Source organism: Helicoverpa armigera, chromosome 3 (assembly GCF_030705265.1).
Source record: "Helicoverpa armigera isolate CAAS_96S chromosome 3, ASM3070526v1, whole genome shotgun sequence".
Classification (NCBI taxonomy): domain Eukaryota; kingdom Metazoa; phylum Arthropoda; class Insecta; order Lepidoptera; family Noctuidae; genus Helicoverpa; species Helicoverpa armigera.
The window spans coordinates 11,544,852-11,958,858 of record NC_087122.1 but is presented as its reverse complement, the minus strand read 5'-3'; the positions used below and the strand labels follow the sequence as shown (position 1 = coordinate 11,958,858).

Below are 414,007 nucleotides of genomic sequence, written 5' to 3'. Positions count from 1 at the left end.
CAATCGCATGACGGCTTATCGGCGATAGGTATTATCTTAATCGACTTGACAACACCGCATCGACGGCAAGACAAGACGACTTGCTTTTATTTTGAAAGCATTCGTCAATATTTTATCAATACTTAAAGATAAGCAATGAAAGTAATCCTGTGGGTACAGTGTAGCTACAGTGTACTCGCACGTACCTATTTTATGTCCTTTTCGTGAATTTGCTTCTTTCACGTTTGTGTGAATGATATTATCTTCTTTTTCGGTCTGTTCTATTGACAATTTATTTGAGACTAACGCAGTTTTCCGCTTCCATTAATCTGTCCTCTCTTCCAGGCAATCTAACCATTTTATCTTCGGTTTGTCTCTGCATCTACACTCATTCATAGTCAACACACCCATTGCATTGTTTTGTGTTCCATTCATCTCTTCTCTTTCGTGCCCTCTTTGGTGTCATTCTACCTTTTTTCTGACTTTTAAACAATTAAATACAAGATGGTAACATTTCATACATGTAACTATGTACGTAAAGTACCTGATACACTATCTGTTTACGGATTGATTTATACCTACAGTTGTTTACTTGAGTGATGGCCAATATAATCTTGGACACACATCTTATTGGCTATCGGAGAAAGTACATATTTAAGATGTGCATTATACCAAAGAAAGTAAGTCGCAGATGAATTCTGAAACTTTATTCCGACAGCAATTTGGTAATGTATCTAACTGTACTTAAAAGATTGAAATCATGAAATTCGCCTATGTGCATCGAAGTTCATCTTGCAGCAATTGGCTACTTTAGCTCGGACAGTGATATTGTTGCAACAATGAATGATTGATGACCTTATAAAGAGACAGAACTTCGCAGTCATAAGAGGTAAGTTGGTAACTCGTTTTCATTAATATGTAGGTACAGTTGTCAGCTGTCACCATAATTAATGTGTCACAGTTCCTGAAAGAAAGAATTCCACTCAAATGTCTTTTCGGAATAAGAAATCAGACTCACCTGTCATACCGTCGAAGGATCGAGAACATTAGGAATATCAGTCCTAAAACGGCGATGAATCTAATCCACTTTTTAGGAACCGTTTGCAATAATTTCATGACGGAACTTTCACGAACGATAAGAATTAGGTCACTTCGGTTCTGTACTAAGTTTTATCAGTATTTTTTTTTATCGATGGATTAGGTATAGTTATCGACGTGTTTTTTTCAACGTCGGCGAAACAGTTGCCTACCGTGAAGGTGTGTTTCACGTTTTTAATTGCTGGAGTGATTCGTCTTGATAAAATGCTTTGCACATTTTTGACACTTAGAACTGACGTAGCTAAATTAATGAATGCAATTGACAAATTACGCTAATCAATTAGGAATATTTTGTTGATGCAATTTTAATACCTAGTTATAAAACTATGGAGATTTCTTTACTTGCTTATTATGTATGCTACTTGGTGATTCAATCTAGCTACTTGGAAGCATATGTGGACGTGGACGTCTTGCGGCTAGGATGATGACGCTGGAACAGCATTCGCCACATTTTATGGACTGCTTTTAGGATACATTATGTATTGCTTCTGCAGCTAATTTGTATTTTGAGAAGGTTCCAAATGCCCGATAAGAAGAATGGCCACAGTCACGAGGTTTTAAAAATAGCCTCTATCTTAAACATGCTTCTCGATATTGATCTCAAGTACCTACAAGACGGCTGGTAGCAGTACCAGTAGCCACAGATCGTAATCAATAATTTTATATTTGGCTTCAGAACATAATGCCTTATCAACCGCTAAGATAATCTGTTGCAATGCAGCAAATGCTGAAAAGCTGACGTTAGATCATACATATATTGGGCAACATTCACGGCTTACTAACTCCTATATCTTGTAGATAAAAAAAAATTGCGATATCGGTGACAAGCCTACTTAATAAACATATGACAAATCAGGCGAGCTGTGTCATGATACAAGTTTATGTAGAAGGAGGTACGAATCGGCGTTGATTCGGTCTGGGTCAAGGGTTTGTGCAAGAGTGACTGCCAAGCCAAACCATACCATGGTTTCGGAGTGTCGGAGCCTGACCAGACCTATTATTTATAGTGTCACGCTCATAGATTGCATTTCTATGGTCACGCTTAACTGATTAAAATTCACCAATATTCCTTCTGGAACCCTTTGCTTTCATGCGGTTCTAGGGTTCTTCTTTGGTCCTACAGTTACCCTTAAGAACATTCCCGCAGCTACAACAATCTCGAAAGATCTTCTCCCTACTGTGTGCAGATGAAAGATCGTGGTTCCATTGTTAAAGTGGCGAATACTCATCCAAACAATTTACTTGAAGAGAAAGTAATCCATTTACTAGGTCGTCGTTTTTGCTCAGAACACATAGTCATGAATTGATCCCAACGATTTGGTCCAATTGTAAATGCGGTGTCAATGTTATCATTTTGAACAAAAACTTCACATTCTAACTTGACCGACTAAATAAATATCTTTTACGTACAGTACAGGTTTCATTTTTACATGTCAGCTAGGATAGTTTTTCTTGCTAAAATTGGGTATTTAGTGAAAATAGGTAAAGGCAATTAAAGAAGACTTACTAGGTAACATAAGCCGGGCGAAATACTTTGTAAAAGGATCCGTATAAGTAGTGTGAACTACTTAAGTGCTTAGGTGTTGGTCGTATTTCGCGACCAAGACCCGACTTGACCCAACCAATCGTTACCAAGATTCAATTAACGCTTCGGGATCAGAAGATATCGTAGTAGTAGTACGCTACTTTACTTCAACATAAGCTTTAAGAAGATAGGTCATCTTCAGTATCAGCGCTACGACATTAGGGATTGCATATCAAAGCCAACTGCCATCCTGATTCTTATTTCATTCAACCTAGATAGTCTACCTACGTCTACCTATTTGTACCTAGTAGGTATCTGGTAAACTGTATGCATTCTTAATTCGTACTTAGTTTCTTAGATCAATTGAAGTGCAACTGAAATGAAAACACCCAGAAGTCGTGTTGTCCTTCGTTTAACAAAAACAGCAATTTTCTTTTCCACCGTGCACCCATTGTGGGTGTATAACTGCGCACTGCAATTCTTCATACATTGTTGCGTGCGAGTGGATGGAGGGCGCAGTCGCCATTCAAGATGAATACAAGCAATATCCGGCCTCGCCCGCTGCGATGAAATTGTTGCTCCAGGAATGTTTCATAAACGGTCCTATTGAGAATTTCCTGAACTTGTATTCTGGTCAACAGAGGAAGATGCATATTTTATGGCATATCAGTTCCTTGTCTGATTGTCTCGTACCGACCCATGTCATCTACAATCGGTACAGGGGATTGTAGGCGGTAGACGGTGGTGATTGAACTTGTTATATTGCATGATGTAATGTAATGTCATATGACTGCAAGAGTACATAATGATTAGGTAATATCAGCTGCAATTAATCAATGCTTAAAATAAACATCGATCAATCATCATCAAGTTACTGGGGTAGATTAAATTGAAAATTGCACGACGACCCCTGATATTAGTGTTTGGATTAATGCTATAAATAAGTTGATAGGTACCTAATTATCGATAAATTGAGTAGGTACTAAAAGTTAACACCTGGCCGGCGAATAGGTAAAGGTAGGTACCTAAAAAAATATCTTACCTACATGAATTGCAAGTGCATAAGTAGAAGTTATTGAGGTATAATGATGAATAAAAGCTGGGGACAAGGATGAGGAGATATTTTTAATTTGGATGATAGTCGGTATGTCATAACCCATTAAAGGTCGTAGGATAAAGGCATCCCTTTACCGAATTTGCATTCCTCGATGACGATATATAGCTACTATCGAGTAGTAAGGGAAAATAAAGCCGTCATAGTATATTTTTTTGTTATACATTACTTAAATCATTGTCGTTTGAAATAGTCGGTAAAGCAACTTAGTCAGCCGATCGGCAGACAGCTACAAACTATGGAAAACTTTGCATTAAACGTTTATGGTCTGCGCGTGAGCAACATGTCAATATGAGTCATACTCATACATTACACTACTATAAATTGAATCATAAGGAATGCTGGGCACACTATAATCGGAACTTTAGTAATTTTGGGACCCCATTGTGAAATCATTTTTATTTCATCATGTGCATTTTTATTTCATTCAATTTTTCAACAAAACCAAAAGGAAGTTTATTTTTGTAAAAAAGGTTTTTGTGTTCTGTTTTAGCCCATTTGAGAAAAAACTAGAATAGATTGAGAGATAATAGAATAGATTTAGAGTGAAATCTAAGATAACACGTTTTGACATTTCTAGGTAAATGTCAGACATGATATTAATTTATTGATAAAAAAAAATCTGGACTTTCTAAATATAGATTATTGATATGTGTTAGGTATTAAAATAATCTAGAAGAAACGATATCTACCTACATCACAACAGTTCAATTTAGTAGGTAATTTGTTCGTTAGAAGACTTGTTCTGCGTAGGCGCATCTTATTCAATACAATATAATCTATCATTTATAAATAAAATAATATAGATATTTAATCTAAAAGTGCTTTATTACCGTATAAAACCTACAACATTATGTAATTAAGAGTCTAAATATATTTGACTTTAGGTACAATTTTCAAACTTTTAATGTAAAAAAATCAATTGGTTATCAATGAAGTTTGTTCGTAGCATCAGCAACCTCCAAGAGTAAATCTTGTTTTTCCTGTTCCTGGAAAATAAAACAAAGGAGTATTTATTTAATCAACAAAACATAGAGAATCCTATCTTTATAATGTCTTTTATTTTACGATTTATCAGAATCTTGTCGAACCCATCACATGTAAAGTGTCAGAAATTAAACGCAGTAACCTACCTTAGCTAGCTAACGTTGAGCCCTGATTTATAAAACAATATAAGTAGGTCCATGTCACAAAGGCTTGTTATTGAATAAATATATTGCAAACAACTACGACACAATTATTTAATCTCGGTGACATTACCTGAACGATTTCGCAATCTAGTTGAACAAGGGACAGCGAGGGGGGACGGGAGGGCGGGCCGACTCCCGCGCAGACATGTGACACCCCACCCTTATTATGGTAATCGATTGACGAGATCGAAACGGGATCGTATTATTGTAGAGAGAGTATTTAAAAGGGATGATATGAATGGGTAATCAAATGACACTTCAAACTACAATTATTGTTGGAAAAAATATTGTCAAGAATCTAGCTAGGTATGACTGAAGAGATGCATAAAGTACGAAGCAATTAGAAAACATTGCACGATTACGATCAAACAAATGACTCAGACGGAAACAGACAGACAAACACAGATACACAAACCATTTCAAACATAGAACATGAAAAAGAAAAACAAAAGAAAAAAGATCTATCTGCGAAGTGTATCTATGAAGGAGTGCAATTTGTATAATTTCGCAGTGATTGTTTGTCTAACAATTGCTTCCCACATTAGCATAGCGGGTCTACAGTGACGTGACACGTCCACCGTAATAGGTGCGGGTGAGTCAGGCTCAAGGCGCGCGGCCGTTGACCCCGCTGCACTCGCGCCGCTTGGTGTCCAATGCACGCCCGAAAATAATGCATCACTACTTCCGATATAGTAGCCAGACTGGCGTACAGTTGCTATGAAACATTTTAGCAATGATTGACGGTTTAAATCTGTTTGAAAATGTTGACTACTCATACTGTATTGCAAACAAATATGAATACCTAACGCTATATTTCTAAGAAATATAGTTTCTCAGACTTGTATTACGAAGAAGGCTTTTGTGTTATGGTAAACCCTGAATGTATCATTCTTCATTGACCTCCCATTTGGTTTCCACTCACCAATTTAATGACAGGCAAGCTCTTAATACCGTGACTAATCCTTCAATAAATAAAAACCATAAACTAGCCTCTTTGATGGCAGTTAAAAAATGATGAAAACCTGTCGACAGAACGACAATAATAAAAATTATAACAGTATGCAATTTTGCTGCAAAATTGACCAAATTTTTGAATGCGCGATGATCTCAGACTTAAATGATAAGACAAACATCTTGATACGCACGTATCATGAGAAACACTTTCGGCAAAATTCTCAGAAAATTTTATGGTCACGGCTGACAGGTTGTCAAGTTATTTTTTATCTGTATTAGAGTTAAAGGGGCTCGGTTGATAGCCAAAGATATGCTATGTCGATAAATATGGGCTATCTTTAGCCCTGTCATGGTACAATAGAATCTTATTGTCAAGATGACTCTTATGCGGCTGTTGACATGTTAAGATAAGTTTTCCATTCACATCAAGTTTAAGAAAAAGAGCAATAGAAGAGAAGCGTAGGGGAAGAGAAATAGATAAGTTTGAACTTGGTGTGTAAGATTAGAAAAAAGACATGTTATTTTGTTTTTTTTCTCCTAAAAATATACAAAATATTCTTAACATCATCTAAATATGATCTATGTCAGAGATGTTAATATTCATAATTAGCTTTCAACAAAGTAACTTGCAGAAAGATACGCTTCAGTTGTTTTAGAAGTATTATTTGGGACCTGATATTAATTTCAATTCTAATTCCAATTCTAAGTCTCTTTTAATATGCTCATACCGTTATACCGTCTCACGGTTTCAGTTGACTGGAGCAACGGACCTGCGCGCGCGCCGCCCAAACCGCATTCTGTTCTCCGCCATTGCTGTCAGTGAAAGTCCGAGCCTTTCACGAGTTCGCCACATTTTTCAAACGATTTCTATCGGCACGAGTCACGGAAAATCTTTTGTGTTCCATCAACGATAACGCTATTATATTATCTAGATTAAAAATTATCTCAATGTTAGTCATCTGCGTCGGAAGTTTTGAAATTCCTTATTTGATGTTTTGTGGTTTAGTATTTTTCTTTGAACTAGCTTTGGGGTTCTCTGTTGGTTTTCTGAATCAGAGAAATTATTCCATCCATCATTATCACACTTTCAGCATAATTTGCCTTCAGTTACCAGAATACTCTCAGGATATCTGAAAAGTTCTTTACTTTCATCAGATCATTTAACCGAAGCTTAACCTCACGGGTATCACGGCATTGTTACAGCCACCCAATTTTATACCTAAAAAAAAAGGAAATTAGAAAAATGCCAGTTTTGAGAATTTTGCAACAAAACGTAACTCTATTAAATAAATGGTTTTTGCAGTTTTGGGTGACAAAGAGAATCAATTTGTACAGTGCTTAAACACCAAATTGTGTTGATCATGATTCCTAGACATTGTAAATGATAAATAGCGGTTAGTTACGAATAAGTCAAACTGCGAACTTATTCGATATGGTAGCAGTAATTCCTTTCACATTTTTTTTTTGTAAATGATATAGCTCTTTGGACAGGGTGCTACTATCTTTAAAATATTGGGGCTACTATATATTTGTATTCAGTCATTTTTGCTTTTTTTTTTGTTTTAGGTCTGAAAAGTATGAGTTTATCCGAATTTACAAATTAAATAGCAAGATGGATGTGCATTCATACAGTTTTGAAAATGCCTGAAAATATTAGAGTGCTATTTTATGAAAGTGTTCTGCAATGTATTACAACAATATATTATTTATTATCTCTACGCAATGAAAACCGAAATACCGATTTACATAACATGTTGTTAAGTGAATAAAACTCGGAGTTTAGCGCAGTTTTTTGTCAATGATTGTTGTAATAAATCATCTGTGTGTGTTGACGTTTGACGTGTCGAGCCGAGCCCCTATTGGCCGAGGGGCCGGAGCGCATGCGTCATCAGTCGCTGGCTACGGCTGGGATGCGCGCGCGCCGCTGATCGACAATAGACTTGTTTACAGCCGAATAAGAATCGCTTGCCATTTCGTTACGGAGATTTTTTGCGCAGTAATAGATTTCTCTACTGAATTTTAAAGATAACAATAGCCCTTGTATTATTGAAAATTATTTTTTTTTCATCACCAACTTTTCCTTTTTCATCAGCTATCTACTTAAAATCGAATGGAACACGACCAAACGGAGCATGTATAGTTAGAACAGTTGTTGTAAATTCAAGCAAGATAGTTAGAATGTATCTACCTGTTCTATTGACTAACGGAATTAAGGAGATGGAAATTCCTCAATAAAATCTCACAATCATTATGACGAAATTCAGAATACGAGCACGGAAGCTGTTGCTATAGGGGAAATACTTATAAGAATATTATTATATGTATGTGTAGAAATAAGTAGATAAAACAGAAAATAATCTCAACCACGACACATAACCACGTCAGAATAAAAACAATGGCTGATGAAACGCCAAATCATCTACAGGTAAAATATGACGAAAAAACAGTTGCCTAAGCCCATACTAGTGAAGGAAAACATTTTAATAATTATTTGTCATACATTTTACACTGAATTTTAATAAGTACCAACTTGTCTCAGACGCCGCTAAGATCACGTAGGCCATGAAACGGTTTACATAACTTTTAGGTAGGTACATATTTTCTTTAAAATACTCAAGGAGATCCATCATTAGGTATATGCAATACAAATATTTAAAATATCGCTAATACTACTTCATAATTTGGATGAAGGAAAACCGTGTTCCAAATCACTCCTAAACTTTCTTGTGGATTAGTGTAAATGTTCTCATATAAAACCAGCCGTGTTCTCGCGGTTTCACCCGCGTTCCACGGGAACTATTGCCCTTACCGGGATAAAATATAGCCTATGTTACTAAGGGAAGAGGTTAGCTTTCCAACAGTGAAAGGATTTTTCAAGTCGATTTCAGTAGTTCTGAAGCCTTTAGAGTGGAAACAAAAAATAGTACAGTTTAGTTACCTTTTTCGATAACATTCCTATTAACGAAGTTTCAGCTCATGGTATTAAACACCAAGGTTTTGTAGACACCAAGACATTCTTGAACACACCTTTATCTAAAAATGGCAATTGTATTATTTATCCTGCTATCAGTAATAACCCTTTAGAGACAAGCAGATCAACAGACTAGATATTAAGGGGGATAGAAATGTCATATTTCAATTCCTGATCATTTTAGTCAGGTGCATAGCTATACAAAAAGTAAATAATGAATTCCAGTACCTAATGGTCAGATGCCCTTGCAATCTACAGACCATAATATAGAAATCTCCTTTTTAAATCACATCTCTTCTAACTTATAATTTACTTGGACTTTTGGCTGACGAAATATTTACGGCCTTTCGCAGATCATCATATTTTGAAAAAGAACCTACACAATCTTCATAACATTTGCTTAGTCCTAGCCGCTGCTCAAGAAGCTTCAATTTAAACGGCCTTCTTAGATAACTAAGGACAGACATTTGCCAGACTTCACCAGGCAAATGCTTTGGAGGCATATTTTGTGAGGGACTCAATTTTGTGAGGGGTCAAGTTAACGTACAAACCTTGTGACCAACTTATGGCCATAAAACCAGCAGACAGTACCAAGTGGGATATTAATTGCTCGGAGATGTGCAGCAGCCACTTTGAAGCTAAAAATATCTTACACTGGGCTCACCAACACGCATGCCCATGGGATTCATCTATCCCCCTAACCTATGGGAAGCCATTGACCAGCGGTGGACATGTATTGGCTGCAACGATGACGATGACGTACCTTCTGGTCAGCCTCTGGTGTCAGGCAGTGGTAGTTGCGGTAAAGGCTTGGGTAGCACGGGTGGGGGAGGCCCTGGGGGGCCTGGTGGAGGCGCTCCGGCAGCAGGCGGAGGTGGCGCAGGTAACCAACCCCTAGCAAAAATAAATAAAAAAAAAAATCAGTCGAAAGAGTCAACCATAGCTATCGCTACAGGTACACCGTTTAACCCATCGTCATGCTCAGCCTTTTATTGTCCCACTGTCAGGCAGATTCATTGTGCATACAAAAATTCAGTCAAGCTCATTTTGAAAATCTAAAAAAGGCGTACCTTGCGTAAAATAAGTACGTCATTCTGTATTCGCAATTAACAGTATTTAAGACATATCATTTTTCAATGAGGTCTTTACAATCATTATCATCACCTACAACAAAAAACTTAGACTAGTATTCTAGATAGACATTTTAATGAGCACAGATCTGAATCTGAATACTTGAGGATTGTTCTAGAATACTGATTCGTAATATGGCTCCTAAACGACGCTACAGTTTCAGCAAATATTGTTCATACTTGCAACTTTTCCTTGGAAAGTGCATTAAGTAAATATTTGTTTGGAGCCAGCTGCGCATACAATGCACTGGAAGCCGTTAACTAGTTTTCTTAGCACTATGCTTCAGCGGGGCTACGGTGCAATTATCAAGATTTCTCTTAGAAAACTGTAGGTGGGTTCCACCAAGTAACTGTAAGGATAACCAAACAATAACAAATTTCCAAAAAAATAACAATTTACATGGTGCAACCAACCCTTAGTTAGTTTAGGAGTAAGTATGCTAGATCCGCACAGAACTTGGAAGTGTTATAGAGTATCTAATACAGACCAGATTGCCCAGCTCTAAACTATAATCAATAGCAATGTTATTGTAGACAATATTTAATAAAAAAAATATTATTCTTGCATCAGTATCCGCTTTGTGTAGGAAATATTGACGCAGGAGTCATTGTCCGATTTATACGTACAACACAATAATTAGATTATATATTTATGGTCATTGTTAATTAAGTATTTACATGTTGAAGTTATAGCGGAAAATATTAATGAATAAATAATGGTATGACTAATGAGGCTACAATGCAAGTATACTTGTATATTATCCTTGTTAATATTATAGCGTAACAATGCCGTCTGTCTGTAATGCTTTCACGCCAAAACTGATTTATATGTAGTTTATTACACACTATAAAGCCTGAGAAAGAACATAGTATACTGTTTATTAAAGGAACTAGCTTATGGACTTGTTTGCGAATTTAAGTTTGTAGGAAACAATCAAGTTTCAAATATCAGGAAAAAATATAAATAATAAAACACCTTGTCAAAGAAATGAAAAGAAATGAATCGATGCTTAAAGACGTAACAAAAACACAATCTGGTTAGGACAAAAAACAATTAAAAAGTTACATAAAATGTGATAAAAATGCAACACTAGACATCACGAATGCATACCAACCTATCAAATTACAAATTATGACAGATATAATTCCATATAAAAGTAATACGATATTTGTCTTTGAACTTGACAGTGACCGCTACGATAGCAGACGTCTGGTTCATACTTTATTTGTAGTTTGATTCATACATACTGATGTGTGAAGTGGCTTGTTTTTCATGAGCGCATCGATGCACGTGATGTTGGTATTATTCCATTTGATGGTCTTTGTCTATAGTGTTACAAACTTTTCGCCAAGTTCTTCCAAATACTATGAGAGTCACGAGACTTCGGTAGTATCTTTGAGACGGACGTAGGCTCCCTTTTATTTGGGTGATGGGACTCCGCCCCTAAGACGACTCACTGACCGAAACGTGGTGATTAATAACTACGGAATCCATTTTTTTTTTGTTTTCCTCGAAAAAATTATAGATACTAATGTTCTGAACCAAACGAAACCTCTTCAACGATTCTGATTATTCCAGCTACTATCACTAGACACTAGACAGAGAAAATATTAGACCATGTACACTTATTATCAAAGGAATACGGAAGGGGTCTGTTCCAAAGCAAATTAAATTCTGTCATAACCTAAATGGCTAGTCAGTAAATAAATTTCACTAATAAGACGCCGGCGAGTAATCGAATTAGTACATCAGTCACACAGTGCTAACAAACGAACAGACAAACATGCGCTAAATGCAAAATGTTGTTAGGATATATGCTGTAATATGCAAAAACAACAGCTTTACACAAAATTATACTTTAGTCTTTAAGAAATAAAGTACAATTTCAATTGTCAACACTGATTTTGCAATCAAGCAGCCATGGAAAGAAAAGTCCTATGAATCATCAGTTTTAAAGCATTTTAAAACTAAATGTTCTAGTAATACGGTTGAATTTCAGTTGTCGTTTTGTAATATGTTTACATTTCCACAGTCAAAGCAATGCGATACGATATTGAATTTCCAATGTTTGTTATCAGGAAAACTGCAACTGCTGTGGAAACTGAACGTAATGTAGGTCAGAAATAAAACCATGCCTTGTAATAATGTAAAACATTTAATACAACAAAACCCTCCTCAAAAACTGCTAACAAGAATAGTAAAATAATAATATGTATCTTTAAAAAAAGTAAAATGTGTATCTTGTAAAAAGTTTAGTGTATTTTATATCAAAATATCATCAGTCATCTTCTAGTTATCCTCGTCATCACCTGCTTCGTCTATTTCATCGAATTCTGGCATATCGTCAACCGCGTCCTTGAGTTCCTCTGAATCGTTTACGGAGCCTAGAGAAGGTTGCTTGGGCACTTCTGACTTCTGAGGAGGAGCAGTATCTTTAGACTCAGACACGATGCTATTTCGTTTGGACTCAGTTGCACTGCCTTTTTCTTTAGCTGCCCCGTTATTCTTTTCTTGAGCTACCCCGTTACTCTTTTCTTTAGTTGACTCGTTACTCTGTTCTTTAGCTGACCCGTTACTCTGTTCTTTAGCTGACCCGTTACTCTGTTCTTTAGCTGACCCATTCTTGTCTTTAGGCTCAGTCGCGCCATTTCCTTCACCTTCCGCTCCAATCATACAGTCCTTCGGGGGATTGTCGGAACTTCTGCATGGGCAATACAAGAGTCTCCTTCGGCGTTCGAGAATTGGAACTCTGTAAACGAAATATTAATTAGAGCATCTGCATTTTAAAATTTCGCAAAAAAATAACAAAAAAATATGTAGAAGAAAAAAATTACATACCTTAGAAAAAAAACATCATAGGGAAAACAAAACAAATAAAAGATACTTTAAACTACTCATTTTATTGATAGAGTAGCATTGAAAGAGATTGAAATATCTTGTTTACGTGATGGGGATACGGGTTCAAGCCAACAGCATTACTATTGGCATTGTAAACGCAATAACGTTGCCGCGGTTGGGTTAGCAACAATCAGCTGATTTTAATGCACTATTAATAGCTCTGGAGTGTATCCAAGTTATTATGAAATTATTTACACCACTTACTTTATTTTATGTGGATCAAAGAGCAACAAAAATTCCACTTCCTTGGATAAATGTTGTCAACAACCGTTTTTGTCAATAAAGAAATAAAATTGGTACCAATATTTGAAAAAAGTAAAAAATGAGAGACAAAAAGAACTCTTTCCAACTCTTAAATTGCATTAATAGTTTATTGTAGTCAATAGAATACCTCATCGTTCTTAGACAAATAAATTGAAGGACTTATCACGCTATACACTGTGAAATAGAACGACCAACATAACCATTGTAGCCAACATACTTTTTGTATAGTAATGAAAATCAAATTAAAATTAATATAGCTTATTCTTTATTTTTTGTTTAACATTTTAGCATCTGAATTTTTTTGCATTTTGGTAGTAACTGAAACCCGTTATTAATTTATCACCATGTGAAATCGCGCACTTAGCAGTTTCAAGTACAGATTATCATTTCTAGACCCCTAGGCCATAATGTACCGGTATTGTAGATAAATACTTGCATTCCTTGCATTAAACATACCAGGGAGAACAGATGCAATCTTGTTCTGTGGCCCTAACAATGTCAGAACTTACAAAGTAAAGATATTGCACATAAATACTTGAATGGGTTCCAGTAAATGTATATTACTCTGCTGTGGTGGTATTTTGGTGTGTACAGTATTTGCAATAATGAAATTCTATCCTCCAATTCTATCATTTTTGTAGCTGCTGCAGCTGCGAGGAAGGAGTTTTTAGAAGAAATTGTTACTCAATAAATAGGACTGTTCCTGCCCAAAAATATTCTCCGCAAAAGTAAGTTCTATGAAATAGGAATTGATGATACCAAAGAGAAGGTGAGCATAGAAAATAGGTGTCTAGTAGTGTATTCGAAAGGAGATGGCCAAAAAAACACCCAGAATCGACAGGAACTTCATATGTATGATTGGATTCAGTATAATTTGTGGATTTTAAAAAGAATTTCAAATCATCTAAAAACCATGGGGTTCTCTTTTAATAACGTTTTTTCGATCAAGATTTTAGTTCACAAAAAAGTTTACTTTTACTATTTGATGTTCGTTAGAAGTTGAATGCAGACTCGTGATTGGACCGTTTTGCATTGCTAAGTCATTTGTTATATTTGACAATGTCACATGGCGCGATTTTCAAAGACAATTTCTCCAAAAACATTTCATAGCCAGTTGTGAAGGTTGCACGTAACTGCGAAACCTCTCCAAGTAGGTAAGGTCGGTGCTTAATCGTATCTGGAGTGGTTAAATACAAGACCTTTTAATCTCCAGGCAAACTCTGTAACTATGGGGATATTACCATTGGCTTGTATAATGTTAGTGTACCTTGTTTTTTATATGCCTTGATGTCAATAATCTTATAAATCAACATAAATTCAACAGAACTTATTTTTGTGAAAATATGATATAGCTCCTATACCCCATGGATTTCAGGCTGGATTTTTTGGCACCATCAAAGGTCAATAATAATGAACCCATTGGTACCCATTTCGTTGCTGTCGATTCTGGGTTTTTTTTCTATGAAAATTTGGCCACCTCCTTTGGCAAGAGAAAGGTGAAATCTATTGAGCTGAAAAACCCAAGATGATGTGGATTACGTGCTCCCTTAAAATGAACCAATCGCATAATATTACTTGCAAAATGTATTTAATCCCTATTCTACTCAAATAACCACCAACATTCTCAATTCAAAACGATGAGCAGATTTATGTGATAGGCCAACATGCGCAGGAGTACACCCATCCGTACGACGCAGGATGTACTCAGGCCATCCATTACGTTCAGTGACGTGTTCAGCCGTTTATTTCAATATAGCTGTACGAAGGCGTACCTATTGCAAATACACAACATTCCTGGAGATGCCAGCAAGAATTGTGTACTTCCTCATCCTTGCATTCATTCATTAGTTAAACATTCATTCATTCAAGTATGTGCGTGGTCAGTTATTTAAGTTCGTCACAATAAATTGCAACTTGAACATTTAAGGATTATTTTTTTAACTTTCATGATCTTTTTTATTCGTGTAAAGTACCTAATTTGATGATACCTACCACAGAAATACTATACTTAAAGAAAAGTGATATGTTTTTATTCGTTACATTTGATTGTATTCAAAGAATTGATTATTTACTCATTTAATTACAACAAGCTTAATAATATTTTTCCTAGCAGATGACAGTTCTAATTATCAGCCAAAATTTACGCGCGAAAAAGTTGGGAAGTGGCATAGACAATAAGCATAATATTCCTCACCCGTCTTGGCTATAGGCCAGTATTGGCCGTTGAACAATCTTTGATGTCAGATCTATATTCACATCCGAACTCTAAAAACAAGTGTTATATTTTCAAACGGTTTATTATCTTTCGTTACAGTTACCTAGAGAAATAGTTTTATTTATTTAAATGGGTTAGCGATTTGCGTCAGCTGATTTGGTTTGAATTTCGAACATACTAAGGCATAGACAAGTCTTTTGATATCTGAGAAGTTATTAAGAACTTTTTTGTGCTGAAGATCTGAAGGCATAGACAATCATTGGATTTCCGTATTATTTTACTATTGGCACAAAATAAATCTTATAAAGCCAGACATTGGAAACTTTATAGTCGAAGATTAAGTTTCTGAACGGACATTTTTTGCCGAAACATTTTTATAGTTGCTGCAATAACCGTACTTCAACTCAATATTTCAATAAACTCAAAATTTTTATTTTCAAGTCAAAAATTAATAACTTTAAAGACCTTTTTATAAATAAACAGGCCACAAATTTACTAGATATCATAATCCTGCATACTTGTGGAATAAAATAAATGCATAATGTAATTCTATCTTGATGCCACATTTCCTGCTGTTATCCCGCGCAGACGCATTCAACGATATATTTATGTGCACTAGACATCACATACCTACACACTATCACGTTAGTATTTACCTAGAAGTTTAGGATTATTCGCACTAAGCCAAGTGAGTAAAATCTTCTCATCATTTGAATATTTATAAGTGGAATTCACACATTAGTTTAATATCTATGGCTGTAGCTTAACGAACTAATAGGACATTAATATTGCATTAGCTTTTAATTCGTTTATTAGCGTTCCGCAAAAAAAGAGTTTGGAAATTGGACTTTACAGGAATGCCAATAATCTTGGAATACAGATAGTAGGTACACTAGAGTAGACAACTGAAAACGAAACAAGAGAACTGCAAACACAAGTAGCTATAAAGTGGATTTATCCCTATCCATCCGTTGTTTTGGATTAGAAATTAAATTTTGAATTATTTCCTAGAATGATGTCTTTTAATCTCTAATCGTAAACAACGGATAGACAGGTTATAAAAACCCACCGTGACTGACTAAGGATCCAGGAAGAGCTAGAATATTAATCTAGCATAAAGCCGTAGTGAACTAAACTGGGCTGAGTCGTCTCGCGACGCAAGCGCATCTATTTGCGTGCGCGCCGCCCGATCGGCATGTAAGTGCAACAACCCCGCGTAGTCGCCAGCTTTCAGGTGGATAGCGGGATTTTAGGCCTAGAGACGACAAGTCATAAATGCTCTTAACATCGCCTAGTAATTGCGTACTACAAAAATATAGGTACTTCCGCTATTTTTAGTGTACCTTCTCTATGCAATTTTACGAAATTACAGATTGAAAAATGGCTCAGTAATGTGGTATTATTATAAGGATCTCTGAAAAAAACTAAAACTGAAAATATTTAAGTGATTTAGAGTTTCGAGTTAATTTCAGAGACTCAATGCATAGACACAGTAATATTTTTCTGGATAGCTATACATTGCAGAGAGTTATTCAATAGTGTATTTTAGGTAATTTCAGATTGTATCGCTATTTACTTAACCGGGTACGCCTAACTTTTTAAGTCTTTCTGTCATAACCAAAATAATGTTTTGCATTATAAATCTCCCTGTAATATAGACTAGGTAATAAAAAACAGTTCCGTTATCAAAATTATGCATTAAACCTAATCTAAAGTGTTGATATTAAAGCTTTCGAGAGATTACGATCTATTTTAGTGGTAAATTGACGTAGGAAGGTGAAAATAAGCATTTGTTATTACAACCGAGTTGCGTTTAAAACACGGTTATTTTTGAAAGAATTAGTGCGTCAACAAGCTTGTTATTTTTTCAACGGCTATAGTTTTACCTGAACACAAGTAAAATAACGTGATAAATACAAAAATTACCTAAGTGCTTTTGGTAAGTGTAGGTACTCGATTTTTTGTTCACAAGATTAACTAGCAATGACTTTTATATCTACTAAAAAGAATAACATTGTGGTAGCACACCCATTTTCAAGGCAATATAAAAGAAAACCTGACCTGAATGAAAAATTCAATATCAATCAAAAGCGAGTCCCACAAAATTCGAAACATTTGGCTAATCTCCCAGCAATGCAGATGCAACACATTTGCAACAAGTGCAACGACACTAACCTACCCCACGAACATACATATACAACGTACATAGTATCACGAGTAACTATAGCATGGAGAACAAAATGACTACGGAGGTGCCATAACGGAAAAGAAAGTAGCGCGCCAAAATGCGGGTGTGCAGGGGAACGAGGGATATTGCTGTCTTCGCCCTTATATGCCATCTTTTTACTGGATCATTCTTTTAATATCAAAAATCGTTGACAGATATTTCAAACAACTCAAGCGAATCGTTAGCTCTTCATGTCCACCGTTCGTATTGGACATAGAAGAAGGCGCCTGACCAACCTACAATATGGCATATCCTCTCATCTTTCCTTACTCTGTGATCTAGACCAATAAGTCTGTCTGCAAATCTCGTAACAATCATAGTAAAGTGTCATCATCTCCTTATGAAGAACGTCACTTGAATATATTAGATAGTGTTAGTCATCCCTGCAATGAATCTCAATAGATTTTAATTAGATATGAACTAAAATGTAGGTAAGCAAGACGGAAGATTGCATGATGCAAATTATTCCGCTGTCCTGTCCTAATTGATTTGTTGTGGACGGTGAATAATGGCCGAAGTAATTTAGAAAGATAAAAAGAGGTATCTTTAAAACTTATAGACGAAATATTCTGAAAACTACGAACAATGTGACAAATATGTAGACACGGTGATCGTTTATGGAACGACCAAGAAAAGGGGTTAATCTTCAACCTCAATATTATGCCTATAACCAATTAAACAGCATCTGAATTACACTTCAAAACTAGCCCGACAGTATCAAAAGAAGACCGCCCAGTCTAACACAAAATCTAATTCACATTACAGCCATCAAGGACCACTTAAATCCTCTTGCAAATTGACAAATCCTATTTAAAACACCTCGAACATAGAGTGCAATTATCGTAAAGCGAACGAAGGTTTATCGTACAACGTACATCAATGATTACGATCAAAGCATGGCCTACTGGAATTCGCAGTGAATTTGAGCATAATAGGCAGGGAGCGAGCCGCCGGTATCGGCACGCCCACGGCTTTGCGTTTTGTCAAGCAGAATTCAGTTTAGAAATTCCAGAAGAACAATAAGGAATAGATTAAGATGAGTCATAGTTTGAAAGGGGATCAGCTCAACGAAGGGCGCCTGCTGGATTAAAACTTGATTGCTGTTGTGACAAAATCGTGCAGTCAATGATAACTACATAGCAATGTATAGTAAAGTAACCGTGCAGCTATTGGTAGGGCTGTAGATGAGGATTGAGCTAAGAGATTTGGGAGAGACCCAATGCTCAATGCTCAATGGGCTCTGATGGGCTGATGATCCTATACTTCTTGGCATCCATAAAATAAACTTTTGGTCTTGGAGCATTTTTCGGATAGATATTTAATTTTGGCAATAGCAGAATTTGAATGAAACTTCTGCGCTGTTCACAGTGTGATTGGTTTTGTTAGTAAATCAGTAACGGACGGAGTCTAACGAGTACATTATGCGCATTTGTAACGATATCCGCCCACAGACAACGGGATGGATGCATTCTGCAACTATTGTGGGAAATACTTGAAAAGGTTCCGATTTATTGATATAGGTTTCAATGGGCATGTGGAAACTGAATAACTGACCATATTTGCGGTTAACGTTGTTTATATTTTGTCTAATAACATTTGAGGCTTTATGTCAAATATATTTTATGAAGGTGTGAAAAATATGACGTATTAAACATTTCGCCTAAACAGTCATATTATGTTCTTTAAAAAGTTCCTTTCATTTTCTGAAATAAACTATTTGATTTTTACTAATTTGCTTTTATGCCTTTTATCCTGTCTTAGCAAAAATCTGCGTAGAGACAAGAATAGCCCAGGGTTATTGTATTTGCAAGAAATAATGAAGGAGGCGGGAAGCAGCGATTTGTCGCGGCGGGATAGCCGAGACTTCCAAATGATATACATTTTGCTATACCCACTCACGCCCTCGCTTACCAACAAATAATTGGACCCTGACTCGGCTGGGGTTTGTGGGATGCCCTGACTATATATCTACCTAATAACTTTTAGACAGAAAATTATCATGGCTGCGGAAATTCGCAGACTACGATTTTGTTATCATTTATGCTGCCATAAAAAAGATTATGGTTTCATGAAAAACTAAAAACCTTTTTTGGTACCAAACCAAAGTTAGGGGGTTTTACAGAAGAATGGGCATTTATCTTGATAAATTAAGCAATGTTAGCTGTTTAACTTTTTTTAATAATACAAGTTATTGGGACGAATACCGGGATAGGCAGACTTAATACCAATTCGCAGTCTACGATTGAAACGTCTCAGGAAATAAGATTTCATTCGTGACGAAGACAGGCGTTCCTTCAGTTAGCATAATATTCAATCGAATCTGAAATGTACTTTTAAAATGTTTTCAATTCGACGGCAACAAATATCGGCATGATTGACAATGAAAAATGGTTGAAAAGAAAATAATTCTAGAGTTTCTGTTTGGGTTGTTACCACACATGTTAGGTTCACAAGAAGGTACTTTTTCAGAAAACATTTTCGTAAACCTAAACGCAAATAGCATAACAGCAAAGTGAAATGCAAAAAACCCCAACAACATTGAATATTCAATCATGTGTCAGTGCAACAAAAGGACGGCGACATTATAGAAATAGAAAATCGATGTACTACCACGTAAATGGTACGACCAACCACTGCCATCAAGGTTTGCATGTCTAACATTTAATATTGAATTCACATTTTTATGATTGTTTCTTTAAAATGGAAAGTTTGTAATTCCGATTAAAATAGCGAACGAAGTCAAAGTTTTCATAATCGGGTCCAAAGGTTGACAAACAATCCAATTAGGCTCATTGACGCAGTTAAAATATTCTGAAAAAAGTTTGGAACGGCGAAAAATTTGACAGAATATGAAACATTTGGCGCTTGCAGCGATGTGTGACAGACAGCTTGACGAATGGATGTCCACCGGCTCGTTTTGCGATGACGTCATTTGTCACGAGACACGCATCTCGTCGTGGAACGAATCCGCGGATAGTATTTGCGTTTCACGTATCATGGTTTAACAATAGGTAGGCAAATGCTGCAAAACGTATGCCTCGGTGGGTTAAGGATAATTCAATTTGTGTCAATCAATCAAATCAAATCAATCAAATCAAAAGTCATTTATTCAAAGTAGGCTGAAAATCAGCACTTTTCGAACGTCAATACAAAAGACAGCCCCCAAAACGCCCGCCCTTCACCACTTCCTATGTGTTTTTGCTGGGAAGAAGAAGTGGCGCAACAAACTCCCCAGCAACACAATTCTGTCTGTATGGTTTGAAGAACCGTATACAAATATTTAAATATCACTATACAACATTGTGTACATAAAGGAGATCATTCATTTCGTACCCAAAAATGAAAGTGCCGGCCAGAAGAAAAAAATAGTAGATTCTTGTAGAGAATAATGCCCTGAACATTTTTTACTATTACAAGAATCGTCTACAATTAACCCCTCGGCTGCCATTTGACTTTGAAAATACCAAAAAATCCCACAATATTTGGAGCATTACAATACGGCCCCAAACTGAGGAAGGAAGCTGCTGCCTTCAAAGGACTCCTGCCCAACCTGGGAAGTCATCAAACGACCCCCTCCCGCTGTGGGGAAGTTACTGACTAAAACCCATCATGGGGAAACCAGGGCCGGGGTAATTCTTTCGAACAATCCTGCAGCCCCGATAGGCTTTGTCCCGCAAAAATATCGTACGATTCTTGTCTAGGATGCTCTGAAGATTTTTTACAATTATAAGGAACCTCTTCGGTTAACCCCCAGGCTGCTATTTGAGTTTAAAATGGGAGAACCGTGAATAAAAAATCTATAGTTGAATGTTATGGCAAATAACGTCCACAGTATTTTTTTACCAATTTCCCAAAAAGGAGGAGGTTCTCAATTCGTCGCGATCTTTTTTTTTATGTATGTTCACCGATTACTCGAAGACGCCTGAACCGATTTGCAATTTTGATTTTTTTTTGATAGGGTATACCTTCCAGGTAGTCCCATAATCACCAGGTCAGGATCTGATGATGGAAACCCTGAGAAATTGAGGGCAACTTTCGAAAATTGTAGGCGTGCATAGGTTAAAAACTTGACAATGAGGTGTACGTCTGATAACACTATGCAACAATGAAGGTTTGGAGCTGACCTGATGATGGAGACGAGAGAAGGTGGACTCGACAAATGAATATGTAAACTACCTCGTGTTTGGGCTTATATTATTTGTATTGACAAGACCTTTGCAACTGTGAAGGTTTGGAGCTGACCTGATGATGGAGACCGGAGAAGGTCGAGGGAACTCGACAACTGAATATGTAAACTACCTCGTGTTTGGGCTTATATTATTCGTATTAATGAGAACTTTCCAAAAATGTGGATAGTGACAACTATGCTTGTCACTGAAAAGCCAAAAATAAAAAACTATTTACAAAAAAAACACAGTGTTTAATGGATGTTCCTGAGTTTATACGCCACCGACTTCTAGGCCGGTGCACCTAAGGATAGTTTTTTTTTTTTGCATTTCAGTGTTTTTGGGAGTCGGTTTTATTTTTTTGTTAACTGACCGAACGTCTACGATTACGGCCCCTGCTACACTGATTGGCTCCGATTAGCCTCTTACTGATTTAAACCCACCATGTTCCTTCTGACCATGTAGCCAGGCCGCGGTAACTCTTTCGAACAATCCCGAAATTCTATAGGGGCGAGGGGGAATGGGATGCCTTCGTCTCCTTCTGTGAAGCATGCCAGAGAAGGAGGCGGTGGAATAACTGAGAGTTCGCGCATCTCATCCCAGCCGCTGCCGTGGACGTGGAAGACGCCACGCGCATCGTTTGTCGAGAAGACTCCCGGCGCCGGTCTGTGGGCGGTGAGTTTAGGGAGGCTCATCGTCCTTCTGCCTCTTTGGAAACAACAGGCCTGTGTCGGCGGCGAGCGTTGACCCAAGCCCTCCTCAGACAGTCAGCAAACCCCAGTGGGGCCCGCCAGGGCTGCGGGATTGTTCGAAAGCGTTACCGCGGCCCTGGTACATTATCAGAAGGAACATGATGGGTTTAAATCAGTAAGTCTCCTCGGTGTGCAGCAGGAGGGCATATCGTAGACATTCAATTAGTTAAAAAAATTCTGTGGACGCATTTGTCGTAACATTCAAGTATACATTTTATATTCACTTTAAACTCAAATAGCAGTCTGGGGGTTAACGAAGACGTTCCTTATAAAAGTACAAAATCGTCAGGGTATCCTCGACAAGAATCCTACGATATTTTTAGCGGGGACAAAGCCTATCGGGGCTGCAGGATTGTTCGAAAGAATTACCCCGGCCCTGGTTTCCCCATGATGGGCTTTAGTCAGTTAGAATCTGACTTCCCCACAGCGGGAGGGGGGTCATTTGATGACTTCCCAAATTGGGCAGGAGTCCTTTGAAGGCAGCGGCTACCTTCTCGGGGGCCGTAATGTAATGCTCCAAATATTGTGGAATTTTTTGCTATTTTCAAAGTCAAATAGCAGCCGGGGGGTTAATTGTAGACAATTCTTGTAGTAGTAAAAAATGTTCAGGGCATTATTCTCTACAAGAATCTACTATTTTTTTCTTCTGGCCGGCACTTTCATTTTTGGGTACAAAATGTTCGAGACTTGAATGATCTCCTTTGTATATAAAATCAATTCAAATAGTTAATCATGTTGGCTAGTACACACCTTACCCATACCTATTACTCAAGCAGTTACAAAAGAAATCTATTAAAAAAGAGTGAAAAATATAAAAAATATAAAGCCTCCATTCAGTGAAGATAGATATAGTTTAGGGTGCACCCACCGACATGTCAAACAGTTTTTATGAAAAAATAAAAAAAAATAAAATAACATCATAAACAATGAAAACGGTGAACTAGGACTACCGTTCAAACCAAAATCATATACATTAGGTATATTACGGGTGTACAATTATGTAGTCAGCAAGACGACCTGGTACCACAAGCAGCACCCGTTCACGAGCATAACGCGAGGATCAGCCATCGCCCCCCTCGCACATTTTTGAGGGAGGGAGGCAACCCGACCACCGACGCTACCGCAAGCAATACCGTCAAAGGGAGCATGACGACTTGCAGCTACACGACAAGAAAACAGTTAATACTAATAGATTCGCAGTCGCTAGTAGACCATTTACAGAATTAAGGAACAACTCATCGTAAAAACAGAACGATGATGGTAATTAGTCAGTATACATAAAATAAAAAAATGTCACGTATAAAATAATATAAATCACATCAACTCATAATGATAACTTTTGGAGCTGTCCAGTGTTTAACATGTGTATCCTCGTCTTTTTGCAAGTGGGGAATATTTCAGATATAAACAATAGTTTTATTGAATTAGGGATGCCAGTTGTTTTGTAATGTGGATAATTCTTAGTAAACAACAAATGTTTGCTAAAACCCTGGCTATGGGAAAAGTGTTAGGTGACAAGTGTTATCGAAGTGAAAGTGGGAATACTATTAAACAATTTGAGCGACCTGATTTACCTAGTACCTAGGTGGTCTATAGTTTTATCAGGATGGCTGAAATGATTTCCTATAGGATATTTGCTGCATACACTATCCTACCAAAATATGAAGGTGAAATCTTAACCAACGCCTGCACATGCCAAAAAAAAACAAAAGCACATCTGGAAGGATTCACCAAGGAGATACGAAAATAGTAAAAGTTCATCATCCCCAGCTGCATATACATAAGCTAGACGAGCCACGAGCTACCGTTACCGGGTGACGTGAAAATAACCCCGTGGTGGGACAAAGACATGTACGTCTATATCGGGAGTGGCCATGTAAGGCGCGGCGGGAGCGCCCTGGACCGGAATAGTTGGTGCATCCTCACAGGGCTTGCAACTGGAGAAATGGAGAAAGTAGGAGCAATTATATAATTTCTTGCATAGTCTTTGATAAGAAGCTAACTACCTTCATGTTTGTTGCAGACAAACAAAGGAAAACTATCACGCCACTCCACACTCCAACCGTGAACCAATACATGCAAAATATCCAGACTGAACAAATCGATGGTATCTTTGTAATGGTCTTATTATTTGGCTGACAGAGTTAGAGAAAAAATGATTTCAAAGACTCCAGAGGATGTTATGCTTAGGGTCTCAACTTGGCTTTATGTACACAGCACACAGTCATTAAAAGTTTATTAAAGAGCAATTTGCTTGATTGCAATACCTGACTTTATTATCATATCTAATAATTACAGGGAAACATAATAACAGGGATAGCAATAATCATAAAGAATGTCCTACACAACGGATTGAATGGCAGCCGTAAATATAATTACAGATACAATATTGAGGTAAAGACAGAAGAAGGATCGAAAGCTGTTAAATTCAAGAGATATTGTCCTAGTTGTAGTAAGCCAAACCATAAGATTGATTTGCACAGAAATCTTGTAATATTTATGGTATCTTTATGAAAAAAGAATCGAACTTAATATACGTAGAAAATAGTTTACAAAACGTAAAATTATATCTATTCATTCAGGTGCATTACAACTGAGGTGGTTTAAAACCAGAAAAAGATTAGTACAAACTAAATTCAGTCAGCTTAAATTGAAAGTCAGTAACGTGTCAGCCCTGATGCATCACGTCCAATGCAAATAAAGTTAAACATGGCGATCGTCGGCGATGCGCCCGCGCATGAACGTCGCCGTCTCAAAATTAACTACAAAACATTTGCTGTTGCCATGCGCGTGTCAACGCTTAGATATGCCCATTACTTCCAACGTAATGGCTTTTGCTATGGCTGCGCTCGTTAGCAATACGATAGGTGCTTGAGTATTTTAATAGCTTTCCTTATTTTGACGGGATTTTATGAAGATGTAATACGGGACCACGTAAAAAATAAAAATCTTACATGTTATAACTGTGAATGATTAAAGTTTATGTATGTGTGGGCTATTAATTCCCATTAACGGCTCCATAAACGGAAAACCATAAAGTAGAAATCTCTTGCTCGAGTGATCATGGGGAAGGTCATGGAAGCTCAGATGGTCATGGTTATGGCATTAACGAGGTTTAGGGAGCAAAAAGTTTATGTATATACTTTGAAGAAAATAAATCCATATAGGTACAATGTTTACTCAGCCACAGAATAATTGTAACTGTCCAAGGATAATCGATCTTTCCAGAAATAAATAAGTTCTGAACAGATGGCGAGATCTCATACGATCCTGACATATGGTGGAAGCCCATTAGTCTCTGAATACAATGACGCACATCTATTGTTTGCAAGGCTGTCTGTTAATGCATTCGAAGAACTAATTGAACTAATCTAATATCGATTGCTCTTTAGATTGCAGTTACTTTTCCAAGCATCGATTTTATATGTAGGCAATACAGTTGGAGGTTGAGCAATGCCTGACACAAATTTTAAATCTGAGATTGTAAAATGCTAAAAACGGGCAAATAAATGAGTGTACATATTTAATTGGGGAGTTCAAGAATTTTTGCAATTGTTAAGCCCAAATTAGACAAAAGAGAATTTTCTCTCCTATTTCGGAATATGAGTTTACTTCGAACCTCAAGACATGCCAAAAAGCCATCCACCTCCTATCCCTAACGACCAAACATGATGAGTTTCCTGAAGCTTGAAGTAATAAGCGTGATTGACGAGACGTGGGCGTACAGAGGGCCCCGTCACGGCACCTGACCTTCCCACGATATCAAGGTCGATCGAAATGAGGGGTGTCCTCTAAACTATAATATTATACATGCGGAAGGTACCTGCGCCAGTTTGTAATGTTCTCACGGATAAATGGAAGAATTTCTAGAAATATTTGGAGCTGAACTTAAAATCATGTAACTTGAAAATGGCTCTGGAAATTAAAGGAAATCTGGACGCGGCTTCAATAATGTGACTATTGATGGATGACCAGCAGTAGCCATCGTGAATCATCAATAATGATGGCTATTTTTGTATCTTCAGTTTGCAAATTGGTCTCTAAATAATAACACGCTGCATGATGGTCAATGGTCACGATGGTCCTGCTCTTATATTTATATTTGTTCAGATACAATTTATCAATGTTAGCTTCAATTGGAATTGACGTGTTTAATTAATTGGGGATTGTTCGCGACGATACGTTTGTTCGACAGAAATACCAACTTTATAGTATAGTAGTGGCTTTAATAACAATGTCGAAGTCTGCGCACAGAAATGCAAGAGTGTAGGGTTTGATGATGGCAGAAAATGTAAGGAAACAAATCACAACAAAACGGAATCATGAACAACTAAATGTGCCTATTACAATCTGTTTCCCAAGCTCTGTGATTCTGATTCGTAAGCTGCGTGAGCTACAGTCTTAATCATTCATGCCCTACCTCCCTTGTATATATTCAAATTCATAAACCCCGATTCACCTTCAATTCAGGTGTCTACTGTACCATTCACGAACCTTCCATAAAAGGCTAACATTATGATACATCGATTGGCATTGAACTTGCTGCCTAATGGAGGACAATGCTCGATAAACTTGATACAAAGTATTTACTATTCAAGGGTACAATGATAGCGAGCCTGACAGACGTACAATGCGATATGGGCTTGTGAGAACGGTATTATGCCTACGTTGTGACGTGGGTTCGGTAATAAATAAAGTGGCGTGTGTATATGAATGGGCATTCGCGTTGTCAATAGCAACGGACAATAAACAAGTTTTTAAGGCTATACCAAAAATAGAATTGTCATTAATCATCAAAGTATTTTTAGGATCCAAATACGATCAAAATGAATAAAGAAAAAAATTACGTTTATGATGTTTTCGAGGCGACCGGTGTTCAAGTGCAAGATTACTTAAATATAGTCGCGAATCTTAGCCTCGGCGCTCATCTAAAGACTACGAGATGAATTAATCATTATTTAAGGAATGTCAGTTTCTTGAAAGAAATTATGACGTTGATTACTAACTATTGCTTCAATTCACCATTCATTAAAACTATAACAGACGTTTTAATTATTGGGTAGTATCTTTGTTTCCCGCATCTCAACTGTGCCATTTGACAAGAGAACAGTGCGCCCCTATCCTGGTAATTGACCGGGCAAACCCGTCAGCATCACTTTATCATTTAGTTAATCAAATAATTCAATTGAGACCGCATTAGTCACTTTGCGAAGAGGAAATGTTAAGAACAGGATGCGAAATTATAAAGGATCGCAATATTGAACCACTTTTGAAGAAGATAGACTGGAGATTCAGGAAGATGAAAAGATAACGCGTAATTTAGGAAAGGAAAAGTTGGTAGGTAGGGAAGATGCCCAGAAAAGAAGCGAATATTAATGAGATTCCCCACAAGCAACACATCAATGAACAATTTACAATAAGCGCAAGAATTTTTAGCTCCTGAAATTCTGACGATAGAAGGCCTGTTTTTCCATCGACAGGAGAATGGAAAGAAAGTCAATGTTTCTTATCCTGTGGCTAGTGAGTCCATAGTGTGTGTGTGTATTAATTAAATTACCAAATGAATCGTTCAGCTCTAGGTCAAGTGCCGCGTGCCAATTTGGCCAGTACCGACTGGATTTAATGAAATCTTATGAAGCAATTGGCAGAATAGCATGGTTTCTGCAGAATGAGGTTTGAATTGTGTGTTTGGCTATAGTTTTATCACTCCGATCTGCTATTTTTGTAAAAATATATTTTAAAACTTACGATTCGGATCTGAATTATGTTTGGTATTTTTTTAACGTACGTATGTGGGATTTCTCATACCTGCCATTTCTCTGCTTAGTTCAGAATAATGTTACTAAAATGGTTGCTGTCTGGCAAGGACAATTATACAAGGAAAATTTGCATTGAAAATATCTCTCAAATGAAGACAACTCAACAGGAAAGAATATTGAAACAGAATCAATAACTGCCCCAATTCAAACTACAAAACAATAATACAATTTCCAACAATAATGAGCATACAAGACAAACATACAAAAGTGCCTCTACGTACCTACAATTAGATTCAGCATCCGTACGTATGACGAACGACATAAACGCTGTAGCACAATGGTTGTTATTATGATCACAATGAGTCACAAATCATAGCTCAGTTCAAGGCCAGTCCGGGGAAAACACTGTTAGATGCAGACACGAATGATATTGCTAAGTATATCGCTCAAAAAATGATCAAAACATTTGAAGAATTTGGATTTTAAGTGGTGCTGTTAGTGTATCCAAAATTGCGCAAGAGTAACAGCGTGAGAAGATAAAATCTGGAAGAAAATCGGGTAATAAAAGAACTTACTGACTTGCGAGCCTATTAAAATTCTCAGTTACCTAATAAAACAATCAAAAAACAGGAAAATGAAGCCTAAGTTTCATAACAAAAGAAGTCTTTGACAATTAGTTGGTTTCTTATAGGGTAAAATAAATCCCATCAAAAACATTAAATGTAAAAAAAGCCAATCCTCTACGCAGTTCCTCCACCGTAAAAAGTTTTGAGATCGCATAGAAGCCAAGTCCTGTTCAACTTTAATTGTAATAATAAATCAACATTTTGTGACTATATCAATTAAATAGTTTTGTTCACATTACAATAATATTGACTTGGCCATGAGCACAATAAACTACAAATATAATACGGCATATCTTGGAGAGGTGAAAGTCAAACATGGAGTTTAATATCACAGAATTAAATACATTTAGTTTATTCAATCGTTACTAAATGACAGTCAGTATCATCCATCACTGAACTGCACATGTACTATGGCGGATGTTTAGTCCATGGTGATCTCAAATTCTAAGTCTTTTAAGTCCTTGTCTAAGTTCTTCAGTGCATAATCAGTCCAATCGTAAAATCATGTCCATATAGAATTTATCAATTCAATGGTATTTACACATTATTACAAGGAGCGACTTTTAACTTGTGCTCATGGCCAAGACAATATTATTGTAATATGAACAAAACTATTTAATTGATAAAGTCACAAAATGTTGATTTATTATTACAATTAAAGTTGAACAGGACTTGGCTTCTATGCGATCTCAAAACTTTTTACGGTGGAGGAACTGCGTAGAGGATTGGCTTTTTTTACATTTAATGTTTTTGATGGGATCTAATTTATTTTTTGTAGGTCTCTTTCTTCTCTAAGTATCTCTTTCTTCTATCTATAGTATACATATAACAAATTAAATTAACTTACATGCAACTAACTAAATATGTACACCTAGTTAGCACGTAAACAACATTTTTTTAAAATAAACTAATAATTTTCGAAATTGACGAATTTTTGAATCAAATATCTTTTAGAACAAAAGAGATTTATTTCAGAGGTAGATGGCGCTATCACATGTAACTATTTGATTTTTTTTAAAGTACTACTTATACTAAGCTATGTAACGAAACCATAGCGCGATTTAGACCAGGACAACGCCATCTATCGAGCGAGCATGCAGTATGTATCGCACTGCATTAATATGAAAGATTTTATCATTGTTCATTTCATTTTAACCTAGCTTTTTTATTCATATGTATGTATATTTAATACATAATAACAATATACCACACTACGTAACAATAAAACAAATAGTAACATTTTGTACATACATAAATAACAAAGTTATCAATGCAGTCAAAATTCATACACAATGTTCTTGAAAAACCGCAAATATAAATTTGTTTCCTATTTTTTTATTAAGTTTTAAGGTTTTTATAATTTTCCCTTTATATGTAGCTAGTAACCTATCTTGGTGCCAAATTTGAAGGTTCTAAGTTTGCTAGAAGTACCTTAGACTTTTGATGATCGGTCAGTGAGTGAGTCAGTGACAAAATGGTGTAACTTTGATCGCTCATAACTCGTAAACTATTTATTCAAATGTCTTGTAATTTTGAGACTGAGCTTGTTCTAATACTTACTCTTGGTCATCGAAAACCTAAACTCATAGCTTTGTTCACATGGAAGTTACAGGGGGCTGAAATAGCCGCGAAACGCTTCGAGAAAAGATGGTACGGCCGTGCCCGCTTTGCTCGAGTCTTGGCTGGGGCACTGCCGTGCCCTCAGATTGAAAATAAAACTATACCAATATCTGTATCATTTACAACCTCTAATACTCAAGGTCATAGAAACTACAGCAACATACACGAATGAGGTAACTTGCATAAGTGCTGAAGCTTCAAAGTAATTTCTACAGTTTAAACCTTACACAATAATACAGTTACAAGGCTTCATGCTATACTTAGTGGGTCGTCTATTTAAAGTTCCCTCACTGGGGTTGAAAGGTCAACACCATTTAAACAGCCTACAGACGTTTAAATTAGCACGAAGGGATTATTAAGTGGACGAACTCATTCATAAAATGGGTCATTTGTGTTAATTGTTAAAAGGGAAGAATTTTGCCCAGTGGAACCATTTACAGACGTTAAAGGTAATTGTAGTTACAGGTCATTGTCACATTATAGACATACAAAAGGGAAAATTTCTCCCGAAGCGACAGTTTGGGAACGTTTAATGTTTTTGTAGCTTTGCAGATGAGGGACTGTTTGAAGTCGATACAGTTACATAAGCATAAGCTGCAGAGATAAAGAAGTGGAGGGTTGTGCAGGCCATTTTTAATGTAAAGCATAAGTCCCACATTTCCAAATTATATCTACCCAGCTTTAAGGCAATAAACGATACGTGGAACAATGGTCCTGCGGCATCATTTCGGGATTTTAAGACCAATTTCAAAGGTATCACCTTCAAGTAAGTTCATCAAAATGTTCGTTCATCTCTGGTATTTTGTTACATTGACGCAATTTGAACCAGCTACATTTTGGCTTCCAAGTGTCTCTTCAGTCAACATATCCCAGTAAATACATCCAGACAATAATAGTAAGTAATGCAGTTCGTTCCAGTTGACTGTCTCGATTAGTGGACCAGGCGTCCGGCTGACTCATGTCCTGCCAAGCTTCCTGTCTTAGGGGTCATCCAGGCCCCGACTGCGCTGTCGCAAATCTGACTTAATGCGAATATTTTAAGGTCTGAAGACTACCTTTTTATTTGTCAAGTAGTACTGGCATTGGGGATGCAATAACAGGGCAGCGATGAGGCCTTCAGGCCTTTGAGGGATTCAGCTTTCGATAGCATTAGGTGGATAAGGTGAAGATGAAGGAAATGATAGATTAACACATACATATGACGGATTAAACCCATTACAGTCATTCTACATTATCTTTCTACACAGAATCTATTCCTTAGTTCAATAGTCGTAGTAATCTTATTATACGTCATATCCACGCATAACCGTATTGCTGATAAGAAAGTGTTATAAACAATAGAGTGTTTCTATCAACCGCAAACAATCTGGTTTACACTTGAACCGTGCATAGCGGAAAATATTAGAAGCCAACGAAGTGTGGAGACACGATTACAGTTCAAGGGCAAACCGATACAGTTACAAGGGCAGATTCATGTGAAAATTGTGGGAATAAAGGAGATTTTTTTAATAAAATCAAGAAGGATGTTTAAAATAAGGTCAATGCAGTAAAAGCTAGTCATGCAGACGGAAGTGATAGTACTTGAATAAAAATGGCAAGTCATAATCTTCCCTAAAGTTACAATCATGCTTAGAAATGCAAAATTGACATATTTCATTGAGCATATTTGATAAGAAGATAAAACTACATATCCAGATAATGATCTAGAGATACTAGAAATACTTTCCACAAATATCTGCTGAACAGATAATTTACTTCAATGCTGAAAATAAATAACTCAGTGATTTTGAAAACCATAATTCAAGACGCATTTCCAATTGCTTTTGGATAGCAGCCCAAGAACCCAAGACCAGGATTAGTAGAAAACCAAATATAACATTATTATTATTTTTGATAGACTCTGGATGCAGGTCACCTCCAACAGGTATTTGTGGAGATCTAAGGGGGAGGCCTATGCTCAGCAGTGGACGTCCTATGGCTGAGATGATGATGACTATTAATTTTGTTACATGATGGGAAAAGGCTCGGGAGATGATGATGTATTTACTTCAAACCCTAAAATAAAGAACTTATTATGTTCTATTTATCTCCAAATGTAACTATTTAGATGTAATATCTGCGTGTATTTTTTTTTAAGTTGCATTAAATTCGCTTTTGCTTAAACCCAAACAAAAATCGAGCATTACAAAAAATGTACGGATGGAAAATTTTCAATCAGGCAATTTGGCTGTCGGAATGTGCAGCTCTTAACAAGCATATCCGCCTGCGTAACATTGCGCTCTACTGACTCACTGGGGCACCGAATGTTATCTCAAGTCAACCTGTCTAGATATCTCAGTCTAAAGACCTTAATCAGGCGATCGGAGAGTATATACAAATATCTGAATGATGATATTGCCAATTTTGTAATAGTTACGACATTTTTTTTGGTGTTACTTGTAGGTACTGTAGGGAATAATGATGGGTTGGGTTTTTTGCCTAATCTTATTCCTTCAGTTCAGATCATGGCGAGGAAAGGGAAGTTATCTCTATATTATTACAGAAATCACCAATTAAATATTATAGATAAAATAAATAAAAATAAAATAAAATAAAAATAGCCTTTATTCAGACCTTGTTTACAGTATACAATCTTAATCTACAACTCTGACGAGTTGATGACACCAACGACCTGGTCTGTTTGCCCAACTTTGGCAAAGGCCTCCTCCATTTTCTTCCATTCTGCTCTGTTTTGGGCTCTTCTAGTCCATATATTCCCTGCTATGCTTTTAATTTCGTCATCCCATCTTCGGTACTGTCTTCCTCGATTTCTTTTCTTGTCCCTAGGGTACCAAGATATTATGTTTTTGTTCCACTTGTCATTGCCTCTGACTATGTGGCCGGACCATTTCCACTTTAGTTTTCTTATTCTAGTTGTGACATTCTCAATTTTCATGCGCCTTCGGATAGTGGTGTTTCTTATTCTATCAGATTTTCTTATATTTAGCATGCTTCTTTGCATTGCCGTCTGACACGTTTCGAGTTTCTTATATAGCGCTTTGGTGAGAGCCCATGTCTCGCAGCCATATGTCAAGACTGGGAGTATACAAGTGTTATACAGTTTTGTTTTGACGTACGTTTTGATTTCTGTATTCTTCATTATTTCCTTAAACCCCCAGTAGCGTTTCCATGCATTTCCAATCCTTGTGTCGATTTCTTTTGTCATTATATCAGTGACCGAGATTTGTTGGCCCAAGTAAGTGTATTCTTTTACAAACTCTACTGGTTCGGCGTTTAAAAGAATAGTGTCTTCCAGTGCGTTTGTCATGGCTTTGGTTTTTGAAGTGTTCATCGTCAGACCTACCTTGCGGCTTTCTCTATCCAGATCAGTGATCATGTATTGTAGTTGGTCTTTGCTCCTTGCCAGTATTATTATGTCATCAGCGAACCTCAAGTGTGTAAGATTTTCGCCATTTATGTTAAGTCCGTAGTGGTCCCATTCCAGTCTCCGAAAGATATCTTCCAGTACAGCTGTGAATAATTTAGGTGACAGTGGATCTCCCTGGCGTACGCCTCTGTTTATGTTTATTTGTTTCCCTTGTTTCTCTAGTTTTATTCTTGCTGTACTGTTAGTGTATATGCTTTTTAAAATCCTAATATATTTCTGGTCGACTCCTTGTTTCTTCAGACATTGCCAGATACTGTTGTGTTCTATTGAGTCAAATGCCTTGTTGAAATCGATGAAGCAACAGTAGAAGGGCACTTTAAACTCTTTGGCTTTTCAAAAGTTGTCTTACCGTTAGTATATGGTCCAATGTTGAATAGCCTGACCGGAAGCCAGCCTGTTCCTTGGGCTGGTTTTCATCAAGAGTTTTGGTTATTCGCCTTAAGACAATTTTGCAAAATTTTGTAAATGTTCGACATTAGGCTTATTGGTCTGTAGTTGTTAATTTCTCCTTTGTCACCCTTTTTATGGAGTAGGATTATTGTTGATGTAGTCCACTGTGCAGGAATTTCCTCGGTGTGCAATATGTCGTTGAAAATGTGTTTAAGTAGTGGTACTAGCTCGTTTTTACAATCTGTAAGTAATTCGTTGCTGATATTATCAGGGCCGGGAGCTTTATCCTTCTTCTGTGTTTCTATTGCCTTGTATATTTCTTCTATTAGTATAGGTGGAACCGCGTCGGTGTTATTTAAGTCGGTGTTTACTATTTGGTTCTTGCTGGAGTAAAGGTTTTCGTAGAATGTAGTTGCTATTGACAGTATATCATATCTTTTTGTTTTCGTTTTCGAAAGTAGGTCTTTCATATTGGGTATCCAGTTTTTCTTTTCTTTTAAAGTTTTTAGAGCTTTTTTAATACCTCCAGTTTTGCTTATGTGTTTTTCAAAAGTTTCACGCCTGGTGCGTTCTCTGTCTTTTCTTATTTGGTTATTGATTTCTTTACTTATTTCGCTTATTTTGTTTCTGATAATTTTTGTTTTCTTTGTAGTATTTAACAGTTTTGATCTTGCTTCTAGGAGTTTAATTACTTTCTCTGACAAGTTTTTCTTATCCTTCGTATTATTTTTAGTATCAGGTTCTTGTCTCAATGTCAATATTTCATGTACTATGTTGTACTTCTGCTGAGTATTTATACCCTCAAAGGATGATTCTGTCACTAATTTCAGTTTGTCCTTGATGGTGTTTAACATTTGTTTGTTATTTGGTGTTGGTCTTCTGACTTTGAAGGGTCGACTTTTAATAGTGCCCATTGACCTGCTCAGACGTGCTCTCAGGACTCGGTGGTCGCTATTAAAATTTAGATAAATGGTGCCGCAGTCGTCAATTAATTTTGGTCTATTTGTTAAGATGTAATCAATTTCGTTTTGAAACTGCCGCCTGGTGATTCCCAAGTCCATCTTTTGAAGTTCTTTTCTTGAATAGGCTGTTCATTATCCTCATGTTATTTTCCATCGCCATTTCTATTAGTTTTGTCCGTTCCTTGTTCTTTTCCCTCTGATGTAAGGGCCAAGTACAATATCTTCTCCATTTCGTGGACTTCCAATCTGAGCATTGAAATCTCCCATTACTATGCAGTGTTTGTATGTGTACTTTTTTAGGGCGATGTTGAGAGTTGAGTAAAATGCATCGATTTCTAAAGTAGATGACTGCTCTGTTGGTGAGTAAATTTGCACTATAGACCATATTTCCTGTTTTGGAGGAATTTTAATATTTAATATAGCGATCCTGTCCGTGACTCCTATTATTTCTACAATGGAACTATTGAGTTCATTTTTTATTAAAAATCCTACACCATATTTTCCGGGAACATCGCCTCTATAGTATAGTGTAACTTTATCATATTCTTCGATAGCTTCTCCGTATCTTCTCACTTCGCACAATCCTATGATGTCCCATTTAATATCTTCTAATGAATACAGAAGTTCTTGTAGCCTGTCTTCAGTCCTCAGAGAACGTGTGTTGTACGTAGCTATATAAATTTGCTTGGTGTTTTGTAGTTTATTGTTTCTTAATGTTTTGATTTGTGGTAGGGAATTTATAATCGGAGGGTAGTGGTCGTCATTCCCCACGGTGACCAGCCGGCTTGGGAAGGTGTTTTGGCTGTTTCTTTGGATACATGTTCGTAGCTTAAGTTGGGTTTCCTGTTGTCGGTGTCTGTTATGCATTTTTGACGTTGAGGGCAGTGAAAGTGATGTGGATCTACCCGAGATACATAGTCCATCATGTTTATTTTAGTACATTTCTTTGACGCAGGGGCGGATGGTTGGTTTGGTGACTTATTTAAAGGACTAATGCAGTCACTTTTCCTCTTGCCTATTTTCTCCTCTCTCGGCTCTTTGATGACTATTTTATCCTTGACAAAATAACAAACATTTCCTTTTTTGCGCTCTTCTTTTAGTTGGGGTAACAGTTGTTTCCTATTCTCCAACGTTTCTTTGCTGAGGTCCTCTTTAATGTATATTTCGGAATTCAGTTTCTTTTTGTTCCTAAGCACTTCGTTTCTTCTCCAGTTTGTTGTGAAAGTAACAAGAATAGGACGCGTTTTGTTGTCTTTCTTTTCGCCAAGTCGGTAAGCACTGTTTATTTCATTAGGCTTTACGTGGATATTCATTTCTTTTCCATAACTTCCAATACAGTTTCTAAGGGGGCTTCACCACGTTGTAACTCTTTAACCCCAAAGAACAGGACGTTGTTTTTCTTTTTGTTTTCTTCTAAGGATCTAATTTTGTCATTTAGGGTCTTAACTTCAGCTTTCAGGATTTTGTTTTCTTCAGCTAGCGCTGTTAATTTTTCATTTATATTTTCTGATACATTTTTCGTGACTGCTTCTGTTATCTCTCTTGTTTGCATTGCCATTTCTTCCTTCAATTTATTCCAGAATGTGTCCGTCTCATTTTCCATTTTCGATGTTTTTTTTTTTTTTTCTAAAATTGCAACACTAATTCGTAGTTGGCAGCACTTACTTTTAGTTGGCAACACTCGTTCTGAGTTGGTAACACTTGATTTTAGTTGGCAACACCAATTGCAGATGACAGCACTGGGTTATTTTTGACAGCACGGGTTCAGAACTACCAACCTCAGAACGATATGATCTGCAGTGTCTATGACCAGGGTTGTGATTGGTTGAAATCTGTCAGCTGTCTCCTTGAAGGAATGACGACACTTTTTTTCTAACCTATTTGCCTGTGTGTTTCGAGGGATATTTGGCTTGTTTTTTGCGCTTCGTGCCTCCAACTTGTATGCACTACTTGAATTCGTCACTGTATTCAATGTTGATGACAGTTTTAGACTTACAGCCGGCAATTTGGCTGTATAAATTGATTAGTTTTGAGAGAGCAACAACAATAGGTGTTTACTGTTTGACACCGGAACCGGATTTTTGAACCGGAAATATTATAGATATACAATATTAATTCAGTAATCAACCATGACCAACAGACACCAAATCCGTGTTTGCATATTTATTCTAGAACAAGTTTCTATGAATTTCTTTACCTATCTAACACGACCAACAAGTACGATAAGAATAACACCTATAATCTTGACAGTATCAAGTCAAACCTTATCATTATCTTTATACGTCTTATCTAATCCGTATTAACCTGCGATAGCAATCTTCGAGAGAATCGAAAGACTCCGCATCAACGTGTTTACGTCAATAAATATATTGGAGTGAACGTTTGTAAATATTTTGATGTGCTTCCAGCAGTTCAGATAAATATTTAGCTGTATGAAAAAGATCGGATGTTGACGGTGATTGAAACATATAAAGATCTTGATGGATTTTTTCCTGTGAGTGTAATTTAGAATGTAAATGCTAAGTAATGTTGGTTTTCGTTGAATGATGGGCAATCAGCCCAGGCAATGGTAAGTGGTTGCCGGCATCTAGCAGAAAGAATATCTAATCAATGTGCTTTAGCTTCAAATTGGTTTTGAAAAGAATAGTGCTAACAAAGCAAAGTAGCACCATTTTCTTCACAAACTTCAACTTCAGTACAAAAATCAGAGTTTGCAAAACAGTCTAGTCCAGTGCAGGTGGTAGTAGATAAACATAATGATTCATATTCATTAGAAATAGTCATAACATTGACATTGGACAGTGGGTCAAGCCAGAAGGTCGAATTGATAAAACACCAATTAGACTGGAATAGTTTTGACGGCTGAAACGCAACACATGTGTGAACTTATGGAGATATTATTCATGACTGAATGAGTGAATTAGTTATTATTACAGCATAAACAAACATAGTGAGGACAATTGCAAACTATTCATTCCTAGTAGGTACCCATATGGAATGGTTAGGTAAGCATTTTTTGACAAGAATGATGCGACTGGGTCCCAAGTATTGCATAGCTATTGAGTCAAAGTGGTTTATCATCACTGAAATCATAAAGATCAATAGATTTTTGAATTCACAGATAACCAAAAGAAAGAAAACCTAATAAAGACGTCAATGAGGGACCACTTTTAAAACAATTGTAAAAGCGATCCCTGGTTTCATTGCATATAGCGTTGGACTATTAGATACTCGCGGCCCCGCATGTTCGAGAAACACTAGGCTGGTTAAAACCGGTAAGAGCCTGGCACCCCTTTTCATTCCCTAAGTGGAGGATATCCATGAGGATTTCAGCCCGTCTAAATAGAAGGAGGATGATGGAGACGAGAGACCGCTATACGGATCTGTTGATCCATTATCACATAACAAGATATTATTTGAACCGGGCGTTCTACCACAACAAGACGGAGCTGTATTTCGGGTGTAGCTGATGTAGCTCTGCGTTATATGAAGCCGAGGCCGGATATAAATCTGGGTTGAGTGGACGGCACACCGTCCAAAATTCTAAACACTGTAAACAGCAGAGTATGGTTTCCATTGTAGTGTCAGTCACGATATTGTGATCAACGACAAAAGAGTACGAGTGAAAAAGGCTACGAATTATTTGTAGTCTTATACTTCGAGACGATGTGTATTAAGCCAAGAGTGTGTTAAACAAGGTAGGAAAGCTGGAAAGAAAGAAAAATAGGATAGAGTTAGCTAGAGAACCCTAGCACTGGTTAAGTATTTATGTAGACTGGAAGTATTTCTCGTAATTTCGGAACTCTTGAAATAAATAAAAAGCGTGTAAAATCGTTCTACATTGGACACTCGTCCATCAATAAAACAAATATCCCTGCGTTTTGGCAACAGCTGTTGTTGACTTTATATTTCTGTTGATATAAAGGCCAGTAGTTATCTAGGGAGACACAGTTCGAGAAAGTGCGACAAAAGACCAATGAACTATGATATAAGATAATACCAACAATACTTTCTTATATTATTATTGATGCACACTATGCCTTGTATCTCTAGATATACTTCAGGTAGAATAATGGTCATAGATATCGAAATCTGCATTTCAATTGAAGTTCACTTTTGGTCACCCAAATGCTCTTCACATTAAAGCAAGACAAGTTTTTCATCAAAATAAAACACCGTCACGGCTACACCATCAGCAAAAACATCAGTTTGCCATAAAAACATGGAACAAAACCTCACTCATTATCGAGTAATTAACAATTCAATGCAGCGTGAAGAAGGACGCGCTATGTTTTTATGCAAATCGCTCATGTAATGGCTTGTCAAACAACAAATACGAAATAATATTTGAAACATTGTCATCTTATGTTAAGCAAAATTCGATAAATCTTTAAGAAACCGAGAATCGATATCGTTATGAAAAATCACACATCAAGGATGAAAAGAAAGATACGCAAGTTACAAACCACCAAAAGTTGGCGGAACACAAAAATATGACACTAGGTACACACTAACGATACACAGGCCAAACGCATAGTCAATGATGCATGATTTGAAACTGCAAATATCAGTCATTTTAATGTTATCATCAGCTTAATGATACCAACTATAGCGCACTATCCCAGTCAATATAGTTTAAATATCTTCCCAATTGGCACGTCTCCTGATGAGAGCGAACAGAATAGACTCGAAGCCAGACAGACAGCAATCCTTGGCATTCAGAGATACAATAAAGATACTGCAGAAGATTCACTTGGCATGTCAGTTGCTATATTGATTTTAGTTCCTGCTGCCTACACTATAGAGATGAATTTTCAATGTGTTCAAAAGCCAGTAGTCTTGAACGTAGTGGTCCTTTTCTAAATACATTTTTTTTACAGGCATGTCTTCTAAAAGAATTTTATAGTGAAGACTTCCAATCATGTCTTCTGAATGTTATTCACAGTCCTTATCGTTTGTGAAGTACTCTCTACTTTCATGATCTGCATGAATTGGTAATTCGTATTCCAGTAATTATTTTCGCCGTAATAAAACAGGTCGGCATAAGGACGAAAATATGTATGACCTTTTGTGATCCCAAGCTGACTACGACTTATGGAACTCTTACTTATAAGAAGTGAAGCTATAGGTACTTATCTACACATATGGCTTTACAGAAGCTGCGTGGTATCGAATTAATTGATTAACGCTACTTTCTGCACCAATAAAACATTTTTAATTTGAAAATAGTTAATTTTATAGACAGCGAAGGAACCCAAGTAACGAGTTTCAAAGCACTGCTCGGATACATGAGAAGTGCATGTCCAATGTTCAGTTTAAATGAGTCGCAGCCGATTTATTGTCAAACAGAACAATTACAGGCGTCATCCAATGTAGCTATTAAATTAACTGTCCAAGTTTTGAGAAACTGGCGACATCAATAAACAGGTAAAGATAGAAACTAAAGGGTCTTGTAGATTTTGTAAAATTATTACAACCTAAGGGGGGGGGCAAGCTTTATTTTTGTTTTGAGATGGGTAATCATCAGATGATGAACCCATCATTGTTCCTTCTAGAACACTTTGAGAAACCAGGGCTGCAGTAACTCTTTCGAAAGGTCGCGCAGTTAGGGGCCTACGAGTGTATGGAAAAGCTATCAAACATGACGCTTGATTTGGAATGTCTGAAAAGTGAGCTATCATTACACACTGGCTAAGACATTTAGCACCAACAAATTCGTCATTCAAATTAGGATTAAAGTCTACCCGCTTACACCTCATACTTGTACCACAACCCACCTCCAACAATTCGTGCGCGGACGCATAGTAGAGCTAACTGTTAGCCGTTATCGTAAACACTGGCAAGCACGCGCGCCCTGGACCGAAGCCAGGGATATAACGCGCATACCCGGGGCGACTCGCAATGTATTGTTGTCGGGAGATGCTCCTGGACTTTTAGCAGCTTATTTTTGGTAGATAACGAGAGATATGTTAAATGTTGAGTGTAATAAGGATATGAGTTGTGTCCCAAAAAAGTTCTGTTGTATGTAGATTGAACACCCTTTTAACAAATCTAAGAGGAAGATTTTATTACAGAAAAATTGAATATAAATAATTTGTGTAAGACTCAGGATGTATTAAAACACTGCACATTGCCTCTATGTATACTCGATATTTAACATTCTCATTATTTGGGAAACTGTTATGCCCTACACTACAAGAGCATGTAATAAAATGAATCGGCAAATCGATTAGTTTCATGTAGCAAAATGACATGACAGCCTTTACAAAGCAAAACCTATTGTAACTTTGTGAGTAATGTAAGTAAGTCGCATCAAAGCCCAGACTATAAACTAAATATTTTTCAAAACACCCAGTTTTTAAATCTCACAGTATTGAAATCATTTATCCAGCCAATCCTAAAGACAAATGCCTAAAAAAGCAACAAAGCGCCTGGACCGCCTCTCAACGAAATTAGGGCAAAAACTTGCAGGCCCAGCATCATTCAGCACTTAGTACTTGTATATTTGGCCCAGATTTCTGCTTGGAGAGCGCAGGCGCGAATTGCATAACCAGTAACGACCAGGAAATAGACCTTTAGCATCCACATCTAGGTTCGTACAGCCTCGGAAGGTCGCTATCGATCCAGCTTGCGTAACAACGCGGGTATTGACGAGGTATACAGATGAAGTATATCTCTTGGCTTTTGGAAAACTTAGGAATGGGATAAGGTAGACTGGTTCTGTGGAATTCGCGGGGTTTAGGAATGTTCATCTAGGAACAGCCAGCCAAAGGTGAAGGAAAACATCTTGAGGAAACCTGGACTTCATGTCTGAAATCGCCAATCGGTCTCGAGCAAGCGTGGTGATTGATGGTCATACCTTCCTTATATGAGAAGAGAACTGTGCCCAGCAGTGGGACTAAAAAAAAATGCAGGACTTGTAAAAGGATCGTACTGTGCAAGTGAGCACGACAGTCATAAAATAAGCGGAATACATATGCATACATATATACATCTGCATAATGCAAAAAATACCTTAAAAATCGTGTTTTGTTTGTCGATCACGGCATCCCATTGTAACTTTGCATTGATCAAAAAATATGCAAAAAATATTCCAAAGAACCTATAGGTTTACTATAGTCACCAAGATACAAACAAACCGACCTGAAAATGTCAGAGTTGAAAAGCGTTACGTAAAAGCGAGTGACACAGCGTAGCACAATGTATTACAAGTTCCAACGCAGATATGAAAATCGCCTGACAATAATATGCCATGGATACTATTCACGTCGAATAGAGTAACAAATCTCATACATATGCCGAATATATTGCGATAAATTCTGAAATCCTCAATGAAAGACTGTATGTTCGTGACGTTTGGAATTCAGGAGTTGTATATCGAGTCATACTTTATTGCTGAGCTATAAATTATAGTCTGTGTATAGTACAAGCTATGGTTTATGAACGGATTGGTATACGTAAAGCAGAATGAAATTAGCCGTAACAACGGTTTGTGGGTTTTATTGAATGATTATTTGTAAACAGGTTTGTTGATTCATGTTAGTTTTCAGAATAGTGGACTAATAAGAGATGTTGAATGATTGAAAGGAAATCGAAGTGTAAAACTGTAGACGTGTATACTGAAAAATCTTTTATTTTTATTTTTTGAAAGAACCCTTAAGTATAAGAAATAGCAAAAACTGTGACGAAAATACAGTAAATAGTGTTTGTGATGAGAACGTAACATGAACTTAAGAAAACGATCAAGATCATAAAATTGTTATTTCAGTAGGTAACTCATTTAGGGGAACTATGAAGGTATACCTTTTCCACTTCACGGTGATGGTAGTTAAATGTCAAGTTTTGCGCATTCTAATGCTTTGGAATGAGGTAAAGCTTTTTTCTAAGTAAAGAAAATGTTAGTTCAAGATAGTGATATAAAAGAAAAAAAACTATTAAGGTAAGTTGAAAATGTTAAAAACGCGATTAATCAAATGTATCTATTTAACAAAATATAGGAACCGTATATATTTATGTTTGCGATAAAATCAATAAAAATAAATAGGTTTTTCGAAAAAATACGTGAGAGAATAAGCAGCTGGAAAGTTATGCTATTTTCAATGCCAATGCAGTTAGAAAACTTTATACAAAAACAATGTCACCTAGCACATTTTACAGGAAAATCGATATTTATTGCTTTTGTACACTTGAAGATTCATGCAATCATGACTTACTTTTTAAACATTCTACTTGTTCCATATTTTAAAATGCGGTACTACGAATATCCTCTATGTTTATCTGTTCTTTTATAAAGTTATACTTAAGTACACGTTTCCAGATGTCAATGATTTTTAGTGATACAAAGTTTTTATTGTCAAAAATTTAAGGGTCTATTGCAAGTTTTTTTATCAAGTTTTCAATGGCAAATCCAACTGTTTCATTAACAAAAGGATAATAAAGCATTTTAGTGGTACTGTAATAAAAGAGGCATAATTTTCATTTGCCTGAGTCCGCAGTGTTTAAAGGTCACCCGTTCTCCGGGGAGAGTGGGACCTTAGCTTATGTAACGCGACCTACATACACGAAACTGCTCATAATTTGGCTGAAAGCATTTACGCAAAGCGAACCTTTTTAATGTTTCAAATACTTAATGGTACCTATATATATTTAAATGAGATAAAGTTTTGATTTGTAATTTGACGGAGTAACTTTTGATTTACGTTTGTATATTTCAATGGTTAATTTTCGAATAGTACTGGTTAATCCAATATTTTACAATTAGGTAAAAGATCACAGCTATAAAGAATGTTACTTGTGAGATGACGGAAGATAGAGTTATATGCAACAAGAAGACACACTGCGCCGATCACAAATTGTCGCAAAAATTAGAATAAATGACAGAAGGATGATGATGATGGTAAGACGTATAGTCACAGATTAGGCAGAAATTAGTAAAGCCCGGTCTTTTAAAAATGAGCTACGGATTTAATAAATGGGTAACGTTAATAAAACTGAGGGCTATGGAGTAAAAAATAACTTTAAAAAAATACATAAGGTATATTTATATCGCCAAAGAGCGATGGTATAAAAAGCTCTTTAGTAATAACAATATTTCAGACGAGTGTTCAAAAATAATCCAGATGCACACAATATGTCGCCACATGGTCTAATTGGTTATTGGTCTTGGGAACATAATCATGATCTTGTAATTAAAATGTTTAACGAGTTAATTAAACTAATAACTATAATGGAACCAGGCAATCGATTATAGAGTGATAATTTTAGATAAAAAAATAGTGCCACATTTTTTTATATAAATCTATGCAGATTGTGTTTATAAGACTGCCTTACTATGAAAAAAAAAAAAAAAAACGATGGAAATAAGAAATATCGACGCTTAAATTATTCAGGCATATAAAAATAGAAAAGGTACGACTGAATTTCGAATTTCTTTAAAATACGTATAAAGAAAAAGTTAAAACACAGAATCGCAATAAAAAAGGCAACAGTCAAGCATTACAAACTACTAAAGATAAGTAATATATCAAAGTTGACTCACATGATATAGTTGAAGGCGATCCCAATGTACCAGATTGTGAAGACAATGATGCCTGCACTTTCAACCATTGCAGCGGATGTTCCAGTACCAAAGCCTTCGGAAAAACCAAGGCCACCAGAGCTGTCGGGCAAAACCCATTTAGTGCCTTCGAATATACTGTCCGCAAATGTGCTGATACCACTTGAGACCCCACCAGCGACCGTGGCAATGGCGCTAGAGACCCCACTGGTAGAACTGGCAATACCACTCGACATCCCAACGGCCACCGTGGAAATACCGCTCGAGACCCCGCCGGCAGCACTGGCGATGCCACTCGAGACCCCACCGGCGACCGTGGCAATGGCGCTAGAGACCCCACCGGCAGCGCTAGCAATACCACTCGACACCCCAACGGCCACCGTGAAAATACCACTCGAGACCCCACCAGATACCGCACTGGCAGCACTGGCGATACCAGTCGAGACCCCAATGGCGACTGTGGCAATGCCGCTAGAGACCCCACTGGCAGCACTGGCGATGCCACTCGAAACCCCACCGGCGACCATGGTAATGCCGCTAGATACCCCACTGGCAGCACTAGCAATACCACTCGGCACCCCAACGGCCACCGTGGAAATACCGCTCGAGACCCCACCCGCTACACCAGCGATGCCACTCGAGACTCCACCGGCTACGGTAACAATACCGCTAGATACCGCACCGGCTGCACCAACAATGCCACTCGAAACCCCATTGGCAACCGTGGCAATGCCGCTAGAGACCCCACCGGCGACCGTGGCAATGACGCTAGATCCTGCACTGGCGATGCCACTTATGACACCGCCAAATACCGAGATAACTCCACTAGAGATTCCCCCAGCGGTAGTGCCAATGCCACTAGAAATTCCTTGACCAATAGTTGATACGCCATTATAGATCTCTCCGGCAATAACAATAGTGATAGACGTGATACCAATGATAACCGGACTAAAATTGCTAGGGATTCCTTCAGTGGCAGTTGTCAGGCTACCCGTGAAGTCGCTAGTAGAAATGTTAGAAATACCACCAGTAATGCCTGTAGGGAAACTGCCTAAGCCACCAGAGATGCCGCCGGCAACAGTAGTAACAGCACCGGACACCCCACTCGCAACATTGCTAATACCACTTGTGATGCCGCTGGCTATAGCCCCAATGCCGCTGGCGACCCCACCAGTGACAGTAGTAATAACACCTGTGACACCACCAACAATATTGCTAGCAACACCACCGGTGCTACTACTATAACCGTGAGAAATGCCCCTACCGACGTTTATTATTCCGCCTGTAATACCAGTGACAACCGTGCTAACTGGCCAAGTCACACCATTGGCAACCGTGCCTACACCGCTCGTGGCGCTAGAAGCGATGGTGACAATGCCACTAGACATACCAGGGGCAACAGTTCCAACCCCTTCTGCGACATCTCCGGCAACCATGCTGATTCCACTCGCGACTCCACTGACAACCGCCCCAATACCACTCGCGATGCCACTAGCAACTGTACTTATGCCGCCAGAGACTAAACCAGTGACACCACTAATGCCACCTGTTTGGCTCAAAAGTGCACCACTAGGATCGATAGCACTGGCGAAGAAAGTAGTAACGCCACCGACCGGTGGCATCACAAGGCCAGCCCCACTTAGTACGCCTCCCCCAACTGTGCCAATGCCATCTGTGATGCCACTGGCAGCTGTCACGGTGCCTCCAGAAACTCCTCCAGCAAGAGCACCTGTGCCTTCTATGATTCCTACGGGAAAAGTAGACGGTGTGTTATCGAAGTGAACTCCAGCATCACCACCGTAGGTGTACGTACCAGTGACACTGCTAGCACCAATATTAGAATCCAGTGAGTGGCCACCAGTGTCACTGCTGGTGGCACTAGAATAAACACCAGTTGCACTGCTAGTCCCACCAGAAAATACACTGGCAATATTGGTTTTGCCACCAGAAGAGTCACCAAATAAACCGGTAGTGCCACCAGAAAAGCCGCCAGGATGACTACTAGTCACACCCGCGATACTGCTAGGATCACGTTCATAACCACCAGAGACAGCATCAGCATCCTGTGATTGGACACCAGTGGCACTTCTGGTACCACCAGAAAAGCCACCAGCGCCACTACTGATTTCGCCCGCAATACTGCTAGCACCACGTTCATAACCACGAGAGACAGCTTCAGCATCCAGTGAGACACTTGTGCCAACAGTGGCACTTTTAGTACCACCAGCGCCACTACTATTGACGCCAGCGATACTGCTAGAACTACGTTCATAACCACGAGACACAGCATCACCATTTACTGCGTGGCCACCAGTGGAACTTCTGGTACCATCGGAGAAAGCACCAGCGCCACTACTAGTGACGCCAGCGATACGACTAGGATAGCGACGAGTGACAACGCTGGTACCACCAGCGCCACTACTGGTGACGCTACTGATACTGCTGGCACCACTTTCATAACCGTGGGAGACAGCATCACTATCCTGTGAGTAGACACCACTGGCACTTCTGGTACCACCTGAAAAACCACCAGCACCACTATGAGTGACGGCAGCGATGCTGCTAGGATCTCGTTCATAACCACGAGAGATAGCATCAGTATCTTGAGAGTGGCCACCAATGGCACTACTAGTGCCACCGGTAAAGCCACCAGCGCCACTACTACTCACCACCACAGCATCTAGTGAGTGAGCAACGGGGGCACTGCTAGTGCCACTGGAGTCAACAACGGTAGCACTGGCAGGCTCGCTATAAAAACCGCCAGCGTCACTCTTAGGGCCGTTAGGAAAGCCACTGCCCGTACCATGTAGTTTGCCACTGGTGACAAAAGCAGCACGAAGTGAGTGGCTACCAGCTGCTTTGCCAATACCACCGATATCACCAGATTTTTCATCAGAAAAGTCGCCAGCAAAATCTCTTATAGAGACGCCAGAATATACTCCGCCAGTATTGGTTTTCCTACCAGATAAGTCATCAGCGACATTGCTAGTACCATAGCCATGTGCATAGCCACGGGAGACCATATCAGCACCCAGCGCATGGCCTACGTTGGCACTGCTCCTCCCACCAGAACTTACACCCGTGGCGCGGGCAGGGCCACCAGAAACGTCACAAGTGAAACTGCTAGTGCCGCCAGATAAACTACTAGCGTCACTGCTAGTGCCGCCAGACATACTGCGAGTATCACGTGAGTAGCCCTGGGAGACAATGCCAGCACCCCGTAACTGGCCATCGATGGCACTACTAGTGCCACCAGAAACTGAATCACTAGCGTCACTAGTTTGTCTATCAGCCAAAAAAGTTTTGGTATCATCACCAGCCAAACCGCTAGTGCTGCCAGTAATGCTGCCACCGTCATTACTAGTGACGCCAGCGATACTGCCAACACTAGGGGCACTGGTTTCGCCACCAGAAACCCCTCTGGCATCACTGCTAGTGACAACGCTAGTGCCGCCAGATACAGCAACGGTTTTGTCACCAGAAAAACCATGAGCAACACTGCTAGTGCCACCAGAAAAGCCACCGGAGGAACGACCAGTATCACCAGAGACGCCGCCAGAGAAACGGCTAGTACCGCCAGAGTGCCCGTGAGAGGCACTGGAAAATCTTATATGACTACGTGTGTTGCTGTCGCGAAAATTTGTGCCGTCGGAGATGTCGCCAGGAGAATTGCTCAAACCACCCGTAAAGTCACTTGCACCACGGTTTATGTCACCAGAAAAGCCACCAGCAACAGTTCTAATGCCACCAGAAAGGCCACTGGCCGCTGGGCCGACGTTTCTGCGGTACACAGTGCTACTGGCTCCTGAGCCGCCATGGGAGACACGTTGGTTGCCAGTGTATCGTCGAACATAATAGTCACAGGGAGCAGAGGGCTTGGCACCAGGGCCGCCATGGCCTCCGCCACCACGGAATCTGCCGCGAGAGCAAGCGCCAGCGTCGTCACAAGGGCTGTCCTCAAATTGGTCACAATTGCAAATGCTAAAGAAGGTTTTTAAACAGCCACCGTTGTAGTCACAGCTTTCGTCACGTATTATTTTTATAGCTTCTCCGATTTTGTAAGGTACATTCACTTTCGTCTTCTAGTTGCAGACGTCTGAAAGACGAATTTATATTAGCAACACGTCTCCACTTTCAATATAATGAAATTGCGCATCACTGATAAGATGGCTACTGCATAATAGCGTGTGAATTTCTACTCGAATGCAAGTAGGTAGTTTGTCAACATTATTTTGTGTCTGCACTTAAGCACACTTTCAGTTAATTTCATTTTTTCTGACTAAAGCATACTACGAAGAGATAGGCAGTAGCATACCTAGAGTAATACGGGGAATTTGTCCGGCACAAATATTGTAGATAGAATTACTTCGATTGGCTTCAGGAACAAACCGAGCCAATAAAGCCAATCCATAGAATTCTGCGGCACATAGCATACACATACCGTACGAAAAGTAGGTATTTACCTGAACTTTAGGTATTATTTGCAAAGACCGGGGCTAGCCCGATCAACATTTTGACTTGTAATTTTTTATATTTTAAGATAAACTTGCTGACATGCCTAATGGAGTTTTCAGAAGATGTTGACAGATGTTTTGATAGTTTTTTGTGTGACTTTTTGTATTTTTTTTAAGTGCCCTCGTATATAGTTTCATATTGTCCAATAAGGTTCTAGTGTGTAATGTACTACATCACATTTCTTGTCAATGATCGAGAATGCTCTGTCAAACTCGACTCTTACTATGTAAATACTTTAGTTCGCTAAACACAAACATTATACATAAATACCATAGTATAAGTACACAAATTCAACTTTTGAAATTTAAGGATTTCTAGTCACAATACCAAGCTATACTCATATATTTTACAAAAATCTCTCTACAATATTTATCTATACCTAGTTCTAAGCTATACCATACTCTATCAGCCTTATTGAATGATTTATCAATAAATAATATAGTAACCCGTAATTATTAATTAATTTAACTCACGTTTCAGATGAATATAACAAAATTTCTATTAGTGTGACATAACGTGTTGAAATATCAAATCTATTTGGCCAAGTCTATACTTTAAAAGATTCTGCCTATTCATTAAAAAGAGCTTACTAGAAAAAAACCTTTTGTTTTTAAATATAATTTATTTAACCACATTATGTATATTTATAACAATATTGTATTACTACACAAATAAATCAGCGGCAAAGGCCTACATAAAACTTAATATATTATGGATATGTATAAAATTACAAAATATATATCACATTATATGAAATGGTAGAAAACTATTTTCAAGTTTCATTTCCTTTATATTTTTCTTTTTCATACACATTTGTTTGAGCAAACTTTACGTTTTCAAGTGTGTTAGAATTTCATAGAGACAAATATTCACATACCTATTTAGACATTTATTATTTATATTACAACTAGCTTTTGCCCGCGACTTCGTTCGCGTGGAATAGTGACTTCCGGCAGATTTTTGGTTTTACCCACATAGTTCCCGATCTCGCGAATTATCTATACTCCGTTAGAGCATTTTCTTTGTAGTAAAACTTTTATTTTATTAATATTAATTTTTTTACACCTTTTTACTGTTTATTTACATTTTTCTGATGGATTTTCCGATGAATTAAAACAATAACATGAACCGAACACGTGTAATGACACCATTGCGCGATTAACGCCATCTATCTACGGAGCATAGGAACGCCATCTATCTCGACATTTGACCAATAGATGGCACTGTATGTCCGTAATAAATTTTATTTTTTATTTTTATTTTTTGTAATAAAAACTATCCTATGTCCTTTCTCAAGTTTCAAACTATATCTGTACCAAATTTCACACAAATCGGTTCAGTAGTTTAGGCGTGAAGAAAAGACAGACAGACAGACAGAAAGACAGACAGACAGACAGACAGACAGACAGAGTTACTTTCGCATTTATAATATTAGTTTGGATGTTCAATCTTTACACCTTACTTTACGTAACATTACAAAACATGGATGAGTAAGCTAATGGAGTGCTTAGTACCCATACTAACTCTTTTCATACTTAACTATACGAAAGATAGATCTATACATAATAAAAATAGCTCTGAGTATTTTCTAATTTTAAGGACCTTTATAGCAACCAAATTTTTATTCATTGTTGAACAATAGACAAAAAAATTATCCGGTTATTTGCAAAGCAAAAAACTGATCTATCTGAATAATCATTTTCATTTCTTTACAATAACATAACTGGCTCATTTTCGTAACTGCTCATGACATTTTCCTCTGTACAAAGTTTTGAAATGTAGATAACAAATGGAGTAGGCAGTGCGCTTTATAGAACTATAATTTGTAAGTAAAACAAATGGGTTTTTAGAAGAACTGGCCGTTAATCTGTGCTTGATAATATATGTATGGTACATTACATTTTTTTACGAATCTATTTATAATAGCTGATACAATACACCCACTCAATCCATAGTGACTTAACTTGAATATAAAAGTAATTACAAAAAGGTTGCAACATATCTATTACCAGCTGGCTTTACCTAACTCATTTGCTATCTACGCCGTATCGTGTTTAACAAGCAGTGACAGTGAAACCTTTCTCCAGTTTCTCCACATATTGTTTGCGAGCGTCCATGTCGTCCGCCGGCCGGTTGTAAGGCAGCCACACTGGTTCCCCAATGAAGAAGCGTTTTGCCTTTATGAAGTTCTGAAATGGTAGATAAAATGATATTTAAAAAAAAACTGCTGATTATTAAGATTAAAGGAATGATTTTATAAAATAGTTTTGAAGATTATTTAAGTTGTTTTTAAAGATGATTTTTTTATTATAAGGCTTACCTACCTCCTATAAGAGCATACTTTATTATTTTACTTTCACTGCTGACAATTTTGTATTTTCTTCTTTTTCTCTTTAACCAGCAACTTTATATTTTTGTCTATTTATATCACACGTTACTGCATTTACCTACTTGTTACATTTCTGGCACACGTTTAATAGCCATTTTTAACATTGTCTTATGAGATTGTAGTTATAAAATTATGCACAGATGCATTATTCGCACAAGCACACCAATAAATGTGACTACTTACTGAAGGCACTTGGAAGAACGATGCTTCTCCACTCTCACAATCAAAACAACCTATTCCATACATTTCTTTATAACAAAACACTTACATTAGTATCAAGCGTGAACCGATGGTAGATGCCGCTGGGGATGACGATCATATCTCCGGCGCTGACGGCGATGCGTATCCACTGGTCCTGAGCGTCGCGCACGTCGAAGTACCCTGAACCGGCCAGCACGAACCTGGAATTTTGGAGCGGCTATTTATAATCTTGTATTGTGTAGAATCCTTCTCCTTGTGAGAGGAGGCCTGTGCCCAGCAGTGGGACGATAAAAAGATTGTAACAATTGTGAAGTAATGAGTTACTATGAATCAAAATCTATTGGGAACTACATGGGAAGAGGTAGGGCTACAGTGTGTACTGCTACCAAGTGTGGGGGTATTGTATACACAGTCTTGACACATCTACATGTTTCACGATTGCTGGGGTGTGTGCACTTCTTCTTCCCAGCAAAAAGACACAGGAAGTGGTGAAAGGTGGGCTTTAGGATTTTTTGTTTTTCAGTGCTGATTTATCAGCCTAATTTGAATAAACATTCTTGAGGTTGCATGTCACATTCTGCAGAAAATATATCGAAAAATGACCAATAATATTATAAAGATAATGCAGTTTCCTCCTGCATTCATGAGTGGTAATTACCTACCTAATCTCCTCATCGGTGTGCAAATGCTCAGTGAAGAATGACTTGATCTTCTCCTCATAGTTGGGCAAGCACTCCTTGGAGCAGGTCATCTCATCCTCATACGTGTAGCCTCGCTCCTTCTTCAGATTGTCCAGTACTCCGTCAGTGGTGTATGTGTCTACGTTCAGCTGGAAATTGACATACATTTTGTATTAGTGATGCTACTTAGATAAATATTGTAACATGACTCTTTTATGCATATGTAGATACAATGTTTTATACTGGTTGCTATTGTAAATAATTGAGGTAAAAAATGTATACCTACTTTAACTAAGAATAATTCTTTTAAGTTTTAAGATGGTACCATTATTTTTAATATTTACTTTGGTATGCTTTTCATTATTTATGTTAAACTCCATTATGAACATTAGTACATACGGATATACTCCCTTATTTATTCCCCCTTTAATAAACCACCGTTATAGACTGGATCCACCCCAGCAGTGACCCTATGTGTATCTTAGAACGATGTAACATTGATAGATATCACACAATAACTTATTTTTTTGCCAAATCATTGTCATCTCTAGACACAATATAACCACTAATTATCTTTATCTTTAAAGAGACTTCATTACTTAAAAAAACTGATAACAGAGTAATTAAACTTGATCAAATGACGCAAAAAGCTTTACTCACTTTGAAATATTCGACGCCGGTTTTCTTGAACAAATCCTCGAGAGAAACATACTCTGGCGGATTCTTATGGTGCTCCAAACGCTGATCGGTTTTTTCTTCGTCCATATACCACGCTTGAACCATTTTCAGATGTTATTCAATGGTTTTAATAATAAATAAATAGTAGCAAGTGGAATTCAGCGACAGCTACAAATTGAGAACTGTCAATGTCATTCCTGTCACTGTATTTTTTTTATTCTTTCATAGGACAGGCATAAGTCTTTTTACTATACCGCCTTTTTTTGTTTGTCAGAGGAAAAATCCTCATGGCCTTCCCTCCGCCTGGGGTCGGTGAAGGAGGTGTGCCGGACTCTTACCGGCTAAAAACCCACCCAGTGTTGCCTTCAATTACCTTTTGTCGAGGGCACGGGTATCGCCGAAGCATTCATTCGGCCCCGACAGGTCGCTGGCCCGCCAGATATTCAAAGGCGGGCCCCATCACTCTCTGTGGCCGTCACCCAGCGGCCACAGCAAACTCCACTAAGAGAGGCGCGTGCAACACAACGCCATCTCGAGGCCTGTTTCTGATCGGACGGCAGACCAAACCGCCTAGTATTATTTGGTATTTATAGCATTAATCTATGTATTTGTTAATGATATCCAGTAATCTCCTAATCCGATTGTGTATTAATTTTAGTCAATATTTCTGACTTCGATATGCGGGAAATTCGAATACAATTAAATGGTTTTAGATATTATTTTACTTTGTTTCTATAAATAAATAAATAAATATTAGTGTTTTATGTACCTAATAAAATAAATTACCTTACAGCGTAAATCGATATAAATAAGAAAATAATAAAAATTCCACTTACTAACAAAATGTCTTTATTATGTATTTATTAAAACACAATATCTTAAGGCCTACGCTTTACACAGCAATAAGCGGTCCATTCATATAAATATTACTAAATAGATCATAGTTCGAGATTCGCAAAATGCATTGTTAATAAAACAAAAATAAAATAAGATTCATGTGCCTATGAAAAATGTAGTGGCCAAAGAAAAAAAAATCACACACAAATGCAAGTGCCGGTAATACAATGATTATAAATGTAAATGCCGATAAGGCCCGCCAGCGTCCGATAATCGGTGACCCATTTTTGTAAGAGAACAATAAAACACACTGAACAATAGTGCAACGCACACACCCTACATAAAGTCGGTGAGAAAACCCTAGTCCTACAAAATATCGGCCCGATTATCTGTCGCACAAAGTCTGACCTGGGCAGGCAACCTAGTTAGTTACCTATATTATTTACTTAAACAGCTACACAAAGCACACTAGGTGAACAATAAAAAAAACCCTGCTTCTTCTGACACACATTGTTGCTTACTTTGTAGGTATCTAGGCTTTAAATTATCTTGTTATTAAATGTTTAGATGTCAAGCAATATTGAACCTTTTCACTGATACATAAAGTATACCTATTACCTACTTATAACCTGGTACAGTAGAGAAACCATACAACTGCTTCCACAACTTGGAACATTTCTTATATGAAAGGAATACAAGTCTAGGTGTCTTAAAAAAGTAATAGGGTCAAACAAAAAACTTCACGGATTTAGCAGTTTTATAAAAAAAAAACTGCCAATTCTAGTTATCATATAAAAAATATTACTTAGTATTTGTGGAGATTTTGGCTCTAAGTATTGACTAGAAAAGAATACAGAAAAACATACCTGCCGATCTAAAATAAAAATAAAAAAGATCTCAAAATTAAAAAGACGTTGAAACTTTTTTGCAAGATAGAGGGTTTATCCCTCTGCATTAAAAATCTAAGTACAAAAAAGTAAGTGTAAAGATAAAATAAGTCTAAGTAAATAAAAAAAATCAAAATAAGTAAATAATATTTGCGACAGAATCTTATCAATAATATTATGAATTAAGACAAATTGAGCAAATTATAATTTAAAAAGCTACCAGCTTTATTTTACGTAACGTATCAAGTGCACGTGATTTAAAATACTTAACAACAATCTTGGTTAAATATAAAAGTCGATAAAAATAAAAGTGCTCTGGGTTTAAAGGTACATTGTTACCGTCTTAAACATAAACTTTAAAAGCATATCCTTACTCTATACCCAATAAAATTATTAAAACGCTTAAATCGCTGGGTTTTTCAATGGCAGCCAAATTGCGAACATTACACTTACGTTACTAAGAAGGCATATTTTTACATAAGTAAAATTACAATTGTAGGTACATAATTATTCTACTAAAAATGTCTTTGATGGGGAGATTGGAAATTAAATTGAGCATTAATTATGTAATAAGTAACCATAATTAGGCGGCGTGTATACGACTTCAATAAAATTACATAATTGCTAACTGGAATTGTAAAATTAACTATAACCACTTGGATGTTTCGTTACAGGCTTAACTCTATAAATCCTAAGACAGAACTTTTTCATAAAGCACGAGATTCTTTGTAACATATTCAGATCTATAGCGCGAGACTCATTTGCTCGTAAAAAGGTATTATCAAGACAATATTGGTCATGACTCGACGGGAATTTAGGAAAGGCTTCCGTACAAAAGTGGGGGTAGTAGGAAAACTCTTCGATAAGCTCAAAATAGTGGTACTTTGCAGCCGCCGACCGGAGATCCTGCTCCAAAGAGCACGGCGATGCGATATAAAACCTATACCTCTTTTTGTAATCATGCAACATCATCTCAGCGTTGGTCAAAACGTCATCAACCTTTACAAATAGATGATGCATAGGTAAAGACCCATACTTGTGTATAAAAGTCGTTGGTGCAAGCCTATACTTATGTCCAGTCTTCTTATCCTTGTACACTTTCGTGGTACTTTCCAACTGGAGTAGAAATGTTGGTATACTGTAACTATGGGTCGTTATAACATGAGTGTGGACTCCATAGTTGTTCTTGATTTCATGGAAAAGGCTATTCGCGAAAGGGTAAATGCCTCCTTGATGGATGAATCCGAAGAATAGAGTAAGTAGAGCGTTTAATGTATACCAAGTGTAACGAATCGTTGTTTTGAATCTTCTTGTTCGTGGTCCGTCAGTCTCGTTGGTGTGGAGGTGGTTTCCGAACAGGTATATGAGAGGTACGAGTACTGGAATGATGAAGCGCGCCTCCTGGTGCGGAAACAGTGAGAGCGCGGCGATCGGTATGACTAGAGAGAATAACATCAGACCTGTGATGCTCTGTATTCGCGGCAACTTGCTGTATTGCCCGCGAACAAACCTGAAACAAACAATAACATTAAATTAAAAGACATTGTAACTTATTCCAAATCCTCAATGTGTATTTTATTTGCATAATAGCATAATATGAAGCTGAAAAATATAAATATATTATATAGCCAAATGTAAAATACCATTGTCTTATTTAAGACAAAGCATTAGCACCCATTGTTTTCGTGAACGTTATGAAAGGTGTAGAAATAAAAATATCATTATTATTGTGGTCACGTTTTCCTTTCTCATGAAGTCATACTTGGTTGAGAAAGCTGAAGTGTTTCATTATATTTGTTGTAAGTATTACATAATACCGGTTACACTGGAAGCCGACCCTAGTTGGAAAAGGACAGGCAAATGATAATGACATAGGAAACACCGCTAAAGCAAAGTATGACCAACTATGAAGAACTTGCCTAATTTTGAGTTAAGTTTTGCATTCTCACCTATAGGTATTGACGGACAGAGTGACGATGGCGAGTATCCCCAGCACGTTGAACAGCAGCGGCACGTTGACTGCCAAGTGCAGCCAGCGCGGGTGCAGCCCGTGCTGCGTCAGGTTGCGCATGTCCGAGTTGTACCGCAGGAAGTTCAGCGGCGTCACCACCCAGTTGTCCCACGACACCTTCAGAGACTCTATATCCGCCATCGTTATGTACCCATAGTACCCCGAGTCCACAAGAATCAGCAACAACGCCGTCGGAACCCCACACATTATAAACATAAATATCCTATAGTGAAAATCCTTAAAACCCACCACTTTTGAACCTAACCCTCTATGAAGCCAAAAGAATATCGGCGGGAAAGCAAAACCTACGAACGTAGGACGATTGAAGATCCCTATTACTACAATTGTAGACAGTACTATAACTTTGTTCAAGCTATGACTGGGAAGATGTGTGGACATCTTGAAAATCTTAACTTTTTCAACAGCCGACGTTGCCTGCTCATATTTCTCTTTAAGAAATTCGTTGTGATGAATGACTTTGTCGGATTTCATCATGCATTCAGCTACTATAAGTAGGAGCATGGAGAAAAAAATCATTTCAAATGTGTTCGAGAAACTCCTGCAGCAGTAGACGAAAACAACATAGGAGCTTGCGAAAATCTTTAGTCTATTTCTAAAGTTTTGTCCATATATAACGCAAATTCTGTACAAACAGTAGTCATTTATGAGCGACAGCAAGCATATAAAAATTCGAGGAATTACCAGCAAGTAGAATGGAGTTTTGAAATCCACATTGAGATAATGTTTGGCATAAGGGTTAACTAATCGTATAAAATGAAGAGGTGGACCCAGGATCATTTTGGGGATGAAAATATTTCTGATGGGGAACTTTGGGTTGAACTCCCATGTTCTTGAGATGTCAACTGCAAATATGTCACCTGAAATGTAAAATAAAAATTACTAATTAAAGAATATTAGTTTTTACTTGTTTGTAATTCTGTATGTACTCCCTCATGTACTACCATTAAGAACTCTCCTATGTACTCTTTTATGAAGATACAGCATATTTGCATATTACATTTATGTTTTAGATCTCTGATAAATAACTCATCCTGTTGAAACATTTTTGGAATAACTACTGATAAGCCAAGGCCATTAGTTGATTACAATTTATAGAGTAAACTAAAAAGTAATTTATATGTATGACTTGTCATAGTGTTTGCATATATAGTACAATATCAATACTATTGATACAATTTTAGTGTATTGAGGATAGGATTTACTATCCAAAGAGGCTTTAAATTCTAAATCAATCCTGTTATTAATATCAGCTTACCATAACTCAGATTGTATAACCACAGTGTGTAACTATAATTTTGATGTTATCATTTCTTTAGTGTTAAAAGTATTAGTGTAATGTTAATCGTCATATATTTTTATTTTCTCAAAACTTATATCTCATCTTGTTTTGAAATAATTGAATTTAAATGATTATGTTGTGGGTTGAACAGAAAATTAAATAAACTCTTCAGCTTTATATTTTGCGCGTAGATGTGATCTGAATAACATTAAAATTCAAATAATAAAGCAGTTATCACCGGTAAAACTTGGATTTGCGTTCGCAGTTTGTGCAAAACAAATCAAGTTAAACAATATTTTGTTTTCCACTAAACTCACCTGCGATAACCTCGACATTTTGGAAGAATTCGTCTGGATGTATGTAACCATGCTGCGGCAGCGCGGTCAGCACGAACCTCAGGACCACCAACACCCAGTACGAGAATGGTAACTTCACAGGATTCCTAAATGAAATCGCTTTAAGGATATCGCTTTTTAAAAACATTATATTTACACTCCGACACAGTTGAGATTCTAAACTCCTCCTTTATCTATTTTATGTTTATTTATATTATTGAAATAAAATCATTTTAGGACGGACAAGCACATCGTATTTTCGTTCGTTCTGTTGATGTATTTTTGACGTTTTCATTGAAACAAGATTTGACTTTGACAATTTTACATATCGGTGTGTTCCGAAACATCATCTCGCCAAGTCTATCAAGATAAAGAAAAACCTATGATCCTTTATTTTCAGACTAGACCTTTCCTCAGCACTAATCAGCAGAATAGATAAATAATACATGGATAATACACTAATCAGAACCCTTGCTTGATGAGCCTGGCTTCTTCATAGAAATGTCGGAGGAGTGACTCGCACAAAGTTCCGTGAGGACGAAAAGTAAATCTTTTAGTTATATACAAGTAGAAGTGAAAAAAAACAGCCAAGTGTGAGTCACTTGCGCGTGGGGTGGTGGTTCCGTACCATTTTCTTTAAAGCAAGCAAATAAATAATGTTCGTTCAGGAGTAATGTTCATTTTATTTAGAAACGGTGAATAATTTGTAGCAAAAATAAAACAAATGTGAGAGATATGATATGATTTTATTATTGTTTTGTTAATACATCGTTGGTATTAGTTATGAGCAATTTTTGGCACACTAGACTGCCGATTACAATTTTTAAATTGGATAAAACTATCTCTTTTCAACCAATTACTTTAAACAAATAAAATTGGATTTTATGGGTATTATAATATCAAAATCATAGCTGCAAGTATTTTTTTCTACCTTGTATAGGTACAAAGTTTGTATTTACCAAAAACTAACTAAAGTTAGGATGAGTTAAGTTACTTATTCTTTATACACCAAACCTACTAACACCATCATTCCTAGCCGGCTTGTCTCGCGAATTAGAACAGTTTCACAGTAGCGTATCGTCCATTCTGCTAATCTAGTGTGAAAGTCTATTTCGGTGTGAAATAGCTCGGCAGACTCGTAGGTGTCAGTAGTTTTGTAGTTTTGCTGTATATAAGATATAAACTATGGCAACATTGATAATAATTGTAAGATATAAAATTATGTGTAGTATTTTATTGCTAACGTGGTTTGTGCATTATGTAGTCAAAATTAATTATTTTAATGGAATACACAAGTTTAATTTATAAGGCGTGCTATTTTGTACTTGTAGTCATACAAACAGACATCGATATACAGGTTTAGTTACTGTAATGTTGACAAAAAACTGGCCGATAGTTATTCTAAGATACATACATATAACGCAATATAAAAGTATATAATAGGTATAAATATTTGCTATTTACATAAATATACAAGGGTGCTAGATGGCCAAATTATTGTACTTTGTTTGTAACAAATTAAATATTACACAAATGTGTGATTATATTATTCTCTTAAACATGAGATTTGACTTTCAAAAGTCAGTATGGATAGCATAGCAAGAAGTGATGATGTTTCACACTAGTGCGGTGGTTTTTAGATATGTTAGTATTATTTTAATCCATTAAATGCCCATCATCAAGAAATACATTAGTTTATTAGTAAGTCTAAATCCCAGCAGTTATTTAAATTCCTGTCACTCAACAGAAAATCACTGGAATGTTTTTCAACACTATAACTAATTTAAATTAAATCATATACGTTAGTAAGTTAATAACAATCAATTAAAAATAAATAAGAATATAAAGAAAAAACTTACAATACTGTAAGTGAGAAACATAACTACTAACTGCACATTTCGAATGCGATGGCTATAACTTATAAAAGATTAATGAAAAAATACGGCAAATCATTAATTTTCCTTATCTTAGTAAAAACATTAGGTCGTAATGAATTAAAAATTACAATGAATTTAACTGCGATCGAAACAGAAAAATTTTCACACCCATCTTAGAGTGAATGGTTTGATTAGTAATGGGGAAATCAAATATAAAGTGGTTCGTTGATGTTCTTTCTACCAAGTTTAAAGAGTGTAATGATACATAAATGCTCATTCAAAAACCTTACTAACAATATCAGTTCTCAAGTTTTAATACTTATTGTCGAATTACCTCAAGAACTTTATAATTAAGTAGATTTGTTTTGTTTCCTATACAGATTGCAAAAGATTCACTGCAAGCATGTACATCTTTGAGACTTGAGGTATATTATTACCGCAATCGATAAGATCATACCTACTTACGAAAACCACTTCTAAATTTAAAATTCTCGCTACGAACCAAAACACACCTTCAATCCTCTTACTACAAAAAAAGTTAAAAAAAAAACCACATTATTGCATATGTATATCAGTCTTATAACACCAGGGCATGTCTTCCCCGAACTTGCACCTATGTGCGTTGTTTTTCGCATCGTAGAGAAGCGAGTTGTCCACGTAAGCGTCGCAGATATTGCACCATACTGACAGGTCGACCAGGGATAGTACGAGAGCATGGCCGGTGGTGGCGCAGTGAGCTTGCATGTGGCCGTTGATGCTGCGGGCACAGGCAGTCTGGAATAAACAGTAAAAAGTTTTAAGGATGCACAAATAGGAATATGACACAATAGTAACTAGAAAAAAAAAATCCCGACGAATTGAGAACCTCCTTCTTTTTGGGAAGTCGGTTAATAAGATTACATTTAAAGATTTTTCTGCATAAAACAGGCAGTATTATGGAAATGGATGGAATATTGCTTGTGACATGCGGTAGACAGAAGAGTAGGGTAGAAAAAAACAAGCTGCGCCAAGCTCAACTAAAATTGAGATAACGACAGGAGGTTGATGAGGATGGTGATCTGGCAGTGGATGGAATTTATTCTTCTTGATTTAAATTTGATTTCTAAAGAATATTTGTAAAATCTGGCCCATTTAGTAAACTTAAGATTGGTATCAACACTTACCACATAACAATGCAAGCACACCCAATTTTCTTCAGTATGATCGCATTCGATACATTTAACTCCTTGCTCAAACTTCACATCATCAGGTATCGTGTACAACGAATCTAAATGCGGACACCAGCGCTGCGGTATTACCGCAAACATATCGCCATCGACTATCGATTGCATATTCTCGGCCAAATACTCGACTAACGACGGCTTTTTCCCACCACTAGAACCTGCTTGAGCTGGCTTTATGGGATTCGATTGTTCTTTTTTCGAATCCGGCGAACTGCTACTTCCGGAGGCAGAGGGTTCAGAACTTTTTGAAGGTTTAGGTTTCTCGTCTTCATCGTCTGTGCCGCAGTGGATGCCATCAGAACACTTCTTTTCAATATTCAAATTCAAATTGCTCATGCTAGCTTCTAGCGACGACTCCAAATGACTTGCACTGGACTTAGTTGAATCATTATGAAGATCTTCACTGCATGCTGAGACTTCTAGTTCAGATTGTTCTATGACTAATCCTCTGGAAGGTAAGGGTGGTTCTAGAACATTATCTGAGGGTAAAGCTACTTGGAATTTGAGACACTTCCAGTACTGTTTGTGTGTGTTGATGACGTCATTGATGGAGTCGATGGCTGCCCAGTGACAGGGGGTCTTGGGGTCATAGTGGTGTAGTATTGGGTCGCCTAGCAACGCTTTGCTGCACATGGTCATGGCGTAGGAAATGCTGGTGATGTTGTAGCCGCCTTCAAGACAGAGAATGACGCGGCCACCGGCTAGACCCCGGAGCAGTTGTGTCATTCTACCGTAGCATTCTGGAGTTACTTTGCAACCTGTAATGTAATGTAATTTAGATGTAAATCCCTTGTGTGGGATACTGAAGTAAATGTCTATTTTAATATGATTTAGAAAAACTAAAAAACTATTTATATGTATAGTTTTGGTGAAACTTGGATTGCTTAAATTGAAATTAATTTTCATCTAACTATGATCAAAGTTACGGTCTCTTATTTAACGACTGTAAAATAGCTAATTTATACTTGAAAATTTGACATGAAAACAGTTTTACCTTTTAAGAAAATGGCCAGTAATATACGAACCAGCGTTTTTATATCTTTTATTTAATGAAACAGGCACAGGCAACAGTCATTAAATTAAATTTATATAGGTTACCTCCGAGCGGGTCTCCCACACAGGCGTCGAAGCCAGCGGACACGATGACGAGCTGCGGGTTGTACGCGTAAGCGATAGGTAGGATCACTTGTGTGAACGCCGTCAGATACTCCGTGTCGCCCATGTTGCGCTGTATATGACAAATTCATTTATTATGAATATTATTTTATAACGAAAATCAAAAGCTAATAATTTAAGATTTCATCAAAATGTGAAATCAAAGAAATTATTTTAAATAATTTAAAAATTGATAAGCGCTTAAATTACTCTAACTAATTTATCTGCTGCATAAAAAAAAACAAGTGTATGTGTAATGTATAATAGAACATACAACTACGAAATCTCTTAGCATCCTTTTTCGTGCATTGGGCAAAATTTTTCAAGATAATATATTTTGTCCAAAACTATCAACTGAAATGTTGATACGCTAGTGCAATTTACATCACATAATAAAATAGATGCCTACCTTATTCCACGGCACGTTGACATTGAACCCCTCCCCCTTCCCCTCTCCGACGGCGGTGTGGTCGGCGTCCTTCGAGTGCGGGAAGAACGAGCCGTGGTCGTAGCGGTGGATAGACATGTAGAGAATCTGCAATATTCATATATGGTTTTAGATAAAAGGAGCTAATAGATGAAACGGTTGCAGCGGTGCTTGGCGCGGCCAGTCCGTGGATGGGTGACCATCTATGTCATGCCTAGTTTCGAAAGGCAAGTTAAATCGTATGCTTGGCTGTTCTACCAGGTTGTCCAGGTAATTGCGTTGACGAGGTCAGATAAGCAATCGCTCCATTTAAAACACTGGTACTCAGCTGCATCTGGTTAGACTAGAAGCCGACCCCAACATAGTAGGGAAAATGCTCGGAGCATGACGATGACTCAAAAGCCAGAAAATCACGGTCAAATATGTATAAAAACTTACTCTATTATCATCATACGTAATCCTCTGCGTCCCATTTCCATGATGTACATCCCAGTCCAGTATGAGCACTCTGTTGAGCCCGTGAGTATGTATGGCGTACTTAGCGGCGGCGGCTGCGTTGTTTAGTAAACAGAAGCCAAGGGGTATCAAGTGGTCTAATAACTGGGTCGAGAAGGTCAGACAGGCAGTCGCTCCATGTTAAATACTGGTACTCAGCTGCATCCGGTTAGACTGGAAACCGACCTCAACACAGTTGAGAAAAGGCTTGGATGATGAGGATGACTCAAAAGCCAGAAAATCACGGTCAAATAAACCATACTATCTATAAAAACTCACTCTATTATCATCATAAGTGATCCTCTGCGTCCCATTCCCATGATGTACATCCCAGTCCAGTATGAGCACCCTGTCCAGCCCGTGAGTATGTATGGCGTAGTTAGCGGCGGCGGCTGCGTTGTTGAGCAGACAGAAGCCGGCCGGTATGTCGTCGTCGGCGTGGTGTCCGGGCGGACGGATCACGCACACTCCACTGCCTACTTCGTTTGATAGGACGGCGTCTACCATCTGTGGGTGTGAGGTACAATCTATACTAATATTATAAAGCTGAAGAGTTTGTTTGTTTGAACGCGCTAATCTCAGGAACTACTGGTCCGATTTGAAAAATTCTTTCAGTGTTAGATAGCCCATTTATCGAGGAAGACTATAGGCTACTTTTTATCCGGGTTCGTGCAGAGGTTTCCACGGGATGCGGGTGAAACCGCTGGCAGAAGCTAGTTCTTAATAAATAATAAGCTTCTTCATGAATTCCTAGGTTAGGGACTGTTCAAAAGAGTTGATTTGTCCTAGTACACAGAGTATACCAGAAGAAACAAGAAAGTTTTAGTGGTTAAAAGTCTGACACTCTAACTACCTACGTCTAATGATTTCCCAACTCCAGAAAAAGGTAAATTAAATGAAATAATGATAAAAAAAATACATTTATTTTTTTGAAAAATTGTACAAATCAATTTTGATATTTCTTACGAAATGCCATCTAAAATGGTCCAACCATTTTTATTTGGAAACGTGATAAGGCTTTAACTCTGACTGTAGAATAAAAAAAAGTGTAGAAATAATGAACATACCTGTAAAACGCATCCTGCAGCGACTGTAGCGCTTTCAAGCGAGTCAGGATGGAAATACACGGAGTCATAGTCCTCCTTTTGAATGTTCAGATTTCTTAGTTTCGTTGTGGCCAGCTCTTTTAGCCTAGAAATACAATATAATATTGAAAATATATTAACATAAGGGTGCGTTTACACGGTGCTTTTAGCGGGAGCAAGTTAAGTGACAAGAGCACGCGGGTATATTGCTTTGGTACAGGCGCGAGTCGCTGGATCCGCACGTTTTAAAAATGCATGTAAACGTGCGAGTTTTTTTCTTCTCCTGTTATTTTTACTCCTTAAAAGTATACAGGGTTACTGGTAAGTAAACCGCATCCTTTCATGAGGTGATAGTATAGGTCAATACGGACAAATTTGACCATGGCATACACTGGGCAAAAGTTAACCCGTTTGAAGATAATCGAACTTCAAGATCTTTTCTTGACAAGTCGTCTAGGTACACGTAAATATTTTATTATTAGTTAAAAGTCTCGTTTTTGCGGTTTTTTGTGAGGTTTGTGCCTTTTTGGATAGCTAGATAAATGTAGATGTTTTTTAAGTATTCTGCACAAAAAAATGAAGAGTAATATTTTTGAGAAAATAGCTACTAAAAAAGTAATTGCTGTTCGCTATAATTTCCTCTGTGATTTGTACAGTTTTATGGTTTGTTATTATGAAGTGATTCATCTTCTATCCAAAAACACACAAAAATCCTCAAAAACGAGACTTTTGACTAATAATGAAAATTAATACGTGTACCTAGACGACCGATCTTGAGATTCGATTATCTCGAAACGGGTTAACTTTTGTCCAGTGTATGCCATGGTAAAATTTGTCCGTATTGACCTATACTATCTCCTACTGAAAGGATGCGGTCTACTTACCAGTAACCCTGTATATTCTCCTATTAAAATGTTTGTAACCTGTTGAGATGTCCCTCAGTATGTACAGCGAGTATATCGTCGTCGGTAGCCGGCCGGGCGGACAGCTGCCGCATGCGGTCCAGCAGAGCGAAGTCGCGGTGCCGCTCGTGTATGCGCAGGATTCGCTCCGGACATTCTACATGGCCTCTGTCAAGTGAAAAAATTATGTAGCACGAACAAAGAAAAGTTTCCTTCTTATTATATTAGCATATAGATATTATTGCATAGGTAAGTAAGTTCGTGGCTAAGTCAGACGCGTGGATCGACCGATCATAAGGTTAAGCAACGCTTGACTCGGTCGGTTCGTGACCATCTTGTCATGACGATAACATTCAAAGTCAAATAGTGGTAAGTGAATGGACTGTTAAGCAATTTGAGTCCTATTCCAAATGAAATAGAGTAAATTATTGACTGCAGTGTTTTAAGGGATATTTTAAATGAGTGTATTGTAAATGAAGTGATACTCACGGTTCGCAGACGTTCTTATGCTTGAGCATGGCTGTGTCGTAAATATAGCCCACTGCCTGCTGCGGTATTGTGAGATCCGTCACTGTCATAGAACATACATTTTTGTTAATTAATTATATATACCTACATGTTTTATTTCACGAAAGCGGGTAAACCGTACTTGTGTGTATTGGTGATGTATGTACAGTACATTCAAATTACGTTTTTGTATGCGTAAGCTCAGCAGGAGTCCGAGTAATAAAAAAATATTATTGAAAATTACTAAGAATGGATCGCCGGCTTTTGTGAAATAAAATTATCACACAGAAAATGGATTGTAGATTCTATAAAAGTATTAATTAAATTATTTAATACCGTACATCTACACTGTGCCGTAAATCTGTACTTGTTGATGAATAATACCCAATAATAATTAAACTTACAATTATTATACCTCACCTAATCTCAAATGGTTCAACCGCTCAGCTATCCTCTTTATCGTCCCACTATACTGCACGGGATAGCAGTTTCTGCTCGCAAAGGTATCCGGCCTGGTTTCATCACCCTTCCACTTGATAGTAACCATTATGTTTGATGAATATACCTTTATAAATCTTTAAACTTAAAATTATTATAGCTCACCTAATCTCAAATGGTTCAACCGCTCAGCTATCCTCTTTATCGTCTTACTATCCTGCACTGGATAGCAGTTTCTGGTCGCAAAGGTATCCGGCCTGGTTTCATCGCCTTCCCACTTGACAGTGACTGTATGTTTCAGCCTGTTGGCATCGCAGACATTGGGTGGCCCGCTAGTGGAGTACGTTGGTTGAAAGTTGTAGCAATTCCAATGGGGTTTTTGGGCGTATATGCAGTTTAGTATCGTGTCTCGAATTCTGTGGACAAATGGGTCATCTTTCATTTGAGGAATAATTACAGCGATTTGCACTAATAATTTACTTTGGTTCGTTGAAAGCCACATTTATTTATTGAAAATTGTGTAATTCACGAAAAATGATAGCTAGTTTGAACATAGAGGTACATAGAGAACTTTGAGGATAAAAATATTTTAACCGACTTTCAAAAATAGCGGATCTTCTGAGTTTTTTTTTTGGATCTTTTGATTTTAAATCGCTTATATCGAACCACGGTTTAATAATTGACTTCTGCCTTATCGTTGACTATATGCCAACACAAATAAGCAACTTATATTGTTTCAACACATCGACAACATCTATCCGTCTCCGTTATTATCGACACATATCTATCGATACTCACTCATCACTAGGCTCCGGTACGACCTCCAACTTAGGAGGGGCGTGGCCTAACAGCGTCCGCAACGTTAGCGCCGCCCCCTCCGCCAGTGACGTCACGCAGTACCCGCCCTCCAGCACCACGCCCACTCGCGGACATACAGACATCAGTGCTTGTGTTAGGTGCCCGTATACTGCTGGTGTTAGTTCCATTTCACCCTGGGGAATTTATTTGGTTATTATTTGTTTGATGGTTTTTTTTGCGAGTGCAGTTACCGGCAAATCAGTTTGCTTTACCAAAAGTGACAAGTTGACAAACAAAGCATAGTTACACTCTCACTTCTTTCTCTTTGGACTCAAAAGATACTCAGTTTAAATAAATGTAGCATCAACATACTCTGAAGTAGACAAATTTAATTCACCCACACGGATAAACTCACTCCCAGAAATACACACACACATACATACAGACACAATTTTAAACATACCCTTTTCATAAGGGAGCGTGCGTATCTTTTTTTAAATGACTTATTATGCTTGCGTATGTTCACATATCTAATACACATTGAAGATGTGGACGAAAGTAGACCTTGCCTTAATACGTATCAAACAAGCCTCCATACAGACAAACAAACACACAAACATTCACAAATATCCAACCTTTTCATCTCCCAACGCGGAGTCGTACCCAGCCGACACGATAACGAGTTCGGGGGCGAACTGAAAGAGACAGATACATACAAAACGCTAGTGTTACAGAGAGATGAACATATGTACCTCAGGACAGCCGTAGGCCGCGTCGTAGCCGGCCGATATTATGATGAGCTCCGGCTGATACTGTCGTGACAAAAAGTTATTTTTATAAAGATTTGGGTAGGTATAGTCGGGAAAATTAATATTTTATTGAATAAGTATAAAGTTTAACAAAATACAGGATAAATACAAGTTTTATTGTAATAGCATCAGATTTTTTAATTAAAAAATTGATATATTTGTTTTAATCCTAAGTTTTATTTACTTTATATTTATGTAATATAATGACTATCGGTATTATGCATGTAGGTATATGTGTAGATACACGACATACACGCAGAAACCTAAAATAATGTATACCATGAATCTTAGGAGAATTTGCAACTGTAATATCAAAGCATATAAAAAAAAATATATAAATATCTCTTTCACACACTATGTCACATAAGGTGAATGGGTCATGAATTCCATTAAATAAAGTTTTAAAAATGTTCATCAGTTTTAAATTAATTAATTTATAGTTTAGAACTTACCTCAAAAGCCATAGGCAATAACAGCTGATGCCATATAGCTAGATAATCGCCGTCCGTCATGCCGGTCTTGTTCAGGGGCACGTTGAAGTTGTACCCCTTCCCTCGGCCGGCGCCGACGTAGTGGAAGTTAGACTGACGCAGGTTCGGCCAGAACGAGCCGTGCTCGTAGCGGTGGATTGAGAAGTATACTACTCTGGAAATTTAGGAAAAATATGTTTTTATCTGTGTATTTTTTTTTTCGAGCCACAAGATACAAGTTGTGCTTAGATTGTGGGTCAGTGTCAATGTAAGCATTGTAAGGTTACTTTGGATTAATAAATTCTTTTTTATTTATTTTCATTGGTGGTTTTTGAATATGGTCCGTTTGAGTTATATTTCTACAAGATTATAAAATCAGTAACAGTCTGGAGCAGTAACAGTGCAGGGTCAGCATTTTTCTTTTAAATTTGAGGAATCCGCAAAAATAAATCTCTCTCGTCTCTAATTTGGGTAACACACAATGAGCTTACCTGGGGTCATTGTAAAACATTTGCTGTGTAGCCTGTCCATGGTGTACATCCCAGTCCACTATTAGTATCCTGCAAACAGAAATACATTTATTGTTGGGTGTATACAAAACTTACAAATGGGGATAAGCTTAACAGAATCAGTTCATATCTCATGTTATAAAATTAACTTTCAATAGTAGAGGCATTTGTGCCAGATCCAGACCAAAAACGAATTTGACTTGATTTCAACTCAAAAGGAAATTCGCAAATGGTACATAACACAACTGTTTTTGTCTTTGTCACGTTTATCCACATACCTATTAACCCCTCTAACATCGATGGCATGTTTGGCAGCTAAAGCCACGTTATTATAGAAGCAGTATCCGCAGGGCTCCGCCCTCATGGCGTGGTGTCCGGGAGGCCGGATCAGCGCTGCGCCGTTCTGTAGCTCCCCAGACACTATGCGGTCTATTAAGTCGATGGTGGAGCCCGCTGCTAGGAGCGCTAGCTCATGGGTACTCTGTGGAAAGTCGCCAAGGTCATTAAAACTCAAACTTGGCTGCAAAATAGCTTTTTTTGAACGTCCAAATTATATACAAAAGACAACCCCCAAAATTACCACCCTTAACCACATTGTATGTCGTTTTTAAAAAGAAAAATAATACGAATTAAATTGGTACATCTTATGTGTTAAACACTCGTGAAACAACGCTTTATTGACTACGTAGCTAAGAGGCATCTACAATAGACTCATTGAACTTATTTTTATCAATGAAAATTTTAACAAAGACATTTTTTTACAGTTTATAAACCTACTCATTTGTGATAGATTGACATGCCTATGTAGCCCAATAGATATATTTGTAAGTGAACTCACAGGATGTATATAAACTGCATCATATTTAGCGGACAGTTCCTCCAGATATTCAAGGTCGTTGTTCTGATGCGTCGTCTCCATCATGTCGTACACGGATGGCGAGTGGAGGGCGCATAGCTCTTCCTTAGTGGCTGCTCTAGGTGGGTACTGCTTGCATTGCTCGATTAAGTTTAGTTCATGGCACCTGAAATATTAAATGAATATTAAAACTCTTTTTTAAGAAGGTGAATTTATATACTGGAATTTAGATACCCTGAATTTAATTATTTATATATCAGAAATACAGGTATATAGTTTCGAAATGCGGTAGTGTGCTAACATGTATGAATTTAATTTACAGACAGAAAATTTATTTACTTTGACAGAAAAAGATAAAAACGTTTATTTCAAAGAAAAAATAGCAGAATGCCATATACGTTTCAATCGTAATCGAACGTGAATGGTATGTTGCTTAAGTAAAATTAGGAGAATCGGGCCACAGGACTTTTACAAGAAGATTGTAAATGACTAAAAATAAACGAATTAATTGGGTAATTAGCCAACTTCAAGAGGACGAATATTTGCCTTCAATTTCAGATTCATGTTTATTTATTTTGAGGCTACTGCAAAGCTGTCAAACATGTCTTGGTCTTGCATTTCAGGTATATGTGTCTTATGTAAAAAAGGCAAAGGTAAGTACAATTGTTACCTTTGTATAACGCTGGTCAACCGCTCTGGACACTCAGGGTACTGATCATCCCACAGACATCGATGTTCTGCCATGCGCGGCTCCGTCACCAGGCCCGTTGGACCCTTTACTTTTGTTTTCGAATCCATGGCCTGAAACACGACAGTATTGAGAAAAGCAAAATTAAAGGTACTTATAGAACCTAAGAAGTTAGGATTATGGCTACAAAAAGTAGTTTTATAGGTAAGAACAAGGAAGAAACTTCATGGACACTCTTCTAAAATTAAGAACTGTTATTACTTTACAGGTGTGGTAATAAGCTCAAACAAATGTAATTAATATTAATGATACCCATAAACAAAATGTGAACATAAGGCACTGCTTTCATCATAACAATGCCATAAAACTCAGTGTAAGCAAATAGTGTGCTGTATCAAGTACACACTAAATTGACACATTGTAACTGGTTACGAAATAGACTTGATAAGGTCCAGTTGAAAACCAGCATCTTTGGTTTTTGTACTTTTTATTCCCTATTCCTGTTTGTCGTGTTGTGTCAATAGATGATATTTTGTTTCTTTCTGATAGGACTATAGTTTAAGCTCCGATTTACAAACAATGAATAAAATTTCAAAAAAAAATGTGATAAGTTTAGAAAATTAGGGACCAAAATTAAGTGATATATTTGGCATTTTTTAGAGGCTGCAATAAAACGAAATATATTTTTTATATACTCAGTACTTACAATTTGATAATGATCTCGCAGTTCAGTGTCAAAACCGTGCTTCTTTTTCTGCTGGGCTTTACGTTTAGCAGCAATCACTAGCGCTGATGGCTGTAACAATTAAAACATTAATATTTATAGGAAACACCATTTTAAAAAAATTACTACAAAATTCGTTAGTAGCCTACTGATAAAATAAAATATATTTAGGTTTTAACTACTCTAAATTTCTCACTTCTAACATTACAACATAATCTTACACTGTAAACTAATAAACCTCCATATTAAAAAGTAGGCATCATTACAATCATTGTTCAATTGTTTTATTATTAGTAGCATATGTATGTTGTATTCAAAAATGCAAAAAAATATATACAAAAATTGAATCTACTTACTGTGCTAAATTAAAATTGTTCTATTGAGTTTAAAAGTAATTTTAGCAAGTTTTGATTGGAAAATAGGAATTATATTACAATCTCACTAATTAAAACTCCTTGACATGTGTAACAATTGTAGATTACGTACACACTGATAAGAATACTACAGATTCACAATATAATACTCATTTACCAACGCAATAAAGATAATACTCTTTATACTATCCAAGTTGTATTTGTTTTGCATTGTTATCTTTCATACACGTTTAAATAAAATTTCAGGTGATAACGCTATAGTTCTGCAGTTAGAAGTGCAATGTTCCAGGTTCAATGCCCGGTCTACTTTTTTTACATTATTAACAATGATTCAGATTTTATTCTATGACTGTAGGCTGTTCTTTGTTTGAATATTATTCCCCTTAGAATTCATCCTACATGAGGTGCAGATCAATAAGGCTATTATGCTAATAAATGACGCAGTGGTCGCCGCGGCCCTTGTGTAGGCGGCGCTGCATTGCATGATTAATTTATTACCTTAGCCCCGGCAGACATAGCACGAGTCTGTATCTTGGCCTTGCGAGCACCATTTCTGGTCACAATGCTTGAAGCAGGCGGTGTCACCTTCTTACTCTCTCCAGACGAACGGCGCGCTTGCGTAGGCGGTGGGGTTGACTAAAATATTACCAAAATCGTTAACAAACTTCCACACGCTCGATAGTATAGCGCGCCAACTCTAAATATACACAAAATATGATTTTAACCTCACCATGGTCACAGAAAAGACAAGCCACTTAAGTTATTGTTCACAAAAGATTTCACATTCGCAGCAATAACCTGCGAACTACGTGGTCATTGTTAATTATTGCGGTATGTTCATAGTCAAAACAATACAATTGAAATCAGGTGCTCCAAAAATACGCGGTGCCAATGACCAGTGAATTTGCTTATGGTTTTGACAGGCGACATTCAGTCAATGTCAACATGTTGTTTAAGACACTCGGATACTCGTACTCAGTAAAGAAATCAGAAAAAGCAATATTAATAGATTTTAATTCTTCTTCTTATTGATTCATAGTTTTCTTAAATCCGTGATAGAATCTCACTCAATTAACTCATCAATAAAAGACACAGTCAATATTAACGTGATATCAAAGAAATAAGCATATGTTTCTTTATTTATCTGTACGTGAATCCAAACAACCCTCCACTTTCAGTTTTCATTCCACAGATAACAAAAAAAATTGAATAAATACAGAATTCGATTCGAAAGGGGGAATTTGGGATTCAAGAAAATGATCATTTTGAGTTGAGAGGTGTTATTTTAGATGTTTTTTATTTTATATTATTTGTGAATACAACAACCGATACGCTTGAGGACTCATTCTACATAAATTGGTATGTTACATTACAATCCATATACAACCTACAAATATTTTGTCAATAGGAAAGCAATACTTTGAATTAATATTAGAAAAACATTAATGGCCCTGCGCTAAGGAATATTCCAATATTGATATAATTGGCTTCATGAAAAACAGTTTCATTAGCTGAGATATCGAAGTTATACCGTTACCTTGGTCGTCCTTTCTAATGTAACCTTTAAGCGTACGCAATAAAATGCATTATTGCATGTGAAAGTTGTTCTGTAGTGCATATCGTTTAAAGACCCAGTGAGTGTCGGAAGTGAATTCAATCAGGCCGTGGAATGTTTTCTTAGATTAGACTTGTTGTTTAGTCTAGATTTATGGCATGTAGTATGTGTTTAGATATTGTTTTGAAATTGTCCTGATAAGTTTGTTATTCTATTCATTAGTTGTGTGAAAGGTAAGTTAAGGCTGGTGATTGTATCGAGGTACCAAGAAGTTTCAGTACATCAAGCATTCACTCTCATAACAAACAACAGATACTTTCCTAAGTCCCATTTAAACACAAGTACATACTTTCACATGACCCATATAATAATTCAAAATAATATTCTTGTTTTAGACACAAACTAATTCAAAATGAAGCTCTTAAAGAACACCTTGACCCTTCGGCATGGTCACCGGAAGAAGTTGAGCCGCTGTGTCAGCACCTGGTCTCCACTAGCGACTGCATTTAACACCAGACCTACTTCAAGACCTATTTTTGATTCTTTGAGGGAAAGGACAGTAAGTACATTGTATATTGTATTTTGGGGTTGCTAAAATATTAATAAAAATACTGGCTACAGTTTATAAGTTCTGCTTTGTTTAACTGAGAAAATGAAATAGATAAATAAATATTTTTTTATGTTACTGTATTACTGCATGATAAATGAAGAGTAATATACCTGATTTGCAAACAGATTTCATTGTTGGCAGTACTGTGTCCATTTTAAGAGACCTATGATAACCTTATTTCCAGGGACTCTTCAACAAACCAGAGTTGGTCAGTTTTGAAGGCTTCTCAACACTGAAAGAGCAGGCCATTGCAGCAACTGACCGCTTGATAGAAGAAGCTACTTCCAACCCCAACCGTCCCATGGTGGAGATATTTGATGAGCTATCCGACACCCTGTGTAAGGTCGCTGACCTTGCTGAGTTTGTGAGGATTGCACACCCTCAGTCACATTTTGCGAGTGCTGCAGAAGATGCTTGTATCAGTGTTAGTGGGGTTGTTGAGAAGTGAGTAAATTTTACATGATGAATTACCATTTCGAGAATGCAATGAATTCAAGACTACTCTTTTAAAGATTCAGAGTTCATAAAATTAGGCACTATTGCCAAGGCCGTCATTTCGCCATCATTCCTTCATCATACATCAATGTTATCTTACCAATATTCATTCATCAATGATCAAAATACATACTATTCAAAACTCACCTTATTAATAATATGGATTAATATTACACCAATTTTTACGCCGTGTTTATTATTAAGGGGGAATAACTACTTAAAACTATTACACAGATTAAACACACACAAGGGCCTTTACGAAGCTTTACGAGATTCAGTAAAGCGCGGCACATCGGGAGACCAGCACCTTGCCGAGTTGTTCCTATTTGACTTCGAGCAGAGCGGCATACAGCTGGCTGAGGAACGACGCCGAAGGGTGGTGGCGCTCAATGATCTCATTCTGCAAACTGGGCAGAGGTTCATGGCAGGAGCTGCGAAGCCGAGGAGAGTTCCAAGGGCAGCTGTGCCCGCTAATGTCAGGCAGTTGTGAGTAGCTTCTATATTTTAAAGTTCGTAATTAAATAATAATTTCTATAATGTACAAGTGGAACGCCATATTATCTAGAACAGTGGTTCTTAACCGGTGGTCCGCGGACCACTGGTGGTCCCTGGAGGCATTCCAAGTGGTCCGCGAAGCTTAGCTGCGCGACGTTGCTATACGTTATCTAACTTAATTTTTATCGACTTATAATTGCGAGCGGGGGTTTTCGCATGGACGTATATCGGGTGTGTCGTACCTAGTCCCCCCATTCATGAAATGTATGTATGTTTGGGCTACATTTTACGTAATTTTGGTTTTGAGTCTTAAAAAATTATTAAAATTTCGCGCTCGCTTCGCTCGCGTATTCAGAAACTGTAGGTACTACCCTTATTTTTGAATTTGTCAACAAATAAAAAATTAAGTACATTTGGGCTAAATTTTACGTAATATTTGGTTGAAGTCCGACAAAAATTTCGCGCTCGCGTCGCTCGCGTATTCAGAAACTATATGCCCTTATTTTTGCATTTGTCAACAAACAAAAAGTTAAGTACGTTTGGGCTACATTTTACGTAATATTTGGTTTAAGTCCGATATAAATTTCTCGGTTTTCAGCAAAGTTAACCCCCATTAGTAGACAAACGATTTAGCCAATATCACCGGGACCAGTGTGATGTGTGAAAACGAATTAGGTTCGTTTTCTTGAGGGATTACTAACGGCAAAAGCTATACAATAATATCACGTCAAAAAGATTTTACACAATAAAACCCTCTCAAGACTCACAATTTCTTCCATAGCTTCAGCAGCGACGGTGACGATATAATAGTGAGCGGAGTATACGCGGAATGCGGTGACGCGGCGGCGCGGGAAGCCGCCTACCGTCTGTACCTCGCGCCTGATAAGCAGCAGCACCAGCTACTGTCCGTCACCCTGGAGGCGAGGCATGAGATGGCCTCTATTTGTGGATTCCCCAGTTATGCTGACAGGTAAAGTAATGAATGAGGAACTATGTGCTAAGATTTGCTCATGTTCAGTTGAAAAATAATTGAATAAAGTGTAAATAGGGCAACATTTTAGCTGGCAAATAATGAACAAAATTAAAATATATGATTATTTAGTACGATTGTCCACTATTGTTTGGAAATCAGGCAACATTCACTGCAAAAGTATACATAAAGCCTGCGCCACATTTCTTCAGGACAGTTTATTCCACATTATATTTATTTTCGCAGAGCAATAAAAGCAAGTACAATGGAAACAGCAACAAACGTGCGACAATTCCTCGACATCCTCTCAGATAATCTGTACGACAGAGCCAAAATGGACTTCGATGCTATGCTCAAAATGAAGAAGCAGGAAACTCCTTACCTGGACCGGTTAATGTGCTGGGACACTCCATACTTCACTCATAAGGCGAAGACACAGCTACTGAACGTTGCTAACTCAGATTTCAGCCCTTATTTCTCACTTGGAGGCTGTATGGAAGGGCTCAATATGTTGTGTGAAGAGTTGTATGGGATCAGTTTGAAGCCCGAAGAGATGTTACCAGGTCAGTCTTGTATAGAACTTGGACTCTATCATGTAGTTTGAATATCCATATTATTATTTTATTTTTATTTGGGAAACAAACAGATATTATACAAAAATAATTACAATCAAATAGATAACAGTTTCCACACATAATCTATACATAAAAGAGTTAATAACTTTTGCAGGCGAGTCATGGTCTCCCGACGTGTACAAGTTGGCGGTGGTGCATGAATCTGAAGGTCTACTGGGCTATATTTACTGTGACCTGTATGAGAGGCCTGGCAAGCCGCACCAAGATTGTCACTTCACTATACAGGGAGGAAAGTTGCTACCTGATGGCTCTTATCAGGTATGTATGAAGATTGAAAAGATGGTCATTTTGATCAACATTTAGTTATGTAATTACTCTTTTTATCATGTGGGGTTAACTTTTTGAAATGTGTTAAAACTTTGTTCTATTTTTCCAGAACCCAATCGTGGTAGTGATGCTATCACTTAGCGGCGGGCACCGCTCGGGGCCGGCGCTGCTGTCAGCGGGCGGCGTGGACAACCTGTTCCACGAGATCGGCCACGCGCTGCACTCGATGCTGGGCCGCGCGTCGCACCAGCACGTGGCCGGCACGCGCTGCGCCACCGACCTCGCCGAGGTGCCCTCCGTGCTCATGGAGTACTTCGCCAGCAGCCCGCAGGTAACTGCTGCACTAGTGGCACGCGCTGCGCCACCGACCTCGCCGAGGTGCCCTCCGTGCTCATGGAGTACTTCGCCAGCAGCCCGCAGGTAACTGCTGCACTAGTGGCACGCGCTGCGCCACCGACCTCGCCGAGGTGCCCTCCGTGCTCATGGAGTACTTCGCCAGCAGCCCGCAGGTAACTGCTGCACTAGTGGCACGCGCTGCGCCACCGACCTCGCCGAGGTGCCCTCCGTGCTCATGGAGTACTTCGCCAGCAGCCCGCAGGTAACTGCTGCACTAGTGGCACGCGCTGCGCCACCGACCTCGCCGAGGTGCCCTCCGTGCTCATGGAGTACTTCGCCAGCAGCCCGCAGGTAACTGCTGCACTAGTGGCACGCGCTGCGCCACCGACCTCGCCGAGGTGCCCTCCGTGCTCATGGAGTACTTCGCCAGCAGCCCGCAGGTAACTGCTGCACTAGTGGCACGCGCTGCGCCACCGACCTCGCCGAGGTGCCCTCCGTGCTCATGGAGTACTTCGCCAGCAGCCCGCAGGTAACTGCTGCACTAGTGGCACGCGCTGCGCCACCGACCTCGCCGAGGTGCCCTCCGTGCTCATGGAGTACTTCGCCAGCAGCCCGCAGGTAACTGCTGCACTAGTGGCACGCGCTGCGCCACCGACCTCGCCGAGGTGCCCTCCGTGCTCATGGAGTACTTCGCCAGCAGCCCGCAGGTAACTGCTGCACTAGTGGCACGCGCTGCGCCACCGACCTCGCCGAGGTGCCCTCCGTGCTCATGGAGTACTTCGCCAGCAGCCCGCAGGTAACTGCTGCTGCTAGTGGGCCACGAGCCAGGCTTGGGCCTGGTCATCTGTGACTCCAGAAAAAAAAAACGTGGAAAGATTTGTCGCTAAATTCCCATAAATTCATGAGAAAAAACTTTTTTTTCCTTTGCCATTTAAAAATCGAACGTTTATGTTTATGATATTAATTTTAATACTCACAATCTGGTTCGATTGCAGGTTATCCGTCGCTTTGCTCGCCACTTCCAAACACGGGAACCTATGCCAGAAGACATGTTACACAGACTATGTGCATCAAAGCATCTGTTTGGAGCTAGCGAGATGCAACTTCAGGTTTGTATACTTAAACAACACATTATGTTACTACTTACTTATGTGTTTGAACAACTTGTGAATATGTTTTGCTTGTTCAATGTTGGCTACTAGTCTTCACGATAGTTAAAGGCAAACTTCTGTGAAGCAAAGTTGTTTAAAGTATGTTTGTAACTAAATATATTTATATTCAGGTATTCTACTCAGCGCTGGACCAACACTACCACGGATCTGACGCATCGTGGCGTGGTAGTACAACAGAAGTATTGCAGAAAGTGCAGAAACAGTACTATGGACTTCCTTACGTTGAAAATACTGTAAGTAAATTATTTATTTCACGTCTGAAATACACCTCATAATTTAAATGAAATTCACGAGATACTGACTGAAATATAGATAATCACCTATATAATTATTTAGATTGCTCATAAAGTAAAGGGTATACATGGACCAGAGAATAATAAAAATGAGTGTTAGATGAGTGAGTGATGTAGAATAATAGGGTAGTGTCCAGGGTCGAAATAATGAAATAATATTTAGTCCGCTTTTTTGATAATCAAAAAATTTTGGATACGTATTTTTTCTTTTTTTAATTAAACATAAAATGACAAAGATAATACACTTCAAAAATTAGGAGTGGGGGCCTTTTACGTCACAGATTCCTGAAAATTGTAGCAACTTGTGACGTCACACTCAACTTTAACACGCTATATCTTAACAAGTTCTGATCCAATTTAAAAAAGAAAAAATACGTATCGCTTAATTTTGGACAATCTACAAGACGGACTAATTATTATTTTTTAGGAAACTAGCCTATTCTACTTATAAAATAAAATTGGTAAATTATATCTTTATCCTATGTTTTCTCAGGCATGGCAGCACCGCTTCAGCCACCTGATCGGCTACGGCGCGAAGTACTACTCGTACCTGATCTCGCGCGGCATCGCCTGGAGCATCTGGCACAAGTACTTCCAGGAACAGCCGCTGTGCCGCACTGCGGGCGACAACCTGAGGCATCAGCTGTTAAGGCATGGAGGGGCTGTGCCGCCTAAGGTCAGATTATATTTATGATTCAGAAATAGATTTATTAGACAACAATCAAATTATGTATGTATGTTGCTTGTATGTGGTGAAGCTAAATATGTAAAGCGTATGGCTAAATATTTTCTTGCCCACTTCTTTTTTCAAGTGACTCCCCATCATCAGATGACCCCTCTGGGAGTGTGGGGTGTGAGGGATGTTGGATTTTTACTGACACAAAACACTCCCCTTTGTTCCTTCTAGAGTCCTTTATGTACCACGGCTGCGGTAATTCTTGAACAGTTCCGTTCCACTCTTCTAAGCTATGGATATTTTCCCACAGATATTACTCCGCGACTACCTACAAGAGGAGGTTACGCCGACCACACTAGCAAACGCGCTCGCTGAAGAACTCGACCATCACAAGGACCACCTCGACACCGTCTTCAAAATACTCAACAAATGATCTACACACACACACACATACGCAACACTCGGGAATATAACACGGCAGCTGTACATGTGTGAGTGTACATATACTCATATAGACGCAGTGCTCGTTGAAAGGTTCGGAGATCGGACGACAAAAACAGACCTTAAAATTATGATAAGAATAATGCTTCCATCATATCAACTTATTGACTGATCTGATCTGTTATAGTTTGCAATAATTTGATTGGTTAGTGTTTAGGCGGCTTCAAATATTGTTGTGATATTTTTTGTGTAGGGCAACACACAATTTAAAGATTTCCGCATTTAGCATTCGGCGTGTGACGTCTCCCTTTGAAACTGTATGATTGCGAATAAAAAAGAATTATTCTGTAATTAAATAATTGTACATATTGTAAATGTTTCATAAATTATTTTTAGTTTATTTCGTTGGGAGAAATTTGTTTCAGTATTATGTGGCTGAAATTACTATTTATTACACTGAATAGTCTTCTATCTCTGATACATAGAAATGTAAACCAACTGAAGATATCTCCATGATTAGCTTGTTCAATAGAATAATTTATATTAAAAAAAATTGAAATAGGTTCATTTTCTAATACTCCTTTTGTGATCACAGACATTTCTTGCCCAATGTACATACAAGAGAAGGACAAATAAAACAATGAAGGAAAATTATAAATAGTTTAATTAGTGATCCCTCCTGAAACTGACGTGGAAACACAAGCTGATATCACGACACAAAACAAAGAAAGACTAACATGAATCATGAAATTATGAAACTATACATATGTCATTGTAAAATGAGCTTGTCAGCTAAGCTGCGCTAATAACGAAGAAACTCTTATGCTATTAAGTTCCAATGTAAACACTCCCTAACGAATAACAGGATTACATTATAACATTAGAAAAGTGATAGTTTAACTTATTAATTTACACGAATATTAATAAGTAAACCTGGGACACAGCAAAGCTGACAGATCTCCTAAATCCTGCTAAAAACAAACTGATAAGGAAATCAAATAATGGACGACATAACAAACATTACGTTCAATTAGTAATTTCAATCATTTCTCTATTGTTAAAACATTTGCACTGCAATCATTACACACGGTAAAATATTTTTTTATCAATTTTCACAAAATAAAGATTTTTCAACTAAAAAATTATATGAAATTCGAATGAATATAATTATCGTGTAATCACAACTAGTCCGTTTCAAGCGGAGGGTACTCGATTCTCTAATATCACACTTTATATTTCTAAGGTGTAATCATTAATTTATATTTATATATAGCGGAGTCGGGACGCAGAGCGGAATACCTCTTGTCTGTCCTCGTTAGCTCGAAAATAAGAAAAGCTTTTCTACTCTCAAAGTACTATTTTAGAATTTCTTCAGATTTTCATCTCACCATAAAGTAGCTTCTCCGTTATCTTTGAGCGCAGAAAATCTAGTTAACAGCGATGTACTTACGAGCTATTAGATAAACTATCAGCCATTCTGGAAATATTTCATCATCATGTAACACTTTCTATTTCGGATAAGTATCCCTGAGTTACCATTCAATAAACGTTAATTAAAAACCGGTATTAATGAGAATTATCTAAGGGCATTTCGAAGGCATCTCAAAATTTAATGTATTACAGTAGACTGCAAAACGAAGTCTTTATACGCAGGTTAAATCTAGACGGACTCCTTCAATTTATATCGCGAACAATAATTCACTGCGCCTTGCACCTGCGTGCCTTCCATACTATTCTAGAAATAGACCCCTAGCTTTTCTATACTATTTTTCGTCACATATCTTTACAAACTCCTGGATGCTCTACATCAGCATTTTGTAACAAAACTACTCATTTCGTCCTTGTCTTTTCAAGCCCAATTTATCTTGTTGGGAATAAGTAAAAAAGTTCATCGACCCCTGCCAGTCTGAATTAACCTGCGCTTATTATGTCTATGGATTAAATGAGCATGGGCAGTATGTACTGCTCGATCTATGGACTGTATATACAAGTTGTAAGTCAAAGCGTTTGGGCGTTGACACTACGACACGGAACAAAGCTTGCTACATTCACTGCTGTAGGTCGGCCGTTGCGGCTGAATCAGTATTGAGAGCGACCGTCTAACCTTCGAAGTCGCGAACAGACTGACCGGCTGGTCGTGGTAGACATTATATTGACTGGTGGTAGGTGTTGACGGCTCGTCTATTCTTGTCGTGGCTCCGTCCCCCGGCGGGTGTTGTGACGTCAGTGGCTCGTGTCGTAGTGTGCGTGTGAGTATTACGCGACGTAGTTGTACTGGTTGGGGTTGTCTTTGTCGCGCTCCATGTAGTCTCGGTCGATCAGCGACTCTATGCGTTTCTTCAGATCTGCCGGCTGGGGGATACAGAGAAAAAGTTAGAGAGTTAAGTTAGTTATTGCTGAAGAACAAAAATACAAACATTTTAGAGCTGTCGGTTAAAAAATGTTGCTAGTTCCAAATCACAAATGCGATGTGAATTTTAGTGAGCATCAAAATCAGATGGGGTTAATTTGATTCGACTGGAAGTCGATCCCAGCTAGTAAATAAATGTCTAGACAGCTGGTTACGTTGACGGGGCACGAGACCTGGTTGTAGAGCTTGGAGATGAGAAATGGGGTTACTTTAGTGAGCATCAAACTAATGTGTAATTATACCCCGGTTTGCAGTAAAATGGCTTGGTAGCTGATGTTACCTTGACGGGGAACTTGAGCTGGTTGTAGAGCTCGGAGATGAGCAGGTTGTGTGACAGCGCCTTGCGCATCTTCATGACGCGGACGATGGCGGCGTCGATCTGGTACTGCCGGTCCTGGAACACGCGCTCCTCCGTCGCCTTCTGCTCCTCACTCTGAAAATATAGAAAAATATGGTTTATGGAGAGTGCTGGCTTATTTGTTTGTAATTATTTTGAGCAAGTACTTTATTTTTGTATAAATTAAAAAAGAAAAATATTTATTTTGTAAAGGTAAGGCTAAAAAAAGTTATGATGCACTGAGCTTTTGTCTACAGCTTAAATTATGATAGGTTATGAAAATATGTAGTCCAACAGAGGTATTTTTTGTCTCATATAAAATAGAAAACTTATAAGTTTCATAAAATAAAAAAAATATAGGAACAGGTTTGTTCACAAATGATTACAATGTAAACTTGATGTTGTTCATCCCCCCCTCAACCCCGTTACCCACTGATATCAGAATTTGTCTGCATAGACACTCGCTTAATCTTACGTGACGACGAAAATTTTGCAGAGACTTTTACAAAGACAAATTAAATCCACATGTATACTAACAGTCTCCTTCATCTGTATCTGGTTGATCTTGATGCGGAACAGCTTGTTGGTGAAGTCAGCGTTGAAGGCGAAGTGGTCGGCGTCGTCCACCTCGCGCCCGCGCGGCGTCTTCGCCAGCACACGCGCCTTGCCACACGCTAGCGACTGCAGGGTCCGGCGGAGCTCGCCTTCCTGGAGAGAGATACAAGTGGTTAATATTTATGAGAGAGTTTTGTTTTACATCAAAATATTATTGACTAGCTGTTTATCGGGTTGCCAGGTATGTGAATTTACCCGCACCTGGATAAAAAATAGTCTATGTCACTCGGTAATGGTGTACCTTTAAAACAATGAAAGAATTTTTAAATCGGTTCAGTAGTGTCGAAGCCTTTAGGGCTTAGGGAATACAAAGAAATTAATACATAATAGCTCTTCATTTATACATTGCTAAAAAAGAAAAAAACAAACATTGTAAAAGAGAGTCAATATTAAAAAGAAATTGCGGTATGGTCTTACTTCAATATTGGTGGCAGCCTTTATTTCTTCGAAAGAGAGATTGTCTCCGTCGTTAAAGAGCAGCAAGCAGAGCGCTTGAAACAGCGACACCTGCAACTCTTTGTTACCCTGCAAAATCACAATAAATAGTTAGTCTTCGCAAAAGAATCACAGTAAGTTAGGTTTATAATTAAATATTATGTTGTTGGTATAAAAATAACCTAAAAAACTTGATAGGACAGAATACGAAACTAGTTTCACAGAAGATGGAATCAGTAAAACAGTTCAGCGATATTGTCGCGAAAACTACAAAAATGAATCTCATTGAGTTTGCCGACGCGGAGTGTCGGTGCAGAGCGAAGTTTTGTCCGCCACAAGCGTGTTACCGAGCCCGTGAATACCGACGCCCGCGTGACAAATAGTGTTCACGTGACTTGTTTTCATGGAGATATTGGGCCACATTTTCGTTGAGATTTTCTTGTCAGTGTGCAATTATTCGCTGTTTGACAGTAGTAATGCAGTACATTATGTGTACCTGTGTGAAGTGTGCCCTGAGCACACAGTGTCCGAGCGTGGCCTGCCACTGCAGCTTGCGGCCCGAGTGCTTGGCGAGGTAGAACTTGTGATGTGTGCAGTACATGGTGTACCTGTGTGAAGTGTGCCCTGAGCACACAGTGTCCGAGCGTGGCCTGCCACTGCAGCTTGCGGCCCGAGTGCTTGGCGAGGTGGAACTTGTGATGTGTGCAGTACATGGTGTACCTGTGTGAAGTGTGCCCTGAGCACACAGTGTCCGAGCGTGGCCTGCCACTGCAGCTTGCGGCCCGAGTGCTTGGCGAGGTAGAACTTGTGATGTGTGCAGTACATGGTGTACCTGTGAAGTGTGCCCTGAGCACACAGTGTCCGAGCGTGGCCTGCCACTGCAGCTTGCGGCCCGAGTGCTTGGCGAGGTAGAACTTGTGATGTGTGCAGTACATGGTGTACCTGTGTGAAGTGTGCCCTGAGCACACAGTGTCCGAGCGTGGCCTGCCACTGCAGCTTGCGGCCCGAGTGCTTGGCGAGGTAGAACTTGTGATGTGTGCAGTACATGGTGTACCTGTGTGAAGTGTGCCCTGAGCACACAGTGTCCGAGCGTGGCCTGCCACTGCAGCTTGCGGCCCGAGTGCTTGGCGAGGTAGAACTTGTGATGTGTGCAGTACATGGTGTACCTGTGTGAAGTGTGCCCTGAGCACACAGTGTCCGAGCGTGGCCTGCCACTGCAGCTTGCGGCCCGAGTGCTTGGCGAGGTAGAACTTGTGATGTGTGCAGTACATGGTGTACCTGTGTGAAGTGTGCCCTGAGCACACAGTGTCCGAGCGTGGCCTGCCACTGCAGCTTGCGGCCCGAGTGCTTGGCGAGGTAGAACTTGTGATGTGTGCAGTACATGGTGTACCTGTGTGAAGTGTGCCCTGAGCACACAGTGTCCGAGCGTGGCCTGCCACTGCAGCTTGCGGCCCGAGTGCTTGGCGAGGTAGAACTTGTGATGTGTGCAGTACATGGTGTACCTGTGTGAAGTGTGCCCTGAGCACACAGTGTCCGAGCGTGGCCTGCCACTGCAGCTTGCGGCCCGAGTGCTTGGCGAGGTAGAACTTGTGATGTGTGCAGTACATGGTGTACCTGTGTGAAGTGTGCCCTGAGCACACAGTGTCCGAGCGTGGCCTGCCACTGCAGCTTGCGGCCCGAGTGCTTGGCGAGGTAGAACTTGTGATGTGTGCAGTACATGGTGTACCTGTGTGAAGTGTGCCCTGAGCACACAGTGTCCGAGCGTGGCCTGCCACTGCAGCTTGCGGCCCGAGTGCTTGGCGAGGTAGAACTTGTGATGTGTGCAGTACATGGTGTACCTGTGTGAAGTGTGCCCTGAGCACACAGTGTCCGAGCGTGGCCTGCCACTGCAGCTTGCGGCCCGAGTGCTTGGCGAGGTAGAACTTGTGATGTGTGCAGTACATGGTGTACCTGTGTGAAGTGTGCCCTGAGCACACAGTGTCCGAGCGTGGCCTGCCACTGCAGCTTGCGGCCCGAGTGCTTGGCGAGGTAGAACTTGTGATGTGTGCAGTACATGGTGTACCTGTGTGAAGTGTGCCCTGAGCACACAGTGTCCGAGCGTGGCCTGCCACTGCAGCTTGCGGCCCGAGTGCTTGGCGAGGTAGAACTTGTGATGTGTGCAGTACATGGTGTACCTGTGTGAAGTGTGCCCTGAGCACACAGTGTCCGAGCGTGGCCTGCCACTGCAGCTTGCGGCCCGAGTGCTTGGCGAGGTAGAACTTGTGATGTGTGCAGTACATGGTGTACCTGTGTGAAGTGTGCCCTGAGCACACAGTGTCCGAGCGTGGCCTGCCACTGCAGCTTGCGGCCCGAGTGCTTGGCGAGGTAGAACTTGTGATGTGTGCAGTACATGGTGTACCTGTGTGAAGTGTGCCCTGAGCACACAGTGTCCGAGCGTGGCCTGCCACTGCAGCTTGCGGCCCGAGTGCTTGGCGAGGTAGAACTTGTGATGTGTGCAGTACATGGTGTACCTGTGTGAAGTGTGCCCTGAGCACACAGTGTCCGAGCGTGGCCTGCCACTGCAGCTTGCGGCCCGAGTGCTTGGCGAGGTAGAACTTGTGATGTGTGCAGTACATGGTGTACCTGTGTGAAGTGTGCCCTGAGCACACAGTGTCCGAGCGTGGCCTGCCACTGCAGCTTGCGGCCCGAGTGCTTGGCGAGGTAGAACTTGTGATGTGTGCAGTACATGGTGTACCTGTGTGAAGTGTGCCCTGAGCACACAGTGTCCGAGCGTGGCCTGCCACTGCAGCTTGCGGCCCGAGTGCTTGGCGAGGTAGAACTTGCTGAAGTGCTCCTGGTGCCGCGTCAGCTCGGCGGGCAGACGGACGTCGACAGGCGGGTATGTCGGCCAGAAGCCTTGTGTCAGGATGTACACGCTGAGCTCTAAGCCGGAGCTCTCTGATGACGCTGCTAAGTGCTGAAAGAATATATAAATGTTCTATGAGATCAGGAAATCAATAGAATCGATTAGCAGCGTATTCGTTCTGAGTTTAATAAGCGATAAATGATAAATCAATATTTATTTTGCAAATAAGTACACAACACTTTTACACCTCAAATTAAAAACGAGATCAAGTCCGCATTTCGTACCTACTACTACCTTGAGACATACCGGAACAAACTCAAGGATATCAAGTCCAAACATACATGACTGCACCATGACAACAAAACCAAATAGCATTTTTTCTACATTTTCAAAAAACTTTTTAATATGTTTTTTTTTTCGTTTTTTGCACATACCTGCTTATAAGTAATATTAATGTCTTTGGACAGCTCCATGTCCTTGAACATGCCCTCCAGCTTGCAGGTGAAGCCGCCGCCGCACTCCTGCTTCAGCTTACTGAGCATCGACTTCTCCGCGTCCACTGAAGCAGATTTGCCGACGAGTAACCTTTTTGCTAAGTCCTGAAACACAAATTAAATACTATGTTTTAACCATTGTATGACCAAAGTGGAGGGTTTCTTAACCCGGCAGTTTCTTTAATCTCAGAACTGTATCATTCATTACAGTGTATTTTGCTGTAAAAGGTTTATTTATAAGTAAGTAGATAGGGGACGATGTTGATGGCATTTTGTTATGAAAATGAGAAGGCTACTACATTAGCACATGTAGTCTTATTCATAATCATTATCAGGTCTAAAAGTTGCAACGTTAAAATATGAAAAGGCAACATCTAGCTAGGATACCAAAAAGAAGAAGGATAGTAAAATTGACAACTTTTTAACGCTTAGCATAATTCGACATATCAAAATCATTGAGCAAAAACACTGAACTACAGAACTACTGAACGAAAGAATACAGAATTGCTACAAACCTTCTTATAGAAAGCCTCGAAGACATCCTTGCCGTGTATGAAGCGGAACAGCACCATGATCTTATCGAGCAAGCGCTCCAACTCCTCCTCCGTCGCCTCCTTGTTGCCCGCGCGGAGCTTCACGTCCACAAACTTAGCTGGAAACATATTAGATTGGGATAAAGAATTTACACAGATTTGCCTGTACAGGAAAAAATACAGCATTTTTTAAATAATGCATGGTTTTACTTGACGGGGAAGAGATATGGATGTCATAAAAGGTTGTGGGTACATAAATAAATCAAATAAGGCAGAAAATTCACAAGAGTATGTTAATTCAATTCAGGTACACGATGATGTAGGAGGAATACATAAAGAAGTTAATAGGTGTACTATACGTATCTATAAGGGAGTACATACCTAGGTATCACATAGGGGAGTATATAGGCGTAGAATCTAAGGGAGAGCACATGTTCACCTCATCGTCTAGCTGCTCCTTTAACTGTATCATTATATGTCCAGCACTCACCAATAAGCTCAGCGGGCTTGTTCTGTCGCTGGTTGATGAAGTACTCGAAGGCCTCGCGCATGGAGTACAGGAACTTGTCGTTGCGCTGGAAGCACGTGTTCACCACGTGGTCGAGCTGCTCCTTGAACTCCAGTAGTTCTCCCACCATGGTCTTGTCGCGTTCCGGTTCTATTACTATCGTGCGACCTTTTTTCTGTAAAAGGAAGGTTAGAGGAGGTAAATGATTGGTAAAATATGATGTAATATAAAATAATTCTTGGTCAAACAATGGTATTAAATCCAATCTGTATAGAACAGCAAGCACAAAACATCTTTGCAAAATTTTGGGATAAAAAGTACGTTAATATGGCAAGATCACTTATAAATACATTTAAACCATCTTTTGACTAGGAATAGCTAGGTTCACAACTCTTAATAATCCTTTTTGGCAGTTGGGTAAAAATGCGTCTCATCATCATCATCTCCAGAGCCTTTTCTTAAGAACATTGGGGTCGGCTTCCAGTCTTACCGGATGCAGCTGAGTATCTACCAGTGTGTTACAAGGAGTGTTTGACTGTCTACCCAGTTACCCGAGCCACCCAATACCCCTTGGTAAGACTGGTAAAGAAAGTCACTCATACTAACCTTAATATAAGCATTGAAGTGGTTACAGAGTTCACTGAGGCCGTCCTTGACCCTGCTGAAGAGTGCGTAGAGCGTGGTGAGGTCTTGCAGCCGCGGCCCGTCCATCAGCGCCTCCAGCCCCTTGCCCAGGATGCCCGACAGGTGCTCGCTCAGCAGCTGACGTTCTATCGTGTGGATTAATTGCCATCTGGGTACGGAGACAAGGATGTGGTTATAAAAAGGAGCCTTTTATATATCTTTTGTTATGAAATATATGGAATTTAGTCATATTGGCAGTTTTCAGAATTATAAAAGAGGAAGTTTTGCACTATAGAATTAGATGAGTATGATTTGCAAATTGCAACCTAGAAAAAATAAAGCTCAAACTCAAAATATTGATTTGCTTGTCCAGATATAAGCAAATGAATATTTTGAAGATACAATAAATCTTGAAAAGGCAGATAAAAAAAATATCGTTGTTTTCTTTTTGGATTGTTCGGGTCAAGGTTTTTTCATAATAACTTTGATGCCATACCTAAATTTTTTTTGCAATAAATTTTCGTAGTCATTTTGAAAACTATCAGTAGGTTCTCCATTTTTTTCATTAGTCTTCTAAAAAATGACACACAATATTACTGTACCCACTGAACAACAATGTACTCACTTGGTAGAAGGATCTAGATAATGTAGCAGCCTCTCGTTCTCCTCTCGGAGGCGTTTCTCCACGTGCGCGAGGTACTGAGGGACCGCCAGCTCTCGCATCAGTCTCTGGCCTTCCGCCGCGTATAGACGTTCTGTTGCTTGCAGGAACCTAGGTGGAAAAGAAAGATTTAGTTTTAAAATTAAATGAGATATATTCAACTTGCGTCTATGTGGGATTGGTTTATTTCTTGCTTGAAGCCTGGTATAGTAAAGCTCTTCAATTATAACCCTTCAGAAGGGAACCATTCGACATAACTCAACTTAGCAAAATACGCGCCTCATAAAAAAAAAATACGAGAAAATTACTTCAGTTCATAGATTCAGTAATAAGAACAAACAAGGGTGAATTGTTCGATATTTAAAATGGGTTTGCAATAGGTTTCCCCCACCCGCCTACTTGGTGGCTGATCACGCGGCTAAGACGCAACATCCAGCTGGAGCCCCGTGATTTCGACACGTGATCATCTCTGGATAAAATCTATAGCTAATTTGTTGTTACGCATTTCGAAAGTAGGTCGTGAGCAAAGTAAGAAATGGAGCAATTATACATTTTTCTTTACTATGAAGTTATAGGTTTTCAATTATGAAACCCAGGCATTTGCTTAGAGTTTAAATATAACTGAAGTGAAGTGTAACTAGGTTTGTAAGTAATCTCCAAATTATTAACGATTTACAGCAATGAAGTAACTCTATCTATCGCCCTTCCACAGTAAAATTACTGAACTGATTTAAATGAAAACTTAAAGTATTGTCTCTGTAATGCTGATGGACTTATGGGGAACAGCTAAAAATAAATAGACTTGTACTCACTTATGTTCAAAAGCATCTTGATAAATCTGCAGATCGGACAGCATCCTAAGCAAGCTCTTGAGAAGGGATATGTCTACAGCATCACCTCCACGTTCCCGCTCTATAAGCGTTAGTAAGCCATCCACTGTCCGTGTCTGGACTAATGTGTTCATTGCTATGTGGTGTCTGAATAAATCTAGGCCCATGTCCCTGGAACAATACAGAAGATTTAAACAAATATTGTTAAGTTCAGCATTTTGTGGTCCAAACCACCAAACCAAAATAACCAGATTGTATGAAGTATGAGGAGGTGTAACTTTAGGCATTATTCAAATCACATAAGTTGATTTATTAATTTTACATGTTCATTAATTCATTCATAATTGTTTTAGAAGACTTATCCATTAAATACCTAGTTCAGTGATTTAACATGCATAGTATATTTACTTTAGTGTCTGTTTTTGCATATTTCTGAACCAATACAGAGGTCATGTTCTATTCAGTGAACTAGCAAGTCTAAATTGTATTGGGATGTTTTGACTTGAACTTTGATAGTTTTGTACAGCAATAGAATGATCAATATTAAAAGTCTTACCATATAGAATGTATACTAGGATTCTGGAGTACATATGTGCGGTCAAGATATAGGAAGATGCTACGTATCATGATCATCTGGCGGCAGTGCGCTCGCCAGCAGTCGTCCATGCGCTTGAGGAACACCTGCCGGTCCATGCTCTCGGAGAGGAACTGCTCGATGTTGGCCTTCACGTGGGCTTCCACCAGGTTTGTTAAGTTCACGTATAGTTGGGATGCCATCTGGTATTATAAGATCATTTTTGTTATAATATTTTTATTAAATTAATGTAACTTACAAGTTTCAAACCATTTTTTTTGTCATATAAATCTTATCTTGATTTAGAGAATCACAATAGAAAAGTAATTATTCACCAGTTTAGTGGACATGAATCTCAAATTACATGTTGATTAGAAATAAGATGTGTATTAGTATTTTTATTTGTATATTTTCAAAGTAATTATGTAGTTTCTGATTATATCTTTGACACCAATTACTTGCAAATATAAATAAGGTGCTGGGCAATATATTGAGGAAACCTGGATGTGAGCGAGGTTCTTAAGGCTTGCAATTATAAGACAATAGAAAATCATATGCAAATCTTCTCTCTATGAGAATAGATGCCCATCTGACAATAAGAAAGAAGGTAATATGCTATTACCTTAGCTTATGTAATCAAAGTTTTGTGTGATTATCCAAAAAAATATGTAAATACATTGTTTATTATCTTTAATTAGACATGATTGTGCAATTATTTGTAAGAAATTTGAAATATAATGAAGTATATTGTTTAAATAATTTTAAACTTGATGCAAATCCATGCTGCGTCTGATTTTACAGAATGCAAACTCTGTTTAAAACAAAATTATTTTCTTGTGCCAAGTATCATTCCTCAGACACTGATTAATTAAGGTCAATCAGCAGTTTGTTGATAGATATGAAAAAAAAAACTGTGGAAAATTATTACACGATTTGTTCCATATGTTTGAAAATGAAAGAGAACAAACTAAACCTGACTTCAATACAAATCTTGTATTGTTTTGATTAATTAGCAGTGATGTTGACATTGTGAACTATACACAGAAAAATGTCCAAGTGGCTTATTATGCTAATTTTACCTATCAAGTATGGACTGAGAACAGATTTCTAGAGCTACATCATCAAAGTGTAACAGACAGGAGTGTGTGTGAGGTTTCAAGTAAGTTTGTGTACTTCACCTTATGACTACACATGTTCTCCACCGCCTGGTACAGCTCCTCCAGCGAGTACGCGATCGCCTTGGACGTCTGTATGGCGATCACCGCCTCCCGCAACTTGCTCCATGTCGTCTCCTGATAGTTTTCTGGAAGGTTCGGCTTACCTGAAAACAACGTCCAGCCATTACCTTTGCAGATGTCAAATAGGTTATAATCATGACGATTGAGATAATAGCGTAAACACACTTTTAAAATTCTTTATAACCAATTTCTTGGTGGCTGCACCAGGCTTGTTCATTGATGACGACGTCATCTTTATGGTCCCATTGGAGTTGGGAGTCAGCAAGGAAAAGTTTGATTTCTTCTCATTGGCACTCATTTCGTCGGATTTTGTTCTTTTATTATTGCACTGTTCGCTGGTCTGAAGAGAACGTTTTCTACTTTGATTGTTACCACCCTCCTCGGCCAAAACTGGCGTTTTAGCTATACCCGACATAAGAAAGCATCATATGGCCGCAGCCACAGCACTAAATATTACGATTATTGCTAATTAATTAGAAAATACAAATAAAAATAGAAGCAATCAGTCGGCAGTTTACTAGAATCACCACCATTACGATAAGTTTACAATTTTTATTGATAGGGGGCGCACGTGTGAACACAAATGTCAAGAAGATGCATGCATGACAGAAAAAAGGTTCGTTCATTTTTTAACAAACTTCAGACTACATCCACATCCAGAAAATTCTTAAGTTAAAAAAAAGAACTAATGCTTTTAAAAAAATGTGGCGATAAAATTAAATATAGCTCTTTTTAATTTTCAACGGTATTTTTATCGTACTACATGATTAAATTTTCTTATACTTACTCTTAGTGACATCTAGTTTTGAATATATATATCTTTACTTTGAATTTTCACTTTTAAGCTGATAGATGGCGCTAAAAGGCTTATGCGTAGTAGTGCTACGGTTCGCTACGTGCTACGAATTGCGGGTTCGATTCGGTCATGAAAGAGTTATTATCGTTGATGACTTTGTAGAAGTTCTCATGCTTTATCATCGCTTTTATCAGAAGACTTATTTGCATTGAGGGTTAGTGAATCTCTTTATTATGACGACTAGTCTTTCAGTTAAATTATGAGGAAAGAACACGCTTTCTGACACATGTCTGCCAGGGTGCCCGGCAGATGTGAAACACTGAAAATCAAGCATAACGGCTTGTATTTCCTACGTTGTAGTTGTAGGTACCTTCATGTAATTACATAGGTATATATGACACAGGTTCAATCATATGTTTTCATACTGTACCGTACCTACGTACGTCTATGTAATTTTACTATGTATTATCTAATTAATTTGCTTAACTTCCAATTAGATGAACAGTTGTTTCTCAAAGTTCGCCATATGGCCTTCAGCAAGCATGAAATATCGTTTGAATATTTTAATTTTGTAAAAGTTAAAAAGGGGTTTATTTTATTAGGCCTAAATTTATATTATGAATTCGAAATGAAAATAGCTTGCGAGAGATGCGAGTTAACAAATCTCTCTGTCTTTCGATCGTTAATAATGTGTTATGAGTTTGTTTTGAATGTTTAAATACATTGCCGTAAGAGCACACTGTAAACTTTTAGTCGGCCGATAATTTGTATGGGCTTATAAATCAGTATGAAGATCGATGGTATTAGGTACGCACATTAAGGTCTCTGCACACAGCGGGCGCGGCGCGGCGGGAAGGGACGGCGACGCGACACTGAGCAGTTGTAGGTAATGTACTAGATAATACGCGTCGCGTCGCTTCGAGCGGGACGGCTCTGTGTGACGTCGTCGTCCGTAATATCTAGTACATTACAACTGCTCAGTGTCGCGTTAACAAAGATCAGGTCTTTAGCCGGTATCAGACCAACTGAAGACTTTAATTGGAATCAAGATTTTCTATAAAAGCTAATCAACAAGTCAACTGTCGGCCCACTGTCTAGTCTGCAGTTTGTGGGTACGATTTTAGGTAGGGTTGTCACCTGTTACTGACATGTATTTAGCGACTCCAGTCCTGGAAGCAATTAGTTCATTAGATTCGTAGCAACAGCTTGGCTAACGTTGCATGCAGAGCAGAGTAAACATATTGTAACCTGCTAGATTTCTCTAGAAGTTTCGCTCACGACTCGTGGGAACTGTTTTGCGGAATTGAATGAAAGTAACCTATATACAAATGAGTGATATGTCAAACATCGAGCAGTTCCTAAAATTATAGTACGCATATAATCGAACTCGGCGATTTTATAAGTGAGTTCCTATAAATATAAGTATAAATTAGTGTGGAATAGTATAAAAGTGTTTAGTTGTTCGAGAGGAATTGCTTGACTTTCTTCATACAAAGCCGACATTACACCAAAAAATAGGAGCACTGAGCAATACCTCAGCAATACTCAGCATGGCGATTCTATTCTGCGCGTTTTATCATACCTTACCTTACCTCTATTTTTTATTGTGAAATAGAATTAGGTTAATGACAATCCCACGCAATCCTGAGGGATTCACAGAGCTTATCAGTGTGTGGGCTGAATTTATTCATAACAATGCTAACGAAATATTAGTTCTAATTATTTTCATTGTGGAGTTATAAATATGATTAATGTTGTTGTTTATATAATACTAAACAAAGGCTTCATGTAAGTACTTAGGAATATGATATTTATAGAACTTACATTTTGTACCTACGGTAAGTTTATTTATAACAATAGATAAGTAGGTAGGTACATAAAAATTTCAGTCAATCGTGAAGATTTTGTTCAATCGTATAGATAGAATAAATGCGTTTGAACTTAGAGCAGTTATCCCAGTTATTTTATTTTCGAAGTAGCTTATCTAAATCAAAATCAATTCTTCCAAAGATTGTCCAAGATCTAATTCCATTAGCGATGAATAAGAGCTTGAAACAAAGAAAAGACTAAAGACTAACCATTCAGTTCAGACTTTTAGTAAGATTTAGTAACAAATTAAATTATTAGATAATGAATTTACGAGCGATGCCCGTCCGATGCGGTGAACTACTGGCCTAATCAATTTAATGTGAGGTTTAGACAATACTCCTTTGTACAATGACCTCGTTTCAGTCTGAGAAAATTGAGCTTTCTGCCTAACTATTGAGCTGACAACTGTTTCAGGCTGTTTGTCACTAGGACTAAGATAGGTTCGTGCATAATCTGGTTTTCCTCCATATCTATATATCTTGGAGCTTAGAGACTTACCAAAGGCGCGGATTAGGATCAAAGAGGATTACATCATTTAAGCGAGGTTCGAAACTCTATGGTTGGCGAACTGGCAGTTGTGGAGTATTTACGAGGCTTGTCTCGTACGCTAACTGGGATCCCGCAACCCGAGTGTAATGTAAGCACTTCGAGAAAGGGCCCATTATCTTGTCAAACGCTTTTATTTCGACATAAAGGATGGTAACTGTATCGCAGCGTTTAAAGTTTCCATAAAGTTTTGCGAGTAAAAGCTTTACTTAGTTGTTAATGAGAAGCTGTTTTAATTATTCATAGGTTCTTGTTGCCTGATTGCGCCGATATAAGATAGTGATCAGTCAGCAGAGATTTAAAACTTTGATGAGAGATAGATTCTGGCTTGACTTTTTTTGTAATTTTATTTTTTTCTTCAAGTTAATTAATTACCTTTTGAATGACTCCCTTTGTTTCTTAATTAAATCTAGTCCACGGAGGGGCTAATATTTGTTTATATAGGTAAGTGCTAAGCTTATACATAATATCAATCCGAATTTTCCTATTCCAAAAAAGAAAAGTCAACAGAAGTTTGTTATCGAAAAGTTCGAAACAAAAACTATCACCCAATTAAAGGCTATTGTGATAGTGGCTGCCAAGATAGCGATTTGATGACGCCCTCGCTGAAAGTGCAGGTCTCGGGGGCGGGGTGTAACAAGTGTCGGGCGCCGGGACATGTGCGGCGCCCCCGCCTGCCTCCCATTCACTCGCTGTTCATTCACTGGCTTGCCGGCATTGCGAGACCGACGCCCGAGCCGAACGCGTCGTCTCACTTATCGGCCTTTATACCGAACGCGACCGTAACTAAATCGCGCGCGATTCCAAATTCGAACAATGCATAGAGATTTATAGTTTTTTTTTTTACTTTTTTAAAAAATGGGGGAACAGGCGTTTAACATATCGGATGAGAATCTGGAACAGCATATAATTACTTTGTTTGAAAAGTTGGAGTGTTTACGAAAGGATGCGAACTCAGGTGATGGGGGTTTGTCGGGGCGAGTTCCGGCGCGGGTGGAAGTGCGGACGCTGTCGTTGTGGAAGGCCGTGGTGGCGGAGTGCGCGGCCTCGTTTCTGTATGTGTTCATCGTGTGCGGGGCTGCTGGCGGGGCGGGCGTGGGCGCATCTGCCTCGGCCGTGCTGCTCGCCACCGCGCTCGCCTCCGGCTGTGCCATCGCCACCCTCACGCTCTGCTTCGCTAACATATCTGGTAAGATACTAAATAAGAATTATAGGTAAATAAACTTACTGAAAGTTATCCATATCAAATTGGTTTCAAACTCGTAATATAATAATGACTACGACTACTTGACGAACCCCGATCACTTACAAAACTTTTGGTACCTGCATTATTGACATCACTGTTATTGAATTCGGCTGCATCCCTTGTATAAGTCAGCAGTTTGACAGTCAAATCTTCACCCCTGCCTAATTAAGAATAGCAGGTACTTAAGACCTTTAAACAAAGCATTTTCTAATCTTTTAAAACTATCGCGGCATTCGTGGACTCGAAACTCGATGGAATTTCGATTAGATTCGTAAATATGTAGGAAGATACATCGTGTTTAATGTTTTAAAAAAAGTATAGAACACATTCAATAAACTTTAGTTTCATTGGACACAATCTTACCTACAGAGCGTTTAAATGTTTAAATACACAACAATAACGGCTGAGTCAATGCAGCAAGTAGAATAATATCGAACTGGTTGTCCTAAAATAGCTCGAAAGATAAAAAAAAAACAAGAGACTGCGCGAGAACTCTAAATTACTAGTTACAAGGAATGCGCAACCGTAATTGGCTAGAAAAATAAAATAAATAAGAAGAGTTAAACACCCACGTGAGTAACAATGTTATTTCTGCTTATAATGTTCAGTTACGTGGGATAGGTCCGTGGGGACAGGGATGCCTCATTTGCATTTTTATTCCTTTTTTCTTTTTCTTGGTTGCAAATGTGATTTCACGTTGAACGCAGGTTTTACGGTTACCTCGAGGATAAGAACTCCTTTGTTCATTTTGCTGGCAGATGGTTACATTTGCGTGATTTATTCCTGTCCTTACTTACTTAAAATTAAGGTAAAGGGGTATTTTTGTTGTCAGTGCGAATAAGGCTGAACTGGTTTACATGGAACTTGCGAGATGTCATTGATATATATCGAGCGTAACTGGAGTACCGGGTAGTAGAATATGCTTTTATTATAAAACATTTTTGTGAATACGTTTTCAACACATAAATTCACCTCGGTCTTTATGACCCACAAAATATTACAGCATATGCCTGTACCGACGTAATCCAGGATTTAGTATTGATATATTCGTACACGCATAAGCTAGCTGTAAAAATCTCTTTTTGTACATTCAATATTATACTGAAAGTATCGCGTTTTCTTTTACGATTCATTTTGTTGGTGAATTTGTTACTGTAACCGTAAAAAGTGTTCTTAGTATCGGTGTTTTTAGTACATTATAGTTGGGGTCGGAATGGTTCGTGTTGTGTTGTGGGGCCAATTAACCGTGCACCGTTTGGTAATTTATACGCGTTTGATAGCGGCCCGGCTCGGATGAGTTACCGCCTTGCCGCCCGGACCGCAGCCTGCAGATGTTCACAATTATCCGCTTTTTTTGTAAAAGGATCGGCGGCTGCGAGGCGAAAGTCTTGAGTTTTTACGCCAAGCAGGCTCTTAGCGTTGATATTTTTGTTCAGTTTACGTGTCTTTGTACCGTTAAGTTTAAAATTAGCTGTTTATGCAGGATCAAATTTAAGTAAGGTCAGGAAAAGGTAAACACAAATAGGACTATTATTGCCTTTATCTAATGACACAAAGCATTGATTAGTAAACTTCAGAGGCATAAGTTTGACATCACTTCCCATAATACTACACGGCATTAAGCACGTTGGGCGGGATTATTATAAGCTAACACGTGCACCCTTCACCCTTTGTCCCCTCAACACAATTTTATAATGGCGATCACATGACGCGGGGACAATGACATTTTAAATTATATCATAATAACAATAACTAGGAGAAAGCTTACTCGTTCACAATCAAGCACCAATTCTTGCATCTACAATGTACGCGAACCGTGACGAATTTTTAGAATACACCCCCGACCGCGGCTGGCCTAATTTTCACTAATGGCTGGACAAGTGGACATCCCTATTTCGAGCGCGGACTAATGCACAGCTTTAATCGATGCATGAATTATAATGTGCTCAGCTCTATCCACATTTAAAGTTTTTCAACTTGGGAACGTCGGCGCTGGCATTTAGTGAGCCACTATTGTAAAGTCCTTTTCAAGTTTTTACTACTGAGTACTCGGTGTATTCTCGTTTTGTCGTCTTTTTATTTTGGCCGCTCGATGCCGTATTCATTTATCAATGCGTACTCAGGAAGTAGACTGCACGAAGTTGTATTGTCAACGGAGCTTCCTTTAAAACTTGTCTTAACTTTTAAAGACGATAAATAATTCGCCTTTATAGCCATTTTTAGAATGAGAAGTTGTATTTTTAATTAGATTTTATACTGAGATTTATATTGCTTTCTTAATTTCTAACTAAGATCGGCAACAAAAAATTTAAAGGTTAAGAATATCTTTTAAAGAACTTTAATAACCAGTAGCTTTATTTTATATTTTTTGCTAAGATTGCGTAGTTTCACAAAAAATCTAATGTTACGCTACGACATTTATATTTCCTTTTGAAATATCGTATCGCAGTTGAGGCTTGTATAAACAGCAGGTAATATTCTCCTCGCTGAAAGGTAGGTAACACAATCTGAATAATCGATAGGCGTAGTAGTTCGGCTTTGCACTCGATATATCTGCGTCGCGTCGCATCGTTTATCCACCACCTGTTCCCTTTTTTTACCCATTCTCTCCTACATACACAAGTTTATAAATGTCAGGATTCTATGTTTAACGTGCAAATTGATTCTGAATATTGATCAGCCTGAAGCCGCCCGATCCACTGACTGATAAAGCAATAATGTTCAGCCTACACATTGTGCGCTTGAAATTCGTATTGACACATCTGAGCACGTAGTACTGAATAACGTTAGATATCGCATTTCTCCCCAATACCCAGGGGTGCTACACCTCAAGGCTATCCACTGTATCTTCGCTATTATATTACCCAGAACGCAGGTAAACATCCGGCCAGCCATTATCGCGAGCCACTATGGTGATTTCTCCTCCGACATGGGACCGACGAATACTCCCCGCGAATACTAAGGTAGCGTGATTTTATCTCGTCACAGCATTTGTTATTCCGAACGTACGCTCTGCAGATAAGGCAGATTTTATGAAAACAATATTTTAATGTAGCAGGGAATAATCGTAGAGTACTTAGCCCCGTAACAGCTGGCCAAACGGGCCGGATTTCATTACGTTCTTACTGACTAAATACTCTGGATATGCGATAATATGTTTTATTTCGAAACCCGTATGGTATAATTTGCTATAGTTAATGAAGTGTTTCATAAACGAAGCTTTTTGCTCCAAAAAGAAATGCGAAGATTATAAATTCATCACGGAATCTCGTAGGTGTCGAAATATGATCGTTGTTGTTTATGCAAATTGCTTATCCGCTCAAGATGGGTAGGAAAATAGCATTGACACGTGGCTGTTTTTTGTAATATTTTATAAATGGCACCTTATGTACCGTTTTTGAAGCGTTTTTGCACTCAATTCAATTTGTGAACACTTGCAGACTTGGCACACCAAGAAATTTCAAAAAGAGCAAGTTAAGACGCCATCGCTTTCACGCAGAAACGAATAAAGTAGTCAACAACAAAGTAAAAGTGTGTAAATAACAGAATTCAATTTTGAAGCTTTTTAATCAAAAATCTTTCAGCTTCGAGTGGCTTTCTATTGGCAATCGCATCGCAAGCCGAGTCTGATTTGTCAACGCTGACAAAGCGAGATGTTCCAACGTTCTAATCCTGTAGTAAAGGCTCATTGTATGATTCAGTAAATACTTTTCTCAAATAAATGAATCACAATTTATTAGGCTTACGTTGCTACAAATTGTGGGCGGTGAACAGAACTCATTGTTGTCGGCTTGTCCTACATTTCGATGCGAATCGGGGGACAATCTCAACTTTGTCATTTGTTGATACGCGGACTTCAAACAAGTGTCTGGTTACGTTTCTTGGTTATTGAATTGTTTTGAAAGAAACAGCGATAGGAATTTTTACTCTACTATTCCTGTAAGACATTAAAAATTACAAGGAATTATATTGCAGGTTATATACCACCTGCTTGCCAAGTCATGATAAATGTTAAAATGTTGAGTTTCACCAAGTGGACACATTCGTGAGTTAAGTGTGTCGAAATGACGAATGACCCGTAAATTCAGGTGCCTTAATATCCTCTAGTATGTAGAGGATATCTATACTAATATTATAAAGCTGAAGAGTTTGTTTGTTTGAACGCGCTAATCTCAGGAACTACTGGTCCGATTTGAACAATTCATTCGGTGTTAGATAGCCCATTTATCGAGGAAGGCTATAGGCTACTTTTTATCCGGGTTCGTGCAGAGGTTCCCACGGGATGCGGGTGAAACCACTGGCAGAAGCTAGTAATGAGATATACGGGGAAGCTGTCCAATACTTAAAATAAGGGGTTTGAAGTTTTCTAAAAGCACAGGAACCGAACTCATTTTCAGATCATCGAAACATTTCAGCTGACGTTTCTGAGAGATCTAATCTGAAAAGACTCGCTGATCTGAAATAACATATCCATTAATTTTCTTCGTATAATCCGGACTTGCATACAGAAAGAAGTAGAATAAGGATACTAAAGTATATTTTTTGTTACATGTGGCACAGGAGCGCACGTGAATCCGGCGGTGTCCGCAGCGTTATGCGTACGGCGGCGCGTGTCGCCGCTCCGGGCTGCGTTGTACGTCGCAGCACAATGCGGCGGAGCTATAGCGGGCGCAGCCGCTATTTACGGGTAAGTTTAGAATATGAATAAATAGATAGTAAATACATACTTGGTCAAGTGCCGCTTCAAAAATGAAAGATTTCGTTCGAGGCCTTGCATATGTGGTCCCTGCTCGCGACGCGACGTAGACTAGACATGGTATCAGTCGCATGTCTTGTGATGATTCACGGGACGGAGTCCTACTGAGATTGAAAGAACAGCAGATTATTACTTTTATGAAATATAATATTACCTTTCAGCACATTACCGACAAAACCTTTAATTTCTTAGATCTTACCTACTTCTATTCTTAAAACGTATTTTCTCTCTTTCCGGTTTACCTAGAGTAGCTAGAAAGTACCAAAACAATTTTCGTTTAGCATTCTATTATCTAACTCGATTCTTCTGCATACATAGTAGCGCGTTCAATACAAATTTCGTAGAAGACGTGTATCCAATTCTCTCAGTTTTCAATTAAAAATTGGAAACTTCGTATATCCAGATGACAGATTCGGAATAAGCTTTCCAATGCAGGCGATGCAGTTTCGTCTCGCCTCACTGCTTGCTACCCACATTGCACTACGTATTTGGATGCAGAAATGTCATCATACATTTGCCGGAATTCGGGCCACTAACAAACCCGCATACGATAGCAATCAGAATCTTTTTTTAAGTCCATCTGCGCTATGTTACCACCCGATAAACAGGCCAGGTATCTAATTTCATATTAATGTCGTTCTAAATACGAATAATGTGAGTGGTCCCAGTGGTCAAACCGACCCTAAGGCCCGACCTTTATTTTTTCTTAACCTAATTATTTTTATCCCATACTAAGTTGACCGATATTCCGCCGGAGGGCTGATGTCAAGGTTAAAATGTGATGCAAAAACAAGATATTTTCGTACTCCTTTGGGCCTAATTTCTTTCTCATGAAAACATGGTTCTTCAAGTTGATGGCCAGTTCGATAATATCTATTAATTATAAATCATCGTAGTAATGAGGTCGGTCACTCAGTGACAGCAGATTATAATAATTGATGTGGTTAATCAATGCCATTAATTATACGTGATAATAAGTTTGAATATGGAGCCCAACACAATTGCAAACAATGCGTTACCATTGTTTGCGCAAATAAACTGAAAATAAATAGGTGTTTATTAACAGTCATTTAACAAAGTATGCCTTCATTAATTATAATGCTCGCTCTAAAATAAATATACAATTTTCTAAAATAAAAGCTTTAGCAAATAATTTACTAAAAGCGTATTGTGTGTCTAAATGAAAATAAATTATTTTAAATATCATTTTCAGACTTTTTCATATTTTTCGTAACTATTTTGCATTAATCTTGTCAGTCTACATGATTAATGCTGTAAATAACAATATATTTATAAAACTGCGCTACTAGCAAAAAAAGAGATTAATAGCTACATTAAACGATTGGGCAGAATTAATCGATTGTCGAATCGTTGTTCGAGCGTTCAATAATTTTATATGTATTTCGAAATGTAATTTATTCGTTGTTCCATAGGGATGAATATATGAATTTTCTTTCCCAATTCAATATACGGTGTCGAATTAATTTGCGGTTTTTTTTATCAGCCAGCACAATGTAATTCATTTATTTAAATCCATGCAATATATTTCGTGAGGTTTATTCGCTTGAGACAAGTTATTATTGGAGCATGAATATTTAATAATGAGATTTTGTTACGACATCGCAGTTTGTGTACTTTTCTTTATTTTATAGAGCTTTCGTAGGCATTGTGTACAACTTGGAGTATGTATGTCTATGTACCTACCAACAATTTATTGAAGAGGATTATTTACGTAATTACCTACTACATACATACCAGACAAAACTTCTTTAATATTCATAGCAGCTTAAAGCTTGAACCTTTCTTCTATTCATAGTCATATTCAAAGGTGCAATTCAGCGCGAATATTTTGCCAAACTTCTATAGCAACTACTTATATTCTCAATATTGCTATTGACTTACAAAATCTGCAGTTATTTGGACGTTTAAATAAATGGAGCGGGAGAGAATTTGTGTCATCCTCTTATCGTCGTTGGTGGAGGCAAGCGAGGAAATAAATGGCCCAATGTTGTGTACAAGTGCAGTGGGAACGATTTTTCTTTTCCTAGTTCCTGAGTTTATGTGATTGCTATTCTCATATGTATTAAGATTTAACAGCCTTTTTCTATAAAATGGAAATCTTATTGATTTATTAGTATGTTTTATGGTGCCAAGTCAAGAATGTCAGATAGTGCTACGCATTGAGGTGACGAGGGGCAGAAAGAATGATGCACCAATTAATTAAATGAAATAAGAACCACTTTTACATAGATATGTACTAGTAAAAGCTAGTAACATTTTAAATAGCTTCGCAGATAATGAGACATCACTACCAGCACCAGTATTTGAGTGTTCGTTTGTAACGCAAACCGGGTAATATCCAGCTTCCCAATCTCACAGCTTTGAATAAAAGCGAGCGAATTTACCAAAATGTTTCACTTCAAAATTCATGCTCATATGAAAATGTACGAATTTTGAAGAAATTTCATTTCTGCTGTTTCTGCGTAGTGCGGCTCCCCTAGTGATTTCAGTGCACTGATTAATTTTAATATTCAAACTTTAAAAAAGCCAATAAAACCAGTTTGTTTTCTTTGTCTTTAGATATTAATTTGTTGCAAAATAATCACGTAAACTGTTTTATTCATAAATCTCTAGAAGTGGTAGTATTTTATTAATTCCAATAGGCTTTTGCAGGCTCTTATGAAACGTCACACTAGTTGTATGGCTTGAAAAAGTTGGTCACAGAAGAATCAGCTAGGAACTCCTTGGACACTCTTTCCGTGATAATAATATGTTCACAAGGTTCATTCATCATTCATCTGGCATTTTTGAGTCGTTAGAGGTTTAAATTCGCAGTTGCTCAATTCGAAAAGTCTATTTTGCTAGGAACTCAAAACGGTGATAAAATATAACTTTATTAAACAAATAAATAATTCTCTAGTCTATCAAAACACAACCATCGTCGTATTATTTACGATAGTGATGTCCAATCCAATCTCCAAATAAGATAAGAGCAACACTGCATGTCCAGACAGGGTGAAACTAATACCAACATAGTGACGTGTTTGCTTTAAAGTGATATATCGATACAGTTCCAACTGATACTGGGCTCGGAATACTGTTTACTGGCTGTCAGATACGAGCGTGGAATATCGTGTGACAAAGAAATATTTTGACGGCTTTACTGCTGGGATTAGTTACGTATCTGTATCATGAGAATGTCAACATGATTCCACGATGATTCCACGAGGGGGCTCGTGGCTAGTGGCTAAGTTACTGATGGTTAAGTTAAGGGGACGATGACTTCAGAGTACTTGTAACTCCTCTGGTGTTGCAGATCTCATCATGGGAGTTGGTAATTGCTGTTTTAGGCGTTAATTTGCCCGTTGTATCATAAAACAAGCACCTTAGATTTTGATCTACATCTTTCATATTTCATTTTTATTCATCATTATCCATCATCTACATATTTTATAGAAGCCAAAATGTAGGTATAATGTGAAGTTCATTCCTGCTTGCGCTTAAAAAAAGTACAAAAAGCTGCATGTGGTTGCTTTGTTTGGTTTCACTCTGTGTCTAAATAAAAATGCTCGGTATTACAATATATCTCGGGTAGGTAAAACAAGTATTTTTAGTAGAAACACTTGCAGGAAGAAAACTCCGATAAAAAGGAATCGAGCCACATCTCATTCGAGTAAAGTGCGAGAGTAAAAAGTTTCACATGAATTATTATGTTACTAAGAACGTGTAAGAAATGGACCTTTTTTATTTGCGAACTTTCGGAAAAGGCTCCTTTTTACTGGAAACTCGAAACTCGAAGCGATCTTAGAACAATTAATCTTTGGAAATAATTCATATAGTCGGATAAAAACTGTAGGTCATGCTGAAGGTTAAATATTTTTGTAATTTATTTTTAATCGGTTGGCATAAAAAGGAGGAATGAAATAAAAATATGAAAAAAGAAACAAAAGGCATCAAATTCCCAATTTGAAAACCTGTGTGAGTAATCAGTAAATAATGCCAGCCAGTTACATATTCCTTTTTCAAACAGAGCGTCAAAGTAACACAAATAGTTCGTATAGCATTGCCTCAAAGCATTTCTCCTGTGAAGATATCGTTAACAAAGAGGATTGATGCCGTCTGTCACACGGACATTTGTCCGTGAAACTGTTCTGCTGTATTGTCCCACGCAACTACACCTTCATACTGATTTATATAGGTATGACGTTGGATAACAAAAGCACTTTTACACAATACGCATTTTGGATACCAACCTCGTTTGTAAGAATTCCTTTGTGGTGCAACGGATTTTTACCTGCAGGCGATTTGCGCGGTTCAATAATTTTGGGTGAGAAAAAATGGTTTACAACCTTTTTTATGCTTAAAAACTGAATTGCAACAAGATGATACGTTTTAATATTAAGAAAATCAAGTAAATACTTATGTATTTTTTGTGATATTCCTCTTTCAAATGCAAACACTATTTTTCTAAAAGTTTCCGTTCTAATCTATGCAGAACTAACTTTGTTACTAAACTTTACGAATAAAACCTTTTCCACGAGCATTTTCCTTTTCCCATATAAGTTGTGGCGGTTAACGGAATTGTTTCGGCTTTCTTTTCTTTTTATTTTACGTGCTGTAATGTTTTTGTTACGAGATTGATCAAAACAAGTTGAACAATTTAAATAGAAGTAGGTGTTTCTCTGGAATGTTGGTGGTTCTAAGAAAAGGGATGCTACGTTGTAAGCCTATAAATAGAAATTCAAATAAAAATGGTTTTGTTAACTTATGTTTTTTCTTACTTCAAATAATGGGTATAGTGCAATCTTAACTCACAAGAATAAGTCTAAAATAATCTAGAAACTTAAAAAAAACTTAAAACATAAATATCATGACACAAAGACTCATCCACAGACCTTAAACATCTTGAGAAGCCTTTAGGGAGGGGTGCAGTGAACTTTACCCGGCAGATGCGCGCGCGCAAGATGCACGTGCACCGGCTCTCGTGACGTCACCGCACGTGCAGATACTAACCCCATCAACACACTAACATCAACTTTATATCTCAAACAATAAAGTCGAAAATCGAATGCAATCAAATAATAAGGTCGATGGATTCGAACAAACTTACATATGCGACTTTTGTGCACCTTATTGCTTTTAAAATAAGTAGTAAAATTGAATGTGTTAGTTTGTGAATGGCTTTCACCGCGTGGAGGAAGCCAGTTGTCAACTGTACTAGGCAGGATATTGAAGCGTTAATTAAAAATGAACATTTGAATAAAGAGTTCCTATCTTACCTTGTTTTTGTGAAAAGTAGGAAAACTAAGGACTGATTTTCAATAGTCAGATAACTTTTTATCTGTAGAATATGTTTGACGTTTTGACAGCTTTTGTATAGAAAATTGTATATCATCATATTTATTCCTCAGATAAAAAATAACTGATGATTGAAAAATCGGCCCTAAAACAAGTAAGTAGTAACTAAAGCACCTAATTAGGCCATGATTTTAGGCTTTAATTACAGAATCTATTGAACTGATGTGGTTTTACCAAGCAATACTAATGATTATGATGATTAATGATTCCGGTAATCATTGGGGCATGAAATATGTATTTGCATCTAGGTATATTGAACCTATTGAAGCAAATTGATTACGAATTTCAAAGTAATACTCTCGTAGATAAGCATAATTTTGATTTATTAACTCATAAAGCTGCAGTAAATAGTTTCACTTAAATGAAACTATTTACTGAGCAAAATTGAAGAAAATACTATATTAGATTAGATCTACAGTCATAAAATAAGTTTTATAGCAGCATGATATTAAATTATTTATTACTTAAGTGTAAGGGAAGTTGATAAATTCAACTTAATAACTTTTTAGCATGACCTCATTTGTCTTTTCGTCTTAAAAAGCTAAAATTGAAGAATTCACGTTCGAATACCTTCAACAGCATCTTGGAAAAGCAGACTTCTAAAAACACTAAAAATAAAATCTTTTATGCATCGGTCTAGAAGTCGGAGTCAAATAGATGCAGCTACGCTTATTTCGCCAACATCTCCTGTACCACTGCACCTAAAAGTTTTTTTTTAAATATAAAAAGGAGTTTCAAACATTACTAAGAAAGAGCATACAGTCAAAATATTGCCACAACCAGGCCTCAAAATCATTATTCCCAAAAACCTTTGTTATAACGTTCCGAAGCTTTCTAAACGTAAATAATTGATCACCATACGTTTCTCACCTTCGGTAATACATTGTGATAAGGTAATGTATCGATACAGAGGAACATACATCTTCTGTGATCGATGTAGGCTTGCTATCCCTTACAAGGCTTTCCACCTTTCTTTTATTATTACGTACTTGATTGATTTACACGGCTTTGTGTTCATAATCTGTTCAGATTTTTCTGTTGAATTTTTGCGTTATTTTTATTCGCAAATTGGTAAAGGGAAAATTTATACTCCGCGTCCGCATAATCATTTTTAACTTCTGAAATATGTAAAAACATAAAAACACGAGAGATAGGTACATATCTATTTTTGATTTAGAATTACATACATTGTCATTAACTTAAGTCGTGGTTATACTACTGAATTAAACTGTTGACCCGCATACATTGTCCACAAGTGTAATAACCACTATTCGCAGCGATTAATGATTAGCCCAGTAAATAGTTATCACGTGTTCTGCGGTATTAACAACATGTACTCAGCTGATTCGCGTCAATTAATTACGCACACACTAATGGCCATAATACAACCCACAATTAGTACAACAAAGAAACACTACAATAAGAAACTTCTTCCGTGATGGTGACATACAGTCTTAGATAAAGGAAATGGCATAGTTTTCTTTCCTTTTGTGTAATAGGCAAGAAGTAAACGGTCCTCGTTACGGTAAGGTTATTGCCTTGTAGGAACATGTGCTTTGATAATGTCACGGCAGATGCTGTTTTGTATGCCGTAATTACAATAGCTTGAATTGAAGACATACATATGTCCAGCTATTTGAACATAAAATAAAAAAGAAATATTTTTCCAAGTTTTTGTTTCCTATTTAAAATAACTGATGACGGATATAAAATATTTTTGGCCATTCAAGACTTGATCGGAACTCCATATTTTTACAACAGCCACATTCGATTTTCAATTTAGATTAGAATGACCATAACCGGTACCAAATGAGTACGAACCAGGAAGAGGAAGTAAAGAATATTACATTAAAAATTAAAGCGATATTCATCTTGAAAATTGCTAAAGTAAGCATTCAAAAGATTGTAATTATATTTCGTTCTTATATCTAACATTAACACCCACTTGGGTTATAGAAGTAGGTGCCCACTTAGAATAACGAGATTAGGTTTCATAAATTATTTAAATCATTATACAGTTCCAAGAATCGAACTTGACAGGACCGAAAGTAATCCTTCCAAACTTTAGCTTTACATAAAATATCGCAAATTTCCATAATATTAAGATCAAAGCTCTTAAACTCTTTGATCATTTTAAAAATAAATTACCTATTTAGTAATTTTGTTGATCTCGCTAGAGCTTTTTATCTAATTGAGTCTATTAAGAATGCTTTGATTCAAGTATTTGCTAGATAGATGAATTGGTTGAGATCAATTATGGTTATAAAAATGACCGCGAATAAAAATGTTTTTGTTTTATTTTAGAAGTACCTCTAGTACTGATTTAAGTGAGTAAAATGTTTTCTTATTTCTAACTAGCGGCTTTAAATATAAAATATTCAATACCTACGCAATTATAATTAGTAAGGACTTATAAGTCATTTTCTCTACTTAGTTCACCATCTTAATCATAAGACGAGATAGGTATATAAACTCTGTCTTAATACCTATTTCAAAGCACCGGTTATGTCGCTACGTTCGCATCGTCTAACACTGCAGGTGTGCATATTATATCAGAATATTATATTACGGTATTAAACAGAAGCGACTATGCGATAATCCGGATCATCAATATCTTTCAATATAATATAACTTTGTAATAAAGTTAAACTACTGAACATGAGTGGCGGTTATAGCGAAGCGTGTGCCTGGCATAGTCAAGGTAGTTAACTTTGCTGACTGGGTTAAATTTTTACATTAGCTGTTGCGTTCTGTAAGCCGAGACTATTATATAAAATCCCATAGTTTATGGGTAGTAAATTTTTATTTACGACTGTCTCTTTATAAGCAGCAGCTGGGCTTTAAAAAAAAACTTCAATTTGGTATTTAAATGTGGAACAAATCCTAAACAGTTTAACATATTCACATGTGCAAGGAAAAGCCCCTTGTAACACTTTCGAACACTTCACACGTAAAACAATTGAAATGAAAACTAATGATTTTCTAATACATTCTAATACTATTCTACGATTCTACGTAGCCGCGTAGTCGCGTAGCAGATGTTGCGTAGAATGAACGTTCGCTTTGTCTACGCCGAACTACGAACAAAATAGGTTGCCACATGAACTACATACCTTCGACTCTATGGATATGTTTGAGTTCCATCAATGTTGTTAAGTTACATAATGCTTATCACACACAAACTTCGCGATACCTACACAAGTTAGTACATCTGCATTGTAACCACAGCCTTATAATTACCAAGCCAGTTTACTACACAGGCTTTGTGTTACAGTCTAACCAGATGCAGTAACACGTTATACAAATCAGCTACACTGATATAATCGACGTATAAGCGGTTATTGAATGTTGTTATTGTAGATGGTGCCATGAGCGACGCGTTGGTTATATTACATTTTATAGGTGAACACTAGTGTAATTGGATAATCCATGTTATGTCACTTACGATGTTGTACTTCGTTTATAGCTGTTTGTCACTTACTTACGTCTTACTTTGGAGTTACCGCGTTTATTGCTAATTACCGTAATGTGTAAAGTTTTGGGGACGCGTAAAAAAGTTGGTTATAACGACTGTATTTTAACGATCGATAATTTTGGTGCGTAAAGGTCTGCTCACACGCAAGGACTTATCCTTTATTTAATGGGTCGTTAAGTGCTAAGGAAAGTTTTCAAGTAAAAACAGTTATCTTGCTTCTGATGAGATATAGGGCACGTATATTCGCCTACATCACGGAGTAAGGAAAGATGAGCGAATGCAGGTAGGTCAGGCATCTTTTTCTAGGTCAAAAACGTACGGTTGGCATGAAGAATATGTTCAGTTACGAGTGAACTAACGAGGCTTTCGGTTTCTTTGAGACATCTCATCAACGATTTTTGGTATTCCAATAAACTAAAAAACACACTTTTTATAGAAAAACGAACTAAAAAATAGAAAATAAATTTTAATGAATTTAAATTAAGAAAACAGTGTTAAAAATTTCAATGAATATAAATTAATAATAGTGTGAATACAAAAAAAAATATTTAAAAAAAAGCGTGGGGTGCATGGTGTCAATAGTTATAAATATTTTATTGACAGATATGAGTACAGTGATTTTCATTTCGATAATATCTTAAAAAGCACCCCACGCTTTTTTAAAATATTTTTTTTTGTATTCACACTATTATTAATTTATATTCATTGAAATTTTTAACACTGTTTTCTTAATTTAAATTCATTAAAATTTATTTTCTATTTTTTAGTTCGTTTTTCTATAAAAAGTGTGTTTTTTAGTTTATTTAAACTATTATTTATTTTCTACTTTTTAGTTTGTTTTAAAACTATTATTTGTTTTGTAGAATTAAAATTCTCTTTAGTATACAAAAATTTGTCAATATTAGAGAAAACGGCTAAAGATAATTATTGGAAATAAAAATTAACATCGAGTCCTGCCTTATCGACTGTAGAGAAAAATTCTAAAAAAATTTAATTAATTTTCTTACCTTATCGACTATAGATGAAAATTATATAAATTAACAAAAATCATATTTTGCAAATTGAAAAGCCTAGAAGTCGGTGTCTAATGGATGTTACTAAGTTAATTTTGCCACCGACTTCTAGACCGATGCACCTAAAATTAGTTTTTTTTTTTGCTTTTTAGTGTTTTGGGAAGTCGGTTAAATTTTTTTGTATAAAAGTTTTTTATTTAAAGCTTTTCAGTGATACGAATAGTTGTCACTATCCATACAAGTGGGAAGTTCTCATCAATACAAAGAATATAAGTCCAAACGAGGTAGTTTACATATTCAGTTGTCCAGTTCCCTCGACTTTCTCTGGTCTCCATCATCAGGTCAGCTCCAAACCTTCACTGTTGCAAAGGTCTTGTCAATACAAATAATTTAAGCCCAAACACGAGGTAGTTTACATATTCAGTTGTCGAGTTCCCTCGACCCTCTCTGGTCTCCATCATCAGGTCAGCTCCAAATCTTCACAGTTGAATAGTGCTTTTAGGCGTACACCTGAGTGTCAAGTTTTTACCCTATGTATGCCTACAACTTTTGAAGGTTGCCCTCGATTTCTCAGGGTTTCCATCATCAGATCCTGACCTGATGAATATGGGGCCAACTGGCAACTATTCCGAGTCGAACAAAAAAAGAATCATGTAAATCGGTCTATAAACCTCGGAGTAATCGATGTGTATGTGTAACCTCCTCCTTTTTGGGAAGTCGGTTAAAAATGGAATAATTTTATCAAATTATTGTATTGTCATCGGTCCTCAATAAATCTACAAAGTTTGAACGAAATCTGGCCGTTTAAAGTGGGTCAAAATCGCGCCCAAAGAAGTCGGTTACAAACATACAGGTGAAGCTAATAAAAAGCGTGTAAAAAATGATCGGGTCCAAAGACGGCGTGTAATGTAAAGGCGGAGACAGTCACGTTCCTCGTCCCCCGCTACTTTCTTAGGAGATTTCCCGTTATGGCATCTCCACTACTCATTTTGTTCTCCATGGCCTATATGTTTAGCACGTATGTGTGTCTAATACATCAGTTACCGGCCACTGTGAGCGGCGCACGTTGGCCGTTTGTCTTCATTTCTCGCCTCCGTGAAGTCACACACGGGATTTTTTACAAATAAAAGGAAATATGGCACTGTGTATGAGGTGAGGAACTTTATTATTTGTTAGACGGTCGATGCGTTGGGATTAAAATTTTAAATAAGGAGCCTTTTTGTTTGTACTGCGGTCGGCTTTTATTTGCGTACAGTTTTATTATCCTGGTTTTTGTGTGAAGTTATTTATATTTTAAATAGAACTAAGTTGTATCTGAGCTAGCATTTCAGTAGCAGATATCTGCCATAAAATTGGGACACTACTTTAGTGTTTTATCTATACTGTACTGTATACTAATATAATAGGGAGCAAATATTTTTTTGTTTGAAAAAATATTTCGCTGAACTCTTCCCAAGTAACGTAGGTTTTATGGGTATATTTTATCCGAGTATATAGGATAATAAACTCATTCATATAGTTTCACGTATATGTGTCAACCCCCAAAAATAAAGGCGTTCACATTACTTTAGCCACAGTTAGTGGAAGTATGCATTATTAACACAACATTAGGCAATAGTTAAACGGGCTAGTGTTTGCGCAACCAATGAACTATTGAACAAGGAGTTCCGTAGCTTTTAGTTTGAATTCCGATAGCTCCCGAACGTTCCCAGGTAAACTGAGTATTGTAATTTACGGTTAAACTTTCATTTATTATTCGTAATATGTGTATAGTATAGAGTTGATATTACATGGGTTTCTATTACTTTAGAAATAGTTGCCGTTTCAAGTTTTTGAGGTATATTTTTTATATTTCATAGGTTAATTTAAAGAATGTCGTTAAGCTTATTTTAATATAGACACGTTTGAAGGTGTGGTCTGATTTCTACGTTAATAAATCACCTGTAAGACCTGAAATATATAATTGATTGAAATCTGTAATTTCACCTCAAAAGGCCCCGACGAGGCTACGATTTAGTTCCTGGTTTGTAAATAATACATATGAAGTTAGCAGCTACAAAACTACAATCATTAATTTACTACCTAATTAATTCATATTTACCTAATATATTTCATGAAACCAACTACGTTAGTAATGCATTAAGAGTTAGTAGTAAACCGAGCGCAGACCACAGACTAAATATGGCATTGCATTCATAATGGAGGCAGTTGATACAAAAGCTTTGTGTTAATGGTCTCTGGTGCCTCAAAGCAAAGCGTTTGCATTGATTCTAAAGAGTTTGGCAATGTATCTGAAGAATGAAACTGGCTGGTATTAAAAAGCTGGAGTATTTACTTTATATCAAAGCTGAAGTCGTTGTTTTTAAAAATAAACGTTAGCCAAACGCTGACAAAGGTAGGATGTAAGGGATGCTTTGTTAGGTCTTTGTGTAAGTACTTTTATATTATTTTCGAAAATTGTCTTCGTGTTAAATACAAAAAATATATAGTAAGTTATAGTCAAAAGGATATCTAATTTATTATTTTTTATCCATTATTGCAGTAACGCCACAATTTACCGTCGTAAATAAGAATAAGAACCTAGGCTAATAAGTAAGCTGTAAAACAAAAGCCTAGCGCAACTCTCAAGCAATTTATACCGTGTCAAATAAACTTCACAAAATAATAATTTAATTATAATACGCTAGGCTATAAAGAAGTGACGTTCCATAGATATTCCGGCCAGTAAGTCTAAATATTCGCTGTCGGGACTGGGGGGAGGGAGGTTCCAAGTTGCATTTACAGGTGGCCGATTCCATTTGCCGGCGTAATGAAACTTTGATCGGGCAAATCAATTGTGTTAGAGGGTCACACGGGTCAGACAGTCACTGATTAGTTGGGTTACGTCGCTATGTGCTATTGAAATCGCACTGATTTGCTTTATTGAATAGTGTAGTGGCCATTGGTGTGTCTAGAGGTGAAAATTGAATGAATTCTCTTTTCATGTTTTCAAATAAGAAAATGGATTCATTTTTATATCTTTGCAGTAATATTTTTATATTGCAATAATGAATAATGTTCCTACGTCAAAACCCACTCGCCAGATGCTTTGGATTATTCATAATTTCCACTTCAACTTCTTTATTTATTACCTGTCTGTAAAGAAATTGAACGCAAAGTTTAACGCTGTTTTGCAGAGCGTCAGCGGTTCTTTGTTTTTGCAGTAACAATCACCTTTCGGCGAGGCAACGCTTTCGAGCGCGCCTCACTGGAAAACAAATCCTTTCTCCTGAAGGACATTTTGACAGCTAGAACGCCGTTGAAAAGCTGCAATACAGATCTGTGTATTTCCACTTCAAAGTTCTTCACTTAATATCGAAGTTTTTTGTAAAAGATTTGATGAAAAAACTATGATAAAGTGAACTCAACTCAGTTTCATAAGCTTTCTTTATTCTCCGTTTACGTAGCGCGCCAAATCCCTTAATCCGTGGCGCGTCAGCGCTATTTTTAATAAAGTGGCAAAATAATTTCGCAAGTCCTCGCTCGATGTGCAACTAAATACGGTTGCAGGTGGGCGGCGGGCCCGGATCGATACAACAGACTGCACACCCCCTTATGTTCTCGAATTGTTCGGATTTCAGAATGCGCTCATTGAAATATTGTGTAACCTGTGGAGCCACCGAGCCGGTGATTTATTCATTAGTCGTATTTACGTCGCTGGTGCTCGCGAATGCCCCGAACTCCGGCTAAATCCTTTGTTCATTGCGCCGCAGTGGCAAAGGGAATAAATAAATGTCGTGCTTAATGGCCCCGATTAAGAAATCGCACCGTACGGAGCAGTCAGGTGGGCGTTACACTCGTCCAGAATATTAACTATCTCCCTGCAACTAGTCGTACTTTCAACTGTCTCTGCAGAGCCACTTACTAGATTACTATCTTTTCTTTACTTTTTAAAAATAAGGTAGTGGAACGAAATTGTTTTCTTCGCATTCCGGACATAGCCCTCGGGACTGTCGCGAGGACGCTGTTCTGACAGGATTAAAAATCAAGAATGTTTTTTATATGTATTGTGTGATACCAAACAAACAAAACGTTCTTAGAAATATAACAAACGTCTGAGAAATCTGTGTACCCGGCCAGCGGCAATCTATTCACTAACAATGACGACGATATATCTGTTTCCACGTCACAAGCAGTGATAAATGGCTGTCGCGTAGACATACATGTCTTCAGTTTCCAAAACATTTGGAGTTCGGAACAAGCCTTTGTGCTAACTAGCACGAAACTTGACGAATCCTTTGTTGTACAAGTTAGCATCCAAGCAAATCAGGCGTAGTTGAAGCCTTAAGAAAGTCTCAGGAGCGACACATAGAGTACCTTTAATTGCTGAACTTGGAATGAGTATCTAGTTAATAGCAAAATTATAAAATGTAGCCCGTCATCTGTGTTGTTACCGTACAGTACTTTCTTTACCCACAATACTATCCGAAAAGAACGAACTTATTAGCCGCCTACGACTTCGTATAGGACCCGAAAAATCCTAGTTACGAAATAATATAGGCTTTGTTCACCAAATCATGAACACATACCTACGTAACCCTAATATTTACTTATCCAGACAAGGATCTTCTTACCAATTTTCATGGACTTTCTGTTTATATATTGGAAAATGTAGCTGAGGAAAATGAGAAAAACGTAAGGCATCGAGGGTAAGTTTGTTTATAGAAAAAAAGCGATGCTTATAAAGCAATTGCTGTTATATTTATGATTTTATTGAATAAACGCTACAGTCAACACCGTCACCGTCGTTCAGAGAACTAGAGCAGACATACAATAAGAGCGATTAAACAATACGTTGTTTAGTTATGAAACTACTCGTATATGCAGCTCTTAATCTGAGTTTAAGTAAGTTTATGTTTCGATTTAGCTTGTCGTTTGCAGTCACAGCGCAGCGTGCATGAGCTCAGTTTAAGCTTAATTTGGGTGAAACGTAACATTTTCAACTGTAATGAATAACGTTAACGAGGGCCTGCAGCGCGCTGGAGCGGTGACGCGCGCCTTCATTAACTATCTAAATTACGTGGCGACCGACTCAAATAATAATAAGATTGCACGTTATATACGTTGACGACGATTTCATCGTCTGCTCCAGCCGTGTAATTTACTGCGACGTAATGCACGAATCGGTATTGCTGCATTTCTGCATTTTCTGCAATGAAATCGTCCGCCCGACCGCCGATCGTCTTATTTGATTCGATTGCGCGAGTAAGCAATATTTTACGGAGGACTTGCGTTTCGCATTTTCAAATTTAAAAATTGTGAAAAAGTAATTTAAAAAATAAAAATTGTTTATTTTTCGTGTCACTTGGAATGTACAGTAAGGGTCGGTTCACATCTGAAGGAAAATACGTCGAGCGTATTGTAAATGTATGATCGACGCACTAACGCATCATCGGTTAGGTGTGAATGATTGAATGTTTTATTGTATATTTGTCTGTCTCGGCGTTACGCGACCGAAAATACGCGACGTATGTTCGGTCAGATATGAACCTACCCTTAGTTCATGTATTTCCCGTAAAACAATTTTTCATGTTATGTTTTTTGCTTTCGCGGCCCGTGCACTTGCACATTAATGAACTTTCCCAATTAAAATTTTCTATCGCACAGAATATCGTGTTATTCTGATGAATAATTAAAAGTTTCGGTTTGTATAGTACGTTGGGTGGGTCGTGTGAACTACGCGCATGAGAATATTTTGTTAGTGTTGGACTAAATGTGGGAGGAGCGTGGGCATGCGAGCTCTTGGGAAAATACTGCAGCTTCCAGAACTCCATAAAAGAAACGCGGTTCTATGCAACCTACAAATACTATTCTAACTTGCTATCCAAAGACGGTAAATAAACTGTTAACGCACAGCTTGGGAACTTGACTCAAAGACAACACACACTGTCGGCTGTAAGTACCTCAGAAAGTTTCAATAGAAAACAAATGAAGTAAGTTAAGATGGTGTCAGTTTCGTCAATAGCTAATTATGTCTATCTTGGAGGGACGAGCGAAGTTCCTAATTAGTCTTAATACATTTTCAATGTAAAGCGCGAACAAAGTTTATTGTTGGCGCGAGTTTCGGCACGACGTGGCGCGAAGGCGGACGACGCTGGCAGGCTGGCTTGTTTCCTCCACGAGGGTACTGCGAGTTCTTTTGTCCTTGTTTAGCCAGCGACGGCGACTGATTTCACATTTTTACTCCCATTGAGTTTTTAATATAAAAAAATTGCTCCGCCGTCAGCGGCAGAGGCTGAGTGACGTTTAATCTATTTCCCACGACAAAAACTTAATTTCAGTACTTAGGGGCGGTCTGTAACGTACACTTTGTTAGGCATTGTAGATTTATGGTGATGCTTAGTAAATTTGCATTCTATCTGCGGGTATTTGGAAGTAATTTGTCTTTCTTTGCCGCGCCAAATTACCAACGAAACGAATTAATGTTGTTTATTACATTGTACAACGAGCTAGCCAAACGAATAGGTACCTAAAATAAACGATAAATAAACTCCAACGTTAAGAGAAGAGTAATTCTATTAAGAAAAACAGTTTTGTTTGTTTTACGTTTTATTGAGTAAACAAGACCGTCTGTATTCTTGCTAATGAAGTCTTTTATAGGGAAAAAAGAGCGTCCTTCAATCGATTTGTTTTGAAGTCGATGTGTAACGATGCGCTGGGAAGCGGTTCCCACGGCGGGACGCGTGCAGCCGCGAACTTGCTCTAAACAAATAATAATAAACTCGACCATTAGCTCACCTCGCCCACTTCAAACACTAACGCTAATGCAGACGAGGAGCGACGTGCGACCGACTTATGTGCCTACACGCCTCTACTAGTTTGCATAATTAAGTTTACTCCAGTACCAGCATCTTTGAGGCATACACCAATATAATTTTCAGTTTTATACCACATACTTTAAATGTGTTTAAAAACCTAGGTTGGGAAATAAAAATGCAAAAGGCAACATTTTTCATCAAATAGTTATCTATGCAAATAAGAAGGCCGTCTACGAATAAATTCTAAGGCGTCCAAAGTGGGGTAACTCGTCCTTTGTTTGTAGGCTTTAATTAAAGGAGGTTTTGTTTCAATTAAATTAAGTTTTATTTGCACAACGCAAGAAAAAGTTCTTAATTGGCGTGAACAAAACACTTTTAGCCGTTGATTGCTTTAAATACAGCTGAGGATAGATTGCTTGTATAATTAGGGAAATTGTTTGTTTGTAAACGAATTTATCTGTTATCTAAATTAATTATAAATTATGTTCTCTTTGTGTATTGTTTCTGTTGTGGAATGATTAGTCAGGAATAGGTTTATTTTAATTGAATTTTTGTTTAATGCCTGACTCTATGAGCAGAGCTCTAAAGCATTGTTTTCAAAGGTACAAAGTAAACCTAACCTCAAAGTTGCGGAGATAACAATTAAAACCCGTTTCTAGAAGCTTTGCAACATTACTTCATTTGCATAAATTGTTCTTCCATTTGCACGCTTAAGCAATGCATGGCTGCCATGGAATTCTATTTCTGCCATTACGTACCTATGTAATAGCAATTAGTGGGAAACCGTTGTGTTTATATCTACATTTGAATTTCAAGTGCTTTTGAGGTCCCTGTAATACGTGGTTAGAATAATTTTACTTACTTAGGTATCTACCACTTTTTAGGCACGCGAAATACCGACTTTATAATACAGATAAGACGCATTACAAAATAGCTTTTCAGTTGGAAAACTTTACTTTTTGGTTTTAGAAGGAATTTTAAACAGCTATTTTATAGTGCATCTTAAAAAAAGTACAAAACGTTTTTCTATTTTCCACATCAAAAAGTTTTTATATGTGACATAAACTCAGTAATACATTTGCCAGCAGTGAATCGGGATCAAAATTGAAATGTAAACTATTTTATGGCAGCAACGTACGTTAAACTCCTTCAATTTAATTTATCGATGAATAAACTTTAACTTTGTCGGATTAATTTTATTTCAGCTAGCCTTCACAGTTTCGGAATTATTTAATTAAGATTTTTGCGCCCGACCCAGATTTATTTCTCGCGAGTGTAATTAAAAGGCTAGTGTACTCGAGTGTGCTTGATGGGTGTTGATTAAGTTCCGATTATTACGAGTTAACGACGGTTTAATATTTAAAGTAAGCGGTTTTAATACAACGAAACACTTAAACCAATATTATAAAGAGACAAAATAACCGATTTGAAAAATTATTTCACTGTTTAAAAGTTACTATCCCCAGATTATATGAGCTATATTTTATCCAGGTACTAGAAGAAGTTCGGAGGAACTTCGACCCGGAGGGGTCGCAGGTGAACTGCTAGTATCAGCTACTGTTAAATACCTATAGGCTACTTATACATAATTTCAGTGGGCATAATCATGTCTTCCTTTGCTCCTTTTCAAGTCGTCAGTTCATCCGTCAGATATCTCAAGAGATGACAAGATAAGTCCAGTCTTCCTCCTTTCATTTATCATTTCCTGGTTGCAATTCTGTGATGAATTTGGTCCATTTGTCCTTTTGTTATTGTGAAATTTTCAGTTCATTTTTATTTTTCGAAAATACAAATGTCTTGTTAAAAATATCTCAACGGTTTTTAAATGAATGGTTATAATGAAGGGTTATAAAGAGAGGTGTACATCCAATGACACAGATTTTATCCTTACTGGACCAATATTATGACGCTGAACAGTTTGTTTGTAAATAAAATATCGAGGAAGGCTTGATCTTTTATTCAGGTATGGGAAGTTCAGTTCCAGTTATGTAATCACAGTTATGTACCAGCTTGCCAGTTATAACGTGCGTAAAGCGCATCTTATTTCTTCACGACACCGACATCTTTTGTTACTGATAATAAGTGTTAACAGTCAAGTAACATGACGACACTAATATCTCATATATGAATTATATAATACGTATCAACGCCTAAGGAATGTTCGCACAGTTCGCGAGACTAATAGATATATCCAGCGAGTCAACAGTTATATTACGACCTTCAATTATTCATACTAATTGCGCCTATTATGAAACTTTAATGACCGAATGACTGAATGAATGGAAGCTTCCTTCTATGCTTCTATATAACTCCTTCATCACTCGGTCACTATTATTATTGTTCTGTCCCATCTAGATCTAGCACAGATTTAATTACCACTGAAATAACAGCTTTAACTGTTAGGGATAAAGTCGAGTTTGCTTTACCTTGGTGACGGTGAGAACCTGAGTAGATATGCTCTTTGTTGCGTTTGTCTCAATCCTTAAGAGGATCATGTTGTTAATCTTTAGAGCTTCATGTGAAATCAGATAAGAAGCTCGCAGCTACATATGATATTTGCATGAGAACACAATGTCACCTTGTTCTTCCAAATCAAATATCATGTTACCAACCTTTTGCCATAAAATTTGAATGCTTACCGTCTACTGAAAATTCTTACTAACATCTTCACGGGTGAAACTGCTCAAGCTAGAATAAAATAAGTCTGGGACCTAGTACGAGTCATAAGTAAGTCAGTAAGTGGAAACAAAAGTTAAATAACTTCGTCCACAAGCCAGTGATTCCAGAAAGACATTAAACAAATAAAACTGAACATCGAATAACAAACCGGAGCGGAATTTCAACACTCTCTGTTCCGGAATATAACCGGGGCTATTTGTTTTATGTTCCATACCTATATAAAAATATTTTTTCATATTCGATGAGCCTACGCGGGATTTTTGAGAAATTCGCCAGTTAACGTGTTTTATGTGATTGAAAAACATACGTGTATCATATTTTATGTATATATTCAACATGTATCCGTCAGGGCTACTGAAAAATTTATATTTTGCAATATGGCATGCATATTTAAAGCGTTCAATTCTTCCTATATAAGAGTAAATAATGTGTGCTACGCAGGTGCTACGCCCGTAGCCATTTTATTACGATTTATAGTAACGCGCTTTACTGAAAACTGGATTTTGTATGTGCTGTGAATACATTAAAATTAATTTCACATATCGTCCAGTGGATCTATCAATATTGGTTTAAGAACTTCTTGCTCTAGTTCTGTGACTCACTATTCAAATGAAGTACGGGACTCGTGAGATATGAATTTATCTGACAGCGGCCCGAGATTAGACACACAAATAATCGCATAATTCATGGAATTAGGTTTGGTCAGTATTTGCTGTCGATAACCGATGAGATAAAGCTGTTTAGAGAAGATTACGAATAGGTAACTGCGGTGTAGGAAAGTCTCTGCTGTCTGTAGAAGACTGCAGATAGAAGTTGACCTGTTAGCGAAGAATTACAACATACAATTTATTTTAATGACATTCTGAATGGTTTTACGACCTTGAGAACGTTGTTTACGAAATATACACTATTTCTGGAACATCACCCTTCCATGTTCAATTTACAAGTAAAGGTGCTTAACCGAAGTCGGCATCCATCATGAATATTTGATGTTGTTTACTTAGCACCCATAATTCATGTACAGCCAGTCCGAAGGTACCTTCGGTTCTGGGTACTATTGTGCTGGAACTAGGTATTGAACATGGATTATTTATATAGAATCTTAGTATTAGCTCTAACTACAATAAATTTAGCTCTATATATCCTACATGGCGAGAAAGGTAGCATTGATCACCACGCTCGCGCAAACCAAGATTAGTGATCTCAGATTTTCGAATTCCAGGTTTCTACAGAATGTTTTTCAGCGTGACACAGTTCAAGACATACTAAGAAAGTAATCCGGTAGTTGGTAAATAATATTATTTTTACTTAGAACGCAAAGTTTCTTAGAAAGTCCAACCCAACTTCGCGCCACATCGTGCCTCTTCCATTAGCCGCGATATAAAAATTCCGCTGAAGATTGAGACAGTTTATTTCCCGTTGACGACTTGATTGAATGTTCTCCTTTATCTGCAACCTACTTAGATTTTTATAACAGATAACAAGAAGCCGCAATTTTAATCGAAAACGCGGCAGTAGGCCTTTAAACGGCCATCTTTGATAAAGGCGAAGGAGAATTCAATCTCACAGACGATTCAAAACCTCAAAGCGAGTAATTGAACGATTAAAATCTTTTGTTTGTAAATCGATTTCCGAGTCCGAAAATAGGTTTTCATGAGTATCGATGTTTTATCGATTGTCTGTCAGAGTAAATGAAAAGTGGGAAGTATAACAAGGCGTTTGGCAATCATAGCCCGGTAATAACCCCGTGGAGGCGATGAATATTTAATATTGGACAGGAGGAGCGTAACGCTGTGTTTGACGACAGGGATGACGGCTATTGACGTTAGAGAAACGGACACCTTTTTTCTTATTAAGGACTTTCGTCATTCAAGCAGTCATTATCGAAAAAACGCCTTGGGTATAACAGATGTACCTAATTACATAGATATTAACGACTTCTTTGAAAGCGAGATGTGCAAGCCGAGAAGTTTATCTGTACCAAGTTTTCACGTATTCGTAACACGTGTATAGTTTGCTACACATAGCAAGCAACTAAAGAAGTTTAACGCGAACTCTTTGAAAATATATGTCCTCCTTTTTAGTTTGGTGGCAGTCGGGTAACGAGGACGACTTTATCGTGACTTTAAACGATAACCAATTTGCAGTGCAGTGCTGGCGTCAACCAGTTCTGCCAATTATGACGTCATAGATCCTTAGCTCGAACCAATTCTGAGAATACACACTCGAATGTTCTGTTTATTATTTTAGTATGAAATTCATAGGAGCCGAAACGGTAACATATGTACATATTAATGAAAATCATTTGTAAACAAAACACTTCATACATATTTAAGGTATCGCAACAATGGACAAACATATCGTTTAACAGATAGCTTTTCACAATATTGTTTAAAACAATATGAATTATCGTTAAAAATAATGGGCTTTCGCTTGGTGACTGTAGTTTGTTGTGTCGTCATAAATGTGGTAATATTACCCCACGTTGTGTGAGAGGTGGAACGGGAGGTAATAACATAAACATTGTGTGCTATTTCCTCATAGCTACTTCCATGGATTAAAGGCTATTTATAGCTAGTATAAGATACATGGGAACCAGTCGTTTTCTATGCTTACTTCACTTGACCACTCTAATAAGCTGTGGGTCCTTAGCAACTGCAGTAATTGTGACCCAAATCATGAATCTGGCAACCCTAACACAAAGCTCTTTTAAATAATTCCGCCATGCTGATGAGCACACCTAATTATAAATTTATATCCGTACTTTTAAAAATATGTTCCTCTTAAGCTAAAAGTTTGAGATTTCATCCAGTTAGTAAATTACTTGGTCGAGTAACAGTCTTTAGGCATTCACTTTATCGCGTCCCCGCCGGCCCTTGTATTCTTATAGCGTTTACCTACTGAAAGGAGCCCTGTCTACTCGTTATAAAGGCCAGATGACGTCACAAGTCCTCTAAAGAACCGACAAAGAACACCCTACCCTGTTGTACTACATCATATACTTTTTTTCTGAACAACAATCCCATTTAAAAAAGGAACGTGTAGAGTTGCGAATGTTTCCATTTTCGATAAAATGTCATCCGTGTCGTTTGACATTATTGACATAAATAATCCACAGATAACGAGTGCAGTTAAACTGCCGTTACGTACAATTTTATATAACCATTATTTTGTTGTTTAATTAAATAAAGCTGCTTTAGTTATATACTTATTTGCATTGTGATTATCGTTAAATATAGACATTTTATTTTAAAAAGCTTAACGTGTGGAAGATGGCCGGCTGATCATAAACAAAACTGGCTGTGATTATTTTTCTTCATCATGTGCCGCACATGTGCTTGTAACATAAGCCGCGATGCAGTCGTCTAGTATTTATTTGTATATGGTCTAACCGCGGATAGAGTTTCAAACGGCCACTTATGGTTCATGTCAATATCAAAGGACTTGACGCCTTGTTGATGTATTTGAGGTTAACACAATCTTATAGACATATACGCCAACATAAATAACTTTCTTCGTATATTATATATGAAAATAAAGGGGGAGCTTGCAGCCAAGGCCTTTTGTTCTACGTAGCCACAATTTTGGCAACAGGAAAAAAATACGGGAAAAATAATATTGGGCCTACACCGATTGTTATTAGTACAAAAACATAGCTAGGATATGGACAGGAAAACTCCTACACCTAATAAAGGGCGATACAATATTCACTGAACTGTAAACAAAAGATGCTCACGCGTGATTACCCTAAATACGAGGATATGTTAGGGTTCCATAACACTTGATCGTTAGCGGCTTCGGCGAATGCGAATCAAATAAATGTGGTGAGTGGACCACCCAAAATGTCATTTACATTCGGTCATTAAGTCCGTATGGTTCTTGAATGTTATGCCGCTAATGTGGGACCGATTCGAATTTGTTAAATAAGGCATAGTTCCCAAATTACTATTTGGTATGGCTGTATTACCGCTACTTTGTTCATAAAAGCTGATGGTCCAAAAAGTACCTATATAAAAAGAATGTAAGAAAAAGGTTTACAGCCCACGTTAGTGACTTTGCTTCGGTTCATTTGGGACAAGCCGGCACAATTTTATAAATTACCTTCGAGAATTTGATCCGTGCCCTGTTCAGGTAACCGCATTAATTAGCTGAGGTTCGCCATCCCACTACTAGATCAAAGTGAAACTATACGGTCACACGAAGACACGAAGCTTTTGACCTTGACGTCATATAAAATGGCTTCAAAGTGAACACGTGAAAATTTTATAAGTTTCCGCGTTAGTGCGTACGCGTGACGGATAACACGATATCGACGCCAATGAAGCGTGATTTTCTTTGTGAATCAGACACAGTAAGCGGATTCAACGTGCAATATTGTGGAATAAGAAACTCTGAAAACACGGAGGAACTTTTACAATACAATTCTGAGGGAATATTTCGATGGGGAAGGTTGCAAACCAATTTTGAGGGTAAACTAGAGCGAATAAAATGAATAAAAGTTGTGTGAAAATGTGCTGACCGGGGTGGTTGGGTGCTCGGGGCTCGGGAGCCGAAACCAAGCGGTTATCTGGCTCAGTGCGTCGCAAATTGTTACAGTTTCACAACACAACAAAGGGAGCGAGAAGCATCACTATGTACACTACATGCTAATGACGGGAAGCTCTTGATTGCTTCAAGCTTGAGGACTGTCCTTTGAAGAAAAAGTTGATCAGTTCTTAGCTAGGTGGATCTAATTCATGACCTAAGGCGTCTTTAAATAATGAATCATATTCGTGGTTCTTGCTATACAAGGTAAAAAAATACGTGAAGTTCTTTTATCTTGTAAAAGTATGTTATATCTTATGAATGGTGTCATTTAAACCTTCTGTGATATTTTATAGTGCTTCAAAATTGTAAACTTTTTTCAGTCAATACCTAAACGTTTTTCCAATTCCCGTTACGTGCGTTAGTATTGGCTAGGTTGATATTGTACCCACTGGGGATTTATTTGCTAGATGTATACAGACGTAAAATCAATAGTCAAAATTCTGTAGAGCTTGTGAATTTCCAAATAACATGTACCTTTATTGAACTTGTAAAAACGCATTGTATGAAAGCATAAAAAAATAAGTTTCGAGAGAACCTTGGATAGATCTATACTAATATTATAAAGAGGAAAACTTTGTTTGTTTGGTTGGTTGTAATGGATAAACTCAAAAACTACTAAACCGATTTTAAATATTCTTTCACCATTAGAAAGCTATATTATCTGCGAGTAACATAGGCCATATTTTATCCCGGTGCGAGCAGTAGCTCCCACGGGACGCGGGTGAAACCGCGGGACAACGGCTAGTTACCTATATATATAAAATACAAAACTTTGACAACCCGTGAGGCGATCCGTCTGCTCGTTTGCCCACTACTATTAAAAAAAGTAAAAATTGGGAGAGTAATTTGTGCCCCCTTTTAACAGCTACAAAACACCATAAACTATCCCCGTTAATTACTTTAAGTGTGAGTGTGGCGAACTGCTAACTACTTACAAACAATGCGTGAAGACTGGCGAGTAAACTAAACATCTTATAAGACAGGGTCTCCCTTAATGAACTTTGATGCAGCTAAGTAGGCTCTTGGGTCACCCACTGTCACTGAGGAAGTTCTACTTAAGGCTTCAGTTGGTCTTTTGTTTTTATCATTTATTTATTTATTGAATAGTTTATGCGCATGGGGACTTAACGCCTTATGCTTTTTCTATCAGTCTACCTTTGGGTGGTGGAGATATAGCTTTTTTGATCATCCAAAAGATTTAAGTTGTGTAGGTATTTTATAACCTTTATTAAAAGAATGTATAACTTGAATAATGGCGTTCCTGAAACACATTATTACTACATAAAAAGTCATGAAAGTTTGAGTTGAAAACGAAATTATTTGTTCAGAAGGGAATTAGATAATGAATGTATGAATGGCATACTAATTTCAGAACTCAAGCATACTAAGACTACTGTTTACATTCTGTTCAACAGCATTTAGTTTCAAAGTTAATTAATTAAGTGCGGTTGCAGCTCGGTGATCACACGAGACGTTATTATTATTATTAAGAGCATCTGTCAGGAGCACTCCTTGTTTACACTAACATAATGTATTACAAGGGTACCCTACACTTGATATGCCTTGTTACTCTTCACCAAGGAAAGTCTTGTCATGGCTACGTGATCAGAAACAGGAAAATAACAGAATACATTTGTCAAGGAAAAAAAGAAAAATTGGATAGCTGGTATAAATGGTGTTTTTATATTCACTTAGAGACTTATAATATTCATGTACCAAGCAACGCAATTGGGACTCAAGATACGTAGAAGTAAATAGTTTCTTCAAGGGTTAGAAAAATACCAGTTTATTTATTACCTTAAAAGAAGGAGGCATCTAACAAAGAAAATTCCGCTAGGCTGACGAAACTAAAGACTAAAAAGATCTATGACATCCAAAGATAAATCGGATTGAGAAGCCGACTTAAGATGCACGCAGCGAAGTCGGTGCTTACTCCCAAATGATGGTGAGATTAACTGTGGCTTAGCTGCTGATCGAGCGGTCTAGCTCGTTACTTGAGATAACATCGCCTATGTCTTATGTTTGCCTGGTACTTTCACCGTGAACTTAGGGAGTGAAGACGGTTTATTTGGTAGAGAAATATTAATTAAATTCTGGCAAAAAAGAGGATACCTAATATTTTATATATGTTTAATAACTTTTTCGTTTTAAAGTAAGTAATAATGTTAAACAAGCATTATTTTCCTTTGAAGTCTTTCGGCACGTAGCACATACTCCCAAAGCATTTCCTTTTAAAGTTAAGAACTGTTCCAAGCAAGTTTCAAAAGAAGTTATTTTTCGACGCAGTAACACATTTGGGAACTATTCCTGAACTACAAATATCAGAACATTTAGCAGCTGATACATTATACGTGTTTCCGAAGCTTAGAACACTCACGTAACGTTCAGGGAAGGTAATAAAAACAAAGTTTCCTTCTATTTGCACGTTTGAGTGAAGCGGTTATAAAAGTGCTCGATGGCTCTAAGAGCTCACGGTGAAGTGAGCCGGAACGAATTGAACGGCCGACCCTGACCAACTTACAATTTCATTCCAAATTACTCTTATTAAAAATCTTAATAGCCCCCCTCTAATTCATTCCAGAATTTCAGAGTTAAATATCCACTACGCTTGATTTATAGTCGAGTCGACTAATTGTGATTCCAGTTATTCCAAAAGGTTCTCAGTTTATTCGAATATTTTATTACATTTTCTTATTGGAAAAGCGTTGGTATGAATTTTTCGCGTTCTCTCAAACGGGTAATATTATTTCAGGCTAACAGAATTTGTGTGACAAAATTACATTTGCCCAAAATTTTGACATTCAAATACGAACAGATATTATTATTAATAAGGGTTGGTAGATAAATATCTAGAAGACAAGAAATTCTTCATAATATTCCCAAGGCACTCGGCGTTTACTTTTATGACGTAAGAAGTTTATTACCTACTATTTATACTTTCCTGGGGCGGCTTGAGCTATTTTAAGCTAGACTCATTAAATAAATTCATCAAGATTTTGAATCGTCATATTTATACATCTTTTTTGGAAACCATTTCCGAATCTTATGACGCGCCTCCATCATTAGCGGAGCATTCTAATTTTGAAACATTTTTTGTACGTTTTCTGGCGGCTGGCACAAATATATGTCATTCTGGCAACGCGGGCGAAGAGGCGAGGAGGCAAGAGGCAAGAGGCAGGAGGCGAGGAACTAGGATACGTCACCGAGGCTGTCGCGCGGTCCTTTCAGCGCGCATTCACAGCGCACGCTATTCACGCGGCCCCAGGCCACCTCATTTAGGACACATTTTTACTCGTTACATATTTAGACATTTTTATATTGCTCATTACTACAGTTACATTTCTCGTGAATTGAAGACATCTCGTCTTCACTACCTCGTTTCAAATCTTTCTTCAAAAATGACTTTTAAAAGTCAACTTCATCAGGTCAATAGAGAAATCCATTAATGTTCATGAATCCGAACAGTTTAGTCCAAGTTCAAATTGAACTAGATTGAACAAAACGGAACTTAATTTGAATAACGGCTTCGAGGTAATTAGATTTAATTACGATGTCATAATCGTTATGGTTGAGCGCTTGCAAATTGCTTAAAATATTCGCTAATTTCATTTGCATTGTTACATAGTAAGTAGGCTTTGTTCGGGTAAAGCAAAAAGTAGTAGCTAATTAGGTGCATAATTTTCAGTTTAATTCCGAAGATTTTTGGTGATTTATGTTATCTCCGTATATTTTTTAAGCAGATCTCTTTATTAAAACAGGCCGAATTCAATTTTTTTGTCTGTCAAGATGTTCTGTTTTTTCTTTCTGGCAAATTGAAGTAGGTCCAACTTAAACAGTATACAATCACTTGTGAACTCAATCTTTATTTTTATAACTGTGTCTGTCTATGGTTGCTTTTAAAAAAGCTGAATTTTCGTGGCACGCTAGCCGGGTGTGACGAAAGCTTGGCACTTGATAACTCTCGTCTGTGGCACATGCCAGATTTTATATACAGCCGGAAAATAACTGGACGCCATTTAATATTGACACTCAATTAGTCCGCATTGCGACAATTCGTATACATTATTTATTATTATGGGACTAATTCATCGTAAAAATGCGCGAATATTTGCGACTTATCTACTTTTTAAGGTTCGATTTTTTAAACTTAAGATTTTTTTCTCGTTAATGTTGGTTTCTCAGACGAGAGGATTTATGTGGCAATTATCATAATTAATTTTATGTTATGTATTTGACTACTACATATTTTAAAATATCCGTCGGAATCTAAGATATCCTTTAACCACTAAGATTAATTTTAAGTCATTTTATAACTATGTCAAACAGCCTTATATCAACTGTCACGGGATTTGATAAATAACTTTTGTTTCCCTATAGTTTCAGAGCTTCTAGTGGCTCGAGTGCTTTCAAACCAACTTCGAACGACACTGTACCTTTTGTAATTGATGACCTTTAAAACTACAACTTCATTTTAAATAATTTTATATGAGAGTTAGTTGATCTTCTCCACCATAGTATATTCTAGAATAAAAGTTTCTGAAATTACCAGTTTTAGTTGCACTTTGAGTTTATTTCAAATACGAGAGATTTTCTGAGCTTTCATCAAATGATATACTTTTGATATAATGTTTGTGTCCGTCACATATGTCTTGCACAAGTTTTCTCGAACTGTTTATACGTAACACGTTATAATAAGACAGAGGGCAGAAGATATTAAGAATAATAATTTACGGCCCTTCAGTAATAAACGATATCTGGTAAATTATGTAGAATCGATAACTATTTGTTATCTCTTGGTCACTTCAGCAGAGATTTATTTTAGTAAGTTGGAAGTAAGGAAGAAATAAGACATCTATACATATAATAAATCTGTAGAAAAGTAATTTTTGTACATTGAAGAAATTGACAAAAAAAATAGCCAGCATGTTAAAGGATAACTAACAGAACCCATTTCCATCATTTTTGTCATTTTTGTCTGTTTGTCTGTTTATCTGTTTGTTCGTTCGGGATTCACGTAAAATCTACGAATTCAATGCAGACAATGCTTATATACAAAAATTCTACGTAACTTGGGGTATTACTTAGTTTTTGTTTCATCGAAATCGATTCACTCTATCAAAAGATATGATTAATTTTGTGAATTCAAGATGTACAATATTATGACACGCAATCTGTTTGTCAAAACTGTACATTTGAATGTTGTACTTATATTAGTTGATCGGCCTATTATTAACCTTTACACAGAAAATCACACCTTCATAAGTATCTTCGGAAGAAAAAAAAAATATGAACATTTTGTTTAGCCAAGGTTAAAGTAGCTCCATCTGTGGTAATCTGTGTTAAATAAAATACATAAAATTTGTCAAAGGAGCGAGGTGGTAAATGACAATAAATTACCATACATTCTTTATAGAGGATTATTATTTCAACAGATGGAGTTGTGTATTTTCCGTAATTCACCATATTTTAACACGTAGTGTAATTTTTCGATAGACATTTCAATAGTGTTTGTCAGTTTGCCGTGCCACATCAAAATCCAATTATAATTATTACCTTGATGAAAGGAAAATTAATAGTTCTCAGCCAAATTTAAATCGGTGCCATCTAAATTATTTTTTGAACATTATGTAAAAAATGATGACTTTAGTGGAATAATTAATTTAAATTAATTATCATTTAAAGTTACAGATGGAGTTCATATCAGGATTTTTCATGAACATAGTTTAGCTTATCTTCCACTAATGTGGTGGCTTTAAAACAAATTACTTTGAGTGAGTAGTATTAAGTAGACCTTAATTATTTTTTCTGATGCAAAATATGTAAACTTAATCCTAGAAGAAAGGAGGATCTGTCTCTCGCAAGCGCTGCTAAGCGTGAGGTAGGTAGGTAATGTAGGATGCTGTAGCTTTAAGAACAAGCCCAGATACAAAGTGCAGATAAGAAATGGGAGCTTTCTCGATTTAATACCATACACACGTAAAATGCTTTATGCGTCTGAAAACGTACAAATTGCGCGTCGCATACCAAAGACATGCTCGCTTTCAACTTCTGATCGCAAATACACTGGTCACGATTACGAACAGTCTCAGTAAGACCCGAGCCAAGTCTAAAAAAACACCTTTTATATAAAACTACGTTTGATGTCATTCAATCACAAAGACAGAATTGTTTTCTGTTGCAAATCCTATCCACCTGTATCCTATCCTAATCCAGCATGCATTGCAGGTGTGCATTGCACAAAAACCAATGGTATCCTATTCGAGAAGTCAAAAGAGTCGACCTGCCAACGTCAGCTTCTGCGCTAAGCAAGTGTTCTTAATAGTACCATCAGAATTACATTCATCGTTGAATGAGGTGAATAAATTTTCAGAAACCACAATAACAGTAGGAGCCAAAGCATATGATCGCTTCATAGAGCTCTGATTGGCCCCAGGTGACCAAGTCAGGTCTGATTTGTTCGTTCATCAGATCTTTGAAAGTGTTTCGGTGGATACTTATTGTCGTCCTGTGTGACACAAAATATGGTATATAAACGTCCTCCGCAAGAGCGAAATTTTCCCGGTGTGCGGTAGTGACGCACAGTATACAACACTTATGTTTCTTTCGATTTGCTGGCTCCACCAAGAAATGACAAATTGCAAGCGTACATTTTGAAAATCTTGGCAAAACTGCAGGTTTCAAGTACGAACACATGAAGTGGACTCTCACAGATACGTAGGTACATTTTGCCTATTCGTGAACTAATGCAAACATTTCGGTGGAGTCCCGGCTTAGGCCTCCCCCACATTAGGCGTGCGCGATCCTCGGGCGTGTGAGTAGCGCGGGCGCCGCGCGTGCGTCGCGAGCGCGCTGCGTGAGCGTCGCGTTTTGCCGCCCTGCGGCATTTACCTACAGCGCGCTCGCGGCACGCACGCGCCGCTCTCCTTGACGTTTAACTGCTAAGGCGTTTAGCGGGCGGCGGGGATAGCGGGCGAAGGGGTAAGAACGCAACTCGAGCGCCGCGTGCTCGCCGCGAGCGCGTCGCTTGCACTCTTCACACATGCCGCATGGCAGCAAAACGCGACGTTCATGCAGCGTGCTCGCGACGCCCGCGCTACTCACACGCCCGAGGATCGCACGAACGCCTAATGTGGGGTCAGCCTTACCATAGTGAGTAAGTGCACAGAAAATCCCCGTCATACAAGTGTTTCTCCCCAGTAGTGAAACTATCCAACCCTATGCACCTGCTGATGATGATGACTCATTTTATCATCCATCCAGCTATTCCCCAACTATGTTGGTGTTGCCTTCCAGTCACCGAATCTGTTTGAGTACCAATATTTTGCTTGGAGCGACTACCTATCTACCTATCTTCAATCCAGTCTCACTACACAAGACGATACCCATGGTGAAACTGACAGACTTTCTGGCTTCTGATTAGTCGCAGCAGTTGCAGAAAATGTACAAATGACAGCTTTGTCAGACTCAAAGCATATAGACATAGATTATAACTGTTTCCTGTGAAAATTACTTACGCACCATACGTAATAATTTTCCAAATTGGCTGACTAGATCCAGAGATATTCACAACGTCACAAACTTTACTTCTTTTGTTTAAATAAATGGTCACATCCACAACACAACCTTGATCAATGAATCTATGCGACTGCTAAGTGCTAATCCTAATTATACTGTCACGTGAAAGAATGCACCTACGGGATAAGTAGTATTTTGACTATTCTATATTGCCCACGCAGACGAAGTTGCGGGCAACAGCTAGTTTTAGAATAATTTCTTTCTTTACTAATACTTGACTTTCTTTATTTTTCTTTATGCAAAGAAATATATAGGTACCTTAAGTATGTTGAATTCCTTAACAATATTGTTTCATAACCAGGTAAAAAAATTGTCGTTTTTCATTTTGTATTAACTTGATTCTGATATCCTACTCAAAACAATTTCATTGTTTCTTTTGCATGATTATATTTTTTCTCCTTGTTATTGTCTCCACATAAAACATACAGTTTTGTATGTTTATCATTATATTTTTACGCTGATGGAAATTCTTTCGCAAATTCTCCATTCATAAAAAAAAAACATTATACATGGGTACTTGTCTCCCGTATGATATAATCTATGGCAAGTCGAGCGCATAGGGTGCTTTATGACTGGGTGCGTTTGTATCAGGGGCGCGATAACCCGCGGCCACCACCTCCTTCATTTTTATCATTGTTCCCGATTTGGGACGACAGACCGTGTCACTAACACGCTTTCAACAATTTGTTATCTGAGTTTCTAACTTTGGAGGGCTTTTTCCTTATCTGTGAGTTAGGTCATTAAATAATTACAGTAACGATATAAAAGTATCTTGATTTCAGTATCAACTTTCTCCACAGTAAACCATGTTCTAAAAAAGTTAATATTAACGAAGAATATCTACACCAGACCGTAGTAAAACTTAAAACATAGATAATAAAAATCCACAGACATTTTATTTACCTACATTAGTTAATTATTGACCCATAAAGATTTCCTTCTTTTTGCCAACTTACATGTTATGTCAGCTAACCCTTCGGCTGGCGCGGCACATGCTATACTCGCGGCGCGCGGCTCCGTCTATAACATCCGCACTTGTACGCAGCTGCTGCCAAGAATTGATACATGACGGTCTCGAGTGCTGGCTAACTTGTCACCAATAAATATATCCTTAAATTCTACTTCTTAAGTATAAAAATGTATCTGACGTTTTCACTGAATAAAGTGTTAATGACGCTTATTGTAGTCCCGAATAATTTAAACCTAATTACAAATAAGGTTTTTAGCTCTAAACTGAGGCCCTTTATTATTTAAAAATATGAAATTTAAGCACCGTAGTTTCCGCTCCTGTTGAGCTCAGTCCTTCCGCTAGCATTCCCCACCTTCAATCAAGCAGTATTACGTTTAGTTTTTGCTTTTCAAGTTTTCTAAATTTAGTGGCGTCGTGGAATGTTGAAAAGAGGTCATCAGCTGCCGTCATAGACAAAAAACGCTAAGGGTTAGCACCCTTATTAGGATTCCGAGATTAAAAAAATATTTTGTAGAATAATTCTACGTTATTGGTAAAAATACGGACGGGAATGCACCGGTGACTATTAAACGGGACCGTGCAGGTGGTCGGCCCTGTTAAGGATTGTTTAAATCACATCAAAAGCAGGTGTTATATAAGTATCGAGCCTTTTTGATTGCTGTTTAATAACATAACACGTGTTATTGAAATTAAAAAACATTTCGCGAGTTTATCCTTTATTTGGATTATGTTCGAAGCTTTCATGTTTGTACTGAAAAACAATATAAGTTGCGTAACAATTCATATAGCGGTTTCATTCAGAGATTCTCGGCATACGTCTAATGTAACATGTTAGCGTCCCGCTAAAAGGAGTTTTGGGGGACAAAGGAAGATTGCGGTGCTTCGGCATAAAATATGCAAAGCCCTTAAAAGTTTGCGCGATAAGAGTGCCGCGAGACGGAGCAATATGTCACGAGGAACATCAACAACTTGCTGCAACAACAATGCTTTGTGTTGCGGCGCGGCGTCTGAAGCGGAGCTATACAAACTCCTTGCTTGCGTTCTCTTTAACCTGGTAACAAAGGATAAACTGTGGCTGTAGCTTAAGGGAATGGTATCATAATCTGGCAACATTATTGTAAAAAGCTGCAATTATGGTTCATGAAAATATCACTAGTGAAAACCGTCATCATTGAAGCGCTTTTAAAGATACCAATTAATAATTAGGCAAATATTGGTTTTAACGTACTAAATACCCAAAATTAGCACTAAACACGTAACGTGTTACAGATAATAATCAGCGCAACTAACAACATAAATATTAACATTCAAAGTAAATAGGTTATCAAAATCGATTGTGTATTCGAAAGTCAAACAAACCAGCATATAGCGTAGGCCGGCAAACTATTTGAATTAATAATGCATACATTGGAACAATAGCAATATGTTGGCAAAGTTTTGATGCCCGTCATAACTGTATTAGCACTCAACTCGGAACTAATATGGCCGGGATACGTCAGTCAGTTCTAAACTTATGTTACTAAAGCTGCAGATTGGATTAAGATCCGAGCTACTGTTTGTCGCATTGTTTTGACAGAATGACGTGGTTTTGGGTCCCACTTGTAAGCACTAAGTTTAAGTTTCTAAGTTATAGCTGAGGCTCAGGGGCGCTGAGTTGTTGCGGACTTAAATTAGGTCAACGATTTTCTTTATTCCTACTTAAAGACCGTTCTGGTTTTCAACAGTAGAAAGAATGCAGCTCCGTTCCTCCTTATTGTTTTGGGATAATCTTGTCGATCACAAGGTGTGTGGTTTACGACCACCACCAACTTAGCAGTGTAGTAGGCCATAGTGCAGTAGCATTAAAATACTTTAATGGGACTCCGTCATTAAGATGCTCTAAGTTTATAGCTCTTTTATAGTCCATAAACATCATTCGTGTGCTAAGTACCTATTTATTTGTTTGGTTTTTAAACAAAAGAACAAGGCTATTTGTAGTTTCGACGATTAAACTTAAATAAATTAGTGCCATCATGAGTCACTTCAAAGAGAAAAGTTTCGAGAAATCACCGGGTTTTATTATATTAAAACTACTTGAATAACAAAATCAAGTAAAAAGTTTTACCAAACAATGTTATTAACAACACAATGTGTTTTTATTACTTGGTATACAAGACTAACAGAAAGAAACAAATGCTACACACGAAACTGTTTCTGCTAAATTAAATCTGGGTAGATAGGTATGTACTTGCATAAGAATTTCAGCAAAAAAGGATATTAATTTTAAACAAAAGAAAGTTCAAATTATTTTTATTATGCAAATAAGTCACAAAACTTATGAAAATGTTTTCACTGACCACAACAGTAAATATTTAAAATGGATTCCAAGCTAAAACTATTATTTGAACTTCCACTTTCAAAAGTAGAATTTCCATCAAACTAATGCAGAAAGTAACAATAATTTTATCTCGAACTGTTGCAAACTCATTTATAATAAAAGATAACTTCAAAGTCCGACTTACCACAGAGTATAAAGTAGCTCAAAATTGTGCGATAACACTTTTCAGCCAGTTTTATGATAAAATATATTTGGACTCAGCGATTTGAGTCAGACATTGACGACGGTCAGGGGATTCTTTGTAGATTGTATTCAACCGCTTTATAAGTACATATTTCATACTGCGTTTGGCAAAAACGGTCTAACAAATCATAGGGACTAATTTTAGGTGTTGATACTAGGATAGGGGAACCGTACTCAACCTTAAATGTCGTGGTAAGTGAGTAAGATTGTGTCAGACCGCTAAGGGTCCTTAAAGTGTACGATCGAAACTAGAACCCTTTTACAGCTTATTTTACTAACTGAAGAACCGCTAATATTCCCTATTTCGTCAAAACCATCAGAGGTTTCAAGCCCCTCTTACCCAAACATGGCCATTTCGCTAAGTACTTGTATTCCGCGACCCTGAGCATCATCTACATCCTTTAATACTCCATTCAGTTCGTTACAACTCCATCCTTTAATGCCGAGCATCCGGCCCATCTCATCTTTATTATGTCCGTTTTCAATTGGATGTTTTTCAATACTTCTCAATGTACGGCTGCTTGATTGAACGACTACAGATGTACGTATGTTGTGCAAAAGGAACAGATTGTAGGTATTCTATCGAGCAATTTTATTGAAACTAAAAGCAAACTTGGTATACTTAGTTGATCTGTATTCCGAGCAACATTTTATGAACTGCGAAACTACTACCGGTTGGAAGTTCTGCGAACATCGATAGTTAGAATGGTGGAAAGTTACCAGTTTTGAAACAAAACCCTTTATGGTTTTACTGACTTCTCACATACACCGCGATAAAGCTGATCATGATAATATCTAAACTTTGTCAGTTAGAAGTGATGTTAGAGGGACATAATGTATTTGGGGAAGTTCGTTAGCAAATGAACAAAAACGGTGTCCAGAACAACGCGGTAACTCTATTATTTTCATGTGCATCGCAGTTGTAATCCAGTTTGGAACCGAAGCGAATTCGCTTATGTGGTTATATCCGCATATAACCGGTTATATACACCGGTTAAATCCGGTTGCGCATTCAGCCAAACATGACTTGGTTTGCTTGAATAGCGAATCTGATCATAGATGCGAGGGGTTCCGTCAACAAACATTACGAATGGAATCAGCTAATGCACCTCATTTACTGAAATGCCTTGTTTTATTGAAGGTGAAAATTCAAAGTGGGATATTTAACTTTTATGAACAACATTTACTCTGTTTTCTTTCTCGCCAGTGCAAAGCTTATTTAAATAATTCAAGTCCATTACAATTAAAATTGTAGCAAACCGCGCCACAATGTTTCAACGTGTACCTACTACAAAATCTCGGTGCAAATTCTTTATTTTGCAAATTAGGTAGGTGCCTTAACAAAGTATATTTGTGCGAGACCCTGGTCCGACTTCAATTACCGCGAGTACCTCTGAATTTTTAAAACAAATTGTCTTAAAAAGGTAGATGCGCACTTTGTCGGAGGCTATGAGACAAAAGCGGGAAGTTATGTACCGTGATATTTATTCAACGACGCCCTCCGATGCGGGGAAAACTTCTAAACTTTACAATTTACAGGGAAAAATTCTTTTAAGTCTCATTTATAGTAGAGGAGGGCTGGTGTCTCTATGCTCGAGATAAAGATACCTAGCCATTCGGGAACTTTATGTTCTTGTCTTTATGACATCTTATTCAAGAAGTTTGTTGTGATGACCGTCTATTTTGGCAAACTTTTTTATTTTGCTTGCTGGTTTATTTTCTGAGCTGCCGTTAGTTATTAGCACAGTACCTGGTGAATTATCTGATAGCCACGCACTGAGGAAAAGTAAAAGGGTCACGTTAAATAAAATGGCATCAATCAACAAAGAATTAATGATCTGACAAACAGGCTCACTCAACAAAAAGTAAGTTAAAAAGTTGCAAAGTGAATTTGTAAAGGCTAAACTTTTCCCTCGGGTGAAGGCATTCTAACTCCAAGTTGCGTGGGCGTGCCAGCTGTATACCTAAACCATCAATCCAAAAACGAATTAAAAAAAATTGTATGTAAAGTTCGTTAAAAAATAATTACATAGGTACTTATTGCATCGAGTAAAATAAAAACGTCTTGAAAAATACTGATATATGTATTCATTACTGAGGAACATAATTAGGTAATAAGAAACAGTTCTTCTAAAGTTTATTCAATTTGATGATCCAACTCTATTTCCAACGCACAATACAACAGTACAAGATAACAAGCTACCCCATTTGATCTAATACAAAGAAAGAACCCTAGTGAAAAATCGTACTTTCTGTTCAGCCTTCATTTCCCAACAAATAAGCTAAACCGTCAAGTCTATATGGAATAAATTGGCACGAAGGAACTGCTTGCTATGCGGTATGACACCTGATTTACGAGAAACCGTTGTAAAAAGGACGGGTATTGGAAAAACCCCAGTTTCTTTCCATAGAAAGTACCATACCAAATCTCGGAATAATCGGACCAACACAGAGGTATTGAAAATCGATTGCTAAAGTTTTAGGATAAAAAAAAAACAATATTATTTATTTCAGGATATTTTTCCACATTTCATTAAAACGCTATTTAGATAATAATAATAGATCTAGCAGTAACTGTTTGCCATCTCCTAACTTACTAACCCACCAATTACATAGCAGGCAGGATTTATTATAAAACCCATGAAATTGGCAGCCTAAGTAATAATTTATATTATTACGTGACTCGACTACAGTATGAATATTAAAAGTTTTCGGATTAAAATTCCCAACATCGGCTTTGGTACAATAATTTTGAAGTAAGTCATGATTTACGGCATTCTGTAACTACGGCCGGGGATACGGTCGGGGCGGCGTGCTTTCAAAACAGCTCGCCTCCGATACTTTCCCGGATGACGAAGTATAATAACAGTTTCAAAGAATCTGCGATATCGTAAATGATATTCATTGGATGTGGACGTTGCCTGAAAATATTCCATAGCAGACGTATTGGATTAAACTTTCCAATATTGAATCAAGCGGTTTAGTGTCGATAAAGGTAAATTAAGAAGCTATTGAAATCGAATGTTTGCGTTGGAATCATTTGAAAAAGATTGCTTCATTTGCAGTGTTAAGATAAAACCTCTATAAGTACGTCATCATACGAATCTCATCATTGCATTTCTATTATAAAAAGCGGTTTACCGTTATCAAGTAAATCCTCCCTAGATCCTTTACAATTACCATTTCAAAGCAGATTTTTTTTCAGATTTCTGTAGGTAACTAGTGGAAAATAAACAATTAATATTAGGATAGCTCAGACAATCATCCTAAGAATTTAATATGTAAGTATATGAATTTCGTTCAAGTTTCTTGTATCAAAATATTGTTTCTGAGAAATGTGCCTATATATTTTAGATATTACGTCAGAATATCATAAAATATATTCTTCGTTCGACTTCATAATTTAATTAACGTTCGCCACTTCTCAATATTGTTTTAGGCAATCATTATTAGCATATTAAAAATGTTACTTGAAATATTCATCGGTAGATTTCTTTGCAAGATATCCAATTTTATTTTGTGTATAACAAATCTACAACCCTCTGGTGCCTAAAAAATGGTTCCTGCGCAGCGAGTGACGCGATTCTCCTACTGAACTAAAGGTACTTATGCATTGGTATCAAAAACCAGTTTCTAGTTAGCAAATTTGCCAATAGTTAGTCATTGCAAAATAAAATAAATAAAATGTTTATTTACAAAAAAATAAGAATAATACCTACAGTTTGCAATATTAACATTGGCCCCAAACTAGGCAAGTTTGTATCTTGGGTACCAATTAAAAGGGTTTACCAAAGATGTACATAGCATGATGACTTATAACTAAAAGCTAATAAAATTTAAGAAATCTACTAAATAGGAATAAAATATGACAAACCAAGGTCAGAAAAAGTTAATGAATATCGGTATCCCTTGGAGATTAAAACAAACAGTATGCAATCGACCAAGCCGCATTCAATCAAGTAATGAACGATTTCAAATGAACGTTCGTTTGCGACCCTTAGGTTAAGCAGGATATTTCAATTACGACTAAGTTTAATATTTCATTTGGTCCGTTCCCATGCGGGTTGGAACCATTACAAATAAAGGAGACCATCGCTATAAATTAATTCAAAAATCACAGAGACCGACGTCCTCTCGGAGCGTTATTAAAATCTCATACATAGATACGAATGTTATGAATCCTATTGATTTATTTGAAAACCGTTTAAATGTTTAAGTAATAATATTGTGGTGAGTAAACCAATCTTTTAAAAACGTTCCCGCTTGTTGTATTTTTATTTATTTTTCGATTACCCTGTTATAGTAAGTTCAATAGGGTTGTTTCCTACTATTCATTTAGTTAAAAATAAACGAATGCACCGAAAGTTCATAAAACTAGAAACACGATAAGCTATATTATATTATTTATAACTGACCATATATTTTTTAATTCATTTATGAAATTTTAATTTAGAGCCTATGACGTCACGCCATTAAAAACGACGAGAAGAGACCGATGACGTCATCCTTTCTATATTTGACAATGACAAGTATTTGACAGTGATAGATATATCGAAATAACCTCAGAATTAATGTTTTGTTTATTTGCTTCTGTGAAGTTCTGTGTGTTAATTGCATTTAAGTGATACAACTGCTAAAGAATTATGGAGAAAGGATTTATGAAAGCTAATAGTTCCAATCTGCCAAGAGTAGACTCTTTTACGGTCGCTCAATTCTTTGCCAATAACCAAGATTTTTATTCAGCGGAACGTGGATGAACAATTTATTTGGAGAACTAATGGTCGTATATCCACAGTCTCGCACAACACAAACCTCGTAGATATTCATTTAATTTAGTTTTTTGAAAAAGCATAAGTAAATGTTTTCGAACATGTTTCGAACGCTGACACAAACATAACCTCAATATAAATATACACAAACTTTACGTTTCTTTGCACCGTTTCATTTTTCCGCGTACACAACTCACAACATTTGAGGTATTTTATTTTTGTGCTAAATGTATAAAAATAATTTACATGTATAAAATATTTTAGTTTTTGTAGCTATTTTATTAAAATAAATTATTAAAATTAAGAAATTGATTAGTTATGTTTTAGTTTTTTTCTCGTTAGATGTGCTTTAAAATGTAAAGGAATGACATTAGATAATGACGTCAAAGTCACGTGATCTAGCGTTTTCTGAGCAATATTTTAAGAAAAATAGAAAAAGATGAAATACATAAAAAATAAAAAGATTTGAGACGAAAAATGAAAGAGAGGGTGATCTTAAAATTATTTAGAAGCTATCTAAACAGATTTCCGAAAATTGGAAACAACCCTATTCAGTCGTGCGCGCGGACTTATGTGTGGGTAACCCTTGTACATATACAGTGACTTTGTATGCGTGACAAGAGGTACAGTCGGGTACAATACAGTTATTTAGGGGTTGTATACGGGTGTTTAAAGAAAAACAGTTATTACGTAATTTAATGTTTATTTATTTATAATGATTATGAATCGCTACTTGAAAATTCAAATGATGAATTTTCGGATTCCCTACTCTCCAAGGTGAATTATAAATTCTGACTAAATGTCAAAATGTGTATAGTATTCTTCTTTTTTCTTTTGTAAGTACATGTCGACAAGTATTACCCCACATCCCTTCATCAATTTGACTTAAACGGTCATTTATGAGTTTCATTATTTCCGTCTTATTTTGGTCGACATTATGCGAAGCAATTTAATTTTTTAAAATTCCCCACACATTTTTTTTACATTATTATACTAGATTATACCTCTTTTTACATTCTTAGTCCACACTTTTATTTAGAGCTAGAAAATATGTAAGGAGTATTTAATTCATCTTAGATATTACACCTCATTTATTTCTTAGATGCTGTCAATTTCAATTTGAAAAGACGTATGAGAAAATAAAGAAAAACCATATTTAATAATAATAAAAAGCTTTGAATGTTGTTTCATTTTTTGAAACGCTCTACCTGACTCCTTAATAATTTCTCCGTGAAGAACTAGACATTTTCGTAAACGACTGTACCCATAACAAAAAGCGATAAGAACACGTCATGCTCGGACGACGTCACTGTCACACGAATGAAAGTTGTATATTTACATGCCGACGCACACATAGGGCCGCGCGCAAATCTGAGTTGAACTATCTATAAGTTATTCGTATTTTTATTTAAGCAAGTTGGTATTTTAATAAATACTTTTATAGCGAAGAATATTGCTGTGTACTTAATTAACTGCATAACACTCTTTATCCCAAGTTTTATACCTTAATTTACTCTCACCTGGTCATCTGATTGATGGTGATCGTGGTCTCGTAACTGCACAGGTGGACCGCCGGTCGTTTCCTCCATATAATCCCTAATTACTCATTTATTAATCACCTAACTTGACCATAATCGTATAAGCTTGCTGGCTTATACTAATACATACCTACATAATGTACATGTGAATTTTATATGACTTGAATAGCTTGCATGCATAGGTAAATGCAGTAAGTTGATTGTTTCGAATATCCTCTATATTATAAAGAGAAGACCAGTACATTCACTTTTATATATCCTATCCGAAGAAGTAAATATTAAATCAATAAACTTTATAGCAGTGTCAGCGTGGAAAGGGTTAATCCCCATAGAGTCATCCCGCAGACAATCGATCTGTTACTTTGGCAGCCGTGAAATGCATTACGAGTTCAATAAGTTTACACAAGATGGAATACACTGATACTTTTTCTTTTAAATTATGATGTATTGTGAATTCATTTCATATAACAAAGAGCGTGTTATATAACAACAATCATTAATAACCTTTAAATAAATCATTCCTTAGTTCGTGGTATATAATGCATGATAAATCGTCCAGGTAAACAAACCAACATAATTAGTTACTATTCTAAAATTAACAACTTCACCAACTTTCTGGCTTTTTAGGAGCTTTTTGACCCTCGAATCAACTTCAAAAACATTGTTTAGCACTTTACGTCGATACTAAATTTTCATTAGAGCTACAAGTTATCGGCTAAGAGGATTTGACTGTACGCTGAGGGAAGAGCAACAATCCCTTGCTTACACTTCAGTAAGTCGTGTGCTTACCATTATATAACAATGTGCCTATACGACTTCATTTTACATCTGATGAATATTTAATTGGCAGTAACTTTGCTGTCTAGAAAGTAATTAAACACAGACATTGCCACCTGCACTGGCTCAAAATGTGCTGATTTTTGTAAAACATTTTGCCATGACATCTTTTCCGCACCTGTTTATAGCTCTATGACAAAATTTTAATACTTACCCTTATAGTACCGTTTGTATGTATATCCCTCACTAATCTACCTGCCAAGCTCCGTGATTATGTGGGCAATCAGCAGACCCACAGGCCTGCCAGGTTGTCACTACAATTATTGTGCTACTATTTTACGCACTACTCATGTGGTAACTAGCTCACTACACTTTTGAGTGGTTAGATTAATTACAGTGTAATATCATTTGACGTTGCATCGGTTTTGTAATTAATGACCTCTGTTTTTTTAACGTATTATCAAAAATAAATAAAAATATACCTATGATTTTGTATGTAACCATTGCAACGAAATGTCTCGGTCATGATACGAATTCAGATGTAGATTTTTGAAAGCCTTAAAAATATACCCACAATCATAATTTACCAGAGACAAAAGTGCAAAGTAGGTACGTAAAAAGTCTTCGTGCTAATAGAATAAAAACAGACGTCGTCTGGTTAAAGCTCTCATATTTCAACGGAGCTGCTGAATTCAGACAATCTCCTTGATGGAGTCTTTATAAATGGATTGCTTTTTACAGAGTTGGAACTTAACTGACCTGGGCTTCAAATTGTTGTAAATGGAGTAGATATTGTATAAAGGTTGGTCTTATTGACTTAATAGCCTTAAAGTTATTGGAAGTGGATCTTCAATTTTTGCCAAACTTCGAAAATGTACAGAACCAGGGAGATATAAATTCAGTGAATGTTAATTTCATGAGCACCCAAAGCCACATTTCTCTTTGAATCGTCACTAAAGATAAGGAAGCGTAGATACTCGAGCACTTATCAGCACGCGTTCCGGACCGGAGAACGTTATCACGACGGACCCTAATTAAAAGTACGAAATTAAAGGTTCCAGCAATAAAACCTTTTCCCTTAATACCTCAAGAATCGACGTTAGCTGTAACGATCTATAAAATGGAATGGATACAAAGCTGTACTTGAGACTGAAAAACTTTGCTCTCCGTTCACAGATGGATTGCTCAGCGAAACTGCGAGCATTTCATTTGGCTATTGAAAGAAGTTTTAATTCAAATCTCCAGTGAGTTAGTGCTGGCTGGATTTCTGTTTCAATACGTACGGGATGGTGATATTAAACTCGATACTTGCATGTAAGCTTTTTAGATTTCGGAAAGTGTGTATCTTTTTTAAGTCAAATACCGGTGGGTATTTTATAGATAAAATAGTTCAACGGATAGGTCAATGATCGCTACTGCTTGGAGCAGTCTTTGATTTTCTTGTGTCTATAATTACACCGATACTCGGCTTTCACCAAGAACAATTTTCTTTATTCGTGGAGTTTTTCTTAAGTTAGCTGTATCTCGTGCAAACTGTGTGTCAGAATATGGTTGGACACAGTTAAGGTAAACAATAAATATTCCATATTATTAAAAGATTTATTTCTGACAACAAAACAAAACAACATCAAGCCCACAAAAATCATAACATACGCACCATATGCAGCATCCTCGGCTAACAATCCGACTAATGCGCGCGCAGACATTTGCAATAAAAACCCCATTGCCCACACAATACACGTAAAAATACACTCCACATATTTCACCGTTTTCATACAACAATTATTGTGTCTATTCAAGATGAGTTTGACAGGCTGTACATGAACCTTATCGCGTTGGGATAAGGTTGAAATTGTGACGGCTATTGTCACTCGCTCAGCATGAGTTCCTCTTCCTATTGAGTCGCTAGTCGTTATTCGCGGTTTCGCACGACCGCTGTGTGACGACATGTGGTGCAAGGGTTAACTTAAGGGTTAAAACACTGTTGTTTTCTTTATGGTTTAACTAAACAAAGGGCAAAGGGTCACAAGTTCGCGCCCACCGCCTGCTGAGCGCTGCGCTTTTTTGCCCAAAAACGGATTATTGTCGGAAAATATTTGATGTCTTTATTACGAGTGGTTTTGGACATTATTTAAGAGATTTCAAGGGACAAAGGTTTTTTTATGTAAGCCAGTGTATGTGTCAATTTACTTTAATATTAACATTGCACATAATATTAAGCGGCCTATATAATTGAAACTCTTCAATAGTAAATTAAACCGTGCACTTCAAATTTTATTGAATGCTCTCACTTGTTCCGCCGCACATTAAGTTCGCAAATCGCTTTGTTAATTTACATTTCCTCTGCCATTCGAAACTAAAATAACCCTTATTGAAGTGCAGTAAAGACTAATGTGCAACGGACATGTTGATTGGTAAAATTGTCAGATTATACAGTATAGGATGACAAGTGGCACTTGAGGACAATTGAATTTTTAGTAACAGTGTGCGATACCCTCTCGAAATTTATTTTTTAACAAATGTCGCGGTGGATTATCCGAATACAAAATGATAGCGGACTAATGTCGCGGGGTGGCCAGGCCGCCATATTGGGGTACTTTAAAAACTCATTCGTAAATTAAATGTAATTGTTCGCTTGTTAACCACACCGAAGGGGACTCAATGTGCTTTTTTATTTGATTTTTTCATATTATTTTTATGTTTGCATTTAATGATTTGGAATAGATTTGCAGAAAAGACAACCTTTCGAATGGTTGTGTTATATGTACTAAGTATAAACGGTACCTAACGTTTATACTTAGTACATATAACAGTACATATAACACAACCAGTACATGCTTGCAAATATCTTGAAGGAAAATTGTTGTGTAAGCATTTATTTAATTCCGTGTTCCATTTCCTCAGCAATCAGTTGCAGACAAACAATAAAAATCAAAGAACATTTTCAGGAAAAGAAAGCCAATTCAATGTTGCATTTTACAATTTATGTCAAGGCTCGCGAATCTACGTACACAAAGTATCTGCCATTAAAAAAGCTTTTTAATTTATAGTATTGCAAAAGCCATTAAAGTTACGAACATAAACAAATAATGATAATTTGACTTTGCGGGAGGTACCATTTATAGCTTATTTTATTACATTTAAATGTCGAAGACCTTAATCAAAATGAACTATGTATATCAAAAAAATCACATAAAAATCGTGCAGTATAAAAAGTTGCAGTTTAATAATTACCGTAGATGCGGTAATTACCGGCCATTACTGCCGGCAACCACGTAATACCGAGCAAGATGTTTGTCTTCTGAATTCCAAATGAGTTCCAACTGCGCTCCGCTACCAAACATTACGGAAACAAAGATACATTGCAACGCGCTTTTATTTATCATTTCTATTTACAAAAAAATAAAAATAAATACAAAAAAGTATCGGAAAAAATTGCACATTTTGTGTATGAACCAAATAAAATACACATTCGATAAGCTAATAAGCCTATTGTGCTGCGGTGATAGGCAAATATTTCGTGAAATAACAAAAGAAAAAATGGAAAAAAAACTCCGGGTCCGGCCTCGACAGAAGGTGTGAATGTTCACCAATTTACTGGCCATTGACAACAAGTATAAAAGATGGGCCCCCATAAACCCGCGTGGCCCGTTTGGCCCACTTGACCCTACGGTCGCATAAATTATGCATAATCATCAGCATATCGAGAGCGTTCGTGGAGTTATATGGAATTATGCACGTTATAGTTATGACAGTCAAGATTTCGCAAATATGTAAATGCTCTTTACTTTTTGTAGTTTTGTTTTATTTATGGGTTATCTCAAAAATTACAAAGATACAAAGAAAAATGCATTCATCAATGAAGCTGTATGCATAGTCATAGCCTCCAAGATGAACGCTATAATGTTTTTTACGCAATTATCGTAAGCCTTTTAGTTATAAAAATATTACACTAATACTTACTAAGTTACAAATGCTAAGGTTGAATAATTGTAGCTAAACTTTAATTTATAGCGAAAGCGGGCTTACTCGACTTTTTGTTTAAATTTTTATTTTGCACGTTAAACTCCGTTAAAGGATAAGTAGATTTATTTTTGCTTCTTTCCAGAGAGAGAACACCTGCATGACAGTTGGAAGAAATGAATAAGCACCTATTTCTGTTTTTATTTATTCAGCTTCGTATATCTTTTAATCCAATAAAAAAGCTGCAAAAATCGCTCCATGAACCGAATCGGATCAAACTCAATTATTTACGTTAGATAAACTGTTAGATGACTAAAAAAGAATAAAACTCCCTAATTCATTTTATCTCTGAAAAATCTCCCAACTTTCCCCCAAAAAGTTTTTTATGCATAAACGCATGACAAATAAGTTTAATCGTGTAAAGAGTATTAAGGTCGATGTTCGTGTAACAGGGCATTACAAGCGCGTTCTAATGTCCCATTGAAAATGATTAGAACTAACGTTAGATTTTATAAACCCATGTTATCAGACGCAGGTGCAGTTTTGCATACATTTAACTACTAAAGCCGTGCTTTAACATAATGTCAATACTAAATACACGTATAAAAAGATCGACACACACTGAAGACTAAATAGTCGGCAAAAACTTGGCCATTTGATAAGCAATTATTTTTAAAAGAAAACCTTGATTCCAATCAAAGTTTTCATTTGTTTTGATACCGGCTAAATACCTGATCTTTGTACTGTACTACCATTTATTTTCGTACTGATTTCTCAGGCCATAGAAACTGTCGGCCCACTAAAAGTTTGCAGTGTGTGGCTACTCTCAACTGTATTCAACAAAGCTTACAAACTTATCGTCGAATAAAATAAATCAAAACTTCGTAAACCTTTTTCGTGCGGATTTGAGAACACCGGTATTCTGGTAAATTAAGCCTGTTAAAATTATTTATACAAAGTAATTAGAAGGCTTTCGATGAGAAATTATTAATTAATTTTAAACTATTTTTGTACTCAATGTGTTTGGAAGAGGAATTTACACTTCTCGTCTTTGAGCCTTGTTTATTACAGCTATATAGGTGCGATTTTATTAATAGCATATGGATAATTCTTACTAATATAAAAAATGTCTTTCGTACCAAATCTACTGAACCGATTCAGATTAAAGGTACACTTATATTCTAGTGCCTAAGAAAGGACAGGCTACTTTTTATTCGGGTGCGGAGAACAGCTAGTGTAACATATTTGAGGTAGGTACACCAAAAATTACATACCTGTAATTTGCGAATCTTTATCCAACAACTTGTTAAATCAAGGTACCACCTAAAGAAGGCGTAAGAAACCTTCAAAACTAAACTGTTAATTTAAAAAAAAATAAGAAGAAGCCTTTGCTTCTAATTTCCTGAGTTTCTCTCATAAACAAGAGGTGGGCGGCTCACTTCTCATTTTAATTAAAAACTGCTAAATTGTGCTCAGCCTCGGCTTCTTTTCATTCAATAATGAGTCACGCTGTGAATAATGGAGCGTACACACCGATGCATACTTAATGTACTGGTACTGTTTGCTTACTAACTTGTTATGGCTCATATTTATTAACACCTGTTTTATTTATGAGAAAGGTGAAGGTAAAGAAACTTGAGGAGATGTTTGATATTGAATATTATGTAGTTTCTTTCTTATAATTTTCTATAATTTATAAGTATATTATTGTATTTCTTATGTAGGTAATTAACTCGAGAATTCTGATTTATTGACTGTTCATAAGCGATTTTCGTTCATAAATGAGAAACTCATTTGATTTTTCTTAATTTTGGGCGTCTTAAAAAAACATTATTCAAAACACTTATTTTTCACTTACATATTTCTGTATTTTTAACATAAATAAAAATAAGAATTGGAGAAAATAATTACGTCTCCTTTTCCTCCAAGGAGTGCGGTCGTACACTGCTTGCACAGAATTCGGGTCAGCAGCAAGTAGGACACCACTGATGTGGTCACTATAACGTAACGTAGTGTAGTGCAACTTTGAAGTGCTCGCGCTAACAATGGCTATTGAGTCCGACAGATATCAAGAGAATGGTCGATATATCACAAATGAGAACTGTTTACTTCAACGCGTATATTTTTATGATAGAAAAAATACAATTTTGAATTTAATATTATTCGTGAAATTCATTTGGTCACTCTTCAGTCTCACAACCAGTGTTCCCAAGGTGTATTAGGTTGCCGAGTTTGTTTTGAGATTAGATAGGCAGTCGTTTCTTGTAAAACACTAATACTCGGTGTGCTGCACCCGCTTAGACTGAACACCGACCTCAACATAGTCGGGAAAAGGCTAGGTAGATGATGATTATTCATGAAAAACCAGGTACCTAAGTTCTTTAAGATAATGAGCTTAACGAAGAATGTTTTTTTTTAATTCTATCCCCATTTTCTGAGCACATTCATCGGTGGTTTATCAATAAAGGTTGTCTATTAAATTTCCGGTGAAAAATGCTCTAACCAAGCAATTAACAAAAACTGTGGCAACAAAGCAATTATTTTGTAGTTTGGATGAAGTTGAAAGGTTGTCAATATTATACCTATTCATTTATTTACTTTAACAGTAAAGCTCGCCCGTTGGTAACACCTGAAAAAAAAACTAGACCAGACTTTAAAACTAGACTAATGTGTTTATTTCGCCTTCAAATGAAGGTTTTACTGGAAAAAATTTAGTTAAATACTTACTTATCTATATTTTTTGTTACGTCAATGTTCAATACTAGGTATTCTTCAAACAATCCTTGCAATGTGAGCTACACTTATGCTAAGAAACACTTCTCTTACACGCCATAAAGTAAGACAACGCTTTTATGGCTAAAACGCTCTTTTGTCGAGTGCCACTTACTTTGCAGGACTTTAGACTTGGCGCGTCTATGTAACAGCAAAAGCACTTTTTATAAAGTTACATAACAGAAGAAGTAAAACATTTTACAGAAGCATTACGATAACTAGAAGTACTTAACCTGTTTCTGAGATACTCTTAACCTTTACTAACCTAAGATTAATTACTCAACAGCACGATTTTCAAATTCGTGATCGATACCTATTCGATATCGACTCCGTATCGTTTTATTTGCGGTCCTTATAATACATTTTCATAATATTCTAGGTCTCATTTCCTGAAAGTTTACGTGAATAAAGTTTTAAATCGATTCAAAATGCGAGCACAAGATATCGGCAACTGTTAAAGTTTTAAATCGGACTAGTAATACCCAAGCTACGGTATATACGGTATATATAAGGTACGGTACGGTAACAGCCTTTCTCTAAAGTTTCATGCACGGTAGTGTTACCGAAATGTTTTCAAAAAATATGATTTACATATTTTCTAAATAGTGAGTGCGACGAATATTTTTCTTGGAATAATATGCTCGATATCCGAGGGAAACAAAGAATTTTAGTCAAAACTTCAGCAAGTCAAATCAGATGTAGTTATTCTATACACTTACCTACACTCATTTCATGCAGCAAAAGTATATTTTGAAATATTTCAATGCAAGTACCTACGTACCCAAATAACTCTACCTTATCCCGACCTCGGGTCGAAATGAATCAGTACATAGGTACTCGTACATACATCTTTCAAAACGTAATATAACGTAGTCACGCAAGGCATACACCTTCAAAGGTATTATTAATACTTACAAATAAGGTCCAAAAACCCCTATAACCAGGAAAACGTGACTTATTGCGAGGAAAACTAACTCACAGTCCCTTTACGACTGTTATTGCTATGAATATGAGTTGGCACCTCGTCGATCACAGATGGAGGTACCTTGTTGACCCCATTCCGCAAGGCTTAATGGTCAACGTAACTGTGGCTTGATTGACCCAAACTTTAGGCTTAAGTGATTTATGAATGAGTTCTATTGAGATGAATGGTGTGATTAAATGTAGGGTATTATTATTTACAGTTTTGTTGTCTTTTGTAGCTGTTTAAGTTAAAGTATGATAATTTTGAACTATACCTAATTATTTGTGAGAAAGTTTTGCTATAACGATCCTATTCGCACCTTATGCTCAAAGAAATACAAATGCTGCCTTTCTTACAAAAATGTTTACAGTAAATTGAGTCTTATTTACCTGGGTAATCTTCTACAGAAGGCGGGTTAATGCTACGCTCATGATACGACGAGCTTCAGAACCTCGCGAGGTTTAGTACGTACCGTCAAAGATTAGCAACAAGTTTTTGCTGAACTCCGAATACAGGTCTTAGGTGTGTGTGTACTACTCGACTAAGCTAATAGGTTCCCATAATATATCTGGAGCAAAATCGAAAATTGAATGCTCTGTAAGTGAATAATGCACAGCCATTATCATTTACATCGAACTAAGTAAACCTAGTGCAAGCGACTGTCTGCGAGATAGCCGTAATAAAGGAGAGATACGGCTAATTCAACGTGAGCCGTTTAAGCCAACCCAAACCACTTTATTAAACAAAAATTTAAGCCGTCTTTGCTGTACATACCAACGTTTTGATTAAATATTTTCTTCATTTATATTCGTTCCTGAATATCTAGTTCTTTATATGAATGTTTTTGTGCTGGAGTCCAGTGAATAGAAGCCGTCCCTCGTGTGAGCGAGCTAATAATAGTTAAAGGCCAAGAGGCTTCGATCCTGATATAAATATATTTTACATTGGTATTTTATTAAATATCAACCACAGTAAAGAGTTACCAAATTATGTCCGGGACCAAGCAGCCAATTTAGAAGTAGCACTTCTCGGTAGAGGACGTGTTCTCTTGAGAACAGAAAAAATAAAGACTGAATGACGATGGCGTGAGGCCACTCTTTTCTTTGGTACTAAGCAAACCGCCAGTAGAAAAAGCTTTATTTATCCGGGTCTATAAAAAGTACCTAACAGATTAGTAAAAAAGTCCGATTATTATCAATTACCATAATTAACGTATTGTTACCATTTGTTCCAGGGTAAGCGTGCCAGGGTACGCGGGCGGTCTGTCAGCATCGCTGCCGGGCGGCGGTGGCATGACAGGCGCAGCCTGGGAGCGACTCGGCGCTGAGCTGGTGCTCTCAGCCCTGGTGGCGGCAGCACACTTCGCAGCCATGGAACGGAGATGGACTGGATCTGCACCTGCGCTGCTTGGAGCTGCTTACTGCGCTGCTAGCTTTGTTTCTGTTAGTATCTTTCAATTACCTCAGATTGATATTTTAGATGAAAATACAGTGTAGTTTAAAAAAATAAAAAACAGGCTTGTATAATACAAAATTTCATCCCAATCGAAGACCAGGAAGTGGGTCAAATTAAGATCCTAAGATTTTCTTACATACAAAGTTACATGTGAAGCTAATATTTAGCGTGTTAAAAAGGAGATTGCCGTTTTTTGGTGTGACATAAAAATGAATTACGAACTCGCGCTGTGGGTGCACCGTGCAGCGTGAGGCACCATGTTCTTTCTGGAGCCCGAAGCCCCGGGGAATTGCCTTCGGTTTGTCGATTGATAGGACTGTAAAATTAATTTACTAAGTACATAAAATGAGACTTATTCTACATTTTATAGCAAAATATTCCACGAATCTGGTGTCAGGTACGCTTGCTACACGCGAGGCTGCATTGTTTGCCGTCTCGCTATTATGTGCAATGTATTACTGCGAGCTACCTGCCTTTTGTGAGCACCATCCTTAAGGACAGCTGTGTGCTACCCATCTGTCCGCTCCGAACAAAGTGTGTACGAGAAAAAATAACTACCTACGCAATATCTTCAATATGTCTATTGAAATGTTTTTGCGAACGGTCTTCTCGTATTGTGAGACGATCAAACTGGATGATATTTTTCATTGAAATGTCCTATGAGATGTCAAAGTGATTATATTTCAGTATAGATGATCGTAATTTTAAACTATTACGGAGTCATGTGAAACCTAATGTAAAAAACACAGCCAAGTTCGATTTTTAAAATATTTTCTCTTAATAACTAAAGTTGCTTTACAAAGTTCCAAAACTTCAAACTAATTGTATGAATGTCATATTCACAGATGCCATCCCTGAATCCGGCGCGGTCACTAGGCCCGTCATTCGTGCTATCTCGCTGGGAGAGCCACTGGGTATGCTGGGTCGGCGGACTAGGCGGCGGCGTAGCTTCAGCGCTACTACACGAATGGGGAGGCCGACGAGCTCGCACCGGTTCATCACGTGCCTCATCTCCACGAGACTTGGATGAGCTCGACAAGCCGGCGTTCCCGACTCATCATCATTACCGTCACGCGCCCACGTATTGTGCCGCTGCGCCGCGCCCCGACACCGCTGAGCCGCTGTACTCTGGCACCAAGTCGCTATACTGTCGCTCGCCGCCACCAGCTCGTCATGGCTTGCACAGGTAATTTGATTTAGTTTTTCATTTTCTTTTGTATCTAGTACTACATATTGACAATGCTTCAGTTAACTTATTTGAAAAATTCTGTCATTGATTTCTATCAGCGTAGCTTTCTAGCTACTTAGCTACGCTCTTTCCGAGTAACATACGTTATATTTTCTCTCTCGCTCTTATTATCTTTATACTATGTTGGTAGTAGTACCCTCGAGATGCGGAGAAACCGCAATAAAACGGCTAGTATTATTAATGCCAAGATCGACGTGTTGCAGGTCTCAGTCGGTGTACAGCAAGGGCAGCTCTGCGACGAGCGGCGCGGCGAGCAGTGCGGCGGCGCCGGCGGGCGCGGGCGGACTGACGACGGCGGCATCGCTGGTGCTGCGCCCGCCCGCGCACGCGCATGCGCACCACGCCCTCGCGCACAACCAGAACGCGCACAACGCGCAGCGCGACCCGCCATACGGCACTGCCAACGGAATACGACCTGGACCTGCTGGTAACTTTTATTCCTTTACTTATTATTATTCTATCTTCATCATATAGTTATAGCCTTTTCCTATGTTAGGATCGACTCCCAGTTGCACCGTCTGCAGTTGGATACCAGTCTTTTATATTTTGTAGAGCAACTGATTGATTTATCCTTCGTTAGGCTGGGCATCAAACTTGCCTCTTAGTAACCTTAACGACAAATACACATGGACGGGTCGACGGACCGACTGCTCCACCCATTGCTTTAATTATTCTATCTTTACGGTTTCTTATCGTTTATTAATCAATTTGCAGGAGCGGCAGTAAGCGAGCGACGCGAGTCAGTGTACAGCGGCAGCGTGGGCGGCGCAAGTGCCAGCGCAAGCGCCAGCAGCGCGGCGCGGCGCGACGACGCGTACGGCACGTACTCGCGCGCGCCGCAGTACCGCGCGCACGCGCCGCTCGCCGACCACTACTAGCGACGCGCCGAGCAGCACAACATCGCGCTGCTCTTCGACGTCTGAGCTCCTCCAACGCTCAAGTGATACTGAGCTCACTACAGTGCAAGCCTGCTAGAGACGGACTTCTTTACCTGAGACCTGAGTGCCTAGTGCGAGTTTTGCAAGTTATTTTTTTCGATGCGAAGATTATCATACACCATTTAATCGCGTAGCACAAATCTTAGAGTTGTTTATTTAATAAATAAAGACTGTCATCGGCACTTGGTTGCGCTCACTCTTGCGAGTATAAACATTTTATCAACCGACAAAATGAATGAAGATGTAATATCTAAATCATGTGACGTAGCAGATGACTCTTTATATCAATAAAGTTATAATTAAGTATCGAGTGCGAATGCTCTCAAAACTCGGAATCAGCACTCCTTTCTCATCCGGACATAGATAAGTTATTCAATAAATAAATAGGTGCGTGCTAAAATGTACCTCGATGACTAGAAATATAATGTGCGACTATTCATACCGAAGTGTACTAAACTAAATGTTACTTTAATAGCAATATAATCACGTGTATGTTTATATTGCTATTAAAGTATTCGATGTTCATGTTGTTAAATGTTCTTAATCTTTCTATTCAATCTAATATTACCAATTTATGTAGCTAGTAACTTGTGTCTGTACCTTCTACAACAAATGTATATACCGAAGTAACTCTAAGATTGAATATCAGGTTACGTGAAAAACACTCAATTCTAGAAATACTAACTACTAAATAATTCCGTATATGTGTAGATCCTTCTTACAATAAAGTGAGCAAAATCATACGAAAAGCACATGGGTACTTTAACTACCCAAGAAAAATTGCATATATAAATTCTTGGCAGCCTACATTTAAAGGTAGGCTTTTAAATGATATAAAATATATATGTAAAAGGAACACTTGTTTGGCTAAGCGGACCAAATCATTGCCAAATATGAGTTAGTTTTTAACAAAGTCTTTCATTATTAATAATAAATAGGTATAAAGTGCCATAAATACTAACATTTTACTTCCATTTCCACGTTGTTGTAAAAGTACTATTAACTAGTAATGTTAAAAGACTTAATAGCTTACTTAAGGATCGTATATTTAGATGTAAATATTTAACTGTATAAATAGATAAATTTCAAATAATATTGCCAAAAGGAAGAGACATTTATCTTGTAAGAGTAACGGGTTTTATTCATTGTAAAATATTTTCTAATATAAACCCATGTATTGTAACATGTTTCTGAAGATAATATAGTTGTAAGATGTTTTATTAGGTTCTGGTTTCGTAGAATTAAATGTGAGCGCCGCGCGAACTTGGCGGCCTCACTTCCGTGCGCCTAGACCGATCAAACTCCATGAACGACACACTTTATTGTAAAATTTATAAAATACACTTTACTAAATATTGTACTAAAATTGAATACATTTATTACTACTGCGTAATACAGGTCTACTGAAAATTTTGTAAATAATTTTGAAATAAATTCACTTGAAGTTATGTGTGAGTTTTTTTCCATTCCTGAACTTTTGATAGACAACCTCAAGAGAAAAGCCTCGTGCCAGAATAAATTTAAAGACATCAAACATTTTATATGAAAAGTAAAATAAAAAATTCCCACTGTTTGACCCACGTCCCGAGGGACCTACGTATCTCCCGAAGCAAGATAAAATGTAGCCTACCTATGTCACCCGAAAAAATGTACTTCTCCAACAGTGAAAGAATTTTTTTAATCGGTTCAGTAGTTTCGGAGCCGTTTAAAGAACCGAAAAAAAAAGATTGTTTCTTGTTTATTATATTTCTGCATAAAAGTACATTATATTTGTTTATAATTTTTTAAATATTTAATTTAATATTGCTAGCTATAGATTATTGTTAGACCATTGAGCTTGCATTTTGTAAAAGTATTCCCGTATTGCATCATAATACCGTCATACATGTGTATTGCGCAACATTATAACGATTGATTTCGCAACAATTTCATAGTTTACAGCGAGCAGTAAGCTCGCAACAAATACTTTATAATTGAAATCGAGGTTTTATGATTATTAGGTCAGGAACTAATATCTACTTAAAAAAATGTTGTGTAATGTAATTTTATAGGTAAGACTCTACATGACATATTTTCTTATCACATTTTGCTATAAATGATGAAAATAAAAACGGTAAATCCATAACAAGGTTTTTGAATCACGTTTTCCAAATAAATCCTTGGAAACATGTCCAATTGTGTGTTAGTTTAGCCTGACCATCACGATTATCGTGGAAAGTCCCGATAAACGTAATCGGGGTTACCATAAATTAAATTACATTTCTACCATTCGCTTTGAAATAATTTCTACCATTACATATAATATTGTACATTTTCTTATTAAACCGGTATATTCATTTTGACAAAGTACCGACTATTTTTATTAAGATACAATAATAGTGATTGTTTGGATGTTTGTTATTCCTTCACGGTAAAACGACAACCGATAGACATGAAGTTTGGTGTGAAGTATTTGTGATGAAGACTATCATTTACTTTCTATTCAGGCATAGGAAGAAATACCTACTTAATTCTCAGGACTCGGGTGAGAATGTGAGCGACAGCAGCTGAGACATATATTTGTTGTCAGTTGCAACACTGGATTGTTAATTACGTTCTCTTCGTTATCAGAAGGGATTGTGAGCGAATCAATACTAATTAACACCGTCAATAGCGATTAATTAAATATTCCATATAATAAAATGATAGCAAAAACCAGAAAGACAAAATGTTGTCATTCTCTAACAAAATCTTATTTCCTACCATTTCAGCAAAAAGACATTTAAGCGACAACACTGCTCAATGCAAAATGTACGCTATCATACATTGTTCTATTTTTATACGACTCAATTCGCAATGTATAATGCGATAAGTCATAAGCGTTCAATGAGGAAAACAGACTTTATGTTTTAGAACACTAGATTCAAATTGCTTTATATTTGTTTAACATATGTTATGTTGGTACTAGACTGCGAATTTTACTGGACTGATCCTCCACCCAAATAATATTCACTTTTGATTCGCCTTAGTTACGGAATAGTGGTGTTCGTGATCAAACTTAGTGGTGCAATTAATATTAAATTATAATTTGATTTTATTTAAAGTGAGTAAGTACCTTTGTTTCTCCTTTTAACTAATAAATATTACGAGTTAAGATGGCCACTGTCATTATAAGATCGATCGATCAATCGATGTTGTAGATTTGTTGTTTCCTTTGTCTTAAATGGATTAACATATGAATTAAATAATAACTTCCATAAAACTCCGTAAATAGACTGCACTTTATAACTAAATTGTTAAATTCTCTTCACTGTTAAGTTTTTCCTAACTTGAAACACACTTTTCTGTTACCTTAACTCTGTAAACTTTTAAACATCAGCTAAATGCATAGACAAAAGCCTTAAATTCTTTTTTTTAATTATCCTTTGTTTATTTTATGATCTATCATTTAAATATTAATTTAATGCAAATGGCACATCGTTTGTTTTGCCGGTGCCATAGAGATAATGCAATTGAAATTAGAGTGTATGTAGATAAAGAAATACGTACCTAGGTATTAAGTACAATGATTATAAATTCAGTATAAGGTAAATAATAACGTCTTCAATATTGGTTCGATTGGTCGTCTGCCTGAGATAAGATAAACGCACTGTAATTCAGTCGAGTTTTGTGTTTACGGTAACGTCAGCAGGCTTGAGCTCGTTTGATACAATTTATGTATCTACAAGCAAGATATATGTAACTACGAGTAGTTTTTAGGACTTCGAGTGGGAAAAAGTAATATCGGGTGTGTCACTGTATATTAGGTCTCTGATTAGATCGTTAGTAAAACTGAAAAATATCCGAGCTTGGTCAGCCATTTTTTTTTGACGTCAGCTCTGTGACTTGGTCAAAACTTTTTACCTACCATCTAGCTTGAAACAAAAGAAAGGCCCTTTTATCATTATGGTTACGTTAATCTTTAGTTATATCTTTTTATATAAACTACAACTAGGTATGTAAAATATGTATGGCTGTCTGTCTGTCTCTAGTGGTCATTGTAAGTATAAGGAAAATGGGAAAGATTCGGTACATCTGCCGGTCGACAAGGGTTATCTATATATATGAATGAACCCAGACTCAGTGAGAACATGGTATTCCCCAATTGATAATTGAACGCATCGGATGACAAATGAATATATAAAAAATAATGCCACTTTTCGCCGTAATTTTATAACTCAAGAATAGTCTTAAGTACTTACATATCCAAACCTAATTTTTAGGCTTCGTTCGGACTATTTACCTAGTACCATGCACAGAGTAGAACCTATTCTAATAAAGCAGGTTTTTTTTCTATTTTCAAACTGCCTTTATAATTATAAATACATACTTAGGTACCTATGTTCATGTGTCCCATCGATCGCAAGGGCGGATCCACCGTTGTGGGCACGATGGGCATGCCCACAACCTTATTAGACTTCTCACGTCACACTTTTACGTTTTTTTGAAATCGAAAAGCTGATGATAACACTAGGGAACAAAATAAGACTTTTTTTTTGTTGCATTTAATTTTATGACTGTTGTTTACTAATTAGAGGTCACCATATTTTTTTTTATAACAGCTTTTGAGGTACTATTGTGTCCCAAAACTCAAAAAATTCGCGCTCGCTACGCTCGCGGTTTCTTCGCTTTACGGTTTAAGTCTAATGTCGAAAACGTTAGATTAGTTTAAGTTAAAATTGAAAGTAGAAAAGGGTAGCACCCCCCATAACGCCCTCTTTCACGCACGACACGCACTTTCTGGTTGAGAAGAAGCGGTGAAGAACAAAACAAACTTCCCAGCAACGCAACTGTCTATTACAATAAAATTATTATTATTTACAATAGTCACTATTTCAAATTTTTTACTTGTTTTGGTACTGTTTTGTTCCAAAACTCAAAAAATTTCGCGCTCGCTTCGCTCGCGATTTTTTCACTTAGCAGTAGCTTCTTTTTTACTTGTTTGGGTGATTTCGTGTCCCAAGACTCCAAAATTTTGCGCTCGCTTCTTAATTTCACAGTACTTTTTTTATAATTTCTATGCGTATGTTTGTGACACAGAACTCAAAAATTTCGCGCTCGCTGCGCTCGCGCAACGTACAGTTTTATACCATATCTTCGCTTTTGGTTTTATAACTTGGACGAAATCTAAAAATGTTCCGGCTTGCTACGCTCGCTCAAAAAACAAAGCTACTCACAATCTTTCCATACATAGGGGCGCTTTAGTAATGATTGCACCCGATACATAAGCTAGAGACGGAACTGATAGTGAGTATACATAATATGCGTTTAGATATATTAAAAAAAGTCAAATATCGTTAATCGCATATTTAGCATTATTAGATTGGTTCGTAATTTTATGTTGTCGTTTTTTTTTTGGGTGCTCAATAGGGAGCAGCCCCGGGTGCCACTCGATGCTATGCCGCCACTGGTAATAGTTGAGAAGTGCACCAAATGCTTCAAACCGTCCCTATATTCGTTTACTGGCTACTAGAAGTTATTGATTGAAATAGATTTGGATCTTCAAGACTTGCATAATTTTTAATGAGCATTTTCATGCTCCGACTTGTACTTTTCTAGTAGCCGTTTCTAGTTCCGATTTTCTAGTAGCTGTGACCACAACCTTTTTTGAGGACTGGATCCGCGCTTGATCGATCGCCGGAAACTGAAACAACTAAGTAGGTACAGTTACCGGCACGGATGTCGGGCTCTCGGCGCAAGAGTGGGGATCGCTTTGCGCACCCGTACGCATTAGGCAATAAGGCAGTAAATTGCTTGTGCGCAGGTGAAGGTCAGGGCTCGACATCGGTGCCGATAACTGTACCTACTTAATTTGTGCATTAATAGGACTTAATTAACTACATTACAAGGAAAACGTCATAAAACTAAAACAATTGAAGACTTATTTGATTAATTTGATTTTCCGCGTTGATAGTTCTCTGCTTGTCCACATAAACAGCTACTAAGCTCATCAATACAGACTTACGATAGATGTAGACAATGCCTACAGACGGGTTTAACTGCCATCGAATAATAATCTAGCTGTTGTTACAGCATAAAGAAGAATGAGTGGCGGCATGAACATGAACAGCAGCGAGGGTCTGCAGGTTGTGAAGCTGGGGCAGGGGGCCGCGCCCTTCGAGCTGGACGTAGAGGCGCTACAGCGAGTACTGTTGCGGCCTGAAGTGCGCCACTTGCCCGTGGCCCTGGTCAGCGTGGCCGGCGCCTACCGCGGCGGCAAGTCCTTCATGCTCGACTTCTTCCTTAGATATCTCAACGCGGATGTAAGTGTTACCCTCAAGCATAGACGTCATCCGAAAATCGATCTCAGTGGCGTGCACTTCGAGAGGCCTATGTCCAGCAGTGGACTGCGATAGGCTGATGATGATGATGATGATAGACGTAATACACAAACGTTATTACGTCTAAGTATGCTCTCAAGTTACTGGTGTCTCTCGTAAGACCTCTCTGTTGTGTCGCAAGCTATAGTCTTGCGACAAGCCTATATCTCTCAGTGGCTCTTAAATCACACGGTAGCAACAGTCTTAAAGTTTACAATATCCATTTATGAGAACATGATAAGCAAATAAAATACCAGTAAATCACCGAAATCCGGAACATGGCCTAATCATAGCGTGGATCTCAATATTCTTACACGATAAGCAAATTTTAACCATCCACATAATATGAAAGATCGGAGAGGTCATCAAAGTTAAACCGTCTTTATTTGTGGTTTTTGGTTTATTTATCCAAAAATCTTTCCTCTTTATTATATTTTTAATAGACGTATTTGATGTTAGCGTGATAGACAGCTGAGCGGCGAATGGCTGGGCGCAGAGGACGATCCGTTGAGTGGGTTCCACTGGAGAGGCGGTTGTGAACGGGACACCACGGGCATCCATCTGTGGCCACACCCCATCATCACCACCCTTGATTCCACCGGGGAGAAGGTGGGTATATCAACTTTACTGCACAATAACTTCTAACACACTATTTTTATACTACCTACTGTAAATGATCTTGCTGATTCTTCTCCGTGAACACCTCTCTTTAGTGCAGTTTTATAAGAAACCTTAATAAACCTACTTGTAATAAAAACCCTTGACTTTGACTTACTACTAAGTCGGGCCCTGTCTATACGGCTTAAGGTTTAACTTAACTCATCTATCGCAGGTGGCCGTGCTTCTAATGGACACGCAAGGCACCTTCGACTCGGAGACTACAATTGGTCAGAATTCTACTATCTTCGCGTTATCGACTCTCATCTCGTCCGTGCAAATCTACAACCTTTCCGGCAACATTAGGGAAGACGATCTACAGCATTTGCAGGTGAAAACAGCACGCCTAATTATCAGTTAGGGTTTATCATGGGAAACGACTCAAAGATTTCTTTCAAGTACGGATTCCGTGTAAAAAGTATGAGCAATTCCATATAAAGAAGCGTATAATTTCGCGTCATAATTCCCTCGTATGTTTCCAGCTGTTCACAGAATACGGCCGGCTCGCGTGCGAGGGCCAGGAGAAGGCATTCCAGAACCTCACCTTCCTCGTAAGAGACTGGATGAGCGAGTTCGAACATCCTCACGGCTACAACGGAGGGGAGCAACTGCTCAGGAAAAGACTTCAGGTTTTTACAATTCTCTATTGAAGTTATTTTTTTAATATGGATTGTAGCCCAAATATGCAATTTATTACAAAAACCAAAAAGGTTCTTTGGTATTAAACACACAGACTGGTGGTGTGGTAGTTGGTAGACCACCACTGGCTATACCAGTGTGTTCCAGTAAAACAAATTGGTCAGTGATTAGGAGAACCGCGATTTCTTCTCATCATCAGCCTATCGCAGTCCACTGCTGGACATAGGCCTCTCCAAGTGCACGCCACTGAGATCGATTTTCGGCTACTCGCATCCAGCTCCTGCCAGCCGTCTTGCGCAAGTCATCACTCCACCGTGCCAGAGGACGTCCTACACTACGCTTGCCGAGGCGTGGTCTCCACTCTAGAACTCGTTTACCCCAACGGTTATCGGTTCTTCGGCTAATATGGCCAGCCCACTGCCACTTCAGCTTGCTGATTCGGTGGGCTATGTCGATGACCTTGGTTCTCTGACGGATTACCTCATTTCTGATGCGATCCCTCAGAGAAATGCCAAGCATAGCCCTTTCCATAGCCCGCTGAGCGACTTTAAACTTGTGGACCAGCCGTACCGTCAGTGTCCACGTTTCGGCTCCGTAAGTCATGACAGGTAGGACGCACTGATTGAAGACTTTCGTCTTTAGGCACTGTGGGATCGACGATGTTAGGACTCGACGTAGCTTCCCAAATGCAGCCCAACCCAACTGAATTCTCCTATTCACCTCGTCCTCAAAGTTGTTTCTACCTAACTGCAATGTCTGCCCGAGGTATACATATTTCCAAACAACTTCGAGAACGGCGCCGTGTATCGCAATCGGTTCCGGTAGAACATGTTCATTGAACATGACCTTGGTTTTGTCCAAGTTCATCCGTAGGCCGATGCGTAGAGAAGATTCAGCCAGGTCGTTCAGCATTTGTTGTAGGTCCTGCAGCGTTTCTGCCATGATGACGATATCGTCAGCAAATCTCAAGTGAGAGATGTGTTCGCCATTGATGTTGATGCCACGTCCTTTCCAGTTCAGCGTCTTGAACATATCCTCCATTGCATTAGTGAACAGTTTCGGGAAATAACATCCCTTGTCTCACTCCTCGATGCAACGGTATGGGCCTTGTTTGCTGATTTTGTACTTGGACGGACATTGTAGCGGCTTCGTAGAGACATCTCATCACTTGGATGTATCGCCAATCTACTTGACAACGCTGCAGGGACTCCAGAACAGACCAGATTTCAACCGAGTCAAAGGCCTTCTCATAGTCCACAAATGCTAGACACAGGGGCTGATTATACTCTTCGGTCTTCTGTATAATCTGCCGCACTGTGTGAATGTGGTCTATGGTGCCGTATCCGCTCCGAAACCCAGCCTGCTCCGGTGGTTGGAATTCGTCGAGTCTTCGCGCAAGTCGGTTCGTGATCACTCTTGAGAACAGCTTATAGACGTGGCTTAGGAGGGAAATGGGTCGATAGTTCTTCAACTGGGTTTTGTCTCCCTTTGAAGAACAGGACGACAACACTCCTACTCCACGCCTCTGGAGTTCTCCCTTCAAACAGGACGGCATTAAAAAGCTTCTGGAGCTCCCCCAGTACGGGCTTTCCTCCTGCTTTTAATAGCTCTGTTGTAATGCCATCCTCGCCAGGGGCTTTTCCATTTTTGCGCTGTCTCAGAGCGATCTCGATTTCGCCACTGCTGACTTCTGGCAGGTCTTCGGTGAAATGGCGCGTTAATGTGGCTCTAAAATCCTCATTTCCGGGATCAGGTCGAGATGCATGCGATGCGTATAACCGGCCATAGAAATTTTCCACTTCCGAAAGGACTGCCGGCACCGAAGAAACGACTTCTCCACTTGTTTTGGTCAGCTTCGTCAAGTGGCTTCTTCCAAGAGATTGTACGAACACCTTTGACCCCCGATTCAGCTCAATTGCTCTTTCAATGTCAAGAGTATTGGAGCACCGGAGGTCGCGTCGTACGTGGTTGATCTCTTGGTTTAGAGCCCGCTTAGCTGACGAAGTGACAGGTGGGTTTTCACGTCGTCTCTTCATAAGCCCTAATGTCTCTTCCGAAAGCTTTGATTTCTTGCCCTTACGCTGCATGTTACAGAATCTCGAACCTTCCTCCCTGAGGATCCGAACCACATTTTCGTGGTTCTGGTTAACGTCTGTTGTGGTTTCCACGGCGGCAAATCGGTTCTCCAAATTTGACTGGAACGTTTCAGATCCTGTCATGGTTTGGAGCAGTGTTGGTCGGAGCCTGGCCTTCATCAGACGGAAACGTTCAGCCTTGAAGTTGATATTCAGAGAGCCTCGGACAAGTCGGTGATCGCTACCGGTATTAAACCTATTGATCACGGAGACGTCTCTGAATATGTGCTTCTTGTTCGTCATGATGAAGTCAATCTCATTTTAGTCATAGTGTCGGGGCTTTGCCACGTCCACTTCCTTTGGGGCTGCTTTTGAAAAAGAGTTCATCAAAAAGAGCCCCTCACGTTCGAGGAAGTTGACGAGCATTTGCCCCCTATGATTCCTGCTTCCAAATCCATGGGATCCTACTGCCGATTCGCCGCAAATCTGTACTCCCACTTTAGCGTTAAAGTCCCCCATGACAACGGTGTAATGGGTCTTTGTAGTGAAGTGGAGGGCCCTTGATATATCATCAAACATATCCTCCACTTCATCGTCTGAATGTGTCGAGGTCGGTGCGTACACTTGCACTACCTTGAGGCTATACCTGTCGGTGAGCTTTAAGATAAGGTACGCTACCCTGTTCGACACACTAGACACCTCCACAACGTTATCAGCTAGGGACTTATTAACCAGAAACCCAACGCCACCTTGGGATTGTTGGTCTCCTCTCGGAAGTACATTAGGTGACCTGATTCGAGGGTTATGGTGTCCCCTCTCTTCGAACTTCACATAACCCTAATATGTGCCACCTAATCTTCCCAAGTTCCACCTCGAGTTGCGCCAGATGCGAGTCAAGCCGTAGCGTGCGGCCGTTGTACGTCGCCAGAGTCAGTTTTGTTTGGTGGCCTCCCGTAACCCGGAGATTCTTCGCACCCCCTGCCCCGCCGTAACCACGGTCGCCACCATGACCGGGAATAGCGGGACTGCCGGGAACTAGGGGCCGTGGCTTTTTTGTGCTGCTCATAGAGGTATTTAGCCTACTGCTATCACGCTGGCCAGACGGGTTGATAGAGGGTTTTTTCCGAGTTTTCCTTCTCTTGCACAGGTGTTTGGTGCATTTTATACTCCATTAGTCGACTTTTACGACACCCACTGGAAGAAGGGGTAGCGACATATGTATTCTTAAGCCGTCGCTACACGGCATCCGTCGCTACACGGCATCCGTCGCTACACGGCATATTCGGCGATTTCTTCTATTTTTGATATATTGTAGCGGGATAGGAAGGAAAGGGAAAGGATAGCAAATTTTCACTGTGCGGTCGCGGAAGAATAAGATGTAAGAAAAGATGCGTTCGAAAATTAAAGAAACTTTCGCGAGCACAGGCCTTGTCCTGTTTAGGACAGTCCAAAATACTTCATCAATGCGGCATAATAATAATATTTCAAACGAGTTATAATAAATAAGAGGGTAAGCTAAGTACTCCATTTGACAACATTTCGTTCGTATTTAAGTAGCATTTGAAGAAGTATCAAATAAAATAATTTATCATCTGATATCTGCGTGTAAGTCCATCACGCTATGAGTATTGGAACCATCCTCATCTTAATCGGATTCTCATTCTTCTTTAACAATGATGTGTATGTTGGCAGTCAAAGCCGAACCAGAAAGCAGAGTTACGGGAGGTGCGCGCACACATCTGTTCATGCTTCGATCAGATGAAGTGCTTCCTGATGCCGCACCCGGGGCTCAGCGTCGCCAACCAGACCTTCACCGGCTGTCTGAGAGGTATATGCTCAAAAATATCGACAACTTTTTATTTATAATTAACTTCCACAGGAAATAACCATACATGGTCTGATTAGAGTAACTTGTCTGATTAGAGGTGTACCTAAATAAAAAAGTTTGTTAAAAATTAATGAGCTTCCTTTCTGCTTGAAGATGAAGATCTACTAGTGAAAATTGTTTCTATAATTGTGCATATTATTCTTGCAGACTTGACAGAAAAGTTCCGACTAGCCCTATTGGAGTTTGTGCCTTCACTGTTCGATCCTCGAAACCTGACACCCAAGCTGGTGAACGGCGAGCGGGTCACGGTTCAGGACTTGGTCGACTACTTCCAGAAGTACGTCGATATCTTTAACAGCGATGAGGTTCCGGAGGCGGTCACTATTTTTAAGGTAACAGTATTTTTTGCCTTTATGTAGGTATATGTTAATTCTGTATTCGGAAACGATTTTTGCGCTAAAAGTAAATGCTTCGAGCAGTTTCTTAATGAGCCGTGTATGTGTTCAGGCGACGGCGGCAGCGTGCCTGGCGGCGTGCGTGCGGGCGGCGCGCGAGGTGTACGAGGCGCGCATGTCGCAGCGCGTGCGCGACGCCGCCAGCCTGCCGCCCGCGCTGCTGGCGCGCTGCCACGCCGCCGCGCGTCTGCAGGCCACGCAGCACTACCACGACAAGAAGAAGCTCGGCTCGCAGGACGACATCGACCACCATTTCGAACAACTCAACAGGGTAAACTCAACAAACCTAAGCACATGACAAAATACCTATAACTTCCTCTGGGTGTTTTTCACACGACTTGTCCGACATTGGCAGGAGCTGGAAGCCACCCTATCAGTTTACATGTGGAAAAACGAGGCCAAGTTGCGAGAAACTGTGGCGCAAGCTAAGCAAGCGTACGATTCTGTCATGAGCCGCGTGTGCGGAGAGGCGGCGCGGGTGTGCCTGCACCCGCTCGACCTCGCGCGTCTTCACGCTGACGGGCTCGCAGCCGCGCTCGCGATCTTCGACGCCGCCAGAGAAGTGGCGGATGGCGTCGAAGACGAGCAAAGGACGGAATTAGAGCGGGTGAGACATTCATCGATTCACAATTTGCTGCACTTGTATCTAACAAAACCTAGCTGTACCTATAATCAAGCTAACCAACGATATTCTAGAACTTTGAAGAGCAACTGAAGCAGTTGCGTACAATCAACGAGCACAACAACAACAATGCGGTGTCGCTTGCGCTGGAGGCGTACGTGTCGCGCATGCGCGGCGCGGCGGGCGCGGCGGGCGCGGGCGGGCTGAGCGCGGGGGAGCTGCGCGCGCAGCACGACGCGGCGGCGGCGCGGGCGCGCGACCACTTCGCCGAGCTCAGGAACGCTGCCACGGACCACAAGCAAGACCCGTACCTACAGCGACTGCGTGAAGTATGTCAATGCATGAGTTTCCAGACTTTTTTGCCACACTTTCTTCATAGGACATTCTGGCCAGTAGGCCTCAGTTTTGACTTATCTATTATTTCCAATTATTGTAGCCACTTCATTTTTAAGGCTAGGAAACAAATGGGTCCCAACATTTACCGGATATACCACTCTTCTCATAACTGCTAACCAAAATCCATTCGATACCTATATTTGCAGGAAATCGAGCGCAGCTTTGTGGAAATCCAAAAGGCGAATGAGAACAACAACCTGATGGCCGTGGTCGCCGTAGAGAGCGCGTACCGGGACCTGGTGATGGCGGAGTGGGGCCCGCCGACGTGCTGCATGCACCCGCGCGCGCTGCACGAGCTGCACCAGCGCGTCGTGCCGCAGGCCATGGCGCAGATCCTCGACAACAGACTCACAGATGACGACAGCTTCAGCGAAATGTTGCAAGAGGCGAGTACGCTCAGCAGTTCCCTTTTCAAGTTCCAAACATCCAACAGTTCTCGTTCAATAAAATATTCCACCTTTTTTATGATGGCAAAAATCGACCAATGAATCCCGCTGTGGGTTAGCAGCGGTGAGGGAGTGTCAGACTTTTAACTGACTAAAACTCCATCATGTTCCGTCGTAGGCCTTTTATGTACCAGGGACGCGGTAACTCTTTCGAACAATCCCGCAGACCCGGCGGATAATAATAATAATATGCCCCCTGCGTAGTAGGGTTAAAAGTAGGCACATATTCATGACCAAAAGCATTCATAACCTAAACAGAAGCTGAGTAGCCGCTACGCTGAACTGAAGAGCAACAACGAGTACAACAACAGGAGGGCGGTTGAGCAGGCTCTGGCGGTGTACACGCAGAAGATGGACAAGGCTACACAGCCGTCGCTGGCGTCGGTGCTCGTGGCGCCCTTCATCGTCAAGCTGCTGGCCGTGCTGCTGGCCGTGCTGCCGGCGCGGCACGAGGAGTACCGCGAGCTCGCGCGCCGACACTTCCGCAACATGCGCCGCGGACCTGACTACGGTGATGACTGCTATTATGATAACCTCAACGAGGTAAGCCTGACGAATTTTTAATTTCCTACTTACTTATAATATAGTTAAAAACAAACTAAAAAAAAGAGTTAGTCATCTATTGTGATCAGAACTCGGGGCGATGCAAAATTTCATCCTAATCAAAGACCGGGAAGCGGGTTAAATTAAGATTCTAAGATTTTCTTACACACAGTCATAGTTACCAGTGAAGCTAATTAATATAAGCGTGTTGCCAATTATATAGATAGTATGATGGACATCGCTCAATTCATTGAAAGAAAGAAAGAAAATAAATTTAATTGCGCAATAAAAGACGCATACACACTTAAAATTAGACATGTAGAAATAACAATAGAAGGGGAAAATATGGGTCTTAAAACGCGCAATACGGCCCTCGCTCAGCATAATGCTGCGACCCGGAACATTGCATTTTACTCAAAGACTGAACTAGAATATCTTTTGTTTGCAGAAAATTGAAGCAGCTTTTGAAGTTTACAGCAATCCTACGAACTCTATCATGAGAGAATTCGGCTTCCAGCGATAGTATCTAAATAATTATCCATAAATATCGCGACACTCACGCACGGTCGGTTTCATGAAATGTCAATTGGATCTGAAAGTTTTGTGCACAGATGTCTGATGCCGATGGGAGGATATTAAAACATAATAAAATTAAGAAGACTGTAACGGTAGAAACGATATAGATATATTTCACTTTTACGATAAGATTTTGTATTTTTCAAATTATGCATCTCACTCAATAAAATTATATTTTGTACTTTTAAAATTCGTACATTTTATTTACTTACTGCATTTACCTCCCCACTCAGAGACATTTAATGGTTACTTAAGCCATTCCTTAGTGAAGGATTTGTATGACATTCCGTCACTAAAGTTATCATTAAATGTCTGAGTGGCGACGTTAGCTTTATTCTTTTAATTAACTAGATCCCTCAAAAGTTATATATAATATAGTGTCGTATGTTCAGGCCTACACTTTTCGAGTTGCCTTCAATTTTTCCGGGATCCCATTAGGTCAAATCTTTATAATTAGGGGATCATTTAAGGCCTGTGAGGGTGACCGTTTGAACAAGGAACTGGACTGTCGAATAAATTCAGGCATGTTCAAGTACCTCTGTCAATAACTACCAGTAATTGGTACTTTTTGAATTCCGTTTTAAAGTATAGAATAAAAGGGTGATAAATGATCAAAAGAAAACAAACTCGTATTGTAATCAAAACGCTTTTAATTAGAACATCATGCTAATTTCAAGTTTTTTTTACAAAACAATATCTTCTAAACGGCAATAAAGCATATTTTAATCCACATTGCGATATCAAGTCTAATAAAAGTACAAATTCTTGTTTCTGGTTAGCTTAAGCCGAAATACCTACTTATGTAGAATAGTGTTCATGTATGTATATTGATTACCAATTTCTTAATCATAAATGTTGCTCTATTGGATCTCTCGAAAAATCAAATAATAACTAAATAAACGATTAAAACTTTCACACATTTTACACAATTGATTATCTCTGAAAATCATAATCATTTAATTTTAACAAAATATACCTTTAAATTCATAACATGAAACTTAGATAAAAAGATAGAATTTGAATATTTTAACCAATACATAGAATATAAAACAATAATTTGTGATTGCTAAGAAGTTTTTATTACTTGCAGCAATGAATTCAAACTAAATAAATGGCCAAACAAAGCAACATTTACAAATATATATTTTTATACATAAGTCATCCCGATACCTAACGGAATAAAAATTGAGCTCTAATTTCGGTAAGTGAATATAAAATTATTATATAATATATAGTCTATTCTCCGAATTCTTGCGCATCCTTGTATCTGACGTAACAGGCAATAAAAGCATTGAAAATGCGTACAAAACCGACTGATTACAAATAATGACAACACTCGTGAATCACATTTCTACGTGATTGTTTTAAATTCATATTGAAAACCATATAAATATCGTATATAAGCTTTCAATGTATCTCACTAAGCTACCTATCATTAAATAAAGATTGATGAAACTACGATTTTCAGTACTCAGGAATGTTAACATTGTTACTGATTTTTTTGAGAAAATAAATATATCCAATTAATAAGGTACTGGTTAATTTTCAAGTAAGTTCATATTTAAGACTTTACAACGTTAATCACAGCAGTATTTTGACACGACATCGCCATAATTTGAAGCTAAATCTCGCAACAGTTCGGAAAGCTTGCTCGCAAATAATTGCATTCACTTCAGTTCAAATAATATTTAGCGCGTGTTTCATGTATATTACAGCTTCTACATAATTTATTAATAACGATATTGTTTAAATAAATTAGAACTAAAGACTTGGCGTATAAAGGAACCGTTTTAATTTATATATAATACAGGCCCCATAGATATACATAATGTAAAATCAAATCATTACACAATAATTATAAATAAAACAAGCATTTGATTCAACATAATATTCTTTAATTTCAAAATTGATATTTAATGGTTGAATGAATTTATATTTAAGCAAGCCTTTACTCAATATAAATTAAAACACGACCGACTATAACTAAACCTTTTAGCATAGACACTAAAAATACTGAAACGTTCACAAGTTGTGCTTAAAAATAAAGTGCGTATTAGTAACTTTTTATAATGAAATTACTTAGTTATGTTTAGTTTATATAGAATTCTAAGCTGCTGGTTGACTCAGTTCGCTAGGTTACTCTAAAACTGCTTAAAAACGCGGGAAACATTTGATATTTTGTATTATTTTCATCACCTTACATTTCCTCCAGAGAACCGTTTATATGAAACTACCATGGACTCAAGTTCACCGACAACAGAAACTACGTTTTTTTTAACAACTCTTTACTATAAAAATGTAACGTGAAAATTAACAGTTGTTTTAAGGAAACGAACGTTTGTCGGTAAACTTGAGCTTTAGACATGTAGATGAAAATTTAACACATATCCGAATGCTCCAGCGTCCTAAAGCATGCTCCGATTTCACAAACCTTCTATAATAACAGAAAATATGAACAAATAATTGCAAAGGATTAAAAGTATGAAAATAATGAAATTAAATTAAAATATACGTACTGCTCAATGTTTTTTCTTTGGTCCAATGTGAATTCCGAGGATTTTGTATTTTGATCTTTAAAACCAATAACACACGTATTTTTAAATAAAAAGCTTTAGAGTGAACAGCATAAAGTTCAAAATACAATACAGAAGCGACAGTGGACAAAAGATAAACGTATTTGTGTAAAAATACAATACAGAAGCGACAGTGGACAAAAGATAAACGTATTTGTGTAAAAAGGTGCAAGTTTACATGATGCTGTGCCGTCTACCGTATTATTATGCATTAATTATAGATACCTATCTATCTACAAGCGAGTAATTTGGTATTGCTTTAACGTCATAATAATGTTTGTAAGCAGATAATATAATATCCACTGAGCACCTATGTTTGATGTCTCCTTCATACAAATTCTGGCAGTGAGTGTATGCAATGTACGTGATTTTATATTAAAGCCGACATCGTCGTCCGATAGAGAAGACGGCTAAAAATACCAAAAAATGTGTTTATGTGTAATATAAATAAAATAAAAAAACTATTTACAATAAAAAAGAAACTAGGCTCTAATAATATTCATACATATTTAAACACACGTAGGGATGTAAATATATACATAATGCGAGTTATCGACAGAAAACCAAATAATGATCGGTTCATAGACATTCTGCAAATAGAAGCGAACGCATTCAAAATGATCCAGTAAAGCCTAAATAATTAGTAAGAAATTTCTCCAATCACTCAAACTAGGAAGTGTTTAGCAACTTTGTAGGCAGTTATAAAATACCTAATAAATACAACTTTAACAAAACACACAGTAATGTTCCAGTCTTTCCTCTGCCAGATATATTTAATATTTGAAACGAAGTCATAGGAACGTTTTGAAAGACTTATCTAATCACAAAGTTTGAATAAGTGTCACGACATTCATGTACCACGGACTACGGACACAATTTGATTCACATACAAACATGTTATTAAACAACACTAGCTTTTGAAAAAATCATGCTTCATACACGCCTAGTCCGTAGTACATTAATATCGATATTAAAGTCACATGCCATTTCTAAACGTTGTTTCAAATGATTCTCTCATCGGTTCGTTTAAGTTTTTAAATAAAAAAATACATAGGTAAAAATATATAGTATCGATGTGTCCGATGTGTCGATACTGGGTGTGCGTGAAGCGGTGCGGGGGGGAGGCGAGTTCAGCACACACAGCCGCTCTCGTTGCCTTCCTGCTCCGAGCCCATCGGCGACTGCGTCTGCAGATCCACCGCTGTGGCTACTGTTAAGGATATCACCACCCAATTTGCACGAAACTTTACCACTTGAAATCTTAGGGTGCATCTACACGGTGTAAGTAGTTTGCTTATATTGAGGGATATGCGCAGGTAACATGCATTTTTAAAACGTGCGGGTCCCGCGACTCGCGCTTGTACCGAAGCAAAATACCCAGGATTGTGCTCTTGTCACTTGCGCATGTTAAACTTGCTCCCGCTACAAGCACCGTGTAAACGCACCCTTAAGTCATGTCTGTCGGTGTGTGTCGAATTCGGCTTTATTTTTTACCACTTGACAGTCCACGATGCAGACACAATAGTTAAGCAATCGGTGTGTATCACATATGACTCATGGGACAGGGAAGTTTTTAAGTTAGAGTAGTTTGAAAATCTGTTGAATAAAAACTCTACTGAGTGAGCTTTTACAATGTTTGGTGAAAAGTTATTTGATCATATCATGAATATCATTAAATCTATAATTATATTTATAAAACTTGTTAAATGATTTAAAAAAAAATAATAGGCCCTTATCGAACCTTATTAATATATCTGATTAATAAATGAAAATGCATCTAGAAAAAATAGTGAGGTACTTAAAATGATAGCAGAAAAAAAACTATAATTAAGTGTTTTAAATATTTTATTCAAAATAAACCAGCGTGATATGGGTATTTACATTTTCTTGTCAATTTCTACAACCGTGGGATACACTCATACTACTTTTAGTACGTTTAAATAAACTTGATAGCACAAAATCCAAGCCTCAAGTACCTAAAATAATTGACATAATGGAATTAATTCATTTATTTTTCTGAGGATTCAAAAAATCAGTCAGACTAAAAAGTATTGTCAATCTCATTATAAATCTCCGATCTGACTTTAGATAAAATCCGATATACTTAATTTACAATATTTGATTACTAAATAATTTACAGAGCAAAATATACGAGTAAAATATTATAGTAATATTTATAAGAGCGCTAAACATAAAAAGGTATAATATAGTACATAATACATTTGAGTGCACCCAAGACTGCGATAAGAATGAAGCTGTAGTTTTTATTACACATACATAATACATAATTTGATTATGGATAACAAGAATTTCAACGATATATTGTGGCAATAGCAAATGATACGCATCTGAACGTTATCAATCAAATAATAAAACAATTCTATGTTCTGATTTTCAATATTTAAACGAGAATCATTTAATTTAATATGAACATGTAGAAATAAATAAAAATATATCTAAAACCAATTATTAATAAGTAGAATAGTATAATATTACCCAATATATAGTCGAAAACTTTCGTTACTGAAATAAACAGCTGCAACAATAAAATTGTACAAAATATATTGCACCTAAAATAAATTATAAAAATAATTTATGATAATTATAAATAAGCATTAAATTTATTAAATATCCTTTACGAGGCCAAACGTTATTAAAAATTATTGTATATATTGCTATATGTATTGATTATATATCATTAACAAAGCACATTGGAATGATACATTTACAAAATAGTGTTATCTATAAATTTATCGATATCGACACGAGAAAGCTAGCTGTGAAATCTCACTAAAATCGTTTAAGACATAAGAATCGTAAGTTTATGCACTTAAGCACTAAGTAAATAAATAATACTAATGTACAGAGACCGCGGGACTCCCAATTCCCTTAAGATATTTATATGTGTCAAAGACGCGTATCGGTTTTCAACCGTAACTTCTTTGGCACTAAAAATATGAATCGGATAATAAACATCTGACGCTCAAAATAATAGGAACAGTGAATTTTACGAGGGAAAAGCGGAGTCTCGCCGCCACACGCTATGTACAACATACAGAGCAGCTCTTATACCGTAACATTAAATAGAGGCAGGTCACCGTAACGTTAAGAATTCCCGGTAAAAGAAAATATCAGTTTCCACATTATTTTGACAAATTAAAAGATTAAAAATTGCTTCGATTTTTACACTAGTGGTAATATCATATTATGATAAAGAATAGGACTTACAATATGTTACCAACAGACCCTCTAAAAGTATCAAAATGAAGTGTTGACTTATCAACAAAACGTTACTGTATCAAAATAAAAAAATAAAATGCAATTAGAAAAAACATCAAAACACTGTAAAGTATCGAAATAAATATTAGCAACAAGTATGTTTAAGGGGGCTCCAGTGACATGACATTGCAAACGTTACGATGCCGCCTCACCATCAATCAATAAACACGTATAATTCTCTCTTAGTAATAATATTCCTGTCAGTTCAAACACCGTTCTGTCACACGTCACAGAGCGAAAAGTATCTTTTTCTTCTCTTGAACTTGTCACAATACAGCTTCAGTTTCGCATAAGGCCGGCTCAACACGTTGGTGCCAACATTCCTACCAAAGTGAGGACGGAAAGCGAGCTTTGACTTTGAAAATCGACACGGTGACCAACTCCCAACTTTGGTGCGTGTTGGCGAATGCTATATTCTAGAGTTACATGCTGATATAGTGTTGGAGCCAGCGTTGGGCCAACGTATGGAGCCAGCGTAAGTCCTGCTACCAACCCATAGTTTATAAGCTTCATGGTGACAATAGAGGGCGTGCAGTCTCAGTCTCATACGACAACTTAAATATAAAAACTCGCTTAGAATACATTTATATAATAATATTATCAAAGGGATAAAACAATGAGGGAATTTAATTTTCACTTGCTGTGCTATATATGTCGAAGATGTTCTTTATTTTTTTAAGCGGTTCAAAAAGCAATATGCACTTAAAAATTCTTGTTTTATTCCCATTTTTTTCTTAGCACAAAGCGCAGAGCGTGTCTAAAAAAAAATTCCCACATAAGTACTCATTTTCCTAGTGCGGCTAATACATAGTGCTTTTGTGTAAATGCGTAGTCAAAGTAGCACATCGCTGTCTTACATAGACCTTTAGTTCACAAACAGTACTATTGTCCTATTTCAACCTTTCATAGGAATCATACGAACTAACCAAAACTACCTTGACACAAAATTTTGCGTTTTCATAATTTTCACGATTTGCCTTACATAGGACAAAGGACACCATTTCTGTTTCATAACTAAGTTTTAGCGAATTATTACTTAGGGTGGGTGACACCATCTTATTTTCACAGACACGTATAAGTCAAATATGGCAACTAACGAGCGTCAATGTACAAGACAACTGCTATCGTTGAACTGTCGTTAAAGGAACCTACGGCCCGCCCTACATATGGCATTAGTCACGACAAACAAAGGTCTATATAAAACAGTAGGGAGTCATATAAAAATTATGCCTTAATTCGTTATAATTTGAAAACTAGTTGAATGTACATTAAAATCTAATATCACTGTAGACAAACACACAAAAGCACGCTAGCACGTATCAGATCGGTTCATACACTTCGCTTGTGGCCGGCCTGCTGCGGACCGCGGGATATCGACCGACAACCTCACTTACATTATTGTGTGTAATCTATACCACAGAAGTACAGTTTCATCTGCTTTTCTTGAGGTCAAATTACGCGGCTTAATAACAAATTGGGTAGTTGACACCAAACACTTTGAACAGTAACGTCTCAACCTTACGTCGAGCTATCGAGCATTGTAGACTCAAAAAAAGTTGTTAAAAAAAAATTGAAAATCAGTGACATTATTGCTTGGTATCACCATAGACTACAAAATGGCGGTTTGACAGCTGTAAACGTCAAGTACCCCAATAAAGCTAGTACACAATATAAGCCAGTGGCCGGTGGCAGTCCGCAGGTGAGCACCGGCACTAACAGGCGCAGCCGCTGTCGGGCTCCTTGCTGTCTCCGGGCGCCTGCCTCAGAATCACCTCGTGCACTGTACAAACCATTAAGGAAAATAAAACGGTACTACGATACAGTTCCAACGAAGCGAGGTGTCGGCAAATTGGGGGACTTTGTCAAAGTTACGTATGAGGGTGATATTGTATGGTTAGTGAGTTAATGAAGTAAAGAATCGGTTTGTGAACCCCATAGAGAGCAATATAAAGAACCATTTAAAATAATCAAAAAATTGGGTTGAGGTAAAAAAAAATATCGATTGATTATATCGATGCATCGTTCTTAAGAAAACATTAGCGCATACAGCACTACTATGTTTCTTGAACATTGTGTCCGACGATAGTCTAATGAAATTTTTGGCTAAAAAATATTACTTTTTTGTCAGATACAATAATTTTATGATCAGTTTATACTTTATTTATTAGTATAGTTATCCGGCCTAACAGGTACCCAAAGAATATTTTTAATATCCATTTTGTTAAGAGGCGGTTAGTCGATTTATTGGGAGGTTTAACATATTATAAATAGATGATAATAGAGAGGGTGATTCAATAAAATTAAAGATTTTAAACTTCAAACGTTTCCCCATTATATTTACCGACACCTGAGCACCGTTAATATTCTACAATACGCAATTTTCTTTGAAAGCTGAAGAAGGAACTCATACGCAGATTTTTTATCGAAACTGCGTCTAAGTACTGAGACCGAAATATGTGACTTGTAGAATAAAAACAAGGCTCAAAACATAAGATATACACTTAGAAACAATGTCAATGTGAAAATATTTCACATTAAAGGAAGGTTAAAATATTTAGACCGATTTGCCCAGACCATGCATTCGACATGCGGTTTCTAAGTATTAAAACTAATGTTTTTTTCACATTAATACCCTGCGAAGCGCAAATAATATAAAAAATAGCAACTCAAAAATATTAAGCAGGACGTTGTTACGTCATAAATAATAGTGTGTGCAGTTGGAAATTTCGTTCATCTGGATATTTTTATGACGCTTATGAATTCAATTTCAATAATTGGAAACAATAACAACTACTTTCAATATAAAACATAAACTGGTATGTTACAGCCTTTTTATCGTCCCACTGCTGGGCACAGGCCTCCTCTCACTCGGAGAAGGATTGAGCGTTAAACATAAACTAAAATAAGAAAATTCTAGATTTTTTTAAATACCAGGTACATCACTAAAATTGCCAACTGCACATTTTATAGGACAACAACAAGCATGGTTATAAAGCGATGTTATTTGGAATAAATAAAATATGTTAATATTATAATATTTAAAACCCGTTCACACTGTTTCCACTATTCATTTAAATGTATAGAATGCATGTGAACGGGGCACTGTCACAGATTACATACTCTACAGAGGTTTCACTCGATACAACCACGTTGACGCACACTAAGATATTCTGTCTTTTATCTGTGCGCGCTGAGCGATTACACTGAACAAGGCCTTTATAAAGTAGGTAATATATGGCTTATTAAAAATATATGGAAGTAGGTATACAGACACAAAATATTAGTAACCTTAAGTTTACTTACAACACAGACGTTAGACTGTTATAACCACCACCGTAACACAGACTCGTCCGGAACACGTCACTTGTTTGTCCAACGATTTTAAAACGCTGTGTGTGAAATCAGCTTTGCACATTTACTTAGGACTTGTGTGTGTAGGGTGCTTATTTTTATAATACAAATATTAAATCGACGAAAAAGTCTTCGTTTTTAGGGTTAGGCCGATATATGAATACTTTTTCTTAAATTACCCTCTCGCTATCAATATTACGAAATCTTAAAATGTCTCCAATACGTAGAAAAAAAGCGCAGCTGATTCCACACAATACAACAAAGAATTTCATTTAAACAATCCGCCAATATCCTGTCGTATCGGAACAAAAACATATTCTAGCAATCATGATTCGTGTACACACTAAATATATTACTTAAATACTTCATATATACGTGCGTGTATGAACGAGCGTGGAGTCTTGAGTGAGTTAAAAAACATTAGTTCTTCATTCATGTCCGTAGGTTGGGTAACATTTATTAGCCGAATTAAATTGGCAACTCGACGACTTTAAAGGAGACTAAAATAAATAATAAAAAAAAAACGAAAATTCGAATTGAGAACTAGCTCTTTAAAAAATAACAATTGACGTAAATATCCGTTTAGTATTTAATCTGTGGCATCGAGTTACCAACTTAAGACAAAGTTTTTTAAAGGGACGGACCGCACCGATTGTTAATAAACCTCCTTGGAGCCAACATGCAACACATCACCACTGCATGCCGTAAGGAACCACCGGCAGATTAGACGGAGCGCATCGAAGACCATTCATTGTCAAACTATTATCGACTTAATTCACATTGAAATAGAGACCAAAATCAAATAACACGACAGTGACATAAAGAGCAATGAAGCTACTAAATGCCAAAATTGCGTTAATTGATTTCAGTCTCTATTTTAACAAGAACAAGGTTGATAATAGTTTGTACGTAAAGGTTGTACTAGGAGCGTAATAGTATTAGGCACGTTATTTGGTAAAGGATACTGTCTTCCGGCGGCTTGTTCTCGGCAGAGTCCATTCCGGGCAACGCGGCCGCCACTCGTCGGAACAACTGGAATGTACAATTACGTCACTATTATGTACATAATATTAAAAACAGCTGTTATACAAGGTAAGTAAGATACAAAATAGAGAATTGAAAATTTGACGTATAAAAGTGTTGTTTTCAACCTGTTTGCAAAATAAACATCATTTATAATTTACTAGTAGATGAATCAATAATAAAAAAAAATCCCACATATTTTTACCAGATTATATTCTGTAAAACGATGTGTTTTCGGTCAGAGTGGAACGACAACAGAAATTCATCAGTGTTGGTTACAATTACAAACATACAAAATATTCAAACACTTTTTAGTCAAGTTCCACCTTTTTATTCAGTATGAAAGTCAAATTGTCTGGTCACATCTGTTATCCTCGGCGAGCTAGGCAAAGGTCGTGTTATACGGCCTCAATCGATCTGTGACGTCACAGCCAGACTTGATACACAGACCTAAGTAACCATTCGCACTGAATTAAGTACACTGATTTCAGTCATGAAGCATTTAAGTTGTTGCAAATGTGTTTTTTTTTTCGTCTGATGTAACATGGAATCTTTCTGTCTAATACTTAATGAAATATGAAAAATAAACACAATTATTCATTGTTTAGTATCTGATAACGGTTTGATTGCTTGATGAGTCAATCAGTTTAGTTAATGCATATATAATAGTGTCATGTATATAAAACTGATTTACCAAAAAGTATATCTACTCGTATATTAACTCATTTACATACCAGCAGGAGGGAACATCAGACTTGCTAACCCTACCACCTACTACTACCTACCCTACTTTATATTCTTTCAGGAGTACGAAATACTATACCAAGGCCGTAATAACTCTTTCGTACAAACACCTTCAGTTATTTAGCTGGGAAGTTTTTTTTTGTCAGTGTCAAGTCTCCTCCATTGCAAACAAATGAAATTCATAGACTACATGTAAAGGTTGTGTCATCCTCCCGAGCCTTTTTCCAACTACGTTGAGGTCGGCTTCCAGTCTAACCAGACGCAGTACCTGATGTACCAGTGTTTTACAAGGAGCGACTGCCTATCTGACCTCCCTAACCCAGTTACAAGACAAATACAACCTGGGAGTTTTCAAGTCAAACTGGGTCCAGTGTGCTCCATTTTCGATAACAAAATTGTAACAAAAACACATGACGAAAATCTTCTATGTGTTCTATCTTTCTTCTTTTCTGTATTCTGTGTGTGTACATGAACTATTAAATAAATGAAAATTGTCATAGTGATGCGCGTGCCTATCCTGCTAATTTCATAATCCTATCCTCTTTCACGCAAAAACTACAATACGGATTTTGATCAAACTTGGCAATATTTATTACTTAGCTTACATATCAGAATGGCCTAAAGACTTATTTTTATCTATACCCGGGAAAAGTTCTCTCGGGTTGGTCAAAACTGCGGATGCAATATGGTCATCAAAAAAGTTGGTGAATAAACTTACCTGTTTGACATTATAACCAGCCTTAGCGCTGGTCTCTATGAACATAACGTTGAGCTCCTTCGCCTTCCTGTCTCCGTCCTCGGTGGACACCTGGCGTTTGTCCGACAAGTCCGTCTTGTTGCCGACCAGCATGATGATGACGTCGGAGCCGCGTTCCGTGCGGACATCGTCGATCCATTTCGAGGTCTGGTGGAATGAGTTCGCATCTGTCGAAGGTAGGTTTGGGAGAATGAGTATTGGTTACAAATATTCGATTTTTTTTAGATAAAATTATTATTTTTAGTTAAACCGACTGCAATCGTACGGCAGATAAATTTGTAGTAGACTATGGCACGTACTGCCCTTATCCTAATTTATATTGGAGGTCGGACTTTGACAGTGATTTACAAAATTAGCAAACCTGCAAAAACAAAATCAAAGTTAAAAGTTTTCATTTCATACAGACCTATCAGTTGGTTAAGAAACCTCAAAATACTTGCGCGGTTCCAAAGAGTGGGCCTTATGGAGAAGAACCGGCAAGTAACTCCATAGACACTCTATTTTCAATAAGATTAAAATATCCTTAACTACTTTAAATAAATAAGCTACAGGTTAGCAACTCCATTCACTATAACTAGAATCTTTATATGGTTTTTGTGACAAATGGCAATGACTTTCTGTATAAGTACTCAATGCTATTAGTGTGGGCGGGAGGCCCACCCGTTCGAAAACGTCATGCGCGTGAGCAAGTGAATAGTAGGGCTTTTAACTAGCTTACAGATTTTTTTGTCAACAATGCCATTATTTCCCGTGACTTGAGATCAATTTTAATTGGTAACGTCTTGGTAGATTTAAGAGTGAATTTTGGCGACCTTGATAATGAAAAACATTTTGTAGTGTCAACCACATCACTCATATTTTACGTATCTAAAATGCGCGGTAGCTTATGCCGATGCTATTTAACAACATAACAGTAGAGAAATCCTCATAGTTTATAACTAAAGCCGGATATTCACACAAGTATTATTCACATACAGCATGACGTATGCTCGTGATGTCATCGACCTATCGCTGCAGCGTCACCTTTATACATCACTTGATTAAGCCATTTCCCAGTAATTATAGCTACTGTATCGCCTACTGTTATATTAGGTATGTTTGTTTTAGTACAGGCCTATTTGCAGACATTGAAGAACTAAAGGCCTTTTTTGTACACACATTGAAACCGTGTAGGCTCACACAAGCACACATGCAAGGCTTCCAAGACTATGGTTCTTACGGTCATGAACTTAGTCCCACGCCATAGAATAATGGCTTACTTATTTATGCGCGAAGAAATCTCTAAACGTCATTTCTTCTTTATAGTTTCCAACCAGTAGCTTTACGAGCAATTAACTGGTTTATCGCGTTCACTACAGAACCTTAACACTCGTTTAATCTGTGAAAGAAGTCTGTTTGCTTATGTTATGCAAATATTATGCAGAGTCTGCGCATATTTGTGACTTCTACAACTGGTGATAGGATTTAGATAATAATAACTCCTTCGTAAATTGTGTCGACCTTGATAACACAATAAAACGGAATTTATGATAAATATTTATAGATTGCTCCGGAAGTCGGTCAGTAATTATAACAACCTCGCATGCGTAATAAATAAATACTTAAATATGCATAATAATGTTTATGTCATCATACGTCTACAATGCTGTGAAAGTTTTAAATTCTCAAAGGAAACATGAACCGTAATGTTGCCGTATCGAGCAATAGGTTTTATTTGACACTCGTGTATTACTAACATTTTACGCAAATACAATAAACTGGGTACAGTTCGAGATCATGCCGTTACCGAACTAGCGGTCAAACCATGGATGACTGACTGGGATCTCTAAAATTACGAAGAAGAAGACCATTAGAAGAGACACTCATTTGTTTCTGGTCGTGTCGAATTTCGACCTATACATAGGTCGAACATAGGCAAGAAGAAACAGTGCAGCTTTGCCCTATACATATGTTCCTTCGTATAATGGGAAAAGAAGATTAAATTCAGTAGGTTGTTAGAGACATCATAAAGTATGGCAGAGTACAGGGAATTTCTTGAGACAGGTTGTTTTATGCTAAGGCAAACGAAGCCTAAGAATATTGTCAAAACAGCAAAATACCTTCAAAATATGGTTCAGAGTGTTAAAAACGCTAGCAACAATAATCCTTACAACAAAGTTAATTACGTTAGTACAAACAGTAATGAATATTCGAAGTGAAACCTTGAACAATATGAAACTGAATTTGTGCCAATCAGTGGCCGTAGCTCTCAAATCGATACTGAAGCGAACATGCTCAGAACAGTACATACACACTAGTATGTTTAAACATTAAGATCGATCGAGTTTTTCAGGAATTTTAATGAAACTAATACTGAAGTGGTAAGTGTAGGTGTCGCGGTACGTCGTACCATTTAGGAGCCCACCCTACTTCTACAGCACGTAGAAGCTAGTTTAAAAGGTATGTGGAATATTATAGTTATTGCTTCTTGTAAGTCACAACGATGACATGACAACGATAAATCAAGAGTAACTGGCAACATTGAAAAAGTAGACTAGATAACTAAAGAACATTAGAAGGACTGATCTCACGTATATCATGTACGTGGACACAGGCATAAACGGCCTGGCCCAAGGTTCCTCGTGGGATAGGCATGGAGCAAATATTTGTAACAGACGTCAGACAACCCTCACCACAAATATTAACCTTCAGCCCTAAATATAAAGTCTATATTTGCAGGTCCGCCTCGCTCGAACGATTCATTTAATTAAAGAAATCAAAACTGTTTTGTGACCGCTACGAAACCTAAATGATAGATAATGTTCGTACATTATTTGCCCATTCCTATAAAACAAATTGGAGAGCCAACGTATACTTTCAATTTAGATGTTCACTCGTAACATAGAGATGCGAGTAACTTTACGGCCGGAGGCAAAAACATTATAAAGATTAATAATAAAGTCGAATTACTTGATAGCATTTTACAGAACATCTTATAGGTGTGTCTTGACAAATAAAATGATGAGACCCGCCAGGTAAGCCCGGGACACTAAACCTGATATACGATCGCGCGTAAATTGTAACCTGAGCGCGATGACCGGCGGGCCATTGGCCCACTTTCGACCTTTCAGAACCACGCTACGTGCAACACCACTGTAATCAAGTCTTTTCATTTCCCGGTTGCTCAAAACATTTTATGAAACAAGCTGAAAAAACTTCTTTATAAACCAGAGGACGCAATACGTAGTGGAGGCGCGGTGTTGTGGTTTGAAATGTATGCCAAATGTCAATGTCGAATCACAGCTTGTGATGAGCTATCGTTTTCAGTCGATCGCTCGTGAAGGACGGAACTGGTAACCTTGGGACTGTCGCGAAACAGGCCAAAAGAGCAGTCTTCAGAGTTTACACAATCAAATTCCGAGATTGGAGACGGTTTGCGAAACTTCAGCAACACTGAAAAAATCATGGTCAAGTCCGTCGAACCGACAAACGGATGAGTTGGAAGCGTTTGCGAATTCCTTAAATCAAAGTAGATCGAGCAAGAGACTACTAACATGCAGAGGGCACGCCCATTCTTTCCACATGACAACATAACTGTTACTTGTTGGGTCGTGTATAAAAAATAATGGAGTTTATTTTTTAGCCAGATGCGAGCGGCGCCCGAGGGTTTAAGATATCGTTACCTCGGGATTCAATTCGCGTAACAGTTGGACGCCGGCGATATTTTATGTACTTGCAAGTTTTTCAAGAACAAACTTGTGTGCCCAATTTATTTCTTTTCGTATCTCTTAAGTTTTTAAGCAAGATTAAATTGTGGAACCAGTTTTCGAATCTAGGTTCGGTAATTGCATGTATAGTATACTAAGTAGTCGGGCATGTGATAACGGATTCTACATATAAACTGCACTTATTGGGTCCAGTTAACAAACATACCTATTAATAAATAATAATTGCGACCCCGAGAAGTCGAAGCTTTGATGATTTTAGTATAACCACAGATTACTATAATAGTTACTACGGTATAACGGTTTGAGAATGAGTCATGGCTATAAAGGACATATGAAATTAAATACCATAGTGATGCAAAATTAAAAACGCATTCACATTAGATGTGATAGGTCTTTTACGTAGTTACGTAATGACTTTTTGAAAAAACTTCATGGTATTCTAGTATAGAAGTGCAATGCATCGGTACATTTGCGGATCGATGACGAAGGCCAGCGGCGACGGTAACCTAACTACATGCTCATTTAATATTTACTTTTTCTCTCTCCAAGTGCATTATTGATCCTGGCTGCTTTCCGACAGGTGTTTTCATATTTGAACATTATTGGTTTCAAGAATTATAAGAAGAACTCTTTCTGTGGGCTGCACTAGACACCTTCGTAAAGTTGTGTTTGGTAAAGTTATTTTTATACAGCATTCATCATACTGACCTATTCGTTGTTACACAAGTAAATTCAGTAACACCCACGTACGACTTTGTGATCTCTTGTTCAGACTTATCAACAGGCGTGATCGTGTTACATTCAACATGGTTGGGCTAATCTTGGTTAGGGTAATATAGATATATTTATTCCTAACCTGCTCTGTCAGTGTTAGGCAAAGAAAGCCCCACATCAACTATCCATGCCCTACGATTTGACTGATGTTACTAATTTCAAAAACTCCCAATATATTTTTGAAAAGGCAAGACAGGGATGGTTAGCGCTAATTAGGGGAGGCCTAACTTCATCAGTAGGTTATGATGATGCCGGATTGCCGTCCAATCGGGCTATGAGAGTGAAGGAATAGTGAGTGCACCTGCGCAAATGCTTGTGCAATATAATATGTCGTGCGCAGTTGACTAATTACATGAGAGGAGGACATCAATATGACGATGCTAGTAGTAATGATAGATAATCATACTCACTGGTAATATCATAAACCACGACAGCGACAGTAGAATCCCTGATGTAGGAAGGTATGAGGGAGCGGAACCGCTCCTGGCCCGCGGTGTCCCACAGCTGAAGCCGGACCGTGCGGTCCTCCAAGTACATAGTCTTCGACAGAAAGTCGATCCCGATTGTTGCCTGGAACAAAACAAGCATTATTTGGTATTCTTGATAGATTTAAGTTAAGACTTTATCCTACTCTGTGGGCTATCTAACGCAAATTTTTCGACCTTATTGAATGTAGCTATTGGTTAGTTGATTAAAAAAAAACAACAAGAAGGCTTTAGTCTTGACAAAATTTCTGTAATAAGGTCTTCAAGCTGATCTCTTTAAAATAATTTTCTTTGAAGCAACATCTATGCTTCAGTACTGTAGAGATGTAGTACTGAAGTAGATTAGAAGTAGGTTTTATTCATTATAATTATTGATACTGGCCGGACAATGATATAAATAGAATAGTTTTTATATTGAAGGAAGTATGTCACTTGACCCCCGAGTCAGAAAATAAACGCTAAGTTAAAGTTTTTTCCAATCTTTTAATTGAAATAACCTGAAGATCCCCGGTCCCTAGCGCGCCACGCGCTACAGTACCTATCGGTCTGAAATACGGGACATTCATTTTTAAACAGATTTGAATATTAAGCAAGTCATTGGTCTGTGTCCAGTTATTTGCTTCAATTTTAGACAAAAATAACAGTTCTTGCGTGTGATATATTAAGAGTCTGAATTATTCATTAAAATTATAAGTGCTGTTACAAACTGTAAAAACAGAATATGCTAGAACATTTTTCCAATATGATAAAGTTTTCAAAGATGGCAAAAAACTAAAATACTCTAATATGAAATATTTCAATGTAATTAGGAAGGAAAATCTACAACACAACAACTTCCTTCAATTCTAGATTCACGAAGGCCATAATAAACAATAGTATACAATTTAACGTTTTAATTAACAATTCTTTTTCTGATAGTAAGTGATCATGAAACTTCATTCTAAATATAATTTCATAATTTACCAATTCAGTACTTACGTACTTATTTAATGGTCATAATTGTGTATTTTACAAAAATTCCCTATCCTCACAGACTTCCCTTACTTTACCTAGGCATCTTAATTTTTTTTACCAACTTCCCAAAAAAGGTGGAGGTTCTCAATTAAGAGTTTGTATTTTTTCTAAGATTTTAATATTGTACAGGCACCGCCGCCATTCCCGAATGCCTACGAAACTACGGAACGGTAAAAACAGTTTATTACCTCAGGTTAACCTATAAGAAATAGGACGGAGCCGTTACTCAGAGCCTAATTGCCTAGACCTATTAAACGCGTTCCTAATTACAGGTACCCCCCTACCCCCGTATCTAGGGAGAAAATTGCTGTTTGCTGCAATTTTCAGACGTAGGTAAGAATTAAATTTTTATAATGAAGGGTGTTTAAAATTTTCTTTATTATGTACTGAGGTTTCACCCGTGTATCATGAGAACTACTCCATTCACTCGGATAAAAAGTAGCCTAGAGGGGATAAATAGGTTATCTATCTATCTAACACAAAAAATCTATTGGGTCCAGTTCTTTCCGAGGTAAACGCGTTCAAGCCAACTAACTCTTCAGCTAGATGTAAACTTTAGACTAAGTGCAGTCAGCGAAATTACTCCAAATCTGTGGTCTAGACTTGAGAATTTTATGCTTGAACACCTTCAGGCCTAACTTGTGATGCAACTTAAAATACTCACGAAAATCTTTTGGGGCAAGCTCGCGGACTGTTTTCGATACTGAAATATTTCTTTCAGCTATTAAAATCAATTTTATAATGACTGTGTTGCTAAAATGAACAAAAAATCTATTGAAACTTGCAAAAGAAGTGGAAATACTGAGTTTTACGTCTGGTTTCTGTAGATGCTCATTCAAACTTGCTTCTTCAAGTCTGACTGGCTGATTTATTGATACCGTTAAATTAAAAAAAAAGAATATACACCAGTATAGTGTTTAGATGAATCATGCAAGTAATCAATACTCTCATACTAAAAGACGTGTAACATTGACAGAAATACAGCCAAATGTTGTTTAGTAATTGTATTAAAGTCTGTGACCAGCGAAAACATGCTAGGAAAAGTAAATGTATTAACCGCATGGTTGAGTCGAGACAACTTTTACTGATCATTACAAAAAAATGCCCAAAAAACTTAGCAATACAGAGTTATTTGATGCACGTATTATTGCAACTTAGATTTCAGTTCAAAAGCAAAATATTACTGTCAGCTGACCTCTGAACACTGAACCGTCAGTATTTCCAAAATGATGTTTATGAAATTAAATTTCTTTCGAATTTTGAGGCACATAATAAGTAACATCCAAATTGTGAGAACTTCCTCCTTCTTTGGGAGTCGGTTAAGAATGTCAGCGTTATAGGATTAAACGTAAGACAGCCTTCTAGGGAAGGCTTTCGACATCTTTCGAAAGGAGTTTTGAAATTACTATCGTTAAGGGCGTTAAAGGCGAGTGAAGCCGCAAGTAATACAATAAATAATGCGCGACATTGTCACTTTTTGTCTTATCTTCGAAATAGAAGACACAGAACAAGCTCGTGGACTGCGCAACTGCAAAATAAATAAGATACTGTAGGTCTGAGGTTTGAATCGCGCTGCAATCCCGAAGGGACTATGAATTTTTCTACCCATGGAATAATCTAACCCTTCTGACCCATAAACTATCTCTATGCAAAACACCTTAAAACATAACCTTTACAATATTAAAGTAGGAAGCAAGAACAAGAATAAAATCAATCACAATAAACATTCTGAATTCAAATACCTACAAAATCCAACCAGCATTATGTGTAACAAAGGTTCAATTCCAATTTCATGATAAAATAATATAAAAATCTTCATGGACATAGTCATGGGTAATAACAATTAGTATTTTGTAGACGGCCAGTGTTTTATTCGTGTTCAATAATGTAAGGTTTTACTTTCACAGCTGGTCGCCGGTTATACGGTAGCGTCTGCAATTTGCCGACAAGTGTGTTAGTGTTTGTACTATAGAAGAAAAATATAAGTAGATGAAATTATCAAGTACCTATTTATGAACTAATTATTAAGCTATGAATATGTCTTAAAAATGAGAAGAAAAATAAATGAGGTATTTTCTTAATGAAATTTGAATTCAAAACTAAAGTTATTTGTTAATGAACCAAGATTTTCTTTATTTAACAGTAATAATATACCTAGGCTCTATCAGTGGTAGTTTGTACTTGAATGTTCATAATAGATTTTTAACTATATTGTTTACTAATAGGTGAGCTAATGGACTATGTTGTACTTTAAACATAACAAATATTTAATTGCACTCACATGTCAAAGATAAACTTAAATAATGATAAAAATTATTATCTCTTTGATCACACATGTTTGCCGGTACAGATAATTGATAATGTTAGTCTTTACTAATATAATGAAGTGATTTTTTTGTTTATACCATAAAGGCTCGGAAACTACTGAAAATTTTTCCTCTGTAGGAAAGCTACACTCTTCCTGAGTAAAATTGGCTATATTTTATACCTATACGGACAATAGTTCCGATGGGACGAGAGAGAGCCGCGGGAAAACCGCTAGTATTTTAATAAACAATGGGAACAACATTTCAATAATATTTAATTGAATGAAAAATAACAATATAACTATGTACATATGTTAAACTGGCACAAAGTTACAATTCAAGGCTAACCTGAAATTAGAACAGCTTCCTTATCTGGTGTTCCTATTAAAATATCATATCGTAAAAATATGAATGCAGAAAAAAATCCAAAGTAATACAATAAACGCAAAAGTAACTGTTTGTGTGTCCTATTTTCAAGCTAAAACGACGACTCATATAAATGAAGGTACACAGATAGTGTAGAGCCTGAGAAAGGACTTAGGCTACTTTTATCTGGGTGTTGGAGGTAATGACCTAATTTGTATGTATGTTTATTTATTATATTTTATTTATATGTTTATAATTTTATGTTGTGTAGTTTCATCTTTGTTTAGTTTAATGTTGCGCACTTTTAATTTCTCTTCCCTATCGCATTTCTCTATCACTCTAAGGTTTGCTGTTAGAGAACCCAACTCTGGGTTAAGCTCGCTTTTGTACACATATTTTCTGTATTGCATGTTTTTTTTTTTATATTTTGTGTACAATAAAGAATAATATAATTCTAACCACATCCTACACCTTCCCAGTTGAGACAAAAAATAATACAATAATATTATGTAAAGATACAGTATACTTATGTGTATAAATAATACCCATTATCAGTAATATAAATTTTATGGGAGTTTAGACTTATGAGCAATAAATTAACAGATTACAGGAAACATGTGCCAAGTTGTTGTTAGTCCAAAATATTATCTTTTTGATAAAGATGAAACTACATTTCTTTTGAGCCTTTCATGAATACAATTGTTTGATATTTTTTGTTAGTTCAATATTATATTGAATATGTAGGTAAATATTAAAGAATAAAATATCCAAGTAAAAGGAGCTTACAGCCTTCTTTATAAATAGGTTGTCTAACACTGAATTAACTTTTCAAATCTGGCCAGCAGCAGTTTGTTAGGTAAGCACCTTCAAGCAAAAACATGCAAACTCTTTGGCTGTATAGTACCTATTAGCAAAGATTGTACAATAGGGCAGCTTCTAACTTGCTAGGTTTGTTCCTAATAGACTTGAATTAGATGTTGTATCACTTTTAGACAATGTGAAGTTGGTTTAATAAAACATTAGGCATCATACAGACTCTGTATTACTGAGTCACAAAACAATTGATGATACAATACAATAGCAAACTGCAAAACAAAGGCCATTTGAAGGTATTGAAACATAAAAATAGTTTTCCTATTATTTAAGTCTGTCTATTATTAGTGCCATTTTCAATAAGTTATCAAAATTCTATCTCTAGTAAGCCAATCAACAGACAGATAAACCATGCAGTTTCTTGCCCGTTCTTCTCCATAGGAAGCTACTTTTGGAATGGGCAACTAGAATCAAACTAAGTTATATTTTTGACATTCACAAGTGCTTGTAAATACCTAAATGAAATAAATGATTTGACTTTGATAGAATATTGGAATGTATTACATAGAAAAATATCAATTAAGTCTGTTTTCATATTTTTAGTTTATGATATAATTTATTACTAAGATCTCTGGTGATAAGAGAAGTTAATACACACATTAAAGTTTAGACAAAGATTACATGAAGATTTACTTAGATCAAAAGATTAATATTTAAAGATAATAAATAGTGAATGTTGTTATCATGTGAAGACTTACAAATTGAAGAAAACTATGTTAGAACAACTGTTATTAATTGTGGATAGGCAAATATGATTATTTTAATCTTGTTAGGGGTTTGTCTGTGGCATCACAAATATTTTGTCAGAACTACTTGTAAATGAACTCTTTACAATATTTAAATGACATTAGTCATTTTCAGATTTTATGAATGATTTGATTTCTATAATAAATACTGTGTTACTTTCAGATAATTGGATAGGTGTGGCTTTTGCAGTATTTATGTAGATGACATTTTTACTGTTACTTTTGAGAACTTTTCATTTCGATATTATTAGCAGTTTATCAAATATCTAATGAGACAAAATTAGGGGTAAAAAAGAAACTAGATCTTATCTCTAGTAGGTAAGTCATCATATTAGTCAATTTGATAAAATATTTGTTAAGCTAGCTTTGAGTAGAACTCCTGAGAAAATTGAAAATAATTTTAATTAAAAATTCATGATACATTTAGGTATTATCAGAGAAAAATACTTTCAGTTTTGAACTCAGTCACTTTCATTGCAGTCCTCATTTAGAGCAAATGTTATGAGCATTACTTTGCTCAGATAATATGCAGATACAACAATGTTCTCCATATACATATTCATGAGGTTCATGACTAACCAGTGATGTAATTCATAACTGGACACAGACATAACTTTAGTAAGTTTTCATCACAAGTTGTGGTCTCCCACCACTGTACCTGTCAGGGGAATGTGATGACTCACCTGATAAGTGTTGTCAAAGCTATCATACATGAACCTAGTGATGAGCGACGTCTTCCCCACTGAAACAAATACAAATCTGCGTGTCAGTACACCATCTAATTGCCGCGGTACGTTTCTAATCAAATACTGTGATTGATAACGGCAGATACGCGTGAGAACATACTATAGAAGCGGTTCAACGCTCACAATGTACTCGGAGAGTGTAACCTACATCTCAGCATAACGTAATTCGGCACAGACGCGCCAGACGTTACGGCTACGTTGTAACACCTTATCCGCGAATAAAACCCGCAACTTCACCTCTCCGGGCCTATGTAGGTCAGTAATTCGATAAAGTCTAGACCAATCTATACTTACGTATCGTAAATTCAAAACTATATATTAAAAATGTACGACGGAGGGGCGATAATTCGCCCTGTACTCACCGCTTTGTTCCCCTAGGAAAACCAGCTTGAACTTGCGTAAAGGATTGCCGAATTCACCCGAGGCGGACATCGTGATTGTGTAAATTAGTTCGCTAAACTATAATTTCACAGTAATTCTTATCACAGAAAACTACATGAACAATGACAGTTCGAGCCACTGAGCCACTCCTGCAGCACACACACGAGCGCAGCGCCGCCACGTTACGGCAGACTGACGGTGCGACGCGCAAGCCAACTCAGCAATTTTTTTAGGATGTAAAAAAATGCTACGCTTTCCAATAAAGCTTTTATGATTGTGTAGTGAAAACTTACAACAATAATACTAATTGTTTTCTTTTTTACAATATTTAGATTCACTTTTTCAATAAGTCTTTGATATTGTCAATAATGACAATAAAGTTTCTGAACGTACCCTTGAGTGATGTAGCTTGTAATACCCAAATATTATTTTTTGGAAACAGAAAATCGACTAAATGAAAAAATATTTTACTTAAAAAAATACGTATTAGGATAGTTTTGGATGCATTGGGGACTTATTAATTATTCCTACCTACCTTAAATTTGCCCATTGGTCGACTACTGACTACTCGCTATGCATATTCCTCATAAGCAACGGTCAACTTCCCCAAGTACCTCGTCGCGAAATTTCACGGATAGCGTGGAAGCTGATAAAGGTACGGTATACGGTATACCCCTGTGGGAACCATTAGGATAAATTGGGAGTAGATATAGCTAGTGCCATAGATAGGTCATAGGATACTTTTTATCTGGGTGCGAAAGAAAGTTACCTCGCCTCGGGGCCCAGGTGAAATTGCGGGAAACAGTTCTTTAAACTAACACGCTATGAAATGCTACGAAGTTTCATATTGCTTCTTCTAGAAATTAATATTTGTATCAATATTGATTTAGGAATTGAGATAGGAATTAGTTTCAACACAATAAAACAAATTCATGATTTTTACATTTTATTTCAATATTTACAATTTATTACACAAAAATAAATATCACAATTTCGTAACTTAGGATTTTTGATTGGTTTATGGTACTTATTTAGTGTAAAATACACGAATTAGTAGGTATATGAGATACGATCACACACAACCATTTATATGCAAATAACTAACTTCTTTCATATTACACATTTATTACTGAGTATAGTTAATAAAAGAAATAAATGTGTACAGTACAATGTGCGAATGTACCTACACTTATTATAACAGCAAAAAAAATACTTTGGGCGAGTATGCTAGTCCTTGCCAGCGACTCGCACGATTTTCCGAGCCGCCATAAAGTTTGGCGAATAGCGATATAATGGCTAATAATACATTTTACTGTACCATTTTACCATACTAACCAGAGATGGGTAATCAGAATTTAAGCCTACAATCCTAGATGCAAAACTATATAACACTTTATTTTAATTTAAAAATCACAAAAATACATTTGATTATTCTATGTATAACTGTATAACACATCAAGGTACATATTTTAAGAAAGTACACCCACTAATTATTATTCTTACTGGAATTTCTCATACAAAAATAATGCACCGAGATAAACTAATAATATGAATAACTTACACACAAAATCTCTTAACGTAATAGGAATAAATTTATAACCAAACAAGTAAATAAAATAAATCTTTGTTAACCAAATACCTACAAAAAAAAACTTTTTACCTCACTTTTTTCTACGTTGCCCGTAACCCTGATGCAATCATTCTATAATAGTAATGGCCTAAAACTGAATGCATGGTGTATACGAAGAATTTGAAGAGTTATAAAATTGGTATTTGTTATCTTTCTTGCACACCCAGTACAATTTTTTTGTGTACTTAAAATAGCAGGGCTCAGATTTTAGAGCGACAGTGGCAAACATGTATGTATTTCCATGAGTTGCCTTAGTTTTATATAAAAAAATAAGACACAAAAACACATCAATAATTAATTCAATTCGGAAAAAAGGAAGGGTCCACTAACACTCCAATCAGAAAGCAGAATATTCTAGATCTCTGGACAGTACCTTATAATTCTTGCGCTATCTCTAATATACTATGTAATGAAAGATTACATATGAAAAATACTTTCTGCGTCGTTTGAAAAGCTTTAAAGAACTATATCGTCGAGTACAGTATCCTCATACTTGGGATATTCTTGATCGAAAGGTATGCCCATGTTACGTTACTGCGTTTGTACGCGCCAAATCACCAGTACCACCTTTATGTGGCTAACAAATGAAAATGTGTATATGCGTCAGGTACTGTCCAGGGCAAAGCTTTAAAATTACATTGACAAATTATTTATCAAGGAGTTATACATTTTGAAGTGTTATCCAAGACGCTAGATGTGCTCCATAGTTAGCTGGTGGGATAAAAGTATAACGTTTTCACAAGAGGTTCTTGTTTCAAATTTGAAAAATCCCACCAACAAATTAGGGAGCAGCCGTAGTCACCGCGTATCTAGTACGACACGGTCGTTATAATAATCACATACATTCTGAATACAAGTGGAACACGCAACTCAAGGAGCGTGTCGTCTCGGGGGGAACATGTTTTCCTCTACAACAATAACACCGCAAAGGAGATCGTAGCCCGTGCGGTTATGACGAAAGACAAAGAGAACAACGCATAGAGGGAACAGTAAGGATATGAGGAAATTCTTCATCAGAGATCTTACTAGAGCCACGGTGAAGGAGAGAGTTCGGCCAGGGTACAGCAGGACAGTTTCCCGAGGTCTGCCCTCGACTGGTATGACAGCTGAAGCTGTTACTATGCGGATACCAAGTAATGCTTTGCCGGGCGTAGCGCCACCGGTTCGTCCGACGCTGCTGGATAAGCAGAAAGCCTGAAATTGTAATGAAATTAAATACAGTTAAATATTCAGATAATTAACTTGATAAAAAAATATGTGACAGTTTCTTTTTTGAATCTTTCAAAGCTATTATTAACGGCAGGGTTTCTGCGGTCTTGCTTTAAACCTGGGAGAAACAGACCACAGAAATTATGTGTTTATATCTTAAAAATCTTTGGAAAACAATGGGGGATCTCTGCTTGAGTTGATGGTTATGTATGATCATAGGCACTTACCTCAAAAATGCATACAAGTATTCTGTAGATAACTTCAAGAAACAGAATCTCTGAGGTGAGCTCCATCGCATACTTGTAGTCATCATAATGTTCACTGAACTTGTAGAAATCAAACTTCTCCAGATCACTGAAATATTAATGTTATGTAAAATATAAGTACATGGGTAGGTTAATTTATTCATGAAAGTATAGTACAGCTATAAAACAGTCAATTTAAATCTGATTAAAATTACAACTTAATGATAAATCAACATTTTTAAATTAAGGTAGGAGAATAGTATTCCTAATATATCATATTATTATAGAATCAGGTAAACACAAACACACCAACACTACTCTTGCAAACCAGGAAAGAATAACATCATTCATTCATAAGATAACAAATCAATACTAAATAAAATGTCACTTTTTAAAAATCCTTTCTTTATCTTTGAGACAAAACAACACAATGTTTACTTGATTGCACAATTTTTACTTGATTATCAAAAAAATGTGATACCAAAATGCAATACGTGTTTGAAAAAAGAATGGTATATTTCATGTATATGCCATAGGACCTTATTTATAATTTTTCATACTTTTATAATATTAGTAATATTATAAATGCGAAGGTAACTCTGTCTGTCTGTTACCTTTCACATCTAAACCACTGAACTGATTTTAATAAAATTTGGTACAGAGATAGTGTTGACCTTGAGAAAGAAGATAGGATAGTTTTTATCCCAGAATTTTCAAGAATTCTCTTGGAAACGCGATACAACCAAAGTTTACACCGGCGAAGCAGCGGGTGGAAGCTAATTTACCATAAACTTTTCTTAAATAATACCAACTTACATCAATTCAAACATATCCACCGCCATGAATGTCACAATGAGTTTGACAATAAACAGGAGCATGAAATCAATGAACTCGGCAACAAGCCGCTTGTGGAGCGGTGGGATCACATACTCGTAGCCACCGTGACGAGCTATCACTGCAACAGAAATATTGATTGCTAGTACAGAATAAAATATCAGTGATATTATTTACAAAACCAGACCACCCACCAAACCATACACGTACTAGTGTTTAACATTAGGATACCAATACTATTCTACAGTGTTACATGATATGTTTTTGTAATTTGTAATTATTTGTGTTGATCATATTCATCAAAAACAAATATAACAAGGAAAGATGATATATTTTATAGGTTATATGTTCGTAGTCGCGTTAAATACCTTCAGCGGGCGTAAGAGTTTCAACCTGAGGTTGAGTTTCGGGAGCGTTCCGAGGAGGGTTGGGCACCTGGAAAGGCACTTGAAACTGATAGTTGTTATTCAACAGCGGGACATTTGTAGCATTGTTCTGCAACCCTTGGAATGTCATCATATAGTAAGGAAAACACGTAGATAGATTCTGATACATCTGAGCTTGCTGAATCCATAGTCGAAGAGCTTGAAAATACGCTTCTCGTTCAGACACAACCGGTGGCGCATCGCCTTCTCCTCCGCGTTCAGCACCTGCAGCAGGGCCTACTCCGTTTTGCACAAGTCTTTCTGACTCCGACATTATGAACGCTTAGAAAATTATCTAATTAGATATTTTCATTTGTATCTAAAATAAAGTACACGTCAGTTTGTTGACTTTAATTTGTTTTGACATTTTTGACTTTGACTAACCACCAACGCTGTCGCTGTTCTTTTTTATTTATGCTTCGGATACATGTAACAATTTTGAAGTGGTGATCGATTTAGTGCCCGACGTTTAGTCGATTTCATAACACTGTCTCTTGGACCGTACTTCAAATGTTACCTGTGAGAAAAAAAAAATGGGAAACAAAAGTTAATAAAAAGAATCAAAAATTTTTCTTACAAAGGAGATATTCAAAAGACAGTAATTTATGATATGACATAGAATACGGAAAAAGATAACCGGCAAACTAAAAACAAACCGGGCGAAATAATGGTTTTACTTTTAAAGTTGTGGATTTAACGATGGGTTGCGGATTTTTTGTGTCTGAAACAAAGAATAAAATTAATTAGTTAAGTATTTCATAGCAAATATTACTACAGAAAGGAAATTATTTCTGACATATAAATAAACGCCTACGATTTAAAGTTTTTTTGATAATCTGGTAACATTTCTTATGTCAGGCAGCCGTCGTGCTAGCCGAATGGCCGATGCAAACGTCGGACTCGAAAGACTTGCTCGACTTCGTACTACTACTGCGTGCGCAAATAATGGTGATGTGAATTGGGTGGTATAGAATCGTAGAGTGAACATTTATGTTTTAAAGTTGTTTTTTATATGACAGCTTGTATACCTGTGACGCTGTGCCATATTATTTCCCAGTGTTGTGTAGCATTTATCTCTGAATAAACGTTGGTATAACGACAGAGTCAGCTGTGGACTAATCAGTAATTTACAGAATTTAGCTGGATACTATACGATGTGTTCCATGACGGACTAGTGGTAAATACAGAGAAGCTTACGCGCAATTCTTCTTGACCGGTTGTATGTAAGTATTTACTGTGAATTCATTGAAGGTTACAATGTTTCCTGATACGTACCTATCCTCCGGTTTATTTTTATGAATTATGTGTTTTTATCTGGAGAGAATAACTTCTCGCTGGACGGAAGAGGGCTATCATAATGTTATCATTGTGATTAAGAGTGTTGATTTTGGTGAAATGCCATAATAAAGTGCGTCACGCCTTTTTAAGGCCCCTAAACAGTTCCTTTGCAATGAAATAGTAAGGTTATTTTCAGTAAATTGGATGGTTCTCATTAGTGTCAGAAACGTTGTTTGTCCTAATGAACTTATTCTTTTCATCATTTTTTTTTCATAATAAATATATTTGCAGTACTAACAGTGTTTCAGGTGTATTCATGTTTCATAATTTGTTTATTTGTTCATGAGATTCTGAGCTTTCTAAAACGAAAATGTAGGCTATTTCAGCACTTAATGATTATTGATTAACCAGGTTGATCAAAAAAGCTAGTTATTAAATTCATTGGAACATATCTCCCAATGGGCACTGATTTTTAACTGTCCACACAACCATAAAGTTGATGCACGGAGCACACACTTACTTCCATAGAAGACACTACCATCAGGTATTATAACTCATTAAACTTTGCAATTTATATTTACTCAACTCCTTGTTTATAGAACATTATTTTTGAAAACTTTTTACCTGGAGTGTATCCATTGCATTAGTTCTAAATAACTCAAGTTCAAAGAGTGTTTCTATTATAAGTTGTCCACTCACTGTATACATATTTTTAGTCTCAACGTATCTTTAATTACTTTGATAGTCAGTGTAAATTAATAGTTATGAATTTACAATCAAACCACATGTAATAATAATGTCATTGTTAATGACTATTGATATCATGGCTCTTAAATGTGGTGAGAACACATGTTTTCCCCCATTCATTACAAAATTAAATTACCTAATACCTAACTATAATTATGCACCAATGATTATTCCATTGGCATAATAGCAAAATAATTAATTTATGTCAAAAAAGCTATTTTTGGCGAGTTGCTTGACAAGATCTGGTTTTACTGATCAACTTTTGTTATTAAATAACATTATGTTTTTGAAATCATCTCATAGCATGTTCTTGTTTTCTTTTCCTTGTGATTGTATTAATTTATGTAAACAAAATATGTCAGACAGATAAAAGTAAAAAAACAAACAAGTTTTGTGTCCTATTCACTAGATTAGCTAGTCACAACAAGCTTTGTCTACAAACTAATGTAGTAATCTATTATTATTAAAAACCTCCTTCTCATTCCGTCTCTTGTAATTTCATAATAGACTCCTTCTGAATTCAACAGAATAGTAGAATCATATCAAAGTAAACTGAACATGCCAGACCTTACCGTCCAACACATGGCCACTACAGTAATATTCAATTACTTGACGTGTTAATCTAGTAATGAATACTTCTATTTGCGTATATGAATATTATGACGCCACTGGAAGGCCGCAACGTGATAAAAATTTTGTAAACTCAATTATCATATAGTACAATGTACCTACATAGCAAGAGCAAAGTAAAGTCGTGTCGACATTTATTTTAATATAGTTATGTGGTGTTGTTTTATTTTGCAGCCATATAAAGAGCTGGCGCCGAGTGGCGACTATTTCAATTAAAATTTACATCGCATAGAACACGACTGCATTACGCTTCGGGATATACGCTTTTGTACGCGTGCGTCGCGTCGCCACGCGTTAATACCGACAATAGCTCTTCACTAATAAAGGCCAGAGCTCTCGAATAAATAACCAAGAATGCCTAACATCTTGAGCAGCAGTAGCTTAAATTATAAACATTCAATATTGATCCTTTCCTCATCTTGTTTTTTGTATTTTTTTTTCTTATCACTCGCAACTCTATTAATAATATGACGAGGAAATTCACTGTCATGATATCAAAACGTGCCATCAACAAAGGTCAGATATGAACATTATCTAAAATCTATTGATGGAGTTTTGATATTTTGAATGTGTCACGTCGTTTTCTATATTATTGCCAATACCTACTACCTAGTCTTGTTTAAATTGCCATTAATTTGAACCTTAGACACTTCAAAAAAAATACGACGCATTAGACTTTGGCACATCTGATAATAAGTTCAGTAATGTATGCTATCATGCGTACGGTAAAACTGCCAGGCTCAAAAGTAAAAAGATTTGAGTCTGGTTTGCAACTTGATATCCCCGTAAAACCAAGCTTCTAGCTTGTTCAAATTCTCACAAACAGCTGATTAAAACTCCGCTTCTATCCTCAAAATGGTCATGCAATCATATGAAAGCCACAAATACCATACCATAATGGGCTATAGAACCTATTAAAGTAACAATTAAATTATTGGTCTCTGAAAGGGTGTCCACGAAAGTGGATGAACAAGGAACATTATCCTTTCATAGCGTGTTGGACATGTTTCTCCAACAATACTATATTTTGAAGTGCACTTAAGCATGCCAGGATTATAAGCAGACGGCACGAACCGTTACAAACACGAAGTTAGCGGGATATTTCGGATTACTTCGTTATGCAATGGATGGGTAACAAGTGGGTTAGTTAACATCCTCGACCGGATAATTGGATCAGGGTCTGGCAGACGCGTGTAATCGTCCTTTCGGCTTTGATCTTATAACCCATCTTTAGTATAGACGACACAAGCGAAAGATTATTTCTTTGTACCTTTGAATAAAGGGTTACAGAAAGGGCGAACATGAGGTATTATACTAAAGCATACATAGATTTTGCTGCTTATAATTATGCCTAATTTCACCAGCGATGAATAGATAAAAGTTGCGCAAAAATAACGTGTCTTTCAAGAAACCCACGGGTCACTCAGGAGGCACCATTAAAACTACACATTCGAGTCGTGAATCAGTGTGGCGAGTCCAGTCAGCTATCTGATCTATGACTCATTGGCTGGGTCCTGTTTGGGTTTCAAGCAAGATTTCATCGTCATGTGATTAGTCACAGCCGTCGGCACTTTGTACAGGCCCAGGAATGTGTTCAAAATAGATAAAATAATAAACATTGTATACAAGCTTTTATATTTAAGCTTTTGACAGCGAAATAGGGAATTCAAAAGTTCACGCCTCGGATATATCATAGTTTCGCAACTTGCTCTCTTAACTGTAAGAGCAGTTTAATGCAGTTTGAAGAAGCCAAGTATTTAAAGTATTCAGTCGTGTGCTGCGTCATCTTATATCGTGCCGGCCATTCCCACGGGCGATGCAAACTAATTTATCCCTTCGCTCTAAGGATTAAGGATCTGATTGGTTTGTGATTGCTTTGCGCCGGTCCCTGTAGCCCACATCGACGGCGGCGGCCACAATAATTTGTTCCGCTTTATTTGCCAACCTACAACGATCACTATTACAGTTATGGCATGATTTTAGAACGATAAAACTCGCGAACACGTAAACACTTGAGTTTGTATTTCCGAACGATGTCTTCAAGAGCACTCCAGCCTATTTAAACCCATTAAAGGACTCTCAATAGTAACGTCTGATTGTCTTTATTTGTTGATGTTTACTCGGGAATTTTATTCTGATCTATTCAATTCCGATCTAAATGTTCGCTGACCTTTTGCTGTGTTTGGAGCGCGGAGTCACAACTATTGTGAGTGACACCTTTGATCTCGCTTGACGCTTTGGCTGCATTTAAATGCTCAGGTGCGCTGTTAAACGATGCGGCGCTTCCTTTTATTTTTTGTTTACATCCACCTGGCGCCAGTCGGCCAGCGCCAGAACGTGAGGCGCACCACCGACAGACGAGACGGCTCACTGCTTGGGAACAGATGCTCCACTACCCGACGATACTATTTCCATCTCACAAAAGGTACTGTTAAGAATGTACTGCAAATCGTGCTTAAGTCACGAATACCGGACTGATCCCTGGCACCATCAGTCAGCAAGCACGCGTTAGCATTAATCAGTACAATTAACATGTCTGGACTCATTGTTACGTACAATTATCGTCTAATTTATGTTTAGCCAAACAATATAGACCGGAGATGCGAGATTCCATGATATAATATTCCACTCTGAGGATCTTAAGATGACGTAGATTGTTACAACTAAATTGAGAATGACATAACGCTACAATTTAACTTCGCATACAATGAGCTGTTAACCCAATAGCCACAATGTTGTTTATGATTTTCTTTAGTCGTTTCACGCTTCGTACGAACTTAACGAGTAGTAACATTTCATGGGAAGCTACAGACTTGTACAAAAACTTGCCCGATGTAAGGATTCATCTCACGTAGCATTCGACACGTCCTGCTTTAGCTGACAAACTTCAAGGGAATAAAGGGCAGTAAAGGTGTTTCCTTAATGTGTGTTAACTTGGATCACGCCCAATGAATATTGAATGGCATCAGACGATTAAATGGAAAAAAAGCTATAGCTGGTAGCATATAAATGTATTTGAAAAGCCGACAATTGGTCCCGGGTGAGAAGCCAAGCCCGAAGTGACTCGGATGGAGGGGACTCTGGCACGGGTCATCAAGTATGCATGAACGACGGTTTCCGCCACGAGCGACGTGCTCCTATCCCAACTGATAAAAATACCATGCCGTGATGTTTCTCACGTCCACGTATTTCGGTTATGGATTTATTATTGACTTTCGATTTTCCTCTACCTCTCGTACAATTAATTGGGAAAAATTATAAACGAATACCTATATTTAATTAAAAGGAAATAACAGGTTTACTATTAATAGTTCTCAAAAATTAAAAATATCCATTGTGTATGTACTGGTAAGGAATGCGCTGTGGACTGAAAACAGATAAAGCAATCTGTAGAACACTCCACACGACCGCTGACGTCACTGTTGTACTCAACTGATGCTCATAGCCGTAATGTTCGAGAGTACTCCGCGTCTGACGTTCACCGGAGTACGATAATACGGACTGATCTTGATACAAGTGGAGTGAACCAATAATAAGATGAATGGTACTGAACACATACTATTACCGATTCTAGAGGATTTTTACTGGATTGGTTCTCTGTGATTGTTTACACACAGTCATAATATGGATTTATTTTATTGAATTCTATTTCTTCTTCAGTATCACTTCTTTTTGCCCGTGTATCTAAAACTAACATAAAGTGAGATCCATTCAAGACATTTCCTTCTTTACATTACCATGTTCTAGCAGGTAATGATTTCGCAGTATCGATTAATATGTGTCAATGTGACGTGTTCGAGTATATTACGATATGAAGGGCGAGCCGCGATTCGTCAGAAATCGTTTTATAATTCAAACGCCAATCAATTGTGTTGTACCCGCACAATGCCACAGAGGTAGCGGCGTATCTTCCCTTCAGATCCCTAATGTACCCGATTCAAAAATGTATTCGTATTTTTTCTCGTTCACTTTTTTCCCCATATTCATTATTTTCGTTGTGAATGTCACAACACATTTTTTGTGAAATGTTGTGTTCATTATTTTCTATGTATGAATAGGGAGGTTACTGTCGAATTCTCACAGGTATACCAAAATAACTATTCTATTTTGGATAAAAGGACAACGTTGAATTTGTGTCTGTAGGTGTCCTGCCGCCTACTGAAGATACATAAAAGGATTGTCCAGTGTTCTCCATTGTCGGTTTATCTCGGATGATATCTAGATCTGTTCACAACATTGTTACCGACGTATAAAAATATTTTTAGACAGCTTTGTCGCGTTATTCGTGCTCATATTTCCATTTATCTACGATTGAGGAAAATCTAAGATCTAAGAATCTAAGATTTCTTCTATTTTGAATGGGACGGAGGCTTAAGTATTTACATAATGTGGGACACGTGTTGTTTTTTCAAGGAAATATTAGAACCATTCATAGTAGGTATCAGTCTAAAGGAGATAGTATTCCTAGAGCTACTCGTATTTTTTTTTTTAATCAAAAGGTAACAGTTTGACGAACAGACCATGAAACAATACCGTATTTGTGTGCATTGAAACACAAATCCATTCGAAATATTAGAAAGAACCATTTGTTAATGTTTACCTCGCTAACATTAGATGTGCTCCTGGAATGCATAGATTAGATAAAACGAACGCGTGCGTACCTCCGGGCTGCTCGACACAATTCGGCCGTGCGTCACTCATTGTAACATTGGCGTGTCACTCACGATTCTCGAAAAATAGAGTAACATCAAAAGTTTGCTCCAAGGTTCTATTTAATATGACATGTGCTACTAAACATGAGTCTTCATCCTCATATCTATGTCATTTAGTAGATTATACTGACTTTGAAAGACAACTCGTGTATGCAATTATCCATGCTCCGAACATCGTAATGAATGTGTGAAAACGTCGTAGGTATTTCCAAGTAGTAGTCAGTTTTCCAGCACAGTCCTTTCATTTTCTAGCACCGTTTGACATTTACTTCAGCCTCACGTTAATTAGCGCTACCCAATTAAACTTTGTTATTCTACACCAATGAAAGTTAAAAATTATTTTGTAATAAATTGTACCGCTACCCTTTGCTTGATATATTTTTTGAGAAGATTGGATTCGCTGTTCTAAAGTGCCGGGCACCCAATGTTAATTGAATACTGAAAGTCAAAGATAGCAATGACTTTGAAGATAAAATTCTTCATAAAACTCAATACACTTATCGTTTGTATCTGAGCTGGACTGTAAACGGAGATTGGAAATAACATTTACGATGTTATTAAATCTGGGCTCGCTACATGATATGAAGGAATGAGGAAGATGGATTGTTGGACGAAAGGGGCGATACACTTATATCCCGTAATATCTTGAGTCGCACACTTGTAAGGAGTGGCCAAACAAATCGAATTGTTATAGTTTTATGATTGAAACGGGATATTATCTGCTAACGGAATTGATTCTTAGCCTTCCAAAAAAAAAATTGAAGTACATATTTCCTTTTTGAAACAATGTGCTGGGTCATTACAATCCAAAAATAACGGAACAATCCAGTCTACGATTGTGGAAGCAGGAAAAAGGCATTCTTCTTTTTGTTTCCGTTGCCTTCAATGTCTTTTAAAAACATATTTCCCAAGTAGCAGTTACCTCGTTTCTGCGCTTCTGATGTATGAACAGCTTTCCAAGTTTGTTTAGGGCGGGAAACTTGCCGTTTTCCCTGTAGACGTCATTCGTGGGCGTGCCTGAGACGTGTGTTTATTGTCTTAGCAAAGCGTGCCCTGTCTATACCTAGCTATGCTCTATGGCGAACGTATAATCCTCGTGACACGCTTCTGAAATCCGGATTAGACATGACTGGCCCACAAAAGGTCTTCGTGATAATGCTTTAACGAAGACCGGGAACTTTGTTGAGAGTTAGTTTATAGCGCTGTTAGATGAGTTCCAATATTTTACGGAATATTTATAATAAGTACTAGTCCGCGTTTTTTGAACTGAACATAGCATTCAGAATGAAGCCCACAATCAATAAGAACAAAACATTATTCTGTTCATTGAAAATTTTCCCGAAGTCTGAAGCGCCGTAAATATCTGAATAACAATAAATCACGCGTATTTTAGTAACGGTTGCTTGTACAAAATATTTATCTATCACTTCCTTCGATAATGACCGGCAGATAAGAGCAATTGTTTCATACACTCACTTGTTGCATTACATTATGTTTTGCGATAACGTTATTTTTGAGTGGAGTACGATACATCCTGCCGAGAGATGTACTTACCTACTATCTACCTTACCTAAAATATTTTTTTATTTAAAGGCCTCTATATTTATTTAATCTGCAATAATAATTAGGTACTCAGGTATGTGATCGACTGTGTTTAGTACACCTTAACGAGGTTTTAATTTTATTTTAATAGTTGAGTATAGCGTCACTAACGGGTTTGCATCGGCGATGATTTAATAATGATCAAATTATAATCAAATAAAGTCTTTATTACTACTCCGAGCAGACGAAAGTACTTCATGGCGAGTAAAATTAACGAAGCGAGCGTCAAAGTGCGTACCTATAGTCTACGACTTTTCATCACAAATTCTTCCAGAAAACTGATTTTTATTTGACGTTTGCGTAATGAAGTAAAAACAACTTACTTTCGCTACGAACCCTTCACAATTCTGATAACGACCTTTATTTATACTTGTTAATCTTCAACAGAAGATGGTTATTTACTGGAATTCCCTATTAAATTTAATTTTCCTTCATTTCAGTCCATCAAAACATTATCAAAGCTGTCTCGAAATAGATTTATATCCATCCCTTTTTTCTTTGGCAAATGTGTGTGTGATGAAAGTGACAGAAATGCTTTTTATCGGCCTTTTCTGTACATAAACCGGCAACATTATGTGTAATGGCACATTCGATCCCAGTAAATCGTTTAATGTACGAGGCCAGTTTTGTTGCTTATAAGCCGAGAATAAATTATGACAGACGCTTTATTTTCTTGCCGTCATTTCCTATGATTGAAAGAGCAAACCGAGAAAAATCTAACCTACTAAAACAATGTTAGTAATGGCTGTCTGATATACTTATTTGTTTTAATCAATCAACAACTGGAGAAAATTACAAAAATTTTTTTTACACAACGGGAAATTGTGACTCCACATGCATTGTGGCTTAATTTCCTAGATTTTTATTTCTGTTGAATCTGCGTCATTTCCACATTTAATATTATTAATTTCACCTGTTCACCTGTTCTGTTAATTGGAATAAATATGTTTTGATTTAATGCATTTAATTTGAATTTTAAATGAATGTGCCAATTTTCCTTAAGGCTGCTTTGCAAAGCTAAAAGGCGAATTTGCCGAATCGTCTTCAAGCATCCAATTAGGAGCGGATTAACGTTATTTTTGAAAGTACAATTTTGTAATGGCACGTGGATTTAGGTGTAGGTACTTAAATTATTTATTCTAAACACAATGTTATTACAATTGGGGAGGAGTCCTTTGTAACTTAACAAGGGCTGATTGGTCTAGATTTGATAAATTAGATATTCTCGTAGAATGAAATGTGATAATAAAGTAAAAATAGTTACTACGTAATTGGTCCAATTTGTCAAGTGTCCGAAAAAATAAGAGACATCTGATTGGGCAACAACATTAGGTTTAAGAACAACTATACAGCTGTGAAAGTTCGATTTATTAATGGATAGATTTTTATTTCAAAAGTATTCATCACAAGTAAACAGACCCATACACTCTACCTTTATGAGGATAACGGAGATCATTGCGCTATAATAATACCTATGTTAATAGAAAATTAGTAGATACTGTAAATTTAACGAGCTCTGTGTGCGAAATCAAATATTCAAATGCAGCACCATTAACTGGCTCTATTTCCCTACGCGTCATAGTATAAAGCTGTTATGCTCGAATATATTTCAGTGCCCTGATTAATGTTGTCCCATTTATCAACGAGCACCTTGATCTTCATAAGTTGTCTCGTCTGGGACAAGCCAATTTTTAGAAGCTTTATTTTAATAGCCCTCATGATAAAGCTTTCGAAATTTTCCATCTTGAGTAGAACATTATTTGGACTTTGCTGTCCTTTCTCAACGGGAATTTTATGGCTCTTCAAACAATGTCGTTCGATGTTCTTAGTTAGAACAATGTAGTGGATCTGAGATGCACTTAATTGCTGCAGTGTTATGTTACGATGTAGCATATGTGTTTCTGAATTGCAAACATTGTGTAGATCATTTGTAGCTTTCTCATAATTGTTGCCAAACTTGCCGTCCAGTAAGTAAGTATTTTATTACACTTCGATGCGGATTTGAGAGAAACAAAAAGAGCAAGAATGAAGACAGCAAGGAAGGAGTCAGGCAAATGGCTCGCGACCTGTTTCACTTGAATGCGACACTAGTAGACTTGTCATACTTGTATTTGTGACAACTAGTACTTACGTACCTACTTGCAGCAGTGCGGACTGGATGACGTCATTGATGCACTTATATCGTGACTGTCTTGTTTTAGCCGCTTGACGTAGACTTATCTTTAAAGTGAAGGGTCGTAGATACGTTAGCTTTCTGAATTCCTTAGCATTTTTCCTTTTACGCTAGCGTTTTGACTGAACTTTCCTAGATAAAAACTTATCTAATTAACTTCACGAAGCTGTTGTGTTTTTGTACTTTTTAATCAGTTAATAGAGTTCTTGATAACCCCGCTGCAATAATACCTACATCTTTTCGTTCTCTTTGATGTCTTTCATAATTTTTGTTAATAGCGAATTCGTGTCATTACTGCGGGAAGTCGTCAGCGGTCTTTTATTCAAAGACTTCCGCTGAGATCCACGTTTCGCAGTTTCTATGCAGATTATATAAATGAATAGTTTTTCTTTTTCGTACTGAGGGCGGTACGGTAGATATATTATTAATTTGTCGGGCTTCATTTATCCCCCTGAAATTGATGCTTAGCTGGGAAATCTATTAAATTCACGTCAAACAATTGGAACTATCAATACAATACGACGTTCACTAATACAAGAACAGAATGTACACAATTAAAACTAATTAATCAAACTTCCCAATTAAGCAGTATCATGTGTCAGAGCGGTAATTATGTGGACTATTTACAACGATAATTATTACAAATACAACAGTCGTACTAATTGAGTCAAATAAACGTTCATAAAACATCTATGGGGACAACCTTGACCATAAAAAGATGAGCCTTGACACGACCGGCGCGCGCGCACCTGCCCATTTAGCGCCATCTGTCGCCGCTATTTTTATCTGACGACGCTTTTGAACTCCTGCCTTCTGGAGTGTTGTTCTAAATATATCTTTGATCTGTTTTGGATCAAAGGAAGTTGGTGCCAGGAGTCAATGCGCTTGATATTTTTTTGGAGAATCCTCTCAGTGTCAAGAATAAACTTAAATTCGTACAGTTCTAAATTCGAATGGAAAATATGCTGTAACGTAGGATTTTAATGGAAGTTATTACATGCACCACCTTGTTGCAAGGGCCTGTTATTTGCCAACGTATAGTTATCGGCACGAATCTTGAGCTCTCTGACCAACATCTGCGCAGAAGTGATTTATTAGCAAATAACCAATCCCGAGTGACGGCTACGACGCGATGCACTGCGGGCCAATCACCGCTTTAGCCCGCCCCCGCGCCTCACTTTATACCACAAAAGGGACCCAATAAATTACTTCTGCGCAGGTGAAGGTTAGAGCTCAAGATTCGTGCCGATAACTATATTTGGAAAATATTTAATCTCAGTACACGGCCCAGATAAAGCGTAATACTAAAAAACCTAAAAAGGTGGACCTCTCTCAAAACCGCTGCGTGATAGAGTATTCATTTCATACAGTCGCTCGTGTAAACATTGACTGTGATAATGGCTATTCGGATTAAAGAGATCACGGCAGACGCCTATGGATTATGAAGGGTTCACAGTGCTACCGGCAAAATTGTTTTGTTTTAGAATTGTATTTTATTTTTTCAGATCCTAATGCGTGTAGGGAATTAAGGTTCTTTTGTGTCAAAAAATAATGCCAATGTCACATGAAACAAAAAAAATAATTAATAAAGAACAGCAATTTCGAGGCCTGAAAATATTTCTATTGCCGTTTGTTTCAACGCTAAATTACACTCACAAATTGTGAAATCCAACAGGGAATTTATATTTGATCAAATATTCACAATTCCATGTATTTACAAAAGGTACTAAAACATGCTATGCTAGCCAACGCAGTGACACGAACGTTTAATAAATTCATTACTTTTGCACACACACGATACACCCATACCAATACGTCAAACATTTTGACATATAACATGTTTTTGCTCTATATTCCCGTTTGTTTGCATCGCCACACCACGACCCACTTCGAAAATAACATTCCTATCCCCAAAACGTTGGCCAGCAGCATTCTGACGTGGTTCCCTGGTAGGTAAATCAATTATTTCAATACAACGCGAGCAGTATTAATTAAATAATGGATTTGGTAAATCACATTCCTTCAATAAACGGTGTCGTTAAAGTGCTTGAATTTAGTTTATTCTGATATTTCAGTCACGTTATGAAGAGTACTTAACCTCGAGAAGGCGTTTAATGCAGATAACATAGCGGCAGGGTTTGGGAAATGCCTGCAATTATAATAAAACTTAATTGTGAAGACAACGCTCCACATATTCCTAATGAACTTTAATTTATATGGATTATGTGAGGTGGCCTTAATAATGGTGGCCGTAATGTAATGTTACTAACATAGTTTTAAGTTATACTAACGTTATTGAGTCTTGGTTACTCGAATAAAGAAATTTATTATATTATTATATTAAATGTTTCCTTGGAGAACACCTATTAAAATTGGGTAGATTTTTTTAAAAATGCGTCTATTCTTTCATTTATACGACAACTTATTATCGACCGAATTGACCAATCTGATAATCTCTGGCAGTATTCAAGAATTCAGTGGTTTCAGTTCCTTTTTTTGAATATATACTATATCGAATGCCACGCCAAATGCAAGTTTTGGAAATACACCAAATACATTTCGAAAAGAGGTGCTTTTTAGACACATTTGATCCTTGTTGCTATGAATCATGAATAACGAACTTTTATCGTATGTATATAAAATTATTGGTGGGACTAAATCAACAGTGATGCACATTATTATCAGCGGGCGGCTGTTACTTACATTATACATTAGCGATACCGGCCGATACCATTGTCCCGATATACGTGGAGTAATTTGTCGTTACCGACGCCACTGATTGCACTGTGCTGTGTACATACATAATTCATGTACGAACACGATTGACCGGAATCGTACCGTCCTCTGAATTCCGAATACTCATTGTCAACGAATATACATACAATAACTTCGGCTCTGATATGTGGTTAATTAAAAACTTGTACGAACTTATTTTTAGGATCTCCTTTTTGTTTGTGAAGCGTGATGGGTTCATCGTGTGTGATAAACATATTGATAGCTGTTGATTTACATGACTCGATTTGAAACAATCCCGAAAATGCAGTATGTAACCAAAAATCTTAGCTGCAAACTACTTTATTTGTTTTACGTAAAGTTTTTCGTCTGGGCGCTACGTAATAAACTTTTACCCAAATGATATAACGAAGGTCCCTCCGCATCCCTAGGAGTGCGAGATTGCGGTTGTCTTTGGAAGCGGTCCCAGCGCGAAGTTTGACGGAATTTGACTACATAATTAATACGACTGTCCTTGGGAGTTTTACTGACAACATACTCACAGTTTTACTTACGAAACAAACAAAGCTGCAAAATATGGTTTCTTGTGTGCCCTTTTCTAAGGAAAATATTTCTTTGTGCCTTCGTTTTCTAGGAACTGTTTTCGGCAAGAAATTGCTAAGTATCCATTTCAAGGGTTTCAATTCAAAATTCTCGGATATCATTATCACGGTCAGTAGCAACGTTTGATATATGAACAATTACTCGTGTGAAGATCTACCATGCAAGAATTCAATAAAAACTACTTAGTGTTGGAATTCGTCCTTATTAAGTGTCCTTTGAACAATGCTATGGTAAATACAGGCCACTATCGTAAGGTACACAACACAATGTAGTGGCGCCGGCCTTCGCTTTAATTCATTATTCATATTGAATTAAGACCAGTGCTCACTGTAACTCGTCGTTATTACTTATTTGGGGCGCTCACCCTTCGGGGATTTGTTTCAGTTCGCTATTTACCCTTGCGAATTTTATTAATGTCTATACTGTACCTTATTGTTTTTAGTAATGTTATCATCACAGGTATTTTGTAAATTCGGGTATTTATTGATGTTCAACCATAGTTGAGTAAATCCGTTCGAAATGGTTTTGGCGCCAGGAATGTTTTCTGCTCTTTGTGTAGTCGGTGGCCGTCTGTGCGGATTTTTTCCGCAAGTTTTTGTGTGGTCTAATCAAGTAGTCTTATATTGTTCTAAGTTCTTGCAGAAACTATTTTGTTGAATAAATAGGGCTAAATGTTGAAATGTTTATGTGAATGTATTCACTTTCCTATTGAAAGAAATGTCATGTTATGTAATAAAACTAGGCACGTGAATCTGCTAGCGTTTCCTACAATATAACAGAGTATTCTAACAGATGACCTAATAATATCTATCGTAATGCATATTCATAGAGTATTGAGTATCGTTATCTACGCGATGCAGTGCATACGGCCGGCCGTTGATAAATGCCGGCGTCGGCGCATGTTGCGCAGTTGTGCTGCCAGTACGCGCCCACTATGGCTTGATAATTCTTTGATTGTTTGCCATCGATACCATATCCATGTTTATTTGCGGACCTCAAGACCAATTGAGTAACAGCCAGACCTACCTCTGTTATTGACTACACGGATTTGGTAAGTTCGATGACATTATTAATGAATTAACGATTCAAAAGAGATTGAATACGAAAACTGGGTTAATCACATTAAGACCTAAAACTTTGTCTTCCTCCTCCACAGTTTCTAAATCGAATTATTTAATCCTTTTTGGGTTCTCATTAATCTTTGTGAAGTCCTTATCCGCAAATTATTTTCACTCGAAGTGTGTTCCTAATCCCTTTTCAGATTAATATCCGTTTGACGTTTGTTTAAACATCCCAAATTCTAAAACATCAAGTTCTAGAACAATTAATCATCACTGTAATGAACATTTGTCGGGAGTTTGACATTTCAAATTACGGAACTGAGTTGATATACGCTTAATGTACGTAAAGCAGAATTTCATAGACCAAGGGAAGTTCTTAGGCATTTGTCAAAGTCGTTATTTTAACCTAATCTCCTCGGTTAATGTCGTAAATGTGTCCAAGCCGGTTTTCATAAACAAGTAGCTTTTGGGAGGTTCAAAAGGAGTTCACTTTGTGAAGTATACAATAGAAACACGTACTACCTGTTGCGACTTTCTAAGTAAGAAAAATAGCGTCCTTTATGTATTCATTCGCATCTCTGCGTCGTGTGCAGTGTGCATACAATTTAAATCGTCTACACGTGGTTTGCGTCACCGATGTTTATCCGGAGAGGTCGTTTTAAGTTGCTTCTGTGCGTGAACTGCGTAGACAAGCGATCGGTCAACATGTGGGAGGTCGCGTTAAACCTTTGTACCAGACATTGTACCTTTCAGCCACAATTTCCCTGGAGGGAAGTAACAACATGCATCAACATTTTCCCTTGCACGACCAAACATTAAGCGGGTGACACTTTGAAACATGGTGTACCTGGTGGCCTTGTAACCGGTTATTCAAATTTGGATTATTTTATGACGTCTATTCATAGGGAAGGATCTAACAATAATATAGGTAATCAGGTTTTGAAGGCCATAAGTATGTTTATGCTACAGTCCAAAAAGTCGATTCTATTTTCCTGTTAGACACAAAAAATGGATCCTATTTTTTCCCCCATGGAGAAGTAAAGTGCTCCAACGGCAAGGCATTTAGAAAGTATGTGGTCGGCTCTAGAGCAGGGGTTTGTTGGTTCCGACTCCCAGTGGATTAAAAGAGGCTCGTTTACCTATATCGGTGGATCGATTTTACTGGGAGGGAGGTAAAAGTAATGCAAATGAGACGCCTTTATAACTGGTCTTTCATAAGTCGATGTATTTTTCTCCGTTATACTCCTAAATGGACTTTCTTTCGCTCAGACTGCTAAATTGTAACTTCAGAGTCTAATAAAGGCTGCTCATAAAACTAATACATCACTTAATGCTACCAGACGTGTATTTCTTAATAAAAGCCACTTTTCATATAATGAGAAGTTTCCCGAAGCTGGTACATACTTATATAGCTATAAATGTTATTACCTTTTGCACGTTAGTCATAATAACAATATTATTTATACTTTGGGCAAAACGTGCCGGGCGGTGGCATAGCGACATTTACGGCAGCCCTTATCTGAAGTAAGGTCGCTTATTGGTTTTCTCCGTAAAAGCTTCACCCCGTATTGATGTGAAGGAAATCTAATAACAAGAGGTGACGTATGTAACTTATATAGTTCATGTATTGCCAAGCAGATCGTTCATTGGCCTCGAAGATAAGCAGCCCAAATCGGGCTCACCAACCTGTGAAGTTTTAATTAAAATAATTTGTGAAGTTCCTTAATTAATTACTGTGTTGCTGAAAACTCGGTCGAGCAATTTATTTAAAAATACTCATGACATACATACTGAAATAACTTGGTTTTTCGATATTTAATTGAAATGAACAGCTTTTGCGAGTAGTTTATTAGAAACGTGGAGGGCAAAAAACATTGCTTATGGTTGAACGAAGTAGTATCTAGGTCTGTCCTTTTCAGGCGTCTACTAACGCTTATTAGTGTCTAACAAATATTTAAGATCAGCCGTTTAAGGAAATCTGACATTTGTCGGCAAGCTTAAAGCGTTCGTTATTATTTGTTTGTCAATCGTTGTTAAAGAGCCTGAGAAAATTTTGGACATGAGAATTAAAACATAGAAACAAGAGGTATTTCAATCGCATTTGAAAATCAATAGGTAATACTAATAACATTTAAAATGTCAGAAGGCGTGATCAAACCGTAGGTAGCCATTTTTCCTTTATTTTCTTGGAAATAATACAATTAAATTTTACTTTTGACGCCTCCACAGGCGTGGGGAAAATGTAAATTACTTTTCTATTTTAAGCGATTCTTCAAAAAAGGTGTTTAATCCCTCTGTTATGCCAATCTTCTGTACTATGAATTTTTCCAACACATTTTAGCCCGTATAATTTTTTTTTAAAGTTTGTGACTTGATTAATGCCTTACGACAAATATATGTATGTATGACCTCGACCTCAATAACGTATGTAGTTTCTTTTTGAGTTGATATACGACCATCCCTAGAAATTTCGCTAAACAACTAAAATGCAACTGCAACGGAAGTACCGGCGATAGAATCAGGTATCATGGTACAACATCAGGTATGCTAAGGCCAGCATGATACCTATCTAGCTGACATACGGGTATGCGGATAGACATCACGTGAATTACACATTAAATATATAATTAATACCCACTTACGTTTAATTGCCGTTTTGCGCGTCACAGCTGTCTAATAACCATATATTGTTGTGTTGTGCGCTGTATTGTGTTAGTTTGAAATGTAGGAATAGTAGATCTGATCATGCTGATAATCTTGTTTCTTCATTTCTTGTCCTTTCTCCTATGACTTGATCGCACGCATTTTGAGGGAGCTTTGAATGCCGAATGTCGTAAGATCAGCGGTAACAACAAACCAGCAAATGGAAATAAAAACAAACACATTTTCACAATTGTAATTTTAACATCTCCCGTATTTTGAAATCGGGCCTCTATTGTCAATCTTCATGGTGATTTCCTTGTTCGCAGGTTGATGCAGGATCCTCACTTGAGTATCTTGCGCAAAAGACCGCGCCGCCCAGCCGCTCCTTAAAACGTAAGTTGTATTTAGCGTAAAGTTATAAATCTGTTAAGATTGTGTAGATAGGAGAGTGAACTCAATAGGCGAGAAGGCTTTTCTGGCTTTTTGCCTAGTCGTGTCACCATAAGGACCACAAATAATTTCGAATAAGACCATTAATGCTTGAATGTTATGTAGGTTCGGTACAAACCAGATTCAAGGGCGTAGTTCTGAATTCAAAACATTATTCGTAGACTGTAGTCCTCATGGTTGTATGTACGTCTGCGCTGTGGCGATGTTTACAGTCGAGGCGCAGAACATAATCACATGATGTAGTGGTCTGTTATTCATGTGCGACAAGCGTTTACACAACGTGCTAATGTTATCCGCGCCATATGCTATACATCATGCTACCTTATTGCTTAGTGCGATGTTGGAAATATGGTATTACATATGACTTTAGATGTGAATTCATATGCTGGAAGCAGAGCTCGGCTAAGCTTGGCTACGTCTCAATGAAAAAACTGAAAAGACAACCATAGGAACGTTCCATTTTTCAAGACATTCGAAGAAGTTGCCTGTGGCTACGATTGTACCCGATTTACCTACGTCATTTACCAACCGATTTGAAGAAATGTATTTAGGTAGTTTGATTTTGAGGAGCTACCCATACTTCCCAAATTCGTCGGATCCAGGATCTGATTGGAAACCAGAGGGAACACCTCAACAGTATGCCACAGATTTGAGTAAAACACTTGTAGATAGAATCGATTCTAAGATAAGTCTATCTCCTATCATTTCTTGAGATGAATGATAGAAATGAATACTGTTGTTGTATAACATGATCCCGGTAACACAATAACTCTCCCTGACATTCGAGATATCTACACTTCATCAGGTAAAACTTTCATGATTACTTTGCGTTTATTTAATAAATTGTTTTTCTCTTGTTTGGAGCTTCGAGATCTTTCCACGAGTATGACAGACAATGATTATGATTCTGCGCTCCTACACTATTTTCAAGATTAAGCATATTGATGGTCTAAATAAGTGACAGTAGTTGGTCAGATTTTAATTCTCAGGTAAATAGCAATTCATTTTATTCCATATATTAATTACACATAAGTTTAAGCTCCAATAGTCAGCTATGGAAATATTATATGAGGCTAGACTAAAATTACAAAGCTAGCGAGAGAGGCCACACACAGACCATGAATATTCATGAAAATATTTGCACACCAAATTAAATTATGTAATGGACTGGAATATTTTTCATGTCCATAAAGCAGAATACGCTTAAACGAAAAAAAAAAACAATTTTGAAAATAAAAATATTTATCCAATAACACTGCAACATAAAAAAATACAGCCTTACTTATAAAAATCAACAAATCATCTTCTAATCATTGTTTTAACTAATTACTACTTAAAGCCTTAAGTAGTGATTACATTATTTTGACCTATAAACGTTGCTTAAGCATGTCTTAAGTAATGAACAGATAATGACATAAAAACATACTAATTTCTCAACACTACCGGAATGTTGGTAGCTTAAAAAAATATTTGTCATGAAAACGTTGTGGAATGGCAACAATGGCATCCGTAAAATATAAAATTAAAAAGTTGAGCTGTCAATAAACCGGAAATGAAAAATCAGCTGGTAAGAATCCAGCCATTTTGCTAATTAGCGGGTTAAACAAGGGTGTGAGGCTACTTAATTTGACAGCTCATTTAAGACATTGCTAAGAAAATGATTTATTTCAGCCACGTTTATAAGTAAGATTTTTTCTTAAACACCCCTTAAGTATAACTTATTAGTTTATAAGTAAGACTGATCAATTTAATTTACTGAAACGTTCCCATAACAATTCATTGTTGAAAAATCGAATGCTGAAAGTGGACTGAAACAGAATACGGTGGAATACAGTTTAAAACTGGCGTTGAATATTCATTGCGAGCAAGTTTCGTCTGCACAGTGGTACAACTTCGATCGTAGCTGTTTAATCCGGCCGTCATATGCGAGTTCGCAATGTTTCGACCGGAGACAAGCTCATACATCCCCAACTTTATATTAATATTGTTATTCTTGCTCAGACGTTGACTCGCTGATATTAACCCGGCTCCTCTGCCCGCATTTTCACGGCTCAAATTGTTTAAAAGGCTTTAACTTTTTGAATTTTAAACTTGGTCTTTTTACTTTTATTTTGAGTCAGCAATTTTACTCAGTTTCGTACACAGAATTATCTTGATCCCTATCCTACACAGTAGATGAAGCATGAAATATTGTGACGTAAAACCAGGCACGTTGCCAATTGTGTAAACGGTTGTATTGAAAGACGTAGCAAGTTGATTTACCGTATAAAACTGATTTGCCATTAGGGATGTTAATATCTAAAACATTGTAATGAATACAGGTTTTTATGTGCGCTGCACAAACATATCTTGTCTATAATATTGATTGCTTTACGATGTACCATCTAATGGAGTCGCTTGCGCATGTAATACATGTAAATGTCTTAATATTGGACATGATTACAAATGTCCCTTTTGAAGCTCACGTTGCAGTTGATGAAGTAATTTTATGAGTTACACGTGTAATGTTATTTACCTGATGTGCATACCTATTCATTAACAGAGTATATTTAGTACTTTGTTAGTACACTAACTTGGTACTTAATTATACATAGTGACACTGAAAGCCAAATCCCAATGGAAAGGTTAGCCTCTATATACAGTACATAAATATGGAATGTCCATTACACATTCCATTACAGTACATGTATTTTTATTACCACTATATTATACAATAACGGGAAAGCTTTCAGCGGCTAACACTCAATGTGATAAGGCTTTGGTCATATGACGAGCGGTGTTGTCAAGAGCTCTTGTTAAACAGAAAAAACCGCATTCCTCTAATCTGAAATGAATAGATAGATAGACCATTTATCTAGCTAATGATTGGTATATTTATAATACCTAGTTGAAATAAAAGATGGTTGTGGTGCTAGGACTATTTTTAAGCTGTCAGGCTAAAATAATCTTAGGACATCGTTCTTGAATAAAAGCTTCAATGAGTCACGTAGAATAAAAACGCTCCTAACTGAAGTACAGGCTTAGCAGAATTAGAGAATTGTCGTAGAGTATCTTTATTCGAACCAGCAAAATAAGGCAAAGCTTACTTATTTATGCCAGTACGCCTGAACTCATTGGGTTGGCAACATTTGAGTACTCCAATGGCGGATCAACGTTCCCCTAAATGTAATCAATATGATCCTCGGATGGCCGTTTCCATACCGCAAATAGATCGTTTGATAACAAAACCTCATAAAATACGAAATCAGTTCAGCTATCGATAATACAAAGTCATATTGCTGCTATATCATCAAAATCGAATATAATAAGCTATCGAAATCTGTATCGAATCCGATCGCCGGTTATCAGAGTTTAATTGAATTTAACTGGTCGAACCGATTAATTAGTTCAGAGGTCGGCGTCGATTGAAAACAGTACTTTATCCATATGGAAATATTGTGACTGTTATGTTCTGCTTGGTGTGTATTATTGGAGTTATAATTATACGGATACTTTTTAATGTGCGGTAGATCCTCACCATTTACTCTTCCTCATCTTTGACCACACAAATTGTTCAATTCAGTCAGTATATCCAAACGTTGGTCTCGCATTTTACAGTGACACAAAACAAAGACTTTATTCCCCTTCTTTCCACAACTATATACAGGAAAGACTTGTTTCCTTTTATCTTTTATCCTTGCTTTCTAAAGCTGGCAAAGATACATGCCGCATAATATTTCGCTCATAAAATGAAATTCGAATTTCTGCATGTAAACAACTTTATCTTAATGTGTGGGCGTCCCATATTTTAATATTATCTCTGTGACCAATTAATTAGGTAGGTGTGAAATTATTGACTTGCACTACATACTGTCTGTATTTGCGGTTATACTTTAGCTTTACTTTTATTTTATTTCTGACTAGCTGACCGCCCTGACTTCGTGTGGTTAAATTTTTATGTACAACTAGGTATTTAATAATTTTCTGTACAAATCGTAACTTGAGAAGCAGACAAATAATTTAACCTAAAAAAAATGTCATACCAAATTAAAAACCTAAGCTTAAAAAACAATACCTAACATGACTCTTTCAGCATATTTGCGAACCTACCATTTGTTTTTAATAAAATGTATGTATTTTATAAAATACGATTAGAATAACTAGTGACTGGATTCGTGGAAGCGTGTGTTCCAACTCTCGTGCAGTTTTGAGATTTATTGAGGTAACCCGCCGAGATAGGCGACCTCAGAGTGCAGCGCTGTATACCAACTTGCTGAACTTAAGCAAACCAATGCGATATAGCATGTGGAGCGGAAAACAAACTGGGAAGTGGGGCGTTTGTTATCGCAGCTTCTAACTCGTATCTATCCTAGCTTGTATTATAAATGCGAAAGTATATCTGTTTGTGTATTATGCTATCACGTTATGACGGCTGAACCGATTTAAATGAAATTAGGAGCAGAGATAGGTGGCTAAAGAAACTGGGTGTGTGTGTGCGTTACGCAATTTCGCTGAAATGGCTGAACTGATAGAAATGACATTTGGCACAGAGATAGGTGGTACTTTGGAGACGGACATAGGCTATGCTTTTTATCTGCGTGATGGGAATAATTCGTAAGGGACTCAACTAAAACCGCGGATAGAACCTAGTATTTTATATAAGGTACACTAGATAATATAATTTGCATTTGAAGCGCTTCAGCCAAGAGTCGAGAGCGATGGCTTCGCTTCTCAAGCAAAAATGTAGCGGCTTGACCTTTTAGCGCTTGCTCGTTTAAATTACAAGATGAACACGTGACCCAATTAAGACCTAGGTAGCCTTTTTTCCAAAATCTATGCTAAATTGCAATCAAAATTATTTCGTTAAATAACCAGCTAAGTTTTAGGATTAAACAAATCTTTCTCGAAGTCCATTTTAGTTATTTTTCAGTGCCATTCTAATCTAAGCTGAAATCGTTTCATTTTCTCGAAACAACTTTCACGAAAGACGCCATTTAGTTTCTCATAATTAAAATGTAATCTTAATCATTTAATCACCCGTCTCCCCTTTTAACTAGTACTTAGTTAAATAAGAAAAATGGCCGACGAAATGCTCGACTTAATTATGGTAAGGTTCAATTAAGATTAAGTAAAAATTGCTTTACAGCTTTCTTGAGAACGCGTTGAAAGTTTAACAGTGTAATAAGCACCATATTGAGAAGTGTTTAGGATCTTAATTGGTGTGTATTATCGTTGGCTTTTAAGGCTTTATTTTTGAACCTTTAAATATATATTTATAGAAACACTAGCTTTTGCCCGCGGCTTCGCTCCCGTCAACTGACTTCTCTACTATTTTTTTTTTCATAAGAACCTTCTCCTGACAATAACAAACACAACAAAAAAAGAATTGGCCAAATTGGTCCAGCCAGCCGTTGTTGAGTTATGCGCTTACCAACACATTTTGCGATTCATTTTTATATTATAGATTTCTATGTGTTCTGTCAAAATTACTGTGAACCATTACTATACAATTTTCAGTATGTAAGTTCAAAGTTCACATACTTCCCATTCTCAAACATAACTTCGCCTACTAATATGCTCGGGCCTGAACCAACAATGAAATAATCCCAGTAATTACGAAATCTCAAATCTCGTTACTTAATAAGGGTACACACACTCAGGGGTTTAATTCTCACATCTGTTTTAAGTAGATCACTTTAATTAAAAGGGAAATTATTTTTTAATTACGAATTAGGCTCTTGTTTGAAGAGATAACATTACGCCACCCTGATGCGGACCAAAGGTTAAGGCCGTTTAGAATTTACCACCACCTATATGTCGCTTGTTATAGTTTATTTTTATATCGTAAGCGGAAAATCCTTAATACCGACAGGTTTCTTAAACCATACCTAATTGTAATTTATATTCGGTACATTAAAATAAAATATTATACTTATTAAAATAGAGGATTATACTACAAATTGTTTACTAACAATTTTCAGCTCGTAGCAACAAACAATTCGATAAAAGCAAATACATATATGAAATAACAATTAAATAAATTGGAATACATAACCGATCAAACTACATCATTGACACAGATTAACGCTAATTAGTTATAAAATAATTTATATTATTGTTTTAAATTTTCCTCGTTCTATTCATAAGCAACGATCGTTGCGTCAATGAAATAATAATTTTACCTAACAAACTCGTGTACGTGATTTACGTTAGTGATCTGCATAGGTACTCATAACTGCAGTTCGTTTTAGAGACTTATATGTAGTTAGAACAGTTCTCTGGTTGTGACCACACAGATATCATGCGGTTATACAGTCAGTCAATTCGTGTGATCCGCGCCGCGGCCGGGTTCAGTTGCTTTGAACCAAACTCACTTTTCCAATTCAGAGCCCTCAAAAACGGCAGAATAAGACTTCAATTTATTCCCTTTGAACGTAATGTCAACCTTTCTTTTCACGTGTAAAACATGCAATACATATATTCGTATTAATTTGTCTAAAACATCCAATACGCGGTAAGTAATTGGTCGTAACATTTCTCCGTTATAAGTTATAGCACTCGACGAAATGAAACGCCATAAGGTTTATTGAATTCGGTATTTTGTTTAATCTATATACATTTTACGGTTATAATTCGAAGAAGGTTTGCGTCTAAGAAGTTTGGAAATTGAGCCGAACGCATTAATTGGCTGTATAAATTCCATTAGTTATTAATGAAGCCCTCCGAACATGAATAAATAGCATATAATAGGCGCTATTGTCTCAACATATTATATTCATATTGATTTAAATGACTGGTATAAAGGCCTTGTATAGGTACTGTTCAGATGTATGATTTATGAGCCTTTTGACAATGGCGGACAGATTTTTGCTTCTTTTGCTGAACTAAGTTTTCTTGAAGGATCAAAACTATTAAGGCTGGAATTTTTATTGGTTTTCAGAAGTAATAGTCTACTTTTATTTATAGGCATTGAAATTCAAAGTCAGCTTACAAAAACAGTTATAAATTAAATCTTGCCTATATTTTATCCTCAAAACAATAACAGTTAACCGAACACTAAAATAACATTCCGTATTTTCTAACTACGTAATATTCTAGCTTCGTTTGTTTTTATTCGCATAAAATCGCTCTGTTCACTATGTATTATTTTCTTTGTAGCTTGACCTCGGGTTTGCTTCGAGCAATGTATAATGAGATTCATACAATTGTAATAACGATTATTGTAATTTCAAATGTTAAAATGCTTTGCTGTTTTGTTAAATTAAATAGTTCTAAGCTGGGTTTGTACATGTCCACTGTGTGGTGTTTATAGTCTGTTTTTTAATCTCGTAGACTAAATTGACACTTGCAAAATGTCAAACTTTCTAATAATTTTGCTAGCTCTGTGGTGCAGTGTTGTACTTACGATACCGGTTCGTTGAATCGTAACTTTTTATCTATAATAGACGAATTTAATATTCATTCAAAGTTTTATATTTAAAATTCACGTACGTACACATGGCTGTACGACGTGCTACAAACTGCCAGGGATATCTGACCACGCAAAGCCATGCGCAATCATCAAGGATAAGCCCATTATTTCAGGATGACTTATTGTAAAAAGTTACGATTCAACGAACCGGTATCGTAAGTACAACACTGCACCACAGAGCTAGCAAAATTATTAGAAAGTTTGACATTTTGCAAGTGTCAATTTAGTCTACGAGATTAAAAAACAGACTATAGATTTGGTTTAGATTAAGCTTGTTGTAGAAAAAGAATAGATATTTTGAAATGTTATGTAGGTAGAAAATGAGGACGGTTTATTCATAGTAAAATTGTTAAATGTTGTTTAGACTACAACACGTCATACTACATCTATGTATGTGTGTGATAAGTTGGAGTATTCCACGAAATAATGCACTTAATTTCCCAGGTAATGCAGTTATTAGTTACCTACATTCTAACATTAATTATCTTGGCTACATTCTGCATAACCAAGCTACGTCCCGTAGCGTACTTAATTACGTAGCGCTACGGACGTAGACGCGTAGCAACGTTATCATTTTTCGTTTTGCTACAGTTTTATTCCCCTTGTATTAGAGCGGTTTAATGTTTTCAGTACGAGTTTTTCTTCACCACATTCTACTAAAAATGCTTTGTTTAAGGACAAAACATGAAGTAGTAAAATATTCCACGTTCCACCTAAAAACACGATTGTAAGCGAAGTCTTCACGGCTACGTGCCTCTGTAATTGAAAAGAAAGAATAGTCCCAAAGCTCAAATTCTAAACAAAATTAAAACGGAATGCTCCGAGTGTTTTAGAATAAAAAACAACCAATTAGACTGGAGGATTTGAATGTAATTTAAAAAACAAGGTCTTGGCATCCCTGAGACTATGAACTTATTTTAATACTTTATAAGCACTCAGGATTTCTCTATTCCCCCGGGCTAACCTCCAGCAACCACTCTGTTTTATTCTATTTGTCTCATCTACATAATCGCGACCCAGTTTTATATAAAAAGGAAAAATAAAAACATCTCTAATCTAATTACATAAAATAAAAATAAAGGTAGGAACTGTTTGTTTACTCTATAACAGTAAACAGGATTAGAATTCGGTTCGAGTTCTCGCAGTAACTCATCACGCGAAATTTACTTCATTATTCATCTTTGATATTTGTGCAAATAGAACCGTAATAGCGGCTTCCTTTAGATGGAATGAATAATTTAATATGCATACATATAATGGGGTTTGTTATAACTGAATCACACGTCCTCTGTAGAGCAGAGAAATTATTATCCTACGTTGATAATACAGACGGAACTAAAATAACTAGATAGGTTTTCCTAATTGATATTTACTTCCCAAGTCTTTACCGAATAAGGCTGTAAACAATACTGAGTAACGAACCTAAAATACTTATTTCAGGAATCGGCCTTTTCAGTAGAAGTGTGTTATTCACCAAAATACCGCTTTGTTTACAATAAGAAATATTTCTGCAACATAAACTTCAATAGTTATCTAACCCATTTATTATAGTTGCCATTAATTTTCCACATTTAAAATAAATCGTTAGTTTAACTTGTTGGTTTAAGGTGTTGATGGAGTGAACAGATGTTCGGGCACTATGGCCACGCCATCACGTGCTCTAACTGATGGCCTGATTGAAAGATTGCCGATGTGAAACGAGCCTACAGATTTATTGGCACAAAATTGCGTGAGATAAAATCTTAACGTTGGATATACCGCCCCCGCTTATGTTGAAATATGTTACTACAAATTGCAGTGGAAACCATTGTAAACTTGCAGTGCATCTAGCTAACAAGCACATGCATAAGATGATTCGTTTGCCATTCACGGATCACATGAGGATAAAATATACTAATGAAGTCTACGTCACGTAGTTCTAAGCATTGATGAAGGAGTAGATTAGATGGGCATCAGCAAAAACCAACACGGGTTTTCCTTAATATTATAACGTTTAAGTGCATCCAAATATGGAGTCGAGTGGAAGCAGAAATGTTTAAAACGTTTTACGCTCACGGATGACGTGTTTTCAGGGCGCCACTGACGCTAACCGCATCGTTTAGCCGTAAAGATAATGAAATGACTCATGACGTAAATACATTAAATGGTTAACGAACATTAAACTCGAATCTAATCTTAGGACTGTCCCGTTTCGTGGCAATGAGGAAACTTCGGACACAAATATTGTTGCCTATTTACTTACCACTTTCCTTGCGGGGAAGCCCTGGCACTAAATTAAAATTTGAATAACTCTTATGGTTTGGTAATTCAAATCAATGAATGGTTAGTATTAATTGGTAGGTACATTGAGTACAAACAATAGTGACCATTAATGGCTCAGTCATTAATATTAAAATGGTCACGCCTGTGATTCCCAATGGGATAGTGGAGGCGACATACGACTAATTTTGGTCGGTGTATCCCCAAGTGGCAGACGATTGGAAGGCTTATTAATTTGTTAATAGCCAACATATCCTGCGTATCCATTTACGATTTACTTTAGAAGTTCCTGTGGAGTTTTCCGTCCGAACTCCGAAGTTGGGGAAGTTCGCTGTCAACAGTTTGGGGTTACATTAATTGTTAATTAAAATCAATGTCTAGTTCCATCGTGACCTGCGACCTTGTTTCTAAACACGAACAGCTAAATAGTCCAGATGTCTGGCGGCGTGGGTTTGGAAAACCCAATGGAACGTATGTTTTTCAATGCTACACGTGTTCTTAGACGGAACTAAACAATCAAGCTTGCATTTATCAAAATCTTTTTGAATATGTTCTTTCAAACCTTTGCTCCATTTTCAGTCCATTTAGCAAAAGGCGTTACGAAATAAATTTCTGTATAATAGTCTGAGGAATATCGAAGTATCGAAGTGCACAACAGAACATCACGCTGGACCGCACTCGTAACGCGCAGTCGTCACGGACGGCAATTTACTCAGAACGTGAGAATACATTACTATTTGAGTTCAAACAAACACGTCTTTTATAAACTGACCTCGTTCGTGTAATCTATAACGTGTTGGTAGAACATATGGCACGTTGTGTCAACGGGAACGGTAGGAACCTCCTTGTATGTACCACAGTACGGCAAGTACGATCCGATCGGTCATTTCTTAATTCCCACGACTTGAAGCGGGATTATTGAGTGTATTCGAATATGAACATATTATTTTAAGTCGTAGGGTTTATTCGTTTTCATGATTTAGGACTGATTTAATGCTATAAGTATTTTTTTTTTGCTAAAAACATGTTTCAGTGAGCAACTGTTTTCGGTCCTGAATTAAACAAATATTACCATTGAGTAAATAGGGACTTGTTTTCCGTTATTTACAGCTTAGATAAAGAAATTCTTTAAACTAGAAGTTTTAAAACGCTAGTATCCAATGTGACAGCGACTGGAGTCGTGCGTCGAGGGTATTAAACATACGCTCCGTAGTTTTATGACACATTGAACATTTTTAATGATCTCTCGCGACAGTAAACTTTTATTCAGTGCCGTTATCGCTGAGCTTTTAATGAAATTGTTTATCCGTTAAAATTGCAGGAAGAAATCATTTGCGTATAGCTGTTATAGTACACTTCCTAGTGAAGTACCGGGTTTGTAATTAAAAAAGAAATAGTTTATTGCCATCGAACATTAAAAAAAAATAACTGGAGCAAAAATAAACTACAGGGAAAAATTTTATCGATAGCGCACGAATCTTTCAAATATGTAATCAATGATTACTGAACCCTGACAAAATGTTCCGATTCCTTTGATACGAGCAACAATTTAGATGGATGTTACAGATAGCGTATAAGAATACTTGAACTGTAGTCACGTAGGTAACGCAGTCCCGTCCCATCAGTCGTCGGAACGGTCCATTGTATGTGTTCCGGTCGCCGGCCGGCCCACGACAAATTCCCTTATCCGGCCCGCACAATCGACCATTCTATTTAGTTTCTACAATTTTCTATTCAGAATCTCTAATAAAGAAGCTACGTTTCAATGCTACACCCAATTTTGTTTTAAACATTATTGTAAAACCAACAGGATTGCATAAGTACGAACAAAACCTTAAGTCAATAATGACACGAGACTAGCTAAGCAAGCAAATCCCAAAGTAAAACCATTGACAAACTAACCATAAACACGCGATAAGTCTTATCAGTCATTGTCATTTTCTCTTCAATAAAATAAGGTGACGCCATGCAAATACCGTTTAGAAAAAAAAAAAACTAGTGGCATAAATACCTTTACAAATGTGGAGCCCAGTTTTGACGGTATACGGCGTGACGCGTTTGAATGACGTCAAATGAATATAAGCCTGTTGCATGCTCGCGGGGTTACAGTCGGAGGTGCGTTTATTTACGCTGAATTGCGAGCGATATGCGCAAGCCAGTTGTGACGTAGTGTTGCATCCGCAAGTGCGTAACCAGCCTAATAACTAGCTTTAGACAGTGGGTCGGATGCACGGGTTGTTTATGTAATAATTTCGTTTGAAGAAAACAAGCTGATTTCGTGTGAGTCTATGAATTGGTTCATGGTAAAGCGTAAAGTATGTAAAGCGGAATAGTACATGACTGAAAATGGATTTCGATATTTTGAAATCAACTTTTCCTAAATGAATCCAATGAGTAAATGTTTCACGTGTTATCGTATGTACATACATTAACGAATAATGTTTATAAATTGTTGGTGGTTCTCACATTTATTATGAAAGGTAGTTACCTATTATATCGTACACCCCAATCGCCATGAACGATAAATAAATTATTAACCCATCATTTTGTCAAGTGAAAAGCGGCTTAATAATTTTATATGAGAACATGAAATACATTATTTAGGCCACGGTATGTCGGCGTTCAATATTGGGCGAACCCGTCACGACGATTAAGAATTTCAGTTCGCCCCAAATTTTATCGTCCCGCTTTATACCAGATCAATAAGCAATTAAAATCCGTTTAGCAATAAACGTCTCAATATAAAGATAATAAATAGAATCTGTCTTTATGACTCGATAAGTCGCTGATATTGAAGATTGGGATTATGAACCAGAATGTGCCTGGCATTAATCCAGGTTTGTATCAAGTGAAAATATTAATTCAGAACACGATAAAAAAGTTTACCCAACTCAGCGCTGAACGGAGCAGTATAATAAAGGTGTAAAATAAACATGCCTTTAGCTATCGTTAGGCTATAAGCACGTTCGTGAAAAAGCAAAGTTTTGTAATTACGATAACGGAATTGTGTACTTTAGAGTTAAAGACTCAGCTAGATTTTTGCAAATAATATGATTGCAAATGGCTAATTTTCATTCCTATTACAAATTGTGGAACAGTTTAATTCATAGTGCTGCAGCAAAGGCAGTAATGACAGTGTGTACGTAACAAACTTACTAACAAGCTATTTCAATGTACTACACCACATTAAGAGCGTGTACGTCAACCGCGCGCCATTTGGCCTAAAATGGTACTTTTCAAACCACTGTTTCTCAGTAACTACTTATCCTATAACTATGTTATTTTTTAATAACGCAAGGTAATTTCACTGTCTATATAGTTAATTGAACATAAATTTCAATTTGTGTAGTTTAAATACTTAAAACCCCTATAACGTAACAGATGTTTTATAAAATTCCCGTTCAGCGTCTATTTCGAAGCTTAAATTCATGTGAAAACAGTGGCAAATCTAATCATATTTATTTTTTTACTTATAGACGAAATCCCCATGCCTATAGTTAGTTGAAAACATTTTTTGATTTAGGTCTCTATCTTTCAGAAAAAAATATTTTAACAATGTGAAAAATTGTGAATTTCAAATGCTTTTTTTACCTATCTATCTTACTTAATTTAATATAACAATTATTTACTATAGTAATATAACTCTTTCTTTAAAATATAAACTTTATATTATAATTTAATCTCTCGTTTTTATTTTTTTATAAATTATTTAAAAACTACTATAAAACGCTGCACGCGAGTCAACTCAAACCAGACCGCCGCAAGGCTTTACAGAGAGAGGACGTGTCGCTCCGTCACATCGCGTAGGGTGAATAACCTCTGCTGTGGATACCGAGAATAGAGTACATTTCAAGCGCGACCAACAAATCTTGATACATTACTATTTCATTTAAAGCTCAATTTTGAAGCATATTTTTTTTATCGATTGAGTTGAAATTTTGTTTGAATGTTCAGTTTTAATGACAATGTATGATTCTATATCCAATATGGCGGTATACCCAAGATGGAGAAAAAATGTTTTAATGCATTCCTACGATATGGGTATCAAATGAAAGGGCTTGCTATGAATAACTCGAAAAAAAATGTGTCGCGAGTCTAAATCCAATATGGCGGACTCCTTAGGCTAGAAATCACTTATCGCAGATGTCTGTTACCAATCGAGCTATAATTTTTTTTTTCATTTTCGATGTACCCAAATTTTGACTTTTGATCTCGAATAACTTTTGAAGCATATATGATAGATAACTTAAAACTTTATTTGCAATGGTAAACCCAAGCTCTTCACCAATATTTGGCTTTCCGGCAATTGCTGTTATTTGACCACAATTTTTCGGTCTGGATGGACTGGACCATTCATATAAACAATCAATTTTTCAAATCGGTCCAGGCGTCTTTGAGAAATCGAGAACAATCAAATTGAGAACAATCACAAAACAATCTAATTGAAACCTCCTCCTTTCTTTTTTTGAAATCGGTTAAAATACAGAAACTCTTAACATTGTCATTAATCATCAGTCGACTATTTAGTACTGTTGAAAATTGTATGTAATATACAGAAAGTCCTCAAAACCAAGGTTTTCATAGGTGCCCGATTTTTTTGCAAAAGAGTGTAAGTATTAACGACTTATTTTCATGCTTTTATATTTTAGACATCCATAGACTTACACTATTTTCCCGCTATTAACTATTTATTAAATAATATATTTTTTGTTCTACCAATTTCACTCGAAAGGATCAAAATGGTTTGTGTGACTATACGTGAAGTATGATAGGCACGCACACAGCCGCGACGCTAGTCTGCGCGGTTTTTTGCGTTGAATTACCTAAAGTTGACATCGCGCGCCGAGCGTACACGCTCTTAACCATTATAATGACATTAGTTGCCGGGCGCCGAAGGCTCCTATTAGACGTGAAACATTTTTCAAATTAAATCAAAGCGACAGGAAGTTTCCTCTTGGCCCTACATAACCGCTACTAACCCTTTTATCTTTCATCTTCCTGTTGTAACCAATTTCCACCCATGTTGTTGACATTATACCGTAGCCTACGCCCGTTAAAACATTTTAGGTACCGAATTGTACCGACGAAATAACCACCATCCATCAATCAACGTTTGACGCCTGTTTCATCTGTATTTTTTCGAATATTTTATGTTATGTGTAAAGAAAATAAAGAGAAAGGTTAACCTTTATTTATATAAAGTTTTTTATTTGTTTTCGGATTATCTTTTATGAATGATTGCTCTAGAAAATGTTTCAGACACGAGTCGAGATACGAACGATCGTTTAGTCTAATAATAACACCACATTCAGAAAGTATGGCTGACAGAAACCAGAAACACATTCGTTATAAATCTCCTGATATTTTCGCACTTTTTTATGATAGCCATAACGTTATTATTGCTTTACAAAGAATGAGATAAGTATTAAACCATGGACATCAACGCGTACAATGCTACTATACTGGCCCGCTTTGGCACTGGAGTGTCTATAAAGCGCTATTTGAAACACCCACGGAAAACCACAAAGTTGCGTTTTTGCCAATTAACCTTTTCGTAATAAAATTTAATTCACTGTCGGAAGCAGCCAATCTTGTACTCCGTCAAATAGTACTTCAAAAACTTCCTTAAAACCTTGGTGCGAAAGTACTGATGCTTCGTCGCTTGAGATGCGAGGTATTTGAGCAGAAACAATTCCGGTTGCGGAAGAAGTCGTTACTAGAATACGCCTCATTGGGCAAGTGCTAGTCACCCTCGTTTCCTAAATACTCTACGGGTTTACCGAAAATATAAACAAAAGGGACACAAAAGGTTTTGAAACTTGAGCTCTGAAATATATTCTAGTTCTCCAGAATAAAGTTTTACAATTGGATTTACACAGCTGGAAGCGTCGATCGCACTAGTTGTGCTTCTAGATCGTCGGTAACCTATTTCAGATGCGAGAGTTGGAGTGTTGTGAGAGGTGTCGGCTACACCTCGTGACCTCTCGGCACACATGCGCCACACTACGCCCGAGAGCGTTTAGCTTACGTGCTACTACAATAGCATGGCAAATGTTTGGTTTGCACCTACGTCGCTGTTAAGTTCGCAGTTTCACAGATCGTTCCATAAAAATTTTGTAAAGGTTTTAACCAATGTTTTCAAAGTTTTTACTTCAAAGATTTCTTCGGTACCATAACATTTCCTTTAACCTCTGGGCTATTTTAACGCTAACACATTGTTTACAAATACAATACGAATTCCGACCCAGGCTTACATAGAAACGGTCTCAATAAGGCGAAATCCTACGAAAAAGTTACGAGTCACTCCAAACATTTCAAGGAAACGTGTTTTCAACTGGTTTTCCTGCTTTATTTCAGCTGTTATTGAAGGTTTCGGGCAGTTTTCGTAAAAAAAAATGTGAGGGAAACATTTGAATGAATTTAGACGTGGGCTGGCACGTGGCTCGGCTAGTCTCGCAAACGTGCTTGTTATGACGTAGTTCGGACCTGACCCGTATTCAAGCCGCTCTTGACACGTAGCTGACACTTGCGACTTGCCCCGCCAACCCCACCGTAATGACGGAGATAATGCGACACCTAAATAATACCTATTACCATTCATATTTGGAACACAAAGAAGGGAGCGTTCAAGGGCAGTCTCGTGCGTATAGTGCGGACGAAATTGACCTTAGTTTTGGTTTTTACAATTAAATATTGATAAGAAATATCTTATTACGTTCACGAAAACAGGAAACTTATCGAATTTTCCTGTTATAAACTGACTAGGTGTAAAATTATTATAAAATTACTCCAAACATACCACAATGTTTACGTCATTAATCACTAATAAGACGTGACCTTTCGACCGATTAATATACAATTTATTTGTATTTTATTTTCGATAGAGAAAAACCAAGGCTATGAAATATCGACGTCATAGTTGTAATACCTATAAAGAAGGAAGGTAAACCTGACCTCTAAATGAATTCAGTGGTTATGCACAACTTTGAACACGAGTAGCTAATGAATTTGGTCCTTACTTTCCTCGGCATAACCGTACATATATTATGAACAAACAAGCTTACTCAGCTGGGGGCGACGAAAACCAACATGAACTTTTAAATTATACATGTTATTCGCTTAGGAACTACAACAATCAACACCTGGATAAAAAAAAGAACATAATCCTGGTATGGTATTTAAATGTTATTCTCATCTCCAGCCGAATTCTAAGTCAAATTCTCTCGTGTTGCGTTGGATAGAGATATCGATACGAACTGGAAATGTGCTCGATAAACATCGATACTGGCACGCTCTATCGGACGGCACTCGTACGTAATAGAGTTATCAGCGGTATGTAGGAGAATGCGCACACACCTTTGACTTTAACCCTCTTAATGCTTTGACACTTCCGTGAGATTAGGTTTTGTGTCGCGGAAACGTGATAGAAGTTGTTAGAACAGCTATGTTTTATTATCGATAAAGATCGTAAATCGATTTAGCTATACATGTATTTTCGATGAACTCGATAATGATAAAAACAATCATTCTTTGACAAGTTTCGTGATCGACATTTCCGTCAGTCGCTGGTAAAGTCATTGCCACTCAAGCCGCAGTTCTGATGACATTACTTAGCGCGAAGGGAAGGAGGGTGATCTGTCACGCTCCCGCAGTTTGTATAGAGAATATTGACATAATTACGCGTCGATGAGGCTTTGTTTGCAGTCGTGGAACGAGAGGAAGTGTTGTTTATTGAAAATGTCTGGGAGGCATATCCCTCCCGCCGGCCACCCTCACCTGGGCGACACCCTCCGCGCTGCCGGAGACGTGCGCATCTACAGACTGTATTAAAAACGGTTCTCCGACACAATGAGATGGATGTTCTCCGACGCCACCCTGCGGAATTTTTCTCATCAATTTATTGCCAGTCGTTAGTCACGGACACCGGCGCGGGCGCCGTAATTCGCACAGTAAGCACGTAAACATTTGTAATTAATAGTGTAAATGTTTTTGTTTAACGTACACCGCGCATGTTCTCCAAATAGTACACCTTTTACGATTCTTAGAACATAGGTATCTACGGTGGATTTCATGTTTTATAACTTTTCACGATTACGACGTTGTATTACAGTCTATTTTCATCTGTGGCGTTCATGCGTAGCAAATATTTGTCAAACTGGAGTTGTGTGTTTTCGTTTCCGAACGTAATGAAATAATGCCTGGGCATATATTTGATCCACATTCCGATCGGAAAGCACACGCAATATTTCGCAGATTTGTTGCGTATGTCAGAAATGTGTGTAATGAACACGAGCGTGTCTTTACATAGAGAGAGAGTATACAGATTCTATATCTTAAATTGCAGGAATCTATTTTAATCTATGAATTAAACTGGAGCGAACGATACAGTTTATTGGAATATCATTAATTTGACGTCAATGGTTAAGTAAATCTCCGCAAAGTATCTCTTCGTTGGAATGTACTCGCGTTGGGCGTTTGATGTTTATCTTATCTTTACGTTATCTGTTTTCGCGTTCTATGGTCACCATTACAACTAATGTTTATTTTTCAACTGTGCTAATATTTGATACAGGTGTTGTTACATTGAGTTTTCATACTAAATAGTACCTACAAAGTCTTTTATCACAGTTGCTATAACGATTTAACAATAAAAGGAAGCAAGGTATGGTACGGTAAAACGTAGAAGCTTCAATCAAGCAAGGGTCGGTAGAAAGCTGTACAATCCGAGGGAATGAGATATAAATGGAAAAGTAAACAAGGCAATGACGGTCAGTCCCGACCCGGTGCGTTACGGTGACCATAATGATGACAGGAAATGTTCTAACACGGATTTCTTATGTCATCTTAAGTTTTCCATGTAAATGGTTGAGGAATATCACAACAGTACTTTTTCAGGGGTTAGACGTAGTCTATATAGCTGTGGAAGTTTGATTAAACCCTATAATAGGTCTATCTACATTAAATACAAACCTTTGACTTTATATACTCCTAATGTCTACTCAGAAAACTAGCTTCATAAAAGCTGACCTCCAAAACAGAATCCTAGACTTCGTAGAATTTCACCTGGTTAGCAAGGCTTTCACGAAATTATCTTATCTTCAATATCAATCGAGTTATCACCGGTCAAGGTCACCCGAATATCCGAGTCTAGAATTCATAATGCGAATTCGATTTGGGATTTACCTTTGGCGAGCGAAATGCGAAAGTTTCAGAAGTCTCGCTCTGTCGTGTTGGTTGGTGACCGTGCGTTGGGACGGATGGTTGCCAATCCGATTATACGATCCCCCGTCACCGGTTCAATGCCAAATGGAGCCCGGATCTCGGTAATCATGGCAGTGTCAATTCCTATCAAGTGCCTATTTCCCACATGCACAGGTTACTGTTAGTTCGGTTTTTCCAACTGTTTATACTGAAGACACGAGTTACTTTTCAAATTGACGTGTTTCGGGCTTGAGGGAATGTTGTCAGAAAAAGTATTGTCCATAAATATTTCAAATAAATAAAAGGGTTATCGCCGGATCTATTGTGAGCAAAAAAGCCTTATTTGATCGACATTATGTAAGTACAGTTAAGGCGTAGAAATATTTATGAGTTTCTTGTAGTTGCCTATGTTAATATCATGAAGTCATAACATAAATGACAGGAGTTAGTGTTTATAAAACGTTCCTCGGTCCGTTGTCTCTGTCATAACGTCCAATGCTCCTTTATAACGACTTATTAAACTGCTTTGCGTAAATTATATGAGGGGATATCGCCATTCTTCTAATGATGCTGACATAAAAGAAACTTCATCGCTTCAAATAAAAGAATACCCTTGAAACTAGCAAGCTTTAACAGCTCTCGTTTTCCTATAACGTATCGCTTAACAAAGTTTGCTAACGAGTTTTCTTATTGTACATAACTGTTCTTGAAAACTTCTCTTGTAATGGATAGTTTGTTCGTTCAATTAGTGGTTCTGGTTTAATACGATTGTCTGAATGCTATTATTAGGATCTTCTGTTTGAGTTTCGCTTGTTACTAATCAATCGAATAATTTAGACACTTCCATTTTGTTGCCTCTGTCCATTGGAAAACGTCTAACAGTCGATACAATGACTAGTACTTCTACCAAAATTCAGAAAAATCAATCATCTTTGTTCATCTCGGTTTCAGGCTTTGTGAAGAAAATGTCTTTTGTTAACAGTAGCTGAACAGTATTTCTTATATCCATTGTTATTTCGGAGCACTAAATAAAATTGTGCATGTGTGTGTTCATGATTTTGAGCAGTGAGTGTAATCGGGCAGATTTCACTTGTTGGTACTCACTCGACCCCAAATAACGAGTGAGATTCATCTACGAGTATAGGGGACCCGGCTACACGTGCCGGTTCCATTAACTTGCATATTGATGTCTGATATTGACCAATAATGCCGAAATTGGCAGTTTCAGTGTGAGCACCTACTACAATAGGTGATCTATCTATACTAAGTTTACGATCTATAAAGCTACACGATGTATCCTCATCAAGGATATTATGCATGGCGCTCTCGCAACTTTCGTCCTTCGTCAACGTAAAAAGGCTTGATTGAGAAGAATAGCGATTTCGTTCGTGGAAAGTTACGGGCCCGGCCTACTTACGAAGTATTTTACTTTCTTTCTACCCCATCCAATTTATAAATTAATGTTCTATTTTAATTGACACTCGATATTAAGAGCGGAAAATAAAGGGTCAGGTGCTGAATAATTAAAAATGTATCTCCCTTTTTCTCTCGCACAAAACAAAGTACTATTGTTCTAGTAACTATATAGGGAATATTAGATGCCACAAGCCTTCGTAGTTTAATTGCGTACTTATTCATCTTTGTAGCTGGTTTCCCTTTGTAAAAACAGTTTAAGAAATTATGTGCACCTGTATCGACATCGCCAAGTGTAGGTTCCAATACTCCCAAATGTAACGGAAAGGTGCGCCTCGGGCTCGATTCCGGATATCTGACGTCACTCGACTTGAAACATTTTCCATATGTTGTGGTTTCTCAGTAACCAGATATACCGAATGTTTAGATGTCAGTATGTGAAGGACGTATAGCACGAAATAAAACTAGTTAAGGTATATCACATGTCTGCGGTCTAACAAAAGCATAATGAAGTAAAATTAACTTGTGAAATGTCCCTAGACAGCTGAACACATGTAGAAGGGTCAACGTACACGTGTTAATAACTGCGAGTGCCAGTTAATGTAAAATGTATGACGTGATATCTCATTATCCTCTTTCGTATCTCCGCTGGGAAAACCCGCGAAATTATGAGTGGCGTACTTTAGAAGTAGCCTATTATACTAAAAGGATAAAATTAACACAAACAATGTTATTAAGGCTGTAGAGTATTTATTAGCGGAGCCTATTCGGAAGTTTAGTGTGAAGAGACTGAAGGTTAATTGTCTTTATAAGTTCAGCGGAGTGTTGAAATACAGGCACAATGTCCCTATTATTTATTTACTGGAGACGAGCGACGACTTAAAGTTTATTTCAGTGTTGTTTGACGTCTGTTGTTACTTAATTTTACGTTCAATGGTATTAAACACCATTGTTTAATGTTTACCTATCTCGGCCGTGCAGAATATTGGGAAAAACATATTTGGCGTGCACACCGTTCATTGTTCGACATGTTTTAACTCTGTCGGGACGTAAGCTTTGTTTTATATTCAAGCTTTGGAAAAATATAGGAAACATTTCCAATAACAATGGCTATCGACAACAAAAGCATTGAACTTGTGCGTAGCGACCGGTGCACGGCGGATGGCGCTCTCGATCCCGGATTATTTAGCGTTAGAGGCCATATTGTACGCAAACGTATTTTGTCAAGTAGCAAGTGTGTTTTGTGGGAATACGTTTTGGTAGCTTTTATGGTTGATGTTGATTCCATTAGCGGTGGGTCGTCAGGAGCACTACTCGCGGTAATCAGATTACTATAAAGGTATATGTGTTGTTGCAGGGCGGCGTGGCAGCGCAGTTAGGGTGTAGCGGGAACGCGCACCCTGGAGCCACACAGGGGTCCATGTGAGTTCACCGAAAACTATTTACGAACTAACCCTGTTAAGGAAAATCTTTCTCCGCAAGTAGACCAAACCTCTTAGTGTATTTTCTGACCAAATCCGATTTCACTTGAATGAAATCAAAACTCCTCTAAATTCTTTTCAATAAAGTTTTTCGTTGAAATCCCAGTGAATTGATCTCATGGCCTTCCTTCAATTTGAAGCAATAATGTTTCTTGTAGACATTTGATCCGCATGATTGACCCCGTATAATAAAATCACAATCTTGGCTTTCTTGGTTTTATTTTTGTTAGAAAATTTTCAGGATTTAAGTATTTCGAAGTAATTCGTAAGTCACGTACCATTCATTGGTAACGAACCCTTCATTCATTCTTAAAATATAATATGTTATTACCACACATAATATTGTACATGAAATACATTAAAGTACTATACGTTCCGCGAGGTATTACAATTTGTAATGAAGTGAGATGTTCAAGGTTGAGCGAAGACGTCGGTACTCCCATACTTTTATTACGAGCTCTATTGAATAAGTAATGAACACAACATACGTACATCAATCTTTCAAGTAGGTGTTCAGACGAACTTTTATAGCTATGATATATGATAGCGATAAGAATAGGCACCGCCCATGTAGGCCCACGCGAGTTTCTGATAATTACGAAAGTTAATTCATAATTAGTTGAACGAAAATAGGCACCAAAACAATAATGAATTGATGATGACATTAGAATTTGGATAGGGTTAAATATTCGGGGTTTTCATGACATTACGTCTCCTCTCTTCGTATCCGCGTCTGTCCATCCGTCAATCATATATCTCGGAAAATCCGTCCTGTGACGTCTCAAGGTAAAAACCCCGAAACTGATCTTCGATTGTTTTCGTTGTGTTTTGGCAAACATTATGGGAACTTTTTAGTAGTCTACTAGCTTCCGCCCGCGGCTTTACGTGAGACCCTAGGGAAGAAACGAGTCCAGGTTTATTATATTATAAAGTCTGCCCAAAGTCATGTTTTCACTTAGGTAATGCATCCTTTACTTATAAAACCTAGGGTAGACTTTAATCTGGATCTCGACTAGATTAACTTAAATCCACAGACCGACTAACTTTCGCATTTACAGTATAATAAGAGTAGAAATGAAATGTTCGTCTTTCTTAATGTTCATAGCTAGATGTTCAATTTTCTCCAAGCACCTCGTAAGAATGAAATCATCTTTCTATATTACATGTTTTGTTATGACGAACAATGGTTTTAGAAGCTGTGTTACTAACGGCACACATTTATCAGGTATTATAATTGAGTTCATTAATTCATGGTGTAAGAATCTCCTCCTGTTTGGGAAGTCGGTTAAAATGTATTAACGTGCATTTACTCATCCTTCTATATTCTTGCCCTGCAAAAATAATTAATCTATCTAGCAGGTCTTTTGCATGCAATACTCAGCTAAATACCAATTCAAGAATACAGAACAATCTTTGAAAATATTGAGAAAATATTGTTTAGAAAACCGTAACGCTTTTCTTTCTTCTCCAATATCGTTCTACCAATACAAAAATGGCTTCAATAATAACAAAACACTACTAGAGCTAAAGTCTGAAACATCGACACCTCGGTCTCGAGTGAAGTAACGCTTCGTGGTTTCGTTCCCTCTAAGCGGCACGATACTGTAACACGACCCTGGGAACTTAACTGATGTTGACACCTGTTCAAAGTATTACATGATCTAGTTATCCAGGCGTACCCGTCTCTGTGACATTTACAGTATTGCAAATTAACCGAACAGACCCTTTATGTAATGAAATTCGAACGAAGTTAGTTCCAATTTTGCGTCTAAGTATGTTAGAACAAAATGTACAGGTGTGTTGCGTAAATCGAAATCCTTGGAAATTATTGATTTATTTTGTAAACGTACTTAGTTAAGCACATAAAGAGCCAGGTAAATGTACCGGGTAAACGGATTCGGAAGAAATTTGGCTCACAGGGAGTTTATAAACTGGATAGGTAATCCGCAGGATATACTAGGACTATTTATGTCGGTATCTAAACCCAATTGGGTAAAGGTTAGTCCTTAATATGTATTCGATAGATTTCCCGTATTGCTTACAGACAAATTGTTTCCCCGATATTCACGGGTATGATATTATGTAATGACTATATAATGTAATGTACGGGGGAGAAATATTCGCAATATTAAAGATGTCTGCGCTCCGAGTCCCCGCGGGGTATCGTTGTCATATCAAATAATGGCGTATCATGTGGATTACGTGGAGGAAAATGTTCAAGTGACTTTGTCAGATGTACAGCCATGTGTGGAAAGAGGTACAGATCTTTGTTTACAATGATTTCTTTCTGAATTTTAACAGGTGGTTTTAATTGTATCGAAAATGTCTAGTACAATGAAGTACACTTCCCCCCAATGCATAAAATTTTAATTTAAGAATTTATGTGGCAGGTTTTGATAGATTTCCACAAAATTAATAAGCTAAACAAACATCCAATTGATATCTTCTTTTTCCATTGCAAAACCAGCGTTCCATCAATGCGCAAAGGTTCCGTTGTCTTACCATACATCGCAAGACCTTAATCATTTTAAAATTGCCCCTGAGGTACATCCTTCGAGTACTGTTGGTCATTATGAGGCCTCCTAACCCGTTCAGCAATAGCTGTTTACCAACGGTGCAGGATGTGTCGTGTTAATACTATCATTTTATGGTAATTTTCTATGTGGGGTGCCGGTAAATGTACGTAAGCACAGTTGGAGCCTGAGTGGACAAATTATTTTATAAGTTACATTACCTTTTACTTAATAAATAGAATTACGGTCTTGTTTGTTTCTGATTTATTGGATAACTTCAGAACTTGTGTTCTTATGTATGTTCTATATAAATAAGAAATTAAGATATCAAATAATTGTTCGTTGCTTAATAGCACCTGTGTTTAACGTACAATATCTGCGGAGGATTGAAACTATTGAGCTTGAAAGTTCCTTCTATGTAGTTTCCTCGGTATAATGTGTATATTTTACTTTAGCAATATCCAAGGTGCTTTGTACTTAGTTAATTTTAATCAAAGAGCCTCAAAGGAAACTGATCTTCTTCTAACGCTCAGAACGTAGATAGAAGAACTATAATTACGCAACACAGAGTCGAAACGAGCAAAGAGTGACTAAGTTAGCAGATACGCTTCGAAGTCATAAGTACATATACGAGCTCGCTGCGACAGAGTGCATCAGTATATTAGCTGAACTTGGACGGTTAGCATAGTTTCTAAGATCTGGGATTTTCCAAGATTATTTTACTTTTGACCTTTTATCTTTAAAATAAGTCAAACGTGAGTTATTGAATCCTTACTGCTAATTCGAAAAACTCTCTCTTATACCAAGAGTGAAATTTAAAATAGAGAAGTACACAGCATAGGTTCCATCATTCCTGAAGTAACATGCATTATTAATATTTAATATTCATATAACTATCAGTCAAGTTCACATTGTTCCTCGTTCACAATCTCTCAATCTGTGCCGACAGTCCCGGTTTACTAAGAAAAGTGCTCGGTTATATTTCAAGAGAATTTCCCTCGTCTAATGTTTATTCCCCAACGGCAAACTTCGGACTTTCTTCTGTTTTTCTTTCAAATTCGCACCGTTTCTTGGTGACAAACTCGTCTAAATCTATTTACCGTTATGCTTTCTGCTTGCAAAACTTCTTACAAGCGATTCTAGTCCCAAGTTTTTATTTTGGAAGCTCAAATTAGAACTTTTCTTCGTCTTAATCAGCTTTGAAACGAAATATCTATTGTGTTGAGCAATAGGTGTCGTTGATTCATAAATCTGCGCGGGTTTTGTGTCGTCACCCGTAATATTGATTTATCCTTTATAACTTCCTGATAAGTCATTGATACTTAATAATATACCTACTTTATTCACACGATTCGTAGTAAGTTGTAGTCATATTCATCACACGTGTCATATTATTGTATGCATATTTGCTATTTGTATATAGGTATTTTTTTTTATTTCCTAAAATAAATCTGTTGGCGATTAAACTAATAACTGTAACTAAGATAAATTAACGATGACCTAGTTCCAGAGACTCGATAATAGTAAGAACTTTCTTTGACATAAATGTATGCATATTTTCCAGTGTTGAGGAGGGCGCGGCGGCAGAATGGAAGACGCCGGCAGCAACAAACAGCGACAGGCCACGCGAGTCTTCAAGAAGAGCTCGCCGAATGGCAAGGTACGCTCTCAAACTGATTATACAACATCACCCGCAATTCACGATAGTACAGCCCGACTGACATGCCGCATCTATGGATTGGACCATAAAATTGGCTCATCGAAGGCCTTTCTTTACTACCCTTTTAGTATCCCATAAAGTCCACAAATGTCGTGTTGAAACTATAACTTCAACCGGTCACAACCCTTTATAAGTCAACCTTTCACGATAGACAGAACAGCAATTTAGCCAAAACAATTGAACCGATTTGAATCGATGGCTGCCTTTAAATTGATTTCAAGAAACTGCCAAGAGAGGTTTCATTATCTTTTATTACCTTTCAAGTTGAAGAGCGTTTTTTAATCAGAATCAGTGCTTTTTAATCATCGTTCCCTTGTGTTAACTCGGATTCAGTGACCTTATGTTTTGACATTTAAAGAAGCAATAAAAATGCGAATTGTCACTTTCGCAGAAATGTTCATTCCAGATTTACGTCATAAAAATTCATAAGAATCTTGGTGTTATCTTCTTTCGCGCTTACTTTTAGAAATGTAGGTTATCAAAATGGCAGATGCCATGGTAAAGACGTAGTCACGCTTTTAAGTTCTTGTGTGTACTGCGTCTTTTGCCACACGAGCGTTGCACTAAGCATGCAGCTCTATAGATTCCTAATGTGTTATCCGGTGCATTGTATATGCATATCAATGTTCTAAGCCCTCATCGCGTATTCTCTGCATCCCGATGCTGACGTCAGAACGTTTTATTGCAACGAGACGCGCGATCTGTGACCGATCATTTTATATCGCAGCGCTGTTCGTGCCTTGCCAAGTCGCCAACTGTGCCAAATGCTGTGACAACTTCCGAAACATTTCTTTTACTTAATTTGCCTTAGTCTGCCAAGCGAGACTTAAAAATAATTAATTCTAGATCTGAAGTCGGGTTTAGAGAGCTAATTTTACTCTTTGTCTTTTTCAGATCACAGTATACTTAGGGAAAAGAGACTTCGTAGACCACATCACACATGTAGACCCGATTGGTGAGTAGCAAATTTTTCTTTATAATGTTGAGCTCCTGGACGATGAAAACTGCTCCAATTGATCAATGTTGCAGACTATTTGAACACTTGGATCAAGTTGTTTCAAGTCGACCGCAGTCTAGTCGTAAAGGGAGTGGAATCTCCTTGTATAATAAATTGCCAATCCCACCTAAGTTCTATTCGCTGTAATTTAACTTGGAAGTTATCTAGCAGTTCACTTGGGTCGCACTGCAATTAGATATCAGTTTTATTTCCACTATTTATGACTAGACCGACTCTGAAGTTTCACTGCATTATAGTCAATGCAGATTTTCAGAATAAATATTCCTGAAACAATTAGATGTTAATTATTGTGAATTGCTCTGTAACTGTACTAAATAGCCGGATATATTAGAGAGCAATTATTGCGTGACAAACACTGTCGTGGCTTAATTAATATTGAAATCATATATCGCTCACGCTCGCAGCTATCTGCCACACCACACCCTCATACCATAAGTACGTATAGATCACGCTATTTATATGATAAACACACGTTTGATCAATGCAATTATTTATCAATGATTCATCGGTCTGTAATATAATTTACTGAATGGACTCAGCAGATATGCTAGTTTACTATGAGTAAAGTGTTTACAACTAGCGTTTAAAGAAGCTGACTTCCAGTTATTGGGGTAAATACAAATAACGTAAATGATGCGAGTTAATTTTCCACGGAGTTTTCCTGCGATATGAGGTTATTTACCTTCCGTCACTGACGTACGATAGAATGGCTTCCTGTTTCTACTAGCTGTAGAATAACACCCGCATTCAAGAACTATGATAATAAGGCATTCTCCGATTACTTATGTGGGTACATACCTTGGATTAACTCGAAACAAAAAGCCACCATAAAATGCCGCTATGAAAATCCTTTTCTTTGCATAGAATTTCTCTAGAATACGCGTATACGTAGTAATCATATCGAGATGCGATCGCGGATCAGAATTACCGCCGTTACCAGACGATTTGGATCAAAGCGTGTAATTATGGTAATACAACATTAAATCGAATCGCTAATTGTGATGCTAACCTAGTTGGGGTTAGATGGATGTACAGTTAATACGAGTTATTAGGTCGCGTATAATGTTACACTTGTTCCAATGTTAGATTATTTAAATTAATTTCTACGCTGACAAAAGACATGATGGAATGCCGGGTATCTGATAGAGATATCTTTCTTTAACATTTTCTTCTAATTCACACCGAATTAGAAGAAAATGTAAGAGAAAGCTGACCCCATAAGAATGTGGAATTAAGAAAATAACAAGAAGTACGCTCCTTCCTTATACTGCACTATTAATAGTGATTGCATTTACTATCTATGAGGGACATTAGATGGTAGTACGCTAGTGATAAACGATCAATGAATCGCCAACGCAACAACAAGACTTAAGCAGTCAGTATCCCAATTCTTTCCACAAGACAACAATGGCCGTTGTGAAATGTTTGCACTCATCAATTCGCTCGCCAATCAATTTGGCTGTTCGAGAACTTTGTGTACCTCATTCATCAAGTCTTTGGCTCGCGCTTTCAAACACGCATTTAGATCATTTTGATGAAGACGAACATCTTTCGTCCGGGAGTTTGTTTGTTGATTCTGCTTTCATGGGAAATCCTCTGTACTGATTAAGACGGAAATTGGTGTATATTTTTAGGTATAGGTGCATTTTGTCGGCATGCGAAATAATTAATACGTTTCGTTTCGACATCGTAGGTATATAAAAATATATTACAGCACACATCTATATATATAAAAATGAAACACGTTTTCCGTTGTCACGACATAACATAAAACGGCTTGACCGATTGAGATGAAAATGGCTGAAAATTAGAGGGGAGGTAACTTAGACCCGGGAGAAGGTTTTTGTCACCATCCGGCTACGGGACGCGGGTGAAACCGTGGGCGAAAGCTAGTATATTATAAACGTGGAAGTCTTGAAAACTAGGAACTAATTTTGCTGAAATTTTAAATAGTGCAACTTACACATTTAAATATCATATTAGCTACTTTCTAACCGTAAGACGTGCCCTCGAGTAGCCTGTAAAGTGTCTAACTTGATTTTCTTCTGTTCATTACAGACGGCGTAGTACTAATCGACCCGGAATATGTGAAGGACAGGAAGGTGTTCGGCCATGTGCTGGCCGCGTTCAGATACGGCCGGGAAGACCTCGACGTGCTGGGGCTTACCTTCAGGAAGGACCTGTACCTTGCCGCTGAACAGGTAACTGGCACTTCTGTTACAAGACCGCAATTACGAGAACTTTCGGCTAAGTTTTGGAAGCTTCGACGCCACGAGTGCCTTTATATCAAGTGCCTTCAATTGATATGATAATCATTTCCTCAAAATTCATATAACACAACAGGCTGTCAATAAAACAATATAAATTATTTAGCAGTCAAAACTACTCGATCGAATAATTTCACTGACGATTATGTACACCAAAAACAGAATACATAAATCCAGTATATCAGTCAGATTTAGCACGATAAGATTGAACTAAATCTTCTATTCAATTTCCCATGTAATGCTCGTTAGGAACATGAGTCGCGTAACTAATTGCGACACGTTTTGATAGTAAACAGATTATCCCAGATTCTTCACACTGTTTTGAATAAGCATTCAACTCGAAATACGCATAAATGAAGGCCTTTATGTGGCAATCGAGGTTGTAAATCGACTATTAGAAGTTAAATTGTATTTCGCTTTAGCCACACAAGTCGTTTCCAATTAATGTTTATTATACAAACTGAAGTACATAATTATATTTTATTTTTGTGGTGTTGCTTTCTCCGTCAACAACAGAAGATCAATAACTGCACTCTAAATATTATTTCTTTTCTTGTTTCCTCCACGGACACCATCCTCATGCCTCTATCCGAATTTTATTTTATTTGCCATCATCTCTGAAGTTAATTTTTTTCTAGCTTATGCAGGTTATGGATTTTCAACCAACCCGTCCATCGTTTCCTTTTCACTTTATGGACTCTCGACGTCCGTTCCCAATATTCTATCTGTCTATTGTTTTGCTAAGTACCTAGACATTGACATTTAAAGAAAACTTACAACTATGTAATACAATAATTATTATTATTAGTAGAATATAGCCAATTACAAGTTTTCATTACTTTTCTGCAGATATACCCAGCAACGAACACAACAAAGCGTCCTCTAACGCGGCTGCAGGAACGGTTAGTCCGCAAGCTGGGCGCGGCGGCTCACCCCTTCTACTTCGAGCTGCCGCCGCACTGCCCCGCCTCCGTCACGCTGCAGCCCGCGCCCGGAGAGACCGGCAAGCCTTGTGGGGTGGATTATGAGTTGAAGGCGTTTGTCGCTGACTCTCAAGATGATAAGCCACATAAGAGGTGGGTAATGTTACAAATATATGTCTATTTTGATGACAAAAAATAGCATTGCAAAGACTGAAGGTGGATTCGAGAAAACTCGGACCCCAGTCATTTTGGTTTATCTATGACTGGCTGTATAAATATCCAGTAACTTATGCAGATTGGACGTTTAAATGGACCTACTATAGCTTCAATATAATTCTACCTATTTTTTCTGAAGATTTTTTTTACTTGATCCATATTTACGAGTTATCTCAACAATTTCACTAATGATATTGTATGATATTTTTGCAGGAATTCAGTGCGGTTAGCCATCAGAAAGATAATGTACGCGCCAAGCAAGCAAGGCGAGCAGCCCTCGGTCGAAGTGTCCAAAGAGTTCATGATGAGCCCCAACAAACTATACCTGGAAGCTTCCTTAGATAAGGTAACACTTTTATTCTTAGTTCGGCTTTGAAAAACTACAAGAAAGCTCAAGCTACTGGTCAACAAAACAAGACCTATTTATTAGTACCTAGTTAATAACAGTTGCCATCGAAAATAGTTTTTTTTAACTAGATGATAGAATTATCTAAATATGCTAAATTGTTCCCGAACACACAAACCTTTGGCCTGCAATTCAATTGTGTTTCTTTCTTTCACACACCCTTTTTTTCTTATCCCAATTTAATTTGGGGTAGGCGCAGCATATTCTTATTTCTTACTAGTTTTTCTGCTGTCATCTTAAAAGTAACATTCTTTCTACTTTAATATCAACTTTTTTATGTTTCTAACTACATTTTTATTCCCAGGAGCTATACCACCACGGCGAGAACATAGCGGTGAACGTGCACATAGCGAACAACTCGAACCGGTCGGTGAAGCGCATCAAGGTGTCGGTGCGGCAGTTCGCCGACATCTGCCTCTTCTCCACCGCGCAGTACAAGTGCACCGTCGCAGAGACCGAGAGCGAGTGAGTGGACCTTGTTACTTTAGTGATAGGGTACAATTTGCAATGATACGTGTTAGTGTTGCTTAGGCTCCGAGCGAGTTTCGACTTTATCTCGCTTGTATTAGAGTGCAATATTCAATGTGCAATCGATGAGTAGGCTGACCGCGGTGAATTGTAAACTTACTTATTGGTAAAATAATATTTTTCAATATAATCGAGTTTGTACCACCATACCGGGATCGTTATCGCTTAGGTCGAGAGCGACTGAGTTTTGATGTTATGATATGATGCTCGTGTAAAAACAAATGAATTTCAATCTTGAAGCCATGCTGGTAGAGTACAGTTTCCGACATTGTACAAGATCGACTGGTAAGTGTTTTGAGATTGGACTTATTATCTTTTAAGTAGCTACGGGTATATATCAACCAAAGAATAGGACAATTCATAGGAACAACCAGAAAAAAATGAGGTAATTTTCCATGATTTTAATATCTTAGGCAATCGAAAATAATACCCACCAACTTATACAGCTGGGGTCAACCGTTAACTATTGCTTAATTTTCTTATTTTCCTTGTATGAATACCGTGTACAACGAATTTCCAATCCAAACACTTGAGTTATGTCCATTTGTTATTCAGGGAGCCCAAATCGATGTCGGCGAGACTATTTAAATTCCCCTTTATCGGGATATTCAGTAAGAAACATTCCATGCGGTCCGTGTAAGTACAGCGTGCATGAATCGTTTGCCCCTCTCGCTTCCTATGCCTGGAGTTTGTCATACTCATACATACATACCTACTTATTACATACAGATTACTCTTGGAACGATTTTCGACACGTGACAATGTGTTTCTCGACTTTTCTAGAATATTCGAGGCCCGCGCATAAATTTGTTTTAATTTCGCAGAGGATGCGGTTTCTATCTCATTTCCATAATAGATACTTGCATATAATTTGGATACCTATTTTTGATTTGACACATACTGTATTAGCTGAAATTCAAATCATCTCTTTATTGTATTATGTACATAGTAAAAAAATATTATTTCAAAGTCAAATATTCCTATATTGGGTTGCGGGCGCATTGGGATATTTTCTTAGATTTTTTTTTTGTATAGTATGTAGGTACTCCTAGGATGAAGACTACTCGCCACAGATACATAAACGAATAGACGTATGAATGAGTTTACATTAACGGTTGTGGTGAATTTACATTTTACTAACTTTAAATACATTTTATTTGCATTGATTTTTTATAGCTGATTTTCCAAATTATAGCCTGAATTTTTTACCCTCCATAAAACTCATACTTTCATGGTAGAAAAGGCAGACATCCTTGAATATTGAATCTTGGCGAAACTTATCATGCACGCGGTTTGGGTTTAATATTAATAAGATATGAATCCCAACGGTTGGGGCACGCGGACTGACAAGCGAATGTTAATTAAATTAATATAAATCTTTCTATGTTTCCTGCGTACAATATTTTGTGTTTATAAGGAGAGAATACTTAATCATTTATTGACTCAACATAAGCCAACAAACGATGATTGAAAAAGATAAATGTCAACATAAAAAAAGTAAACAACACTCTTGAAACGATTGGCCACATTTATATAACGTTCAAACAAGGCACAAGCCTAACAGGAACACAATTTGTGTCTCCACAGTAGGATTATACATTTTATCTCTAGCTAAAGCGGGTGAGTCCAACTTGTGAGTGTTGTACATGTACATTTACACACACAAGTTTTGCTCACCGGATTTGCTCGAGATAAAACAGGTAGGTAATTATAGAAACATTTAGTAACGTAGTCCGTGTTGCAGGGAGGGCTGCCCAGTAGGGCCGGGCTTCACGCTGAGCAAGGTGTTCACGGTGACGCCGCTGCTGGCCAACAACAAGGACAAGTGGGGGCTGGCGCTCGACGGACAGCTCAAGCACGAGGACACCAACCTCGCCTCTAGCACGCTGTGAGTACCACGCCTTATGGTAACAGGTTTTATACATATGCAATCCATTGGTTTGTTTGACGATGTAGGGGTTGCAACCTCTTTGGTCTGGTTGGCGATGTGGGGATGCTGGCCGGTGAAAAGTTTTTGAAATAGGAATGCAGAATGTCAGATGTTTTTGATGACATCATAATGTCTCGTTTTATTGTTTTACTGGTTAACCGCGAAGATATAAATGTATCAAAATAATTACTTAAATGCGTGTGGATTTCCTCATTAATTTAATTCACTGATATATTTGAAATGGTTTCAGAATCGCGGATCCATCGCAGCGAGAGAACCTAGGAATCATAGTGCAATACAAGGTCAAAGTGAAGCTGTGTCTCGGACCACTCGGCGGGTAAGAACAATTTAATATCAAACGTTAAGCTTAAATCAGCCGATCCACAATCTTAGGCGTGGATCGATCACTGAAATTATTGAATAGAACTACGTACCTAATATAATATTTATTCTGTAGTGACCTGAGTGCGGAGCTGCCGTTCATCCTGATGCACCCGAAGCCGGAGGAGGAGCCCCGCGCCGCGCTCGACGCGCCCCGACCCGTCGACCACGACCTTATCACGCTCGACCCGCACCCGTATGTACCCATTTACTTAATTTTTATATTTATAATACTAGTAAACACTGGTACTCAGCTGAATCCGGTTAGACTGGAAAGAACCCAACATAGTTGGGAAAAGGCTCGGGAGATTACAAGTGTGTCATGTGCTGAATATTTAGCCAACAGTGGACTGCTTTAATGAATCGAGATGATGATCGGTAAAATGCTTTGATGTTCAGTAATACTGCCTATGCTTATGCTGCAGTACTTTGACTTTGGCAGATCTGCTAGTTATAATGCAATCTCTCTTCCACAGAGACGAGAACGGTCAAGAGCAAGACGACGACATAATCTTCGAAGACTTCGCGCGACTCCGACTGAAAGGCGCGGACGCGGATGCCTGAGACTCGGCCACGCCCTCGCGCCCCCCGCCACCCCGCGCCCCGCGTCACCCCTGCTCCCTGCGACTCTGCGGCCTGCGTCATTCGGCCGCGAAGCCGCGACGGCTCCGCACGCGTCCTCGCCGCCGCCGTACCTGTCTCGGCGTCTCCCACTTCATTCTCAACATACCTCCTTCAAACAAATTCTTTGCAAAACCGGTTCACCGCGACTTTTGAATAACAGATGACTCTATGATGAACTAACCTAGTCATCCTCCTTGTTGATTGACGATCGGATGCTTATGTCCTACTAAATCCTTTCTAATAATTTATTGTCACGTTATAAACTACTTTACATTAAAAATACTCATTAACCAGAAGGTTTTCCAACTTATGAACGGAATATAACCTGGAAATTTACTATCAAGGTATTCAAATGCATTGTAAGCAAAACATTCAATAAAATAGGGCTGCGAAACGGGCAATCAGAACGCCAGCATGTAAGTCGCCGGTAACAGTTTTTATACATAAGTATCACACAAATATCACTGTTTGTAAATCGTACACAAGAGTGTCGTCAAACAAAAATGAACGAAACATAAATACAATCTGTCCATGAACATTTTCAATCCCTGTACAGTGTATAATCGAGAGGATTTGACTATTCACGATATAGTGCGGCTGTCGGACGCGACGTGCCGCGTGACGTCACCGCCCGCGTCACGTCGCTCCCACACTCGCGCACACACACAACTAGCGTTATATAATAAAGAATTTTATATTATATTCGATGTATATTGTATGTGAAAATTTATTTTAATAGATGTCTATTGATCAAATAAGCGAGTACAATGTTTAATTACATTTTATGTTTCACTATCATTGGCCATTGATTTTTAGGAGTAGTACAATGTTCGACGAATGCATTTAATAGTGTAAAAGATGTGTTATACCTCTGTAACGTAATTTTACTTTTTGACGGTAGCATTGTATGTCTTATTGTTGATGTTGAAGATAAATATACTTATTACATTGATTGTGTTGACTTGTGAGAAAATGCCGAGTGCGGAAATGTGTAGGTGTAAGATGTTAATTGTATTTTGTGCACTAATATTATTGTATTACTTAAATTTTATAAATAATGATGGGATAATAGAACGTTGCGTCTGTAGCGGTACTGGATTGGCCGGCGAAGGTTTCTGTATGGCAGTTGTTGGGGGAAATATATTTATTGTAATTTTTGAACAGAATCGCTCGCCGGCTACCTTCGTAGTATCTGATACTTGAGCTGGTAATTCTGAACGGATACCGAAGATAATCCCGTGATGGCTTGTTTTGGGGATAGACAGTCTTGCATATGTATATCTTGAAGGTTATTCCTACTTCAAGATAGTCTTGTATGACATTTGTTGGCACAGTACGCGGGCACTCGGCACACCAGTTGCCTTCTTATATCGAAATATAAAGAAACACTTAAGTATACAGGAGTAAACATTTCTTATATTCTGTTACACTAGTGTGTGTCATGCCTTAATGTGTTTTGTTTATGCTCTGTATATTTGTAAGCATAATGTTAGCTGCACCAAGAACAAATGCTGAAACAAAACGTTGGCTGTAATTATTCTCGATTTTCTATGTCACAGGTTGACCAACCATTTTTTTCGAGCTCGCTAATAAAATTGTGTGCTAGCTTCAAAGTTCGTTATAATTTCTACAGCTTGATCGCTAAGATATATAAAGCCAGACATAACAGGGATTACGTTTTATAAATAAGAAATACACTTTTGAATTTAAGTTTGGAATAGAATGCGCTCGCTGAAATGAGCCAGTTACGACGCCGTAACCAGGCTTTATTAGCCAATCAAGCATGTTTGACGACTGCCAAAATGCGCTCTATCTACACACAATACAGGTCATAATTGACTGCAATGAATTTACCAACACCCAAAAACCTTTGTATCATAACTTTTTATTGCCAATAAGATTTTAATTGCATATCTACTGACTAATAAAATGCAGCTTCGTATACCACCAATGTGTAAAAAAGATAACAAATAAATTATGTATTAACTCTATTTTAGTATATTTATGTTATAAGTTGACTCCGTCTGTGTAATAAATGGCGCGGTCACGATGTTACGTCACAGGTTTTATATTACGAAAAAGGTTTTTTATAAGTTGACCAAATAAATAGACACGAATCGCAAAAAGTGCTCTAAACTAGCCGAATTTTAAACAAGGGTTCGTATTTATTTCAACAACTTACTTTGATTTTCGTTAAGTTTTGCATTTAACGCAAATATTTTATAGAATCTGTGACGACGTCAATAGCGGCGAGTACACACTAACGTCTTATGATATTCGTTCTGTGAGTATGTACATTAGTTTCGCTGTGTACAGTATAATAAATAGTTATGTATATTTCGTGGCATGTTTCATTGTATAACAAGCTTTATGATGCACAAAGTATTTTGTTTATATCGGGTCGGGCCATACATTTTAAAGCCCGCTTTTCTTGTGGATAGAAATATTCCCTTTTTTAAAGTGGGATATTTCAAACATGTTAAAATTAAATAGTTTCTTTCTTTCGTTACGTTTTACCAATTGATTAAACATCCAAGTCCTCTTCAGTAGGACTTTGATCACTATGCTTGTTTTTCTATAAATTTAATTTCACAAAAATAACGTTTCAATGCATTAAATTATTCGGTGTTTCGGTTACTATCAAGTTGTATTATTTGTGTATTTTAAATGTAAGTATTAAGTGAAAATAACAATATGTAATATTGATAGTAGGAACAAAATAAAAAGACGAAACAGTGGAATTTACAGCCAATAGGTAATTATAGCGTGGCCTATGCTGGCACAATACTCTAAGTACAATTAGCCATTTTTAATATACATTATATTAACTTATCAGAGGCTAACTTTTTTACTTTCCTTGCACAAATGTAATTTACACATTAGAAATGAAACTTTTCTACTTGTATACCACTTGGCTGTAAACATAACTCTGTATGAAATTCTTAGTACTTTATCCGATACCCCGTAATGTACGATATCTACCGGCCGCATTGAACATTCAGTTAAAATTAAACTGTATGGGTATGAAAATAAAGTTGAAAGCTTTCAAATGCGGCCGGTAGTGCATCGTGATCCTGTGCAGAACTTATTCACTAATGTCAAATCGCACACGTTCTTTTTTTTAATTTTACATCGAAACGTTTTTGATGTATACTTTTTTCAATAAATAATTATGTAACCAAGGTATTGTTTTATTTTTCACCCCGCAAGAAAACCGAAAGAACACGCTGTTTTGGGTATTGGTGCCGTTGGCCGAGGTCAATGCCGAGGTCCGATTTATGACTCTACATACTGGAGACTCTACATACCTCTACATAATGGAGGTCCCCCGAGTGAGAGAATAAAATATACCGAATCAATTATACGTAGGTAATTTTTCCAGTGGAAACCCCAGGATGGACACCGCAGGCGGGGTAGACCCCGGAAGAGATGGCGTGACGAACTGGACGCCTACTGTCGAGACTGGTGGACTCGATCGAAGGATCGAAAAGTGTGGAAGCGGGATGGGGAGGCCTTTGCCCAGCAGTGGGACATTATAGGCTAGTAATAAATAATAAATTTCACAGAGAAAATATGGGTTTGGTGCAATTGGCTAAACTATCGGCTTCTTTTTATGGACTATATTTTAGGCCTCCCTCCTCACAATCAAATGCGCTACCACTGCCGATTGCCAGTCTTCTCGTATGACCATGAACATGATATGAAGTTTTAAAACGGATATCGCTCTTTCACGCAATAACTACAAAATTTTGAAGAGCATCAAAATTACTTGCTGAAATATTTTATCCGGGTGCGGAGAGTAGCTAGTCTGAAACGTTTTGTTATTCGTTGCATATCCAGGTATTAAAAAGTAAAATCGTGAATTAAATGAAATTCAATATTTATGTTAAATATAATGATAATACATGCTACGTTTTTAAAAGAAACCAAAGAAAACCTAAGACTGTAGCAAACCTATACGTTTTAAAATTGAAACGAAACGTTGTGATTTCCTTTTTTATTTATTATCTGTGCTATACTGAGCGTTGTTGAGGTTATGTTATGTTTAAGATTTTTGCTGACTGAAAATTAATTTATATTCTAATTTAAAATAATGATCTTTAGAGAAGAATGAAATAAACTAGTGTGTAATATAGTTACATGTAGGAATGAATTCAAATGAAAACGATTAAGTATTTAGTGAATAAATGACAAACTAAGCGTTCGATTTTGATGTTACCTTTTAGGAAAAGTATTGTGTTTAAGTGAGCTTGTAGTCTTTTGGTCTTTTTTCAATATGAGTTCTCGAGGGCTTTCTAAGAAGGAGCTTGAGGAATTGAAGAAGAAGGAAGAAGAGGAAGCGGCTGCTCATGTAAGTGTTATGGCTTTAGTCTTTCACCATATTTGTAGCTTAATTACATGACTAAATCGAAGATTTTAATCTGTTTATACATTCCGTTGTCTTATAAAGGCAGTGATAATAGTTAAGTACTAGTTTGGGTCTTATTCCTTCATAAAATTAAGAGCCAAATAGATTGATTGTCTTTTTTCTGACACTTAGCTCTCTAGTGGTCTACTTACTGCCTATGTTGTTGCTGTTCACATTACATAAATATTATGATAGTATTCGTGTCACAAATGGTTACAGAACGCAAAACATCACATATTGTTACATCTGTACTATAGTTTGTATGAGTAAATTAATAAATAATTTGAAATTCCTTACAGGTGTTCAAGGAATTTGTAGAGACCTTCCAGGAGGTCCCGAGCACAGCCAGCAAAGTCTGGGTAAAAGCTGGCACATATGATGCAGGAGCTAGAAGTAAGTAACACTCGTCACTTTCATATTTAATGTTATACAACCTCCTTCCTACTCATACAGTGAGCTGTAGTCTTACTTTGCTACACATTGATTGAGTAATAGTTATTATTGTATGTATGTACATAGATTTTTAGCCACATTTTGTTTTTATACTGGTTTTATTTATTTATTTATTGCAAAAATGTTACAGAAATGCATCCTTATCCTAGGTATACATTACCCTGTTAAATAAAAAGATATATCAAGATTGTTCCTTTTTTTTTTAAATAAATGCCTACTTACATGAAGTATAGTGTTAGAGATTTCTCAAAGGTAACTGACAATTGCAGTTTCATCAAAGACTACATGAATGTAATAACTACCTGTTTAATCAACCAATCTTCCTCTTTGTATCTAGTTTTAGTATTGGCCCATACTCTTCCATCTAATCTCTTTCATATCTGATTGAAAACATTAAACATACTTCCACATTTCACAGAGGAAGACACCTCAGAGAGAGGCAAGCTATACAAGCCAGTTTCTCGCTTGGATGAGAAGAGGAGTATCTCCGAGGCTGATGTGGTCCGCACTCTAGTTCAGAGGCCTGAACCTCCAGGCCGGCCACATGCTAAGAAAAAAGGACAGGACAAGAAGAAGAGTAACTTGGAGCTGTTTAAGGAGGAATTGAGACAGTGAGTGGTATTATTTTTGCTCCCTATTGAAATGTTCCTACTGATAATCAAACATTTGATCTAACTGCATTTTCCAAATTAATCTGCCATATCAGGTAAACACAAAATACATAACAAGTCCATGTTTATGATTATACTAGCTTCAGACTGTGGTACTCCTTCGGAACTCCTTCCCACACAAGGATTAAATGTAGGAATGGACTTCCCTACATACAAACTTTCTCATTGCTCACATATTCAATCAACATTTTTAATTTAATGGTCTTAAAACAAAAAGTCTTCGTAAATTAAAAAAAAAAAATTGTCAAATTAAAAGAAAAATTTGTAAATTAAAAAAGTTATATCACTCCAGATTTTTTTAGAGTTAAACAATTTACAAAGACTTTTTGTTTTCTAAATAAATACTCTCTTCTTTCAGGATACAAGAAGAGAGATCAGAACGTCACAAATACAAGAATGTATTGCGTGAGCGCGGCGTGGTCGGCGTGGAGCCATCGCTTGATATCATTCCTGATGTTGGCTCATATGATACAGGAGATCCTAATACTACCAACTTGTACCTTGGAAATCTTAATCCTAAGGTAGGTTTTGGGCTCCACAGACATACAAAAGGCTGGTTCAAATACATAGTAGAATCTAATTATGTATCTTTTAGCCGCTAGTAATTTATTATAAGACAATAGAAAATCAATTGTGTCTCTAGTATCTCTGTGTTCCGTGCTTGGGCATACAACGGGTTAAGATAATGTTGCATAATGAATCTAGTGCTTTTTGTAAGGTCAAGTTCTATTTAGGATTTTAAGAGAAATTCTAAGCATGTTAGTGCACTTAAAAAAATTGATCTAAGTAATAGCAGATTTTCAAGAACTGGTCTTCAATTACTAGTGAAATTTTCATACAAAAACAATCCACAAACACTATTCATCTATTAAATTTCTCAGATAACAGAACAGCAACTGATGGAGATCTTCGGTCGCTACGGTCCGCTGGCCAGCATCAAGATCATGTGGCCGCGCTCGGACGAGGAGAAGGCGCGAGGCCGGAACTGCGGCTTCGTCGCATTCATGTCGCGGAAGGACGGGGAGCGGGCGCTCAGGTGTATTAATGGTGAGGACTATACTTATATGTACGTCTTTCTGGAGAAAAGAATGCTTCAAATTCAAGAGGACATGTAAAGAAGTATATTATATGAGAAGATCAGGTATTCCGAGGTTCGATTTAAAGGAAATAATTTATGTACTCAATATCATCATCTGCCTAGCTGTTTCCCATCTACATATATTGGGGACAATCAAATGCAGCTTTTTTGGGGGTATCTGACCTCTTCAACACAGTTATCTGGGCAAGGCAAGGCAATAATACCCTTTGCTGAAACTAGTTGTCAGACTTTCTGACTTGTAACTGCCTGCAACAACTGCATGAGATGCTACCAATATTTGTTATCATTGTATCGCAGGTAAAGAGATAATGAGCTACGAGATGAAGCTGGGGTGGGGCAAGGCGGTGGTGATCCCGCCCGTGCCCATCTACATCCCGCCCGCGCTGCAGCAGCCCAGCAAGCCGCCGCCGCCCTCCGGCCTGCCCTTCAACGCGCAGCCGCCTAAACATCTCGCTAATAAGGTACTCATAAATATTGTATATAGAATAATATCATATCATGGCAGAGGCCAGGCTCATGTAGAAAAGGCATAAGCGTTTAATTTTGGACTGATTTAAGGAGTAATGAAATTATAAGATAAAGTAAATAAGATAACGTAGTTCACCAAAATATTGGCTTACTGATATCTGGCGAGCACCATGTCTCTTTACATGCCAGGTCAGGATATAACCAATATAAACTCACGTTCTTTCAGATTCCCCGAGTGCGACCAGGTGAATATTACCCCAGCGATCCCGAAGATAAGAAACTGTATGAACAGGTTTGTGGATTAACATAATTTTTATAAAATTTAATGTTTATGATCAAAGAGTCTCGATATTTACTCAAGATTGTTATTATTTTTACAGATTCTTTCACAGTCAATAGTCAAAGTAGTGGTGCCTACAGAAAGGTGAGTAATTATTTTTTATAATATAAACAGTAGATGGTCTAAAGGTGTCACACCATTTTTTAAATCGGGCATTTTTTCTTAGGACCATGTTGTCTTAAGAAAAGTGCCAGTTTTAGTGCATCGTGATTAATATTAGCCAATAGTTTTAAGAAATATATTAAATTATATTAAATTAAGGTGTAAAAAGTCTTGATCCAATACTGATCTCTCACCTTTCCCCAGAAACATCCTAATGCTGATCCATCGCATGGTGGAGTTCGTGATCCGCGAAGGTCCGATGTTCGAGGCCATCATCATGAACAAGGAGCTCAACAACCCGTTCTTCCGGTTCCTGTTCGAGAACCAGTCGCCCGCGCACATCTACTACCGGTGGAAGCTGTTCTCTATGCTGCAGGGAGACTCGCCTAAACAGTGGTCGCTTGAAGACTTTAGGATGTTTAAAGGTCAGTCAGAAGTGGTATTAAAATTGTTTTTTGTCGGCTAATCTCTGTGTAATGTAAATTTTGAGGACACCAATTTCATTATGTGTAGGTGCACACGATTGGGTATTTGACTAGGTTAAAAATAAATTGCGATGACGACGTAATTTATTTGGTAAAGCATCTTAAAATAGCGACTCACCACGAAAACTAAACATTTATTACTGTATTGATACATACATATAAAAATCGCAACGAGTGGCTATCGTTGCGATTTTGTACTCTATTCCATATAAGCAAGAATTATATCTTGTGTTAGATCGCTATAGTTAATGATATCAAATTGTTTGTCCAGGTGGTTCAGTGTGGCGGCCGCCGGTCATGAATCTCTACACAGCTGGCATGCCTGATGAGCTGGTGGAGGAAGAGGACGCCAAGGAGAATATACGAGGAACACTGTCTAATAAGTAAGTTGCAATGTTATTGATTTGAGATTGTTATTTTGTTGAATTTTAGCGGCATTATAACCGACTTAAAAAAAGAAAAGCATTTGACTAACTTTGATGGCAAAACAACCTCGAAACATCGACATACTTTGTACATAATTTTTGAACAATTTTAAATATTTTTATTTTAAATACTTTGCAGTCTTTTATGAAACGTCACACTATTTGCACTTTTCCAAAAGTCCCTAAAGTTGTTAGTTCCGAAAAAATAATATATTTACATTTTTCTTTTTACGTATTATGTTTTTTATATATGTACCCAACCCATGTTACCCAATATTTCCAGTTATATTTTGTTATTTAATCATCATATTTCCTTCCAGCCAACGCGACCGCCTCGAGGAGCTAATCCGCGGTCTGACCCCGTCCCGCGCGGCGGTGGGCGCGGCGATGGCGTGGTGCCTGGAGCACGCGGAGGCGGCGCCCGAGGTGGCCGCCTGCCTCGCCGAGGCGCTGGCGTCCCCCACCACGCCGCCGCAGAGGCGCATCGCCAGGCTGTACCTGCTGTCTGATATACTGCATAATGCCGGGGCTAAGCTTACGAATGCTAGTGCTTATAGGAATGCGTGAGTAGTTTTTGCCATATAATAGAAACATCGATATCATCTATTGGTTAGCCACTCTTACGTAACAGAAACGTCAACCTCCTATTAGTAGATATCAGGCTAAGGACCAACAACTTTAGTACTCTCCTATGTATGGAAGGGTCTCGCTATGTCAAGATAACGATGACCCATCCAAGGATAATTTCTCAGGTCTCAGGGTAGGCTGTAGCTACTATAAAATAACCCAGCTAATCTATTTACTTACCTATGAGCCTTTCAAAATTCTTCCCTTCATCATATACGTATCTTCTTCCCAACCATTTTCAGGAGAACTTCCAGTCTAACTGGATGAAATTGAATACCAATGTTTTACATAAGAGATCTATAGTCTGTTTTTTAATCTCGTAGACTAAATTGACACTTGCAAAATGTCAAACTTTCTAATAATTTTGCTAGCTCTGTGGTGCAGTGTAGTACCTACGATACCGGTTCGTTGAATCGTAACTTTTTCAATAAGTCATCCTGAAATAATGGGCTTATCCTTGATGATTACGCATGGCTTTGCGTGGTCAGATATCCCTGGCAGTTTGTAGCACGTCGTACAGCCATGTGTACGTACGTAAATTTTAAATATAAGAGACGAATTTAATATTCATTCAAAGTTTTATATTTAAAATTTACGTACGTACACATGGCTGTCTACAAATCACACTGACCTGCCAATCATCATCGGATAAGCCCATTATTTCAGGATGACTTATTGAAAAAGTTACGATTCAACGAACCGGTATCGTAAGTACAACACTGCACCACAGAGCTAGCAAAATTATTTGGAAGTTTGACATTTTGCAAGTGTCAATTTAGTCTACGAGATTAAAAAACAGACTATAAGCGCCATAACCCAGTTACCTGCACAAACAAAATTCCAACAACCAGTCTTACTTACCAAAATGTATGGTAAACAAGACTGGTTGTCACAATTCGTAATGAAATCCAATAATCTATAAATGACAGCATTGGTCTTACAAAACAATATTCACCATGATTATATTCTCTCAGATTCCAACAGCGCCTAACAGAGATAATGCGCAACTGTCACCTGGCATGGTCTCGCATGTCGTCCCGACTGCAGCAGGAGGGATTCCGTGCTCGCGTCACGCGCATACTGCAGGCCTGGGCCGACTGGGCGGTGTATCCTACCGAGTTCTTGCTTCATATCAATGATGTCTTCCTTGGACAGGATAAGGTAGGATTCTTGAGATATTTGTTAAAAGATTTTATTTATTTTTCATCGATTTTCATAGAGACAAAAAAAACTGTCTGAAGTCTGAATTTAATTTGGCTTATGTTTAAACAACCCCCAAGTACCTATTTTACTACCAAAAAAATTCTAAACGGTTACCAAAATGGATAAATGGTCACCAAATAACGTTTCCAAAAATATTATTAGATAAAACCATTTTTTCGTATTATTGACTACTAAAAAAATATATGGACGCCTTAAAAATACACTTTAGACCAAATATTATATATTGTCACTACTTAGATGTTACCAATTATGTAATACCATGACTCCTAATTTGGTCATTTTTGTTAGACTAAAAAAGCTAACGATCGCTAGAATATTTCCCAAATACCAATTAAAATACTGGGGTTCCCAAACGTACGTTGCTTATTTATTGTTATATGAATTTGTGTGTAACTCAGTAGTAAAATGTAAGCACGCAACATGCAGCAAGCATGGCTTCTGTCACGGCTCCGGCGCTGCAGGGCTCCGGCGGTCCCATGCGAGCTTATCGTCGCAGATGGTTTTCACGCTCACCACCGCAGCTTCGGCTTGAGCCTCAGCCGCGGCGGCGAGCCTTCAAACTACCTGCGCCTCAGCTCGCAGGCCGCCTCGCCCCTCCGCGCCTACGCGGTTTTGAATTGCACTCTAGGGGTAGGGCAGACAAGACTACGTAGAGTCGGTTTTGCAGCGATTCGTTTTCGTCACTAACTTTGATTTTTGGTAGTAATATTAATCTTTTAGTTGGATAGAATTTGATGACCATTAATCCATTTTGGGAACCAAAAATAATATTTGTGCGAGATTTGCGATTTTTCTGATGTTATTTTATTTTTTTTGGATCATAATATTATATACTTTAGTGACCTTTTAATAAAGTCAATTTATTTTTTTTGGTGTTCTTTATTTTATTTGGTGCCTCAGCTTAGATTCTTAAAAATATTTTTGGTGACCACCTAAATTATACCCATTTAATTTTGTGAGATGCAGGTATAATAAATTCAATTGTAAGAAGCAATTGCAGGAATAATACAAGCTTTTGTGTCAAAGCTTCTTTAAATTTGCTTGATAGCTTTTGACACTAAGGTTTTGGGGGCTGTCAATGACAGCTGGATGTTTCTTTGATGTTTAAAAAGTACTGATTTTCAGCCTTGTTTTATTAAATGATTTGGTTTTGATTGCATTTAAATGTGAGATTTTTAACTTTTTTTTTAACCTAGTGTAAGTAAAGTTAATTTTGTATCTCAGGAATCAGACACAGTCCCAGGCCTCACCAACCCCGGGGACACAGAAGAAGGCAACGGCTCGGACTCCGGTGCATCACCAGCTCGGTCCTCAGCCTCCGAAGAGTCGTGGAACACGGCAGCGGCGGGCCCGTTGGACGGGGCAGCGCTGCGGCGGCTGGCCTGCATGCTGCCCGAGGCGGCGCCCGCGCCTGCTGTCAGGAGTAACGTGCATGATGATATAGATGGGGTGCCGGGTGAGTTTAGAGTTTGTTGGTGGTTATATGATGGGATATTTTTTTGGTGTTTCTGTTTTAGTGAGATGTCTGTTCAATGTTTTTGTACGTGTTGTAGGTTTGAATTGACTATTAGAGATGTATATTGAAGGCCTTAAAATAAATATAAACGTGTCCGTAAGAAAATCATATAATAATAATGCAATGTTATGGATGTAAATTTTAGTTCATTTATTGTGAGCATGGAATAAAAGGCTTTTTTTTATTGAAAGGCCTTATCAGTACTAAATTTGATGGTTCCAGATAGAAAAAGTTTAATTAAAGGACAATGCCGGATTTTGTATGGACCCTGTCCCCACCCACCAACAGACTTGAAACTAGTGTCATCGGAAGCGCATCTTTCGATAGATCATGATTATCAAAACGATTTACTGCAAATGTATGGGGTTTTGGAAATACACAACATTTTAGTATCCTTAATAATCAATTAACTTCAAGCTTGTTAACCAATTACTCGGAGTTGCGTCGACCGATTTTGATTATTTTTGTTTTAATGCAAAGAACGTCTCTCAACGTTAGTCCGATATAATTTTCATCGGGATTTTTTTGGCGGATGAGCGCATCCAATGACATTTAGTTGAACTCTGTTGGAGGTGGTTAAAGTGTCCTTACGAAGAACTACACTGTCTCTTCAAACCGATTATTTTAACCGATGATAACTCAAAAACTGCTCAAAAGATCTTGACGAAAATTAAATTAGACTAACTTTGAGATAGATTTTTTAAAATAAAAATATCAAAATCGGTCCACCCAACTCCGAGTAATTGGTTAACAAACTTGAAGTTAATTCATTATTAAGGACACTAAATTGTCTTATAGTTCCTAAACCCCATACTTTTGGAATATGTCTCCATAATAAGAAATGATCTATTAAATGAGGCGCATCCAATGACACTACTTTCAAGTCTGTTGGTGGGTGGGGACGTTTTTAGGCATTGTCCTTTAAGTATATAAGAGTACCTATATAAAGAAATATATAGGAACATAGATAACATAAAATAGTTCGTAGAAGTAGAAGCATATAAAGGAAGACATAAAAAATACATAAACAAGTATATTAGGGTTGCGGCCATCAAAGACAAAATCAAATGTTTTTATTTCAAATAGACTTTTGCAGACTCTTATGAAACGACATGCCCTCAATGCCCATTACGGTCTACCCTTTGATCGGAACTTTCGGTTATAATATCAATTTATCATTAAAATGTAAGTATTTTCGCAGTGGACGAGGACATAGACGGCGTTCCGCTCGAGTCGGACAGCACGCTGCGCGCGGCGGGCGGCAGCTTCGTGCCCTCGCGCTGGGAGACCGTCGACACCGACGCAGCAGACGAGCCAGCCCGCCCGGCTGTGGACAACGAGCCGCCCACGCCTACTGCCATGCAGCATGACAAGTGAGTACAAACATTATTATCATCACATACTAAAAACATAGCCATATGTAACATCACCCTCCCTAAAACATAGCCATATGTATCATCCCTGTAGTGAGGAGCAGTCATTAAAGCGCGAGACGCTGCGTGAGATCGAGGTGCGCGTGCTGAAGTACGCGGACGAGCTCGACGCCGGCGTCCGCGCCCGCCGCCCGGGGCTGACTCATGCCCAGCAGATACATCACTACCGCAGAAAACTTATTAAAAAGGTAACACGACATTGCTGTGGGAATCTAGAATGAAATTAATCAGTAATTGAAATGTTTTATGGATCATACCTATGAATTCAACAAAAGTCCCATGGAACCACCATGGATTTTTATCGAGACATGCATAACCGGTCAGACAAAGTCAATGTCGACAGAAAAAGCCAAACTGATTTTCAACAGCTGATCGCAATAATTTTAACAATATATGAGCTTTTGATTCCTATAACCACCTTACTCAACAATGGCAATTATCAAACTATTATTTTTTTTGTACTTAAGGCATCTCGAGAAGCTAAAGAGGCGGTAGAAGAAGTGCGAGAATCACCAGAACCGAGACGAAGATCTCCTGTTGAAGACGACACATACTCCACGTACGTAAACCTTCCCCCCTCCCCCACAACACACACACAAACACATACCTTGTACATACGCCTCTTGTGCATACATAGGAACGGCTATTCATGCGAACAGTACAAAGATCGTGATGAAGAAATTATGGATGTCCGCAGCAAAAATATCCAGCGTGATGCGACTGATCATCATCCTCCTTCAACGATGCCAGGCTTTTGAGGATGAAACAAACCCTCCCCATATACCAAACTGACTCCTAGATTGTAACTAAGAATTTTCTAACAGAAAAACCCAACATGCTTTGCCTGACCTGGGGCTCGCACCCAGGACGTCAAGATCCACAGCCGCCGTCACTTCCGAGAGGTGATATTAAATACAATAAACAGAGAATTTCATTGCTCATACTCATGAGACATCAGTAATGAGCATTTTTTGTCCCTCTACTATGTATTTCTCTAAGACGAAGTTAATTGAAGTTTAGGAAAAAAAACATCGTAAATATGGATATCACAAAGTATTGCACTTAATATGAGGTTTGTTGAAAACACTCTATTTTTTTTATATCACGCAAATTACCCGCAGCACATCTGTGTACTCAAAGCTGAAAGCTACTAGAGTGTCATCAATAATCAGTTTTTCACAGCTTGTGGGCCACGTATGCTGTTGGCGATTGTAGGTTACCTATTTAATTTCCTAAATCTCTACTTATACACTGCACCCTTTCATTAGCATTTAAACTTTGCATACATCGAAAATATTGGAGAAACCTGCAGATCACAAAAAAAGGAGTTTCCGATGTCGTTGTTTTTTTTCTATGCTGTCTGAAAAGTATGGAACATGAGATCATGAAAATATTCTTATTTTGCAGAACGTCATCGAAGAAGTCAAAGAAATCACGCGAGCCCTCGCTGTCGCCGCCGCCAAAGCGATCACGATACAGGTCAGACAAGTTTTCTTGCCCCAGATTATTTTCATGGAAATCTTTATCCCCCAATAATAAAAGGACACAGTTCCCACAGTTCAACAGTTCCTTCTAATACAAAAAAATGAATTACATTTTCATAACTTTTTCCACAGTGACCGCAAGTCAAGATCCAGGTCGAGATCGCGCGAGAGGGAAAGGGATCGCGAACGTTCCCGCGAGAGAGAACGGGAGAGGGACAGGGAGCGAGACCGAGAGAGGGACAGGGACAGGGACCGACGCCGACGCTCCCCCGCCACGCCCCCCTCGCATCACCACCGGAAACATAGCAAGCATGCCAAGTATAAGTACTGAGAACAAGTATAAGTGCTGTGAAATGACTAGTGTATTTAAGCAAATAAATATTATTATATAATAAACTTTTGTTTATTTTATTCACTCGACGTTGTGCGGCAGTTTTGTAACTTTGGATGTGTATATCGACTTTAGGAGTTGATTGTGCCTATAAAATTTGTATATTATTTTTTTATGTGCTCCATTTATCAAATCGTCCAATGAGTGCACGATAAGGGAAGAAAAATAAGCACGAATAAGAAAACCACATTATTAGAATTGTATAATTTTATTCAATAAACATTTCATTCAAATCAAAATAAAATTACAATAAAAAACCATAAAACACCTAGACATTATCTAAACAGTACAAAACATTCTGATACGGTACAAAATAATTGAGAACACAAATTATAATTCATTTAGAATAATCTCATATATTCTATTACTCCTTGATGCAATCGTAACAAAAGTTAAAAGTATTAATACAAAAGATTTCGTACAATGTCAACGTACATTTTTTGTTCGATTTTCAGGGTGTTTGCTATTGAAAATTTGTGACACATTAACGCATGATCACTATTCGTCCTACTAGTTATATATTTGTTGATTCGCTAAAACACATGCTGATTTATTATTTTCCATAATATGTACTAAACAAAAGCCTGTTTTAACATAACATAAAAAATGTAATTTCAATGAACAAACACCCTGAAAACTGTATGACATTGAAAGCACGCGTACCCTACTTGACTAGCAGCCAGGCTTGATGACAAGCCCGAACACGGTACCACGCAACCTCGGCTCTGGTAACTAAAGCGATTACATGATCATATAATACTTTCTTAAAAATAATAATCCTATAAAATGTTTTAGAATGACGACCTGCGGTTGAAAGAACGAATTTTTATATCATTGAATGAACTATGTTCTCAATACTCATCTCTCTGCGTAAAATTACATTGATGGAACTCGTTCATTTTCATTCTCTCGGTCACTTGAAGTCATTCATAAGAATTAGTTACACAAAGATCTAATATTCGTGTGCGTTCGCGCAGCGGAATGTTGTTGAATTTAAAGATTTTAATTATGCAGATAATTAGTGTAAGACGTCCTATAATTGTGTATGGTAAATAAAAATTTGTGTATGCAGCCATTGTGGAGAAATTCACCAAAAACAGATTCCGCTGGGCGAACGTTGGCTAACGTTGTCCTGGCGGAACTTTTTTTAATCCATAGACTTTAGAAGAAAAGAGATGTGTCCGAAAATTAGTGTGTATTTGTGTATAATTGATTATGTATGAATGAAATTAGTGCATGCATAAACTTCGGAGAAATTCAAGTTTCCGCTACGCGAACGTTTGGCCATTAGCTAGTTTTCATATAAAGCGCTTACATAGAGAGCTGTAGATTTTTACGTACGTTGTTTTGAATTTGTTTATATTTGTTTAAAAAACAGATTTAGAAAAAGTCGTAGGGTTTAAAAGATAAAAATATAAACGTAAAATACACTTATTAGGTCTTAGTTCTTAAAGTATGCAGTTTGGGGTCTAGATTTTCACGTTTACACAAACCTTGTAAGTGTCTCCAACATGTTGCCAAGTATCAATGATGTTCCGTTAGTAATTAAAAAGTTATAGGATATTTTACCATGAACAGATCACTGTTTACAAAGCAGTCGAATATCACGACGTTCTAAAGGAATTGCATGGTAAAATGTATGCCAATAATTAGTTTAATCATTCAACTATTCACTTGCAAAATTTCATGTCATTAAATTCAGTAATTAAAGAAAGGCAATTATAATACTGACGGAGCATCGAAACCCTACATAATCCGACCAAGTTCGGATAGGTACAAAAAAGCGGCCATGCTATATGTCTAAGCAACGTTCTTAACTTGGAAGGTTAGTATATTTATTAATATGGTACAGTTGCGTACACAAGTGTTAGGAAAAAATAAAACAATTGCATTTCTTGAATGAAAAATATTTTTTAATAATAACGCCACTATCTACGACATTTTAGTTAAAATATGTAACGTTTATTAACGTTATTTTTAATCACGTAGTTAAGTAATTTATGTAAGTAATAATAATAAAAATAATTTTGTACACTTATATTTAAATAGAGAAGTACTTGTTAATTGAAGATTTATTTTTATCGTAGATAGTGGCATTATTATTAAAAAAATATTTATCAATCAAGACATACAATTGTTTTATTTTTTCCTAACGCTTGTGTACGCAACTGTACCATATCAATAAATACTAACCTTCCAAGTTAAGAACGTTGCTTAGACATATGGCACGGCCGCTTTTTTGTAGCTATTCGAACTTGGTCGGATTATGTAGGGTTTCGATGCTCCGTCAGTATTATAATTGCCTTTCTTTAATTACTGAATTTAATGACATGAAATTTTGCAAGTGAATAGTTGAATGATTAAACTAATTATTGGCGTACATTTTACCATGCAATTCCTTTAGAACGTCGTGATATTCGACTGCTTTGTAAACAGTGATCTGTTCATGGTAAAATATCCTATAACTTTTTAATTACTAACGGAACATCATTGATACTTGGCAACATGTTGGAGACACTTACAAGGTTTGTGTAAACGTGAAAATCTAGACCCCAAACTGCATACTTTAAGAACTAAGACCTAATAAGTGTATTTTACGTTTATATTTTTATCTTTTAAACCCTACGACTTTTCTAAATCTGTTTTTAAACAAATATAAACAAATTCAAAACAACGTACGTAAAATCTACAGCTCTCTATGTAAGCGCTTGAATGGCTAATACAAACGTTCGCGTGAAACTTGAATTTCTCCGAAGTTTATGCATGCACTAATTTCATTCATACATAATCAATTATACACAAATACACACTAATTTTCGGACACATCTTCTTCTAAAGTCTATGGATTGTTCCGCCAGGACAACGTTCGCCAACGTTCGCCCAGCGGAATCTGTTTTTGGTGAATTTCTCCACAATGGCTGCATACACAAATTTTTATTTACCATACACAATTATAGGACGTCTTACACTAATTATCTGCATAATTAAAATCTTTAAATTCAACAACATTCCGCTGCGCGAACGCACACCTAATATTCATTTAGTCTGCTAGTACTTGTTCATATAATGCGGAATATAACTTTACAAGTAATTATTGCAAGGATTCTTCATAAGGCATATATTATACTCTACAGATATAACACAACAATATATCTTTGTTTGTTAATAAAGCTCCTGCATTCCCGATAGCCTCGCAAGCGTTCAACTGCATTACATACAAATTATACATAACTCTGATTATATACTTCAATTCATTGATTTGTGATTCATATTAAAAACTACTTAAAAGTATAAGGCTTTAAAAATATAATACTGAAATACATTGGGGAGAGATAACACAAAATAAACCTTCAACTATTGTAAATAAAACAGATATTTGCTTGAAAATCATAGCCGCTCGTGCACTTAAGAATACAAGATAATATTTGGACATTAGTATACAATTTTTTAATTACTTCTACATAATTTGACGTCGTCCTACTTGACTAACAAATGTGATTACATGGTTACGTTCGCTATGAGTACCCGTAGCACAGGAATGTACAAAAATATAATTATTCGATTAATCACAGACAATCATAATTGATGTATCAGTTCTAGTTTGAGTAGTGGAGACTGACTACATGATTATTATCTTTGCAGACTTTAGTTAAAACTGGTTCCCGCTGGTTATTTCTAGTTATAAACTAGTGTTAAAATAACGTGTGAGACTAAACTACCTCCTACTGTGTGATTGTGGACGTGTCGAACAGTTTATAGCTAGATCATAACCGTTTGGGAACCAGCTGTTAAAACGTGGCGCAAGTGAAATTCTGCAAGTTTTACGATAATTTCAGAAGGTAAATGTTAAAAAAACAACCTCAATTTTTCTAAAATCCCAACTACTTATAGAAGTTATTGGTCCCTATACTGTAATTGAGAAAAAAAAACAACATGATTAAAGTCTCGTTTCATAACACCTACATAATTTCACTTTGTCCAACGTTGTTTGATGTTGTTAAGTTGGCTAAATTGGGCTAAAAAATCTTGGCTTTCATAACATTGGCGGGGGATTGTGCGTACAATTTGGCAATTAATGCGTTGGCTTCTAAATGATGATTCAATCATTTGCAAACATCAGCTTCAGCGTACTCTAACTTTCCCATAACGTAAATAAATTGTAGCTTGTAGTAATTTCATTAATATATTTTTTAAGATATTTTTCATTCGCTACCAAAAAGTTTTTAAAAAGAGTACTTTACAACCATTGGCAACCCAAGGGGATGGCACTACGTATACCCCAACAATTCCATAACATATCCAACTAAATTCCCATACATTTACCCTAGAAAATGCCAATTTGTCCTAAAACTGCCACCCCGACTTTAAAATTCTACTACGCGTGAACATTGAAGCTAAGCTAAGGCCGTTCCTAGTTATAGGAATATAATCTCTAAGAGATCAAGCTTAAGTTATGAAACTGGGATTTAGTATGGATAACGTATTAAGAACATAGAGAAAAGAATTTGTAAGGTGTAGAGCAGACAAGAAAAGCTGATAATGGTCAAGTTGGAAGTAAGATAAATAAAGTGTAATTTTTAGCCACATTATTTCAGGGATAATAAGTAAGCAATTTTAAGTCCCAGTATCATGACTTAAGCGTTGAAATAATTTGTGTTACAACAATAATATTTTTTTATTACGAGAAGGCCATCTTCTAGCAGTATACTGACGCTATCACACGACTCGTCTTGGAGTCTACAGCACTAGTGAGTTTTTTATGTCTAACATACGAAATATTGTTTTATTAAAGCTCCCAAGCCAATTGAGCAGGAAATTATTTCTTATGCTATATAAAAATGATTCAAAATATATATTAAAAAGAAAAAAACTATAAAATAACTTCAGGGTAAATACAGCCAAGAGGTCATCTTGAATTATTGGGCACACTAGCGCCATATCCCCCAAGCGACGATATCTCGGACTAAGAATATAGTGAAGCTACACACTATGTGTCATTATCGATAAAATCTATAATTTTATTTAACCTTAATACTTCATAATCATTGCATATGTGATACATTTCTTATTTCTAAATATTAAAATTATTTAATTAAAAAATTGATTGTAATTTTCACTTTAAGGTCTGTCTGTAAATTGTCTTTGAGATTTATTATTGGAATGTCCTTGTATTTGAAGCCAGTCGATTCTCTCATGATTAAAAACGATTAAAAATTCAATTGATATCTAAATAATAAAATATTGAAATAATACATGATATTTTTGGTTAGTATTTGTTCAAAGAATAGATTTTGTATAATTAAAACATATAGCTGTACAACACTTAAAATAATCTCGAAGAAAATAAATCTTGTATAATAAAGATATTAAAATTAATTGCTGCCAACATTCGTATTCGCAAATAATCGTTGTATTAACATAATCAAATATGTCTGATTATTCTCTAAAACAATTTGTCAATTTCAATGCTTTTTGTCTAAAACTTCAGAGATCAAACATTAACTAGAAAACTACAATTGTAATACAATTGTTTATCTTTTCAAACGTCGTATTTAGGCCGACGAAATACGCAACATTTACATACAACTATCTACTTCTAAAGACAGATTCATGTCTCCCTACGACTGTTTATTACTTAAGCTAAAATTCAACCTTTTGTAAGTGAAAATACAGTTCAAATTACTTTGATTAGGGAATATATTCTCAAGGTATTTGTGACATACTTGAATACTGTAGGCCGTTGTCTATTTCCTTTATTGTACGTTATTTACTAACTTAGGTCAAGCTACATCATTATCAAATTACGATCATATATTTAGTATTTTCAAATATATCCTGTCATTTTAACTATTATAGACAGAACGATATTTTGGTGACAATAATACTTAGTACAACAAGCTTGCCTGATTATTTTCTTACAGTTAATTGTCATCTGTATGCGTGTTTCCTGCGAGTGTAGTGGTGTAGTCACCTCCATGCTCTGCGCGAGCGCGTCCCTGCTGTCAATGGCGTGACGGGGCGGGTTGGGGTCATGGGGCGAAATGGGGGCACGGGGCGGGTGGGGGTGAGGGGTGTTTGGGGGCGCGAGAGAGTGAGGGGTCTCGCGTGTGGTGAGTGCGGCGTGCTCGGCGCGGAGCACGCGGCTGATGGTCATCTCGTCTTGCGAACTCGCCAGCATCTTACACTGCCGTTGCTGTGAATTTTATATACATTTTATTTTTCTTGTCAATTTTGTTAATTGAAAGTGTGCAAGGTCGTGGAAGCACAATGTGTTAAGCTCTCTGTGCGTTAGTGCAATTCAAAGTGAATAGGAAATGCGTATAAACTTTTTTGTGTGCAAAATAATATGTTGAATGCGTGAATATTTTGACACAAAGTACCTCCACCCTTTGCAAGGATTTAAAGATTGGCGGAAAGGGGAATATCAAACACCTTTACTATATTGTTAGTATAGCTTTCTTGCTGCATATAAGCCTCAATTTTAATTAGTAGAGGGATATAACTTCAGTAACTATTTTGTTAATAACTAGAAATTATTTAGAGAATAGCTATGAAACTACTCACAACATCTAAAGCCAGTTAGTAAACAAAACAAAATTATTTCACAACTAAATACATGTTAAATGAAAAATGTTATTGGCGTCCAGACCAAAATTTCACCTAAAAATGTTAGAAACCAAACTAAGCGTTAATAATGAAAAAAATCAAACAACTTAGAACACTTACAGGAAAAAAATACATAGATTTTTGCGCCACGCAATTATTAAAATTACCTTTTATATAGGTAGGCAAAAAGGAGTAATAATAAAGACACGTAGAATAAGTGTTAGTAAGTCAAGAGCGAAGCGCAGTTGCCTGTGAGTGGGGGTGAAGCGGCGGCGCGTACGCAAGCGAGGCGGACACACACCACTGGCTCACGGGCATGGTACTACTGGTACACTGGTACCACCGGTACACTGGTACTAAGGCACTGGTAGTCAAGGATGATGATGATAGTGAATTATTTTAAAACAGGTGAGAATGATAGAAGCAGTAACAAATATTTTTTTTTATATACTCTGACTATAGAAAAATTTATTGCAGTTTCATCGTATAAGTGAAATTCTAGTTCCCGTCAGCAGTTTCAACCGCGATTCGTGGAAACTATTTTGCACACTCGGCTAAAAAGTATCTTCGATAAATGGGATACCTAACACTGAAATAATGTTTGGAATCGGATCAATAGTTAAACAAACAAACTTTTCAGCTTTTATAATATTCGAGTACATTAATATTGTCGATCCTGCAGCCTCCTCGTCCACAAAAAATGCGGAATCAAACTAAAAACCTTTCCTAAATAACAAGAAAAAAAAGGAGTAAATCACACTAGGAATACAAAATGTTCTAATACTTTGTATAAATGTATATCGCTAGTGTTGCTACCTACCACCTTATCGACTAGCTATATCGATACTTTACTATGAAATGTTAATGATATTTAAAACTACATGATAAAGCTAAGTTCGTTAATTGCTGCTTATAATGAAACTGTAACCTGTTCTAATTTATATACAAATTATAATAAGATGATTGTGATGGGATGATATTTGCTGTATAAATAAGATTATATATTTTCGGGTTCGCTGTTTGGTTAGTGATAATTTAGCGACATCTAAAGCTGTTTGTGTAATTAATACAATTGTTTTGTGTAAGATGTACGACAGTGAATTGCTTTGTTTATCACACGACACATCAAACATTTTAGGGTTGGGGTAAATAGTGTATATGTGTGCGTCAGATATGTAACTGTGTGCAATAGTGTAAATTATATGTGTTAAAATCGTGAATGTGGCATGTGTACTTGTACAACAAGGTAAAATATAACCGCCAAATAACTTTGCTTCTCTGGAGTTAGCCATTTGACGCCTCGTTAGGTGACCTTACACTTTGACCATTATGAAGGCACTAGTAGACGCGAAGCTATATGACCAGAACAATATGTGTGTGTCTTTGCGTATGTGTGTGTGTACATCTTTTTGTGTTTGTGTGTACATAAGTATGTGTATGCACCTGAGGTCGCTCACTGCTCGAGGGTGACCCGCCACGCTCGCACTTCGCCGCCGCTGCAACACACTCACAATGTACCTCCGAACTCACTCACCCACACATTAATGTCAACGACCTTCTATTCATATGAGGCCAAGAAACTTGAAACCCAAATAAAATATTAACTAAATAAACACGAAAAAACATAATAAGTACCTAATTAGCTTGTCAACAAATGTAATTCTGTGACTACAATTTCTTATAAGACCCATTAGTTTTCCAAACTACCTATTAAATATCCATTTATGTATTTCACAAAATTTATAATCAAAGAACTTGTTACTATTTTCCCAATTTCTCCCGTACGGGTTAGACGAAGATATACTCACCTGTATTCTCTCTAATTACTACTTTACCCATTTAATATCACACAAAAGTATTAAGACTTCACAAAACTACTGAGCTAGTCATTTGATAAGAAGTATCAGGTACTTAGTATACTCACTTGCCGGCGGTGTACAGGATCCTCATGTCGGGTTGTGGGTGTGCCCGCAGTGCATGCGGCAGGTCGGGCAGCGCGGCGGCCGGGGCGGCGGGGCGCAGCGCGGGGCTCCACAGGCGTAATGCGGCGTCGCGGCCGCAGCTGCCCACGAGGAGGTCGGAGCCCGCGCCCACCGCGCACACGCCGGTCACCCAGCCCTTGTGTGCGTTCATTACTCCCTGCAGATATAGGATACAGTAGTGAGTCTACTGTGGTGGTAGCGAACATATCCACTATACTAATTTACTTATCATACGTCACGTACCCCACACTCACTTGTGTTATACTCGCCCTAGCGCCCCCGTATATACTCTCTCTATATGTATACTTGTTACGTATTTTCCCTATGTACTTCCTTATGTATAATTAACTGTCATTTGTGTGACAAGTTATTTGACATTGTTACGAGTACCTAGCCCAAACGTCTGACAAGGTGCCCAGGGAACGAAGACCCCATGAAAACACTGGTACTGAGCTGCATCCCATCACACTGGAAACCTTCAAAGAACTTAGAAAGAGACTAGGCAGAATGCAGATGATAGTTCACAATAACTTACATGTGTGAGTGTATGGTCGGTGAGGCTCCACCGCTTGAGGCTGGTGTCCCGCGAGGCGCTGTACAGCACCGCATCGTCCTGGCACAGCGCTAGAGCTTGCACCCCGTCGTAGTGTGGCGGCTCCAGCAGCCAGCGGTTACTGGCTTCCCAGTTACCTGGACAAATGACGTCAAAATATTATAAAGTGTCTCTCTTCTCGTCTCTCCCGCGTCCCACGGATGGAGACTACGAATAAAATATAGCTAATGTCACGCGGAGATAGTGCAGCGTGCAGCTTCCTTATAGTCAAAGAATTTTTCAAATTTGTTCAGTGGTTTCGGCGCATTTTGGATACAAGTTCCACTGAAACGAGGGTGAAAAGCGCGAGAACAGCTATGTCTCCTAGCTGGTGTGTATAGGTGTAAAACGCACCCACGATTAGACCCTTTGATTCATCTTCTTCCCTCTTTTTTATATTTTGTGAAGTATCCCCTATACGTACCAGTGTCCTGCGGCAGCATGTCGAGGGTCCTGACGTAGTGGTCCTTGGAGCCCGTGGCCACCAGGTCACCGTGCGGCGCCCGCCCCACACTCAGGCACATCACTGCCGCCGCGTGACCCGTCCATAGCTTGCAGACGCATTCCATCCTGGATTGATGACCACGATTATGATTAGGAAGTAACTTTAATGCTTCTTAGTAAAGTTTTAAGCTATACGTAGGGATAACCACAGAGGACCGATTTTATAGCTTATAGGGGACATCAGTAAAGCAGAGTTTACATGTTCTTTTGAAAAGGAATCAAATCGGAACATCTGTCAACTTATTTCGGATGACAAAAAAAGTTAATGAGATGTTTTGACTTTTTATACAAGTAACAATGTGGCGCAGTGATTTTATCTACATTGGGAAGTACATAAGTCTTCATGTCATACATCTGTACTACAATGTAAATACAAGTAAGTACTTACATGCGCAAATCCCACAGCCTTAGCTTGTCTCCAGCCGCGGTATATAGTCGATGGTTCTGCGTGAGTGCTAGCGCAGTGACAGCTACCTCACCCCCCACGCCGCGGTTAGCGGGGCAAGGACCCGTCGCACCTGATGACCTGAGGAATGGATACGTGATTTAAAATAAAGACCAGTGAAAAAATCTCCAGATTTGAAGGGTTATTGAGAGTTCATTGATGACTTTAGTGTGGTAAGTCTTAGTACTTGTCTTAGTTTTGTTTTAGTACTTGAGAGGAGTTGGTTATGATGAAGTCAAAGTTGCCTTAGAGTGTCAAAAAAAAATTCAAGAGAAGCAGTGTGGCTCTTTCTAAACACCTGTCCATAGCCAATGTTTTCGATACTTCGGTGTTACTTTATAACTTAAGCTTCCTTATTATAAAACGTGGTCTATATGGTACTGTATGGTTTTTTGACCTAGTATTAAAAAGTAGTTTTTTTCAGACGACTGGGATTAGACCCTGTTTCCCTTCCCCAATTACTACATATTCCATCATTGACCTGCTGGTAAACAATAAACTCGACAAAACCACTCACCACAACGTAGTAACAGGCGTCCTAGACCTAGTATCGAACATCCTGACCGCAGCCCCGGCGGCGGCCAGCACAAGGCGCGAGTCCCGTGCGTCGGGCTCGCCGGCCGCCAGCGCCGCCACGCCGCCGCCGCACCACCCGCGCCACGCCTCCGCGCCCGCGCGGAAGTCCCAGCCGCGGACTGTGCGGTCTGACGGGGGACAATAAAAAAATAAGTGATAGGTCCGCAATGAAGGTTAAAAAAAGCCTACAAGATGATCAAGTAAGTGTGAACCTTTTGTTTCAACGAATGCATTTTGCATCGACAAATGCTGAAGGAGACACGTTGGATACCGAGTGTCATAGGGAACTGTATGTAGGAGTGTGGGTTGAGACTGATGAAATGCAGTACAGTAGAATAAAATGTTGCAGCTTCAGTAGCCATCAGCGAGATCATCGAGCTTGCAATAAGGGCCATTTACGACTACTATCTGTTAAAAAAAATATTTATAAACTATTATCTTCTAGTATTCTCACCAACGCCACCACTGAAGAGCATGTTGTTGGTGGCAGCGAGCGCAAGCGCGGCGCCCGCGTGTCCCTCCGCGACGTGCGTGCACTGCAGCCACGCCGACGTGTTGTTGCCGCCGCTGCCACTTACACGCTGTGTAGAATACGAAGTAAGGATAAGACAAGGTCCAGTTTGGTGAAGTTATTTGGTTCAAAGCCAGCAAAATAGAACACATTTGATTAGACACAGAATCTTGAACCAAGTATAAGGATAAGAAAATGTCCAGTTTTTCGGAGTTGTTTAGCTTTGATCAGCAGATTACGAGACATCAAATATTGAATTTTGGAGGGAGAACACCAAAATCTTTATAATGCAGACTAAAGACCAAAAACTCCAGATTGTCTGAACTGGCTCCAGCGAAGAAGCCAGATTCTGGGGAAAAAATGAATGGTGAAGATGAATGATGGACGGTATTTTTTTTAAGTTTTGCATGACCATTTCGGTTATAGCTTGATGAACTGTTGAGCTTGTTCTTTAAGCCATTGTGAATGTTTCTAGATTTCACTATAACTTTAGAATTATTCAAAGTTTCCTCACCTTCAACGCAATTTCCTTAACAACTCCTTGCGGCGTGTTATCGTTCCCCACGCCCGCCAGCCGTAAGAAGACGTCATCGTCTCGCGCACGTCTGGCCGCGCCGGGAGACGCGGGCGGAGTGCCCACCGTCGTGCTCGCCTCTCTGTGGTAGCGCGAACATTAGCAAAGCGGTGTAGAAAGTCCCAGAATGTTACATGAAAGTAGTCGTAGCCAGAAGACTTTTATAAACAATAGAAATATCAAAAAAAAATATGAATACCGTACTAATGATAAGAATATCTGAGGTACAGGCATAGATTGAAAAAAAGACCCGAGTACCACAGATACTCTCACCTGTCTTTATCAAGGACCTATATATAGCTTTCTGGCTACGACTAATATGAGTATAGTGAAGTAGTTAGTACCTGTGAGAGGTGTCGGGTGACACTTGAGAAATATCTCGATTGTGCATAAAGTTAATCGATTTAAAATCGAGAGCTCACATTACAAGACATTATTTGATATCAGATAACTAGTATTTTTAATAAGTTATATTTTGTATTAAAAATTAAACTTGGGTATTTTATTGGATAAACTTTGGGAGGGTAGTTGATTGATTAAAAATGGTTGAATAAAAACTTATGAATTTGATGTATGTTAAAGAATTTCAGAAGCCAGGGATTTTAAGGACGTCACAAAAACAATTAAAAATGCAGCAACAATACTAATGAGTGGAATGGTGATCATGCTATGGATCACGAATGAGGTCGACGTCACAACACAAAGTATACTTACAGCTTTGGAAGCGGGAATATATAGTTCTGCTACTCGCTACTTCACTGGCTTGTAATGTGCATTCATTTACTTTGGGTAGTGTTAACTTTGCGATCAAAATAAGTGCCAGTGTGAACTAGTAAGGCCTAAATTCATCGACAACATAAAACGATCTGATGTCTTTAAAACAACTATTTAATTTGATATATTTAACATGATGTCAAAGTAATAAGTTGTTTTAAGAAAACTGGCGTTTGTGTTGTAGGTGAACTTTGGGCCTAAATCTACATATGACCGTATATTTACGCCTAGTAGTAGGTTTGGTCATAGTGTGAATTGCTCTAATTAGTTGCAACTACTAAACACTTCAGTGCAAAGATGCAATCTTATTTAAATTATTGTATTGTGATATTCAATTGTAAATTGAGTGGAATGTGAAGTATTTTACCCATTTCTTTGATGAGCACAAAATTTAAGAAAATTTTTGAAAGATCAAAATTATTTACAAAGGAGAATGTAGTCATTCAGTTTTTTTTTATAAAATAATATTTAAATGCTCATGCAATAATACATAGCGGGGTGCGTCATGCCGGTAGCAAACAAAACACAAACTCTATAACATGTATTTATTGTGCCTACATAATATACATATACTCCGTACATACAATATACTAACATATTACATACTATACCCAAGGATAAATCTGTTTCACATTTTACTCCTACTCCATTTTTTTTACCATGATTATAAACTTTACCTACACTCGAAACATTATAGTATAAATAAATTTATTTTATACATTGTCAAATAGTTTCTTTCAGTTCCTATTATATTGACTATCCTAGCCCTTTCCCTGTTGATATACCTAATATCTCTGCCAATTACAAATAACTATTCTTTTTCAAGTACTTACAAGAATATGGTGGTATAGTATGTAATATGTGCTATAACCAGCTGCCAATTTAAAGCTCGCGTTACACTTGTGACGGTATCCTTAAACTACTTCGATAGATTACAGTAAAATGCATCAAGCTAAACAATTCCTTTGGATTAGTCATATTAATAACAATTTATGCACTTCTTAAATGCAAAAGTTCCCTTAAAACTATACTGAAAGAGTGGAAGATTTTTCAGTACTACTTGATCGATAAGTTATACAAAATTAGATCTTATGATCATCACAGTAAAGTTCAAATTTCAGCAACGATTGATATATTCGGTATCAAGCGTCTTTAGACGTTTTTGGTTCGAAACCCGTATGATTAGTGCCTAAATATTGTACATATATTTCTTTTTGAGACAAACAGTTAATATTTAAGCTTAATCCTATTATGTACATGCATGTACTTCATTGTATATATGGGCCTAAATGTACGTAAAATACGCACCCGTAACTGAGTGCGCACGTATTCTCTACATTAGCACGCCGACTTTTTATATTAAATAATACAACCATTTCATAATTATATTAGTTTTAGAACGTGCTTAAGTTAGTTACAAGAAAATATAATATGGGTATTATAAAATTATAAATTATGATCTATATAACCTTACCATTTTGTTTAGAATAGTTTTCTTGACAAGTCGTGATTGCTTAGAAGTACAATCGACAGCAGAATTGCTTAACCACTTCCGTGGCACAAAACAATTATAATATTGTTTATCCATTTTTACTTGTCTTGATATCAGTACAGTGACCGTTTTCATCTGAATTTCAATTATAATAGGATTTTTTAAATAAAATTTCTTTGACGGACTTTATCGCGGTTATATTAATATTATTTAATCACGACGTTTCGGATCCCTTACAGTCGCAGTCCTTTATTGTCTAATATTCGCGTAAGTGTCAGAAATCAATATGTCATTTTTGTTAAAGTGGCAGAGCAAATATGCGGTCGACTGTACTTATTTTACGACTGTCAAAAATAGCGTGTATATAGTGTTATTAGACCGTAGATGAAGCAATAAATAATGATAAAGCATGCGTAGCGTCGTAGGAGGTTAGCGGGCGTCGGCGGCGGCCCGGCCTCGGCTCAGTCCTCCACTATGGACAGGTCGGTCAGGAGGCTGCAAGCCAACACAGGGGTCAGCCGCGCCAGCCCGACACACCGATGTACCGAGTATGTGCCAAGACATTTTGTACTCTAACTTACTTGAGTTAAGGTTCAATTTCATTTGGATAGATTAATTCAATTTTTGATTTGACGGTTTTTGTTGTGTATTCTATTGCAGAGACTTTAAAGTTCATTTTAACTCAGCAAGATTTGCATCGTTTTCAGTAAAGGTTTCTCAGGGTTGGTGATTTACGGCGTTATTAGTTAGAAGTTGAATGACTTGGAACATAATCGGTGGATATTACTGCAAGTTTACTTAGAGAATTTGAAGTTCTGATATTTGCATCTCGTTTAACGTGACTTTGTTTTAGAGTGAGTGCGTGGGAGATGTAAATAACAGTTTTTTTTTATTCTTGTAAGTAAAAGTGCAGTAAATAAATTCTATATCTAATAAACACATATATCCCAGTTCTACATCTACAGATATTTCTACCTCACACCATCTAGATTGAGCACATATACCCAAGCAGTGTACCATGCAGAAAGGGACGGCGATACCGTAGAGACATCAGAGTGAAAGAGACATACATAGTTCTAACTACTCAAGCTTCCATTTAATACTAAAATAATACGTTTAATTTTAATAGAACATAGAGAAGAAACCAATTCCCAAATACACAAATAATTAAAATAAGTAATACATGTCAAAAGTCATATCTTTTGATAGAAAATTAAATAAGAAAACGATCAAAAGCAACATAAACATAGAAGTATAGATTCAACTATTGTATTCGAATTTCAAATTGTTCCAAATATTTGTAAATCATTCTCGCTATACGAGAGAACGACCAAACATTTAAAAATCGAAAAATGGAACACAAGATTCGAGACAGCTCTGCACACATATGCATATGATGACGTCATATGTGTCGTAATGACGTAATACCACGGAGGGAAGAAAGACGAGCGGAGATGCCATAAGGCAGACAGGCAAAGCGCTTTCTTGTTTAAAAAACGATCAGTTACTATTAAACACAGAGGCGTTTGGCTTCCTTGAGATGAATGTCTAAAAATTGTTGTTGATTGATGGTGATTTTATTAAAAAAAAAATGGCCGAGTTCCAAATAAGACGTATAAGACGTGGAGTCGAACGGCTGTCGTCGACTGCACACCCGCATTTTGGCGCTCTACTTTCTTAATTCGAGACGTATTTCCGCACACGTATGTACGTGATGACGTAGAACAAGTGGTACCATAGAGTGGTACTATGGTATGTATAGAGGCGTGTTGTATACGTACAAGGAGGCTGGCTTTGTGAGGTTGTGGTGTCGGCGCGGCGGCCGCGGGGACTCGGGCGGAGCACCCGGGCGACGGACTGCTACGGGAGATGCTAGGACGCTCGTTGTGTTGTTGAGGGGTTGTAGGCCTCTGTGGAATAAGGTTATATTTTAATGGCGCTTTGATATTTGCAGTTCAATGTTACATTGTAGAAGATTGCTGTAATAAATGATGACGTGATTGTTGCTTACGTTAAGGTTACTTATGACCAGTTTTTCATCCACTATATGTGTGTGAATTAGAAAAATCTTCTTCATGGTATTTCTGAACATTTGTATAAAGGCGAAATATGTTGTGACTGAATTAAAAACCTTGTCAAAAATCGATATTTTTCTTAAATTTGAGTGCATAATATTTCCTATTGTTTATTCTGTACATACCTAAGACTGCCAGGGGCGGATGGCACGCGGCTGAGCGGCGCGGGGCGAGGAGTGGAGGGCTCCATAAGCGACTGCGTCATTGGGTCCTCTTCGCGACCTATCACTCCCAAGTCACGTAGTCGCACTGACCCACGACGGGGACTGTACAAAGGAAAATGCACATAAAACAATAGTCGTTGCGCAAACGTTATGCGCATTTGCGCAAGCCGTCTGCGCAAAATACCTTATCAATCTTTGTCAACCATATACAGTGCATCCTTGATATTAAATAAAGTCTTGTTGGTTTTTTTTTTTTCATTATAAAATATAACATTGTTAATAAGAAAATGTGTACTTACATGTTTCGCTGGAAGGGTGAGGGAGTGTTGTCGTCAGGCGGCGAAGTAGGCGCTGTGTTTGATTCGCGGATACCATTCGGAGGACGCGTCTCCAACAGTGCACTGTGGAATCGTGTAACATTTTAAAGGGTAATTCATTGCAAATTCACTCGCAATACACTCATAACTCACACATTTGCCGAACTACAATGTCTTATTTTTTAAATTATCATATGGGTCAGCAGTTCTACATAGAACATACCTTAACCATACCATAACCTGACACGCCGCAAATCAAAATTGAGAAATACATAGTTCAATTAAAGCTTGGTCGATCCGAGAATCGAAACAGTCAATATAAGGTCAATAGTAACATCAAACTTACCTGTCAACAGGCGACACAGATCTAGTAGAGGTGCCAGAAGAGACATGCGCTAGTAAAGCATGAAGCGCTGCGGGTACAGTCCCCCAGGGGTTGAGGTTCTGATCGCCCGTGTTCGCGAGACGCAGCGCGCTCGCCGTGCGGTCCGCTGTCTCTTCCAGCTGCGGATTTATATCGAGTGTTGTACGGGTTGTGTGACCACGATACATAAGATGTCAATCTCGCGATGAGATGATGTCAGCTAATCAGAGGTGGGTGTTGTCAAGAGGAAACGACCTTTATTAGCGAGTGTCTTTAATTCACTGATCATACAAAATTAACATAAAATAAAGTAATATAAAATGTAGGTCGCGCATGAACAATGCTATGCGATGTCATCAAGATTAAATTATGTATATAAAATAAATGTACGTTCGTCCGTACATACTGCCAACACAAAAGAGAACCAACTTAATTTAAAAGTACAACTATGTCTAACACTACATAAGAATTAAGTATAAAAGCAACAACACATGTATTTATGTAAGTAAAGTGCATTGATGAATATTGGTGCTATTGTTACTATTATTAGTTATCATTAACTACACTGAAGCTAACTGTTCTGTTCATAGTTGGCGATGTAGCCTTATTCACACTTGTCACACTATATGCTTTGCGCATCACTGGTGAGAACGTCTCACTATTGTTTGAGTTGTTCTTTTGCCCGGAGATGAGATCGGCTGATCTCTGGTCACCCTGATATTCACATCACTCTCCTGTCTTGTCATCGATGCTGCTACTCCGACCCCAGGCTCAGGAACTGATATGGTGTCACCTGAAGGTTTCCGTGTCTGTGTATTGATTCGCCATTGGTTCACTTTGTACCCCATGACAATAAGAACGATCAGAAGTACAGTACCCAAGATGCCGTAAATTATATAGTAATGCGGAGTATCATCTAGTGGGCTTTCTTCCAATTTTTGTTTCTTCAAATTGGAAATCTGTCGCTTTATTTCATGGAATTCTGCCGTGTGGTTGGTAATCTGAATGATGTCTTGTGGAGTTACAGATGTATTCAAAATGTTGTTTAATTGAGATATGTTCGGAAGTCTTTCCACAGTGGGTTGAATGAACATCTGATTCATATAGTTATGATGACTATGTATTGTAAACATATCACCTTTCAAAACACAACCTTGCCCGATGGTAATGACCCCACTACCAATTAATTGTTTAGTCACTAGGCCGTCTGGGCATAAAATGCGGACTGAGCATTCCTCGCAACACGAGAATAGCCACGAGTCTCGGGTGTGTAATTTGATCCAGTTGTATGTGCATTCCTTGATTTCAGTATGACAGTACTTATTGTCACTATTTTGTGTATATTTGATTTTACAAATGGATTCTCCCATTTTTAATGTGTAAATGGGATGATTTAATGAACAGATAAATTCATTTTCAGCACGCATGGCGCACGATTGTACGTCTTGTTCTGTCATGGGTATAACTGTATCCTTATTAACATTGACTGCGATGTATTTTGATTCAGTTTGAGTATACACAGTACTGGTTCCTTTTTGCAGTGGAATAGTGATGATTCTGTCAAGTTCAAATTTATCATGGTTCAAGAGAGGAATTCTGATTTCCATTAGCAAAAGTTTGCTTGTCACCCTCGCTTTGATTTGCATTAGTCCATATAACTCTTTGCTGTTAGTCCCTGGTATTTTGAGTTCGCCGTGTATTTGACTGGCGATTATGGTGAGTTGTTGCTGAATCTGATCCGGAGACAGTAAATGTGAATTTATTCTGCCATGGTAAATGTCAGTTACGGTATCTATTAAGTCATCCTGTAAACGTTGTATGTGGGAAATTATAATATTAGCCGACATGAGTGCTGTCAACAAGGAAACTTTTGTACCGTGGTTTGAATCTCGTTTCGAAACTGGTGCATGTCAGATGTGATACGTTGCATATGTTCAGTGATAGCGATAAAGTTTTTATTCATTACAGCTTCATTTCTTTTATGATGTTGTTTTCTGCTTCCATTATTGACGTCTGATTTTTGAATAACGAAAATAAATGATCTTCTCTAATTTGTATAAGTTTGATGTCTTTTCATACCTTTTGGCAAATCTTTCATCCAAGACTCCAAATAAACTATTTGCAACATACCCAACTCCATTAATCAGACCTCTTTTCTTCCTCGACGTTTGTATGTTCGTCAATAAATTGTTACGATGTGTTATTTCTTCCAACTGATGGTACAACTGTGCTGCAATAGATGTGAGCATAGGTTCCTCTCTACACGATTTGTTTATTTGCCGAAGGAAAGACTCTATGTCGACAATGCTCTGCCAATAGGAGGTCATATTATAGAAAACCACCATTTTCCATTGGTCTTGTACAATATTTATGTCAGCAATTTTGTCAAAATACAGAGAGTTCGAATTGTGCAATGACGTCACGTGTACTGTTTGTTGGAGAGGGAGTTACGAATGTGAGCAGTAATAGAAGAGTGGTTGCGAGAAAGTTCCGCTTGATTCTTCTCGCAGCTCTTGGTTTTATTTTGTCAGATTCTTGAGTGTTGTCAGATTCTTGAGTGTTGTCAGATTTACATATCGTCTCGTCTTCCTGTACGGGAAGAGATGATAATTTAATAATTGGCCTTTTCACTGTGCCTGATTTTGTTTTTACAGTCACCACTCGCACATAACCATCTTTTCCGGGATGCAATTCCATTATTCGCCCGAGAACCCATTTTGAAGGTGGCAAGTTGTCTTCTTTTATGAGCACTATATCATTGATGCAAGGGGCCTTCTTAGGAATATTCCATTTGTATCTTGATTGCAATTGTTGTAAATAGTCTGAAGACCATTTTTTCCAGAATTGTTGATGCATATGTTCTGTTAATTGCCATCTTGTTTTTATTCCGCATGCATCATAAACTGTCAGGGTGAAGACAAAATGTTTCCACCAGTTAAAAATGTCCTGGTGTAAGATATTCATCTTCTGGATTTTCTGTCATAGCGTAGAGAGGTCTCGAATTTAAACAAGCTTCGATCTGAGTCAAAAGTGTCGAAAATTCCTCATACGTCAATTTTGTTCTCCTAGAACTCTTTTAAGGTGATGCTTCATACTTTTTACGGCAGCTTCCCACAACCCACCTGCACTAGGCCACGCAGGTGAGTTGAAGTGCCAAGTTATGTTCATGTCAGCTATGTCATTTAAAAAGTGTTCATTGATCATCTGTAAGGCTTCTTGATATTCTTTCTTGATGACACGGGAAGCTCCAACAAAATTCGTCCCATTGTCACTATAAACATGTTTAGGAACGCCTCTTCTAGAACACATCCTCTTAAAGGCGGCGAGGAATGTTGGAGTGCTCAAGTCAGATACGAGCTCCAAATGTACAGCTTTGGTTGCAAAGCACACAAACACTGCGATGTATCCTTTTGTCATTTTTATCCCTCTGCCTTTATTCGCTTTCACATCCACGTGTCCAGTGAAGTCAACACCCGTGTGAGTAAACGGACGTGAAGGTGTCACTCGAGGTTCTGGTAGATTCGCCATCAATTGATTTTTTTGTACGTTACTAAATCTACAACACGTTATACAACGACGAATATGTTTTTTGACTGTTACATATCCGCTTATAATCCAAAACTTCTGTCGTAAATACATCAAGGTAAGTCTAGGACCTCCATGAAGTGTCGTTTTATGTGCCTGGTTAATAAGTAATTCTGTCAGTCTTGATGTTTTCGGAAGTATGATGGGATGTTTGGTGTCGTTTGTCAAGTTTGAATATTCCAGTCTCCCACCAACTCTCAAAATACCTTTCTTATCCAAAAACGGACTCAGTTTAAGTAGACTACTACTGCTTTTTACCGATCCTGTTCGTTGTATTTGTGCAATGTCATCATGGTACTCTTTAACTTGTGTCATCCGAATAAGTATGTTATATGCATTTTCTATTTCAGACGATGTCAGGTAATTATTGTCGTTAATTGTTGGTGACTCATACCTTGCCTTTTTAGTTATACGATACCGAGTATTTGTTATGAAACGCGATACCCAAGACAAGACACGTGCCGCATGAGTAATAGAACTGTATTTTTCTAATATGTTTTCAATAACTTCATATTTTAATTGTGTAGTCATTACTTGGGGATTTCTTTTGATTTCAATCTCCGGGTCTTCTATATTTAGAGTATTTTCTTTAACGTCATCCTTTAGCCACGTAGGTCCCTTCCACCACAATGAGTGCTCTCTCAGCTGGGAAGGGGTAAGGCCTCTAGTTGCACAGTCTGCTGCATTGTCAGATGATTTTGTATGTCTCCATTGTACTGCGGGAATAACGGCTGTAATTTGTTGTGTACGATTTGCCACGAACACATTCCAACGTGACGGATTCCCATGCAACCATCCAATCACCACCATGGAATCTGTCCAAGCATAAGTCTGTGCATGAATTTTATTGATTGCAAAAGTGTGTAAGACCTTTGCAACAAGTTTTGTCAATAGTAGGGCTCCACAAAGTTCTAGCCGTGGTAATGTCAGTTTCTTCTTGGCAGGCGCTAATTTTGTTTTAGCTGCTATAAGTTGTATTGTTGTCTGTTGAAACTCATGTCGGGTTTTGGCATAAATAACACATGCGTATGCCTTTTCTGAAGCATCACAAAATCCATGTATTTCGATGTCAGTTTCTGTTGTACCAATCCATCTCGGTATCTCAAGGTAGTTGATATTGTCCAAGTCATCCCTCAGTAACTTCCACTCTTCCTGGATTTCTTGAGGAACTGTATCATTCCAGCCTATTTCGGTGGACCACACGCGTTGAAATATGAGCTTTGCTTTCAATGTGACAGGCGATAACCAACCAAGTGGGTCAAAAATCTTCGATATATCAGATAACATAGTACGTTTAGTGTATGTCTCGGTTGCGCGATCTATTTTGTTTTGATATGTAAATGTGTCGGTAACCGGATTCCATCTAAGTCCAAGTGTTTTAGTAGAGTCAGCGTTCTTGAAGTCCAATACCGATGGATTTAATTGGTGTTCTGTCAAATGCATTAGTAACTCCGGCGTGTTACTCGACCATTTTCTTAAGTTAAATCCTGCTCCTTTCAACATGTCAATTACTTCCGCTTGTATATTTTTAGCCTGCTCTATGGTATGAGCGCCACTAACTAGGTCATCAACAAATAGGTCATTTTCCAAAATTTTGCCTGCAAGGGGATATTTCTGTGCGTCATCACTTGCTAACTGTTTTATCGTCCTCATTGCTAAATATGGCGCTGCTTTTGTACCATAGGTTACTGTACACAGTTGATATTCTTCCAGCGGTTTCATTAGTTGGTCCCGCCAGACAATTTTTTGCAGATGCTGCTGGTCTTCTTGAAGCATCACCATACGATACATTTTTTCGCAGTCTGCCGTGAATGCAATTTTATATATTCGCCATCTCAGAAGAAGAGACAGGATATCTTGTTGGAGCTTCGGACCACATTCCATCAGATCATTCAGACTGAACCCTGATGTAGTTTTGCTCGACCCATTAAATACAACTCTAAGCTTCGTTGTAGTAGAGTCATTTTTAATCACTCCATGATGTGGAAGTATGCAGCTTACTTTTGTCTTAGTAACACACTTCTTCATGTGACCCATATTAATATACTCGTCGATAAATCGTTTATAATTGTCATATAAAGTGTCATCGTTTTGGAACCTCTTTTCCTGCTGTTTGAACTGAGCCACTGCTTGTGGTTTGCTATCTCCCAGCTTACTTTCAAACCCTTCCTTCATTGGCAACCTCACTTCATATCTTCCACTAGGTAAACGTCGTGTTGTTGTCATGAATAAATTTTCGCAGAATCGATCTTGCTGCGTAAGATTTTTCACTTCAGTGTCAGATGGAATGTCTTCTATCTCCCAATAATTGGCAATGTCTTCTATGTTATTAATGACGACATGACAATTAAATGATGGTGTAATATTTCCCGATAGAATCCACCCCATTTTTGTCTGCTGTGCAATGGGTTCTTGTGGAGAACCTTTTACGAGTCCATTCATTATTATTTCTGAATATATTTTTGCATCTAATAAAACGTCAATCGGCTTCGATATGTTAAATTCCGGATCTGCAAGTGGAAGGTTATTGATATGCTTGTAATGAGCAGTATCAAATGAATTGTTCGGCAAATGATTAATCATTTTTGGCATAATCAGAACATCAGTATTAAATGTATAATCGTCATGAATCGATTTGCACTGAAGGTTAATTTTCCCTTTACATTTGTTTGATAAAGTACCGACGCCAGAGATCGTACCGTCAAAGTGACGTCTGGGTAATCCTAGTCTTTGTGCCGCATTCTCTGTAATCAAGGATATTTGTGAACCCTGGTCGAGAAGCGCTGTCAATTTAATATATTGTCCGTCTTTGCATAACACATGCATTTGAACCGATGGGAGTAATATCTCGTTACTGATGTCCGCTAAGTGATGAACAGTTTGCTGACGCATCTGTTGCTGTTTTCTTGGTGTGAATAGCTTGGTAGAATTTGAGGTCACATCGGGGTTGACGCATGCTTCATGCAATAATGTATTGTGTGCTGCGTTGCATTCTTTACAGCGTTTTGTGGAATTGCAGATATTTTTTTCGTGCACAAATAAACAATTTTTGCACACATTATATTTCGAAACTGTTGCCAATTTAACTTCTGGTGACATAGATTCAAATTTGCTGCATTGGTATAACGCATGGTTGGTATTGCACAATACACAATGAAATACGCTAGATGTTCTAGTAAATGCTGTTTTCTTCCCAGGCACATATGATGATTTTTCCTTGTAAGCAAATGATTTAGAATAACCTGGGTTATTCATTGTTGATGTGTTCTTGTCATGTTTCTTTACAGGTTCCAAGGCTGTAAATTTAGCCTCTAAGAATGCAATAGCTTCCTCAAATACTGGTAATTTACGAGGTTCTTTCCTACTTTCCATGTAATCGCTGTATGTGTGCGTGTCAAACTTTTTTATCAGCAGATGAACCAGGATAGGATCCCACGTCGTGGTGTCAATTCCTAAATTATGGATGGCGTGAATGCATTCCATAGTAGTATCATGTAATCTTCTCAACTCGTAAGAATTTTGTTTCTGTATATTAGGTTGATTAAGAAATATTTCAATTTGTTTGGTGAATAAAATTTGCTGATTGTTATATCTGTGGTTGAGAATTTCCCAAGCGGTGTCATAATTTTCGGCTGATACATGTAGATGTTGCACTAAACGTTCAGCTTCTCCCTTTAGTTTACCCTTAAGATGTTGCATCTTCTGAGCCTTTGTTAGTAGCTTATTGTCATGTATACCACCTTTAAACAGGTCGAGAAAGGTAGGCCATTGATTGTAATTTCCCGTGAAGACAGGTACCTCCAACTGTGGTGTAGAATGTTGCAGATGTATAGCGGACGACAGCTTGTTGCTTAATTCCCGTTTACTCTTTTAAATTTGGTTTCGTACTCAGTATATTCCTTTTCATAGAACATATCTGACCCTTCAACTATGTTGTCAATTTTCCAATGCAGAGTGTCAATGTTATTCCATCTCAATTGCAGGTTACGTAATTCATCTTCTATTTCCCATTTGTTACTCAACTGCTCCATCTCAAGGTTTTGGATATACCGCTTGAACGCCTTAAAATTCGTTTTCTGTTCAATGATTAAAGCATTGAGCTTTTCATCTGGTTGCGTACCTTTGTTTTCCTGTCCGCGGTACGAAGTCAACAAGTGAAGTACTTCTTCATACGTACGCTTAGTGTCATCATAGATGTTCTTGACGAAATATTCACTCGTAATATCATCATATTCGACAAGTTTCTGATGATTCATTTCAAATTCACCCCAAAGATTGTGTAGGGTATTCACTCTCGAGGTTATATACTCTGGAGACTTCCTGCCCGCACCATCTTTTTTAAAGTTGATTTTTATAGTCTGGATTGTGGAAATAATATCCTTTTGACGAGTATAAAGAGTTTGCGCTTCCATCTCGATTGTCAGGAAAACTTGTCAAATACCGAAGTAAGAAAAACTTGTCAAATACCGAAGTACAAAAAATAAATGGAACGATCTTACTTGAGATTGTCCAGATGAGAAGGAGATACTTATGGCTGAGATGCTCGATCACTCTTCACACCAGCTGGTGCCAGGCCTGAAGTTGCTGTCAGAAATCACCGTTCACAGATGTGAGCTGCGTCAGTCAATAAGAGTCTGCTGTTGACTCAATATGAATGTCACGGCACTGTACTTTAATGTCACGGCACTGCACTTTTACTGTCACTCTCCTGATTTAAATGTCATTTGCCAGGAGCCACGATGTCACTTGTCAATGTTCGTCAAAAACGCGGTTCGCGATGTCTCGAAGGACCAAAATGTACGGGTTGTGTGACCACGATACATAAGATGTCAATCTCGCGATGAGATGATGTCAGCTAATCAGAGGTGGGTGTTGTCAAGAGGAAACGACCTTTATTAGCGAGTGTCTTTAATTCACTGATCATACAAAATTAACATAAAATAAAGTAATATAAAATGTAGGTCGCGCATGAACAATGCTATGCGATGTCATCAAGATTAAATTATGTATATAAAATAAATGTACGTTCGTCCGTACAAGTGTAAAATACGAAAGTAAATTATATATAAAAGTATCTTGGTTAAGTGTTTAGACAGCAGATATCAAAATCGATATATCGATTTATCGAATTTATCGAAGAATAGTAAAGTTCATTAAACGGCACGTTAAACTGTAGGTCCCGGCTGTCATTGAACATCCTTGGCAGTCGTTACGGGTAATCGGAAGCCAGTAAGTCTGACACCAGTCTAACCAAGGGGTATAGGGTTGCCCGGATAACTGGGTTGAGGAGGTCAGATAGGCAGTCGCTCCTTGTAAAGCACTGGTACTCAGCTGAATCCGGTTAGACTGGAAGCCGACCCCAACATGATTGGGAAAAAGGCTCGGACGATGAGTAAAGTTCATTAAACAACTTCCGAAAAGAAGGAGGTTCTCAATTCGAATGTTTGTTATATGTTTTTTTGTAGAATGTATTGCAGAGATAGAGAACAGGAGAAGAAAATGATAGGACACCTCGTCAATGATAGGACGTCACGATGATTTTATCAAAAACATCGTGGAAGGGAAAGTCGAAGGAAAGAGGGTAAGGGGTCGTCCAAGGTACAGCTACATGAAACAAATTAAAGAGAAGGTGAATGTTATGACGTATAAGAAAGTTCAGGAGTTGACGCTAGATAGGCGTAAATGGAAGGAGCTGCACCGACAAGAGCTGGGTTCTTAAATTGAAGAAGAATCCTTCCTATACTGGTTCTCGCACGGCCTCGTGTATATGGTCTAGTAGCATGTTTTGTTACCTCCTTAAGCTGCGCGCGCGTGTCGTGCAACATCTTGAGGTTGCGCGCGGCGTCCTGCGCGTGCTGCAGCGTCAGCGCCGCCAGCCGCTCCAGCGAGTAGCGCCCCGCCTCCGCCGAGTCTATGTGATCCAGTAGACGAGGCAACATGTTCTCGTCATTTTCCTCCTAAAACATAGACCAAACAAATCAATAAAACCCCCAACACTAATTTATGCTGGCAGAAAAGTATTATAGCAATAAACAGTCATTATTACTTTTCGAAGATTTCAGTTTCTCATTCGGTCGTTTCGTCATTTTTATTCGGACAAAAGTAGTCGGAAAGTTAGTATTATAGGCAGAAGATTTAGTATTTTGTTAAGGTCAATTCTTCTTTTTTTATCGGAGCTTTTATTACTAGTCCTAAAAAAACCGACATCTTTCGAATAAATAACATTTTATTTACCTCAATCTGCATGATCTGCGCCTGAGTGTCAGCAATAGACTCCCTGAGGTATCCCAACAGATGTTTAGCATCAGGGTCCTGGTCGTTATTCCTGGCCTTCTCTCGTTGTTGCAGCAATCGTTCGAGCGCGGCTTCTAGTTCACCGAGCGTGCATCGTGCCGCGCATGCGCGTGACACCCAGCACTCGAGCCGAGACCATGCTTCGCGGTAGGATGTGCTCTTGCGGGCTCGGGAACGATCTGGTAATTATGGTTTAATAAGTTCTACGTAAGATGTGTTCTGAAGCGCAAAAGCCGGAAACGATTCGTTTTGCTAACGGATGGTAATTCGTTTGAAATTTAAGTAGACTAATTGTCACATTGTGTCGCGAGTCGCGTCTTTAATACATGCCGTCTTAAATAGACACGTAAAAATTACCGGGTCACAAATAAACATATAGATGTGTGTATATACTTAGAACTATTTTTGTTTAGCACCATCTCTGTCGCCACTATGATAGTTAGCTGTTCATTTATTTGTTTCTTACCATGTAACCTGCCTGCCGCTCTACTGCTAAGCTTATCGCGATGCCCCCGTCTTAGTAATGAAACTTCCTCTTGTTTGCGACGCAACACCTGAATACAAGAAGAGTAAGTAAGATTGAAGATACACATACAGTGGGCCGAGATTATATTTAATAGTATTTCAGTGATAGTGGACTTACCGCTTCTTTCATTTTAGTTTCAGCTTCAAGTGATCTTATTAGGTTCGCGTTCTTACGGGATTCTTTGCGCAGTTGTGCAACCTAAAAAGAATAAGTGTGTAGTGAGGTATATATTATTAAACGCCTTTAAATGGACCAATTCGAAGTTTTGAAAACGGTATATTTATTCATCATACCTCTTTAGCACGTTGTGCTTCAGCTTGAGCATGTCGCTTAGCCTCCTCGCGCATGCGTTGTACTAATTTTACCTGGAAATACAAGTTGTTTTTTTATTTCAGTTTGACATTTCTCCCGTGGGCTCAAGTCTCCCTAAAGTTTTAATCCCTTTACACGTCGATTTAGATGTGATATAGTTATCGGCACGGATATTGAGCCCTGACCTTCACCTGAGCAGAAGCTATTTATTGGTTTATTGCCTTATGTGTACAGTGCGCAAAGCGATCCCCACTCTTCTGCCGAGAGCTCAATATCCGTGCCGGTAACTATACGTTCATGACATATCTTATGCATCCTAACACAAACGGGGCCAAAACTTTGATGATGATAATATTCTGTTATTCCTCATAGGGAACACAAGGCTCACAGAGGTTTCTATGTTTAGTGCATATTCTATGATTATAAATACAATATACATGTATGTTTGTTTATGATGAGAAATACATAATATTCGAATGATTGAAGACTCCACTCCTTTTAAACTTGAGCAGGAACTTCGATATCCTTCCAGGGTCCAAACCTTTAAATAAAAATAATTTAGCAATTAACCTTATCTCTCTTCATATTCTGCAGCTCGCTCCTTAGCGTGGATATCTGTTGCTGCGTCTGTTGCTGCGAGCGCTGTAGCCGCGTGTGTTCGCGCTGTGCCGCCTGAAGACGCTTCAACTCGCGCGACATGCAGGTGTTCACTAACCTTATCCCTCTTCATATTCTGCAGCTCGCTCCTTAGCGTGGATATCTGTTGCTGCGTCTGTTGCTGCGAGCGCTGTAGCCGCGTGTGTTCGCGCTGTGCCGCCTGAAGACGCTTCAACTCGCGCGACATGCAGGTGTTCACTAACCTTATCCCTCTTCATATTCTGCAGCTCGCTCCTTAGCGTGGATATCTGTTGCTGCGTCTGTTGCTGCGAGCGCTGTAGCCGCGTGTGTTCGCGCTGTGCCGCCTGAAGACGCTTCAACTCGCGCGACATGCAGGTGTTCACTAACCTTATCCCTCTTCATATTCTGCAGCTCGCTCCTTAGCGTGGATATCTGTTGCTGCGTCTGTTGCTGCGAGCACTGTAGCCGCGTGTGTTCGCGCTGTGCCGCCTGAAGACGCTTCAACTCGCGCGACATGCAGGTGTTCACTAACCTTATCCCTCTTCATATTCTGCAGCTCGCTCCTTAGCGTGGATATCTGTTGCTGCGTCTGTTGCTGCGAGCGCTGTAGCCGCGTGTGTTCGCGCTGTGCCGCCTGAAGACGCTTCAACTCGCGCGACATGCAGGTGTTCACTAACCTTATCCCTCTTCATATTCTGCAGCTCGCTCCTTAGCGTGGATATCTGTTGCTGCGTCTGTTGCTGCGAGCGCTGTAGCCGCGTGTGTTCGCGCTGTGCCGCCTGAAGACGCTTCAACTCGCGCGACATGCAGGTGTTCACTAACCTTATCCCTCTTCATATTCTGCAGCTCGCTCCTTAGCGTGGATATCTGTTGCTGCGTCTGTTGCTGCGAGCGCTGTAGCCGCGTGTGTTCGCGCTGTGCCGCCTGAAGACGCTTCAACTCGCGCGACATGCAGGTGTTCACTAACCTTATCCCTCTTCATATTCTGCAGCTCGCTCCTTAGCGTGGATATCTGTTGCTGCGTCTGTTGCTGCGAGCGCTGTAGCCGCGTGTGTTCGCGCTGTGCCGCCTGAAGACGCTTCAACTCGCGCGACATGCAGGTGTTCACTAACCTTATCCCTCTTCATATTCTGCAGCTCGCTCCTTAGCGTGGATATCTGTTGCTGCGTCTGTTGCTGCGAGCGCTGTAGCCGCGTGTGTTCGCGCTGTGCCGCCTGAAGACGCTTCAACTCGCGCGACATGCAGGTGTTCACTAACCTTATCCCTCTTCATATTCTGCAGCTCGCTCCTTAGCGTGGATATCTGTTGCTGCGTCTGTTGCTGCGAGCGCTGTAGCCGCGTGTGTTCGCGCTGTGCCGCCTGAAGACGCTTCAACTCGCGCGACATGCAGGTGTTCACTAACCTTATCCCTCTTCATATTCTGCAGCTCGCTCCTTAGCGTGGATATCTGTTGCTGCGTCTGTTGCTGCGAGCGCTGTAGCCGCGTGTGTTCGCGCTGTGCCGCCTGAAGACGCTTCAACTCGCGCGACATGCAGGTGTTCACTAACCTTATCCCTCTTCATATTCTGCAGCTCGCTCCTTAGCGTGGATATCTGTTGCTGCGTCTGTTGCTGCGAGCGCTGTAGCCGCGTGTGTTCGCGCTGTGCCGCCTGAAGACGCTTCAACTCGCGCGACATGCAGGTGTTCACTAACCTTATCCCTCTTCATATTCTGCAGCTCGCTCCTTAGCGTGGATATCTGTTGCTGCGTCTGTTGCTGCGAGCGCTGTAGCCGCGTGTGTTCGCGCTGTGCCGCCTGAAGACGCTTCAACTCGCGCGACATGCCTGCGACGCGGCGCTCGTACTCTTCTTTAACGCGCTTTAGTTTCTCGCTTGGAGGGGAGGCTTGTGTAGCTGGAAGAGGAATGGACATTTTAATATTTAAATATTGAAAACATAAAAGTAAAAAAAAGTTTATATACAACTGTAAAAACATTGAAAACCATAAAGATAAATACTTTTAAGTACTCTGTGACTTATAGCGTTGTACCTACGGGACCATTTTCAATCTGCTCAGAAATCTTCAAATAGGTACCTGCCCTTCTTAATAGGTGAACGTACATAAAAAAACGATATCATATGTGTGACAAATACTGAAAACCGCATCGAAATCAGTTCAGCTAAATGTGAGATAATCACGCCCAAACATATATTCATACAAACATACAGTTCAAGCTGAGAACTTCCTATTTTTGAATTCAGGAAAAAAAAACTACACATCCAAATCGAGACCCAACAACTTTTAAAATCGGTAAAAAAATATTACTTACATAACGAAGCAAGCACCTTATCCTTCTCATCATTGGTAGCTTTAATCTGATGGTGTAGCGTATCCAGGCGTTGTTCATAATGCGTCCTCAGCGCTTGTAGGCGTCGTTGTGACAGTTCTAGTTGTTCTATTAACCGGGCTTTGGTGTCTATGTCCTCGCTGAGAGCTGCCAGTTGGGCTGAGAGGACGCGTTGACCTGATAAAAAATATGAGACGTAAGTTTACTGCAATAAGGTTCAAAATATCGCTTTCTTTTTAAACGGTTTTATTTAGCTCACCCAGTTTGTTTTATTTATTATTTATTCATTCTTGGGTCAAATTTAGTAATTCAAATTTCACCCTCTTCCTGTCAACCGATTAATCTGAAATTTTGTATACACGTTTAATTCCGATGACAATACAATATAGTAATATCAATAACATTGTAAATCCAATATGGCCGCCGGCACAAAATGGCGGATAACGTAGATTTTATCAATCCCATCAATATGGGTATCAAATGAAAGGGCTCAACAAGCAGAATACAATATACTATAAAAAATTGAAATCCAAGATGGCGGCCGCTACAAAATGGCGGATAACGTAGGTATTATCAATCCCATCAATATGGGTATCAAATGAAAGTTCTCAACCAGTAGAATACAATGTACTATATAAAATTAAAATCCAAGATGGCGGCCACTACAAAATGGCGGATAACTTAGGTTCATTTGATACCCATGTTGATGGGTCTCAACAAGTAGAATACAATTTACTATGCAAAATTGAAATCTAAGATGGCCGCCGCTACCAAATGGCTGATAACAATTTTTTATCAATCCCACCAATATGGGTATCAAATGAAAGGGCTTCACAAGTAGAAAACTGTCAGTAACTCCAGCGGGGCCCAACAGGGCCAAGGCCTGCCTGGGCTGCGAGATTGTTCGAAAGAGTTACCGCGGCCCTGGTACATAAAAGGCCTACGACGGAACAAAACGATTTTTAGTCAAGGGTCTGGCACTCCCTCACCGCTGCTGACCCACAGCAGGAGAGGTCATGTGATGATTTTTGGGGTCGTTACAAAAAAAAGTATCTGGAAGGGCTATGTATTGAGGAATTGGATTGTAATAAATTTTCAGGTAAGAGACCGTGTAATAATGATGCACTAAATGAATTAGATAGAATGAGGAATATTCGGTAGGCATTTTCATTAAATACTAAAACTAGAAAATAAAAATCGGTAAAAACTTTTAAGTTAAACGGTTTTATCTTATGTGCACTGAAAACTAGAAAATAAAAAAATAGTTACTTACCTGTCAACCTACGTAGGTGGTCCCGGTCATATTAGACTAAAATAAAAACGTGGGGCCCCTGTGAAATCCTACCTATGCCAAAGCATATCTTTATACTTTGGTAGATCATGAGCTCGGCGTTCGCTGGTGAAGCCGCTACGGCTGATTATTGATTGTCAAAATCTCCAGTTACGATTATAGTAAGTCGATGCAATCCACACCTATTATACCTCTAGAAGAGAGTACTACAGCAATAGTTTATGGGCCCCACGTTTTTATTTTAGTCTAATATGACCGGGACCACCTACGTAGGTTGACAGGTAAGTAACTATTTTTTTATTTTCTAGTTTTCAGTGCACATAAGATAAAACCGTTTAACTTAAAAGTTTTTTTACCGATTTTTTTTTATTACATAATCACCGCAGACTTGATAAAAAGTACAGAAAAATGTATTATTCTCAAATATAAGAACAATATTAATTTTCGAGACTGTCATCTAATTCTTTAACTTATAAATCCATGTGTTTTTTATTCATATACTTCATAAAAAAAGATGTCGTTATACAATTTCAATTTTACAAGATATGTTTTTATAAACGGTTTTATTTTTAAAGTTTGACGTTCGAAGCGCTCATTTTGAAAAAATGGACGTTTTTTTGAACATCATATACTAGTTCTTTGTTTGTACTAGCATACCCTTAACTTCCGAGTCCTCTTCCTCCGAATCACTAGGTTCTCCATCACCGTCGGAAGGTTCTGAGTCGTCAGCACTCTCTCCCTCGGCGCGTTCCCTCTCGCCGATGGGTCTGTCGTCCACCGCGCTCGTCATACTCTCACTCAAGTTTAACTTGCCATTTCCTTGTCTTACCTTTAGCCTCCGAGTCCTCTTCCTCCGAATCACTCGGTTCTCCATCACCGTCGGAAAGTTCTGAGTCGTCAGCACTCTCTCCCTCGGCGCGTTCCCTCTCGCCGATGGGTCTGTCGTCCACCGCGCTCGTCATACTCTCACTCATGTTCAACTTGCGTTTCTTTCTCTTACCTTTAGCCTCAGTGTCCTCTTCCTCCGAATCACTCGGTTCTCCATCACCGTCGGAAAGTTCTGAGTCGTCAGCACTCTCTCCCTCGGCGCGTTCCCTCTCGCCGATGGGTCTGTCGTCCACCGCGCTCGTCATACTCTCACTCAAGTTTAACTTGCCATTTCCTTGTCTTACCTTTAGCCTCCGAGTCCTCTTCCTCCGAATCACTCGGTTCTCCATCACCGTCGGAAAGTTCTGAGTCGTCAGCACTCTCTCCCTCGGCGCGTTCCCTCTCGCCGATGGGTCTGTCGTCCACCGCGCTCGTCATACTCTCACTCAAGTTTAACTTGCCATTTCCTTGTCTTACCTTTAGCCTCCGAGTCCTCTTCCTCCGAATCACTCGGTTCTCCATCACCGTCGGAAGGCTCGGAGTCGTCAGCACTCTCTCCCTCGGCTCGTTCTCTCTCGCCGATGGGTCTGTCGTCCACCGCGCTCGTCATACTCTCACTCAAGTTTAACTTGCCATTTCCTTGTCTTACCTTTAGCCTCCGAGTCCTCTTCCTCCGAATCACTCGGTTCTCCATCACCGTCGGAAGGTTCTGAGTCGTCAGCACTCTCTCCCTCGGCGCGTTCTCTCTCGCCGATGGGTCTGTCGTCGACCGCACTCGTCATACTCTCGCTCATGTTCAGTTTGCGCTGGAATTCTAGTTCGCCCATACTGCGAGCGAGGAGCTCTTTTTCCTGCAATAAAAATATTATGGTGTTTTTTAAGGATGGTTAAAACAGACTAATGTTAAAATGCGAAAGTTAGTTTGGCTGTTACTGTGTATTTCAAATGACATATTAAATGAAGTTCGGCACAGAGTTACACCTAGTCCCTGAGAAAGGACATTGTTTTGTTTTTATCCGGGTGTAGGAAGCAGTTTCCTTGACTTATAATACTTTGATAAGTTATTTACGCAAAAATTACATTGATAGCTAATTGATACCTAGAGTTTGGTGTGGTGGACTCGGATTATTTACTGAGGAATTTCACTCTACATACCTTATACAATTCCCGTTTAGCATCATCAATGATAAGCGAGGGATCTTGCACGGAGTCGTGCCTCGTCCGTGCGACCGTCGCCTCGCGCTTGCGACTCGCTTCATACATCGCGTTTGATTCCAGTAACTGTGCTCGAAGATCTTCTATTTCGCTTACGTAGCCCTGAAAAGAACGAAATATTGTTGAGTTTTATTCAGCTATAATAATGTTAATAAACGGTGTGCGTCGCCTTTTCCGAACTTTTTGATGCAGCTGAAGATTACATGTAGGTATCTCTGGACTTTTTAATACATCTTTAAAAAAAGTCTTTGATGCTTCTTATAACACGGAACAATTTTTATGGTCCTCGAATTGGACCCAATGAACCTCTCCCTTATGTATCCTATATAGGTAGACCTATAAATTACTACTAGTTTTACCTGTACAAGAGACGTGAGTGAGCACTCATTAGCATCTGGGCTGCCATCCTTAGGTCCCCAGTTGCCGAGTGCCTTCTCCGCAATGAGCTCACTGTTCCGCGCAGATAGTTGCTCTATAGTGCCTTGCATCGCTTTCACTCTGCGTCGGAGAGACTCCACCTCGCCAGTGAGGATCGCGTTTTCTTGGACCACATCGCTCCAGCCTTCTTCGCCGTTTTCTGATATTACGCGTTTGCCCTACAAGAAAATAGGACATTAATAAGATGATGGGTGTGATGGGTAATCATGAAGTTTCAGAACATCGTATAGTCAATTAATTTACCTGTTTATACTCAGCAAGCTCAAGCTGCAGCCTCGCTACCTCCTGCCTCAACTGATGTATAGTTCGCGAAGTCAGATCCTGGTTCACCACACACCTATTCTTAATATTCCTCGCTCTGTTCGCATACTTCAACGTGTTCAGTGTCTCCATGAAGTCCCTATCGCTTGGGGACACACAGGCTATCATGACCGTGTTACTGTTGCCTCCTAAGGAGTCTTGGAGCAGCCTCGTGAGCTTTGAGTCTCGGTACGGAACATGCAGTACTTTGCGAGATCGATCCCCAAGGGCTGATATTACGTTTCCTAATGCAAGGAGGCCGCAGTTTATTGATATGCCTTCTTTTGCGCGCTCGCCGGTTGCCCCTGTGTGACGAAGGAACATTTTTGTATTAGAAGAATTGGTTAATTTTAGGCGAATTTATATAAGGGTGTACATTCGATTTTAGTCAATGAGTTTTATTGAATTTCTCACCTGTGCGTTTTAATCTCTCGGAACCAGCTAGATCAACAAAATGGAATTTCGCAGTCAGTGTCTCATATTGCTCAGGTGCCTCCGAATCCGCTTCCCTATCGACGGTCGTATCTTGATCTGGTGCCAACCTCCTTTGTCTAAGTAAGAGTGTGAATACTGCGTGTGACCGTGATGACGAGGAGTTCATGTTGGTAGCTGCTGTTGTTCTGGCTAAGGCACCAGCTCGAAGTGCCCCTAGAGCCTCTCTGGCGCCTCTGACTGCTCGCATTGAAGCTCCAACTATTCTGACGCCGCCACAGCCGTCTTCTGTTATCCTGAGTGCGCCCTGAAAGATTCGTTTCGTAAGACAAAGGACTCGAGAAGTGAAATTTTTTGGAATGGAGTGTTTCGAGGTCTCATATAAAAATATTCGTAACGTGCTTAATGAAAGTGACATCTTCAAACTGAAAGGTTACCCAAAACGTGCATTTCACGGTGAAAAATTAAACCCATCCACATGACTTACGAAACGGATATAACTATAACCGTTTCCCTATTTCCAATACCCCATTACTATACATATATGGAGTGGTACCAATCCACGTGCTGATAAATGAATATGAAACATGCGGGCATGTAAAGATAGCACGCTTCAGTGCTCTTCAGGGAAACAATTAGATTGCCTTCACTCTATGAGGCACTGATTTGTCGCACGAGTGGATATGGGTTAGTGATTTGGGAATTGGTTTGGGTAGAGATATGTTAATCTATACTAATAAAATAAAGAAGAACGATTTTGCTGTCTGTTTGTACTCTAAAGAAACTCAGAACCGATTTGAAATCTCTCAGTGTTGGAAAGCTACACTATACGGAGTAAGTGCCGGTACGGGAGGAAGTATCCCCGGGACGCGGATGAAATGGCTGGATATCAGCTATAATATATTTTATATAGTAGATAAGTAATATAGGGGCTGACTATGTAAATATTGCCTTAGGTCTCAGTCCAAAACAGTTTACTTGGTTTGAACAGTTTCATGAGGACGACACTGGATACAAGGTGATCAAGCCAAACGATAATCCAAACCGGACCCGATTAAATACAATATGTAATTATACCGATATTTACTAACTAATGAACTAACAGCTGATAACATAACTAAGAAGAACTGAAGGTCAATAATCGAACAATTGCATTGATAATTACTTCAACATGTAAACACAGGTACCTGTAATTGCATAAGTTTTCGTAACAGTTGGCGCAAAGAGCAAACATTTGGACAGTTCAATGTTATCGTAAGTGCGAGTAAATAAAGTATGTTTCAGTATTTTTTCGCACAAATGTCCAAACGTTTCCGCAATAGTGACACGGCATGAAATACACGGCGGTCCTGACTAGCAACATTTATTTACGTCGCGTATAAAATGACATTTAATTTTTGCAATATTTGTACGTTAACTTTTGCCTAAATGCTACCTACTTAATGTTTAAACTGAGGATAAAATTGCATGTATGCATGTATGTATGATAAAGTTGCAAATGATCTACCAGAATTTCTCATGAGTGATCGACGGCTTTTGGGCCCTGCAATTTTGTCTCTACAACTATCGGAATACACAAGAAATAAGAGAAAACTTAAAACAAAACAATACCTTAGCAAAAGGATCTTTAGCAGGATCAAGCAGATCAACGATATCCTCATTATAAAGCTCTATGAACTGCGCTTGTACTGAGAACTCGGGTGGGAGCTGGCCCTGTGCGCGCGCCTCATCGGCCCTCGCCTCTGCGCCGGCGAACAGGTCACGGATGGCTCGGGGGATGATGCCTCGACGATCTTCATCACCATCACCTTCGCCCTCCCAGCCACTGCCCATCGTGTAGGTCTTGCCGGAACCAGTCTGGAAAAAAAGCAAAAATAAATTAAGCTTCATGTCTAAAGTGACGTAAGCATGTATAGAAAGGGCAGTTAGGTCTAGAAAGGTTTGGTTTAATGGAGTAGATTTGAAGTAGAGATATTGGAACTTGTTGCCACCGTGTTGGAAAGTTGTCGCGTTAATGTTAGGCTGTAACAGGTGATAAACGATAATGTATTTGTCGCTGCTAAACATAAACAAGGTTACTGTTTAACATACAAACTGCGAAGCTGGATTAAGATTACATAACCTACACTCACATTTTTGGGGAAATATTCCCTTTATAGTCCGAAACTTGGATATATTGGACACAGACCTACAAAAACGTAGAAAGCGCAATCAGCCAGATGCATCCACAGCTGTTGGAACCACATGTTGACAGACAGTACCCCGGAAACGTTAACAGACGGAACGGTTACATTAATTACTTAATAAACGGATAAGCAAAGATATCAAGTTCCCACGGTCACGCTGTGTGACCACGAAATTCACTTTCTCTAGAATCATGAGTGCCCAGTCACCATTGTTGGGCATATTAAATGTCTTTAAAGACTCAGTGGGCGTTTAAGATAGTTTTGTGAATTAGTTATAAAAGCAAATAAATGAGATGTTTTCTTTGACTCAGACTTGTCTTTTTTTCCTCAACGGATTTTAGAATTATTTTCGTCATTTATGGCTGTCTACGATGAACATGATTTTGCTGTAATTGCATGGATGTGGCGAAAAGTAAGGACCATATGTAGTGATTCAAATATCTAAGCTAAATCTAAAAAGTGATTCAATGTGAAAACAATGATTGTGTTATTTGAGTAACAGTCACAATTCCTTATCATACACCACTTATTCAGATTACGTATCCGCTTGCTTACATTGCACTCGAGATCTAATTGCTACAGTCTGTACAAAGATTATGGTGAGTGGTCCTATTTTGTTCATATTAACAGAAGGTGACGCAGAACCACCATTAATAAGATTCAATTCATCTAATTACCCTAAAGTTTAGTCTGGAGCCTTAAATACCTTATAATAGAAGATTATTTTTGTAAAACCTTCACTGTGTCACAAGCCAAGCTAAACAATCAAGTAATAACTTATTCATGGCAAGTACATGCTGGCAAGTGTATGAATGTTTGTAAAACAGAAATCGAAAGTATGATTACCGCTGCGATTTGATTATTCATTCATTTAAAGTCGGATAAGCTTATTTGTATTTCCTTTCGAGAGACAGTTACTTTACTAAGCACTGATTTAACATAATTAATGCAAAACGCCACTTGTAAATAAAAATGTAGTCAAGAACTCACAAAAGAAAGGCAACGGATATTATAGAAACATTCTCGATATAAATAGAGATGTTTATCAAAACATTCAATTACATATAAGTAAAACATTAAAAGCTATTGTTACGTGTTTTGCGGATCGCTGGGCGTCAACCTGTCTGCGGTGACGGGCGCGTGACTGCCATACATATCGAAGCCGCGAGACGAACAATAACTATAGCTTTACAATTATATCATTTTATCGAAAAAATCTTCACGTGATGGAGAATAGTTAAGTCGATCAGATAAGTGGAGATGAGGCGTAACAAAGAGGGAAAGTACGCGGTGATGCGGCGCTAATCACAGGTGATGGTAATTGTGAGATAAGGCCTAGTAAGCGGACACCAGACGAGATGATTTCTCAGACAGTATTCGGATAATGAGAAACAATGGACAGGCTATCCCAGGCGCCTAAAGAATTTCCTCTTACTTCGCATTGTAGCACTAAAAACAAAGAGGCTTTGATTTCTGGCAAAAAGTTCCATTCTCACGCGCTATTTTGGATTTTAGAGCCTAGTCGGTTTCAAATTACTTTGCATACACTGGTATTGTTTTCTGCGTCATACGTCATAACGCCAGGTATGGATTGGAGTTGAAGTGTTCAGCATTATGTTACGCAATCCTAAACGGGACATATTCTGGCACCAACAAGGTTAGACAAAAAAGGTCCAGACGTAATTCCTGCGTCCTTGCCATTTTATGCCGAAGGCCGCAGTATTAGGTAATGTCTCAAAGCCTTAAGTATATGAAATTCAGTACGTAAGGATGATATAAGCTCAACAGCCTACAGACAACTTGAATTTATTAAGGCATAGTTTTCCGCTCCTTGAGACTCGGGTTGTCTATATCAATAAATCTGTAATTAACATATTCCAAGCCGTGTATAACAGGATATCTATCACATCTCCCTTTCACCAGCTAAGCGCGATTTACCTCGAAGTTGTACAAATCAATAGGACTTGAATACTTTGTGGGCGTGTATAAAAGCTCTCCCTTTAAGACTACCTTATTAGCAAAGCCAATATCTGTGACACGATACTCCATTACGGGAGTATCAGGTTGCACCTACACTTTAAAGGTCTCTTCTCTGTCTACGCGAATATGCAAAAATACCAGCAGCATATTTTTTTGTAAATTAAGGGTGCTAAAAATAGTGTGATGTTCCGGTTTAAGGAAAATACATTGACAGCTATTTTCGGATACAATTTCCCGACATTTCATTTGAATCGCTGAACCGAACCATTTTCAATGACCTTTATGTGTACCTGGACTATATTTTGAAAAGGTCATATGAAACAGAAACATACCTACATAATTGCAAAAGGATACGTATGAGTAGCAAAAAGTATGATACTCGTATAATGAGAAGTTTTTTGCTCAAACATTATAGAAGCAAACATCACCTTAAGAGTTAAGTAACTCTATTGTGTGATTTATAATGACTTGAACAAACCGACTCCTTCGCTGTTTGTCAAGCAATTATCAAATGTATGCGAAGACACGTTCTATTCACTTGTTCCAAGGACGCGTTAGAAATTGATACATTACTCAAAATGTTAGATAAACATAGGTCATGGAACGAGTGCCGTTTTCAAAACCCAGGTGTGGTTCTATGTAGGCGGAGAAGTGCTTAGTTATGCCAATAAATATGCCTTCTACGACCAAAGCTGTGTAAAGCTTGTAACATTAATTTTCTAGCTGAAATATGCAGTTTTATAGCCGGTTATTTTATCAGATTTATGTGAAATTATATTTAATTTATAGTTTGAATATTTTAAGCTTTCAGTGCCTGTAGCGAGTAAACTATTGTGCTAGCGCCATGTAGTCTTACTCTATATTTCACACTTCATGTATGGGCAACTATTTTAAGGATTCAATCAGTACGTAATCATGTACGCGTATCTTTGAACTAAACAACCTTCTATCTATAGTTATGTAAGAATATTGCAATATTTACTATTGCTAAACATTTGTTACAAGAACCCAATTTATAAGTGTCACTATGACATTAAAGTTAATTTGTCACGCAAAATACGTTAATCGTAGTGCGTATTTAATTGATTAGTTTATCATGTTCAAGGTATAAATCAACATTTTTAATAACCTGTTTCCAACAGTTCCTTTTTATGGTGTTCTTACATAATTATAATTGAGGTTCAAGTCACAAGAATATGTTTAGTTCCGGTATTAAAAATATGCTTTATAAAATTGTTATTTATAAAATTTCAGACAAGAAAATAAAAAGCACAAATTCAACTTAATTCTAAGCCTAGAAGGTCAAAAGTTTGGTAAAATCAGATGTTCAGTAAATTATATGTATCTCGCCCTAAATCTTAATCAAATCTGAAACTAGGCTAAACCAGATATTGAAATGGTTAAGCATGTTAGCCTGAATAGGACCTGAACGCCAAACGAATGGGGTAGATAAACAATTGTTCTAGCCTTGATAACAGTATTCGTACTTTACACAGATGGCCCAATTGGTCTATGTTCGTGCTAACCAGTACTTATATTAAATCGCTTTCGCTTATGACTTGACCAGAGGCAATAACCGTTCACGATCATACTGTTTACACTGATGTCACCTGCGCAGAGGCACCTCAGTAAAACGCGGAAACTTGTAACTATAAACATATACCCATACTTAAGTTATGTATGGAACAACGCATGCAATTATACATATCGACTTTGCACACGATTTGCAATAGTATGAAGTACGGTTTGTGCTACTTAATATGATAATTATATGTGTTGGAAAACTTGTAACTTATATTGGATGTAAATGCTTTGTTATTGTCACGTGTAAGAAACCTATACGTTTATATAAATAGTAGTATGTATATCTAATCGATGAGTGTATTGGAGGTAAGTAAGCCACGGAATTTAATCTTATACTGATAGGAAGCTGAAGTTTCTGATACTCCTAGCAAATAATTAACTGGCTTGTTTTTGCCAGCAGTACCTTGCCCTCAGCTTTTAAAAGGGTTTTCCAGATGGAATGAATCCTGAAGTAAAATACTGTTGCGTTATATTAATGAAATAGCCTACTATTGATTTAAATAACATGGATCAAGTAGCAAATATACTCAAAATGTCTGTAATCATATCTCCGATTGTTCTGATAAGGTTTCTAAAGCGAAACGTTATTAAATCTGTTGAGTACTGCTGAGATTGCACCCAGATTACATTTTCTTGAGAACTGAGAAGTCAATGTAAATTAAATGCTATGTACATAGATATATTATGATGTTTTCGCCGTAAACTACACCTATTTTACAAATGTTGAAGAAAATTGCACAATACTATTAAGACGTATATTTTTTCTTGGTAGCATTAGATATTCAAAAAAATGTTTACTATTAGCAAGGTCGTATAAAAATTGTCTCCCCAGGGTGCGCCGTATGGTCATTTAGAATTTAACACCTATATGACGCAAGTTTTATAGGTTAATTATGTATGTCCTGTTACTGTTTACCCAGTTGATGACCTTGAAGTTTTCTTTACCAAGTACCTCACGAAGTTACAAGCATGAAGCAGACAATTAAGTAGTAACTTAAAACCCAAGGCTTTTCAGAACAAATACATGACTACTAAGTATTTGGTCAGGTGCAGTATGCCCTTCGTGAGTTCCTCCTTAACCATAACTGGCCATGAGACGAGGTGCACACGGAAATGTGAGCTTTATCACCTTGAAAATAAAAGCTACAGTTTTTATCGCTATCTCGGACTTATCTGGTAGGATTAGAGTCAGTGCTGACGAAAATTTGACGTTATCTATGGCGCCTTTAATGAGTCATGTTGGTTATGACAAGATTGTGGATGTAGTATGTTTGTGTTCGCTAACACTTATGCAAACTGTTATGATGTCTAGTCCTAAACTAAGAATAGACGACCCAGTCTCCTGTGGTGACGTAAGAGACAATTTAATGAATATGTCAGGTAGATATTGTCCGACAGAAGGACGTTACAGTATCATATAGTGGACGCGTGATGTTTTGAAGAAGTTTACTTTAAATAAGGCCATGATGGATAGTACCATAATTACACTGCATACCTCCAAATTATATTAAAGCCTCTTTTTCAATGTCAAGTCACATAATTAAAATATTTATCAGGAAGTCATACGATCCGCTATAACGATAATTCGATAGCATCAATTTGATAAATTGCATTCAATCATTATCTTTATGACACTGATATCTTTACTCAGAATCGAACCGAATAGTAGCTTAATTACAGTATGCAGATAAGATATCGATGCAAAATAAGGTGCATATGCATACACCTCGGATAGTAAGTATTTTGATACTCAGCACAACTCCAAAACAGTGTAGAGAGCATCTAACGAACTGAAGCGACCAAGAGCACAAATCTGGATGCGATAAAGTCAGCTAATTTAAATACTCTAAGAAAAAAAGTGACAGCAAAAAAGTCTCCCTTTTTTACTCTCAAAGTCCCGACCTGTCGTTTTGTGTTCAATAAAACACGTGCGTCCATAATAGATGGGAACACTTGACGCGATGCATCCGTTACGGCATGGCAGTAGTAAATGCCCAGCGTAACAAATGTCACTACCATTCGTCGCCCTTTCAGGACGTTGACACATGAGCGATTTTATCTCGAATACTGATCGGAATACAGAAATCGGGATTTCAATAGTGATGAAATTATTGTTTTATGAAGTAGGCGGTGATGATGAAGTAGAATAGTAGGTAGATTAGAATCTGAAACCTAATTAGGTAATGTGTGTAGACGAGTGAATGATGCAGCAACTGAAGGTTTACGAGGTGTTAATAAGGCACGAGACAAACTTCCGAAAGCAAATACTTAAGATCCTACGTCAGAAGTTTTTCTAAGTAGCGCCCACAGTAATACCCGAGAGACAATACGACATTTCTATGCAATAACAACGTCAAGGCTAACATCTCTTCAATCAATACTCAATTTGTAGTGATCGCTGAATAAATTGAGCTGTAAGTGGCGTTAACTAGCTCATTATGCTAACGACCGGAGCATTTTTCTCCCATTTACGTACAGTACTCGACAAAGACCACAATACTGTAAATGGCATGAAATCGGACCACCGGCATTTACATATTTAGAGAATGAATCAACATAAACAATAAGGTGGACCACACACAGCTGTATATAACGATATACGTAAGGATAGAATTGTAATGAGTTCAATGATTGAAGTTTATATTGCTTTACCACACATTAAGTGCGCCAAAATAGGGCCCTAAATAATTGATGTCGTTAAAGATGGCTATAATTTAGACAGTAATAACTTTAATATCGATTTATCTGCTAATTTACTTAGTGAATTCAGCCACAATGATTTTTTTCACACCAAGGTAAAAAGGACATGTATAAGAAGGAAGTGGATGTTAGTATGACATTTGACAGAGAGAAGAAAAGTAAATATTACGCCGACCCCAAATTACTTGGGAACAGGACAGGAAGGAGAAGAAGTTATAAGCGATAATAAGGTCAGGTAAGGTAATAAGTACCCAAAGGAAATTATAAGCAATATCATCGTTTCATTGAAAGATAAAGGCAGCATTATGCATAAGCTGCAAACAGTTGCCGACCCTGTACCTATAGGCAAGAACCCAACACGTGGGCTTCAAAAGAATGATCTAGAAGCAAGTGTGTGGTCGTCCTAACGCTTAGTATGTAGGAAACGGCGCACATAGGGGTATTTGATCAATAAAGTCGATCAAAATTATTTATCTGCTATAATTTATTTATTGGCATTAAAATGTACTCAAAAAGTAAAAAAAAATACTATTTTGATTTATTTTTTAACAGGAATTTGAAATAAGTGTAAAAAAAATAATTTGTCTCTATTTGTTTATTGCAATCTTTAACAATTTAGACGTATTAATTAAAAACTTATAAACTAATACATTATTAAATTAATTAAATCGCTTATAACTACTCTTCTTCATCTGAATCATGTTCACTATCTTCTGCATTCTCTTTATCCTTATCAACTTCGTAGGACATTAACATTTCCCTAGTTTCTAGTTTAAAATTTATTGATTTTTTAGTCACTTTTCGTCTAATACTTGTCAAATATGGGTCTGATGTTAATAATAATCTATTTAAGACATCCATATTACAGTCAGTTCTACTGAATTTTCTTGCATATTGTTCCCTGAATTTTCGAAAATGTTTATTACGAGCCTCTGCAGCTTCTTCTGATAAGGCCCCTATTGGTAGTATGGCGTGTCTAATAACTGTAGGCCCATTTATTAAAATAATAATGCTTGTAACTGAATTTCTGCACACGTTTCAGTGACCCTATAAGACTCGGCATTTGGATAGCAATCTTGTTTTGCTTTTTGTAAAATGGAATAGCACGGATATAGTTTTTTAGAACTTTCTCTAATTATTTCGTACTGCTTTCTTGTTAATGCAGCTTCCACAAATATAGACAAAGCCTGACTTGGCGATAGTTGCTTAATTTTTGCTTCAGGAGTTGCGCTCTTTCTGAAAGCTTCACGATATTTCCGACCACGTGTTGGGGATGCCATAATATATTTTATCACGTATGCACCATCCACATTTCCTTTATCACGAAGCGCCATTTGACCTGCATAAATTAGTGTATCTGCTTCATTTTTGCCTCGTAAATGTGATGTCTTCCGACGCTTACTGCAGTCTGTTAGTTCCGCGAACTCTTTGCTTGGCCGACCGGGGATTTTTCAATATTATTTTTTTCGGTATTTCAAGAGTGCCTTGTAACCAATCATGGTATTTTTTCAAAAATACACTTTCTGTTCTCTTTGCTGTCTGCCACTTAGACTTCATTTCAGACTTGAGACGAGAAAATGTTTGAATAAACTATGATTTTTGATCAGTTGGGAATGAAGAGTCATTAATTATTTCAAACTCCAATAAATCCAACTTTTTTCCGAAATCTGGTTCAGTATATTCCCTCGATTTTCGGAAAACATAATTTCGCGTCACGACCTTTGTACCAGAAGACCCTACAACAAGAGAAATCTGAAATTAACTTAAGTGACCGCAAAATAAAGTTTGTTTTTGTAAATACCACATGCACTTAATTTTCAAAATGTTTTCATTTTGGCACATATTGGCAGCTATTTTCTTTTTAAATTTCTAATATGCATATCTAACAACAGGATGAAAAAAGAATTTGACCCGGGAAAAGTCCGGAAATACAACAAAAAGACTTTGAAATATTGGAAAAGGCTAAAATCGACTCATCTTTTTAATGTACCCCATAAAAGATGGAGTAAATAATTGTTAAAGGTATATATTACAAAAAAAATAGTAATATAAATTTTACATACCTTGTTCTGCACCGTCCATAACTAAAATATGATTTATACCGAGTAATCTAACTGTCACGCTTATTTTTAACAATTAAGTTAACTCACTTTCACTGGGTATTGAGTTCGTGCGATCAAGCTTGCGTTAGAAAGACGACTGATTGTGAACGGAATTTTAGCAAGAACAAAAGAGAGTTGAGCGGTTTATTGTCCCCCCGACCCTACCGTTTTGCCAGGTAGCAAAAACTACCTTCTATGAATACTTTGTAATATTTGACTTTTGATCGATTTTTTGGGTTAAATACTCCTATGTGCGGCGCGGTATGCGCGAACGCACAGATATAGATCATAGGCGCGCGCCGCCCGCCCATTTACGGCGCAGGCGCTAACGTCGTCACCCGCTGCCCTTAAATGTTTCGTGCTGGTTTCAATGGCTGTGCTTTTAACAAAGAGCATACACAAGTAGGCACACTATGGAAACTTATAGAAGGCGCAAGAGTTGCAAGTAAGGAAAAGCATTGCTGGTTAAACTTTGTCGATGTGTGAAAGACATTCTGAGGAGAACACTGATAAGTTTACAATACTACATTCTACTGACTACCAGAACGTTGGAACAGTCAAAGAAATTATGAATGACAGTGTTGATGAAAAGGGGAACCCTTTTGCAATAAAACTAGTCGTAAAACATCAAAACGTAAATTACGACGCTCCTTTATCATTGTTTATAATTTAATAAGCTAAAGGTTATTACAATAAATCAGGGCTTAATGAGTTGTTTGAACTGTTTTAAAAGTTCTTATAAATCTTACGCGATTTCTTTTCAGCGAAACTTTCGAGCTTGGATTAAATATTTAAGTACAAAACTTTTCATGAAAACTGATGACGTACTTAAACGAAGCTATTGAAATATTTTTATGTTGTAAGTTATGCTTTCTTTTAGGCTTTGGTTTATCTTTATTGCCTCTTGTGAAAATTCAATCGATTTCACTTTTTTATCGAAATAAATAAAAGTCCAATGCATATATCGCCTGAGACCATCTTTGCTCAGTCCAAGGTTGATTGAAAAATATGATCCTACGATTGCAAAACGCCTAAAACGAAAAAATCCAAATCCTAAATAATCCAAATTCGGAAAGCAGTAGGCGAGAAACCGCAATCGAGAAGGAATCGCAAAACGGACATCGATTTACCAACACCTGTCCATTCATTCATATATCGAGTTACCAAATCGAGAACGCCTTGAATTCTTATTTTACTCGCTCGATTAGATAATGGCTTGAACTCCGAACTGGTTCGTTGTATCTGGCCGGTATGACATTCGACCTTCCGAAGGCATATGGCCACGGGTCAATAGCACCACGCATTTTATGGTCCATTACGAACATATCGTGAGCGACTGTTCGAAGCAATTTTGCGTCGTTTGGTTCTGGTTTTCAAGGTATGTTTAACCTGAGAAGGATGTTTTTAATGTCAACATTGATATTAGGGAAATACTTGAAGCAACATTCCGTGGACTTGATTGACAAGGTTTTACTTGTTATTCTTATATCAAACTAAAGAAAATAAATACTCTAGGCGTTTTCGATTCATTTTGAACACCATCTACTGCCCTTTTTTTCTATAATGATGCAGAATAAATTACCGGTTAAATACTTTTTGATTGGGCTTTATCTTATACTTTAACTATTACCTGACCTTTTCGATAGGGTAAACCAATTATTATATCTGTACTTTCACCAGAACCTTCTCCATTAATCCTAGCAAAAGCCAGCCCTTTCTCTTATAGATTAGATATAACGTTCAATAGGTAATTTGTGGAAGTGTGTCATGCCTTTATATTGATAAAAGGGCTATGTCAAAGGGCCGGATATCCGTCGATAACAGCTAGACAAAGAGACAAGGAACCGATATTCTATTTGAAGGAGCACTCACTCATCGTGGTTGTCATTATAAGCGTAGTTTGCCGTAGAAATAGAATGAAGGAATCATCATTGTGTTTAGGTATTATTAGTTAAATACACACCTTGACTGTTGAATCTATGTATTTGTGTTTTTGTACTTCTGTGTAATTGTTTATAATCTTGAGGATGATTACGATCTTGAACCGAGATGGTTATTTCTTGCAACTATCGACGGATGTCAAGATCCACGACTACAAAAAATAGATGGTTTTATTTCATCTTTGCTTTCAAGTGTTCAGACTACTACGCATGATTCATACACGGTGATTTGTGTATGCAAAAAAATCAATCTACAGCACCAAATTTTTCGTGTCATAATTATAACTTCGCTAACTACTAACCCCATTTTCTCGCGTAACGGTTCAAAGGCGCTCCCAAAAATCTGAGTCATTGCCAATAAATTACAGGCAACGGCTTCATTATAGCAATTACGAGCAGTTTCACGCCGATAAGATAAGGCGGGCACATCTCTATGAAGTTCACGAGCAAGGTCAACGCACCTCGCAAGACTAACCAGCTCAATTGAGCACACTAGTCACGGATATTTCAGGTACAGCAAAAATTGTTTCGGAAATGCATGCTTTATGAACCAAGTAGGTCAAGTGACAATTCACGTCGAACCTACTTTGTTAATTTTTCAGGTTATTTCTGGAATTAATGATGTGAGCGGATGGTTGAATAGAAGTTTCCAGTTACTTTCGTTTGATCATACTTCGGAATTGCTTTTGCAGATACAATCGGGTTTGGCAGATTTATAATTAATACAGAGGTGTCTGTACGCAGCTCTCGCTGCAAATATACACCTGTAGATTTGAAGTTGTTATTAATTGCAACATGAGTAAGCTAAGGCAGAATACCTTATGTTCGCAAAGGAAAGGAAATTAGATGAAGACGAGTAAGTTACTTAATTTAGAAACAAGAAACCTAGTTGTTCAGTACGAAAGATAGGGTGGTCACCAACTCATATCCCTCTGGGTGGTATTGGGATAAAAGTTGTTTTAAGACACATAAATATTTTGTTCCAGCTGGCTTCGGCCATTACGGAACAAAAGGGGAGCCGTATGAACACCCTGCACTGTATTATCTAAACAAATCAATAGTCAGCATTGGCTTCAAAGTGAATTAAAGCACTTACCGTAATAATAAGCCAGTGGCTTCAGGTAAACAAACGATTGCACGTGGAACTCTGATGAAAGTTAAACAGTGCAATATAAGCGAGACATTATCGAGCCGACCATTAAACTCAGCGAATGATGTCCAATTAATTTTGATCACAGTAAGAGATAATCTGGACTGTAAATTGGACAATTATGAGTTACCATATTAAGAAATTCTTCACGAGATAAATGCTTAATATAAAGTAATCATGTTTAACTGAGGCGCATAATTAGCGGCTTGGCTCAATAAGTTCAGCGCAAGGAGGTCGGCGTGGGCGGGCTGAGGCAAGGACCGCCGCCTGCGCAGCGCTCAACTTTTATTGTTAACATCGCATGCAAATCATAATGTGTTCTGTCATTGAGTTTTTGTATCGTAACATAATTAGCGGAGGCACGTGGGCAGCCGCCCGAGTTACTACGAGCCTATATGGCGAGACTACTTCACGCCAGATAAAGATCGCATTGAACGTAGATCTGTTTTGCATGGTTGTTACGTCAGCGTGTTACAACGATCTAGCCTATTTGTGCGTGTAGTGTTATGATCGAATGCTAATCTTTGAGGCTTTGTTGGACTTAAATTGGAAGCATGTATATCCAAGTTATGTCGCGTCTTTTGACACCCATTTTGGGATGAGTCAACATCAAATTGTCACTGGGTCCTGCAGCCTATCCATCAGATTCTAGCATCAACGACACTATTTTACAAGTCCCCAATAATAAATATCAGAAGCCCTTTCCCCTCACGACTTTTAGCGACTTCCTGTCAATTTATTCCTATAAATGTTGGCGTTACACATAATATATTGAAAGGGGCGAGGATATAATTTATGTAGTCCGAGCGTGGGTGTACAATCGCACGATATTAGCATGTGTGCCACTTTGACGCCGCTGGTGTTTGTACGAAATGGGTCGGAACGACTTCAAATTGACCGTGATGCAGCAATGGGCCGTTCCATGTGATACTATAAAAACTATCTGCGTAATTTACTTCTTTAAATGACTTGTTGAAATAACGCCTGTTACTGATAATAGAGACGGAAAAAATAAGCTCGGCTCCAATTCGTTCATTGTCATGCTTTTAAGTAATGTTCTACACAGTTTAAATACTACTAAAGAAGCGAAACTTAATACACCTACTGCGGAAGGGAAGCAAAAAAATATTAAGAACAAAAAAGCCATGTTTTAACGGTTCAACGACTTTTGCTAAGTTACGTTAAGTTGGTGGTCTCGCCCCTGGTAACATACGATGCAAGCATTATAGTAAATATGGTACTTATCAATAGAATCAGTAGTTAAGAACGGCTATAAAATAAATATAAACGAATCACGTTAACCTGGATACAAGTCAAGGAACTAGTTCCTTATTCGAAAAGTCAGATTATGGTAAAGTATCAATGCATACGCTGAAAACTTTTTGTTCCCGTCACTGAAATAGATGACTGGTATATTGTCCAAGTTTTAATGAACAATTTGGTTGGCTCGTGAAATGAGAACTACTCACGCAATGCAAAGAGGGTTTTTTGCGATCATGCTACGGTTTTTACAAGCCGTGCCTTCGATGTTAGTGATGATAAGCATTTTTCTGTAGAATAGTATGGCATTACTATCGACAATTATGTAAGGTACACTGTATTTAAGCCCGTCAATGATCGCCCCAGATCACAGGATCGTGAAATAGAAAGCTTTCATGAGCTACATGACGAATGGCTAGATTAACTGTATTGCATATCAAAGGAACATTCTAAAAGAATCAATCATGTCAAATAATTAAGAAATCAACAAAGTTTCATGGACGGACATTTAATAAATAGGAAGCCGAGAGAGGAGTTCCTAACACAATAGAAATGATACTGGGACCGCACCATTGTTTGTATACGGTGAAGGTATACTTTAGACTGATGAAAATTTCCACAAAGGAGCTCAGTAAGCCCAAGACATTATAAATAGTTCCTCTTAGGGTACAAGTAATCCTGCAGAAAATGTCTGGTAAGTTCTAAAACACGCACGCACTTGACCCAATAACTTCTAATTAAAATATCGATTGCGTCAGTATGTTCACCTAAATTATGTCACCATACATTTAGCGTACTACGAAAAGCTTCAAGGTTGAAGTTTTAAAAAATTAAGTTCATGGTTTTTATACATAGCAAATCAGAGTCGATCAGAGTATGTATAGACCAAACGAATAAGGAACTACAGCTTTAACTATCAGAATTCTTTGTTTTAGGAAGCATATAACTTAAATCCTTCAGGAAATAATAAAAGCCAGTACTAGAGGCTTTATTTTAATTCAATACGTTGTATTTTCTTTCTCAAACATTAAATCTAGCTTTAATAAAGTTTATTGCCTATACGATTTTACTATGGCATAAAATGGTATGTTATGGTGCAGGAACAATTCGTACTTAGTCCACACTTTTATGGCCTATAGCCTATTTTAGTCAATGCACATGCACCATGCACTAATGCAATGGAACGAAACTATATAATAAAAGAATAATGTTCTTCTATAAAGCTTCAATCTTTCGTTTAAAATTTTCTCACAGTACACCTACCTACGTACACTTAAACCTTTGTAGCGAAAGGTGTTCGAATGAAGAACTTTCAAGTGAAGTATCAACACATCAAGATTCTGCAGTAACAAAAGCCATTAGTACTCTTTGAAAAACTCTTGTTAGGTTTGTAATAAAACAAGATAGAGAGATAAAAACTATAGAGTACCATAATATTTTTCCTTCAACGAAAACTTTCCGGATATCAAAGACACGTCATACTCAAACATGTTTAGCTATAAAATGATAAACAGCACCATACTGTTCTGTGTATGTTTGTAATTAAAGTCAGGTTGTTCGGCCTTCACGGTGTTTTAATAGAATTGTTGTGGACTTGTAGTAACTCTATATGGGTTTAGTGGTTTACTTTGTAGCTAAGACCCTTGTGGAAGGATCACCAAGTTGCAAGGATTCTTTTTATACCATGTCCTGATTTGTTATGTTTGATTTCATGTTACTGTCTTTTCAAAAGACATTTACAGCTTATAAGTAGTTAGTCATTCTGTGTTGCCAGGGAATTATTTCTTGCATTCAGACTCCTACTTTCTTAATGACAAACAGAAAAAAGAAGTCTTAGTGACAAACATTAAGAAAGAAGAAGTCTTGGCAGTGAAATGCAAAAAATATTTTCAATGAAATATGCATAATAGTAACTCCACACCTTTCATATTTTCATCTACATTCAATAGACACAGTATACCTACAACAGTTTTCAGACACAATCATAATAACATGCCTGGCCTGTTCTTATCCGTCCACTATCTTCGCCTTGAACTCTTTGCATTGTATTGTCTGCCGACATATCAAAACGTCTGGACCATCAGACCGTGCCCTTAAGAGTACCCACTCGTTTTTCTACTGACCTTCTTTCTAGCAATCAGGCTGAGGAGTGCTACTACTTCCCACACTCTTGTACTACACTTGCTTTTGACTGAGTTGAAAGTATGCGACTTGGTACTCCTGGTTCAAGTACGCATAACGCTAGCTATTAAGCCTGTATGTAAATCTACAGCTTACCATGTAAATGGCAATGTTTTTGTCATTTAGCATAAGCAAGCAGATACTGGCCGTTTATTTTCGCAAAAATAGAGCAGTCTCTAAGATATCACGTAGTTGCTAACATACGTATTATTTAATTAAGAAGATTGGCAATGTAGCCAATTACTTACGCCTAATGGGACAAGCCTATACATCAGGAGACAATAAAGTTAAGAAAGCATTTTGAACTGCGGTCAAGTCCTGTCAATTTGCCAAGCCTTCCCGTGATTCATGGGGTTAACCCATGGCAATAGAATTAGCCGTAGTAGGTAGTGGACAGCAATGTGGTTTTTCGACGAAACATGTACTAGTGCTTTTAATGCATTCTATAAAACTAGGGAGACCTGTTATCTTGATTAGAAAGGGGATATAATAATTGCAATACACTGACGCTTTTACATTTCACGTTCAGTACAATGCAGGCCGCATGTTTTGTATTTTTGCTGCTAATTCTCACAACGTGAGTTCTGGAGAGTGTCCCCATTAGTCTACTACACTCAAACGTACCTTTAACCTCAAGCCTACTAGACAACACAATGCACCCCGCGAGCGAGGCGGAACAGACATGAAAACACACTGTAGCTGCAACAATACCACTAAAGCCTAGTGAGACTAGTGTTCTTCCTCATATTTTTAGCCAAACTGGGTCAATAGAAACATTTCAACGAGAAACAAAGAGCTTACAGACAGACTGAAAGTTCGCATGATAAACACAATTTTGGATGGCACGAACAAATAAAGTGCACGGTACGTCTAACTTTCTTTTGCAGTTTTCAGGTCGACGCTCTTTGACAATTGAATTATTTTATTGGACGCTTAAAGTTAACGTTGTATTGAAATATCCTACTAATATTAACTACTATTATATAATATTATAAACGCGAAAGTTTGTATGTATGGATGTATGGATGTTTGTTACTCTTTCACGCAAAAACTACTGAATGGATTTTAATGAAACTTTACAATAATATAGCTTATACATCAGAATAACACATAGGCTACAATTTGTAAACATATTGTTCGAAATACTAAACCTGCGCAGACGAAGTCGCGGGCACCAGCTAGTATTAATATATTTTTGATGCAGACGATTCATACAAATAGACTCTTTCGCAATAAGGGCGCAATAAGAAGCCCCCCCTTGCACATAAAATACGTTAGTTATAATTTCTTCCAAATATATGAGTACATTAACATAACGTTTAGAATTTCTGCTGCATATACAATTCTAAAGAATTGCCATCCCTTAGAAATTCTATGACGTCCTTTAAAAATGTCACTGACCTGACCATAAGCGAGTACAGTAGCATTGTATCCATCGAGAGCTGCTTCCACGAGTTTCCTGACACAAGTGTCGTACACAATCTGCTGGCATGACGAAGGTTCGAAGGCATAGTCGAAGGTGAAGGCGCGTTCAGATCCTAGCGCTACTCCTCCGTCGCCGGCCGCGCCACCGGCGCGAGCGCATATACCGCAGCCTTCGACCACTTCACTTGGTGTCTGCGGACGGATCCTGAAAGAAAAGGAAAATTGTATTAAATACTGTTTGTATAAGGAAAATTCTAGTGCTGTATTGACTGAAATGTCGCGACCAACGTGAGAAGAATTTGAAGACTTAACCACTTCACCGTCCACGAAGCCAAAAAATAGTGTAATCATCGGAGTATATGACTCATGAGACAGGGAAGATATTAAAATTGTTTTCAATTCTTTGGTAGGACACAGACGTAATGAAGTTATAAACATCAATAGGAGTGTGAAAGTTTAGAATAAAATAAACTTAATAATAAACGTTTCTCAAAAGTTTATAAACCGTCTCGAGTTGGGAATAGCAATAGCATCTTTATGATCGCGTGAGAACTAAAGTGGAGCACTTGTTTAAGTTTTCACGTTTGATTCTCAAAACATGTGCCTTTGTAATTTATTTTATCTTTATAGATAACATTGAATTGTTATCGACGGCTGATGATATTGACACAGATTTCTGAATATTAAAGGATAGCTACAATATCTTGCGTAAAGAAATATAATATATTTCAGGTATGTAAATATTTTAGGTGCTGTGTCAGATTAAATGGGATACAAAGAAAACAAAGGGTAAATAGGGATAAATGAACATACCCTCGCACCTTTTTCATTTTGTTGTGCCTCTTTTGAACCCTACATAAAAACCCTTTTGAGTCCGTAGTGAAATAAACCGATGTTTACAGTTCTGTTTCTAACTTTAGTCTGAAAGTAGAGACCCTTGGGGATGGTTCAATGAATCAAGGCTCTTAGTATCTTTTACTGAGATTTATATTGACAATCCTATTGATCCTTATGTTTGGAAATGTTTTCAGCACCTTTAGGACCCATAAATAGAAGTAGCACTCTATTTCGTTAGTTTATCATGTACATAAAACTTATTTCTAAAGTTATATGTCCAGCACTCTATTTAGATTCTCGAACACGTCTATTTCTGCATAATCGCCTGACTATCAATCAAGTTGGCGCACTGCACTTGTTTTGTCACTCGATACTCCAAACGTGCTGCATTCACTTCAAACGAGACGAGTGGCGCCTCTTATCGATTGCGAGGCTCTATAAAATGTTTTCCTTTGCCTTCAAACATGTCGTGAATTTATGAAATGTTTGCTTTGACAGTTCGATTTTTGAAGTTTAAACAAGCATTTGAACGCTTGGCTGGAGTTCTTACTGGCGTTATTTGGACAAAAATCTTCGTACGTGTTTTTCGGCCAATTGCAGTACTTTCAAACTCTGCAGCTTCTAAGAAACGGCACAACATATGGTGCAGTCTTTTCAATACGCATCAGACCTTGACGATAAATTCGCAATCGTAAAACTGCTCGTGTTATAATACCCATCAATTCATGATCCGTCATTGCTCTTAATATATTTGTCACGTACACTTTATTGCTTTACATCGACATGTAAACGTGAACAAAGTTCCAATCTTTAAATAACAATTACGTCTGCCTAGGATTTTACAATTGTTTGCACTATCGGACTACTCACTAATCTCAATATTGAATTGAAATCCTCATTTTTTCAAAACCTTAGATATCGGTAGCATTCTGTGCAAAAGGCGTTTGCACTAAAATAGGACCTGCCTGACCTACTCCCAATATTTTCAGCTTTCGTTCCTCTCTGAAAGGCATTATATCTATAAGCATTCTCTTCTTTCGTATTCAAGTCAACTACAGGCAATCAATCCATCATTTCTTATTCAAATATCACTTCTACTAAATCATTATCATCATCACACATCGATATACAAAGATGACGCGTTCAAAATCTGCATAGTTCCTCTAACAGCATCATAAAATACTCATTTATTAGCACAACTGCGTTAGACTTAGGTGCGCCTTATCAAGGCTGATCAGATGTGTGTATAAATAAATGGATCTCTTGAAGGTCGTGCGATATCTCTCAAGGTCATCTGTTTGTATCTTAACTGATCGATCAATGGTGTACGTAAAGATGGCTTTAGTTTAAGATCAGCTGTGGAAGTCACTTATCCTTGTTTATGTAGAGAAGTACATTAGCATTAAGTACATACATATGAAGCAATGATATAATTACCGTATCAGTTGGTTGTTTTAGATGCAAATTCTATTGTTCTTGTTTTGTTTAGAGTGTGTTACATAAGTTCTAGTACAGATTGTGTATAATTGTCATGTCTTGTTCTAGTGACCACATTTACAGTAACGTTTTGACATACGGATGTTAGATCGAACGACATAACTTGAACTAAGTTTGTTAATTAGAAAAGTGGTTTGTTGGTATGTCAAGAAAGAAAAATGTTTGTAATTCTATTTTGCGCTTATTGATTTCAGATTTGTCCATGTTTTTTGTTAGGACGCTGCGTTGTTTGAGGATCCTCTCATACATAATAAATAAGCATGACACAATACATTTGTTATTTCTTCTAAAGAACGTTAACTAATTTTATAGATGTCGTTATGACACCTTTAACCTGTGACATCAGATCTAATCTGTTACTGGCACCATCATTATACCATAAAGCCGAATATACAGGGTGATTTGAATTCGACAGGTTATTATGTCCTGCTACTGCACAGCTGCATTGCTAGACCACCACAATTCAATGAGGGTCGGAAGTACCAATTAACGGGCCAAAAGGGAACAGACAAAGCGACAACCGAACGGACGCACCACTCGTGCGCATTGCCACGGCTACCATAAAATTAACCAGCTACAATATTCATATTTCGAACATGAATCACATTTTTACTTCCCGTATGATTTTGGTAAGATGAACAATAATTAGGACCAAGTAGGTCATGCTGATTTTTGTTCTCATAATAACCGTCATTTTCTGACGAATTTAGGACATGACATTTCGCGGGAAGTGCTTAATCTGCTGTCTTTGTTTGAAATTCTGCTTCATTTAGATTTTATTTGAAGATTATTAATTTTATGACGTAATTTTTCCTCCTTTGTCTTCGAGCAATTAAAGGATTCCATTTAACTCAGACGGTTTACTTACAAGAATGTTCATGCAGGTTAATAAAAAACAGTTCTTAGTAGCCATTGTATTTAAGTCCAGATTTTATACCAACGGAATTACGGAATAGTAGTCTTCTTATATTTTGACTAGCTTTTTCCCGCGACTCCGTTCGCGTGAAATAGTGACTTTCAGCAGATTTTTGGTTAGACCAATAGATGGCGCTATATGTTCGGAATAAATTTTATTTTTTATTTGTATATTTCTTTGTAATAAAAACTATTCTATGTCCTTTCTCAAGTTCCAAATTATGTCTGTACCAAATTTCACACAAATCGGTTCAGTAGTTTAGGCGTGAAGAAAAGACAGACAGACAGACAGAGTTACTTTCGCATTTATAATATTAGTAGGGATTTCAATCTTATTATCTTAACGAAATAAGGCGTGAAATTATAATTCTATTAGACTACATTGTATGCGAATAAATTACTCTGCTCCCTATACTTTGCAGTGCAAATTCCGTTCACTTATTGTGTAGAGCATACAGCTGCATACAGGGGCTATTGTACCTTCGTTACACAATGGGCGCACGCGAGCGTCCGACTGGAACACCGACGTCGAGGCACGCCATCTTCTTCCTAATACTAATAGCTAGACTTTCAACACCCAATTCTTTGGCTGCACGCGGTGCATTCTCTTTAATCACCTCTACATTGTTGCCGTTTTGTTTTGGAGCCATTGCTGTAGTTATACCTACAACCTTTAATAAATTCTTGGTTGATATGAAGAGTTTAACATCAAAAGTAACTTCTAAGACTAAGTAAGTAAAAGTAACTTCTAGGAAAGGAAGGAAGGTTGTGATAAACGTACTAAAGATAATAAAAGGAATGAGATGGGAAAACTTGGAAGGCAGCGGGACTGAACTATCTTTATAGATTAGGAAGAAAAATGTTGCGGACAGAATTACGGAACACCCCGAAGGCAGTAACCCCTTGACCTAAATACGTCAGGCAGGGTCTAAGTAAAACCACTTCCTTATAAAGGACTTGCCTGCAACGATGTTATCTTCAGGCCAAATTAGACTTAACATGCTTCGGAAGCACTCACTATAATCGGAGAAAACTTAAGTGCAAGATGAAAGTACTAAGTGGATGCTTAGCTAAATGATACATCAACAAACACGCAAGTTCGCCTCTGAAAATAGCACGCACTACGCAAGCAATCAGTCGCATGTTCTTAGAAACCTTGCTATTTACAGGCTACGTACCGACATGTAAGACTTCCATTGTACGCTGTATTTGTATGCTTTGTGCAGCCACAATGGCACCACCACTCTCTGTTATTAAACTCCGCTTATAAACGGATATCACAACACATTGTCCCATCACGCTTTTTGTATCACAATTTGTCGTTTAAGTAATTCCTATGAGTCAGCTGGACTTGTACAATGGCTTAACTGTTATGCTTTACAACGGGAAATGAGTTTAATTAAGACGTCGTTGCATTTCCCACGAGTTCATTGTGTCAGTTTTCGTGTGTTTGATGTTTCTTTGTTTCGTGTGATCTTGATTGATGTCTAATCTTCACGATCGCTTTATTGTTTGATTTCATTGCAAAAGTAGATCGACGAGTTTAGGTCGGTAAGTAATAAACTGTACTTTGCTTCACCATAGTTTAGACTGGAGGAATATTTTTCTTTGTTTTCCTGCAGTTAGATTTTGATTTCTGTATTGAAATCGAATCGACATCAGATCAATGATAAATTGATTCCGCTATATTAGAATACGCCATTCATAACCTGTCTATCTGCTTAACAATAAAATCTTACGACTGTCACAAAATTGGCTATTTATGATCAGATTTAGACCAAAAATATCCATAGATATTATTTCTGCGCATATTTCTGAAGTGCATAAGGCAATCTAGAACAGCCGTGGGTTGATAAGAGCCCAAATATTTAGCGATTGTCGCCCACTTCCCATTGGATCGTGGGCAGATAGAAAACTATAACCTTTGAATACATTAGTACTTCATAATGATATTCAAGGTGTTGCAATAAGCCTTATTCTGTAAGAGGAAACATTGAAATATTTTACTGATTAGTCTCTGCTGTGTACAAATACGAATTCATATTTTGGAGTCTCATAGTGTATGTTACTCAATATTGTCAAGTATTCTGTGATGACTTGTACAATTCAGCAATGCTTAGAAGAGAAAATAAAACTACATATATAGTGAAATTATTATTCTTCACTGACTGACTGATCAATGACTGACTTGTATCATGTCAGGAGATACAAAACAGAGAAATGTCTCTTTACAGAAACAATAAGTATCGGTGTTACACATACAAAGGGAATTTATAAAATTAGGGTAGGTTCAATAACAGTCCAAAACTATCACGATAAATATAATTCCAGTATCAATATTTCGCATATCTTTGATATCTGTATTGTTTTGATACTCGCCGTCCGCGTCCGTTCGGTAAACAGATACTGGAATTATAAATATTTTACACACCATAATTTATGTATTTAGCAAATCCACAAGGCTGGTAATAAAAAATATATTTTACTGTACATAAGTACAAGGATAAATGATAAATATTTTCTTAAGACGTTATTAATATATTTTTTATTAAAAACAATAAAAAACTGTTGACATTACTCCACAGTTCCGTATTCGTTGACATTTACGCATTAGCAAAACTTATAAGTTATAACAGGTTGTATAATTCAACCGCATTCTAGCCAATGCGGGGGCAGCAGTCATTTGCATCAATGCAATTCTAAATGCGACCAACAAATCCATAATATTCAAAATAAGAACGCACACAATTACCTATAGGTCGTAGCGCCTCATAATAAGGACGGGCCATTTAAATTTTAACGGTTTACAAATCGGAACACGATCTGAATGCATAATAAACCAAATAACATTTACCGACGTGCGTTCGAATCGTGTCGATTTTTTTCAAATGCATAGATATAGTGTCTGGATGCAGGCGGCGGAAAAAACAATAAACATGCCAGTTTTAATGTTTGAACACGCTGTATAACAATAGACGGATATAGCGTACGAGAGATCGAGTCGTCCACATAAATGGGTAAATTATCGAACATTCTTCAGAATTTGGATACGCCTTTGAATTTCAATTAATATACGAAAGTGTCACCCGATGTTGAGATGTGTAAACTGAACCATATGGTTGAACAGAAAAGTTTTTCATAATCTGACGCAATTACCTACTTTTCACGATACATAAATCTATGGCTGTGTACTACCAACATCATATACTATGCACTACACTCGCCCGTATTGTAGGTGTAAAGATAAGAGCCGTTTATTCTTCCGTATACACTGCAAATAGAAACATATATTCCATTTACGAACTTGCTCCACAAAAACCTCTGCGGCAATATTAATTTAAATTGGGAAAACAGGCCAAACCGCGGGCGCATACGAGAAAACCCTGGAACATTCTAGACCACATCCTTATAAACAAAGCTGGGTAATAAAACTTTATGTATCTTCGTAATGGTAAGCATTACGTAGATATTTTCTTGTAGTTCATTGCGATAGAGTACAGTAATGTCTGGTTGCGTCAGGTAGACGAGACAATGACTATAATAGAAAGTAATCGTCACTTTGATGTCAACAACTGCTACTGCAACATAATCATTGCAGTCAGAGCTTGCATTGTTATCTGTCAGAAAACAAGCCCATTAGGTCAGACTGATGTAAAACTAGAGATCTTCTTTTCCACAAAAAAAAACAGAGGAATCAGAATTTTTGCCAATTCATCTTGGCTTACTTTTACTATGTAATACAGGTAAGGGTGAACGCTCTAGTTATCATCCTACACCATCAAGCGAATCAAGTGGGTCACTGAGGTGTTGGTAAAGGGCCAACAACCCGCCATTAACATAACGCAATTGCACTTTTCGCTATTATCTCTACGGAAAAGCATGAACAGCACGTAAACGTAAATTCTGCAGAAATGTTAATTATAAGTAATTTTCGTGTTAGAAGCGGCAATTAATCTTTTTTACTTGGCGTAATTTTCATTCACACACGATTAACCTTTTTTAGCGTCACTTAAATGTAGCTAGATCCCATAAATTAGATTGCAAGGTTGTCGGTTCAAGGCATCTGCGAAATCCTTTATCCGTTTCTACAATTTCATAACAGCCGCACCTTATTGAGCGAAGTCGTCATAACATTAAAAAACTGGAGCAATAATAGGTAATTTAGCCATGTAGACCAGTCGAACTTGTAATATTGAATCGATACGACACATGTTCCAATTGACATTCACCTCCCACGTCTGAACAAACTTATAAAATATTTAAAATTACTGAACGGACGCAAGTAGGTGTCGCGACCTCAGTGTATCCCGTCATCGATCGTCTTGTAAATAAGTAAACACTATGATTGTCTTTGTATTGTAGGTAGCAATTACTAGTACCTATTATGTCTTAAGGCCTTCGCCGTGGCCATCCGTCTTCATCAAGTTAGAAACTAAATCAATTGTAAGAGAGATAAAATTATGACGGCATCGTACTGTAAAATGGGAACACAAGATCACTGACATTTCCGATACAGCTCCAAATTATCATAAACACGCGACATTTATTTTAGATACTTCCCACATTACCGGAAAGGCACAATAAAGAAGCGAATGAACTCAAACCGGTAGCATGATTAGCCAGATAAAGTTGGTCGACAACTTCTAGCTCGTACTTCCGCGAGTTTTGGGTTAAAGATCACAATTCGTCATAATTAGACGGGGTTTGTTTGACGCTAACGAGGATAGCAACCGGTTTGACTCTCATTTCAGAGAAATGACAGGTAGTCAAGCAGTTAATACTGCCTTTGAATTATGGAGGATTCTTGTTAATGTAAGTCGTAGATCGTTAGAGGTAAGGAGTGACAATTCCCAAAAATGTCGATAAATCAACGAAAAAAGCCAATTATTCGTCGTGTGATGTGACTCTTTTAGGGAACTAAACCGCTGGTATGAATCGATCGGACGAGAAGCAAATCAACATTCTTCTCGTCCCGCTTCATCACAAGGTGAAGCGGTGGCGAAGTTTAAGCTAACAGTACGGCATGTAATGGACATGCATGTTTGTCGGCAGACATATTAGCCTGCTGGCAATGCACGCATTCACACAGCAACAAAAGTGAAATACAGAGTGAAAACTTGGCACTAAAATGTAGCGCCTTTCATGCCTTTCCAAAGTAACAGCGAAGTTTTTTCACTTTGGCAGAAGGGACATTCGAAGACGCCAACGTTTATGGCATAAAGTCAAGGTTCAAAGGAATTACATTACTGTTAATTTATTTAACAGATGATTAATGTTAATCGATTGATTGGTGGAATGTTCAGTATGTTGATCGATAGTCTCGGCGACCTAGACGAGGTATGACGGCGATGTGGCTCGTTCTATCATCTAAGGATCGTCTTTCTGCTATGCATTGTGAACGGTACATCGTGTCCTAAATTCTAAGCTACGTTCAGTGAAACATCATTAAGGTTTAACGGATCCTGTTTCTCAATGCTATTAACAATTCAGTCAGTTCAAATTGCTTTTCAATGGCAATTTATTAACTCTGTGGCTGATCCTTACAAATTTGTGAAGGAATCCTTTATCGGATTTTGATTCGGGTTACGAATTAAGAACCTTATGCCCAGCTGTAGTGACCATTAGTCAGACGATGTTTATTCTAGTTTCTAAAATAGTTATTACATGTATCTAGGATATGAATAGTTTATAAGTCAACCCGATTCGGTATCAGGAATGAGTCACTATGTAATTGTAACGTGTAATTAATATTTGTTCGGCCGAGCGTTGCTTCTTTTATCTGAGTGCGTATTGCGGTCACAAAGCATGCATTTACATAGTTATCTCAATCAGATTGTTTATCGTGTCTGATAAAAAAATCTTTTCAAATGGCTACTGTTTTGTAACAGGTGGTTCTCCTTCCATTTATGGCTACAATTATAAAATTGTTCTGTGATTTTATATCTTTGATCTAATGCTCAAGATAATTAATAATTGTATAATGTTTTCGATCTCGCAAGAACACACAGGTGTAGTAGAATAAGGATGCTCTTACTTTTATGGATCGATTAATAGAAGAACAGGGTATCGATAACAGTTGTTCGCAAAAACACTCGGAATGTTGATCTCTACCTGACGGAAACGCAGGTCCAGTTCTTTATAATAATTACCTCGCATACGTCACCTAGTGGAACAGCATCTAAGAAAGCGATAAAAAATAAATTGATTTGGTAAAAACTTAGTGGACAGGCCAGGCAGGTAATAGTGTACCGTAGTACGGCAGGCCCGTTAGATTCCACATACAGAGTACCTTCTAGTGTAACGTCGTGATGGCCCCTTTACGCCATGGCCAATGCTAGCGTACCTTGAGAAGACAAGCATTTGTACGATAGAATGAGTATTTGACCTCAGGATTAGCGTATATGAAATCGACTGTTTTAAAAGAAGACGGTGCGGATCAGACTATATGTTGAGGGGTAATATAGCTTTTGGATGGACATCAGTTAAAAGTCGACATATGACAAGAGATTATTAGAGAAGATTAACACAAGATATGAGTGCACATGGATAGGAAGACAAATACAATGACAGAGTCAACTTAAGAAAAGGTACACCTACATATGTTCCTGCAATACCTACAATTAATCAGATCTATTCAAAGTTCACACACATAAATATAGCGAGAATCAGGTCAGCACACTACAAACGGCTTGAAAAACAATAGATACAAGATAATGACTATTACACTAACAGGCTGTGAGACGAGAACAATTTAATGACTATAAACTGATTATCTCTGGCCTCCTGTCACACAGTTGCGTAGCATCGTCCTAGGTTGGCGACGAAAGAGATTCGAAATGGGTATCCGTAAGGCGTGTGTTCAAGTGAACTCTCGACCAAACTCGAGTGTATTTTTTTTTATTACAACGTGTACCATATGGCATTTTTTTCTGTTCTTCCGTTAAATACTCGAGCCTCACGTCTTATATTCTTCGAGTATCTTCCTTCATCCAGATCCACGGACATTTGCATTGGCTTTCAATCAAGGCAGTTTTAAGTTTTCTTAGGTTGTACCTATAGATAGACCATAGCCGTTCATTTTAGGCTGTCTGCGTTTGTGCGCAGTGCGACACGGTGCGAAATCTCTTTGACTCGTTGCTGACACTTCGTTGGGTATTTCACAATTTTGCGCAGACTGGTAGACGTAACTTTGATTAAATGCCTTCCTCAAAATGTTTGCTGTACATGAAGGAGGTGCTACTCTGTTTTTCTATTCCCGTTTGGGCTGAGATTTTGAGATATAAATTGCAAGGCAATTGACTGGGTAGTTTTTTCAACCTAACCTTACGTTTTAAAGGAGAGCTCTCATCAATACATCGATTTTGTAATCATTTAAGTTAGTGTACATACTTCAAAATGTTTGTGTACATAGTCTTGATTAGACTGAAGAAGTTAGAGTTAACCACATTCATATAACCTTGGAATTGTTTACAAAACCTTAACAAATCAAAGGTTTCATAATGTTCAGCAAGAGTCGTAAGAAAATGTCATATTCATTGCTCGTAGTTCAGTGACTCAACTTTGTCAGTCCTATTTACATTCACATGTTAATTTTACTTTTCAGTACGTTTGTACAGAAACTATAGAAATATTTACTGTAGACAAAAATTAAAATAAAAGTCCAGTATTTAAGATAATTAGCATGTATTATACTAACAACTTTCGGTCATTGAAAGTGAATCTTGACTTTCGAAATCTACATTAGTGTAATGATGTAATGACTGCTAATATCAATGATTCATGTGCAAAAATAAACTAACACGATGTAAATATAATAGGTTTGTTCCTAGGGGATATAAAAATCGATGTGTATAACCAAGAAGCAGTTCACCCTCATGCTACAACCCTCGCCCTTTCGTCAGTTTAATTGATTGATACTAATGGCGTATAGTTCGGAACAGTCCTGTTGCAAACATCACGGAATACTGACATTTAGGAGTCGGAACTTCCAAGGTTTTAGAAGAGGCCGGATTTCCCGGAAAAGTTTTAGAACCCTTTACGGTTAAAGCACCACACTAAATAATTTGTTTTCTGCGAGTTTCTTTGAAGACCAGTTTATCTGAAGAATAGCTAAATTATTTTTTGTAGTACGTTTGTGCCATTGATTTGATGACCATGATCTCACACCTAATAAGCAGAACTCCTACCGTGTTATAACATTGTTTTTTTGTACAATCGTCGATACTTTATCTAGCCTGATCAAAATAAACGTTCTATTAAAATATCTATTCTAAGCCTGCGAACAAAACAACACTCTCCGAGTCCAAGACTGGTAAGCTGACAAGATCATCACGAGCTCGATCAAAAGCGTGGGCCGGTACAATCCGACTCACGTTCGGTGTGATACACATCTCGAATCGAGCCGAGGATAGGTCGTGGCTAGTCCTCAGACAATCATTGTCTTAGATTTGACATGGTGCAGTTCAAGGAGCTTGGACAACGTGTTTCTTGTCAGTTACCCAATGGGACAAGGATAAGACAGTGATTTTGACAGGGCCCGATTAACTAGTCAGCTTGCTTAAATATTGAAAGAGTCAATGAGTGTCCCAATAAAGTGCGGTTTACATAATGTATTTATTATCATCAAATTCATTGCCTATCAATTTTTATAACAGTAACCTTTCACCTGTAACATACTTTATGAGTACGACTAGCACGTTTTGACAAAAGGACGTTTATTATTTTATAACAACTCCGTGCTGTTGGTTTTTACATGCTAAATTACCTGACTGAATACATCATTAGCTTCAATAAGACCTCCGAATAAAAACAAAATACAATCTGACAGGGGTCTTGTTGAATAAAATTAATTGATTAATCCATACTTAGTGAACACAAAAAAGTATGACAGTAATCCTAGGTCCAATGTTCGCGGAATCCGGTACAGTACAAAAAGTACTCACGTTGTTCATTGATGTCGAGGACTTCCATGATTGCAGTGCTGTATCAATATTGCTCGATGCATTACGTACTGCCTCTGCGGTATTTGTTTTGATTTCACATACATCTTTAATTTGTTTTTGATCGCTACTTGTGGAATCTTGTGTTTTCATTTCGCAACTTATTCATGCATTTTACGATTGCTGTTGGTCTTTACATACCTTTCTATTTACGCAATGACTCGGAGATTTACAAGTGTATTCTTAGGCAAGTATCGGAGTTTTACTTAAAAAGTCGTGTTCAGCTTTCAAATAGAGAAATTGTATTATTATTTCGGTAGTCACCTGAGTAAATCTGTTTCCAAAAATAAATTCTGTCTCAAAATCGGTACAGTGAACTCGTCTGTCATCGCCCAGATTTATCCAACCAGAGCTAGTAATAGAATTTAAGTCTTAATGTGTGATTGTACGAAGTGAGATGATGACGACGATATTTTTAAAGTAGCCGAGGCCGTGATGTCATAAGAGTCATAGCTCGGTGTACCTAATAGCTGTAGGCATTACACACGCTTTAAATATACCACAAACATATTTAAACCAGATATAATATTTATCAAAAGATTTAGGCTGTGTGAATATTTGATATTCTGTCATATTTCGCTGTCTTGTTGCCGACAGTCCTAATTTACTCGAATTCAAAGAAACCCAACATAAATCTGTGATTTAGATAACCACACGCTATGTGGGAATGAATGAGCAGCGGGCAATTTCTGTGTCAGTAAGACCTCGGTTACACGGAGAACAGAAATGCTACTTATGCCACCGACCGATTTAATATGACAAGCGCCTACGAAATTTTGTGTGCTGTGAGTTAGTAAATTCGCCGACTGTGTAGCTCCGTGTGGCCACAGCCTTAAGGTCATAAATCAAATTACTCATGTCATCACAGGGCAGGTTTGGCCGTATCTTTCTACGTCACGCAATATCGACATAAAAGAGGCCTGGGGCGACACAGCCAACTTCCGACACTTTTATCACGGAGACGTTTTACGAAATTTTTAAAGAACGTGAACTGCATTCAAATTAAATGCATTATTTTAATAGCTCTGACTGCTATTACGACGCGACGACAATAGGTCGCAGTAACGTACCCTATTGTCGAACTTAATTATAATGAGGCGCCTGCATTTGCATGACACCTTTTATGAACAAATCATTTGTATTGCAGCCATTTACGTCGTAAACGACCTCTGTCAAGATGAGCTAGAGATACATTATAAAATATACGACGTGTGAAGATGATCATGAGCCCGATATAGACAGAAACGGCGTGCGGAGTGATTTATAACAACATCTTAATTTTTTAAAAGGCCTTTATTTTTGTTTACGAAGATATTACCGGTTGTTAATCATAAACCTTTCAAACGGTTCAAAGAAGTAGGTTTATAATTAACTTTTCAAGCAGCAATGGACTGGGTGATATATTTTAATTATCAATAAGTTTTTTAGGGGATCTTAGGTAAGTCCTAGTTTATACATTGATGATTCTTTCAGTGGGTATGCTACTCACGAAATATAGGTATCGATTCCGTCCATCTTCTGACCGTGGCAGATGGACCTGAGATACATGAAGAGTTGCCATTTATATTTAACTCAGGTAATGTAACACATTCATATATCGTAATCATTGCAGCAAAGATGCGTAAGTGAATTCGGAGTCCAGAATTACCATGATTTGGTCCAACACGTTTTATTTTTAAATACACGTTTATTTTTGATATTTTTTTCTAATCTTAGAAGTATTTTCTAAGAAGAAAATAAAGTTTTGGCCATAATTTTGAACGTCCAAATATAAGTTTTGACCAGAAAATTGGCAGTCGCAAAAGTCGGAGATTTGGGACACAAAATTATTCGGTTGTTTACATTAATGTTAAATTAGGCGAAAATATTCCCTTTGTAGGTAAAAGGGGTCGTTCCTGAATTATTTTAAATGGAAATTGATTTGAACCGTCTAGTGTGGAAAGCAGAATTACTAGGTAGACCGGTAGACGTTCCAGGGGAATAATTCAGTGTCTAGGGCTCTATTGCACTCTATTGACTGCAACCCCAGTGTCCACTTGACTTCATAATCAGTTGGGGACGCCAGTGCTTGGTCCTTCACTGAAGTACCTACAAGTCTACTGTGATGCATATAACTTGCGCCGAATAGTTCACCACCCCATTATTTTGAAACGAGAAGCAAGGAGATTACATGTCATAATGACCAAACAAAATTATTACGTAACTGTGTCCAAACCGCATAACGTTGGACACAATATCTTGAAGTGGCAATCCTATTGTGTACCCATACAATGAAATCTGTGCATGTGTATACACACACACACACATGAGCATTTATTAGTTAACACTTCACACATGAGTTGGGTCTTTGGGTCAGATATTTGCATAAATTATGTAGTTTCAGTCACGTTTAGTTATTACATTGATGCGAACATTTGAAGCGTGCAGTTTTTAGGTATTGCCAATATTTATTACGTGATTAGATAATTACAACAATGCACATAGTTTGGATTAACTAACTATACAATGTGCACCCATAAGTTCTTGATTTCAAAGTATCAGTGAATCATTTGGAAAAATGTTGGTATCTGAAGGGTTTGAACATTTCAGTAGGTTCTTAGGTATTCTGGTGAATAAAATAGTTCAGTCTGAATTCAGGTGAAACTAAGGGAAGAAGCTAGTTCACAATAATGATGAGGATCATACCTGACGGCTACTCGCACGCTGGACTCGTCAGCCATCGTGATACACCTGTGTCAACAAAAATTCTGTGTTATTATAATTATGTTTATCAATCATTATAATGCTATATTTGAACTTGGTGTTATTGTTGTTAGAATCAATATTATTGCCGAATTACTACTACTTAGGGTCGTAACTGCGCCATTTGCTTCTATGGTGGCGGAAGTTCGATTCTTCTGCAATACAGAACTTCACTTGGCTTGCAATACATTCATCTGTATTGTTGAATTAATCACTATGTAAGAGTAATTTCTACTACAGAGTCATTCTACATTTTTCTAAGTATGAATCTAACGCTTTTTAGCATCTTAGCTTTAGCCATCATTATTAGTCTCTCATCTATTTTTAAATTAGTCCCACTGAAGGACCTCTTCTCGAGAGAAGGAATAAAGCTTTAGTTAAAAACATCACAAAACCATAAACACAAAAATAAAACGTAATTAAGCTGATTGGATACATACCTACTCCTAACCAATAAAAAACATCGAGAACAGAATATTTATAATCCGAATAAAATTATCTTCATTAACAAAATTATATCGAAATATAATTAATTGACAAACTAGATCAGCGGTCATTGATAAGAGCTCTTAAATAACTCAAATTGAATGAATTAAAATTAAATTACTTATTATTGGACATTGGTTCATCAACACTTGTATTGAAAAGTGTCAATTGAAATAATTTACGACCAATATTTTGTAGTAAAATGTCAAATTATTAAATAATGTTAATAAGGAACCTTTTGTTATGGGAATGAATAGTCAGTAAATTGGAGTATTTAATGTTCATAATAGAATTGATGGATTCTCATACATATAATGGAATGGCAAGTATGCTAAGTCAGTTGTTTGTTACAATAAATACTTGTAGGGTTGTTTGTGTTTATTTTTATGTTGCTGGGGGGATCACCCCTTTTAGTTTTATTAATGAAAAAATATAGAGTGTAGAATATGATTTGGTTTAAATGAAAGGTTGCTCTTAAGAAGTTTTATCAATAAAGATACTAAATTCTATATACTTTGGTAACTCCTCAGATAAATTCTTTATTTAAATAAAATATTCTTTATTTTTAAAAACCTTTAATCTTGTAAGAATCAGTTGAGAGTTGTAGTAAATTGAGCAGTTATCTCAGAATTGGTTTAAAAAGTGAACAGTACAGAAAAAAAAGAAAATCTACAAATTATTTAATGACCTTTTTAGACCAAATGACCTTTGTAGACAAAAATAGCTGCGTTACGCTGTTGCTTTACCTTTTGTTATTGTTTTGATTACATTATCTTATCAGACGAGCAGTCAACATTATTCTGTACATATTATACTTCAATATTACAGATTATATACTATATCTTGAGTATTTTCAATTCCCTTTCAAGGTTGCTACAAAAAAGGTGCTAATCGTCAGAGATTTACATACAGGATATATTAATTATCTTTAGTGACCTGCATTTAATTGTAAACAGATTGAATTCATTACACAACCAATAAGGTTGCATATGTTTTATTTGTAGCTGGCCATTAACACAGTTGTTTGTATTTAAATTAAGAATAAATACCTACATACTTTATGCTGTGCACCTACTTTTATAAAGTGAATAAATGTAACCACTAAGATAAAGAGATTTTAAAACTAAATAAAATTATGGCTATATTATGAAGATACTATCCTTATCAGTCAGCATGTTCAAACTAGCTAATCTCAAGAACTATTGAACCAGATTTGATAAAAAGAAATATTTCCTGCTTATTTTAAATGTGTCAACAATGATATCTTCATATGCATGTACCACATATTTTATATAAACAAAATTTGACTTTGTGGACTGTTGTAATTTGTTTTGTTAATCTTGTTCTTTTATTTGAGTGTAGGTATAATTTAGAAAAATAAGATTAAGGCTCAGAGAATATTACAAATATTATTCTATTATAGATTAAATACAAATAAGCAGACCATGAAACATTCACTATTGGAGAAAATTCATAACTGAAAAATATATTCTTGTCTATTATTCTACATAGAGCTTGAGTTAACCGACACTTACATCTATTCTACTAATATTATCGAGCCTACAGGCTTTTACCTGCTATCATTTCCAGAGAAAGGTGATAAGAAAACACGGTAACTTACAAGTGCACAATCGCAATACAAAAGAATACAATTTATAATACTTACTGTAGTTTATAAAATCCTTTATTTCAGTTGCACTAGATCACATTTCATAGACCGTCGGCATTAAAACGATACGCTAGATCGACAACGACCGATATTTACGTCCATCTTTCACCATTGTGACTACAATAAAACCGATTTTATTGTTTTCCTAACGTACTTCTTGATCACACTAACTCCCGAGAGTGATTATCATTATTTACCAGCGCAATATTAAGACGCTTGGCTTATAAATGTGTAATAAACAATCGTATTTTAATTAAAACGGTAATTAGGAAGCGGCGCGGTTCGTCACTCGCGAACGCTCACAAAAACACATTTGACAACTGATTGGGAAAACTGACAAAACAAACGATTCGGAACGTATGGCGTTACGTCATTTTGACGGCAATAGCTGTATTGCTAGATTATACATTCGTTCTACGGTAGTTAGAAAAATATACACAATATAAAATATTCTATGTTTTGTAGTGTGGAAAAATTGATTTACAGAATTAAGGTATAGTAATTATTAAAATGGAGATGATTTAAAATAATATAGATAAATAAGAAACAATAAAAGTGCATAAAAAATAAGACTTGCCATTCAGTTTACAGGTCCTAAATTCAATACAACGTCTAATTTCACCACACACCATACTTAATACGCCAAAACATTTCCTAAATAAGATCACGTCCAAACCAGTTCTTCTGTTTAAGAACTACCGCAGTTCTGCATGTTGTACCATAATTCAACTACGGTACAGACATTTCAGAGGTTAAAAAGAAAGAACAATGAAAAGTATTTCATCACAAAACTTAGCTTTAAATTTTATTTTTAATAAAATACTTTTTTCAGTTATTTAATAAAAACATCGAGTTAAATATGTAAAAAAATAAAAATAATACCAGACACGTTTTACTTTTACATTGTTTTCAGGAAACTGTATCATTTTTCAATTAGGTCTTTATTTAAACTGTATGCCGTAATCTATGATAACCTGATAAATTACAGTAAAACCAAGGATAGTTTCCTTCACGGTTTGGTATCTATCTTCCAAACATCAATTTTTATGGCAAAAATACTTATCTCTTTCTACCAAATAAGACATTTTTTTAAATTTGGCAACATTTTAATTTTGCGCTACTAGCGCTAATTATGTCGGTATCAAGGTGGCACAACTGTGAATTAAGTGGTGCATAGCCCGGTGTAATAGTTTAGCCGTGTTACAACAGATGGCGCTCTTACTAGTTACAGCTAGAAAACAGAGATGTCAGGTCTTTTTCATATTCTGTGAAAGTTTTTTTAGTCTAGGCAGAGTTTCATGTTATGTGAGAAGTTGTTTGAATAAAAACCATTTCTTTTTAATAAATATTATTTTTGTTGTGTGCTCGGGAGTCTGAAAAAACAACTGTATGATGCCTAGTTCTATGGCTATCAAGTTGAGAATGCAGAATTTTTATAACCATTTATTTTAGATGAACACATAAAGTAAGTTGACTAAATCATTTAGGTATTGCATGGTACATACTTATCTAGTTATTTTCATTTGTTTTCCACATGTACGATGCGGCTGTTAAAAGGCTGTAGGTAGGTACTCTCAGTTGGACTAAACGTGACTCATTGATTTGAAAACAGCCTTCGGCGCGTTTTAATGACAGTTGTCCGTTAATTCTGAAGATACCTATTAGCTTCTGACCTATCGCCGGCTGTTTTGTTCAGGAAATAAACGCTCTTACAACTTCAGTCGTTAATTATCGGAGTCTTGGATGGATGTACCTACTTAGGCACTGATGCAGTTTTTTAATCACTATTCAGAATTTAATCAATGTGCCTACGTACATTGAATAAGTATACATAGACAATGTACCTACGTAGGTACATTGATTTTAGAAATCAGACTGTCCTCCTTGGAAATGGAGCATAAGGTATTTAAAAAAAACCCTGCTGCGATGGTTTAAACTTTTCCAACAAAGATATTGGGGTGACATGTATTTTTTGGATTTCCTACTACCAGTCGAAGCATTGACCATAGGGACATCTGCTGCTATAAGTCTTTACTTAGGTACCTACCTGAGTTGCAACACAGAAGCTTCGACAAAAGGATTTTCCAATACAAATGTTACTAAGGTACCTATCTGTAAAACATCCTAAATACTTACCAGTATTAGTAAGTTACCTACTTATTCTGTGGTAGTACTCCTAAATACTTCCTAAGTGTGTTCTATCATTCATTTGGTAGTTAATGGATCGAAATAAGAGGAAATTGATTACGTGTCGCGCATAGCTAATCGAGTCCCGACGAGAGCCAATCATTGATTTAGGAAGGAGAGCTTACCTATTGCGTTTTTATCGAAGCAGAAACTGCAAATAAATCAAAGAAAGAAGTTTGAAAATAATAATTGGCTTTCTTTTTGTTTAACTTTTAAACTAGTTGGTTGCAGCAGCGGAAAGAACTAAGTTAATTGCGACTTTATTGCATTTGTTTTCTTTTCCTTTTTATAGAATTAAATAAGGTAGGTAGGTATAGAAAATAATTTTCTGGAAATTAGGAAAGTTAATTCGAGGATAGGTTAGGACTTTTCCACTTTAAGTTTTTCAGCTTGAATCTCCCCATCAACAATAATTATTATTTGGAATATTACGTCATGTTATACCTACGAATCTAAAAATGTCCATTATAGGTGCCAAAATTAATTCAATAGGCAAGACTACAACTTATCGCCTATAGAAAATTGGGTTCAATTAATAAAATCTGTAAAAACCCACGCAGTCCAATAAATTTGTAAAATGATTATTACAAATATAGAAACATATAAACTTTTAACCTCAACACATTTCACACACGTAACTGTGATTCCAGTAATTTACGTACCTATCGATTAGTTTTCAAATAAATAATCGCTTAACTTCAAAAAGCGATTCGCGAATTCATTAATATCTTATTCATAAAATTATGAATAACTATGAATTTAAATATATCGGAGACATAAACTGACTTACAGCCGTTCTAATAGGTATGCTATCTATCTGTTGTTTCGTTTAGGTAATGGAGATAGGGGAAAATGACATTACTTGTATCGGGCTAATGTCAAAATTATCTATCTCTAGTTAGCAAACAAATAGATAGGTAGATTACTGGGAGCCGCTTTAATTTACATAGAAATATTGTGATATGATGACTCTGATGACCAGTGTTGTCCAGTTTTTAATAAAAATATTTAAGTAGGTATATGATTAAGTTATAAGAAACGATTTGTTACGTTCGTTTTATGTCAAGAATCTTACTTAATTTCCTTTATTCGTATTTGAAACACCATTTTATGCAAAAAAGGTATAATAAAAGATTTTTACCAGTTTATCATATTTTAATATTTGCCTGGCATTTTAGATAGAAAAGTAAAAAAAAATGCAAGAATATTTTTAATTTTTCCCCGCCTTCGCCTTGAATAAGATCGGATTGTCGATGGTCAACCAAGGAGGCCGTCTATGAGTGTCCTACTGCCGTAAACGGCATTCCCATTTACCGGACCTAAAGCTGGTTGGAGTGTGGACCTGAATGACCTGCACCTGTGCTTGATTTTTGGTAAATAAAATTGCTAATAGTGTAGGGTAAACTGGGTACGGTTGTGCCAGGGTACGATAGTGACAGTCGCAATTGTAACGAAACTATACGTAATACGGGGGAGGGGTATAAGGGAGAAAGACGTGGCTCACAAGCCTAAGCACGTTCCCCAATATTGCGTTAGCCGGCGCAGGACGTTGACGTAAGCAGGAGCCCACATTGCTTTTCAACAATCAAAAGTAAGTATTTTTGTTCGATTTCTTTTCCTAATTACTGTTATTTTTATACAGATAGATTATCTTGTTATTTTTTTCTTTAAAAGTTGAACATTAATATTTAATTACGAGTGATTTCTTTTTACGTAAAGTATATGGCAAAATCATGGCAATTTTTTGTTTTCAAAATGATGCGTTGAGTACGGTTGTGACATTTTTTTTGGGTACGGTTGTGACGAATATCTATACATATAATAAATTTCATATTATTATTTTTTGCTTTTAGATGTCCAGAATACGTTTGTGGAAGACCGAAAGAGCGCAGTGTTATATCAAAAAATAAAAAGATGCTGATGAAGAAGTGAAACAAGGGATTTCGTACGTGTAGCTCAAGCTACAAGCCTTTCTACAGCTACAAGTTTTAACAGAGTAAATGTTGTTTTGTTGATTTTTAAAACTATGTTTGTAAGCTTATTATGTTAAACATTTCTACAATAAAAGATATTATAGACCATTTTGATATATGTTTATACATGTCACAACCGCCCTTGGCATGTGGCCGGTTGTGACACTTTCCCATTTTTTTTTAAATTGATGTTATGAGTAATACATTGTATTAAGGAACAATATATTAGTGTTTTTACGTACACAAATGTCCAAATTGCGATACAAGTTCCTTTTCTGCGAGATAATTAGTAAAATAACAAAATTATTGGTCTTCAAACGAAAATTGGCACAACTGTACCCAGTCTACCCTAATTTGATAGTCGTTTTACGCGGAAATCATGTAAATATTCAAACATCATTCATAATCGTTTAGTGGAAACGCCAAACCTTCACTGTTATAGACCTCTAGAACTATGGATTTGAAAAGTTGTACTCATTTTTTATTAGGTATACCCATAGTAGGTATTAATGAAGCTCGAGGTTGATAAGTCTTTCTAAACAGACGCACGGATAACGAACTCTCAACACTCTGAAAGCGACAAACTCTCGCAGATTTTCCAATAATTGTCGGAACCTACTAGGAATGCATATTTTCTAAGCTATAACACTTAAGAAGTTAGTTCGAAGTTCGAAGCAATTTCTATTGTTAGTTCGGTCGCACGGAACGCAGCTACGCGTGTCGGGGCGAACGCACCACAAACAATACCACGTTTTATTATTTCAACTACACTTTGACCTGCCAGTGGGTAAGTTATTCTAATTCTGTTGCTAAGGAGCTGGTTCATAGTTTTTTTTAATAAGTATACTATTGAAAGTTATAAAAGCTAAAGTTTTAAGAACCTTTAATAAATGTTAATTAGTGGCAAAGTCTAAATCTTTAATTTTACCGATCGTACCAAAATGTATCCATCAAGATAAAAATGTTTAACACAACATTTTATTCATTAGCAATCTACTCCAAAACATTCAATTGTGCCAATTTATTCATAAGCATGAAAATCTCTCGTACTCGTTTACCAACATTGCAATTTTTATGCCCAAAAACGCACGTAGGCTTGGAAAAATTCCCCTTGTTTCTATAGAAAAATTGTTGAGCCATATACAAGGAAGTTTGTGAGCACGGGCGTTGATGGGTAATCAAAATTCCAAGGAGGTTTCAATCGTGACAGCCACACGGCCACGTTTCAGGAGGAAAAAAGAAATAAAATGCGCTCTTAAAACCTATGTATGTGTTCTTTTTCAAATGTATTTTCTTAAACGATCGTAGTTTGTTTCATTGTTGTTCGTTCTGTAACTGAGCAAAAAAGTGTTGGTATAAATTGGTGCAGGTTAAATAAAGTACGTATTGCATTCGTGCGGAAGCAGTGTTAGTTGGCTTTCTTGCACCTGTAAGGGATCATTGTTAGATAGGTACGTATTTATTTGATACTATAAACTAAAACGCAGAATGAATTCAGAAAATGACTTTTGGTTTCAAGCATCTCTGAGCGAAAATTTCAGTATGCTTCAGAAAATCTGGATCCTAATGTACCTAACTGGCAGTTTATCATTTTAGAAAGAAAATAATAATTTTACCTACCTACTTATTCTATCAATGGGGAATTGGTTGTTGTGACAATGCATAAAAGATGGATAAGTAACTCTAGTACGTAAATTGATTGAGTCAACTATCAATTAGCATTTATATTATAAACAAATATACCTAACTTTCATAAACTACCTGTATCTTGTTCTGAACTCGTCTGAATTAAAGACGTCTTGACCATAACGGTTTCAATTAGGATGCCTAGGCGTTGTAGCGACAACTAGTTTCATCTGACTAGATAGCTTCCAACATAATGTTTATATTCAGTTAGAAATACGCAATTTGTTTTATAATGAACTGAGAAATATCACCTTCCTGATTGCTAGGAATTAAAAGTGGTGGCGAGTGCAGTTCTCATCATTTTAGTACTAGGCAACAGATCGTATCGTTCATTCATTTTATTCGGTCATCATTCATTTATATTTACGTTTCCATGGAAACTGCATCCCGTAATAGCGTAGCTTGTAATACTCTCAATTAAAATTGCAATAATTTTCATTTCAACTGCTTAATATTATTCAATAGGTAAATATAATAACAATTCGTAATTACTTGTGCAAGGTATCCGTCTTCTAATTATTCGTAATGAAGATGTGGGCCAACAAATTACAACGTTTAGCTCATGAATATCACAGTTCATTACATTGAGCTTATTTTATTTAGGTAGGCAGAAATTAGAATTCAGACCGATTGCGGTCTCATGTAAAACAGTATGAATATTGCTATTTACAATATAGCTGAAAATAAAAGAAAAAGATGAGACCTTATATTATCTAATGTAAAGAAGTCGGTGAGCTAGTAATGAGATAAAGAGATAAAAAAACCGCGATAAAAAGACAAAACATTTCCACATTTCGTTTAAAAGCCTTTAGAATACACAAAAACACTCTTTAGCTAATTATTTTTCCCGATCAAATTCATTATGTGCCAAAAGAAAAATTCCTCAGGAACTTTAAAAAGACAAAAATCCGCCATCTTTATTTATAAGTTTCAATGAAACACCCTCGTCAGGATTGTCGCATATTTTTTCTTTATTAAATTCGATCAGGCAGCCCAAGTTTTTATGTAAAAGGCTAAGTTTGTACCTTCTTAAATTTAATGTGAAGCGATTACTTCTGCCCGATTGGGCAGCACTTGACACAAAAATGGAAAGCTTTTAGGAAGCTTGTATTTTGACGGTGTATTGACATTCTTGAGTGATGTCGAGGGCTTCTCAGGGTATTACAATGGGCCACGCTGGTGTTGCCACTTTGTATGAAAATCGTTTATCTCGATCATGATGGATTGTGATAATCTTAGTAAAACATCACCTGTCTCTCATCTCCCTTCTTGAGTATATGTTTTTTTTAAGTTTAATATAGATCCGTAGTGAAAGATACAAGATCTATCTATCGGGAACCTTAAGTTCAAAATTTGTCGATAAAGAATTCTGGTCCTGTATGCAAAAGCCAATAGAAATACTTTTGCTTGTATAAAATCCAAACCAGAGTGGAAAACAGCTAAAGTTGGTCTTTCGCGCACCGCATCCCTAGGGTCGGATGCAAAGCTGCAATGCAGTAGGATTTCAGTAAGCGAATGCTTCTCCACCTTAATCATGTAATCCTTGTCACTGTGTCACATGATATATTAAACCTTTTTGGAAAAATACTCGAGGAACTGGCTTCTGTCTCATAAATCATCCATATCGGGAGATATTGGTAGGAACTGTTTAACAATTCATCACTCTTAAAATGTCAAAAGCGTGGACGCTCGAAAACACTTAACCAATTAAAAACATCTTAATATTAAAGTATTTACAAATTAGCTTCGTGACTACAGATAAGAGCCTATTAGCATCATGAATATTTAGCACTTGAAATTCTGTATAATATTTTAAGCATTTTAAGTTTCGTGTGTGCAAAGTGATCGATCCAATTTACAATCGGGTGTGCAAATGGCACCGTCTCGTTGAACTGAAGTTAGAACGACGTTATCCGAGCCAATTGACGCCTTAATCGCATGAATTACTTCTAATAGTGTTTCACTCATGTTTGAACGATTAACCGATCATTTTCACATTACACGGCTCTTGCTGTGTGCATTGCACTTTCGACAGAAGTATGCCAATGATAAGTGGCACACTAATATTTATACTTATGTAAAACAGGCCATTATATCGGTGATTAGCGTTATAAATATTCATATATCTGCGAATGTGGTACAAAAAGCGTTAACTGAAATTAAAGGAACAAAAAAGCGTGATTATGTTGAAAGGCGGCGAGTAGCGCGTTTGCCAATTACAATAGAAGACGAGTGTAGGAGCAGACAAAAGTGCATGATGCGGTTTGCTCGGCGACCCACCCGTAGCCGTAGACCTGCTACGTCTATAATAAAATAAATATATTGTAGCGGTAAACGTTTTATAGGCCCGGGGGTGCGCGGGGCGGGGCCGACCGCGCGGAGAGGGGGTGCGTTGACCTCGGGCCAGGTTTACGAGTGCATTTGCACAGTGACACCCCCCCGCAGCCCGCGCGCCGCCCCCGCCATCACCATGCGTGCACGCAGCACTGCGATTCTCGAAATCGCAAAAAGCGGCCAATTATGATTGATACGGTCAAGATTCGACGACGTCGCGCCGAAAGGTAAAAAACAGCCAATCGCTCCCCGGTTCATTAACGTCGTCTAGACTTGATAACAATCGAGCTCTTTTATTTAGACTGATGGTTTTCTAATATCGATTTGATTTTATCTGGTGTTCGGGCGAATTTTCTTTTCAATAGATGTCAGCAGGCGGCACTATTGCCAGCAGGCATTGTGCGGCGGGAATGTCGTGTAACTTCCTGATGATACGGCCGCACAATACCGTGACGCCACGCTACACCTATCATAATAAAGCCTTTTCAGCGCACCCCACTACTTATACATGTAGCGAAGCCGTGTTTACCTAATGCTTTGTGCTACCTGATTTACATCACAATACAGAAACATTTCGAACAATTTGATAGTAATGATGCGTTTTATTAAAGTGTTCTTAAATACTTAGGTACTTCTGAAAACAATAGAAAACGGACTTCTAATAAAACGGAGCGTTTAGGAATCTTTGTGAGAAAACAATTTCTAATATAATGCAAAGGTCTGGCGTTGACAGCTCCTACAATTTCGTTGATATTCGTTTTCATTCGTGAAAATATTGTCGAACAAAATGCATGTTTATGTATAACAAAGAAGGCGCTTGTTTATTGACATCGCGATTTAATTGTTAATAGAATTCCGTGGCGAGAAAATGGTCCTTCTGGCCACTTGTACCATTAATGGGAACGGTTTAAAAGGGCCTGGAACATTTGTTCAACCGCCCATCTAGGCAAGTGTGAAGTGCGGCCACACACCTCGCTGTTTCGCTCGTAGATCGCTCGTTATAGTGGCGACAGCGCGCTTTAACCGCGAGATACACCGGGATCACGACCGGCCTCGGCGAAAACTCCAGCGATTTACTCAATTTGGTCTCTATTCAGGCCTCTGAGAGTTATGAGACGCTTTCAAACTCTGTGAGTGATTTTGGGTCATCCATTTTTAAGCTCAGATTTATCTTTGACCATCACTTAAATAAATAGCAACGTGAATTTAAAAATTAAATGTCTCTATCACCTTTAAGCTGAGCTATTATGGCTTCCGAAGATATAAATCGTGAGAAGTAAGATTTATATTTTCGTTGCACATTATAGATTTATTCTTTCCTCTGCAGCGTGCGGTGCTACTGAATTTGTAAAAGTGTTTCAGCATTGTCTTGACAGCTAAAAGCTTAGTACAGACTTGTGGAGTTTTACCTTTAAAAGATAAAAGAATTGCTGTTTGAGACTTGGTAAGACCAAACATGGCGACACGATGTTTTTGGATTTCTAGCAATCTAATCATGTAGTTTATAGCGATCCTATTGACACAGATTTCTTAAAGAAGTTTCATGGGTATAGAAGTCATGGTTGTCAGCCGTCACGTGTCGCGACTAAATTGACGTGGTAATCTCATATGTATTTTAAGAGATCGCATGGGTAATTCACATTCCCCATAACGAACCGTTGGGTAGATCACCACCCGTGTATACCGGGGCTTTTAAGAAGTAAAAAAGGTGAAGTAGTATGTGAAACAGCTCCTAGCGGCGGTGTTTGAGCAGGGAGCGAGCGCGGCGAGTTTGTCGAGCAAACACGAGCGGCCCGCGTGACGCGGTGTCGCGACCTCCCGACTCCCGCCATTGTTGTCTCCGCTGCGCCCGCGCATGCAACGCTATGCATACAGTGGAGGGAGCTAAGCGGGAGCGGGATATGGATGATATTTCACTTGGTTAGATCTTCTTCAGGATTTGTAGATAAGTATGAAGGTCTTCATTTGCGTAATTTAGATGTATTGTCGAATTTGGTGTAAACTAGTACTAGACAGTAGTTCCTACTAGTAAAGGTAGAATACAATATTTCAGGTTCGCGGTTGCAAATTACTTAAAGTCAGGATAAGATCACGCATAAAACTGATAGATTTGCATGGATCTCTTAAATTGAAATAAAGGGCATGTAGGGTCATATAACTTCCTCACCGCAACCCTTACACTGCTACAAAAAGAACTTTTTATTCAAACCCCGTAAGATAATTTCTCTGCTTTTGAATGACGCTGTTGAATAATGGGGCAATTAATTCAAAGTACAAAAGTAAACAAATAAGGAAAGTATTTTAAGAAGAAAGTTAAATTTCCGTCCCCTAGATAGGAGTAACTGTTTTGCCCTCTTATAAAATCTAAGCGGCCATAAACGGCTATAAACAACTTTGGAGAGTACACAGGCTTGCTTCGAAGTTTGTGCCATATTTCTTCATAATTTGTTAACATTTCCCTACTGGCCGGGGCGCCCCATCTCGCCAGCCCGTTTGCATAACATCACACCGATTTCCCCGAAAGGTTAGGCACGTTAGGCGTACTTACACGAAACACTTAATTCACCGGTTATGCTTAAGTCCGACGTAATAAGGGTCAACCATTAATCGAGCACAAATCCAGCCCCGAGTAATGAGAAAATTCGCATTTCAGATTCAGATTGGAAAACCTCAATAACTTGTCTAATCTGGGAAACTAAGTTGTTGCGTTATTGCCGCGAGGGACTGATAGTCTTTTTTACTTAGAGTACTAACTTTTGCTTTACGAATATGTAACTCTATTCTTTAACTATGAACTCTAATAAATGTCGCTACATTTCACTTGACCATATAACAAAGCAAAGCCATATTTTTCTTCCGTCTTCCAACATCACTGAAATCATTATCGCCATCCCTGCCGCGTCTCCCGTCACCATAGTAAGACCCTACCGCATTCGTTCGCTGCACTTGTCACACACGTGCATAATAAAACATCTTTATGTGGCATGTACCTCGCTCCGTGGCGATTGTGTGACTCGTCTACTCAAATTCAATTAGTTGAGATTGCAACGTAAAACGAAACGTTAGGCGCACGCCTGCATGCGTGCTGGTCACTGCCTTCCCAACGACTACAGAAATTACGTTTCCTAGTTCACTTTACAACTTATTGTTTTGATATTTTACACTGTTGGCTACAGAAATTAGTCACACGACCAACGAGGAACGCTAATAAAGGGACTCTGGAAAATATGGAAAACATTTTCGCGTTTATTTCATCTTATAGTTTTGCCTATGCGGAATATAAGTAGTTCTTCTATAAGAGTTAGCTTAGAATACTAATGTCATTCAGTGGAAATTGCTGAATGCATTCCCACGTCATATCTGTATGCAGAAAAGTCGCATTATACTTACATTATGAGCACTCTAACTGACATTTTACAAATCATTTAAGAAACTTCGTAAAACACTTTAACATTTTGATCATTACGTACCTATCTTATAATAGATTAATTATCGATAAATCCGATCTTATTCAATGATATCATGCTCTGAAATATCTTTAAATTAATCTAAATTTCATTGTCTGCGGTTCAGCTCATAACGATTTGTTCAAAGAACATTTCAAATAAAGTTTAATTTGCGCGCACCATGTTATTACATATGAAAGTGTTAGAGACCTATTAAGAACCTACAACAATGCACTCTCAAAGTTGCACACTTCAGTTTTATTTCCATCGCGCCATTTCAACTACAAATGAGCAAAGTTAAACTACAACTAGCATATAAAGCCCGCAATGTAGCCCGCAATGGCTTTTACATTTGTCTGAAGTGGAATTTTCTTCGTAGATCAAATGGATTACATTAATCCACGCGTGAATGTCGGGGTAAGCTCTAGAAGGACCGCTGTCACACTCAATAGATAAAAATGAGGAAAAATGTAGGAAGGTTAGGTCAGGTGCGAACATCTCGAGCTCAGACGCATGTGACTCAATAAATACAAGATTGTACACTAAGGATAACATACACCCTTTTTGCTTTTTCCTTTTTGCGAGTCCAAACGTTTTATATGAGCTCCTGAGTGTATTACATCCTCTACCTATCATTGAAAGTAAGTAAGTAGGTATCCCTTCACGTTTTTTTCTCGAAATTGAAAAGGTATCATGAATTAGTTTATTCAATAACACTGGTTAGAGGATCCTTTGTTAGCGCCCCAGTTCTTTGATCTAGCCCGTTTTTGGTCAATGTTTATCTGCCTTCTTGTAACTGAATGTTTATCTAATCCCTGAAATACCGAATCAATTTTCATTGAACAAGTTTTTGTTTGAATGAATCTTCTGTTTTGCATAATTCGCTCAGAAGGAACTTTGTCAAAACAATTATTGTTGTTTGGTTCATTTTGCTTGAAAGGATGAACGTGAATGAACCTCTTTGACATTGCCATTTTATAGCTAATGTTATGTCGTTACTGCTGTATATCCTAGATGTTTAAAGAGTATAAAGACTAGCTAACCTTTAATATTATATGCTGTAAGATAACCCACACAATTCAACCATTTTCTATCCCGTCAGTAACAGTCCCACTTAAACCTATACCACGAAGTGTTCAAGCAAAACAGCCATTTAATATAACGAGGAACATCTATATTTAGTCCCCGCCATTCTATTAACATCTCCCAATATCATATACACTCCCTTCGCCGTAATATCACGTTCACGATAAGCTAATCTATGGTCTTGTTAACAGCGAAACGCGAAGTAAAAACGTCTATATGAGGGCCGGGATCATTGGAAATGGCGGCCGTCAGCAATGCACAGCATTAGAACCATGTCGCGACTAGATAAAATCATTTGGCGTAGCTGGCATTTATGTAAATACCGCGAATACACACGGTAAAATGATCAGACGTGTTTTGGACTCGTGTAGCCAAGCCGTTATAATTGCTGCCGATAATCTGTGGTGCAAATTATTCGCGGGAATAGATTGACAGTTCTGTTTTTTTTTTCATTAATGCAATGGTAATGTAAGCAAACTGAAGCAGAATGCTATGTGTAATAAAAAGAGCTTTTGATTTAGTATTCCATTGTCGTACCTGTGAAGGAAGTTAAAACTTTTCTATTGTAATGCCGTTATTACAACACAAAGTTTTTTAACTAGGACAATGAAAAACTAGCCCATTGTGTTACTTAATGAAATGGAGATTTATTGTTTACGACACTTTAAAGGAATTTTCATAAATATCTGAGTGAGGTTAGAGTTAAGGCAATAATGTACAACGAGATATGTTTACTGGTCACATTATTTTTTTTAATGATTGGACGATTAACTTTTGTGGTCACACTGCTATCAATCAGCAATTAAAAAGTTAGGTTCTCACGAGTTTAGTCACGGTTTGTCGATACATAATAAATTCGTTGTTACGCTTAAATAATATTAATGTTAACAGTTAGAAAGTACATTAACACGAGTGTTGAATTGTGGTCTGACGCGAATGTGGCCGAATGCTCCTTAATCGGTTTCTTGACTTATTCAAATGTATTAGTTTTAAACGTTGGAGTGCAATTTGATTTAGGAACGACAAAGGCGCGCACACACGCGCACGGCTGTGTGTAGCACATAACAGGTTTGGCATGAAAGTGTGGACGTCGCCGAGGCGAAGTGTGTCGCGCTGCGCATGAGTCCAAACTGCACTTCGCAATTTAGATCCTTGTTTTTTTATTTATTTACTTATAAGGATTTTGTTTATAACAAACACGAGTAACTGGTTTGGGGTTTTGTTTTACTTCATTTGTGTTAATAATGTACGTTTTATAAGATTTTGGAGATCAGGCTTAGGACCTGTTTCATTTATTTTCGTTTTTCAGTTTTAAACAAAAAGCAGCTAGAGATTCCTTCTAATTCCTGAACATATAAGAGTACCTATCATTGATCGCGCCATTCCTAGGTGATTATTAATTTTATTTATATTACTGTGGAAAGCTAAACCAGTGTGAGCAACCGAGCAAGTTACTACAAGTCTAGACTTCTCCGTTCGTGAGCAAACGTTTAGTGTCGCAGGCATTTGTTAGCGGGCAATTAAAGCCTAGAATTTACATAGCACCTTCAAGTTTTCAACGATTCTCAAGTCTTAAGGTACCTGCTATAGTTAAGTGCCTATTTGTTACTAATTTAAATAAGCTTAAGTAAACTTTTGCGTACGACGATGAAAGTTGAAAGTTTTTACATGAGTGAGTACCTAACTAATTGAAATCAGAATAGAAAATATTTCTAGCAAAAATGATCTTTAACCCAAAAAAATATTTAAAGCCCCGAATTTTAAGATTACTAACATGCCAAAGAACTAAAACATAGACATCATTTAATTAACAACAGCAAACAGTACATTAACAATGTCATAAAATACACACATCCAAATTGAGAACATCCTCCTTTTTTAAAGTTGGTTCACCACTCATTAGCTGGCTACTAAACCAATGTTGTACCGTATTCGGTACATCAAATGTTCATATCAGTCGTTTCATCCCATTTGGCTCCCTTCCAGCCGCTGAAGCGAACTAATCAGTCCTTTTAAACCCTAACTAAAGGGAAGTCAACACCGCTTTAAAGCGTTAAATAGGATTCACTGGATAAAATGCCTAGGCAATACATTAGGCGCCGGTTTTTATGAGGTTATTCATCATGTGTGTGAAAATGTGTGGGTTTTTATCTCAGTTGTGGATGAATTAAAGGAGCTTTAAAAACGGCAGAAAATGGTGCAAGAGTGGTTACTTATCAGAAACTGATTAGAAAATTCATGTATCATACCCGTATAAACTTACTTATTAGTCTTTACCAAGTTAAATAGGGTGATTATCTAATGTAACAGACAAAAAAATTACATTACATTATTCCCGAATTAAAACAGAGTTTCAATGAATAATTCGTTGCGCAGGAGGGCAGCGGAATACTTAAGATTCGGGTGCGGACTACCTGTCGGTCCTCGCTCGGGTAGTTAGTTGGGTAGTTGCAAAAACAGCGCCCGCGCACCGCTCCCACGCTCGCCGAACAGGGTCGTCGACCTCACCGCCTTGCATCGATGCTAATTTGACGAATATTGACTAAAGTGTGATAACGATGCCGCTGTCTCTACGCGAATTCCGATCGGCGGCTAATCGATATTATGAAACTCATTCGATTGACGAGAATCGGATCGGTAGGATGCTGTTGAGTTGTAAAGATGGGTTATTGTTTTGAGTGTGACTGACGAATGATTTGGGAAATCGATTTGTTAATTTGACGCTTTTTGTAAAACTTTTGTAAAAAGTAAAATATACGAAGGCCATTAGTGCCCCAAAATAGACAGAGCCCAGTGTCTCGCTAATTAAAGAAAGAATAAAAATAAAATCATCACCTCAATTTGATTTATAGTGAACTGCAATCGAAATATTTTCGCCAAGCTTAATATGTAAAGTAGAACTGTTAATAAACTAGTTTTCTTTTTGTATGTGTGTCTGTTTTTTATCTATCTTCATCTGTTTATAGATATTAAGCTAGATACTAGTTTGTATTTTAGTTTTTAGACAACGATACTGTTTGAAAACGTTTTAGAATTTGCAACGCCTTTTTTATAACTGTCTTTGATGTTGGTAATAATTATAAAATGGCGGACAAAGAGTGGCACGTTGTATGATTTTGGTATCTTTAGATTGTCACTATTTCATATGAAAAGTAATTTTAGTTTTTTTTTTTTTTTAATTTCTACCATAATTTATTTTGTACCTGTGCATATGAATTGGTGGTTTTTCTTTTCATTTAAGAGGTCCTTCTGCAAGAGTATTTTTTATTTAAATCATGAATATCTATATGACTGTTCTGACTACCAAATTGCAGGCTTACTGAAAACCATATACCTATATAAGTGTTTGTCCAACACGATATTCTGTGATGGCTGTTCAACTGTAAAACGCCACTGAATTTCGCAGCCTATTTGAGGAGCATGTAAAAGCTGTTATGCAGTGAAGAGGCAATCAATAGCGTATATTGTTTGTAGTTTGTACCGCGTGGCGACCATGGCGTGCGACAGCCATGTCAAATGTTGTTCACGCCGCCATCATAGACGTCGTTACACGCCGAATTGCAACTCTTCATAGTAAATATTTATACGGGTTTGTAAAGCTGGTAATTGGTTAAATATGGACATTGTGTAATATTTCTGTGAAAAACTGAGATCTCCGAGAGCTTTTGAGATGTGCCTAAAAACGTTCTTACTCAAGGATTCCAATTTATGCTCTAAGTCTCTAGGTAGCCATGCTCTTTAGGTACTATTGTTAGAAAAATGATCGGAAAATCCAATTACAAAATAAAATAAGTTACGTATTGAGCGATCTAAATACAGAATAGGTACATAACAATATTCTGCATGATAAGAAGACCTGATACAAAAAATATCATGTTAGCTGGTCTATACCCACGTAATTAGATGCCAGAGAACTCCTCCAGGCAGGAGTATTAAAAAAGAAAAAAAAATATGCACACCTTAGTTTATGTGGTTGGTAATAAAAACTTTATTGTAAACACTAAAACTCACGGGAGACGTTTGAAAGTTGCCGTTTCATTAAACTAATGGTTACAGTCGCGGTTACTGGCACTTGCTTAAGTGTTTCGACACCGTTCTAGATAGATTTTTCCTTTAGATATTCATTTATTTGCACAAGTCAGGTACCGCCCGTATCAGCTGTCAACGACCTTCGTATACCTTAATCGATCGAAGGCACGGTTCAGATCTCCTTTGGGAATTAAAGGCGATTATCTTTTATTCATAATATCGTAGCTACGGTACACTCGCTTACGAAAACAAATAACCAACTTTTGACGTCAAAGTGATGTTTAAAGCAATAAACGGATGTCGGCTAAAGCCCACGGTGCCTACACGCAAGTGAAGCCGTTTTCACTTTTATTTACTTAGGCGCCTAAATGTTTTCATTCCGACCTTTTAAGTCAGTCGGCGGGGCGTGAAGTGAGCTAGCTCCTCGGAACCAGCCCGACGTGTAAACTGCTCAGTGCTGCCGACTAAACGAGCACTTACGCACCAACTATTGTTCACTCACCAAGTTTTACGTAAAGACAATTAGATACAGCGCTCAAGGAAGCGTGTAATCATATAATCGATCCATCTTGTAAGTTTTGTTTCTGATACAAGTATACGCACAGTTTTACCACAGGGAGTATAATTAATACAGTTTATTGCTTTTCTATATTTGGATATGAACACAGCGTAATTTTTCTGGTGTGAGATAAGTTGTTGGCTAACTAGGGATCATTCACTTAGGAGTTCGGTAGCTTCATATTTTATGTACAGACCAAAAGAAATGTTATTACATTATTACACTGGCCAAGGCACGATATTACGGTAAAAATATTCGCCCTCAAATATGAGGACTGGGCGACGCGACGCGACGTTTGCAATAAGCATTTTTTTATCGAGCCTAAAAATAAAAATGTCATTAAAACCATAATCACATCACAACAGCGAAACTAAAACGAAAACAAGAACGAGCCGCAAAAGCGACCATCCGAAAAAAAGCTGCAATCTGGCGAAAAGTTTTTGGGCTCAAATTCCATCATACAAGCTCTTGATGTATAGTCTGATGAAACAATTTTTTTCGCCTCCAAAAATGCAGTTACTGTGTAACGGATAAAAAGTGGTAATTGTGCCAAAGATGGTCGTTGCAATTTTCGGTCGGTAGCTCGTTTTTGCCGGGAGCCGAAGCCGGGGCGAGATGTCGCGGTAATTGCGTCGCTCCAGACATGACAAACCACTTCCAAGCTTCCCATCTTCGAATGCTTGTACCTTCCAATATTTATGCGATATACTACGCCGTTGTACTTTACCGAAGATAAATGTTCCAACCAGATAAGTTAGTAGGAAACAAGCCGAGCTAGACTTCAGTGATAAAATGCAAAACATACAACTATGACTGACTATAAAATTTGGGACTGTAAAACGATCTGCAAATTCAGTTGCCGTTATTTATTGAATAGTTAAACCTACACGCAACACTAAAAACTGGATGTAATTAAGATTACTTCTAGTTTTCTATCAAAAGGTAGTCACGTTATAAGCAGCTAGTTTGTTTGTATCGGAATGAACTGCTAAAACAATTCTTTATTGCTAACACTTGTTATCACTCTAAGTATACGACAAGCAATACTTAGGATAACTTTTACGTATATGCGTTTTTCCATCGCTTTTACGAGCGGTGTCACGCGCAGAACATAGTTACGAAAAAATAGAAGCTCTGATGTTAACATGTTTTCTGAAACACATTTTCCACGAGACATTGTAGACTTTTACAAGCAAGCAAAAATATAGATATTACAGATTCATAAAACGTTATAGATTTCCGTAAACATTTTGCCATTATTCTTCAATTTACGTTATAGGTACCTACGTCGATTTTATTATTATGGGTACCTTTTCCATTTACCCGCTTGCTGTAAAAGGCGTAAATGTAGGAAAACAGTATAAAAAATTGTACTTAAGTGTAAATAGTTTAGTTTTAGCAAGACGCACTTTTATTTCGATAGGATGGTATACATACTCTGTCTAATTGTTACAACCCCGAATGACAAAAAAATACCACCATATATTCTTAAAATTTCGCACTTAACATTGCCTATAATCTAATCACCAATAGCCATTAAACCATTACAGTTAGCAATACTATAAATGCTTCCACGTTGTTCGTAGCGAACAAATCGCTTGCTATTAATCTGAGTACATTATAACGTCTATTATCCTTGCAGGAACTGGATCAAGGGGAGTCGGCTTTTCTCATGCAAATGTGCACGGGAATAGAAATCTGTTCCGATCTTAGAGCTGGACTCCTAGAACGTGGCAATGCAATAATGGTGCAGTGATATTAAATTGGTTTTAAATTATTTGTTATTTTATTTAAGTTTATGTTGATGACAAAAAATTTACAGTGTACCTTTAGTTATATCACTCAGTAATTTATAACATAACAAGGCAATAGTTTGTTTGGGCTTTTAAATCAGTATGAGGATGAATGGAAGTGCCCACAAAAGATCAGATCAAGAAGAGATTTGGTCGGTATCAGATGGTCTGAAAACTTTGATTGGAACAAAGATATGCTTAAAAAAAATCCGATCATCTTCATCGGATCAACTGTCGGCCGACTGTTCAGCCGTGCAGAAACGCTTAAATAAGATTTCATTAGCGAAAAATTAATTTTGAAAATACGTGGATCTAACCCAGCTGAAGAACTATCGACCCATTTCCCTCCTAAGCCACGTCTATAAGCTGTTCTCAAGAGTGATCACGAACCGACTTGCGCAAAGACTCGACGAATTCCAACCACCGGAGCAGGCTGGGTTTCGGAGCGGATACGGCACCATAGACCACATCCACACAGTGCGGCAGATTATACAGAAGACCGAAGAGTATAATCAGCCCCTGTGTCTAGCATTTGTGGACTATGAGAAGGCCTTTGACTCGGTTGAAATCTGGTCTGTTCTGGAGTCCCTGCAGCGTTGTCAAGTAGATTGGCGATACATCCAAGTGATGAGATGTCTCTACGAAGCAGCTACAATGTCCGTCCAAGTACAGAATCAGCAAACAAGGCCCATACCGTTGCATCGAGGAGTGAGACAAGGGGATGTTATTTCCCCGAAACTGTTCACTAATGCAATGGAGGATATGTTCAAGACGCTGAACTGGAAAGGACGCGGCATCAACATCAATGGTGAACACATCTCTCACTTGCGATTTGCTGACGATATCGTCATCATGGCGGAAACGCTGCAGGACCTACAACAGATGCTGAACGACCTGGCTGAATCTTCTCTACGCATTGGCCTACGGATGAACTTGGACAAAACCAAGGTCATGTTCAATGAACATGTTCTACCGGAACCGATTGCGATACACGGCGCCGTTCTCGAAGTTGGGTAGGTAGGGCAGACATTGCAGTTAGGTAGAAACAACTTTCAGGACGAGGTGAATAGGAGAATTCAGTTGGGTTGGGCTGCATTTGGGAAGCTACGTCGAGTCCTAACATCGTCGATCCCACAGTGCCTAAAGACAAAAGTCTTCAATCAGTGCGTCCTACCTGTCATGACTTACGGAGCCGAAACGTGGACACTGTCGGTACGGCTGGTTCACAAGTTTAAAGTCGCTCAGCGGGCTATGGAAAGGGCTATGCTCGGCATTTCTCTGAGGGATCGCATCAGAAATGAGGTAATCCGTCAGAGAACCAAGGTCATCGACATAGCCCACCGAATCAGCAAGCTGAAGTGGCAGTGGGCTGGCCATATTAGCCGAAGAACCGATAACCGTTGGGGTAAACGCGTTCTAGAGTGGAGACCACGCCTCGGCAAACGTAGTGTAGGACGTCCTCAGGCACGGTGGAGTGATGACTTGCGCAAGGCGGCTGGCAGGAGCTGGATGCGAGAAGCCGAAAATCGATCTCAGTGGCGTGCACTTGGAGAGGCCTATGTCCAGCAGTGGACTGCTATAGGCTGATGATGTGGATCTAACAATGAATAAATCAATTTTCAACAAATAAATTAAAAGCTTAATTGAAGACTGATTTTTAATTAACAATGTTTCATACAACCTTTTAATTTATAACTATTTAAATTACTCTTATTAATTCTCCAATTAATCGATTGTTGATGAAAGTTTTCTTTAGCCGCTATTTAATTTTAGCAGACAGACAAGTGGGTACTAGACTAAGCGCCTGTATTGGAATCGAACGAAGTTTCATCCATTTTCCAATTTGTGTAGTTCACTAGGTACTTACATTGAGAATTCATGACGGCAACGATGTTGTTGAGAGCTAGAAATATCTTAGTCTGTTTGTTATAAATGAAACAGGCTATTATTTGAACATCTTAGGCTCATTACACGTAGTCAGAAACCAGAAGGTTTGATCTCTAGAGATCTTAGAGTCTTACCCAGAGGTTTTGGATTGCCCTGGATTGAGGTGGTCAGACAAGCACTCGCTTCTTGTAGAACACTGACTTAGACAAGAAGCCGTCCCCAACATAGTTTTGGAAAAGAAGTTTACTTGCAGCTGAAGCAAAAATAAGAGCTAATAAAGAATTATTCGTCTTCAGCCTTTTATAAACGTGGATAATTTTCTTCTTCAGGTTTTCCGATTTTTCAGATAGATTGACGATAAATTGAACCTGATAGGCGTAGGTGGAATGATGAATGGTTTGATCAATATTTCAATTTTCAATCATCTTCAGGTATCATCAATTTTGGATCGAAATTGATGGCACTCAATCTTTAAACTTACCTGAAGTTTAAAGATTGAGTTCATAATGTTTTTTAAGATTTAATTGTTTTTCTTAGATTTTTTTTATTCTTTTATAAGTAATCTACATTTCTCGTATATTATGAATTTTGGAATGTATTTTGATTTTTTATTGAATCTTTATTATATTCACATAGTAGCTAAGTACATCTCTATAATGAATTCACGCCTTCCACTTCTTCTTTCATCCAAGAGCTGTATCCAATATAATGTAAACAAAGGCCGGGCTACAGGGGCCAATAAATATTGGTCCTTACACAATGGCGGTACAATTTTCCCCTTGAGCACATATTCTTAGCCATGGTAACGCACGATATGGGGAAATATACAACCCCGATGTTATTACTTGCCCATTAAGAACGTATTGGGAAAAAACATTGTTTCTCGGAATTCCTTTTATTCTTTGTACGAAAGTATCCTAAGATCGGTGTCAAACTAGAAGATTGTGCGCTCAAGTATTCCACGAGGCAGTTAAAACAATTGATAAGTCCTGGTTATCTCTCTGCGCCAAAATAGGAAACCAAAATATGAAGAAAAACCGTCAATACGACGTAGGAACTAAACCTTGAATTTGGTAATCTATTGCATTTGTAACGAAGTCGAATTAATATTAAAGTAGTAAAATTAAAAATCTATTTATGAGCATATTAATTATTTTTACCGCAATAACCTTTTCAACCCATGTCAATGTAACCTGTATCAGTTTTTCACATGAAACATTAATTCGATATACACAATCCCGTGGTCGTTAAAGACTACCGGCATCCCATAAGCTGTGGTATTCCCAATTCCCCTCCCTGCCGAGTACCCTTGGAGCATAATGCGGTAATCACATCAAAATGTAACCCGCTCACACGTGTTGGTGAACTCACTCATTTGATATTAGTCGTAAGCGCTTCGTGAACCACGTGTGACCTCGGGTAAACATACCCTTACAAATGGGCAATTGGATCATGCAGGTTGAAAATTTAAAAAGGTTACAGGACTCCACTTGTTGTTGCTCATTTTAGGGGGTTAAAGAAATCTGTATCATGACGATGATGCTGATTTTGTGACAGATATAGAGAGAGCACCTGCAAGTGTCTTACGCTTGTCAACTATGAACCTAAACTTTGCCTAAAGATTAAAGTAGTAAAATGTTGTAATATGAATGGGCTTAAGGCATTGATACCATATTGATGAATAGAACCATAGTTATCATCTGCTTAGCTTAACTGACCGGGATTTATGCCATCCAAAACACAAAAGAACTCGTGATAACATAGACATACTTAGCTGCTTAACTTCTGAACGGTCGAGCTGTCCCAGATCCACCGTAAATATGGTGTTTAAGCACGGGAGTAAAAAACTTAGTCTAGTTTTGAGAAAGGCACTGTTGCAACCGACCCTTAACTCAGGTGTAACAACACCTCCCTTATGCAAACTTCGAGTTATCAGTCCAGCGTATCTGTTATCTGTCAGTTGCACTATGTTCTCGCCGCGGCGGCGCCCGCATTCTAAGCTCCTTATCCGCCTGATGCCATACATTATTTTCCCCTGACTTTTACAACTTCCGAGGAAAGATAGGCAACTGATACCTCTCGTATTTTTTCTCGGCACAGCTTAGCTGTAATGTCGGATAGAGTCTTTAGAATATAACTTACTGAATCAGGATGTTTGAGGTTCGGTTTTGGTTTTATAATGTGGCGTGTTTTAGTTTCTACCATGCTACGTAAATTATAAGGATAATTCTTTTAAGAAATGAGAATAATACCAATGTATTTTTTTTTAATACAGAGTTAATTACATGACATAACTTTGAATGTATGTACAAGTACATTGCCGACCACATACTTCCCTACAATTTGTTCAATTATTTAATATTCGGATGAATTTATTAAATACATGAATAAAGGTAAAAACAATATACAGCTTTATTCTTATCATCTGCTCTATTAAAATCGCTTTTCATAGTAAAGCAGTGTATTTTGAATGCACTTGTATTGTTTGTTCTCACGTAATGGTCAGCCGGGAGTTTAACCTAGTTGCAGTAACTTCATCTGGGTTACACTCGGAACATTTTCATTAAGTATGAGCACTTTCATTAAATGCATGCGTGTATTATGTAAATACATATTTAGGCTTAGGTTTTTCAATTGCAGACCACATTTTTTTTTGTAATCTATACTAATATTGTGAAGAGGAAAACTTTGTTTGTTTGTTTGGTTGTAATGGATAAACTCAAAAACTACTGGACCGATTTTAAATGTTCTTTCACCATTAGAAAGCTATATTATCTGCGAGTAACATAGGCTATATTTTATCCCGGTGCGGGCAGTAGCTCCCATGGGACGCGGGAGAAACCGCGGGAAACGGCTAGTATTGTATATTTTAATTCATTCATTTAGACCACATTTGTATAATCTACATTCTTCGGTTTTGAACACAGGTTATAATGCAGAATATTTATTAGGTAGGTATACCTACCTATAGATAGACATACCTTATTTTTTCGCAAAATGTAGGCTTATATTAAAGCACCGTACTGACTTACTTATAAACAAGGCACTTCTTAACAACCCCATTAACAAGAAACTTTCTTGATGCAGACAAACCGTTCTTTCCTCGAAAGAAAAAACCTCCACTCCAGCTTCACCAGATAAGGATTTAATCCCGCAAAACCTCATCGGATCTCGATTTAAATCCAATCCATTTAAATCCAGTCTATAAAAATCCATGTAGTTAAAGCCAGTACCTACGCATTTGTTATCGCACTAATTAATCTGAGTATGAACAGGGTTGATCCATATCTAATTAGCTGGCGCCAGTGATTTAATTAAGGATGTTATCTTAATTAGTATCTAGCCACAATGATAACACTTGTAGACGTGTCTTTCTTTAGTTGGAGAAAGAGAAATTGGCGTTCGCGAATTATAGTCGTAGAGGTGATAGGCTTTTGTTTTATAAAATAACTTCCAAGTAAGGAAGAGGTTCTTAAGGCGAGATAAATACAACCGTAGAAGCATATTTCTTCGCGTGTCAGTTGTTTTCTTTTTTATCTTCTTCTTGTTACAAACTTTTCTGAAGGTTGTAACACCGTATAGGTAAGCTAGTTTGAGAGTTTTCGCCAATCCGCTTGACATGGAATAGTATCAAAGGAACATCTTTTCAACCATAATACAAAAGAGGTCTTAAAGTTCGTTCGTAAGCACATAAACATGTCATCATCCTCCGAGCCTTTTTCCCAATCATGTTGGGGTCGGCTTCCAGTCTAACCGGATTCAGCTGAGTACCAGTGCTTTACAAGAAGCGACTGCCTATCTGACCTCCTCAACCCAGTTACCCGGGCAACCCGATACCCCTTGGTTAGACTGGTGTCAGACTTACTGGCTTCTGACTACCCGTAACGACTGTCAAGGATGTAAGCACATAAACATGTAAAAAACCATATACTAAAAATCTTTTAATCAAACACCTTAGAACACACAAACCCGCGTAATACCGCACAACCTTCATCAGAGTAACCTTACACGTCGCTAGATTTACCCTCAAGTTTCGCTGCATACGTTTTACTTAGCGAATTAATTATGCGCGCAGCTTACTTGCCGACCATGAACTCGCAATGAACTGTAGAAATAGAAGCTCTATTAGTGTTCTTCATTAAGTGTATTTGTGCATAAAGAAGTATTAATAGAAACGTAATGAGTAGTTATTGCTTAGGTTTTAGTATGCGTGGTTGTGAATTGGGATCAAGGAAGTTTAGAAATAGATCCTTAATTTATAAAGTATATGTAGATGGATCTTCGTTTTGTTAAAGCCTGTGCAATAGTCTAAAGATCATAAATGCCTTTTTTTATTATAAATGCGAAAGTGACTTTAGTTGTGTTTGGATTACACAAAAGAACAGGCTACTTTTATCCAGGTGCGGGAAGCAGTTCATTTGAAACTCCTATTCAGTATATAAAGGTTAACAAACATTTAAGCTTCTGCACTAATATTTTGTCGTAACAAAATAGAGGTTTAGTGGCGATACCGGTGCACGCTACGACAAAATGTAATATCGACAATTTTGTAGCGTTCTACTCATGGAAAGCTATACATTTTATAGAAAAGTGATATTGAGGTTTTCCATTAGCAATTTTCAGTTGCAACCCGATCTAGTATATTGTCTTGAGGGAACGGTCCCTTTGCATGCATTGGAATAAGTAGGGGTCATAGAGTACGTATTATAGGTTGTCAAATGTGTCAAACAAGACACCATGTCTTGCTTGCCTACTTTCCTTTCCTATCAGGTAGGATCATACACCCTAGGTTATTCAGGTTACATATTTACTACCGCTTCTCTCCTAACGTAAACTCCACATATGTAGGTTTACTTGACACTTAAGTTTTTATGATCAAACACTTAGCCAGTAAATAAACGTATATTAAAAGCTGTTTAGAATTTACAAGGCGATTATTTCATTACCTCAGGCTAAAGGTGGCGTTATGGCCGTGGCAGTTACTTTAAGTTTAAGTGGGTAAAGCAAATGTGCAGTAAGCTGAGTACTAATGGCCTAACGTGATGATGACAAACACAGTCTAAGTTACCACGCTACAAAGTAGCAGCAACTAGTTTCTCCTGCCAACGAATGTTGCAACCTGCTTACTTAGTAATGGCCCCCATAATATCCTGACGCGCTCCATATATTTCCCTGATTACCAGTTCGTAACTCTAACCAACTTACCAAGAAGTCTTTAATAACACCGACCCTTACATTTAAGTACCTCATAACGAACCCTGGTGTAGACGATGGCATATAAACACGAAAAAAAAAGAAAAAACTCGCAACTTTTTTAATCACCTTTCAAAAGAGTCTCCTAATTAAAAGTTTCTATACAATTTTTATCTGCAAATTATGTTTGAGTTAGCAAAATATAATTATTGTGATAATCTTATCAATATTGGCGGTTCAGAGTGTTGGCCATCATTTAAGATCTGAAATTATTTTGGCACGCCAGATGAATATTAAGTTGAAAGTACCGATGTAAAGTTGGTTATTGTTTTTTAAATGACTAATTAAAATCTAGTATTTATGAATATTAATTTACAGTTTAGTATGCGGGGTCGGTATCATGTTTATATGATGCACATCTCATTCGTAGTCGGCTACTTTTGCCGCCCTTCAATTTAACGACTTTTGTTTTTATTTTTTTACAGATGTTGTTTATTTATTTACACAAGAGCAAAACTACAGATTGAAAGAGAAAGCCTTCGCCTTTTTCAATTGCTTATTGTAATTGTCCAAGGTGTTTTGTTACGTCATATGTACTTGAAAAACCATTATCTTCAAGTGCTTTTCAAAATTTTCAAGACGCTTGTTCTTGATTAATAGAACCCTGAAGACTGGGATAGCTTTGAAATAATGTCTCAATTATTTTGTAGTCTCGAATTATGCAAGTACCTATGTCTTTTAGATTTTTGTAAAAATTATTGCATGTAAAATCAGCCTGCATTTATGAAATGAAATAAATAACAAAAGAGAACTTACTGTCTGACATATTAACATGGCATTTCTCAATACAGAAAACCTAACTGAATTTTAACTACTTACACACTTATTATCACACTACTTCAGTCATCACGCTACTTAAATCCAAAACTTCAAGTAAAAGCCGTCATATTGTTCTAAAACCATTCTGACCACATCCACACTTGAAGTGGCCAGCAAAACAGCTTATACACGATTGCACCAAGCACTGTATACCGGAACCTTTTAGTTAAATGACATAATGTAATCCAGCAATAACTTCTTAAGTTGGAGCTTAAGAAAACAAGGAATTTACAAGATGGGTGCGGGTGTGTGAGTAGAAAGTAAATTCAGAAAGTTCAGTTGGAACAAGGTTATTTTTGGAGTATGAATTACGCTCATTATTTATTATTATCAATATGGAGATGTTGCAACTATCAGGTATCTGCTGACTTAATAGATAGATAGATGACCATCCAAACTCATGGTCGATAGGTAGTTTACCAGATAGGTTGATCAACAATTTAGTCTCTGTGTCACCATAGAGGGTGAGAAGCAAACGTTTATGAAACATAATGTAATTTGAATATAGTTTTTGATATTCCTCAAATCAAATAGTCAAATGAACCTATTGTCTGATATTTGTATCATACAAATTACTAACTTCAAACCAAAATGGTAGTTCTAAATCCTCTTTTCACTGCAACTTCTGCACTTCCCTGCCCAGTGTGTAGGCAGGTCATGTCAATATTTAGCCGGTGCGCGTGCGCCGTTCTTGGGAACACCACCTGATCACACACGCCGCGTACAAGGAATATTATCTTACGATATGGATGCACTCGGAACATTATATTTTTAAGAGCTTCGATGCTGGTGTAAATATGTGCCGTTTTAAATTAAATTGGTATATTTTCATTGAAAATGCGGTTTTGTAAAGAACCTACATAATTAACTGTATGAATTGTGCAGATAAACTTTAGAAATTAATCGTCGTTCCACAAAAACGTTTAAACGTCCCTTGAACACTTGTCTAAAAAAATAACAGATTATGACGTTGAAATAAGGTCCATTTTGCAGAAACACTTTTTTTAGACAAGTGTCCAACAGATGTTTAAGTTTTTGTAGTAAGGCTGTAGTAGTTTAGATATTGGCTTGCTGTTTCCGTGTTTTGTAAATAATAATTAAATTATTATTCAGTTTACGACTATACCCTTGTACATAAGTTGTATCTATAAAGGGGACATAAGAAGTAAATTACGACTGTTTAAATACTGCAGAGTTGACAATACGTGAATCCTAACGGCTTGCCATCGCCGGGTCAAGTCAACAAGTGTCAATTAAGCAAAGTTTTATAGCACTTTGTGATTCTTATGGTTTTAAGAACGACTGTCGCATAAATTAAATCAGTAAATGAAAAGCGATGGAATTATATGGTATTTATTCATGTATTTGTACAGACAATTCTAGTTATTACTATGGCTTAAACTACGCAAAATATTTCCTCAAGTATTAATTATATTACCCTCAAGTTGATGTGAAATTACCGCTAAGTTATCTTCTAAGTTAGTTGAATTTACGAAGGCTCTTATTAAGTTCGGGCACACTTCTGCAGTTTATCTTGGTTTTGTATCACAAACAATGTTTTCACGAATTATCGTCATGAATAAACAATTTTCAGTTCATATGGCGCGCAATAACATGAAAACAAAATGGCGGAATTAATTGAGCGCGATATTCATTTGTTTAATAGTGTGCGTGACAGATTCTGATTAATTCCAACACAAAACAAACCTGGTGGGTATATAAAAGCGATAATTTGTAAGTTTGTATTTAACATTCGACTGGAAAATGACGGCCAAATATTTTGTAGCCTGGATTAATTAATTTCACATGAATCCAATTTTCAAAACGATGCATGCAAATCCACATAAGCTCGCTTTAACTTATAGGTTCATAATTATTCTGAAAATCGTATAAAGTTAACGTTACAGTATATTAGCGCAGTCTTCCTGAAACCGCTGAGTTTCAGCCAACGATAATATTCAGTTACACCGAGTTACAAACTCGCTGCCAACTTTGTTAGTATTCCTGAAATATCTTATATCACCGTATGTGATATGTGGAGCATATAGAATATCTTAGAATAAAGTTTACATTTACTTATCTTGAGTAATCTACCAAGAGATTTCTGTTTCAGACATGTAGGTACTTACGTCACTTTTAACTCTTCGATCTTAGTATAATAGAATAAAAAGTAGGTAATATCTGTATTTATTAAACTGCCCGAAGAGACAGACAGGTTTCTCAGAAAGAGTTACCAAGGGTCTGATACACATACCTATGGCTCTAAAAAGAATAGCAAAAAAAGAGGTCGTAGTACATCAACCTATCCCATTTTCAAAAAAAGAATTACAGCAGTACATTGATAAGTTCAAACTAGCAATTTAGCTTATCATCAGATTCTAAACATTTACCTTTAAGAGAGTTTCAAATAAGTGCTGGAAAGGGAAATAAATAGTATCTACGGCAATATACTTAGGAATGTAATGTTTCCTCAGACAATCATGATAGTAAAACATAAAGTACCTAATAATACAATTGATAGACCATAAACTAGGCGCAAGTGTTAAGACCTATTTTCTCTTTTCCTAAATACCATAATATATTTTTCACTATCAATATGAGGAAGAAATCACTGATTCATGTTTAATTCTCCTTTATGCATACTACACTCCATACTTAATATTATAAATGCTACAATAATGCTGTATGTTTGTTGGGTTTTTACGCCAAACCTACTTCGGCAAACAGATCTCAAGTCTAGAGCTTAAGAAAGAACAAAACCTACTTTTTATCCAAGTGTGGGACTTCATTCCCTTCGGAATGCAGGTAAAACCACGTAAACTACTTTTCAATAAAACCTAAACCAACTACTAATAACAGAAGCAATTAAATCAAGCCAGCTCTAATGAGTTAATATTCAACAATAGCTCGGTAGTCTGGCCGTCAATACGGGCCGACGTGACACGCGAGCGTCCGTCGCCATAGAGGTATAATATGCATTATAGTTACATGTACACTGTAAGTGTACACGTTAGATCAGATACGATACATGTATGGTTTACACGTTCACGCAATCAGAGGCGTGTTGCCGTTATTTGGATGGGGATGTTACCTCGTATTGATGGCAAAGGGTTGGGCAATAGAAATGCCTACTATTCGTAACTTTTTTTTAGTGTGTAAGAATCTGGGTAGCAGTTTTTATAGAAAGGATAAGCGGTGTCGCTTTTCAGTCCTTGCTGAAATCACTTGACAAACACATAAGTGAGAATGTGAAGATTTCATACTAAAATAACAGAACCGATTGTGAAGAAATGTCTTCTAGAAGTATGTCGTACTTATGTCTTAAAGAAAAGTGGCATTTGTGGTGTGGCATATTTTCGTCTTCTGATAACCACTTATGTTCTTGTTAGATTTCTTCTCAATTGTGTTAACCCTATCGTTTTATCGTTAGTGAAAACTTAGCAAATAAACCAACTCACTAATTAATAAAGACACAGAAGATTTTTTTACATCCCCTTAGTGTAATCCTTTCTTCGAATGTCAAGATAATGTTTTAGCCTTACCATTCAGAGTTTACTACGCACTGGCACAACAGCCCACATGAACGTGTAACATGTTTAAGCAATCATGGCGCGTTTCCGAACTGAACAACAAAGGGATGCTACCCGCTCGTTTAGCGGAGGAATGTACGCGGTTGCTAAATGATTAGCTCTTTTGAGCGAGCCTACATTGTGGGGTGTATGTGTATGTACATTTGAACACCTTGTTTTAACTGCACATAGCACTGAGCACAGTTCTTACTTACGAATTCAGAGAGGCAGTCGTTCCATGTAAAACACTGGTACTCAGCTGCATCTGGTTAGACTGTAAGCTAACCCAAACATAGTTGGAAAAAGACTAGGCAGATGATGATGAGCTCTGAGCACTATTACGCCTAAATGTTCGGTCTTTTCGAAATTTGTATACCAGCAGAACACCAAAGTCAGGTATTTCACTTAATGCATGCTGAGTTGGACCCCCATTTAGTGGTCTCCTTGTCTTATTAGTCCTGAATAAAAAGTTAAGTTATACCTATCTTCCTTCCTATGTATCCATTAGCATGTATTACACCGTCAGTTTGTATGTATTCCACGTTCTGGATATAATAGCGCATGTTTCCGAAATGTCGAACACAGGGTGATCATTACACGGCGTCACATAGCGGGTGTTACGAGTAATGTTATCGTTAACCTGACACTTTGGTAACATTTTCAGGCATAACTGGGTAGGGTAATCTTACAATGTTTAAATATATGTACATATTTTTTTATCATAACACACTGGTATACTTACCTTATTAGCTCGGAAACATTCGTCCAGCTTCATTGGTTACTTTTGCATCGAATTCAGTCTACATATAAATATCTCCGAGTAAGGACACACATACTTACTTAAAAAATGTATTTGATACGTGTATAAAACTGTATTTTTTTCTTATTTTGAAAAGAACATTACATTATTTACATCAATTTTGAATGATACACTCTAGTTTCACATTTAGTTGTCATTTGTAGATCTTTGATAGTAGTTACAGTCAGACACCATAAAGTCTGATAATCAGTCTCACTCACCAAGGGGTATTATATTACCCTGCAACTGGGTTGTGGAGGTCAGATAAGCAGTCACTCTATGTAAAACACTGGAACCTACTTCGTTGCAATCTTGCTTTATTAGAAGTTGACAGTAAAAAAAAACCTACGCAGATTGTGCCCTAATTAGTTCTTGAGCTACTCTATGCATACGCATATGCTATCTCGCTATGCATACTTATTCGTAAGTAATTAGTGCTGCGTGAACATAAAAGCAATCGGCTTAGTAAACATCATCATCCTCCGAGCCTTTTCCCAATCACGTTGGGGTCGGCTTCCAGTCTAACCGGATTCAGCTGAGTACCAGTGCTTTACAAGAAGCGACTGCCTATCTGACCTCCTCAACCCAGTAACCCGGGCAACCCGATACCCCTTGGTTAGACTGGTGTCAGACTTTCTGGCTTCTGACTACCCGTAACGACTGCCAAGGATGTTCACTGACAGCCGGGACCTACAGTTTAACGTGCCATCCGAAACACAGTCAATGGTGTCTAAGATATACTTAGAAAGTAGATGCTTAGTAAACAATGACCATGTAAAACCAATTAAAATACCAATTGCACATTTGTGTACATTCTGATTTTTTGCAAACTTTTTCAAATTGAAAATTGCTAAAATTACTTACACCGCCCAAAACTGTGTTACCCGTGCTAAGAAAACTTTGCCTATCAGTTTCAATGACTTTAGACCTACAGTTTAACTTAGAAATACGATTTCACTACAAACTAATAACATTATTGAACCTTAGTTACTCGAATAAAGAATTTATTCATTTATATTATAATATATTTAAATTGAGTACTATGTACACGAAGCAACTCCAAAACTTTAAAGGTCTGATGTCTTATCAGTTATTCGTAACAGTGTTGCTGGTTCGTCTAGACGTGGTCTGTGATTCCCATCAGATAAACTCTGCGTAAACAGACGCACGGTGGGTCAAGGACTTCTGTACCGGCCAGACATGACTAGCTACTTCAATACACTCATTTTGTATGGAGAATACTAGCTTTGGCTCGCGGCTTTACGATTTTTTGTTGAAGGAATTTCTGGATAGTTATAGATAAACTTCTGAACCGATAGGTAGAGTAGGAGTTCCCCGGGACGCGGGTGTAACCACGGGAAAACAGATAGTACATAGATACATATACAGACAGACTAACAGAGTTGTGCATTTATTATTGTACCTAAGTATTAAGTAAAGACGACAGTTGGGGTCTTTGATAAGACCTCGAGCGATGAGTCATGCATACTTTAATAGCTACACGCATTTGAATAACGAAGATAAATTGGATCGGTCAGTTTGTCCAGCTCAGCAGCTGAAAGGCACATTGAAAAACCTTCTGAATGCCTGAAAGAGCGTTTTACATAAATATATATATTTTTTTAAGTAAGTATCTTTCTTTTATTCAAGAGTTAGTCCTTTAATTTAATTTTTTCGATTTTTAAAGACTCGCTTTAAAGGCACACGTTTCAAGCTGCTTACCTATTACAGGTGACTATGTAGGTACCTGTAAATGGAAACGAACGCAACCCATTAACCATTGCCTCTATTACCTACGTGCAGCTGGAAAACTCCAACGAGGACTCGAAGCAGGACCTCATTTCTCAGTAGTCACGCTTTCCCTGGACCAACAAGATAGTAAATGAAGATAAATGAATCTCTAAGTTTGCGCAACTCTACCGACGGAGGCATGAATGCTAAACACCCTTTTGCTTACTAACAAGGGTCTTTAGACTTGCTCTAAGCTGGTTACAATAGCAACCCGTAATCTAGAACCTTCTAAGGCTTAGGTGAGCTTTCGTTAATTTGATTGATTGATTTTGCATGATGACTCAATACGTACCTAATGTGGTCGACACGGTCTGTCAACACGAATTAGCAGGAGCAGGTCACACATTTGGGTCACACGATACCTATGGTCGACATCCTAACTTATTTGCAGTTAGACAATATGGACGAAGTTGCTAAATCTCTATAAAAATGAATACTATATCTAAAAACTATATATCACCTCTTCCTGTACACTGGTGACTAAATTGGTGGCCAATAGTTGGCACGACGGTTGATTGACAGTTTATTTTGAAGGGATTTATGAATCCAGTCAAACTTTTTAGTCGGTCTAACACCGGCCGGACACATTGTCGGTGTTAGGTTCAAACTACATTTTATAACCAAACTGATTTAAGAGCTCTTTCAAACTGTCGGACTACAGTTTACAGTGTCTTTTCTTACAATTAATTATAAGACAGATATTCTTACAATTAGTTATAAAGTTAACCTTAGAAATACTCAAACAACCCATATGAAAATGAAAATGTGTCACGTGCACACATTAATTCCGCGCCTCGATTCCCGGTCGCGGAACAAAGAGACTTCATTACCTTCCCCATCTAATTAGTGATACCGTGTTGTTGAAATATTGTTGAAGTTACAATTTTATGAATGGCCTGTATCAAAGGTACAAGTTTTTGAATGGGCGTCATTTCAAAGTGACTAAAAAGAGGTTCTATGCCGAAATTACGGTTGATAGTAGGAGGACAAAGGCTTGTAGTGTTGACCCTTCATTTGGTCTGATTAGGGCTGGCAAATGATGATGAGTTTGGCATGAATGTAATCTTTTCGCTAGATTTCATATTGTAGATATTGAGGTACAACAATGACAGTTAGGTACTAACTTGTTTATATTTTTGTGACATATCTAAAATCCAAGAAAATATGATAGTGAATATATTTTCTTTGCAATGCGCAATGCGCTTATGAGATGCATTACAACGTCAGCACAGAGGTTTTATGCTTAAACCCAGGATCCCCCTGTACGTGAGCTGCAAACTGCAGCAGTTGTTCTGACAGTCCACACATAAAACGCTCACGTTACGTTAACATTTCCACACCAAAATAAAATACATGCGGAATTTCCTGAGTCCGAGTAAAAAATAGTTTATTTAGATCCTTGCGTCCGAAACTAGGTCAGCTCGGATTATGCTAAGTCCCACTTTATCATTCAAACTGTGACATCACTGCAGATAACAGTGACGCAATACCGATTAAACGAAACTAGAATTACCGATTACCGATTGTGAATCAAATTCACGTAATTGTATGGCATAATTGATGAATGCGTTCATGCATCTAAAACGATTACCGACTAATTGCTCGACGCCGGCCTCGATCGAATCGTAATAGCGCACGTGCATCGCGCAATGTTTTTCCAGCACATGTTTTAATTATGCTATTATATGAGCCGAGTTAACTCAAGTTATTGTAGCGCTTTTGCTGAGTGCAATGTTAATTAATTAAACATGTTCACGAGCGATAATTGCCGAATTTTTGTTTAATTTTTGGAGAGCTGTTTGCGAATGCGGTTCTCGATTCAAGTGGCACGTGAACGTAGCTTTTACAACAGTCGAGTTCATAATGTTTATGCATTTTGTTCACGACGTCTGTGTCAGCCATATTTGTTTGTTTTATTCTGCAACTGGATATCTAGGTTAGAGGCTTAACTGTTTAGGAAATACTAGGAATGAAAGGATGATGAGGTTCGAGTTGTAAATAAAACACTTAGATCTTAGACTATATACCTATACTTAAATAACAAAAGTGTGAGTGTGGCGAGGACGCGATGAGATCACTGTTGCTGCTGCGGCGGCGCCAGACGGGCGGCCAGGTGCAGGATGTCGCGCTTCTCCTTGGGGAAGCGCAGCTCGCGCGCCGCCAGCCGCGCGGCGCGCAGCTCGCGCTCAGCTCGCGCCAGCTCGGCGCGCAGCACGCCGCCGCCCGCCGCCGCCGCGTCGCGCTCGCGCGCCGCCCACTCGCGCGCCATCTGCTCGCGCATGGCGTCGTCCAGCGCGCGCGCCGAGTAGTGCGCCACCACCTCCTGCCGCGAGCACTGCCGCTCGCGCATCGCGCGCAGCGATCCGTTCCAGTGCAGCAACTGGAACACCGTCATCAGCTCCTGGAACTCCAGCATCGTCCGCCCCTTGTTCGCTTCCAGCATAAACCTATACACAGAATATAACATTACCTACAATATCCAGCAACAATAGCGTAAAACTAGTTCATACGCGTACAGCCTGTAATACTAACAATGAAAAGAAAGCGCTCTCCGTGGTTTCTTTGTCTTGAGAGTTGGACGGATCTCGGACAGGCAGATAAAAGAATAATTCTTGTTCAATCCCGGCTTTAATCATTCAGTCGTTGCGTGTAACAATGGATCTTAAGACAATGTGATTTTGCATAGACTGGGGGGCTAATGAACGTGAGGGTAGGGCTGCCATCCGTCCGGGTTTCCCCGGATTTGTCCTCGTTTGGAGGCCGTCCGGGGGCCGTCCGGGCGGGGTTTCAAGAAGTGTCCGGGGAAAACCCGGACATTTTTCATAGGGCCATCTTAACCTATGGTGCCTGGGTATGCGAATAACCCGGGCGCCTAATAATGCAGAAGTCGAAGTGTCCAAAATCTCAAAAATTTTCGCGCTCGCTTCGCTCGCGGCTTCTTTTCTTACCACATTCTTTTTTACGTTTAGCTACTTTAATATCCCAATATTCAAAAAATTTAGCGCTCGCTCGCTTGCGGCTTCTTCACTTTGCGGATTTTTTTATTATACAAGTTTAGGTGCTTTAGTGACCCAAAACTCGAAAAATTTTCGCGCTCGCTGCGCTCGCGGCGACTTCACTTTACAGTTGTTTGTATTTTTCAACATTTTTTTGTCTAACCTATCAAGAAGGTAACTCCTAGTTTCCAAATGAGCTTTCTTAATTATGACCTTCAAAATACATTAAGTCACAATCTTTCAATACTAGGTACTACATGAGCTAGAGACGACCCTGACTTTTCATGTAAGGAGTCCTTCCTTACATGAAAAGTCTCATTGAATTTAAGTAATATGGTAATATTAAAAATTAGATCTTGTTTTGTTAAACAAAAAAAATCGGACTCGTCCGGGGAAAAAATGCGATTTACGTCAAATGTCCGGGTTTTTTTAAATATTTGTCCGGGTTTGGCGAAATTCGAAATGGCAGCCCTACGTGAGGGTAACCTGGTGATTTGTATATTGTTAACTGGTGGGTTGAGTATGTACCTGAAGGCGGCGATGCCAGCGCTGGGGTCCTGGTGGTGCGCGGCGGCGTCGCCCGCGAAGGAGGCGCGCGCCTCGGCCACGGCCTTCTCGATGAAGTGCTCGGAGATGCGCCGCGACTCGTGCTCGTTGAACACGCTGTTCATGAGCGCGATCTTCGCAGCGCTGCGACGCGCCTCCGCTTTTGTCGGACAATTCTGTACAAATGAGGATGGAATGTAACAATTCACCCGTTAACTTGAGAAAACTTTACGAGGAACAAGTCTAACGACAATATTGAAACCTGCAGAAATATTGAGCTGTTGTAATACAAATCAAATCCTTTCAAGGTCCTTGATTATGATAAAGCTGTCTGATTAACTGGTGTTTGACAGAACGGAATGCCAATAAATTATTATGGACAAGTTGCGCAATTGAAAGGAGGGCAACATGCGGAAACCCTCAATACGTATTTCCACATCTTAGGTATGTCAAGGAAACCCTTATGTGATACCTGAAAACTGCCAAAGCAAGCTCCTCCAGGCAGCGTGACGTAGCACACGTAGGGGGGGTGCGCGGCGGGCACGGACTCGTAGATGACGAGCGCGCCGCCCCCGCTCCCCGCGCCCCCGCCCCGCGCCGCCTTCACCTGCCAGAACTCCTGCAGCGCTTCCACCACGTTCACTGTTGATAGGACTCCGTCAGCTGTTGCCAAATGGGAAAATGTTAGGACTTTATCAAATTGTTCGTGTTAGGATTAGATAAGTTATTTTGTAGTCCAGCTCCGCACATTATGAGGAAATGAAATGGAAGAAGTATTATTTTCAGATTATGGTGCCAAAAATTTCGTAGCCTGTAAATCGTTGGTGTAATTTTCCCCAGTGAGTGCAACAAGTTATCTATGAGAAGAACCAAGAAGGTCTTACGTCAAGTCGAGGGTATAAACCCTCCCCTTAAAAACTCCAAACACGATTTTAAGATCAAAACACACAGAAACCTGCACACTTAACTGTCGTTAAAGCAAAAATCGTTTTCGCGTAAGCCCCTAATGTCAAAGCATCAAGCATTTCCCGTTTTAAATAAGACATCCAATTTGTCTCGCCATTTTCCCCACAATCAGTGCAAGCAATTTATTTGTAAAAGCCTGGCTTTATTCATATTTCCGTTGGCTTCCTGCGTAATGGTTATGGCTTTAATAACGCCTGGATAAGGTGGAAATACAACTATTTGCACGCCTACGGACTATCAGACGTCAAATGAGAAGTCTTCATTAAACTGGTTCGGCTAATAGGGTTTCTAGTTATCCTCGAGTCCAGTTACTTCAACGTATTAAGATTTAATACTGTGTGGAATCATGAGGGTATTATGTACAAGTGTTCGTGCGAATGCAAAGCAAATTATGTTCGTTATCAGTAATCCGTGTCATCCGGCTGTCTCGCAAGGTGATTATGGCGTTATCCCCGATGATTGTCCATTAGTGGTCTGCGGGGAGCAGCACGGCCAGTAAACCAGCTGCGTTATAGCTCAGATAAACTCGTAAAGGCTAGGACCAGAATATCCGATAGTGTCATTTCATGCTATGACTTCATGCAGCGGAGAACCAAACCATTAACTGAACAAAAGGATCTAATTTTCTGAAAATGTTTACAAATTTTTAAATGATGTTCGTCGTAAATAAAGGTTTTTTTTCTATTGTAGGTAGAATTCCATAGAGTTTTCAATCTCCAATGCTTCGTATTCTTTTATCCGCTTTAAAATATTATTTTATATTTAAGGGCTGCATTGTTACATAAATGAATGAGTTTGGTTTCCTACTCGCTTTGTGACGGAGGAAGTATGCAAATCGCGGTTGAGTTTAATTTATGAATCGCTCGTATAAAATTCATCAGTTGCGAACGTCAAATCCGCGAGTATTCGCTCGGAATAATTATTACTTCTGAACGAGCAATACATAAGTTTTAAACTCCACTTCATGGCGAGCGCGGCTTGCGATCTTCAAGTTCTAGAAGTGATGCCGGCCAGTGTTACTGGGATTTTTAGTTTACAATAACTTTAAGATAGTTTGATACTTTTTTTAAAGGTAATATTATATGATACATTTTCCGGAAAACATACTGTAAACAAACATTAAATGCAGTTGTTTTCGCTCTAACATTGAAACAGAGTTCCTCATACAAAAACACTAGTGCAAATGTTACCCATTTCAGTAACACAACTAGCAGAACAAAGCAGTCTCTTATTTCACGTAATGAGTGTACAAACAGAAGTAAAAATTAAAGCACTCAGTGGTCCGAGGCTTTCCCTGTAGACATTATTATCTCACAATGAGCGGACTGTTTCTGAAAAGCGACGGTAGCGAGGGCTCTCTGTCAGTCTGTTGTCCATCCGTTACGATTTCACAGGATTTTTCCCCTTTAGAACGGCAGCCATATTTCCGGGAGAAGGCAATTTTAAAGACATTTCAAGACACAGACAGATTCGGAGTTTCATTATGAAACGAGTGCCGGAGTGAAAAATGGTGCAAATATTGCGAAATGACTCGTAATGCCTGCTTCGTTTGAATGAAAAGTGAGTGTATTTTGAACTTTAATATTATGCCAATCATGCTGATATTAAAATTGTGGGTTATTTTTCATCGTGATAGTCCATCATAAATATTTAGTAAGTATAGTACTTACTTAGCTAATGGCTTTGTTGGCGTCGCATGAACCAAAGGCTGTAACTTTTCCGTCGTAAAGCTAACATTAACATACATACGTATCCTGGGTATCGATTATTACTTATGGAGACATTAGTGTGTCACTGTGTTCACGTCATGTAAGGCGACACATTTAGGGGTGTTCAAAGTGATTAAGATATGTACTTAATCATTGTCTTCTAACTTTGTGCATTTGCCTAAAATAAATTGGTGGTTCTTTTCAGAAACCTTATCCTCTCAGGATTTTATCTATTCACTACTTTCTACAGATATATTTCAATGTAATCCTGAAGACTCCATAAGAGTCTTTACCAGAAAACCAACACAGTGGAAAGGACTTATACGTTCTTAGAACGTATTTACAGAAAGGAAACGATTTTAAAGGAATCTTTTGGAAATAAATATTCAAAGGTAAAAAGATTCAACAGAAACTTGTGAAGACGTAAGTTAAGGGAGCTGTGTGAAGGGACTCTTCAACGTCTACTGCATAAAAGAAACTTTCTTATTCGTGCTTTTTCTAGCGTTTTTACTTATTACGATCATAGCTCTTACAAACTCGTTAAGAAGCTTCTTAGCAAAAGTATATTGAATAAACTATACAGTAGTTTTCCTTTCAGTAGCGAAAGGAGAATGCAACGAAGCGTAGAAATAAAAATACAAACTAACTAGTAACTATATAAACCGATCTAAACGTTAATAAAACTCTATCTATTTGTATCGTATACAAACATGATAGAAAAAACATTGATCGCTAGCCAGCTTCGTTTAATATAGACATTTTGTTGTAAACGCTAAATGAAAGCATGTGGTCCGTACCTTGCTTCCACAGACTAAACAAAACACTATCCGCAAGGGAGATTGCACCAATGCCCGCTATTTATCTAGCTTTACATGACCATAGTGAACGAATGAACGAGTGAACGTTTATTGTGCCAATATCGATGTCATTTCAAGGAAAATTGTTCGTTCATTAAAGCGAACGTTCCAGTCGGTATTGAAGTCATTTCTATTTATTTTACTTTATTTTTATCGGACTTTTTAGGTAGGTAGTTCCACGTGATATTTTTACGTTATACCTGTGGGAGATGGGATAATATTGAAAATGCATGTGAAAAGTAATTGACATAATGCATATTGCATATTATGTTTCAAACCTAGTCCTAGAATCTAGTCATACATGTAGACTAGTGCTTCATGAAGCTAGTTTCTCAAGTCAATTTAGCTTAGTTGCAAACAGAACTGAAACATGAACTTCATATGACCGACTGTCTGTCAAACTAATAGTGCGGAATGATTTAAACTCAAAACACAAATATTCACGTTCAGATCACTATCCGAGCAATTAGTATATCTACTGTTTTACCTATCTATTGTTTAAAGAACACGGCAATAATTAGTCATGCTGAAGCTACCATGACAGCTGATAAAAATATTCGCAGTCACGGCTTTACGTGCTCATTGAAGCTCAAAGGGGTTTAATGAGTATACAACAAACGACCGAACCCATGATAAACACTGATAAATGTTATACTGACAGTGGTCGGGTGGCTGAATGAACGTAGCCACTTAGCCACGAGCCCTTTGTTACGTGCACCGGTCAACAGTATTGATTCTGTAGCTGTCATCAACTGCTAGCTAAACTACCGTTGGACCAATCAATCAAAGCGACCACAGACTACCGTACCAACCATAATTGACGAACGTTTCATATCACCCAACAATTACCGAGAAAACGCCTCTCATTCCGTTCACACGACAATATATTCCAAACATTCTAGAAAGTTCGTGTGAATTTAATGAACAAGTTCCAAACAATGCGTTGAAAGCCCGTATGGGATTTTTAACACGTTTTTTTCATTATGAAAGCATCATATTTTTCGCAAGTCATTTCGCTAACGTGCAGATTAAATCTGTGCACCGATGAATCTGCGTTCTCAGACAGTAAAGTGGTGCCATAGATTATTACGCAGAAAGGTCAACTCGTTAATTTATTAGCGTGACAAGTTTGTAAACAAACTTTTTACTTTGGCATTGTTTGTTTCAGGAAATTCCGAGCCGGAAGATTTTGGAAGATACATGCTGTTCTGTATAGACCGGACTTGCTATTATGCATATGAATATATGTAGGCCCGTCAACTTATCTCAATCTGTCAAAATTGCTTCAATAGATTTCCAACCTTATCACATTACAGGATGGTTAATATTCGATTAGTAAAACTTGACAGATACGTGTATGCTGACCTGCTGTACATTGTGCCTACATGTATGGTCGATAGAACAACTGAGTGAGGTTCTTAAGGGAATACAGGCGCCGACAACACCGCAATTGACTATTGACTGGGCGTAGCGCAGTGACGAACTCTGACGAAGCAATACCTACGTAAGACCATGACCTACATTAACTTGTTAAGTTGACCTACATTAAACAGTTGAGAGAAGTACTGAATTTGTTTTTTATCGATTCCATTTGTAAATAGTATCAAATTGACAAATATTGACGAGAGGTTCTCGAATGCTGTATCGAATAGATGATATCTTTCGTAGTTGCAATTGCTGTTTCGAATAGATATCTTGGGTAGTGGCAATTTGAAATCAGTCGAGTATCTATACAATGAGACCAACTTTTGTATGTATGTTTGTTACTTCTTCACGCGTAAACCGTTGAATGGGTTGAAACTCTTGCAACTTGGCATTAGTGTAGCTTATAGATGAGAATGATAAGGTGAAACCGCTGTCGCAAGCTAGTTCAGAATATAATAAAGAGGAATTACAGTTCAGTATGCTTCACCTGAAACTAACAAGAGTTCGTGATTTCTTAATGACGTCCTTTGGTTCCAACATCCTTTGTATGACTATTGGTGCAGGATCAAAGCCACAACTTATGATAATAATACGGAAACCCGAGGTATTCCAGGAATCCGGTAACTACAGGTTTTTATGAATTATTATCTGATTCTAAGTATATTTCCGAGGTTATCGAAAATTTGATTCAGACAGAGCATATCTTTATATTCCCTTTTTTCAATATTTGTTTTGGTATATACCGGAGTCTTGAGTCTTTCGCTTACTTTTTAAAAAGTTCAAAGGGAAAAACAATATCCATTTATAAGGATAAATGAAAATGATTACTGGTATTTCTAGAGGTACATATGGTACAACTCACACGTTCCCCTCGCATTTCACACTCTGTGAGACAATTATTATTCACGTATCAAAACGTCATACGTCAGAACGAGAATCGCATTAATATAGATAGATATCGTAAATAATAAACATTAGGATACAAACCTTAAAGGTCGAAAGGTCAGGCTGAATCCGTCCAATAAAATTGACCCTTGCATGACCCAGATAAAAAAGTTAAAGGTTCCAAATTCAAAGTTTAAGGCGCGTTCGAGAATAGAGAACGGGTGTTTAAAAAGGGAACTTTTCTGTGGAAAACAATAATTGATGATCATATTTCGGTTTGTTTCATATAATATTTAAATAAATACCCAGAACAAATATTTAGGGCGTATTTTTATTCAGTAAGAGAAAACCTCAATATTTGTAGATGAGCTTACTTAGAAAATTGGGCGAAATACATAAGTCTTTTTTGTTACTTTGTATTTACGTAGACTACACTCGAACAATTTTATAACAAAGAGACTTTCGTGAATTACCCACGTCTTAAGCCACTACGCCGAATAAAAACCCGACTAGAATGATTAGATTAGTCATACATTACTCAGAGAGCCATAAAAAGGCGAACGAACCAATGTCAAAAACCTCTGGCATACACGTGATTCCATATAATATAAACAAATTCGCCAAAACGTAACGACGCCCATTAATTCCGACATAAATACATTATTACCAGACTATACCATAAATCGACATATTCATTACACTCCGAATATATCCCACAATTTATGGGTACAACACCATAAACATTAAATAAGCTTTTTAACTTCCGAACTACCAAACGGATAGTTAAAAATCATATTTTAAACGTTATAGTAAATTTTAAATGTAATTTGCATGGGTAATGAGTGAAATAAATACCAGAAAATCTTGGCATATCATTTTGGCGCTGATTGCGAAAAAAGTTTCGAAGCTTTGAGGTTTTAATTCAGTTCAGTATTTTGCCGTGGATCAGTTTATGTTGGTAGAAGCTCGCCCACATTCAAAAGTAGTTTGGTATTCTGTCTGTTCGATAAGTTTCGTGATAGCAAACTAATAAAGTAGCATAATTAATGCTAACTGCTGAAGTTCTTTGAGTTGAAGTATACGTTAAATATCTATTACCGATTGCAAATTAAAAGGCAATTTCATTAATAACTTATAATGGAGTCTATTAACTTCAGACCTATTAGACTACGTTTACGTTCATTGAATGTTAGTCAAAGGGCAGACGGGATTAATGAGAACTTTAATGAATGAGAATGACAATCTATTTTAAGAGAAATATTGGCGAACGAGACCAGCTGTTTGTTGTTTTACACTTTAACATCACAATAATTATAATTTACCTGCTGTTAAATAATAATCTCATGTGGCAGAAAATTATCCAAAAGCTTTTTTATCACATTCTGAATCGAACAAGATTAAAGCCTGAAACTTACTTAAATAAGTGTCGAGTATCACATTAGGGACATACCTATACCAATACTACCAATAACAATTAGCAACCTTTTAATACTCATATTATTTACTAAACAGTACACATATTCTGCATTAATAATTTTACTTTTGCTACATTATACATTAGCGATTCAAATCCTCATAATAGTTTCATGACTAAATCAATTTAGCCTTATAGTATGCCATTTGTATAAATTAAACCTAATCAATTATGAAAAGCCATCCCGTGCGGTTTGTGGCATTCACCAGAATTCAATACTGTTGGTTCTACGTGTATTAGTTAGACTATATATTGTGATTGTATCTTACATACATAGCTTTGTATAGTTAAGGTATGTATGGGGAAAATTGATTCGTGAGTAAATGACCTAATTCTATGTGCTAGAAGCATTACGCTGTTTGTATATTGTGCGAAGTATCCCTACATTTTTCTGTCAGCTAAAAAGTCTCCTTTCTCGATAAATGATAACACTAAACGATTTTTAAATCAGCAAATCTAAGACAAAAAACTCTTCACTTTATACAACCTAGTAAATCAAAGATTATTTATCACATTGCAAGCAGACATGACCATTTCATTATGACCCTAAAACATTGGTCAGACACATTTCCCTACAATCTACATTCATGAAATCCTTAAGTCATTCATTCGATCTACAAACAGACGACCACCAGCAACACATTGAGATGTTCGCATACAACGTAAGCTATATCAAAGCCAGGGCCGTCTGTCGGAGCACGGACACACAGGAATAGAAGCGTGAAAACGGACTGGGGACAATTTGGTCAGTTAGGACAATAGGTTCTAGGTGAGAAAGAAAGACGGATATGTGGATATAATCTAGGTATCTATTACTATCTATATACCAATATTATAAAGCTGAAGAGTTAGTTTTTTTGTTTGAACGTGCTAATCTCAGGAACTACTGTCCGATTTGAAAAAAAAAACAGTTTTAAAGAGCTTATTTCATTTTATCGAGCGACTTTTTATCCGGGTTCGTGCAGAGGTTCCTGAGGGATGCTGGTGAAACCGCTCGTAGAAGCTAGTATATATATATATACATAAAACAAATTGGTACGTCCGTCTGTCGGAGCATACAGTGTCTGTGGTACGGCAGAATAGAAGCGTGAAGCGGACTGGGGACAGTTGGACACATTGAAGTGCGTATTTGACACAGAGAGTGAACTTTGAGACTGTTTTGATGTGTTGGTTAGTTAAGAAAGAACGAGGTGGATATAATTGTTTATGGTGTGCCCCATATGTAAAAAAAATATGTAAAAATATTTTACATATTTTTTTTTTTTTTTTTTACATATTTTTTTTACATTACCATAAGTTGTTTGTGCCATGCAATGTTGCAAAACAATGTTGCCATTTAAGTAAAGCTTAATGTTTCAAACTTATAAAATCAAAAACATATGGATTGAGAACCACCTCTTTCTGATAAGTCGGTTAAGAATCGATGATCCCATCCCAGACACAAAAGTTCTCAAGAAAACAAACGGCGATCGGCGATCATTTGAAAGTATTAGTCGACCGTTCATTATGTATATTTAACTCCGTATTGATCACTTTACGACATCAATAAATAAATAATTATATTCATCCAATCATACCGACATCGCGGTTTTTATTATTTAACTGGACTTACTGACGGATGGTTTTTTTTTTGTTATTAAAAAAATACGGTCGTGTCGGTGTACTGTTAGTTTGTGGCTGAGGATTCGAAAGGAGATCGGATTTTAAGGAGGTGCAACTTTTTTTTTCAATAGACAAATGTATCAGTCAAGTTTTTATAATTTTTCAAAACGGCAATGGTCATGTGTAAAAATGTAGATGAAAAATAAAAATTAATTTGATTTAAACATTGTGCTATTTTAATATTCAATTTTCGCAGCTTTAATCCTACTTGAATGAAAAAAGTAAACGCTCATTGCAGCCATAAATATCGTTTACGAGAACATTGACGATGCAAATGACTGGATCGTGTTTAAAATAAATAAACGTTGTTCAATCATTGAAATAAAAACCTTCAAGGGTTGTGAGGTGACTTGATTATTTTTGTAGGGAGGATAAAATTGTATCTTGATTGGTAACTTCATATAAGTAGTTAAAATAAACAAGATTGAGGGGTAAGATATACTATAGTTTAATAAAAAATTTGGGAAATATAGGTGCTCAATTACATGAAAATCTTATAAATATTTTTGACTGAACTAGTAACGAATGGTAACTAACTAAATTCAACTACCCATTATTTCACCTTTGTAATATAAACTAACATTACAGAACTGCCCTAAACAATTAATATCAATTAAACAAACAGTTGCAATTAAATTGAAACCTTATAGTTCTATTATTGATATCACTTTGTGCGTATTATTTTTTTTTGTAGCGAGGATAAAATTGTATCATGATTGGTTACTTCATATAAGTAGTCAAAATAAACAAGATTGAGGGGTAAGATATACTATAGTTTAATAAAAAATTTGGGAAATATAGGTGCTCAATTACATGAAAATCTTATAAATATTTTTGACTGAACTAGTAACGAATGGTAACTAACTAAATTCAACTACCCATTATTTCACCTTTGTAATATAAACTAACATTACAGAACTGCCCTAAACAATTAATATCAATTAAACAAACAGTTGCAATTAAATTGAAACCTAATAGTTCTATTATTGTTATCACTTTGTGCGGTTTACGTCTATTCCACTCAACATCTGACGTTAATTTAAATTGCCATTTAACGTATCAAACTTTGACGTAAGTTCACCAACTCTCATAAATACGTCACTAGTTTGACGTCAGATTAAGGTGAAATAATTTGACGTAACTGAAATATGAAATTACTAGCACCTTCGTAAATAAGGGGTCTTTATAAAGTATTAACTTTTTGTGCAGATCTCGATTAATGCCAACTGAGATTTCAAAATAAGGGTACAAGTCTAGTTACTGTAATACAGTATTGTGCTGAAGCATCGTGTACCTAAACAACAAACAAAATCATATTTCAAAATAAAAATATAATTATAAACTTACATATTAGATTACGCGAGAAAATACACGGTTCTTACAGAAAAGGACACGACATTAGCCGTGGGAATTAGCTCCTCAATACTCTTCACATGTAAGTATCTATCCAGGGAAATCAACTAATGCTTCGTTCTCATTTACAAATTAATCATCATGCAAAAAATATCCTCACAAATTCGTTGTCATGTTTAGTTTTCATCAGCAAATGGCGGCCAAAACCAACATTTTCGACACAAAATAATTTGAAAAGGGAACGTCAATGAAATGTCAAAGTTTGACATTTCTGGAGCACGCTAGGCTATGGGCGAGCTTGTATCAATATTGGCTTACAAGAATGTATTGTCATGAATATGGGAATTAAATATTTACAGGTAAGCCACGCTGTTCAATGCTAATAGAATTTCAGTAATTTTATGAGAAATTGCAATGATATTGGATACATTCAGTGGTTACTAGTTGCCAGTTATTATGAAAAACCATTTATTAACACCACAAAAGTCTGACTATGCTATTGCCTAACTAATAGACGAGCTGCAAATAGACTAAGCCGTGAAAACACAGATTCTGTTTTCTTACTTAATTTGTACTTAAGCTTACTTTATTTACTTGTCAATGAACTTTCCCACTTTGATGTTAATTCAACTAAAATTACGTCCTCACCTCCGCCCTCTTTTAATCGTTAGCAAACACAACGTTTAATGGAGGAACAATGTAAACTCGAATATCCCAGTATAAACCTCAGCTGAACGTTAAGCCTAGCTTACAGCTACATTATAAATCCATACAAAACCACCGATGCAACTAGTTTTAATATCACTTAAAAGCCTGATCAATCCGACATGAAAAACCAATATTGGACTTTAAAAACCGGCAATAGGGTCCTAATTCCGTTGGCATATAAAGTGCCAATAATATGGCGAGCTCATGTGCTTGTGAACGTAATTGTACCTAAGTATAATCATGGAAGTACGGTCTGATGTGTAATGATGTTGGCACAATTGTAAGCGGTTTAAATACATGACTACGAACAGTTTTGGAGTCGTTTTCCTTAAGCTATTGCTACGTTTAACTTTTCTTTGGATAGTGGAATGGCATTGTACTTGCTATATGAATAGAGGATGTTGACTTCGTTGCTAAATATCTACCTATATCATAAACAAACATACCTACATATTTCAACCTACACTATAGTACTGGCAAGCTAAAAATTACATAGGTCTGTTCGAAGTTTTGCCACAATATTTCCGCATCCGAGTCATTACACAGACTACTTATTTCTTGCAAAAACCAAACATGACATCAATAGTAGTCTTGTGCCTGGGGATTTTCATAGATCTTGAGCACTCGTTTCGATTAATTCTAGTTAGTTTCCAGGCAGATTTATTAAATAAAATATATTTTTAATTAAACGAGATCTACAAGTAACATTACGTTTTAATCTTTTTCACTGGCTTCTCTCGTAACCTGAGTTAAGTAGAAATAATTAAAAGAGTATTCCAAAGGTTTCACATGTATTTCATACAAAAATAATTTACCTCAAAACCATAGCAAATTGAGTTATGTATTTTTGTATTTATCTTAATAAAAGTAACAGTACTTGGAATTTCCGCGAATTACTAACATAAAAAAGTTTAGTCTATCCACCGAGTATCTATGGTCAAATACAGAATAGGCCGGAAGCCTGGCCGGTTTGCGCGAATTTTAGTACCAGTCTAATTAGACTCAAATAAGAACTTTTTTTTGTAAGTCACAACGAATTTGTATTTTATTAATCGATCAATAATTCTAAAAATAAACCTAACTGAAAACAAAAATAAGCAGAAAATAATTATCGGTTTTCTAAATGCTTACTTGTACATATGTTCATTTACAACAAATGATTGTCACTCGAGCATCTGTGTTTTGTTTTTCTGTGTATGTTCCTATTGTTTATTCATAAAGGCTGATTCGGCTAAAGGTCGAAGTCCAATCTGTATGGCACAATACAGTTTACTTCGACCTTGTAACTATATTGTAGCTAACAATGACTTAACCAGTAATCTCGAGGGGTTTTTGAACCTATTAGACGACAACACTTCAATTTGCGACTAGTAATTTTGGGTAACTCGTCAATAAATGGTAGGAATATTATATCTTAGAACAAGGACAATATATTACATTGCTTTATATCAGCTAAAACTAATAAGAGGAAGATAGGTCCTTTTTTATAACCACACTACCTATAATATACATGTATAATATACACTATGTATTTACGCCCATTGTAACACTTGAAACAATAGCCATGGGAATATAATTAAAACAAGCTTCAAGGCTACAAGTCTAGCAAATATCGTCAATAAAAACAAGAACAAAAGAACGTTCCTACATCCTCAAAATGTTTTCTTAAAACGCTGAATTGACACATCGAACCCTAACTTACAATTCCCTTGGCAACCTCGTAAGAACTAACTTTACGACGCCCAGGGTGGCTTATGTTACTTATTCTTACCCACCAGCCATAAACCGTAAAACGGCTTATTCATATTCAAATTCGCAGTCGAAAACTTGACACTACAACACCCGTTCATCTCCATATTAAGAGCGTACATACTGAAGACTAAACAGTCGGCCGACAGTTGACCCGTTGGTTTGCAGCAACCACACTTTTTTGAAGGGGTCGATTCGCCCACTTTATAACTACATTCGTGCAAGTTAAAGTCGCGATTTTCGTGCCATTTAAATTTGCGTGAATTGACTTCTATAACCCGAAGTTTTCTGTTCTTCTGATACGGCTTAATACATGATTTAATTATCTGCGCACTACCATTCATTTCCACACTGATTTATAAGCCCGAACAAACTGTCGGCCGACTAAAAGTTTGCAGTATGTGTACTCTAAAGCCTTAATCCTGGACCGAAGGAAGTCGACTGAGGTCGAACGTGAATCGTATACAGTAACGCTGGGTTACTAGTACATTAACACCCGAAATAATCCCAGAATTATTATGCGAAATAATCGTATGATGCGTGCATGGAATTAATCGAATTGTTTAGTTAAGGTTCTTGTTACAGGTTGCGATTTTGACGCGCGATTTTTTTGTCTTAATTTTTAAAAAGCCGATCTACTGAAATCTTGAACGTCGAATAACTTGCCAAAAGAAAATTAAACCCTAAAGCTATCTAATAGTTATATTTATTTTGAGTTTTTTCTGGTCTAATTGTTTCGATCCTATTCAATAACATGAACTAGTTATCTTTGCTAAGTCACCCCCACTGCATTTCAATCTAATAGAAATACTATGAGTTGCGACAGACTATTACATACCATACTATTACACCCGACCTACGATGCTCTTGTCACCCTAAAATCGCAATCGCACTAGTATTAGTAGTCCAGCACATCGATATTCAGGCATTACGAGTGGGCGGCTCTGTATGCCCGTGCCGTAGGAATTCCTAATATGTGAGTCAGCGTATCATGTCGTGGATATCGTAAGATAGTTTATCGCGAAACTCAATTTATGGGCTCAGTCCCACTGTTTTATTGTTTTCCTGGCTCGCTTGAGGTTTGCACTTAGTCTTGAATTGTGCGAATAAAGTTACGAGTGCGAATCGAAATTTCTACATTTCGAAAATAAACAGCTAAAAGATAGGCACGTAGATTAAAGTTTAAGGTTGTTTCACATTATTTATTCCAGTATAATAATAAAATTATCTCACATAAAGGTTTATTAAGCACATTTCGTAATTGGCTTAGCTAACCCCAATGATTAACCCATCCAAAACTTAAACTCAATTAATTTGATCGAGAGACCGTTGTCCTCTGAACTTTATTGGAATTTTAAACATTTGTGAGCACCTATTAAAATTTGGTATTAATAAAGTATTAAAAACGAGCTGCGCCATTTGTGGCATTGTTAATTTGTGATGTCTTAAGGTGTGTTCAGACCAGGCGAACCCATACTCATTCCACTCCCTACACTACGAAAACTACAAGAAAAAAAGATTGGTAAAGAAAGATGAAATGTTGGAAAACCTTGCGCTTTTTCAAGCCTAGAGCTTGAGAAGGCTTCTATTATAATTTGGTATAAAAACACTTAAAAAGATCTCGAAGTTCGATACTCTTTACAAATATAAATAAAAAAAATGTTCAACTCTTACTTCAACAGAAACGTCAAACTAACAACACATGTCCAGCCGTTTCCGAGAGAGCACGTCAAAACTACTGACACATTTCAGGCCATATTGACCACCCTTTCTCGTCAACCCCATCCTCCGGGGATGAGACATATTCATTAAGCACCGGAAAGACATCGGAATGTTTCGAAAATTGAAGTAGTCGACTAACTTAATTGAAACGCGGTCTGGTATTCTAAAATAAAGTTATTACACTGAAAAGCTATTAAATCTGTGGATATTGGACAATAAACTGTTTGAAATTTTAATTAGTTAGTAAAGCTGAAATATTTTAGTTAAAATCAATTTCTGTGTAGAATATAAATAGTCGTAAATTACCTAATAGTGTGCTATTTTATACGTATCTCTGTATAAAATACGACACAGTTTATGACTGAAATTTTCATATTTACTACGTAATTGTCATAATTTATTATTAAACAAACATAGGTACAAAGATACGCAGCAAACAACAATTATTATCAAAATAAACGAAATTAATTTCGACGAAATTACCGATCTATAAATAGCTGATACAAACAAAACAATACTCAAAAACGAGGTAAAATTAATTACGTACCAAATGAATACAGGTAAAACAAATTAGGGTAAGCACCGCAATAACTGGCATCATAACTCAGCATCCTATTGAACGCACACAAGGCCGATAATGGAGACGTTTACCTTAAATGGAAGTGTTTATACGGCGGGTTATCTTATTAATGATCTTAATAAGGTGTAAACAAACGCTCTTTTAGTAAAACTGATAAGGTTTATGAAGACCTTTGTGTATGGTTCTATCTTATTCCGTGATCGTGTCCACAAGGTCAAATGTTCACTTTACAATACTATCTTTAGCTTAACTTTATATATTTTGCTTAACTAATACCCCTCTGTTTTCTAGTGCTTGACAAAGATATAAATAGTGATAGAAATAATATGCAAATCTTTTTGGTGACACGTGTAAAACTGTATGTTGTGAATCTCTAAATATTGTGATGCACAAACATCCTCCTTGACTTTAACAAATTGACCGTAAAGCATTCTCCCAATTCACCCTTTGGCACTTCCATTCATTCAATTAACCAATTAATAAGACACTCATAAACTTAACAAAACCTCTGTAAACAGACTTTAAGACAAACAGACAACTTTTCGACGTAAATCCTTTCAATAATTGACTGGTTCACTTCGAAAGGAAAAATTAAAAAGTTTCCCAAGACCAATGGATGGAAGGAGCCCATTCAGTTTAGAAAATGGAAAAGATTAAGCCTGACAGCCGACAAGAGGGAACTGAAAAGAGGTTCGTAGTGACGTCACAAACATTTCAGACTCCGACCTCCTTTAATTGGTTCACTGTATTACAAACTGTTTGGTAAAAGTATTTTTGTACAAAATACTTTGTCCCTAAATGTAATTATAAGTTAAATTACGTCTTCACGACTTGACAAAAAGTTTGACAAATATAATGGAGTTGGTCCGGATTTTTTCGAAGGAATTTAATGCGATGTTCGCAGGATCGGGGAAAGTTACAGATATATAGACACGAGGGATTATTTGTAAAGTCTGAACACTGAACCTTCCAAAAATCGGGACAAACCAATTTCAGAGAAATATTTTCAAAGAAAAGGTCCTATAAATAAATGACAGTAAGTTTATTCGCCAAACGTTGCGATAAGACAAGTTTTTCTCAATAAAAATAATACCTAGATTCAATTTAAAATAACTCGAAGATTGTTATTCTATATTCGATAGCTTCGAACTACCGAGGACTATTTCAGTTCCACTCAAAACTAAATGAATCGTATTTATTTTGTATTACAATTGAAAATTGAATGATACAATTGCGAAAATGGATGGAGTTAACGAGTGTTTAACCGCACGAATAGATACACTAACCTCATTCGAGATAACTAAGATCAAGTGTAGTTATTATCACTTTCTCTTGTAAAGTATCAAGATTCTATATTTCCACGGTTAAACCTAGCTCAAGAAGTTAGTTTCCAGTAATAGAAAGTTCTGGCTTTCTACGATAACTTTAAGACAACTTGTCAAAAACAAAGACGAACTTATAAAAGTTTGTTTTTAACCGAATTATGAAATTCCCAAGTAGAGGAGCAATGTTTGTTTACGATATTTATATTGTTTGTAACTTTAACTTACTTTTCGACATTTTATGGATCTAGACTCGTTTTAATCTAATCTTGGTTTGTTTTGATATCAGTTTATTATAATATAGCCATGTTCATTTCTTTATTTAAAAATAATATTGTTTCAGTATTGCTACGAAAAATGTATTACATAACGACATTACCTAATTGGAGTATCGCCAAAAATAGAAGCATAATTTACATAACACAATTTAAAACGGACATTAAAATTATTTCCAAAACTTACATATCCGGATATCCGAAAAGAAATATGGCCGCTCCATAATCCAGGACGGTCCGTATAAAGCTCAAAAAGTGCTGTTATACTTGCGCCAGTTTCTAGAATAATACCGATTACATCTGAGACTGTCCTGTGCATGCTGCAACGTGTGGGGACCCCCACATGCGCAGACGCCGCTAACGGTCCTACATCTCCAACTGAACCGCGCATTGCAGAATTAAGGAAGACTTTGAGATGTGCAAAATCAGTTTTTTGGTACTTTAGCATATAATATTAATATGTTAATAAAAATGGCCTATGAAATGAATTGCAAATTTTATGCCACACCACGAAAAATTACCTAAACATTAGAGGATAAAATTGTTATTTTCTCAAAAGCCCGAGGGCCTTTAAAGGACAAAACATTTTCATATTAAAGTTCAACAAGTTAAACATTAATGTAAATGTAAGGGACAAATCTCGCCACCCTGGGCTTCATTATGCAAATTGCAGTATTTTGAACAAGTTTCAAATTTACATTTAGCTTAAAAAAGATATTATTCGACCTCAAACACTCAAGCCTACGTCAACTATTAATATAAAGTTATAATCAAAACAACGATATTATTTTCACTAACATCTCTCTATTATACAGATGCTGTCTAAAAGGATGAGCATTCATAATAAAATCATAAATAAGTCCATATAACACGCAATTAACAACTTGGTCGCTAATCACATGGGACGAATTATTAATATTAACGACCAATTAAAACTAATAATTGACATAAAAACCAGCAAGCCACACATGCGATGGGCGATCGTGAAATCGCGAGATATCTCAATGTATCACGCGATGTGGCCCGATTGGAAAGGCAGGTCATTTAATATCTCGTACTTCGCGTTATAGGCCTTCTTGCATCTCGCCATCTCCGTATAGAAACTTTATAGACGATCGTAAACGAGATAGGTACCTACTATAAAATCACAATTTGAATTTCCTTAAGACAGTTCAATTTTCAAGGTTTAATTGAGCTTTAAAGCACCGACATGAGCTGTAGGTCCCAATTATCAATAAAACAACCGTTCGACACGACCCGAGCGTAGACACACGATATGAACATCATACTCCTACGCAGCAAAGATATTGTGTGGAATTACTGTAATGTCATTATGACATGTCGGGGGCAAATAAAATACAAAATATTACAATAATGACTACTGCGAGTACCCAGACTGATGTGCTGAATTTAAAACTCAAAGTAGACCGAAGTAATCTTGTTCAATATAGTAACTGAGGATATAAGATAAATTATAATTTTATTGGGAAGCTAAATCCTAACTAGATCTTAACAAAAAACATTCGCAAACCAATCTTATTAGGAAACGTGCGTGGAATAAACTTGTACGCGAATAAAAGGATTTGGTGGAACATTTTACTTCATAAAGTTGGAAGTAACACAGGTAATTGTACGACTCCGTGCAATATCGCAAAAAGGCTTTCGGCATTTCGATGTCGACTGTGAATATTTTAATAAATATCTAGAGTGAATATGTTATTATTTCTGATACAAAACTTACTGAACTGGATTCAAAGTATTTAACACTCCCTTCACTGCGAACACTGCGGCGAATATGAAATAACCATTACAATTATGAGCTGGCTCTATTCAAATGTAAATATAATGGTTAAGTAACAGATGTCTGCCGACTGAGTCATCAGACCAGTCGCACCAAGTGTGAATTTTTTAAACAACTTTTTTAAACAAGCACAACTGAACAAAGAAAAGCCGGGGTTGAAATGTTCCAAAGTTAAAACGCGCTAAAAGTAAAATGTGATTAGGGTTAAACGAAAAAGGAGAACTAATAAAAGAGTCGTTAAGCACCGATTCTGAATTTAAAACATTAATAACAAGTTAATAATTAAATTCTCGCGTAGGGGTCGTAAATGGTTGTGCCGAAGTTCAAGTGGCGCGGATCGGCGACAGGTTGCCTACACACACAGGTTACACAAAGGAGTTTAGCGGAGCTGGAGGCTACAACACAATGACATGTATCGACCTGCGCATTTATAATGACCCTGGGTAAGGCTTACATTATTTTGCTAGATAAAGTGACTTCTGACAATCAGTAACGAGCAGAAACTTCAACAAACAGAATGGAGTTGACAGTGACAGTGACGTACCTCTGCGAAAGCTCATGCCAATTCCATACATTTCGCTGATGTTTCGTTACGTTAAATTGCTCAATGCGAATTCTGATTATGAGATTGTAATTTCATGACTTGTGTACCGGCATTGTTATGCCTCATTTCACTGCGCTACAATAGGAGTTCTAGCAAACAATTATCATCTGATAAATCAGTCTGAGGCGAAAACCGGGAATAACAAAGCCAGACTGAGTTGCAGAAATCAGGCTGTTGGAGCACTTTACGATCGCAGAAAGTCACTTTGTCTGGTAGGAGTCACAGTGGGAATGTGTTAAAAATAGGTGAGGTTGCAAATATCAGCTGACCTCTGTAGACGTCATCGTAGAGGGGGGCGAGCGCGGCGTCTGGCGCGCCCCAGCGGGACGCCTCGGGGTACACCATGGGGGCGCGCCTAGCGCGACATGGCACTCGCGGCGGCGCGTGCGTCTGCGTCGGCCGGCGCGCGCGGACTGAGCACTCGCAGCACCCACACGCCGACACACACGCCGCCCGGACCAGCCACAGACTAATCTAACCACTGTTCAAGGAATTTATATGTAGCTTCACATATTAGGTCAACAGACTTCTTCTTCACCAAGAACCCTGGCTCCCACAAGTCCCACAACTTATTAATCACTAAGGTAAACATAAGCTTGGGCGTAACATCAAACTATACCTCAATCGATTTTTTAAATTTTTGACTGACCTCCAATACTGAAAATCATACCTGATGTAAAGTAGAAACATTTAGCAATAACATTAGAAACAAAAACCTACAAATGAAGCACATATAGCTATAAGAGCTTACCGGGAGCTTTCAGACAAGGCTGGTGGTGGCGCTGCTGTGAGTACTCTGTGTGCGTGCGCAGACGGAGCCCCGCCCTCCCGCATGTGCTTCACTTTCGCACGGTCCGCGAACCCCGTCGCGACACTAGTTTAATTGCAACCCGCCCGCTGCAGCAGAACCGGATTTATTGTCTCCCGGTCGATATCACCTCGACGTTGATGGGAAACCAGAGAAATCGACCAGGGTTCCGTAAACGGACCACAACCGGTTGCTCTAGGCCCGACTTGATTAGCTGTTGAAAGACTGCAACTGTTATTGACAGCCCTAAGTGTCGGGGTATGGCTGGAATTGCGAGCTGCGCACGAGTGACACTCGTAGGCGTCGACGCACTTGTAAAAGACATCAACGCGCGGCCTGTAATGCGAGCCCTTTATATGAAGACGTTGGACGTTCACACAACTATTGAACGGTTTTTAAAGTGGAAAATTGCATTACCATGCATAGTCTCCTACTTTAGTATCACATTTGGGTACTTTACGTTTATGTTGGTACTTCTTAGTCATTTGACTTCTAGAACTTTCCTCTAACGATTGCGAATATTACTTTACAGTCTTATCGGTAACCAGCAGTTTATACATCCTTCAGTACGACATCTACAAATTGGCTCATTTGTATAATTAAATATTAACAAGTAATTCCTGCTATTACGAGTCTCCTGCTGGAAAATTAATAGATATGCTATATTGCTATCCGGGGATTAAATCTAACATAAGTTTACATTAAAGATGGAAAGATTAGGCGTGTCCGGTGTCGTGTGATTGGGTCCAAATTATATCATTCAGGATGCGTCATTATTATAACGGTATCTGAGTAACTATTTATGTACAATATTTTCCATAGCAGTAAAACCAATTACACTACAAAGAAGATGGTCTCATCTTTTAAGGAAGCTATATTTTCGAACAAGCTTACACCTCAAAGTAATAAGTCCCCAAATCAATGATTCTTACTAAAAGTGAAACTGTAGTGAAGTGCACAATAGGTGTTAACTCGTGATTAGTGCGGTTAGTATCGATGCGCGCGCGCAGAGCGGTGAACTATGCAGAGTTGCGGCTGCAGGGCGTAGGGCGCGGGCGGAGGCGAGCTACCGATGTAACTGAGAGGAGAAGGATCACTGGTACATAGACTGACACGAAAAATAACAGGCATAGATTTCGTCAAAGTTGTCCGAAACAAAAATTAATTAATTCTAAGGCGAGATTCCAATAGAGAATAAGTTCGGAAATCTGTATAATTTAAAGTTTTAATACAACATACTTTTGAGATTACAGATCATATTATGTATCCTGTGTAAAATTGCTAGGTATAGCAAAAACTTCCTTATCTAAGAGATACATTGTACTAGACTACATATCATCATTATCATCATCATCAGCCTATCGCAGTCCACTGCTGGACATAGGCCTCTCCAAGTGCACAAGTGACTACATATTCTTTGTTCTAAAAAGACAAGAACATTTAAAGGATTTGCGAGCACAGATCAAGCGATTCCGTTACATTGGATTTCAAGTTTTCAGTAGTCTTTGAGAGCTTACTGAAAATATACAAAGTATCTTGTGAGTTAAAGTAGTCTTTGCACAAATCTAAGGACTGGATTGGTAACAAGGACTTATCTACTTATATGTAAGTACATAGTAGCTTCCGTCTACTTCCCTATGAAACTACTTCCCACACCCGAATAAAAAATAGAGTGATTGAAGACCTACAAACTTGCACATTGTACATATTATCCACAATTAGGCACACATTACTGTGAAATATCTCCTTTAGTGAGGTCCATACGAAATACGTACATACCACGAAATCTCCGAAATCTTCTCCGGCGAGGCTGAGGAACTCGTACTCGAGAGAGACCAACGAGCGTGGGTTTCTTATTAGAATTGTTCCAATTGAACCTTCTGGTCAGCCACTTCCCATAGCTACCGCAACCAGTTTATGTTTTAAATTCGCGATAAAAAAATATCTGCAGCGGCGCGTGTCATTAGCCGCGATGTCCCCCCCCCCGGCCTCCCCTCGCCCTCCCGCCCCTCGTGCCCCCGCCTGCATTTATTAATCTTATTCGGAGAAATCGACGCATCACAAGACTGCCTCCGCCCCGCCACCTCGCCGCAAGTTAACCAAAAGTTCAGAAGGACCCCGGCTTATTAGACCACATTACTCTTAGTAAACTAGAGGCAAAAATCCTTTCGGAAGTCACTAGAAACAATGTCATTATGACATAGTTGGATGCTGAATGGCTAGGTATTTGAATATCGACTCAAAGGTCAACAACTTTTTACTGGTTCAACCGCAACTTGCGTATGAATATCGATTAGTTCTGAATTGATATAGTCGAAACACAATTAAGAACGAGACAAATATTTGAATGAATCACTATGACCTTATGTACAAAAGTTACTCCTTTTCCAATACCCCAGTATTTTTAAAAATATTTCTAAGAGTCACATAAAGTGCAATCGATGAAATTCCGTCCTTAAAACGTCTGCACAAGGAGCAAATCCTGGTCCAGTGGAGAACTATCCGAATTCATGGACAGCCGAGTGTCCGGTACGGCCGTTCACTCACCGTGCGACATCGCCTTGAATTGATACATATGTATTTATTTATAGGCACCTATATATAATCGATTTCTGGTCTGTACACCACTTATTTTTACACCAAAACTCCGAACCTTTTGCTCGCGGTCAACTGAGGATTTCGCCGAATTCGGTTGCAGTGATAATAACGTTAATGTTTTAGATAAATTGCCAACTGTTTATCTGGACGTACCAATGATATGAACACTTGAATAATGATATAATTTGTAGGTACGTTGTTATTATGTTAATGCAATTTGTAGGTAGCTGTATTTGTATGTATTTCCCTGAAATAAATGAATCAATCCCCTTTTTGAACATCGGAAAATGAGACACAATTTTGCCAATAGCTTTGAGCAAGTCTCATAGTATGTAACTGGAAGTAAATCTTGGAGTAAAAATTAAAATCCGCTAAATCCTATAAAATTAGTGCGTTCGCAATTTTGTAGTGAACAGTTTTGTAGTGTAGAAATGACAAAAAGTGACCACCAAAACGAATTTTACGTAAATTTTTTAAAGACTGAGTTGAAGATTTTTTTATCTTTACAGCAAAAGCTGAATTTATTTGGCTGAAGAATTGCAACCACAATACTTTACTAGAACTTATTCTGAAGCCCACGTAGACAAAAACGCCTAGTCCTAGTATTATCTAAAACTTGTGTTAGGCACAATCTAGCGAACATGGCTACAAGATTCGAGGTCATCTGCTTTCTGACGTGCCAGCATTTCCGTTATTAACTACCTAAAAAATAATAATTGCCGGATGAATTCATATTCACATATAAGAATTCGAATTGGCAGATTATATCATCGGTTGGTATGGTATTATATTACGAAGGCTTGGCCTAGACATCATAAAAGTGGTCCCATTGCTATGATTGTATGGGAGTTGGGTCTTTAATTAATATAATAGAACTGGTAACTTCAGTAACAAATAAAAACCCACCAATATTTTCTTACATACCTCTTCGATATTAAGTAGATTCAGAAATACTTACTAACATAAAAACATGGCATAATTCTACCGTTTTCTGCAACGAAAACTTTCTTCGTCTAGTCTAGCGACCATTACCGCAACTACTGAGCATGAGGACCCGGATTCGATTCCCGGATTACGTTTTAATTCGTGGTTTGACAATTGAGTGTCGTTTGTGGTTCATTACGGTGCAATAGGTTTGAAGGTTTGTCGAAACGGTATATGAACATCTTTGCCTTACCCCTTAAACTACATGTTAGCCCGCGTGTAATAGTTTTAAACAAATATTCTAACATCCTCCTACTTACACAATGAAAATACTATACTGAAACAACTTGCGTAATTTCAATACAATAAAAAATATTGCACCATCTATTTCAGTCTTCCTCAATTTTATTCTGCCCATGTCTATTATCTGAATTACTTAAAAATTTTCAAACATCTTTATTAAATTTTATTACGTGTTATCATCACAATAAAATTTTAAAATTACGACTCATTATTATTCTGACTAAAGTTTTTTCAAAAGATGATCATCAAATTCTTGCATATTAAAAAGTATTCAAAGATATTTCTAAACATGCTAACAACCAGTCAGACTTAATATAGCAACAATAATGCATTTCCAATATTAAATAACCGTGGACTATAAAATTCTATAAGAAACTGGTATCATAAAATTGTGACTAACCTTTTTATCCAAGCCGACTAAGTCTAGCTAAGAATAAAGTTGTTTGAGTTTTTATTCTGCTTTCTATTTAATATTAATTTACTTAAAATAATAATACTACCAAACTTACACAAGAAATATGGTTCAGCGTTTCCAGGGTTGCTGCTTATGCTGGACCAAAACTAAACTGCAGATATGGTGGCAGCATAATATTCGTACACCAATTCGAAAGAATGTATAAGTAAATAAGTTGCTATCGTATAACAGCATGCTGGTATTTTAACTAAATTCTGTGATTTTTCTTTCTTTCTTTACGTGAGATAAAATATTTTGAATGAATATCAATCTCCTTTTGCGCAATCATCATGTCCTGAGTCTTTTCCCAACTATATTTATGTATAGGTTGGCTTCCAGTCCAAGGGGATGTGGCAGCCGGACAGCAGACAACCGGGATCTACAGTTTAAAGTATGAAATATACTAAACAACTACCAATGTCATTAAGTATATCAAATATGATGCGATAAATAAATAAAAAAAAAAACAATACAGAAAACAATTTTATTTTAAGAATAACTTTACTCAAATGTCTAATATTTCACAAGTTTATCTTACAATATTAAATATAATTAAACCTTTGAAACAGAGTGCAGTTAGATTAAGGTACAGATAATACAGTACAAAATAGTCACAGACACATTTATTTAATTGTTTTTTTTTTTATATTATACATTTTAGACAAAATAGTTTTAATACAAATCCACAGGTCCCTTCACCTGAAAGAATTGCTTTACTTGCATTTTAATTCCCAATCTCTAATATACATTTAGTGAATAGGTACAATATTTTTAAGTGAAAGACATAGTTGGTCATTGTTTATCATAATAGACTTATCTACGCTTAGAAACCACTACAAATTATGAAATTCTTCACAATAAATAACTGAATTTGTAACAAATACCGCGTTTGAACATTGAACATTGAAATAACATGCTACATAATGTATCTGTAGCTTTTAAATCACATATTTACCTGCACTGGTAGACTTAAACACGAGTTCCAGTTTATTTTTATAGGTTATTTCGCAGGTGCCGGCGCTGTGGGAGCCGCGGCGACTCGCTTCTGTGCCTCCGACAGCTGCGGCGTGGTGGTAGCCAGGGCTCGTAACTGCTGCTCAGCTGCAGCATTCACCATCTTAGACACATTCGTCTTCATCTTATTCCTTTCGGCCGCAGATTTGCTCTTAACAGGCGCGTTTGGACGCTTCGTCACCGCTTTGCCTGCCTTAGCCTTATTCTTCTTTGATTTCGCACCAGCAGGTAACTTACTCTTGACTTTTAATTTGCCTTGAGCCATGTTTAAGATAAATTAATTTATTTACGCACAATAAAAAACAACAACGTGCTTTTGTTTTGACGTCGTTTGACAGTTGTCAATACTTGACGGTGACATCTTATGACTTTGACACAAGTCGTTGGAAATAAGAACGTTCCATTCTACGGTACTACTACGAGTAAAGATGTTGCTCGATATCATAATATCGATTCATGGCTCCTGTGCCTAACACGGCATAAAAAATACTATTTTATTGTTATCTGAGTAAAGTATACAGTAGTAAGTTTATAAGCTTGTTAGGATGATATAAGTATTAAGATATGAGATGTTTTAGGGATATTGAATAAAGATACAAATAAAGAGACAAAATTGGTATTTATTTTACGGACTTTTTTTATTCATAAATCGACTGTTGCAGTATATGAATTCGAGTTTCAAGTTAAGAAATATACATAATATATAATATCTTCTAAATATATTTTATGTACAGACAAATAGAAAAGTAGTCGAGTATAATTATCGGCTATCGATAGAATCGAGCGGCGAGAGTGCAGGCGACCGGCGGAAAGCGGTGCGGACGAGGGCGCACCTCGCCATAAAACGTCTAGAAAAATAGATAAATCGCTCAAAAACGTCAGAATCAGTCGAAAAGATAGAAGAGGAGAGAACGGGCGACGTCAAAGGTGACGACAAGAATAGGTCCTCAGGCCCGTCTCACGCATACTCCGTGTCGGTGGAGAGCGAGCGCTCCGCGGGGGAGCGCCGCCCGCTCGCTTCCGCCACCGCCGGCTCGCCCGCCTGCGCCTGCGCGTATGCCAGGCTCTTCTGGTAGCTGAACAGCTGCCTCTCCAGTGAGTAGTTCTCCGCCTGAAGTACGGCTATCTCGCGCCTGCAAATATTAACCATGTTATTATTTACGAAAAAGTCCTTGAATAATGCATCTTTGCAACAACAACTACACTTACCTCATTTGATGCGCGTGTAGCCGACAAAGGTCATCATAGACATGATAAGTAGCTTGAAAAAGTAGATAAGTATCGCCCCACTCGAGGCGTACACGTAGTTCACCTCCGGGGTGCAAGAAAGCGCTGCCGGGACGCGACATGTCCTCGACGCGCAGTGCGGTTTCCATCATCAACCCTTCATCAGCACTGTCTTGTGCATAGTAGTGTTCGAAGGGTGCTCCGGGTAGTTCCTCAGCATCGGGCTCCCCGGCCGCCGCTCCCGTCCGCACCAGCCAGGCCGACCAGCTGACGTAACGCAAGTGGTTCCGTGGTACATGATGCACGTCGCGATATAGCATGTGCAAGCGCACCATCTCCGAGTGCATATCGCAGCGCACTGCCCACGCTTGCTTGTCGCGGTCGTAGCAAGTAGCCGCACGACCCGCAGCCGGCACTGCCAGCTCGGCCAGAGCACGCGCCCATACCAGCTCTACCGTCAGCCGAACACCTTTAGTTAGAAGCCGTGATGGTGGGCGAGGATTCCAAGGCGGTGTGCGGCCATCAGCGTCACACACACATTCAAGTGGACCCGAGTGTAATCTCCTCTCGCCCTCGCCGAGAGCAAGAGCATATCTAACTCGGCATCGCTGTCCTTCACCAGATAATCTCATGAGCCGCAGAGTCAGCGGCTCTTTGCCACCACCGCCTGTAGCCGATACTTGCCAGTCGAAGCCGGCGAACGCTATGGGTGGAGTATCAAGGCGGGGTGCGCGCAGTTCACAGGAGTATAGAGTGCGCACTCTTGACATGCTGAGCTCAAGTTGAAACTCTCCACGCGCATCTGCGAACTTGGTATTGAGTTCTGCGATGGAAACGCAACGACCCCTTCCTTGCGCTGCGCAGCCTGCGCTGAAGCGCACTTGTTTGCCAGAAAACCCTTCATTTGCCGTGAAGTGATCACGGCTAAGTAGTGTGAACGTGAAATCGACGTACACACGCATGCCTTCGCACGCGCCGCGCCATACCAAGTACACACCTGCAACAAAATTGGAGCTGTTAAAATATAGTTCAAGGGTGAGGAACCTGCCAGCTAAGTAGGATATATCTCATTGATATAAGCTGGGGATTTGTATGAACTAACCGAGCGACGCATCCGTGCGGCTGAAGGCGACTGCCCAGCGCTGGTGCGCGCAGCAGAAGTCCTTGGAGGTGACATCGCGGTCGGGCTCGCGCGTGGCGGAGCGCGTCACCACGAAGGTGAACACGTGGGTGTCGGCGCGGTCCTTGAGCCGCGTCGCCCGGTACAGCAGCGCCATGCGCCCGCGCCGCCTCTACCGCCCCCCGCCGGGACCCGCCTGCGCAAGCGCCTGCCGACAAACACTAACAACACTTATACCATACTCCTACGTGACCATTGCCATCACATTAATACGGAGATGCAGACAAATGTTAAATTGGCAAAATGCACCTTCCATCTAAAGATTATCAGGTTAAGAAAAAAGAAAAGAATTTATAAGTTGCCGTTTATTTATTTCGATCAATATATGTGTTTGTATGTAGGTATTAGTTCAGCATGTGTACTTAGGTATAGTTTCTCATACGGGTTTACCTTTCCTTAAACTTTCAGACGTAGGTCTCTAAGAGAAACATTTCAACTTAACTATCCTAGAACAATAACACGTTAATCTTCAAAAGCACTTTCAAACATAAAAACCACTTTAGAACTACGAACAGAATTTCGACAAGGTCTACGTACCGCAAGGTTCTAAACTTTAAAATCTTCAATCACTTAAAACAACGAAACCAATTCGGAAACTTCCAACTCTGAATATGTATCCTAACAAAGTTGTCCTTAGCTCCGCGACAGAATATTAGACTTCCTGGAAGTTCGCGACCTGAATTATATAGAAGTAAACTGAAGCGAGGCGCATCCAGCAAATGAACCGAGCGACTGAGGTTTGGGAGCGTAAAGTGCATTACCGTACCTCATGACCTAATCGCTTTACAATACTCCTGAGACTCCCTACCACATAAGTACTACGATTGTACAAAACTGTGCAATTACATTAAGGGATGTCCAAGTAATTTCGCTTTACTTTATCTGTTTCGTCTGACCTTAATCCAAAGTATATTTCGTCTACGTGCCGACTTGGATTAGCAGAAATTCCGCAAATATCTGCGAGTGGAAGTGGGCAATACTGTCCGTCGGCGTACCTTGTTAAATTTTTATTAAGTTGGTAGTACGTCAGCGCGTCACGGCTGAAGGTTTCATACTGAGATGATTCTTTACAGTATTGGACGTAAATCTGCACCTGTCTCTGATTTGCGCTGTAAAAGTTATGAGCAGCCTAATTATTAATGAAATGAAGGAAGTTAATTAATCCGCCTGGCTGTTTAAAGTCTCAGGGTATATTAAATAAAATAGCGCCGAGGGGAAAAAGTTTCCGAATGCAATCTATAAGGCTTTTGTGAGAGTTTTTTAACGTGAAGGTCCTCTTGAATTCATTTCGCACAGGGAAACGATACGCCCAGGGATAAAGGAGTTTGTGTCCTAATAGCTCATTAAACAACGAATGATGTGTACCGAAACACGAGGACCTTTATCTAAGGAGATAGACAATACAAAACTATTGTACCGAATCACGAGGTCGTTTATCTGGATAGACAAAATCGAAACCATGGTTTGCAATATCAATTTCAATCGCATCACCCTTTCAACAATGCAAACTCATGAATAAAATAAAGTTAATTAACCGCGTTAAGCTGCACAGCAGATACTGGGAAGCTGGAGATAATGCCTTGATCTAGCATTTATAATTACACGCCACTAATTCCCCACCCGAGATTGCAATCTATAAGCTTCAAATGTACGCAGAAACCATACATGCATATGTAACATCGAACCAAATCGATAATATGCGTAGGTACGTCACTAGTATAACTAGCTACGTCAATATATCAAACATGGCAACAAGTTAACAAGCCCCTGAGCTATTTAGGCTGGCTAATTGATGATTGGCTTCGAGCTATTGATGTTCCAATGTTTTCGATAAACAAAGAGTTCTATTTTCAAGCCTTCATTTATTAATAGCTGTCCTATAACAATCTATTTTGAAGTTCTGAAAATATAACAAAAGCAGAATCTATTTCACGAACACATTTGTTACGGCAACACGGTTCCACATAAAATTTTCAAGATAGGAAGCTGTTTACGACACACAAAGAAGAAAAATCTGAAAGGTAGTTCGGTCTGTTAGATTTTATCTCCAGTGTCGACAAATGTTACATCCTTATTCGTTGGGAACGTAGCTCGTATTAAAAATGTAAAGACGTCTGCGGAAACGTGTTGAATATTTGCGGTGATACTTCAGCGCGAGCACGCCAGTACCGACGGAGAGTGCACTGTACCTAATAGTCAAATATCTGCTTTAATTTCGGAATTCGACGCTTCGAATATTCCCGAGACTCTGCGTAGTAACGAGAAATATACCTACGTAGCTATTCCGTAAGCGCTTGTAAAGTGGTCGGTACACTGAATTCGGCAACCTGTGGACAAAGACTGTCGACTTGAGGCTCTTATATTGTTAGTGTTTCTATAATACCTAAGGTCGTCGAGACTGTGTGTGTGGGTGATTCCGCCGGGTTCGATGTATTCATATAGGATTTAATAACGAGAACAATGTCATACGAAACCAAGCTTAAATTGGACGATAGGAATTAACCGGCCGTCTAGAGTCTAGAATATAGTTCATTGTTTCATGTCCTATACCTGTTACTAAGTCACCATTCTATTTGCATATTACTGTGATACGTTCTACCGAGGTATGTAAAATTATTTAAATCACAAGATCCACTTCAATCTCTTTTTGATGTAAGCCCAAAAATATTAATACATTTAAATTTCAGGAGCCATACGTAAGGTAACGCGCCGGTTGATTACGCTAGACCCACAGGACGGGATCTCATTACTCGCGCATCACACATATTTTCTTAACATATTTCTGGTATGACGCCTCCACCTGACTACGGATTCAGTCTTTGGTCCGTGAACAGAATAATAACATAACCTTCAGTTTCATGTTCCACGTTATCGTTAAAAGTTTTGCAGAAATATAACATAAGAACTGAACAAACTACTTTTGTTAGACAGACTATTATTCTCTTTCTATCTGTTCCATTTATCAAAGATCTGGAAAGTAATTCAGACTTGATTGAGGCGGTTTACTATGTCAATAAAATCCTTTTTGTAAGGCTTAGAAGTAACGAGTCAAATGCCCGAATAAGCCTTCAAAAGACACTCAAATGGTTGCCCTTAATCATCGGGTTGATATTTCAATTGTGGATATTATTTTAAATTGAAATTAAAATACATTTGATTGTGTATCTAAATAAAAGCCAAGTAATTTGAATCTAATGGAAAAAAAATGACAGTTTTATTTTCCTAATAACATAAACTACTGCTGTATTTTGACAACTATTTATTTTACTTTTATTTGACAGTTACTTACAATCTTTCTACCTTCAGGCTATCATTTCGCATACACAGGAGTAACATTCCCTAACGCCAGCAGTAAGCGACAGCGACAAGGTAACTAATTACTATAAAATATTGTTTCAATTAACCTTAAAACACCTCCACAGATATATTTTATGAGCGATGCGCAATGAAAGTAATTTCTCGTAATTAAAATTATGCCCATATACAGTTAGGGCGTGTACTTATTTGATATTTAATGGTATATGTTTTGTACATATTAACTACTCTTTGGTTTACGAGATACTGCAGTCGTAAAGTACAAATAGTATTTTTATTAGAAAGCTAATTAGCATTTGTGACATTTTTTTTTATGCGTCAATTTTCAGTCGTTCAGTTGAAAGTTCAGTTGTCTATGTGTATATTTTTTACCTATAAAAACTATGAGCAATCAATTAACCTAGGCAATAAATAAAAAAACCGTCAACAATGAACAGTTTACGCCTAAATTCTCGTGTACAAAATGGACATGTAAACCAAACGATCACAAAATGTCGGTCAGTTATACGCGTTGTTCGCCAGACTAATATTCATCGAGAAAATTTATTGTTCTCTCAAATATGTATGAAACTCGTTTGTTGCTTTATTTCAGGTACAATTCAGTTGATTGCTTCATAGCTGTGGCCTAGGTATTGAAGCGATTAGGAACTCTTTAATCAATACTGGCATCGTTAGGCAATTGAACGGAATTTTCTAGTGTTTAGGCAATTTGATGGAAACTATTGACACAATTTGATGTGTTTGTTTTTCAGTTAATACATAGTCTTCAATTTAAATTAATTTAACCAACTTTGAACAATACAAATACCAACGTACTTTTGACTATCAACTATTTTCCGATCTACAACAAACAAAACAAAAAATCTTTCAACTGAAATCCACACACCACATAAAATAAACATAAAAATATCACATTCACGACCCTTTCCGCACTAGTAATGGTTTTTCCATGTCATATTAATTTTAGCGGCCATTAAAACTTGTAGGTATCGAATGCTAGTCACTGCACGTCAGGTTACCCAATACTCGTAGGTATTCGAGCCTGAAAATTCATGGAGCGTGAAAAGGCGTAACCACACACATGCGGTGCATTCTGCCAGGGAACGAGCGGCGACGGAGATAAAATATGGTCACTGATGTTGCTACACGGCATGATTTGGACTGAGGTAATTTTGGGGCTGAATTTCCGTAAATTATAACAGCGTATGATTAAGAATTTTACGGCTATTTTTAAGTTATACTCGGGTATATGTACCTATGTACCTATCAGATACATAGGTACATATTACTTTACTAAAAGTGATGATACCTACGAAGCTATTTAAATGGCTTTTCAGCGTACCTATGTTTTAACTTAGGTACGCTGAAAAGTTATACCTATTGTGTGTAATTCTGGTAATATAATTCAAAACGAAACGTCGGAATTAAATAATATTAATGTAACCGCGAAAAAATCCGTAAAAGTAGGTAGGTACTTTTATTTAAATAAACTACTTGGTTTCAAAAGTCTTATATGACAAACAAACTCTTCAGCTTTGTATATTGAGGTATAGAGGTAGGTACCCAGTACAAATGATTCGCTCAAATGTTGTGGCCACGAAACTTTTTCTGTGTGTTTTACTACCGAAATACCTCTCTGTCACCGAGAGTACTTCAGAATTTTTGTGGCAACAATTGTGCGTGTCACTTGTCATGACGCTGAATAAGAACAAGTCCTGAGAATAGACAGAATAACAACAGCTGCAGACTTGTAACTTCAGGACGAAATAAAGGACAGAAATGTATCATTTTGTATCCCAAATTCTACCTACATCAAAACCTTTTACTCTTATACATATATGATCAACGTTACTCTCTTTTATGGAATACAACGTAAGTTAACACACTAAACCAACTTTATATAAAAAGAGATTCAATCTACAGAAGAACATTAGATGGTTTGTGTTAATCTGTTCCCTCAGGACGCTCGCAAACCGCCAGCAAATGAGTAACTATCGCATTTTACCCGACCTAAGCAATTTGGGTACTGTTTTTGTTAAGCGAAACAATAGCCGAAGATATAGACGTAAGTAAATTTACTTATTCACAAGTTCCCCATACATACGTCTGAATTCGCGTGATGTCTAAACTACTCGGCCCATTTGAATAAGTTATGATGCTCATATAGTATTTTGTAGTCGGCCTGTTCAAGATGGGAATTTCACAAATATATGTACGTTAACTTGAGCATTGTTTTAGTATATACAATGGTTTAGAACAGCAATTTCTCCTGGATTTATATTTGATGAGAAATTTGAAGTCAGTCACGATAAGATCTCAACTAATTAGGTTACACCAAATACCTTTAGCTTTGCTCTGAACATGGATAAACTGAGTATGGTTAACTAGCACAACAGACATAGCTAAGTGCATATAAGCCATCATATAACATTAATTAAGAGAATTAAAATGACAATCTAGAATTAAATATCTAAGTATGTCCATCTTAGACTATTGCACTGATTGACTATTGACCGCCTTGAAATATCTTTTAAAATGTTTATTTAACACAACCTCCTTTATTAACCGACTCAAAAAACGCAGAAGGCTCTAAACTCAACGTGTTAGGAACAAGTCCTACTTATTTTTTTTAATCTATGACCACGCATAACTTTTATTACTGGCATAATAACATTACACCACGTGTCTTCCCAACTCTATAACCATAATGGTTTGAAAATATTCTAGAACGTTCTTCAAAGGAGAAACAAAGGCGCCGCAGTAATGGTTTCCGAACGAGACCGAATGCTATTCAAATACAATTCGGAAAACACACAGAAAAGCGGTACCATATCGACAGTAGATGTGAACTGCAAATGCACTGCAAATATACTAAACTGAAATAATATATCCTCCGTTTTAAAACTAGAATTCAATAGAAAATCAGTAGAAAGCGCTTACAGCATTGTTTTGAAATCAGAGCGAGGAAATCTAGAGGAAATACTTTTCTTTATTATGTGTGCTTTCCTAAAGTATTCTGATCTAAAATAAAGATTCGATAGAAATATGTTTCGGTTCATACTTATTGTTTTTTCTCAGAAATGAATCTTACATGAAAATAAAACTGAATATCTTAATGGAAAACCGGTAAGTTTTTCCGTGAAAAACATATTCGCTTACTAGTAAAACTTTTAAAACAAGTAATACGTGCTCTTAATACGTCTCTTTTTCAAATACCCATTGTGATATTTATTATTGAAGGATAAGAAAATATTTTCTTTGAGATATTATCAGTAGCTACAAAATAATTCGAATCCACTTATTTTAAGTATGAGTATGTCACTGCTAAAACAGAATGAAGCTGAAACGCAACTAAAACATCTTGTTTCTCAGACACCCTATGCACTAGGTAAGTGTGTATCGCTCGCAGGCTAGCCGACCACGTCCGAAGTGACCGATTTTTTGTAGCAATAATACAACGCACACGTAGGACGTGCCAACAAAAAATCTGTCCTACTAAAAGTCTGCCGTGTGCAGCCTAACTTCATACGTAAAACAATGCTAATCGCAACTCAATCACATCGCTTAGGAAATTAGAGGTGCCAATCATCTGAGTGATGACTATCGACATATCGACACATGTACACCGCGACATTTGTCGATAACGTCGGGAAATTGAACGGTTATCTTGCACCCGCCTCTCTATTTTCCGCGCGGGATGCGTTGCATGAGTTCATGCATCACTGTTCATGAAAATGTGGGCGCGGGATATTTTCATACTAAAATAAACTATATATTTTGACGTCCATTTTCGAATTTAGTGACCGTATTTATGTATGTAGGTTTGTCTGTCTTGATGTTTGTATTTACTTAAGTGCATAATACTTAATTGAGATCGGAAAAGATGCTGTTTATTAACAAACCCCAAAAAGGAGGAGGCTCTAAGTATTATGTTTTTCTTTCTTTTAAAGTAGCAAACATTCTTACCAAAATATCTATCTTACAAGTATAAAAAATAAGGCGACGTTTTCTCTTCAAACTGTGATCTACAAAAAATGAAACGAAGCATCTGACACTAATCTCTCTAAGCTGAAAATACACTGAAACCATTATCGTATTAGCCTCCTACCATCCAACCTAACTTTACCAGAATTCATATTTATCAAACCATTTTTATAAACCCAACTTGATAGAAAATCTAAATGTGAACCTGTTGGCTCCATTTTTGAAATGGCGTAAAGATTAATCTTTCATGAAATATTTAATCCAAAGCATTATAAAAGTGTCATTTATCACGCAGTAATTTTAATATTTACTTTCTCAAAGTTTAAATGATATGAGAAAAATAGAATATCAAAAAATTGCGAATTGAAGGCGTGTAATTTGTCAGCAGCTGTTGCGCACTGAATTTACAAAACGGTTGTACCTATCTACCTACCTACTTTATATTTGATCTAAGCGCTTAAATGTATAGCTATCTCTACACAGCTGAAAATGTTATATTACGACAAATATATTTTGATGTTATGGTTATGATGACTTAAATGAGTTAAATGTTTATATTTACCATATTGCAGAAAGATATTTGGCTTCAACAACGCATTTAATTGTTTTACTGCAGAACTGATTAAATGATGGAACCGTATTATTTTTACAGCTATCATAAATCGTTCTCTCATGTACCTACTGCGTTTTCCTGCCAGCCAGTGACATCGTTTGTGATTCATTTCAAAAGAGGTATTGTTTCAACTTGTAAAATAAATGCTGGACACGTATAAAAATAAAGTTTCTTTTCACAGGAAAATTGCGAAATTGAATTTTTATAAATGTATACGTGTTGGCATAATTTTAATATTTTTTGATGGATTATGACAACATTGATCGATCGTTCGTTGGAAAGTATACAAATGAAGCAATGGAAGTGAAAATGTAGCAAAGAAAACCTTTTTGCTCAGCCAAGCAATTATATTTAAACTTGGAAAAATATTTGCTGCCCTTTCGGGGTTTTTACTTAAATATAAAAATGTTGCTTTTAATCTTAAATGTTAAATGTTGTCGTTATAAACAAAGACGGGAAAAAATTTGTCACGTTTTAATGAAAGAGGAATTTTGTTTGCATATTTAGTAACACCGCATCACATCATTAAAAAGTTAGCTGGCTGTTAATTAACTCAAGTTTGAGAATAGCCTTTGTCACGTTGTCAACATTTTTACAACTTTAATAGGTAAGTATGGAGTACTGTTCTTGTTAAGTGACGCGACACAATAAAATTAGAGCGTTACTCATTAAAATGTGTAAGAACTTTATGCTCGAGCTAAAATTTTCTTTATAGTGGTGTACACGAGTAGAACACTAGTCACAGAAATACTCACACAGATTCGTCTTTTTCCTGTAAAATTACTTTCGACAAACAATTATTGTAATTAAATGTCATTTTAATTAATGAATACAGTTTTAAAAATGGATGTCACATTTACGTGTAGATTAAGAACTGATTTAAGGAAAAAATATAACATTTGGATGCAAACTTTGCGCAAACTTGCAAAATATTTTTCACAAACACATCTACAACAAAGTGTTCATTCGAACAAACTGCACATAAAGACCGTTATTTTTGCACAAACATTGTATTTGAGTTTATTACTTCCACCATAACTACAGGAAGAGAATTCACTTCATACATAATATATTTTGTCGCTAGCTCTGCGGTACATTTTCCTCAATACGGCCATGATTTTCCTGGCAGTATTTTTACAAAGAAATGCTCAAGGGAATGAGATAAACAAACTTACTGCCGATTTCTGAAAGCCAAGTCAAGTTACTGATCAGTAAATCTACTGTCAAAAACCACATGACCTTTGCGATTGGATGTCCAAACAAAACAACAACAACTATTCATAAAAGTTAATATGAATTTTGACAACGTATTAAATTGAGCTTTCAAAAGCCGACGCTCGTAACAATTGCATTAATAGAGTCCCAGCAAATTACTCTGTCGAACATTTTATAATGAAAACCCCAAAATAAAGTCTGTCGTAAATGGAAATTAATTTTACAAAATATCTAAATTCTCTTACAATAACAAAAAACGTCTAGACTCAAATTAAATAAATAACGTTAAATAAAGCCTCATTCGAACAATGGCTGGCTGAAAAAAAACAATGGAACCGCAACAGAAAAGCAGAGATTCGGTTACGGAACACGAAAAAACTACAGGCATTGTCAGGGGTAACGAATCACCCACGTTTTTTACCCCTGCAGATTAGCAGGGTTAAGTACTCGCCCAGCGAAGTAATTGGGCGTTTTAATTCAAATTATACATACCAACTCCACATTCGCGTAATGAAAGATCTTTTGTGAATTTAAAAGGGCATCGTTTGGACCCGTAAAATTAAAATGTTATAGCTTTCAGAATGAGTAAGGCTTATTGTCACATTATTAGATTGAAGAGGGTACGTCGTTGGAATCTTTTCTCGAGCTTTATGGCCGTGTTTTGTTGTAATTATCAAACGAAGCACCGCTCAAAGTCGCGGAAAATAAATCAGAAACCGGAGTCCCAACAGCGTTTGTTAAGCTCAGTATCTCGCAACAAAGGAGAAACATCTATTCCTAGATAAGCGTGCAAAGACTCCAGAGAGTACTTGTATTATTCTTTTTGAAACAATTCAATGTGTTACAAAGTGAGAAACATCCTTATTCTCACACAATATTTTCGCACTAAACAGACTTAGTACACCAATATTTTTTCTCCGCAAAATATCTAGACAGCAATTACACGGAAGGGCGTAGAAACTCACATCGGAAAAGCACTTATCTCACTCTGTCCACAATTAATTACTTTCAGTTAGCACAACATTATTTTCCACTCACTAATAAACATTAATCATTTGTTCTTGTTATTGACTCTAGATAATTTCGCGGTAATTGGCGGAAACTTTCTTAATAACAGCCGAGTGCCATAAAACTTTTATAAAAAAAACAATATCTCTTCAAAAAGAAATATTATTCAAAAATGGCCGCCGCTATAGTTTACGTCAATACAATTTATTGTGAGATATTGAAAGACTAGTTTTAAATTGAAACCATTCAACTTATTCGAGATTTCGCAAAATCGCAGAATAAGACGTAGATTTGATATGTTAGGTTTCCTACAATATGACGGAGAGTTCTCTTATGTAATATCTTGGAATTGAAGGACAATGGGTAGCCATTTGTCACGCGAGTTGTCAGGAAGAGATCTTCCTCATATCAACAATGTACCTAATCCATCAATGACAGATGCAGATTCACCACAATGGATTGTTTGGGCTTCAACATCGGTAGATAGGTAGGTAGGTGTCACACAGGAACACTGAATCAAATGTCGAAGTTCACATGGAAATTAGATTTTTTGTGTGATCTTTATTGAGACAGACGGTTCCCCAACATCTAATAAAATAACGTGATCATTTCTTTTTCAGAAACATCAATAACGGGATCTGGTGTAGCGAGTAATTCGATAAAATTGAACAAGACAAACTGTGAGAAAAATGATGCTAATAGACAATTAAAATAAAAGTTGTCGCGCGAATTGGTGTCAAAATGAAAAATATATTGCCTAACTGACTCAGAAGAATATTAAATCATACTAAAGTTACGAACTAATATTATTTATATTAGTTCTCCTTACGTAATATTCAGGTAACCCATTTACATTACGCTCATGTAATACAGATTCGACAGTACCCAAATTACGGGGAAGCCGTAAGCAAACTCTAGAGCAAAACAATTGCCTATCAGTTGCTCTAATCAGTGCGATAGTAACTAAAACAGCTATAAAATCCTCGATCCACAAAGCCCACAGTATAATTGGAATATCTGTCACAAACATTTTCAATTATGGCCGGGGATTGGAATTGTGGCCGATAAATGGCAATAGCCAGCTCCTGTCACGTGGGAACTAGGACTGACAGAAACAAACGACTGAGGTACGATTGTCGATCTTAACATCAAGGATTAAGAATCAATTTACTGTGTACTAAAAAACTGAATGAAGTACGGACCTACTGATATTTAAATTACGTACCTATGTACACAATCCTGTTCCCGCAAAATCTTAAAAGTAATTATTTCATTAACGATTCTAATCTTGAGTAATTACTTTTACTTGTCATGGAAATTCTACCATTAAACTTAATACTTAAATTAAATAAATCATGTTCCCCCATTTTACTACAATACCCATTTATGTACAGGAGACAGCTATAATACTACGCAAATATTTAGTAACGAAATCACTTGGTAAGTATGTAAACATACACATAAGCCCGCCTAAGTAGACACAGCAAATTGAACAAAATTAGAGTAAGTCTCGTAGTATTTGTAAGCAACAATTGTTCATTTGTGCGGCTGCCTAAAGTCCTTCACAAGTTGCCAACAAATATTGTACCAAGTTTTCATACAAAGTGTAATAGGTAGCTGTAATGCAACTTCCTCACAAAGGAAGGCCCACACTTCCTTATATCCCTTTATACAACGTAAACGCGCACCCTTCAAAATTTGTTTACTTCAATTTACGGCAAAAAATACTTTATGTCCCATTTTCACCGGCTCCGCCCTTCTAACACGGATTTATAACAGTTATATCGCAATAACCGAGATTGAACTCAGCCCTTATGTGGTTTCTGTCACATGTTTTAAGTAAAGTAATATTTATTTGCGATCTGGAGGAATAATCTACTCTACTCTACTTTGACTTTTATTTGGTGTTACCACAAACAATGTAAAACTGCGTACTAGCTGAGAATAAACACAAAGGAAATTATGGATAGTGCGTTTATTCACGAAAATGACAAAGACAAATTAGTGACCTGCCTAAAAGTCTAGATATTTTTAGGTACAGTGGCGCAACTAGTTGATGTCTTCACAATAATCCTGTTATAAGTAATACTTAACTAACCAGCATTATTTTCCTTTGTTAAGAAACATTGCTACTTGTTACACTTCAATCTAGAAATCTTTTGCCTGCAGATTATTACAGGACCCACACCCGACTATTGTCAGCAGCTTCTTATACTCCGAACGGAGTTTTCCTTCAAATGCAAAAGAGGAAAGTCTCGCCTTTCTTCCTCACAATATTCAGTTAACGACAAACTTCAAGACTTGTGCCCAGCGACGTGACGATAATAGGCTATTTCTTTCTTTCTTTCTTTTACCACTACACATTTCAACTTTTACGCTTGACGCTTCTAAAATTTAATTGTCCAACAGAACGTTCTTTGCCAGCCTTCAATAAATAATCATTAAGTTTTTATTTTATTGTCCTGAAAGCTTTTCCAACTATGAACATCAATCATTAAGAGCCTTTGTAACAAATGACAAGGATTACGAACCGTCATAAATAAGGTTAAAATGATTAAAAAGCAATCAGCCGTAAACACTCGCCGGAAATATTAAAATACAATATTCGATAAATCGACTGATACCGATAACGCAAATCGATGTAGAGACTTATTATTATCCAATAAGTATGTTCTAATGTTTTGTCTACATTAGAATGTAATTTGTCCACCAAAAATAGCCCAACCTACTGAACAATCAAAAATAACTTTGGAAACAACGTATCAATTTCCCTAAATACTAATGTATTAAAAGAAAAACATTTGTAAAAAAGAACTTGTTTTTCCGAACATCGTGTTGTTTTTCCTACCGCCTCTCATCTCGTATATCATTAAATTAGGCGGGAAACTGAAACACCCACTCTATACATACAATTATAGTCGATTTGTTTTCGAAAACAAAGCGTGCGTAGACATTAAATTGCCTATTATTTATCCAGGAGGTGGTCGGGTTACATGAACCTCCCCAACTATACGTTATAATATTCCATAGTGTAAATTTACAAGTTTCAAGGAGCGAATCGATCCAGGTAAGTTGGAAGTGCGAGAGCAAATAAACCTAAGGCTATCGAATTTGAGCAGAAGTTCAGCAGCGGTGGACAGAGAGAAGAAACGGAGAAGTCCCGCCAAATTAGTCGAGCGTAGATAAGAAAGATTGGAAGGTGCATTTTAAGGTAAACATTGTAGTGCAGTGCGCAACAGGGTGGCGCGTCATGCATGCGAGCGTACCTGAGGCGGGCGCCGGGTGCGGGGAGGACCGACGCTCCCTAGACTCGGCGAGCCAAGCCAACGCGCCGCTCCACGCGGACTAACGCACCCTCGCGCCGCCAACATCGCTCCTCGACGTACGCGGGGGTTGCCATGCTTTACATGATTTCCCCGTAACTAAAATATTCAAGTCACATTCAGAAAACACTTTTAAAAGTTCGGAAAATTCATGGAAAATGGAATGTGCACGATTTTCTTAATTTTCCGCTGCATTTAATATTGAAGACGGCGTGGTAAGCGCCTAACTTTATAACATTTTAAAAGAGATCCTTAACATAAATATGAAAAAGGTGAAAACTAATATAAAATTTTCTCTTGTAAAGTGGAAAATTAATTACCATTTTTCTAGGGACACAGAACAAAACAGTAAATTGGCAACATTACGCCCGCCCGTACCCCTCCGACCCGGGCGGGCGCCGAATAATGAATCAGGGGGAAAGAAATTGTGGAGCGGGGAAATGCCGGAAGACACCGGCCCGTGCCGGATGGACGGGCCACGCTGCCGGATCCGATGCCCTGACTTGCACCCTTTCACAACTTCCCAAACACGGCCAT

The 414,007-nt window shown here is 37.5% G+C and overlaps 16 protein-coding genes and 1 long non-coding RNA gene across 34 annotated transcripts; 6 read left to right on the top strand and 11 right to left on the bottom strand.

Moving 5' to 3' along the window:
- Positions 1 to 9,707: 9,707 nt before the first annotated feature.
- LOC110372944 (uncharacterized transmembrane protein DDB_G0289901) lies at positions 9,708 to 49,865 on the bottom strand. Of its 4 annotated transcripts, XR_010278183.1 has the most exons (4): positions 49,140 to 49,517; positions 48,831 to 48,920; positions 44,807 to 44,926; positions 9,708 to 9,725 (listed from the first exon to the last, which is right to left on the bottom strand). XR_010278183.1 is itself a non-coding variant. In XM_064043682.1 (3 exons), the coding sequence occupies exons 2-3, from the start codon at positions 47,995 to 47,997 to the stop codon at positions 12,252 to 12,254; spliced, it is 3,651 nt and encodes a 1,216-aa protein (XP_063899752.1). In that variant the 5' UTR covers positions 47,998 to 48,920; positions 49,813 to 49,865; the 3' UTR covers positions 11,594 to 12,251. The 4 variants fall into 4 exon arrangements, 3 of the variants coding, with proteins under 3 accessions (XP_063899752.1, XP_063899750.1, XP_063899751.1); XM_064043682.1 differs by lacking the exons at positions 9,708 to 9,725; positions 49,140 to 49,517 and adding exons at positions 11,594 to 12,711; positions 49,813 to 49,865 and having other exon boundaries at positions 44,807 to 48,920; XM_064043680.1 differs by lacking the exon at positions 9,708 to 9,725 and adding an exon at positions 11,594 to 12,711 and having other exon boundaries at positions 44,807 to 48,920; positions 49,140 to 49,540.
- Positions 49,866 to 49,929: 64 nt separating this feature from the next.
- LOC110372932 (acireductone dioxygenase) lies at positions 49,930 to 53,499 on the bottom strand. Its single transcript, XM_064043679.1, has 4 exons — positions 53,270 to 53,499; positions 52,592 to 52,758; positions 51,997 to 52,129; positions 49,930 to 51,528 (listed from the first exon to the last, which is right to left on the bottom strand). Exons 1-4 carry the CDS (start codon positions 53,390 to 53,392, stop codon positions 51,394 to 51,396), a joined length of 558 nt encoding a protein of 185 aa, XP_063899749.1. The 5' UTR covers positions 53,393 to 53,499; the 3' UTR covers positions 49,930 to 51,393.
- Positions 53,500 to 54,125: 626 nt separating this feature from the next.
- LOC110372939 (GPI mannosyltransferase 4) lies at positions 54,126 to 58,952 on the bottom strand. Its single transcript, XM_021329976.3, has 3 exons — positions 58,640 to 58,952; positions 56,961 to 57,900; positions 54,126 to 56,521 (listed from the first exon to the last, which is right to left on the bottom strand). The coding sequence occupies exons 1-3, from the start codon at positions 58,803 to 58,805 to the stop codon at positions 55,654 to 55,656; spliced, it is 1,974 nt and encodes a 657-aa protein (XP_021185651.3). The 5' UTR covers positions 58,806 to 58,952; the 3' UTR covers positions 54,126 to 55,653.
- Positions 58,953 to 59,386: 434 nt separating this feature from the next.
- LOC110372902 (histone deacetylase 6) lies at positions 59,387 to 72,948 on the bottom strand. 3 transcript variants are annotated; one of them, XM_064043674.1, is made up of 19 exons: positions 72,725 to 72,948; positions 72,493 to 72,630; positions 71,603 to 71,692; positions 70,879 to 71,009; positions 70,191 to 70,374; positions 69,631 to 69,833; positions 69,335 to 69,403; positions 68,826 to 69,018; positions 68,317 to 68,376; positions 67,565 to 67,758; positions 66,932 to 67,182; positions 66,311 to 66,392; positions 65,843 to 65,989; positions 64,902 to 65,025; positions 64,114 to 64,341; positions 63,322 to 63,447; positions 62,856 to 62,985; positions 61,698 to 62,515; positions 59,387 to 61,308 (listed from the first exon to the last, which is right to left on the bottom strand). In XM_064043674.1, the coding sequence occupies exons 1-19, from the start codon at positions 72,725 to 72,727 to the stop codon at positions 61,090 to 61,092; spliced, it is 3,390 nt and encodes a 1,129-aa protein (XP_063899744.1). In that variant the 5' UTR covers positions 72,728 to 72,948; the 3' UTR covers positions 59,387 to 61,089. The 3 variants fall into 3 exon arrangements, with proteins under 3 accessions (XP_063899744.1, XP_063899745.1, XP_063899746.1); XM_064043675.1 differs by lacking the exon at positions 68,317 to 68,376 and adding an exon at positions 68,200 to 68,259; XM_064043676.1 differs by lacking the exons at positions 72,493 to 72,630; positions 72,725 to 72,948 and adding an exon at positions 71,977 to 72,139.
- A 212-nt stretch (positions 72,949 to 73,160) lies between these two features.
- On the top strand, positions 73,161 to 79,945 carry LOC110372900 (mitochondrial intermediate peptidase). Of its 2 annotated transcripts, none has more exons than XM_064043677.1 (12): positions 73,161 to 73,353; positions 73,945 to 74,108; positions 74,344 to 74,603; positions 74,889 to 75,140; positions 75,931 to 76,119; positions 76,366 to 76,682; positions 76,849 to 77,012; positions 77,131 to 77,352; positions 78,353 to 78,466; positions 78,640 to 78,762; positions 79,316 to 79,498; positions 79,809 to 79,945. In XM_064043677.1, the coding sequence occupies exons 2-12, from the start codon at positions 73,962 to 73,964 to the stop codon at positions 79,929 to 79,931; spliced, it is 2,094 nt and encodes a 697-aa protein (XP_063899747.1). In that variant the 5' UTR covers positions 73,161 to 73,353; positions 73,945 to 73,961; the 3' UTR covers positions 79,932 to 79,945. The 2 variants fall into 2 exon arrangements, with proteins under 2 accessions (XP_063899747.1, XP_063899748.1); XM_064043678.1 differs by lacking the exon at positions 73,161 to 73,353 and adding an exon at positions 73,502 to 73,782.
- A 640-nt stretch (positions 79,946 to 80,585) lies between these two features.
- LOC110372899 (cullin-4A) lies at positions 80,586 to 92,607 on the bottom strand. Its single transcript, XM_049836370.2, has 14 exons — positions 92,209 to 92,607; positions 91,984 to 92,126; positions 90,788 to 91,008; positions 90,214 to 90,402; positions 89,366 to 89,512; positions 88,723 to 88,909; positions 88,099 to 88,291; positions 87,591 to 87,727; positions 87,016 to 87,180; positions 86,471 to 86,692; positions 83,719 to 83,826; positions 83,224 to 83,394; positions 82,630 to 82,782; positions 80,586 to 82,291 (listed from the first exon to the last, which is right to left on the bottom strand). Exons 1-14 carry the CDS (start codon positions 92,456 to 92,458, stop codon positions 82,196 to 82,198), a joined length of 2,382 nt encoding a protein of 793 aa, XP_049692327.1. The 5' UTR covers positions 92,459 to 92,607; the 3' UTR covers positions 80,586 to 82,195.
- Positions 92,608 to 95,936: 3,329 nt separating this feature from the next.
- On the top strand, positions 95,937 to 156,143 carry LOC110372949 (neurogenic protein big brain). The gene is made up of 6 exons (XM_021329989.3): positions 95,937 to 96,443; positions 101,061 to 101,187; positions 152,288 to 152,495; positions 153,354 to 153,694; positions 153,961 to 154,184; positions 154,472 to 156,143. Exons 1-6 carry the CDS (start codon positions 96,113 to 96,115, stop codon positions 154,633 to 154,635), a joined length of 1,395 nt encoding a protein of 464 aa, XP_021185664.3. The 5' UTR covers positions 95,937 to 96,112; the 3' UTR covers positions 154,636 to 156,143.
- A 1,485-nt stretch (positions 156,144 to 157,628) lies between these two features.
- Positions 157,629 to 169,460, top strand: LOC110372911 (atlastin-2). Of its 2 annotated transcripts, none has more exons than XM_021329930.3 (13): positions 157,629 to 157,777; positions 160,747 to 160,976; positions 161,493 to 161,642; positions 161,866 to 162,021; positions 162,173 to 162,319; positions 166,097 to 166,232; positions 166,440 to 166,624; positions 166,740 to 166,958; positions 167,043 to 167,294; positions 167,384 to 167,638; positions 167,852 to 168,091; positions 168,410 to 168,694; positions 169,143 to 169,460. In XM_021329930.3, the coding sequence occupies exons 2-13, from the start codon at positions 160,758 to 160,760 to the stop codon at positions 169,215 to 169,217; spliced, it is 2,319 nt and encodes a 772-aa protein (XP_021185605.3). In that variant the 5' UTR covers positions 157,629 to 157,777; positions 160,747 to 160,757; the 3' UTR covers positions 169,218 to 169,460. The 2 variants fall into 2 exon arrangements, with proteins under 2 accessions (XP_021185605.3, XP_049692429.2); XM_049836472.2 differs by having other exon boundaries at positions 157,630 to 157,781.
- Positions 169,461 to 169,900: 440 nt separating this feature from the next.
- LOC110372928 (ras-related protein Rab6) lies at positions 169,901 to 192,734 on the bottom strand. 2 transcript variants are annotated; one of them, XM_021329955.3, is made up of 6 exons: positions 192,377 to 192,734; positions 191,952 to 192,010; positions 185,889 to 186,048; positions 180,959 to 181,164; positions 179,439 to 179,505; positions 169,901 to 173,044 (listed from the first exon to the last, which is right to left on the bottom strand). In XM_021329955.3, the coding sequence occupies exons 1-6, from the start codon at positions 192,444 to 192,446 to the stop codon at positions 172,974 to 172,976; spliced, it is 633 nt and encodes a 210-aa protein (XP_021185630.1). In that variant the 5' UTR covers positions 192,447 to 192,734; the 3' UTR covers positions 169,901 to 172,973. The 2 variants fall into 2 exon arrangements, with proteins under 2 accessions (XP_021185630.1, XP_021185631.1); XM_021329956.3 differs by lacking the exon at positions 169,901 to 173,044 and adding an exon at positions 173,671 to 176,902 and having other exon boundaries at positions 192,377 to 192,731.
- Positions 192,735 to 193,328: 594 nt separating this feature from the next.
- Positions 193,329 to 197,104, bottom strand: LOC110372926 (protein FAM8A1). The gene is made up of 4 exons (XM_021329954.3): positions 196,682 to 197,104; positions 196,296 to 196,434; positions 195,462 to 195,588; positions 193,329 to 195,219 (listed from the first exon to the last, which is right to left on the bottom strand). Exons 1-4 carry the CDS (start codon positions 197,010 to 197,012, stop codon positions 194,896 to 194,898), a joined length of 921 nt encoding a protein of 306 aa, XP_021185629.1. The 5' UTR covers positions 197,013 to 197,104; the 3' UTR covers positions 193,329 to 194,895.
- A 464-nt stretch (positions 197,105 to 197,568) lies between these two features.
- LOC110372886 (beta-arrestin-1) lies at positions 197,569 to 252,882 on the top strand. Of its 6 annotated transcripts, none has more exons than XM_021329891.3 (14): positions 197,570 to 197,961; positions 215,247 to 215,313; positions 237,051 to 237,115; positions 241,252 to 241,347; positions 242,302 to 242,362; positions 244,484 to 244,626; positions 245,542 to 245,768; positions 246,045 to 246,177; positions 246,542 to 246,702; positions 247,321 to 247,401; positions 248,510 to 248,653; positions 248,946 to 249,032; positions 249,153 to 249,272; positions 249,553 to 252,882. In XM_021329891.3, the coding sequence occupies exons 4-14, from the start codon at positions 241,276 to 241,278 to the stop codon at positions 249,638 to 249,640; spliced, it is 1,317 nt and encodes a 438-aa protein (XP_021185566.1). In that variant the 5' UTR covers positions 197,570 to 197,961; positions 215,247 to 215,313; positions 237,051 to 237,115; positions 241,252 to 241,275; the 3' UTR covers positions 249,641 to 252,882. The 6 variants fall into 6 exon arrangements, with proteins under 6 accessions (XP_021185569.1, XP_021185566.1, XP_021185571.1 ...); XM_021329893.3 differs by lacking the exon at positions 197,570 to 197,961 and adding an exon at positions 212,065 to 212,267; XM_021329894.3 differs by lacking the exon at positions 237,051 to 237,115 and having other exon boundaries at positions 197,569 to 197,961.
- An 816-nt stretch (positions 252,883 to 253,698) lies between these two features.
- Positions 253,699 to 264,831, top strand: LOC110372924 (U2 snRNP-associated SURP motif-containing protein). 4 transcript variants are annotated; one of them, XM_064043671.1, is made up of 19 exons: positions 253,699 to 254,051; positions 254,408 to 254,501; positions 254,980 to 255,172; positions 255,591 to 255,753; positions 256,114 to 256,279; positions 256,629 to 256,792; positions 257,026 to 257,091; positions 257,180 to 257,223; positions 257,446 to 257,666; positions 257,998 to 258,109; positions 258,472 to 258,714; positions 259,753 to 259,939; positions 261,227 to 261,458; positions 262,720 to 262,891; positions 262,986 to 263,139; positions 263,419 to 263,510; positions 263,776 to 263,853; positions 264,359 to 264,430; positions 264,568 to 264,831. In XM_064043671.1, the coding sequence occupies exons 1-19, from the start codon at positions 253,977 to 253,979 to the stop codon at positions 264,764 to 264,766; spliced, it is 2,727 nt and encodes a 908-aa protein (XP_063899741.1). In that variant the 5' UTR covers positions 253,699 to 253,976; the 3' UTR covers positions 264,767 to 264,831. The 4 variants fall into 4 exon arrangements, with proteins under 4 accessions (XP_063899741.1, XP_063899740.1, XP_063899743.1 ...); XM_064043670.1 differs by having other exon boundaries at positions 262,965 to 263,139; XM_064043673.1 differs by lacking the exon at positions 263,776 to 263,853.
- A 3,946-nt stretch (positions 264,832 to 268,777) lies between these two features.
- Positions 268,778 to 336,042, bottom strand: LOC110372898 (kinesin-like protein KIF21A). Its single transcript, XM_064043669.1, has 29 exons — positions 335,657 to 336,042; positions 333,448 to 333,492; positions 318,491 to 318,719; positions 301,618 to 301,863; positions 299,989 to 300,313; positions 299,518 to 299,879; positions 299,196 to 299,432; positions 298,777 to 298,938; positions 298,271 to 298,472; positions 295,446 to 295,640; positions 294,830 to 295,029; positions 292,501 to 292,572; positions 292,325 to 292,405; positions 292,148 to 292,235; positions 291,622 to 291,860; positions 291,180 to 291,344; positions 281,785 to 281,942; positions 281,421 to 281,522; positions 281,083 to 281,223; positions 280,664 to 280,792; positions 276,557 to 276,698; positions 275,986 to 276,112; positions 275,473 to 275,659; positions 274,899 to 275,036; positions 274,431 to 274,576; positions 273,950 to 274,104; positions 273,357 to 273,571; positions 272,876 to 272,928; positions 268,778 to 271,019 (listed from the first exon to the last, which is right to left on the bottom strand). The coding sequence occupies exons 2-28, from the start codon at positions 333,480 to 333,482 to the stop codon at positions 272,886 to 272,888; spliced, it is 4,521 nt and encodes a 1,506-aa protein (XP_063899739.1). The 5' UTR covers positions 333,483 to 333,492; positions 335,657 to 336,042; the 3' UTR covers positions 268,778 to 271,019; positions 272,876 to 272,885.
- Positions 336,043 to 339,241: 3,199 nt separating this feature from the next.
- On the top strand, positions 339,242 to 339,927 carry LOC135119294 (uncharacterized). Its single transcript, XR_010278133.1, has 2 exons — positions 339,242 to 339,437; positions 339,700 to 339,927. It is a non-coding gene; the product is annotated as an uncharacterized LOC135119294 (long non-coding RNA).
- A 30,955-nt stretch (positions 339,928 to 370,882) lies between these two features.
- LOC110372947 (protein limb expression 1 homolog) lies at positions 370,883 to 391,985 on the bottom strand. Its single transcript, XM_021329986.3, has 4 exons — positions 391,774 to 391,985; positions 372,885 to 373,075; positions 372,395 to 372,588; positions 370,883 to 371,317 (listed from the first exon to the last, which is right to left on the bottom strand). The coding sequence occupies exons 1-4, from the start codon at positions 391,847 to 391,849 to the stop codon at positions 370,945 to 370,947; spliced, it is 834 nt and encodes a 277-aa protein (XP_021185661.2). The 5' UTR covers positions 391,850 to 391,985; the 3' UTR covers positions 370,883 to 370,944.
- Positions 391,986 to 397,061: 5,076 nt separating this feature from the next.
- On the bottom strand, positions 397,062 to 397,965 carry LOC110372937 (uncharacterized). The gene has a single exon (XM_021329974.3). It carries the CDS (start codon positions 397,868 to 397,870, stop codon positions 397,592 to 397,594), a length of 279 nt encoding a protein of 92 aa, XP_021185649.3. The 5' UTR covers positions 397,871 to 397,965; the 3' UTR covers positions 397,062 to 397,591.
- Positions 397,966 to 398,205: 240 nt separating this feature from the next.
- LOC110372936 (uncharacterized) lies at positions 398,206 to 413,550 on the bottom strand. Of its 2 annotated transcripts, none has more exons than XM_021329973.3 (4): positions 413,414 to 413,550; positions 399,935 to 400,160; positions 398,815 to 399,829; positions 398,206 to 398,738 (listed from the first exon to the last, which is right to left on the bottom strand). In XM_021329973.3, exons 2-4 carry the CDS (start codon positions 400,107 to 400,109, stop codon positions 398,564 to 398,566), a joined length of 1,365 nt encoding a protein of 454 aa, XP_021185648.1. In that variant the 5' UTR covers positions 400,110 to 400,160; positions 413,414 to 413,550; the 3' UTR covers positions 398,206 to 398,563. The 2 variants fall into 2 exon arrangements, with proteins under 2 accessions (XP_021185648.1, XP_049692217.1); XM_049836260.2 differs by having other exon boundaries at positions 399,935 to 400,173; positions 413,414 to 413,509.
- Positions 413,551 to 414,007: the final 457 nt, after the last annotated feature.

What these genes read in the sequence shown, in the direction of transcription:
- LOC110372911 (XM_021329930.3), top strand. Translation starts at nt 160,758, where the DNA reads ATGAGTGGCGGCATGAACATGAACAGCAGCGAGGGTCTGCAGGTTGTG. An exon ending in AAAGGACGGAATTAGAGCGG is followed by an intron (nt 167,295 to 167,383) that starts GTGAGACATTCA and finishes ACGATATTCTAG; the next exon opens with AACTTTGAAGAGCAACTGAA. An exon ending in TCAGCGAAATGTTGCAAGAG is followed by an intron (nt 168,092 to 168,409) that starts GCGAGTACGCTC and finishes TAACCTAAACAG; the next exon opens with AAGCTGAGTAGCCGCTACGC.
- LOC110372886 (XM_021329894.3), top strand. Translation starts at nt 241,276, where the DNA reads ATGGAAGACGCCGGCAGCAACAAACAGCGACAGGCCACGCGAGTCTTC. An exon ending in GATGATAAGCCACATAAGAG is followed by an intron (nt 245,769 to 246,044) that starts GTGGGTAATGTT and finishes ATATTTTTGCAG; the next exon opens with GAATTCAGTGCGGTTAGCCA. An exon ending in AAACATTCCATGCGGTCCGT is followed by an intron (nt 247,402 to 248,509) that starts GTAAGTACAGCG and finishes TCCGTGTTGCAG; the next exon opens with GGAGGGCTGCCCAGTAGGGC.
- LOC110372928 (XM_021329955.3), bottom strand. Translation starts at nt 192,446, where the DNA reads ATGTCCGCCTCGGGTGAATTCGGCAATCCTTTACGCAAGTTCAAGCTG. An exon ending in TTTCCTAGGGGAACAAAGCG is followed by an intron (nt 192,011 to 192,376) that starts GTGAGTACAGGG and finishes TATTTGTTTCAG; the next exon opens with TGGGGAAGACGTCGCTCATC. An exon ending in GAACAAGCCGCCGGAAGACA is followed by an intron (nt 173,045 to 179,438) that starts GTATCCTTTACC and finishes CAGTAGCCACAG; the next exon opens with CGGTGGATCTGCAGACGCAG.
- LOC110372947 (XM_021329986.3), bottom strand. Translation starts at nt 391,849, where the DNA reads ATGGTGTACCCCGAGGCGTCCCGCTGGGGCGCGCCAGACGCCGCGCTC. An exon ending in CTACGATGACGTCTACAGAG is followed by an intron (nt 373,076 to 391,773) that starts GTCAGCTGATAT and finishes ATTTGGCAACAG; the next exon opens with CTGACGGAGTCCTATCAACA. An exon ending in CTTGCTTTGGCAGTTTTCAG is followed by an intron (nt 372,589 to 372,884) that starts GTATCACATAAG and finishes TCATTTGTACAG; the next exon opens with AATTGTCCGACAAAAGCGGA.
- LOC110372932 (XM_064043679.1), bottom strand. Translation starts at nt 53,392, where the DNA reads ATGGTTCAAGCGTGGTATATGGACGAAGAAAAAACCGATCAGCGTTTG. An exon ending in CCGGCGTCGAATATTTCAAA is followed by an intron (nt 52,759 to 53,269) that starts GTGAGTAAAGCT and finishes GTCAATTTCCAG; the next exon opens with CTGAACGTAGACACATACAC. An exon ending in GGTTCACGCTTGATACTAAT is followed by an intron (nt 51,529 to 51,996) that starts GTAAGTGTTTTG and finishes CTACCATTTCAG; the next exon opens with AACTTCATAAAGGCAAAACG.
- LOC110372949 (XM_021329989.3), top strand. Translation starts at nt 96,113, where the DNA reads ATGGGGGAACAGGCGTTTAACATATCGGATGAGAATCTGGAACAGCAT. An exon ending in GCGCTGCTAGCTTTGTTTCT is followed by an intron (nt 152,496 to 153,353) that starts GTTAGTATCTTT and finishes TCATATTCACAG; the next exon opens with ATGCCATCCCTGAATCCGGC. An exon ending in AATACGACCTGGACCTGCTG is followed by an intron (nt 154,185 to 154,471) that starts GTAACTTTTATT and finishes ATCAATTTGCAG; the next exon opens with GAGCGGCAGTAAGCGAGCGA.
- LOC110372924 (XM_064043670.1), top strand. Translation starts at nt 253,977, where the DNA reads ATGAGTTCTCGAGGGCTTTCTAAGAAGGAGCTTGAGGAATTGAAGAAG. An exon ending in TTGGAAATCTTAATCCTAAG is followed by an intron (nt 255,754 to 256,113) that starts GTAGGTTTTGGG and finishes TAAATTTCTCAG; the next exon opens with ATAACAGAACAGCAACTGAT. An exon ending in TCTTCCTTGGACAGGATAAG is followed by an intron (nt 259,940 to 261,226) that starts GTAGGATTCTTG and finishes TTTGTATCTCAG; the next exon opens with GAATCAGACACAGTCCCAGG.
- LOC110372939 (XM_021329976.3), bottom strand. Translation starts at nt 58,805, where the DNA reads ATGTTTTTAAAAAGCGATATCCTTAAAGCGATTTCATTTAGGAATCCT. An exon ending in AAATGTCGAGGTTATCGCAG is followed by an intron (nt 57,901 to 58,639) that starts GTGAGTTTAGTG and finishes TTTACATTTCAG; the next exon opens with GTGACATATTTGCAGTTGAC. An exon ending in CTGTCCGTCAATACCTATAG is followed by an intron (nt 56,522 to 56,960) that starts GTGAGAATGCAA and finishes TGTTTGTTTCAG; the next exon opens with GTTTGTTCGCGGGCAATACA.
- LOC110372900 (XM_064043677.1), top strand. Translation starts at nt 73,962, where the DNA reads ATGAAGCTCTTAAAGAACACCTTGACCCTTCGGCATGGTCACCGGAAG. An exon ending in TACCTGATGGCTCTTATCAG is followed by an intron (nt 77,013 to 77,130) that starts GTATGTATGAAG and finishes CTATTTTTCCAG; the next exon opens with AACCCAATCGTGGTAGTGAT. An exon ending in CTAGCGAGATGCAACTTCAG is followed by an intron (nt 78,467 to 78,639) that starts GTTTGTATACTT and finishes ATTTATATTCAG; the next exon opens with GTATTCTACTCAGCGCTGGA.
- LOC110372898 (XM_064043669.1), bottom strand. Translation starts at nt 333,482, where the DNA reads ATGGCTGACGAGTCCAGCGTGCGAGTAGCCGTCAG. An exon ending in AGAATATGAAGAGGGATAAG is followed by an intron (nt 292,573 to 294,829) that starts GTTAGTGAACAC and finishes TTGTATTTCCAG; the next exon opens with GTAAAATTAGTACAACGCAT. An exon ending in CCGACCATACACTCACACAT is followed by an intron (nt 273,572 to 273,949) that starts GTAAGTTATTGT and finishes CTATATCTGCAG; the next exon opens with GGAGTAATGAACGCACACAA.
- LOC110372926 (XM_021329954.3), bottom strand. Translation starts at nt 197,012, where the DNA reads ATGTCGGAGTCAGAAAGACTTGTGCAAAACGGAGTAGGCCCTGCTGCA. An exon ending in GTGGATATGTTTGAATTGAT is followed by an intron (nt 195,589 to 196,295) that starts GTAAGTTGGTAT and finishes TTAATATTTCAG; the next exon opens with TGATCTGGAGAAGTTTGATT. An exon ending in TACTTGTATGCATTTTTGAG is followed by an intron (nt 195,220 to 195,461) that starts GTAAGTGCCTAT and finishes TTACAATTTCAG; the next exon opens with GCTTTCTGCTTATCCAGCAG.
- LOC110372944 (XM_064043682.1), bottom strand. Translation starts at nt 47,997, where the DNA reads ATGTCTGGCGGCACTAGCAGTGACGCTAGTAGTTTATCTGGCGGCACT. An exon ending in ATCGCCTTCAACTATATCAT is followed by an intron (nt 12,712 to 44,806) that starts GTGAGTCAACTT and finishes TTTCGTTTACAG; the next exon opens with AGTTCCAATTCTCGAACGCC.
- LOC110372937 (XM_021329974.3), bottom strand. Translation starts at nt 397,870, where the DNA reads ATGGCTCAAGGCAAATTAAAAGTCAAGAGTAAGTTACCTGCTGGTGCG.
- LOC110372936 (XM_021329973.3), bottom strand. Translation starts at nt 400,109, where the DNA reads ATGGCGCTGCTGTACCGGGCGACGCGGCTCAAGGACCGCGCCGACACC. An exon ending in CCGCACGGATGCGTCGCTCG is followed by an intron (nt 399,830 to 399,934) that starts GTTAGTTCATAC and finishes ATTTTGTTGCAG; the next exon opens with GTGTGTACTTGGTATGGCGC. An exon ending in CTACACGCGCATCAAATGAG is followed by an intron (nt 398,739 to 398,814) that starts GTAAGTGTAGTT and finishes TAATATTTGCAG; the next exon opens with GCGCGAGATAGCCGTACTTC.
- LOC110372899 (XM_049836370.2), bottom strand. Translation starts at nt 92,458, where the DNA reads ATGTCGGGTATAGCTAAAACGCCAGTTTTGGCCGAGGAGGGTGGTAAC. An exon ending in TATCTAGATCCTTCTACCAA is followed by an intron (nt 88,910 to 89,365) that starts GTGAGTACATTG and finishes CTCCGTACCCAG; the next exon opens with ATGGCAATTAATCCACACGA. An exon ending in AGATACAGATGAAGGAGACT is followed by an intron (nt 82,783 to 83,223) that starts GTTAGTATACAT and finishes CTATATTTTCAG; the next exon opens with AGTGAGGAGCAGAAGGCGAC.
- LOC110372902 (XM_064043674.1), bottom strand. An exon ending in ATGCAGTTTATATACATCCT is followed by an intron (nt 69,834 to 70,190) that starts GTGAGTTCACTT and finishes GACTTTCCACAG; the next exon opens with AGTACCCATGAGCTAGCGCT. An exon ending in CATAAGAACGTCTGCGAACC is followed by an intron (nt 65,990 to 66,310) that starts GTGAGTATCACT and finishes TTCACTTGACAG; the next exon opens with AGGCCATGTAGAATGTCCGG.